Raw genomic sequence first — 465,136 nt, 5'->3', positions numbered from 1 at the left:
ACTCACCTCTTTTGTTTCTATGTTAAGTCCTGATTTACTTAAAATACACTTGTAAGGTAAAAATGCATAGTGATTACTAACATTTAAATGACAATTTAAATTGCAATCTTTTAAATCATTGACTACTCTCTTTGAGAGATGTTTAAAAAAACGCTTATTGCTATGTTCTTGGAATGACTGAAAAAATATATATTATAATGCAAGCTTTATAAGAGGAAAACATTTAAATAAATTATTATAAAGTATATATAGTTATATGTAGTTATTTTGGCAACAAGGTTTCTTTTAATTCATGCATGTACACACAATGATGTTCTAAAATTGTATAAGTAAAGTAGTAATATACAGAACATGTATAAAAATAGTTATTATAAAGATATTCAAATTGAATTTACATACCTCATCGTACCATAATGTTCCAATAATGTCCTCAGCATAAACGGATATAGTGTCCATTGCATTTTTAAAAAAGTCGTGAGTATTTTGAAATTGTAAACATCTCTCATGATATCTGTGAATGAATATTAAAATTCAGAAAACATTGTAAAAACGAAAAGTTAATTTACAAGACAAATAATACCTTAATAATAATTTACATATCCTAGATAAAATGGCGTAACTTTTTGTAATAAAACTTCCATAAATTAATGCGGGAGGTGCTAATGTGAACGATAACACAGTATTACTCCGACTTTCTAATAAACAGATCTAAACAATTGATATAAAAGCATAACAATAAATTAACTTTTCATTATGTTGAGTAAGATGAAATAATTTTTGTTCAAATTTAACCAAGAAAATTATCGTGAAACTTATACTGATACTAATATACTTCTTACCTCTTCATAAAATGATAATGCTTCTGAAAGTAATAAAATATTGTATGAGTGTGTATTTAAGCCAGATATAATAATATCTTCAGAGGTTTTTGTGAGAATAGGAATAATTTCTTTTAAATTATCCATTGCAGCTTGTCCTAAAAATAATGCAGGTGTATTTTGGCAGCATTCTTCGAATCCCTGAGTAACAAACTAAAAGAAACATAAAAAAATATAACATATTTTAAATAAATCATAAGTCTCATTTTGAATATGCAATAATTGTTTTGATTTATATGCAATAATTGAATATATAACTTACATACCAAATTTATGATTAATAATTTCAATGTCCTGATAATTTCACATTTTGTGATTACTGTAGACTGATAGAACATATTTTTCATATGTACTAATATTCTTTCTTGTAAGTCTAAAAATATTTTATATTATGAGTATGTATACAAAAAAATTAATAAATAAAATATAATCCTTCAATTAATTAATTTATTCAACATATACCACTAATAGATACTGAAGTCATCCACTGTATTAAGGCTAGTAATTTTAACTCATATTCTCCACTATTGAGATATAAGTATTCATCAAGGAAACGATTGACAACAGGGATACCTTGTTGCATATATCGTGAAAATTCTATAGTCATATCAAGCAACATATTAATTTCTTCCATAGAAAATACTTCATTTTCCAATATCAATGCTAAAATATAAGAAAAACATTAAATTTACTATTTTTTCGAGTAGAAACGCTATATATGGATTGAAATATACCACCTCTCATTAAAGTATTATAGAGATTATAAGAAAATCTACTTTGATATTGAAAATCGGCAAATGTCAAAAGATGATATCCAGCACTATTAGATAAAAGAGATACTGCATTACAAGGCAATTCTACACTTAAATTCCATTTTCCCAAATCTTCTGTACTAAAATATTTTACTCATTAGAGAATATCAACCAACAAATAATTTTGTATATCAAAAAATTAATTATTTACCTGAAAATATCAAAAATAGATTTTACATCTTTCTCTTTAAAAATATTAGAACCAATTGAAAAATAACCCACAGATGGTAATAGAGGTGGTGCTTTTTTCTTGCCCTTCTTAAATTATTAAAATTAAACAAACATTAAATCAACATTTAAACGAAATTTACGATTAATGAATGGGGAAAAAAAAATGATGAAAATTCATTTTTATATGCTCCATAAATCATATTTTGGTATATAAAGGGCACTGAAGACATTAATCTCTGAAAATTGATTTTAAAACGTGTAAAAAAATAATACCTTCTGGAAAATTTGCTTCATATTTTCTGACAGGTAATAAAGATTCAATTCTCATCATTTTTCTTCTTAATCTGTTAAACATTAATTAGTTCTACCTCAAATTTATTCCAATTAATGTATTTTACATTTTGTTCCTCTCTCTGCTGAATTTCTGAACGAATTTTAGCATCTTCAAGCATCAATTGCAAACTTTCAGGGATTGATTTCCACACACTTTCTACATTTACAGATTGAATTTTTTCAGGAACTAATTCAGGTTTATAAGATTTAAATAATCTACAAATAAATTTTATTATGAATTAAAAATAATAATTATTATTTTTTAGATAAAACCTTCAGAAGCATGTAATTACTTACGATAGTAAAATACTGATATGTTTTTGAGGTTTTGAATACTTCTGTTGAAGGTTTAATAATCTAATTACATCTCTACGTGTTACATCTTCTGGTTTTGCTAATACATAAATAAGACGTGCTATGTGTTTTTCCTATTAGAAGAATGAAATATAAAGCAGTTAAGGATTAATTAAGTTATAATAATTACTATAAAATGTCTAATTGCTATCACTAGTTTTATATCTATACTGTACGATATTAGTGAACAAAAGGTATACTTACCACTTTCTCCTTTCTTAACATTATATGAAAAAAAACGCTATAAAAAATGTTCACAACACGTTTATCTATTAAATGATTATCCAATATACCTGAAAACATACATGCAATTCTGAAAGTTATATATATACTTCTTTACTATGTATTGCTTGTATATTATTTGAATAAGTATAATATTACCAATTATCCATTGTAAAATAATCGTAGACACAGTAATAGGTATTTTGTCTATAGACGACAGGCACCAAGCAACAATTGAATTAACTATATCTTTCGATAATTTGTATTTTGGAACTAAACACTTTATTAAAGATACCAATTTGGTAGCACCTATTAATCATGATGATGTTAACAACATGTAAATATACCTTACTTTTCAATATTTAAAACCTATTTACCTAAATCAGTTTTCATAATAACAGTTACTAATAAGTCGATATCTTCATCCTCTAATCCTTTGGTAGCAGCATAATTTTGCAATGCACTGAACGATTCCTCGAACATTGGATATTGTTTTCCTTTTACTGGGAAAAATATGACAAAAAATTAATAAAACATAGCAATTAAAAAATATGAAAGTATAGAAATTTGTATCGTTTCTATTGGAAAAAATACATTATAATACATGTAATAGATATTTATTTTAGTCACTTACCTTTTAAATTTTGTAAAAATTTTACACAAATTCGCTTTTCTTCGTTGTCCGTCATTTTAACGTGACATATGTGTTACATGAAAATATTTCACTTAAATTTCTTCAAATCATTAATCTAAATGAATGTAAACAAACTTTTAAACTATTTATCCCGCGCTACAGTATTCGCTACATGCGCGGAACAACCAAAACATATATGCACCACTGTGCAGTGATCCTGTTTTTAAATAAATTTATGAACCGATATAATCTTAAAGTAAATTTTGAATTTTCGGAATTTACTCATCATTTACTATCAAAACAAAAAAACGAGGTTAATTAAAACGTGTCTCCTTAAAAACTAACCAGAAATTACATTGTATGCAATTTTTGTCTTGTGCAATGTCTTTCAATTTAGGTTATACACATAATACACGTTGTAGGGAATTTTTATTTTAATCACATTCACATAAGTATAGTGTGTGTACATTTTACTATAGGAAAATTTATAAATAATGGTGCATGATAAAGAAGGTTAGGAACGTTAACACATTTGATGTTTTTAAATCATGCATTTAGATAAAGGACACCTAGGTAAGTTAAATTGAATGTTAGCTATTATAATATATAATAACTATAGTAAATATCAGTGTGAATAAATTAATTAAAGTGTATCTTAATTATTGTTATCATACATGATTTTCAGGTAATTTTACTTTGGACAATGAGGAAAGTAGCGATAACAACAGTAATGACAGTGATGATAGTATACAGATGTTCTCAGATGATTCTAGTTTAAGCAGTACTGATAATTCTGAATGTGAGAATGATGAAGATCTTTCTAATTCAAATATTAATCAGGTTTCCGCTCATATAAGTAAGTTTTATGAAATTTTGTGTTCAAATAATTTAAATCTCATGAGGTCAGTTAATTAATATAACTCTAAATGAAGTTATTGTTGTTGAAGCTTTTTGACGTAAGTTTTGCATCTTTGAAAGAATTATCCTAATAGCTCCACTGATGCACTTATAATTACATTAATCTTACTAACAAGGATAGATAGATGCATAGTAAAGACAAAAATTATGTGTACCATTAAAGGTGATCCAACAGAATCAAATTTATTAAATGAAGATGATGAAGAAGATGAAGTTATCAAGGCAATAATTAGATCAAAAAATTCAAATACAAATCATCCTCCACCCATTAAAACAGAAGATCATATAGTAGATATATGTTTTCATCCTACAAGAGATATCATTGCTGTAGCTAATATTGTGGGAGATGTATCTCTGTAAGTTACTTATACTAATATTTTGAAATTATAATCATAGCAAATAATATTAAATTACTTAATAAAAATATAGATTTTTTTTATATATTAGGTATTCGTACAACAACACAACAACAGAAATGATATCAAATTTAGAATTGCACCTTAAAGCATGTCGTGATATAGAATTTAATGAAAGTGGTAAAATTTTATTTTCTGCTGGTAAGGATTTATGTATAGCACTTACCGATGTAGAAACTAACATTTTAGTAAGAACTTATGAAAGCGCCCATGAGTATGTATATATAGTTATTATGAATAAAATAGAGCAACAATTATGAGTATATTATATGATTAATCATATTACATTTTAGGGAGCCAATATATACAATGACTGTAATTGGGGAACATTTGTTTGCAACTGGAGATGACAATGGTGTAGTGAAATGTATGTTATGTTTACTTTGTTTAATTTTTTACTTTATATGTTTTATTGCATTTACATTACAATGTTTTCAGTGTGGGATCTTCGACAGAAGGAGAATGTACCTATATTTTCAATTAAAAAAATGGAGGATTATGTAAGTGCTATAGTAACAAACAAGGATGAAAAATACTTGGTCTGTGCAAGTGGGGATGGATCTTTGACTACATTCAATATACCAGGAAAGAAAATGCATGTTCAAGTGAGTATAAAAAATAGTGTTTGTTAATTTAATATATGTTCTTAAATGTAGCAGGTAAAATAATTGTACCTGCAAAAATTCACTATAATAAGGAAGTAAAATTTAGTGTTTGCCTTTATAAGATAGAAATTTATATATAATTATTTTGTTAGACCGAAGAATATGAAGAGGAACTCACATGCCTCGGTTTATTTAAATATGAAACGAAAATTTTAGTGGGTACAAGTAAAGGAAAGATGTATGTATACAATTGGGGAGAATTTGGTCTTCATTCCGACGAGTTTCCGAACTTAACTAAAAAATCCATAAACTGTATGATTCCGATTACTGAAAACATCGTGATAACAGGAGGAGAAGATGGTACACTTAGGTAGGCAAAATAATATAATAATCAGATCTGTAACACTTTAAGAAACATGTTGAAATTGTACTTTTTCAATGTGTTAATTACTTTAATGTAACTTTCATTTAAAATATAGTAAATATATTAGTAAGTAATTAAATACATTAAGCATATCAATAACAATATATATTAATAAATAGGGCTACCAGTTTGTTTCCTCATCATCATGTTGGAATAGTAGGACAACATGATCTTTCTATTGAAGCTCTTGATGTTAACAGTGATGGTAGTATAATTGCATCTTCTTCACACAATAATGATGTGAAGTTCTGGAATGTAAAGTATTTTGAAACATTGGACACCAATGAGCGCGTGAAAGGCGGAAAACAGAAACAATTGAAGCATAATCTTCCAAGTAGTAAAGTTGATAATGCATCCAAATTTTTCTCAGATCTTTGTTAAAAAAGTTGATTATAATAAATTATTATAAATATATTGTAAGTCTATAGATGATTAAATGTTGCTTTACAGATTATCTTGAGACAATATATTTTCATATACAAATATGTTCTTAACAAATAGGCAGCATATACACACATATTGAATACACATATGTATAATAAAAAATTGAACACATAGTATTATATTTTTCTAAAGATAAGAATAAAATACTTATTATCATTTTAATAAATTACATATGAAATCATTAATAATAAATGTATATTTATATTATTAATATATTTATAAACAATTGATATAACTCTTAATAAAAATTAACTAAATTAAATAAATTATCTAAAATAATAGTATTTGCAAAAAACTGTTAAGCAATATCCTCTTTCCTTCTTAAATTAAATGCATATGGTATATATAAAAATTCAAAGTGCTATTTATTCAATTTATTTTGATATCTAATTTTATTTTAAACGGTTAAATATTGTTATATCATATATTTGCCATATAATTATCATAAAATAATATACATATAACACAAAACGTATTACAAAGTACATACAAGTTTTTAGAACATTATAAATTAATATAGCGTTATATAACTAATGACTTACATTAAAATTTTCTTATACAACGCTTTTATTTTTAAACCATAGTATATTAAACATTTTTTGCAAATACAGTGTACATTTAAGAAAAAATTTTTGAAATAAAAATAAAAATTCCCTTAATATTCACCACTGTTTACGAATATTTTGGATTCTTTGTAATTTACGTGTAATACTTAACACAATTAATTTACTATAAATATAAAATGTATAATGTAGTATAAGAACTCATAATTCATTAAAAAGCTTAAATGATATTTTACTGTCACATTGTAATAAATAATACTGTTACTACATACATTACTCTTGATTTAAAGAATGAACAATAGATACAAATTGCATAAATGCTTTTGCACAAGAGTATTGGCTATATCAAGGGGTACATATCTTAAAAATTACTGATAAAAATACTATGGTACATAAAAACTAATATGTAATACAAATACTATAAATTGGATATCTTTATATATATTATAACATAAACAAGAATATTCATTAAAGTAAATTAAATAACAAGATCTATATTCTTCCTGAAGAGAAACCAAAAATAGTTTGATTGATTTTCATGAAATTCATTTGAAGAAATGGATAAACTGAATTTATTAAGAATGATTTAAAAAAAATTACTTTGATATTAATGGCTTAAATTAGAATGTAACACGTGGTATATTTTAATAATTATTTGAAATTTATTTTGAAAAGAAAAAAGATTCAAATAAATGTTTAAGATTTATATAACATGTTGCGTGAAAAGTAAGTTCAACCTTTGTTATCTTGAATTACAAATATTCTTGTTTATAATATTACTTCACTGATGATTCAGTTGACGTAAATATTCCGGTGTATGATAATGCTGCTGTTGTGCATGAGCAAGGGAGGGATGAATTGGAGGTGGAAAGCATCGAACGTGCTCGACGCTTGTCGCATCACTATCGCCACTCTTCAAATATTTGTTTAGTACGGCAAAAATTTGCGAATTTAATACTTGGAATCTCCTAATTCTATCCACCATCCTCTTTAAGTGCTACGCAATATTAACAAAAATGATTAAATATTTTCGCTTAATTAAAAACTGTTAGGGCGTATCATATGGATTAGTCATGCATTCGAACTAGATCGATTGGTAATTTATATCCGAAAAGAGTTAATATCCATTATATATTACAACCTGATATATATGTAATAAGATACCAATTATCTATAAATACTTACAATTCCCTTAACATTTTCGTCTTTTCCATCTACACGTTGTACTCTTAAAATGTGATAACAAAAATCAAGTGCCTCGAATCTTCTTTGTTGGCCAAGTAATACTATCATAGCACATCCAGCCCAGTGTAAACCTTCACCAAATAATTCTCTACAATAAAAATAATATTAAGCTTAACTCTCTTTTGCCATACAATTAATACCGACAATAGAATTTTATACTACTGACTCAACAGTAAACTCTGTTTCTCCAACGGGAATGCAATATACAAATTGTAACGCACTCCATAATCTATGAAATTCTGTGCATTCATCGACATTCATTACTCCGTTTACAGGTGGAGGACCAATCCAAATGGGATCATCTAAGAAACTACGTAGTCTACTAAGCACTACTTCGAATATTGACAAACCACAACAAAGTCGTTCACGTGTTAGTAAATCCCCTTCTCTGGCAATCATTGCTTGCTGAATGATTAAAACAGTTAAAATAATTTAGAAAATATTAAAAAATATTACAATACAATCCTAATTACTTCAACTAATCTGTACATGGTTTAAGAGAACTCTTCAGATAATTCTGTTTTTTGCTGTTTTTTAAACAAAACTTTTTTCTTTAAGTGATCGGTATGCTGTTATATATATCTGCCACATGTTAACACAAATTTCAAATTTATTTTTATTCGGCTTTAATTATTATACTTACTTTAGCTGTACCTAAATTGTCTACATTAGGAACAATTTGTAAAGCTGCATATTTAGCTTCAAGTCGTTTCTGCTTAGTCTCTGGTTTTTCACCTTCTGAAAATTTGCAATTGTTATAGTATTTTTGCAAAAAATATTGCTTTTTGTAATTTAAAAAATATTACCTTTACAATATGGTCTGGGTAATATATTTTGAAACGGCGCTGCATGTAACAAATCACAAACCTCTTCTTGTGATAAAGCTTGCTCCATTAAAAGGCAAAACAAAATTGTATTACCAAATTCGCGGAAATTATGAAAAAGTTCAGTTTTCGCATCTGGATACTGCACAATGTCATTTAATTGGGCATGATAATATCCTAAAACTCCCGGTGATCCATAATCATATCTTGGAAGTTTGCAGACTTTAGGCATAGCCTCCATTAATGTCTTGGTAAACTGATGTAAACTTCCTTGGATTAAAGACTTCACAATTTTTAAAAGTTCCTCCATTACTACTGCTATACCTTGATACCCAAGAAGTTTACACATTGTACGGAAGTGTTGCGGACCAACAAATCCTGAATATTGCCCATATTGTGTGCTGTATGCTAAATTTAATTGTTTACTTCCCCAAAGATAATGATGGGACATTTGCGGAGGTTTATCTCTATGTACTGGTTGTACGAATTGAAGTCCACGACATTTTACAAACCTATCATAAACGTGTTTATTTATATGTACTGAAGGATATAAGAAAGAAGAAAACAATAGAAGATCAACTCTGATAGATTTTTCTAATTATATCTTTTTAAAAGTCTTAGGATTTTTTAAACGTTAAATGGCATATATTTTGGTTAATAAAGATATATTAATTAGAAATGGTAATATATTTATTGTAATGACAAAAAACATTCCATATGTCCTGATCTAGTACTTTATAATAGGTAATTGTAGTGGCCATACCTATTTGTTGCTGCATTATAGCAATAATTTGGCAGAAAATCATAATTCAATTCCCAAAACACGTGAAGGGTGATTCTTCCATATGGAGCTAAAACATTGTGATTTGCTTCACGGAACATAGCATCGTATTCATCTAATGCAAGCCATTTGCTTAAAAGTTTATGAGTAAGACGATTCACTTGTAAAAGTCCTTCCAGTTCCTGTAATACGTAAAGTAATATTAAAATACATATTAGAAAAACAAATTAAACATAAACTTTGGACTATTAAACCTAATCAACTGACTTACCACGACTCCTGTAATGTCACCTGATTCAAATTTACTAATTGCTAAATCTAATGATTTTTGCATGTCTGCATTAATGCGTTGTGTAATTAATTTGTTCAAATCTATACTTCTTCCAAGTAACTGAACGTGCCTTTGTTTTAATAAAGTTTCATATCTGTTAGCACGAGGATATGGAAGTAAATATGCACCTAATGCAACACATTCTACTCGAAATCTTTTATCTAACAATATACTCGCAGCCAGTTGTTTATAATGTGCGAAAATTTGTTCACTAAGTTTATAAACAAATTGATCGAAACATAAATTTACTTCAGCTTCTACTTCATCGTAAAGAAATTGTTTACGAAATATTGTTAGAGCATATAGTGCACTATCATTGTATAAATCAAGTGGGTATAAAACGTACCTGAAAGTAAAATACTACATTACAGAACATTTTTTAAAGTTTGAATAGAAGAATATACATAAAATAAAACATATGGATGATGGATTTTCAAACAATAAGAATTTTATTGTATGTATTTGCTACTTACTCCATCATCGATGGTTCCTTACTTCGTAATATGTGATCAGTTAATATCCATGGCATGGACATTTCAATTGGAAACTGAAATTTGTATTATAAATTTTAGAAAGTTAAATAATTAAGATAACTAATTTAAACTATAACATTCAATATTCTACATAGTTTGATTAATAAAATTACCCTTGAATAGGTAATACATTGATGCTATTTGCGAACAATAAATTAATAATTACCAAACGTAAATAACAATGTTATAATCACTCATGTCAAATAAAAATACCTGGATACGCTTCTCCATGGTAATCAAGTCACTGCACTCTTCATTATGTTGGTGACGTACTTGGCACTTCTAGTCATGAAATCAAGCACACAAAATGCTATTTTGATAGTAATTTTTTATATATTAATAAAAAATATTTGCCGTTATGCTTATTGAAAAATGCAGAAATAACATCAACTAACACTTTTAAATAAATTATCTATTTGAAGTTCAGAGTAAAATAATATTGCAGAAATTCCTAGTTACCTGAATTTTACGACCCATGGTCATTTCCAAATAAAATTCTCGATACCATAATTGAGATAAATCACAACAATCTTGTAATGATTCTAGAATAAAACAGAAGAAATTATTAACATTTTGGTTTAATAATCACAAAAATGTAAGCATATCTCTAATTATACTAACCGCTAAAATTTAAAAGATAACTCCAATAAAAACTAGTTTTATGAAACTGATCGATTTGTACAAGATATTGGCCATCGATATCTTTCCTTAACGTACGTTTTCCACCACTTTTATCCGCGATTAATGATTCTAACATAGTACGAACCATGTAAAGTTGTGTTGAAGAAGGTCCTAAAAAAAATACATCCTTTTAATAATTAAAAATGACTACATAAATTTTATTGTATATGGTTTTTAATCTTACCGACATTTCGTCGTGGTACCTTAATACCAAATCCATTATCAGGATCTTTCTTTCCTTTTAATGCAGGATCGCCTAATGGTTCTACTCCGAAATGCCAATCTGCGCAGGTTTCCCTCACAGATACAATTATACTGGAAAATACAAGAACCGCTAAAATTACAGAACAATTGCATAAAATTGTACACAGTATGATAAGACTATCAAACAAACCTTCTAATAAGATCTTTCTTGTTTTTAATTGCTTTACGCAATGGTTCTCGTAATGTAAGTTGCACGAAATCTTGTAATTCTGCATATATATTCCTACGTATTGCATCAATAAAAACTGTTTCCATGCGTGCCATTAACACTTGTAATCCCTTAATCATGGCAATAACTTCTATCAAAGCAAATTTCTCTTCATCTGTGTAATTATAACGTGTTGCCTAATAATATAGAAGGTGTTAGTATATAACAAATATAGTAATTATTATACTCTACATAAATTAAAAAGATGGTGAACAATCTGTCTCACTCTTTCATATTCTTCTGCTTCTTGGGGACATTCTTTATTCATGTGGTGATCAGTAGGATGTAGAAGTTTCCAGCTATAAAGTTCTGTAACAACACTTGTCCATTGAGAAAGTAATTGCAATCCACGTAATGCTAATTCTGCAGTTTCTCGATTCTCTGCATCACTACCACATTCTTTATATGTTGTTGTTACTTCATTACTATACCTGTGTTATGATAAAAATTGTTTTGCTTTTTCTAACTTAGGAATTAATATTTTTCTGTAACTGAATAAACTGCAAATATTTATAATTACCTTGCTAATTCACTGATATATTTAACATGATCTTCTCTGATTTGCGGAAGGTGCACCATAAGATCTGCTTGTGGACTTATACTATTTGATGAAGAAGATAATGGCCATTTTGATGCATCAAAATGTTTAGAGCGCTTAATATAATTGAAAGGTGCAATTTGCATGTCACCAAACAATGGCACCACTTCCAAATTTTTAAAAATTCTATCGATTCTGTCTAATTTTAATTTCTTCTTCTGATCCAACTTATTGATGTTACAAAGTTCACTATCCATCAAGAATAAACCAAATCCCATCACTTTCACTAACATGTGTTTCTCATTTGGGGTTAAATACATTTTAGTTTCAAACATATGAACACATATGTTAACAACATCTGCAAGTAATTCCTCATACCCTGCGATTTTTTCCAAATTTTCTTTTACCGTATCACGGATTTTATTTTGTGTAGCTAAGAACATAGACAAATTTTGAGATTCCTGTAATGTTTGAGAATCTGACATCACTTTAAGAAACTGTGCAGCTCTGAAAGAACACAATCATTTTCCTTAGAAATTTTGATGGCACAATAGCTACAAAAAATTATAGTTACCTTCTGTATGTAGAGTAATCATTTTTTACACTAGATTTCATATTTTTAAGTTCATCTAATACTGCAAACATGTTAATAAATTTTCCTAAAGTAAGTAAATATGCCTCAGAGACAAAATCTTTTCTTTTTTCATGATGACATAAACGTTTTACTTCTCCAGAAAACCTTTCAATTGCTTTCCTCTATAAATCAATATTGTATCATCAATTCATTATTCAACTTCACTAATTTATGCAAAAAAATTGTTTTACATATTTAAATACGTACTTGAAAATACATAAAATTTAATAGCTTATTTACTTCTGGTGCTAGTACTTCTACTGTCTTCTCATAAATTTCTACTCTGTTAGGCTGTTCATTAGATTTTGGCTGAGGTATTGCACGGGAACAACACCTCCATGTGTATAACATTACAGCATGCTTTAAACCTTCTTCTAATAACTCATTCTTTGAAATAAATAAAATAAATTAGATTTGTAATAATAATGTTAACAAAAAGAAAGTTGCTATCAAATAAAGGATAATTCATACAATGGTAACAAGTTACATCTTTTTTCTGACTTTATAATACAAAAATTAGAATTTTATATTTAATTTCTATTAGATATCTCTAATAATTACCAAACTTGCATGAACTGTCGCTTCTTCAATGTACTTGGCGATTCCAGTAACAAAGCCATTTCTATCTTCAAAATTAGTATCAAAATTGGCTTGGTATACTACGGAACACGGTTGTGCCTCAATGCAAGGTTGTTCATCTGGTAATGTAAATTCATCAAGCACATCAACATTGGATAAAGCATCACCTAAAGTTACTTTATCAGTAGCCATTACAACTTAATAGTGAACCTAAATAAATATACACTGTTAGTTCAATCTTTTAAACACAAAATACAATATTCGTTAATTTATTTCAATATAATAAACATTTAATCATGATTTATATGCAAATAGATTAATAATGACAAAAGCTTCAAATTTAATGGAAACACTGATTAAAATAATCGTTACTTTTGTAATTGTTACCTCTCTGAAGGTTACGTTTTTTAAAACAAATGTATTAAAAGCCTGAGTTCTTTATGACCGAACACAATAGTTGTTAAATATTTTATGTTGTGTTCAACATATTTTACTGCAATAATCTCTAATTGTATCGTGAACTCGTACAATTGTATCTCCTCTGTAGTCTCTCTTTCTCTCTCTTTCCTTTCTCCACCCTATTACTAGAAAACAAGATAATTATCTGTCGACAATACTTAAGCTCTATACCTATAATTAAAGTCCCTAAAATATGAATCAGTATAAAAAACTTATGTTAATTATATTATTTGGTATAATTTAATAGTTTACTATAAAGCTACTATTTTTGTAAAACAAATACCTCTAAAAAAATATATGTACATAGCGATATGTATACAGATGTACAGACCATTAAAAAATGATATTACTAAAAATGACATTAACGTGTCATTTATTTTCAAGTCAAAAGTAATTTGAGGATTTCCTTAAGTCTTAAGTAAAATAGTATATGTGTTTTTTATTATATAGTCTATTATCAGCCAAAGCGATAATATAGCCAGCGATGATCACAATTTCATAATGAATAAGTTCATTATTTGAATAAGCTAAGGTGGTATAACCTATTAAAAAGTACATTTAATTTTCTTACAGATATATAAATTAAAACAATCAAGCTCAGTAATCGAATCAATAATACAGTAAGATCCTTGTATCCACAGTTTCATTTATAGTAGATCATAGAACGTATTCCCTTCATAAATACAGAAGTCCTACTATCATGTGTGAAAAGTGATAGTTAAGTTGTAGATAAAGGAGTGAATAGAGGTAGATAAGGGAGCCTCGAAGGTGGGGATTACGTGTTAACTTTCTAGCACTACGCAATTCTATGATATTAATCAACTTTTGATAAGGGTTATTGATAAATATGCCTCTGTTTTTCAGAATAATATATGGTTAATTTAGTGAAGAATTTATAAAAAAATGGCAGACGGAATAACAATAAATATTCTAACTCTAAATTGTTGGTAAGTTACAGTTTATAGTTGTTTAATTTTTATTATTTATAATTTTCATGTTAAAATTTGTGTTCTTGTAATCCATGTTTAGGGGCATACCATATGTGTCAAAAAATAAAAATGCTCGTATAAAAGCAATTGCTGAAAAATTAGCTACAGAAAATTATGACATTATTTGCCTACAAGAAGTGTGGTCTGTTAATGATTTTAAAATCATTAAAGCTAGGACACAAGAACAATTACCTTATTCACATTATTTTTACAGGTGAATAGTTGGTAAACATTATATACTATTTTAAATGATACAAGAATGATTTAAAATAAAATACACAGATGTAATGACATTAAACATATTTTCATTATTTTAGTGGAGTTATTGGATCAGGAGTTTGTATCTTATCTAAATATCCCATTAAAGATGTAATGTTTCATAAATGGCCTTTAAATGGATACGTACATAAAATACACCATGGAGATTGGTTTGGCGGAAAAGGTATTGGACTTTGTAGACTACAAATTCATAACTTGGACATAAATGTTTATACCGCACATGTAAGTTTATATATATAGTGCCCTATGGAAGTTGCCCTAGTATTATCTAGTATTTAATATATATGTACTAAATAACTTTTGTTTGGAAATACTTTTTATTAAACTATCACAGAACCAGCTTATATATATAAGTATTGAGGTGAATGCACAGAATACTGTGTATACTCTTGTATATATTAACAAGTATTAATTATATTTAATATTTCAGTTACATGCAGAATACAATAGGCATAATGATGAGTATATAGCACATAGAGTTTTACAAGCTTTTGATACTGCTCAGTTTATTAGAATGACTTCCGGTGGTGCCAATTCTGCAATATTAGGAGGTGACCTCAATACAGAACCTCAAGATTTAGCTTATAGGCTCATGTGTGGCATTGCTGGTTTAGCAGATGCTTGCTCAAATAGTACAAGTAATTTAGGGACCAATGAGTGTGCCAATAATAGTTATACTAGTTCACAACTTGCAAGAAATCTTCCTGAAGGGAAACGTATAGACCATATTTTGTACAAGGGTTCAAAGAATATTAAGGCATGTTACTTTAGTTGTACAAATTTTAATATCATCTCTTATTAATAGATTGCAGATATCTATGTATTTATGCAAAATTTTATATACATTATTTGTTATTTATAGATAGAACTAACAAATTTTCAACATCCTTTCCCAAAACGGATACCTTATAAAAACTTTAGTTATTCTGATCATGAAGCCATTATGGCAACTTTCAAATTCAGTAATGGTAAGTCAATAATCATATTTTCATTTATATAGACTACAAACAGCTTCATATTCATACTTTTTAAATTGTTTTAGGTGAATCTCAATCTATAAATATAGATGTTAAAGATTCATTAAAAGAAGCGATAAATATATGTGAAACTTCGTTAAAAAATGTTCGTCGACAGCGTTATTGGTATTTACTGTTTGGCAGTATATTAATTGTTCCACTTGTTTGGTCTATGGGGCTAGATTGTTCTGCAACATCCTTAGGTGTAACAATTGGACTTAATATAGGACGTGTCTTTTTAACAGCAATTTTGTGTTATGCTTTGTTCATGAGTACTATATGGAATAGCGTGGAAAAGAATGCACTGAAAGCCGGATGTGTAGCAATGGAAATTTATTTAACAAATTTAAATAATTCATGCAAAAATTAAATTTTACATACAGAGTCGAGCATATAAAACGTAATTAGTTGTTTTTTTTGAAACTATTGTAGATATGAAAGTAAATTTTTATAATTAAATGGTGCAAGAGGGTTTACCATTTGGTATGTCAGAATTTTTGAATCCCCGGACAGTATCTTCCTACGTTTAATTAAAAAAAATTCAATTTGGTATTTGCAATAGTTTCAGGTAAAGCAGCTTGTCTAATTTTGTATGTCCCACTCTACATATCTTACAAGTATGTACTTTAAACTTCCTTTTTAATTCCTCAACTATTAATCTAAAACATATCAAATATTATTTCTAATAAAAACATATTTTCTTATTCAATAAATATTAGCATTTATACACGTTATAATATTACTATAGGACAATAATTAAAGTAAAATATTGAAAAGAAATACATACAAAGTATTCCTTTTATACAAAAGAATTACGTAAAATGACAATTTTTGTATGATAATGTACAATTTTACAGTTATTATTGCACAAGTAATAAATCGTAATATCTCTTTTTAATCCAGTTTCATGTAGTACAAGAGTAAAAATTTGTTAAAGATTGAAAAATTTAGTTATAGTTTATAATTTTATTGATGAATATCATTTAAGCAATTGTTCCACTAAATGCATTTATTGTAATTTAGTCATTTGAATTTAAAAAAAAAATATTATAGACGTATTTCCCTTATATTGTTATGTTAACTTTTTCTAGATTTAAACTATTCTATTTATAAAATTGCAAAGCAAGTTTGTTCTGGTAAAGTTAGGATTGTATTTCTTAGTAGGTTTTGAGGCTTTCGAACGTAAACCACATTCAAAAGAACAGTTATCTTAACATTTCACTTGAATTGCAGTTAATTTCATCAAGATTCAGAACACGCTTTAATATTGATTGGTATGGCATTAGTGTACCTTTTGACTGCTGGTGAAACTAATTTAATTGTTAACTATTGGTGAATCATCAAAATAACTATGTTTCTAAATACAACTTGTATCTAGAAGTATCAAAGCCTGCTAAAAACTGCAATGCTAACTCCAACAGTACAAATTTCGATATTCTGAGGCTTGAAAACTTTAAAACCATCTACAATATTACAATATAAATTATTAAGATTATAAATATGTGTTCATTTGTTTTGTAATATTTATCTGTATTAATTTAGCCTTTACATTATATTATAAAATTCTTTATTAAAAATTCTGATTATATTTGGTATTTATTTATTTTATCACATTCTGGTATATGTGTTGCACACGTGTGTGTACGTACGCATACAGATATATACGAAGGTATAAACAAATATTGCCTATGAGATCTCCTAGAAGCTACATATTGGAGCAATATTTTCTAGTACAAATATATTTAAATATCGTGTAATATATTAGCACTATATATATATTTACGTAGGTATGTATATATATAAATTTTTCTACAACTGATTATATACACTATAGACGTTTTTGTTGAGCAAAAAGGCTCCTAATAAATAAAAAACTGTATATGTGATATTTATATGTATATATAATTGACTATGTAAATTGTACCCAAAACGAATTTATAAATAGAAAACATTGTGTTCCATATACATCTTTTCGTGAACATATGCATCAAGTAGGCAATATATAGTACTAAAAAAAGAATCTACAATTATGGAATGTAAAAGCAGTTATAGGCACTCTTTGGCTTTTCCAAATTCAAGGCAACTGTTCAACATAATTCTTTGGGACCAATCCTGTTTTACCATTTAATGTACCTTCCAACCATCCTGGTTCCAAAGAGGCCTTTACTGTAATAAAAAATTAATATTAGTATTTTTGTTATAAATACTAAAATAGTTATTATTACGTCAACAAAGAAATCTATTATTCAATACTTTAAATTGACTTTAAATCGGTAATAGTAGATTTTATGAGTAATAGAAACACCATTAACAAAGCCTACAAAAATAAGTTCTCATTGTTTCCCTCGTAACTCTAATTATCTTATTCGTTATTATATATATATATATACTATATGTTATGTACCATTTGTAATGATTTGATTTGGTTCAAACGACAATTCTCCATCGCTTTCAGCCACACAAGCGTACAAAGTGCGAACTCTCCTAGAAGAAGTGTAACTGTCATACTACAATAGTAATATCACAGTGGAAGTATATAGACATACAGGGTGATCCACGCAAGTGCTGAATGAAGAGATTTTCAAGAAAATACTTCTTGGCAAAATGGTGCAATTATAAAACACATATATGTGTTAAAATATTATTTAGAAAATGTAATCCTCTTTGAATTGTTCTCCTCTTTCTTCTGACATAGACTTGTTGTAGTTGCGTGAATCACCCTATACAACAAATTATATAGAGATGTTTAAGAACAAATTTATATTTACCAAATACCAGGTACTTGGCCAGGACTTGAACGTCCACTGTTAGGTGATGTATTAACTCTATGATAACAAATTGTACATCAATTAAAAATATATAACCAAATAAAAAAATTAAATGTTTAATTAGTAAATTAGTACAAAGGAAAACTTACACAGATGATGGTGGATTATTTCGCTGAGCGTAACCAGATGGATAATGTACAGACATCATACAGCCACGTTTTTGTTTCACTGGCAGATCAGATGAAAACGAGTGCGGATCAGACGCGATAGATTCGCTTGAACTATTCGTATTGCCACTGATTAATACTGAATTTATAAAGCGTATAAATTCGTTAGATTATAAAACATAAACAGATATTCCTTTAACTTGACTGCCCAAGGATTAAAAAAAATAAAATAACCTTTATCTGGAGTATGATACATAAGATTTGCATTAGTTAATTTAGCACGTCCACTTCGATTTTCTAAATATAATGGCATTCTATGTCCTGCATGTTCTGTTTCTTCATAATCACCATTTTTACGGTCATCAATAGAAGATGATTTAGTAACAACTGCTAATAAACCATCATAGTAGGGTCTTGTAACAAGCTGTACAAATAAGTTAATTTTTATCAATGTATTACATTATATATTAATCAAAGAGCAGCTTATATATCTAACTTCTTACATGTCCGTGTACCGAAGACATATTAGTATGCCCTGGGTATCTCAAAAAGGGAGTACCATTGCCAGAAGACGTTGATCCGTCTTCTGCATTAACACGTTGTGATCTAGAAGAAACGGTATTTTGTACTGATCGTGCAGTATCTTGCGGTGGCCCAGCAACTATCCTCTCACAATTCTCAATTAAAATTTCAACTACGATATTGTAAAATTTAATATCCATTATAGAAGCTACTGTTTCCTCTTCTGGTCGCAATAATGATGGACCAAAACATACAGCTAGGTTACCAACAGTCATTAAATTTTTATCACTTTTCTTTGCCACACTGTAAAACAATATAATTAGATAAGTTAACTAAAACACGTAAAGTTGTTAGCTTTTAGTATCTAATAAAATAATTTTAGTTATGAATATAACATAGATATCCTTACCTACATAGATGTTTAATTAGAAGAATTAGCATATTGAAATTCGCTTTCGGCAATCGATAAACAAGAATATGAATATCACTTATACGTGCTTCTTTCATTTCTTGTTCTATTTAACAACAACAATGAAAATAACAATATTACCATGACGTAAATTGATTCCAATAAAATATAATAAAAAACTTATATATTTCAGTCAATATAAAAAAAAACCACTTAATTTAAAGATTTGAAATAAAACAATATTATAGAGAATACCTATACGCACTCGCAGCTGAAATGAAACTATTATAATATCCGAAGGTCATTAGCGGTTCGGATAGTGTTCTTAAATATGTTTTAAGTGCGCTAGTAATAGTTTTACTTTCCCATTCAAAACGATCATCCAAATTAAGTTTTTCCAGTTTCCTCCTGTCTAACCCCATTGCCAATAGCTTATTTACTTTAGAAGCGACACCAACAACTCTGTATAGGCCTTGTTCTTCAAGACCTAAATGAACAATGTAGTATGTTTAAGTTATTTTTAGTTTCAATAGAATCAAAATATAAACTAATTAATAATTTTCTTATTAAAACTTTAAATTTATGTAGCACACACGTTTTGTCACATTAATTTTACCTCTTTCTTCGAGCGTTGCAATACATTTTGATACAAACATAAACCCTGTTTCATCTAAAACAGTTTCCTCAGATTTTGTTGATACACCCACTACAGGAAAATTCTGAAATTATGTATAAAATGCATAATTCATCAATTTCTTATGATTTATTGAATTTCAAATATATTACAGTAGAAATTGAATAATTACTACTCACTGGTTCTTTACCGTCCATAGCATCTAACCATAACTTTCTATCTTCTTCAGAAAGAGCTTGAAATGTATATGTTACATTGGGTCTGGAAAAAATAAAACGATTATAAAATACAATTAATAGAAATAAATTATATATAACACATCAATCAGCAAACTGTTAATAGTGAAAATAAATCTTTTGGAAAAAGTTTCACAGCACAAACTTTTAACAAACAAAATTGACAAAATAATGTTGATAAAATATTAGGTTAATAATGTACAAAATAAATAATAATAAAAATTGTTCATAATTCATAATCATGATTACACATACCTCTCATTAAAATTATAATCATGTATATATTCTTTTTACTCATATTATGGAGATGATAACTATTTTTCAAGTTTATTAAAAACTGTATGTGAGAAATATAACCCAATGATAATTATAAATGCAATTTTCTACTATCACTACTATTCAGTTTTTATATATTTTAAACACATAAATCACGTACATATATATATTCATTTCATATTTATAAATTTAATTCTTAAAAAAAAAAATTACTAATGTAGGTTTCCTATCACCTACCTTAACTTCCCAAGAATGCAAAACGTATCAAACTTTGAAGAATAGACATTCGAACATAAAACATAGTATCTGGTTAGATAAATTGTTTAAAGTAAACTATGATTTTCCAGATTTTACTGACAGAAAAGCATAAAACATATATTCCTGAAGATTTTTGAGCTGAACTTACTTGTCGACAGTAGTGATGTCAAAGCAAAATCGTTTTTCAATTGTATCTGACATACGACGCACACAAGATGCCAATGTTAGAACTTCTTTACTACTCTGTTAAAATATAATATTAAATAAATCGCAATGCAAATGATAAAGACGGCAATATCGACAATAGTCGAAAAAGATCGCTTTAATTACGAATATAACAGATAATACAAATTTTACTTACAAATTTTCCCGTAAGTTGATTATAAGGTATCATCGTAAATTCTTTTTTGTTCTTTTGATATGTGCAGTACTGTTTTGTCCATGTTGTGCCAAATGCTTCTGCAAAATTTAAACGATTATGTTAATATGTTTAAATATTAAATAAAACTTGTTAAATTCATTAATTATACAAAAATTCATATACTTACTTTTTTCCATTAGAAACAAATAACCTTCTCGTGTGTATAGTTTATTGACCCCACTTTCTACAGCAGACTATAAAATGAAAACATTACTAGTTCTTACATAATATACTACTAAAATTAATACAAGGCATTAACATTCTTTTATTACAATAAATTAAGCTAAATACATAATATTTTTATTGTTATGTAAGGCCAGATGAAAAGTGAGAGTATTTTATATCAGTCCACATTAATTAGTGTTAAGATGCACTATGGAATTCATGTTTCATAATTAAAAGAGTTATTTAAGCAATCTTGAATGTTATGTTGTTACTATAAACTTTCTTGCATATCATAAATAAAAAATTACTTACACTAAAAATAAATAATAAAAATAATTTGAGAAATATGTATCTTTTTATCTACATACCTTTTTCATATCCTTCATTTTATTCATAAGTGATTCTGTTTTATCCCGGGTAGCAAGGAAATTTTCTCTAGTCTTGTAAAACACACACACACACATAAAATTGAAAATTAGTAAGCTATCTGTCATGCTGTTACCCTAATAATATTTGCACCACACAATAATTTAGTAAAAAAAGTTACATTTAAGTATATTCTACCAAGTAGTTGAACATTAACAAACTAACTCAATTATAAGAGAATGACTAATATTAAAAAAATACTTTACAGAGCACAAAACATTTAAAAATACCCAAATTATGTATCCCAAATGATCTTTTTCAAAACAATTTGGGGTATGTTGCATCACATTCTTATAAATATTGTGTAATGATTTTTTAAAAACATAATGATAAAGCACCTTAGATCTGTTATTATTAATACTCAGATTACAATGCTTAAACTAATTTTTATTAGGCAAGTTATGAAAGTAATTGCTTGTATAATTGGCAAATGTTTCGAACGAGTTACTACTTGTTACTATTTTTTATGTTAATCCTGTTTTCTTTAAATCCATTGTAATAGAGTTACGATTCTTTAGTTTTAACATACAATTTTGTAATGCAAAATTCTACAAGGAACAGAATGTGAAACAACAATGCATAATATTTGATCATTTCATTAGTAATACGCGTTTTCGGATGCAAGCAAAAGTGAAGAAAATCACAGCTTTATTTTATATCTAGGTATAAGACATAAAAAGACACGTATGTATACATATGAAATGGTCCAATACTTAACAAAATTTATAAATCAATGTTATAATGTACAAAGCAATCCTTTCATCTGAATAGTGCTAATGTAAGTAATCAGTTTAGAATCGTGCTTCTGTAATACTATATAAAATGCTTTCTTCATATATCTTTGAAGCAATGAAATATACTATAAAATGGGAAACTCACCTTCTGTATTTTTAATTGCAATTCAGTCATGTAAGGTTTAAAATCCTTTGCAACTTCATGTCCTTGATGGTAAAAAGTTAGCCAACCAAACATAAAACCTAGTAACTGAAGGAGGTGGTATTATTATTTATAATTTATTTAATATTTGTTTACTCATTTGTTGTTTTTAATGCCTGTGCTTAAAATAAAATGCAGAAAGAAGAAACTTACAGTCTCAACAAATTCAAATTTTTTACGTTCTTGTACTTCTTGAAGCAAGAATACATATTCTAAACTAGCTTGGCAAAAATCTCTTTCAGCCATTTCCAGTGTTGCATCAGCCTAAACATAATAATGTTTGTTATTAGATCAAATAATAAAATGCATTGCTTTTAAGATATGCGTTTTTATTTCAACTCATCTCTAATGTAAATACTATTCATACTTCTTGAAGAACATTGTCTTGTTTTTTTGTAGACAAATTCAAGTAGCGTTCTTGACTTTGGCAAAACTTAATAGTTTTCTTTTCAAATTTCTTTTTTCCGTCCTACAAGTATATAGTACAATTATATATTACTCTATTAATAGGAAGATTATATTATTAAAAAGATTATAGGATTCAAATTAAGATATACAATAGATAAATTTTATATTACCTTAACTCCTCCGATGTGTTCTTTTCTAAAATTTTCCAAGGGAAGTATAATGTGATCATAAGCACGTTCAAGCTAAAAATGAGTTTATAAATTAAACAAAATTTTTATATACATGTAAATCTAAATTCATAGAATTAATATAAGCAACAATTATGCCTAATATCGAAAGAAATATATACAAAATGGAAGTTGTAATATTATAACATTTAAAAATAATATGTGCATGTATGCACAATTACACAAATAATGCTGTTTTACATAAATAATGCCAGAAATAATGAGAAAAGATAAGAAATTTGCTTAAATTATAAAATAAAAACATAGAATAAATGAAAGAACTATATAAAAACATGAAATAAAAAATAGTAAACACACTTACTCTTAAGTGAAATAATAACCATTTTCTATGCATAACATAATAATATGCTTTTATAAATTAAAATTATATATTATCTAAAATCTATAGTGTTCAAATTATTAAATAATTTTTCAAAAATATCAAACACTGGTATATCAAACACTATTTGGTAAAAGACTTATTTTGCATAACAAATATGTAATTATGCAACTTACCTAATATATTAACTATAATTAAGAATACAACTTGTTAAAAGTTATAGTAAAAACATATCAATAGTGCTAGGGAATATTTAATTAATTTGAATTTAATGTTATATTTCTATATGAACAAAATGCTTGGAATAAATTGTAATTATATGTGATGTAACAACTACATGCAGTAATATATGAAATTTTTGTATATTCCTTGAATATGATGTTAAAACTTAAATGATGATAGCTTTCATGTATAGAATTCAAAAGTGAAAACTATTTGTGTGCATTCAAAAACATAGCAATGTATATATAATATAGTAAATTATTTGCTCTTAGAAACAATATTTAAAATAAATAAATAAATATAATTTAAAATATGCAAACAAATACTAGAAAGAATTTTGTTTAAAAATATGACTCAAAAGATATACCATTAAATAGTCAGCTTGAGCTCCTTCTATAAAACAGAGTTTTTTCATAACACTTGTAATATTTGGATAAATAAATAAATAGTACAACACTATTTATCATATGAAATAGTGAGAAAATACTTTCAATCTAGCTTGATAGATAATTTGGTACACAAAACTATATGCATTATAATTTTTATGACAAGCATACATATTGTATAACTTTTCACTTCTTATATCAGAGGCAAAATTTATCTCTTGTTTTTAAATGTAATAAAACTTCAGCACAATAAGTTATGGAAGTATAAGTGTTCTAATAAAAATTGTTTTCATCCAAAAGTAGTCTTTTCCAATGAATATCAAAAAAGGGGTTTATATACTAAAAACATTGCATACCATGCGATCCCTTTCATCCTCTATCGATGCAATAAGTTTACCAAATTCTTTAAGGCTTTGTGATATGTGAGTTTCGTCTTCGGTTTGAGTTTCTCCAATACATTCAAAACTAAAATTCTGTAATGTTTTAGAAAATGCTCTCTGGGCTCTTGACAAATCTAAAAAAGTTTATAACTGTTATTCTAATGCTAATAATCATAAGCTTTACAATCAGTAAACAATACAATTTATTAACTTATAATGTACAAATTAATAATTTACAAAATTATAATAAACATTATCTATAATCGTCATGATGCCTAATTATACAGGGTATGCCAATTTCTCTCAGCAAAATAATGATAAGTATCTACTGATGTAAATAAATGAAAAATAGCAAAAACTGATTGAACTTTGACAAAAAGAAAAAGAAAAAAAAGAAGAAAAAGAAGGTATTACATTAGAAGAAATATATAAAACATTGTTATACTCTTAAAATGTATTTTAAAAAATAAATTAACGTCCATAAAATATTGAAATATGACCTTGTGCGTGCCATTTTTAGTATTTTAAAAGTATATGCAAATTTTTGTGACTAACTGTGTGTTTATATAACACTTTTCTCTTATTTATATTCATGGAACGTTCTGATAAAGTTTAACCGCAATATCCTGCATAAATGATACAAATCCTTTTATGATGGAATAAAATACTTTTGTCACATAATATTATACCTATAACGTAACTATAATATGGCATAACGATAATAATCAGTGCTACAATTAAATGAGAACTATACTTTTGCGGCAATTGAATGAAATTATGTAAAAATCATTGTTATGCAAAGAATATGTTAACAATTTAAACATAAAAAGAGTAACTGACAACATTTAGTTGATTAAAGCGTTATTAAATATTGTAATTTTATAATTAAAACGTGTCACAAAAAAGCATGAAAGTAAAACAGAACAAGATAACAGCAGCTGTTACATACAGATAGGGAATCTTATCATAAACGACAATTAAACTTACTTTTGGTAGCTAGTAAAAGATCTTTGACCTCTTTAATGAGCCGTTTAATTTGTTGGCTGGTCTTCTCCAATTCACGTTCATGGTAATGTAGATTTTCCCGAAAATAAGGACTGTCGGTTAAGCAATCCGTAAACTCTAATGGTTTTAGGCCAACACCCATTATTCTTGATTGTATATTAAAGTTCGAATGTCATTAATAAGTCAGAACAGAACAGACAAATCAACACTTAAAATAAGTATTACGAATTACGATCATTTAACAAAAACACGGTTTTTATCACGGTATGTGCATTGATACACTTTGTAACACGAACGTTCCCTGATGCGAAGCAAAAATCGGTTTGTAATATTTCTCTTATTTATTGATAGTCATGAACAATACATTTCTGAATCTTCGTTAAAACTAATGCAAATCACTAGCACTAAGTTTATGTAGATTGAACGTTTACAATGTCGATTAAAGATCATATACCCTCTTCAGTCAAATGTACTAACTACATTTTAAATGGCGGGCTATTCAAATTACTCGTAATATATGATATATGTGTACAGGATATTTGGCAACAATTCTTCGACGAAGAAGAAAAAGATCTAAAAAAAGTTGTAAGAAGAACCAGAAGCTAAAGAAAGATAATAAATAAGAATAATAAAAAAGGTTTTGAAGTATCATTTTCGAATAAAATAATGTCGAAAATTTAGAAAATACGTATAGATTAATCATTAGCTTATTATTAATGCAAAGTTGTGTGTCGACATGCATATGATTAACCACGTCATACTTCCAATGTATACTTTTATGATTGAAGATTGATGCATCTGTACTTGACAGATTTCCGAAGTTGTCCTTTTTCGAAAATTTTGTACAAAATACATAACAAATTGTTTTTAAAAGGTATAATCATTTCTATTGATATTTATGTCATATTAAAAAAATTCAACAACACTATAATTTCTAAAACAAATATATGGACAAAATTTCATTCTAAAATATCTTTTGCATCTAAATAATTGTAAATTATATTTTCTTTCAATAAAGATTACTAGCAAATTTTATGAAATAATTAAAAATAAGATAACATGCAAAATATTTGTAATTTTATTCATTTCAAAAGAAAATTAAAGCTAGTGTACTATTGAAAAAATCGTAGATACACGACATGTTCAAAAAATATTAAACAAAATATAAAATTTGTAATGTTAATGAAAATTAAGTTTTTTAAAATGCAGTTTATAATTTTATAAATATTAAAGGATGCATTAAGCTCAAGGGTGTATGTACTGCTTTCTAATTTTCTTCGTTATATGTATAAGCATCTATGAAAATATTCTACTTACCTAAAAGTAGAAATAACTGTCAAAACTTTGAAGCAAAATTTGCTTTTTTAATATAGCTTGAATTCCATACATTTCTCACTTAATGTCGTAGCGAGTTCCAGATATCATTATACACACATATGTATGTATGTACCTATATTATAAAAATTATATTGAGAGAGAGTAGTCCTTACAAATATCGATCTTCGATACAAAATGTCTATGCCTTGAATTTAGGTTTGTATTACCATAATCTTGAACATGAACAACTTATTCAAAGGTTGGATGCTTATTGGCACATTGATAACTAAATGTAACAGCTATACCAGAAACGAAACTACTGTAGATAAACGAATGTAAGACTTCTACTTTACGAATATAATACAATTTAGAAATATACACACATATATATATATATATGTATATGTAATATGATTTTTCAATAAAAAATATTTATTTTTATTAATTTCAAATTATTTGCATATCACTTTTTCATGAATAATTTTTTTAAGCTGAACTTCTTTATATTGCTTCGTTTTTGCATTAATAACATTTCTAATATATTCGTCTACTTTTTAACCGAGATCAAAGTATTGAACACGTGAAATACGAAATTCGCCTTTAGTTGTTCCAATCTTAGTCGAGCTTGTGAACTCTAAATTGAATACATCTTGCTAGAGGAAAATGTGGTCAATTTTCCAGTCTATGATTGTGTGGTGTTTGTATAATAGGTTACATTGTGTCCTAAAATGACGTTTCTGACTTGTAAATATTATTTATTTAACACTAAATAATTTTTGTTGTTTATTAGGACTGGTTGACAAGTAATTCCGCTATCTGTAAATTCTTGTATTATTTATCAATTTAGTGTGAGGTTATGATAAGAAAATTAACTTAAGTTACATCCTGTGCCCAATGTTTACCATTAGATCACTTTTTGGATCCTTCGGAGGTAAATAATCTGTTATTTATGTGTTCATGTGGAATATTTAAGTGTAATTAGTGTTAGTTCATAAACATTTACATAACCTCTTATATAGCGTGCTTGTTTTGACATTCGATGGATTCACGTTGTGATTAAAATATACTTTCGTATATTTATTTGTAACATAACCCTTTATTTTGGGAATTTTTATTTATTGTGTATGTGTGATTTTATCTTTTAAATCTTTTTGCAGTTGTTGATTATATTAATTTATTTTTTCCTTTGAAATATTTCTTATACAATACTCGAAAGATCAAATGAAAAACATATCAATCTCATCAATAAACAAATGTATAAAAAGCTTTTGTTCGTAAAATATTTTGCATTAGTGGTTTTTATGTCTCGTAAAATGTTATGTTATTGCCTTTATTGAATTGTTATATCAAGTTAACTTTTTTTTTTTTGCTATGTTCATATAATTTTTTTATTTATCACATTTACATGTATATTGTACAACATTATTTAAATATTGGTTTATGCAATGCCATATTTTAGTGCAACTTCTTATTTACTTTATTAAATAAGGATATAAAAGCATTTTGTTGCTAACATAAAAATACATTTGTAGTGATATGTTATAAAGAATACCTGCAAATTATGTTTTAGATGAAACTTGTATTCTAGAGTATAATTAAAAATAAAATATAGTTTCATTTGATTCAATGATAATTTAAATTATATGATAGTAGTACATATTTAGTTGGAATTTTTATATTTTATTTGCATTATATGAATTGTCCAGAATATATATTAATATTTTTTGAATTTATTTCAGATCGTGAAAATTCATTACTATATCAGATATGACATTAAATGGTATTAGCAATCAAGAACTAAAATGATTGGTACAGCCTGTAGTTTGGAAGATGCGTGTCGGCAGGCTCAGGTATTATTCATTGCTTATTAACAATTGATTTATACGACACTACTTAACATATAACTTCTCGTACAGTTCATATATATAATTAAATTGATGATGTAGTTACTTATATTTATGTTGTTAACATGTATTTTGATGCTCACAAAATATTTTTAATCATAAATTTCAATAACTTATTCTTAAATATGTTTATTATTACATATTTTCACACAGAATATGATCAATCAAGTGTCCAAATGTTGGAAAAATGTTCAAGGACAAAATTCTGTAAATTTAACATGTGATAAATCATCTATACAGAAAAAAGAGCAGAGTCATTCTAAACACAGCATTCAGTCTAAATTGACTAGATTATATTTTGAAGAACTTACTAAAGTTCCTCATGCTACACCTGATTCTGTATTGGTACGTGTATCTTTTATATTTTTTATATTTTTAGCATTGAAAATATTTTATATCCAAAAATCAATTTATTTAATAACACTTTTATTCATTTTAATATATAGAATAACTTAGAAAATGAATGTGATCTTTTGGGAAGATTGGTGCAGAGAGAAGGTTTACATACATTAATTGTTAATCTCTATGCTGGTAATAAAGGATACTCATTAGCTGTAAGAAATAGGTAAGCATTAACATTTTTGTTTAGTAATAATTGAATATGTAACAAGAAAACAATGCATTAATATTTTCTTCATGATATATTGGAAAAGTAGATTAATAAATTTACTACAAATTTTTTATTCAACAGTGATAAGGGAAATCAATATGATAAAGCCTCAATATTAGCTGAAACACAACTGATGGGTTATGAACAGGGTGAATTGCTCTCGTGTATAGATAATGGTCAGTTGCCTGCAATGTTGGCAGAGCAACTGGAAACCAATCATTCTCATTTATTTTATGATGGCTGTATAATAGCTGAAGTTCGAGATTACCGAAAAGCATTTCCTCATAGCAAAGCTGAAGTTCATCATGTGCTTCTTAAGCCTACAACCCAAGTGAGAAATAAGAAGAAATATTATATTAATACTTTATGGCAAAAGTTAATATTTTTTATTTACAATTTTATTTCTATATGCCATTTTCACATGCTTTTAACATTTCAAAGTGATAGTAGTGATTTGACAATAAAAAATATATTTCTCATATTTTTTTGTTATTATAACTGTCTGTCATTTGTAATAATAGTAGTAAAGCATATTTTCAAGTAAAATGTATAAGAGTAAGGAAAGAGTGAAATTAATCAGTACAGTTAATATTTTTTAGAGTGTGCTCTCAGATGTATCTACCTTGACTAGCGATGGCGACTGGAGTCATGAAGAACGATTAATGTTAGAATCACATTTAGTTGCGGCTACTCAAGGACCTCTTTGTCTTGACCCAAATCCTATTCCTAGTTTAGCTACAACTAGATTAAAACAGTCTAAGTCTTTGCTTACTGACCATCAACTTATGCGACAAGCCAAAAAATTTTCTCAGGTAAATTTTTATTCTTTTAATTTTGATTGGATTAAACTACACTTTTAGCTTTTAGTTTTAGCTTTATTTATGCTTCTTTTTAAACAAGGTAAATGTATTTTATTTTATATTGTAGGTTACAGTTAATCGAAAGAGAAAATTGGAACAGTTAGCACAACCAGAGGGATTAACTATACAAGATTTAATGCAGAAATTAAGAGCCAAAAGGGGAGTAGTTACAACCACTGCCTGCCCAACGCCTTCTCTTACTAACCCTCCTTTACTCCCACCAAATACACCTATCGATGTTTTAAGGTATATCAGTAAAGCTTCTCATTATATATACATATACATCTTTTTATAATTCGTATTTATGTTAATATAAAATTATGTTTCATTCATGGTAGATTCGCAAAAGCATACGAACGCCCGCGAGAAACAAAAGACTGTTTGCCACACGTTATAGAAGAATATATATTAGAAACTGGAGGAAATCAAGGTGAAATAGATCACATAAAGCTCTCAATTCTGCAAAGACCTTCTAATTCTGAGTACCTGGGAGAGCTTTATATGGATAAGAACCATCGTGAAGGAGAAAAGAACGGATCTGCATGCCGGTGTGTTCTTCATCTTCAAACTTTATCACTTTGTTTAAATGATACAAATTTATTAGCAAACTAAGTATTTGAAATTTCATTATAGATTTACACTAGGTACAAGAGTTCTAGCAAATCATTACATCCAACAGTTTACAGAAATATTTACAGAAGAGGGGAGAAAAAACGTTAGAATAAAGCATGTTGTACCAGGGCAGGTCCCTCGTGTAACATGTACACCTGGTATGCAACGAGCACATCAGCAGGTATAATATTCATTACAAAATATTGAATAATTTATAAATACGTGTTAATAATTTTATTTTGTTATACGTTTTGCAATGGACGCATCATTTCAGGCGCAGCAGGCAAAAGCGGCACAATTAGTTGCTCAGCACTTACAACAAGCTCAATCTCAACATGTAGCGCAGCAGGTAAATTAAACATACTTTTTATAGAAAAAATTTAATTAAGATTACTATACACACGTATATATTTTAGTAAGTTCCATAGTAAATATTACATTGTCATAAAACAATAATTGTTTTAGATCTTATCAAGAGCTCAAGGTCAATTAAATACTTTAGCTGGACAGGTAGCTTCAATGAAAACTATGACAGAAGCTACTACGTCTGCACAAAATAACTTGACATGTGTAGATGCAACAAATATTCCACAAGTTATTACCCAGAACGAAACCACGTCGGTTAGTCCAGGACAATCCTTGACTAATGGTGGTTCGAATGCTTCCACTTCTGTACAAATTGACAATTCTACAATGTCGGTCACCGACGGTAGCTCCTGTAATGGATCAGGAATCTTAGTTTTTCAACAAAAGTTAACCAATAGTATTAATAATGCCACATCTACAAATGTTCCAGTTTTGGTAAGAATCACTCTGAATTTATAACACACATATTTTATCTTGTCTAAATATGGTTTTCTTTACTTGTAGCAGGCTCAGTTACAAGCTGGAACGCAAAATTGTGTTACAGAAACCGTTAATCAGAACCAAAATGAAATGCCATTTAAAAAACATTCTACTAATCCGGCGATAACTGCTCTTGTGACATCTCTAATGAATTCTGCTCAACAATTTCAGCAGCAAGCTGCAGGTTTGGTATCACAATAGTTAAGCTGTAACAAAAAATGAAAGTGCAAACAAAAAGAAGTAATAAATAATAAATATTCTTGCAGCAAACGCAGCAGCTGCTGCTATGAATAGTAATACACAGACCACAAATAAATCGAATAACGCTGCGATCCTTAGTTTGTTAAATAGTACTCCTGCCAATTTGACGCAACAAAAAGTTCAACCGCGAAGGATCTCCTTAAATGCTTCCATCCCATCTAGAGTTCTTACTCATGGAAATGTTATTAATGTCCCTAACACAACTGGTCAAGTAAGGCAATTGTTTGCATTTATACATTCTTAAGTATATTATGTAAAGATTTAACAAATATGTGTTTCAGGTAAGAGTGAGTTTAAGTTCGACACTAACAGGACAATTAGGGTCTAAGCAGCAACCGGTAAAAGCAACAGCTGTGCGATTAGCTCGCGTACAAGATCACACTTCGACACTTGGATTATCAATGCCAGGGCTTTCAGCTTTGTTAGCAGGTATACTTTCGAAGAATACAATAGATACGTATAGGATACATCTATATAGTCATGTTTGCTTACATTTAACTAAGATCTGCTTGGTTATATGGAGACGTTATTTCGTATTATTAGGGACGCCGTCTGCAGATAATCCAATACCAGGTATCAATTCTGGTTCTTCCCTACTAGAACGACTAACTGCATCTTCCAGTCAAAACAATCAGTCCGCGACATCAATGACTACCCAACCGTCTACCAATGTAAATCTGCAGGGTGTAAATCTTACTAGTCTATCGAATTCCATCAACGGTCTCCAAAATGTTCAGGTTGTGGAGAGCTGCTTATTTCTACATATGGCGTAGAAGATGAAATACTACTGTACTATTCGTTGCACGACAGGTATCATTTCCCGGATTATCACAACCCATTACGATGTCGCTAAACGTGTCAGCGACGACGGGTTCCGTTACACCTACAGGAGTCATTGTTTCTCTGCCTATATCATCTGCAACTAATACTTGCACCACGGTTTCTAGTGTTAGTTTTTTTTATATTTCACACATTTGCACGTTTCGGATGTATAAGCGTAATATACAAAGTACAGAAAAATTATTCTAAATTATTAATTTTCCTTTTTTTTTTAGATGGTAGCTACTACAGTTGTCACGACAGCTATTGCTGGAAGTACTCCAACAGTAGTAATAGCTAATCCTGCCAATACTCATTTATCATTACCAATTGGTAAGAATTATCCTATCTTGTTTATATATCATGGTACATATTCAATTTTTGATAGTTTTATTTTCCGAGTTAAAATATTTAATTTAATATATTACCGTTTGATCCCTAAAAAGATAAGTAAAAATTTTATGTTTACATGTATTAGAAGATTACGATGTACAAACTAATTCCTATGTTATTGTAATACAAATGTTGTAGCCCAAATAATACCTTCTGCAGTTAAAGGATTGTCGCAACAAAATATACGCAGTAGTAATTCTGTCACTCTTGCACAGGTATTTCGATATATGAAACTGATAGTGTATATAAATTAAATTTTATGATTATTAAAAATTTTAAATGAAATTATTTTCCATAGAGTGGACAAGCAATTCAACTTGTTGGATCTCAAAGGCCACGACTTAATCACATGACTCGTCAAGTGCAACCAAATCAAGTTAAATCAACTGTTCTGTCAAATCAGCTAGTAACAGTAGCTAAAACAGTAACAGCGAGTCAGTTAATACTATCTGGTAATAAACAGGTGTTAACTCCTATAATGGGTAAGTTATCATAAAAATCATGATACAGTACATATTGTTAATTAAAAATAGATTATAAGTAACAATAGATTTGGATTTTTTATAATATTTTATAGTTAATACAATTATGTAAAAAAAAGATTTTTCTTATAAATTCAGTATGAAAATTGTTTATTTCTTAAATGATAAAGTTATATTAATTTCCAGTAGATTAAGAAATAAGAAAATCTTTTGTTTTATAGCAGCAACGAAATCAGTGCTTATGGCGTCCCAGACGACACCTTCTTCCCAAGTAGTACCTGCAAATAAACAAACTTTATTGACAAAATCTTTGCATGCTAGAGCTTCTACAGGGCAGTGTAGTCAGCAAACTCAAAGTCTTGGAGTAGCAACATTGTCACAACAACAGGTGTGTATTTTTATTTGTATACAGAGTGTCTCAAAACGGATAATAGAACTATATATATGGTTGATCCTCTTACACCCATGAAACCAATTCTATGTTGATTTATGTGAAAACATCAATTTCCACTTGGTGATGCAAACACTATTCAGGTAGGAATTAACCAAATATATATATATACTAACCGTCTTGGAGCACTCTGTATATTTATATTTTGAATTTATTCCAATAAATATCATAAGTAACGACTTAGGACTATCCTCTCGTTCTGTAGTTACAGAGAACTCTTGTTAAACCTGTGCAGCTTCAACAATTACAGTGTCTGGCTGCACAACATAAAGTGGCCGTTGCAACTGGCAACACGCAAAACAGAACTCAAATTGAGCCTCAGAGAAATTCTACTTCTGCTCCTGGAGAAGATCCAGCCTGAACATGTTCAAATAATTACTGTTTCATCACATTTAAATAATTGGAGCCTGCCTAGAAGGAATGTAATGAGGTGTTTGTATATTGCGTTAAATGTGGCACTTAGAAATGTTTTAATTATGCATGCAAACTATAATTGTAAATTATGAAATTTTTATTCATGAACGATCGATGTTTATCAGCAAAGACATATTTTATAAAAATCAGCGTAGTATATACTTGTGCGTATGTGCAATAAATTATTTCTACAAAAAAGTTTTTGCCTCAAAATATTACTTTGAGGGCGGTTTCAATTATTGTACATATAACTTATACATACATGATTTGTTTTATATTAAAAAATATAATAAATATTCCATTTTTTATTGACCTCGGCCCTTTTTTATATTGTTTGTAAATCAAGTAAAGATATTTTTCAATACACAATTCTCTTTACAAGAATGTATTTATCAAAGTATAAATTGATATGTAGTATTATTCAATTTTTTCATTACACAATTTTAATTTCAGTTAATTCGATCAGTAATTTTAGTATATTCAATTTGATAACTTATCATGTATTTAATGATCGAAAGTGTATAAAGCAGTCATACAAAGCAATCTGTTACAATATTTTTATTTGATCAATTATATACATTACTAAAACATGATCTTAAGTAGGTTTCTTCAATGATTTTTATAATTATGAATACTGAAACAGCTTTTAAGATAACTTTTCATAATTTAAAAAAATGCAACGAATATTATCTAAGTAACATCTTAGCAGGTATAAAATATTTATGAACTATTGGGTTTACAACGGTTATTTATATAATGTTTACATAAATATAGTGAAAGATTTAAAAAAAATGAAGTTATGATACTAAAAATCTTTTATCTAAATTAATTTTAAGATAAAATGATAAGAAATATATTTTTAATATATAATTTGGAAACTCAAATAACAATTCATCACGATTATTTTTTTTAAACATATCAAAACTAATAGTAAATAACAAGTACGTGAAGTTGCAATGTGAAATAACTTAATTATATATTAAGTCAATATATTAATCATATAATACATATATGTATATATAAATACAACCTTTACAAATAACACATTAATATTTTATGACTCTTTTTATATATTATTTATAACATAATTTAGTATAAAATTAAATACACATAAATTGTGCTTTCAATAATTATTGCTACATTTAATCTCTAATCAATAAAAAAATTATCTATTCTCTAATCATAGCTAGTTATTCTTAACAGTGAATGTATCAATAACAAACAATATATAAACTTTATAAATTAATTTGGCTTTCGCATACAGTTCCAGCTGCATGCAATTAAAAAAATATTATTGTCTCTACTCTAATTTAAACAATTGAATTAATTGTTGTAAATATTTATCATAAAAAGAGATCAGAAAAATAATTTGATAATGCTTTATTTACCCGTAAAGAGAAAAATCTTTAAAATAAATATTTTTTTAGAATTTAATTATACTTCTTATTATATTTATAATGAAAAATACAATTAAAAAATAAAAGACGAAAACATGAAAGGATGAAGCATGTTTAACGTATATAAAACTTTGAATTCAATATAAAATTAGAGTAGAGATAAATAATATATAAATGTTTTTTATATATGTGCATTTCAATTATAATTAGTCTCTTTCTCGGAGGTCTATGTATACTTGGCTTGCAAGTATTTAATAACAATGTTAAACTTCTCTCTCTATCTCTCTCTCTCTCCCCCTCCCTCTCTTCTGCTGCAATATATTAATAATAAAATACTGTGTACGCTGTGTTGAAGATACTTTTACCTGTATATCACTTTTTATGTTGTTTGTACTGTATCTTTTATTTATCAGCGCATAACACAGACTATAAATTGTAGGTCTCCTTGTATAATAAAATGTTCCCCTTGCATTTACTTTTAGCATTTTTTCAACTTACATATTCTTTAAACACTATAAAACTTTAACAATATTAAGCATTCCTAATAATTCTCACTATAATATCACCGATATCATTGACTACAAAAATATACATATACCCGATGACATTACTGAATATAAATATTAGTTAACAATATATACATTCGATACTTATACTCTGTTTTAATTATCATTAAGAAGTGCTATTTCCCTTTAAATTGTTAATAATGATTAACAATTTATTAATCCACTTCTGATCGAGTATTTTTTGGATTCCCAACTTTCAATGTTTGTAAATCTTTCCTTATTTCCCACTCGCTCTCTGGATCAGAAGATATATTTAAAGTTTCCAAAACGTTATCTTCTAACGATATATCTGACAAATTTTCCATACTTTGCTGATTCGTATCAGTGTACAAAGATTCTGTAACAACTAAAGTATTAAATTTTTTTACATTTTCAACAGACATATTTTATATAAATGATGTTCATAACTAGGGTCAGTTTAAAAACGAGATACATTATTATATATATATATAAATATGTACAACTCGTATATAGTAATTAATAATTCAATTGAATTACCGTCGTTAAGTGTATGCTGAGATAGCCACGCACGTTCATCCCATTCATCAAATTGTAATTTTGAATTGTTTTCAACTTCTTCTACGGATAACACTGCATGTGAATCAGTGTCTGTAACATCAAATATCTCTGTCACTTGCACTTTGTTGTTGTCGTCCATATAATAATACGCCATCACAGCTTCTTGGTCGGAAGTGACCTGCAAATTTAATAAACACAGTTCAATTAGAATAAAATTTCAACTCAAAAAAGAGTAAAAGAAGCTCAGATATATGTGAGTATTACACACCTGGAGTATATCTTCGAAAGTGTCATCGACATTTGAAAGATCAGACATATTTATAACACAATTCGATGTATTATTATGATCATTCCATGATTGTCTAAAAATTATAAAAAATAATGATTGTATAATTAATTATTTGATTAGTTGATTAACGTGTTTTACAAGCTATTAAAATTTGTAATCTTACAATTCATTGTATTGTAAAGTTAAATTTAAATTTTTCTTATTTTTATATAATTTCTCAGTCTTTTCTGCTGCTTCCATATCATATATACCTAAAAAATATTAAAAATTAACATACAACACACTTCTATTTCTTCTAAGTAATGTAAATTGTATGAAAGATTTTATTTACTTGATCCGTATTCTGTAATGGCTAACTGACACTTAATAGTCTGTGGCACTTGTTGATAGTATATATTGATTTTAGGAAATAGTATACTTAATTGATCCAAGAAAAATGTTCTTAATTCTAAAAGATTTCTTCGTAGCTTAGGTATATTAAAAATGTACCTGAAAATAAATATTAATAATTTATTATATTCAACTTAGACAAGGAACAGATGTATATATGTAGTAAGAAGAAGAAACAAAAGTAGAGTGTTGAAGCTTTTTACATTAAGTTACATAAATAAGTATGCACATATATAATTTCAAAACAAGTATATAAATACATAGCATATAAAATGAACATGCTTAGAATCAATTAATGAAAGTATGAGAAACTTAATAGTACGTTATTATTACTTAGCTATAAACTATAATATTTAATTACGTATATGTATTTGTTTTAGAGTGAAGTTTTCCATTTTATCTTTCATGTTTAAATGTTTATATTTAAGGCATGCAAAGCTTACCTAGATGGAGTTACATGTTTAGTACAAGAAATCATCTGTGAAGGTCTATCAAGAATATTGCAAAGTACTTTGTATTCCAATGTGCGACTTTCTATCTTGTTACCAATCAGACTATGATGACATGCAAAATGTTAAATGTAATATTTTACATAATAATAAAATGAGAATAAAATTATGCAAAAGCAGAAAAGCGAGATATATGATTACAATCAATATTTTATAGCTGTATTAATCTGAAAAATTTAATTCACTAAAATATTTGTATTATTCTCGTCATTAACTAATTTATCATTAAAATTATATTTTTGACTGTTTAAATAGTGTTTTTTATTTATTTACACAAAATAAAAATTAATATTTCTTATAATTAGGATTTTAATGAAATTATGTTTTTAAAACTATACTATATACGCACAAAAATTTAACATGTAAGCTGTATTTCTACTAATTAATATGTACAAGTAACATGTAAAAGTACAATCATAATATGTAAAAGTTAATTGCCAGCATTGAAGTTATTAAATATTAAAAATTATAGTGCACTGATTATTTTATAAATCTGAATGATTAGATTTCTGTTTTAGTAACATGCAATTTCAGATAAGCATTAGTTCATGCAAATTATTTTCTAGCACCACGAAACTATATAACTATATAGAATTACACAGATATTCAAACTATTAAATAAATCACTAAATACATTATTTGAAAAATGAATCTAAAATGAAACAAGATATTGTATAATAAAATGCTTACTTTGTAAAAGTTGCATATACTACATCTGCTGGCAATGTACATGGTAAACTAAGTAATGACAGAAGTTTTACACTTTTGTGTTTAAACAACCAATTGATCAGACCTTTATTTGCAGAATCGATTGCATCTTGAAAAATGGTCATAACAGTTTCAGGTAAATTAGATACTAATGCTTCCTATAAAAAAAATAGAGTATATTTATAGAATACATGATTGAGTATAATCCATTAATATTCGTGTAATCAAAATACTTAATGTTAATATAGTTCATATTAATTTGTATAGCTATTAACAACTACAATTTTTATTATGATAAAATCACATACATACCTGTCTGTGCATCTTACATTCCAAACATTCCGGATCATAATCTATATTATCATCAAGTGTTTCTGACACAACAAATGTGGACTGCACTGCCAAACATCGAGTACAATTGAGCAAATTATTACGATGAAGAAATCTTAATGCATCATCAAATCCTTGTTTGCACATATTTGAAAGTATCTGCAAATAAAATGCACAATATAATGAAATTACTTAAAAAATTGCACATGCAAATTGTTTGACTACCTATAGGGGAATTTTTAAAAGATAATTTTAGAAATCAAGGTAAGATGAAAATTAACAATAATAAAATTGCGTTTGATGCTTTCAGAAAAAATAAGACTTAATATTTATTAAGTACAGTAATATCAAGAAGCTATTAAAGCATGATGCACAAAGAAAATGTTATGTGTTTGTATGTAAAGGCATAGGTTGTAATAAGTTTTACTAATAATAAATAATAGGTGCTTACTAATGTTCAAAATTTTTGTTTTCAAAAATAGAATTTTGAACACAATTTTATTATTTTCGGTTTTTGATTTTGTTGCTTTCTACAATCACCTGTTACAATTTCTCGTAGAGATAGTTAAAAACTCTATAATTGTACAAATTATGACAATTTGATTCCTGAAACTGCTGTTGTCAACTGTATAGTGATTTGATTGTAATCGGATGACATAAAAAAATTGACTACCCAATTCAAGCATCCTGTCTATTCACCTCTTTGTTCCTTATGGTTTTTTATTTTTTCCAAAATTAAATAATGTGCTAGAAAAATTTAATAGTATTCCTGGGAATGAATTCCAGAACTATTTTCAGATACAGAAACACTACCTAACTCATTGTATAGACATACAAGGGAACTACTTTAAAATGGTAAGAATAGTCATTGATATAGAGTTCAGAAAATATATTTTTCATGGATGAATTCCGCAAGTGAAAGTGTCACACCAAATTTATTATAATGCAATTACCTCTGGATTTGGTGGAAAAAGTATCCTTGCAAACCTGTATATGTTTTGTCCTGAAAGTTCTATGCTTGTATTTGCTACATTGACCTATGAATAATAAATCCACATTTATAATGTTTTATACGCAAAAATCAATAATTTAGCGCTAATTAATATACTAGCTAAAATTTTGTTATAAATAACTTACATGAAAAAGTTGTGAGGATACATCTCTAGGGCAAATATCACTTTCTCCACAAAAAGGACTAACAGTAATGGTATTTTCATCAAGCGTAGGAAGATTGTCACTGAAACCACCATCCATGTATCTGACTCCATGAAATCTTGGTGGTAGAAGGCCAGAGAAAATTGGAACAAATGCACTGGCCAACAGTGCCTGTAAAGATACAACTTCTGTATATTTAATACTTCAACCATTATTTGAATCAATTACAATTTAATAATAACAACATTATACTTCTGTATATTGTTATTTAATTATGTATATACCTATACCTGTAATAAGTCTTCTCTGGAAGAAAATTGTGAAACAATTACGTTTTTTCCATCGTATACTCTCGTTAAGGAAACATGTAGTTTGCCGCTCACACGAATATGGGCATCATTAGGAAGAAACTACACACAAATACGTAATTATGTACAAAAAAATTGACAAACAATGTTGCTCTTAAAAAATTACATTATCTACTATTTTATGTAATAAATTTTTCTTTCTACTATTATGTAAAATAAATTCGAAAAATATAAGATTTACGTATAAATTTTACAAATATGTTTTTTTAATATCTTCGCATGATTCAAATGCCTTATATAAATATCTACCTTAAATGTTACCGTCATCAGTGCATACCTTTTGTAAACTTTCTAATAGCATTTCTTGTACATTAAATAATGGGCTAAAAGGGCCGAGAGTGCGCTGTCGCGCTTCACGTGCAACACGTAATACATTACTTGTAATTTCCCCTATAAAGAAACATTATTAAAATTTTTATCCGAAGAAACAATCAGAATGTTAAACATAAACTTCAATTAAATTTGAATATACCCCTTTATAGAAGCCTTTGGGCATGTAATATTAATAAATTCTAATATTTTAAAGGACAACAATTTCATTCGAACTTATTTTAAAGTATCTCTTTCAGTATCAGCCAAAGAAGAAAAAAATAAACCTCTCATGTGCTTATCTTATTGTAAGCACTTAATAAAATTTAATGATATCTAAATTACGGCGATTAATAAATATATATTTATACAATAACATCTATTAAGACAATTACACAATTTTTGTGTATATATCGTATGTATGTCGTTATCTTTTATCGCATGCGTCGACATTGCTTTCCTACAAAAACAAACATTGCTTTGTTTAATTTAAATACACCATTCTCTATGAACACTACCACACACGAAGAGAGTGTAAATGTGACTTTCAACGACGGAAACCTAATTAATATGCGATTTAGTTCGCTTGGAAGCAATCCGAAGGGAAAAAGAGAAGAAAAAATGATTAATTCACATACATATCAGATATGCAGAACATTCAAAAAATTATTACATTTTATCATAATTGTATATTATCATTTGCATTTAATCCTCATATCAAATTGTTCATCGAAATTTACAGATATTATTTAGACTTTAACCACCTCTCCGATAATTTCAGATAATACAAAATTCCAATAATGAAAATAAATTTGCAATTATTTTATCAAACAATTTAGTTGAATTATATGAGGATATATATCAGAATATCTCTATATATGTAATATTATAAGCATAATATTTAACTCAATTCACGTTAATATCGGGAGAGAATGTACAGATATAGAACTATGATATAAGTATGTATATCTCTCATTTTGTAATTGATCAATTTATGTAATAATCACAATGACCTTTTGATTATAGTTTAGAAGAGTATTGTATTGTTAGATTTACTAATTTGTTAGTTCGTGGATTATTACAGAAGAAACAAATGAATGCTCAATTTTTGCTATCCACTATTTGTTTTCTAGAATATACTGTTTTAAATATTTCATATAATGACATCGCTTATTATATATATAATATAACAATGTAGATATCTATTAACCACAAATATGTTGATACACATTCACAATCCGTAGTAACACTACGCAGTTTATTGCACTAGCCAAGGCATGACCTTAAATATGTTTTTACCACTAAAGAAATATTGTGAAAACGTTTGCGTCATAGATTACGTAAATAATTATAGGATATAATGTCAACAATTTATTATTTCAAACTGTTCCGCTTTTAATTAAACTACGTATTTGCGGATGAATAATAACCGAGTGTGCAATCGAATAATTAATACGCAAAATGCGTGACTTAATTGGCTGATATTCTTAAAGCGATTAAGTTGTTTAGTATTTACTCTGTAGGTGTACATGATTAAACACGTTACATTCGAAATATAAAATTCCTGTACAATGAAACTGATTGCATCTGAAGAAGTTCAATGTATAAACTCACTTCATTTTTACGAAGAAGTCGGATTCATTTATTAAAATGCTATATCTAAATCAAACAAAGGAATTCGATAAGGATAAACTAATTGCTTCATGCAATGTGCTTGAATCATCGCCTTGAATTATCGATTAAAGCAATAAATTTGTACCATCTTTGTACTTTCTTTTATTCTATTCTTTTTATTAATCGAATACTGATTTGCCGATATAAAAAATTATTTTTATGTATCTTCGATTTAACATCGGCAAATGTATTTTATAATGACCTTATATAAAGAGCGATACGGAAGTACATACGCGGAAAAAAATGTCCAGAATGTTATGTAAATAATTTCAGAAACAAAAGAATAATGCAAGAATATTTATCGAAAAATCGAGGAAACTACAAAAAATACTAATGTGTTCTAATAACCGTGTAATATTAGTTTCAAATGTTTAATTGAAAGTCAGTTACAAGTTTCGTATTATGAGCAAGCATCGAATATCTGGTTGACCATGGTAGTGTAAAATTTAGCATTCGCTTATACCATTTTTTTCGTAGGTACCTATGTAAAAAATACTTAAAAATATCCGCGCTCTATTTAGATGTCCCGTAATTACATATGAATTTATTTACGATTTTAATTAAAATTTACATAATTTATGTCATCCATTTATATAATTTACATTAAAAATTTTAAAAAATATGCTTTTATAGAATTTATATAAAATTTTAAATGGATATAAAAATTACAAATCTTCAAAATATGTATTACATTAATAGATTTCTTTTTAAATTTTACAAGTATGTAAATATGTATTTATGATATTATCTGGTAATTATATATCATACATTATTTTAAGAATATTTGTTTATGATTGAATATTTATCAAGATCATCTTAAAAATGGTTTTTTGATTGTTTAATTTTACATCATTAAACAAATATGTAAGAATTATTCTGATGAATTATTACTAACAAGAATAATGCTTCTCCTTCACACAATACGATAACTTCTTATCACATTAAAAAATGGTTTGCGTAGTAAGTCATGTCAATATGTCTAATGCATTTACTTGTATCATGTTATACATACATTTATTACCAGTCTCTTGCAAAGAAAAACATTTGATAAATGTTCTTGCTACTACTCCCAATTTATTTATTCTAAGCTTGACCTAGTTAAAAGATTTATCCATAAGATGACGAACTTTATAGAATTTCTATGAATAATTTTGAAATTTAATTAACAACATAACTACGACAATTACACTTTATAAATTTGAATTAAGTACTTATTCTTATAATTTCTATTTATATAGCTGAAAAATATATTAATTTATGTATTAACTGTGAATCATGTAATGCTTTAGTAACAATAATATATGAATAACTTCAGAATTTGTCATGTTTATTAATATGAATGAGGCTGGAAGGTTTAGAAGAGATTTATAAAGTTAAACTGACAGTTATAAGTTTAGCCTGACAGCATCCAAACATGAATTTAATTATACATTACATTGCGACATCGCAATTAATAGACATGATAAAAGGAAAAACAAATGAAGATAACTGCAATGAGTGTGCACGCGTCTGTAATGGATACAAAACGTGAAATGTATAATATCGGGATATATGTATAAACCGAAGCATAACGCTGGAAAACTAATTATTTAAGATACTATATATCTGGTAGATATATAAACAAAGGAGTTCACTCACCGAGGGGTAAGTCACAAAGAAGACAACAAGCAGCGATAGCACCAATCGATGCACCGCTAATCTTATCCAAGAGCAAATGAGGAGCGTATTTCTTGAAGCACACTGCCACACCAACGTGGTAAATACCAAGAAAGCCACAACCAGCAAACGATAAATTCATTTCGGAATTCTCTTATGCGTGGTAGTCTTTGTCTATTATTTTGTTTAAATTGACGATAAAGAGTAATTCTACAATAGATAATAAAATAAATACTAATTCCCTTTCTATGACACTATGAACATCACTTATTAAGAAAGTGCTTTGAACGACGTACTACTTCGCATGACGTCCAAGTTCGAACTATCAATAGTCCTTTGCAGCAACAACAGTCTCCTGAAACTCTCAAGCCTAATCTTGAGTATGATTTAAAAAAAAATACATGTTACAAACAGCTAAAGAGATAATACACATTTGATGACGTATAATTTGTAAATACTTACTAGATTTCTCATTGGTCAGTCGCGATGGTGTGGTGATGACTCCGCCTACTCAGCGTTCTTAAACTCATTCATTACGTAATGGTCTACAGGTGTACTACATATATTTTATCGGCGAAACAAGTGTCTTCAAAAATATTTGCATACGTCAATGACGTTTTCGTAGTATGATATAATGTAATATAATGTAATGAATTCAAATGAAAGATATCTTTTATTTGCAATATTGAGCATATATAAAATTTTACACTAAAGAAACGATAAAATTATAATCAAACTACTGTTGTTTATAATAATATATTATAATAATTATTGTGTAAAAAGTGGTGTTTTATTTTTATATTAAATTATTTCATTCAAATTAATGTTTTTTCCTTTCATTATTATATGATTAATAGCGATATGAAAGTTAAAATACTTAGAATTAAACAAATTACTTTACATTATAATACTACGAATAGAAATATGCATAATTACTTTCCATTTAAAATCATTGGTCGACGATCTTGAATCTGGCTGGGATTGGTTGGTTTTGTAAATGACAATTTGTTACGAATTGATTTTGAGTTTTAAGTATTTTCCGTTATGCATAAGAAAATTATGTGTTTAGTATTTTATGAAATATTGATTTTATAAATATAGTATTCGCAGCGTATACACTTTTGAAATTACTTATTCGATTGTTTTAGTATCTTAAAAATTAAATTCAACTTTTAATATATAGTATGCTTATATCATATAGGTTTTTGTCTTATGCTTTTGAAAGTTTATATTTCGTATAGAAGCTATAAAATTTTCACTTTCTTCGTGGCTCAGAATAATCGCGTAGCAAGTTAGAAGAAACATTTAGTATTTAGTACCAACTTTTAGATATTTAAGAAGTTTATTTCTTAAAGCGATGTAAATTTCAACTATAACGCCTCTTAAAAATTATAAAGTATAAGCTTTTAAGTAAATTGTGTATTACAAGAAAGGAAAATATTAATGACACATTAGAAAAATAACAGCAGATATTAGTCATAAATTTCTAAAAATTACACTGAGATCGGGCAATTTTAATATGCATTTTTCGACATCTTCCTATGCGATACATAACCAATAAAAGACTAAATGCGTTAATATAATTTGAAAAAAAAAAGAAGAAAGCGAAGTTTCAATGGATGAGAACGAGCAAACACTGCAAACATTACACATGACTCCTGGAAATTCTAGTGTATCAAGTGAAACAGTTTTTCATGCTGTATATATACCTGAAGAAAATGTTAATTCCTCAACAGAGAACTATTCTAAAGGTAAATATATAAGAATAAAAAGTGATTACATTTTTATGTTTGTTAATGTTTGTATTTGAATAATGTCAGTGATACATATTTAAATGTTATAGAGAATATTCGAGTCTATCAGGATAAAGCAGAAGCTTTGAAAATAATTAAAGAATTTAAAACTGGACGTTTAAAATCATTTAAAAAACGATCAGAAGCTGAAGAATATGCTAGGACTGGTTTTGAGAAAGGAAACTATATGAATAATAAACCAGTACCTATTACAGTACCTGTAGTTGAAGAGAAATCAAATAATTTTAAGACCCCGCAACCTCAAGAGCTTGTATGTTTTAAGAAATTAATTCATTATGGCGATTTGTATGATGTTAAAACTACAGTATGGGGAAATCCAAGATATTTAATTGGTAGTGGAGATACACCTGCAATTTTGCAAGTAAGATGTTTTTTTATTGTTTATGTTAGCCATCAATGATCTAATATGTCTCAAAATAAATTTCATTAAAGTACACTGTGCTTATTAGTCTAAAGAATATAATATATGAACATTTTTTTCACTTGATATAGGAAGGATGCCGTTATAATGCATTACATATTGCAGTTAAAGCAGGCAGACCAGATATGTGTGAGTTAATATTAAACACTGTCGGAAATGCAGACTTTATAAAGTTACTTTATGGTGATGAATGCGAAAGTTATGTGGATCGTGCGCAGATCATGTTAGATTTATATTTAAATACACCTGATAAAGGATTGAATGAAACTCCATTACATTTTGCAGTTAAATTTGGTTTAAAAGATGTAGTTCGAGTTCTTATTTCATATCCATGTTGTATAAAAACATTACCAAACAAATATAAACAGCTTCCGATAGATGTACGTAACAAACTACTCAAAACATTTTTACGAAGAATATTTATTACTTAATTTATTATTTTTTGTCTATATCCTTATTATCACTTTCTGTATGTCTTTACAAGTAATATTAAATTATTTTGCAAATAATATTATTTTAATTATACTCTTTCTAACATTGCAGATAATTTGTAGCAGAACTTTTCAGGATGATGAAGAGTTGAAAAAAGAAATTCGTTTTCTATTAGAAGAACAGTATTATGTACCTGTGTTAAGATCTGATGATAATTCATTGCAACCTGTGATTGGGGAACCTTTCTCTCCTACTAGACCTTTAGTATGTTAAAATATCTTAATTTAGATTATATAATATTTTACAAATAATATTTTTGTAGAGTTTGAACACGGATCCAATTAGTCCACGTTTGGAGGTACGTGCATTTGCTGGACCAATGACAAAATCTCGAGCATTAGAGTTTAGGAAAAAGTGGAAAACGCCTCCGCGTCTTCATATGTCTCCGATTAAAAGGAAAATGACTGATGAACCAAACATTGCAAATAGTCTCATTAATAATATAACTTTAAGATTACAAGATGCAGAAAAAGGACTTGAACGCGTGGGAAGGTATATTATACAACATTCGTAACAAAAATCTATAAATATATTTATCCTTCAATATTTCAATGAGTGTTTACATAATTGCATGCAGTTTAATAGATGGAGATTGAATGTTTCTGTAACCTAAAGAGAGAGCTTATGAACTAAATCGATTTAAATAAAAATTGAAATTGAGTATATGATTTTCAGAGATTTGGCAGAGGAGTATCAAGTATCTTGGAAGGAATATTGGCCATTTCTGAATGATTTTGCAGATTTTCGTACTACAGAGGGTTTAATGAAACTAGAAAAGTATTTGGAACATAAATTTCAGGATCAATTATTTCATTATCATCAGGTATAAAATAATACTGATCTAATTTCATACTTGTTTATAACTATCATATGTCTAACTTTTTTTCACAGACATTAAATGATAACAAAACTAAGTCAAATGAAAGTTCAAAAATACAAGCAGTTAATGATATAGATTATTTATGTAATAAATTAAAGTCATGTTCATTGCTTACATTAGATATGCAAGATCAGAATAATGTAGGTAAGGGTTGCAATATATTTTAATAATAATTTATATAAGGAAATGTGTAATGTGGAAAGTATTCGTAAATAAAATATTTTTATCTTTTAGATGAACTAGAATTTTTTACGCCGCCATCATCACCAAAATTGACGGTGGATAGTTCTGATGATGAAATGCAAAATGCAGAGGAACGCCCCGGAGTATTTCTTGAGGGGTAAAATATATAACACTAAAATAAATTATTTTATTTATCAGAATAAATATTTTCATGGAAATATATTACAAGTACAGTACACACAATTTTTTACTTATCTTTTTATGTTTTATAGGCCAGCGCCAACAAAGTTGGATTATGCTGTTTATAATGCAGTATCTACATCACTTAATTCCACTACATATCCAAATATTTACCTCTGGCAACATGACATGCAACTTGCTATGACATGTGATTTACATAGGTATTAATTTTTTAAATACTATCATTCCTTTTTTCCATGACGTAATAAGTTGCTTTCATTAATGTTCTAAGTGTATAGTTATTAATTGTTTGTTGCTTTCAGAATAAATAATATGCAGACGATTAGAAGAAAATTGATCATGAACTAGACATACCAAATGTCAAGGTGTTAAACAGTGTATAAAACTAAAGCTGTATGAATTTTTTATATTACGCACAATGAGAATTATTTGTTAAATAGCATTTGTATACTTTGAAAAATACTAAGTATACTAAAAATGATATATTTTCATAAAGTTTTATATATAATTAAAATAATTTATGAAACTTTTATATATTGTTTTATAAATTACCATTTATATTTAAATTCATTTGTGCAAGGATAGACTATAGATTATGTTTATTTTTATTTTCAACAACATTAGTAATTATATTGTACATTTTACTTTTCAGTTTAATATTTTATGCATACATTTGCTATTAATAACCTTTATTTGCAATAACATTACATTTTTCATTTAACAGATCGTTTAACGGTCTCTTTTTTCCAATGATATTGTAACCTGTGTATAAAATTTTCTTTAATGTACTATGTCTGGTAATAGATATACACGTGTATTGATATTCCATACCAATTAATTAATTTGATCAAAGACTGACTGGAGCCGGCGGTGTTTGTTTCAATTGCAAAATGATTGAACGCATGCGAGAAACGTCTTTGGAAGTGCGAGAAGATTTAGGGTTAAAATCGCAGAGTTTGGCAATGCGTTCCCATTCAGTCCCTGGCTCTACTTCATCAGCTTCTGCTACAAATTGTTTTTCTGCATTCCTGCAGATAAATATATTATATTACACATATTGAAACTTGTGCAAAACTTTAATGCAACAGTTCTTTTACAATGTAAATGCACTAATGCCATTGCAGTGTATACGTTCAACGATTCTGTTTCCGTTTCACGTATGTAGCACATATAGCAACATAACACTTAGAACTTCTTCAAACAATTTCCATTTGCATGAAAGAATCTTATACTTTGTTACTTATCTTTGACAAACAAGATAAGGTTCATAAACAAACAAATAAAAAAATGGAGGCTGTAATTTATGTAAAAAAATTAATATATAAATATATCAATATTTATTTTTTATCAAAATAAAACATTTTAACCAAATATTGCTAAACAAAAAGTTTACTTTTGTACATTCACATATGAATAAGTTAAAAAATAAGCGTTACAACATTAAAAAAATTAAACATAATTAAATAACAATTTCTTAACCTTTATAAAGTATATAATGATAATGTTTAACGTTAAATATATAATTATTAACATATCTTTAAAATATTTTAATATCTTGATAATAAATGACCAAAAATTCATTGTAACATTTATATGGCACATATACAATTCATAAGACTATAAAAGTAATAAAATCTTACAATGTTTATTCTAACAATTGTTCTTAACATAAAGCGCGAGACTTGTAAACGATATGATTAGAAACAAATGAAATCTCAAGTATAATTGCATCAAGCACAAAATACTATATGTATATGAAAATTGTTACTAAAAAGCAGCTAACATATACTAAAATACTTGATATTTCTATTATTCTGCAAGTGAGTTTATGAATTGAGTAAGCAAGCTATATTGTGCAGCAATGCAATGCAATTATACATGCAAAAAAAATAGTGTAACTTACTTGGCTGACTCCCTAAGAAGCAGAATGAAAATAATATATAATAATATGTAGAGTACATATTTTAAATAAAATATTTATAACTTTATAGAGAACAAGAGGTTTAATTGCAAGTGTACACTTAAAAGTTATATTTATAAAAAATATATCGAAAATATATTATACAAAATTACACTGACCAAAATAGCAATTTTAAATATTACCTGTTTGTAGTTTTTGTTTTACTAATAGCTTCTGCATGATGTTTATACCATTCTTCCAATTCTTTTTTTGCAGCTTCTTTCCACTCTTCTTTCTTCTTTTCTTCTTCTGCATCTGAACAAATTATATGTACACAAAAATAAATAATAATTAAGAAATAGTAACTTAATATTACAAAATAAGTTTGTTATTATGTTTTTATATGTGTATGTGAATTTGTATGTTATATAGTAAAATTTTATTAAAATTAAGTCCGTTTTAGACGAATACCTTTTTCCTCTAATCTTGCTTTTTGTTCTTCCCTCCATTTTCGTATTTTTTCAGGTTCCTCTTTTACAGGTGGAGGTTTAAATGTAGGTTCTAGAAAATAAATATGTTGTAGTAACTTATAGATGATATTTTTAATAATGCGATACAATATGTTTACCTATTACTGAATGTGCTTGTGCATCAGGAGGTTGTCCAATTGCATCTATTATTTCAAAACTACCTTCGGCATCTCCACCTGGACCAACTAAAATATTCAAACTTTTATTATGTAGATTTAGATAAAATCATATTCTGTTCGTTAACATATCATTTGTTACTATACTACATTGCTAATTAAATTTTACAGTTCAACATGTAAAATCCTAACAATAGTTAATATTAACAAGCATTAACTACCATCTGTATTAATTGCTGTGGCAGGAGCAGATATGGAAACTGGTGGAATTTCATTTTCAAGCCCAGCCAATTGATCCTGTTCTCTTGCTACAAATTCTGCCACTGGATCTACTTCTTGTTCATTAACAAAATTGTCGCCGAATGCATCCATGATGTCTAATAAGAATATTAAACAAATTGGTAAAGTTTAAGATACATTAATATTGTTATATATAAAACAAAGTTTAAATAGAAGAAAAAACTCAGAAGGCTTTTGTATTTAATACAGAAAGTATCAACATGGTCAAATAAATTGATTACTGTTTTTATTAGAACATATTACAGTATGTAAAAACGAATTATAGTAATATATAATTTAAATATTCTTATAAATTGATTTTTTTGCCAAGCGTAATTAAAATTCTTTTCATCTCACCATTATGCATTCTTTCACATCTCACCTTAATATGGGCAATGATTTCTTAAGTAAAATATTTTATCCCGTCTTTCATAGGTTAAGTGAAAATATACCGAATGAACCTCAACTTGTTATTACGAATTGTGTAATTAAAAGTAACCTAAAGGTATGTATTATATTTATTTTGCACATTACAAGATTGTATATTATATTGATAATGCTTCAGGGGTTACATGCAAAATAAAAAGAGGATGTTTATTTAACACTAACCAAACTGTAAAATATATTAAATCAACTATAGTACCTTAATAATATTATTGGAATGTGTAACTTTTATCTTGGGAAACACCCCTAATTGTTGTTCCGTTAGTTTCCTATTAAATATCAGCTGCAAATTGTCAACGTCAATAATCCTTTAGAATACATACAATGCACACATGCGCACAATTAACCTAGTGTTCGACAGAAGAAATCAGTATTACCAACATTTTCTATGAACATTTGAAGAATACATTTGAAATATTTAATTACGCTCTTTAACATATATATATAACCGTAAATCATAACAAAATAATATTAATAATGTAATTTAATGTTATACTCCATGAATTGACAAATAGTGATCATTTATTTAAAATTCGTAAATGGATGTTATACCATTAGATCACGTACTTTTAATGAATTTTCAGACATTTTATTCCAAAAACAAATGCAATTTTTTTTATTCTTCATTTTCGACAAATTTCCATTTATAATATTAAAATTTTCTACAAAAGGATGTCCTATATTCCCTACATTCATCAAGCTATTAAATAGCCTTACATATAACATTTATAAGAAACATACTTTTATAATTTTGCAAACACTATAAATTCTAAAATTTAACACATTACAATTGTAATTAAATAAAATTAAAAACAAAATTATGTACGTATATTTTTCTACTAATATGATCATTACAGACGTGCATAGTGTATCAAACACTTTTCATAATTTTGTTTTACCATATCTTGCTCAGAGATCATGTATAAAATATTATTTTCTAATGAAAACGTTCGAAAATATTGTATATGTACGAAGAATGACGTACGAATTTTATAATAAAAGCAATTTCATTTAAATAGCACAATTCATGAAATGTGTGCATAATATATATCATATGTAAGAAGATAGAGAGAAAGAGATAGAGAGAGTAGAAAGTAGTTCTAAAACATAATTTATAATAAAATATAAAAAAAAAATTATATACGTAAATTATTGTAAATGTATAGCTATTCAAAATCAATCGTAAAATTAAACAAGTGTTGTAATTATTCAACACGTAAAAGTGCTTCCGTCACAATAATGTGTATTTTTAGAGTACAATGTCAATAATAAATACAGTTATTATTCTTACACTTACTATTATTTTATGACAGATCACTGGCAATAAAATTTAGGCATCATATATGTAAGAGCAAGTGTTCTGTTAACAATTGTCTAAAAAATGCATATAAAAATACAATTCCTAAATAACGTAATTTAGAGTCTCATTCGTTAATATAATGACGGAGCTCTAAAAAAACAGTTATTAAAATTTATACAAATTACAGCCTATAATAAGTATAGGCAGTAGTGAAATATGAAAAGTAGATTCAATTATGTTTGCCTGTGCAGAACATAAATGACCAAACATGCTAATAGAAGTGATTCGCACATTTCATTTGTGAAACAGGTCAGTCTTGCCCTAATCCCCTCCTTTGTCTTTCAAAACATGGGATTTGTAATGGGAGGTTCGTTATTTCCAAATATGTATTAATATTTATAGATTCTTCTACTTTTGCTCGATGCCTGTTAAATAATAGACATTATCTTCTTCATCTTCAGAAGTCAGCGTAACGTTATCAATACGTCGTGGTAATAATAATGCTACATGTCCATACCTAAATAAGAATATATGTGCGATGCTCAATTTAAATCAGAAGCGATGTTAGTAGGTTGTATGTACCAAATGGTTATCAAACTTACTTGCTGCTTTTGTATTTCTCTTGTATAGCTTGTTGTTGAATATTTAATGCATTGCAGAAGGTTTTATTTAAACAAATAATGCATTCCTTAAGATCCTTCAAGCTATACCCCGTCGACAATTCTAATTCGTGCGGCCACATCTCTTCTAATAATGTATATCGCGCAAGTGCTACTGCAGATGCAGCTAAATGACTAGGTAAAAACTGTAGATATGGATCTCCCTCGAGCATTGATAATTCACAGAGATACTATAAAATTTTGAATAAAATTTAAAGCCGCTATAAACATACTATAGCGAAGAAATTTAACACACTCACCATTGCTAAAAATTTAATTTTTTCCGAAAGATTATTACTAATACAGTATTCCTTAAGAAAGGTGAGTGGTGTTGGAACAGTTAGATCGAAAGATAAAACCCTCAATATTAAATGCTCCATACGTAATACTTGCTTTTTTGTATATGTCTCATCTGTGATATATACAAATTCGCCTACATCAGGTGGATAAATTTCTTCATATTTTCTGTAATAATCATATGATGTTACTTTATATAAATTTTAATTGACGATTTTATTATGCTATTAAATAATCAATATATCATATAATAAATAATTATCATAAATGTTCAGAACTGGCTGAAATAACCCATATATGAGACGTAAAAACTTACGCAGCAATGAACATAGCTGCTGTACCAACAAGTTGTAATTTTGCTCTTACAACGCTCATGTATGACAAAAAGCGATCTATGTATGAAACTGCTAAATAGAGTGTCTCAGTTTGTAACCGATATTCTTCCGCAACTTCTACGAGCCAATCCACTAGTATTGATCTCATGGAGTATGTTATATCCGGCTGCTTCTTCATGTACCCTGGTTTTGGTCTATGCTGTGTCTAATGTAAATAAATAAGCTATTACTTAACTATTTAGCGTTTAAAATAATATTAGATAAACATTATCATACCTCTGCAACACGTAAATAATTATATATGTCAGCTCTATATTCTTCTACATCATAAAAATTTGTTCTCATTTCTTTAATAGACTCTCTACGTTTCTGTAAATCATCCTTTGACGAAGATGAGTAAGGTATGGATTTTTCTAAAGACATTGGGCTGTCTCGTGAGAAAATGACTTCATTTTCTTTCTTCTGATTTATATCTTGAATACCATTACGGAATGTCTGTAAATTTGAGATATTCATAGGATTTACTTCTAACCTTGGTTTTTCTCTTTCAAACTTGACATCTTGCTTCTCTTTAATTTCTTTTTTGTCTCTTGTGTCTCTAAGCACTACAGAAGTTTCTTCTTCTAACTTATCTTCATAGATTTTAAATATAACATCTTCCTTCTTTTCTTCATAAATTTTAAAAGGTTCAAATTGTGTGGGTATAACTGGTTTCGTTTTTGGATACTTTTCATCCTTGTAAATCTCCTATGAGAAGCAAAACCAATAATTAGTAACTATTATCATTGAATCTTAGTTATCGAATATTAATAAACTGATAAGAACTGTTAAACTTTTGTTAAAATATTTTTATTCAATATTAATAGTGTCACGATGTACGATGCACGAGTGTGAACATATTGATGTTAATAGATCATATCTATCTGTGACATAAATTTATTTAATATTTTAGCTTTAAACCAGTGTCACACACATGTATAATATATTGTATAATACTGTACATTTTATAGACTTTATGAATGCCAACATGAAAAGATGCAACATACACAATATTTAATTAGAAGAAATAGAAAGTAGACTGCAGTCTAGTAGCCTTTGAAACACATACCATACTAGTGAATACATTAATATTTATACATAATTTAAAGAAAGACGAGCTTTCTTCGTACGAAAATAAAGTAATCCGATTACTTGAAATGTCCGGTGATTCGAGTAGCGTGTTATAGGATTGAACAATCGACATTCTATCATATTATTCTAATGATAAATGGTAATGATTTTGGTTTCGATAAAAATCGTAAGAAAATTTGGCAATTTCGTAAATTATTTTTTACGATCATTTATTATGCATAATGCAACAAATTAGAATCGAATTCCTAAGTTGAAAAAAAACGCGGGAGGAAAAGATGTAAAGTTTTATATACATACTGGTTTTGTATTGCGTTTACAATTATTATGAAGGACGCCAAGAACTGCACGTTTTGTTGGTTGCAACGTTTGAAGGGGCATGGTAATATTTTCTTTCCCTCGGCGAACATCGCCGATACGATTCTCTTGATCCTCGTGTATTCGAATCGTGGCCATTATTCCGGTTTTTAATTTTTGGCCGATTATTTATATATCGTTCAATTTTTCTTCTTTTTCGAATTGTTATTAGTTTTTAGACACTATGCATGCCCTCTTCTCCTTATAACGAAGTGTATTTACCGTCCATACATGGCAGACAAAATTTCGAAGCTCCAAGCAACCCAACAAACTTCAGTTGCCGTTTGATTTCAAACAAACGTAACTTCAACAGCTGGCGATACGTTAAAAGCGTTGCTCAAATAGACCAATGAGAAAAGCATATCTCTTATAAATCGGGGGTACACCAATCAGATAAGTGACGTCACGATATGTGTTCTCAAAATTATGCTTCTATATGGGCGAATATACAATAAAAATATTATTTATTTAGACATTATGTAGTGAAAAAAATAATATGTATGGCAATTTAATGTTGTAACAATTTCTTATTTTTACTTTTATGGAAAGTATATGCATTATTTTCAAGAATTATGCATATATATATGTATATTCAGATAGAACCATTTTCCATAGCAGTCGCCAGAATGCGCTTGTGTTGATTTTACATGGTACGACAGAATTGTTGAGGTAGCTAGTTTGTGTAAGAAATATTAGTGCAAAAATAACAATTAATTTACCTATTAATTAAAAACTGTTAAATAATATTTTGATTCTCTAAGATTTATCTAATTACGTTTTGTAGTACGATTTTCTATGATACCATAATTTTTAGCCGGTTTGTATACCTTAAAGTTTTTTGTTTATGCCGGTTAGGAACAAGGAGATCAAGTTCGTCGGTGTTGGTTGTTACTTGCTACTAACAAAAAGATTATTTCCTTAGCTTAGAAATTCGTAATTACCGCGACAATAATTACTGTCACAGTTGGTTTCGCAATAAAAGTTCAGTGCAATAAAGGCGGAAAGTGTATAATTTCTACGTGTATAATCGGGTAAACTTCGCGTGTATATTTTGCGTGTAAACAGTGCGTGAATTCAAAAGTTTTAACCTTGCAAAAAAAGGCTTCACATTCGGGATTACATTAAGCTTCTATTAATCAAGAAGGCAAAAAGTGATTTGAATTCTGCATAAAAAATAATAATGAGTCCATTAAATCGGGGACCTTTGCTGGGACCAAGAGTTCCTCCAGCAGGCATACGACCTCTTCCACCTCCGAGATTCGGTGCTAGACTTCCACCACCTGGTTTACCTCCAAGAATGCCACCACCTCCAATGAGTCCAGTTTTTGGACCGATGCGACAAAGATTACCACCACCACCACGACCAACCGGAGTTAGTAGACCTAATGGACCGATCCCTTTATTTGGTCCAAGAGTCAGAGGTATGGCTCCTATGGTTCCACCTATAGGGTTACGAGGTGCAGGACCTAGAGGACCATTGATGAGGCCTTGGCACAGAAGGGCATTACCACCTCAAATTTTGTCTCGTATGAGACCAAGATTTTCTATAGGAAATGGTAATGTTAAGGGCAAAGCATTGAGTAATGTGAAAAAAGTCAGTAAACTTGAGGTGTGTATAAAAATTAAATTCTATGATTCCACAAAGTTTTATAAATTTATATTTCTATGATTCTATAATTTTATTTCTTTGTTCCAGCATTTAAATAATAGTAATCGCATCAAAATGAAAATTCATTTAACAAATTTATTTTAAATGTTATTCTTTGTTTACTTAAATGCAATTTATTCTTGTTTAGTCAATAGCACTTGCGAAAAGATTTCAAATCTAATCGTTTTAGGAATTATCTAGTTTTTATGGTAAACTGCTTAAATTTTTCTTTTGTATTTGAAATACACAATGTTTGTCTTAAGAATATCATATTTAAATAAGACGATTCTATAAACAAATACATGTATATAAGAACAAATAGAGAAAATTATTATGTATTTGCTATGCATTTCATTCTTATTTTAAAATTAATAAGTTTTGTAAACAAAATAATATACTCTTGTAAGAAATAACATATTCAATTGTGTCTTAATATATTTATTAAAAGAGAAAATTAAGATTTCTAGATTGTTATACAAATTCTGATAAAAAAAATATAATTATTTAGGAATTAGAACTAAAGAAGCCGTGGATGACTGACGAAATTCGAAGTGAAATACAAAAGAAAAATAAGTTGTATGCTAAAGCAAAAAAGAATAAAGATGCTAAAGAGTGGGAAGAATTTAAGGATTTAAGGAACAAAGTAACAAGGATGATCAGAGATGCAAAAAATGATTATCTTGCAAAACATCCTGAACAGGTATTTTTATTATTTCAGTTTGTTTAAACAGCAAGAAACTAGTATAGAATATGCAGAATATAATTTTTTTAAACTAATAATTTGTTGACTAAATTTTATCTTCTTCTAATCAATAGTAGCTATGTATCCTTCCTGTCTAAAATGTGCTATTTTTAAATTACATGAAAACACATAGTATATAAATGTAATAATATTTATGAACAGTAAAAGGGAAAGTATAATATTAATTTTAATTTTATGGATATGGAGTACAATATTTACAAAATTTATAATTCTAACTATTTAATTTTTGTTCATAATAAATTTGGAGTTATTTTTAAATGATGTATTTAACTTAATACTTAGTTCTGTTTACAATCTTTTATTAATTTTATGATTTATACTTATTGTACTACGATTAAAAATATAACACCATTTACAGTTTCAGATCTATGTAAAAAAGTAGTTCCTATACATAGTTTGAATGTTTCATTGAAAGCATTAATTTTCAGACTTTTAATCAGTAATTTTTATAGAAAATGAGTACTCTTATCCCTCAATTTATACAAGGTACTAGTTCCATACATTTTTGTTATATAGTTGACAGTTGTTTCATTCACTATTATTGCTAGTACTCTCAAATAGTCAATCTTTGTTATTTGATTATTTTGAAATTGCTGTCCTTGTCTAGGAAATATTTAATATTTAAATAATAGTACATGATAGTTCTACTTTATTTTTGATACAGATAAAATTAAAAAATTAAAATACTAATGTTATTATCGATGACTGTATTTAAGAATACCACATAAGTAGAGGGATTATTTGTTACGCATATTTGTTTATTATAAAGCAGAAAATATATTTAGACCACCCTGTAGGGACAAGTAAGAACTAGTTTTATATGCTTTTAACATTACTTATTCTACTACCTGTTAATGTTAATATGTTATTTAAGGACTGTATTTGGTGTAATCTTTATCGTAGATAAAATAAGTGCCCACTTCATTTTCTTTAGCTTCCTGCAGTAAGTATATTAAAACACTTTTGAAGTTTAAAGTTATTGACATATATACACTATTGGTATAATAATGTACTTTTGGAGAGAAGGAGAGAGAGGGGGGAGAGAGAGAGAGAGAGAGCGAGAGAGAGAGAGAGAGAGAGAGAGAGAGAGAGAGAGAGAGAGAGAGAGAGAGAGAGAGAGAGAGAGGAGACATGCATAAAAATATTATATATATAAACATAAATATATCTAATCTTCCTGTAATATCTGAATAATCTGTAACTTTAGTTAATATTATTTGCACAGATACATTTAATTGGCACCATCTATATTTTTCTATTGTGTTCTAGACCCTCGTTGACAAATTGCTTTCATTACAGGGTGGTCAAAAAACAGATGATAAGAATACGATTGAATCCGAGGGTGTTCAGAAAACAGAGAATGCAACTGAGCAATCAGAGCAAACGGAGCCAATGGAGGAGACTCAGCCTTCCAGCGAACAGGCACAGTCTTAAGCTTCAGGCTTACTCCTCCTGTAAAGAATTTAACAATCGAAATTACACAAGTATTCTGTTTTCAAACTTCAGAACGATTTGATTCCTTTTGTTTGTTTTAATACAAGCAGTACATTTTGATAATACTGCACTCGAATTATTTGTATTTATAATTACAAAATTCGTGTTATCCGTTCTTTTTTTGCCATTTGTAAAATACTATCATTACCTTGCAATATAGGTTCACTCTTAGCATTTATACAATTATAAGCAAATGCTATTAAATTATAATCACAGTTTATAAACACACTTTGAGAAAAGTAGAGTTTAATACTAAATAATATTTGCATAAGGGGTACTTTCTTGTTTTTAAATAATACTTATACAAAGATTAAACTGGTTTTCTTTTACAATTAATATATGCTTATAAATGTAAAATTTTGTATATTTCTTATATATTTTCATGTTAGAGATGTTAAATGTCTATAATTTCTTTATGCAAGATACACAAAATGTTGGCCTTTAATAATTTTATTGTCATAAAGCTCTTCAATTGCTCTTTGGCTGCTATACAGTGCTGCGAGCTATAACATTTGTAATGAAAAATTTTGTAAAATTATTAGAACATTCTTAGACATGTTTAATATAAAATATATTCCATTAAGTACAAAATAATATTTGAGTAATTAATCAAAATTAAATGTTTCTTATATAGCTTGTGGCTCTGTACTAAGATGATGACAATTTTACAATTGTTCATTATTATATGTTGTAGTATTCAACATGTTTCTCAATTCATTTCAATGATATATAAACTTTCACGAAGTATAATAAATTCAAGGCAAAAACAACTTTGTAATTAAGATACTTATTGTAAAAATAAATTGTATTTCTATAAGTTCTAAGTCTGGTGTCCCGTTAATTATTCTACAAACCATTAAAAGAAGTAGTAACTCTTTACACGTTGAATAATCGTTCTGAAATATGAAAATGATTCTAGACTATCTGTGTATCAGATAACATTTACAAAAGTATTGTCTTCTTGAAACTTTTATCAGTTACATATGTTTTACATTGTCGCATAAAACAAACGTGCACCATCTTTAGCTTAATTAGCATTATAAAGTAAATAAATTTATTTTGATTCCTAGCACTAGATGTATTATTGCAAAATAGTTTACATTAAGAATTTTCTATTATATTAACTAAATTTAAATTAAGGTATTTGTATAAAAATATAGATCTTAGGATAACATACAATATATTGTGGTTTCCAGATAATATTTCTTAAGTAATTATGAGAAAAAATAATTTAACATTAATAACTGATTTAAAAAAAGATGGACGAAATATGTGCGTTTATACTTTCCATAAATTTAATACATGAATTTCTGAATACCCTGGAAAAGATTCCCAAATGTAATGTGTAATAATACAATTAATTATTCTATTTATGAATGGAATCTTCTTTAAACAGAAGAAGCAGTTTAAAAAGTATATTATTATTTCAATTTTCATTCTGTTGAAAATTAGTGATGGCATGTTATGCACCAATGAAACTAATTATGAAACAAGTTAAACAAATTAAACTCTAAACAACAATAAAGTATATGAAGTATGCTAGCTTTACTTAAAAAGATGAGATGCATGTAGAGTTCACATATTTCAAATAATCCTTAAAAAAGGACAATGATAGTTAAAGCATCTAGCTAAGAATAGTTTAAATAAAACAGTCAAGTATGTGTTGAAATTTATTGCGTTGTATGTCTCACATTTTACGTATTGCAATACAAATTTCAGTTGTGTATAAGGTTGTGTTGATCATTGTATGCATTGTAATAATGATGTTATCTATTGTCTAAGAAAGACGATAAGAGAGAACCAGTGAAATCCCAAGCACTTTGATCTTTAGTAATAAATTGTACACTAAGAAGTAGTTTTGCATTGAGTTCGAGCATGAATAATGTATAAAAAATATTTGAAGTAACCATTTTTAGGCTCATCTATATTCAAATGATGACGAGCCATATGATCAAAGAGATGAAAATTACATCAGTTCAGAGGACGAAGAATCATTTTATTGTGATATATGTGACAGAGATTTTCCATCTGAGGATGTTCTGACTGAACATAAAAAGGAACATAAACAATGTGGCATTGATGGATGTACCTTCACTGCACACCCATTACTGATTGATAAACACATCACTATGCAACATAGTAGTGGTTTATACCATAAGATAAAGAATCTATCAACTCCAGAAGATATTGAAAAATGGATAATGGAACGGAAAAAGTATGCTATAGTGATTTTTGCAATTTTTAGTGATTGATATTGATTCACGTATAACCCTTAATCTTGTTTCAGGAGATATCCTACAAAAGCTAATGTTGAGCAGCGAAAAGCAGAAGAAATGGAGAAGATACAAAGAGGTGAAATAATTAAACAAAAACAAGAAGGTACTAAACGGAGAAGGAAAAAAGTTTCACATACTATTGATTATAAAAAAAAAATACAAAATCAATCTGCTAAAATAGTTAGCAATTGCACAGAACAAAAAGGAACATATAGGGGTCTACATGAATTTTCTGGAACGTGTAAGCAATTGATAATTGTACTTCTTGAATTTATATGGAATATATGGGATGCCCCATTTTTTGCATAACTTTTTACGTGAATAATATTTTTAGTAATCTTACAAGAAGAAACTCTGCAAACAGATAATCAATCTAACAAGGAAATTGTAAATGACGATGAAGAAAACATTAATCATATCTCTGATGAAGAAGAAATACCAATTATATTGCCAAAATTTATTTGCAATACACCAAGCTTAGTAGCAAATTATGGGAGCGCTTCTGAGGATAGTAAGTAGAAATGTTCCTTAATTTGTTCACAATGAAAAAAATATTCTTTAAGCTTTTACGTTTATATTTTATTTACAATTATTATATACAAAATAATATTATTTGTAGGCGATGTTCCCGAAGAAATACCAATTAAAAAAGTAAAATTATGCGATGATGTAATGATAAAAGAGAACGATGAAAGCAAAGAAAAAATAGTAGATGAAGATAGAATTGCACGTAACAATACGCACTTAAATACTCGTATAGAGAAATCGTGCGGTACACAACCAAAGGATTCAACTTCTAAAATTTCTAAAAGTAAACGAGATAATCTTGTGTTGAATCGAAATTTAGGAAATAAAGAATTTAAAAGTACTATAAAAAAGAAGCAACCATATACATCACAATTACTACAAAGATTACTTTCGCGAGCTATGCAACATGAAAGGAATTTAATTTGCCAATGTATTAAATATATAGTAGACAATAATTTCTTTGATTAAAATATAGGACTATATTTTTTCTTCACAAAACAATTGAAGTTTTTTAATTTTTCAGTTTTTAATACCAAATATTTCATTGAATGGATGTAATAATCCTTAGTATTTTCAGAATTAATATATTGTAACAGTAAATAGAGCAGCATGTGATTAGTAATTTCGTTATTTATTATATATATTGTGTTTAAAAATATTTACATTAATCAAGTTTTCATAGAATGTCTTTTTTTCTTTTTAAATTGCTTTTTTGGAGTTTCTAAAGCATTGTCATCTTCTGGTGCTCTCTTCTCTCCACTTTTTACAGATATAAGAGTTTTACTTTTCTTTCCAGAAAGTGCATCATTCCAATCAGCATCTGTTCCTTTAATGGCATATTGTTCTAGATTTTCTTTTTTTAGTTTTGCCAACTCAGCTTTTTGTTTTGCTTTCAATTCCTGAAAAAATATTTATATCAAATAGATTAAGTAATCCCATTAAGTAAAATTATTATACTTTCAATAAGTTGTGCATGTGTGTTATAATGAAAAGGTTGTCAAACCTTAGCTGCAGTTTCTAATTCGTCATGCAAACTTTCTCCCTTAATAGGATTAAGTTCTATACTTTCAGTATTGATGTCTGGTTTCAGGATTGTAGTCTCAATAAAATTTTCTGCTATTTTGTTAAGATACTGCACAAATTTACGTATAGTACGATTAAACAAACCAAGTAACTGTGTTGATGGCAAATCCAATTCTTCTGCTAATTTATCAACAGTTTTATGTTGCAAGCCTAATCCTAATAAAATTGCCTATAAATAAAAATATTGTTCTTTTAGTATTGATACAAAATTTAGTATTAACAAAAATATTTATACTCTGTTGAATATAAAAGATATATATTATCAAATTAAAAAAATTACTGATTGCACTGCTGATAAATGAGTATCCTGCATCATGTTTAAAAAATATAAACGTGCCAATGATGGTAATAAATCCATTATTAAATGATAATCTACCATATTATTGCTATACATAGCTAAACGTTTTAAGTCATAAGATGTAAAAAATATATCCAGCATATCTTTCGTCAATGCTGAAACATAATATTATTAAGAAAAAGAATATATTTTTTAAAACGAAAAGCATATCATGAAAATTGCACTAACTTGTAACTTCTGAAGTAACCATTTTATTAATCAATATGCTTAGAGCCAATGAAGCTGAATAGGTATTAAATGAATAAGACAGCAGACTTATAAATCGTTTTCGAAAATCATTCCAGTATGCTTGCAACCATCTAACATCTTCCTGTTCAGGATTTGTTTTATACAGCATGATACATGAATGTTCACCTGTTATATCATTTGTAGTTTGTCTAAAAAATGGAAGACAAAATAGGTAAAATGTTTACTTATTTTGATATGTTATAAAATATTAATAAATACGAATGCCTACCTTAAATATACTGGCACAAAACCAGCTCGCTTCCAAAATTTTAATAATTGTTCAGTAACACCAAAAGATACACCTATATAATCTAAATGTTCTGGACGTCTTTCGGTGAGTTTTAAAAGAAGCGGTGGTAGAGACGCTCGAGGTTCTAGAGAATAGTTACTACTAAGTATATTACAATTATTGTTTACAGCATTTTGTAATAAATATCATTACCTATTCTTTCTTCTAGCAAATTTACTTCTTCCTCTTGAACTCTTGATATTTCTGTTGCGGGTGTTTCCAATGGTGTTTCGTTAATATTAAGTATTTTCATTTCGTAATATTGTTTCAATAATTCCAAAGCTCGACAACCATATCCCATCTGTAATTAAATATTTACTAAATACAAGTTAATACAGTATTCTATTAACCATACAGTATTCTATTTGTTTAACCATATACAAGGTAATTTAGAATGGTACTAAATTGTTTATATACAATATTTTGAAAGTTCTCTTCATTTTTTAAGAACATCCTTTTTTACAAAACAACAAAGTAATAAAAGTTAATAGAGAATGATCCCTTTATATAAATATAATATTATACCTACTCCGTGATATTCAGGATGCGTTGCAATACGAACAATACGTGCTCCAGCTAACGCTGGAAAGTCTTGATCTTGGTATTGTTGTGCAATAGTCCACGGTATAAGATCACCAGCTGCTCTACGCCCTCGAACCAATCCATCATTTATAGTACTTTTGCTTACTTCACCTTCTAAGCAAATCTATATATTTTACAAAATATTAGGATCGTAACAGGTACTTAAGTTATTCCAACTTATGTATGTACATATGTATGTATAAAATTGTTTTAGCTTATGTACTCACTTGTATAACCACTAATACCTCAGGTAATGTTTTTCTATTTGGATCTATTGGGCCTAGAAGGCAAAACAGGTGGTGCGCTGGTGCGTCAGACATCATTTGTAAATCATTTGGACTATTCTGAAATATTAATCAAAATTCAATATTTTTTATTACCTTCTTTAAAACATTAGGATATTTACCTTATAATGTGAGGCGACATAAAGGGCAACTAATCTTTGTAAAAATAATTCAGATGCTTTGTGATAAGAAAATAAGGTATCTCTAAAAAAAAGAAGTATGATAAAATTAAATATGTTACAGTAATATATAAGGATTATAATATGAATTATGTATGTATGAATTGTACATTTATATAAGAATGTAACTATATTATATATTAAATAATTAATTGCCTATTTATGTAATATAATTGACATAGATCAGGAGGTGGGCATCCAGATAGTATAGGTGTATTTGTTGTAGCATTTAAGCATAGCAAATCACACAGCCATTGCTCAACAGCATCTCCTGGCTTGTAACGTATAGACTCTTCCAATGTTAATTCATGTAATTGCCTTCCAATAATAGTCTTTTCTGTTTGATGTTTTCCACTTTTTTCATGACTATTTGAGCCAACAGTTTGACTTCTTAATTGCTGCAGTAGTTTCAAGGATAAAGATCTACCTGTTCCTTCATATCTGTTAAAAGTAAATATAACTTACATATTTAAATAATGACCAAATAGAATAGTTTGGATATAGATTTAATTACCCATTAATAGTGGATGCGAGAAATATTAAGTACGGACCAAGCATGGCTTTCACGTGAGGAAGAGGTATTGCTGCAGCTTCATCAATTACAAGTAATTCAGCTTGATTTAATTTGTGTGCATCAGTAGGATGAATGTACTAAGAATTATTTTGTTTCATTAACATTTTTAGTAATTTCTTATAAAAATATAAGTAAATAATTGCTTCACACACATCTTTCACATTAGTAAAAATTGTTGTAAAAGAATACTTCCGTCAAGGGTACAATACCTGAATTGTTTGCCTATGGTCTCGAAAGACGTTTACGCGTACAGTAGCTTTATTGAATTCGGGATTTGTAGATTGTACAAGTCCATAATCAAGATGTTCTTGATATCCTAATGCATCAAATCCTACAAATGATGCAATGACATAAAAAATATAAGAAGTGATATAACAGTTTAATATATATTGAAGTAGAACAGCTTCTAGAATTTACCTTTAAAAACGAATTCAAACAATGTATTCAAATTTTCTGGACTTGGACTTGAAATATAAATATTTGAATAACCAAAGGTTATAGCACCAGCAACAGCTAAACCCAATGCTGCAGATTTTCCACGTCCCCTAGCTGCTGTTAAAGAAACGGTAGATCTTAATGTTTTCTCTGATATGCACTCAATAAACTTAAGAAGAGCTTTTGCCTAAAAATATAAGTATTTATGTTTTAGTTATTAATACCTACAAATTAAAATTAAATGATAATCTTAACTAATTATGTTATGTTATATTTTATAATGTTTATAAGTAGTCTAACATGGACTGCATCAAAGGCTTATTGCAAACATGGTAAAGTTTTTACCAAAATTAAATCATAGCTTCACATATATTCATTTATTTTTGCATAACAAACCTGATCAATTGTCTTGCAACGATCGACAAGAGAAGATATAGGTTGTGTATCTTTCAAACTCTGTTTCAATACGTCTAATTCTGATAGCTCCTCAGAAGAAGGCAGTCTTGGTACTGGTTCAATTTTTAAATTGTGTGATGATAAAGGTAAAACATTTAATTGATCATCAACAACCAAACATCTCTTGCATGAAGCAAGGGATAACAGAAACCTTTCATTGAATCGACCAATAACATCCTAAAATAAAGTTAAAAATATTAAAATATCATTCAAAAAACTATTCTTGGACTGGTAAAATAAAATTTATAATGATAGTAAATGGTATACCTGATGTGCCTCTGTACGAAATCTTTGATGAACATCCATGTTAATAGTATACAGTTGTTTCAAGGAGTTTACTGATTGCAAAAGAAATACTATAAGTCCTCCTCCTTCTATGGTTTCAATAGTACGTGCCAATAAATTTGGAGTAATTGCTTCAAAGTCCTAAAGAAAATAATTTTCTATTAAAATATTTATTTCCAATTGGTTTAAGTAAACAAAAGACCTTACCTGCAAAATACACATGCCATATGTGTTTCCAAGTATTTTATGTGTTTCATTGTAATAACAATATCGTATATTAGTAGAAACGACAAATAATTCGAAAGCGTCATCCTCGTTAACATCCAACTTTCCTGATTTAACTTTTTTCTGTATTAACTTCATTTTTTTCTTTCTGTGGCTACTAAATCCTAATTCTTTCTTATAACACCAAAGTACAGAAGGTCTAGCTTTCACAACAGTTTTCGATAACATGTGATGTAGCAGAACGACCTAATAACAAAATTATTTCTAATTTATCAAGAAATAAAGAAATGGAAAGGCACGTTCTAATTGAGCCAAGCTTCATCTTTTTATGAAATAAAAAATGATTTCTTAAAGAAATAATTATCAGATTTATTTCCTTGTTTAAAATACCGGTAGGATATTTAAACATATATTTAAGAATGCATACTAACCTGATCTCGTGCCTTTTCACCAATAACAATAAACATTGTTCTATGTCCCGCAACAACACCATTTTCAATTAAAACACGAATACGGTTGTCTATTTTTTTACGAACCATTTTTAAAGTAAAATATTGCTATTTGTCATTTAATTGTATAGGGTAAGGCAATGTGTACACCACATGTGTTGCACGTAAGTTTAAATAGCAATGCGTGTATCCATTTTGAAATCTTAGTACCAACTTACATATGCGACAAATTATTTAATGTTGTATCTACATTTTTATACAAAAATTTCAACAACGATGAAACATTACGCAGTATAATACCTAGTTATTGATTTATCCAATTATACATTTGAAATATGTACATGCATACAATATATACTAATATATAATATTAAAGTAAAACAAAAAGTAAATGTTTTACAGATTTAAATCATACTAAAATAGATTGATATGTATGATCACTTCATTTATATATATTTTTATTCATGTATAAGGAAAATAACTTCTATGGTTTTATAACTGTTCGTTTAGGTACAGTGATTATGTATTGTAATTACAAAAATTAAAATAATTTATTGCAGTTTATTTACAATTTGTCATTTGAATACAAAGTTACACACCGTAAATAAAGATGACGAATAACATACCATTAAGGAAAGCTATTATAAAGTTAGAAGTACCAGCAGTGATGGCTTTTGGTAATCCGTTATTGGATATTTATGTGACAATAAGAAACGATGATTTATTGAAGAAACATAATCTGAAAATGGATGGGGAAGTGGAGCTTCCTGATGAAAAAATGCAGGAGTTACTGGCAGATATACCATTAGAGTTAATAAGTATATATTTAATAATAGTTGATATATTTTCCATTTTAATATTATTCATATTATGTACCAAATAGATCTGAACAGAAAATCAGTGCTGGGGGATCTGCACAGAATTCAATGCGAATTTTACAATGGCTTTGTGATGAAACTTTTCAAAATCAATATTGTGCTTATTATGGAGGCCTCGGAAATGATTCAAAGGGATCGATGTTGGAAAAATTGGTACGATCAGCAGGTGTGGATGCCCGGTTTGTGGATGCTTAAAATTCTTAATCTTATTTTTGTTCCAGTTATATTTGTTTTCTATTTTCTTCTTTTGTAGATATGCCATTCATTCGACTTTACCTACAGGGCATTGTATAGCATTGACAAATACATCATTTCGTAGTCTTGTTGCAAATATAGGAGCTGCTGGTGTATATACTCTAGATGATCTTAGGAAAAGTAGTTTGTCGTTAGATACAATAAAAATAATTTATATAGAAGGGTTCTTCATAACACACAGTTTTCTTGTTGCAAAGGAACTAGTTAAAGAAGCAAAAGAAAAGGATATAATTGTAGCTTTCAACTTAAATGGAACATATATATTTAGTGTATAATAACACTTTAATTCTTAATTACTAATGTGTTAATTTATTGATACATTTATAATATTAATAATATTGTACTACTTTTTCACAGGATCATCATGCTGCAATTTGTGAAATGGTTGAATATGCAAATATCGTATTTGGTAATGCAAGAGAAATGGAAGCTTTGGCTCAAGCATTATGTCTTACATATAATAATATATCAGATATACCATTCTTACTGAATAGTTTAAAAAGAGTTTCTGTGAGTGTTTCTAATACAGTAAATGAAGATTGGTTGCATCATGGTAGAACATTTGTTATGAGTCAAGGTGAATCAGGTCCAGCAATTGCTGTTTGGGGAAGAAGTGAATCTGTTCAAGTATGTCCATTTATTTAACACGAAACAAATATGTATAAACTACAGCAAATGTGTTACATTAAGTTAACAAATAAAATACGAATTTACTTTTTATTTTTACACCAGGTACAACCGATTAAACCGAAAGTTGTTGTAGATACAACAGGTGCTGGTGATGCTTTGGCAGCTGGCTTTTTAGCAGGAGTTTTAGCCCGATGGAAACCGAAGCATTGCTTAGAATATGGCTGCAGAGTAGCATCTTTTATGGTAACCAGGCTTGGTGTTATATTACCAGATAATGTACCAAAAGATTTATTAATATAACATGTGTACCTGTGTACCGTGCTCTTACTGTGACAAAGTTGTGTTATCTGGATGTATATTACAATAGTTTTATTGTAATTTATTTTATATTTTCCGCTTTAGAGATAAGAGAGAGAAAAATATATAAGAAAGCTATAAGAAAGAGTGAGATAGATGACACCTACTCTACGCTAGAACCCCTGGCGCCATCTCTGTGAAAAGTGCTCAAACTGGTCGCACAGCGGTACCGACAGCGAAGTGAACTACTGAAGAACTACTGGCGCCATCTCTCGGAGGGGAACTGAAACTAGGTCGGTAATTAGTTTCTGTATCCTCCGCAGAGGTGGCGCTAGTAGTTCTTGAGTAGTTCACTTCGCTGTCGGTACCGCTGTGCGACCAGTTTGAGCACTTTTCACAGAGATAGCGCCAGGGGTTCCCGAGTAGGGTCGGCGAAATCTGTCTCACTCTTTCTTATAGCTTTCATATATATCTTTTTCTCTCTTACTTCTAAAGCGGGAAATATATAAAAAATTATAATAAAACTACTGAAATATACAAAAAATTACAATATAACTATTGAAATATACAAGAACTTACAACAAAACTATTGATATATACAATAAATTACAATAAAACTAAAGTAATATAGAATAAATTACAATATTATAATATTATGATTGTACTATTAGTGTTGAGAAATAGAATTCAATAATAAATTGAAACTTTTGTAGCTACTATGTTTGTTTATATGTAGTCAAGTAAGAATAAAATATTTCTTTTGCAAAATAATATTGTTTAATTTCGCGACATCTAAAGCACATGTATGCCTATGTAATGATAGGAGCATGTTCTTACTGCGAATAGAAAGAAGAAGGGGGAACAGTTTATTTTTTTATGCGCAGTAGGTTTGGTTGAAGTTAAAGATTTTGAAAATGTCCATGGTAAGAGTTTCAATAATTTTTATTTACTTTAGTATATTTCATATTTAATTTTATTCACTTTTATTGTGGTTGTTAAAATAATTTACACGATATTCATCAAACTTAGTGTTTGACATATATTCTAACCTATAATTTGTATTCAGATAGAAGTCTAAGTATAAACACATTTTATATGTATCAATTTTTTATTCGAAACAATAACAAATGTAACTTGTAAAGTCGAGGAGTCAAGTTATAAATATGACTTATAATATATATAAAGAATTCTAAAATTTGTTGGTTACATTGAAATCATCTACATAGCTCTTAACCAAGTTTTGATTTGTAGAATTAATGTTGATGAAACTTATATTAGCGATTTAGCATTTGTTGTCAAAATAAATAGTTTTTGTTTTTTATTGTAATCAAGCAATTTAAGTAATACAGTATGTATTTATTTCTAGAGACCAGATGATCATAGGCGAAAATGGAACAGGGAAGAATACGAAAGGATTGCGCTTCAACGTCTCCAGGATGAAATTGCAGAAGAAGAGTTGGGAATTCCAAAACAACCAGCAGTAAAAAGAGAATTGCTCAAACAACGAGATTATAAAGTTGATCTTGAATCTAAATTAGGAAAAAGTGTTGTTATTAATAAAAATACACCATCTTCACAAACTGGAGGGTAAAAATAAACTTTTCTCAATTTGTTGTAAAATAACAGTAATATGAGTTGTAGTTATATTTAACAATTGTATGCATATCTAAATTTACTTGCAGATACTACTGTAATGTCTGTGATTGTGTTGTCAAGGATTCAATTAATTTCTTGGATCACATCAATGGCACAAAACGTAATAAAATATTAACAGAAAATACATTTGAACGAATACTGAATAATTTCTGTTTTTAATTCATTTTTGTAGATCAACGAAATTTGGGTATGTCAATGAAAATAGAACGATCTACATTGGAACAGGTTAAAGCTCGTTTTGCAATGAACAAAAAGAAGTTAGAAGAAAAAAAGAAAGATTATGATTTAGAGCAAAGAGTAAAAGAGTTAAAAGAAGAGGTTTGTTTTGTCCTCTGCATACATTCTTCTAGGCAAATTTTATTTATTATCCGATTTTTGAACAGGGTTATTTTTATTATCCACAGGAGGAAAAAATTAAGGAATATAGGAAAGAGAAGAGAAAAGATAAGAAAAGAAAAATTGAAGAAGCCAATGAGGATAATGGTGGACCTTCTGACGAAATGGCAGCAATAATGGGTTTTTCAGGTTTTGGATCTAAAAAAAAGTGACAATGAAGTATTATCGGATCATTTGTAAAAAAAAAAAGAATGTCTTGCAGAAATGCATCTTTAGAAAAGACAATGATGTTATTACTTTCATGGGGAGTGTTTTATTTAAGAATTGACATTGAACTCTACAAGATCAGGGATAAATAAGACTGATCTTAATACAAAAGCTTATCTTTGATATCTATATCTTAGATTTTAACATAATTTAATTTATTCCCTATTTGTACGAAATATATAGATAATCTTTGTCTGTATCTGGTACAACACATATAGTGAAGTATAGTAAATGATTTCATAAACACTGAAAGTACGTTGATTTAATATTTTAAATAAAAGTAGCATAACTGATATGAAGATTATACGAGGTAGCTTTTTGGGCTTCTATATCACTTAACTATTAACGTACTTTAGATTTAATGCGATATTGAAATCAAGCTTTATAAAATGTATTTACAATTTTCTGGGCCAGAAATGTAATAAACATTGTTTAAATAACATCTTGCGGGAGACGTGTTAATAAAAGTACAAGATTTTATACACCTAATTATATGTACATTGTGATTTTGTAAAACTGTATTACCTTAAAATGAATGTTGAACTCTTTATTTTGCAAAAAAGATACTAGTTTTTTATTTGAATAATAATTTCTCTTTTCTAAATTTGCTTTAGTCAAATATATTTAAATAAAAACGAAAGATCCAGTTCATTTTCGAAATATATTTTCCATATTATTAGTTGTTTCCAAAAACCTGGTATAACAAGAAAAAAATGATATTAGAAACAACTTTTATTTCAATTGTTAAACAATATGCAGTACTTAAGAGAAAAGTAAAATTCTCAATTTTAATCAAAGGGAAAGTGGTGTCTATCTTTGATGTCCTTCGTTGTATTGTGATTATTTCTACAACTTTCTCTCTTGCACTTTAATCTTACGTTCTCCATCTTACATTTAGGAAAAAGGAGGACAAAATCTGAAGAGAGTTCCGCGGGACGTACGCATATATGGTACTAACGTATACTCTCTCTTTCTTTCTTTCTGAAGCTATAGGAGAGAAGACATCGAGAAAGATTGAAACCAAGTATGCACGCCCCTTCTACCAAGATATTCTGAAACCGTTTACTAAGTTTCATCCCAGCATCGTTACTTCAGTGTAGTCGACACTCGTGGTCACGGAGCGTCCACGAGTGCCGCCATTTTTTTTTGGAAGATTAAGCATTCGTAATTCAAGAATTGGAAGTCACAGTTACAGAGGTCATTTCTCCACGAATTATTTAGTTTGCACGTGATTTTTGATAGACAGTGCATACAAGTCAGTGCACGTGCGTCAGTGACACGTGTCAGTTTGCAATTTTACTTCGTTTCCTTATTACAATCGTGCGAATGAATAACAATTGAAAGTTTTATATATTGAAAAGTTAAGAAATTCAGTGTCACATTATAAATCGTTTATGCAATCAAACTTCGATATTTGTTATACTTGAACAATGTCCAGAATTATAAAAACTTCAAGAGAAATGTGACAATTCGTGACGGTTGCCGTAATGTTCAAAATCAGGCAATCCTGACAAGAGTTTTGTTGAGAGACTACGCGGATGGACATCGATTTGTTTAAATGCCTTCATGATAGACCTTAAGAACGCAAGTGTTAGTGAATTGTTACGTCGTTTCATAGAAAATTGAGAAATTTCATTTAACAATGCCACGAACTCTTCATCCTATTCAAGAATGTAACTCTGGAAAATCAAGTAAGTTTAGACATAAAATATTTTCCTAATTCTTCAAGTATGTAGACGTGAATACTATGCATACTCGTGTCATCAAAGAGTTAAATATTAGTATATATCAAAATTTTATTGGAAGATATATATTAATTATGTACTACTGTTTAAGAATTCATTTAATGAAAATTTTATGCAAACATGTAATACAGATGCTTAATATTTGTTCACTGTTTCTGCCGAGTGAAATTGTTCTATTTGAAGGGCATTTTAACGAAGCTCACGTAAAGGATCTTTCTTATGCGTTATACATGTATATATATATACATATGGTGCTACATTCGGTAAGGTACAGTTTCTTGTTCCAAAATAACACGCACTTTCCCTTTTCTTTTCCACGGAAGTGAAAATGATCAGTCTACAGTGAACTCTGTCCATTATACGCCGTTTGCTCGCCGTTCTTCTCACCGACTCTTATTTTCAGAATTTCTGTTCACTCGTGCGCGGCCGATCACCACTATCGAATCAATGTACCAAAACAGTCTATATGTAGAGACGAATTTCTCGTTTCTGTTGAGCCAACAATGGTAACTAGATTCATGGTTGAAATTTCTTCTTCTTTTTGTTCAATGTAAACGTGGCGATTAAATTTGACGATGTTTATATAGCGGTAACAGTTATTTTAATAAAGCATAGCAATTTTTATCCATTTGCAATAAAAATTATGTTTTACACCATAATATTTTCAGTAGTAATATATTATACCGTAATAATACTACAATCGTAACAATGTAGCAGTAACTTTAACGCCGCAGTTACATTATGCAGGCTATTGGTGATTTCAATGCCTGGCGATAAGCACTATATCGTCGCGCTTGAAGTACCAAAGTGAAACTGAGAACGATTTGTGGAATTACATTGTTCCGTTTCCAATATAATGTATTGTTAGAGAAAATGTGTTGCCTTATATCAATAGTCCTCACTTTTAACTAACTATTTTCATTATTAACATCGAAAATAATTCATTACCCTTTGATATGAATCATTAGTTCGTGTTTTAATCATACTCGAGGATGTTGCTGATAAAAATTGTTATACCAAAGCTGCGTTTAACGTACGACATTACTTTAAAAGTAACGGTTAATTAACGTCTCACAGGATTTTCTGAAAGTCTTTCGATGTTTCTAACAGTTTCTTGCAGCGCAAGCGGAGCAACTTTTTTCGAATTTCGTTGGATATCGTTCTTGATTGTTATGAACTAAAATGAAAAACATGTTCGTCCTGTGACGCGCAATAATATTTGCGCCGTAGCGGATTTAATTCATCTTCAAGCACTTACATATCCTTCGTGCGTACAGATTGCAGCACTCATTCTGCGTGACGCGTTTATCCTTACTCATCTTCTATACGAACTTCACTCTCGTTGAAGCACACTCATAAAAAGTGTATCGTATTAATGCTTATAATTGTTACATGCTCACGTTCAAGTGCTCTTGTAACTTAGCCAGTATATTGTTAATTGGATTTGCTAATAGACTTGATGGAAATTACTAATATTTCCGTTACTAGCTATATATTTTGAGATATAAAGTTGCGTTAAATAAATTATTGTATAGTACTTATGTCAACCGTAACAATTTCGTATAGAATTGTAATTAAAGTTGCGTCAACGATACCTTATTATCCAGAATTTGATCGAACAAAAATAAGGGAGGGAGAGAGACCTTGTGCCGAATATGAAGTTTAAAAAAGCTTCTGTTACTAAATAGAAAACGAGAATAGCAATTATCGGCTTTAACAGAGAGCAGATCTAGGCTCATCGTCACGCTGTGATTTCAGCGTGGTCATACAACGCGATTAAATGGCCATTTTAATTTGATTGCACATATCTCGCGTTGAGTAACTTTATGTATTATTTTTACCTTCGGAGCAGCCGATAAGTAGCGGTATCATTGACGCGTGGGAATGAGATAGGTATTGCGATAAAATAGATGAAAAATTACTTAAAACGTGAAACCACTATTAACGTACTGGAATATAAGCTTACCTATGTCGTGTCAGGTGATGCCGATGTCTCTTCAGTTTTCAAAATAACAGTACCATGACGTTGTAACGTACAACCGGTAACTGTATTGCAAGTCTCAAGAATCGCTCAGGACGACGTCCATTAGAATGCAGTTCTTTGAACTATTCTGCGTTTGAACACGTTCCTTGGCGATGTTTCTTTCGTTCCTCGACGTGCACCTTGTTAGTATTTTAATGTGTAAAATGTGGTTGACAAGACGTGGGAGCCAAGAAAGTACTACAATTTTATGTTCTTTTTTCAATTCATAATATTATCTATAAAATTGATATTTCATTAAGAATTTTGGACTATATCAAACTTTTTATTATTTTCTTTTTAGGTACAACTACTACATAGTTATACTATATTGTAGCGAATTCGAGAATACCTCGATTAATTACTAAAGATGTCTGCAAATAAGCGTTTTCGTAGATGCATGCACAAAGGAGCGAGTAAAAAATAGAAAATCAATTTCATTTCTTTAGTGGCAAAAATTGCAAAGAGATTGTCGCCTTCTGTATCATTATTTATCATAAGCGTGATGTTTATGTCCCGATACAAATGATTGGATATACGTGCCTGTACATCTTCAAACTCTCATCAAGAATCAACAATCATAAAAAACTTTCTAAATGTCATTGTCGGTATTTGAAACGCGTTTCGAATTTTTCTAGAATATAATTGCCAATAACCTTAATTGCACATAAAACAATCCGGTTTGACATTCGCTTCGTTCTGGCCAGGGCCATCTTTATGTTAGATGGGCCACGATTTATCGGACACCTTGTGCAGCTACTCCGCGCGATGATACGTGACTTTCTACAAAGGCCAACGTTTATCAATTTTTCTAGCGGCATACCACTGTCTAGCTATTTACGGGCAAACATGCTCGCCTAAAGCTAAATGCGGAAGAATCTGCCGTTGGAACATCGGTATAGCCGACCAGTGATTATCGAACAGAATGCTTCGACCTCTAACACCTGTTGGAGACCAGTCTTTCTCATAGGCAGTTTCGCTTGTGAATGGAGGGTCTTGTAAATTTCAGCCGACGTCGTGTAGCGCATGTATGGTTCTCACGCAGAAAAAGAAAGACAACGTATCCACTTCGCGATTATGGGTCTCAAGGGTTAACGGTCCTTGTGTCATCCGCAATATTTCGATGACAACAGCTGGCCTTTCATAGAGAAACGATACCTGTGCCGTATGCGTGCCGGCAAAATGTTGGGATTGCATAGTTTTTTTGAGATGCGAGACATAAACGTTGCGGTTAATCGCTGGGCTTGATTGCTCATTGATTGCAATCAGGGCGGTGGAACGTTATGATATGCTCGTGGGAGACGCGTTGAATGAATTGAAGATTCATAGTCGCTGGGCTATGAAAGTGGAACGCGCGGAGAGGAAGAATTATGAGATGTTTGATTTACGGTAACATATGCTCTAAGACGAAGTTAAATTATTAAGCGAGTAACGTCGCTGTAACGTTATGAAATAAACGGAATAACAATTTATCTGAAAAATAATTTTCACGTTGAGCAGTGGAATATTTGGAAACTAGTATAAGTTTGAGTTCTATCTTGAACGAATACACAACGAACAGCAATAATAGAATAGACTGGAGAAAAGTCATTAATTGATTTCCTACAATTATTTAAATATGTGAGGAAATAGGGATTGTATGTAACTCTAGCGCCATTATCATACATTTCCTGTAACTCTTTTTATTAAAGTAATGAATGTTTCTCACGAACACAAGGAACGATTCTATCCGCACAATGGCGCGTAACCACGAACAGCTCGATTAACGGGAGGTTACATCATGGTCTGAGCATTTTGTGGAAAATCAGCTAATCCAGACGGTGGAAAAGGTAAAAGCTATCGGTTCCGCGAAGGCTGTGAAACCTTTTTCGTCATCCTGGTCACGAACGAGAGCCAGATCCATGCGATCGACCTCCAGCCACCTCCACGTCGACGGTACATTGTTTCTGGTAAAACTAAAGCCAAGAAACGACATTTACCTTTTGTGACCGATCGGGTGCACTTGTCGGTGACGAAAAATCGGAAACATCCAGAGATGGGAAAGAAATGTAAAAGTGTCTCTATGCCGCCGTGTCTCGATCAATCCCATTGAATTCGACGTGGAGTTATCGCAAGAAACCGCAAGAAATAATCAAAGAATCGTAATTACTATTCGTTCTTCAAACTCTCCAACATATGGTACATAATTAGGAAGCTCCTCAATCGGTGATTCAAGTTTTAGTGTAACAGTGTTACATGCCACGCTTGTTTGCATTCAATTTACAAAAATTCCCAAAGATCGTATGTATGTACAGCTAAAATAACAATTATTTGTAGATTACACCCGCGTGCAACGGTCAAAGAGTAATCATTTCGTAGATTAATAAATCTATGTCAATAATCGTGAGTGTTCTTCGATTACTGGCACGTTCAGGGCAAACCCGAAGGTATTTCGAACCCCAAGATCGGGCAAGCTGTTCTGGAATATGTCCGTCACGATTTACGCGTGACATCCGGTAGGCCTGATCACCTAGATCGTAACCGAAACATCTGACCATGGTGGCCGAACTGACTGACATTCCCGTTGCAAACGTAGAACGCAAAACACCTACGGTTGATCCGCAGAGGCTTAGATCCTCCGTTAAGCCAAAGAACCGACCGAAGTGGATTCAGGCCGCGACTCGCGAGCCGATTTACAGCGTTCTCGACAGCAACGAGGTACCGATCAACAAGAATCTGGTAGTTGGCACGAAGAGTAACGTGGTGGTGATAAGCGCAGTGAAAAGTGAGAAGAAACTATCCCGAGTCGAGCAAAGGGAGCTGCCCTACGTTTGGCTACCGACGGACAATAAAGTAACGTCTCCAGTTACGTCCGCGGCGATACTCGAGGCGGAAGATGAGGATCCTCTCTATAGCGTGGTGAAGAAGCCTAAAAAAGTGCAGTTACCAGAAGCAACGGGTTTGCTTCAAAAGAAACTTCAACCGATCAAAGAGCAATCGCCGGCGGAGAAGCATCTGGAGATCTGTTCGCGGCAAGAGGAGCTACGACGGTGGTTACAAGTTGCGTCGAGGCAGCTACCGGAACCGCGACGTCTCTTCAGCGTCAGAGAGATGTACTCGAACCACTTGGGTCAGTTTGATCAGCTGCAGCCCGATTGGAAGAGGAGTATGGCTGTGCCACGAGGTATCGTCGGTCTCGTCGGACCCTATCGGGTTTATCAGAATCCGAACGAAAGACGAGAGTACATGCTACAGGAGGAAGAGCTGGTCGAAGAGGTTGTCGATTCTGTAAGTGAAATTGCCGCACCCGAAAGTAACGGGGCCAGTGAACACCACCAAAGAGCGAAATGGCGAATCAGGGAGGAGGATGAGGAGACTTTGGTGCCGGACATTCGAAATATCCCCGGTCTCGAGGGATTCACTGCTGACGTGGATAACAGGGAACCGTCCGAGTGGAAGAAAGTCGACGATCAAACCAGTACCATCGAATACGGTAAAAACGAAGAGTCGTTGAAATCGAAGGAGAACGAGTTTAAGGGAGATATCGGTGCTATCGTATCCGGAAAGGAGGAACGAGCGGTAGATGTTCCGGAAGAGGCTTCGACTACTTCCACGACTTCGTTAAAAGAGAAACAGGGTGAGAGACGAGTCTTCTTTTGCGTTATCTCCTTGTTTCACGATTTTCTTCAGTGTCTACATATGTTGGCTTTAACTATTCATTGCTCAAACACTTTGTCAGATTTGGACAAATCTATCACTCTTTTTTAATTGATATTTCAGCCTAATGCACCTTCAATCTTGACACTATTCCATTAATTACATGTATCACATTAAAGGTAATCTCCAAACAGATAATAAACTTACGCCGAAACAGATAATGGGCTATAACATTGATAGCTTCAATAAAACTTTATTACGGGTGACATAATTGTATACTCGATATGCTTTTATTTTATGTAGACTACGATCAACGTGAACGTGTATGAAGTAAGGGATTAGCAGAATCGTTTTATCGGAGTATGCATTTTCGGCAAAGAGAAATCGATGGACCTGTCGAGTGAAAGATGCAGCTATGGTGAGATCGTTTAATATGAAGGTTCTGTTCGAGCACAACGGTATAACACTTTTGCACGTGGCATGGTTTCGTTTATTAAGGCGCCACGAATTTGTACGCGATCCGTTTATTGCTCGTCGATGCGATACCGTTCGACGACCAAAAGAAACTTCTAGCGGTAGATACGACGTGGCTTACGCGTGTATGCACCTCGTTCTCTTCATACGTGCTGGATGTCTTTAATTAGCTACGCGACATCCCCACTGATCAATATTTTCATTTCTTTCGAGTTTCGTTTCTGGCATCTAATACGTATCATTGGTGAATGACACGATGAACGGTACCCATTGCTAGTTGGCAAAGTGTTCGATGGGATTCAGGCTGCAGATGTGAACAGCATCTAAATCAAATCCATTCGCTTAATATTTTATTCGAATTAAATGAAACGCATTTCTAAATAGTAGAATGAAATCAATAAAGTAAATTAATAAATAAACATGTTTTCCAACAAGTATTGCAAATGATTAGATCGATTCACGGACAACTTGTCCCATGTCCACCAAATATCTTCATTATTTAATACCGATGACATTATAAATCGCTTCGATCAACTTCCTCCGCCAATCATTCTTAAACAAACCAGCCTTTTGCATCGACTAGCAACTATTTACGTAGTACTCGTAAGAAAGACTGATTAGCATCTTCGTCAAACATATGTCCTCATACATCATTTCAACCTATCTCTATCTTCAACAGTACTAATTGTCTTTCATCGCGTGGGCAGACGATAATCGAGGAAGGGAACCTCTCTTTTATCCAATCATGCATTTTCGCTATTAAACGGTACGGTACCGTGTAATATTTTATAATATTGTTAACCGACGTGTAATTGTGACGTGCAACACATCCATGGGTACATCGGAGGAGGCTCGCGTGGCATACCTAGCAATTACATTTTCAGACACTGCAGAAACTCTACAAATTAGCCTGCCACAGAACCTACTGAACCCAACCTATCAGTTATGCACGGAGGCATGTACCTTCATGTTGTCTGTCGAAGATTAAAAGCGGCACGATGCGATTGTCGCGTTTCAATCTCTTCTCTCGGGAATAGAAGTCGTCGAGTTTTCACCGTGACGAGGATTTTATGCGCGAATTCATACGTCGAACATCTCTCACGGATCCCACAATTCTGTTACTTTTTACCGCTGTCCGCGATAATGAATAGATGTTTGCCTTAACTTTCGCTGTTTTTGCGCCTCTTGCCTTGTTTCTCCTCTCCTTTCCGGCGCGAATGCGTATGCATGTATGTTGGTCACAATCGACGCCGTAAAGATTCGATTACGGAGGTTTCTTTTTCACGCGGAAACACGAAGATAATCACTTCCTGTCGGATTCCTGAATCATTTGTCGGATTTCATTAATTACACTACTGTCTCTTGTTCCACTCGGAAGTCCCAAGTTGTTTAACATAAACCAGATTGTTGAATCTGAAATCCAACTGTGCAAAGTTGTTCTATCCTGTCTACCGGTCGTAAAAGGAAACGTAACCCTTTTATGCACATCCTATCGTTTTCGACGCATACCAATTGCGATACCAACCGCGCGCTCGCTTTCATTTTACAGATAATTGTACTCTCGTGACGGTAAACACATTAACTTTAGCCAATTTATCAGCGGATCGCGTCGGCTGTCCCTGGTGTCTCTGCCGTAAGGAATTCAAATTCAAGAATCTGGGTCGCGAATGTCAGATGATCTCGCATGACAAGCAAATGCCTGTGTCGTTCGCCGCTAATGGCGTAAAACTAGCTGATCGGCGCGCGTTTCGTTTCACGTGAAAGAAAGTGGAGAAAAGCCCGTCGTCCTTTGATCGAAACCCTGGCTGCACGCACAATCGACCAACGCATATGGCCTTCGACGACCCTTTACTTTCTCGTTTCACTTCGTATCTACGTAGCTATTGCGCTGGTCATTAATCACGGAAGTTATATCTATCTGTCCAACATATGGCGCCGTCGTCATTGGCCTTCTGACAATATCGGCAATTGTTACACATTACCAAGCTGGGGGCTGTTAGACGGTGCAGCTCGCAGAACTTGTCTTTACATCGGTAACTTCTATAACCGGATCCCTTGGGTACAGTTATACACTTTTGCCGGTCTGAGATGCTCACCCATTGCTTTCTGGCACCAGACCACGTATAATTGCATCGGCACGTGAGAGCTTGTACAAAAGAGCTGTTTCTCTGGAATAAGCCGCCATTTCTTCAGGGTGTCCTTTGTAAGAACGGAAATAAATCTTTCACTGGGCTTTTCTTGCGAAGACAATAATGTATGCGAACATGGTTGTACTGTTACTAGTATTCTGTTTATTTGAAAATGCTACGCGGAAGTTGTTATGCACACTTTGTTCAGTGTATTCTGTATTATTGCTTTTTACTGTTTGAAGTTGCAGTGTGGAGATTTGAATGCACGTGTCGCCAAGTAAGATGTTTACCCAGAACGCGGCGCTATTTTATAAATTGGATAAAGATCAATTTGAGGTAGAAAGCACCAGGCAAATGAATTTAAAGTACAGTCGTATCGTTTTCCTCGCGAAGTTCGAGATACGAAATGCTCGCATTTACTCGACTTTATCGGAAAATGTGAATATTAATCAATTATTCGATGCATAATGTGTATGTTGCGTGAAGAGTATATTTTTATGATCTTTAAACTGATTACATACAAGATTTTCCTCAACTGAAATCGTGATACCAATTTTTTATGCATGGCTGCAATTCGCTTGTATTTAATGACTTAAATTAACGAAACGAAAACCGTTTTCTTTCATTTTTCTTACAGCAGTGTTCATCGGTATGTCTTTTAATGCAAGCGCCATCATATACCGTTTGCAAGGTGTAGTAAACGCCATTTGATTTTTCGCGATGCGCAGAGATAAAGTTTCGAGAACGAGTTTACTCAGTAGCAAGGGTACAGAAAAAATGAAATGCCGTGAATAGCACGCATGTTCTAACTGTTAATTACCGTTTAAAACGCAATTAAGCTTATGACGTTTGACACTACATTTTGCAAACATCGTGCCAAGTTATTTCGGAATGCTCTTTAACATCCTCTTAGAAATTTTAATTAATGTTTCGTCGAATTCTGTTCAGCATATCTTGCATCGTTACCGTGCGCCTATCTGTGCCGAACTTTTTCCCCGTTGCGAATTTTATTCGCTGGGAAATGCGACACGGAAGTTTGATCCTTCGGGGCATCGTTTAAAAGGCAGCGAACTAAATCTTCTCGATCGACGGAATGCGAAGCAGTAACATGCATAAGGAACGCGAACAGCGTGAAAGCTGGAAGAAAAATGAGGTGAAAGGTACCAACGGAAAATGTCCTTTCTCATGGAGATGAGCAATTTTTCGCTTCGAAGTCGCATTGAAATACGATGAACGCGAATCGTGTGAAAGCAGATTAGCATTGTAAAATACTGGCTAGCGGTTGGCGATGGAAACAAGTACATATTGTAGTCACTGCGAGCCATTATAGTTATCTAAGTAGGTTTAAGTTGTTCATAGATGTTTCGCTGATACCAAGTGAAGAACCGATACTTTTAAACACGAATCTAATCGAAATGGATCCGAACTCTTTAGAAGTATTGTGAAAAACGAAAGAATAGTAGTTGTACTTTACTGTACCTCGAATTTACTTGAATTTGTGAGCGGATATCGATCTTGTTCATATCTCGAAAAACGGTTTAAGTGAGTGTATCGTTTTGCTTGCTGAAAGTTTCGTAAATGTATGCCCCGTTGGTAGGGTTCGAAAAAACCGGTTAAGCGATCGTCATAAATTTCGGGCTCGATTTCACTGGGTATATATACTTTTTCACGTGCCATTTAATCGAAACGCGTCTTTTCGTCGCCATTGAGGCTAACGTATTTCCAATCGTGCGTCAGTTTTTTCTTCTCCTATTTCAAATGCAACATATCTTAATTAGAGGAATATCAAATCGAATGATGATCATTACTTTTTCGCGTGGCTACGGAAGTGTAAAATGAGTCGATTAGTTATGCATGGTTGAGATACGAAAAGAGAAAATGTAGCAGCGTTATCGTCGTCACTCTACCAAGGAACACGTAATCCACGGAGATAAAAATCAGATCAGGAAGCTGGAATATTTTTTTATGAAACCGATAAACGCGATGGATAATGGTCTTCCACGCTTTCTGTCAGTACTGAAAGTTTTTATCTATTATAGATTACTCCTATTTCATTTCGTTTCTCTGTATCTAATCGATGCGTCAAGGATAATGTGAGAAATTACCATTTAACACTGTTTTATTCTGAAGATTTATGAAGTGATACCTACGAATATAATAAAACTATATGGTAGTAACGTTTTTTTTTTTTTTAATGCGAATAGATTGTTTGGGTGATTGTTACTCGTTTGTCACTCCTGTGTGTCAATTTAATGTTGTTTTTTAATGTAGTTTCCGATCGAGGAAAGAGAAATTTCAAGCGCTCCGCTCTGTTCCGTTTGAACCTCCAAGTGTCCAAGTGAAAGGTTCAGAAAACAGTTTTCCATTTTCTGGGAAGGTAGAAATGTAGACGACGATTGTTTCATTTTCACGAAGTCAACGTCCCGTTATGACTTCACAGGATGTCAATTGTGCCGTTTCGCTAAATTTAATCAATCTTCGATATTCTGAATACACGGCTTTATCTTCAAAGAGAAAAAGAGTGAGCCAAATTGGTGACCCACATGTTGCAGTATCTCTCATAAGACTCGTCGAACAACCTAAATAACAGCAGGTTCCAGGGTTACTTTTTCACTGGGACTTAAAGTCATGCCAAGACGCCTACTTCTTTCTTATTGTTAGTATGGGTCATATTGGCGATTAACCGAAGCAACTGTACCAAACTCTCTCTCTCTCCAAGCGAAATGATTGATTTACAACGAGCATGCAACGATTATCACCGTAACAAAGGCTGGTCCATTTTATTACAAATATCATCGATTAATCTTTGCAGATTTATTCAAAGCACGATCTTGTACAACTTTCTAAGCATCTATGAAAAATCCATTACATATACTTTTGCGTATTTTAATCTTAATATGTTAATACCTTAATGTTAATCTTGTACCTATAATCAACATTATTCTATTCTCGTAAGTCTCACAATTATTAAACCTAGGAATAACAAAAATGTTGTCCCATTAATTTCGTGAAAAAAAATGGGAATGCATAGAGGCGCGTAAATAACTGGCAATCATGGATGGCGTCAATAATTCATACGACAGGTGGTTGGAAGGAATTCTTTTCTTCTGCAGCGTCTCCGCGTTCTCGTGCCGCGAGCCGTGCATTATGACACAATAAGTCATAATCGCGTGAGACACGCTCTAGGAGACCGACGATTAATCGGATTACGACAGGGTTACCCACTGACAAAGGTATTAACCCTAGTAATGTTCTTGTTGCTCTGCTTTGTAATCGGAGTGCGCGTTTGCGTGCAACGTCGCTGGATGTTCTGTAATGCTGTCTTCTAATTGCATGCATAATAATCGTGGTGGAATCAAAAGTGTTCCGATCCGCCTAGTTTGCTAGCCAGCATGCGTGCTACACGGCATTCTTGCGAAATTACAAAACGCTCTGGGGTATGATCGTTTAATCGCGTGTTTAAACACAGGATGTTAAAAATAAATGTTTGTGAATTTAAAAGGCGTAGAGGACTTTAGGGGATATGTAATTGTTCAGCTGATCGGATAAATTTCTCTGATCGATTCGCTAAAAGATCCACTGATATATAATCGAAAGTTCCAACACTCTGTAGCTCCTCCATAAGTCCGCGAAATTTCCCGAGAAATAAGATGATCGTTCGATCAGGATTTCGCCAAGGAGCATTTAGGTCGTTTTCCAATTCCACAGAAATTTTCAAACCTCTCACCAGGTCTACGCCATTAGCTGGGCGAAAATAAAAAAAGTAACGCATGCTAAGTAATCCACTGAGCGTTGATCGTGCACTTTTGTCGGCATGTTGAAAACGAGGCTACGAGAAACGACACCATCATCCTCGTAGCCATCTCCATTATCATCATCGACATAATCATGCCCGTTTTCGTCATCATCCTAACCACCACCACCGGTTTCGTATCCCAGACCAGTCGATATGCACCTCGATGCACGGTTCTGGGTTACTAGACATTCCGTTTCGTGATAGTGTCTGAAGCACTTCTCGCTTACAGTTCTGTTGCGAGATCGCGCTCCTCAACGAAACGTTCCTCGACATCGTTCGTCATGGACGATGTGACTCGAGTGTGCCCGTGACAACGATCATCTTTCTTCGACGAAATTCCCAAGGTAACATTCTTTTTCTATATATCCGCGTTGACAAAAATATTTCTGTAATTCACTTAATTCAGAGTACAACCTGGACAGATAAGTGCTTCCGAGGTACGCACATGTTCGGACAAATGAACGGAAATGAGGCCAACGTAACATGTATGTACGCCGATTTCCAATATTCGAAATTCTGCAAAGTACCTATATTTGGTTGGGTTGCTTTCCTTTACTTCGCCCCATTAACCCGATTGACTTCGAAGGTAAAAATATAACATTATTATTGGCTGATCGACAGTCGATGGTATCTAAAAGAAAAGTCCATCCTTCTCGCGATAATTGCTTCGTGGTATCAACTACTTGTAAATAAAATTTTAGCGAGAAAGCACAGTAATAAGAAATTGATTACTACATTATTCTTTCTCGCGTCTCGTATCGCTTCGCGTACCTTCCATCATCTCTGTAAAGTATATTGCTCCTCCCCTTCATTAATATCGGCGATTCCTATGAAATAATCGTCGGATGTCGACCCCTGACCTCAACCATCGCGCATACCGGACATGGTTTAATCGTGAATCTATCTTTCTGGAAGCTTATCAGTAACATTATTGATTTCGCGCCAAGACCTTTGACAGATACAAGGAGTAATAATACGTACTTGGAGTCTCGAACTAACGGAATATCGGCAACCTGCGAAGGTTCACATCGAATAGGCCAAAGGTGCTCCGCACACATACAATGTCGTTCATAAGTATAATATTTGCTTATCGATCCATTCAAACACTTCAGATTACCAGAGAATTTCTTTTCTTTTAATCTTAATTTCTGTTTTCTTCATCAATTGCTTCGAAATGAGGATTTACGATACGACTTTCGAAAAAATTAAGTTCAGTATCTAACCGATAATTTCATAGCTACTGGGATGCTTTAATTACAATATAAACGTCTCTGATTTCCAATTCCAACTAGCTATTATGGATTTCATTATACTTCTGACCCGTCATAATCGTGTTTCTTTATAATTTTTCATACGTATAAACAGTAGCAGAGATCCTGGTGCTACTCGAAGAGTGCTTATTTCATTAATAGAAACGTGTGGATGAGGGAATAACGCATTCTTACTAATCGTTTTCTTCTATGTTAAAAAAAATTTAAATAACAAATATTCTAATGGTGTGCAATCATTTTGTTACTTGATACTACTGTCCATTTGTGTCTTCATTTATCTTCCTTCATCGATTACATCAAACCATTCGACACTCGAAAACGATAGACCTTTCTAGCTTTCGGATTCGTTTTGCCTAAGAGGATGCTTAAAACGCCTTTAAATCATTCGGGCCGAAATTATTTGGAGGAAAAGACAGACGTACGAATTCTTGAAGCGAAAGTCATTCGTAGTACTCCACTGACCTAAAAGGCCAAGGAAGAGTGGATACAATTAGCCGGTTCTTTTTTTTTGGAGACTTCGAGTAACGGAGTTGCGGATCGATTTAATCGCATCAATGAGTGTACTTGAATGATCCTTTTCTTGCACACTGTCTAGTAACGGTTCCAGTATTAAAATAACTTTAATGGCTTTAACTTTCTTTTAAATTAATTTTGAGGATCGAATTTTTACATAGATTTAAGTCAAAAATTACACTCGAAAGCTACTTACTTTCATATTAGTCAGTTAGTACAATTAAAAGAAAAGTAAAAAGAACGGTGTTCCAGCTCGCTGAAATGTTTGTGAAAGAAGATTTATGTCTCACAGCTTTTCGGTTGTACGTCTGTATGTAGTAATCTAATTGTTCGTGGCTTAATTTCATGCTCCTCGAGTTTCGTGGTCCAACTCGTACTAGTTTCTCTTATACGGGTTCACTTTCCCACACGGATACTCTATTTGATAAAACTCTAAACGAATCGACGCAAGTTTTTTATTATTTCTCTTTGTTATACATGTCGCCTCTTGCGTACTCTTGTATAAGTATTTTTCTAGTGCAATGGTTGATTATATTATAACATAACAAATTATTTATAATGCAACTAATTACCTGTTCTACATCGTTAATTACACGTCGTTCAATCTTAATCATTCCAGCCAGTAATGAACACGACAAGGACAGCCTGAACGAAACAGGAAGCACAACGGGTGGCACCGTGGAGGGTACACCTGGGGGAGCCCCTAAGAGGGGTGAAAGGAACGCCGAGAACGAGGCAACCGTCGCTGAACCGACAAGATCCGCTCCCTCCAAGTCTCTGGTCTCCAGGATCTTTTCTAGGACACGCTCCCCGAGCGACCTTTTAGATCACTCTGAACCCTTGTAAGATACCACGATCTTTCCCACTCTGTTTATTCACTCGATAACCGTACACACGTGCATCATGCGCGAAATTTATAGCCAAGGCGCAGTAAAGTAATTAATGACAGCCGCCGGGTAACGCTATAATTTCGCTTCTATTACTGTATTTTTCGCGCGTTATGTGGGACAGGTGGAAACGGTAATTTATTAACATAGGCATCATTAGCGTTACTTAGGTACAACCGATTTACGACGGATCAAGTTCACGTTCGCGGCGCGAACGGGACGATGAAGGTTTCCTTTGCGCAACAGTTGATCATTTGCGGTGATTGTTACAGTTCTCAGCTATGGGTTGTCCTGTCGAACGTGTACGGCCAACTTGTCGTGGTGCTGATGATCGCCTTGTGCTTGGCCGAGGTCATGGACACACCTGTCCCTCTGCTCAGCTTGCAAGTAAGCGGACATGATACTTCTAATCTTGGATAAACGTTTTGATAACATATGTTGGATGTGAAAACATTCTATGTGTAAATCAATTATAAATAAATCAATAAATCAAAAGCTTTGCATTAGATCAGCACCGAAATCAACTATCTAAATCATGTAGAGTGTTACTAAAATTTATTGCTATATCTTTAAGGGGGGTAATTAATTTTGTTATCATACAAGACATATGCGTTATAACGATCAATTACACACGTAATTCATTCGTTCGAGGAAGCTATTGATTTATGTAAATGAATCTCTTAATAAATTTTTGTCGATTCGCTACTTCTAAGTCGAAAGTTCGAGGGTGACCAGAAGCCGTTCGTGACATAAAGTGAGAATGTTGTAGCACCAGGGGAGTATTGTAAAGTAACGATTCCAAAGGAAACCGCTTCGGCGATATTTCATCTAGCCGAAAAACAAGTACCCCAGTCGATTAATCATTGCGATGCCGCCGCTAGACCATACAGCATCTGCAGCTTTTACCAGCGCTCTTTAACTTTCTCGCGAACGTTCCGTCCTCTGACAGATATAAAACTCGGCGAACTTTTCTTCTCCCGTTGTAGATTTTATGATCGCTCTGTCTAACATTTTTCACAATCTGCAGGCTAGATAACGGTACAATGATGCTGGTTTATACGACGAATCCGTTCGTCTGCTAATCCTGTAACATATACAGTTTTCCTTTTTTTCTTCTTTCTTTTATACTGTTTGAAAACAGACATTTAATGGTTTTACGACATTTCCACGCTTTTATGATTCCTGTTTATAGGATACCTAGCTTTTCATTTGCAGTATAGTGACTGTTCGTGAAAGACCACCGCTAAATCATGAGCGAATAGCTGGTTTCCCAACAGTATTCTGGTTATTTCATTTCGAACGGCATCTGTAATTGCGCTCGATTCGAGCTTGCATTATTTTACGAGCAAATTACTGATCAGAGGCATCGACAATCGAGAAACACCGTGATGTTAAGGTAACTGTAATGCAGAGGATTCGAGGCACGTTTTCCAAACCGCGCGTAAAGCAACCCATACTTCGAGTGAATTCATCAGTTCGTAGATTTCTTTGACCTCGTGGTTACCTGTGAATTATAGTGATACTTCGTTAAATCAATTTGTTACACGTACTTATTTACGAATATTTTCCTCAAAATACTTTGTACTATTTCACAGGGGCAATTTCGCTTGCTATTAATTACAATAAAACGAGCAACTTATGATACGGTATTTAGACTAACAACTCGTACCGTTGCTCTTGTATAAGTAGTTGTTCAAGACTTTTACCTTTCAACGCATAAGATCGACTTTCGAAATTGCTTTACTATGCCTTTATTGTCTCTGTGTACTCTGTAATAACTCACGTTTGAATGATTATTTTTCATTTCAATCGAGAGAAACGAAATCTCGTCGTATGTACAACGACCCTCTGAATTATGCATAGGTATACGTCTCTATCATGGCGCGGTAGCAATGCGGTACTTCGGCTCGATGGATACAAGTGTCCTTTCGGCTCTCGAGCGTATGTCACTTGCATCTTTCCAATTAAGAAAAAAAGGAAGGCATACACGATCATGCCTTAAAGGGATGCTCAACTGTACTGAGCTAAAGCATCAAACGACTATCGTACCGCAATACTATCGCTTAGAAATCGTCGGTGGACCATATTCTAAAAAGTTCTATTCAAGCTATCATCTCTTTTCCCAAATAAAAAGTTTCCGATTACTGAAAGTAGCAATATTCGTTAACATGTTTATGAAATGAAATATCTGTACTTGTTTAACGTGATAAAGGCTGTCTTTACATATAGTTTACGTTTCTTACAGCAGGAATTACATTAGGTACACATCTTCAATTTTACTCCATTTTCAGGGCGTGTTTCTGATGTATCTTTACGTGGGTAGCATAGCGGTGATAATCAGCATCTACATTTGGGTGTTAGTGGATAGCTGCGGAAGCCTCGGTACCAGTGCAACCGGTGTCGACGACGCGGAACTCGGTGGCACGTCGTTGACCAGGTTTGGTTCCCTGAAACGCGCGCACATCTCGCGATCCAGAACGGCGCCAACCAGTTTTTATATCCGGGTCGGAGCGTTACGTGAGTACCTACACGATCAACTTTGACTTTCATTAACCTCGCAAAAGAAAACTAGAAATAAGAAATAGGATAGAGGAGTGTTGAGGATTTAATTTATTGGAACAGTCTTTGGCCTGGCGACCTTGGTCTTCAACGGCTTAGAAATGGCCATGCATTTCATGATGCAAGGCGCTGAATGCTTGAGCGATGTTGTCCTGGTGCATCCGGTGCTTCATGGGCTATTCACCTTCCTGCAGATGCACTTTCTCTTCGTGAACTCACAGGTGAGCAGATAGATACATTAATTGGCCTTTCCTTAAAATTAATTGGCGCGAGGCCGTCGAAAGGGAACTCTTTAGTCTAACGACACTGTCACTTTAACTTTACAAAAGTACGGTTCAATGGAATAATAGCACTTGTTTGCAGGTCCTTGTAGAAAGATTTGGTTTGGTAGCAAGGTTCGGGTTCATTCATTTAACTGCCACAAATATTGCTGTCTGGGTTCGATTGGTGATTTGGGACTCTGCTCAAGAATGGACGTCGTTTGTTCATCAGGCGCTACGAGGTCTGCAAAATTCCGCTTCTCCTTTGAATCTTCGAGGATTTCCGGAAAATTTGATAAGACATTCACGAGACGCAATAAGTATGTTCCGTCTTGTGTACACGATTGAAGCTCCAATACCAAGTATTTAATACGTAAATGTATTCGTTCTCTCAGATCATTCTCCAGTAGAAAAGGATGCTTTTCAAACGTATCAACCCATTTCGAACGAACAAATTTCGCAAGTAATTACTTTGCAAGAATGCTTGAATACGAATACTCTCGGGCAGTTGTGGACATCGAGCATGCCATTTCTATATCCCTTTATTGTGCAATTTAGGTATGTGTTTAATTTCTTCATATAACACTACTAGTGTTATGTAAATCAACAAGTTACTAACGATGTGGGTATGGTGTAGCATTACGAGTTTATTGAAATCCATATCCATTCAGATCTAAGATAATTTAGATTAAATCAAATAGATTTCATATATTTCTAAATTTTCTTCCAGTTTGATCGCTGCTGCAGTGACTTTCGTAATGGGCCAGAACGTTGGTCGCAATCGCTTTTCACACAAGCAAAAGTTCCACGGCAGCAAAGACCTGACTACTCACACGAAAATCGGATGCGATGGCTCCAGCAAAGGACTCTTTCTCGGCATACTATGCATGGTTGCTGGCATAGTGGTCATACTGATATTCTTGGTCGTAAGAGAGGATGAACATTTTCCTCCGACAACCTTGTCTTGGTTAACCTGCGGCACTCTAACCAGCATACTAACTTTAAGTATCTTAATGACGGGTAGTGGTCTCGTTCAAGTTCGTCAGATGTCTGTCGTGACGAGGGGGCCAGCCACTTTAGACACTTTATTATCGAACGTGTCACTTTTTGGCGTGCAACTGTACTCCATCTTTACAATTGTGGTTTCCATTTGCTCCTTGGTCCTCCTGGAAGATGAAACCGACGAGACACGTGGGCAATACATAATGCTACTCACAGCGTCGATTCTACAGTTGATTCAATGCTTCGCTCAAAGCACATTGATCGCTGAAGCGTCCAAGAGGTGTTGCATAACTCGTTTCCAAATAATCGCGAAACCAGCTAGGCAGGTGATCACTTTTCTGCTGTTCAGTAATTCTGTACTTTGGGCATTCGATACCGTGATCACGCAGAACTGGATCTCGCAAGAGCTGCAGCTAAGATTTTTCGGGGTGCTCGCATGGGGCGTCATATCTAGGATCGGACTGCCCTTGTTAATTTTTTATCGGTTTCATAGTTGTGTACTGTTATTGGAGGCATGGAATAAGTGTTATAGGATGCCGAGGGGAGAGCATCCGCTCAACTGACGACACAGACCGCTACACCCATGTTCCTTTAGGTTTGTTGGTTTCAAGGGCAATTTTTTGCGGTGATCTACCTAGCCATGAACTAGACGCGTCAAAAAGCAATTGCGTGTATCACAATTAGGTGGTCTTGACGAATTCTTAATACGGCGTCCTTCTTTTATACGTTGCTAATGTTATCATTAGTACATAAAATAAATGACATGTACATAAACTGAAGTAATTAATATCTTGTACTTATAGGAAGCCCTCGTACGGGGAATTGGGGGGTTCACTGTATGTGAAATTGTAATTTAAAAATATATTTTACATCACATTCATTATGTATATAAATAAGAATTTTATATAATTTATGTATATGAATAACGAAACAAAGTTCCTTTTCATATAATAATAAAAAATCACATATAAATATTTAATAAATACGTGAACATATGGGAGCACTCCCACTTAGGTATTGTAAGTGATTCTCCTCGTGCGATATAATGTTCGAATAACACAGGTATATGATAAAGTGTGAAGAAAAACACGATCGGAATGTGGTCAATAAGTAGTGAAATTAGTTTAGGCTGATGGAGGGGGCAAATGCACGAACTACCTTTTGCAGGTTTAAGAATGGTCAGGCATGGCGTACATGCATGTAACTCATACTAGTACAGGGCTTTCATCACTATTTTTGAATATAGAAGATAGTTATGCGTAACTTAACTCAGCAAAAGTAGCATTACTCGCTTTCGACCATTAATCAACCAGTTGCAACACGAGGGTTCTGCGATTATAGATAATTGAGCCGCAGAGAAGAATCAGAGGAAACTTCTTTAACCCTTAGCATGCTGGAGTCATAAGTGGGCCACTTGGGAAGAAGATAAAGCGTTCCAGTATTCTACACGCTTTGTTTCATAGCTGGGTAGATCACGAACAAATTTTGCGGCCGCATTGTATCATCAAATCTTCGTTCCCCAATATTTCGATAAAGGAAAAAGGGCAACTTTCTTTCACAGACTGCAGCCGAGACCGCATCGCCCATATTGTCGCAGGAATGTGACCATCGATCTGCGACATGAAAAAGAACGGACCTCTGCGATCCAGACAAACCCAAAGAATTTATTCTACCCGAATCCGGTGAGTTCCGTTTCTTTCGTCGACAATCAGCTCTACTTCGATCCGAACTCTCTGTTCCGCATCGCGACACCTGGCATGGACCTGCAAGGCCTAGAGAACGCGTCACGATTGTTCAGAATAATGCACCGTCATCACCATCATCACCATTACCATCATCATCATCATCATACTCATCGTCATCGTCATCATCATCATCGTCGCACGAAACATCGGCGAGTGGTCAGTGATCCGGGTATGAGAAACTGGAGCGACATTAATCAACGCGTGAAACGACATCGTAGAATGTTCAGTTACGATACGGGTATTACTGGGCTTAGACTGATCGAAGACACGTCGATAGCCGAGACCGACAAGGAGGTTTCGTCCCCAGGCGAAACGAAAACCTCTACTTTCAGGAAAGTGCCATGGCATCCGAATTTGCACATGCTCAAAATCAGAACGACCTAGCACGGTAAGGATTACCACGCGCGCCTGGATCGTCAGAACTGTACGAAATGAAGCACAAGTTGTATGAAAAGTATACGAATAAGTTCATCGACCGTCCTGTTGTTTCATTTTCTCTCGTCATCGTTTTGCGAGGGATTGCTACAACAGGGCATTATTTATCTTGTTATGGGCAAGCCGCACTTTTGGCGCCTCCAAGGTCAAAAATCGCTCTTCTTGTTAGCTTACGAAATATCAAACAGAAACGCGGAGAGATCAAGAGATATCGAGAAAGTTAAGTCGGGAATAATTGGGGAAAGTACAGTCGAGACAAATGATTTGATCTTGGAGCTGCTAAGAATCGCTTCCTATGTAGTATAATTGTACGAGTATGAAAGTACGAGTAGCAATTATTCCTAAGAGTGCAGTACCTTTTCATTTTACGTGCAATATTACTGTTTAGAGGATTTAACGTGTACGAATTTTATTTATTGTTCAAGTCGTGCGAATAGTTCGTTACTATTAAAGGTCTGCGCAGACCAACACGATTATGCGGAAGCGGATGTGTATTGTTATGTTTGAAGATTCTTGGCATTTATAGTGAGAAATAGTAAAAGCGTGACGCGTTTCATGCAGCGACCACTGCTGCGTGACCGTGTTGATCTTTTCAGACCTTTAGCCATTGAGGTTGCGTTACCCTTTCTTCAATTCGTTGGATACGTTGATGCAGCTCTCTTTTTGTACTGTTTATTTTCTTCTTCACTTTAATTTCTAATTATCACTGTTGATTGAGCAATAGTTTCGTCGATTTCTCTGCGGCGAATAAGACCTACTGTACGGAACAGTATGATGTATTTATTGAACTCACGGTACATCTTGTGACAGTTTTATGTTTCAACAGATTCAAAGCGGTATATCATCAATGTCGGCTGCTCAACTCACGTTATTTTTTCGATGCTCGTGAAATAATAAAATACTCTTATTTGTTATTTAATAGCTAAACGAATTAGTGTTTGTTTTTAAGTTAACAGACTTCTCTATAATGACACGTGTTACTCGTGATGTATAATAAAACGTTAATCCTTAACACTTTCAATGCGGATGGATGTGAACAAAAATAATTGTATCGATTCTATCGATATTTTTGTAAGATTCTCATTCACGTTATTTCCAATATTTTAGGCCTGTTTACAATAGTTTCTGTGTTTCGTAGAAAATATTGTATGTTATTTCGATTTAGATCCTGATATTGGGTCCCCCACTGACAGCGTTAACGGATTACATCCAAGTTCATCCGAAAAAATCTAATTTGTAGAAAATCTTTTATAAATTATATAGAGATTGCGTGAGCTGTTCAGCAATTACGTTATATCATGCCGCTTCATGATATATGTTTCGTCAAAACAAGCCTATTATTCTTTCCCTCTTTGTAGGTATATGTACAATGTGGATCAGCTGTACTTTTCAAGTACCAGCGGAGATCTATCGATTATGGTTGTGTTTCGCATCGATAGTCAATCCCGTGCACAATGTGTTGTTTGTTTAACAAGAGAGAAAACTAACGAAAGATTCTTCAACGTACCGCGTGACATCATGTTCATTCTCGATCGACTCAAGAAGTCATTTCTTCATCCAGCAAAGTGAATAAATTGCTTATTGTGTACGTAAAACATTTATAACATATAGATATTAATAGCGTGAAGCAAAATCTAGAATTAAGTAATATAAAAACAATTGAACATTTCGATGACAAACATCTTATCGTGTGGTACTTATTTAGTGACGATGGCTGAAGATACATGTTTAAACATGTACAAAATAAAATTTCGAAATGAGAGGAAATCTAATGGACATGTATATACGATTAATAGAAATGAATTCTAATATTACTTATTTGTTCAGACTGCGCTACGCTGCTAAAATTGAAAACCGCAAATCAAAGATCGGAAAAAAATTGGAACACTCTGCACATTACGGTGTTGCTATTCAGAAAATCAGCCGAACTTTAGTAGAATAATAAGTATCGATATATTCCATTATTTAAAATATCGTAATTTTAAGACATACCACGTAACTCTTATCATTACATCTTCCTTTTCTTCCTTTCCTCAAGACAGTCTCAAAACGAATAAATTCTCCTCAAAATATCATTTATATACCAAGGTAATGAAGATAGCTTTTACTACAGTGGTTCTCTTCAGCTTACGAATAATTCACGATCAGTTTCCCCGTTTGATTAAACACCGCAAGTAGATAAATCGAGAAGGAATTTCGGGAATGAGTAGGATCGCTTTTTAATCGAGACTAACGTCGTCCTGTGGGTTCGGTTTCGGAGGGGTCGTTTCTGTTCTAGAAGCAGAGCCCGTGAAATCAGGCATGCCACCCATCATACCAGGGAAACCACCCATGCCACCAGTCCCACCGAATTTCAATGCCATCTTCTTGATGAACGCCATAATTTTGGGATTGCTTTGGTACTTCAGAATGTTCGTCGGATTTGTGGAGATTTCTTTGAAGGCTTCGGCTATTTCAGGATCCTGTGGAATGAGAACGAAGGTTTTTAATCTACGGTACTTTGATATTTTTATAGTATCAATGTCGAGAGTGTTGTGTGTATTTACCTGGAAACCTTCTGAGACGTCCTGATCGTTAAGGAACTTATAGAAGTCACCGATCCCAGGGTAATCTGCGCTAATATCGGTTTGGGACGGACGGCTGTTCTCCTCATAGGCTTTCGCGCTCTCTCGAGCTTTCTTTAGTCTCTCCTGTCTCTCGCGTTCTAACTTTTCTTGTACCTTACGTTCCTTCTTTCTCTTATGCTCTTCGATCTTTCGAGCCTGGAAAAAAATGTGTCCGAGTTTGATTTTTTAGCTGAAATGATCGACCTGGTATGGTCACATTTTTCAACGATAAGTAACAGTGCCTGGAAGTTTTTTATTTCAATGCAAGTTGAATTTTTGGTCACGTTTTCGGGTGATTCGAGATAAATCTTGTTACCACGAAACTGTTCCGTTCTAGTTGCTACGGTGTCGTTTAAAGTGAAGCAAATTCAATTCTAAAGCTGTATTAGAAGTAATTTATTGATCGTAATAGTCGCGCGCACGCGAGCGCGTTTACATAAAACTTTGTACATTTTCGTTTTAGTTGGCGAAATTGGTGGAACTTCAGTGTGACGAAGAAACTTGTACTTTTAAAAACTAATTTAAGAAGTAACGTTGGTTACATACATATTATTATCAGAACATGAACAGGCGAATTATTACCGTACAAATAGAACGTGTCCAGGAAAGAATGACAATAAATGATTTTCGCAATGCAAACACGATCTCGTCAAAATGTTCCGCGAAGGTACTAATCAACGGTATACATTTAGTATTTTGCCCAAATATTAAATCATAACGACGTTAAACGCATTTGTCCGCGAACTTAATACGAATCCATGTACTAGCCGCCAAATTTGACTAGTGAACTTCATTTCGAAAATTGTTATTATTTTACATTTCATTCATCTTGACATTCTCTCGTTCGCGATTGTTTTCCCCTTTGATCCCTTGCACATTACGTCAACGTGTCAAGACTTAATGCAAGTACAATTAATAGATGATTTCCCCGTTTAAAAGAAGAGTATTATTGTGTCCTTTACACATCCCACATATAACTATACGTATCTTTATTATAGTTTTTAAATATATTCATTTATTCATTCTAGTTTTTGATTCTCTCAATAATTTTCAGCTTCAGAACAGTTCTGTTCGAACGCCTGCGGATCGAGAGTACAATTACACCACCGTTGAAGCGTCGAATCGTCCGGCAATTTACACAGAGGAAAGGTGATTCCATCCCTTAATTAACTCTTGCAACGCAGCCCCCAAACTAACGCAAACGTTTACTCTTGCACGGACGACAGATTCTTTGGAATTTACATGCAAGACGACAGTCAATGTTTTCCATCGCAAGTACACGTATCGTAAGATCTAGTCCGCTGTGTACTCCCCTGTCTCTAGAATTTCAGGAGGCTCGACTTTAATCGTGATCGCGGTCACTCCGTCTTCCGAAGTTCGTCTCCTTTGCAGCTCGTTGTTGCGCAACGAAAATCTCGCTTTCAGTCTCTCTAGCCAGCCTTTGCTCGCGCAAAACGAGTGTATCTGTCGATTCGTCGAGGACTGGCCGTTCTCCTTCAAATGCTTGTAGATCTGCAACGCTTTCTGCCGTATCGTGTTCCCGTTCAACGGGATTCTCTTTTCCAGACAGTCTTCCATCCAGATGATAAGCGCGTGCTCCATTCTGACCACGTCGATGTCTCGCGTCCTTGCCACACGTTTCGCGCGCAACGGACACCCCTCGGCGACGTTCTTCCGTATCTTTTGCTCGCTATTCTTAATCGTCCGCACGGTGGCTTCGTTTAAATTGTACGATTTAGCGACAGACGACACCCTTTCTCCGTCTTGCAACCGATCCAATATTTGGATCTTTTCCTCGAGGGAAATGAACTTTCGTTTTAACTGAATTTTCTTAGTTTCGCTAGACACTGTCGAAACCTATGGATTAAAAATTAGTTTCAAGGTAAACGTTGCTAAATTACGTACCACGTACTAATATACTTAAAGTATTAGCTTCGCATCGGTTTGCTTAAAGCTTATTCAGTACGTTCTTAGTTGTATTATAACGTGTACCAACTCCTGTCACAGACTCGATCTGAGTTCGCAAAGAATAATTTAAATGTCATTGAAATTTTTGTGATATGTGCCATATGAGAGTCTATCTATGTTTATCAAGTCGTGTCATAGAACCATTCATTTCTTGTGTGCCAAAACATTATCACTCTGCATAAAAAAGAAAAGTAAAGGGTAACTCTATATACCTCTCAAACTGTAACAATGAGACAAAAATCGTATATCAAACAGAGTACCAAAAGGATTACCAACAGAATCTAATAAACAAACGTAACGAAAGTAAATAAGTTTTGCATTGAAAGATCCGATAATAAACGCGCGATCAATAGCCACGATCATCGTCTAGTTCCCACCCTCGATAAACGTAACAACCTTTCAAACGCAAACATACAATCTTCGCAGAACCATCAAACAGACATTGCAGGCATCGTCCATTCATGAGGCCATCATATGGACTCGTAAAACTGCGAAAAAAAAAGGAAGCTCGTTCGAATCGAGAGTTCGCCCGCGCGCGGATAGTAATCCTGACAGTGAACGGTTGGAAAAAGGTATGCGAAACGTTCGAACGAGAGACGCGAAGATAAGAAGAAAGGGCGAGATGGAGCAGACGGGAGATAGCGGCAGGAGAGAGCGAGCAAGCGCGAGAACTTTTGCACGAGGGAACCACCACCTTATACGGCGGCGACCCGGGCGTCTAAATATAAAGGCGCCCGTCGTCCCGATGCTCCTCTCTGTCCGAGCACGCACGCATTTCGCCGCGAATCTCTTCTCTTTGCTGCACGAGCCGTAGTCACGGCTCTCTCAGAGACCCTCGATAAGAGGCGACTGGAATTTTGCTAATATTACGTTACAGAACCACCCCAGTCTTTCGTTTTGTCCCCTTATACGCTTACAGAGCTGCACGGCGAGGAGATCTCGCCCTCTTTTGTAAATCGTGACGGTTTATGGAAATTTTAGGTAATTCAAATTGAAACGGAACAGAGATTTGAGATAATTGAGGGATAAGCAACGTGACATTTGAGTGTCCGTTAAGTAATTAACGTAGAAGTAATCCCTGACTGAATAGCAAGGATGTCGATTTTGTCAACTAACAAATTTTAATATACGAGGAATTGACAAACATCTTCTTTTACAGAGATATGTATGTATAATTTTCAATTGAAAAAGGTTTAAAAAAAAAAAACGAGGGTCTAACGTTTTTGGCGATTACAGTCTAAGGACGCGCAGGTAGTAGTGTAATTAAATATTACGTAAGAGCTCTAGAATTATAATCTTTCGTCACAATTGTGCACACTGCTTAAAATAATTAGAGGAGGCTTATTATACTCGAATCTCTGCTAACTGTATACAAAACTTTCAGATGCAGCGTTCAGTTTACGATGTAGCGTATACACCACAGAAAAATTACTGGCGCTACGTGCCCGGGTATCTCACGAAAACCGTTTATTTGATGTAATACTATTTTCGCTTTACTGCCTTAGCTTACGTAGCACGATCAGTCTATCGAATCTTTTTTTTTTTTCAATGAAACTCGAAGGTTACTTTCGATCCTTTGATAGTTCAGAGAAACCGAAGAACCGAGTTACTCCAGACTTTAAATGTTACTATTAACTTAGAGAAATATTATCTTCCTTCCGTATGCTATGGGCATTTAAAACTTTTTATACGCGTTTATATACTCAGTTAAAATACTCAGAAATACGTAAACACTCGTAATTCAATTATTGGCGTACATTCGTTAAAAACTTTCATCCGCCATGCTACTGCATTCCCGCCGATTTCCATGACGACCTTGTCCCCATATCACGTATGTATTTTGAGAATTCTACGACTGCGACGCTTATAATTAGCTCGTATTAACTAACAAACCAACGATCATCGATAAACCTTAATTTTCATTAAGAACGCGTCAAAAGTAATTGCAGTTACTCGTAAAAACTTCTTTTATATATATATACATACAAGAACTTCTTCTTTTATATATATTAGCAATAAATTTCCGGGTTTCATTTCTTTTTTTCCCGTCCTCGTGTTCGTACCAAACTTGAACGTTCGCAGTGCGCGTGAGTACGTGTGTCCCGATGAGAAAATATAGCAGCCGAAGAAATGGTCGATGACAGACTTTCGTACGCGAAGAAAATGTGACGAAGCGGGGAACGCGAACGAGGAGACCGACGGCGAAGAAAACGAGGTTGAAGATGACGTGGGAGAGCTAGGTCGAAACGTGTGCAGGATCTTCGTGCACGTTCGCTAGTCAATGTCTTAGCGGTCTGTCGGCCAGGTAGACCCTGCAAACCCGAGAAAACCGGGCCGCCAAGAGATATTTTTAAAGCTGCCACTCTACGGCCAGTATCTTCGGATTGTACCACGATAAAGACTCGGTGATTCAGTAGTGGCCGCGCTCAGACTACTCTTGCCTACCTCAGAAAAGCCAAATAGCTGTTCAGCGAGCTATTGTCCGTGGACAGGCCGAATAAAAAGAACATTTCATACTGGTCACGCACTGCACGCTTGATACTACGACACTTAACATTCCTCGAGTTTGTTTGATCAATTTTGTCGACAGAAACATAAAATGTCTTGGTAAATTGTTTAATTCTAAGTCAAGCTCGATGAAAATCGCTAGAAATGATTGTCGAGTCGCAAATCTGCTGAATTCATCTTAGAATATTTCATTTTATTCGTTCGTGAAAGGTTTAAGTTCGATGTAGGTATAAAGTTGATATATAAAGGTTCTGGTGTGAAAGGAAAGTCGAGTCTCTATTTCAACGATCTGGCAAAGAACAGTGTCCGAAGTCTGCTAAATTATCCCTTGCCAAATTATTAAAGCAGAACGTGAACTTTCCCTCAACATCGCAATCACTATAAATCACTTAACCCAACAGCCGACACCAAACTCGAGGCTCGCGAAAAAGAATCATTCACGAACCAACGAGAATACCAAGACAATTTTCGACCTTCTGAAAGTCAGTCAGTCTCGTCTCTCTCTCTCTCTCCATGGACAGACCCCCACAGCATCACGGTCCCGCCTCACTAAAGTCTTATTTTAATTCCAGCCATCCGTCGAACGAAATGAGCTACGTTCGCATCCGGTTCTAACTCATTCGCGGCGGCAGCAGGAGAATTCGGAAAATCGAAAGCCGATGGAATCCCGCGATCGGGCGGGAAAAAAGGAGAAAATGGTGGGTCGCGTGGTCCGGGCTGTGGGGTGAGAAGTAGAGGGGCGTCATCGGGGTTTGGCGGTAGTGACAATGCCAGTTCCTCGCGGGCGAGTTGGAGTCGAAGGCGACTATCGAGTGAGACGAGCTGCCAGCCCTGGCTCATCGTGTAGTGCCTAGTGAAACGAGATGACGGGCTCGCGGCTGAGACCCGCGTACTTCGTGGGCCTCTTCCTGGCCCTTCTAGCCGTCGCCTTACAGGGTGAGTAGCACCCAACTGGGACCTTCCCTCACTCAACGATACCCCGGGTCCCGTTCGCCAAGCGTCGCCATTCTCTCTCCTCTCGTTCTCTACGTGCGTTCTATTCGAGGAAATTTCACCGTTCCTTACGTGCTTTTACTAGTCACTTCGTCGGGTCTCCACTTTCGAGAGTTCTTTACATCCCTTTTATCTAATTCATTTCACCTACTGGACTTCTACAGTTACAGTGAGAATTGACTGGTTGCAACAGATCGCAAAGTTCGTACGTTCGGCTATTACGATTTCGAGGTGTTAGAAGAGAAGATTAGTTTTTCTTCTTATCCTTGTACCGTTTCGGAGAACTCCGAATTCTCGGGAGTTCGTGCCAAGATTTTCTTTAGAAAATCCACCACATTCTTCATCCAACACGTATACACGCTTTACATTTTATAGGACCTCCATCGCTTGAATTCTTCCTTTGATTTCGATTGCGCTCCAAGTGTGCACCGACATCATCATCATTTGTTTTCGCGTTATTTATAACGAGCCGTCACGCGACGCTTTTTTAGAATACACCTGCTCTACGTGACGTCGTATATTCTGGCGTTAATTATATAAACGAAGAGCAACGTCTTGCGCGTGCACGTTATGATTCACCACCGTTATGGTTCACCCTTGCTCGCGCGCATCGACTCGATTTTATCGATCGACGTAGATTTTTCTAGATCACCGGAGAGGAGAATGCGTGGGCGTTAGTGTAAATAGAGGTTTCTAGAAGTTTTACCGGTCGATGATGTGGATGACGTGCTGACGAATGCGTGACGATTGATGAAGGTCAATGTTACGTAAAGTCACCGGTCTGCGTCATCGGTTCCTGGCTCGTCGAGCCTCTTCGACATAGGGCAGACGGGCGATCGAACTGATGAACCTAGGATCCGTTGCATCATCACCGTTTGTCACGTCGATACACGTTAAATGGGATGAATATCTCTCTTCCGTTCGACACCACGTGTCGTTTCCTTCAACTCTTGGGTCTGCCTCTTCGATGCACTCTCCGACGTGTCTTCGCCTTGTTCGACTCCGAGGTTCTTCGTAAAATGATTTCGAAAATATTTGTTAGTAGAGCATGAAATATCCATTCGGTTCATTTTAAATATCCTAAATCGGTGGACGAAGACGCATTACTTTAAAAAATTTTGCCGATAAAATATAAAATCGCTTCGTTTCGTACAAATTGTTTAATTACAATTTGATAAGAGAGTGGATCATGATTTATTAAATTATTTTTATCATTCATTTTGTTGGAGATTAGGAAGATGATCAGAAGTGCGGTTGTACAGCAACGGTATCATTATTTTAGCCGAATTAACTAAGCGAGAAATGGGACGACGATCGAGTAAAAGGTTTTGATCGTGGATTCAAGGATTTGTTATTTTGGGAATCGATGGAAACCGACTGTCAACAACTTGCAAATAATTACATAAGGGCAGACATAAATCCGTGCCAGATTCGCTCCGAATTCTGTAAACCTGATCGTGAATTCTGTTTAAAGTGATACTCGATTCTTAATACGTCGCTGATAGTAGTGTACAACGAAGCATAATAAAGAGCATTCATACTTGATATCTACGAATGTTCGTGGATTACAATTGTTAATCAAACACGATCGAAACTTGACACTACACATTGTATAAATTATTTAAAAAATTAAACACTATCGCACCACTTTACCCTTGCTTCTTGCGGAATGCAATAGACTAATAAATATTCTGAAAGAAACGATATAAATTGACACGATGAAGTAATAATTTTTTCAAACAGCGGGGCAAAATTGGGGAAAGCTAATAATGTGTTTTTGAGCGGATCTGACTTTTATAGCGAAAAGATTAAAGACTATACATGCCACAGAGCGCGGAACAAGACTTCGGATTCTATCTTTATCCTTGGTGGCTATGCTTGCCAAACGACAGCTGCTTACCTCTACTTCCATTACCCGTATCTTGACATTTTCGTGGATTATTTTGCAACATACATAATTTCAACATATTATCTTACAAATCGCTAGAAATCTAAAATTAATATCTCGCCTGTAAATCAAAACCAACTATTCTTCGATCATAATTCGTTGCTTCGTTTGTTCTCAAAATACTCACAATGTTAGAATACTAAATCTGTATCAAAAACAAAAAAAGCAATAACATCTTTAATTCGAAAAATTGAAAACGGAAGCGATCTTTGGAAAAAGATTTGTTCATAAATTTTACATGATATAATAAAAAAGAATCCAGGCACCGTGAACGGATAGAACATTTATAAGGTGATCTCGTAGAAGACAAAAGGATGAGGCATGCAGAATGATAAAATCTCGTGCCAAAAGTACCAGCACGTGTGATGTAACGATGAAAATTTACGGGTAATACACGTTACGTATTTTCTTCGCGCCAATACCTATAGGTCAATTGAATTTCACTTAGAGAATTGCATCATCGACCAAAGAGTAAGAAACTCGATCGCCGTAGATCCTTTACGATACAAGATCGTATTAGATCTAAGTGTAATTGTGCTAATTAATTATTACTGTTCCCTATCTTCTGCTTCTTGTACGTTCCGGTTCATTGTCGTTGCAACCGATATTTTATGTACACATCGTTGCATTAACCAGGATAGCTAATACTTGATGTATAATTGAAGATGTTTGGCTAAACTGTTTCGACTTTTTCGCATCGAATAACTGATAAAAATACGTTTCGCTCATCCAATATATAAATATTTTCAAGTGTTGCTCGGCTCAAAGCCGCCTACTCGCCGCTAAACTTAGAAACCGGCCTCCTGGTCCCAGGTACTGCCTAGAAAGATGATATCGACATTTTCATCGGTCGAGGTATTACATACGGTGCCACATATAATGACACCAAATTCTAGATTCTAGCATACCATCCTCTCAAAGGAAAACGTATGAGAGTACTGGGAGATTGCGTTTGAAATCAGCGAGACAAGTTCTCGTTCTTCTCAGTAGGTATTCATAGTGGTCAACCTTGGGTGTGTGCGGTTGCTTTCATTTGACGAACGTGTCCCGTTTTCCTCTGATGAACCTTATTTTAGTAGATTTAAGGACGATATTAAAGGTTACAGTGGAAGTAGACGTAGTTTAGTTTTCATAGTTAATGGACAGCGAGGTCCCATTGTAGTCTTCGACGGTTAGTGACTGGTAACAGATGCTGTATTTATCAGTAGCCGTTCAGACATCAAAACATCGTATTTTGGAATATATTCAAAGTGTTGATGCTTTGAACCTTCAAGATACAGCCGCTAATTAACTGCCCAGTTCTCTTTTATAGTGTTTGCAAAATATTAGTTGGTAGTATCGTTCATCGTCCATAAATCTGTGCGACGTTAATTGTGCACTATCTTTCGGTACGTTCATCACTGTTGATGTTCCGTTTGTTTCAAAAATTTCAGCGACGAAACACTGTAGACACTATCCATTGGCAGTAAATTAGATCACTTTACACAGAATGCAGTATCGTAAATAAAATAATAAAACATAGTAAAACATGTATACGTATGTTTTTCAAACATCTATAAAAGATTATAAAGATTGTCAATCGCAGTGAAATGTAAGGAGTAATTAAACAGATTTTCTTGTAAATGTGTAATTTGCTTCCTCTCTGCTGGAAAATGCTAGGTTTTTCTCAGTAAAGGTGGCAACTTTAGCCTCATCGCCTACGAAGTCGTCGATAATCATTCGTCTTCGGCTTCGTTCGGTAGTCTTCAAGAATAGCGTTTATTTTTTGCTAGCCGTCTCGATCGAGCATGGTTGTTGTTTCTGAACACCTGTCATTGTCCGACCACGCGTTCGACCCAAGCAGTGTGTAACGACTTTGACAAGATATTGCGTCACCTGGGTCAGATATTTTCGGTGGTCGCGTGGCGTTAAACCCTCTTGCTAAGCTCCTGCGCTGGCGTTATCTAATACTCCGCGGCTTCTTTTGGCACCGCGTGTTTAACATAGTGAGAACTCTCGATGAAAATTCCTGGCAGCCGAAAGAATCGGCATAGAAGCAAGCCAGCCGTGAAATATTTCGCGAAAATCGTACGGCGAGCGAATGCCTTGTTAACATTCATGAATGGTTATTCGAATGATCTGATAAAGTCATGACCGGTGTCATGACCTTCTCGTGGAAGGTATCTTTCCCCAAAGTGAAATGGTTGAAACATTTAACAGATATTAAAGAAACTACAAGGAAGGATATTTAGTCATCCCTAGGTAAAAATTTTCGCGTACGCATGCACCGATAACGAGAATCATTAAACTAGTGCAACGTGGGTGCTCGCGAGTAGCCACATAGGATTTCGTCACACGTCGCACTGATTTAAGGACTCTTGTTATTAAGGCACTCGTACTCAAAAATTTCTCCCACAACCTGGTCGAACGACCAATATAGTATCGACATTACAAAATGTCAAGCATTCACCAGAATCATGTTTCAGGAGTGCAAAGCGAGGAAGAGCTAGAAGTGCCGCCAGAAGATCTGTGTCGGCCATACATTGAGAAGGCGTTGAAAGGCCTCGGTACAGGTAATGTTACGATGTTGAGGAATAATCATCTGGAGCACAGCGAATTCTAGAATGTTTCGTTTGAAGGATCTTTGGAGCAGACCAGTGCCGAGGCGGGGACCGACGCCGATAAAGAGAGCCAAGAGGAAGGGGAACAAAAACCTGCGAGCGAAGAAGTGAGACATTAGCATTTGAATTGCAACTCGATAGGGACATAAACCTTTGCTTACTCACTACTTACTTTCGTACTGACACTGATTACATTCAATTTCCATTTCGTTCGGTCAATTTTTCTCGATCTCGTCGGGATGGTCACAGAAGTAAATCTTGACGTTCACTTTAGGATGGAGAGCCAGCAGCCGATGTTTCGAAGGAAGATTTGGCAACAGAAGAGGACAAACAGGAGTCGGTAGAAGGCGAGGCTGCGGAAAGCGCCGAACAAGCTGAAGGGGAGTCTGGTAAAGAGTCTGCAGAGGGCGAGCAAAGTCCTGAAGCTGGCGGAGAACAGAGTGCCGAAGCGGATGAAACAGAAGGAGGTAAAAATTAGAAGATAGAAGAAAACGTACATACAAAATATATTTTACAATTGAACGGCTGTGCGAATGAAGCAGTCGGTAATCAGAATAATGTTGAATCTTTCAGGAGAAAGTGAACAACCAGACGAAAAATCCGAGGAAGCGGACAAGGGGACAGAGGAGGACAAAGAGGAGTCCGTTGAACAAGCCGAAGAGGGGCCTGCAGACTCCGAACAGGATGGAACGGAAGAAGAGAAGGATGAAAAATCTGGAGAGGAGGCGCAGATAGACGAAGGAAAATCCGACGAAGACGCGCAAGCGGACGCAACGAAATCCGAAGAGGAGGAGGGTCAGGTTGACGCTGAAAAGTCTGACGAGGCGACTCAAGCGAGCGCTGATGACGGAAAATCCGAAGAGGAAGCGCCAGGTGAAGACGAGAGATCTGCCGAAGGGGCACAGAATGGCGATGAAAAATCCGACGAAGCACAAGCCGAGGGTGAATCGGCTGAAGAACCGAAAATCGACGAGGAGAAATCCGACGAAGACGCCAAGACCGACGAGGTGAAATCTGACGAAGAGGGGCAGGAGAAAGCGGAAGAAGACGAGGCGGTCGACTCGAAGGCGGAAGAAGAGACGGAGGAGGCTGTTTCTAAGGAGGAAGGGGCTGAAAGAGAGGAGGATAGCAAAGCTGAGGAGGAGGGTCAATCGCAGGAGCAGCAGGCGAGCGAAGAAGAGGCGAAGGAGAGCAAAGAAGGTCCAGGTGAGAGCGACGAAGGCCAAGTAGAGGATAAAGACAAAGAAAGCGAAGAGGCGGAGGAAGGTAAGTCCAAGGAGGAGGCTGCGAAATCGGCGGAAGAGGAAGAAGCAGACAAATCAGGGGAAAAGGAAACTGAGGAAGAGAAGGAAGGTGAAGGAGAGGGCAAGTCTGAAGAAAAGGAAGAAGGGAAGTCCGTGGAAGAAGAGGCTGAGAAACCGAAATCCCGTGCCAGACGAGAAGTTGGGGAGGAGGGAGAGGGTGAGGAAGACGCCGAAGGCTCGGACGAACCAGGTGAAGGCGAAGAAGAAGAACCTACTCCCGAGGAAGATCTAATTCAAGAAATAGAGGTGCCGGATAATTTGCGGCCGCGTGATCATATTAATCAGCTGTTGAAGCTGGACGAGGAAAATGAAGAGAAGGAACGGGCTATTCAGAAGATTGGGGATGTTGTGCTGAAGGAGTTGAAGAGGGTCTACGATAATGCTATTCAGCCGTTGGAATCTCTGTATAAGTACAGAGACCTTAGCAACAGACATTTTGGTGGTAAGCATAAATAATGTAGCAGAGTCGGTCGAAATATGTCACTGAATTGTTTGCATTCAATATTTAACCACGTATTCAGATCCAGAAATATTCTCCAAGCCGTTGGTTCTTTTCATGGGTCCATGGAGCGGCGGGAAGTCTTCCATCATAAACTACTTGCTCGACATAGAGTACAAGCAGACGTCGTTAAGGACAGGTGCGTAAGTAGCCAGAAACAATGCCAGTAGTGAGAATTTGTTGTGCGTTGATGCTTCGACTTCGTATTTTTTTATGCTTAACTAAGTCGGCCGTGATCACGCCCTCGAATTTTGTACAAAGAGAAATTGCTCTAAAAAAGAAAAGGTTTAGTAGTAGAAGCATGCTAGGAGCATGAATATACAGATAGTGTTTAGGTGGTTTGAGAGAGTGCTTAGAGGAGCAATGCAAAACGCCAAATGGAAATGACACAGGAGCCGAGCCATCTCCGGCCTACTTCAATATTATAATGCACGGTGAGGAAGAGGAGATACTCGATGGCACGCAGCTAGCCGCCGATTGGACTTTCTCCGGGTTGCAAAAATTTGGCCAGGGAATGCTCGATCGTCTCAAGGGTTTACGACTCGACAATAAGCTGTTAGAAAAAGTGAGTCTTTTTATTCCCTAAGTGAGAGAATGAGAGAAAGAAAGGGAGAGATCGAGAGAGAGAAAAAACGTTCACTTCTAAGATCTACAAATACAGAATCGTAAAAACAGTGTCCGAGATTTTAAGGAAATGTAAAATTTACTTGTTCAAAATGGATCCTAAAATCATTCCCTTCAATGTTTGTGATTCATATAAAACTGATTCAGAACCTATACTGTACTGTAAACCCTAAAAGTCTCAGACATTTCCTCCCAACATCCTACCTAACGCAATGCAGTAAACCATTTACACGTTACCAGGTAAATATCGTCGAGATACCAGGAATTTTAGAGATTCGAAAACAAGTCCAACGTTTATTCCCGTTTAACGATGCGTGTCAATGGTTCATCGACCGGGCAGATATCATATTCTTAGTATACGATCCATCGAAGTTGGACGTTGGACCAGAAACAGAGGCGATCCTTGATCAATTGAAGGGAAGGGAGCACCAGGTAATTTCGAATAACTGAATCGATAGCCGTGTTAGTTAGAAAGGAATGAATGTAACGCAAACTTCCGGAACAGACACGCATCATTCTTAACAAAGCTGATCAAGTGAAACCGGAGGAACTGATGAGAGTGCAGGGCGCTCTAATCTGGAACATATCCCCGTTGATGTCCAGCGCCGAGCCACCCATAATGTACTCCACATCGTTGTGGTCGTTACCATACGAAGCTGGTGCACCAACCAGACTGTTGTATGCTCAGGAACGTGCATTCCTACGCGACTTGCGTACTGCCATTGACAAACGGGTCGAGCATAAAATAGCGAGCGCCAGGAGATTCGCTGTGAGTGTTATTAACGGGATGTTCCTTCTCGATCATCCTAATTGGCTCTTAAACGTTTACAGGTACGAGTGCGCAATCACGCTAAAATGGTAGACTGTTATCTGACAACGTACTACAATCACAAGACGTTCTTTGGAAACAAAAAGGAGATCAGTGACAAGATCGTCGAAAATCCTCAAGATTACCACATCTACGAGGGCCTAAGTACTCTGAAGAACATATCACGTTACGATTTGCCAGATCCGGACGTCTATCGAGATTTCTTCCGGTTGAATCCGCTTTACGACTTCCCACTACTGAGCTCCACGTGCACGTATTTCCGTGGATGCCCTATCAATAGACTTGACGTTGCTATTGCGTACGACCTCCCGGAACTCGTGGGCAAATACAAGAAATCCGTGGAACAAGTCTTACACGAGTACGAGACAAGCCCCTCTAGTTGAGTACAATCCAACATTCTGACACAGAGAGCTCTCGATGCCATGTCGAGTGTGGGGTGAGAGAGCACATTGTACAAAAAAAAAAAATTAAAAAAAAATAAATAAAAAAAATAAACAAGAGAACGAGCGGAAGGAGACCGAATATTTAGTGTAAGTTCATTACTTTGAAACAGTACGGAGAACTTTCTTTCCTTGAAACAGCAAAAACAGTAGGGTTGGATCACCATTACCAGGTAGAAAATCCAGCCAAGGATCTTAGATCGAAGACAAAAATACGGAAAAATCTTAGCAGGATCTCCCTCGGGATCGCTACTTTGAACGGTTCATTTTAAAGATGAGAGAATAGACACAGTTTCAGGGTATTGATTACGATATAAGGTAAACGATACGTTCGTCATCATGGTACACTTAACGCACGTTTAAGTGTATTAGTGGTCTGGAACGAGTCGATGCATTCAAGATAACTTGTGTTTGAAGAATAGGACGAGTGTTGCCATTCCGACCTAAAAGGAAAAGGATAGTGATGTTTCTCTTGAATGTGTTCAAATAGAGCTCCTATTGCACAGCTTCGGAAAACGTATCACAATTAATGGTGGGTCCTATTGTCGAGCACATCGACACGAGAATACAGTGAACTCGCGCGATAGACATTTTTGAAACTCAGTGTAATGGTTGTGCTAATCCGTAGTACAACACTGTGACACTCTCAGCCGTCAGAACAGCACACGACGAAAACAGTTACTTACGTATTATAAGTATGTAAAATAAAATGCATAAAAATATTTCCATTACGAAAGAGATAAGAATGATCTCTTTTTGAGGCTTTTTGTGAAATACCTTGTATAAATAAATTGTGTTCTTATTAAAAGTTATAAATATTTATTTAAAAAAATATATATTATTAGCTACTTGATAATAACTTCCCACGTTGATATATAAACTATATTTTCAATGTAAATGAATATATTGTTTGTTTTAGTTAAAAAAAAAGAAAAAAAGGAAAAAACACACTTGATTTCTAATGTACATTGTGTAAATTAAATGCCTCGTACAAATCATTATTGTTTTGCATTGTGTTATTAATGATGTTGACGCGTGTGATTAATTTCTTGAAAATAAGCAATCAATATTGTTATTATTGCAGTTACTATTACTTTACTTATGTTAAGTAACAAAGTTTAATAGACTTAATTTATGTATTTTTCAAATAGGAATATGTACTACGTTTATCATTTGTGTAAATGTGACAACTCAATCCCACATAGAAATTATTCGCATGGAATAACAAATAAAATGTAATATAACAGCGGAAGATCTGGGAATACCGTATATTAATAAATATATAAACAAAATTATGCGTGTGGGTGCATATGTATGTCTGAGTGTGCGCACGCTTGTACGAGTGATATTAAAACAGTCCGTAACGGCCATAAACAAGAACAAATTGGTCGACCAGCGATACTCGTATACATTTCTGTTTAAAAGTATTACGTTATTATGTTGTAGCTTTTTTTTTTTAGCAATGATTTTGAATGAAGCATTCAATCAATTAAGTATTCATTAATAACCGAAACAGATCTATAAGACAGTGCGGCGCGTGACGAAGTCCTATGTGGCTGTGCGTGAGCACCCGTGTCGCACTTGCTTATGGACTTTCGTTATTAAAGAACGTTATTGTAACACTTTCGAACAGGATCGTGTATCTAGATATGACCGTTAAGGGGTTCATATTAAATTATGTAATTTGCAGGCATAGGTAGTAAAGACAATTTGATTAAAAAAGTACTTACATTTGGCGTTACTTCTCGCAGCCATTCGTCAGCTTGCTCGTCAAAGTCAAACTTACAAGCAAGTCTCAAATCACTAGCCGCCTCTTCGAACTTTCCAAGCAAGTAATAAGCCCTTCCTCTAAATTTGTGAGCTGCCGCGCTATCCGGGTTCAGTTCCAAGGCACGATCGCAATCGCGAATGCAAGCATTAGGCTTATTCATTAACAAGAAAATTTGTCCACGTTTGGCATAAAGTAACGACGCCTGTGGATTTAATACAATAGCTTCTGTATAAAGTTCTACAGCTCTTTCATAATCCTTATCGACAAACGCGGACACAGCTTCCGAACGTTTGGACTGTGATTCTGCGATTTCTTCTTCTGTCGGTTGTAAAGTCAGATTTCCCATTTTTTGAGGAGCATCTGTATCTGGTTCTAAAACATTTAGAGCAAGAAGTTTATTATCACAATATTGAATCTTCCAATTAATGCTCGTGTCTCATGCATGGAACTTCAAGGTTCAAACTTTTATCAGCCATAGTTACCAAAAATGAAAGTACCCACCGATTACAGCTGACATGTCTAGTTCAAGATCGCTTTCTTCGCTCTCCGGTTCTGGTTCTGGTTCCGGTTCTTTGGCCATCTCTGGTTTTAGTTCTTCTTTGCATGGGCATTTGTCCGCTTTAGCTTTTGGTACCTTCCCACCAAAATGTTCAATCAACTCCCTCATAAAAGCAAGCTCTGGTTTATGTAACATTTCAGGATCTTCTCTGCACATTGCGACAAACTGCTCCAACTTTTTACATTCCTCTGGACTTACGGGAAGCGGCATTTTGTTATCTGAAATTCAGTAATATTTGACTTATGAAGAAGTTGGCTTTTATGACATCTCTCGTCCAGACGGGCTTGCATGCAAAAAATGCTTACATTCGTAAACGGTTAATCGTAAACATACACAGTTGACGAAAATTAGAAAGAAGATTTGGAACGATTTGTTCAGCCGAAATTACCTCTGACAAAAACTTAATCTAGAAGAAAATTCTACCGAATACGTTGGACATTTTATTGTACGTTAATACATTTATGCAAGACACATCAATGCTAAATATAAAAAGTTATAAAGTATATTTTTGTATTATAATAATCGGCCTTTTGAATGGAGAGCGAACCGCAATGTTTGATACACCGGTAACGAGTAATATATTTCTTAAATTTCAATACCTACCAATATTAATCCGCGACTTAATAACGGCTTAAATTCCACTGAAAGATACGTAGCGTACGTAAAACTTAAAAATGCTATTGCTGTTCAAATAATCTAGTGTTATTTGCCTCCTGTGATTTGCGAACTTAGTTTCTCGGAGAGCACGATAATTTGCACATGATATACGAAGTTAACAGATTTGCCTCATCATGAGATCCAACATAATACCGCATATACAGATATATGTCATTGATGAATAAATAATATATAATAGATAGAAGTATTCCTCCTGGTTTTGATTCGATTTTCTACAACGCCATCGTTGACACGATCTTAAATTAAAATAGCAGCGGGAATTGTACGATACATTTAAATTTATTAATTATCTAGCACAATTCACAACCAAATGGCGCCAGGGGTTCTAGTGTAAGGTAGGTAAAATCTGTCTCACTCTTTCTTATAGTTCTCTTATATATCTTTCTCTCTCTTACCTCTAAAGCGGGAAATATACAATAAATAAATATACAATAAATTACGTTGATGTAGTCGTAGCTAATATGTTCGCTGTTTTATGGACTACATACGACTTTTCCCGGCAAAAATATAATATATATTATCGATCACAAACAACACGTGCCGTTTTGTTTTGCATATTTACTTCACTTACTTTAACCAACAGAAGAGAGTGAATTTAGAGAGGGGTTAGTTTAGTACTTTCAATGAACGATTCGGTATTAAAAGATTTTGAAGATGATAAGGAAACAGAATCATACATTCTTAACGTTGATGTACACGAAAGAACTTTACATAGTTTTGCACACGAATGGAATTCCTGCGATAGTTTCGAAACGAATGAAGACTATGGGGATGAAAACGTAGCTGACAGTAAGAGCGAAAATTTATTAACAAATATCAATGAAGCAAATACTCAGTGGCAGGATAATACATTGTTGAATGACGTATTTACACAATTGGAGCATCCTAATCCAAATGATGATAATTTACAGGAGCCTACGGAGGTCCTTAGTTTTTTTAAATATATTACATATTATTTACGTAACATTTATTTTACTATAATATTAATTGATATAGGTTTTTAAAAATGTGCAAAATTACTCAGGAGAAGCACCTCTTACAGAAATTTTGGATCCAATATATTTATCAAAGGACAACCAAAAGGATGTTAACATATTAAAAAGGAATTTGGGTGATAACAGTAATGATGTGCCAAATAAAATCTTTTGTTTAGATAAAGAAATAGAGAAACAAAATATTGATATTCGTCGTGCAAGTTTAGTTCATAATGATAGATTTTATGGTTTACCGAATACAGTGAGAGAACTTTTTTTAGAAATAAGGGGTATTAACGTATTGTACAGTAAGTATTTATTTATTATTTTGCAAGTGAAGAACTTCTCTGCATTTGCCAATGTTTAATTTATATTTTACATTTACACATTACTAACTTATTGCCTTCAGAATGGCAAGATGAATGTTTGAATTTGGATGCAGTCAAAAACAGAAGAAATTTAATTTATGCTCTTCCTACTAGTGGTGGTAAAACATTGGTTGCAGAAATATTAATGTTAAAAGAACTTCTATGTAATAAAAGAAATGCAATATTCGTATTGCCATTTGTTGCTATAGTACAAGAAAAAGTAAGCATTAATGCCATAGGACTTGATAAAATCGATAAGTTTTTTTCAGAAATATGCATTTTTACATATAATTTTTAGGTTCAAGCAATGACACCATTTGCACTTCAATTAAATTTTTTGATCGAAGAATATGCAGCAGCGAAAGGTACTTACCCTCCGAAAAAACGTCGTAAAAAAAATAGTATGTACATGTGTACAATCGAAAAAGCACTGGGTCTAGTAAATAGTTTAATAGAAGAAAATCGTTTCAATGAAGTAAGTAAGATTGTTGGGAGATTAGGCAACCAAATTTTAATTTCAATACGGACCATATGATGTAATAAACTTTAATAGTGATAATTATTTCAAACATTTTAGATTGGTATAATAGTTGTGGATGAATTACATTTACTTGGCGACAGTGGAGGAAGGGGTGCCTCATTGGAAGTTCTTTTAACAAAAGCATTATATGTAAATGGTAAAGGGAATATAAGATTAACTAATTTCGTATACCATTGTACAATTTTTATACAAATTTCTACTTTATATTCATTTTAGAAAACATTCATATTGTTGGAATGAGCGCAACCATAGGTAATTTAGACGAAATAGCCGAATTTTTAAACGCAGATTTGTACACTGGAAATTTTCGTCCTGTTGAAATTAAAGAATACGTAAAATGTGATAGTAATATCTGGTTACTTGATTTGAAAACAGAAGAATTGTTAACAGATGTAAAAAAAAGCAATTACCGTGTAAGTTAATGCTTTCATTTCTTGTACGATTTCCAAATTTTTGATGATTGTTATTTATTTGATCCAAAAGTATTCAAAAAGTGCAGCAGCAATAGATCCCGATCAAATTGGAGGCTTGGTAATGGATGTAATTCCAGAGGATTCGTGTCTTGTGTTTTGTTCAAGTCGTAAAAATTGTGAAAACGTTGCTTTATTATTAGTCAAAGTTTTATTTAAGTAAGAAACTTTTTTTGATATTTTAGATATATATTTTCATATTATATTATATTGGTCAAGTTCATAATACTGGACATCTGAAATAATTTGTTATTTACTAATTGATTTCACATTGGATATCTCATTAATTATGTATCGCAATTATTTAAAGATCATTGAAAGAATACAAGAAAGATGAAAAGCAAAAGTTATTAGACGCGCTTAAAAATGAAGAAGGTCTTTGTCCTATCTTAGACAAAACTATAAAATTTGGTGTAGCCTACCATCATTCTGGTCTAACATCTGAGGAAAGACGTTTATTGGAAGATGCTTTTAGAGTAGGAACTCTTTGTGTAATATGTTGTACATCAACTCTAGCTGCGGGAGTAAATTTACCAGCAAGAAGGGTACTACATTTCTTCCTCTATTTTCTTCTTATTTATGATTATATTATTTTATTCTTATGACAAAATACGTGATAGGTAATACTAAGAAGTCCGTATGTTGGGAACCAGTTCTTAAATTTAAGTAGATATAAACAAATGGTAGGAAGAGCTGGTCGTACTGGTATGGGAAATATAGGAGAGAGTATACTTATATGCAAAACTACTCAGTTACAGCAGGTAACCAAATCTATACAATTATTCTAAAGCATAAAGAATATCCCAGTAAATTGAAAACATATTCCATTCTTATACAAACACAATCTCTCTTTATTATACATTTACCTTTATCACATAGGTAATAGAACTCTTAAAGTCTAAAATGGATGATTCTTTAAGTACGTTACATTTAGACAAAGACAGAGGTATAAATAACTTAATTTTAAGTGCTATATTATTATCCATAGCAACGACAAGATTTCAGTTACATAAAATAGCAAATAGAACATTACTTAATGTGCAACAAAAACGTTTGAATGTGAATATTAAGCAAATTGTAGATAAAACAATAATTGAGTTTTTAAAAGCTGGTGTGATGAGAATAAAGAGGACAGATGCAAATTCAACAATACTGGATATAACTGCTGTGTTTCCATCACAAGATATATCGCCTAGTCTTATAAGTACAAAAACAAGCAAGAAAACAGTAGAACTTACGAGAGAAACTAAATTAGAACTCTGTAGTCTTGGACGCGCGGCTATGAAAGGTACGAAGTCAAAAAAATATATTAATATAAACTTAACGCCATGCATATGCTTACTATTGATTAGTTTTTACTTATAATTATTTTATATATTATGTTTTTCTATACTGAAGGTTGTATGGATATGCAATGTGCATATGTATTGTATCAAGATTTAAAAAAAGCTCAAGAACATTTAATTCTTGTTGATTATTTGCATCTTTTATATCTCGTTACGCCATATGATGTAACATCTCAGATAAACCCAATGGGTTCTGTTTATTATGATGTGGTAACTTTTTACTTAGAATTTTTTTAATACAAATGCTTTTATTATTGTTGGTAATATCTTCATCAAATCTTATAGGTCATTCATTTGTCTGAAAAACAAATGAAAACAGCGAGACTTTTAGGAATTGACGAAGCAACTGTGAGAAAAATACGTGATGGAATAGTACCCAAAGTATGTATGCAAAGTTTAACTTGTATGAATGCGTTTTTCTGATTAATTCATTTTATGTTTATGACAGAATGTAGAGCCAAGAGTGGTTCGTAGATTTTATACAACATTAATACTACACGATCTGTGGACTCAACATGCCGTATACGCTATAGCAGAAAAGTATCAAGTGAATAGAGGCATTGTACAAAATCTTTTGTCCGCAGTGTCATCGTTCGCATTTTCTGTAATTCGATTTTGTCAGGTTCGTAAATGCATTAAAAGTAATTGTATTTATAGTAAAATTGTTTGAATATGTCATATTATTCTAGGAACTGGAAGAGTTCTGGTCATTCAGAGATTTATTCAACGCGTTTAGTAAAAGGTTGTCGTATTGTTGTCCTTTGGAGTTAGAAGCATTAATGGATTTGCCATTAGTGAAGATTGTAAAAATATTTTTCTTTACACAATAATGTATGAAAATTGCTTTAAATTAATTTAAAATATAATATAGTATTCTGCTTCGTAGGGCAGAGCACGTCAGTTATATAACGCGGGATATAAAACAGTGCAATGTGTAGCTAAAGCTGAACCAATAGATTTGCAAGAAAAAATTCCATATTTAAACAAAAAAACTGCAACACAAATTATTGAAAGTGCCAAAGTAATCATTTTTCTGTTTATAATTTTATATTTACGCAATTACATTATTATTCTATATTTTATTTTACAGCTGCTAATAATAGGAAAAGTAGAAGATTTAAGAGATGAAACAGAAGACATTCTAGATGGCATTAATATGAGTACTTTAAGATTTTAATTGGTTTCAAGTTATGGGTGCATATCGATGTATTTAACGCAATTAATTATGTGTACAAATATTTGTATGAATGAAATGCCAAAATAATAAAATTATAGATTTTGTACATAGGCAGTACATAAACAAAACATTCTCTTTATAATATGTTGTATATAATATAATTATAAATTTAAAGAAAATGATGAATAAAGTAAGTAGCTATGTTTTTGCAGCTATGTTTATTGTGCCAAACAGAACAATGTGCTTCAAGAATAACACATTGTTTAAGCGGGCACATACATTAATGTCCACAATATTATTAATTTCATTCGAAAAGAGTATGATATCAAAATATTGTGGAACAACTGCTCCATCAATATATAAATGTAATTATATAACAGAATAAAACGAACATAAAAAAATAACAAATTTTATTAAAACTTTTTCTTATAAAATATTTATGTGCTGCTTAATTATAGCTTAATGTTTATCGCTTTTTGTACAAACATGGTTTTAAAGTAATAGGAGGTAATTTATTTTTTTTACCGCTAATATCCTTTTCTTTTTTGAAATCCAAAAAATAAAACAAGTTGTGAGATAAATCTTTCCCTGTATGTTTAAAACCATAATTGCTTATCGTTTTTATAAAATCTTCTACTTGATCAAATCGACTTTCGACTTCGGCTATTTTTAAAATACCACTGAAAATAAATATTTTTATGTAATTGTTTCTTTATAAAAATGTACTCTTCCATGAATTTATATGGATCTTGATACTTACTCTTTTTTTAGAACTCTATTCGCTTCAATAATGTAATCCTTAAGATTAGTTCCCATAAGGGACAAGCAAAATACAACTACATGTACACCATTTGTCAGTAAAGGAGTATGTGCTATATCACATACAGTTACATTTTCGTTTAAAGAAACAAAATCAAAAGAGTGTACTTTATGGGGAACTGAAGCAGCAAGCCTTCCTTCTCCACATCCAAAATCAGCAATTATGTACTGTTTCGGCCTATAGTATGATTAATAAATATTAAGTTTTAATACATTTTTTAATATTAATCATTTTAGTATTATGCAAATGTCATTATCTTTTGATTAAATCCTTAAAATGACTCACGATACTAAAATGGTTAATATGACAAATGAAAATCATTGTAATTGTAACAAAAATAATATACTAACATCTTTTTAATTGAAGATATTATGACATCAAGAGGGTTCAAAGGCCACTGTTCAACTTGCTGATTATATCCATCGTGATATGCTTTGAACGCATCGGGATCATTTTTAAAATACTTTTTAGATTCTGAACTTGCATTATTATAAAGTGTTTCATTTAAATATCTAAATCTAGAAGATTTCAATTTGCTCATCATTTTTTGCCTTAAAGATTGTGGTTTCACAATTATTTTCTTCTTTATCTTTTCTTTCTCTTTATTAGCAAGCAATTTTTTCAATCGTGCAACATCTAAGTTATGCTCTTTTGTAATCGTCACTTGACTTTTTTGGGTAGAAGCATTCAAAGTTTTATTAATTTTTCGTTTCATCTTTTTAGTTAAAACAGAGTTTAATTTTGCTGTTTTATCATTCATCTCTTGTTTTTGTTTCATTTTTGGTTCTATGCTTCTAGATCTTGTTCTTTTTACAGGCTTCTGTTCGTTATTGTTGATTTTATTCTTAGACTGGCCAGAAATCTTATTTTTCTTATTTTGCTTTTTCTGTTTCTGTTTGTTACTATTAAACTGTTGCTTCTTGCTTTGGACTTGAATTTGATTTTTCTTATTTTGAATTTGATTTTGACCTTTGTTGTTTTTACCTTGATTTTGGCCTTTCTTATTTTTACTTTGATTCTGGCCTTTCTTATTTTTTAAGTCTACCACTTTAGCAATGTCAGGGTTTAAAAAATTAACAGAGGTACCATTTTCCTTATTCCCACGTATTTTCTTAACAGCCTTAATTACTTTATTCTTTTTATTTTTGCTTTTAAATTTTAAATTTCGAGCCTTCACAATGGCAGGTTTACGTTCATTTTTCGCATCTTCCGTTACCTTTTTTTTCTAAAATAAATTAATCGCTTACAGTAAACATAAAGCTTGTACTTCTGCCACAGTTTTATATAATTACAAACATTCGATGATTAATTCTCATACATAAAACCGTAGGTAGTACGAAAATGGTACAACACGCCGCATAACCTATTAATACTTACCGAAAGTTTCTTCTGGTCAACGTTTTTATTCGTTTCCTTCGCATTGGAGACGTTTTTCTTCACTTTTTTTGCCATTCTTATCCTTTCTTATACGCAAGTTAAGAATATCAGTTAAATAAAATAATATAGCTCTATTTCTCACCTCACGTGGTGTACGTCGTAACAGTTACTCTACAAGTAGTCCGTTGTAAATAAATGAATGTTTCAAATCGGTGATCGTTAAATCTTCCCTCTGCGTTCTTGCTACAGGGGAAACGATAATCAGTAGGAAATCGACGCATCTAACACGATTCCCTCTCTTTTTAACTCGTTGTTAAAACAAAACACTATACGCGAAACTGGGAGATACTTCAACTATCTTACTAGGGAATTCTCCTTTGATAATACGTATTCTGTTATATAATAAAATTATTTAACACTTCCGCAGTAGATGGCATTTGTGTGGTAATTGTTAAGTGCTGCCATGTAGTATAAATAAATGGTATTAAATATCTTTTTCATCGATAATCTCTTCTCTCCTATGGTATGGCATTTTTGTAATATCTTTACCTTTTGCTGTGTTAAGTACCACGTTATACAGGGATTATCTGTATATTTAACAATTAATTATGTGTATTATATACCTTAAAATATTAATTAAATTTGGAACTGTTATTAAAAGTAGTTTCTATTACAGAGGGATGATAGCTGTACGTAGGCGCCATAGACATGCCAACCCTCTATACAAGTTCAGAAGATGGCTCATCGGTTATCGCTGCTTAACAGTAATCTGCAATGAATTTATATCAATGTTGATGTCTTTCACTTGAATTGAGCTGTACAACGAAAGATGCTCGAAAGATGCATTTACGTTTGCTTGTTTGATGCATGTCGCGACGTAATATAGTTAATTATAGTAGCATCCCACATAACATTTCGCGTACCTCTCAAACAAATTGAAATTATCCCAGAAATGTCAGTGTATTCCACGGATTCGCTAGAGGATGTTAACGAAACCTCTCCAAGGGACCAGAATTCTCTACACGGAAACATTGGTTTTAACCTAAACTCAATTAAGATCTTGACCAGTTTACTAGTCTCTTCTATTATTTATTATGTATTTTCCAAGATCCTGTATATGATCCTATCTATATATCTCGCTAAATAAAACATCATTATATCAACACCTACGTGATAATACCGATAAGTGATTACTTGAGAATTACACAACTATGACCATAGGGGTTGAAAAGGGGATTACGATAGATTATTTGATCTTTTTCGCTAGTGTTAGAAGATGAATATCCATTCCATCGATCCATCCGGAGGAAACTGACTTTCGTCTGAATTCTTTCTTTTTTTCTGGGATCGTTTCAGATGGCGGATCTAATGAAACCACGCCGAGCACTGGTACCGACAAAGACACGGGGACAGCCGGTAGTAGGAATGCGATAATTGCGAACAGAGGACTCGCAGACGCGTCCAACCAGCGACGCCTGGCGTCTTCAAGGGACGGGAAACGGGACGTCATGGATCGCCTTAAGAGAAACGTAAGATCACCGGCGTGATGAGAAACCATTTCGAAACGGGGCTGCAGGATGCCTCAAAGGCGTCCAGGCTTAATCGCAAATGTTAACCGTTAAATTTTACATAATACAGCAACTCGATTTACAAGCCATCGAACCGATTAAAGCCGTTTAATCGTTATTTCTTTTCAGAGCGCAGACAGCTCGAAGCGGCAAGGAGAGGAATCCGGTAGCAATAAAAGGATCGCTGCAAGGTGTTCCAAGCGTTTCTCGAAGACGTTCCTAACGAGACGAAGCTGCTGCCCCAAGGACAATCCGATGCCTATGAAGCCGGACAAAAAGCTTGGAAACGTGCTTCCCCCGGAGATCCAGCAGGCGAGAAAGCCACGGTCCTATTTGGAGCTTTATCGTCGGAGATTCAGTTAGTCTGAAACGAGATGATGTTTCTCTTCCTTCTTCGTTCGTGACCGGCGCCCAGGGGTTGGAGGGGCGCGTTTACGCGGAGACGCTCGAAACGCCATCGGAACGATGCAATTTTCTCGGTGAACGTTTACTTTGGCCGTGATTAGATGTCTTTTCCACGCCAGTGATATATATCTGCGCTGGGGATTAGAAGGAACGTATACAGGGTGGTCTGGGCAACCGTCATATCCGTTCTCCAATTGCAACTGAAACGAGGTGCTTAAGGATAGAGGTGGGTGGTATTAATTGCAAAGGCGGAATGGCAGCTGTGTAATGCGCGGACTTGTCATTCTTTTTATCTCGTCATTCACCTCTTTTCTGCAACAATTTTTCTTAATTATAATCCACAGTAGAGTATGATTTGTTCCGATTGCGTGGATCACCCTATATACACCGACTGTTTCAGGACGTCCGTTCTTTTTCGGATCCTTTCCTTCCCGCTTGTTTGTTCACGCCGTACTGTTCCGCTTTATTGTTATTTGGACGCCTCGAAATCTTTTTGTAATTCGAAGTGCTACGTGTCTACGCGATCAGATTCTTCCTTGGGAAGGATTGTTTTTGGAGGAACGACAAAAATTAAAGGACCACGCATGGCGTATTACAATATTTGTTACAAATCAAAGTAGTTACGTAATTAATTAACTGATTATTCATATTTCAATATATCATTAAAATATTTTCTATATTTCTTCTCTTAGCGTAGAATTGCACGCGAATAGTTTCGAATAAAATAAAAGTTCTTTTATTTAATTTAAACGCGATAAGCCGAAGAACGTCGCGTGGAAGATGCATCTTCAGTTTCTCGTTGTTCGCAGGTGGACCGCAATACAATGCCCGATCCCCGGAGGGTTCCACCTTGTCGGTTTGCGGGGACAGCGAACGAGAGCAGCTCAGTGACGACGATGCACGTTCGTTGGGCACCCCGAGGGACGATCAAAGCGAGTTGAGTTTTTATCGGCGTATAATCGAGGGATCCACCGATCCTCTGGTCTCTGATGCCCGATCCACGGGTACAGTGCGTCGACAAGCGCCCAAAGGATCGAACACCGTCTCCACTGGCCCGAACGCCGCTAAGCAGGACACGACCGACGATAAATCGAAGAAGAGTCTCGGTTACAGGCCGTACACCATCGAGGAGTACAAGACTTTATCGATACCGAAGCTCGATCGATCTCTTGGGCCCGATAAAGTTGAGATGCAGGCAAAGGTAGGTGTGTTTCGTTCCTTCCCATCTGGTATATCCTTTGACCGTACTTAATTGAGCTGGGATTTATTCGTCGCGCGATAGGGATCTGAGAATAGAGGTGAGAGGTGTTGGTAGTAGATTTGTTGAAGGCTGGAAACGGTGTTACGATTGTTCGAACTGCAATTTTAACTATTTGTTAAGTGTTCCGATTTTTATTATTTTTCAAATCCATGTACTAGGTACTAGTTTCTAGAGAATATTGAATGAGAAGAAAATGATAATATTTTACTAGGTACAGGTAAAAGTATTAGTTTTAGTTTAGAGAATTCAGACGTCGTTATATTTTCGTAGGGCATTTTCGTATTCATAAAACGCGAATCACATTTTTGACAATTCCGCGGATGAGCGCGGCTATTCGGACCAAGTCGAGTTAGCAGAAGTTCGAACAGAGACGTCTCGCAATCTCGTTTCCTTGTCCCACCGGAAGTTAACCTGCGCCGGTGCGGAGAAGTAGAAGAAAGTTCGCTTCCGTCGACCTATCACAGTTTACAATTTCACGGAAGACCTAAAGCGAGTTAGCCTGTCGCCCGTCTTCCTAACTTCAATCTAATAAACATGCGGCCGTTTCTTGCCAGCTACCTTGTCATTCACTACCCTCTACTTTCTTCATGCGAATTCTATCTAACTCGTGCATCGTACGATTTTATTTCGGACGAAGCCGCTCGTGTGTTCTGTTGCGAGAACTATCCGTTAGAATGGATCGACTTTGAAACGAATTTATTTAAAATCTATCAAAAATCGGATTTCTATCAATTCCACCCATCTTCGATCGAATATCGACGATCAAATATGCTCGCAGACTTTCCAGTAAACATTAATTTCAAACGTTCAAAGGCGTCTCTTCAGAGACGAAGTACTATATATTCAGCAACTAGAACGGCGTCGCGCCAGCGGCGAATGCTTTGGAAAAGTCGGTAGCAATGCTGTTCTTCCGAGACAGCATTCTGGCTGGCGTGCCGGCGCAGCTCAGGCAGCCGCGCGACGTCGGATGCACGACGAGGAAAATAGTTGTCGCTGTCATACTCATAGACACAGTAAATTCCACAAGCCTTTGAGCTAAATACTGCCGGGCTGTGGGTAAAGGGAGCGAATGGGGGTGCGAGTCTGTAAATTTTTCAGAGTTCTATGCACCGGAACTCGTGGCAAGGAGACGGTGGAAGCGAAGGAGGAGCAGCTTTCGTGGACTCGCGAGCATCCCTCCATAGACATGGAATTTCATTGCCTCGATCGCGGGCAGTTATCACGGCAACGATTTTAGCGGATTGGAAATTAAAATTTTATACGACGGTTCCATGACGCCACTTCATCGACTTTCTTTCGTCTGGTTACACTTTCTCTTTAATCGAATCCAGCCGGCTGCAGTTGAATTTCTCGCGATCCCTTCTGTTTTTCAAGGTAACAGGTGGTAGATGTGATTATTTACAGCCGGACTCGGGGAAAACGTTCGGGAAGGTGTAGAACATTTTGAGAGCAGAATTTCTGTAAGAGGCATTCGGAGATCGGATAACATAGGAACGTGCAACGTTGGCATACGAATAAGAGGTTTTACGTACCGTAGAGTAAAACGAAACGCGATTAGATGCTATACCAAGTGCACAGGATAATGATATTGAGCGCAACAGCGGCGAAGTTCTATTTAAACTAAAGAACAGTCCTGAAAGGCGTGTCTCGTGATATTTAGGGGATCGAGGATGGCCTCAGACCTTAGTTACAAATTGAATCAAACTTCGTACAATTTCGAGTGAGCGCGATGAATAATACTTGGAAACATATCCGGCCGAACGAAACTATCTGCGCTAACTTCGAAGCCTGCTCTTCCACCAACTGGGTCAAATTTAATTTCTGGCATCGATGTTAAATTCACGTCGATTCCCTTCCGTTCTTTGTCCCGTAGTTTTTCAAACCAAACAAGGTGATCGATACGATCCGCACGGTACCCTATAATTGCATTAAACATTTCAAGCTTACCCAGAGGGTCACGTTAAATCGTGGTACACGAACGATAGCGCGAGGCTACACGAGGGGGTTGGTGCACGTACGCGACGTTGATACGAAAAGAAGTTCCAGGCCGCAACTTGCTCCCGGAGAAAAATGTGGACTTTACCCGGATCTCTTTCTTAGAGCCGCACATTTGTCGTACATTCTCTCGCTATTATCCGGGATTACCGGGTAACTTGGTGCCCGCACGGATAAGTGCACCCCGATATACCGGGAATAAATTTGTTCCTGCTGGATGCGCCGTCGAGGACAGTTTAAATGAAACGACGGGGGAGGTCAGCGGGCTGGAACAAGGGGACAGCACAGAGGTACACCATAATGCCCATAATTACACTGACTCCCCAGAGATTGTATTAATATTGCCGCCGGTTTAACTTGCCATGATATTAACTGCACCGACGTGCATTAACGTTGCGGTTTCACTGGAGAATGACGGGACGCGCAAACAGAGAGGGGGGGGGGGGGACGAAAAAAGAATAGAGACCAGAGGGATAGAGACAGGTAGAGAGAGATAGAGAGAGAGAGAAAGAGGAAAAGGGAAACGGAGAGTGTGAAGCGACAGAATAGGAAGATCGAAATGGCAGCAGTGGAAGGAAGGGGTAAAATAGACAGGTCGGTCATCCAGCGTCGTTTGTTGGCTCATTTAACTTTTAAGGATAGCCTCGCGCGATGTATCGGGCCTGACCTTTCTGCCAGACACAATTTCCCTCTTCTCCCTTTTCCCATTCTTTTGTTCTTCCTTTCTATCTGGCCCGGTTACCCCCCTATCCTCCCTACCCATTTTCCCTTTGCGTTCTCCGCCTCTTTCGACGAGCATTTGCATAATCTACTTTACTCGGTGGATTCGGCCGGGGGGAGAGCCGGCACTCGACGATTTTCGGCGTGGCTCGATCGATCGATCTTACTGCACTTTTAACGGGCAAACTCGTGCCGGATGCTCGTTGCTTGTGGCTGTGCGTACGTGTGAAAGAGAGTGAAAGAGGGAGAAAGAAAGTGAGAGAAGTAAAAGATGGAGGGAGAGAAATTAGGGGGTACACTGTACAGGGTATTTCTTTTAATCCTTTATGGTCTAGCGGTATCACTGTGAAATTATTTTTCTCAGATCCACTCAAAGTGGAATTCTACTAAAATATTTATCGCATATTCAGGTCAACACCTTAAGAGATTAACCCCTCTGAAATTGATCATTGTTGTTGGACGGTGGTTTTGCGAGTGAGTATACAACGAGAGTTGCGCATGTACGTGTACCGTACTCTCACATACGAATCGTGAGAAATTGCACGCGAAAGATTGAGTTTTGCCTTTAATCGTTTATGGAATATTTCGAAATTTTCACTTAAAAGGAGCACTCTGTATACGTATATCTACACGGTAGAAGCGTGCCAGCATCAGATGCTTGGATGTAGAGAATCCGCGTGTGCGTGTGTGTTGGGAACTTGCAAAGGGGTGGTGAGGCTGTCGCGGGGCTTTCGTAAAAAGTAAATAAAGCCCCCGGCATCGGCTCAACCCCCCTGTCTGTTTAGTTTGAAAGTTTCATCGAAGCGATGGCAAAGCTTCAGGGATTGTTTGTTGTTGCAGAGAGAGTGGCTGATGCGGCGAAGGTCATACGGGAACTCAGTTAGCGCCCGTAATCGCCAGCGGATACTGCTCCAGACACACAGGTCCAAGGTATGTGTCGGACGCACGATTTTCACGCAGAACGTCGGCTGACGTCTGTTCGTCTGCTTCAAGTAGAAGCAGACGCTTCGTAAAGTGTAAAAATTGTGAAGGTTTTTTGCTGTAGTCGTGAAAATGTTCGATAGCAGAACGCAGAAGATGCAAATATCGTAGAAGAGTTTTACCTTCCGTATTTAAAAATATTTCTGGATGCAGTATACAAAAAACAGTATTTTTACTCTTTCTCTCTGTTGGGTGAAATGAAACGTTTTAATTTACATTCATTTTAATCTTACACGATGATAAAAATTGTGTCACTAATGATAATTGCATTCGAAGTTGCAGTACCTTTCCATCCCATTTGCAGAAAACATAATTTTCTTTTAATCTTTCCATTTGAACCCCTTTGTAATATTGTCTAAAATTAATAACAGTAGAGGTAGCTTCGTTACGGTGGAAATAAAAATTGTACAGAAAAACGAAGGAACTACAAAGCGAACCGATAAATATATTTTTTTTAACGGTATTCTGTACGTTACTCGAAATTAATTTGTGATGAGCAACGCGTCTATTGAAACGCGTGTAGCACTTTAACATTCGAGCGTTTCATAACTAATCGAAACTGTTTAATCAATTTCATTTTGAGATATTTTTTGCATTCACCCGTTGTATGAATGAAATATTTTTAAAATACGAAAGTTTGTAACGTAAAAATGTTGGAATTTTCGATGGGTGCGTACAATGGGTACGCGCGAAAAATTTCCACTTGCAACACTTGTGTGAAAACCAGACGAACTTTTTTCCTGTTAAACATCGGCCCGCGAAACTATAATAACGCGGAAAAAGGATACTCGAGGCGTGGCAGGATGACGAATTAACATCGCCAGCCATTTGGTCGCGTTACGCTCGATACTTAATTGCCAATTAGAGGATGCAAAGAGGCGTTTCGTAACGAAAACTGATTCGTTTTACTCGTTCGGCGTGCGAAAGTCAAGCCTCGTAATGGTCCACCGGAAGATTTATAAGCGAAATTAATTACGCACGCGTATCACTTTCGCGTTAACAATGGCGAACGCCTCCTCGTTCCATTTTTTCCGCTCTCCTTTCATTCGTCGTTCGTTTCATCTTCCCTTGGTTACGCGTTTCGTTCCCGCGTTCGTTACAGGATCGTTATCGTCGCGTAATTCTGGTCGTTGGGCTTTTAGATTTATTTTCACGGGGGTGAAGAACGCGCTATTGGAATACTACGTTGATGTAATTGCGATATGATGAGTTGCAACCGTTTAATTTATTACTTTTCATTGGCCTTTGAACAATGCGAGATTAACTCGAGATAATCGTCCATGTGTGATCGTAATAATTGCAATGAAAATCGGACGATAATCAAGAATGTACATGGTAGCGATAATCCGCCAGGTTTAGATGATCGATAGAAGCCTAGGTAGCTGCAAACGTATCTCGCAGTTTATTAATTCCATCCACGTTATCAGACGATCGTTCATCGGTGATACGATATGCAAAATTAGTGATTAGCCATTAGGTGGAGTTAGATCTAATCGTAAGACGCGGATACTGGGAGTGACAGGGGTTGGAAAGGGTGGGAAAAGGACGAAGGGTTAGCGCGTGGATGCTGGCGGGCAAAGTAGAGACCGGTATCCGAAGCTAAATCCAATTATATGCACAAAGCGAGGACTGCCGGCCGCAGCTACCACAAGGACAGGGCAGGAATTGAGGATACGTGGGCGGGAGAAGGTACAGAAATTCTCTACACGTGGATAAACCTACGTTACATCTCTCTGGAAAAGGGACCGGGTCTCGTGACTCGCCTACCGCCGCTGGAATTAGATTTTGCTTACTTTCGTCCTTGCGAGAGTGGCCTGCTCCCTGCTTGTACATCCTCATCCGTTCCGTTCGTCCCTCCCTATCGATAATCGCGGGCTGAATTTCAACGAGTTGCGCGGCCCCCTTTATGCATATTTGCCCGAAACTTTCTTTACCCCCGAACGTTGTTGCGTCGGTGTACCGGTCATTGCAAAACAATTTCCAAAGGAATTCGGTAATGGCCAACGACGTTTCGCGACACCGACACGAGGGAACTTCGATGGAAACTATTTCAAAATAATTTCGTGTTCACCTCCGACGCGCGATGCGGAATTTTTAAGGAAACAATCGAGTTCGTTGATACCGAGATAGTTTTCGGGAACCTTGTGTCGTTAACGGCGAAAGCTGCAACGTGTAATGGAATAAAGTAAAATTTCGTTTTATTCCCACGTCAAGAGACTGACTTCCATTACCAATTTGCATTTAATGGAATTCATTCGCAAAAGCGGCGGCGTTGAAAAAATTTTCATTTCCCTCTCGTCCCTTTTAGCGCAGAGATTGTTTGAGTTTTTTGCTTTGTATTTATTCAGCGCGCGGAAGCTTCTCAACGCATTTTAACTATTGACTTTTCTTTTATGTCCACAGTCGGCAGTTGCCATTGCTGAAAAATGCTTCTTGCCTCCCTTGAAGGGTCAGGAGGTCGATGCAAAGGTAAATCAAGAGTCCTTTCTCTCTCGCGAATGCTCAACGGTGATCCTTTGCTTGATATCTGCCTTTACAATTGTCCAAAAAGAAGATTCTTCCAGTACTTTTGCAGATTTGAACAATCTTGGCACATTTATTGGCTTGATCCAACTAGATCTTCTCTGACCTGGATAATTTCTTATTTTCTATTGGATGATTTTTATTGTTACAGACACAAACTGATTCGATGTCTTTGACCGCTTTCGACGGACAAAAGAGTGTCCAGAAAAGGAATAACGCAAACAGAAGCAGATATCAAAAGAAAAACCGCAACGCTTGCAAAATATCGTCGTCGAGAAAGTCTAAGAAATTTGAACGAACGTCGAGTTTCTGTCCGTCGCTAAAGTCGTTTGATGCCATTGACGATTCATACTTAGAATCCCTAAGGCAACGTCATCTTTACGAGAAGCAGATGGTGGATCGTATTATACACCAAGCATTGTATCCTTGACTGTACGGGCAAACTGCATCATGCATAATTCATTTCTTTAATAAGCGAACTATCAGCACAACGTGCATTTCCAATTGTTCGTTAAACGGGTTTGAAATTGGCCAAACACTGTGCTGTGATGTTCAATAATTTAGAAGTACTCTCAGTTGAAATTGAAAAACATACCTTTTTCGTAATTTGACGCGTGTTTACAAATATTAATAATTGATGTAAGCATGCATAACGCAACTTTAAGTTCCTGTTCAAACGTATCCGCCACTCGATAATTAAAAGCACGGTATCTCTATTTTAGTTTATCGTAGCTATATTATTGCAGTTTCTTCGTCCTGAAGAACCTTGCGCTATCGATTATTCCAATCAGGAGACATTTACATTTCCATCGGGAAACGTTTCGCGAAAAATGCGGCATTTAAAACGGTTGTCAAAGCATTTACATAAATCGACTTCCACCGATGCATATAACCGCTGGTCGCCATCTTTTTTCCCAGTTGCTTCCGAACTTCTCCAACTTCTTGCGTGGTAATCTCGAGTCTCGATCGCTTTTCTCCTTTTTATAATCAAGCGATTCTCCACGGTCAAGGTACTTCTAAATAACTTACAACGTGCACCTCGGAGATTAGTCGATCGATGAAATATTTAAGCTTAATTCCGTTCAAGTGACTTATTTATTGAATGCTATCTCGAGATCCTGGTTAAGTAGGGACGTTGACTGGATCTCGTAGTCATGCTGTTTAGTCGCCATGGTCGCGTTTGCATAGCCTCGTGTAACTATTTATACCTTGACCCAAAAATACTGGAGGGATTTGCGAAATATCTTCAATGGTTGATCGATCAATTGTAATGCGACACTTCTGCGGTTGCAGTAGATGGATGAGGGCAAGCAGAAAAAAATATCTTAATTGAAAATGTTACGCGAAGAGGTGGAGGAGGCGGAATATGTAGAAGGGATGAAATTTCGTGCTCTCATTTTACAGAAGACAGGAAGGGCTGGACTATAATCGTAGTTTTTCATTACGACTTTTCGCGCAGTATCTTTATAGGGTAGTAGAATGCTTATCTGCTTGGACATGCACGTTGGCAGTGTCACTTTTGCTCTGCCAGACAATATGCTTTTCTATTCATACGAGCAACTGGATGTAACGAGGTATGCGCGGACAGGTAGGTTGTCTCGGTGAATTCAGAAATTATTCAATGCTTTTTGAGGTCTCGAGTATCTGGCAGACCGGCTTACCAGGAATTCTAAGCTGTATTAAGGTCCTCCACGCAGCAAACCAACGGACAGGATTTTTATCCGCGATAATCCATTGGATTATCCGTGGGCGAAGATAAACTTATATATCCCAAAGATCAAGGACTGCGGACTATTCATTCCATTCCTGCAAACTCGTATTCCTTGTACATTGTAAATGGTCTCGTGAATAACTGTGCCCACATCGAGTCGTTATTAAAACAATTTTGTTTTAGTCCTTGCCAAGCGCAGAGAGAGGGGAGGTAATCATGCAAATATAATCGCACTGGATACGACTAGATATATCCACTAAGCATACTATAATAAAGGACAAAATGATGTTCATGTCTGAATGTATTGGTCCACGAAAAAATGAGATGACAAGTTCTGAAATTTTTCTCACCCCCTGCCCACGTCATCTTCCTAACTTCATAATAATTCATCATTCCCGTATAGAGTGAAACATCATCTTTCAAAAAACCAATTTCTCCTGGCAATTTAAATGAACTGAATTTTATAAAAATATATTTAAAATATTAAAGAGACATTGTACACACAAAAATATCTTAGAAAAGACAAGTATTCGACTTTGATAAAAGTGGATCGCTCTCTCTCTCTCTCTCTCTCCCCATAGGCTTCTCTAATTGTAATCTAAAAAAACAACTGGTGCACGCGAAGAGCCCCCGATGGACCACGAATCGATAGCGGATATCTCGACAAGCGATGCCGCGCGAGGAAGGTCCGATTAGTAGTCGCGGCGCCGCGAGCTGCCGCACAGAAGCTGGTGGGCGTGAATTCGCGATGCATCCCGAATAGATTTATCGCGGCCAGATTAAGATTGATCCTAGGAGAGAACGTTGGAATAATCGATTTCCGTCGGTTGCGCCCGCGCGGCCAGTGGCTTGCGAGCAGCACCCTCTAGTGGTGGTTAACAGCACTGGGGTAGCTTTCTACGTAGACAAGGGGAAAGTCGTTGCCGTTGTGGGCGTGGTCGTGGTAGTGACCTGAACAGTGCTCACGTGCGTGCGTGCGTGCAGGTGTGTTGTGCGCGACCTGATGCTGGATGCACGGGGCGCGTGGCCAGCGGCAGGGGTTGGCACGGACTGACTTCGCCATCAGGCTGCCGCCAAGCGGGGAGGTCTGTCTCGCGTGCCAGCACACATCAATGGTTCAGGTGAGTGGTGTTTCGTCGTTTATTGTCCTTCGAACGGTTCGCGGCTGGTTAGATCGCCGGTGCCTCCTGCTCCGGCGGGGTTGCGTCTCGTCGGCGAAGACGTCTTTCGCGCATTCCGATCTTGCGGGGGTAAGGCTGTCGTTTGTGCGTCGCTCCCTCGAATAAACGAACCTCGCGTCCGAGATGTCGCTACTGCGCCGATGGTCGAGGTGGGCGATGCCACTGCGCTCACGTGGCTTCGTACCATTGCACTTCCGTGTGCGTGACCTTGTTGTCGTGACGGTCGTTGGGTTTCGCCTTTGAAGTTTGTTTTCGGTGTGATGTAGGTCGGTTCATCCCTGTATTCGGGGCAGAATTCACAGTTGGTATCCGCATACACAATTTTCCTTTGACGGTGCCGTTCAAACGTGTTTCAAGTTGCTCCTCTGTATTTCTCCAGGCCTTGCACAATATTTTTCTCTTTTATTGGCTTCGAAGGAATCGGTAATTTATGTATATTCGAGTGAGAGAGAGAGAGAGAGAGAGAGAGAGAGAGAGAGAGAGAGAGAGAGAGAGAGAGAGAGGAACTCGTAAAGACGCGAACAGAAGATTATCGTAATTCTCGTTCGTGATATTGGCCAATTTCAGATCAAATCAGCTTCGATAACATCGAGAAATCGATTAAACTGATTTGTTTGGGTACTTTGGTGAAACTTTATGCTGTTGCAAATGTAACACTTTTAGTTATGTTGTGTATGGATGTATTGCAATATTTAGTGCACTTTTTCAACAATTTTTTACTCATTTTTACACATAGAAATATATCATACGAATTACCTTCCTAGAATCTGATACCTAAACCGGCCATCATTTACACTCGTTTCTCGTTCTCGTTCATAAATAGATTTCTAATCTGCATTGAACCGTTATCCTCGAAACGAATAATTTCAGTTGGAACTATTGTCCTACTACAAAACTGTTTATCTCCCATTGTGATAGTGATAGTCATAGTGTATCGCTGGCGACAAAACAAGCCAGTAACAATTCTGATTTTATGGTATACCTGTTTGCACGCACGCTTCTGGCACAGACGATATCGTTATTTAAAACGAAGAGCCAACGGGAACTGCTTTCGCTATATAGTCACCGATTTCATGAATATCGGTATTGTCGGTGTTGATCGTACGTTGGTTGTAAATATCGTAGGTAGAGGAGGGATAAAGTAAATAACAAGCAGTATCGATGTAACATGGAAAATATTTGAATCTTTTACGTGTACTTCAGAAAGCAAAGAGTATAATAATTTATTCATTCCATGGTTCGATACTATCCTGCATAATTCAAGTACGATATAAGTAGAAACGCGAGAGCAAATAATTTGGTCTTCTAATATGAACGCACGGCGCGACCGTCTGACTGGAAGCGACCGAATCTACTGCCATCATTTTCCAAGCGGATGGGTCGTTACTATGCGTTTGGGCTAGTGGGTTTAATAAAACCAACATCATCACCTACATTTGTTCATAAAGTAAAACATTACTTTTTATGAACAACATAGAAAGCCTACAAAATGAAACTTTTAGTCCCGATATTTATAAACTCGTATTCACAAGTGTACACTCGTCAGCGACATAATTTTATTCCATTTCTAGCAGTAGATTGTCGGATAAAAAAATCGTACATCGTATATTTCGATCTCGTGTAACTGTTAATCCACTGAGAGTTCCCGGAAATTCTTGGGTGTTAAGGGAGCAGTGTTAACCCTTAGTCGGGTCGTTGTGGTCCTTTATGTAAATGGATAATGGGTCTCCCCAGCACTTGGCCAGGTTCCTAGACGACTGTACAGCACCACTCACACCTACGTATACTATACAACATAACGCCGAAGGGCAGTTCATTAACTGCCGGACTCTGGTTCGATGAGAGCCGCGGAGAGCAGACTGGCTTTGAAGTGGTGAACGCCTCGAGGGCGTCCACTGTTGAACAATGAGAATTATCTTGTCCTCTTTTCCTCTCTTCGTTTCTTCTCATACTTTTCCTTCATCTTCGCTGCCTCTGCGTATCCATATTCATCCCTTTTTATGTACCATGAGTTATGCACAGACTAGAATATTTCATAAGGGACGTTCAAACCTCTTTTACTGAATATTCCATCTGCAAGAGAATTACTTATGGGAAATAATGTCCTCTTTTATATTAAACGATATCTGTAAAAGCACATTTCTGATGTACCAAGTAACAGAATGGTCTGCATGCGTGTACGTGAATAGAGTACGTTTGTTAGTACGTGTCAACAGATTCTGACGCCTATAATTGAGCCGTTTCAGGCGAGGAAACAATCATCGTAGGGATCGGCATGTGTGAAAGCCATCTTAATGAATTGACGGACGAGAAGTATCGAAGTGTGTCGTCCTCTTGTCGCCGCTGCCAATTATTGTGGTCAGTGAGCCAAACGAAACGCTCGGCCCATAGTCGATACATCTACGTATATAATTACGGGCAGAAACGAAGCGCAAATGCCATCCTGAGTCGATACAATGAGTCTAGATTGAAAATTGCTTATTCGATCCTGGAAAATGGAAATTCGTGGAGCTGCGCAACACAGAGACGCCATCGTAATTGTTTTCTTGTTATTGTTTCCCTCTTCTTCTCGTTTATCAATGACCACCCTTATACAGATTGGATTAATAAGGGTTTAGTATTTCTGAAACTATAGAAAGAATTCGATCCATGTAAATGTTGGCAGTTCCTGTTGAATTACAATATTTCATTCATACGCATAAGTACTTTAAGGTATAATAAGAATAATGTTAAAACAACCGTAATTTATGCCAGGCATCATAGCATAGAGAAAAAATTTAATTGATACTGATAACAGCAGTTCGTTAACCACTGCTTGTTGAAATTGCTTCTCTTGTTTTCATGTATATATATTTCCGTTATTCGTTTCCAATATTTTACGATATGGAATAAAATTCGTGTCCATTTCTAGTTTAAATTTTTTAATATTTTATCTTCACACTATTATATTGCGTTTCGATGTATTTACATGTCTTGTTTGCATTAGAGTTGTTGTTTGTGTAGCAATATAATGAATACCTTTTATTTTTTTCTTTTTGTGCATACATGTTATTGTTAGTCCGAGAGCTGTTAATTGTTATATGTGAAACATTTTACGCCAAGTGAATTATTTCTGTACTCTCTGTTTGAGATTTGCAATTTTATTGGAAGTGTAATATGTTGTAGTCTGCGTAAAAGTAGAGAGCGTTTCAACTATCGTTTTTCTGGTTTCGAAATTTCAGCGTCTATAAAAGATATATTATCGTATTCTACGACTCTTCTTCCTTAAATTTCGTTCTTAAAATTATTTGACGTTTCAAAATTGTGATTAAGATAGTCCGACAAAAAGCGCGGTGCATGACAATTTAGCTAATTCTAAGTAGAATCACCTATGCATGGTCAGCCGCTTGCCGTATAGTGTGTCTGGCTTGAACTACTTATAATGGTATTGAGTACGTTTTAGGGGGAAAAACTATTAAAAATTTTCCTTTTATTATTCGTAACAATTTGATAAATAGTAAAATAAAATTAGAACTATGTGGCGTTGTTTTATATGCATTACACATAGCAAACGCTTCGTTATCAATGGCTTATGGATCTGTTCGTTGGGCGTATCGACTCGGTTTGATAGCAGTATCCGCTTTTATAAATCACGGATATCCAATATATTGGACGTGTCACACGTGACCATGGAAAAGAGAATATCGTATCTCAGTATATGTTGTACATCTTTTGTGGTACGTGTCCGTATTATCTGTTACATTTAGATAACTCTGTTCTCTCCCAATATGGATTTTCTGAATTTTAGAGTGTCGTTTTGAAAATTTTAATATTTTTAATTGTATAAGTAATTCTATAGTGGATCGATGGTGTATTAAATATTTTAAAGGTAAATTAACAAACTGGAAGCTTTCAAAAATAGCTGGCGTGATGCGATGTAAGCCATGGTGTAAGCTTAGAATAATCCTCCGCCCTAGACATGGACGTTCTGAAAAAAGAAAAATGAAACACTCGTGAAATCTCCGGATACACGCGTGATCGACAATTTATCGTCGCCTACCGATGAACCATCGATCAATTCGCAGTTGGAAACACTTGCGAATTCGTATGTCGGGTCTCGAACAGTCATGCCACGTGGAATTTATTCATCTCGCAGATAGTATTCCTCGTCAGGCAGGGGTATCCGACATGATTCGAACCAGGGCGCGAGGACACGGTGAACGCGATAGATTTCTCTTGTTTGCCCGGTAACTTGTTTGATTTCAATCATTTTCGAGTGTTTTCAATACATTTTCGAAGTGTTTTCGACGGGCGGCCGGCAGCACGGCCGGAGTACATTGTTTTATCGTTTCCGAGCGATTTCAATGGGGTCGACGTGCCGGATATACAAATCGAAAACGTCGAATTACATCCGAGAGCACCCGTTGGTCCCTGGCCTACTAGTCTCATCTGACGTCTCACACATTCCTGTCGAATTATTTTCCCGATGTTTCGTCTCTCCTCCATCACGGTAGATCCACTTAGTTTTTTGTCACGAAACGTCTGTCGCCTGTTCAGTCAGAAATCGTTGATGAATCTTTTACAGAACGCGAAATTGTTTGTTCTTTTTTTCGTCAACGAATTATTTAATGCCATGACTGTACCATTTGGTTTTATTTAGAATTGTTGAATTATTGCGATAAAGCATGTTCTTCAATAGGGTGAAGGAGGAAAAGGATTTAAGATAGAGTACATAAAAGTTGCTGGAATTGATAATTGATATCGCAACCTATCGCAAGTTTCATACATGTGTGTCAATTTGTTCGAATTAATAGGGAATTTCTTGGCATGTTGACATAAGGATTTCCCGTCTGCGCAGTCTCGAAGAAAGGTGAAGTCGCTGCAGCTGTTCTTAAACTGGCGGCATTTTCACGTGCATCAGGAAAGGTTTAATTATGTTTGCTTTTCATTAGGCAAGTCGTTATGGTTATTTGTTTTCTTGTCACCGACTGGGCACGTATTTTTTTTAACTACACATGTACCGGTTAAATTATGACATCCGTTTGTAAATACGTTCCATATGTCTCTCGCAGTAGGTCAGCGTCTATTTTTACATCGGTTGATCCGTGTTTCCAAGGGACTTATTTGCGTTTCAATATTTTACAGACTTCCCGAAACAAAATTGATAATTTTTCACGGGCTTTAACAACTGGTATACGCGTAGCATTAAAATAGCGCGGTAGCAAAGGTAAGGCAAAAACGAGTATTTCAACCGAGAGTCTTTTATAACCGTGGCCACGGATTTTAGCCACTCGAGCTTGAGATTACTTGAACTGCGAATCACGTCAAACATAAATTTTACTTTCACTGTGTTCGTTACTATGACACGATTTTCGTTTCTCTCTTATTGCTGCTCTTTAGCTTGCCCATTTTTTCCTTACGACTTTTATATTTAGTCTCATTTTTATCCTGCCAAGTGGCTGGACCTGTATAAAAAACCGTAACTCTATTTTAAACATGCTCCGCGTTGCACGCGTGGCAAGTTGCACAGTGGTTATCGAAGCAAAGAGTAGCTGAACAAATGTTTCTTCCGCGTCCTTCCACTAGGAACGACATCCAGCACCCTTCTTCTCTCTACTTAGTTTTCGTGCACGACAAAGCTCGCTAATTACTCGGCGAGGAAGCACGCGTCTTGTCTCTTGACACGATTTACACTTCCAGATAGCGGAAAGGTTAGCCGAGAGAGGAGACACGGGTTTCATACGGGCATGACTGTTTTCACGACTGCAGACGACCATGCCCGTTTCGTTTCTCTGCTTCTTCTTGTCCTAGCGGCGATGGTCTGTTCGTGGCAGATCCGCGAATCACAGCTTGTTTAATTATCTCGGTAGTTATGCAAAGCAAATACGTGCACCAAGGGGGAAAATTGAAGATCTGCTAATTATCGCGTAAAGACGTAAAGAGGAGGAGCAGGAAGCGGTGGTAGATGGGAAGGAAGGAGATGTAGAGAAAAAAGGGGGTGGTAGGAAGGAACTGGGCTAAAAGGAACACGAACGGATGAGAGGAAAGAAGGGCAGTCGTTTAATTGCAGCGGTTCACCACTCGACAAAAGTGGCTTTCGTGCTTTCCGGACTACGACAGTTATGCCTGACCTCCAGCTATGAAAAGAAATTCCTTTTTGAGATTCTATCGAGGCCGCCTAATTATTTTTTCCGTTTTACCCTCTCCTAATGCCTTTTTTTGTACATCCGGGATCGAGCGTTTGCAATTAACCCGGCAACCAGAGGCAGCTTCCGGGTCGTACATAGAAATTTCTACGTTCGTATCGCTCGTCTACGATCGGCTATCGCTGGTCGCAGTAATCTTTTGCGATTAACATTCGTCGAACTAATAATAAACTCATCGAAGGGCGAAAGTTTTGATATTCGATCGCGCGTCACTTGCCAGACATAATTAACGAAATTCACTGGATAACGTGAGAACACGCTCTCCAATGTTTCAACCAGTTCTCTCGCCGAAGCAATCGATGAACAGCGCACGATAGATCGCGTGAAGGGGTTTCGCGCAAACTTTTTAAACGGACGTCTAGACACCATCCACCGCGAAATCTCCGACGGACTACCGTTCGTGCCCGAGGTATTTTTCGCGACTTCGATAATACGCACGTTCGCTTATCTCCTCGGCGGGAAGTGGCGTCGGGGGTTGCCGGGGGATGGGTGCAATTCGTTTATTATCACAAACCGCATCTCTCTCCAATACCCCTTTCACCACGCGTATTCGAACAGCGAGAGAGGAAGAAGAGAGGGCGCAAGGGACGAACAGGCTGAAGCCATAGAAGTGGCTGCGTCGTTTCAGCCATTGCGAGAGAAAGTCCGAGAAAGGAAGGAGGAAGAGAAAGGGAAAAGGGAGTTTCAAAGAATTTCCAATTCTCAGCTTTTCAACACCGCCGCCGCTTTCGACGCTTCGTTTGCGCGCCACGGCTAGAAGGATGAAGATAGGATAGGGTGGTGAAACAGGAAAAGGCGGGGGAAGGTTAGGGAATAGACGGGTTGTTGGGATGAGGTTGATGGTGGTCGAGGGGGGACGGGGGCTGGCGGCGTAATGAATGGTATTCAGTTTATTCTCGGCTAAGTTACGTTGCCGTCGACGTTGCACCGTAGGGTAGCGGCATCCAGGCGCTGAACTAGAAGTAAAATGGGACTGTAGCAAAATTGAAAGGCGGAATTTACCCTTTATCCCTGCCTCTGATCTTCGCGGTAGTATCCTCCTTTTCCAGCCTACCCCCGGTTTCTTTGCTCCTTCCTTCTCTTAGTCCGCACCTTCTTCCCTCCTTCTTTCTTCTCCTTTCTACTTTTTTCTCCTCTCTTTATCTCGCTTCTGTGTACCTCCGCCGACCCTTGTTACGGGCATATTTCCCTCATTCCCTCACTGTCTTAACGAGTAAATCGAGAAACGAGGGGCAAAAACTGGACGTGTACATCAACCATTCAACACCTTTGAGAACGGGGCTTCCAAGGGTGAACTGCCCGTGAATGTGCTGCCCATTAATAGAATCCTCCTCCTCTCTACCTTCGTACACCATCGCGAGTCTGCCGGTTTGCTGAAAATTTAACATTAACTTACTGCAAAACGTACGCGTAATGGAACACGTGGAGCGGCGCAATGAAGCGTCCTCCCTCGCGAATCACAATGGACATAGCGTTGTTGTATTAATAATGATAGGAATATTGATTAACCGGTGAAACTATGCACGCATTTTGTTCGTTGTGCATCAAAAATCCATTCAGCCCGATACTGCCTCGTGCGGCGCTTTAGTCTCGTTAAACGCATTTCCTGTTTCATTCGTTACAGGCTGGAATTACGATTACAGGAAGGATAGATAGTTCCACGCGAAAACATACGGGAGGAACCGGAGTGAATCGTGCTTTCAAGCTTTCGTCCTGCATCGTACATTCAGCACCTGTAAAGCCTGCACTGTGGTTCGTGTGTGACCTAACGAAAGCCCAAGTACACAATTTGATAATGGGTTAGCTGTGTAACGTGCACACATTTGCTGGCGGTGGTACACGCGTGGTGCTCGGGACACACTGAATCAGTAATAACAACATGTTTGCATAATCAATCATGCTCTTTCTCCCGTTTCTTCCTCCCTTTGCCTTATTACGGTGTCGTGTTTTCGGAATGGAGGAGATTGAAGGCGGATGGCGTTATCCTCTCACCCGAAAAACATGCCCCATACAGTTGTTTGTCTTATTAATGGTTGCTGATATTCCACGTTGTGGAATTTGTGTTTCCGCAACAAGAAAAATATTATCGAAAAGATTTCCAGCAAGGGTGATATAGTATTCGCGAAACTTCGGTTTTCGGGGGTAAAATAATGTTGAGGGATGTCTGAGTTAGGTGAAATATTTTTGTCTTTGGCCTACAGGAAACATAAGACATTTGAAGGTTAAAAATCTGAATAATTTACATTTTTTTTATCAACAAATCGAGATCGAATGCAAATGAAACAAACTTCCGTGAAATTGAGTGACGATAAAAGTGTAATTAAAAAATGTCAATCACCGGCAACTCCTTCACGTCCAATTTATCGACAAGCCGGAAACTCTCCACGCATAATATTCCCGTGTAAATTCCGTTGACAAATTTGACAATAGACGCTGCACGTCAGTTACAATTTATATTACACAACAGAGATTCATTACGAATGACACTTTTCAAGGGATGCATATGAAACTTGTATGCGTGGTTGCATACGTGTAGCACGCACCTCCTCGAGGACCCATCCGTCACGGATAACAGTATGCAAACGATACCCCGTTACGAATACCCCGCAAACAGTATGCAAATAAATACCGTAGGCTAAAAATGGAGACGTCTGCCTTCCCTTCTTGCTCCCGTCTTCCGCTGCCCCTCTTTTTTCCGCGTCGCGTCAGAATAAGTTAATACGTCTGCGTAAACGCGACGGAAACGCCACCCCTCTCGAGTTTCAGGTGGTACGAGGGGGCGGCAGGCATTTCCTCGCGTTTTACAGTACAGTGCACAGTTGTACGGGAGGTTAGTTTCGGCTTGTAAAAATCCCGGCTGCAGCGGACGCAACCGAGTTCTCCAATTTTTCTTTTTTTTTCTCTCCTCTCTTTTTCCCACCCTTAGGAATCGCGTACAAGTAGAGGGAACTACGATTACTTGCAGAGCTGGGGCATTGCCGCCGGTCCCGTAGATACTTTACGCAAACGTACACATCCGCGTTGTCCTCGAACTTGTTTTCCTTTTAGCTTTCAGTTCACGTTGCTGGGCTGCTTATCTGCTTATCTTTAATAATTGCAATTTACGTTATTCCACTTATAGTTGGGTATTGTTGGTAGTTACGCGGAACTCGAAAAAGTTGGTGTCTTTAAATTTTGATGAAAAATTTCCCGATAAGAACGCTATTCCAATTAGTGGGAACAACAATATAACAGAATAAAAATATCTATCTGTAATTTAATAGTTTAATTTTTAACCAATTCTGAAACTGCCCAGGAAACCCGTTAACTAATTAAACAGTCTACTTAATTAAAACGCCTGTTCGTTCGATGTATGGGGATTTTATTAAAACATTATTTTATTATAAAAAGAGGTGAAGCGTGTGCGTATCAACATGCGCATTGAATTACACGCGAAATTAATTATGGAAGCGAAAAAAAATTACTTAGTTATTCTACAATGCAATTACATACGATGCCCTCCCATTTTGGACACCAAATGGCTCGTAAAAGGAGAACAATTCCCACGTCCACCAGTGAGCAACTTCTCTAACGGAGATGGTACGATTCCCTAGTGGCTCGCATGGGAGGCAACTTGTTAATACAGACAACACGTTTAAATGTTGTTTCTAAATAGAATTGTATAGTACACGTACGATTGGTGTCACATAGAGACCACTTACAGCACGATACGATCGAGAACACGTTTTCGATAGAAAAAGACAGAAAATTGCAGTCGTATCTTTGTATAATATCCTTCGCGACATATAATTGCGAGTAGATACAATTTTTGTCCCATGCATCTACTTGGTTCTCAAAGAACAGCGATACTAAACATGGTAATCATCTTGCCAAAGGTGCGAACTATTTTGTTCATGGAACATCTAGCCTATTCTAGCACCATGACTTATATACGAGCACGATTTTAAGGGGTCCTGGGAAATCGTACGATCCATTATCGTTTCCAAGCAAAATTTCACCGGATTCCACCGGGAGTTTCGCCGTGCACTTTGGTAGCTGTTCCACAATACCTACAATCTGTTTCTTCCGTTTAGCACTGTAATTACGCTATTGTTACGAGTGCTGCAGTCCATCGCTACTACTCCTACTTCTGAGGCACTTATGCGGTTGGGAACTTTTCCTAGAAAATCATCGGAAGCGTACGAGCGCACCGCTGGTAGAAACATTAGAGAACCGCCACTCTAGCAAGATAGACTTTTTCATACACGTGCGATTGTTTTATGCACGTTTTAAGATTGGAAGAGGTTTACCATTGGTGGATTGACTTGATGCAAGGACATTGCAAGAAGAGTGCTCGATGACGCTGGAAACGTGCAGGATAATTAAAATAAACAGAAAGTTTCGAAAGTGGAAAATATTGCGCGACCATACTCTGAAAATAATGGGAAAACTTCAGTTTCTTGAGCAAAAACCTGTGAAATGGAATGAAAATACGACGTCGAAAAAAGGTAATATTGTATTTATCAAGAAAGTTACAAGAGAATGAAGAAAAAATGTAAATATTTCTTTCACGCGGAGTTTTACGACGCTCCAATATAAGTCCTTTATCATTTATACGTATTTGTTTTTACGAAATTCCTACGTTAAATACGATAACACGGTAATGAAGTAAAACTTTTTAATTTAAATTAACTTGACCTCTTGATTTATACAAGTTTCACGCGCAATTGAATGTTAATTAAAATTATTTAACAGGTACAGCTTTAAACTGACCATACGAGTGAAATTCATTTAAAACGTAATTTTCTTTTTAACAGACCTTTTTCACTCCAGTTTAAAAACGCCGGTGCAAATACTGATAATTTAAAATTCATTCCTTAATTGGCTTTTTATTCTGATGCTGGCGCGCATAAATTCACACAAAATAATTGCTTAAATTGCCTTCTGTCTCTCGCGCGGTGGTAAAAATAGGATACTTGGAGGCAGGATATTTAATGAAGTCCTATCCTGGAAGGAAAAGGTACTATTTACATAGTAGAACTTCATTAAACCTTGCAGTCCCCTGGGTTATATGCGTTTCGTTTTGTTGTTGCTCTTCTTTGAAACACGATTTTATGAAAGTCCTCCCAGGGTCTCATAGTGCGTCATCTTCCGAGACGTTATACTTTTATTACTAACAAGCGTTTAAATTAACAGACGGAGTTATATTTTATCTATTCATGGGTTGCAGCCTTTTGAAAGGGAGAGGGAAGTTTGTCAAGCGTAAAGGAGATGAAATGTCAGGGTTCGTCGAATTAGACTGTAACATCCCCTAATAGTTTGGCGAAGTTTCGTGCTTTATTTTTGCATTGTTGCTGGCAGCAGCAAGAAACTGACGACGTAGTAATTAGGACGATAAAACAGGCAACTCGGCTCTGTTTTAGACAGACCCAATACACCCTTCCCAAGGACTTCGTTTCTTATCGTAAAACTTGTTTACACGGTGTTTTGCAGCGGAATAGCTCAGGCATGATTTTTGCCCGGGAACTCTGGTGAACAAAGTTCCAAAGTTGTAATCGTGGCCATATTTCACTCGACGTTTTAATTTCGTATGATATAAATGATACACTTTTTCTTTCCCCTCGTACACTTTTCCGCCCAGTTTCTTTATTCTACGTCGATTTTTCCACGACTCTGCGATAGCTCGGATCGTGGTAAGAAAATTTCTTTCGAATACGCAATTAAGAAAGAGGATAGCGCTGCCGTAGAATTTTTGATGTCCTGGTTTTCTTTTGCCGTCCACTTTACATGACACAGAACACGTTAATTGCTCCATTTCTGCTTCTTCTTCCCTTATTACACCGTTGGTATAGCCGAGGAAGATTACTTTGTATGCAAATAGAAGTTGAAAATGTAGAATAACATCTTTTCGTATAATGCCTAATTTTCGCGGAAGTTAAGCTTGAAAATTTATTAGACAAACTTGCATTTAAACACCTTTGCTTGACAAGTTTCTTCGTACATTACTTGCTTTATTTCGAGGCAAGGATACACGTACGTAAATTTCGCTAACCGTCTGGCTAATATCGAAGCTTCTTCTGCAGTGTCGTCTTCTCTTGTTCCCTGAGCTTTTTAAACTAATTTCCTCTTGATAAGTTTTAAAACTGTTAAAAGAAGCGAGATACTTTCTCAATTAGGAACAATTAGCTGCATAGCGGCGCATCTCTTCGATTTTCTCTAACACAAATGATTATGCGAGTATCATTATGCGAAACAATTTGCTGCTCGCTTGTACCGTCTACCTTGGGACGGTCTCTCTATTTACCATAACCGACGGTTTATTAAATTAATAAACCCTCTGATTTTCGTGTACAGTTCGGATGTCGACCATGGAACCTCAGTCTGACCAGCGTGGTTGTTCTGGCCCTTTCCAATATGCTGTTGACTTTCCTGTTGCTGCAGTCGGAGACTTGCATCCCGGACGAGATGCCCAGAGATTTGGAATCAAACGGCATAACCGAATGGAACCTTGGCACTTTAATCAAGGAGCAGCAACAGTTGCAGCTGCAGCAACAGCAGCAGTCGGACTGCGTCACGCAGGATTACCAGCCCCTGTCAGTTGACGCGAACGGGTTAAAGTTGAACATAAAGCTCGGTCGTTGGGATGGCCGTAGGATGTTTCGAACGTTCGACCACGTCCTCGTCGGGTCCAGTTTCGTCGAGCTGTCGCAGGCGTACCGCGTCTGCTTGGCCACGCAGAGCTCCGTGGAGAAATTGCACTCGATCGTCCAGGCCGCCCATCATTGGACCGGGCCAATGTCCGTGGCCCTCTACGCGGCTGGTGACGAAGAGTTCGAGGTCCTCCAGAAGTACCTGGTCTACCTGAGGAGATGCTACGAGCCGATACGAGAGAGAGTTACGTTTTCTTTGGCCGTGCCAAAGGTCAGATCGCCGAAGAAGCAGCCGCGCGAGTTCGAGCTACCCGAGCTGGTCGATTGTGCCAAACCGGAAGGGACGTTGAACGAGTTGATGAGCGGGATCTCGAACGAGCAGACCAACTGGCGGATACGTAACGTCTATCCCCAAAACCACATGAGGAATCTGGCCAGGAAGAATTGCCAGTCCGACTACGTGTTCCTGGCGGACGTCGATATTGTCCCGAGTTTCAACCTGACCGGCGCCCTGGACGAATTCCTGAGGGCAGATACCTGTGATAAGTGCGCCTACGTGATACCGACGTACGAGCTGGACTCACGCGTCAGGTTCCCGCCGAATAAAACCGATCTGGTTAGACTGGCGAGGAAGGGGTTGGCCAGGCCGTTCCATCAGAAGGTCTTCATCCACAATCAGTTCGCCACTAATTTTACCAGGTGAGTTCTGGTGCAGCTATGATTCGCGTTGCGAGGAGAGGATCTATTTCAATCTCTGTGAACGTTCTATTCGTTTCTGCGCAGATGGCTGCTGGATACTTCTCCGAATCACAAGAACTATGGGTACGTGAAGACCGGTAAAGTGTACGTCAGTCACGACGTGACGAATTTCGAATTTCTCTACGAGCCCTTCTACGTGGCGAAGGATACAGTTCCTGCTCACGATGAGAGGTTCATGGGCTATGGATATACCAGAAACACTCAGGTATGTTTACATTTCATTCTATTCCTAAAAAAAAAACTGTTGTTCCGTAAAGAATAAGGGGTTAAAAGAAACTCGAGGAATATCGAAAGGGAACTGAATGGGAACACGATAGAAGCAGGCGATAGTTTGGGAGTACGAAACTTGAACGAGTAATCCCACGCGCCAGGGACATTAATTGAATTACATATTATCGTTGCCAGCGTTATCGCGCGATGGCGGCTCATTTTGCAGAACAAGCATTATTCAATTTAAACTTGATACGTCTCGCGTCGCCTAATCGATCGTTTGCATATCGAGGATGCACGCTGGTTACGTTCCAGTATCCGTGCGAGAGGTAATTCGTGTTTCAAACTGTACTTTCCACGCCCGTTAACAATTTAGAGCGAACGCCACGTTATTTGTTAACCGGCTGGGTTACCCTAACGCCACGGAGTCGCTCAGAGATACGGTGAATCCGAATTAGATTTTAATTAATGCATTATACAAACTTAATTTGAGTATACAAATGATCTATTTCCTTTGGTAGAATCCACATCTGAAGCCTAAATAAAACATTCGTATCCATTTATTTCTTATGCCATCGCGGAATGAGGTCGCTTAGGTCAGACGTTCTAGTAGCACACGGTATCTCGTACGTCGTCTTCCATTTTCCACTAGGTATTCTCCATTATACAACGTCGACTTCCACACGTTTTTCATAAAAGCTTTTACAATAATTTCACGCCAATGGTTCATAAAAAAGTCCTCTTAAATTCCTAACTTTATCCACCGCTTCTATTCCACTTTAGTTGCGCGGCGCCAGAAAGATTACCATTGCCGTGTAAATATCGTAAGTAAAAACGTTTCCACGAACGATTTTTTATATTTCCCCGATAGATTGATTTGGAAACGCGTTGCCACGGCATCGACTTCGCACCTTCGACACCAGATGTCGATTCCGTACACTGATTACAAAGAAATCGATAAGGTACGATAGAAGCGACCCTCCTCTACGTACCGCGATACATCTGAACCTGAAGCAGTGACAGGAAAATAATGTAAAGACACGTGTAGAGCCGCGTAACGCGTTGTACGGATAACGCATCGGGCTTTAGCCAACGACAACGACGTTCCGCGGAACGGTGCCATTCGGGCTCTCCCCGGTTGGAAATAACGAAATTCCATCGCGCGGCGAAAATCCGTGCGCGACGTACCTCCGGCCGTATTCGTAAAACGAAGTATGCCGCAGCGACGGCAATAAAACCGGTGTAAATCTACATGGCCACGTAGCGCGGTAACACCGGCGCGAAACAGGCGTGCACAGGCGCGAATGTGGCGCGGGTATACGGTCGCGGGCGTAACACGCTCCCCCGCGAAGGGTGGCTACGTGCAATCGTACATTGGTATTCGCGTCTTCTCTGCGGTTCGTTCGTACAACATCCACTCCCCACGGAGGAATGAGAATGGATATCGTTCGCTTTTCCTACCCTCTTGTATTTCGTTGCACTCGAGAGTACCTAGTAACCCTCCCACCCTCTCGTCCCACGCCTTTTCGATCCAATACAATCCTGTCGCGCCATTCTTTTGCCGAGCAACCGGTTTCCCTCGACCTTCGTGCTCCTCGGTTTGCCCCGTTTTTGTCCTACCCTCGCCCCGTGTGTTCGCCATCCGCCACCCGATTCTGCTACCCTCCATAGCGCGGCGTCGCGAATGCATCACGCGCTCCCGTCACCCCCTTTCCCGTGTCGCCGCGCGCGCGTTGTTTCGCCGCCTCCAGCCAGAGCAACACGTTTCCGGTGCTTCGCGAACGAGCGCGAAGACAAATTCGATACGGCTTCCGTAGGCTTTTCGCGTTCGGTGATCCGTTACGAGCTTTATTGTGCCCCTGTTCGTTTCGACAATTAGGTAGCGAGCGAGCACGATCGATGGACGAGCCTTTTAATCCTTTCAATACGCTCCTCTCGGAGTTATAGCCTCCATTGCTAGAGGTACGCGTTCGCATCGCGCAGCACCGTGTTAGCGTTTTTTTTTTTTAAAGAAGTTTCGTAAAAGTTATCAATCGAAATTTATACTCGCGTCGAGCTATAACTACTCGCAATTTACAGGCGTCTATTCGACTTTGAAGATAACTGCTTTTGACGTGTAGCACTATACTCTCTTTTACCCGTTCCTCGACGTCGTATCGCGTTAAAGCCGATTGATTCGCTATCGTGATTCAGTTTTACGGACAAACGTACCGGGAGATTCATTATTGTCGTGTTTATCGACCACGGCAATCGACGTCACGAACAAGTCGGATTGATATCTGGTCGTAACGGCACGTCGGATTGATTGTAGCTCCTCGTGGTCTGGGAATGTACTTTTCTAACGAGACCACCGGGATTCTCTGTTAAGCTCTCTCATTTTCGTTCGGTCGTTCCTCGTTATCGTACCCTTCTAATCCTTAGCCGGGAAAATCTTTGATGCGAGGTTATCGATTAAGTCATGGGTAGATTTCGTAGAATTTCGTACGATGATAAATGGACGCTTTTAATCGAAACTTTCAGTCCAGACATTCGGAGATAAAGATACGTTAATATTATTCAGTGGATATTTTGATCGAAAATAGTGGGTGGATTTATTGAACGTGTTTGAAAGTCCTCCGAACTTCGTATTTAATAATAAGCATTCTCTGATCTCATGAATTTACGGTAATAAACAGGAAATTGCATCGCGGGAATGCGCTTCCGAAGCGCGCTTTCGCGCTATCAATTTATCTCTCGACGAGAAACGGAAATACCGTGAAGAAAATATCTCGCTCGCGGGCGTCTCACCCCCTCAGAATGGGATCCGACGTGGAGCGTCGAGAGAAACAGCTCGTGCGATGCTTTTCGAAAATATTGCTCACCGGCAACAATCGTCCCGGCGTCTCAATGAATTTCGGAGCGGGTCGTTTCAATATTGACCTTTCGACGTTCATTTCGAAGATTGACTTTCGATCGGGCGCGAAATTGATTCGACGGGGCGGAAACGGCGTAGCCGTGAGTGGCGAGACACGCGAGCTTGTCCGTGGGACGGCCTGGCGAGGGGCGCAGATGGCCCGAATCAAAGAGGAAGAAGATACATAGATGGCGGCTGGCCTCACCTGGCACGCTCGTGCCTTCTCGATTGAGCGATTACCTCGGCGCGAGTCGTCAATCAGGGATCGCGATGGTTTCAATGGCGCGTGTTCGGATTCATTGAAACCGAGCGAGGCACGAACTTGTTTCCACGGACTGGGCGAGGCTCTTCCGACGGACAGGAATTTCATCGAAACCGGTGAAACGTCGAACGCGATTATTCGATAGAATTACTCGTTAAAATTTCACCCGGTGATAGATGAACATTTCGTACAAGAATAACAACGTATCTATCATTTAATGTAAGTATTTAATCAGCTGAGCATTCTTTCCCGATAAACCCAATAAAAGGTCCATCATTCTTCCTTATCTGGTATAAGTCTGTTACCTCCGTTCGAATCTAACGATAAATCCACGTCTAACGGTAACGCGCGGGACACCCGGTATGCTCCATCTTTCAATTACTCCACTCCATCACGGCAGTTTTACCATTACCAGACGGGCAGCAGTTTAAGTGGTCTGGCCGCGTACCGGCCGGAGGTTTATATCTCCTTAAAAGAGTTTACCTACAGAAATCCGCGCATTAAAATCACGCGCGCGTGGATTTCCCCATCCATCGCGTCGAACCCGTCGAAATGGAAGGGTTTCGCAATCCTCTCTTTCGCCAGCGGCGGTGGTTTTATCCGCCGGCACACCTTCCGGGTGCCCGCGCCTCGCCGACGTCTGCCGTGGAATGTAAGATAAGTGAAGACACGTCACGGATTTATACTGACGTGCGATCGCATAAAGACCAATTACCAGATCCACTCGCTCGATTTCACTTGCCAGCGTTTATACGGCGAAAAATTATGCGCCGCTGTTTACCGATCTCACCGGATCTCGCGAATGCGCCGTCACGTATGGCCCTAATGCGCGATCCCCGTGCTGTATTCATCAGCGAATTTCGAGGGTCGTGCCGTTTCGAAAAAGGAACCCGCCGTCGCGAGAACGCACCCCCTCCGGATCAGCGGAATGTGATCGCGCGTCGATTGAACGTTGGTTTTTAGGCACGCGTTGCTCCTTCACGGATTATTCAATTGGATTTCCATCGCTTTACATGGCTGATGCGTGTTTGCGTTTTCGTGAAAGCAGATTAGGGGATGTCTCCCTGCATTTCTGATGGAGGATATCGTCTACCACCTTCTTTTAACGATTAGTGCGGCTTGCACGTTACAAGTTATCGTTCAATAGAAATTAACGTCTAAAAATCATTCACATTTCGAGGAATAACTAGATCGAGTAAAGTGAGTTAGGCGATAAAGTGACACGATTGTAATGGTCGAGAGTGTCTATGGGATCCACATGATGCCAGAGCGTGAAATTAATCCGAACACATTTCCCCAAGGTACCAGGGGATGTAAAACAGCCGACGTCCATTTCCCTTTTTTCCTTTCTTTTTTTTTAATATCGACAAATCAAACTTGTAAATCTTGCAATCTCTCTCCGCTGCACAGTTATACCTTGCTCGAAGCTCGAGTCTCTTTTTACTGGAAGCATCAACATTTTTGCTAATTCCCAACGAGCTTTCTTGAAAATTCAAGTCGTCCGTTGCATTTCGCGCTGCGAGTGCCTCACTTTCGGGAGGAAAACGGGAACAACGTACGTTTCACTTCATTTCTTATCTACGTATATCCTTTCCTTTTATACCAGAAACAATTCCACGATGTTTCGCTTGATAACGTTGCGCGCGTTTAGGCGGACAGCCGTGTGCTCGCAGAAATATCTATAAATGCGCAGCATGATTAGTATTTAACGTGTACGTATACATGTATACATTGTGTTTACGATGGTTAATAATTAGCGCAAACAGAAACCGCCCTCAACGTTTTGCATCCCTCTTTCGCAGAGAAACAAGCGGACGCGAATAGGGTAGTGGTTCTTAACATATACGTTGCGCAACTTTTCAACTTGGTTTCTGTATCTTCCACGAAGTAAGAACTGACCCGTCGTATGTTCGCGTTATTTTATTAGAACTCTGAATCTCTGTATGAATTACAAAACGCAGGTTCGATACGTGGGTTGCTTGTGTGTAAGAAATGTAATTAACATTTTGCCCTCGCCACGATGTTTCGCGTGGCAACTCGAGCGGCGAGCGAGAGGCGACAGTCTCTGTTTATATTGAATTTCGTTATCTCCGGTTGAGAGAAGCGAAATATTGATTCGGGAATAGGCCCCTTAGGCTGTTTCTGTTTTCGATTGGAAAGTGACATTGTGAAGTCAAATCGGGATTAAGATAAAAGTCCTGTACGACTATAGTCCTGAATACGACGTATCTAGCGTTAATACAGTTTCGATGATCGTAGCGAGCACACGTATCGCGATATTTTGGCTACTCGTCTAATAGTTTTGCGTGTCTATCGATGATAGTGATGTAGTATCGGGTGTGAGGAATAGAAAAATTCGAGTAATAGACAGTGAATCTGGAAGTAGCAGCGACGACCCACAACATTCCAGCAATTCAGAATGTCTTGGTAAATGTTTACATAAAACATCACATCAAACGCAGCTTGCTCAAAATGTGAACACAGATAATATATTAAAATATAACACTTTCGCGTGTTAATTTGCAAAATCGTCTCGAGTTGCAGCGTCGCCCGTCCGAAAAAGTTGTCGAGCGCAAAGGGTTGATAGACTTCGCGTCGGGAATGAAAAATTAATCAGTTCAGCGTGCGATTTTCACTTGTCAAAAAAATGTGACGAAACTGATGCTTGGTGCGAAAAGGCTAAGAACCACTGGAATAGAATATGCTTGTGGCAGTTATGCGAAAGGACGGTTACAAGCCACGCTTACAGAAATTGCGTAAATTTACGTTAATACGTACAACAGATGGATACCATTTGAGCAAACCATCACGGAGCGGCAGATCTACGTAGGTTAAATTCTAGGGTTAATCCGTGTTTGCTTCTGAAAAGTTCCAGCGGTTACGCCAACCGCAATTTCAGCGTTCTGTTTGCAATGTTAGACAAGTAGATGGAAACGAATTATTTGCCAGTTTATGGCGTGGAAGAAAGGTTACTTTGTAAATCGTGCACATTCTGGACAACGAATGTTAACATCTAATTATTACATTCCGAGTTACCATAAATCGACTTTACGTTACGTCCCTCGAACGGAAGGTAGCTTCGTTTCCTTAACTGTATATATGCGCTTTGCGATTCCTGTTCTTTATGACGTAATTAAATGCGACAGTAATTGGTCAGCTTATTAGCTACTTCTCCATTTCGCAACGAGTACAACATTGAAAGAACCGTTATTACTCGCGCCCTCTTCTCCAGGCCTTGATTAAAAATTTAATCGAAACTTTGCTCGTTTGTTGTGCCCGCGTGTTACCATTTCCGGGTCTCGTCCCAGAAATAGAATTTTCTCCGGCCGAAGCAAAGTGTCCGTGCCTCGGTAATGAGGAAGATATGTCAACTCGTTATGTTGTTTAATGTAATCTGTGCTCCCTCGAAACTCCGGACAAACAGGTGCTCCGTGAGTGCCTCGCGTTGCAAGAGCTAGAAATGGTTTACACCGCCGCCGCAAGAATGTGACCCGCGGGAAACGCAGTAAAGGGAATTAATTCCCGCCCACTGACTAATTGAGACGAATAATCGTGTGTAACGCGCGTTACGCGAGCAATTCAGTTTTACTAATCAACGAGGCAAGTGCCTACATCAACAGCGACGTTCGGCCATAACTCACCCCGAACATTGTCCAAGATTAATATTTCTAGCCCTCCTCCTCCTCCTCCGCGACGTCCAAGCTTCTTCCATTCGTCCGGTTCTCTTAGTTAACGCCAGAATTAATTATAGAATCGATCTAATTGAACGTTACTCCGCATCTGTCATACGAGAGCAAAATTATAGTTGCGTTTACACGGTCTGGATACTATTGGAGCGCTTAAGACGTACAATTACGGTCGCATCCGACGCAGCTGAAATCTTATTAATCGGTGAAAGTGAAATTTAATTAAGCGTACGAACACATCGACGAAACTGCACGTTTGATCGAACGATGTGACAATTCAACGATGCATGTAATACGTTCCTACGATCGAACTTGGTACAATCAACATAATACTCATCCCGGAAACTGGAGTACTCTATCATCATCCCGCTGGGTACATATAATTATTCACTGGTCGTCTGAGACAGTGAACTGAAGATTACACGCCGTCTATCAATTCCTTTGGTTGTCGCCGGGAGCACCATTGGCGCGTTTCCGCTTTGCAGATGCTGCGTTCCGCTACATTAATTAAGACCATACTCGTGTCATCCGCCGCCTAATGAATCTCGTTATCTCCCCTCTTTGTGGATTCTTTTTCTTTCAGACGTCACCCCCTCCGCTCGATCCATTCAGCTCTATTTCATAGGATTACTCGGCTTGACGTTTCATTACGCGAATCTCGAATTTTAATCGACACTGCGAGAATCAAGAAAATCCATTTCAGAATACTTCAATTAATCAGTTATTAAATGTTAATTCCTCGCGAAGCTCGCCGTTATTCGTTTATTGGTAAGAAAAGATAATCTCCAAGTTTCACATGAATCGGAGCTTACCTATCAAAAAATTGATTTACATCGCCTCCTTAAGCAGATCCAATTTAATCGATACAGTCAAGTGCACTGTAATCCAGTACGAATAATATATCCTAATTTGAAAAAATATATTTCCTGCCGATTACGACATTTATCTGTACGTCGACGTTCGACGAGAATTTTTCCGCGCGCTTTATCGTAAGATCCGTCGATAACGGATTCGAGACGCTCGAGCTAACGTGTAACGCGTTCTAAAACTGAAACCGGCAGTAATTAAACTCGCGGTATCTTCGAACATAGAAACGGCAAGTGCGGCAATATCTTTGAACGGAGGTAAAGCATCGTAATTGCGCGCGAAACAACCGTTCCCAGATCCCCGGGTTGGGTAATCACAACGTGTCTGCCAGCTTTGCCCGCCGCTGTCACGTATGACTTGCCATTGTTACGTATGATTATTCACGAAGATGCATCCAGACCGGAGAACAGTAAGACCGGATCCCGTCTGTTAGGTTTGTCCGACCTGTCTGAGCCGGGCGAACCCAGGGCGAGATTGCCAGCCGTGTTCTCCTTCCGCCCTTGCCGTCCCCGCCGTTCTAACGTCGGGAAACACGGTGTTTCCCGTGGAAATGTCACCGTTCGAGCTACGACTGAATTTCGGGAAGTTCCCCTCTGCGGCTTCGACGTTACAACGGCGAGGGAAAAACTTGGGGGACGCGTAAGCGGCGGAAACTGCGGGGCAATATAATTTTACGGAGCTCCATCGGCGGAGCTGGATTTCCCGCGGAGTTCCCTGCCGCGCGGAACGTGCGCCAGACGTGGAAACACTTTTTCAATATCGCGAAGGTGCCGCGAAACGCCGGCCAGAACGAGAAATCTTTTAGGGAAATTTATGTATTCTACATTGTGGCTTGAAAGTAGTAAAACGTGTAACGCTCGGGTATTTCTCGTATCACTGATTCCGCCGGTTTCAACTCACGAATCGTAGCATTTTGGAGGGGGTGGTGTATCAATTTTTCATTTAAGCACGCTTGCAGTTTATCTTGAAGTGCGATCGAATTGTAATTAAAGTGTCGAACGTTGGTACGGTAGAAAAGCTTCGGTAGATTAACTCTAATACAAGTAATTTCTAATGGTTGAATAGAAAGATCGTCGACTGATCTTGAAACATTGATCATCAATGAGATACGAGATATAGTATCGTTTAGTTAAAGTACGTTGATAAGATAATTAGCTGTCGTTTACGTTCATTTTTTTATTAATCTTTTATCCGATGATGTTTCTTTCGAGTGACACTCAACGAGACTTATTGTAGAAATGGCTACGTTCTCTGCGCAGGTATACGAAATGTACGTGGCAGGGTGGCAATTCAAGGTCCTGTCCCCGGTGTTCACCGTTCACTGGGGCCTGCAGACCAGGAAGACCAGACCAGCTTGGCGCGAGCGACAAAACAGCGCCAACAGGAAACACTTCGAGACGTTCAAGAAGGAGGTCTTCGCTCGTTACATGCGCGATCCTCTGAAGATGATGAAGAACGCCAACTGACGAAAAGTTCGCCGCGGATTTCGCTGATCGATCGCGAGACGCTGATCGCCGTCCTTTTAATTCGTCGCGCAAGGACACTCGCGAGACCGCGTCCTTGCCCCAACAACGGTTCTAGGCTCTAAATCATTCTACCTGACACGTCGCGCTCTCGTCGACGGTCTAACAGGAACGTGTCGATCGATTGCTCTATTTTTCGCTGTACACCCGAGATCATATCGTTTTCTATATATATTTTTTATTCGATATCGCACACAAATCTCGAACAGTCACTGAACACACCCATGTACTATCGTAGTGTTAAATAGTTGATGTCGATCGGTTGCAAGGGCATTTATCCGTATCCCTTGGGCTAAGTATCGACTGGCAATTATCAGCTGGACAGTAGTTTATTTGACAGGGTGATTGCTAGGGGGGGGGGGGGGGGGGGTGAGAAAATTATCGGGTGGAAACTGATGCCAAACTTTTGATCGACGGCGTATAGACGCAGCTCGTAATTACATATTACTAGTACATGTGCATATTGTTGTTATAAAGCCACGGTGATTACTCGGACAACTAAACATTCGCGGAGCTGAAAATTGCAGCTTGTTACTTGGCTCGATGCAATCATCCAGCGGCGCGCGATTGTTCCAGCCACCAGAAATTGATCCATCCATTGTTCGACGGGTTTGATGGCCTCCTCAGCCATTTCGTGGGACTTGAAAAATGAAGGGTTTTCTCCCGCTCAAGGTTGATCGTCTTGGGAATAATGGTTTTACTTAACGTGCCGACTAATGGTCGTTATTCAACGCGGCTTTATCAACCGTCTCGATCCCCTTTACTATCCTTGGGAATATCGCGTGTCACTTGCGCGATGGCAAATCGCCTTAATAGCCCTGCGAATGTAACATCCAGTCGTTTCATTATCGATCAAATAATCAATTACAGAGTGACCTGCCTATTCGTTGGTCCATGTTCGCAGGAGTTTGACGTCCACATATGATTCCAGGCCATTAAGGCTCGCGTTGATGGGTTATTTAATGGCGGTTTGTATTATTTCGGGAATGAAGGCTAGCTTATTCTCACGTGAACGCATTATTCACAACAGCTGCGTGTTTAATTTCTAGATTTGTAAATTAGAGGCAATCCTTGTTCACGTAGAATCCCAAGACACCATGGATGGTCGATTCGTCCACGTAAACCTCTACACGCGCATCATTCGCGTGATACTTCACAGGTTGCCAAGAAACATCCCTCACGTATCACGTACAGATGGACGGTCGAGTTACAGTTCGCAAGCTCTCGTTTTCAGTTGGTATTTTCCTCATTCATGCTCGATATCTTCCGCTGGCCGTCTTGGTGGTATCCCTGGCAATATCGCGCGTGTATAGACCGTCTCAAGCTCGAGAGGAATCGAGCTTCGCGTTGTCTTTTGCGGACTCTGATGAAACTTCGATGTGGCGTGGTGTACATATCAAATATTAGGTTCAACGCTGGGTCGACTCCACTGTTAATCTCTAATCCCGCAGCGTACCATCGAGCGGACATGGTTTTGGACAAGGACGGATATAGTTTCAAATCGCTTTCAGATTTTCGATACGTTTTGCTTCAGATTGAACTGGTCCAAGAAGACGTCGTTTATTTTCCGTCTTCGATAGAAAGACTTTAGCTGAGAACTGACTCGGAATCTCGAGGAAACACCAGTCGAGGGGCAATCAAACGAAACTCTGACCGATCATTCCAAACCTCGAACTAAAATGGAACGGACTCGAGGCATCGACTCGAGTGGTAAAAAAAATAATAATTAACCGGTGTAACGATGGGATCGCGTTAACCGTGTCGGTGAAAAATCGCAGCTCATCGAGGTCGAGGATGTTGAAAGGAAGGTAGAAGAAACTCGTGAGAAAAGAAAAGACGCGAGAGGAATGAAGGAAGAGAAAAGTAGGGGAGAGGTTGCGCGCGGAGATGCAGGACCGAGCAATCAAGTGGTCGCGATCAGCGTCGATGGTGGTGTACTTCCCGTTGCTTCCGGTTCATCGACTCGCTCTGAACGGAACTAAGTCCGCGCTTGCCGTTTCCGCTCACGAATCCCCAAAGTCATCAGAGGCTGGCATACGGGATCGCGGAATAAATATCTGACGGTGAGGTTCGCGGCACGTACATGGCGCACGAATAGGGAAACGGGGCCGTGGGAGCCTTAAATGAACGTATCTCGTTAGCTGTCTGTGATTTAAACGGGATCGCGTTTAAGGCGTGGTACACGCTTGGAGACGTTGTCCGCAAACATCCGTCTGCGTGTAGGGTCTGCGAATAACTAAGGGTTGTCAGCGAGGGTCCGTGAACTGTTTGCAAGCAATCCCTGTAAGCGTGTAAGCGCTTTAACCCTTTGTTACATTGTACTTCATGTGCCAATCGGTTTCTCGAAAACATATCAATTCTGAAAAAATCGTTTCTTCTTTTATAGTTAGCGTGTAGAACCATTATACTGCAATAAATCGATTTACATTTTACGTTGTTATGATTATGTAACATAGAAAATCGGGCTCATGAAGTAGTATAAATTGATTTACATTTTACGTTGTTATGATTATGTAATATGGAAAATTGTGCAATAAAGAGTTAAATTTCGGATGGAGTGCTGCGGAAAACGGAGCGACGTCATGTTTTTGGGCTAGAAAACGACTCGAAAACCGAACGCTTGGAATATCGTAAATGGTGAACAATGTCTGGTCCAGCTATAGGACAATGCTGTTGGAGAATGAAACGGAATTGGCTTCGTAACAAATGCAATTATGTAACGAGAAACTGACAGAATCGATATTTTGCATTTCGGGCTGCTCGAGAGTGTCGGAAGCCCTCCAAAATTTAAGGTATCTGATAAGATCGTGAATCAAGTTTATTCGTTATAATCCTATATTACTATTCTCGCAATTCTGTACTCTAGCTTCTTCGTTTTCATTTAACTTCGAATTGGACGATATCCATGGACACATGTTAATTATCGGTGGTTCGTATGGTATGAACATTGTTAGGAATTGTAGCTGTGACTTGTATATAAGTGTTTTGTATGTTAACTATAGTGGTACATCAAACTATTCTAATTATTTTTTTATAAATAATTCTTGACCAAAATTCACACGTAGAAGCTGCATTTTCTTTCTTTACCGATAAAATCGACGCTCTTGTTTCGAAGGAATTTCTTGGCGAACAGAAGCATTGTACGATATTTAAAAATAAAACTGTCCGGTGCGCGATAACAGAGTGCTGGTAATTGAAATTAGCTTACCTTCGATCTCGATTTGAATTGAGCGGCACTTGCACAGCAATGGCTATTGCTTCTCAAGTATCGCCGGATATGCCACTCTGATCAAAAGGAATACATGTAAATTCCAGTGAAATGGAAACGCGTTTGACACCCGTATCCGAATCGACGAGCGAGAAAACAGTGGTGAAAATATTTCTACCTGTCTCCCTAGCGCGATACTGCCATCACCTATTATTGTACGTTCTGGTGTTTTATCGGATTATCATTTATCCCAAGTCTCCTGAAACGAGAGAACAGAGAGACAGAGATAGATAGACGAGGAGGTGTCGATGGAACTTTTCGCGTTGATACGTATTTAAAGACCGATCCCCTATTCCCTTGCTGTCTCGTTTCAACAGCAATAATAATTGCTCAACGATACGTCACTGGTAACCGTTCTGTGTAGTCTACGGAACATTTTACGGCACAGAGTTATTCTATATTATAATGTTTTTACGGATACGTGTAAGCCAAAAACAATTATAACACGAGACGATTATTGTTAAACGGCGAGGCACAATAAAACAGTACGAAGTACGTGCGAAATATTTTCATTTCTCAATCGATCTTCTGAACGAGACCGATTTCCGACTGTGATGCGATATCGTAAAATATTCTTTCGCTCTGTGTGACTTTCCCTGTTTGAAACCCGTTTTTCTTCGAATTAAACACGAGCTGGAGAAATTACGAGGCGTGGAGGGCCACGCAGCTAATTTCACTTAAGTAGATTCAGCCAGGCGTATCGCCAAGTCAGCCATTCTTCAGCTGTTTTAGGTGGCGCGGTTGGCTGAATCTACTTACAATTAACCGATACGATGCGTTTGTCGCTAGTCTCGAGAAACAGGGTAAGTGCATAAATAAGGGAACGAGTACATAAATACACGGAACGGTAAATATAAGTAGTTAGACGAGAAATGAAGTATATAACGTTGAGCGACGTTCACAGTACGCGGATTATTTTCTGCTGGTAACTAGCAAACTTTCAACGCCGACGTGTCGTAAGTTCGGAGCGCAAACTTTGTAATCGCACGGTATATTGGTTCGAGGGTAAATGTTTTCAGCGGGGCTGGTATGTAAACTTTCCGAAGAATGCGTTTCATTGCATTTTTCTTTCGCTCTTTGCTTGTCGCGGTACGTCGTGAGGCTGATCTCATCGAAACGCGAGGAATGCCTACGAACCGGGTATCACTTTCCACCGTGTTCCACAGTGACGAACAGTCGAAGTTCACACGATTCTATTTCACTGTGCTTAAACAGCAAACTATTTATTAATCTCGTTTTTTCTTTTACTCTCGAAATATCTTTTCGTTTGATAATTATTTCTCGCCGAGTTGTATCTGTACTAACTTTGTTAATTGCATTTTCCAGATAATCCCATTGGGAGTAATGCACTGGAGAGGGATTGCAACGCAATGGATCAGACGGATATCCAGATATTTCGGTTTCAATTCTTGCTGCGAGACAAATAGGAATACGTTGTGGTATCAGGCTATTCTCGAGGAAATTGTCATAATGCCGCGTAATCCGATTTCGTTGCACGCCAATATTGAACGGCACGGACTGGGGATGGCAGTAGTTTGCTGTAACTAAACACCATATTAAATGCATCTCGCAGATGTACTGTCGTCATGCAGATACAATTGATCCTGCCGCAACCGTGAAATATTGTTACACGTATCTGAAATTTGGGCACGCAAGGACGCGTTCGTTTGAACAAATTTTTTGCTCGACATAGAAAAATATGCCTCTACGATTTTCGTTCCTTTTTTTCTTCCTCGAAATCTATGAAAATCATCGTTCGCGTTCGCACGGGTTAACTCTTTTACGTGCGCGCGTGTATCCATGAACGCGAGCCGTTATTTTCCCGTATTCTTCCCCTGCCAATTCGAGATTCTTAACCGCACAATCCGACAGACCGTCCATTTAACGCACGCGAATCAACCCAGCCGGTTTACCAACGAGCCATCGGGCGCGTGTACGTTTCCAGAACAATTCGCGACATTCATCGTCGTTGAATCGGCTCGACGCTCCGCGGGCTTCAATAACGCAAAATCGACTGAAATTAAACCGCGACTACACGGATCATCCAGACTACGCGCGGACCACGATCCTGTCGTCCCGTTGTTCCCACGGTTTTCGTCGCTTTGTGCAATTCCGGCTCGCCCTGCCGCTTCCACTGGAGCCCGTCAGCCGAAACGGCCGCGCTTCCGTTTTGCCGCGTGCTACATCGCATGTCGAGTCGCTCGTCTCGTTGGGACCATTTCTATTTAGGCCTGTGGATGTGTACAGAAGCATTTGGCAAGCGTCGCTGGAGCATTTTAATAGTGATTACGCGGAACGAAATAAAAGGAGCGTCGAGTGTAACGAAATCTTCTTGCAGGGAGGTGATTTGGAACACGACACGAAGGAACGAAATTTTCTTATCGTCGATTTTGGTCTTACATCGATCCGCATAGTCAACGGTTTGAATTTCCTCGAGCGACGTCGAGCAGCCTGTACAGAAACCGGCGACGAAGGTGTCGCAAGTATCCGTCGTTCTACGGCACGTTTTGGGGTACCGGATTAATTCTGTCTAATCTTGAATAATCTCGACTAATCTCGTGCAATCTAAGGACAGTTTCTTCGTACGACGCCGCTAGAATAGGTTCGTTTTCAATTAGAGGGAACATTTCGCTGATGGCGTCTGAGTTGGTTCGCCGGAAACTCGGGGAACGCGGAGAAGGAGACTCAAAACTTGGCGGGAATTCCTCCCGGATCTGACGACGGTACAAAATTCCACGGATAATCCGCGGGGCCTAGTTTAATGGTACGATAAATCTCACGCCATTAGGTGTGCCGCGGAAGCGTGTTCACGTGGGAGGTTCTTGTGAGGTGCCGAGCTAACGATAACATATTGTAATACCTGGTGGAAAGGATTCGTTCAATTATAGAAACAGATAAACGTGGGACGTCTTTTCCATATATCTTCTATTATTATAATATATATATATTGCATTGTTTTTCATATTCCAATTGATACAAAGATACATCTGTTGAGATAAAAGATTCTCTCTAGTATCAAAGTGTCAGCATCCGTTGCAAGAAATCGTTTAGATCGCAGAAGATCCTCCTCGAATTTGAGATTACAAGGAACCCGAATCTGTTCCCTCGTACACTGGGTTCCATCGAGGTGAACGTTGCCAAGGATGCGGCAATTGATCGTGTAATCGTGGCCCTTTATCTTATCGCGGTACACCTCTAATATTAATCTGGAAAGTGCTCTTTTGAACCGCACAATAATAGGCTTTGTTCGTGGGACGGAATCAACGGCGATGGGGACAGCATTCAGCCGGTCTGAAGAATATGCCCATCCCGATTTCCAGACTTTTTCCTGTCCGACTCAAAGGAAAAGTTGCTCCGCCGCCAGAATCGTCGGTCGATCGATTCGTCGCCGGGTACTGCGACCCGCTTTCAAACGGGACGGAAGATCGACGTTTAGACGAAAATTGCGCGCGCGACAGAAAGAGCCACCCCCTCGGCCGCCTCTTCTTTCCGCGCCAGGTATTTTTTGCTGACAAATGGAACTGATCTATTTAATCGTTCCAGACGCTCTCTTTGAAGCGTCTCGTTGATTCGCCACGGGCATTCAAAGGACGCAAAATTTCCGTTCCGAGCCGCGATAGAGAGAAATGTTCCATTTGCATAGCGTTTATCGTATTGTACGCGGACAGCACGATCGAAGAGAGTGGATCGATCGTTATATGTATTAAACAACCTAGGGCAGATGGAGTAAAATTTTAACGAATACGAAATCGTTTTCCCGAAACTTTCTTTTTTTTTTTTTAGAACTTCAATTTCGGCGAACCATTGGAAAATTGGGATATTCAGTTTTGTTGACAGTCGTGCAACAAGTCTTTTTTCAGATACGTTCACTCTCGTTATTTTTAACGAAGCTTGTCAGGGTAATTTCTTTTCCCGTGCAGATCCAGATTGGTTCAATTTCTGAACGCTTCTCTTTGAAGTGGATTATAGAGTTTTATTTAATCGCATTATAATATTTCAAAACTTCGTAGTCATAAATGTTCCATTGAGGGACGAGGAGTGAGTACGTGGCGAACGAGGTAAGTACCGAAATTGAAGAAAAACATTCGCGTACGCGCACTTTCGCGGGGAATGTGCAAAAACGTTTTTCCACGAAATTAGCCCTCGCCAACGGGGGTTCGAGGGGGTTGGACGTAAGCTGGAAACGGGCGCAGTTGACGAAACAAAAGCGATCGATCCTCTACGACGAGCGACCGTTTGAAACCAACCGGACACAAATTTCTGCGAGACTTGACGGAATTCGATTTTTTCACCGGGGAGGCGCGCGAAATTCGCCGGGAAGTTGCCGCGATGAAAGGAAAACATGATCTGCGCGTGCAAACAATTCTGTCAACGAATTTAATTTCACCGCGATGTAAATTTGTATCAGTTCGGCCGAACGGAGAGGAAAGGATCCAATTAAAACGGAATACTGCTGCCAGCGATGCCAGGAATGTTTTTTTTTTTGTTCGAAAAGGCTGAAAAATACGAGCGTGACGACCATTCGCTTCCAGTTTCACCAGGTTGGTGAGCGGAAAAAAAAACTTTTCGGTTCGTAGGATGTATTGGCTAGCTAAAATGGAATAGCTTAGTGGAACGGATGAATATGGAATGGAGAAATTAGGAACTGGCTCATTCGGTTTAATCGCGAGCGAATAATGTTGATATCCTTTACGATGGTCGAAAATTTGATTAAACTTCCAATAAATTACAGAGAGAAGTGTGTAGCCCAAAATTCCATTGCTACTCTTCTCAGAACAGAAGTAAAACACAAATGCTAAAGCTTTCTAAAACACATCGAAGGATCTTTGATCATCAAGACACACGTGACACAATGTCAGCGCTTTAATGAAGACCTCTATCCACGACATAGACGGAGAGAGAGGCAGAGGGGAAGATTCCGTCAAAATGCAGTAAGATCCCCAGGACGATCGTTACGAATAATGCCGCCGTAACGTCTCGTCAGACGTTCCAGGATTTCAATTGTTCGGTATCCGGTGGCTCGTCGACGATGAAGAATAGCAAAGATGGCGTGGCGGACATAATCCCCCTGATTCGTCGCCAGTATCCGGCCAGAGGCTCGTCCAGCTTGTATAGCTAGTCGCGACGACAACGACGAGGACGACGCTTCGAATTCCGAAGAATCGCGCGGAATCCCGGGAATGATTGGACGTCGTCGTGACGTACGTTTTAGGCGAGATTGCCCGGACGAATTTCGGTAGGATGAACTTCCCACTTTACCCGAAGCCCGAACTCCGAATTAAGGCTCTAATCCGAGTTTCACGAACCGCCGCGAGACTATCAGTCCCGCGATCGGGATGCCCTCGTGTTTGGAGCCGGGTCCATTAGCCGCGAACTTCCCGGGCGACGAGCCTGGAAAGCGGTGTTTAATGATCCACGGAAGAACGGGTGTCGTTGGTTCTATGGATAAGAGAGAAAAATGGTGGCGAGGGTTGCCGGGTCGAGGTGCGACTTGTTGCCTGCTTAATAGAACTCTTTTCAGTTCAGCTTTGATAGCGTCACGTAGAATATCGGTTTGTTTTGTTGTTTCTCGGATCGTTCTATCAACAGTTTTCTTTTCTGCGAATTAGTTGATATTCTTATTTACTTGCTTCATTTGATCTACTTTCAAATGAACCCCTATTCCAAATTTCGAGCGAGCTTACGATCTTAAATCATGATCGGTCGATGGGCGATACGGTTAAATCGGTCACGGCCTCCAGACTGATCCATTGGCCTTACCTAATCATTTAAGGGATCATCGCTCCCCCAGTCGCTCCACATCGCTCTGTATTTGTCTTTCAACCGATTTCGTAGAAATTAGCCTCGACGATCCATCCGTCGGCCACGACTTCCCTCTAGTCTGCGCTCATCCACCCCGTTCAACCCCTTGTAATCTTCCGTCTCCTCCGATTCACGGCTGCGGCGTCTTTTTGTCCTCCGATTTCCGTCCTCCATCCGTCTCGCGGCCGCTCGTCATCCGTTCGGTCTGCCACGATCTCGAGAGGCCGCGTCCTTTTCTTCCACGGGCTTCCGAGTGTCAAATATTTGCGAAGCCCCGGGCTCGGCGCGATCGTTCTCGAGATTACACGGGAATGCGGGTGATCAAAAGTTGCTCGTCTACGCAGTGGAAACGGCGTGGTGTGCGAGTGGAGATTCGGCGTGGAGGAACGGGTCGGTGGAGTGGATAGGCGAGCCAAAGGGAGAACTGCCGCGCTAGAGTACAAGGGGGTGGATGGCTCGGTAGCCGGTTCGGCCTTCGGGGCTCTGCAAAACGGCCTCGATGCTTACAGTCGGAGAATCGTTTTGTAATTGATAGGAGTGTTTGTTCGCGTTTGTAAATACTATTCCATTAGCGGTGCCGCGAGCATGAACTACGTGAACTTCGTTGCAGCCGGAAGTTTCGTTCTCCTTCGGCTGTCGAGCCCGGGCCATCGCCTCTGTGCGCGGAACTGGAAAGTGAGAGAAATTGGGGGCCTCGATTCGGGGTTTCCTCGCCACCCTTTCTTGTCTTACGAACGCCTCTCGTGCGGATAGGTAGGAGCAAATGCGAGATGCTGCGACGATGCGAGACACCTTAACATTCTCGTTTTGTTTGGTTAAGTCAGCTGGATCTGAAATACGCTTGCAGCACCCCGCTTAGTATAGTTGTAGTATACTTTATGAAATAATTAAATTTCGATAGGCGCATCGTTAGTTCTGATTTTACGAACCGCTTGTCTTTCTTTTAATACTTTACGTTCGTGCCTTTGTTTCACTGTTTGCAGAGTCTATATCGTTCGTTCCTATCTCCGTCGTTTATTTTGAGTTTGATGCCTCCTTTGTTAATTCTACATTGCCCTTTAATCTTCCCTTTATTAGATTTTTCTCTTTACATTTCTCTTTGTAAATTTCCCTCGTCGTCGCGTTTCCTCTTGCTCCCCGTATTAAAGTTAAATAAAATGTAAGCTCCAGTTCCGGTTACCAACTCATTCTTTACGACGTGCTTTACATCGCTCCTCCTTTTAAGTTTCCCATTTTCCCGCTTTTCCCCAGTTTTGCCTTCATTTTCTTACGAGAGCTCATTTCATTCCTTTTAGTGCCTCTTTTTTAGTTGAGGTCACGGGAGAGCGAGAACCACCGTCTAGCGAACGAAATTGTCGAAAGTGGACCCACTCCGAGCGCACATTCTATCGTTCTTTCCAATATAATTACGATCGATTACTAACAATTCTCTTTCAATCTTTCTCACAACCTCCTCCTCATCAAATTTTACTTATCCCTTTTACCTCCACCGGAACATCCTCTAACATTCTTCCTACCTCCCTCCTGCTCTAGCTCGCTCGCATTATCCGTCCATCGTCCTCTCACTCGATCCGTTAACCATACGGTTTTGCGAACACGATTGCGGGGATAGCTGATCCAAGTGCACCACACGCGGAATTACACGTGCCACGATATCCGTATCGGATGTGCGCGCTCGCATACGCACGCGTACACGCGAGCGAGGCGGACGATCGCGTTCAAGGCACACAGAAGCATATGGCATCGTCGATGTTGGGTAACACGATGGATTATGCGGCTAATTTCTAAAGTGGTCCGCAGCCTCTCTGAATTATGCGCAGCTAGCCTTAGCGTTTCGACGATCGATTAATATCGGTCGTAAGGTTTGCTACCACCCCTGTGCGGCGCAGGTAACCTCCAGCCTCGGATCTTATCAGGCATGCTCTACGATTTGTCAGAATGACGTATGCGTTCCGCGCATTATACCGGAAATTCTGTAGAAACGAGCCCCTGTTACGATTAATTCCGGTTTAAGAAGCCTGTCTTCCCAATTTGCATAACGGCTTCGATTTGACGGGAAGTTGGAGTGATTTGTGGACCCTCTCTGTGTGTGTCTGTATATGTGAATTTGTATTTTTGTATTTGCTTTACGTTTTTAACAATTCATTGTATTAATTTCACAGGAAGAGACGCAGACGGAAGAGACACAACCACGAAAGGGTATAATAAGCCGTGAACAGAAAGCAGGGATCCACGGGTGTAAAAGGTGGATAGTTTTATTTCAGCAAGCATCTTCGACTATTCGTAAGGGGTTTGGCAGCCGAGAAACGAACGTACGATTTTATTCGCGCAATTTCAGAGCAGCTCAAGCGAGAACGTCATTCTGTCTTGAATTTTACGACTGATCACTCAGCCAGACGTCGTCTCGGTCCTCGAAATTCCTCTTGGGCGTATCCTTTCGTCTGACGATCGACAGACGGCCAGAGAAGGGATTCTACACTGACACCGGGGTTCCCACTGTTAAATCTTTGTTTCGTACAAAATCCTGTGTATGCAAAAGGGGTAAAAAAAACCCAGCCTCGACAGATAATCGAGTCAGCGAAATCGTACTGGAACGGATGACCTCTTTTCGACTCGGTGAACATTCGACGAACCTTCGAAACGAAACAGCGACATTCCTCCGGATTTTGTTTTTCAAAATGTCCCTTTTGCTTCATGATTGTTCCTCTTCCCTTCTACGATAATACATTTTGTAGATTGAAATGTTCCAGAAGAGACACTATCAATTTCGATGTCGTTAAGCGTGTCAAAATGGCGCAACGTCGAAGAAAACTGCGCTCGATAGTCCGTAGAAAAAGCAGACCTCGATATCGCGGGGTTGAAATTACGTGTCACTTAACGACGTTAAAAAACGATCGATCCGCGCGATCCAATTTAAGCAAATAATCGCGAACACTCGAAGCACGAGGGATCCCTCCCGAAAGACCGTGGGATCGGGTGGGTTCCACGGGGGATCAGGGGCGAAATTGTTGTTTCCGTGGGTTGGCCGCGAGCGGAGGTGACGCGGTCCGAGTGAAACCTACACCCCGCCACATAACGAAGCCCGTAATATTTGTCCTGGCAATGAGTAATTAAAATGCAAATTACGAGTCGCGAGTAAATATGTTTGCACGAGTCGTGCCAAATGCAGCCACGATCGCCAGGATTACCCTTTCAACGGATCCCGATAACGCTCCGGCCGTTTCTCGCGTTTTACCCACCCGGCTCGCCCGAGAAACAATTAAAACGAAAGATACACATTCGCGCGTGTCCCTTTGCAACTGTTATTTTTCAACCATTATCGCGGCAGCGCTCGCGTTATTGTTTTCCAATCTATCATTGTTTGTCCAGCGCTCATTCGAAAATTCTTATATTCAACCGGGATTCGAGGTGGTAAATGGATATTTATTTCGTTCTATTTGCGCGCATTGCGCGTTTTATCGATGTTATTTAACACGTTGATATCTGGCACACGTTCTTTGTTTAGAGATTACAGAGCTTCGAACTTCGCCGATGTAATTCAAACGGTACAACTTTCTTTGCTTTCTTTTGTAGCTTGCTCGAAATCAACAACGTTGCAACGACTACTTTGAGATAATGTTTAGCAAGATCGATGCACGGATTTTTATGCAACAGGCTATTTCACGCGCTTATAGAATTCGTGCGCAGCTATCGGGCGTTGCAACTATCGGGGATCCCCACGGAGGAAGGTGCTTAGAAGGCAATGCATTGGAAAATAAAGTGTGGTGAAAACTCTCGGCGAGAAGTGAGCATCCCAGCCACGCATAAATCCTCGTTCCGCAGTTTATATTCAATCCGACCTTTCCCTTTCCACGTGGCCGCGCCCATTGCCATGTTTTACCCCCGTGTCTTCACCCTTTCGCTGCCTCCTTGCTTGTCCTCGCGCGAGCCAACCCATTTTACGGTCCCCGACCTCCGAGCCGCGAGACTCGCGATATTACAGAGCTTGGTAATTACCGCGGTTCTGATTACCCAGCAACCGAACAGAGATAATTGCGCGCGATGTATCCGCCGTCACGACACACCGCGCGAAAATAGCATTACGCGATTCTGCACTTTCTTGCCGAATCGTTCCCGATATCGACTCGTTTTTCGGGACCTGGAAATTGGATTCCGTCCAAATCGGACGACATATTTTCGCTGCGAATAAATTGTTTTGCGAGTTGTTATCATTTTACCAATAAAACGACCATTTTATTTACAGTACTGTGCAAACGACACCAAGTGAACCGCTAAGGGGTTGAAAGGGGTTGAAAGGAGTTCCAAGTATTACTAGTTTGCGTTTAATTTTTTAGGATAGCGCCTGTTCGAAATGGTGTTCGTACAAACATTGGAATATGAGTGTGGGTAATTTAAGCTTGCTTGCTCTGCAATCATAGGAAATTTAATTAACAGTAGCGGACTCTGCAAATGTGTGTGATGAAACGATACAACACCAATTGATGTAATTATTGACATAAAACATGATTAGAGGTTTCTGTATATAATGTGTTCTCTTCTAAATATTAACAGTAACGACTTCAAATGAATATTTTCAACGGAAATGTAACAATTCAATACGATCAAACATTTCCAGTATATAAAATTAACCCTTCGCGCTCGAACGGCGACTCTCATTCGCCACGATGTTTCGAGCGGCTGTATTTATGCTGAATTTCGTTATCTCCAGTTGATAGATGCGAAGTATTGGTCCTTTAGGCTGTTTATGTCTTCGGTTGGAAAGTCACATTGTGACGTCAAATTCCTGTACGACTGTAGTCCTGAATACGATGTGTCTAGCGTTAGTACAGTTTCGACGGTCGTAGCGAGCACATTTATCGTGAAATTTTCCACTACTCGTTTTGAAAGTTTTAACGTGAGTTTGATTTTGAATTGATCATGATTAAATTGATGGTAGAGCAAGTGTAAAGAGTAGTGACGTATCAGGTGTGAGAAATAGAAAAATTAGTGTAACAGACAGTGAATCCGGAAGTAGCAGCGATGACCCACAAGATCCTGGCAACTCAGAATGCCCTGTTAAGTGTTTTGTATAATATCACACCAAACACCACTACTAGAACTCGAATTTCGATAATTATCTTTTTCAAAATGTAAAAAAAAGTTGTCGAGCGCAAAGGGTTGAAAATATAAAAATTCCCAGTAGAGTTCGAACGCGTGAGGAAAGAAACGGTGTGGTAATCGAACTTTTCGCGATTAATTCGATGGCGAACGGTGAATCGGGGAGTGAAAAATAAATAAAACTAAAAACGAACGCCATTCATCGAGATCGCGCGATACAAGCAGCTCGTTGCATTTACCATCGATTCGCGCGTTCGCGTGTGTGCTGTCCAGTGTAATTGCGGGTGTACCGATCTGGTCACGGCCGGTTGATATTCATTTGGCAGCTGGTAATAGAAAAGCTGGCGGTGTTAGTTTAGAAACTCGAGCCTTATCGAGAGGGGACCGGTTGACCGGATGCAAGAGCTGGCTCGCGGCTAGCCATCCGGTCTCGTGAGTTTCGGGTCGAACTGTTGGTCACCTCCCAAGGGCCTTGTAATCGGAAATAGAGCGACGGCGGCCTATGTATGCCGCCTGCAGTAATTCTAATGGGAAACACCCGGCTGCTATTGATAACACCTTGCACTCTGTTCGCAATTTTAACAATACGCCTGTCATTAACTTCGATTTTTTCGATTTTCGTTTCTTCTCACTCTCGAGTCATTCGTGAAGCATGTTTTGCAAGCATATCAGAAGTTGGCGACTCGCGACGCGTGTTACTCATATTTGGGAATTTTAATCTAAGTAAACAAGCTCTTAATCAAAGTGGATATCTTGATCACTTGCGAGATTCGCTCGATACCGCGAATTACGTCTAGAGCTGCGCGTCGTTCGATTGTTTGCGAAAACAAGCGTCGATGCTGCGACGTGAGAGAAAGATACGAGACTTTCGGAGAAATTTGAGGTTGACGCGCAATTTATGTGTATTTATGCATAAGTGGCTGAAACAGAAATACGATAACGCCCGCGATAGAACGTCTAGACAAACTCAATTTGCTTCGGTCCGGCATTAAAAAGTAAAATGGAACCCGGAATAGGATGATCCTGGCACGGCTCGATCCGCCAAAACAACATTCCCATTTTAAATTCGGATAATGCGCTGGCAATAAATGACCACGTTATACACGTCTGGTTCGTAATAAAGCAATAAATATGATATTTGCGTTTATACGAATCAGTTTCTAAATAGCGTCCCTCAAGGAGGACGGGCCAAGAAATACTGGCTAGCTCATATACCAAAGTGGCCATAAAAGTCTACGTTCTGTAGTACGCAAAGTTTAAACGCGGAAATTATTCAAGCCCCCGCGAATATATTTAGTTAACGACCAGTTCTGTTGACTACCCCGGGGCACTAACTACTTAACTTAAGACATTAACTCTTTATACACCGTGAAGAGAATTACTCGATACTGTCTTGGAAAAACTACGTTCCCGGGTTCCGATGTTTAAACTTTCGATTGCGAGAGGAACCACCGCCAATTCGTACAGTAGCCCGTTATCAACGGCATCGAGCCTCAACCATTGAATTTCTTGTTAGCTTAAAGTGCGCAGCGTTTACATTTCACCGAGTTATACAGCCAGTTGCTCTACACATACAGTACACCAGTAGTTCCTACTGTTCTACGGTCCCACAGAGGATTTTCGGTTAGGGTTCTGCTCGCTGTTTCCCCTCATCGACCAAATTGGCTGGAACCGCACAAGTGTCACGCTACGATTGACCGATCGACAGTTGAAGTTTACCTTACTAATCCCTTAATCTTCCACTCTTCGACCCTAAACGTTCCTAGGAACTTTACTTCTATTCTGTCAGAGTGGTAAAAGTTGACAGATCTATTCGCGCACAGTTTACGCTTGTAATTCGTTCTTCGTAACTCCATACGCTCACGGGTTACCTTTCTTGTAAACGAATCCTAGCAAAACAGCCAAGGGTCCATTCGAAAGAAAACCCGCGGCTGGCAGACCAATGAGCCTCGTACGCGTTATTAAACCATAAGCGTTCATTCTCTTTTATCCGCCGTTCAGATTGCCCGATTCGCGTTTAAAACACGCTAAATCCGTCTTAAGACGAGGCTGATCCCCCCATAGCCGTTTTAATTCCGACGTCGGTCCGCGTCGGGCTAAGTTAATCCCGTGTCCATTTGCGTCGGGCAAGAATTCCGCGCGTATCGGCGGCGCGCGGTGGCGTCGTCGCGTGAGGAATTCTGTATTAAAAGTTTACCTGGTCCGCTTGCGGGAAAGACCGAGAATTCCGTTATGCGACTGAGCTACCAGGAATTCCGCAGTTATGCGCGCGGCCCGCTCGTTCCGATGTCCCCTCGTTGGCCGCAATATAAACTGGGCCCGGGGATCCTCGCTTGGCGGGCGCCCCTTTGTCATCGCGACAGTCGCGATCGTTCATTTTCGTTCCCGATCAATTTTATCGAACCGTTAACCGGCGCGCGAGTCTCGAACATTTTTGAAATTTTTCCCCAGCTGAAAGGGCGCCTTGGAGATCCCCGCGGAAACTTTATCGATACGCGTCTGACAGCTGAGAACACGAAACCAAACTGTCCCCGAGGAAAGAATGGTAATTGGTTGCCGACACATCTCCAGTGAAAAGATTGGTATCGTCGGCGGAAGCGAATTTTTCCGGAGAAAAGTATTAAACTATTAAAGCGCAGGTGAATCGACGTCCTCGCGAGGACTCTGTCCTCGTGATTTATGCACGATTTCATTGGTTTTTCTGCGTTCTTCCTTCGTTTCGACGGTATGGCGCGAGAGAAACTCGCAGGAGACGCGCAGTACGAAATTGTCGGATGATGTTCTTCTCGGATGGGAAAGAGGGTGGGTGTTTGAAGGATTAATAAAGTATAAGCTGGCGTATTCGCGACAACTGCATTAGGCAAATGCTTGAGTTGTGTCTTTTGTGCGATGCGCATCAATTCGTTCGAATTCTCATGTACCATTAATCGTGGAAAATTGCGTTACTAAAAAACGGACGAGAAATCGTCTAGAGGGTAATATGAAGAAAAAATTGCGCTTGTTACGCGGCACGAATGGTAAATTTCGCAAGGAATTCGCTGCCTGGGAGATGTACGGTATGTACCGCGGTAAATGCGTGTGATAGAAATACAAAAGATGATTGCCCGGGGGCTCGATCTAACGAAGGGCGTTCTACTTACAATAACGTATTGTTTTAGCTTACCAAGCTAGCAGCTGCATTGTGCGCTAGTCGCTTTAATCATCCGCGGTGTAAACTAGCTAACAGCCCTATTGAGACAACGCGAGATCGATAAGCTTACTATTGTTAGCGTCGCTCTTCGATTTTTCTAACTTTCTGATCTCGTTCGGACAGAAATACACCGCAGTTACTGGTACGCGAGATCACTCGTTCTGGCTATAATCGAATTACGAGAACCGAAATGGACGGTTCTAAAAAAGAAAAGGGAAGAACGCGAGGCACTCGATCTTTGACTGTTCGACACGAAAGGGGAAGAAGCCGAGTTTAAAGGGGATATTTTCAGTCACGAATTACCCGAAAAGTTGACTTCGAATCTGTTCAGCAATTCCAACGTCGTGCGAGGTCTCGCTGAATTTTACTTACAATTTCTATACCCCACTGGCACTGTTAACATTCCGGGGTCGTAGAGCGCATGAAAGCGACTCGTTGGAAAACGCTCACGTAGGCGCCCAAGGCTGCCGCGGCACCCTGGCTACATACATTACGGCGTTTTATTTCGTCATTGTTTTCCCAGAACTTTTCGTCCGCTTCTGCGAACACAGCGGCCGTAAACTTACCATTTCCTACTCTACGCGGCTCCTTTCACCTACAGCCGACACGTTCCACCCTTCTTTTTCTCACCCACCCCCCCGAAACCACGCATTTTTCTTTCTCCAATTGTCCGGCTGTTTCTGTCCTATTTGATTTATCGCTCGGCCGTGCAATTTTTGTATCGCGCCTTCAACCAGAAAGTTCGCCGGCAGTTTCCCCGTTTCTGCCCGGGAAACGATGTATTCATGAGCGAATTCTTTTCCTCCTGTCTCTAACGACTAATGACGATACCAGTAGTTGGTCCCCCTCGGTTTTTGTTACCTCCTCGCCACGTTTTTACGACGTCCACGTGTTACGGGCTTACGTGTATGGGAATATAATGTGCGCGCCGCTCCAGTCGGGGGACACGGGCCCGCGATATAATAAATTGCCGCCGCCGGTGCGGAACAGATGCACCGCAAAAGAAGAGTTTCCACCTTAAACCGTGTTTTAAACTTCGGCAACAAACTGGCGGCCCCGCCTGCGGCAGCGGCAACAACCCGCGCCGTCCTACGCAGCTGTTTATTTACTCCGCAACACGTGTACGACATAATATGTTGTAAAAACGATTCCAGAAGGACTCGAGCGAAATATACAGTGCCCGCGGAGTGCGATCGTGAAACTAACGAAGCTTAAAACTTGCCGTACGTCTGATCGTGTATCTCGAGGGAAGTGGCTTATGGAAGCAACACACCCTCTACCCTTCCTGCTTGAACGTGGTATCGAACGTGGCTCGCAACGAACCAGCAAATGTATACATAAGCGGTTTCTAATCGTGAGGGAATGTTCCGTAGAGATCTCGGTCCATTTAGCGCCACTGGACTCTCAACCGTGGAGTTGAGAGTCGGGGTTGGAACATCCCCAATCGCGATGGCCACTTGCTACTAGAATTTACCTGACCTCCTGGGATTAGCAGGTGTCAGGGTTGCCTCGGACCTATTCTCCATTCGTAGGTGTCACCTCAACCCCGAGGTTCATGGTGCCGGAGTACCATCAGCAGCGAGAGGTTCACCTGGTCCTGGAGTTCCCTCAAATCTAGAGTTTACATTTTCAGGAGTCGCGAAACTCGTTGGCGCCAAGTGGTCCTAACGCGTACGTATCGCCGTGGCACGAGTGGAATCTCGAATCTGTACCGTTCCACCTCCGATTCTATCGAACAGGTCTCGTTCATATTAAACATTTCGAATCAAAGAAAGTTAGAGCGCGATGTTCGCAGACGAGAGGCAGCAGCGTTTATTGAATTTTATTTGATCTGTGTTTCGTCTAGTCGCATAGGTAAACGAGGCAAATTCCGCGAAACAATGCTAAAATATACATTTCCGTGGAGGCGCGGCGCGCGAATTGCAATTATTATTGCACAATGCTTGAAATCCTCGCTGGATCCATTAAAATCTTATCCGATCGCGTCACGAATTTATCACTGTTCCCTTTCGAGATAAAATTCGCAGCCGCCCGTTCTATGTTTTATCCGTCAATTTAAGAGGATAGATGCCGCGTATTCCGCGGTATTACGAGATCCCCGGGTTTTCTTGTTCAGCTGTGCGTCGTTTCATTATTCAATTTATTGGACAGTTTAATAAGGAAGAAGGTTCAGTTCGCGCGATGCCGCAGAAGTATGGCGCGGCCTCGACAGGGCAGGGTTTCCACCCCCTCGGGAGTAACGAGAGGCGGTGCGGGAGGTGATAGTGGAGGATCTAGATTGCGCCACAAAGCTCCGACGCAATCAGATTCACGGTAATCCCCGTGTCTTCCAGCACTTCCGTACAATAGCGATGCCCAATTATGTATTCGATATGTTTCGCGTTTCAGCTGGCTCTAGCGTTGCTTTAATACGTTTACCGAGGAGAAAGAACCCGGAGATTCTATCCGATACGTTTGCAGGATCACGTAATCTACGTCTCTCTCGAACGAGCCGGTGCTTCCAATCGCTCACCTCCTCGCGACACGGTTCCTGCGAATTCGCGATTCAATTTACGCCGCGTTGGTTACAATTTGCGATATTGTTCGAACAAACGCCTGGTTGGTATTGAATTATTCATTGCTGGAGGAATTGCGTATTTTGCGATATTTGGACACGAGATATTTGGAATTAAAATATTAAGTAGATGATTATAAGCATGCGCATCGAGCGGAATGAATATTCGTTGGTTGTAAGAAAAGTATGCATTATTAATAAGGTGGAAGGGGGGGACAGAGATTCCTATCATGAATCATGAATGAAAGTAATGAGCGCGAAAGGTAAATCTTGGTTCCTTCCAGATTTTCGAACATTTCGCCGGGAAATCACTGGTTCGACCTCTCCTGCCAGTAAATCGCAGCCAGCGCTATTGCAGAAATTGCATACGACACGCTGTCCGCGGCGCGCGGTAATCACGCTTGAACCCCGAACAACTTCTGCCACCAATAGAAGGGTTTACTGGATGATCGAGAACGGTCAGAACTACGGGAAGGATAAGTCGACAGCGAGTGAAGTAAAGATCGGCTGATCTTAGCCGCGTGCGAGGAGGAGAAACAGGAAGTGGAAGACCAGGGTGTGGATACTATACAAGGTGTTCGTCAATCGTTCATAGAAAGCTCAAGCATTGATTTTACAGGCCAAAATAGGACTGAAACGAAGAGTGATAAAATTACGTTCGACGTGCTATTTCCATGAGAAACAAGTTCGAAAATGTCAGTAGTAATACTCAATGGTAAGAGCGCCTTGGATGCTCGAGCGTGGCTCACGCACTTCACAGGCTTTAAAAGTCATTTTTATGGAACGCAAAGGTTCTTAGGCTTCCTATTTTTCATTATAATCTTTTTTGCGGTTATTAGAATTATTTCTGACATTTTTAATCAAAGCACGCCGAGCACCCGATATAGAGGAGCGCGAGGGTGGATGGAGGAAAGGGCGAGGACGAAAGTAGCGGTGACTGGTCGAAGAATTCTCTCAGGATGGGACTCGTTAGTCCTTTCACGGCAGACTTACGGCGACCAACCTTCTTCTGTCGTTTTAGTCACACATCTTGCCTCGAAAGCGAAACGAACCGCTGGCGAGAAGCGACCCCTTCCTTCCGCGCAAATTGCGCTGGCAATCTCTTTGTCGACGAGCTCCCGCTTTGGGCTATCGGGAAATTCTGACGGCGCTGTATCAACACCGCTCCCTGGATCCACGATCCCGTTGATACTAATATTGGCTACGATATTTACCGTTATTTTCGTTCGCGTTTCAAGATTTCGCTGCCTCGTGCGATCTTGCGAATTTTGTAAATTCTTTAGCTCTCGAATGGTTTCCAAGAAACAACCCTGCTCGTCGAACCATCCCGTGCTTTCGAGAACGAGCAGCGAATCACGGTTCTCGAATCTTTCAGGGCCTTCGTCGATCACGTAGAAGACGAGTTGCACGGGAAGTTCACGGGTAAGTCGTCTCCCTCCGCGACATATTCAATCGGCGCATTGAGTGAGGCGAGTTATCCAGTTTCGTAGGCGTGTATCAGTGCGGGTTTTCGGTTACCAGCGGGTGCGAGAGTCCCGAGATAGAGCGAGGACAGGCTGTTGGAGACGCGTATCTAACGTGGGATCAACGGTGGCAATCAGAATGGTAGGCGCGACGGAGGGCAGAGTTGCGGACAGGGGTTGCTGAGATTTGATTTATATGTTAATCGACGGTGGCGGCCGGTGTCGACAAGGGCGCAGGTCTCTTTTACCCCGTCGTAACAATCCTCGAAACGCGTCATATATCGCTGGATATTGTGGCCCAATTTTATCTGGTACAATTCTGCGGAACTTTGAAGATATTTCTACTGGGATGTTCAATCTACCGTTGTTTTCTGATGAAAATATTTATCGTAGGGTACGCGTTACGATTGTAGGATGCGCAACGCTGTGTCTCTAACAAATGGTAGAGGCTGGCATTTATTTGATTCCATTTTTGCCCTTAATACTCGTGTACCAAAGAAACGGAAGAAGTAAATAAATAGCTTATTAAAGCGGTTTTAAAGCTACAGAGCTCTTGAATCTAGCACTCGACTATCCGAGAGATATTGAAACGTTCTCTAAAAACAGACATAACAAAAGCATTCGAGAGAGCCTACTATCAGCTACTTCCACTTTCAGCGCAAACGTTCGAAAGTATTTCCTTAAAGGTCGGACAACCCTCGTCTCCTCGTTCCATAACCGGCAGACGAAGCTCGTTCCCCTCGATCGTAAGTCCGACTTTTAACCCGTTCCTACCGTCAAATAATTGCAGCAAGAATTTCTATTAGAGAAGTTTCCAGCGGAATAAACGGGGTCATCGTTGGAAGAGAGAAAAAGAAATATATAAAATAAAGGAGGAGGGAGAGCGAGGCTATTGAAGGTCCCGGTCCGGTCGAAAACTAATTAATTAGTAATGAACCAGCCGATGTCGATGGAATCTCTGCTACTAAAACTATGAGAGTCGACCGGCTCCTCGAGTAGTCGTCTTCACAGCGATCCTTTCTACGGATTAAAAGTTTCCGTGGCGCGGAAACGTCAGCGTCGAAATTAATCGTGTTACCTTGGTGGAATTCGTACGGTGCGCGCACGGAAATGATCGATCGTCGGCCCATGAAAACTAATTCTCGCGCCTTTCGTTGCGCTGCGATGTTGATTGCTCGATACCCATTCCTCCGAGCATCGCCTCGATCAACGAGAAAATACTTGCGAGTCTTTTCGAGGAATTTACGAACCGCTCGAAACTACCCAGTCGAATCTAAATCTGCTCGCGATATACGCGATCCCGCGTCGTTAATTAGAAGTCGGCAGACTATCGGACTGCGAAGTTTCAAGCTCGTCTTAATTGGTTAACGTGCCAATTAGTCGTCATTTAAACATAGAACCGGTTAATATTCAAGATGGTGACTGTTTTAGAATTATTACAGCATCGAAGACTGTAGAGGAGGTGTGAAAAACGTATTTCAAAAGTATTAGTTTTCTGAAATGGATTCTTTTCTAGTAGAATAAAATTTGATCGACCGTGCAATGATATTTCTTTTCAAGAACTCTCGTATACAAATTCCATTTAAATCGACGCGTTTCGTTTGAGCGATGTCTTCTGTACGCAGAATGCACGCGACAGATACAATCTAATTCAATGCCACTGCACTTTTTTCAAACGGCTCTGTGTATCTTTGCTTGTGCTGGGCTTAAATCGATCAATCGATTCTAATCCCCGATGAAAAAGGGAAAAAAGTAAATCTTATCTGCACGAACTTGTTCTAAATAACGCGATGGACTTTTCGCTTATCAATTTCACCGATTTTTTCCAGATAACCGGTCTATCGGAGATCGATGCAATTTATGGAACGGGAGTAATAAATTACACCGATAACATTGACGAATCTCGACAGTAGACGACTACTTTGCCAGATAAAATCGCTGAAAAATACTATGGACATTAACAGGAGCGGCTAGTAATTGACTTCCGGATTAACGATGCCGCGATACGTTAATTACTTCGCGATGAGTGTTTACGTCCATGAAGCGTGATGTTCTTTATGCCATACGTGATCACAGCCTAGGCGATTTCATACTTTCCTTCGCACGTCTAAAAATGGTGCAGCGATTTAGATACCGACGATTCTCTAATCACCGTCAAGTTTAATTCAACAGGGCGACAAGCGATCGTTGCTTTTTACATTTTACACAAGCGGATTGTACATTTATTTAATGATAGCGAACATTTAATTTTAACGAACTGGAATAATTTTAATGACCATAACGATAGTGGTAATAGTAGTAAACAATTTTTCGATGAGCTCTGGTTTTTCTTAGAAAGCGAGGAACTACGCGAATCTGATAGACCCACGTCCCTTATCGCGTATTTTGTCCCTGATGTTGGATACGATTATGGTAATTAAATCTGGTAGACGTGATGGACACAGGATGCCAGTGGAAACGCAATGGACGATAATCACGTCTAGCGTATTTCAGTAGCCAGCGAAAGATGAGATGAAAGGGATGATGTAAAGACGTTAGTCAGAGATGGAAGGATAGATTCGGATTAAATTAAACAGAGCCTCTTTCACGGGTAGACGAGACAAAGAATTTCGAGGAAGAGTATCTTTAAAGGTAAACAAGGTGTTCGCACTTTGATTCCATTTTTCTTAACGAACGTGTCAAATATGATGTTATTGATGTAGCATTGCGAAAAACTGCGCGATTGCATCGTGGACGAGCGAGTAATTAATAAAAAGCGTGACTAACACCGCTTGGACGCAACCGCGACGGGGACACGTTCACAATGGGAACAAAGCCCGGCCAGAGGAATTACGCGATTGACTTTTAGAATTGTTACAAGCTAATGCCGATTGCCGGTGCTTCGCTTTATTCCATCGCGTCATAGCGTCCCGTAATGCCCGTTGCAGGATGTTTAATTGCAGGACAATAGTCCACGATCTATATATTTGCCGACAGAATGTGTAAATCAACATGCGCAATTAGCCCTCAAATTCTAACGACCCGATCGCGAAACGGCCAATCGCTCCCTGGCCGCTAATAATACTCTGCGACAACAGCGGCTATGTAAATTGCGAATTTAGAATTTAGATAAATCACCCTCACGTTTATACAGTTCACTGGTAATTGGATAAATATCTTCAAAATCCTTAAAAATTCTGTACAGAAATAGAACCTCGAGTATCGAACGGAACACTAACCAAACTGTTAGCCAGTCGGGTTTTACGTTTAATATTAACACTTGTAAAATATTTAAAGCAGAAAGACGATAATCAACAATGAAAATCTCTCTGATAATCTTAACGATTATCATCCTACGATTTTTGGAATATAAACTGGATGATTCAGAGACGCGTTACTTTCGAAATCCTTTACCTGAGATATTCACCGCGATGGGCGTATTTCTCTCAACTAAACCAAGCGGCCCCAGCCGTAACCCAGGAAAAATTATAAATTCGCCGACTCCACATACGCTCGCGGGGGTAGAATACGAAATTAGTACACGTAAAGAACAGACTTGCCTCGGTCCCTTTAAGGAAACTTTATCGAGTCCCGGGGTAAGAACGTTCGAGCAATCTGTCGGGGTTGCTTGTCACACGATCGAGCCCCATTGTGATCAGAGGGGACGTGCCGCGTCGTGGGACGAGTAGAGCGGCAAGGTCATTGAAAATTCTTTATCGGTCGAGGGACGGGGGCCTCATTCAGAATCCTATCGCGCCCCTCGCGTACCACGACGTGATTTTTATCGGGCGATATCGTTGCGATCGCGTCTGCGAAAAGGCGCGGGCTATTCTTCTTCCCCTGTGCGCGATTCGCCACCCCCGTCTCCCCCTTGCTCTGCGATATTACAAACGGTTGCACCACACGCCTCTTGCGCGTGGCGCGCTGCATTGTCGGGCGGATAAGGATTTTTCGCTGAATCAGAGTAGCGAGTTTCCCGTATAAAAGCAGGCACCTACGCGCAATCTTGATATTGGTCTAAGATGTTCCGAAGCGTGCTACTTGTTGTCCTCATTGCCGGCTGCCTCGGTAAGTGCGAGCTGAGGGCGGTGGTGCATCCCCTCAGTTCTCTTAGACGATTGCTTCGCCCTCCGTGCTGCGAATAAATAATTTCTTCCCTCGCTTCTACGATATTACCGGGCATAACACGCCCTTGCTCCTATTAATACTTGGATAGTTCACTGTGATTTCTATTCGGAAGCTTTAATTTTTTTTTGAAACGATGCGATTTTTTATTAGCTCTCTCGATGTTGCAGGTGCCGAGGTGGACGTCCAGCGTCTACTTCCCGACTCTCAAATCGTCGGAGGAATCCCAGTGGACATCCTCAACCATCCGTATCAACTGAGCTTGCAAACCTCTGGTCACATTTGCGGTGCCTCGATCATCAGCACCAAATGGGCTATCACTGCAGCCCATTGCGTGGGGTAATAACATGCACGCGTCAACTTAAAAGCGAACGCGTGATCTGAGTCAATTTGAACGATCCGCTTTGCATACGATAGATAAATTTGTTCGGTTCTTATCGAGGAATCTTTTATACTCTCAAGCTCTCGTTACAGCTGTATCGCGTGATACTTTTTCCACGCGTCGACGGTGCTTCTCGCTTTTCTTGCTTTTAAAACGTTAATAACGAATTACACGAGCCAGGTGATAAGATATCACGGTCATACGGATGATCCGGGTGTTTTCACGCACGGGAACGTTCATCGGCCGATCGAGATAATAGTTTCGGGAAGCCATCGCGATATTAAATCGGCTTTGCGGCTCGCATTCCACCCCCGATCGCCGACTATTATGCAATAACAATAAGGCCGTCAAATACCGTGCGCATATTTTGGAAAACAAACAGCCCCGCCGTTCCGCTTATGCGTGCACAGGGGATGCCTGGGATCGCGCGAATTTTCATGTTCGATCAATTACAGATCGCCCGCCAGCCGATACACTCTGCGAGCCGGGAACACCAATAAAAACCTGGGCACCAGTTACACCCTGAAGAGCATCACTAAACATCCTAAATATGACTCGCGCACCATCGACTACGATATCGCGCTTTTGGAGGTACGTGGAATTTCGGATTTTCGTCCGCGCCCGATGGAATTTCAATCAGGACGCAGAGCGAATTTTGAATTTATGCCTGAAACGAAACTATGCCAGCGAATTTGAATGTTAACGCGCTTATATCGTGTGCAGATTAACGGTAAGATCCAGCTTAACGACAGAGCGCAGCCTGTGAGACTGCCGTCCAGGGAACCATCGGCTGGTACCATGGTGAACGTGACTGGTTGGGGCACGGTTCAGGTAAATCGTTGAATCGTTTTACGCAACGATCTAAGATCGATCGATCATCGATGCAAAGGTTTGACGTTTCCATTACAGCAAGGTGGATCGACTACGACAAACCTGATGAAAGTATCCGTCCCCATAGTGAGCAGGAAGCAGTGTAACGATGTGTACTCGTCGATGAACACTATTACCAACCAAATGATATGTGCTGGTTACACCTCGGGCGGAAAGGACGCTTGCCAAGGTGACTCTGGTGGTCCTTTGACAGCCAATGGTGTCCTTTACGGTATCGTGTCCTGGGGCTATGGCTGCGCTCAACCCAAATACCCTGGCGTCTACACGAACGTGGCTAGCCTGCGAAGCTGGATCAAGAGCATCAGTGGAGTTTAACTCGAGGAAAGTGTCACCATACAGTACAATTACAGTATATGTACTTGAAATAATCATGAAGAAACGCGTACTATATTTTCTATGAGCTAATGTAAAAAAAGGCGTTGTTAAAATAAATATGTCTGTTGCAAAAATGAGATGCGCTCGTAGGGAACTAGGCAGTGAATGTTAAGACAAAGTTGTCCCTTGTAAAAGGGCCTTTCGTCGTTCAATTCGAAATTCGAAAACGATTCTATTCCTTGGCGCATTCTTTCCTAATTACAGAGCGAAAAGAAAGCGATTCGTTATTGACGTTCGACGACAGATTGACGGATGAAATAGTTTGTTTAACCGCGAAATGCTTTTTACGTCGGGCTATCTTTGATCCCGGGAGTACCGCAAACTTTCTCCGATAGTTTATCCAGTTGGACAGTTCGGATCAAAATCGCTGTTTCACCGTGAAGCTCTCGCCGTTCAATCTCTTTGAAGCGTCTCCCGTTCCTCTTTTCTATGTTACCTGATAAAATATTAACTTCCATTAACGGCCGTTTCATCGCTTCTGCCGGCTAGATCGAGCCAAGAATAATTTTCCACGATTGTGTTTCAAGCGACGAGTACATTGTTGATCGTAGAAATCGAGTCAGAAAGAAAAGAACACGAGACTACGCGTGTGTACACTTCACATTCGATGCACGATTTCTAGTATCTGACGATCCTCGACGTTATCCGATCGGATCGATAAGAAATCATCTCGAAAATCGTTGTAGAAAGTAAATACACGTAAAACGCGTGTGACTGGGCACTCGAACGGGCGACAAAGTGTGCAATGTTTACAAGAAATACGTTTTATCAAGTACGCCCGATCGATTACTTTGCAAATTACTCGAAATTGGATATAAGGCTAATCTCGACACGACTGTTCCATTATCTCTGTCTCGATACGGTATCGCTAATCACGATCTCGCTTATACACCCGGACATGTCGGCGGTGTTATTTTTTCACGCGAAAGCAAAACGTTCCTTTCTTCCTGTCTACCGGGATGGACTATTGGTAGACGCGAAATGGATTCCAGGTACGGCTTTGATGTTCAGGCGAAAACTAGATAGTGGCTAACGATCGATAACGGCGTTTACCACCGAAATATTTCCGACCCGGTCACCGATGACTCCTCACTAGGTTATATATTCAATAATCCAGCCGATTACTGGTTACTTCGCATCGATCGACGCCAGAAATGTTCCAAAAAGTATCGCTCTTGTTCTGCATCCTCTTCGCGGATAGTGAGTCAATTAATTCTCTGTACTCGATATCTCAGCCAATTAATTCGACTGGCACCAACATTTGTAAACTCTGTCAACTAATATTAGAGTAATTACTAAAATGCTTTAATCCTTTCTGTGCAGCTCTTGCATACAATGCGAGGTTCGCGAACATCACGGAGTATCCTTACCATGTAAGTTCATTACGTCCCCCTACATACACGCGTATACTACTGTCATCATTTACTCATGGTTGTTCATATAATACAGGTGTCCATTGAGAAATACGATAGACACGCGTGCAGCGGAGCTCTGATACACGAATCCTGGGTAATAACCGCGGCGTCTTGCGTTTTTCGGTAAGTACCATCCAGGAATCTCGCACGATATTTCAGAAATTGCGTGATCGTACAGGGTATAAATTGTTTACAGAACGGATCTGTCCGTGGTGAACGTGAGGGTACGCACATCCACGACTTCTTCCGGCGGGGATCAGCTGCAAGTGAGCAACATCGTGGTCCACGAGGATTTTGATAAACACCTGCTGGGCAACGACATCGCGCTAATCAAGGTACTAGGGGGACGTTTTTTTTTTCTGCTGCTGACAGTTTCCGTGACTGGAGGCAATCGTGACGATCGTCCGGAACTTAATGCGGCTCGGATGTTCCACATCGATGTGTCTATATTTAAAGAATTTCATTTCATTTGCACGTGTCAGTGATATATCGGTTTTTACTGATGCATCGCGTTGACAACGACCAGGCTAGTCGTGATAGACATCAGCCGCGAATTTCAGAACAGAAAACAAAATTTACGTCACACTCGTTCGTGTTGGCGGAAATAATATCGAAGTGTTAATAATTTGTTGTGGGATCGAACGTGTTCGTACGTCGAAACACGCGACGGATTTAATGAACGTCTCCTTATGATGTATCGCTGGAAAATTCATCGCGATACATGTCAGGGACGCGTCGACGGTAATTCTCGAGTTGATCATTGACACGTGAAGGATCACGTAGGATGTTTATAGCGTTCAATACATTTTGTATTGGTGTAACGTACGCTTTTTGTTTTTTGGAGCGCAGTTGAAAATTCCTGTACAATTTGGAGCGAAACTGTTACCGATCGGGCTGCCGCAAAAGGAGAGCCATCAGCTACGCGATGGAACTAATTGCTTTGTGACAGGCTGGAGACAAATCCTGGTGAGCTATTTTCATGGCATGATTAATATGATATTATTAAGTCTATCTCAGGAAGCTTTGGCACCGTTCGGAAGTCGTTCATTTATTTATTATATCGAATTCTATCGATTTTGTATCATCATATACGTACTTCTTCTTATCCATTTTACCAACGGAAACGAATTGATGAAATTTTATCCGCAGATAATGCGGGAAAATACGATCGAAATGTGCTGCGTTTACAGCATTGTATCGTGATGCGAAATCGTTGCGAAGGGTCGTTCGTTTTATGCCCACCGCTGATTATCTTTTCGTGTCATCGTGCGATCATTAAAACGCAAGCTCGTTTAACTAAATATTCACTTTCATCCCGTTATCCGATTCAATTTCAGTACCGATACAAAATCTTGATAAAAAAAAAGCAGGTACACTAAAAACCAAACGCGTACACTTTTATGACGATCAATTTCCAATTGCTCGGTGGAAGAGTACAACGACAACGTGGATCTCAATTTCGTTAACGCTATTTAAACTATAATAGCTCAGTTAGCTCACAAGTTACAAAAATTGTTCAAACTGACCAGTTTCGAATAGATCAACCCAGATTTCTAATAATTTTCAGCCTGGCGTAGAGGAAACCAAGCTCTCCGTGATTACTGTGCCGCTCGTGAACCAGAAAACCTGCAATTCGAAGATGCCCTGCCACAAGCCACTGTTCCAAAAGATGCTCTGCGCTGGTAACATGACCTACGGGGTGGAGACGTGTCAGGTAAAACGGGGATGGGTAGAACGTGGCCTGAAACCAGGTCCAATGGGTAGCAAATGTTGGTAAGGAATGCGTCGCGTTCGAGACAACCCCGCGACACTTGAGCGTCCTGAAGCGTCTGCTCGAGAAATCCTTCGAGCTCGTCGCGCGCGACACAACTCGCGTTCGTTGTCTACGCTTGCTGTTGTGTCTGTTTGCATACTTTGGCAACGTCAGACACAATCGTTTCCGAGGACAATGTAAGGCTCGAGTCATCAAAAACGCGCCTCCTCGAGGCGCCTCGTGCGCGTGGCACGTAAATGAAGAGTCTCGCGAGCTAAGGGTTGGTTTCGCGAATCGACGACTCGGAAGACGGATGACTCCGTTTTGTGCAAAGTCGTCCGACTGTCGTCGACGAACGATCGACTGTTTGTTGCGGATGATCGATGCTTCGAGGAAATGGACTAATTGCTCGACGAATCGGGGGGCTTTCGTTCGACTTTTGTCAGGGGTGAGTTCGTTCGAGGCGATTCGAGTTATTTTAATGTCTGTTTCCTATCAATGGGAAATAAACGTCGACTTATGTATCGCAACGCGGAGAATTTCGTATTTCGAAGGTTTTCAAGTTCCAACAGTGAGTTACGAAGTTTGAATAGTTTCATAGCTGCGGAGCGCAAGAGTTCCAACGGGTAGTTGAAATGCAGATTCGAGTTAGACTGTGATGCGTGTTTCTGGTAATTTTTTGATCGTTCTCCGCATTTCTCATCGCGCAATTAAATAATATCGAGAGTGTATTCCAACAATTTCTGATGCCACATAATATTACTCCACAATCCTTCTCTGTTTGATCGTAACCTGGTTCATTTCGAACGTTACACCAATAGCAATGGCCTACGATTTATTTGAGCAAATATTGATTCGCTTCGGTGGAAAAATACGGAGCTGAAAAGAGCTGGATCATATGTTCGCATAGGAACGAACATTCGTTGACCTACTCCAGAAACGCAAATGAAATTTCGCAAACGATACCCGTTGATAATAGCGAACTATAACATTGGCCGTAACAAAGCCTGAATTCTCATTCACCGATCCAGTGTTATCCACCGAACGTTCACTGGCCATTGAAATTTATCAAATTCCATTCGCAGTGTTTACCATTTATTAATGCACTTGTTTACCGTGCTCGAGTCTTCGATTACGTTTCGTTTGTAACAATGACGTCGGAAACGCGTTCGTATCAACAACGGGGCACGTCGAAATTTCAACAACCGTGCAAAATGTTCATTGTTAGAAAAGTATGAAACGAATAAATCGCGGGGGTTCGTTAACGCGGCTCTGATTGCTCTTCGAGCGCGCTGCGGACGCGTACACTTGCTCGGATAATTAAGCGGTAATTCGACGTCCGTCGAAACGCGCGGCCGATTAATTTAGGTATCGACCGATCGAACTCACGATTGAGATCGTTACGCGGACTGTTCGCACGCGCGATACCAATCTCCTCGCGAAATACAGAGATAACGATTGATCGTGAACCGAGAGATCGCGTTTGGACGATGCTGGACACTGCTACGGATATTTAACACACCAAATCGAACCACCAATACAGGATTCCCTAATCAAAATCTCGAAAGAAGTAGATTTTAACTAAATTAGCTACTTTAATACGATTGCTCTCTGAAAGTTAGGAATATCTGCTTTCACCGCAGCAGAATACTTTCCCCGCGGAGCAACTCCAACGAATCATCGAACGCGGCCAATTAATCATAGACACGATCAATGAACTCATTAACGCCCAATATTCGCCGTCGCGTTTCACCACCGATTGGGTCGTCGTGCTAACGGTTCGCCGAGACGAGGCACAAAAGGTGGGACGCGTTATAAGCAACGATTGAATACAGTCGGCTGAATAGGAACTGAACATTATTCACCGGGTATAATAGAAAATTGTCACAAAGCACGGAGATTCCTACACGCTCCATCGTTATAATGACGACAATAAAATTCGCCTGCCCGGTACAAAGAGCGATATCATTCGGTCGGTTCCTCACCGCCGATGAATTTCAATTTCTTTCTGCTTTCTCTCTCTCCCTCTCTCTCTCTCTCTCTTTTTTTTTTTTACCGCTTCAACCCGTCCGTCATCGTCGATAGTTCTCCATTGAAAACACAATCTCGCGAAGATTATAAACGCTCTGCCGCCTTTCGGAACCGGATAAACGCCGATCGAATCGAGCGTGCGAATTTTGAATGCGAGCGCGTTTAAACGAAGCAGAACTAATTGGTATATCCGCGCTGTTCTTTAGCGACGATTCCAGCCGTTCGTTGTTCGGGCCAATTGTCGGGTACGATATAATGCGCGTTTTGGCGGTAGATTGTTCGACTCGAAACAATTCGTCGGCTTTAACGATACTGGCAATCACCTGCAGCGTTTGCGCTAACTCGAGAACGTCCGAAAAGGGGGTTGCATTGCCGCGTTCTTTATTTAGAGACACGTACTTTCGACCCGTGGTATTTTATACAGATTTTATAACGTTTCACATATGATTTTATAATAAATGGGTTTGAAGACCTGAAATATATTATTTCGTGCAAACTACATTTCTGGATACAAAGGTTTTCCATGTGTCTAGAACAGGAGCGGAGAAAAATCCATTAGTAAAAGTAGGTAATTTGAACGGTAATTATTCTCATTAAATCTTGTAATGGGTCATGTGATTTTAGTCGCGGAACAATGGACGTCGGTACCGAAATTGTCATTCGTTTTCGACATCGTACCGTATAATTCATTCATGCGGATATAAAATTTGTCATAGTTTTATCTTGTAATTGCATTCCTAAAGTCCATTCGTTTCGATCGAGATAATCCTTTGAGAACGGACTAGAAACGACCACTAACCAAATAACCGAATGCGAGCAATTCTGTTAAAGGATAACGCGTTGTTAAGAACTGAACGTCCGACACGTTGGAACTGGACAACTAGTTTTTGTTGCCACGTAGATGAACGTAACGTTGTGAACCTTGGGGAGAGGGATGAACAGAAGAGAGAAGGGTAGAGGGAAAATGATAAAACGTAGGAGGAAGGCGGAACATAGGTACAAGTAATCACTGAAACTGTCAACCTTCGTCTGCTTGCAGGATGATCCAGGTGCTCCGCTGATGGAAGGCCAGACGCTGATTGGCGTTCTATCCTATGGATTAGGGTGTAAAACTATGATACATCCGGGCGTGTACACCCGCGTCAGCAGTTACCTACGCTGGATCTCGACATATTCCGGTATCCGGTTTACATGAGACGATATTCGGGGTATGCAACAATGTCAACGTTGCTAACGTTCACCGGAATCGCGACGTCGAACCAGAGAGCTACCTAATTTTAAAGGGGAACGGGACGCCTTGTGGAACGCTGTTACTTTATCAATTTTTCTGACTTGTTTCTTTGTTCACCAACAATATACATCTCTCGCATATTGAAGCCAAAGTTTCATATTGCACGATGAAATTCCAGCCTTGATTGTCGGGTCTCTGCCAAGTAAAAGAGAAAATCGAGAACCCAGGACTTTGATTGATCGATGTTTAGCTTGGAGCAAAAAACAGGTAGCTCCGTTTAAAAGAAGAGATTATTTATCGCGATTGTCGTCCGGAACAGAGTCGGAATTGGAGTTCCATTAAAAATTGTACTTGGCGACAAAAGAAAAAAAGAAAAAAATATCTTCTTTAAACAGGCCATAAATTCGCGACAACCGTTGCCAAACGACACTGTAAATCGTAAATTACAGCTTCGAAGCACCATCGATCGTCGGACGAGCCAATTAGCGGTTTCGTCGGACGCGCGTACTTTATAACGAACACCAAATTCGTTCGATAAAACACAGAAACGGTCGAGCTATCCATTGCTTCCGCGCCCTGTCCCAGAGCTGTTCGTTCATTAACGGACTAATATATGTTATTTTTATGCTAGTCTTCGACAATTCAAGCAAATAATTACGTTCTGTGCAAGAAATAACTGTAACAGACACCCTCGTCGACCACGCCAGCATGAAGACGCCACTCCATGTCGACCACCCCATGAGAAATGATGCTAAAAGATCGACTTTCTTCCAATCGACTGACTATTTCACACGTTTGTCCACGCTCGTACGTGTAAGCTTCATTATCGACGCGTCTATTTTCGTCACGTTCGAATAATTGAGTAATATCGAGAAACAATTCTACTGCTAATTGACGTTTATATCCCCGGAAAAATGAACGATAATATCGGCCAGTTACCAACGATCCCAAAAATTGTAAAATATTCAAGAAGAACCGTGTGACGGGCGTGGATGAACGTTCGATCGTGCGCGATAATTGGGGCGGTAATTGCAGATCTTGTGGCGGAGGGAACGAGCCAGGACGATATACGGTGCATCATTTATTACTGAACAAAATAACGCTCGTAACGCGATTAAGATACTCGCAACAATCGAGGGTAACGTTTTGACGTATCGAGAGCGTGTTACGATCGGGAGAAATGCAACCCCCGATGGCGGTTTGTCCGCTCGTGAAACCGTTGGCTGGAAAAATCTCAGAACCACCAGCTGCTCTAACAACGGTGTTTGTTGTTCGTGATCATGAAATAAGCACAGAGCGATCAGAGTCCGGTTTTGTGTCTGATCCAGTGCCGTAGAACGGTGACGCGTGTGTAAACGCCTGGAAAAGATGGGTCGGCGCATCTGCTGCCCCATGACACGATTCCTATCAGTCTGTCGTGCTGCACTAACGGCCCACCGCTGTCACCCTACGAGAGCAATGCGATTTCATTTGATTTCAGTTTATCACTATCGAGAAACTTATAGCTGTCCCTGACACGTTTCATCGTCGATTCTTAATTACAGATATCGGAACGATTTTATTTTGAAGTCACGATCGATCAAGGTAGACCGATTGCGCTGGATTTCTACGAACTATTCGAGAGAAATCTAAGGAAATGAATCGTTCCTACCTTGCACGCGTCCTTGCCGCCAAAATTGATGTAACCCGCGCAGATCATTCGACGCGTGATCGGCCGATTCGAGTACAATCGCGAGCATCGAGCGTTAGAAACGAGGGGCACCTCGACCTTGTGCAACTGAGTGGGTGACGGTCCGTCGGTCCTCAATTGTCCCCAACCGGTGACCACCGCCTTGCTACCAGCCGCGTAATGATCGGCGATCGGTGCCAGCAGGATCGGTCTCACCCGCGAGCTGTACACCAGCGGCTTTTCCAACTGAAATAGTAATTGGTTTGAACGTTGCCAACCCGTCGAGAGGCTGTGCATTGCGGAATTGATTGTGAAACGGTAATTGAATTCTTCGTCCGTACCCTGCGGAGATCCGTTAATAAATAAACTTCGTCGATCGGCGCTCGGTTCGAGCTGGACCCAGCCTTACTCGACTGTTCGGATTTCCGTTATTACGTGACGGTAATTTCTCGAATACACTGCGAATACACTCGAGCACGAAACTGCGGTATTGATATACCAGTTGCGCTATCGGAGTTATCGTGGTTTTAAAAATAAGCGTCTACCAGTTGTTCGAGATCGTAGAAAGTGATTCGTGCTTTCGAAAAGTATTTGGTGACAGTCGATTTTTTCGGATGATTAAAATCGCGGATGATTATTTCGAGATTACTACGAATTTTGCGTGCAGTTGCAGTCTGTTGTTTCGAACGATGCAATTATTGTGCAACTGTTGAAGCTTCACGGTTTCATTTATTTTTTTTCGTACTGGCGGAAACTCTGCGCGCCACTTGTATTACCGTCGAAATTTCGCGCGCATGCAATTTACAGGGTGTTTCATAATTGACGGTGCAGTAAAAAGTTTTCACTATTTCGTAGGCACGGTGGGCTTGCGAAAAGTTTACAGTGTATATCCAATTACCAAATCCAATAAACGCGCCGGAAAAAAAAAAGAAGAGAAATACAAGTAGCGCACAGTGGAACCCGATAACTCGTTTCGAGTGCACTCGAAAACGAAGCCTCTCGCCGAACTTATTTTTGTAATATAGAACCGTGATCACCAGTTAAAAAACATTCTATCCAATTCCGCCGGCAACAACTCTCTCGCGAATTCACGATCGAAGATCGCAAGGAGATTAATCCATCGGGATAATAATAAAATGCGATAGGTGGCTGCTCACCCGAATCAAAGCAATATCGTAGTCAGCTGTGGATTTTCGATAATCATCGTGGACAATGATTTCCCTGGCGTTGACTACGGTCCCGTCGTCATCGTTCAGATCGGATATCCCTGCCTTGATGGAGAAAGATTCATGGTAGAAACTGAATCGGAGCGAGAGGAAAGAGCGTTCGTTAAAAGACGAATCAATCGCGCACACACAAAAATGTATGCATAGCGTACAGTGACTACGAGAAGTATCGACAATTTTCGATCAAATTTTTATCTTCTCTCCTGAGTATCGAAGTCGTGTCGTCGCGTAAAGGTACCATTAACCCCTTTGGTAGCTGGTCCTCGACTCTCACGATCTGCAATGCCGCATTCGCGTTAAAAAATATTACACGAGCAAGCATAGGAATTTTATATTTCATGTTTTTCAATGTCTTTTTATCACTGCCTCTTGATAAATGTTTCAAAATTTACTAGACTGCATACGCGATTCGAGCGTACGTGAAATCAAATTATAAAGAATAAGTGGCACGAGATCGTAGGATTTTTTGCAGTCACTGTACGCACACGCGCATCGTATAACAAGATCGATATCGCTTGTTAAAAGTAACGAAAAAGGTACGCGTAAATAGATACCTGTAAACGCAGTGCGCTGCCGTGACGATCCATTCCTCGCTAATGATAGCGCCACCGCATACGTGACTATTGTCCAATTGGAGGGACACCTGCAAATTTTCAATCGGCGTCGATCAATTTCGCGGATGATCGACTCTGGAACTTGCGAGCTGTGAAACTGGCGATCGAGAAAATTTCCCTTTTCGCCTAGTTAATAGGAAATGTTTAAATTGCACGCGAAAACGGTCGCGACATTCTTACTTTTGCTCTGGAAGACAGAAACTCTTATGATAGAAAAACTTTAGCGTCACTTTTATCTTATAATTTTTGTAAGACAAAACCGCAAAACATTCTTAAGCCTCGATCGCGAAAGAATTGAGGGACATCGAGGAAGAAAATAGAAGAGATCTTGTTCTGTAATTAAAGGAAGCAATTGAACGGAAATCGTTGCCAATCGCTGTGTCTGAGAATGTATATGTATCGTATCGGTTTTTAATACCACGTTTCGAACGAAGACGCGAGCGATACGTTTCCGCTTGATGAATTTCGACCAATTAATCTTCGGCCAATTCCGGGTACGATCGTTTAGAATACTTACTTGATACGGATGTTCATTGATAGTCGTTGGCTGGCCTCCAACAATGCGGCTCTCGTCAACTGGAAGAATCAATTGTTGAATTTGCATTTCCGTCTGCACGCTCGTTGAAAAACTACTAATTAAACAGCGATGTTCGCCGATGAATATCGTCGGGATTTAATGGGTTTCCTTAAACCGGGAACAGTCGAGCGATCGCAGAAGAGGCGATTGTGTTGTGGAAATATCGAGTGGGTAATACTTTCCATCCAATAAATCAAAAATTGGACGAAACAATTCGGGAGTAAAAAGATAGGAAAAATACACGAGAACAGGCAGCAATATTACGAGTTGTGCGCGAACCGAAAGATACATCTCGATGGGTGTAATTGTATTTAAATAATTATTGCGATAAGATAAAGCGGTACCAGTTGTACAAATTTTCCTATCGCAATCGCAGATGTTATTTTGTATCAATTCGATCGGATGAAAGTTCTATTACTATAGTGAAGATAAGTACTATGAATATGTGTAGTGGAGGATCCATGGAAACGTTTCAGAAACCACTGTGAATATTTCGAACGATTTGTTATTCGAAGAGAAGCGATGCAAAAGTACGAACGCGAGAGGGGTAGGAAATTTAATGATATTTTCCGTTTTGAAACGTTTCTATCGAATCGTGGCATTGCACAATGGCCAGTCGTACATACGATCCGTCAGAATGGTCGTCTGCGAGAACGCGAATGGCGCGAGCTGCAACAACAGTAGTAGCGGCGTATACATGGCGGGAACTTGGCGAAAGAACTACTACCGGCCCGCCGTCAGGCTCGCCCTTCTTTTATTTCGATATTCGGGTTAATTGTCGTTCGTATCAATTTACCCGGATACGAGGAAAATTTCCGATCCACGAAAGTCCACGGACTGTCGACCTAGATTCCGCGCGACGATTACGCGAAAGGAGCAAGGCTAAAATAAAACTTGAACGCCGTGAACGCGCGATACCATCGTACCTTTGCTACCAACCAATTAAGGGAATATTTTTGTCACCGTCCTCGACGAAACTGTACCAGCGGGGCGAACGCGTGCGTGTTCGTCGCTCGAGGGTACCAGGAATTTAGGCTATCAGATCGATTATTAATTTTGGGCACACTTATTTCCGTATGCTTATTCCTGGCATTAATGGACACGGACATTATCAACGAGACACTCGAGGAGTTATTGGAATTAGGTCAATGTCCCGATACTGCTCAACGTGGACGTGCGCCGTCGAACAGCAGCAATTATACTCTCGTTTAAAAGCGTAACCTCGAGGCGGGGGCTCGCGTGCGAGGCGTCACGTGGAAAATTCGAAGCACAGAAGAGAACGAATCGAAGGATCATTAGAGAGGAAAAGTTGTAAGCGCGCGCGCTCTACGCAGAAGCCAGCGAGCCGGAAGGCGAACGACAGACTGTGTTGTTCGTAAGGTATCGATTGGCCAGGGCGAGCGTAATGCACGTTGCATTAGTATGCCGCGTCTGGCATGATTCTTACGAACGGCACGACGCAACCGGGCAGAGTAAACTCTCTCCGTGGCCCGATCGGAATCGGGGCTCTTGGCCTCCCTTCACGGGGGGGAGCAAGGAAGGCGCCGATCAACGCCGGCACGTACAATGGGGACGCTCGTTTCTGCCGCCCTTTACGAGTCAGCCACCTGTGCAAAGCTGCAAAACCGTTTATTCAATGGCGCGCAGACGACGGAATGCCCTGGGCACGTCCGAGTCGCTCGTAAAATTAATAATTCCCGATCCCTCCCGAACGAACCCGCTCTGTCCTTGTGCAGGAGGACGCGAGAACGAGGAGAACCAACGCGCCGCGTTGGTGCGTGCGCGCGCTGTGCGGGGTGTTCGCGAAAGAGCCCCGACCTTTTCATCAGCAGCCCTTTCACGATGGACAGGTAATTCTTTCTTTCATTTCCGGGCCGACGCAATGCGCTCCTGTGTCTCTTGTTGATCAGCCAGGCGCTTCGATCGACCGACTTGTCTTTTTTGTTCTTCCTCTCTTGCGACGTGTGCATTCGAACACTTTTGCATTTACAGACTCGAACGAGTGGAGTATGTGCTCGTATCGTAAAGTTGGGATACGATTCTCGTTATCTGAAATTAATTACTCGTGGTTACATCGATCGTAGAGTGTTTGCTGCGCACGACGAAAGTATTTTCTATTAACCGAGCGGAAGTGTCGTTTCGCAAAAGCGTCCGAGGCGAATCGATGATCGCGGTCGAGCGGCGTTTATTGCCATTTCCGGTTCTGAGGCTGTTCAGGTGATGTCGCAAACGCTCGTCGATACGGTTCGACGGTATTTAAAATTGCGCAGTCCTTCCAGGAAAATGAACAGTTTCAGTGGCCGGCGCGCGATGGACTGCTCGCTAGTCGGCCATTTTGTGGCGCAAGGAGCGCTAGTTGCGCCGTTTAATTGTGTCTGCTAAACAGAGCGCAGACGTTCGCGGCCAGCTCGTTTTATATTCGCAACATTCGCGATAGCCCCGTCGAATTATCCAACGGTTTCCCACGAAAACGAACCGCGCTCGTGGCAGTTCGTTTTCGAGTCGGAAACTGCTGGCAAGCACCGACCGAGCGACGTTCGAATTTCGGTTAACGCGTTTTAAAATTCAGCTCGGTGCCCGCGCGTTCGCGGAGTTAACGCGCGAATTAAGTTTAATGGCGGAGAATGGACGAGCGAACGGTTTTCGAATCGGTACGCACGCTTCTCGCTGCGAAGTATCCGTCGAACGGAAACACCTGATTCGGTCGAACGTTGAGTGTTCGAATGTTAAACAAAATTAGGCCAGCGGTGAATTTATGGAGACACTGAGTGTGTTTCATTTTCAAAGAGTACTGGGGATGTAGAGGTTTTAAATTTGGTATATAAACTGCAGGAGGATTTGGTATATAAAATCGTAGCGCTATTTGATCCTCGTTATTCCTATTATTAACTCTATCACGTTTGGCTCATAACTCAAGGATAATACAAAAGACGTATACTTTTCTAAGCCAGATTTCCCATTCCGTTCAGTCCTGCCACGATTGAAATGTTTCGAGCGACTCGTGCTCTCCCAATCTCAAAGGACTATAACTTTATTAATAACGAAGTTTGCCTCGATCCGTTCTAATCCTTCTCTTCTTACAAAATGGCAAAGTACCAAGAAAACAGTGGGAAAGATACGAGAGATACGGTGCCATTAAAATATCATCGTTCAGTTTTCGAGGGGCCAAGAGGAGAGAGAGAGAGAGGACGGGGACCGAAATGAAAAATTCCCGGACTTGGAAATTATGCGAATCGTACGATTCAGAAACTGCTTGCGATTCTGTAAATTTTAGAACTCCGCGGATTTGCTTTCAATTTGGCCGAAATTTCGAGTGTTTGCAGACCAGCATCAAAATCATGCGAACGCTCGCAGCGGAAGTCCTTTCAATATTGAATGTTCCCGCATCCATGGCTGCAGTCTGCTGGATAAGCCTCGCTGATGAATCTACCTAGTGGAATTCGAAGGAAATGCGAGCAACTTTTTTCATTTCCTTTCCCTTCTCTGCTCGAGGCACGTTTAACGTCGCTGAATCGTTTAAACTGCTAACCGCAGCTTTGTGTTTAGACAATTAGCAGAAGGACGAATACCTTACATTTCGTTACAACGGATCGTATTATTTTCCAGTCTGTAGCATAGCACTGGAAGCGAAAGAGAGCAATTTTACAATTTACCTTCGTATGTCGTATAAAAATTCGAACTTTTAATATTTATTAAAAAAAAAGAGACGTAAAATAAATATAAAGTACAGAGGTATAAATTTTCGAGGTTATCATAGGAAGAGGAATATTATCTGTATATCTTTGTTCGATGGAAAGATTTATGGGCGCGAAAAAAGAGCGCAAGCCGTTTTTCCGTTTCAGCCAGCACAGTGCGCAGACCTCCCGTACGCGGGGAGAGATACATAAATCTTCGCGTAATATAGTGTACGCTGAGAGACATTAATTCTACACTTTCGCCTTGTCCTTTATCCAGCTTCGCACGGCGGACACTCGCGTGTATACCCCGGGATATTTAGCCTCCCCGCATCCCTTGCCCCAGGACACGATGCCAATTTGAACGCCGTTCTGCACCAGCGGCCCTCCGGAGTCACCCTGCGAAACGTGCAAACAAGATTTTCATAGCTCGCAGTGCAAGTGCGTCGCGAGAAGGTCGATCGCGAAACGTTGAAAATACGATTAAACGAGAGAAGAGCCAGGAAACGATCTCGCATCTTAATTCTGAATTAAAATATAAATGCAACAAGAGTTACTTAAATTTCGCGCCCTTTGAAGTGACGACAAGTGACGAAATAACGTATCAGGATTGTGCATGACATTAATCGCACGAGATCTCGATAAAAGTCTTCTCGTTAAAAAATTTGCTGAACCGTTATCGCGCGATTTCTTCGAAAATACTCGTATCTAAAATCTCACGCGACGATGACATAAATTTAATAATATATTACGTAAGCGTCGAATTTGATACTTGATAAGTACAATCAATCTTTGGAATTAAAACGTGGGCCACGAATCAATTTACTGTGAACGATTTTACGCTGAAGAGGTCGAGGAGAAAAAAAGAGAAGAAGCTTACTTTGCACGTGTCCTGACCACCGGTCAAAATGCCAGCGCAGATCATGTTGCTCGTCACTTTGCGCTGGTTTAAGAAGATCTTCGTGCACTCGTCCTGGTCCACGATGGGCACCGTCAACGTTTGCAGCTTGCTCGCCACAGGCCCGGTCGACTGCGAGCAACCAAATACATAATCCAGTTTATCATATTAAACCAGTGAATCGCTGCGTTTTCGAAAAGCACGTCGTCCGCGAATCGCGACCAAGGTAACGCAAACGCGCGCACCGAGGAATGTTTGCTATGACGAACGAACATTGTCGATCGATTGACAAGCAAACCTTAATGTTTGCACGAGCTCGCGCTGGTAGGTAACCGGTCCCAGGGACCGCCGCCGTTGACCGAAACATCGAGTCACCGCATCAAACACGGGTTTACCCTGTGCAACAGCTGTCAGACCGACGTACATGTAACCCCTCCTGTAACACGATTAATCTCTACCGTGTTATACGGAAAAGTGTTTGAATCATCGCTACGACGGCCCCGGATCAATGATGGCAAATATAGCTGCGCGAGTGTAAGTGTTTGCGTAGGCACGCGGCAAGAAACGAGGCAAACAGACGTAAACTGGTGACCAGGAATAGTAACTCGTGTCTGAATAGGAGTCTATTAATGATTTTCCTCTGCTACGTAGAGATTACTAGAGTTTATTATTACGCGAGACCATTGTGTCTATGTTGTTTCCACGATAGGATTTTGGTTCGTACGATCAACCCCTAAAGCCTCATTGGGATCGACTCGATCGAAACGGAGTGACGCGTAAGAATTGTTGTACCGCGTGGTCGCGTGAAAATGATATTTTTGAAGTACCATTTTCTGAGAGGATCGCCTGTTCGCGCGTGCCGGAAAATGGATAGCGAAATCTTACCGTCAAACGACCCCATCCTGTCACCACCGCGCGTCCATTGGGCTGCACCACGGTTTCAGACTCTGCTAACTTGATCGATTTCACGGTATCGCTGAACTGTATGGGCGACGGGAACTGGAAATACACGCGGGTGTTGCTCGTGAATAATATTAAAATTAGAAAGGAAGTGTTCGAGGGAATTGAAATCTCGTACGAATATTTCGAGACGTACCTTTACCAAGGCGACATCGAAATCGTACGTTCTGTCGTTGTACTTGTTCGGCCAGGCAAGCGTCTTGATCCCGTCGATTAACAGACCGTCCTTGTCGTAGTAAGAGCTGCCCATCCGAATACGGAATTGCGCTGGATTCAACCTGCGAGGAAGTCGCAATTAACCGCGGGTACTTTCGTGACACGGACAATTACGTACCGCGAGTATCGCAGCCTCGGGTAATCAATAAATTATCTAGAGTAGCAGCAGCTCGTTTCATATCTCAACCAACGATTATACATACCCGTAGACACAGTGAGCCGCAGTTAGCACCCAGTTTTCGCTGATTATAGAGCCTCCGCATAGCAAGTTGTTGTTATAGAGAAGGGACACCTATTGCACGGAAACGTTCGCCACGGTCATTATTTCGATATCACATCGTCGGATTATACAACGTGGGTGCGTGTTTAACGAGAGAATCGCGTAAATCGCGATCAATTTACCTGATATGGATATTCGCCGATGGACGCCTCCCGTCCCCCCATAATTCTTGATTGGAGGCAGCACGCGTGTCGCGCCAAGCAGAGCAACAAGATCACCAGCAACATGTTTCACGATCGGACGTCTAACGACTTACTGTCTGCCGCGAAATCAGAGCAGCCTAGTTGATCGCGGCACTGATAAGACGGCGGATTTGATATCGTCATTAAAATACTTTGATTGCGTCGTCCAGATCGATATCTCACGTGTGTAACGTCGCGATCACGGGGATGGGCTTCCCCGTATTTCCTTCCTCACATTTTCCCATCTATTTCTCCGTTTCGTCGAAACTTCCCGGTAGTTCCCGGTGTACGACGCGTCTACGTTGATTGGCCGTAACAAAATTCCTCCTTGACTCTGCACCCCCGACCCTTCGCCACCCCCGTGGCTGAATGGACGGGTTGCCGTGTCTTAAACAGCGAACACTCGCGCTCCCTACTTCGAGTTACGTGGAAACTCGCGTGAAACGAGAGTCGTCAATCGACGGTAGGGCGAGATCGAGAGTTGGCGAAGAATAAAATGGAGAAGCGAGGATATGCAGTCGAGAGAAGAAAAGTGGGTGGAAAGGATGCGTCGATGTCTGAACTTTGACTGACGCGGATGGCGGTTCTCGGAGGAACGTTTTAGACGCGCGATACACTTGCGAGTAGATTATGCACGTAGATCATTTCTTGGTATATTCTAAAAATGATTGCGTAGTCATTTTCGATCCTGTTCACAGTCATTTCGTTTGCTTATCGACCTCGAAGATTCGAATGAGTCACAATCAGTCGATACAAACCGAGATCAGATTAACATTATTAGGAAGTACCATTCTTTTTCGATGCAATCTCTGTGTTTGTGGAGTAGATATCTATAATGAGTACGTGATATTATTGCGTGATATGGCACAACTTTAGGCAATGTTACTAGTAATATCATATTACAAATGTTAGCTGATACGTTCGCTGTTAATTTATGCTTATCGAGAAACAGTTCAATTATATTTGTCAATGAGGTTAGTCTGCAGTGTTAACGTTTCTTCGGTTGGAAGAGCTGTTAACAAGTTGTAGAAGGAACCAAGCAATTACACCCGCAGTGAAAGGGGTTAACGTATAAAGCACACACGGACATTATAACAGCTCCGAGAATTCCCATCAAGAGATACCTCTCGTCACTTTGTTTTCATTTCAATAACTCGCGCCCACCAGCATAGATTTCGAGCGCGAATCGCCGTTGGACGAACGGTGCAAAAATAATATTTAAACGACCCCATATGGACAGCGATTTATCGAGCCAGCGCTTCAGCTCGTTGCGCAGACACAATCCATCCACGCGCGTACTCTGCCTCTATATTATTTTTACCACAATCCACCACAATTTCGATTACACTTGACGGTAACTAAAACCACGCCTCAAAAATAAAACAATCGAAACAACGACAAACAGTGCTCAATTTGTGGCCGCCAAAGCGCGCCCTCCCGTTCTCCGTTTCATCCCCTGCACGCGTGCACGCGGACGCTTGCAAATCTTGTCGTTCGTGATAAAGTTAGCTAAAAAAAAAAAGAAAAGAAAAAAAGAAAGAAAGATGGAACGAAAACGGAATAGAGAAACGAGAGAAAGTTGAATGGTAACCGGGAGAAAGATATCCAGAGCGGATTTATTCAATGAACGCACTTTACGAACCGGTTGTTCGCCGGCGTGTCTACGTTCTATCGATTCCGTAGCGAGGGTAGAACGCGAGGCTGCCGCGAAACACGGGCACGCGTTTCGAGGCAGGCTGAGGGCGGCTGCGGGAATTAATGCAATGCCAAACGACTCTCGTAAACGTAAAAGGCCAGGCAGTGGCGTTAAAATTATATGATGGCTGTACCGGCGAATGCACGGGGGTGCGCGTACCTACCTCAAGTGTATTATAAATGTGATGCACGCGGCTCGCAAAGGAAGCAACGTGTATTATTTATAGCGGAGCCCAGCCGAACGCGATGAAAATAAGGCGGCATTAGGAAGGCCCGTGGATGAAAGTGAGCCCACTGTTAACCCCGTAACGTGTAATCCGCTGGAAATTACCATTTAAATTCCGGCGTACCGGCCGCGACGAGTTCCCCGCCGCGACTGATGGGACGAGAGCCCTTGATTAACACCCCTAAAACCCACTCGCGTTCCGAGAACGATACTTTGTATTGTTTCAGTTTCGTTTCGCTCGGAATTTAGTTAACGTCACGCCAGTGACACGTAGCTTTTGAACGCTCGTGATAATTACAACCGTGTCGAATGAGCGCGTTATCGATGTATAAAGTCTGGTAGATGAGATTACGTGGCTGATGGAAACCGTCGAAAAGTTCGATACGCATGGGTCAACGATCGATTCTTAGGATTCTGCTTATCGAATTGTTTCTTGTTTATACACCTCTTAATGCTGGATTTCGGGAGTTTAATATCGTTGAAAAATATTTCCCCTTCAAATGGCAAAGGATTGTACTTTTGAACCGACGTTTTAAAAAATAATGAAAATTGTTTGCTCTCCGAAAACTAACGCCGGTTTGCAGTGCACGATGATACAGGTAAAAGTACCCCACGTTGGTCGGACCAGAGAAATTCACAAGAGAGCAGCTGACCGCGCCCAGCTGAATCTACTTACAGCTACCGCGAGTAAAGAAAATATTCGGACGCTTGGTGCAATTTGAACTTTAGAACCCCGCCTTCTCTCAGACGGGCGTGTGTAAATACAGATTTACGAACGAACGTTTGAAACGGCACGTTGATCCTTCTCGTGTTAATGGTTCGCGTATTAGGACCGAATTATCGGGAGAGATTTCGCGGGAAATCTTTTCTGGCGCGTTCACCGACGCCGCGCGCAGGGAGATAGTCGCGGAGGACGCCGCCCTCCTGTAAACGCGGCATCCCTTTCGCACGGGAACTTTCTTGCAGCTTAATTCGTTGTAATCTCTTCGAAATTTCCAACTCCTAATACACGCTTAGTTTCTACCGCGAGCGCGACGGGCTTAACGCACGTAGACGCGCGTGCACGCGAAAATGCCTGGCGTTCCTCGAGCGCGCGAGAGTCTCCGAATTCACCTCATTATATAATTCGCGGAATTCGCCGGTTGCTGTACGTACCAGCGTTTTCGCGCGTGTTAGTCGAGAAGAGTGGACAACGACGGTGGGAATTTGCGCAAGACGCGGCTCGCGCCTTCCTCCCTAACACCGTTGATTAGCGAAAATTTAGCCATTCGCGAACGCCGACGGTGGCTAATTAAAACGCGGAATTCCTTCATTTTCTTGGACAATTTACATTTCTCAAGGAACACCGTACTAATTTCTCCTCTGATATTCGACGGAGCTAGTCGCGCTCTTTTCTTGTCTCGCTAATTCAATTGCATCCTCCCTTCTGTTTGTTCTTCGACTAACAAGTACGTTAAGAGAGAAGGAACGTTCCATCGGGAACGAGGGTCGATTAAAAGTACAAGAAACTAAAAGCAATTTTCCCATTTGTTCGAGAAACTTATCTCGCAAGTTATCGCGAGCTATCGAAACGAAAACGCGTGTACACAATTTTGAGGAAGCTGAACGAGTCGGTCGACGAGTCACTCGCCTATATACGCGTACCTCGCGCGACGCGGATGAACGAACGTGCACACACGTGCGATGTAAAATATTGCGCAAGCCGAGTAACGCAACTCTCTTTATCTGTTCGAGGGTTTTAATCGACTCTGTGACTTAGCCGCGACAACTCGATCGTTGATAAAAACAAGAATAGGTGGAGGCGAAAGCTGGTGCTACGCGTACCGGCGTATCGACGCGACGCGATTATTGAAATTACGGCGAGCGACGATGGCGGCGATGGAGGGGCGCGCGGGGGGTGTTGGACGACGTTTATCCAAATTTATTGCGGATTCCCGTCTACGCTGGATTACGAATGCACATTTCGCAGGAATTCGAGCGTTCCGCGTGTACGCGTGTCCCGTTGAAATATTTTCGCGTAGCCGCTCGGCAAAGCGTAGATGAATAGGGGGATGGTCGGCAGATGGGTAGGGGTGGGTGTGTATGCGTGTGGACCGTTGGAAACAACCGAATGAAATACGCCAGCGTGTTACGAAAATCGTTGCGATAATTTTTGCTCATCGAGAGGCGGCGATAAAGCGACGTTGAATTACTGTCCGCGTGTACGTGCGAGCGCGCGCAATTATGGTCCCTGTTCGTTTCGCGGGTCAACGGTATCGCAGGGGTCCGTGGGAATGGCGATCGCGTTGTTCCGTCCGCCATCTTGTCGCTGTTTGCGTTCCTGTTAATGATCGCGGTGAAACATTAAATTTATCGCGAAAACAATTTTCTTTCGAGTCTCTTATCTCTGAACGATTGGTCGAGAGTCTTAAAGTGTAATAAAACTGTTTGGCATACGAGTCCACTATCTTCGCATCCGATAATGCTGATCGACAGAATTTTTTCGCATTTCAAATTAATTCGAGGACTGCGGAGTTTGCCAAAGTTCGTATAATATGCATATGCGATGCAGTTGTACAGAAAACGGTTTTAGTTAATTGTGGGTCTGATGAGAATATTCCTACGTGTATAGTCGCGCTGATTTTTAGTTTGCGCTTATGATTCTACAATTTTTTAGCTTAATTGTAAATGCAGAGTGTATCGATTTATCGCTGAAGGTCGCGGTCGATCGATGAAATCAGAAGTGAAATAGAAAGCATAAGGGAGGAGCGGTGGAAAATGGTTCTGGCGTTGGGTTAGAGGACAGGGTAAATCCATGCACCATTCTTCAGTGCCCCAGGAATAGGTAGCTTTACTGATGAGTCTACTAGCGGGTCTCAGACGAAAGACCCTTCTTCTTCTTTTCCCTCTTCTCCTTCGCCGTGCCTATATATCTTTCCAAAGCCAGAGGATGTTTCCTGTAAAGTTGCTTTCATTTTTCCTGAAAATTCTCTCGCGTTCAGACTCCACCATTCGCCGATAAATACACGAAAAGTTGTACACCGTGAAATAACATGATACGGCAAAATCATTAATACTCGCGAGGTATCATTACAGCCACCTGATCAATGAAACGAGTTAATCATTTAACCGACTTGCAGCAATTCCACCAAAATGAACAACATATTTCAAGCACTCGAAGCCGCGCAATTAAAGAGATAAAATTGTAATTTGTTCATTGTAACGTGTAACCGATTAAAGTGGTGCTCGACGATCGTTCGAATATTTCTGGAAACGAACGAATAGTCGACGCGTAGTACTGAAGAAGATTATCAGCGTTCCAGAAACGAATGAAACAAAACGGCACGGGGGGGATCCTTGCGGTAGCGTCGATTTATTAATTGCAATAAAGTACAGGGAACGGTGTAACAAGAACACGGAGAAATGCGATATTTAATTTATGCGTTCGCGCGAGAGTCCGCGGTAAATTTCCAGTTGGTCCTTCAGATGTATGCTAATTTAATAATAAATATCGCGTTACTTGATATTTCCATTGATGGGACGACAAGTGCGCATAGAAATGTTCGAGGACGCGTGTGTGCCCGTTCGTCGTTACCAGATGGGGTATTTATCTCGCGTTAGCGATTCGTTTTGCAACAATACCCGCGGCACGGCGACGCGTAATTGAAATTATTTTTGAGGATAATAGCGTTTACGCGCCAACGGCTAATTAATTCGATGTATCCCCGGGAAAAAACGGGGTTACGAGCGAGAACGATGAAATTACAACCCCGTTACGTATTTGCGAGCTCGACGGGTGGCGGTGCATTACCTCGACATTCGCGCAGGTCAATTAACAGAACGATGAATGAAGGCACCTCGTTGGTGCAACGATTCCCAACGCGATATTGATATTACCTTGTCTTCGTTAAAATGAGTCTCATTGAATTTTTGCGAGCAAACCAGAAGAGAGAGAGAGAGACAATGACTCGAGAGAAAGAGGGAAAACATCAACTTATCGTTATGAATTATGACCATACAGAAACGTCTGTAGTTCGAGGAAGTTATAAAAAATGTGATTACAGTACTGCGTGTTGGTACACGATAATCCCATGTATTGCGAAACGACCTCCATATTGACGCTTCGTCGATACCCGTTTAATTCGGCTAAACGGTTTCGGGATTCTAACGAAGCGTCTAATTTATGACACTGTTGTGCCACAGATTAGCTCTAACTGCTCTTGGGCGTTATCTTAATAACCTGAGTCATTTCCGAGCGAGCATACGAGGTAAATACGTACGTCGTGGACGACGATATTTAGCCCTTAATGTCGCAGCCTTACAAGCATTAACGACTTCCTGATAAATGCTCGGTAATTCCGGAATTCGGCGTCTTGCTTATGCAGAAATTGCGCATTCGCGGCTTTATAAGGGGCGACCGCGTTCCCTCGATGACCTCAAACGTGGTGAAGATGCAACTGCCGGTGTTCCTGATTTTCGGCTCGTGGCTGCTCCGCGCGGTCTCCGGACACGGTTCAAGTAACATTCATTTTCTGATTAATTGTTCGATCGTTACATTATTCACGCCGTGGCAAACGTCACTGATTACATTTCTAATTAAGATTCCCGCGACACGGACAGCTTAATAAATTGTTCGGTTGTATCAGACTCGTTGGATCGTACGACGATAAATCAGATGACTTTCCATTTGAAACGACCAACTTTTGCACCTCGTTTCTCGACTTCGAACTGTTGTTACATCAGTCGACGTGTCATTGTCTCAAGCTCCGCGGTAATCGTTAGTGACGCATCGTTCGTTGATACTGTAAAACGTATCGATGCAATTGTGGATGATAGTGGTGTAAGCGATATTGAATACTCGACTAATGGAATGTCCAAGGACGCATAATTATTTCGTATCGTCTTCGTCAGCCCTAGCTTAAACGCGAGAAGGACATAATTGATAGATCGTCTTAGCGAGGCTCGCAAGAAAAGAAATCGCATTGAACCTCGAACTATCCGTTTGATTTGTATGTTGTACAGCCGATTATCGAGGAAGAAGCGTCTCAGAGTCAGCGAGTCTCGGAGGGCCGGCAGAATCCAGGATTATTGGAGGAGAGAGGGTCGCCATAGAGGAATACCCATTTGCGGTTAGTATAACGTGCGATCGATCTTCACGGTCGATTTGGCATTTAGAAAATCGTTGCCTCTTGTCGCAGGTCTCGTTGCAGAACAATGGCACGTTTTTCGGCCACGAAGTCGAGCATTTCTGTGGCGGCGGTATCGTCGGGGAAAAGTGGATAATAACGTCGGCGCAGTGCGCTCTCAGGCAAGTTTAATACGGGGTGTCGTGTAGCTGCCGCTGCGACTAGAAAGAGGGATGTTTCTACGTGGAAATAACGCGTTCGAAGTGTGGAATAAAATATTGTCGGGAGCCTTTCGATACCGTACGAGAGCTTTCTTGACGTAGTCGCAATCAATTTGACAGCCGTCTAAAATATACTCGTACAACACATATTAGTTTTTTCACGATCGATTGTCACGTATCCACGATTCCATTTTACATTTATTCTATGCTTCACGTTGCTTCGCAGGATGCAAACGAAAGCGTTCCACGTGAGGGCTGGCACGTCGCGTTATTACGAGGGCGGTGACGTTTACGGTGTCCAAAGTGTCGCGATACATCCTGCCTTTAACGCAATTAATTATGACTACGACGTTGGTCTCGTTGAGGTAATACGTTCTCGCTTGTCGCGTTACCGTGCGTGTCGCCTTCTAGAGGATATTTAATGGCCGTTGCGACTGTCGGGGTATTATCGAAACGAGTGCTGAAAGCACGGGCACGTATGAAAAGGGTGCAATTAATAATTAGCTCGGTGTTGGTGCGATTCCTCTGTACATTTCGAAGGTCTCTTTTGCGCGATTGCTTTATTACACGCCCGCGAGATTAATATAATTAAAATTAACCTTAGTGCTCGTGCGAATGTTACTTCGACGATAATTACCTCGGTATTATTTATAAAACCGAATTAGCATAAACATTTCCAACGTAGCTCTACGACAGCATAAAGTACGACAGCACAAAGCAGCCCATTAAATTGCCTGAAACGCGTTCATTGATCGAGGATGGCTCTCTGATTCGAGTTCTCGGTTGGGGTGCGTACGAGGTAAAAATGACAGCAAAATTCCACTAAGTTGTTACGTTTTCAAGCAAACGTAGTAGCATGACTGTTTGTGTAGTTCTTAGGTCCCGTCTCGAACGAACTTTTGCGCAGCACGATGTGGAAAATTAACAATCAAAACTGTCAGACAGCAACTGGGGGCTATTTCTTGACGAACAGGATGTTCTGCGCCCTGTCAGACGCAGCTAGGCCCTGCGTCGGAGATTCAGGATCGCCTGTCATTTATCAGAATGAGTTATTCGGTGAGATAGTTACTACCGTGAACATGTTAACGCTTCACTTTTCGTGTTATCGACAAAAGAATTATTGTCACTCATAGGTGTGGCGTCTTGGAGTCGATCTTGCCAGTCGGACTATCCAACCGCATTCACAGCTCTGGCTGAAATGAAAGATTGGATAACCGAAGTAACAGGAATAGTTTGATTCTTCAGTGCTTACACCGTAATACAACTTCAGTCTTCGTAATATTATAAAATAACTAAGGATTACACGTATCAATTATCCTTCTTCAATGTATAGTACGAGTATGACAATACTATAGTACAAGTATAATAATATATGTATAACTTTTTTCTCTCGTACAATATATCGAAAATTTCTCTCGCGCAATTCCGTGAAATATTCCCAAGAAGAGGAGGCAGCAACTTCCCCCGAAATAGAATGTTCTAAACATTCTACATGCAAAGAGATTTATCACGAGGCGAGCGTCAGAACGTACGAGACAAAATATCGACGCTCTCGCAACTTTGCGAGCGGGGGTGCCGATAGAAATCCGTATAAGCCTGGGTGGAGAACGCTTTCAAGCGCGACGGGACGGAAAGGCACGGGGCGAGAGAAAGATAGAAATGTTTAATTTCGAGCCTCCTCGAGACGTCGCGCGGCGAGGCTGATAGCTTTCGACTGGCCATTGCAATAATCCTATTAAACCGCAGATACGATCCAATAACTTTTCTGTCACCGACTGCTCGCACCGTCCTTCGGTGCTGTTATTTTTATTCCATGATATTGTGGTTACATACGCCAGGGATACGTGAAATGAAATAAACCTGGCTCCGCGATTATCATTCCTCTCGACTGGTCGAGTCGCGTTTCGATCGCCAACCAGGTAACGACAACCATGAGCAATCGTGCTGGATGCACAATTAAAATGCAATATCGCGATATTGCGATGAAATATCGCGATAACGAAGAAAAGCAGGTCATTCTCGTGCGATTTTCAATACCTAAATGCCAGCGAATAAATCAAATCGCTCCTATACAAAAGAGATTTAAAATGGCAATAAGGAAGTCTTGCGGGTACCGTGGAGATCGTTCGAGCGATCCTCATCAAGCGTTTTATATTACTTCACACGTTGACGCCATTGTGCCGCGACACCATGGGTCTCAGCGAACCGCGGGATTAGTACGAAAACCATGGCTCCGATTCAATAAACTTTCTGACACTCCGTGATACCCATTTACGAGCGCCATTCGCGAAAGCTCGTTTCGCTCGTTCGACCATTCCCGCGAGGACAAAGGAGCCGGTTCAACGTACCATCGAGGAGAACGCGCGAAGATGCCAAAGATGAGAAACACCGGCTGATATTGTATTAACCTTAATGCACCGGTAATGGTCGCGGGGACTATTAGGACCAAGTTATTATGGCGTAACGACGCAGCGAGGATTACGCGTTACAAACGGCCACTATGCATGGAGCGGCGTTATCTCCAGTATCGGTAGCTCGTTTCGGATAAGAACAACGCGACCACTTTGTCAGCCAAGAGGCATGTTAACGAGAAAAATATTCCATTCTGCGCGAGAAAGGTGATCGAGCTGCAAATTTGGCCAGTTCAGGAAATTTGGATTTCGTTGGGCATGGTTGCGCGACGAAAATTGTAAACAAATGAAGAATAGTTTGAGTATCAAAGAATTAGTAGTGTCTTTCGTTAAAATGTATTACTGGGATTTGTTTAATTCAGTCACCAGTTAAATCACACGTTTCTCTATCATTTTTACCTTCTTATCTGTCTATGAAAGCATTTTTAGAGCCACTTAGTTTAATCTCTATCTAATTTCCTAGGATAAGAATTTAGGTCGTTAAATTAACATATCCTGAACGTTATTAATCGTTATTACCCTACCAATTTTACTCTAAAGTAGTTTTATCAGTATATGTATATAAGAGCGGGCTTGCTCATCATATTTCCATCGCGTCTTCCCTTATAAATTCACAGCTATTGTAACGCCGTATATAATGCGAAATATTTATATACTTTTAACTTTTTACTTACACTTCTCTCCTTACGAAGAACGTTAGCACCACCGAGTCTAATATCAATAATACTTGTACTTATCCGAGCTTGTAAAAACTTGGCGCCCACCGCCGTACGATACGGAACCCTTTGATTATACCATGACTCAGCAATACCAGGCACCTGTTTCATTGTTTCATCCGGGCAACACCCTCGACTGCACATTCCCAACCACAGCTTCTGGTTAGACGAATCTCTCAGGAAGTAGTTCGCAGACAGCAAGACTTTTGCGCAAGTATAGAGCAGAGAAAAGAAGAAGAAGAAGAAGAAGAAGAATAAAGCCGTGTCACGAACGCCAAGGAAGAGAACAGTCGGCTTTATCGCGGCCATACGATAGAGGAAAAGGAGTTTCCCGACGGGCAATGAAGCCAAAATTTCTTCTCGCGGTGGCTCGATTAACCTCTAGGGTGAGGGTGGCTTGATAATCACCCCCGTGGAGGAAGCAGGTTGCGCGTCCGGCCCCCCCTTCCGCAGCAGTCGGCTAGGACATATCAGAATGTGTCGCAAGAAGCCACCGCCGACACAGGGACGCTTATTGCGACAATTTGGCAAGAACCTCGGCAATATTAGCGTCGCTTCGTGTTATCCACCGAGTGAAACACATTCACCCGGCTCTTTTCGGTACGTTAGAAACTTAATAATATAAAACGAACGAACGAGGGGCAGACGCGCACGTACGGACGGAAAGAGAATGGCCACCTTGCGGTGTGGTGGCCCGCGTTTGTTCCACGGTGAAGAAATAAAAGAGAGCATGGTCGATGGGGACCTGTGTGCACGGCCTCGAGATTGTGTATCGGTATTTTCTCCGGCTCGTCCGAAGAGCACTGCGAGCACTGTAATTATTGTTTGCCCGCGGTGGGGGTGCGCGAAACGGATACACTCCGGGTGGGCTCTGTGCTTTATCGTTTTCGGTTCCAACGGGTGATCGCGATATGTATCTGTTAATATTGGCTGGATATACGTGGACCGAATTTTAGCGAGTCCACGGTAGAGTTCGTTCGGAGATTTGCATATTTACTGGCTTGTAAACGGGCTATCGGCGAATGATATATGACGAGGCGAAGAACGGAGGATAAGGACGAATTTAGCTTTTCATTTGTTGCACCGTGTGCCGTCGATAGAGAAGACTCGTTCGAACTGTTTTACATATAAATGTAGAGAAAATACGCGTGAAAAAAATGGTGAAATTTCAACGAATCAGCCTTCCAGCTTCCATTTCCTTCATCCCCATCCGTTACTGTTACCGGCTGACGGAACGAATAACGCGTCTAACCTCTGTCTCGGGCTTGAACATCATCAAGCGTGCATGCGACATCGCTGGGGCGTGTTGGAAAATTCAAAGGACATTCGTACTGTTCGCGGAAATCCACTCGTACAATAGTTCGTAAAGGCTGGCGGATCCGGATCCAGTCGAGTTTCGAGGGGACTCCGCGTTGGTACGGGGCGATATAAATGTACGGAGCCGCTGAATAGAACGGAGGGCGTCTAGCGTGTTTCTCAGCCGTGTGACCGTTTTTCTTACTTTACGTCGTTTAGGCGGCGGGGCGGCCGGGCGAGCGGCGCGCTAACGAAAATTTAAAAGCGTTATCAGGCGAAATGCTCGCGACTTCTGAAAGCGGCGACACCCGTTTAAGAGCGGTTCCCCGTGACAAATTCCTGATTTGCAACTACGCCCCGTCGCCCGTTTGTCGCCGGCTGCGCTCTAAAATTTAACAACTGACGAATAGCGGGCATTACTTAAGATTACGTCCTTCTCTACCCGCTTCGGGACTACGCCGCCGCTTCTCACGCTTTCCCCCTGTCATTCTATTCGCCGATGCCTCCACGCGTACACCTGACACATTTTTTTTTTTATATAACGCGAAGCTCCTATCATAGTTGAATACCGACGAAATATATGACTGCGTCGCGTCGCGTGGCTTTAAATAATTCTTTCGATAAATTACACTCGAGCTCGTTAAAGTTCACTCTAGTACTTAATCTCGCGTCATTCGCCGAGCAATTTAGTTTACCGCGAATTTTTCCCCAGACTGTTTAATCAGAAAAAATCTCGAATAGTGCTCGTTTAAAAAATCCAATTTTTACCGTCCCTAGACTCATTCTGTTCAGAGGAATCTCAAGCCTCGTTATACATACATTCGTCCTCTTCTTGTTCAAAATCTTACTACGAGGTTCCATCGTCAAGTAGCAGCTATTTGGTCGATCCGTTTATCGTTAGTTCCTGGTCGATCCCACTGCCGCGAGCCAACTCTATCCCTCGGAGAAGGGATCTAATTCCCCGGCGTTCGAAAACGAGAAATTCGTCCCATGGGCGAAACCAACGTCGACATTAATGCGACGGACGGGCCCGATGCAATATGTATTTTAATCCATAAATCATAAGCACGGGTATTAAAACTGGGCGAAGCGCGCGAGGGGTAGCGTGGATCGGGCAGGCGAACCGAATTTCGTCCGTATCGGCCTCACGTTTCAAATCCATCGAGGAAAGATTGAATCCTAATGTAGTATGAAAAGCAGCTAGGCAACGGGCAGACGTTATTTTCAATCCAGTGACCTTGCGCATAATGTTTCGCCTATCGATTCTTAATATCCGTATCGCCGCCGGCTTTATCTGGAATACTGGGAACACGATATCGGGGTCGCGGATGGTAAAAGCCCGTGGAGGCGCGTCGTTTCTGGAAGGGTGCGCGTCGGAGGGCGCAGAGAGTGGCCGCGTCTGCGAGCCATCTACGGCTCGAATAATTAGTCGAAATAGCGCATCACGCTTTTTCCGTCGATCTGGTACGAGCAAGAAAGCGAGACCACACGGAGGAGAGTGATACGCGTAATTTAAAATGCGGGTCGCTATATTTTATGGACGACGATTTCACATGTCTCACGTGTCTCCATCAGACATGGAATCTGTACTTGTAAGTGAAAGTTAGAATTGCAAAGGACATGGAAATATCATTTAGTTTTGTTAGTAAAATTTCTTTAAACGTCCAAATTACACATTGTAATATTTACGCAACTGGTACAGCGACATTTGCACTTGCACATTGACTCGGCCATGAAACGGGACGTCCATTCGCGGAACGCAATCGAGTAAACGTCGTTTGGACTACTTTCTTCTTCCATGACTGTCTTCAGATCGTCCTTTTCTAGTCTGTCGAAATGGTTCGCCAAAAGGCAACCAGCACGCCAACACATCACTCAATATTCGCGGAATAGTTGCGTCGAAACGGCACGCTGCGACGCGGCGCGCGCGGTTAAGTAGCAAACCCGGACCACCTCAAGATTTACGATCCCACGATTGATGTACACGATCGTCGAGATTCTGGCAAAGCCTCACCGACAGCACGATGTGCAAATAATCCCTACAGGCCCTCGACGGTTTCGTCTTCGACTGTCTGCTTCCGCCTGTTCCACTCGGTCGATTCCCCGTTAAACCGAGCAGTTTGGTGGCTCCTGTCGCGCGTGACGTGCTCGCAGACGAGATTCCATTTCGTTCCCTTCTGCTATACCTTCTGCTTAGCTGTCGGGAATATGACGCGGGCTTGGCCGCGGGAATATAAAGTATCAACTACCGCGTCTCGCCCGCAGAGATGGAGGAGATATTTCGGGGCATAAAAAATAAGCGTCCTCGAGCGAGGATCCATTGTCGGTACCGGTCGGTGGTGCGAGCGTTGAGTTATTCTACTGCGGTGAACCGTGGAGAATCCCAAAGGTGGTTAACGCAACATAAATAGATAAAGGTTGATACGAAGAATCTTAGTAATTCGATTAACCGAAGATGAGATCGCGGTGCTCTATTTGGACCAAGTGGGCTCTCAGGCATACGTAATGAATGCTGTTTCAATTGTTCATCGTGTTAACACATACGAGCTTGGAAGTGAAAATGTTACGATCCATTTTATCGCGTGTGGAATTCGTTTAAGGGCACGTAAAATGTCACGGTTAAGGGATGAATTAATTCAACAGGGAACCGCGAAAAGATTTCTCACGGTTCATTTTACGTTTCGTCCGTCGGTGGAGAACCGACGTACCCCTGGCAGCGCGTCGCCCCTGAAATATGCCTCCTATATCTCTGTGTAATATTGCGTAATATTATTTGTAATAAAATTTAATTAACCTCACCGCTGCGACGACCATTAACGTCACGGGACTCTACATAATGTACGACGTTAAATTACATTTGACGTAGCGCCGTGCGACGCTCGTTTCTGCCTACCGTAATATCCGGGAATTGAACGGCGGCGGGCGTCGTCGCGACGATTAGCCGCCGCGCCTAGTTAAAACCTCGCGAGTCGTGTCTCGCGTGTTTTTGCAAACTTTCCCCGGGGCCCCAGCTCTAATTCCAAACGAGAGAGAGCCGGCGTTTTTTGCATCCGCGGTCGAAATCGATTCGCGAGCCCAGGATCCGATGAGTTTCAGAATCGAAAACGCGCGCGTATCGCCTCGCATCGCGAACGTTTATTTCCCATGGCTGCCATTGTCGCGTTAAATTAATTCATTAAAACTGTCAGCTCTTGTAAACGCCGACGAACGGAATTAAAAAGGGAAACACGACCTGTGTGTCGATACGTCTCTTCGATATTTCGATGCATCGACACGCGAGCCGGTTGCACCCTATGGCGGGCAAGAGTCGCGGGGGGGTGGAAAACGCAACGTGACGAATGCCTAGCGGACTGTCAAAAATCACGAACGCTTTCATTTTCGTCGCGAATCGCGTGACACGGTCCGCGAGCTAGTCGATCGATTCGATCCTGGCCTGGCTTCGTGTTTTACGACGAATATGCGGCCGGTTTGTTCAGCCGTGAAGCGGGAACGAGTAATCCGGCTTCGTAAGTGATTGGGAAACTCCGCGAAGTAACCGCCGGAATAATCAAGGTTCGCGCTTCGTACGTCGGTTTCCGATCGTTCGACCGCTGCCACAGACATTCGCCTCCGTCAGCGTATAACTTGTAAAGTGTAGATTGAAAACAAGAGCCTGATTGTGGGGAGGGCCGCGGTTGCCTGCTTGCCTGTCTGCTAACCAGCCAATTTCATTTCCACTCGCGTACAGACGCGGCCACGACGGCAGCTTGTTAGGCGTTGGTACGTTGCGCTTATTTTTAATTAACTTCGCGTTGTTACCCGTGAAATCGTTCGATATTCGCTCCGCTTCTAGCGCATTCTATCGGAAAGTATATCGGGAAATTATATGAATTTATATTCCGTCGAATGATAGACTATCGAAATGAAACATCCCATGTAAAACTCTTCACCCTTGTAGCTAAGTTTTAATCTTCGAGACGTGCTGGTCGTAAGTAAAATTAGATCGAAAGTAGATCCCGAGCGAAGTAAAAAGTAGAACAGAGGCGATAAAAATTTAATCATCCTAAAACTATACACGTTAAATACTGTAGACCTTAGTTGTGGGTTGTAAAAAAAAAAAAATTGAATCCGGCGATCTGCAATCCACGAACGAGAGCGCGCTTTTTAGCAAGATCGCAGGAGGGCCTCTTCCTCCAATCGTTGACAAAGAGCTGAGCGGGAAAGGAGGAGTTGAATTGGGCTGCTCATTCGCGACGTTTCGTTTGGTTAGGCTGACGGTAGGTCAGGGTTAATTGGAATTGGCGAGGATCTCGTCTCGCGGAACGAGTCGGTGGAAGCGTGCCGTTCGAGTGGTAATTTATTTCGGTTCCTCGACCGTACGGAACGAACGCCGCTCTTTACCCCAATGAAATCGCCCCGATAATGTTACAGCGCTGCGTTCCGTCCGAAACTTGTCTCTCGAGCATCGAGAACGCTATTTAATTAACCGAGTCTCGACGGAACAATACGCGCGGATCCCTCTCGAGGACGTGTATCGCGACTGATTGGCGGCAATCGATACGGGTCAGCGATTTTATTAAAAATGTTTAAAAGAGCCGAACTCGTGCGGGACGCTTCGACGGTCGCTTAATTTATTTGCGGCTGAACCTGATTCACGAATACGTTTCATCGATCCCGTGTAATCCGCGCATTAATACCCACGCCCACGGGGAAATGGTAAACGAATTTAATTTCGCGATCTTCTTTTTACAGCTGAATCCGGACGCCTGCGCGCGATCGTCGATTCGAAGAAAGATTTCATTTCGATTCGTACCATCGATATCTCCCGGTACTTTTTCAGTGTTTGAAGTACATACGCGATAGTTGACTGCGAATACTGACTCGATTTTTGTTTTTTTTTTTTTTAAATCGAACGCAACAGAGGTATCAATCATTTAAATTGAACACAATCTGAGCGAGAGATTCCAAGAGTGGGAGAGCGAAATTTCTTCGTCGATTCGATTCCTAAACTCAGCGACTGGTGTCTTTGGATATTCATGAAGCATCCGTTTATCTTAATTATTCTTAGCTATTCCTTTTTTTCGACGAACACTTGTTCTACTTTATAAGAGTCTATCGAGCATTGACACACGTGTCTCCCATTAAAGTCCCATCGCATCGATAAATATTGGTCCCGGCTAACTCACGTTCCCACAATCAAGTGTAAATACTAGACTTGAGCGCGAGCACATGTTGTTCGAGTCGTTACAACCGGTTACAAGCGAGGGAAAGGGAAAAATCGACTATTTTCCTTGGGACGTATACATCACGGCAGCTACGTGGTTTCGTTTAAGTGCGACCGCTAGTGAATAATGAACGTAGCAAAACGTCCGAAATTCCGGAAACGAGCCGCACGCCATTTCCGCCTGGGGAGCAACAATTTCGGTGCGGTTTTATATCTTCGTGTCGCGCGATTCGTGCGCGTTTTTGCAACGCGTTCTATACACTGTGAAACCTGTATCCAGACGTCCTTTCATTCGTTGCAACATTCACGATTCGCATACGTGACAGACATCGCGGAATCGATTACCATTTTCGACGAATCCTCTCGTGACTTTTTGTTACGGTCAGTTATCGAGATGTCTCGAAAATCGTCGCGTACCTTCGACTGGCGATTAAAAAACGAGCCATTCGTCACGGAAGTCTTTAATTTTTCTATTTTCTGCGTGCAGTCTCGATCGTGTGGAATTTGTAGCGAGAAATTAACGTTTCTCACTGTTAATAACTGCGCGTTCTAATTAAATAAATTGTCGGTGTATACGTACGAGATTCTACGTGTAGAACGCATAATTTGTTGCCAGTTTTACGACACTTGCTTATCATTCTTTTTCTTTTTTTTTTTCGTTTTTAAAATCTCTCATTAGTATGCATGCGGCACGCGAAAGCGAATTTCAACGACACCGCGACCGTGTAAATTAAAAGCGTATACCGCGGCTATTTCGAGGAGTAAACGATTTAGCGCGACCGCGGCAAAACATTTGCTTCCTCATAAACAAACGCAGCGATCCAATTTGTTGGGAATACGTTTAACGGATAGCGAGGGGTTCAGCATCGAGGGTCAGTAGAATAGCTACGGCGTTAATGCCGGGCAGTGTTAATTATTCATTGAGAAGTGTTCATTTCGCGTTTCGAAATATATTCATACCTAATTGTGCAATAACTAACGTCTCCTTTATTTATTCTAGCATTTCGTACAGATATCGATTAATTATCTCCAACTATAAACATTACACACATTAAATTTCCAAAGATCGAACAATACTTTCTCGTGTAACTATAAAAATATGACGTCGTTCAAATATGAAATGTATCGAAAGGCATCGCATCACTGAAAAGTGCAAGCATATATAAATACTTTCAGCGCGACCCCCTACATGCCTTTCCATCGCCTCTGAAAGGACTTAGAGAAAGCTTAGAGCGCAAGGGGTGGGACTGGCATGTCCTTTCTAAAATGCAAAGGGTTAGCTTGTCCCAGAATCCGCAGCGCTGGACGTATGGACGCGAGTCAAATCGCGAGGGCAGGCACGCTGAATCGTCCGATCAAAAATGCATACCGGCACGTTGCTTGTCGCGCCGATCGCGCTGCGCACAATGCCATCGGGGCTGCATCGAATGCCTTCGAGCCGTGCCAGTACGCGCGACACGCGTGACATGCGACACGTGTCACGATCGCCCAATCGGCCACGCAACCCCGATTTATGTCCAAACATATATCTATGACGCCGCGACGTAGTTATTCCACGAGAGGGTTGGGTGCGTACCAAGGCGACGATGACCTCGATTCCAACGATTCGCTTCGCGATCATAGACATATCTCGCGTCGAATTGTGCAACATACATTTTCAGAATAATTGGAAAGATGTCCTCGCATAACGTTCGTCTAAAAGGATGAATAAATGTCGCAGCGAGTATTCGAATAGGAGAAAAGAGAGTTCAGTTTGAACGTAGACGGTGCTTCGAAGATTGGGTAACTCGAGAATTAAGGACCCCTGTTTGATCTCGCGACGACACTTTGAATCGTTCTGCTGCGTACTTCCGTCGATTCCGAGCACGGAGGGGCGAAACAACTTTCTTCCGTGACGGAGACGCGTCGACGAATCGGCCAGCCGATCACCGGAACGAGGACAGACCGGTGGAAAACGGACGAAGCGACGACGGAAGCTCCGTCTTTCTCGTTTTCTCGGGGTCCCGCCACCCTGCATAATGCATCGCGGAGCCCCGTTAAGGCAAAGACGAAACTTCCCTGACGTGGAACGCCAGAAGCACACACGTCGCTTCTCCACTTGTCTCCTCCCGCTCATCCCGTTTCTTCCACCTATTTTCAACCCCTTTGCTCGCTTCCGCGCGCAACCTTTTCCCCAAATTATTCGTCTCTTGCGTTTCACTTGCGCGTGCTCTACGACATCATTTCACACGTTATAGTTAGGTATTTTGGTTGCTGCTATGGAGTCGTTTGATTTGGAAACAACATCATTGGCATCGTAACTTGTAATCTAATGAGATAGCTTATAGAAATCAACTTAAATTTCAAAGTGACGCTGATTATATCTGCTAAAAGGGGTAGAATAAAATATATATTTGTGCAATATAAATGTTTCCTGTCGAATATAATTTCAAGCATCAGTTGATAAAGTAAAAATCCATCTATGAAATCCGCATATTTTTGTTTAAATCTACACTGATTTCGGTAAGGATAGATATCCCCGCCGTATCAATATTGTCATTGCTTTAATTTCTCGACGGCGATCCGCGTTTCCATCGTATCAGATGCGAAAACATTTACGGAACAACATTGTTTTCCGCCGACAATTCCCTGCCTTACAATATCGACAGACACTGAAAATTCAAGTCCCGATATCTGTCGCGGTTAAAAACGAGAAACGAAACGTCAACCGTTTCCCGAAATCCGCGAAAGTAAATAGAAAACTTGTACTTTCTGTGTCTCTCAGCGCGAACCAGGAAATTTCTAGCGGCTGTCTTGCGGCGAACTTGTTCGCGAGGGTCGAGGCTAGCGAGCGGCAGGATTGTTGGTCGAATCGAATCAAAACTGTCGCCCAGGTTCCCGCCAGTGGTAGAATGCAAAACTTGGCAGACGAACCGCGCCATGTTAATTCCGGATTCCCGTTCCACGCTTTGAAGATCGTCCTGTCTACGACGCGGTACGTGAGCTTCGCCGACTACCAGCCAAGGTAATCTACTTCGTGAAAGTTCCATCGAGCTCAGGTTAAGTCGGCAGCGTCGGGTAAGCCTGGGTGTTACCGCCGCTGATGAATCCGAAACACGTACCTCAGGTGCACGGCCTCTTGAAAAGGGGTAGCTGCGTTTTTGGAAAAATGCTTCCGAAAAACGTATCCAAATTCACGGCTCTCGTTCTTACGTTGTTACATCAGTTTCTGAACAGCCAGCGCGATGGAAAGTAACACGCGCAATCGAGTTTACAGTAATGATATGACAATTGAAAGTGTAGCGTGATTTGAAATATTCTTGTATTTCGTTTCGTTGCATTAAATTGTATAAAAAAAGTCAAAGGAGGCTTAACGTAGTTGGATTGCTTTAATCACGTTTGAGTGCGCTTCGCGCGGGCGAAACTTTCTTGATGACGCGCGATAACAGACATTGATGTCTGTAAAGCCATCGTATACCCATCGCGAGAGCTATTACCCAAATCACTGTTAGAACGAAGAGAACAATCGACAAAAACGCGATAACGTCCATATCGGAACGAGAATACCAAGGCTCGTCTGATCCAGTGAATCGAAGATGCGACGCCCCTTTGTTGCGCATCACGTACTCTATCCACCATACCATGTGCTTTTTGTTATCGTACGGCTTGTCTTTTAGCAATCTGGTTAATTCCGCCATATTCGTTTTGTAACTGAGGACAGAGAAAAATTGGAGCTAATTAAAGACGCGGCAGTTCCTCGAATTATTTATCGCCAAATAAATTATCCAAAAGGGTAGCAGGAATTTAATGAAATTATTTCACCTGCAAATGTTACGTTCATTTCTCACGTCGTTACGAGCGACTAACAATTTCCGCAATAATTTCACATGAGTTATTTTATGTTTAGCATCACGGTTCGCGAGTGAACTTGTGAATTATCGAGCCGATGTGTACAAAGTGCGTTGTTATTCGTAAACGTTGTGCACGCACAGCTGACGACGCGAGCTGTTTTCTTAAGTTGGAGCGGGAACTTTGAGAGACGCGAGATAATCTGCTGGATAATTAAGCAGCGATGCGTGTAATCTCGCGCCAAGTTCGTACCTTTCGTTACTGAGCACGTCGTGGATAGCCTCATAGAAAATTTCTTCGTCGATATCCTTGTGATTAAGCAACCCCCTGCCGGCTCCTAACGACTGAAGCCTCCTGATGTGGTACGGTTGCTCAAACGCGAAGGGTATACCCACGATTGGCACGCTGTAATAAATAGCTTCCTCCGTGCTTTGCTGTCCCCCTTGGAAAATGAACAGCTTGATATTCGGATGAGCTGTAATCGACATCGAATGAAATGTCTTCGCTCGCGAGAGAGACTCGTCGTCGGTACCAACGACAGATTAAACGAATCTGGACCGTAGTACAGATCCTGATTTGTACGATTCACACGAACGATCTTACCGAGAATACTTTGCTGCGGCAGCCAGTCGCTGATAAGGATGTTACCGTTTCTTTTTGGTAGGTCATCCATTTCGTACTTCCACAGAACTTTATAGGGCAATCTAGAAAATACGTTGTAGATTGCTCTCAGCGTGTCAAACGGTAGAAACGAGGACTTTATGGTACAGCCAAGATTCATGTAGACGAAACCATTGGTCGCGTTCCCTAAAAATTCACTCACTTCCTACAACAGTAGGCAAGATGAATTTTTCTTCAGAAATTCATGGTACAATAAGTGCCAGATTTGAATACAACTACTGTGACTAAGTATTTCTTGATAATTAGTCGAAACGAAACGTTATGTACCGTTGGCAAAGGGGGTGGTTTCTCTTGAATGTGCAACCCAGTGAAGAAAATCACATTGGGCGATAATGGTTTCGGATGTCCGATCAACGGATCGTACTCGATCATGAACAGGCTCGTGTTCTTCGCTATGTCGTAAAGCGACGGTACGTTGCTTCCCACCCAGCGTTCCACTAGTTGTTGTTGCACGCGTATGTAGTATAACAATTGCAGTATCATGATCTGCTGGACGATAAAGTTCCACACTTTATCCCAGAATGAAAGGTTTGGTCCTGCGTGGTCGACCAATTCCCAGTTCGAGGGATGCGAGGTCATTATTGGTAAACCAAGAAGGTAATTGTGGTACATGTGCAAGTCCGTGGTCTGTATACCTGTTGAATTCAACTTGATATGCTTTCAAACGTTTTTACACAAAATTTCAATAGTATTTTACGAAGGGGAAACTTTAAATCGCAATGGGAGGATATAGCGAAGTTTAGCAACTTTGCAAGTTTTACTTGTGCAGCAATATTGCTAGTTGACGGATTGTTTTGATCAGTTTTCGAAATGTGAAAAATTGGACATTTTTTTTTACGTACCAATAAGCGGAGCCTTTAGCCTGTAGGGCAATGCATAAGTGGTGAAACCCACGATCGACTCCATAATGATCAAATCGAACTTCGCATCGCTACCAGTCGCGTAAAGTTTCTTAATTTCCGGATGATTATAAAATATCTCGCCCACGACATTGGTAAATTGATACACGTTCCCACATTTTTCGTAGGTCGTGAAAGTCTGATAGTTCATTAGAATACTTGTTATGTCTATTCGGTTGAACAGTTCGTGCGTGACGCTTATGTCGATCTCCGTGAGATTGGCGATCGATGTATCGTTTAGTGGTATCGCCGTTACACCAACTATTTCGTGGCCACGTTTTAATAGCTCCTTCAGCAGGCCGTAGTAAGGAACTTGATGGCTATATAATGGTGATAGCATTATGATTAATATCCTTCCACAGTTCACTGGGTTCCAACAAGTCAGCAGTAATGAACATATTACTGTAAAAAGTGTAAACACGAAGATTCTCATTTCCTGAATATCTCACAGAATTTTGTTGGAGAACAAATGTGCACACCCTTTCCTCGTATTTTGTTTCACAGTACACACGAGTCTATTTGTGACTCGTTTTGCGATCACCTTCTTTAGTTTAGAAATAAATTAAGTTAAGTGTTGACAGCGGTTTTGCAATTTGCAATTGTAAATTAAAGAATATCGGTGAACGGTGGAGACGTACGATGCTCAATCACGTCTCTCAGAGGCTTCTCAATAACGTCAAATTTTCCTTGCGAATGGTTGTATCGATGTACGGCAACTATTTGATATTTGTTGCTGTTAAACCATTGTAAACCTTCGGCATGCAACCGTGTTTATATATGGAATGTATATGTTAATTAAGATAATTTGTAAAGTATTATTCCAAGATATGAAACAAAGTAACATTTCAATAATTATTAGTAATGCAAATGACGGTTTACTTAATTACTCTATTGAAAATTTTCCTTGTTCTTTACAGTCTTGAATAGTTTGGTTCACCGCGACAACAATGGTTATAGGAAAGTATCTAAACTATAACACACTGATTCTTCTAGAAACTCCTAAATCGTCTTATACAACGCGATAGCGTACATGAAACAATTCGTTATTGACCAACGTCTGAAAAAGTTCTTTGATTCCAGTTAATTTTTACCATACATCAATACACTATTCTTTCCACCCTTGCGTTCATCTAAATTCCCTTAATACCGCAATACTTTTCAATTCACCGAGCTGATAGGTCGATAAAGCCCTGGCAAAGGGTACCCGAACCAGAAAAGAAGTCTCACGATGGATGTCGATAACACCTACACGATGTAATAGCTTTGCCGTTTTCGCCACCGTAAGACGCTTACAGTCGAATTGCCAAAACGTCAATTACTTTTCGCGTTAAAGGCGAGACGAAACGGCACACCGGGGCCAACGGGAAAAGTTTACCCTCCTACGAGGGATTTTCACTCGAGGAACAACATTCAGAGCGTCGTCACGTCGGTTTACAACTATTTTACATCGCATTACGTTCGCCTCGTTGCGTCAACGGAACATGCAAAGTTATAACTACGCTGATTGCATAACTACGAAGAGACCACCGCATTCGATGAATAGATATTTCCACTCGAACGCCTTTGATACGCTTCAACATTGGTAGAACACGGTGTAAATTGTGCACGTAGCAATTAAGAGCATCGATCGTTTTACAGAACACGGAAATTAGTCTGCGCCGAATTCCGCCTCTTTAAAGGGAAAACACTTTCTACCAGAACGACAAAACTAAAATGCTCGAACACGATTGGTAAAAGTATTTCTACGACATCCAAAAGTAATAAAGATAACAATATAGTATAAACGATAAGAAAACAGTACTGTTACATTCGCGTCGCGAATACTTCTACCCGTGTCCACGGTACCAATTACATAATCCAACCCCTCCGACCGAACTCACCCATTATCGTTAGCGAACGCAGCGGACGTCGCCTCAAAACGCACCCCCTTACAGCCCATAAAAGCTGGTACACCGCGGAGTTACCTATAAAAAGCGGGACGAAAATTACGTTCCGTCGCGCGACATAATTCACGGATTAAGCGACGATCAGACGGACCGCGGGGCCGTAGTTGGCGAGAAAAACCGCGGGGCCACTGGTGCCTGGTCGGAGGAAGAAGGCTGGGTTAAATCGGTCGCGCGAAAATCCCGGGTCACCGGTGACGCATGTCCTGAAAATATTCACCCGCGCGGAGTTTGCCGGTGGCGCGCGGTCAAACACGCCGTTTCTGCGTTTTCGTTCCTTTTTTTTTTCTTTTTTTTCGCCTGCTGATGCGAACCGCGGCACGGCCAGGACGCATTCGTCACGGACGGGCGCGAGCATCGCCGGCGGTGGGTGCGGCTGAAAAGTTTCAAGTAATATTAAACACCTGTCAAACTGGTACGGCGAAACGTGGCCCCGACGGCGGAGCCAAGCGGGCCGAACGAGGGGTCGTAGCCGAGCTGGTGCGGCCGATGTACGAGTTCTCCACGGTTGCCCCCGTGAAATGGAGTTACGAGTGGTTCCCGGGATATTATGTTTGAGTTTGGCCCGTAATATACGCTGGCGCCCGCAAGTCGGACGTACACCACGGGATACGTAACCCCCCGTGGCTGAAATCCCCGCGAGGACGGTTAATTGTTTCGCGCTGCGAAAGTAAAAGGACGTCTGGTCCCCGTGGATTGTCTGGGAGGAGTTCGTGTCTGCGTGCTGAGCGGATTCTGGGGTGGTCGAACGGTGGATGGTGAACGAAGGGGTTGATCGAAGTGGTCGTGGGTGTACTCGATGGAATATTTGTTTATTCGATTTCACTCCGTAATTTGTATCGTAGCACTTAAGCGTTTAAGCATCGAGATGAAGCGAAATAAGGGGTGCGAGGTGATATTGATTAAGGGGCAAATAATGCCTCGTTGATATCTGATATAACAGAAATGATTCCATCGAGAGTGTAATCTGTTTTTATTGTAGTGGAATTATTCAGAGTAAATTCATCGTATTATTCGTTTAATGAAGAGTCAATTCAGAATTCACCTTGCTAATGGTCTCCATCAATTATTCGCTAAGTGCTTATCCGCTTGTTATACTTTTTATCCTCGCTATTCTCGCGCTATTCGTTCAATTATACAGATTTCCATCGTTTTATATTTTCATTTCTGCGCCACTCGATAGAAGATTCGGAACTGGGTTGTTAAAAATTAAAACATCACTCCCGACGAGTATATTAACGGTTGTACGGTGTGTTGTACATTTCGTTATTGATCCTTAAACATTTATGCGTGAGAGTAATGTCCATTATAAATTGTTCTTTATCCGCTACAGTAAGCTAACATATTACAAACACTTTTTCTATTTAAATTGTACGGAGATAAAAAGTGACAAAAAAGTAAATTGTTTTCGTACAGTCGAAGAACGTTCGATCGAACGTGCTAGACTGTTTGACTTTTCAGCTCCAGCGAATTTGCAAGAGCGCAAGAATGCAAATTATAGCGGAGGGCCGAGCGACCGTCTGTAATTAACGGAGTTCAGTGAAATTTTACAAGACCAGCATCTGCATCGTAAATTCATTTCCCGTAGCGTGCTCGCGGCCGTGACGGGAATCAACAGCAGAAGCGTTCGCGCGACAATTCGTCGCAATTTACCGCGGAAGAAAGTGTTTACCCTTGGCAAAAGAAAGCTCGGCTGTGTTTTACGGGACTTATTGCGTTCCGACTGGCGACAGAGAGCCCGGATCCCCGTTTGTTTATATTTGCGCAACCGTCGAACGCAGTCGATCTCGTCCATGTAAACGGATTATACGGCCCATCCTCCTTGAAACGGGGGATGACGCGGAAAAGAGGGACGAAGGGATCGATTCCAGGGATAGTTTTTTCTGGGCCCGTTCGAACGCGTTCCTCCTCCGACGCGAAGGAAACGAACTTCGACCAGCGAAAGTAGGCAGCCGACTAATTGAAGTATTTTAATTATTTCGTAGCCGGAGAGTGGGCCGAGCGAGGGTGGCGAGGGTGGAACCGGAAGTTTCTGAACAAGTCGCCGCTTTAGTGAACTGGGAGCGTTGATGTCTCAAAGCGGACCGGTGTAAGACAATTAAGCCGGTAATTTAAGCAATATGAACTTTCCCAGTTAATGAGGATCGCACGGCTAGCAATTAATTACAACCGGCTGGGACAGGCTCGCGTGTGTGCATCGCGAAAGAAATCTATTTAAATGAGGATCTTTTGTGCCGCTGTTGTGTCCCTCTGTTTACTTGCTGTTGCGCGACGATGCAATTTAAATCCACGCGTATCCACGCGGAGGGGGCTGCGATCCTGTCGAGGCTGGAATTCCGATCCAGGAATTTCCCATCCCCGATGTATTTTGCATGTTTTTGATCGACCGCTCGCGGTTCTTCGATTGAAATACCGGCCGCGTCGATACTTTTCATGCGTGTAACGTCGCGTCAGTTTACGTTTCTCTATACCCACTGGAAGTAACGAAGATCGATCGTTCTCTTCCTTGCGTAAAGCGTAAAAAGTAACTCGTACAAAACTCGATACAGGACTGGCTATACTCGCGGTAAAAATTACGCCATTATTTCCCTGCCGGTCATAAAATGGCGCCGGTCGAAGCGTTCACCTGGCTCGCGTAATCACGATCCTTCGAAGGCAATTCCTAACGATCCTTAATGATCGGTTCTTTAACACGCACCCGATACGCAACGAAAATCGCGGCTGGCCACGGAACCAGGCACGTACGATAATTTTCACGGTGTCACGCGAGTCGCGGCAGTCACGCTTAAACGTAGCATCGTGTCAGAGGCCGACGTAAGCTCGGCTAACACGTCGTAGGAGCGTACCCGCAATTTATCTTTGTCACCTACGTCGTCGTCGTCGTCGTCGTCGCACGGCCGATTCAAGCACGCCACGGCCGTTTGTAGCTTCGATTCCGTCATTAAGGCGGCACTCATGGTTTATTCAGATGACCACACTGGAGAGGACCGAGCCTCCGTAGCTGGCGATGGGCTTACGCGGTTCTCCAGAGTCACTTGCTCATTCAGTTGATTACGTCGACCGGTGAGTACGGCTCCCCTCACGGTTCGAACACCCTAATCCCGCCCGTTGCCAATGGTGAAATGCCCTTAAGGTGTTTATTCCAACATCCGACTCTCTATACTCTCTGTAGCCGCCAGCGACTTCGAGCATAAGTCTCGAGGATCGATCGACCTCGGCTGACAGAAAAAAATACCGCTCCTTTTGCTCTGTTGTACTCGTTCTATGCCCTTGCGAGATTTACGGGACGGTTCGATCGAGGGTTGTTACGAAGAGAACCCTTCGTGTGTCCTTTTTTTTTTATTAAGAATAAGTATCTCTTACTTAATTGCTGACTGTAATCTTGCACGGCTCTGTCCCAAGAGCACGGCCCATAAAATGATTCCCCGCTATCCTAAAACAATATTACCGGAAGTTCCCTCGTCTAAAAACATAATGCACCTGTTCTCGTACACGCTGCAGTCCCTCGAAATCCGGCGGCGTTCAATTAACCGTTTAATCGAGACGTTATTCCCCGTGTAAGAGGATTAAATACTTACTCTCTATTAGAACAACTTTTCAACCGTTGTAACGGTGAATTCTAGTCGAACGTTAAATAGAGCCAGAGGGTTGCTAATGCCTTCAGAGTTATCGCGTCATATTCGATTCTGCGAGCAATCCTTCAACATCCTCAACGAGTTCTCAACTCTGCACACGTTTGCGCGTTCTCCACAATGGCCGCCAAGATTCCGTCAATTCATTACCTTTGCACGAGAGGTGGAACATAGCTCGTGTCAGCTCTGTTCACGAGAATAGGTAAGCAGCGTATAATGCGGACGCGGTTACGAACAGGGCGCAAAGGGTTAAACGAAGCATTTTTCACCCTCATTCCGTTTGATGGCCGCATGAATCATTCCTGTTCCCGTGGAATCTCGCGCCCTCGAGTTCTGTCTCGTATCGTCGTATTCATCGCGCAATCGATGCGCGGTCTGGCCGCTATCTTGATGACGATGACTCCGGGAGGCACGACGTCTCCTGCGGGCGGAATAACTTTTATCGCCGCTGCGGTCGTTTTGAATATTCACCGTCGGTTCCCGTTCGGTTCATCTGTCCATGTGAATATTCAATGATTCCGCTGGCTCGTTTACTCGCTCGCGCAGTCTTGCCTACCGCGTTCCCACGGTGTCCCAATCAAATCTTTCTAACCGTTCGCGTTCGCCACAAAGGTTTCCCCATCATTCGCGGCAATATCGGCCCGCGAAACGAATTCCTCCCGGTTTTTTCTTCTCCTCGATCGTTCCTCCGTTGCCAGCCGTGTAAATACGTTTTAACGGAATTTTTCATTCGTGGAAGAATCGAGCGACTTCCGCGTACAACGCGTAGATGAACTTCGTTCAAGCTCCCCGATCTTTTTCACCAGAATTTCGGCTGTTGGTATAAACGCGTGACACGGATGAAGTGGCCAGCGATCTATCGCGTGGCTGTCCGATTGAGAATGTTCGTATCCGCTGTCACCGCGTCTCGTTTGTTCACCGTTGGTGTCAGTGGGAACCGCAATCGTCGCTTCTGTATGTTTGTACATCGCCGGACATAATTATCCATGCGAGGCAAACTACGACGAACAGATCCAGCTTTGGTAAAGTGTTGTACTGTTCGGATCCACGGCGGCGCACGTTTATGCTCGTTCGTCGGTAATCGACTCGTTTGAATGCGGTCAGTGCCGCAGAACTTCGTTGCATAAGTGGGAATGTTGTTTTCCGTAACATCCCTCGAGGAGCAAGAGTTGACGAGTTATCATGTTCAGCGGTTTACAGGTTACCTCGATGGTTTCGACGTCTCGCGTGACGCAAGCGCAAAGTCGTCCGTCCATTAGGGGAGTGGAATGCGTTTGTGGCCGTGTAATCGCAGGAGACGTCGAATAAAATAGCGGGTCGGGTGTTAACGAGCTGAACGCGCAAAGAGACGGACAACGACTGTTTACGTCGGCGACGAAACGTGCAGGGGGTAAAGATAACGTTTCCGATTGAAAACGCGAAGGGAACGAGGGTGGTTGGGGGTGCGTTCGCGCGAGAACCAGACGGTCAAATGAAATTCCTCGATTGCCTTAGACGATCAGAAGACCATTGGATCTTTCGCGCGCAACTAAATTCCAACGGTGGCACGCGGACTGGAAGTGGCAAATTAAAATTTCGCCCGTTGCGGCCCGTTGTCCGATAGCCCGCGGCGCGGCGGCCGCAATTTCACGCATGGCGGGGCAAGTTCGACGCACGGTCGCGGAATCGTTGCCGGCAAATTGATACTGCTCGTCTGTGTGCGAGTGTCCGCGAGCACCTGGCTAGATACGTACGTGTGCGTTACCGAAACGGCCATAGTTTTTGCGCGCACACCCTCTGTGAACGAGGTTCCCCGCTAGGGGCGTTTAAAGATGGACGTTACGCGTGACTGACACCCACGGGGTTGATCGTTGGTAAGACGAATTAACGAGAAACGAGACAATTTTTCAACAATGGGACACTTATTTGTCTGCTTTGAATGTAGCTTGCTTGTTGCTTAGTGAGAGATCGTGCGAGGGTGGTTTTGGTAGGAAACACATCAAGTTCAATAGTGATATCATTGGGGTGTAAAATGAAAAATGTTTAACGTAAAAGAATCCTCATTTGCGTGTTCAACTTGTGGTCCAAACTTATGGTATTGTCAGAGTAGTTCTCAGTGTTCTTTTCCCTCGAATCGAGCGATCGTTTCCATCGCCGATTCAGCCGGTTCGAACGTCAACCAACAGCGGCCAATCGCCTCTATCGGATTGCTAATAACGGAAGTAACGTTGACAGTCGATATGGCATCGGTCGGGCCGCGATATTAAGAGCACGACCGTTACTCATGCACTTTGAATTAGGACTCGTCGGCGATACCCATTATTAATCTCCGGTCGAGCGCGTTGATCGCTGCGTACTTGCCACGGTCCGCGCGAGAAATCGCGGCTTCATAACGCGGCGATTTATTGGCAGACGTTCGCGCGTCGAAACCGCGGAGGATATAAATGGGGTGTTGATACGGCGACGCGCGGACCAAACGTTCGCTCTAGTCGATCACATTTACGATCGGGAAACCGCGAGCCTCGAAAAGAAAGCGCATCTGTTCGCGATTTCGTGGTCCGCTCGAAATTACGAAATTGTAACTCGAAGGCAATCGCGAGGCTTTCAGTAAGATCGAAACGATTTGCTCGCGAAATTCCATCGCGAGAATAATCTTTTCTTAATCTTATAATATGCGCACTTTGAAAACAGTGCCGGCTGAGTGTAGCCTGGTTTCTATCTAGTAGCTTAGTTTAACTAAGCTTCATCGATGTCTCGTTCGCCAGGTAGTCGGTAATCTGGGCTTATGCAGATAGAAGGATTAGGCGAGATTAATTACTCATTCGGTCCACGGTTGGGCCCATTGACTTGAGGTTCGCCTCCGCGCCTTTGATCCGATCGGACGTTACTCGAGCATCGATGTAAAATGTTGTTATTTTATTTAGCAATCATCGGATAGTTTCCATCCGAGGTTATCGGCTCTACTTTAAGGTAGAAGCATCTAAATCTTGTCGGTTAATGGTGTACTGCATTTGCAGAACGTGTAAATGGCTCCATTCCCAAATGGGCACTCTCTTTCTCTCTCTTGAAAGTATACACATCTAACCTGAGCGTATGGTTCCTTTTTGGTTTCAATGATGCATCCGTGAAATGAATTTACGCAACGTTCAAGACCATATTTTGATCGCTAAATAAGAGAGACTTGCACTTTCAGTGCTTTCACATTATTCTAACTTACTCTATTCTTTCTGATTATCCGAACATTATCTCAACGTCCACATCTACTTTTACCTTCCTGGTACACCTGCTTTCAAAGTTTTTCTCGTGTTCACTCTATTATGTACTTCAACGCCGGATTAATTACGTGATTAATGAATCGCGTACACGCGCAGAAATATCTTAATCGCATTAACGGCTGAATTATGAGCTACGTTGTGAAATAAAGCGAAATTTCAAACGAGTTCATAATAAAATGACACGTTATCGATACGAGCGATTTCTATTAATTAATGAAATCGCAATTGCGAGAGAAATCGGGTTCGATCGACGAGTTCAATCGTCGTTTGCATCGAACAGGTAGTTAGTGCTGTTCTCGGTGCGATCGTTCTCGCGATACGTTTGAGGAAAGGGATGGTTTCGCGCGAGCGGAGTGGAACGGTGGCGCGTCGGACCGCGGGGCGCAAGAAAACCGCAGCTCGTTGAAAAATCGAGCACCAGGTTATCGGATGTGGGGTAAGCAAGAGAAACGAGGAAACTCGCGCAGCGGACCTGCGATTAGAGGGGACTTTAAAAGCTTTTGGGCGGCGCAATAAGTCACAGTGTTTGCAAGAAAAGAAAAGACTCTCTTCTTGATCATCCAAGCGTAGCCTGGGTTACGGATGTTCAAGGAACTTTCGTTAGTTATATACCATACTGTCCGCGAGTATCGAGTCGTCTGATGGAATCGGTTTTAAGCGATTTCCGTATTCGTCGGTAGAATCTGTTTCCTGCCGCAACGCACAATATTTTGCATCCGCAGATGCGATGCATTCGAGTCGTGAGTTCAGACTGGTCAAATATCTAATGGCGACAATGTATTTTCGCTTTTATCTCGGTGGTTGGGGACCATGAAATATTGTACAATTTTTTCGATGGCAAAAAACAGGTTATCCGTTGTCAAGCGCGCGATTATGGTAATCCTACGGAGGACAAAAAACGACAGTGGCAAAAAGTGAATGAAATATTGACGTTAAATCTGACGCGAAAGCCACAAGGCGATCCGAGGGTTCGTTAGATGTTTCACGGCGGAGTAACCCGCGGTATCCCACGTTCGTTTCATTGGCAAAGAAACAGAAGGGCAATTAGAGTATTGGGAAACTGTCTGCTGTTAAGTGACTTTATTCGATCGCTTTTGGTTGTCGATTGTGAATTCTCGACTAATTCGAGGACTAATCGCTTTTAACGTTGATTTAGATTGATAAAGACCTTCTTTCGTGAGTGCATTTAATCGTCGAACCGTCGGACTTCGATTTGAATATAACGAAACAGAGTATATTAAAGTACGAGGGTAACGGAACGCCGTAGTCGAGAGCAATCGTTTGACGCGGGGGCGCGAAAGTAGCAAAGGTGCTTCCGGAGAACGTCGAACTCCCGTGCACTTTAAAACAGCATTTCTCGAAGGCGCGCGCCGCCAGGGAAGGCCGATACCGGAACGTAAAATGGTCCTGCTATTTTCGATGAGAGAACTTTCAGCGCGCGTTCGTTTCCACGGAAATGAGCAGGCCTTCTATTTAGACTGCGTGTAAGTCTGTTTGCCTGCCGGCGGAACAGAGCGAGTTGCAAAGAAAACACCTACGCAGCCGTGAGGAGTGCGCAGATGAAAGGAAAATCTTGTCGAATCGACGACGCTGGCGAAAGAATCGTCGTCGATAGGAGGACGACGAGAAAAACTTGGTATTACGTCTGACGTTCTCCTCTTAGAAAAATACGCGCTTTATTTGAATGGAGGCAACGCTAAGAGACTCTTTGACACGCTTTATGCTTCCCCTTTACCATTCCTCCCTTTCGCGAGCGGAAAATGGCGCCGTCCAGATTTGCGGAAGCGATGGATCATTTAAATTGTCGTTTCTTTGACCCGCAAGAAGGAACGGAATGGTTCGTATTGAGATAACAGATCTGAATAGGTTGTTCTCGGTTTTGGGTTACGTCGATGCCAAACAACGAGAAATCTAATATCAACGAGAAGGGTATCGATGAAATAATTATCACTCGCATCGATATCATTCTTGAAAATTTTATAATTACTCGAAGTGGAAGATAAAAATATAATATAATTGGTCTATTCGTAGTGTGCTTATAAAAATGATTCATACCATCGAGTTACAGTTCGAGTTACGATTGTACGCACATGTACAAAATGTGCAACGATGCTTTCGGTAAGTACCATCGTGCGAAAACACGTGCAAGTAGAATATTCGGTTTTAGGTAGACATTCGAATGCGAGGTTCTTTGGCAAATCGTGTTGAAGCGTTTTCACATCAAAGGCACGATTTTACAAAGGGAGGCATACCTCGTTTCTCAAATAGAATTATCGAATTTCCCTGTGCACACTCCACCTTTAGACATCTCAATCGTTTTCACGGGACACTGCATGGTTCCACAATTGAACGACAACCGTTTTCCATTCGAAAAATGCTAACCCATTTCAACGTACAATGCATGAAAGTAATTAAATCCAGATCGAATGTAACAAACCACCATCAGCTCGAGAATTGCATAAGTAGAAAGATTATTAGTTGATGGGGTCTTAAAGATTTCTGAGAAATACTAGTCTATCCGATAACCTCCTCAATTTATCCGCAGAAGCAGCGTCTTAGGATTGCACAATCGCCACGAAACTTGACCTAAAACAGGGGAGCCCGTTTTCCGAATCCCGTGGGTGTATCAAAGATAAAGCTTACTCGCCGTTAAAGCAGTGACCTGCAGAGGGAGCAAGATTTATGCATCTTACATTTTCCACGATTCTTCTTAGAGGCCCCGTATCTTTTCCACGGACCGTTGGGCGAGTGAGTAAATTATTCCACAGTTATCAACCGCCATTCTAACCAATACGGGCTCGCCATTTCTGGGTGAACGTCGTGCGACAAGAGTCGTGTGTGGCCACTCTTGACTTATAATCGATCCTGATTAATCCTACTACACAGTTCGGTTATCAGCTCCACGTCTGCTAAATATCGTCGTCCACGCACAAAATTAACACTCACGATCGTATTAGCCAAGTTTCGACCCCGAAAGCTGTACAGTACGGACGCTTTGCATTTCGATGGCGCTTGTTCACAAAAGCACCGCGCCTTTATTGCGGAGTTTTAAGCGAGCTTCGAGTTGGAACGACAGAAACGGCGAACGGCGTGTTACCCCCAAAGTTTCGCGTCCCCGCTTCATGGACGTCGACTTGCTGGACCCATTGCCAAATGTTTTTACGCTTTGGTTGCTCGTCTAGCCCGAAACCTGTCCTTTGGAGAAAAAGCGCAGCCAGTTTTGGCCGCGCTGGACGCGACACACTCGCCGTTGATTTTTCTGTCCCACCGCGTGCCGTTGTGTCATTTCACGTCGCTGGAAAAAGGGTCACTACGTTGGTTAATGCGATTCCACCTCATCGTGACCTCCACAATAGCCTATTGTACGTCAAGCATTTGCGCGAGTGGTTCGTGGACCTGTGTCGAAATCGTTGAGCCTCGTAGCCGATCGACGTCACTTTCAAATATCGCCTCCGCACGGTTAAGAGGGATGATCGTAAATTTTGCAGGGTCGATAGGGCAACAACGCGAGATAATTACTAATCCAATCAGCCTCTTTCGATAGTCCGCGTGAGCCGTGCTTCCACGCTCAACGGCGCAAACTTCGAATTACAATTTCAAACGCCTGGGAGAATTTCGGACCGCCTGATTGCATAAAACTGGGCGACTCGACCTCGGGAGGAGAATTCGCAACTCCTGGAGAAGCGTCGACGCACGCAATCAAAGTTCGGAAGGCGTTACGCGCATCCTGTTTTTGCCGTCCCGGCCACGAGTAAATAGGCGCGAAACTCTTAAACTATAATTAACATCGCCATGAGAGCGAGTACAACGTGTTCGCGAACGCCTGATCTTTCTCCCTTCCGCCCTTCCTTCTTCGATACTCGCAGTTATTTCCAAGCAACTTTCGGCCAGCGCAGCTTAGTGTTTTCGCGTAACGGTGGAAATTTACGGAAATGGACTTCCTTCCTTTTTCGCAGAACTGCACTACGTGTTTCTGTTGCAACAACTGAAGGTTCTTGCGCGAGGAATACAAATTATGAAAACTATTTCGTGGCCCAAAGTTTTTTCTTTGTATCTCAGCTAGCATTAGAGTATATAAGAATAATTTTCGTTTTAATTAACATACGAAAGATAAACATTCGAAATCATGGGGTTCCTTTTAACGCATTCGTGTTTTCACTGCCTTGACACGTCGGTATTATGTTGTCCGAGATAATAAGTGCGAGCTTGAGCGGTTCACAACCAGTTGCACCCTTGTTCGAACGAAGAAGCTTTATCCGCAGCTTAATCGTACCCCCTTGTAAATTACTTGGCCACGAAGAATGTATCAAGTTGACAGTTTTGATTGCTCTAGATAAGTAGAGAAGCGAACATTGCCACTCGTGTGTTAGATGACTATTTAATGTTGAAATATCCTCCTTTTTTATATCATTCGTAAAATTGACGTATGAGAAGAGAAATTTTCCGTGGATTTCGCGAGATGCGATTCGATGGATCGGAAGATTTCCGAGAGAATTCGAGACGGAGGAACACCGACGCTGGTAGAATGGATTTACAAGGTTGTCATCAGAGTCGTTCTGTATTCTGGCGAACGATACGGGGCCACGATAATGCGTGTGTCGTTAGATCGATCCATCTTTATTGGGACGAAGCCAATGATTTTCATCCCCCGTCTCCCCATAATCCGTGGATATTTCGATAGCCTCCTTTCTCGCGGGTCCTGGTAATTCCATTCATCGTTCTCATCGCTCCTGAAACTGATTGCTCGTCTTTCGTTTCGGGTCAACGATATTTGCATTCAATTTTCATTGTATCGCGTTCGGTTCTTTATTCAGTTATACGGCGCTCGGGTAAGAGGAGGAACTAAAATTATTAATAGGTTACCCGGTGTCCAAACAGACACGTCCCGCGGCAAATTGTTCTTCTTTATGGTAAACTGTGGGGAAAGTTTATAATTTATAAAGCGCGGTGATGGAAACTCCAACCGATTCTTCCATCCCCTTCTGATCTCTAATGTTCAGACTTTACTCGTTCTAAATATATTCGCGATGCAGCAGTCGATTCAAATTTTGTATAATTTTCAACGTGAATGTCGACGAAATGTGAGCAAAAAAATTCAAAGGTATCACATATGATAGCTACAAAATGGTACCCACAGAGAAACGACTACACGTAAAACTGAAAAGCAATTTTCGAGCAGCGCACGACTGGGCTCTCGAAAATCTTGATAGCGACAAGCAGAACGAACGTGGCAGTATTTAGGTCAGGAGAAACGAACAGTCGGGACGCAACGACGTTTCGTATCGGCCACTGAACGATACACGAGCATCTTTCCACTTTTCCACGTTTCGCCCGCGCCCTGTTCACAATTTAAATCGCGACCCAAATACATTCCACCGCGTTGACCGTCAGGGCGGCGAACGGATGTCGACAATGCCATTAGGATACGGTTTCAAATATGAATCAAGCCGCTGTTCACTTCAACCCCAAGCCACGGCTGCTCGATGTACCTTTCTACCGTCGGATGCCTCGCATTAATTAAGCCACGTTGCTCATCAATCTTATTTTCTTTCGCGGCGTGTCCCGATAGGGGAGAAGATTAATGTAGATAAGAGAGAAAAGCGAAAGGGTGGCGGAGGCTCGCATCCCCTTGGCGACTCGCAACTGTACAGCGTCGCGCGAGGTGAAGCTGCTCTTGATTGCTCGAATTAACTTACGTCATGTAAAATTCAATTCCCTTTTGGGTAATGAAACGTGGCCACACTCGTATACTTTGCGTCGCGAAAAATCGTGTTACTTCTCGACAGGGTGGAATTTTCTAATTCGAAACTACCCCCACGATAAGTAACCATCGACGTGTAGGGTTACCATTAGTTATTCTTCGTTGACTAGTTCCAGAGTAAGCAAAACGTACGCTTTAAAACCTCGCCCCGTCATAATATTAGTTCTCGAAGTTCTCGCCGCTGCGAACACGAACAAACGGTCCGCACCCCCACTGTTCCCGAAGGCAATCCGGATTACGCGAAAGTAACGAACTCAAGTTTAACGTTAATAACAACACTCTCGCCGGTACGCGTCGTCCTGTTTCCTTTTCACCGTCGCCGTCCTGTTTCTGGCCGACGGCGCGTTAAATTTTGGATGCATTAAAAAATGCAGTTAGCCTTTTCCGAGCACTTGCCTGGGAGCGCGCGCCAGAAACGGAGACGCAATTTATACGGGCGCATCAAAAGAGCGCGGAATTAATTGCTCCTGGTGGGGGAAAAAAAAATTCAGCGCCGTTACTCTATAAAGCTATTTACCCGGTGCTAATGCACGTTCGAAAAAATGCATGGGCCCGGCTCGATCCCCGTAAACCGACCCATCCCCTCGCTTTCCGCCCGGTGGATTACGGTGTCTTGAAAAAATACGATTTCACAGGAATCCACGTTACGGGATTCTTTCTGGTCCGCGTAATCGAATGATTTACGACAGGCACCGCGGTGGCTTCATAAAAATTCCTATTTTTAACGAAGATAATTTTATGAACCTCTTTTACGATCTCGATGCGCACATGCTAGCACGGATAAAAGCCTCCTCCGCGTTTACGTTCTCGTAGTTATCGAACAGATTATGCACTAGAAGATGGACATTAGAAAACGATCCTACGACAATCATATTTGCTCGTAAATTTTAACGTGGATAACATTGTACGCTTGTTCTCAGCATCAATCGCGTGGAATTTGTTAGATAAGACACTTGAAGAGCAGGGTAGCGTAGTTACTCGAAGATTTTCCCCTAGTTGCGGTTCAAGGTTCGCGATAAACCCTTGCCTACCTCGTCCATTCGAGATCCATATCGAGTCGCTGTTGAGCTTGAACCCCAGGAATTATTGACACGCAATTAAGTAACCAAGGTCTGTCGTCGCGCAGCCACGTGACAGACGCTGATTTCGCGGAGGCGTGAATTTCACTCGGCGTTTCTACACGCAAATTATCTGCGGGCGACGGCGCCTTAACGTCTCGGGCGTAACATCTGATAGCCCGGTAAGTGCAACGTTAAGGCTGAATATAAGGCTGTGCTTGCGGTAGGTATGAGGGTTGACAGCTGGCGAGATAACATTCACGGTAGGGGCGCGTCGTGTTTATCGTTAAAAGCATCGGGGGAAATTTCGCAGTTTCTCCGGGCGAACGAAACCGATGGCGATACGTGGCGTGCCTCTTTCTCCTCCCTTTCGCGTCTTAATACACCCGCCAGCGACGACCGCGATCCTCCTTTCACCGTCGAGTCGCCTTCCCTATTTCCTGCACCTTTTGCGCTTTTTGCTGCTCGACTCTGATTTTCTTTTTCTCTCCTTTTTTATTTCGCTTCGCGAAAATCCTGCTTCCGCTCGCGAGATCGCTGTCGACGTCGAGTCGTCGTCCCGTTTCTGGGATAACGTCTGATCGCGAAGCTAGTTCGCACCCCTCGCGAATTATTCTCGCGTCCTTCCGGAATCATTCGATCGATCATCGGCTAGTTTATCGAAAAATTCGATCGGCTTAGAATACTATGCCGTTACGTTCCAGTTTATCCGCTTTAAACTTGAAGCTTATACCAAATTTACGGGTATTGTTTGCACACGAGGTTACTGAATTATTTGCCGACTATCCGGTACACCGGCACTCTATTCGGCTGTGTGTAACTTACGATCGATATCGGTTTACTTTGGCTTGTTATTATCTTCGGTCACTTTGGTATGCAGTGCGGCTTCGCGAACCTACGTTGGTATGTCAGTCGAACGTGGTCGGGCCAGATTTTCCCTCTATCTATGTAATTAACATATGTATCGTTTATCAGCTTTCAATCGGTAAACTATGGGAATCTTGTCGAATATGCGGCTTACACCTTTCGATATTGAATACCATCGTATCTTCCACGAGATTTCAGACATTATTCTCTCGTAAATATTTTATTTATAGGCGTATTTGCCTCTGGCGTAAATCTCTACCCGGAATCAAAGCCACTGAACTCTGATACATCGCTTGCTTCGCACATACGCAACGATTATTGATAATAATAATAGAGAGCGTGGAAATATAAATCTTCTTATGTAATCAAATAAATCATAGATACGTGGTATCGTGAAATTTCTGGGACGGTTACAGTGTCATCGTCATCGTTTCGTGCCTGATTAAACAACTTTCCGGCTGTCGCGTTTCCGACGAACAATTGAATAAATGCGAATAAAAATGTCATTTTGACGTGCGAGAACACGTAACGCGGATATAATGTATTGCCGAGGCACATTGGCGCTGGCGTGGGTAAAATATATATTTGTAGTAGACCGGACCTCCATGTCAGTTACAGACGCACTCCAGAGCGATAGCAGGCACTTTTATGGACCGTTTTTACGAGACACCACTCCATGAACTTCCTTCCAACCTTCAAAGCTGTCTGGCATGAAAGCTTTGTAAGCGGTTGCTGGTTAAATAGTACCAACTTTCAACTCCCGTTTATAGCTTTTTGCGAAAAAAAAAAGAAAAGAGAACAGAGTCAGGAATACGAAATAAATATGAGAAACGTCGTGATAATTATGCGCACATCCGTTGATGAAGTGTAATGCAACTGGAGCTGACACGTACAATCGCATTAACTTGTCAGACTGATGCAAGCATAGTAATCAACGTACACCCCTATCCAAATGTATCGAAACGCGTATTAAACTGCGCCAGGATGCCCACAGACGTAACTTCCACAACTTTCTAAATGTACTCGTTACTGCCAACAATAATCGCGGATAGATTTGGTACGATCGTTAACCCGACAAACATCCCTCGCCCCGCGACTCTTTTCTCGCGCGACGCGAGTTTATCGTCCGTAAGAGGCAATATTAAATCGAAGCCAGGAGGAAAACGATAATTACCAGGTGAACACGGGGCAATCGTTCGGAAAGTTCATCGTGACGAAAAGTGGCGTTACTGCCGGACGAGTAACCCGTATCGTGATTTACCATCGCGCTCTGACTGCAAAAAAAGGAAGAAAAATACAAAACGCCTACGTCTTAATTACCCGAGCGTTCGAACCGATGTAATAACCGTAAGTGGCGCCTCCGTTAACAACCCCCAGAGTCCTCCTCCTCCTCTCTCTCTCTCTCTCTCTCTCTCTCTCTCTCTCTCTCGTTCGAATGGCTGCAGCTTCATATTCCGATCCGGTTGAAGTCGACCTTAAGAAAGGTCCTATTAGTCTCGCCACCTGCCGCTAGCACCCGTCATCCAACACTCCCGCCTGCTCGAGCTCGCGAGCTTGCTCGTTTCCGTCGCGCGCCGCCCCGGTCCGTTGCGTGCGAGCATCTTGAGTGAATTATGTCCCGCCGTCTCTGGTCGCAAATTAAACGCGTCTACCCGGACGAGTATTAATCGACACTTCGCGAAACGCTGTCGCGACTCGGCGCAGTCAGTTGGCGCTTACGAGGCGTCGCGACGCGACGCTTCTTCGTAGACAAACGAACTTCGTACGTATGTGTATCGAGTACGCTCAACGGATCCAGGGTTCCCCGTTGAGTCTCGAGATTATTAATGTCTAACGTTTGATACGGTTTCGTGAATTTGCGTTACACGCGTACGCGGCACATTCGTGCGGGTATGATATACATATTCGACGCTTGACTGAATTTCGAGCGACCTCGAGGAGCGATCGGATCGTCCTGCGAAATGGATAAATTGTTATTTAAATATTCGTTCTTGCGTTAAATGGTTCCCTTTGTCAAGCGACACAGATGTCTCGAAATCGGTCGTATATAATCGGTTCTATTTGATCGTAAAATATTATCAATTTTAAATCAGTCGTGAAAGCGTCCCCGATGAACAGCAGTCACAGACGGTCTTTGCAAAATCATTCCATTGAACGATGTTTTTGCATTATTTCTCGCGCAGCTTTCGCGATTGCTCATCCGCGCGACGATCGATTCCGCGGCGTGGAGATTGCGTTTAATTAAAATGCATCGCGACAGTTCCTGTTTGCGGGGTCGCAAAGGGATTAATAAGTCATACGCGTACACGGGGCGGAATTCGTGCCACGGGACGCGAGTCGTTCATTCGTGAAACGTGTCGCCCGTTTTACCCTCCGTCTTGTGTCCCGCTCGTATCGTCATGAATATTTTTTCATTCGAATATCACTTACGTGGACCAGGCACCCGTTCGTCGACCGAGTCTCACGAATAGAACAAAGCTCGGCTGGGTTATGTATGTACCATCAACGTACCAACTAATAACGCATCTGCTCGTCAAGTTGGCTGAGAACCAAGCTTATGATACGATCGCTCATAACCTGATTTAAAATTCCTCTTGAAATCTTGCTGACTTACGCGTTAACGCGCGAGATCAATCTCGACAGGGAATATTCGCACCCCAACCCTAAAAAATTACACGATTAACGACGATATATAGGTTTACAACCAGATTGGGGGCAAAATCGGGCGTGGATTAATGAATTACGACGCACGTGTAACTAGAGTTTGCGTATACATGGAATTAATCCGAAATAATGCCACTCGGAACGATTGGACGCGCGAACGATCGAGAATAAAATGGTGCCGCGAGCCTGGACCTGTCGACGGCGACGCATCTATTTGCACGGTGGCTCCGGATATTTTTATGAGGTGCACACCACGAGTTTTATGGCCCGTGCACGACGAATCGCTTATTTCCAGCCGAATGTCCGAAGGCAGGGTTTCCGCGCAGCGGACCGAGCCACCCGTTAACCCGATAACACCTTCAAAAAGCGACGCAGCCACGGCCGCCTGTGCTCGAAATCGCTAATTCACGCGCGAGCTTCCCTGGCTCGTGACGCAAATGAAAAAAAATCTGAATCAGACGATCGCTGCCGGGCAAATAAGTTTGAATTATTGAGTCAGAACCCGCTGTAGCAAATAGTTTAACGCGGTATCAGCGGAGAGTCTCGTGGAGTGTTCGCGAACGATTTTTAAGGGTGCGAGCCAACGACGAGGCTTGCTGACACTTGCTGCGAGCGTCGCATTTAGTGAAGGTGCACGGTTTCTCTTTTTGCACGAGAATCCTTTCGCAAGGTTAATTGCCATTTAATCGCGTACGTCTAAATGGATCGATACCGACGGATATCGATAGGTAAATTTAATATACATACACTGGAATTAACCCGTGTCCATAGGGGTTGATGGGTAGTAGGATTTATGAATGGCGAACACAAAGGCTGCTTCAAGATGCACGACTCAAAAGAAAATTGGTGCTACGCGTTGGTTGTAGAGTGCGTCATTATGTTACAAAGGGTTTCTAGTAAAATTTATTAGTCATTTAACTCTGTGTGATCTTCTTGCCTGTAAAGGGAGGGTTTCCTAGACTCTGCGCGAGAAAGGGTCACCGTGGAATTTTAAACGAAATTACCATTAAACTTCAAGTTTTATCAGGAGATTGCTAGTGTTTACGCATTCATCAGGAATTTATGTGCAAAATAATATTCAAAATGCAAATGAAATTCAGATTCCGTTTCTGCAACGTAAATATTTGAGTTCTTCGAAGCTTTCGGAAAATAATTGAAAATTTCATTCGAAATTTTCAATTCAGTTAGGCAGAACGATACACGCGTCAGAAGAAACTATCGAACAGTGTACAAAAAAAAAACCAGTTTCCAATTTAAATTTTTAATACCCGCGATATTTTTTCCTTCATACCGTCACGCGTGTATTTTTTCGTCTCTCTCGACATCATACGCTTGTTTCTCAGATTAAAAAGCTTCGACATCTAGTCATTCGCGTTATCGAGCTCGTGCCGAACTTTTATACCAGAATCGACGCAGAGGACGACGCGTCGTCGCGCAAGAAAACGCGAGACTCGTGTGCGCTTCTTTCTCGCCATTCGATTAAATTCGCGCGAGCTGCGATTCGCTTAAACCGCGTTTCCAATCGAACGAATAAAGGGGCGTAATAGAACGGAATTATCCGTGGCGGTAGAATGCGAGCCGTGCACCCGTGCTCGACCGCTTCGCCGTCGAAATCGAACACGCGTGTAAAGGACAGGTCGAAATTAATAGACATCCGAAACAGTTTAATACTTTCTCGCGCGTTTTGCGCGCGCCCCAGCTCGACATTCCATCGGCTGTATCTACTGCCGGGATAAACGCGAGCGTTTTCCGCAAAACACGGAGGATCAACCGTTGAACGATACGCGAGAGAAAGTACGAGTATCGAACGCCAATTTTGTTTGTTGACGTAGGATGTGTCTCAGAATGGATGTACATAAAGGTTTATATGGAAATTCTTCGGGAATTTCACGCGAAATGTGCTGCATAAGCAGGAATCTTGTGGCGGGTCCTCGATAACCTTTGAATTTTTTATTTTCTCCGAAAAATAGCAAAATATTTTTAGAAACTTTGTTCGTCCATTTAGTAGAACTCTTTGAGAGAGATAATTGGAAACGAAAGATTGTTAGATATGTTAATTCAGTTGATCCGATATAAAGCACCAATTGCTGTCGATGGAAATAACAGAATTAAAACTCTTTCCATAGAAAAGTTTCAATCAGCAACCGGCATATCGCCTCTCAATTTCCCCTCGAATGGATTATTCGAATGGGGGATTTGGAGTTCCAAAAGGGTGCAGTAATCCAGAGCCGGTGGGCCAACAGAATTGAACAGTGCTCCTGAAATTTTGAAAATCCTACGGATCGAGGATCTAAAATTAGATGAACTCAGGATTCTAGGACTTCGACCTTACTTACCGTGACATTTTCAGATTATTGAATTAGCCGGCTGCTATTGATAGAGCTTTCTTTAACATCCACTGACGGATTATTACACATACATATTTTAAATGGTCGGAATTCCATCTAAAATGTATGTATATATTCTTTTAATATAAATTCAGAGTATTATCACGGAGTGACATGTGTTGAGTAACGTAATTATATTTATTTAATTTTCTCATCAAATATTGCTGTGTAAGGTTCAGAAGAGCGTTAATTTAATTTTGTACGAGATGGTCTTTACTAAATTCCACACGTGTACGAATGTGTCGTATCTGTTTCGTTTAATGTTATCTCCTTCGAACATAACGAATTCAGCATTATCTAAATTGAATTCCAGAAATGTAGAGTCATACACGTCTGGTCTCGGGTATTATTTAAACTCGCTCCCATTGTATTCAATAAATGAAAAAATTCAATAGTCTATTATCTGAGATTTTAGCCGAATAATAATGTAAGTCTTTGCTACGCTGATACCGTCAATTTCGCAAAAATATCTGCGAGAATATTATCGACGAATGATTAAATGGAACCAGTCGCGTTTATTACTTCCACTCCATTGAAGCTAGTTCGAGTATATTAAATACACGAGTCGAGTACTCGCGGAATAACAAATGTCCTCATTATTTTGAAAAGGTCTGATATTCTTCGAAACTATAAATCGCTGATCGCGTATGATATCGACAGTCGAAATAGAAAATGGCGGAATCCTTATCGCAGATGAGTTCGCTACTATCTTCACTGGCTCAGTCCGGGTAAATCTATTACGGAGATACGTCTAGTGGTGGCAGGAAGAAAGTTAGTAAACTGGGTCATCTGATAAGAGAAGGAGACGCGGTGGAGGCTTAAGTGCGATGTACGGCCACGTTGATATCGGTTATCACTGCTCGCCGTTGTTAGCTTTTTGCTCAATTGACATTGGTTCCCAAGGTTTGCTCCTTTAATCCGATTGTCGTACCTGCACCCTCTTGCGCGCGATGTATTTATAATTTGTCAAGCGCAAACTTCAATGAGCATTAAAATTTTCTTGCAATCCCAATCGTTTTGGAGGCACGTATTATGAAAGTAATTAACTGCGCGATAACGTCGAACGAGTGTTCGCGACACAAAGTGCGGAAAATGACAGCACACTTGCGAAATTACTTTGACGAATGTTCGCGCTCCTCGAGAACCCAAGGAAGCGTAAGTAACAGCGCGTTGCAATTGAAATTCGAAAACAAGCTTTAAATCCCATTGTACACGCATGAAACTCGAGGCCCTTTAGTTCCCGCGTGCCGAATTCAATTTCCAGTAACCGCAGTTGGTACCGTTTTTATTTCTGTCGCGTTTCCGCAGATTTTTCAGGCGAGATATCAAGCAAGTCCGAAACGAGCCCGTGATTTCCTTGGCGCGCTCTCCTTTCCGCTTGTATCGTCGAAGAAGCATGGATTTTCATGAGGTCGTAGCATCTTCGAGACGATCGAGCACGGTTCTCTCTTTTTTCCATCATCAGTTCCTTCGACGTTCGGACGACGCGATCCAAGTAAAAGCTGACGTGAAATACGTGTAATGATTGCGACACTTTTGCTCGCGTTCGCCAAGTTTCGCTAGGTAAGAGGCGCGAGATATACGGTCAGATACTTGGAGCTTCGATGTCGCGAACTTTGCGAAGAAAATAATATAGTTCTGACGAATCATTTAACTCATCACGCAACTGAAATCAGGTTCCGCAAACGCGTCCGCATTGTAGGGGACCAAGACGAAACAAGAGGAGTGGAGACCGTAACTCTGTGGAATTCCGTTGCGTTCCAACCGCGGGGCTATTCCGTTTTAACCCCCCGTTCGGGGCTGTTGTCGCCGGTGTTTCGACGTTGCGCGAAACGGATCCGGCAATTTAATTATTTCTGGAATCCGACGCGGCTTCTAAAGTAATTGCGTTTATCGAAGACGATTCGAAAACTATGTGCCGGCCCGGCCTGTCTTAATCTTCGCCCGCGACGCTCGAGCGCTTCACGTTTCCCCGGATTGATTATCTTTTAATTAAGTTACGGAATTCACGTCGTGCCGCGCTGATGCTGCCCACGATATTTTCCAACGGCCGTGACGTTTTTCTTCCCGTCGCTGCTTCGGAACTTTCCCCAGATCTGATAACCCGTTCAGGGCGTAATGTTTTCTTAATTGAAATGAAATTTCGAGAAACGCCTCTTTCTATTTAGTTAATACTGTGTGCATCGTGTTTAATACGACCGTGTACACATTTTTGGGGCACGCTTCAATTTTACGTAGCTCGTTCGAGACTCGAAGCGTTTCTTCCTACGCGAAGGAATCAATTTCTTCGAATATCCGCAGAAAGGATAAATAATAAAATTATTGCGAGCCAGAAATTGTTAGTATTGTTTCAAATCGTTATCTCTCGCTTCGATTTGAAATTAAATGTTCGCTCGGTTTATCTGTATCATATTTTCAGCGGAAAAATTTCCAAACAACTTTTCGAGCATTATTATGTACATTTTATTATTTCTATTTCTGTTGCCGCCTGTTATATCGTTTATCATCGTTTTCATTCCGTTCGTTATCAAATTTATTAAATAAAATACAATATTAGATCGACAGTGTTGCGTGCACGCTGCAACGTTTACTGGTCGGTGAAAAGATAACGCGTGTCACACTCTTGGATATTTTATAAAATCGACAGAGAGGGGTGAATATTTCGAAACGTATTATATCCGTTACGTACTTTCATTCGGATGGTACGCGTGAAACATCGAATGCACTTTAATACCACATTCCCCGTCACTTTTTAAATACGATTTAATCGCGCGATTTCGAAAACATCCTGTGTACCCACTTGTTCGCACTCCCAGGGGACATCCACACCGCGCACCGTGCAAATCGCCTCGCGCAAAGCTGGTTCAAATACGCGTGATGAAAAAAATATCCCGTAAGTCCGCCGCGATAACAGCAGAGGCGACCAGATAGTTGCATCCGATTAGAGGCGAAACGATCGCGAAAACAATTACGGGAGGATGGCCAGGCGTAATAAGCCGGCGGGATATTCGGGTGGCCGCGAAATTAGCTGCGATTTCGTAATTGTGGCCCGCGTCGAACGATTTCGCGCTCAGACTAATTGTCGGCGCGCGGGAGACGCGCGGCCGCCACCCTCTCGACTCGTTGCACCCTCGCCCGAGCGAACCACCGCCGTTCCAGGCATCGAAACGAATCAATGAGACAAACGTCGATAACAAACATACGCACAATGCGTCGCATTAAATCAAAATACATTGCCGCGAGCGCATTATCCGCGTATTACCAGGGAACGTGATAAAACGGGAATCCGCCTTGCTGGCAGAACAATACCGGAATATGATAGCGTTCCCTGATACGCTGTATTGTTTCCGGTATTGTACGAATCCCCGTCGTTCCGTTGCGCACGCGCCCCTCGCAGTTTGCACCCTCGAACGACACCGCGCTTCGTCGATTTCTCGCAGCTTCTTCTCGATGACCGATGCGAGGGTGAAAGCGGTGCGAACGAAAGTTTCTTTCTGGTTGGTTGAATTTTTGTTGCGATTTGAGGTATTCGATTGGAGTCGTCTGTGGATCGTGGATTCTAGTGGCGTTGTCTTCAATTTTAACAGCGAATACATTTTATTCGTACTTGTACATGGTTTAGCGGCCACTGAAATCGAAAAGATCAACACGACATGTCGAAAGAGAGCCGTTGTTTGATAAATGTCATAAGTTAGGGGATTTCGGATGAATATCTTTGGCATTTAAAATCGCACATTAATTTTTGATAAGAGATTCTTGAACAAATTATTTAAGCCGGGATAAGAAGCATCCATCCAGCACAGGAAAATATCCTTTCATCCTTTCACAGGTTTCATCCTCTGTTCTGCTATTCCTTCAGCGTCGCTGGTTGGCTTTTAACATAATTAAAAAACATTTACAATTCCGTAGCTGTTCACAATTAAATGAATTAATTTCGCGGAAATCGGTTTGCTCGGCAGCTGCAGCGAGGCGTCCACGCAAACAGATCCAGGCCGCGTTATTTTTATCGCACACGGCTGCGCAAATAAGAGGGAATTCCAATTTTTTAATTTCGTTAATGCGTAACCCCGAAGCGCCGATATCTCCCCTGAAGTCCCTTTGTCCATTGTTCCTCCTTTTCGACGTATTTTCTAGGCTTTTGTTTAAATTCGCTATTCAAAGTCACGTTCGAGCGTCATTATTCCAAGAAGGCCTCCGTGGTAACAAATGTTGGCAAAAAAATTGTTCGTTCACCGCGCGTGCCGTTCTAACAGCACTCAAAGTTATTGAATCGCAAGTACAGTCGGATCAAACTCTCAAATTTCAAACATAATACACGATACACTGACAAGTGTCATCGTGCGTTAAACGTGCCGTATATATCTGCCTCAAATTGCTTTCGAAATAAATTCCATGGAACGTGGTGGCGTGGAAGGCGCGACGCAACGTAGGATCGCTTTGAAACGGGCGCGCGTCACGACGCCAGGCGGAAGAACACTTTTACCCCGGCGAACGGACGTGCCGTCGGTGTCGTTGTCGGCGTCAATCGTTCGCCCCGCGATAAAGGAACAAACGTAAAAATCAGAAGGGCCTTCTGGACAAGATAATCGAATCCGTGGACGGTCGCGCGTCACGCCACTGCGAGAATTTATAGAAAAACCTTTGTGTCCCAGTTGCCATTGTACGCGTCGGGCAATTTCGTGCGGCTTTATTGCGCATTCCGACACCCACCGCGCGCCTCGATTCGCTGGCTCGTGAATCGAAACGGTCAGGGCAAGAAACAAAGGAGCGAAGAAACGATGAAAAGACGAAAGAGGCGGCGAGAAAGAGGAGCCAGCCGGAGAGAAGGACGAGAGACGAAGCGGAGGGTGAAAGGGGGCGAAGCGGGGTGCGCTGAGCGTTCACCGTGGCCAGGCACTTGCCTAACTTTTCAAGGATACCGAACATTCGGTAATTGCGAAAGTTTCGTGCCTTAAATTCCGACCAGGTTCGACCGTTCTTGTTGCCCCTGCGCGAGGAGAGGACAAATTCATTGCCACCCTCGGAATTTCGCGGATCCTCGCGGCGAACAATCGTATCACTATGCTGGCCGACAGCCGATGATCCCAGGGTTCGTTCGATCGTGCTAGATCGATTCCAGCGATGTCGATCAGCTGGTTAGTTGAACTTTTAACCCCCTCGATTGTCATCGCTTGCCCTCGTTGAAACGAAGGCGTTGAGACGAGTCGAAGTTGAGGGAGGTTTTTGTCTTTGACGAGTGATTTAGGTTCTTTTGTAAACGATTTATAAACAACTGTTATAAACGCTAATTGGTCTGCAACGTGGCCGAGACAAATAGAGGACAATAGTTTCCATATTTTTTTTGGTATTACCAACTAAAGATTTCCAATTATATTACAACAAAACGTAGAAAATTGTTATTCCACGTTTTCCATGTATCGTCGTTTCGCGTACGTGCTATCTAATCGTACGAAAAAATGAATCCTACAATTACCATCGCTGTTATGTCCTCAACCTTGACGGCAGATCCTCCTACTCGCTCGTTCAGAAAGTTGGCTCGAATCGAAGGTGTTGCTATTACCTTTCGTCACTGGGATCCGCGCGGTTCGTCGCGCATTCATACGCGAGGAATATGCAAATCAGAAGAAACTCTCGGCTCTCTCGCCGGGAAAGTCGGAGATTTGATTTCGTTTGAAATTCGCGCAGCGACGCGGATGAAGCGGGGACGCGGTACAGGCGGGGCGGTCTTCGCGTAAGTGCTTGGAAAAATAAGCCACTGCGCGGAACGAGTAATTTTCCGCCGCTAGAACAATAATCGGCATTAAATCGAGGAGTATTATTATTCTTGTCTCCCCGTCCGCCTCTCGGATGGAAGATTAAGTCGGGAAACTAATGAGAAAATTATATTTCTTCATACTCACTTAATCCTCCTACTGCAATTTTTTCAAATCTTCTTAAGATAATGACTCGTAGAACTAATTTCTCACAGCAACCTGTAATGGGATAAGACGTTACCGTCGCGCAGCTCTCCGCGAGTACATCGGAACGTTTACGTCGCGACGTATTGAAACTTAAGCGAGCGTCGCTCGCAGAGAAACTTCGGTCAAGCTGGCCCCGCCGTTCGCCACCCCGAAAGAGCCGCAAAGCCCGGAAGTCTCGGCCAGGGGGAACTCGCGTTAAGTTCCGGATACGGCTGGACGTGGCCAGTGGATATGTACGACATAAGTTTAATCCCGAATCGGACGGTGCGGCAAGAAGCTTTCAAGAAGTTTCTGCATGCCCGCGGAATGTCTCCCGACACGTAAACACACTTACGTGTTCACCTTTAGCCGCGGCTGCCATTCGATATGCTGAAAAGATTCGAGCGCGGCCCTCGATTGCCTGAAATGCCCGCGCATCGGTCGGCCGCGTCGAGCTCCGTGAACTTTTCAGCGGTTCTGGAAATTCGCGTAAAAGAAATTTCGTCGGTTTCGGAATCGTCGTCGCGCGGAACGGTGGGAAATTTTCTACGAACCCAGCGTCGAGGCGGGACGTGAGAACTCTCTATGGAAGACGAATGTTTCTTAACCCTTTCGGGTCCATTGAGATACACACAGGTCCCATCGAATAGACGAAAATCGAAGTGGATCTTGTTCCCTTTATTCTATTTTTTCCCTCTCCATTGGCGAACGTGGACGATAATAGACCTCGATTTTCAAATGGTGGCTGTACACTCTTTCCTCGCAGCAAACGTGAGGATCGAGTAATAAGCGTTCCGTCGAAGGACGACTAATCGCATCGATTCTCCAAATGAGCAACGTTAACGGTGTACTCCACGTATCGCAAGAAGATTCGATTAGTTCGAGAGAAGCGGGAGAACTGGATCGCCTAAGAAATCGCGTGCACCAATTCGTCATGCGACGAAAGAGAGACGCGGCGGATCGAGATTAAACGAAAACGTTCGCGACGAGCTCTTAAATATACGCGAGAGAGGAAAATTGGAAGGGTTTCGGCTCGCATCAATCGTGCAGATGATAGTTTCAGAATCGACGCAGTCTGCTCGTTAGAGGAACGATATCGGGTGAAATATACAGGAATCCTCTGGATCCGTGTGCGCCGAGGCAAGTTTAGTTGAAGTATTAACTACCGATCGGATGTGACGGTGAACCGTGTGCGGGGAGACAGAGAGAGAGAGAGAGAGAGAGAGAGAGAGACGACGATAGAGAGAGAGAGGCATCCTTCTGGCTTTACGAACGCATCATAGTTAACTTTTTATTCGGCAGATATAAAGTCGACGCAAAACTGGCTGGCAGTATCCGGCCCGGGAAATGGGACAGTGAATATTTCGAAGAAACACTCCGACGCGATAAATATACGTTAGCGTTGCACCCGCCGCGAGACTTTCATTCGCGCTCGAATAGCGGCGGCAATAAAAACGCTTCGCCGTGGCAATCGCCAGTGAAAGAGTGAAACGCGGCGCGTAAGAGAGAATGGGAAAGAGCCGGCGCGGATCGAAGAGCATTTGTTTATTCGAAATCGATGGAATTTGTCGCGTTGAAAATTTTATAGAGTAGCGAAGCGAACGGTAATAGACTGGAAATTCTGTTCGATGGGAATCAAGTTTCTATTGACCTGGAACACTTTTCACCGTTCGAGTCGCGCGCGTACGCGTCCAACGATACCGTTTCGCAGCAACGCCAGAAATGGGATTGGGTAGGGTATACGCGGTGTCCTGCCGTTTTATCGTCCGTGTCCTTTGTTCCTTGCCTATCGAACGATTAGGTAGTCGAGTTGAACAGGCATTCGAGGACAAGTGGCTGCTGCCGATTCGCGAGACGAGTCGTGCGATTTGAGAAATTCGGTTCGAATGGAAGTTCACAAATTGCGTGTTGCTCTCATAGAGAATTTCGATGTAGCTACGCGTCAGCACCTTTCCAAGCGGTTCTAATTATTTCGATGATTACTTGTTGGGACCGGAAACGCCCTGATGAAGACCCCTCGCCGCAGACCGTGAGACAAGGAACGCAACGCGATTCCGTCGTTAGTTTACCTGCGTTTTGTACGATTAGCGATGATTAACTACGCGTTCCTGGCGGAATTTATATACGCGCAGCTGCGACGAATTCCATCGCTGATGTGCGTCGGTATGCGTGCGCGGGCCTTTGTTGCTCCTCCTTGGTAGCGGAGCTCATTTCGAGAGAAAATTTAGGGGCGGTGATTAGCTCGGCTCATTTATGAATTCGCCCCATTCTTCGGTAAATAATGTTTCGTGATTCGTGGGGTAATTCTGGCAGTAATTTCGTCCCTGACGCTTGTACGGAATATATTTGTAATGCCTTAAAGGGGTAAGAAGATTGGTGGCGGTCGTTGCCCGTAATTTTCTTCATCTTTCGGAAGCTTGCTTCCGATGGGATTGAATTACGCGATAATGGAACAACGAAAATCAAATTAGCGCGCGGTTAAATATACGCTTTTAATTAATATGCATGACCTACGACGCTCGCGAACGGTGTATTACCCGAAACATTGCGAATTTTCGTATCATTGGTGATTTATCGTCCTAGCATTGCAATTGGCCTCATTTCGCGATGGAAATATTTTATTAATACACAGACGAACCCTGAAATGTTTAGCGAACGACTAAAATAACGATTAATGCAACGACAATAGCGTCGTGGTGGGCGCAGCGGGCGCTTCGCGTCATTTTTAATCCAGCACCAGAGTCCATTCTGCTCGCCGCATTTTCACAATCGTAATCGCATCGATCCGAAGCGACGCGACAGTCGGGGGTGAGCTCCCGGTGTGATCGCACCCATCCTATTAAATTAGGAATAATTTCCTCGCATGATAAACGATCGCGAATTCCGTCGAGCGGTCGGTATTCGACCCAAATTGCGAGTCGTAAATAATCGGCGGAAAACGGGTCGGCAAGGAGACAGCAGAAGTGGACTGACAGGATTCACGACGAATTCGCGTTGTCGCGTGTCCCAGAGCCACCCTCGTGTCCCGTACCAGGCTGATTTATCGACGCGTTGCTAAAAGCGTCGCTTAAAAATATTATACGTTTAATGCGACGGGTAGAACGCAAATAATGGGCGGTTATAGCCAAACGAGAGTTATCGTTTGTACTGTCCCTCCTAAAAAGTCAGCCGCGATTGGGGTTGGCACCTTTGAGAATACACAACTAGCGCCGTCAAAGAACCTTAAGTACCTCTAAATTCTGCACGAAGTCGAGTCACATTTTGCGTCCACCGTGGCCGCAGCCTAAAACGTTGGGAAGCCAGGATTTAACCGTAAACGACTCTTGTGGTCTGTCCATTCCACTTCGTTCGATAGATTGTAAAACCACTTACTGGCTGGGCCATAAAATTTTCACATCGAACACGAACGATCCATTATAAATGGTCGCTGGGGTATTTACGATTTTTTTCGGACGCTACGTTTTCGCGGACTTCATTCCAAGGGAGTTTTTCTCGCGAACAAATAGATACGCGAATGTTTTCCGCGACGAGGCTAACCAGATCATTCGGATATAAATTTCCCGATGCGCTCTATAAAAGATTCATCGTCAGTGACGATCCAGCGTAACCAAATTATACCACCTCTTTCTTAGTCATCCGCCTAAACTGGATTCGACGAATTATTAAATCGGCGAACCCCCTCGATTTAATAATTCGTCAGATGATGAAACCCGGCCTGTAAAGCGATTCCATTACCCCGGTGCCAGGAGCCTGTTCGAGGCGGGGAACATTTCCGAGTGCAATTATTCCCAAGGAGGGAGATAATTCGACAAATTCGCGTAAGGCTATTCTTAATCCGGCTTATCCGGCGTACCTTTGTCCCAGGTCCAGAAACTTCCCCGAGGGACGATCCCCTTTCTAACCCCTCCACCCCTCGTCCTCGTTCGTTCGGTTCTCTTCCGGCGTGTCCCACCCGTTGGCAAACCTTCCCAAGTGCTAAGCCACTGATCAGAGATTGCGCCGGTAGCGGCCGTAACGGGAAGTCAATCACAAGAAACGCGCGAATTTATTAGGTCGAATTCCGGGTATCAATGTTTGGCCAGCTCTCAAGAACTTGGAATCACCCGGCGTCAACTCGCCGTCTCAGCCCTCGTGTTTAAGCCAGCTCGCAAGCTCCGGCGAGGCCGTGCAAAGCCTCGAAACGGCCCTGCCGGATACCCTCGGTTGATTGTATCGAACGATTACATCGGCGTTACCGGTGAGCACACGCGTAAATTCATTGTTCCACCGTTGTTCGGCCCGTGTCACTTCGAGCTGCGGTTTCACGCCCCCCCCCCCCCCCCCTGGCAAAGCTGACGTGACGTTGCGCGGTTTTTCGGATTTCCTTCGGGGCTTATCTCGGAATAATGCGTCCGTCATTTCGTTAGGCTCGTTGCTTCCATGGCTCGCTCGGGGATTACCGGATCAACTTATCGGGAAGTTTTAATTCTTCCTCTCGAGAGGGGGCGATGAAAAATAATAAAAATCTGTTATTCGATTTAACGCGATCCTTTTCAATTAACATCCACTTTGCTGTTCAAGTTCGAAGTTTGCTGACGAACGATCACTGCTGACGCTGAAACAATTCTTTCCCCGGTGTTAGCGGATGGGGCCTCCCCCGTGAAAGTTTCCGCCATCAAACTTACGTCTACGCCTTTCGCGTGTAATCCAATCCATCGAGAGCGCGTTGTTGATCGGTGTGGCCGAAGATTGAGTATCCGTATGCCGCAGGTACCAGGGTTAGATTGTCCTGTCTAACCAATTTTCTCTTCGTTACTTTTTAATCCTATCTCCCGTTGAACATACTTTCGTAAGTTCTTCATCTTTTTATTCGACCTCGAGTTTCATTTCAATTACCTGGCTAAAATGGATAACCTACTTATTCGTTGAGCGAACTTTACGGCGTGGCTACGATACGAGATTGACTAATTCGATCGACGGATCGTCGCGTCGAAGGTATCGACTTTCCGGCAACGGCTAGCTTTTTCTTCATCTTGAGTGTCCGACACCTCGAGGACGGGAATGCGAGTGTTCGAATAGTTTTGAACGACGCCGCGGGTACAGGGCCAAACACGAAATGGGAACAAACCGAAAATGTCCAGAGAATGTTCCCGGGTTGACCCTTCCGCAGTGACCCGAAGAATTAACGGAATCACGGACAATTTCAATAATCCCACCGACAAAAGGACCATACGAGCGCCCTAACAATGGATACTATTTGACGTGGCGGGTCCCCGTGTAAAAGGACGCTGCATGTTCAGCAGGGTTCCGATTGCGTCAGTCCGTGAACCGGCTCCCGCAGAAATTCCATCCGGAATTGCAGGTTCGCGGACGTCTACGGCCACGTCACGCCCTTCTCTCGTAATTCATCGATGCTCCCCGTGTCTCTTTCCCTCTGCCATTCGATCCGTGACTGGTAAGAAGATAAGGGATCTGGACGGTGAAGAGGGACCGGCCTCGACGACGGGGAACAGCAAAGGTAGCGGTGAATTTTCGATGGACCACGCGGGCACGAGTTTCGGTGTCGCTCGGACCTTGTCAAAGCGTTCTCGTGCGACGTTACCGGAAATTGCGGACACTGCCTTTCCCGAGTCGTCCAGTCCGGTTCGGCTGCAGTACGAAATCGACAGCTTGTATGCATACACGCGCGGATGTCCGTGGCTGTAGCCCCCGTCTGTGCATCCACACGCGACGCCATCAGCGGGCGCAAGAATAGTCTTGCCAAGTGTGCGCACCGTCTGTCTCGCGAGTACATTAATTAGATACACGTTGCCTCTCGCGTTTCCCTTCAGGACACTCGAATGTCTCCCACCACGTTTGATTGTCCATAAAGTTCCCATTGTGGCGGACCAAGCTGTCTCCGGCACCGGAAACCTTGCGTCTACACCGACCGCTACCATGTTTTGATGAAACCAGGCTGTTGGTCCGTTGAGCGCTGGCTGTTCGTGGGATCATACTTTGATCTGGACAGACGGTCCGGTATCTGTTGTTTCGTGGCTTAATTAGGGGATTGTTTGGCGTATTTGTTTAGTGAAAGTAAACTGCAGTTATTCTCGGGACTATTTCAGGGGACCGCTGAAAATATTTAATGGCAGCAAGAGATACCAGTGAATGGATCGCGATGATAATTGAATCGGGACCGCAAGATCTACGAAAGAAGGATAAAAATGGGCATTTAAATTATGATAATCTGATGGTCGATATGGAATGATTAAAAAGACAGGGAGGCAATGTGGAATCTGGATTTCCATTAATAATCCCTTTACGAAGACCGGGTAATCGTGTTTCCGAAATGACGATGGCTACTTACGATGCTAATTCCTTGTCCATCTGCTTCCTAATCGGATTCCCCCGTTTCGCGCGAGCGAAAAGTTTGAACCGCAGTGCGGTTTCGTAGCCGGACGAGCGTCTGCGACCGCGACTAGCCAGTCTGCATTCCAGCTGAAATCACCATCGTGTCTTTTCCTTAGCTCGCGTCTACCTTCCGGAAGACACGCACGGAATGACCTTTGTGATATCAGACACCGACACCTTCTCAGAGTCGTAGAAGGATCTACCGTTTCCTTTGGGGCGTGTACGCTAACATCGCTCGGATGCATTATTAAATAACTTGTGGCGGGAAAGTGAGCGCGTGATCGCACGGTCGATGTTCTTCCTCTGTTGATGAATAACAAATATACTACTTATATGAGAGGTATTCCTCCGCTTTAATAATAATATTGTTGCATTGTTAATTGCTATGTATTCTGTTCTACAGAAATACATCATTTAAATTCCGCGTTGCTAAGTATTTGTACTTAAAAATTACAAATTATTGATAGCGTATAAATGTTATGTTTTATTTAAAAGAAAAAAAAGAGAGAGAGAGAGAGGGGAAGGGTGAACAGATAAAATGAATGAAATTAAAAAGAAGGTTCCCGTCACAATTCGTCAAAGGGATGATCGGTATCTCCATCGCAGCGGAATGAAATCCGCGGAGCTGTATTAATTTTGCCGATTTTTCACGACCTGAATCACACGGTTATTTAGTTACACGCGCGTTGCGTGTACGCAAGATTAAAAGATTGGCCGTCGACGCGAGCAATATCGTCGCGAATCGACGTTGATGTTTGGTTCGGTAAATCGTTCCGATGATAAAGCGTTGTCGATTCGACAGGCCGAAATTCCATGATAGATCGAAGCTTATTTTCCCACGGTGTCAAACGGTGTGCGGCGTCGAAAAACCGGCGGGTACACTGTCATTCAAAAGTTTCCGGAAGTATCTACTTATTCCTGAAAAGATTTACTGTTACAATATTAAAAAAAAAATGTCAAATAGAAAGGCCCGCGGTGATTTATTTTTACGTTTCATCGCGTCCTCAGCGTTTGCGTGAAGTTGATTTTTCAAACGTCAGCATGTAATCGTAAAATCGTGGAGTTGATGGTTGTACATGGAAAATCCTACGGAGTTATTATATCCTTTGGGAATTGTTCTTTATCGCTACAATTTAGAGCGTTCAGATATGAACAGTGGCGTGTATATCGATTCGCTTCCTGCACCCTTTCCGCTTCGACGTTTTCTGCGTTCCCTTTTTACGCTCGTACAAATAAGTATCGTTTTTACGGTAACGACCGCGGTCGTCCAACGTTTATCGTAATCGTAATTCGAGTTTTGCCGTTTCGACGTAGCAGAGGCCGTTCGAGTGGTTTCCACGAACGAATCCGGTCGATGGACAAGGAATATCACGGAAACGAACGTTCCATGGCCACGCGATGAAACGCGCCACTATTGTAACACTCTACCGAGCCACCCCGTGACGAGCTTGTTATCGCGTCATCGTTCTGGTAACGAGCTCGTATCGTCATTACAGTTGCTGTTTCAAGTGTCACCGATTCGCTCCGTCGTTCAATTCCACGTAATCGTGGCCGCGCATTCAGAAAGGCAATAGCGAAGAACGATTACGTACTTTGACCCGTCTTCGTACTCGGACGACTAACTATCTCCTCGTCTCGTTTCAATAATCGTAAGAACTTCCCCCGTTACCTATAGATAGCTACGAACATCGAGGACGAATCTCAAAGTGCATTCGACTCGTTTAGAAAAAATTCAGTAACACGCCAAAGGGGCAACTGTTTTCGTCTCCACTATATTTCAGAACTTCAATAATTTAACCATCAATCACTTTTTCCGCCTCACGCCTAATAAAGCAAAGTTTCTCCCTCAATTGCACAGAGATATAATTCCTTTGGACGAGCAAAAAAAAAAAAAATTCCAGCAACTCGAACAACCAGGTGCACCCCTTCGCACTGCTCGAAACGGGAACAACTCAGACACACCGTACAAAGGGGGACGAAATCGTCCGCGACTGATCCGGCGACGAGGTATCATAGGGGCTCAGGGCCACGCGAGTGTAGCGGCTCGATTTGAAAGTGAGGTTTCGGGGGAAAAGATGCAGGTAAACAAACACGGGGCTCGCGGTGAGCGAGCGCGTCGGAGGGCGCAACGAAAGAGCGGTCGAGAAGAGGGTAAGGACGGAGAGAGAGAGAGAGTCGAACGCAGGAGGGAAAAGCCCTGGGGTGGCTGGTGCGCGGGCGCGGCTTTGCGGGTCAGAGTGCGCCGGGTATATAACCGGGCGGATGCCGTCGTCCTTTAGTCTTGCGTTTATCGTCGTCGCGGCGACTTACACGAACCTGCAAACGACATGCGATCGCGCGATCGCGGCGATCGGTACGTGCGGTGATGGCGCGCAGTGAAATCCCCGATCGATCGTTCCGACCGCGAGCTACCGTCCTGTGAAGTTTCATTCATCGATCTCGATCCAAACCCCGTACCCTGTGAACGATCGCCATTCCCTAGGAACCACGATCACGATCGACGAACGGAGGATCGTGCGATTTTTACTGGCATTTCACATTTCATTCACCCGACGGAGGGGTGCACAGGGTTGTTCGAATGTCGGCTCGGTTGTAAACGGTGCGTCAACCTGTTGTAACTGTGTAACGCGGTCGTCTGAGTGGTCCGTAAACAGTCTGCCGAGGCACGAGACAAAAGTGGCGTGAAGAGTTGGAAAGAGGCTTAAAAGCAGGACGGACGGCTGGTAACGGTTGTCAACTGCCATCGAGACGTCAAAGAGGTCCCGCGAAGAGAATAAGCGTGAATGCTCGAGTGGTGTTACGGAAGGATTCCAACTAGGGGGGTGGTTGGTTCGTGGAAATCGGATCGGAGTGCGTCGAGGGTAGGTAGAGATTCGACGGTCGTAGACGAAAGGGAGCGTGCTGGTAGCAGGGGGTGGTGGGTGGGCGGTGGTGGAATCGAGAGGCGTTAAAGGTGAAAACGAAGGGCAGAGAAGGGTGGTAAAGTCAGGAAGGAAGGAAGGAAGGAAGGAAAGGAGAAGAAACAGGTGCGCCCCGGGCCAGATACGACCGCTTGTATAGATCTATGTATATGCATAGGAAAGTCGCGGCAATAGAAGAGACCCTGGCCGCCACTACAACGCGTATCTGGGTCAGAGAGGCTGGTTCTCTCGCTGGCTCCCCGGTGGTCGTGTGCGCGTCTCTGGTTGTTACCGCTGTCGCCGCTCGTTCTCCATAATTTCGCGCGAGATTCGCTTGTCCCAGCAGGAAGTGTACAGGGATCGTCGACTGGCCGTGGGAACGGATGCGCGTTGAATTAAAAAGGGTGGAACGGGAGAAGCGCGCGTTGTTCGCCGACCCGTCGACACGTAGCGCCGATATCTCCTCGCAGCGTAACGGCGCAGTCGGAAACGAAAAAAACTGGAGGATCTTCCGGCACCGCTTTAAGCGGGACGTGCAATTACGCGTCCCGACCAAAGAACGCGTCTGCTGGCGGCGTTCCTTTTCTTCCTTTCGCCTCGCCACCGCGGTGAACAGTGGCTCGACGTGCCGCGGTCGCGCACGTACGTGGCTCGAAAGTACGCGCGACGAGTGTTCGTGCGAAACGGAAAGAGAAACGGTCGGTGTGCACGGAAGCGCGCCGTGAACGAGAGGATCTTGGATGTCGATATTCGAGCGGGCGAGAATTGCCGCAAAAACGGGCAAGCTGGGGAGAACGCTTAGACGGAATACTTCGTTTCCAGCATTTGTGGCAGGTTTTTCGACGGAGCTGAGATCCACGGAACCGATGCACGCGAGCTAGTTCCGACCACCTTTGTCCGCGCTGACGGTGGTGTATCACGGCGATTCGAGCGAAGCCTGTGTCGGCCGGCCTGCTCGGTCACTGGAACCGGATCGTTGAATTGTTCGCGTAGGTCGCGCGACGCGTCGTTGACCAACTCGATACCCGTGACCGTAACGAGCTGTTACATCGTTAGAGGGCGAGAAAGAGAAAGGGTTGCGTGGCGCATAGAGGAAGGAAGCGCACGGGCCGGCCACCCTCCCGCGGGGACAATCTCGACCGAACCACGCGAGAACTATTATCCGTGGAAGAGCAATCAGCTAGAGCGAAACCCGTTTCTCTTTAGAGCCGGACACATTGGACGCTCCGCCGCGGTAAATAATGAACCTCCGCAGTCGTTTATCAAGCTCACCGCGAGGGCAACGAATGCTCAAAGTAGCACGGTTCAGGTAAATGGAAGAGTGCAACGCGAGCCAGGGACAGGTAGAGTCGCTGATCCCAGCTGGATTTCGGTTGCGAGAAAAATAAGACCTCGGAGACCCTCTGTTGCCCTGTGATCGAACGTTCCTCCGATCGTTCAACGGCAACTCAAAAGGCAGACGTTCGCCTGTCTAATCACTCGGTGAAGAAGCGTTCCTGTCCACTTTCTGGTCCGCGATTGATTTCGCACGGGTAAAAAGGTTAAAGCGTGGTCGATGTCGTCCTTGTTGAAGTGTTTGAGATGCGATCGACGATCGAGTCGTGGCATGGCGAACGGTGGCACGGTACCGCGAGAATCCATCGGCGAAGTAGGTAGCATATGAGTGATAGGCTGACTCCATGAGAGTTATTACTTGGAACGATCGCGGCAGAACGTTCACCCTCACCCGTACGAGCGTGCAGTTCGCGTTCGAGTGAATCATGAGACGACGACAGAACGGTACGGCCAGCAGCAACGGCGGTTGCTGCTGCCAGAATAGCAAGAGATCCGGTCGTAACGGTTGCAACGACGCGGAAGGAAACGAACCGCCAGGCTGGTGCATTTACGCGACCGTCGCTCTGGTCGCCGTTGGTTGTTACCTGAACGCGTTAGGTGGTGATTTCGTGCACGACGATATACCCGCCGTTGTGAGGAACAAGGACGTGCTCGCGCAAACCCCGTGGACCAGTGTTTTAAAGGACGACTTCTGGGGAACGCCTATGCACGACATCAACAGCCACAAGAGCTACAGGCCATTGACGACGCTGACGTTTCGGTATGTGTCCATTGTCGTTTCCTACCTTCTTTCTCTTCATTTACACAAGACGCTTTAAAACCTCTAGGAGTTAGTATCCATAGAAGTATTTCTGTCTGTTCAAAAAGGATCGAAGCACACGATTTTTATGTTTCATCGTAGAATTCGCGATTAATTAAGTATTCGTTAAAAAATATTCTTCGTTCGCTAACCTTGATAAATGTAAAGACGTAGAATTGTACTTTAGAGTCTGCAATCGTAATTAAAGCAGACGCGGGTACGCGAGCCTTCTTTGGTCCGTAAATCGGATTCGAGTATTCTCGCTTTTAATATTCTACCAAGAACGACGATAGATTATATGCCACAGTATATTTCATTCTCGTGACACAATTCCGGACGATTATTCCTCAATGACACGATTTTTTCTTAAAGTTAAAGTACAGCAGAACTTCCAGTGCTCGAAAACTTCGCTCAAAGTCGAAACGTTCTACCTCGCGAAATATTTTATAAAAATATCAAGCGAAATCTGAAAGGCGATCCTAAACTTTTGCCTCGTGCTACACGTTCTGCTTTTAATATTAATCCAGATACAGTGACCGCGACGGTAACTATTTCTTCGCGTTGTTTCCGGAAAAAATCAGTCACACGCTTCACCTCGACGCGATTCTTTTCTTCGTCGAGACCAACGCGACAGAATAAATAAGTGAAAAAAAGAGAAACAGAAGAAGAAACGGAGTAAGAAACGGTCACGAGATCGGAAACACGATGTCGATTAAAATCTGCCCAAGTGGCTAGCGAGCAGCATGGCAATCAGCGGGGGTATTATTAAAACGAATCCGCTGCGAGCTGGTGCTACAATTAGTAGACACTGCGCGGGCCGCAATTAAAGCTGCGAATTCAAAATAAACCGGTATAAGCGTGGCCGTTCCGTTGGCTTATCGCGAATGGTATAATTACACGCCGCGTTTTTGTTGCTCGCGCCCAGACGGGCTGAAGCTCGATCGTACGAAGTCGATCTCCCCGTTACGACGGTCTCGCGAAAGAACTTTCGCGATCGCGATCGCCGGCGAGCTGTGTTATCTTCGTGAATTTCAAATGAACCGCGGAGTAACGTTTCGTTAGAGGCACACCTTCACGTGCGCCTTGGTTCCATGGTTAATTACGAGCAACAATGGTCTCGGCCGTTTCACCTCGGCTATCTAATTCCGTGGATCTGTCAGGGTTCTGTTTTGTCTTAATCAAATAAAACTCGTGGTGATTGATTAACCCTTTGACTGCGGGGCGCACGAAAACAAGACGCGCGTATCGTGCCGTACATAGCTAAGTCTCTTAGGATACACGTTATAACATTGGTGCACGTTATGCGCAGTCCCTTATTAATAAGATTAAATCGGCCAAATTAATTCCTCGCTGATCAATTCGTGCTTGTATCGCGTTACAGAGGTACGAAAGAATGCGATTAAAATACCTCTGCTCCCCATTTCAAGGCGCACGCACGCGAGCAGAGAAAGAAGGGACGATCGCAAACGATCGCGTCAATCAGTCCTCCGTTGTCAGCCAGCATCCGCAGCCGTCCGTAGCTTCAAAATTGCTCGATTATCCAATAGACACCGTGGATTCCTCCATCCGCACGGATCCACGCGCCATCTGCGTCGGACAATTTCTCGAACGGTTCGATCTACGAGGGCCGCGTATATCCATTGGCCGATGTCGAACGTTGAACGGAAAATTGCGGATGCGTGGCCAGTAGATATAGCCAGCGCGGCCATCGCCGTCGCCTCTGTAGCCAGGCGTTGGTGCACACGCGGTTTGCTCGGTACGGTTCGTACGGGGGTGGGTGGACAAGAACCTGACCACGAGAAGCCCCGTTGGAGACACATCGCCGCGCGCGTTACACCGTATCCTGCGAACGGGGTACCAGGGCAGCTCGCTAGATTCCCCGTCGTACCGCCCTTAGCCGATTTGATGCATGGATAACAGTTTGCCACACTCCGCGCGCAATACTGCATATTGGCTGGTATCGGGCGATCCATCATACCGCAAGACACCGGCGCATCGCTCATTCGCCTTAACGCTCCAGATGCTGTTCCCCAAGTTCGACGCGGGGTATACGCTCCTGCTCGTACGTTCCGTTCGAGCTGGGCGACGTTTAAGCGTAGCCAGCGCGACGCCAGAGGGGGGGCGAATTGGTAACGGCGGCTGGGGAGGCGTTCGCCGCTTCCGCGTTTCCCGCGTTCCCCGGAAGTGGAGCGCATCCATAATTCCCGAGGCACTAAGACGAGCAGGCTACGACCGCCGGCAGTGACGTTCGTTCGTCTCGAGATTACAGGATATTAACGATCGGGCGGGAAGGGGCGTTGTTCCATCGGCGCACGAGGTAAGAGCAATTCCTAATCGGCTCTGTATAATCATTTTGTTTTACGGCGTCGATCCCGGTTCCCGGTTTAAACGCGTCCTCGCGTTCCGAGCTGCGTTCACGGGGTTGGCGTGTTAGATGCGAGGGGGATGATAGCGGGAAAGTTTCTTCGTTCAGCGTCGAGGGATGCTAGTTTCTCTGGGGTGGGCTCCTTTTTATGGCTGTTGATTGTTTGTTTTCGTACGTGTCGATATTAGTTCTCGGTTAACCGCGAGTGAAATTGCGGCGAACGTACAGAGTGGTACCTGTGCTAACCGAATCGCGATTATCGTTAGGGTGTTGGTTGTCTGGGTGTTAATTTCGTATTTTTTCCCTAATTTCTAAGGCATTCGATGGAATTGGATGTTTCTCGGTGCATCGACACGTATGAATCGGACTGCTGATGAATCTGTCGCTCCTCAAAGAGCAAGCTTACTAGCACAGCGACTGAAACGCGTGTCGATGGTATACTAATGAGTGAAAAAGGAGTAAAGGAAACATATGTTTATAATTACTGGTTTTTTTCCGTTTGTCGCAAGTAATGGTGCCGATTGCGCTCTCTTCTGCTACAGCTGTGCACAGGTCAAAGATTCCGAACAATCCCGCGTTCTCGCGTGCAGCAACGCCACCCGCACGTACTCGCGTCGCACACACGTCCCGCTCGCTGTCTTCACACCGCTAACTCCGCCTTTGATCTCTTTATTGTCCAGGGAACTTTGATGGTCGCTTAGAATACACGCGTAGACGTATATCCCGCCTTTCAGAATTGCCAACCTCGAGAAATGAAATCGCACGCCGATCCGGAAAGTTCGGGGACGCAACCCGGTTGACCTATACCTTTTACGGTCTCGCAAACCTACTCCAACTAAAGTTCCTCCAGGGTTTACGAACGTTTCGCCCCAGCTGAGGGCGGCTGGCCAACTTTGTCACGTGTAACGGCGCGGTCGCGTTCACGATTGCATTCGCAGTCCGTAACGCGGAAACCGTCGTCCACGAAATTCTGACCAACGGAACGGGAGTATCGCGGAAGCTGTGGCTCGATAACGCGTCGTTTAAATAGAAATCGATCCGCTCTTTCACGCGCGTCGAACGCGTCTCTCGCGTATCTCTCGCTTCGAATGGCGATCGAATAGCGATCGTGCGGACGAAGATCGTGCGGATTGCGCGGGACGAAGAAAACACAGGGGGCAGAGGCGGTGATGTACAATGGCCCCGTGGAATCGCGGCGTGGAACGTCAGTAACAAATTGTCAGATCGGAAATGAACGATGAACGCTATCTAGCGCGAGGTCCCTCGACGCGACAATAGGGTTAAATAACGAAGGAAGCCCCGGCTGGGTCTCTGCTGGTTCGCGTTTCCAACGGGGGGAAGTTTCCTGGTTTCGAGGGCACGTTGGATTATCGCGTTCGTAAATAGAAACGAACGGGAAGTTGGGCCTGATTCCCCGATAGGAAACAATGCGAAGATACAATCGGACGGTGGTTACGCTAACAGCTTCGAGTCGAAGCTATCGGTTCTCGATATGATCGCAATCGGTGGTGGAACGTTGAAAGATCGTTGCTACTTGAACAATGGTTAATTCTGTTCTGCCATTAACTGCCTCGCTTGCGAGTTACTTAATCATTGAGTAAATTGGACGACTGCTGCAACTGTAGGTACATTTTTAGCGAGGTTTCTCGAAATTCTTAGATTTATCGTTATTATTTCGAAACATCGTGTAAATACATAAATCCTCGGCAATTAAGCGAGCGAGAAGAAACGAATAAGAAAATCTAAACATTTCGTGGTTGAAGCGGAAAAAGAAACTGGGATAAACATGATTTACTCAGACCCGCCGTATTTCACGCGGAGAACCACGTACGAATCCAGCACGGGGACGCGGAATACCATCAAGGAATGCAAATGTTCCTGCGTAGCGCGAAGATCCATTAAGTCTCAGTGGAATCTCGTTTTCTCTCTCGCTCTCGGCTTAAATCGAGCGTTCTTGCATTTTAATATTTACATCCGTCCGATGGAGAACAGGACGAGAAGACAAAAGAAGAAAGGGAAGAAAGACGGAAACCTTAAAGTCGAAGACAGGGACAAAGAGGGAAAAGATCCAAGGAAAAGAGTGATTCAGACAGAGGAGAAGAAAGGTACACGTATCGCAAAGGGAGAATGCAAGAAAAGGAACTATTAAAAAATAGATATGAATGTGTAGGTAAATGAGTAACCGTCAGAGAGAAAGCGAGGAAGATACTGAAAAATGAATGGGAGGAAAGAAGAAGCGATTGAAGGAGACGAGAACAGAAGGCAGAAACAGAAGGAAGAACCAAAAGGGAGACAGAAAGATAGAGAGAGGAGAAGTAAATGAAAAAAAAAACGCGGTAGAAAGGAAAATGGGCCTCCAGGTTCCTTTTACTTAGCCCAGCGCCGCGCGCTACCTCGCATTCTTCTTCTGCACGAATTCGCGGAGCGCGTTTTTCGCGTCGCGCTCGCTCTCGTCCATTTACTCGCGCGCCGCCCTTTGTGTCTGCACAATGACGATCGATATAATCACATTTGCCGCAAGTAGGAACTTATACCGTATCCCAAGGGAGATACCCCTTTGTTTCATCATACGTCGAGAGAGAGAGAGAGAGAGAGAGAGAGAGAGAGAGAGAGAGAGAGAGCCAGTTACTCGCCAGTCGGCCAGTATTATCCGCGTCGCGGCTTGGTCCCGTCGCGAGGCGACGCGACGCGCTTTTCTCGACGGGAGAGGCGGCTTCGAACGGGTGGCTGCGCTCTTAAATTATCGTCGCTGGGATACGCTTTTTCCTCCGCGCGATGGACACTCGATTACTTTCCGCGGATACTCGCGTTGCTTGTTTGCACGCGAAGCGAGTAGTGAATCGCTTGTTACGCGTCTCGCAGAGGTACTTGGATGATTGCTGCGGAGTAAATGCAAAGTTGTCAACAGGTTACTTTTCTTTGATCCGTAATCTGAACTTCAATGTGAGTAAATCGTGGAGGAATGGGTGTCTTTTCACGCTGCATGTACAGATGAGATGGAATATCAGAGTTATATTAGATGTTATTTCAATTATTGGAGGGATTGTAGGATATAAAGTAGTCGATAGCGTTTTATTTGCGGCGTGTACGAGACTTGAAGCTGGTATAGACTGGGAAAATCACTGGAACTGTTGTACCTCGACAATCGACGATCTGTATCTGGTCGAGGTAGTAGTATCGTTCGAGCGATCGGTTGAATCCGATAATCTGCCAGCTATGGAGATGCAATAGAGTGCCACCAGCGACTGTTTTTCGGTCCATACAGGCATTTAACGTTAGCGTAGGAACAGCCTGAAAACTAGTACAAGTAGTATTTGTTGAACAATAATTTAAAACATCTACGAGTTCCAGTTATAAAGAGAAGTAACCATTGGAAATGATAGTTTTGTACAGTTGCAAGGGAACACAACATTTCCCGTTAAAATAGTAATTCTGCTTAGAGGTGCTCAAACTTTAGGGAATTCAGTGTAACTTCGCTCAGTCTACAGCGTTGGAACTCGACGATTGAAAAGCCGCAATGCAGGAGTCTGTAGATAGCTGTACGCATTGCTGACTATTCGTGCTCTTACGCTTCTGTAGTCCCTCGTGACCTCTAGTCGCAGCACATAGCAGTAGCTACGAGCTTACACGGTATCCAGTTCTTCCGTTCCACATATCTCTCAGACAGCGTAAAGTGCGAAGTTTGTACGCGTAACAGGAAATTGCGGAGGCTTAAAGAAACTCGTGAAATCGTCAGCTTACTATTGGCTCGAGTTTATCAGTTTCGCGCGCGACAACGAGAATCGATCGGATATCGACGCGACGAACCTCGAGTTTTAATGGCCGCCACGTTCGTCCACGTTCCCTTTTCTGTGCGTTTCGTTTCATTCGATGCCCCGAAATCGGGGTACGTCGGGCAATCTTCGGTGGAGAGAGAAAAAGGGGAGACGAAGAGAGACGGGGACGGCGGGAAATAGAGCTGGATTTTCGAAATGGCCACGCAAAAACACCTTTCTGGTCGGCGATGCGCGCTGCAACGGCTTCATCTCGTTATCACCGGCAGAGACCGAGGCAAACACAGGGGTAACGAGGCGAGCTTCGCCGTTGCGGTTCGCTTTCCCACGTATACACACGAATCAACATGGTCGATCTCTCCCGTCCGTGTTTGCGCGCGTGTGCGTGATCGCGTGCGAGTGTGCGAGAACGGGAAGGCGAGCCTCTCGTATGCGAAACAGCACCGCCAGTCGGGACCAAAACTCGGAGGCTCTCGAGTTGCTCGCGTAACGTCACGAGCCAAAAACCTCCACCTTCGAACCAGAGCCCCCGGTAAACGATTACCTTTATCGAACTCTTTTCACGTAAAGAGCACGTAAAGGGCGCGCAGGAAGATAAGCGCGAGCACCCGTTCGCCAGCCAGTCGCGGCGCAGTCAATCGCTGAAAGAAGATAAGACGCGGGCCACGGAACTGTCAAAGAGCGGGGGATGATCCTGTTCGAAGGTATTTGCAAGTAACACGGGTTACGCGCCCCCTTCAACTTTCCTCGAGCAACGGGCGAGTTTGCTCGCGGGGAAAGTGCTCTTGTCGAGAAGAACCGTCTAGAGTCCAAGAGATTCCACCGGACGAATTTCGAAGTTCCGGTGATTTGTCTTCCAGGAGCAGTAACGTTTCGTCGGTCGCGAATGTGACGCGAAACTTTCAACTTTTATCGCTGCAGGGTCGGGCATCGTGAAAATGGACAATCACAATGTCTTATGACAATAAACGTTTCTCTGTGACGAAGCTTGTTCTGGCAGGAGGGAGCCATTACTTATTTGGCATGGGGGACCTCTCGTGGGCCCAAGGTTCATTTGGCGTTAGGGTGCACTTGGTAGCTGGAGAGGGACTTCTCGATCCCAAGCTCCATTAGGCGTTGCGGTCCACTTGACATCCTCGATCCCAAGACTGATTTAGCGTAAGGGACTCATCCAACCCAAAGCCTGTTTGACGACAGAGATCTGTCAATCCCAAGATTCGTACTGCATCCACGATTGTCCATTTGAAAAATGAAACTCAATCGAATTCCCTTGCGAAAGGTCAAGGTATCCCTATAGGTATCGAGTCTTATGGGAAACTTTCGACGTTTTCATGTACTGTATACACAAGTGGAAAAGCGTCAACAGTGACAACTATGCGAAATCCTCGAATCTGGTATAACGCGGCACACCTTCTGACCGAACAAACGTCGAATCTGTTGATATATTGCATGCGGTCGCCAGGGGCAGTTAGGGGTGAGATATAGCTGTTCGAAGCGATTCGAAAAAGCCACTGAACTTTCCGCAGGACCTGATACATGCTACTGGCTGGCGAAGTTCGCGGTATCGAAGGTGTTTCGCCGTTTAGACCGTTTAAATCACGATCCACGGTGCCAGGGAGGGTTGAGCGGGACGGTGGTTCTCCTCGGGGTGGTTCTATGTTGATTTATGATCCGCGCGGGGGTTGCGCCGCGTGCATGCCAGGGAATAATTATTATTAAATTACTTGACCCGACGCACCGGCCGGAATCTCGTTTCGCGGCGTTACTGACACGCGTGAATGATTACGTTTCAGACCCTAATTTAGACGCGCGATATCGCGTTATACCGCTTGCCACGTACTCGCCCTCGCATTCGATTACGTCACGGCTCGCTCGAGCTGATATCTCGTTTCGTACGGCATGATTAATCCGGCCGATCATCGTCCGTGGAATCCTCGTTCTCGTTGACGCCTCGTCCGTCGAGGATCGCCAGGCACTCCAAGTATCTTAACGCTTTGTCGGCCGCGTCCAACTTGCGGTCGACTACGTGCTGGTCACCGCACGTTCCGCGCGAACCCATTTACCATCGCATATCTTCGTGTTCAACTTTTGTGGCGTGCTGTGCGAGACCGTACATACGAAGTGGGTCCTCAGAGTCGCATCGTTCTACGTTGCTCGAAGCACTAATGAAAGGGGGTGCTACCAAGGGTTAATACTACTCTTTGCCTGTTGCGTCGGTACACTGATCCTACTTGTTCGAGGCTTGTTTTAATCATCTATATACTATGGACGTAGTCCTTTCTACGTTTCTTGTTCTTCGAACCCTCGACAATTTTTTTTGCAATGACTAAGAGGATATATGCTGATCAGCTGGTATGCACGATGTCGCTGGGTGCCATTCGTCACTGGAAGAAAATCGTCAGAATTCGATTAGCAGGAAATTTGGATAGAAAAACAGAATTGAACTCGAAATTCGTATGTTCGGCTCGAGTTGTTCACTCTTCGGCACGCGCGCAACGGAACGATCAGTCTCCCTTTAACGCGTTTACACAGCACGCCGGGCATTGATTAAACGCTCGCGGAATATGTAACGTGGAAAACTCGCGTCGGTGGAATCGGGCTGCGGTGGGAATTCTGTACGTCACCGACAATCGAATTGCGGTACAGATTCGGCCGCAACAACGAGGGGCAGAATTTTCAAAGGTTCCGCGGCCGGAACGTGGGAGGAACACGACGCGGCGATAAAAGAGGAGCGTAGATCGATGGGCCGACGGAAAATCTGACGGACGTGTTATCAATCCCCGTAGCCCCCGTTATGAAGTCCCGTTACGATGTTATCGCAACCTCGTATCCGTCGATTTTTCAAAATCGAGAAAATCCCCTGTTGGCCACGCGAAATCTTCAATAGGATTGCGAAATGTTCCGCGTATCCCTTTGTGCGATTTCTCTTTATGCGAATAGTTACGCGTGATACGATAGAGAGGAAAATAACGGTGTGGTAAGAATATTTATTTCGAGGAACTTACATTCCACTCGCTCTGCCGTTCGACGATTTCTCGTTCCATTGTTATCTACGAATTTACAATTTTCCACGGTACATACTGAGACAGTAGAAATTGAAACGTGCAGGCTGCTCATACGACAGTTCGAAATGAAAATATAAGAACCTTAAAAAAGGTTTGTCATTTTTTTATAAGTCTCTTATCATTTTGCTCTTCCATCCTAACAAACAACAGCCTCGTTCCGTTGTTCCATCAACACTTTTTACTCTTCCTGGAAAGAGAAAAAGGTGGAATCAGTTTTCCATGAAGTAATTGTATATAGCGTGCGACTTCGTTCCGCTGTTCTTATTTGTCCAAGGGAAGTTGGACACATATTTCCTACGTTTCATCCCGTTTCACACAGCAGACAATCCCGTAGTTTCCGTATCGACCTCCGCGCGCTTCCATTGGCTCGCCATCTTCGAGTACCGTCGTTGCTTCGAGCACACGGTGACGCTGTGCAAGAATCTCGGTCAAAGATGCCTCTCGTCCGGAGGACGACCAAGGGTTGGAACGCTATGGCGGCAGGCAGGGCCATTCTTTCGGTGTTGATCGTGGCGAGGATTTCGAACCGAGCATTTGTCCTCTTCGCACTGTATCCCAGTCGTTTATTGGATCCGTGAACTTTGCCACCGGGTATGTAATAACCGAAACTCGGCGGCACCCCCGTAAATCCACGTGGAACGAAGCAAGGTGGCGGAGGGTGACGATGGAAAAAAAGAGTGGAAGATGAAATGGCCGGAGAATGGAAGATGCCGGCGCTCTTAAGAACTCTGGACAGACGGGATGATATTATTGTGCCATTGAAACGAGGCTGGTATTGAAAAAGTTCGTCCTCTACGTATTCCGATAAATGATTAATGCATGGCGGCGTGGAAAGTTCCTTGGCCAATTTCTATTCTCCGTTCGCTCGCGCTCGTAGATAGCAATCATTTCCCTTTTTTCCAAATACCGATCCGATTCTTTTAATTATATTTTTCCGGATTAATTGCCTTCGACGTTCGCCAGGGGTAGCCTTGCGATATCGTTGCGAGCTCCACTGCGAGCTAATATTTAATTACGTTTTTGCTATTACTCTTGCAGTGGGATATCGGTTAATTGCAGGAACGGGACGATTGGAAACGAGAATAAATAAAATGGTCTTTGGGAAAAATTCATTGGAACAGACTGAACAATGTAAACCTTGTGCAAGGCGTGCGAGAGGCGACAGACTCTGTTTATGCTGAATTTCGTTATCTCCAGTTGATAGATGCGAAGTATTGGTTCGCGAACATGTCCTTTAGGCTGTTTATGTCTTCGGTTGGGAAGTGACATTGTGACGTAAAATTCTTCTACGATCGTAGTCCTGAATACGACGTATCTAGCGTTAGTACAGCTTCGACGGTCGAAGCGAGCACGCGTGTCGTGAAATTTTGCGCCACTCGTTTTAAAGTTTTAACGCGATTTTGACTTTGAATTGATCAGAAACTTATCTATCTGTGATGAAATTAGTGGTACAGCGAGTGTAAACAGTGGTGACGTATCAGGTGTGAGAAATAGAAAAATTAGACTAATAGACAGTGAATCCGGAAGTAGCAGCGATGACCCACAAGATTCTAGCAATTCAGAATGCCTTGTTAAGTGTTTTGTAAAATATATCGCACATATGACATATCGAAAAAGTCGTCGAGCGCAAAGGGTTAATGAAAGATGCATGGTCCGTCTGCGTTCGATAGAACGATGAATTAAAGTGACGTGATATTTTTGTACTTACTGAAATAGTCTAGATGACCCCAGTTTTATATGATATTTGATTACACGTAGAATCTCCATTACCTTCCATTAACATGTTAATGAACCAATTTTGTACAAATTTAATTTATCTACTAATGGATGGATGACACGTAGCACGAAAATACATTACCGTTTATAATTGCTCTACTAGTAAACCGAGTTTTACATACGTACATACATGTGTCACGACAAGTTCAACGAACGAGTCTTTCCTCGCGAGAAAAACGCGGGGTAACATCGAGTTTTTCACGACAATCACCCACGCGACGGCGTGTCACGGCGAAATCTTATTAGGAAGCAATTCCGCGCGAAGGAGCCGGAAAACAGATCGATCCGAAATGGCTGGCGCGACAATGACTCGCGGACCGCCGCGTTTCCGGCGCGGCTGCACTTTCGACGCGAGCCTCTGGTCCCGCGATTGTAAACGCCGGTGGATGCAAATGCGGAGTCGTCGCGTCTGCGAGAGGGTAGGGCTGGCTGCGTTTACCGCAACAGAATATCAATGCCGTGGAAAGTTTCGGTCGTACGAAATTCGCGGAGGGGGTGAACTTTTTGAATATTCATCGTCGAGCGGCTAAAAACGCAAAAATTCCGTAGTCGCCGCGCTGCGATGACTAATACCGATCTCGAGCAATCTGCGAGCGTACAGGGATCGAAAGTTACCCCATGGATGGATAGTCACTCTAGGAAGTTTGTTTTTTAATTTTCGAATCGCTGCCAACGTGTGCTTGCAAAAGTTTCAGAAATGTACAACAGTCGATCGAGCGCGCGGTATCGAGTACGATATTCAAATACGCTGTGAAACGAAAGATTTGAAGCGAGTTCGTTCTTTCACGTATTAACGATTCGATAGAATCGAAGCACCTTCAGAAACGGACGATAATTAATTTCCAATAAATGGGCACGTTTACCCGCGCGCACGCGGCCATATTGGAAGTTCGTGGGGATTCATTTCGGCGTTAAAACCGATCCACGGCAATATCGAAACGCATCACAACGCGTCCGTTGAATCGAATCGTTGTCATTCCTCTTTCCCTGTCCGTGTCTCGACTGTGATGTATTTTTAAATACCCCCGAAAGTCGCGCGGCTGCAGAATGAATTATCGGTACGCGTCGTGAATAATACGAAAATTCATTTCGCCCTCGTCGAAAAGCTTGCTGAAACAACAAAGCCTCGGCTTCGTTGAAACGCGTTCGTTGTATATTCGCGTGCTCCCTGCAACCGAGCGCCGCCGCTCCGGCGTTTATTTTCGATTTCGACTAATTCACCATTCAGCCGGCATAACCGTAGAGGAGTATCGATTTTAATCCACGCTGAAATGCGTTTTTAACGTTCTTTTCAGTCGTATAAACACTTGACCGAGTCTCTCTCGTGCCCCTCTGACGCACCCTCGCGACGCGTTCCGTCTGCCTGCGGCGATCCGAGGAACGCTCGACGCTGTATCGAAACCGCGAGCTGTCTCGCGATTTCAATTTCTACTCGAGAAATGGATGGATCGAAGGCAGGGAAAGTTGGCGGTAGAAAAGTGTTGTTCAATGTAATGTGCAGTTCAATGACGTGAACAGTGCAGTGTTGTACGTTTTAAGGGTTGGAGGGAATCGAACGGTCACTCGATGGCAGAGGAACAATTAAGATTCACTTCTCTAGTTATATCTGCAAAAACGTAAGCGCAATCTTCTTTACGAACGACGTCTAATACTTTTTCCTTTCAAATCAAATCTGTTTATTATCGATTGATTTTATTGAAGACATTCTATACATTATATTTAAAGTGGTTTTTAAGAGGAGATTACGGAGAAGCTCTCTAAGTGGGAGAGCAGAATCGAAAGGGCAAAGGAATGGGCCGTATATTCCGACGATCCCGACACGATTACCGCGAATATTCTCGAATGTATGATCGTCCTATCGTATTACGACACACTCGAAAGTCTCTTTTTACGAGGGCCCTCGGCGCTGCGGATCTGAAAACTCGGCTGCACTTGAAGCCGGGGTTACGCTCGCGTTTGAAAATGCGTAAAGGGGCTAGTGAAAATAGGACAAAGATCCGGTAAAAGTCGAAGAGCATTAAGGGCGCGTCACCTTTCTGGAGCACCGTCGACGTCATTCGCCGATAAATCCTCTTGGTCTTCGTAACGGGAGTTACTACGCAACCGTGACGGCACACCTCTCGCCAGTTATCGGAAATTTTTTTCGATAATCGCGAAACATATATAAAATCGAGCGAAGACACGGGCAAAGCGTTCGGTTTACGTAACTCTCGCGCGAGTTTTCCAATTAGTCCCTCCGACTTGCTACGCGCCGAGCAAGACGTTTAAGATTTCCCTCCGACGCGTTTAATCTCGTTCGAGCTGATCCATAAGAATTCCACTTCAGCGTAATGGTACTTCTTTTACTGTCCTTCTTCCCGCTTAACAATTACTCTTCCTCGAAAGCGATTTTTTTAAGGGGCGTCGCATAAATTCCGGCTAGAAGAAGATTCACGAATGGAATCGCTCAAAATGTACGCCGTCGCGGAAGTTCTTTCGCGCGCGGTCGTGACTTCGCCCGAGTCTATCTCGTCCCGTTCTCATTGAATAATTACAGGAATCGTGGGAAGGTGGCAGCGATTAGTTACCCGGTCGGACGTGTCGTTCGATCCCTCGCATCGAGAGCCGCCGGTAGATCACGGCGTCTCACGTGCCGCGACTCTCGCCGCGCCTTCATCCCCTTAGGGCGGTTTCGTGACTCTGCTCGGTCGAAGCGTGCCGTGAGCGGCCACTGTAAACTTGCGATCGTGCGCATGCATTAAAGAACACTTTTCCCGCGCGACCTACACCGATATATCCACGATAGGGTGCTCCAGCCGGTTTGAGCACTTTATTGCCCCGTCGCCGCACGGCCACGCATAATTTTCATCCGGCCTCGAAGCGTCGCGCCAACGTCGCACCGGCGTCGAGCGAATTAATTAACGATTAAGTGTCCCCCCCTCGCCCGACGCTTCCGTCCTCGCCCCAATCTACCTCGGCAGAAACGCTGATTATCAGCGTTTAATTATTGCGGGCTAATCGTCGGACGTGTCGCCGGCAAAGCTTGTACCGGGATAATTGGGCGTGACGCGTCCATTGTGCGCCTCGTTCCTCCTTTATTTTGACGCGCGGTCGGGGGGTGCTTGAAATTACCATCACCGCCGCCTCCTTCACCATTGAATTCCCGTTTATATCGCGGAGGACGTTTCGCCCGTGTTTTTATTGGCACGCGGCACGGATTTGGGTCGACGCATGACAGGGTGGATCTTGAATGGCGGATTTTTATGGACGCGTGAGAACGCGCGGCTCACTGCCCGGGCAATGTTCGCGTATTTGCGATTTTTATTATTTTTAGCACGAGGAACATTGTTTCGTTCACGGGGGGGCGCACGGTATTCGCGGAATTTTGTATAATTTTCAACCGCGATCGAGGGTTAAACGATCGAAGTGGATGTGAAAACGAACTCGAGTATCTTTTGTTTACCAGGCGCACTGCCAATCGAAAACGGAACAGTCCAGATTGGGGGCAGTTCGATTGTAGATGAAAAGCAAGGGATTGGTGCAGTTTCTACACTGTCTACTTTTGCGGAATTTGTAGAACAGAAGTATTCAACTATCTACACTTACTTTTCGCAACTACGAAACTGTCGATGAATATTGCTCGAATATTCCTCTTCTAAGTAACGCTCGCTTCTGTTTTAATAATTCACCCGCCTCGCAAAGCATCCTGGTCGCAATTTTTAATGCAAACGAAGTACCCGCACGTAACCTAACGAAGGCGGCCAAGCATCCGTGCGAGCACGCAACTGCGAGCTACTTTGCCGTCCAACGGGGCCAATTTTTTCCTCCCGCAATTTAAATCCGCTTACCGTCCCGGCCGCTGTGCGAGTACTAATTTAAGTTTCAACAACGAACGTCCAAAATTCGTCGTCAGCACGGCGGGGCCTCGAAATTAAGCGTCGCTGGCACAGTTTTGTCGTAGAACGCGGAGGGCGACGAGCCGCGACGTCGCGTGTTCGTCTCGCCATCAACCGGGCTCGTAATTGCACCCTTAATCGCGAATATTTATCCGCAATTATTATCGCCGTCCCTCGAACCGGCAAAATTACGCGCATTTACGTACGCAGATGGCCCCGAATAATGGGACGGTTTAATTGCATGACTGCAGGACGAATCCTGGGAATTGTACGAGCCGTTCACGTGTGCAGACACCTTGTACGTGCATGTAGAGGCGCGTGTGTACGTGTGTACAGGTCGAGTGAGTTAAGGCACCAGGCCCGCTTTCCAGCCTCCGACGACGGATAGTTAATTACTTAATTACGTTGCTGTAATTAGCTCATAGTTTTGAAGTCGACCGGGGACGAAGGCGTGTGATTAACGAATCGCCGTGATAATAAAACGCCAGCGCTCTCCAAAATTCCTGTTCACGCCCCTTTGTCTTGCGGGGATGAATACGCGTTGGCTGGAAGCGAACGCGGTTCTTTTTTTTTTATGGTAACTTCGCTTTGAGCTCGACTCGTATCATTTTTATTATCTCCCCTCGGTTGTATGCTCTCGAGTTTGAAGGTACGTGGAAAGTATAGCGCTATTTATTAGAGATCTGCCGCTCGTTTCCGTCGACAGCAGAACCACACGACAGTTTCGAATCGTTACGAGAGTTGGTAATCCTCATCACGATTTTTCTTCGAGATAAATCTCCGAGGTAAGAGCTCGAGCTCTGTTGCGCTAAGAATTAAAGTCACGTTTACGTACAAAGGGGTTGCTGTTCACCGAGGTAGATCGTTATCCAGCATAATCGATAACAGGGGGAGGTTCCGCTTATTTCAGTAAATTCAATTTCAAATGGAGCCCTCGGGCGGCTCTTTCTCTTTCTGGATTGCCGTTCTAAGCAATTAAATTATGGTATCCCTCTACGTGCTACGATATTCCTATCAATCGGTACACAAACACGCGAACGTGATCGCGGGATATTAGTGGCATCGTTTCGTGCCTTGGACTTTATTGGGTAAGAAATTTTGCTGTTTCGAGTGAGTTATACGTCGCAATGTGGATTATGTGGCTGTTGCTTGGTCAGAAATAAGAAAGTATCGTAAAGAAGAAAGTTGAGTGGTTTTAAAAGGTTTCCTTACCGTACTACTTCATTTTTTTTTTATAAGCAGCGATGCCGGAACAAAGTACGCAGGCACTTTTCTTTTTTAAATGGCTCCGTGCTTTTCACGATTATTTTAACGTTTCGCGTATAAAGACATCATTTAATATTATTTGTACGATATTAGAAGGAACTTTCCACCAAATTAGCGTATACAATTTTCAAGTATCACGAATCGATGTAATCATTAAATGTCGTACAGTTTGTAAAGCTATTTTGATATTTAAAGTATACATATTCAACCAGATTACTTTCATCCACGATGTCTCGCGAAACACGAGCAGGGTGAGGCTTCAAAGCTAGATCGGGCTGTCTCCGCGGACGTGCTCTTCCGTTTGTGTGCTTAATAGTAATGACAGCCGGCTCTTTGAAACTTGTATTCGTCTCATCCTGCTTCGCCATACTCTTTGTCTCGAACACTTTTTGCCATACTCTCAAGGTGTCAGCTGCATTCTTCGAAGTCTTCGTTCTTTGCCTTTCGCATCGCCATTGTGAAGACGAGCATCCCGCTTTTCAGGGGGTTCTTTGCGCGCGAAAATGCGACCAGTCGTATCCATACCCCTCGAGCTCGTTGCCCGCTCGTCCCCTTTCTGGTGCTACCGTTTCGTCGTAACGAATCCGTTAAATCGATATGCAAATCTATACCCGATTGGACGCTGGAAATAAATGTAAATCTTCGCTGGTTTCGTGTCACGCGTTAAAATGACGACGAATACCTGGCAATATCCTCGCGGTCAACGATAGCCGCGAAAATGGACACGCGTGGCCGAGTGCGTCCGGTTTTTCGGTCGACGATCTCTCGTTTGGCAGCGCGTTTGCGAATTACCGTAAAAAGGGGATGTTTACAGGTATTCAGTAGCGGTAATTCAAATTTCAGCCGGGCCGTGTGACACGTTACGCCGGATCTCGAATTTAAAGGATTAAACGGGGCTACATTTTTCCCCTGTTGCAGTTTGTCGCCCGGTGCGCAGGAGTTACGTAATGAAATAATACGCGTTTGTGCATCCATTTTACGTAACGCTTGAACTCCGGCTCCCCTATTTTAACCGGGGAAATTATCGAGTTCGCTGGCGTGCGCTCGATCCTAGCTGCGGACTTCCGTGCCGATCGCGCGATTACGACGACCCGCGTCAACATGATTTACCACTTCCCCTATTTTTATCGTTATTGCATTCTCATTGTTTTCGAACGGTCTGCCCGTGTTTCTTCTCGTCTACATATAACTTCTACGTTACAGTTCCAGAGAATAGCGGTTACCAAGAAAAATTTTATTAAATTTATTAAAATTATCCGACATCGTCCTTTTTGATCGAACGAAACTGAGAGAAATGCGAAGAAATAATCGATGAGGTATTTATTCAGGTTAAAATTTATTACACCATTGCCAATGATTACGATCATTTAATCAGCCGCATGATGGAACGGCCATCCGCAAACAACAGCGGTGACTACAGCCATTTTCCGTCCGCGGAAGTCTGCGTCGAACAGCTACGACATCGTGGACATTACTCATACGCGATCGTAAAGCCACGCGTAAGCTGCGTCCCGTAACGTTAATCCACCGCGATCATAAAACGAGTAGTATAAAACATTACAGCCTCTTGTCGCGGCAATCCTGCTCGCGAGTCCTCCTCACGGTGTTCCACCCCAGGGCACCCTATTGGCGCGTGGATATTGAGTCGTTTCACGGTGACTTCATTATGTACCGCGAGGTATAGCGAACGGTTCCTTTCACTCTGTGTTATTGCGACTCTTATTCCCAGCACTTGCTACGGGGACTCCTCCTTGGTCGCGTCCGTCTCGCTCTAATGAAATAAGCGGTGTTATTAAAAAGAGCGCTCCGGGGTCGTTCTTTATTCGAGGACGTACCGCGGTATCCGGTGCAATCGTATTATCGAGGGAAATTGATTTTGCCGTGGAGAAGGCTCGTTTCTCTTAGCCCCCAGTCTTTGACTGTTCAAAGGAGCTTAATTTTATAATAGTAATGCTAACGGCGTTCTTTGCGCGATATCAAAGACTGTCGTCCTCTTATTTCTATTCTTTATACCGATGATTAAAAACCGCATTATTATGGATACCGCTCTTTTCAGCCGGAATAAGCAAGACGGTTTTATTCCGATACGTATCACGATATCGCTAACATAGCCGATCGAACCGTTCGTTTTTTATATTGAAGAAAAAAGAGGACTAAGAGCTAACCAAAACTCCAGAGAAAAGTAATCAAGCATAACGAAATAACATCGCGCTCGAAAATGTATTGCTTTCCGCGATTGTGATTTACGATGTCCGCGGTGGTCACGGAAAAGTATAAATTCCATCGCGTGTCACACGCAAACGTATTACTTTATTATTTGTTATAAAAATCAATTTTGTATGCTTCCATTCAAAAAAAAGAAAAAAAAAATCGCAGAGTCATAACTGTATGCCTACAGACACTGCGTGGGATTGATATTACATCGAGGAATTCGAGCGCGACTCGAGCGTAACTAAACCAACTCGACGCGTAATAAAAAAGCGATAACAATTAATTGAATTGACGTTTTTACAACGTCCACGTGGCATATTTCATCTCTGGTCGGATCACACATCCGTGACCCACCCCCCCCCCCCCGTGTTGTTCGCCGTTTTTCTCGATGGAACGCGTTTGCGATACGCTCGCGATACGCGAAACGGGGGTGGAAGGCTGGCTATAATTTATTCCGGGGCAATCGAAGGGTAGTCAGATTGCGGCGAACTTGGCCAGTCTAATAGCTCGGGTCCTTGCGGGATTGCTTATTGCCTGTCAATGCTCTCCGTTGACCGTTTCGCGGTCTTAGGGGTCGAATAGATTGCCACTCGGCTGGCGCTGAAGGGCCACCAAAAACGCGTCTTTTCTGGCAACGTTTCCGATTCCCAGACCCCTGTCGGTTCTATCTCTGGGGATGGATATTTTGCGACGGCTGGATGGTATCTTATCTCAACGAGAATTTTCGTCTCGTGTCAGTGACGCAAGATATCTCGAGCATTTTCCTTGGTTCGAGGCGCGGAGACGTCTATCGTACATTCGGATGTTTGACATACAAACGCGAGCGATGATTCCAGCCCTGTTGGATCGGCTAACATAAACGCGTGATGCGTTCATCCAATGAGATATGATCGCAGTGGATAGAGCAAGCTGAGATCTAGAATTTCACTACTCGAGTTTGTATCTTACCTGAGGCAATTAATGGGAAATCTGATGCGAGTAATTTAATGGAGAATAAAAGAAAAATGGTACGTTGAAACCTTTAGATGATTATAAAAGATTTTCTTAACTGTATTTCGATGTTACGAGTGAGGATATTTCAGCTTCTGGAAATAGCTTCTCAACCTCTCAAGCGGAACTGTTAGCGCAGAGTTATCGTGTGAGGGTTACATACAATAACAGCGTGATAAGTGTGTCTTCTGCTTGAACGTGATATGGTTGATTAGATGTTGATGTTCCAGAAGTTACGGAATCTTGTTGCGCTCGTGTACATAAAGCTTTACACAACGCTGAGTATTCGAAGCCGAAGTTTCCAACCCTCTCACACACCGTCGCATAATTTCCTCTTCTATAAAAGACATTTCCATGGTTGCAGAATTCTAATTAAAGAAACATCTTATTAAACGATTCACGCTGTACACTCTTCTTGATGCCAGTTTAAATGAACCGTCTCCTCCTCGTAAGAAACACATCGTAAACCATAACAAACGTACCGTCGCTCAGCGAGTTCCAGCACCGCGTCTTTCGCCGCCATTTTGCAGATTGGGCGAACGCGAGGCTGGCCGGAAGTTGCGGCGCGGCGCGGTCCTTGGACGGTTCCACGCAGTTGGGCCAGCAATTTACGTTTAAACAGCGCCGAGCGTAATCTGTTTAAACTCGTGGAACAATGTAGACGGAGGCGGCGGCGGCGTTATCTGCGCAGCTTAGCGGAGCTGAACGCCAGCAAACAGTGAAACACGGGAGAACGGGCTGGGAGGTTTGCGCCGCTGTCCAGGCTTACGTTCCAGGCTGTTCCGATTGTTTCGATCGCGAACGGCAAGTTAGACTCGCGAATTGTCCGCGAAGAACAGCCAGCGCATTCAGAGGCGTCGTCTCGATGAGGATTTATAACCTGTTCATTAAATGATATCTCGTGTTGCTTCGATTCAGATTGATTATAATTCTCCTCAACTCGATTTACAAACTCGCGAGTAGTAAAATACATGGAAATAATTAATATATGAAGTTAATAGATAATTATTGCGATAAATACAGCCGCAGAACTCTACTGGAAAACCTTGCGCGTTCCATTGAGCTTAATCTAGAGCGATTTCAATAAATCACCCTTTCACCGCGAGAACGTTACCAACGAGAGTTAAGAGAATCGGCGATAAAAAGGTACGCTGGCGGAAATTAACGGAACACCGGTAGCAGAGCGAAAACAATAACGAAACAATCGGTACGAGAGCGATTAGATCAGCGGGCTCGAGATTTTCGCGCGGGGATTTTATCCCGCGGCCGTCGCTCGCGCCATCGCGCCCGACGATTTATTACAATTGCTTTAACGGTGTATCAGAGCAGCTCGCGCGATAAATTACCGTTGTATTGACCGAGAACCGAAGTTCGGTGTAAATCGCACGGGCGAGGCGTGAAACTGAACACCGTAGATTTCGGGGTTAGCACGATTCACAGTGCCGCGGCCGAGGAGAGGAGGTTCGAAATCGTTGCGGTCAGCTGGATTAGGTCTGATTCGATTCCGGCGCAGCCTCTTGCCAAGATCCATTTCCTTCCTCGGAGGGTTGGCCGTTTTCGAATTGGCCCAATATCGCTGGGGCGAACGATTCCGCTGGCGAAGGGGCGAAACGCCCGCCAGGAGAAGCGTCGTCGAGAAACCCCTCTTTGGGTCCTCCTCGATGTCCCTGCTTGATAGTGAAATGATATAGGCCGCGGCTGCTCGAGAGCTTCGACGCGTTTCGAATCTCCTACGACGGGGTAGTTTTTCGCGCTCAGAGAATCCCTGGCCAGAGTTGGTACCGAATCGGATGAAGGTGTCGCCTCCTCTTCCACGCCGCTCCCATATATTTGCAATTTAAAACCCTCGTTATTTTCGGCCGCGGCTTGGCTCGCGGGAAATTGGGAAATGAATATAAGCGGGGGTAACGCTGCTGCGCTGTAGATAAGTGAAAATACCCCGGGTCGCAATTTTACGGCTCTGCTTGTAATTATAAGAATCCGCTGTTGGATCTTTCGCGTCTTATAATTACGGCCTGGCTAGGGAATTTAATATCGGTTCCAGCGTCCCTCCACTGTTTGCGTTACCTTCATTTTATTGGAGATTAAGTCGGAGAGTGTCGGGCATCGAAATGCTCCAGGTTCCTCCGCGAAGGATCATCCTAGAAATTAGAATGGTTTCACTGGCATCTGATCGCGGATTGGATTTTCCATTTATAGCCTCACGTAAATTTGCCACGACGCGTGATACGTTAGTCTAATCGCTTAAAAACTACATTTTTTAGATTTCTATCTTTGCTATTTTATGGACCGAAATGTGTTAGCGAAGCTAGAAGGGACTATTTACCGATAGCATACAGTTCCTTCGAGTAGATTTCAGTTCTCAACCGTTACAAATTGGCGCGCTACCCCTCGAAACTCCTGATTTACGACACTTTTCAAGCTGTTTGGAAAATTCTGAAAGTTCATGCTACACGAGTTACTGGCTTAGCTGGAACATATACGAAACAACTCTAATATGTAAATTAAAATCTTCCCCAACGATACCAAAATGGTATCAAAAGTTAAATAACCACTGTGTCACAAATTATATAGCTCTCAGTCGAATCGAACCGCCTATCAATATCTCAAGAACTATCCGTCCACGATTCGTTACACGCTATTACTCGAAATTATACCCGTGGAGCGCGTCGCTAAACGAGCCAGGGTAGACAATCGCATTTCGATCGCGGTGAATCGAATCGCGCGTCGAAGATTGGTCGCCTCGCATCAGCTCAGGGCGTTTTCAGGAATCCGGGAATGCCAGCGCGGAACGGGACGCGGCAATAAGGTTTTAGCCCGTAGTCCCGGCAGGAGTCTGGAACCGGTGCTTCCGATCATCCGATCGAGGCTACGCGGTGCATAGTCGGTCGGTGCTTACTATCTCTCGGCACGCCACCGCCACCGCGGCCATCAACCACCATCCTTCGACAACCCCGCGCACCAGATTCCATGATCTTTACTTGGTAATTGTTTTTGCGCCACCTCACGAGCCAGCCAATTATCGATCGAATCAGAGAAGCTGGGACAATCGATTATCTGAGAACTCAATCACTGACACGTGTGCACGCTTTGGTATCGTTGTTATTAGTTTCATTAAAATCGCAATACGCTCTGAATATTCATGGCAAAACATAGACAGAGTGTTGGGGTAGTTTAGTTTACAGATAGACCGAATTTCATTTCTTCGACAATGAAATTTCTCCTTGGCGGCATTTCACGGTCCGCGAGCATTCGCGTCGCATGTTTACGCGCTCCCCGGCGTATTCGGTGCGCGTTGAAATCGGCAAATTTCGTGGAGGGGATTAACTCACCCCGGCAGGAAAGTTCGCCGAGCACGAGACGCGGAAATTACCATTAAATATGAATATTTTATGCCACCCCGGCGGTGAACTCTCTCGGACGTTAGTTAGAGTATTTCGCGCGCCCGGCGAATGTGACGATGAAGCAATACTTCCCCGTACAATAACACCATATTTATGTAAGCAAATTCCCGGGCTCTCATCGGGAGAGGCTTTCGAAGAAGAATTTGCATTCATTTGGGAGTAGCTTATATACCAGTTGCTCGAGTGGCCCGTGCCCTTTTTCATGCAAATTCGAACGACTTCGTCGTGCCGCCGCGGAGAACTTCGAACTCCCCGCCGTCACAAAGCGGATAGTTAACTTTTCTTTTCCGCGCCCCCGCGAGTTACCCTCGTAACTTTTCAAATATCCACTATACGTACGCCCCGCGGAAGCCCTGTCGATTTTCATTTCTCTTCCGTCGAGAATACCACGTATCGATCGATCCACATATTTGCACGTTAATTTGCCGACAGCCGTTGAACCTTCCAAAAACCCCGTCACTCTGAAGTCACCCCCTTTTTATCTCGCTTCGTCAATTATGAATTAGTTCAGTGTACGTTTTTTGTATCTCAATTCGTGGCTTCGAACTTATTTTTATCTCTGAAAGGCGAGCATTGGGGTTTCCTTCGTGACGATAGGTTGACTTTAAACTAACCCTGCTATATTTCGCAATAATTTAGGAGACACTGGAACATGAAGTTGCATGAACGTTAAAAGTCTTGGATCACCTTATATCGCTTTGTCACGGTATATTCTGCCACTCGAACGGCGTTGTGTGCGTTAGGGATCCACGAGCAAACAAAAGCCGTGTTTGCCCCAGCCAACGGCGGAGCAAGCATTCCTCCCCCATAACCTTAACGCGAATTAATGGTCGCATTCCGTGAGGGGTTGAAGCCTGTTTGCGTATCGCTGCAGCAGCCAGCTGATCCGTTTCCGCCGGGACGATTTGCGGCGGATACGATTCAGCGGGGTCGATCGCGAATGAAAAGTGCGACGAGATCGGAATGCCTGGCGTTGGGAGCCGATCAAAGGGGAAGCTCGACGGCGGGCGTACCGCGGGTCAACCGCGGGTGCTGCTATTCGCGGCGGCTCGCAATGGAACCGGCTATGACATATGACGTCGTTTCCGGGGTTGCCGTGGGGCGAAGAATGAGAAGCACGCGACGCGATATCTGAAGCGTGTTTCGCGTGTAGAGCGTAACTATGGGCCCCGTCTGATCCCGTGCCCGCCGCTTCGATAATTGGATGCTCGTAATTGCTGGAAATAGCGAGCGGCGGAGCGAGCCCCGGCTATACCTTGTTCCACTTACCGGTGCCCTGTTGTTGCGTTCGTCCCTGTGAGAAGCTCCATCTGTCGACCCTTTTGTGTTCCGCTGCAACGATCGTGTTGCGTTAGTTATCGTGCCGTTCAAGGTGATTGGTCGTTTAGTTCGATGATGAATTGGTGCAGGTGCAATGGAAGACGTTGGTATGCGCGAGATCTCGTGGCAACCGTTTCGACGAATGAGATGCACTGCCGCGAGTAAGTCAAACGAATGTTTCACGATAGATTTGATTAGGGGTGAGTATGGGGAAGTATGAATTGAATGGATGAAAAATGTAACTGAACACGTATAGCAACGAACCGAGGAGATTTCGCATCGTTTTACTTTGACTAAATTACATGTTTACCATCAGTTAAGCAACCTATACGCTTAATGCATCCTTAACTATGCCACGATGAAGTAATTATTGCCTGCTGAAGGAGTGATAAGCAGTCCGACGCACGAACCTGTATTCAGTGGTGTAAGTCAACGATTAAAGCGACCGATGACTTTAAAGAACGAAAATCCAATGCAGAGTACGTTGAGCGTACTCTGAACTGATTTATTATGCAGTATATACAGTTATTATTTGGTGTAATATGTAGAGATGATCGAAGTGGTATAGATGAACGTTTGACGCGACTGAACTGACTGACAGCAACTTCGAGGGGATAAAAGGAGTAGCGAAGACCATAGGCGCGTGTAATTTTTCATGTTCTTACATTAATGTGGAGCAACTCTCTGGACTTAGTTCGCAGATTATGGTAACGAGCTTCGGTACCGATGTCCATGGCATCTTAACGAGTTCCAGCGCATTATAAGTCTCGCGAAAAGTTTCAACTCCAGCTCAGGGGAGGCTGGCTAGTCTGCTCGAAACGTCGCTTTACCGATGCTCTCAACGTCGCGACATTAAGGGACATTATTCCGGAACCGTCAGACAGCGAACTGTTTGAAATACTATCGTATTCTCCGCGCGCGCGGACAGTCTTTGTTAAATGAGTTAATTCGATCCTCCTGGGTTGCGCGACTCCGTCTCGGACCCGTGAAAACACTGAAGTTCCACGGAACTTTCGATCTTGCGCCGTTTCGGTTAAATTTCAACGATGTCTGAAAAGGGCACGAGAAATTGGAAAGAGTGGAGGAAGAATTCCTGGCGAGAGTTAAATTTTGCGACCGGGGTTAATTAGCGATGTATCTTGTAAATTCTGAAAACCATTAAATTGATGAGTTTGCTCGATTCGATGTCACGAGATAGCAGCAATTAACGGTAATTGAATGCGCTCGAAGCTCTCGTTGTTGCAAATGAAATTTGGAACGCACCAGTGGAATGGACCGCTAATCGAGCGTGTCTTCTTACCGAAGATCAACCAGAGTGCGACTTCATTCAAGGGGACATAATTGCTCGCAATTAGCCAACTTTTAAGGAGCACGGTCAAGGATTTGCATAAGATTCTACGATTCTACGGACAAATTCGTGTCCTCCGGCGGGTTGGCTGGCTCAAAGCAAACTTTTTGCGTCAATAATGGCGGCCGTCCCTCCTGGGAGGCTACGGCGCGCGATAATGAATTTCGCGAGGACAGCTTGACCTCGCTTCTTACAGCGTCCGCCAGTAAATCCAGAAATATCTCCCGGATGCGCCCGTCCAATGGATTTCGACGAGGGACACGGAACGCTGCCTTTCTGACTGCTGGTAATTCGAGAAGCGACCGTACGAAAACTCACCCGTGTTCGTCTTTGCGCACCGCCCTGGAAAAACTCGAATCACGTCGGCTACGATGCAATCCGTCAACTTATCTCTTAAAGTCTCCTCGCTGCGCGAAGGAAAACTGGACCCAGTTTCCGCGAAACCGAACGCCGTGCTGCTGATTTTTCGTTGCTTTAACGCGGATGTGTTCGGATCCGTGAAAGTCGCGGAAATCAACTCCGCTCAAACGAATACATTTTCGTTTCCAGCGAGTGTGCAAAGCGATAGAAGACACGTTTCACAGTTTATACAGTGCCTGGTGGAATACATTATACCTCGCGTGTCGCTTAACCAGATGAAACAGTTTCACGCACTTGGCGATATTCGTGTTCCATCGATTATAGAAATTCGCAAACGTTGCTGGCGAATCGAGGGAAAAAAGCACGGGTCGGGAACATTTTCGTTGCTTTCATGGAACGTCGACTGGCTTCAATTCCAGGCGGACAGTTTTTCATTTCACCATTTTTACTCCCATCGCTCCGCGAAACAAAAAACGCTTTCAGAGCAACCGACCTAATTTTTCAGCGCGCATCACCGTTTTGACAAATTGCCCGATCCTTATTGCGCGGCTGAACGTAGCTGCGTACTGCGGCACAATGAGCGGCAAAAGAAACGCTCATTACTTTCGACGCGTTTATTGGATACGACGATTAATTTAACCGACAGATAGGATATTTCATCTCCCAATGACGTCAGATTTTCCTCGATCCCTCAGAATTGAAAAGGAAGATGGTAATATCCACAACGATTGTTTCCAACTTCGAATCACTCGAACTTTCCACGTAGGCTGAGGTCTCTTCTCTTTCGTCGCGTCACGGTCTTGGATCGAAGTTTCTAAACGAGCGATCTATCCTTCAATCTCGACTAAGTGGCCCAATCGATCGATCGACGCCACGGTCGATTCGTTCGACGAACGATTCAATTATTGGCGGCAATTTCCAATTTAATTAACAGGCACGCGAAAACAGCCGCGTTGTCAAATGCCTGGGAAAACCGGTTTTGGGAGTTTGTTTCGCGCGCGAGGACCCGAACGCTATTAACCGGCCTCGATCCGATCGCGAGCAATAACCGCGCAATAATCTTCGACGTTTTAATAGTCCGTCACTTAATGCAATCTCGAATAATTCATCGCGGATTATTAAATCGTCCCGACCATTGAAAATCGCTCACGCGAGCCTGGACGCCGTTCGAGCGATCCAGCAATTTCGAGGCGCGCTTATAATTTCTTGCCCGCGATCGCTGCTCCATGTCGCTCTGTTTCCTTCGCTGTACGGTACGTGGATATTAAAAATTTGCAAAAACCCAGGAGGGGGAATTGGAAAAATGTGGGACGTTCAGCAGCGGAATGCAGCGCTCTGCTGCATGCATGTGTACGCACGTAATGTATCGGAAATATCTATCGTTTTTCGGTTTTATTAAATGATAAAACTGGACGAACTTCGATACTTTTTACGGTTGTCCATTGTCGTACGTTGTTACATTCGTAGTTCGCTCGTTCGCGGAGAATCGTCTGTCGTCTGTCGCGATAAAACGATTCAAATCGAATTCGATCCTTCGCGATGAAATCAGAAGTCGCGCGACAACGTTTTCCAGATATCAATAATAACGGAGATCAAACCGGGGACGGGTTTAATAATCGAGGGACGTGCAATAAATATGTTCGCTGTTGTATATGTAAATGCGCGTCCCTTCGGTGGACGCATTGAAATACGTCGATGCCAGCGAGAGAACAATTTTCTGCACGCGCAATTATGCTGTTTGGCACCCGCCGCTGATAACGTTTCATCGATAGGACGGATGTCTCTCGGGATGGAATTCAGGACTAATGGATCGCTTGCTCGTTTGCGAACAGTGAGATACGCTAATTCTAGCGAGAAGATGAGAAACGATCGCGATGCGACCCGATATACGCGCATACCGCACTTAAACAAACGTATTTGGATGTTTAAGGGGGAAAGGTTGAATCGAATGAATTGGCAGTGGCCAGCTGATTCATTCGATCTCTGTTTCATCCCCGCGAATAAATTTTAATAAGATCGCAACGTGAAGAGAAATCTGTAAGTGGTTAATGTAAACAATTTCACGTGATAACACGTTTGAGAAATAACTATTTCGTTATTTAACCAGCATAACGTCGTTGCTCGAACCCTTATCGGCTGTATATGCTTTACATTCATTACTCATACGGGATTACGTTTGCGTGCGACGCGGGGTTTAACTTACGCAAGGGCAACACTTGGGAAAGCTTAAGTGGAGCAGCTTATCGTTGATGAACAATGATATTAATTAGAAGTTGGATAACTTGAATACGCTGGAGCGAAGACGGTACGAAGATTTCGCTGTTCTAAAGTAACTTCCCCGTTCGAAGGCTATCCTGCGATACCTCTAGATATTCGCTGATAAAGTTTATCGTTACCTGGGATAATCTGAATAGATTCGCGCGGGTCAATTTCAATTTTCCATACACGTCAGAGTTGCGGAATTCTCCGTGTTCTGCATTTCAATTAATTCTCACGACCAGTCCAATTATACAGACCAATCGAGCCCTTTTTCCGATGTAACGGAACCTTACAAGAATACTCAGAATTTGTATCTAATTAATCAAACGTGAAATTTAATCGATCAACGCAACGTTATCCCGTTGTATCTTTGCGCAGTGATTAAATGAAAGTTGCTCGACCAGAGGACCTTCCATTGACAGTAGCCGTTACACGCGTAACATTCGCGCTGCATTAATTAATGAAACTATTAACGAGATTGCACGAGTCCTGCTCGCCCTTGAGTCGTCGGTTCATCCCTTGGACGCTCGATGGATCTCGCGCCTCTCCTCGAACACCAGGTTCTAGATTAAGGCGCGATTTATCGATGTATGGATCCCCACCGGTGTTCCAGAGCGCGCAAGTGCACCTGAGAGTGGCCATTTACCTAATTGGGTTAGATAATGCGATAGAGGAGATAAATGTTCGCGTTACGTCACGAACTATCACACTCGACACTCGAGCAGGTTACAAGGCAGTTTTATCTTCGCTTCGTTACACGGCTCGCGAGCCCGTTCGTAACGTAGTTCCGTTGGATGGGCCATTATCATAATGGACGTGCCGTATATCATGGGAAATATAGTCCCGCGTGGGAAGGAACGTATTGCTCCTGCTACGACGAGACGTATGGACAACGGAATATATTCTATAAATGCACCGATCGAAACGGTTCCGGTGAGCCGCCTCCGAGGAATTATTAGTTCCCACGGAGGATGGGAAATGGAAAATTGCTGCCAGGATTGTCGTTAGAATTCTTTCTTCTCACTCGTCGTCGCGCGCGAACACTCGTTCCTATTCGTAAATTCTGGCTATTTCAAAGTTTTAAGAATCTAAAATTATAAAAGAGTTAGCTTCCTAAAATTTTATGGAACCTTTAACTCAATGGTACACGGATTATTTCATTCATCGTGATAATTGCTCGATATCAATTTTTGAGAGCTCTGAAATTATCGCCACTTATCACTGTACCAGTAAAACTCGAGAATCGCGAGCGTTAAATACTCAGCATCCAGACGCGCTCGTCATCCATTTCTACGATCACAGAAAAAGCTTTCCGCCAGCGAGTTTCACCGCGCCAAATTTATCGAGGTGCCGTTTCGCCCGCTACTATTTCCTCAGCTGGTGCATATTTAAAACGACCGCTTCTGAATCCCTTACGCGTCCTCTGAAATATTCAAAGATCTCTGGCGGGGTTGTGCGTATCCGGTGGCGCGCCGCCAAAAATAGGCGTGATTAAATCCTCGCGCGATCCACACTGCGGAGGGTGCATCCGCGCTCGTTTATTTCTCAGTGTTGTTTAAAGCGAGAAATCAGCTTAAGTGTCGTGACGTACCACAACAGAAGATAAAGGGGTACCTCGTGTGTACGTGTTCCTGCGTGGTACGACCGCGTCGAGTAATCGTGTCGCCTTGCCACCCCTTTCCACCCTTGCGCTCACCGCGGTTCTGCCCATCTCGCCCCTTTGTCTCCCTTTCTTTTGTGCCCTCTGCCTTTGGAACAGCTGTAATGTCACGCACGATAATCGTCCGTCGAATCGGCTACAGCTGGCAGAGCAGTGCAAATATTTGTACATATGCTTCGACATATGCGAAATGCTCGTTTATTCCACGTATACATTTAGCGAGCCTGTTTACACGGGTAGTTCGTTTAATCGTAATCCACCGTCCGCGTTCCTATTATATTTCATGATGTGCGTAAAAAGCGATACACGAGCGGGAACGTATCTCTTTTAGCGAAATGAAAAGGAAAAGGAATATAACGGCGCGGTGGGGCGAGCAAAAAGCGCGGAACAATATTTCTCCCTCGCAGAGAAAGGAAAAGGAAATGAAACATAAGAATCAGCGCAATTATCCGACAGCCTTCCATTACTTACGACCACGCGAACGAGCAACCAGACTGCGGGGAAGCGTAATCGGTGGGGTATCATCCGTGTAATAATAAAAAGGCAGAGGGGTGCCGGCGAGACTGGCGGGGAACCAGCACTCTTGGTTGACCGTGACGGCGTACAGCGGGGCAAAAACAAGCTCTAACGAACGTCCGTGGGCCGGTCCTAACTCTCGCCGCAACAGCTCCGTTCCGGATGAACTTTGTCCGTTACGTGAGCGGAGAGCTTACTGGTTTTCTTGCCTGTCGCGTGTACAGCCCGACCACGGTTCCCTGTTATCAAGATTCTCCCATTTACCCGAGACGCCGCCGGTTTTACTCGAAGACCAGTCGAGGATGAGAGCTGCGAGGACAAATAACGCGAGAGTATTGCATAAAGTTTCGCAGGATGGACGTTGAAACGCTCGAAAACGCTGGAACGAGTTCCGCGAAATTAGTTCGTTGATTTTAATCGTTGAATTGATTGAACGATCATTTTTTTTTTTTTTTGGAATTCCCTGACAATATGAAAATTTGAACACTCGCGTTAGGTCAAAAAAGGGGAACGATTAATTTGGTGTTTATTTAAGGTATTTGTTTAGCTGGATCGCGCAGGGTTTAATTACTAACTATGTTTGAGAAAGGGAACGTGATTGCGATCAATAGATATACGCGCGAACGCGCTCTCGTATCATACGTAATTTCTCATTCATTCGGTTTTCGCACGGTATTATTTGCATGGCTGCGCGAGGCGTGCGGAGTCCGGCGGAAAATTCGGCCGATTCGAAATTAAGCTGATTCGTTTCGCATTTTGCTACGATTAAATTCCTCTTCCTGTGTTTCGTTACTTAAATCTATACGCTTAAATATTTATTACGAAATTTCGCTTTAGATGCTACAAATTTTACGTTCATTCGAATGCTATGGAAATTGACAGAGGATACTCAGAGCGCGATGAGAAATATGGAAACATGAATACTATAGCGACAACTAAGAAGAGCCTGTTTCGAACGAGCATTTCTACATTTTACCTTCGATCTAATTAGCGGATCGTTTACATTCAGCGACTGGCTCGTGAGAACGCCCAACTCCTTCCTCGGGTTTTCGCAAGAACGAAAGCGTCCCAGTTCCCGCGCGGCCATCCACGGTCTCCAGCAGCCGTCGAAGACAGTGGTACCTCCTGGCCATTAAAAGGGGGCGTGCTGACTAAAAGGATTCGAGGCAAGTTGCTCGCAGAGGAGGTTCGCCCCGGCTGAAAAATGCATCCGCCGTTCCGTTTGCGCACGTAGAAAGGACACATTGTGTTTACGACTTTCCGCCTTGAATTCTATTGGATTTCCGCGCCTCGTTCGGCTGCGAAAAGGCGCCGCGCCCGTCGTTCACCTTGCATTCCGACGTGAAATTTTCAGATAGCCTGCCCTCCGCCCGCGTTCGACCGCGTCGCGATTCGCATTTACAATCAGACACCGTTGCTTACGTCCCACCCTCTTTGCTCGCTGCGAGGAACGTCTTGGCCGGATAAAACACGTCCGCTGCGGACGTTCCACGCGTCCCGAAGACATCCGTTACGTGGAACGTACGTTCCAAACACGTTTTGTCCCTTGCGAGTTCCTACTGAGCAATTGATTAATCTTTAGAATTGCTAAGGAACGACCCTTGCTTGGAAACGGCACTTTCCAGTGCTCCACGTGCTTTATTGACGATTCATGCGCAGTAGTTTTGCAGACTGAGAGGATGTTCGCGAGAAAAAAATAAATGTAAAATAGACACGGACATAAAATCAACACTCTGTCTAAGCTGGAAAGTATCCGTGCACGGTGAACGAGGATAGCGAGAGTGGAAAACAGGAACGAGTCTCGTTGTCTCTTGGCCACTTTGCGGATTCTCATCTCTGTGGAACAAGTAAATACGCCGCTTCCGCTGCTACCAGTCCGCAGGCTTTGCTTCGAGATGTTTATCTCTTATTAAAGATTCCGCAACACTCCGTGCCAGCCTCGTTTCCCCTATCTAGGGCGAACGTAAGTTTCCTTTTTTTTTCGGCTGCGCGTGGCCCGAGTAAATAGGGAGCTCCTTTAATACCTGGGCAAACGAAGCCTTAATGACGTTCGACGAGTGCTAAAGGGGATCTTAAATATTTGAATATCTTAGAAACACTCGCCCTCCCCGGTTGGCGTGCTAATTTTTCAAGCTTTCGGTAGCTACGCCAGCTGCCAATTGGTTGAGTAAATTTATAGAATTTATTTCGAGTGCTTTGGTTAACTGTTTTAAAGCTTGTGCGAGGGGTCGCTCGTAATTGGGTCGATTTGCCCAGTAACGTCAGTCTAAATGTCAATCCCATAAATCATGCTGTCGTATTGTATAATATAGAAGAAAATTCGTCCCTGTTACAGCTATCTCTGTGTATCTCGAGTAGTACAAAATCGCGTGAAAAGGGCGGCGGCGCTGGCTAGTAAATCAGTGGCTGAAATATTTCACTCTTCCTGCATTACCACCTCTATTGCTCTCGACTATCGCGGCACAAAGGAAATGTAGGTTTGCTGTGCGAAACGTTGCCAAAAACTGGACTCTGTGGCTGCAACAACTGAACTCGGTTAAATGGGTTTATGACACGTCAGCCCCTATTGGGGACGAAGGGGTTGAAACGGCGGAACTGTGTATTGCTCAACATAGAAATCTTTTCACCGCTCACTCAGAGATTATAATCATGTATCTTTTGAAAAGTTACGCGTTCCTTTGTTTCAACGAGCAGTTCTTTCGTTCTCGTATGGATCGTTCATATTTTCGATTGGAAACATCGCGAACAGATACTGGCACAGTATAAGGGAGGACACCAGAGGCGTCGCGGTGAAATAGGACGTTTCGTTGCTCGCGTAAAAAGTACAAACGGGGAGAATTATCCGCGGCAGGAATCGCCTCTAATTTCGCGTACACCTTCCTCTAGCCGCCGCTATCGACGTTAGTACCATAAATAGGGTTAAACCACGCCTTCCTGCCGACGTTTCTATAAGGGCTCGCCTCGCGTTTCCACCGGCACGTTCAAGCGCTTTTACTCTTTAACTCGCGTTTTTACGAGGACCCCGACGTAATAGCCACCCCAGCTCGTCTTTTTCTCGGCTGCACGGATCCACGATACGACGTCGCGACAGAAAATCGTCGATCTTTTTCCTTTTTCTCTCTCTCCTCACCACCCGCGAAGTTGAACGGAACTTAACCGCCTTCATCGTTTTTTTTCTTCCTCTCTCCCATTTTTTTTTTTTTTTTATCCTCCTCGCGTCACTTTTTTTTACTTTCTCCTGCCTAGTCTCGTAACAGTATCCCGAACTCTTTGATCGAGGATACGATCTAAACATAATTTGATCTGTAACTAGGACGAGGCTTCGTTAAGGGCGTAGTCGAGAGAACGAAAGTTTGGTTCGCGTTTCAAAGTTCAACGGGGGTCTCGCCTTTTTTCACCAAGTTGTTTCCTCTTTAATCGTTAAAGCATTTTTGCTACGCGCCTCACTCTTTCGCTTCTTTAAACAGGAACCTGTATTTATCTCATTTCAATGTATATTAAAAATTGTGTAAACGAGACAGTATACGCTTTCATAATTTCTCTATGTTTCATTCGAGAGCTGCCTGTTTGTATTACAGTAGATACGATTAACGAACCCGTGTAATTAAGTGAATGGAGCAGAGGCTTCTTGAACGCAAACTGAGACGCGCGCACCACGAAATCGGGTCTTTGACGGCCTGTCCCACGTTCGGGGGTTAATATTTGACGCGTCAGCTGACAGCGCGCGGCGGACACTTATGGGTTACGACTCGCCTCGCCAATATTGACCCGACAAATAGCAAAATATTCTGCGACATTTATCCGGGAGCGTCCGTCCGTTCTGGTAATATTTAAACCGATGACCGACTCGAAATTCGCGGCCAGACGAGTCGCGTGTTTGATCGAACCGGTAATAATGCACGGTAAGCTAATATTGCGTTGTCAAATAATAAAATATCACGAGATGATTTGCATAATGCGGTTTTACCGACGATCCCGACCCCGTTCGATCGAAAATCCGGTGCGTGAACGCGTTCACTCGTTCGAGCCGGCGATAAATGCAGTGACCCACGAGAATTTTAGTCCAACGATACCACTGTGCCTCTACGTTTGCAATAAGTGTCTTCGTTTGTTAATCGTATACAGATATATAAATATCAGAAAATGGAACGTTAAGAAGTATAAGTATTCTTAATTTATAAAATAGCAAAACATTATCTGCCGGAAGACTTCTGAATTCTACTGTACACAGACACGGACAGTCCCATTTTCCATCGTGTTCCCTGCCGTTGATACGATTTTCATACATCGTTCAGAAAGCAAGTGGCTTTTTATCAAGCCCGCCGTCGTCCTGACACATGCAATCAGACACATACACACACCATTCGTCTTTCTCCACCTTTCCCTCTGTCTGCGCTTCAAACTCATCCTTTTGTCTAGCTGATTTATGGAGCGATGCGGCTGTTCCACGGCGAGGGATCGAGCCAGCTGCGAATGTATTGGATGTCGGAGTTGCGAAATGATTCGGTGAAATCTCAATTCGTGGCGAAATCTCTCTCCCTCTCTTTCTCTCTTCGAGTGTGGTGTACATATGCGAAACGAGACGATGAAGGAACTCTGGCGAAGCATACGAGAAGTGTCCATTTATTTCGACGCTTCGAGAATGAGGATACCAACATGGCGAATGGAGGTGTAATTCCTCAATTACATTCCAACGTATCGTAGTCGAGTTTAAACGAACTAGCAACAAGAAAGTAACCAACGAAATAAATACGTGATACTTTACGCGAAGCTTAAGTAGCGTCCTGCATGCAGGTGTCTGACTATACGCAGTTTATTTCACTGCGAGGAGCTCCGCGCAACTCCTGCAGAGAAACTGCTGTTCGGACACTCTCGAAAACTATCAATTACCCGGATAACCAGCGCAGCGTGGCGAATTTGAAACGCGTAGAGCACTTTCAGTCGCAATTCTCGGAGCCACTAAAATTTACCCCCGCAACGTCGCAGCGATACTTTTCCTGGTTGAACGTCGGCTCGAACATGAAACTGGACCTCGAAATTAATTGCGCGCGGAAGTTCGCGCGAATCGGAGAACGCCGGGGTCAAAAACGGAACGAAATCGACTCGTTCCACCGCTGATCGAGATTGATCAAAATCAACGTGGATACCACTGAGAGAAGGAAGGGGCGGGGTACCAGCGGGAGGTACTCGAGAGCGTTGCATTTCATCGAAACTTGATAAATTGCCAGTCGTTAGCCACGGCAAGATCGTTATACGGACAGATATTATATGGAACGGGATTTCGGGAAAATCGAGTACACAAACCGCTCGCCGACCGTAGTGGTATTTATAACCTTTCGACGATGTACGTCTCTGTGCACGTTTGCATCGGGCACAGCTATTGGAAATCCGGTTTCCGGCCGCGTCCTCGAATTGATTTCCGTTCGTCTAAGCGTCGTGCTCGATTAGATAGCCATTAGCGGAAGGATCCCCCTAAAATAGGTCGATCCAGTACTACGTAAACATTGCTTTTGCGCGAGTCGTGCACGATTTATACGGAGGAATTTTGCGGTCGAGAGAAATTACGTCCGCGATGCTGTTTTGGGCACCAACAGTTCAGAAAAGAAACCGATTTTGATCGGGGAAGAGGTGCTTTCCTCGCGAACATCGCCCATTTTTCAAATATAACGGATTTAATCAAGTATCCCCTCGTGGCGTGGGTTTATAAATTATGAAACTCTTTATCGCACGGCTTTACGAGTTTATTCCTGCGACATAACGGCCGCTATGAACTTCCGTTCGCTTGGACGAATGATAAATAAAGAGATAAACGGGGCTCGAGTCATCCTTAATGAAACAGCCCCTTTATCGTCCAATTTTGCGCGGTTACGGCTTTCTTTTTGTCCAATTAACGCTTTTCTTTCGCCTGAGAATATGAGCGACATAATTCCTCTTCGCCGTGGATCACTTTGTACCTCCTCTTAAAGCGAGTCTGAGACTAGAATACCAGAGAACCTGCAGGGATAAACGTGTAGAGAATTGAACGTCAAGATATCTTGTCAGATGAATGAGCAGCAGGTACTAAGGATAATCGAAAGGAGGATTCAACGATTATCTGCTTCATTATTATTATCTTAATTTTATCTCCAATTCTAACAGTCTTACAATTTGCTTATTAGATTTTCAGTGATTTATCGCGTGTGGTAAAATCGAGGCGTTTGTTTGTTCAATCTGTTTCGACTTCTAATTTGCTACATTGTTCAAGTTCTACTTTGAATTCATTTCTGTAGACAAAGATTAATTAATTGCGTAAGAAGGATTCTGAATCAGGTCGAACAATTTGGAAGCGTTGTTTGTCGTGCATTCACTATTGCTGCCCTAATATTTGCTTAAATAACAATACCGGCAAATTACCCGGCCCTTCTCATTGTCCTGTATCATTATCGCGAAATAACCAGGTTTGCCGCCATAAATTGTCGGGCGCGCAGTACCAAACAGCGTTGAAGGAGAGATTAAAAGAGACGGCACGGTGTACACCACTCATAAATCTAGCCAGCCAGTCATTGTACGCTGCCACCCTGTAATTTATCGTCCAACCCGCCAAACTTTTCCTGATACTTGCACTTTTCCAGAAATTTTAGCTGATCATCGCTTCCGCGGGGCGTCTTAGCCCCCGCGTTTCCTTACCGTTCATTTAACTCGAACTTGGCACGTAATATTTCGCGGCTAATATATTACCGTCCGCGTGGAAATATTCCTCGGCCATTTTTTAAAATTCTAAATTGGTACACTGTGCGACGAAGTGTAATCGTTATTACTCGGGTGTCTCGCGAGCTCAACACGAATTTATCGATCAACCAGTAACTCTCTGTTCTTTATCGTTGGCCGCTGTATCGCTAATTAATTTTCTCGTTGTTGTGCGTTCGATTGTAGGTCTATTAGTTGAAGCTTTTGTAAAGCGATCACGGTACCGTTTCAGTGGTTGAGAAAATAATTGGCGCTGTCACTTTTTTGTTATTTCCGCTGTCTCTTCTGCTCTGTTCAAATATTGCGATGTTTCCATCTAAAGCTACACTCGAATTAAAATAATCGCCTTCTACAATCCATTATCCACTTCGTAGAATTCGAAATGGACAAAAATCGCTTCGATCCGGCAATCATTCGAGTCGATGAAATTCCACGAGCCGTTTAATCACCCGGGCGCATCGCCATTCCATTCGACGAGATAAAAACCTCGAAGGATATCGGTGCGACAGCGGACGCGGAGCTCTGTCGGGCCCCAATATCCGCGTGTCCCGTCAAACGCGGTGCCCACTCGTCGGTCTAATTAGCGGATCGAATCCAGCGGTCGAGCGGATCGCGCTAGCAGTCGAAAATTCGTCCGCGTCCGGCGTGATTTTTGATTACGCGGTCGGTATCCGCGCGATAACGCTCCGGCCGCGCGTTCAACGCGGCTCGCGGGTGAAATCGTTCGAAAGAATTTATTTCGCGCCGCTGGTCGCGCGTTCCGCGTTCATTCCCGGCTGTCGCGGCCGCGCGATTATCGCGCCGCCCTGTAATAACAATCGCGACGCCATCCCAGCTCGCGCAACCCCCTCGCGCGACCCACCCTTCCTTTCGCGTAACGACATTTTCGGTTATTCGTAGAATTTCCAACACCGCCAGCTGCACCGTTCGCTATCTCATCTTGCCGCGGTCCGTACGGGGCTGCGGCAATGTCCGCGTAAATAGCCCCACGGACAGCCTGCGAACCAGTTAACCCAAAAATTCCAATTCTCACGTTTCGCTTGGTGGCCAGAGGGAGAGATATTACTAATATCCTCGGCGCATTTACGCGGGAACGTTGCTGCGCTCGATACTTTCCCGTAGTTTCTTGTCCCGTTTGAGTCTGAGTGTTTGCGGCGAGTTTGCTGGTCTATTTCGTCGTTCCTGGTTCCATCGCTCGCGATACCTATGTTGATTCGTTCCCTTCTTTTATTGGGAACGTGAGAATAATCGTAGGTATGGATAATCGAGATGGTAAGATATGAAACTTCCGAATCAAAGAACGAGAAAGTCGCGAGAAATGACCGACGGTTCACCCTCTTTCTTCCGCCTCCCTTAACTTCGAAACAATGCACAGAAACGTACTCGAAAAGGGACCAGGAATGAGTAAGGGAAAAAACTGTTGAACGAGAACTCTGTCTAGCGGCGCGTCTAATTTCCGCGCGATGGCTCGGCTCCAGTTTCGCGCATTGTCATCAGGAGTCTCGCGAACGAACGATGGGGGGCGGGGGATACCAATGGCGAACCGAGCAACACGCGAATTGGTTTCGCCGCTTCATTTTTCACGCCGGCCTGGCCAGGAAAATAAACCGTCGCTGCAGAGACCGAGCCTAGTGTCACTCACAATGCGTCCCGGCGCTCACAATGCCCGCCATTTTGGCAAGTCACCCGTTTCAATCAACAGAACGAACGGGCAGCGCACGCTAGCCTTGTCTCGCGTCGATCGCGACAACGCTCGCCCGTTTCTGCCCGCCTTTCCGTCTAGTCTACGTGCGCCTTGGTTTGGTAAAAGAAAAAAAAAAAACGTGGCTGTGGGGGAGGAAAGAACAACAACGACCGCGGCGACTAGCAAAAGAGTAACCAAGAAACGGAGGGCAGAGGAGGAAACGGAAGAACCGGCGGGATTCCCGGGGTAGTCTTGGCGCGGCGGCTATTCGTCATTCGCCGTGTCTGAGGGGAAAAAACTCGGCTGAATTTCGGTCTGCCGCTCCTTTTTTCCTAAGGAAACAACAATCTGCGCTGGACAAATGGCCAGAGAAATTTATGCTCCTTTTGTCCCCGCGTAAACGTTTAGAACGTGCACTCGTTTGCTTGGAAATTTTGCTGTTTCACCGGTAGACGCGGTAGAATTCTGATGATACATACGTCCGACCGAGCGTAGTTTATTCTACTGTCGGCGAAACTCAAAGCGCGCCGCTCCATTTGGATTACTTGGAATAATCTCAGTATTACTTCTACTTGTAATTACTGCCTCCGACGACACACAGGTTGGTCTCTGTGGCTCCCGACAAGTTACTCGCAAACCGTGAAAGCGTCGAAGTTTCATCGAGCGCGGAAAAAAGCAGAAGAACGGATCAAGAGCGAAAAGGGGGCGAGCTGCGGAAAGCGGCGGATGGGTAAAAAAGAGCCGGCGGTGGAGGGAAACAGCGTTTGAAAGGAAAAGGGGGGGAGGAGGGGCAGAGGAAAGAGAAAAACAACAACGTTTATCGAGCGTGAGCCACGTCGTATCCGGGCCGTACTTTTCACCGTATTACCAGGTGCGCCGGAATCGGAGGTTGCTCGATTCGTTTCCGTGCCTTTGCCACGGCCGTTCCATCGGAAATAATTACCCCGTCTGTAATCGACGGCCGCCGCTGATCATCCTCGGCTCGGTCGTCGAGAAGGAACCATCTCCTTTTTTTTTTTCCTCCACCTTTTATCCTTTCTTCCCTCCTCCGCGCGGTCGGATAAGATCGAGCTTTCAGAGATGGAAATAATGCGACTCCGTTGGAATCGTATACCGACGACGGAATTGTTTCCGCGACCAGGGCCGAGAGCTCCACCCGGGCTGATTCTTGGCAAGCATTGTTGATGAGGATGAACGATGAAATGGCTCGCCGCGGTCTGCTGGCCTGGCCGTAGTATGGAGCCGTGTGGTTGATGAATTGGCGCTGCGCAAACCACCCTCCGCCCTCCCCCATTCTTCTCTCCTTTCATCCGCCGGACTCTTCTTCGTCCTGCGTTCGCCCAACCCCCTACTATCCCCTCCCTCTCCCTCGTTTTCTCTTTCTTTAACTAACCTTGCCCCCGTCCTCCAACAGACCTCACCACCTTCACCCCCTACCCCGCCGCCTCGTCTTTTCTCTTTGCACTACCCTTTCAACCCGTCGCTATTATATCTATTCTTTCTTCCATTATAATTCTTCCGGGGAATGTTCGTGGCTACTACCCATCCCCCCTCCGCGGTTCCCCTTTTATAATTGTTTCCACGGGTATCCCTCGTTTCTTTTTGCCGATCACCTTTTGCATGCAAAACCGCCCCCGGAAAGCTTCACACTTCCCAGTGGACGGTCATCGCTCAGGCTCTGGAACCTGTAATAACGTAACGTCGTTGTCTCCTGGAGGGGGTTATTTTTTGTGACACCATGGAACGGACGCGGTTCGTGGTGAACGTATGGAAATTACAGGGACGTTGAACCCGATTATGGAATCAGTATTTACACGTCATCAGAGTTCGATATGTCTCTATACATTTTTTAACGTACCGTTCTCTAACTGTTTTATAATGTATGGGTCTTCAAGCAACTTTTCACTTTCCGCGTTTAACCTCCACGAAGCTTCACTGAACAGGCTAACGATATTCCTAAATAAAGAATCATCTGCTTCTCTCCCACTCTATGTATGTATATATTTATCTAGCGCCCGTACGCTGATTCGAATGGAATGTGTATTAGGAAATTTGCATCGGAGAGAGTTAAATTGATCCTTTTACTTCATGGAAATTGAATACCACGCTCTGCTGGCTGATAAAGAGCGCCATGAATGCGTCCGCGCTATAGCCAGCCGATTGTGCAGCGTGCTTTCCATACGTCTCGTTTCCCGCGACGTTTATGATCATAGCCTCTTTTGCGGGACACTTTCGAGGACACCGCGATATGGTTATCCTTTTGGTCGGGAACGAACCGAGGAGGGCTTAATGGTGTCTAATAATAGGGGCCACCAACGGCAGTATGCGGCCGACTACGGCTAAATTAAGTGTTGCCACGCTGTGTCGAGATGACAATGGATGGTTGTAAATTTTTACGGCACGCAAACGTTACTCTGAATTAGTTGACGCAATATGTATTCGCTTTTGTGAGGACGCTTTTGTTGTTTTTACGATAGCCACGCTCGAAATCGACGTTATTCTCTTTCGTCCCATTGTTCGCCGGGTGTTCCATCAATTTTCGCCCTTCTTTTTCACCGCCACTCTCTTAACATTATATCATCGTAATTGAAGCTGTAAATCCTTTGCCCTCCTTTTTGTATCGATACAGAGATTCGGGCATTTGTACGAATTTTCTCTCGTTCTTTCGAAACGTTTTTTTTTAAACGCGACGTTGTCAAGATTTTTAGAGAATAGGATAAAAGGAATTACTTCTTTCCATTGAAGCCCGCTTTGTCAAAGATTAAACAATTTTCGCGTTACAGTCTCTCGTAAAGTACCAACGATCATTTTTTCCCCGCCTTCATAAATGTGCCACGCTGCGAGCACTTTTTCACCCCACGTTTCCCCCCTATCGTGGCGCATAATCCGCGGTGCAAGTAGTCGGAAAATTTGCTGGCGGGTGTCGAATATATTTTAAAATATCCCGGACACCTCGGAAACGGCGGACGGAAATATTGTACCTTTCTGTTTCGGGGTGGCCAGCGAGTTCGCGTCGTGTATCTGACGCCCCGGTCGAATGAAAACGCCGACGCATTTGGAAAACGAACAGAAAACGAAAAAAATTCCCGCCAGTAGTTGACGTGGGTTACATTTTGTTCGCGCCCAACGCACGCTGCTTTCTCTCTCTCTCTCTCTCTCTCTCTCTCTCTCTCTCTCTATTTCTATTCCTCACCACTTCTGGACTGGCTGGAAGGCTGTAAATCCGACCTCGTACGTTCCTAGGGGTGATTCGTTGGCGCGAGGTCAGCGTGTTCGCAGCGATTAATCTATCCGTGATCTATAATTTCCTTAATGTCCTGGCGGAACTCCGGTATCTCGTGGAAATATATCTTCCGTAGGGGCGGAGGAACGAGGAAAGTAAAATGGGAAGATGTCTCATTAATATTAAATCGTGAACAGACATGGAGGGTTGAAGTCGACAGAAAGGATTCCACGGAGTTCCTATTTCGTGTGGTTATTTCAAAATATCGCATTTGCTTTTGAGACGATTACCTGTCTATCTCTCATTGGATTCACCGAGGACGCATTTCGTAATTTGTAGCCTAACCCACCCCTGCGCAGCTTTCGAAGGTACAGAGGCAAAGATTAAATATGCTTCGATATCACGGGAAACTGTCAAACGCCTCGAATCATTTTTTTTTCCATGGCACGATCAGACATCGTTGAGTTTGTTTAACGGAAAAATAACAGCGCAATTCATTTTCGTAAATGAAAACCGCTTTACAAATCAAGCGATTCCATTCATACCGCGTCTGGTTATTATTCGATGACTCTGTACACGACTGGCGGAAGCCTCGCGTAATTGTTGACTCAGCTGGAAAAATTTGTTCAGCTCGCGACGGAAATAATTATTTAACTGACAGCCACGATTTTTGTTACCCGCGTCCAATTTTCGTTCATTGTTCGAATTACTTTCACGATTAACTGCAAATAGATCAGCGGTTTATTTACGCTTGATTACAATCAATTCATCTGCTGTTGGTAATACGTTGCCTGTCGTGTGGATATGAATTAGAGATCCCCAAATTGTATTAAATTCGTGCGAAAAATAAAACGATCCCCATTTATTTTATTCTTCGAAGTACGTACACCTGTCACGGTAGCAATAAAATTTGTCCAATAACAGGGGATTTCAAGGGACAATCTACAATCGTATCGCTTATCTTACGAAACGTACGCACGACTTATTTTTTCAAATCTATTGTTTTCCTATGCTGATATCCATTTCAAGACGAAATATGCTTTCAACCCTCGATTCTCAAAATTTCCTTCGCCCTCTCTACCCGAATATCTGCTCGTAAAACAAGAAATACGTACGAAATGTATTTTTAGAAAACTATATCGTACACAAGTTTCACGAAAATCGACAATTTACACTTGTACGGTACCATACTCCCCGATTTGTTAATCCGTTCATTTCACGAACGCCTCGGAAGACGTTCTCTCGAACAAAGACGTATCGCGACACGATTAAAAGACGTGGTACAGAACCGATGGTACCCTCGTCGAGGGCAGGACCATTAGCAAAGCGGTGTCAATAAAATAAGAGGCATTGGGCACCGCGTTGTACGCTTCGATCTAACAGGCTACACCCCCTCCGATAAAGACGAACGCGGTCCGATACAATTTATTGTGGGTACGTGTTTCGCCAGGGCCTGACACCCAACGAAATTCCCAGCACCGTATAATGTCTTTCGAAGACTTTAAGCACGTAAGCCGAATAAATCTTCGGCACTTGATAGTTTGGAAGAAGCGTTTGATATCCGATAGGGAGTCTCGTTGTTCTTCTCGTTCGAAGTTCCGGTGTTCACGGCCCGTACAGGGGTAGCAGCTACTGTAGTCAAGTCGGAATAATTACTAGGATCTCCGAGGCTAGTTGTTTTTCGTTTTATTAGTCTCGTTGCGAGTGGATCCTCCGAAGTTCCGGTTATTAAATCAGATTTTGTTTGTAATAGAACACTCGGAGAGCGGGAGCGAGGCAGAGAGAGGGATTAAAGGATCTTTGGAAGAAATGAAATTTAATTAGAAAGTCGAGAGCCGAGGAGAGCGAGAAGAGCAAGTGGTCTCCGATGAGCTATCCTTTGTAATAGGATACGACGAGTTTACTTGTATTTAATCACATTTCGTCGGCCACTCATCACCCGGATAGTCCTGTCAGGTTCGTATTTGCTAGGAACATTTTCCTTCTCGCGCATTTCCGCAGCGAAGAATTCCATTGTCACTCGAAACTTCGATATCTCGTGATGGTTCCAGGAGCGCAAGTATTCTCGATATTCTACATAAATTAAGAGGGTCATGGTTCAACTTAGGAATCATATTCCTGCAAATAATTCAGTGACTCTCATATTAGCTACGTTCCTATTCAAAAGTCGAGTCCTCTACGAAGTGTCAGAGAATAGCGATTCGTCATCTGAATACCAATAAATATTGATTTTCCTAAGTCAATTATGTAGTATGTAATGATGTATAAAAAAATCATGAAATTGTATAAGGCATTTAAATGTGACAGAGACCAGCAGCAACGTGTTCAGCGCGTTAGGCGACGACCGCGGATTATTGACTTAGTCAACGTCCAGTCCGGCGTACCGCGAATAAAACGTCCCCGTAATTGTTCCGGACACGCGGACCAAGGCCTGTTCGCCGATAAATTAGGGCCAGTCCAACGGGACAACAATTTGCGCGATCGCTTATTGTCCCGCGTCCCGGTTCTCGTGACGTTCCCGTACACACAAACACACACCAGCGACGTTCATTACCGCCCTGTCTGACTTGTCGCGATGACACATTGTGAGAAGTTCTGACAAATATTCATCTTGCCCGCGAGTAGCGCCGCGATTCGGTACTTCCGGCAGCCGCCAAAGGCAATCCTCGCGAGTCCTGGCTGGAACGTTTCCAGCGTTGATTAAAGACTTCTCTCTATTTAACGTTATTTAGCATAGTTTCGCGTTCTCCGCGTGCCGCTGCTGACGGCGACGACGACTTTGACGCGTCTCCTCGGAGATGTTCCATTGGTGTTTCGTTGGCTTTGCGTCGTGACGCGAATCGAATCGATGTACGAGCGGACGAGAGTTCGCTGACAGGAGATGCGTGGAATCTTACAGGTTTCTCTGCTTTTTTTTTTAGTGAATTGCTTGCAAATAGAGGAACGGATGGAACTTGTGTATTTTCAGCGAATCTGTCGAGCAAACTTCAGATTAAAACCCGACCAAAGCGAGCTGAACGCACCGAGGAATCGCGTACGAGTCTTTGCCCGGCGGACTGGAACGGTTTACCGCAGACATATTATCCTTTGTATCTCTCCATGCAAAACCGCTCGACCATAATTTGTAAAATAACCATTCGATTCATTAATCAAAAGCACCGCAACTCATTAACGCCACCTCGGTATAACAACTGCGCTACGAATTCGATAATTCCGCGTATTGCGCCGGAGTAGCGGTGCGAAAGCACGGCGTTCATCGTACGCGATTAAAGCCTCAGGTTCACATTAGTCGAATTACACGAATTAAAGTCACTGGGATGTAAGTAACTCGCAGCTAATTCGCGAACGTTGCTTCACTTCGCCTCCTGCGATATCTCTTTAAATTCCATTTCAATTCGAGGCTCTCTTCGTCCCTTCTCGAAACCAAAATCAAGACTGTAGAAATTCGTTCGAAGACTTAAAACATTTCAAGACTTAAAAAATCAATCGATCAGGGCTCGTTTGATCCGACTGATATAGCCAGTGTTTTATTCGTGTACCGGAAGTGGGACCACGCAAAGTTGCCGTGCACGAGCGTTCGTTCATGTTAAATGCAGTACACGTATCCGCGGAACAATGTAATTTAAAAATGCCGGGCAGAGCCAACGCGCACGGGGGTTGCGGCGGTCCGAGGACGCGACACGATGTCCGTGGGCACCGCTTCAAAGGTTGCCACTTGAAACTAGGAGGGCAGCTGCATCTAAATGCTGCAGCTCGCATTATCAACGGCTGATAGGTCCGCAGGTGTAAAAGAAAATTGAGGCTGCGCGTGTTGGCGACACGGAGGCGAGCCTTTGATTTTCACGTGGACACATGGATGCACACAGGCAGCCGTGGTATCCGTGGTTGCCCTTTGCCAGCCGTCTTCCATCCCTCTCTCTCTCTCTCTCTCTCTCTCTGCTTTAGCATGTCTGCTCTCTTCTTCGTGCACGGTCTGTCCTCGTCCGTTGTACGGGTTTTTCCTCGCGGGTTAACCGGTCTGTGTAATTACGTTAACGTATCGAATTTAGCGCGGAAACGCACCATGTATGTTCGCGTTTTCACGCGAGAATGGCTCGCGCGACGCCGCTCGTTAACCGGAGCTCGCCGCTGGTTTCAATTAATCGTCCGCGAATACCGTCCACGTAGCGACGCGTTGAAAGGTACGAGTAAAGAGACGAAGATCGAATATGCGAGTCGTCGTCACGCTTCGCTTCGAGACGACGGTGTTTCAGTGGAAATTTCTTCGAAACGTTCCGCACTTTGGTCCGTAACAGTGAATCAGTCGATCGGATATAGGAAGAAAGCAATTAAGATTATTTTGCTACGATGTAAAGATAAGGTTAGACGCGGTAATTGTCCTGCAGATGGTACCAGGAAGATAAGCATATGAAATGAAATAACAAAATCCGGGCGGGCAAATGAAAGTAAAACAGAGCTGGAATTAAAATTAAATTTATGGGACAAAAGTAACCAAGCTAAGATACCAAAGGGGAGATGGAAAATTCTTTTAATGGAAGTTCACGTGGCTAAAATGAACCTTGCGAGGAACGCTCCGCAAACAACAGGATTTCCGTGCAGCTTCCAACTTTGATTAGGAATCGCTGTCAACGTCGCGAAAAATCGAAACAGAAGCTGGAGGGTCGAAAGTAAACGTAACGCGAAATTGGAACACTTTTGCCAACTTCCATCGGGGGCCTGCTCGAAATAAACCAAATGTAAGCGGAAGTTTCTCACGCCACCTTTACTGCTTTTCCTTTTTTGTATGTCTGACAGAGGGCCACATAACTCCACGAGGTTCACACGTTGGTAAACGATTTTTTACCGGGTGCGCTCGGTCCCTTTGCCCAGGCATAGGCGGATAACTCGAGACGCCGCGTTTCCGGTGCACGCGTATTATGGCCAAGCTGGCGCGCAATTTTTAATGAAAAGTACAACAAGAGGAAAAAATGAAGTGCCCCTCGAAAGCTCCGCCGTAAAGACGAAACGGAGCTAAAAATGGGAAGAAAAACAGGGAAAAGGGAGGAGGGATGGAAAAAGTATACTCGTCGTTCGCCGTGCGAGCTATTCAAAACCGTACAATTCCCGAATGAAAAAGTTTCTCTTGGAGCGAAACGTAAAAAAGATATTCGAGATAGTAACATTAGTTGGTATATCTTTATGTACTTCGCATTTGCTACTTTTTCTGCCTCTTTAGAGATCCTCGTTGCGCATTGTCACGGTGCACTTTACAACTTGCTGGCTGCACCCGGTTTGGATGTAGACCCACCCGCGCGCTCCGAGAGGACACGTAAAAAGGGCGTTTCGAGCACAAAGGGGTGTATAGGAGTTTCGCGAGTCGTGCATGGATTCGAGTACTTTAATTGCTCTCGTCGCGTTCAAATGCATCCTTCGGTAACCTAGGAGGTTACACGTTTGCCTTATGCAGCGACTGTTCCCAGCAGAAGTTGCGCATTCCCACTCGCGACAAAGGATGCGACGGAAAGCGATGATAATTGGAAGCGTTTACACGGGCACGTGACGCGAATCGCGCGGAAAAAGACAACAGTTACATGCAGTCGCTTCGAAAGCAAATATATGCGTATAACGTGCAGAAATATTAAACGAAATATGATCGCAATAGTACTCGTCTTCCTCTTCCCGATATCCTCTGCAACGCTCTTGCCAGAGACACTTGCACATCTCTACGAATACCACTCGCGTCACAAAGGAACACATCCTATTTACCCAGCATCGATCGCGGCCATCAAATTCAAACGTCTCCTCGGGTAACCGATCGAACGGGACAGAGACGGAATCCCCTCGGTGCACCGTGTCGGAGTTCGAGAACGAAAGGCACGAAGAGAAAGAAGCGATCGTTCGAATCACTTTCGCGAGCCAGCCAGGCGCTCGACGCCAAGGAAATAGCTGGGCCGCGTATCGAGGGTACGTGCCGGTTCTCGCATAAAATACTTTTCCCCGTTTAATCGAGCCGTCGTCGAAGTCACGTACCCCCCCGTGCCAACGCTGCAAGAACAGATCGTTTATTGCGATTCCCGGCTTACTGGCCGGTTTATACGGCCGCGTTAAGTCATCGTCTTCAATTAAGGGTAATCAGTAAATTGCCCACCCCTGTATCCCTGCACGAGCGTCTACAGTTCGCCGCCCATCGAGCGGCCAACAGACTGCCACCACCGTCACGCAGCACCCTCGCAAGGCCGTCGTCGCCGGAAGATACGGCACGAATTCTACTTTTGCCGTCGTCGACGTTTGCATGCATTACCGCTATCGCGACATCTCTACGCCATCCAGTTGTTCCGCGAGCGAATCTGACGGTTCAACGCGAGGCAATGGGGAAAGGGTGAATCGTTGCGGAGGAACGCATCGCTGGAAGACGCTGGAAGGGTGCGACGAGATTTCTGTCCGACTCGTCGCGGAAGGGGTTGTTCAGACTAGTTTTTGGCTGATTTATTAACGCATGTTGGATGCTGTTTGATGTTTGAGGGTATTTGAGAATTAGAGAATTTGGTTGATGACTTGATCGCTTGTTAGCGAGAGCTTTCTGTGATTCATTGAAAACACGAATGCGAGCTGGTGCTCAAGATAGTTACTTGGAGTAGTTATCACTAGATTTGAATCGAGATATGGAGTTTACTTGTGTATGCGGTTTAATATCATAATGGGGATAGTGAGACGAGAGATTTTGGATTAGCGAATTATTTGCGAGGGAAATAGGGATAATGATTAGGAATATCTTGTAGGTGTACACGTTGGATCCAAACGAGAGTGTAGTCTTGTATTCGAAATTTGTATTGCCATGAGTTTCTAATGATTTTATAACGACCTTATAATGGCGATAAAAACTATGATCTTCTTTTTCGTTGCAATAGGTATAGTAAACTATCAGGTCATTTTGGGAGCGTTCGCGAACTTTCAGCGATCACGATACACCATGGAACAATGTTCATTCGATTTAATGTATAATTTAGGTAAAAAATATTTGCAATGTACGATTGCATTTATTAGCATGTTCTACAGTTTTCTGCATCGTTAGAGTCTCGAAGCCACGTCTAACCAATCTTCAAATGACGATCGATAGCGTTTGTCTTGATTGACGTGATATAAACGGTCAGACTCCTTTAGCCCTTGACCACTATCTACTGCCTCAGACCCCATCCCTTTACAAGCTCTCTCCTATGCGAGTGTTTCATATTGATTAATCAAAGATCCCGCATCTGTCTTCAGTGATTAGCACTCCAAAATTACGCTGGATCGTTTTTCACCTTTTATATAGATTACATAATATAAATTATACCCCCACCATTAGGATAACCGAGACAAGTTTGATGACTTGTTGGATTATTTTAAGGAAATCCACGTTATTAAACAGAACTGTATGGCAACTATAGAAGTTGAAACCACATCAGCTTGATGCGATGCGAAGTGAAATAACAATAACATCTGATCGAAAAACGTTTATCGTCGACTTTATTTATCGTACCTTGATCTCGGTTAGGTTCGTCGAAATTGTCGTAACGTCCTCGCGAGGTCGTTGCATCAGCCTCGAGTGGAGAGGTGTCTTCATCTCTTTGATGTCGGAGGAATCGAGGAATTGATCGGAAGGCACTTTTACATCCACGTTTATTCCAGTCGGCGATAACTTACCCTCGCTGCCACCCCGAGGGCTTTCGATCTTATTCATCCACTTCCGCATCTTTCGTCTACTCTCCCTAGGAGAGAGTTACGATCGTGCGACAGTCGGAGATCCAGTTTACCAGAAGACACGTCGATGTACACGTTGTTCCACGAGTCGCGAGCGATCCACCGGAAATGGACGCGCTGCAGCGGCGCGTCCCCGCGAAAAAAATGTAACCCACGTAACGTTTTTCAATGTTGTAAACTCGCGGCGCGATTAAAGCATTGAATCGCGGAACGATAAATAAAATTGAACTTGCGGCTACGTTCACGCTTTGTTTCCAAGCGGGGAATAATTTTTCATTTTTCCGTCCGTGGAATTTAATACGCGAAAAAGTGAAAACGAAGGGATGAAAGCCGCGGGATAGCGTTATTCAGCGAAACAAACAGTTTGCGCCGGCAAAATTGTACACTCGTTACAGTTCCTTTGCAGAGAATACGAACTAACGGTAAGTAGCTCGTGTTTCAAATGAAAAAAATTAAGCTCGCCCTTGTGCGTCCAACAATGGGAGTAGCCATGGCTACGCGCAGTGCCGGTGGAAATTTTTACTTTCAAAATCGTGCTACATAAACGTCTCCGTGTTCGTTACGAGTTACACGACACGTACACGTTCCGTAGCGTGTCTCGCGGTATTTCAAACGGCGGTATATAAAATGTACACAAATTTTAATGCATTATTAATGCGAACGGAAATATCAAATAAAAAACAATATACATGGACGTGCATATAAAATAAATTCAATACGATTCGTCCAATGAACTGTCCGGTGTCAAACAATTCGAATTGATTGTAGCTCGAGGGAACTGTGCTTGTACGACCTCCTCTAGCGAAGGGTAGTTGCTCGCAGAGGGTGTCACGCGGAATTTTTGCCACCCTGAACGAATCTCGCGAAGCTCAATATGCCATTTGGCAGCTGGCATTGCAGTAGTTACGTCCACACTGATGACTGGATTTTTTTTTAATGGATATCGCTGCGTAATGAGATGATCGTTGTTATCATTTCCTTAAAGCGTTGAGAGGATTTTTAAGAGATTTTCCGTTAGCTATCGTAAAGAATCATGGTTGAGAAGTGAAGTTGCTCGTTCTAGAACGTACAAAGTGGAGCAACGCTCGAAAAGTGTGGTTTAAGAGATCGATCCTGTTTCATCGGAGTGCTGAGGGTTCAATTAATCGACGCCAGGTAAGATTGATAGTCCGAATGACTTTGGTAAACGTCGCTCAATGGCCGCAGTTTAATTTAATTCCAGCATCTGGACAGCTTTAATAGCGTCGAAAAATCGAAACCGGAGGAAAGTTGGAAATATATCGAATTAAACTGCGAGCCTGGCCGAAGTGCGCGATATTGTCAGATTTCAACTACGATAAAACAAAAGGGACGTATTTGGCGAATATCAAAGTGTGATCGATGGATTTCGATGAATTCGGGAGTCCTCTGCGTTTCGAGTTCCGTATTGATTGCGAGTTGATTAAAAATTGCCTGGAAATATTGCAAAATGTACAACACGTCTGGAAATTAAAATACAACATGGACGCGGCTCACGATGGGACCGTCCCTAAGTTTTTTATTTCATTCAATTTCAGTCGAAGCCAAAATTGTACTTCGCAATCTCGCGTGTACAACGCGTAGACTAGGAAGCGAATAGATTACTCGAATAAAAGTTGATTGATGAGAAAGGTATGCACGTTGGCGAGCGATCGACGTTCCGCTAGAAATTACATTCTTCGTAAATAGTACACTGCGATTAAATTGGCTGGATTCTATTAAAAGATTCCTCGAATCAGCTTCCATCGCGTTTCACGTCTTTTCTAACAAATTAAATGTACGTTTCTGTTCGCGTGTAACCGGTGCTGGTAAAATTGAATAAAAATTCGCGAATGTACGTGTGTATGTATATTTTAACGTGACGTATGCTATATGATCGGAATATTCTGCTGGAAATATCTATATTGTAAATAAAATTCAATATGTCCGTTGAAATGGAATAACGAGTACACTGCGGTTCTATATATTTTATCGAAAGCTTGTGGTATCGTAAATACACAGTGCGGTAGTAAAAAAAGTTGCGAAGGGATTACTAACGAAAGCACTAATGAAAATTAAATGAAACTCTATTAACTCAAACTCTAAAATCTATTCAGTAGACTTCGATAGAAAATAAACAGCATTACTCTACGAGGGTAGTGTCAGTTTCAGAATCCACTTGGTATCCACGTCAGCACTCGAGACACTGGATTCATATTGTTTTCGTAAGCATTAGCCGATCAAACAGCTGAAGTACAATCGAGGTTTAGGTTCGTCGTTGAGTATTCGACTCTCAGCCTCGATTACAGTAGCCCAACTACTTTTCAATTCATCCCCCTTGATGTTCAGCGTCCGTGAAAGAGCCGCGTAGCCATTATGACTCGCGACGCACCTGAGAGACGGACAAAATTTTCAAAGGTGGACGATCGAATGCACTCGAAGAAGCTAATTTTCTACGTATGGTTTATTTTACGAACTCGGACGAGCCAGACGGGCACCGTTGCTACCGTTTCGAAACGTTTTACAGCTGCCTTGATATAAAATCCTTTGGTGCGCGAAACGACGTATTCAGTCTGTCGTGGATCCTGCATTATAAAAGAAACATCCAGGTACCGACCTCTTCGACGAATTCGTGCAGCGAGCATCCGAGTCGACACTAAAGCGAAGATATTGAAACACTAAACGCGCGCCATTAAAATATGTTCGCTCAATACACCACGAGCATAAAGGACCTGCCATCTCTGTTGCATTTCTTATTGAAATTAACTGAACATCTATTTCTCGATACGAATGATATTACCGCTTCTAGGCACTAATTACGTTGCGTCTGACCAATCAATTAATAACGGAATCTCAGAGAACATTGACCTAGAAAATATGAAGCATAACTCCGCTATTTTCTAAGGTTTTTTTCTCTCTTTTCGGTTGGAGGATAAAACTGAACGTGGCATTCAGTTTACGTTAGAAAATTCGTGAACATCATCGAGAAAGATCGATGGAGTTCGTAAGAACGAACGAAGAGGCGACCAACCGGTTTCCGAGCGCCGTGAAAACTGTCGTCAGCCAGAGTAATTTGTTTGCCAGTCTCTCGACGCGGAGACGGCCGGGTCACGTTTGTCCACTTCCCGAAAAACAACGTTCCCCGGTGGATTTGTTTGCCAGCGTTCCAACTTCCCCTTCCCGTCGTCGATCCCGTCGTGCAAACAGCGCGACGCGAAATCGCGCGATAATGAGATTATTAGATTGTTTTCACCCCCCAAGAATCGCTTAGCCCGCCTCGCGCGCGTACATGCCTCTCGTCTCGCTCCACTAAAATAATTCCGTACGTACGTTACGTCGAGGAGACTGAGAGATTACGGTGGCAGTCTTAATGAGACTTGCATTCCTAATGAAACTTCAACAATTTACGCGGACAACAAAGGGTTTTACTTTTTGAACGCGGGACGTTTACTACGGCTGCACGAGACGTGGAATACTCTCGCGGTTGGAATTCTTGAGAATTAGATTACACGCTTTAATGCTGGCGGAGTTGCGCGAAGACCGTTTGAAAAATCAAGGCAGACGAGGATTAAGTGTGCACCGAGTTTCAAGTGCAAACGAATATAATCTGTTCGTTTAATGTGGCCAAAGTCAAGTATAAAGCTTTCATCTTTCGAGTAATTGCGAACAACGTAACAGATTACGAATGTTTCCATCCCCTGTCGATTCGATATTTGTAGGTTATGAAGTTTCAGCGGCGATAAAACAAACAAGCTCATAACCGATAATTTGCTGGGTAAGATAGCGATCGCGTTTGCGGGCACGAATTTGATGGCAGTAATTGCCAATGCGAATGGGGTATAATGGGCCAGGTATAGACGCCGAGTCGAAGTAGCAACGCGATCGGTAAGCCATCAAGCCTGAACGATCTCCGTTTAGGTTTCAGATGTAGCCTAGATGGTAATAGGAAGTGATAATAATCGATGGTTCGAGCTTATGAATCGAGCGAACTCGAGACCTGCATCCCCAGGCTGACGCTTTCGAATGAACTCCCCGATGTTCATCCATTTTCAACCACTATTTACCGTATGGTTTTCAAAATATAGAACACTTCTCTCTTAATAAATTACTAAGATCACGCAAATTATAAATCGTACAAATCTAAATATCGTTCCTCCGCTATTTTCGTGCACATCCGTTTTAATTTCGAACTCTGCTTCTCCCGATGAGTCGAGTGACTAAGAAAAGCTGCGTTCCATTAACATTCATCGATTTCATTTCTGAAACTTGCCGGATAAACACGATCGCCGGCGAGTTTAATGCCGGATAAATCCTGCTGGCTCCTCGCGCGGATAGATCGCGTTGAAAGAGAAAAGTTCCGCTAAAATTACCAATCTTCTCGCCCTCTTACGTTCTCCACTGGCGTGTCGCTTAACCGGGAAATCCCTGATTTTTCAGCGGCCGTATAATTCGGCTGTGGCTCGTGGCGGAGCGGTGTCTTCATCCGCGATTCGTCTTCATTCGCGAAAATAGACGCCGAGGATTGAATAAATGAGATTCCGCGGCTGCCTGGGGGGTGCCTGGAAAATATTTCAAGGGACAACCCTCGACTGAACCTGTAGCCGGGTCGAGCGCGATTTTCGAACAAATTAAAAACTTTCAGGCCTTATTCTCGCCCCGAGTGGGGCCACGCGGAGTTATCCTCAGTCCAGGGTGGAATCCCCTTTCGAAGATTAACGATCGATTCGATACGCGACCGTCCAGGAAACTTTCACGATATTATTTCCCGGCGATCGATATTCATTAACGGCCGTGCACGGTAACGGAGGCGCGGTGTAACGCTCCACGATCGCCGAGTATTAACGGTGTACAGTAAATTAGATAACTTCCTGAGAGACTCCAAGTTTTTTCAATTTCGCGCTCACAGTTTTCTTTTTTTTTTCGCCAGACTCACCCTCCACCGCCCTCGATCGCTTCGATCGTCGGATAGGAGAATTTCTGTTGCACGTTCGAACTACGACGGGCTATTCTTTTCAGAGCCGGGGTAGATGGAATTCTTGATCAGACAGTGCAATCATTATTATTTTTTCACGAGTCTTTTAGTCTCTGTTTGCGCGAGCGTACACGTATCGCGCGTAAATGTTATTCTTTCTGGATATAGTTAATATTAGTGGAAAATTATAGGAATCGTGAGGGGTGGTATACTAAGGGTGACTCTAAATCTTTGACGATCGAAAGGCGAACGACAGAATTCGATGATCGTTAGAGTCACGCTAGAAAAAAAAAAAATGTCGAACGTCTAAGACAGCTTTTATATCAGAGCGAAACCCACCGTTTTGTCGGGGTTTCTTCCTCCCGTCATATAATACGACGGTACAGCAATAAATTATTCCACCCAAGAGCGGAACTATTACTCATAGTCGACGGCGAGATGTACAAGTCGATAAAGTGGTCCCATGATTCGGATTTTCTGCCATGTCAGGTCGTATAAATAGAAGAATTAGAAAGCATTAAGCGGTTCCGTGGTCAGCGATCTAATCTGGCCGGCGGGCATGGCATTACGTGGTCGTGATAATCGCGACGGGCGTTACGCGTACGCTTAATCGCGTGCACATTCGTCCGCGTTCCAACGGGGCTTTGTGTGTACCCGCGGGTCGAGCAATAAAAAAGACCGCCAACGAAACGTTCAAACCGCCTGACAATATAATAATAGCCCGCGGTTTCTGCTGATTTTATTTAGTTTTACGCCGTGCGCATGTAGCGATCATCGTTTTTAACGCTGCGGTGATATTTTATGAAACACCCCGGCGAAGAACATCGGGCATCAATCGAGGAAATGCTGTTTTAACTGGTCGCAACATTTTTATATTTACTTTTACGAGTTATCCTGGTAACTTTTAATGGCTATACTCCTCATTCATTTTGAGATATTCAGTCTTGAAACAAAAATAACAAAATATTTTCATATCGTCAACTGTCGATATAAAATTGATAATTGTTAACGACTGGAATATACATCTCTAAGTTGTTAGTGGTAAATTTGAAATTTGCCTGCTGGCAGGGTAACAATAAATAATTAGAGGTGTAATGCCGTTCGATAAGACGACAGAATTCATTATGCCAGTGATAGTGCGCGGGACCCGGTGCACAATATTATCGAGCACACTGGCGAACGTAGATAATATAATTAGTGGAGTTTCAGCAGCTAATTATGTTGCTCGACTATTTACATAATTAATTAGCAACTCGGTGCGCGATGGAATCGCGTCCACGAGCCTGTCGGTGTTGCCTGCTTGCGTAGCGCGTAGTAAATGTTCAAATTGTCTTTTACTTTTAGCTACGGCGATAGAATCAGCGATACGCCGTGCTTGTCGGAGAATAACCGGAAAATTGAATGGAAATATCTATATTTTAAAAATGCATGAAACGAGTAACTTTATTTCCCTGTTTCTGCTTATATCGAGCGCATACTGTTACCGGTTTTTTATTTCTCCTTCTCGTACGTCTAATGAACGTGATAATGCTTCAGTACGTATGGTACTAGACAGTATACGAGGAATTCCTGGTGAATATATAATGGTAATGAAAAAGTGATAAACTAATTGTCACCTATTAAACTCGACCACATTTCCGCGTGCACGGTCGACAGTGGCTATGCAAAATTCAGATTCTAAATTTGAAAACAACGAACTCCCTCTACTATCCTCTCGTCCACGGTCCACTTCAAACAACGTCCACTCCGCGGCTCCATCCAGTATGCGGAAACTACACAAAATCGATTTTTACCATGCAACTCCTACATCCCAGTAGAGGAACTCGAGCGTACACAGCCCGCCTCTCTGGCACGCAACCGATCTCAGGAATCGATCAGCCAGTTCGAATCGATGAATAATTACCGCACTCACAGTCCGCTGCTGCGCGCTTAAGCAATTTGCGAACAATATGCGCATCTTTAATAACTCTCTTGTACACATCCACGCGAAATAGAAAGATGAAAAAAAAAAGAAAAAATTGTCCATTTTTGGAGTATTTTTATAGACGAGAAGTTGGAAAATTGAAACTTTTATGGATATCCTTCGATATTCAGTCACTTTTCAGTGTAAGTCACCAGAAACATGGAAGAAATCGCGTCGCGTAGCGCGACTTTCTGTTCTCCCTCTCGCTGGCGAGCGTGAGGAGGACGAGCGGAGAACGAAGAACAAAATGGCCGGCGTGTTCACGCGAACGGCGCGAGAAACACCCGTTCCTTCATCGCGGCACGATTTCGACGGCCTTCGCGATCGTTCAACCGAGGACTGATTATTATTTCTGCACGCGCGAACATTTTAGTACGCGTTCTCGATGCCCGCGCGATGGAGACGACGATTAAGAGGTAATAACGCGTGTCGCGCTACTTTGGACGCAGCCCGCTTCCTCAGGCGGTTTATGGTCGCTAGTCTGATCGCCATGGCCAGATTGCTGAAACGCAACGCGGTTTGATTGAATCTGTCGTGTATACCGCAGGGTGACTTATAAAGCTGTCGATAAGATTTTTAACGCGAAGGACAAGCTTGAATTGGCTTGCACGAAATTATTTGGCTCGACTCGTTGCTGGGTGGGGGTTGAAAAATCGATGCTCGAAGCTTTTTTCCACTACAGCCGTCAGTTTTAGAATTCGAGACGATGCTAGCACCGATTACAAGGCTAAGAGTGACGACTATTACTTTTTACTGGTTTTAGCGTTTTTATCATTTACGTAGAGAATCAATAATAAGGTCAATGAAGGTAACCTTTCGTATATATCAGATAACAATGTAAGAAGTAACTTTCGCTGCTTCGAATATGTCTGTCAAAAATACATTACATGCTCTGTAACCAAACATGTTATTTCGTATCGTTCGCCGTGACACCCGAGTGATTAATCGGTCAGATATTAAACAGATAGGATCTTGTACCCGTTAGTGCTGTATTCGTGTATGCCAGGCAAGATTGACGATAAGTTAAGAGAACTGTTACACCAAAAAGGAAAAGTTGAAAATCGAACGGTATCAAATTTGTTTGGAGCGACGAAGTTTCGACACTCCACGGATCCATGATAACAATGTATCCTTAGCAACTTTCGCTTAAACTTCACTGTCGCCTTATTTAATATACGTGCACGCACAGCGAGTAACGATGCCCTTAATGATCGCCGCTAATCACGTGGCCCACATCTCGTTAATTAGACCGGTGTTCGAGGCACATTCGATGGAAGTCTACGCTGTTTTCCCTTATTAACGTAACTAAATTACTTTCCAGACACAAGAGCAAAAATGTTCAAGTGTTCAAATCGCGCTACCTCGCCGTTGTTGTTTTAACCCCGGCTACACTTGTTACGCGTTTCGTGTACCATTTACATTTACAAATGAAAAGTATGCCCCCGCGAGTCGGGGAAAATTTTAAACGTACACCCGCACGCAGCGAAGGTGCGGAGAAGTGGAGAACAAAAAGTACTTGATAAGTTGAACGCGAGGTCGATTCGTGGTCTAGAGAATGGCCGACTACGTAGTCAGGTACTCGAGGCGAACAAAGCTCGCAATTTCGTTCGTCTTGAACCTTCCTGCCCGCCATTATCCTCCGTCGTACTACATTTCCGCCTCTATTACCTGAAGATAAGGTGCTCGACCTCGGGCCAGGAGAGCCCAGTTTCCAACAACGATGAACGAGCCAGGGAACAACGCGTTGATTTTTAACGCTGCCGCCTAGGCGGTTAGATCTGGGAAGATTACACGACTCGTATTATACGAGGCGGACGTTGAACAGCGCCGAGACTCAACGACGCCCGTGTCGCGAGATGTTTCACCTCGAACAGTCGCGTGTCCTGGCTTCGAAGAATCGATAGGCTCGAGGGGAGACGAGACCCTATGGGAACGGCGATCGTGATTCGATGAACGTCGCTCTTTAATCTTTCCATTGTTAATTCCTCGACGATACTCCACGTATCGCTGGGTAGCGCTGGTACCTGTTTGCTGCCGGGAATCCCAGCCCCTCTCCTTTGAAGCGAGAAGACAATCGCAACTTTATGGAGATTCATAATGGGGCGCAATATCTTCCCATCTACCCGTAATGACTTCTTCTGTTCCCTTTAAGAACGGCTTCATTGTTATTTTTAATGCCGATGCACCGCCCGGAATTGTTCGCCGCTATACTTTGGGGCTCGTTTTATTGTCAGCCGGCTGTGAGCGGCGTTTAAAGTGCTCTCGAGGAAAAATATTGGCCCCGGGAACCATCGCGTCTATTTAAATTAGTCGACGTAAATTGCTTTACGCGTGCGTATCGTTCGTCCAACGTAGCCTTTGGGTATTTCATCCGTTTATACACCGCTGCACCACCTCGTATCGTGGATACCTGTATCGAAACGTGCACTTCGGCGCACGACGGCACTCGTGGAGGCGAGCAAATAAAATTGTTTCCAAAACTTGTCGTACTCCCTCGAAAATCGTTTTAATACGTCGTACATTATGAATCAAACTTCACTGCCGCGGTGACGGGGGTTGAAGTTGCGCGCGGGTTGTTCCGCGAACTCTCGTAAAACTTGGCCAGTTTTATTAAAATGCGTACGGTTATCACTTGAGCGGTGGCAGCGTCGCGGTTGAAACACCCACCCCGGAATAACGACGAGCCGCGTGTTCGCGAAATAAATTATACGCTGTGCTGCAGCGTGTGCATGCAGCTGGCAAGATAACGCGATCAGCTCGAAGCACGTGCCACCGGGTTCGTAAAAATGGTACGCATCAGCACCGACGACGACGATGTTATAATGCACAGTCTTCGTGCTGGTCTCCCTTCCTTTCTTTCACGTTCTTTTTTCCCTCGATCACCGGTAGCAGCGCAAAGTGCTGGCTAATGAGGTTATACACCCCCGTCGTGATGTGTAGCTACTTTCACGGCAATTTAATGCTCAAATTGAGATGGTATCGCTGATAGAAAGGGTGAAACGATGTGCACGCGCGCGAGTATCGAAAATCGGTTACTGTACGCGGGGATATGTGCGCCCATAAGACGACGTACGTGTTAGACGTACGTGTACAGGTGATAGTTAATTTGAAAGGGTACGAATTAATTGGAATCCGATATTTTTTATCGAGAGTGCCATGAAATACTTTTGTCAGAGCGACACGATGTCGTATGTATCGATAATTATTACGATTCACCTCGAGGTTCGAGTTTCTATCAATTTACAGCGCTTCCAAATTTCCCTGAGGAGCGCGCGACGCGAGAGCAAATACTCGCTCGCGAAAAGTGTTTACCTCTTTTTGCGAGCGAACTTAAATCCGTTTGAAGCTACCGTCCGTAGCAATCAGAATTCCGAACAGTTAGTATAACTTCGTAATCCTGTAGCTGGTGCTAACAAACCGAAGCGTAATGCTAATTACATCGGCTCGGAGAGCCGGGCCGGGGCGAAACTTCGTCTGTTCGAAGTTCACTTCGGAGGCATCGCGTACAAACAGCAATTTGTTCGATCTTTCTCGCGAGCGAGATCCCAATTCCGATAACCAACTCTTGTAATTACTTCGTACAGATGGCATCGCCATTACAAGACACCCGACGTGAACTTCGAGCTCGTCGAAGTTATTGGCCGAACGGCGGCCCCATAAATTAATGGCGCGGAGGGGTCGTTGATAAATTCGTGAAACGTTGCCTCGACTCGATATCAACCTACCATCCGGGCGAATGGATTTCTCCGCGTACCGTTTTAATGGTTAAACTTCGACTTCCGAGTTGCTCGAACCTAACCTACGTAATATTACAATAATAGGAGGTGCTCTTTAAATTTGTGTCATCCAGTGGTTTGCTACTATTCTAAATGACACAACAAAATAGACGTAAAGATCGCAAACGCGAAGAAACGATACGGAAACAGCAGGAAATCCTTGAAGCGCTCGATAATCCTGAGCCTTAAGGGATCGATCCCCGATCAAGGGGATTGTAATTGAAAACAAACCTGGCTGGGCCCTGATAATTATCCGGGTAAGTATTTAGCTTGTTCAAGTAACATAGAGCGGCAATTAACGCGATCCTTGGCCGGCACGGTCGAATCCTCCTATTATCATCGATTCTCAGCTGTGTCCGTGAAGGCTCAGCGAAATCACGCCGCCGCTACGTATGCGTAATAATCGATAATTAGAGCTCTTCCAACCCCCGCCCAGCTAGTGCGTGGCTGAAGGATGTCCATTTGGGAAACGCGATAGCCCAGCCATGCCTATTATTATCAGTGCTAATCCCCAGATAACACCCGACATCGGTAATCGTGTACTCGCGTTATTGGACTCTCCGAGTATTATGGACGTTGCGCGCGATTCCACGTTCATGGACCCAGCCTCCACGGTTTCTTCGAGCGATCGAGTGTCCGCGTGGGCTTTCATTCTGGCAAATCGAATGCCTTCGCTCGTGACTACGTACAATAATGGCGTGTACCGATGTGGACCACTTATTGTCACGTTTCTCGAGTGCTTCACCTTCTCTTATCTCTTGTTCTGATATGTATATAAAATTATTTCTCGGTGCAACCTAGTTGTCAACGCGTGACTACAATGGACTGTGGCGAGTAACCGCGATCGGTCAGTTGAGGGATTTTTACGCGCACGCCCGTTCTTTTCTATTTCAAGGGATCGTTCGTTACGTTCGTTTTACATTTCCACGTTCGCTCGGTTCTGGTTGGTCTCGGGCATTAAAAAACATGGAGGGCGCTTTAAAGTTGCTCCCGGAACAGATCGACGAGCATCGTGTTTAATGGGTGGATGGTGAAAGAATTTATTCTCGTACGATTTGGTAGCGTCGCTGGGAGCAGTAGCGAGTGGAAAACGGGGCCTCAGAGGCGCACACCCCGCCCTGGGTGAATTAAAATTACAGGGCCCGGTGGAAGCCGTAGTTTACCGGGCACCGGTGAAACGTGTTCACCGCTCTGTGAATTATTAACGCGAGCATTTCTCATTTCCGGCGCGCTCATGCGCGATAGAAATTATTGGTGATCTCTGCAGATATATTATGCGTCCGCCACGATTTATACGTCATCACACCGGGGATTGCGCGGTTCACATCGATCCGTCCGCGGAACCTGTACAACTATTTTTCTTTCTCCGTCCGACGGCTCGTTTCTTTTTTCCACCTCTCTTCGCGCCCCTCGTGCTCCGTTTCCTTTTTTTTCCCCTCCCTTTTCCACCGTTGCATTCTCCCTCTGCGCCTCGGCTGAAAGCTGATACAGGAACGCGAACCGGAACAATAACGGTGCGCATCTTAAATAAGCGCATGTATTATTAACGACGTAGAAAGATGGTCCGCGCGGAGATTATGCGGTGGTAGTTGCCGCAGCTGCATCGCGGAGGCGGGGGCGGGCAGGAAATTTGAAAGTCGTTCCGGTTTTTTCACCCCCTCGTGGTGGTCCGTCGTTGGCGCTCTGGTTAGGGTGAAATGGAAAGTTATTTGATATTGCTTTCACGGAGACCGTGGAACGACTGAAAGCTCGCGAATATTTATTTCGTCCGTTACAAAGGATGCCACGAGAAAAGAGTTAACAGTAACAAATGTACGATAAAACGTCTCAATTTCATTTTTCGTAGTAGCACAAGTGCACTGAAATAAATTAAAATACGTGTATCGTGTTATACTGAGAGAATACTTCAGAATACTTCCCTTGACAACGTCAATTAAACAAGAGTATGTCCATCGTTGCACAAAGTTGTTCGAATTCAAAGATGCGTCTCCTCTATTTCAAGCTTTTCTGCGCACAACGAGTGAATGTGGATAACAAACGAGCGAGATAGTTGACATTGATAGCAAAAATCGAGTCAGAGGGGGATGATTTCAGAGACGCGAAAAAGAGGGAGGAGCGGCGCGAATCGAGCCAGTTAAACCAGGCGACGTTCGAGATAAAGATCCGCGCTAATTCGGCCGTGAGACTCGCGTAAAAATTTGCCAGCGAAAGTTCTAATCGCTAATTAAGCTGTCACGAGCGGCGAGTAAACGCGGGTAGACGTGGAAGTGGAAAGAAAAGGTAAATGGGTGTATTTCTCTTGGAGAAAAAGCGACGAGAAAATGCTCTTATTCCGGTGCGACTGCGCCAGCCAGCCTTGTAGAACGTGCAGGATGAACGGACACGTCGTCGACGATGCGAAAACTTTCTGACCACGTAGAAACGATGTGTCCACGGTTTTAGTCCCGCCTCGCGCCATAATGACGCCGCTGCGGAGCCTTTATCGCGCATACCCCTTCCGACAACGGTGGCTGTTCGGGAAGAAGTTTGAAAAAAACGGGTACGTCTGCGTCCCCCTTTTCTAGGGGTGGCTCGTGTGCCTAAGAAAAGTACAGTTAATGAAAGAGGTATTTGCACCTCGAGCTACCCTCATTTCCATGCCGTTTTTAATGCCTTATCTCGCGTAACGCCTCAAGAATGATACAGTTGAAATTACTCATGCGAATTCGAGTGTCTTTATTTCAGAACTTATTTACGAGAGCAACAAATTTTCCTGCGACCAAGCAGGAAGGAGTCTTGGTTTTACTTTCGCCTGGGAGTGTACACGGCATGACTTCGTATTAAATAGTCTATGGCGCACTTTTCCCTTAAGACACGCGCTGACCCGCGTTGCACGTTGAAATATTCAACGGGTCGTCGGTCTCGAACAAAATTCGTACGTACAAATTCGTTGGATGCCAGCCTGAGTTCTCGTTCCGCGTGCCATATGCGGTGGCAGCGAGCGTTGCAACCTAGACGCGGTTCCCGCGAGTGACAGACGAAATACCCGAGGAGAAGCGGAGAACGTCGGTGTATCGAGACGGTGTAGCAATTTGTCGTCGACGATATCCTCGTGGATCCTTCGATATGAGATCGCCTACCCGATCTGTCTCCGTAACGTGTTCGTAAAACTATCGTCTACCCTTCCGTCGGTTCCCCTTCGATCCTTGTTTCAACGCGTCTCGTTGGTAACACGTGTAAAATCGAACGGGAGGTTACCTCGTTTCTTTTCGCAATTCGCTCGAGGGAACAGCTGCGCGCGTAAACGTGACACACTCGCGAGGTTTTTTACTTGGCAATCATCTCCCACGCCCCCGGATGACTGATACGAAGGGAAAGTGGATTCTGAGACGAGACGGGTGATAAGCGAAAGGTTATGCGATCGAGGCGTATCACTTTGACGCGGGTTATTTCTGCGAGGAACGATGGTATTCATTATAGCAGCTCGCATCGAAGCGGAATATAATTTCATTTCGCACAGGCGTTTTAAGGAGCTCGAAATTATTTTGTCGCGTACGTTGAAAGTGAATAACTTCCGCATTTTTACCAACGCACGGCGCTTTTCTACGCGTCTTTCTTCTCGAGGAGTAGGAAAGTCGTTAGCCGGGTGAACACGCAGGTCTACGACACGCAGTCGTGCCTCGCATACTTAGCCAGGGTACACAGGTTGGATATTTTCGTAGAACGGGCGTTCTGAGACAATGCGAGGCTCTCGAGACGAGAGGGCTCCGTCAGTCTTCGTATAATGAGACTGGCCTTGTTTCACTTTTTCACGCTGGAACATGCTGATAAGAACGTCTGCGAGTAGTCGACTGGACGAAGATTTGCGCGAAGACTTGAGAAAGACAGCGGAGGTGGCCACGCGATAGCAATTTTTCACTGGATCCTAAATCCATCGAGTCGACGACGTTAATTATGCAGAAATGTTTAACGATACTATGCATCGATTGGATGAAAGTGTTGTGATTCGAAAATTTTAGGACAGTTCGGTATAGAATCCACTAGCGAGAGCATTACATCAGTTTCCACGGAGATCATCTTCGCAAAGGCGGACGGTTCGTTTATTTTCATTTTTATTTCATTTCCCGCGCACTTCCCGCGGTCTTTCGATCCATCGAACGAAGAGGCGGCTGGCCATTGGAGCACGAAGGGCTTAAAAGTTCATCCCTCGAGGGCGACTAACCGTGGAGGTAAGAAGAGACTTCGAGGAGGGTCGAAAGGATTGTATCGAAGGCAGCTGTAAGAGGGTCGAAGGATTGTAGCGAAGTTTTTACCGCTGCAAAGCGGAAGTCGAGCGTGCGCCACCCCCGCATTGTCATTTTCTGGGTCAGACGGGGAGGATGGGACGAAGCCTGGCTGCGCTCCCTCGACTTTTGTCACTGTTTATATTGCTTCGATCCGCGGAGTTGTTCCACGAAAATACTAATCCCCGTGCTTGCGGTAGAATTAGCATTCTTGTCACTTGTTTCGATTATCGTGCGCCGCTGCAGCGAATTCGCTTCGCGAGTTCCCTCTCGACTTGTTCTTTCGTTTAAATTCAATGGCGCCGCTCCCGCGTCGTTGTTTGTGTAATCCGTGGGAGTAGAAAAGCGACGATCTTCCCTTTTATAGTTGCAATTGTTTTCGAAATTTTTGTGGCATCCCCTTTCGAAGGATCGTGACGTGAATTCTTCTGATTGGAACATCGCGTCGTAGCATCTGTTAACGATTGTTGCGCGATATCCTACACGATCGAAGGCTCGCAGTGCAGACTTTAAATTCTTTTACTCAACGCACGACCGAAAACGAAAATTTCAACATTCGAAATACGTACGAGCAGCCACGTTGGTCGGTGGCAACGCGTGGCATTACGGTGAAATTGAATGTACGCGCAGCATGTTAATCTCTGAAAACACTTCGTCATTGCGTTAAGCGTTTGCTCCGCGTAGCCACGGAACAATTTCTTGCTGGCCGTTCCGCCGCCTGTTTCTTCGTCGAAAGTAACAATATAACTTTCCCCGGGACAAGTGACAGGTGCGCCTTAAAAGTGAAATAAGGAAAATAGGGAAATTCTTTCCTCCAGCGCTCTCCCTCTCTTTTTCTCCACTCCTCTTTTCTTTTTGCCCCTTTTCTTGGCCTGCTTCTGCCACGGAATAAGATGGGCGGAGGCGACACGTCCCTGTCCCGGGCTGACACAGCGCGCCTCCAAGAGAAGTTTCGCTCGGAATTTTAAAACTACCCCGTCAACCGGACGAACAGTTAGGTCTGCGGGAACGCCTGAGAACTTTGGAAAAAATTGAAAATCTTTCGACGCTCGCTCGTTCCCTCCTCGCCTTCCACCAGAATTCGCTATTTACCAAACAATCGAACGGTGGCCATTCTCATCGCGAGTCTCTCCTGAAACATTATCCAACGATTTCCATGGTGAAAAAAATCTGGCAGCGATGCGATAGAATCGGAGAACTCGCATCGGGTGAACCGCTCGCGCCAATAGGTCCAGATAAATAGAATACCGGTGGAGCATCCCCGGAAATGCTCAGGAACCAGCAACAAGCGACCCGGACGCGGTAGCAACGGGCAATACGGGCGATACAGGCGTGTTCACGCTGGTTGACCTTTTCTCGAAATTACACGAAATCTATCCCCGAACAGGGCTTAGTATTGTTTCCACGTTTCTCCATTGTCCCGCAATACCCGACGGATCCCACCGCCACTGGTGGAAGCAAAGAATGGAGGAGGCAGGTCCGTCGAGCTTATCGCCCCGGCCAGCTTTAGATGAAGGATCTCCCTGGTTCACGAAGGAGGACCCGTCCACCCCTCGCTGGTTCGTTATACCCACCCTCTGGAAATGTATTTCAATTCGCCGTAAGATACCGTCTCCTCTATTTCATATGGATGTCTCTTCATCCCAGGTGGCGGACGGTAACAGGCGCGGGTGGGCGGTTGGTATACGCAGGAGCGTTTAGTTCCGCGCGCCACTTTATCCCTTAAATACCCAGAGGTATTCTTCCCACGGAATTGTACGTCTCGTTCTTTTCCCCGACGCTGGATAGCCTCGGATATCCTACGAGGATAGAGAAGTTACCTTCGCGCGCCCACCACCACCACCACCCCCATCGGCCATCCCATCTTTTTTCCGTCTTTCGTTTTTCCCCTCCTTATTCCACCGGTTCTCTTGCTCGCGAAGCAATTTATACGCGCCTCCACCTTGCAAACAGCCGCCCATTACTCGAGGACGATAAAGCTTCCCGAGCTTTGCGAACACGTCCCTGGTTGCATGCACGAGACCAGGAATCTCTCTTTCTCTCTCTCTCTCCCTTTCTCCGTATCCCACTTCCTAGTCTCTATCTTCTTTGTCCTGGCGATTTATGTCGTTCGTAAGTTAAGAATCGTAGGAGAGGACGAGGGAGAAATTGGTTCGCGTTAATTGCCGTGTACCCGGCACCTTCGACGAGCATTCCTGACGTTCGACGATTGTTACGGCGGGAACGTAATTTTTATCGTCGAGCTGATTGGTAGTCGCGGAAATATCCTGGAGATAATAGGCGTGCCAGGAAATATCGCGTGATTTTAATCATTGCTTCCAATCGAGCATTTTATTTTTACTACTCGAAGGGTTTCATTATGGAGACCATTTTTTACATCGTTAACTCTCATCTCGATTATGTCTCAATTCATTTTCCAAAGGATTGTAAAGTGTTACGTGTGAATTCGTTTTACGTTATGACGAAGGATAGAATTATGGATATTTCCTACCGAGTGAAATGTTACTGTCAACGATTTTACCTCGTGAATTATTCCTTTACTGCGAGCTCGCTGCTCCATTTTTTTCACGTGCTCGCATTTTAGACTTGCAATAGTACAGGGATGGTTATTACTGGCACGCGAGGTAACTTTCAAGATGTCAAGGAAAATTTGTTACAAGCTAGTAATGGTGTGCAATGATGTTTATCGCTTGTTAGAAAGTATTCAATTAGGAATTTGCCATTGATAGATGAAGAACTCTCCATCTCTTGTATTAATTAATACGAACGCTATTACGACCGAGTTAATTCGCGAATACATGGGATTCTAAGCCGCTACATTCTAGAAATCGAGCACAACAATCGCTAGCGTGCCGTCTAGGCCTGGTAGTTTGCAGTCTTCTCCATCGAAATCCAGTGCACAGCGGAAAGTATTTGTGTCGCAGTTATCCGAACAAATTTCGCACGAATACATTTCTTTGCCCGTATAATTTCTATTCTCTACGTAGAAAATTTTACGATACATCTACGTGCTTACAAAATTATTCGCATTTCCACAAACGGCGGACCTGGCCAGACTTTCAACCGTGCGTTCTTTAATAGCTGACTCGGCTGTCTTCAGCCTCTCAGCGGGTATCGTCAAAACACAGTCGCAGACATAAATCGACTCCTCCATTTAACGAAACAACGAGCACTTTCAGCCTTTTCAAAAACACCGTAAGAGTTACGACCGCGTCATCTAGGTCAATAGTAGCAGGCGGGGAGGGGGTGGCGAAAGCAGGAAGCTTTCCATCCTGAATAGAAGTCGTCGTCGAATTATTGCCGGTCCTCTCAAAAAACGGTTCGTATATATTTCACCGTTGTCTCTTCAAGAACCGTCTCGTCGACTTCGTCGGAAGACACACCGGAAACGACGGGGTACAACACCCCGTGGAATATTCGGCGCTTCGACTGATTGCGAGTTTACAGCCTCAGACTCGATAAAACTGGGTATCATAAAGTTAAAGCAACGGCAACAAAGAGAGCGAGAGGAGAAGAGAGAGAGAGAGAGAGGCGGAGAGTGAAAAAAGGGTGGAACAGGAAGGAACGGACAGGTGGAAATACGGTGAGGGGAAATCTAAAGCGCATCGCGTATGCATGCGCTCGTAAATCCGCGGTAGGTGCGGGGCCAAGCGTGCACTTCGGCTTTATGAGCGCAGGCTTGATTGTAAAACCGGCGTTAAATCAAAAGTGCACGGTACGTTCTAGTCGTCGCGAATAGAAACCGAGTAATCACGAGCTACTCGGTCGCGTAGATGCACCCTGAAGTACCTTGGTCTTTTGCCTTCTGCATGCATACTTCCAAAAGCGTTGCGCGGCGATGGGTTGGACCCGAATTCAGCTACGAGTATGTCGGTCTTCTGGTAACAAATGTAGGTACTCGTGCGTACTACAGTCCTTTGCTTCGCAGTTTTGAAGACAGCAGAATGTCAGACCTCTCAACAGCATCGCTCTGTTGCGAGGGAGCGTCGAGCAGAACAAATTGCGTAATTACAATGCACAATACTATTTCTTCAATTACATTTATTCAGCTTTCAAGTTGTTTCTGGTATTTCCCATTTAGGTTGTCGAAAAGTAGGACGATAAACCTGGACAGAGAGAAACGGGGCATTAGGCGAACGTAGAAGGCAGAGTTCTAATTCCGTTCGCGGCTCATTGTTCGTTATCATCGCGGTCTTCTTTTTCCTGGAGCGGAGAACGCGAGGATCGTTCGAACGTCGTGTTTAGTGCCTAGAGGGTGCTGCACGCGGAGAGGCAAGACAAAACGCAATTAATCTCGGGCCACGAGGAGTTACTGGTTTCGTGCAGTTTCGTACAGCTCCCCGCCGTTACAATTGTAACGATCGTGGCAGAAACGAGCGTATCCTGCGCTTGCCACGACCACGAAGATCGCCAACAGCTCGCCTGGCTCTCTTGCGCGCCCTTCTCGGTACGGGGAACAGGATCAATCGGATCTCGTCGACGAAAAGAGCTGCGATTAATTCTTTCGTTACGTGAACTAAGTAGTTGCTGTTTAGTGACTCGGGTACTCGAATGTTTTTACCTTTTCTTGTCGTTGCAGTTGCTTTACGTGAGCGAATTGTTGGCTGAGTTACTTTAAAAGCTTTTTTTTCCACTGATTTGCTTGAGTTGAGCAGATGGTTGTAAAACATTGCATCAAACGAATGATTCATCGTTGCAATATCTGTAATATTCACCAGTAGAGATTATGTAGAAGTACGCGCAGCGCAAACAAGTTGCATAAGATTGATACGGTCTCCTTGCCATCTACCAAGCATTCCACGATTTTGAACTTTTAGGTCCCCTCGAAAAGTTGGGACAGTTGGCGCCGCGAATAAAGATTTATCGAGTTGATATGGCTATCTGGCCATTCCGCAAGAAGGAGGTGCAAGAACGAATGTCGGGATAGAATATGTAGGTATAAAAAGAACCAATGGAACCGTCTTGCTGGACCGGAAACTTGAACCTCGGAAGACTGCAACCTTCCAACTTATTGAGTTATCCAATCCGTCAGCACATTTCTCTCTCACTTTATCCTCCCATATATCAGGCATTATGGTCCCAATAAATCTGCGCGACGATTTACAAATTTTTAGGCAAACTTCCAGAGGAATTCCCCTTAAACATATCGCGATAAGAAGTAAAGAACATCCTCGTTAACAGAAACCAACCTCTCTACGTACAGATCGCTACACTTTTACCGTGTTGTTGTATTTAAAAGCAGATATTAATCGTCGCGTTACGTGGATTTAATAATATCAAATAATGGCCCAGCAGCTATCCGTTCGAACCCCGTTGAAATAATGGAAAACAGCCAGGACAGGACAATTAAACCACTCACCCTGTCACGGCACGGTCTACGCATTTTCTCGGCCCTCCACGTAATTGTTTACACGCCGCGGGAACACCGAATTAAATCGGCGACAGAGCGTGGTTTCCGGCCGCGGCCACGGTGATGGCGCGATTGTTCGCCGGCACCGGAATACGTAGAAAATTTGCAGGCTCGTTAGCGTTTAATATTAAGAGTCATTGGCCTGGCCGCAAATCGATGAATGGGCCCCGGTTCCGTTCGCGTCGGCCAACCAGCGAGCACATTGTCGTGTAATTAGTTTTAGTTTTACTTGCTTTAAAGAGTTGTACACGACCCACCCCAGCGGATCGATGACGCTTTGTTCGCCGCGGAACGTTGTCCTCGCGCGAGGGGGGTAATTATTGGTAATTAAGGCGGGTGAATAATGCCCGGCCGTGAACGGATTCTTTTGTTTCGTCTCGAATCGGTTTTTAAGCCACTCCGTGCCGATGATTAATCGATTTGTAGTAAACGCGCGTGTAAAAAGAGGAGCTCGCTAAAATGTCTAAATTAATAGGGGAAGTTTGAAAATGAAATTACCGCTTCGTACGAATAAATAAACGGTCGAATCCTTTTTAGCGATGAACGGGAACGCGTGGTAAAATGTTCTGTAACGAAATTTTGTTTGATGAGAAATGTAAAATAAACAAAACCGAAACTATGAGCGCGCGGTTAAACGATAAATGTTCAACCGTCAGCTTTTCATTTAACGAAATTTTTTGCGCGTAAAGGTCGAGGTTCTTTTTTTTTTTACATTTTAAACACTCCACTTTACGAATTGAATGTCGTAGCACGACGCGTTCGATCGAACCGCAGGAACAATGAGCGTGCGTTACAATGAACGATGTTTCGTCCAATTTGTGTCGCTCTTTCAATTCGTACACCGCCTCGTCGTACGCACCTGTTTTCTCCTGGCGGAAAATACCGCTCGAATAATCAGTGATCGTAACGAGGCACGACGGAGGCCTTCGAGTCGATCGAACTCGATCTAACCTATCGATAAAACACGTCGATTCGAAAGGAGGCGGGTTGAAAAAAGAAAGTGGCGCGAGCAACGTTTCTTTAGCGTCTATTCTTCATTACTCACGGTGGATTTAACGTGGATACGCAACAGAGCATCCAGACATAAAAAAAGATATAAAAGGTATAAAGAGCGTTTTACACACTTTTTTTCGAGTCGTAATTTCTTCGATAAAAATGTATCTGGGTTAAGCACGGAGGATTGTTTTATATCTTCATTCTTCAACGTCCCGCAACCATAGAAATTTTATCGCCGATTGTTCATCTCTAGCTTAAGCTGCGTAATTAATACAGTTTCATCTTCTCGCCTCTTTAAAGAAGAGTAAGAAGCAGCTTTGCTCAGCCGAGCGCAAAGCGTGATGTATAAATCGATGCGGGTGTTTAATTAATTTTCGATTGATAAATGAATGTTTCTTGCCATTGTACGTAACGTACGTCAAGATTCGATTGGATCGTTGGAAAGAAAAATCCCTCAGCTCTCGCGTACCGGTTACATTCAGCAAGAAAAACTGTTCGCGCGAGAAAAGAGAGCAGACGGAAACGCGAAACCTTGGCAATTATATAAAAACACCGTTCAAACATACGCAGAGACCGACTGATCTAAAAATGTCCACATATTGCGAAAACATTGACACGAGGACAGAGCGGGGGGGAGAAAAAAGTTTGCGCAAACTTCCCGGCCTGTAACCGCGTTTCCGTTAAATCCAGTTTCCCGCGACACATCATGCCCCACTTGAAACTAAAACCAACTACGCGCCCGGGGTATGGCCGCGTTTAATTAACAATTTGCGACGGAACAAGCGGTAGAAAATCGCATAATATTACGGGTGGGTCGATTCGCACCGAGGGTCGAGTAATTATCGTTGTTTGCCGCGTTGTTGCCTTTTTCCCCCGCAGCGCGCGCGCTTGTAATCTGCTCCTTAACGAGCCACGGCACGAGGACACGCTCGATCAGAGAGTTAATTTGGACGCAATGAAACCCAAACCTCGACCATTCTCCGCTCGTATTCAGGAGCAGAGTTAGGGGACCGCTGGCTCTAATAAGGGACGCTCCCTAAGCGTTAAGGTGCCTTTTCGAATGCTAACGTCGTGCCGTTCGATAATCAAAATCTGTGCTTGCATCGACTACGCGGTTTCAGTTTACGATACGATATCGGTTACGGGATTAAAATTAAATTCAGACGCTCGTTTCGAGCAAGCATAATTCTTAGACGTATCCTCTACTCGGATACGTTCTTTTCTACGTTTGATTTTCGCTGAACGATACCGCGGCTACGTCCGGCATCATTGATTGGTGGCATCGTTCCAAATTACCCTTTAAACCAGCCCATCGTCGACGCGGGATTGTTCACTCTCCTCGGCCGAGCGATCAGTTTTTACGTGCCGGCATCGTGGACGCGACTGACGTGTAATTTCTCTCGACGTTTCGCCCCCGGGTTTCGTTCCGTGCCGCGAAAAAAGTGACAGCGGGGTTCGTCGAAGTTCCACTGCATGAAACACAATAGTGTACTCATCCTGCCCCTCCCGTTTCCCATCTAGCTTTCGCTTCCCTCTCGCGTGTCCCTACTCGCATCCCCGACAGCACTTTCAATCCGTTTAATTGAACGAAATTCGAATCGACGCGGAGATACCGTTGAAAAACAGATTCCCGATGCGTTGTTCGAGGAACCGTGGGCGAAGGGCGTTTCGAAAAATCGCGTGGGAACTCGCCCAATTTTGTCAGCTGTGTATATGAGACGTGAAAGGCGAGAACCGTGTCGAGCGAAATTTTTCGGAAATATCGCCGTCATTGGGAGGATAGTATTGGACAGCGTTGACAACGTTTAAAGAGATATGGTTCATTCGAACGGGAAAAGCCAGGGGTTTCAAGGAATATTCGCGAACGCCGGGATCAAGTGTCGCGAGGACTTTATAAACGAAAATTTATGCAGCCCAGGTATCGCGTAGCGTGCCATTAGAACTATTCGAAATCCTGTTCGAGCAGTATCTCTGGCCTCCGGGTGCCGTTATTCAGCTGTCTCTTTAACGGACTCGTTTCTGTTTAACTCGCGGATAGATCCGTAATGCCGTCGCGAACGGGGACGCTTCGAAGCGTACCTGTAATTTCGACCGCGTTGGGCCAGATAGCCAGGGTAATGCATAATGATTATGAGGTATTACGTACGAACATCGCGCGGCGTAGCCCGTTCGTAGGTCCTTCATCATGTTCGACGTGGACACGCCATATTTTCCAATACACAATCTGGGAAAGGAATGAAGCACGCCCGTTGATATATGGCGCCACTCAAGGCGTATAAGCGGCAGTAATTCACGGTATTATCTGATCTCGATGCGTGGGCTATGTGAAACCTGGTAGCAGGCGCGAGAGCAACAACGGGAGGAGGGTGAAAACGCCGTTGAACGTGAAAGGGTGACGATCGACAAATAAACGAAAAAAGAAAAATAAAAAAAAAAGGGATAAAGGGTAAAATAAACGAAGAGAAATGGTTATCCCCGGCGATGGTCCACCAAAAGATCTGCACTGTATTGATTCGGTCGAATCGAGCTTTCGCTTGTCTTGCGAGATTATCCTGAGATCGATGTCGATGCCATAAACACTGACAAAAAGCAAAACGCGACAGTACTGCTGATAATTTTGTGACAAGAAAAATTAATTATTTTACGCTGTAAGTTTCTTTATTATCGATATTTAATATGAACACCGGTTCGATAAAAACATTTTATTCACCCCCTTACGCGCGAGTAATTCACTACCGGCATTCAATTAACATCGACGTAATCGCGAGGCACTTCCACCGCTTGACAAATTTCGTCAGATTCCTTCAGCCAGAAGTACCATTGTTCCCGTAATGAAATTCACGACTACTTTCTCTCTGCCATTTATTTCGTGGCCGCCCCTTCGTTCCATTATTACCGTCGTTGAGAGTTTTTATTCCATGGTACTTGGGCGCGTTACCCAACGCTCCTTTGCCTCTCGTCCCCGTTCCTTCGGCAGCCAGGGTATATATTTTTCATAATTAATTGGCCCGGCCGGAGACTTTCTAAACAATAGTTAAAGTCCCTTCGCGATTTTTCGCGATTCAAGAAATAATGAGCCGTATTCATCGTACTCGCGAAAAGAGTCGCGAGTAAAATGCGTGCTTTATCACGGCTGGTAATTGCTCGCCAGCTTCGAACTCGCGAATTTATTCCCCGAAAATTTTTTATCAACCTAGACCGCGTTCCTTTTTGTTCGTTCAATCGTTGCGCGTCGTTGGTCTGCAAAATAATTTCAGACCAAGCTATTTCGGAGGAAAAAGAGTAATCATGATGTGCAACTAAGGGATTCAGAAAATGCAAAGAAACATAATTATTATATGTAAGTTATTAATATATCAAATTATTATATTCAACTTTCATCATTCGCAATGAAACTCCAGCTGTGCAATACTTTCATTTGCTCCGGGAACAATCTCCACATTTCGTGGCACGTGCGGGCATATCGAAATGCTATTAAACATCGTTCACGCGGAGGGGAGAAGGATCCAAGTCGTTGAATGTCAGTGATATATATCATCGTACACTTTCTTGGTGATACGTGACTGGGGGCAAGAGAAGCTGGCTGGTTCCTTAAATCACTGGAAGCAGCGTCGGAGAATAGTAACCTGTTCGGTATCCTTCCTCGTAGCACCATATTCCGCGCACGATTTAGCCGGAATCGGAACGCTTGGCGATCGTGTCCTGCGGTCGAGGACGATTTCTCGAGTGAATATAAGAGAATAGGTTAGGGTTCGCGAGGTGACTCGATTTCCATCGCTTGCAATTATTGATTCCGACGAAATCAGCCGGCTACGTGGAGGGAAATCAGAACCAGTTAAAAAGTGAAACGGGAAATCGTGCCGGAAGCGAACACATTGATTGACGTTCCAACCATTTCTTTTTAAGCACCAGGTTATCTCATCGACTTAATTCGTTGAATTAATCATGACACTAATTTAAAGAATCCGCGACCGACTTGGAAGATTTGAATGAACTATTAGACAGCAGAAGTGAAGCGTTGGATTTGTAACCGTTGCAGCTCGCAATTTTAATGAAGAATGTTTTCGGAGTCATATTCGTCAATGATGATAACCCGAGCGCGGCTATAAATCTCGACTTTTTCACCGAACACTTTTTCCGTTGTATTGTGCTCTGTCTGATCAGGCGTCGTCATATATCACTTCGTTGTCCGCCATCGCGCTATATTTTACTTATCTGACTCGACAGACAAAAAGAAGAAGAACAGTCGCCTTCGATATAAGATTTTTCGATCGGAAAACGACCCAATGTTTCTTTTCTTAATTTTCAAATAAACCTCAAGTGTACCATTTCACGACCCATCCAATTATTATTCCTTTCTGTGAAAAACACCGTGACGACCACCGAGTCGAAACGTCCAATGTTTCGCGTTGCCAAAAAAAAAAAAGCTGGCGACCATCGACGCCTTCCACCTGCAAGGGAGAACCACGCAATTTTAATGAAAATTCCCTTCATCCTCTGTCCAGTTATTATTTCACCCTGTCGAAAGCAATTTGCGCCAAAGCCAGTGCGGCAAACAATCCTTTGAGGTAGAACGCGAAACGTCGCCACTTAATTAAACACTTCTCCCATCAGCCACGGTGACATCATTAAAAACACGCTCCCGTGTGAAAGCGCCCCTCTCGTCATTCATTCTTCCCGAAAGCTTTTACCGCGGTCTCGGCTCTCACTTTTTGTTCACCGTCCCGTGTAAAACGTCGCTCGAGCAACAGCCTGGCTTCATTACCGAAACGCGGATAGACGCGGTGGTGGGTGTCAAGGATGCGTCGGGTGTAATCACGGGTGGTCGCGCGGGGCTCGAAACTTTTCTCGTCCTTGGGGGGGCAGGGGTTTGCGCAGGGGACGAAGAGAGCGTGTTAACGCGTGACGGAAGAGCAGGGATAAGTATCGATCGGCCGCAGGCGGTGGTCGGGCTGGCAGTTACCGGCGAGCATGGTCAAACAGCAGTAATAGAACCGGTCGTGGTCAGCCAGTAGTAAGAGGGCAGGTTGCGGTCGGACAGTTAGTATCAGCTCCCGCTGCGGTCGCCGGCGAATAACAGTTTTAGTTCATCATATTGTATTCTTGCTTTTGGAAATGTCAGCGGTCACGGACGGCGGTTCCCCGTTGCAACGCTCCGGGGGGGAAAATTGGCGCGCGACAACGCCGGAAAAAGGGACGTCCGAGGCCAATTCGGTGTTAACGCAATTTATGGCCCGCGTTCGTGGAGAAAGAGAGCTGGCTGTTGCGGAGGATATGAAAGAGGGTCTGCGATAGTCTCGGGTTACCTGTGCTGCGGGTTTTTAAGGGGAAGCTTAACGTAACGCGAAAACTACATATTATATACATACATATCGTAGTTGTGTTCGCGGACAAAAATTAAATTTCTATACTCGCGGTTAATTGAGTTTGTATATCAACTGCAAACTTCTATGTTACGTTAACAATACTTTATTAAATTTCGCTTAAGACTTTTGGAGAGTTGTGTAATTGCTGAAGGAAAAATTACTGGTAGTTTTCTTTTTCAGGGGTGTAACAGGATACTTTACGTACTCTATGTATCTCTAAACGAACCTGAATGCATTCAGTTTAAAGCGTTGTATAATTTTACATTTTTCAAGCGCTCCGTCCGTTCCGAGAAGTCGCGTCACGACTGAAATTGAAGAATTTTACCGAGAAACGATTTAAAAGCGCATAACAGTCTCCTGTATCTACCTTTCCGTCTTTCCTGTTGGCAAATAATTAACAATCCCTCGAAATCGCGTGACTCGACTTGTTTATCGAACGTACAAGTGCTTGGAACGGTTCCCGAGCCCTCCGAACGATACCCCGGCCCGCCATACATACCTTTCTATCGTTCCGCGTCGAGATGTAAACACGTTCGAGCTTCCGGGTAGGCGCCGTAATTTAATCAACTTCTTAACGGTATTCCAGACGTTTTAATATTTCACGGAAAACTATCCGCGCGGAGTTGCCACGCTCGCTCTCGTTGAAAGTATGTAAGGCGTCGTTTGTCAACAAGTAACGGCTTCGTGGCACGAACCACGGAAGCCAGACCCATGCCTGGTTCCCGTGCGTTTAACGGGATGTCAGGTTGAAACAAAGCCGATTAAGCGCTTAAGGCCGAATCGGTTGAATGCCTAATTACGTCGTGAACGGTGTTCAAGTAGATTCCTCTCGCCAGTAACGCCACGATCCCCCTTTGTCCCTATCCGTCCCTCTCTGCCCCTAACCCTTTACCATCTCCCTCTCTCGCACTCGTCCCTGCCCTCTAACTATCCGCGCCTGTCTTTTCGTTCAATGAAAATTAAATCCACGGTTTAATCTGCCGGAAGCTCGATTCAACGTGGATCGAGCTCCCGGCGTACCGGCGCCGTTGATCTCTCATCGGTCACTTTAGCCGAGTAAAATCGGTAATTAGCGTTAGATCGTTCGCGTGAACAGGTCGCGCCGCGTAATAGCCCGTTTTGTTTTACGGGGCCCGCGCACGTGGTACTCGATTACGTATGCCATTTCGAGTACCATTTCCCCGTCGTTGCCAGGAGAATTGGCCGTCATAATATCGGATGAACGGCGTACCGGAACGTATACGCTCGTAATACCGCGGTACCTCGCGATGACGTAATACGGTTTCCCTCGCGTCGAACTGATATCGAATCCTTCTTTTCACGGTGAAATCATCGTTTTTAACATTTCGATTACAACGTACAGCGACTCGTGTACTCACACGTATCAGTTGCCCCTGTGGCTAAATGACATTAGAAGATTCGATCCTTAATTATTCGCATAGAGCGATCTCCATTACACCGTCGTTTGCTTTAATAAGGGCGAAGTAAGGATTTGCTCCTTAATGGATTAATCGGAGCCCCAACGACAATTCGATTCACTCCATCGTGATTGAGGTCCGCTCGTGCGAGCCCAGGCAACGGTGGGACCGGGTGAACAATCAGATGGAGCCGAAGGAAGCGCAGAGCCCGTAGTAACGCAGCGTTTCGCACAACAGAACGGAGACCGTAGGAGAGCACCAGCCGCGCGCCACCAGTCTGCGAAGCTCTTGAAGCGCAAACAGGAAGATCCTAAATATGCAGGTTCTCATACCCTTTACGAGCGCGAACGGCAGTGTATCCCCGGCGCCTTGCGAAACGAGATTGCGTCCCGGAAATGTTTCGGAACGGCGCCCGGTCTCCGTTCGCTAAATACATACCGCCGGGCCAGGAAATGAGGGCATCCGTTTGTGAATACATAGCCGGCCGTCGTTGTGCCCTCAAGAATGAGCCGGCCCCAGAAAGGGATTTATTCATGGAATGATATTTTATGTTCAAAGCGACCCGCCTGATCTTTGGCCGTCGTCCTCCTCGTCGCGCGATAAAAGTAACGCAGTTACCTGAAATGCGCCCCCAATTTATATGCTAAACACGGTATTCATGGATCGCCACGGCGCTTCAGGCGCTACTGAACATACTTGATATTGGACCGTTTAATTCCCGTTGTCTTTGACGAGCTGCCTCGAAACGAATGCTTTCGAACAACCGCCAAGCGTCGAGAGCTTCCAGGGGGGGTGGATTGTTTTCTTAGGGGTTGGAAAGTTATCGACTCGGTTTATTTTTAAACCAGCCTACGCGTCGGGGCGAAGATCAATGTAAACGTCAAAGTGCGAGCAACAATTTGTGCGGAACGATTTTTTGCTAGAGTTTAAAGAACTTTTCAAGTGGTTAAATAAGGGTAGCATGACTGTGTCTCGCGAGAAATGTGAATTCTCAAAGCAAAAACTTCTAAACTCAACGTTTCAACCCCTGCGTACCGTATTCACCTCGCCAAACCATCTTGCATCGTAACTACGATATAATTGTCCAGCCAATGCGCGGCTTAATGTTCGCAGTAAAATCTGCGTAGAAATTTGCAAGTGACACAACGAAGTTCTTTGGCCGATCCAGGGCCAAGGAGGCGACAGGATACGCCTCCGGGGCAGCGGGATCCTTGACACCTGGAACCGGGCCAAACTCAGGGGCGTCGAACTTATGCCGTCGGCAGACTTTCAAAATTATTACCCAGCCGCGTCAGCAGCTACGTTGTTTGTTTTCGTCCTGACGGTGGTTCGCTTGTCTCGCCTATTTTTCTTCCCCCGAGGTAACCCCCGGCGCCGCCCTCCAGCGCCCTTCGTTCGCCGTCTTCGCGCCTCCTCGTCCTCCCCCCTCGCCTGGCGTTTCTCCTTAACTGGAATTGATGTCCCAGCAATATCGACGAGCGTGTCTACCGGAGGAAATAAAGCATTCGATGATCGATGGCCGCGAGGTACGCCTGGCGGGACACTTTCCTCGAGCTCGCGCGAGCCACTTTCATTAAAAACGGAACACGTGGCGCTCGCCGGAAAATACGGACGGAGGAGGGCTGAAAAGAAAATTGTACGCCGGTTGCGGTGAATGGACGGAGCCGAGCGGTTGGATGTACCAAGTGGTTTCCTGCAATCCGATTATCGTGGCCGAGTTAAGCGGATTCCAGTGAAAACTTCACGTGCGCCCCTCGAATCCGTTGCCCCTTATAAACGGGAAGACGACCGCCGTTCATTGTTTTCCGATTTCTCGAGTGGTCAGCTGACGAAGGGTATCGACGTGGATACGATCTCTGTGCTCGCGTTCAGAGGAGTTTTCTTCCTGCAATAGAGCGATATTTCTATTCTCCTCGCGTAGTTCAGTTTTTACTTGGTTTTCAGTAAACAGATACACCGTTTCGATTTGTTGGTTACGAATACTTTTGTGTTGTAATACTTTTATGGTACTTGACATTTAAGAAAAGGAACATGTTAATGACTTGTGCGCGCGAATCTTTAGACGCCTTCGAAGATAGAACAAACTTTAATGGGTAACGCGGAGCCGTAATTATCTAATTACGATCACGGTTCACTGATTTCACTTAGACGTCCATCAGGAGGACTGCGCGGCTTCAATTACCGGGCAATTAGATCGAACGAAATTAACCGTTTACGACGATACTTCGTCACGAACACTGACCAGAATTAGAAGAGACTTTGTCCTGGTACTCTGTCGAATAATTCGATTGCACGTTGCTTAATGTCGTTCCGAAACGACGCTCAAAGCCAGAAATGTAGATTCCAAATTTATTTCTTTAGCATTCGAGCAGATAAACGTTTATTACGATACACGAAGTAACGAAAGGAGCTCTTTAAGACACAGCTGATTTCAATTACTAGAGAGCATCGTTAAGTGCTTTCATCGAACGAACCTCGGAGCAGACTTTAATTCAGTCCGTTTCCGTATTTTCAGGTTGAACTACTTGATGTCAGGATTAACGCCAAGCTGGTATCACGCGACGAATATTGCCCTGCACGCCATTGCATGCGTTTTGGTCACAAGAGTAAGCCTAGCAGTGGCATCGCTGCGTCCAGGATTTGCTGCCTTGACGGGCTTGCTGTTCGCTGCCCATCCTGTACATACTGAAGCGGTAAGTAGCAGCTATTTTAAAAAAATAGCAGGGACGCAAATCTGAGCTGCGCTAATAAAATCCATCGAGCTTCAGATCGCGAATGCGTCGTCTATCGAATCGAGACATAACCATAGAATTAATTAGCTATTTCAAGTTGATCAATTTAACGGTGCACGATAATTTTGGAAGATTAATTCAGTAATCGATCGGAGATGCTCGCGTTCGCATGGATACGAGTTAATCTTAAGCCGATCAGGGGATACAAGAGTGGTGAATGGGAAGTCTCTTGTGCTTCTCATCGCATCGCGCCCTATGTTGTGCTATAATAATGGACTGCGACGTTATGAACAATGTTTGCTCGCGTTGGTTGCTTCGGCTAAGCGCATAATAGCGATACCGTACTCGTCATTGCCGTCGGTTATCTGTTATGCCAGAGGGTATAGATTTAAGGAGCAGAGGGTGAGAATAATATTCGCGCGAAGTTGTTAAATATTCCATATCGATTCCACGTGAAATATAAATTCAGTTTCCATTTCTTTTGGCATCCACGGAGAACTTATTGACGCGTTGCTCGATTTTCTACCTCGAAGTCCACGCGTAACCCCGTCCCCGCGTAATTATCTCGACTATCGAGCAGAATTGATTATTCGAAACGAAAATGATCCCGAGTCACGATTCCATTTCTCATTCGTCGCGAGCGAGATCTGCGTGTGGCAATAACTTCGATCGTGGCCGGGAAATTTGCATTCTAGAAACATGGAGATTTTCCCGATTGCCCGGGGAAACTCGGGCGAAAGCGAATGTCGACGTAATAGCGGCTCGTCGAATGAAACTCGCACGGTGACCACGGTGAAAAACGGTTTCGCGTTCGTGGGGCGAGCGTTTCTTACGGATGGTCATTAGCGTAAGACGCAGCCTTTCGAGCGAGGGTGGCTACACGCGCGACCACGCCGCGTCGCGTCGATTCCCAAGGGTGGATTGTCCATTACATGCCCGGGTCCGTTCGCTGGTCACGAACTGCATCTGCTTACATCACGTGTGCGTGCGTGTTGCGTGAGAACCAACCCCTTGTTGCTCCTGCCGTTACTGTAATGTCATGCTCGCCTCGCGTTCGTGGATAAAGAAGTCGGATATACGCTGGTAACTCGAGCTGACGTTCAAGTTTGCCTAATCTGGTTTTGTTCTGCTGATTTCGAGGGTCACTTTTACGGTTTTCGATTCGTAACCATCTTGAGAATATCTTAGAGGAAGAGTGAGAAAGAAAAGAAGGAAGAAATTGTGTGCCATAAACTGATAGGACAGCCTGTTGGACAGTTGTAACGATTGTCGCATTTATTCGCCCCCCTTTGCTCGTACCATAACGGTTTACCATCGAACCAGAGACAGTTGACGAGCGGCAAATCCTGAAAGCAAACATCCCATTTGCTCGTACAATGCGAGGAGGGTAGATCATCGATGATGCCACGATACCCGGCGATATTTTGCTTTCGACGCTGTCCAATCGGAATTACAGCTCTCGTCGATCCTCGGTAATCCTCATCATATTGCTATTCAGTCGTTGCTCCGACAACAAACACTGGAATCCCTGTGTTTGTCGTAACAGCCGTTGTTTACCGAAATCATTAGGCCTCCCTCGTCTGGGAGTGAATCTTTGATCGAGCTAACGCCGTAGGTGGAGCGTTAGTCAAATTCAACAATACGAGTGCAATTGTGCGAAACGACCATCGCAGGTGGAGTCTTTTAATCCTACCCCAACGGCCATTTATCGCCACGTCGAATGGCGTTGGGATTCTTTGCGCCAATTCAGGTCGGCTCGAGTGGAGTCGCGATGCGTCGCGACGCAGGGTTTGTGCACGCGCGCGCGTGTTCGTCCACAGAACCATTCAGAGCGTCTGACAAATGGTACATCTCTTCTACTTAAAATTAGAAACGGGACGACATTTTATTCCTACCACCCAATTGTTGGAAATATTTGGGTCCTGATAATGTGTTAGCGCTACAGAATTAATCAATGAATCATTTTTATTCGACAATAGTAACTCGCGGTAGGGTGCAACAGGAGGTGTTCAATTTTAAAACTGTTTCACTGTCGAAAACGCGCGAGTCATCCTGTACGCGCGTGTGTACGGAAGCGTTAACGCGCGTTTCAGTGTCAGAGGGAACGTGGCCGAGTCCTCCTTGTCGAATCAGTTTGCGCGGGCCAGCCGGTGTTTGCCGAAACGATCAAGCGGCGAAAGCGCCGGCCGGTTTCTGGCTGTCGGATCAAGCCCTCGAACAGGCGCTGAAAGGAACCGCGTTAATTAAGTACAACAGCACTGATTCCAGTGTAAACCTCCGGCGGACGAACAAAGGATGAGCCGGGACGGAAGAGAGACGACAGAGAGGCAGACGGTGAAGAGGGTCACCGACCGTCCCTGGACTTCGTCGCGCGCGTTCAGGTTACGCGCGAATTTCCGCGATCGATCGACTTTGCCACGGGTGTCGGGCCCGTTATGTAGGTCAGGCCTTTCCAGCCTGCGTCACCGCGCCGCGAATTGATTGCTAAAGTACCCGGAAGGAAACTGGCTGGGCCGTATCGACGCGGAAACGAGCCTGGCTTTTCCTTGCAAAAGTTCCTCGCGGTTGTTCCGCGCTCAGCTACCAGCTACTATGGCTTCGAGTGCACCGCGAGTGGGTCCCCTTTTGGCTCGATAGTTTGGAATCGTTCGAGTGTGTTTTCGCGAAAAATAGGAGCGATACTGTCAAGACTGCTCGAGCTAGACGAGCTAGATTTCAACTCTTTGTATCTTTAAATACGATAGCGTTGCGCAATCGAATCTTGGCTAGTTTGTAGAGAAATGGTAGCGTGAGTTGTGGTATTAATATTGGTAGAGAGTTTGGTGCGAGTGGTGTCAGTAATACTATGCAAACACGTGCCACGACATGCGTTCATCAGAAATGCTGATATTAAGTAGATAAAACCTGTTTCATGCGTTTAGTCGGACTACTAGTGCCTAGTAGTTCATCATCGCTGCACGCGTTCCAGATCTTGATTAACAAACTATTCGATGCTGAACTCTTTGATTAATTTCGTCGATGGTAGTATTGGCGAGCAAGATTGGTTAAAATGATTTATGTTTGGAGGGAAGTATTGATATTTAGAATTGGAGAGAAAAGTTACGGTGCTTCCGAGTAAGATCAGTTCCGCGTTATTAGAGTAATTATACGCGAGATCGGAGAGAGAGCCAGAAGCTAAATGAAATTAACCTCGAACAAAACCCCGTGTTCCGAGTGAGGCGTATCAAGAAGTTATTGACCATAGGGGATTGGAGGTTTCATAGGTAGATATAATTCATACTCGAACATCCGCAGCGTTGCTAAGACTGCAAAACTTTTCGACACCAGCTAATGTGCTGCTCGCATATAAACTGCAATAGTAAATGCTACCCTGTATCTGTGTCGCGAGCAACAGAAAGTAAAACTAGAGCTTCGATCAACCCTCTTATGTCGATGAAAGAAAAAAAACGTGCATTGAAATCAGCCAATTCGTCGTTGAAAGGTATTACGGGAAGGTGTACCAGAAAGCTAGGAGAGGCACGTGTGTCGTGGTAGGGTAAGATCATTAGGAATTTATCGATGAGCCCTGTCGCGAGTAATGGATGGAACGCCGCGCGTTCGTGTACGTTAGCCCAGCCACGTTTGCGTAACGGAGGGAAATTAGATTAGAAGGAAACTCGAAATATTTCCCTAATTACCAGACGTACACGGCTCTTCCAGCGATGTTTGTAATCAAAGGAGCATCCCTGATTCGCGTTTGACGGAGCACGAGGGGCCGCCGTCCTGTTCATATAAGGGGCCACCGCCTCAGAAGTTTCGTATTGACGATAAACACTGGCTATTAAAGCCTGCGCATCGATCGGCCCTCCTCCTTCAACCGCCCCCGGTTTTCGTTCGCAGGAACGTCGACTCGCCGCCTTTGAATTAGCTTGTTTTCTGCTCTACTAACTCGAGCCGCGTATCGAAAGTAGCGTCAAATAACGCTCGTTTATCGTCGCGAAATTTCAACGACTTCTCCGTTCCCGCTTCGCTTTGAATTACCCGCATATTCCACGCGCAATCGAAAATGTTTTGCATCCCTTATGTTCTCGCTCCGCTCGTTGGTCCATTTTTCGCGTTACGCGTCGTTTTAACTCGCTGAAACGCGAGTTGAACGCGTCCTCTGCATTTTCGAATGGCACATTGAAAAACGAAGGACTAACAAATTTCTGTTCGCGCAACGCGAATCGCTGGCCGCGCGTAAATCGCGACAAAGAGAAGTCGAAAGAGCGACGTTATCGCGTGATTAAAGTTCCGAGCACAGATTTGCCGTGACGTTTTGAAAAGGCGGATCAGCGAAGATAATTGTATTTGATAGAAACTAAAATTGAGTTGTACTCGGATGCTAATCCCGTGCCGGTTAAGCGCCGGAACATTTCCTTCAACAACCCTAACTTTACTTATCGTAACTTCGTACACGGTACGTGTAAACACGTTGCTAACCCTTCGAGATGAGAGTACGAAGCTTGGGCTTAGCCGCTCCGTGCTCGTCTCGTGTGTTTTCAAGATCGATTTTCTGAAAAATCGCGCAGCGCGAACACAGTTCACATTTCTTAAATCGATATTTCAAATTGCGACGTCGAACGTGGTTCTCCATTAATTCGCGTAGAGCAATCTTTAGGATACTAAAGCCAGCCTGAAACCAAGTTCCTCGGTTAGATTCAAGCATCGAAAACATTCGAAACTCCCAAAGATCGTTCAATCTTTCGGGCAAGTTCGGGTGCAGGTGCAAAGTCGAGGACGAGCCGCGGCGCTGGTTAAAACGATACACGCTTTTCGTTTCGCGACGGCGAAACCGTCCGCCCGGAATGTTTGCAAGGAACGTGGCCCCGGAAGGGGTGGCTCGATGGTTCCCCCCCTTCCGCATCGGAGAAAATCCGAAGCGTGGAACGCGGGAACGTATTCCCGGGTTTCCACGGAGTTATATGCATTCCCGTGAAATCATTCGTGAAATCACGGCCGCCCCTTGCCCCGGTAGAACACAAGCCTCGTCTATTTTCGCGAGCGCAATCCGTTTTACGTTTAGAATGGCGCGGCAGCGGTAGTGGAAATGGAAATTCGGGGAGCCAACTAGAGCTCGAATCAAATGGTATCAGTGCGACGTGGAAAATGGTTAAATCCTTTAGAGACGCGCTGTCCTCTTTGGTTCAATCGTTCTAGTTAGCTGTGAGCTGCTGTACGTACGCGAGCTTCATTTGATCGCAACTTTGTGCCCTCGTTTTACAAGATTCTATGCATTCGAAAGAGTTCTCTCATATTCTAAATTTAAGGGTACAATTTTTTAGATCCCTGATTCTAGCCTACGCGCTTAATTTGTCAGCGACTGCGTTACAGTCGTTGTTAAAGGACGAAGATCTCGATTTAAATCCGAGCGAGACGTCGTGGATGTTCGCTCGATGGATCGTCCGAGGACATCTTCCCGCGGAACCGAGGATCCGCGGTCTGGGGTTAACGTCGATCACGCGGAAGTCATCTTTCTCCTTCTTCGTCGGTGGAAGTCGCTCGAGGCGGTGCGGACAAGAAACTTTAGAACTGCCATGCATCATCGAGCGAGAGTATCCGGTAAAAGCCGGGCTACACGGGTTAAAAGGAACTTTTAACGGCAGAAGGAACGGACGAGGGTTCCCAGGGAGGGAAGTCGAATTTAAAGTAGGCCGCCAGCCTCGACGTATAACGCGGTGTAATGTAGTGCGTCCGTCTGATTTGGAAACGCGCCCGATAGGCTGGAGATATCCGCTATAGACCATAGTTGGTAGTTTACTTTCTCGACGGATGTGCAACGAGTCTGCTAGCTGCGAAATACCATTTCAAAAGCTTATTTCATCAAAGAAAACTCAATACTCATCCTCCGCCGTATTCTCGTCGAACTACGGATATTCAATTCGATTCAAAATTCCATTCGAAACGATACAGAATTAAAGGGAAGAGAGGCACGCGCAGAGAAAAAGGACATTTCGCGTTTCTTTTTCCATTTATCTCCTCGCAGATACCTAAAGATTCATCCGCCCATCCCGCGTTCTGACCTTTTTAATCCCCGCCTCGCGTTAATGGTTGCTCGCGAAATTGTTCGGCAAACGGAGAACACCGTCCCGTTCCCGTTCCTCCCCATTAGGAACGGGTCTGGCCGGGTAATCGCGGATTGTTACGGACCGGTACCATCGCTTCCTGTGTATACGCGGTTACGTTCTTATTCGTGTTTAGCGAATAGTCGCGTCTACCCCTCTCGACTACACGGCTTCCGCACGATATTTCAATGCTCGATAAGGATAATGGGAAGTCCTTGCGCTGAATTAACGGAGGACTTGCCGGGTCGACGCGCATTAACCAAGTAATTTACGAATACTTCTGGGTAACCGTGGGTTATCCCGCTCATATGTCTTCGGGAACCTTCCGCAGGCCATTCTTTCCAACCCCCGGATGTTATTATGGTACCTTCTGCAGCTTCGCTACAGATAAGGATATTTCTATGTGCGTTTATTACCAGAGATTAGTTCCATGCTATTTATAAACTGTTATATTTTGGCGTCTTATCTGCCGTGTTCGTGCATGGCCACGGTTCATTATACGATACGAATTGGAAAGTGTTTGTGAGTACGATTATGTAATTCGATGTTAAAACAGAGCCATTCGGGTCCCGACCGCGCTGGATCCGCGATGTTCTCTTATTAAATAAATATCGGACAGCCAATTACCATTTCGAACTCGGTTAAAAGTATTCACCGGCTAAACGAGCGCATCGAAGTCGATATCGCCTGGCGGCAGGCATCGTTCGAAAGCGGTACACGTGTAACTGGCTCCACTATCGGAAGCGCGGAGCTTCAATGCGAACAAATAGCGGGGAAATTGAAGATAAAACGAACGTTACACCCTCGAGAACGACCCCTTTATCTCGCCGCGGTTTGAAAAAACCTGCGTCGCGGGGTGGCCATGATGGCGGCTCGCCGTGTCACGGAAGGCACGCGCGTTACTTGCGACAACGCTGGACGGTGGTCGTAAAAACTGTATCGTCGTGGAAGATTGTTCGCAGTCTCTCTTCCTTCTAACGAGACGCTTCATCGCTATCATCGAACAACCAAGAACGTAACTCAGTAAAGTTCAAATGCTTAAACGCGTCCTACGATACTAATCTACTCGATAAAAATTAATTGAAAACAAAATCTTGATATTAACAGCAACGAGAAGAAACATCAATATCTCTAGCAAAAAACAAAATTATAATACAACAATACGGTACTTGGACTGCTCTCATTCACTTGAGAAACCAACGCCATCATCCCCAGCCAATCAATCACCCGCGTCCCATCTCCGCGCGGCAAACAACAGAAGGAGCCAGGTCATTCTTCCAGAATCAAAGACCACATCTCTCCACCAGCCACCCTCCAGTTCGTTATCGAAAGCACAATGTCACGTTTCCACAGAAGTAGCCCGTTTTAGACGCGCCTCGTCGATGTAGACGGCGTATCGGTGCCGATGGGACGGTAACAAGGTCGATTGAATCTTCCTTTGCCGTGCATTATTAACGAGCGTTGCTGCGTCAATACGATAACCCAGATACCCGGGGCGTAGCAGCCGCGAATCGGGTCATTATCGAATTATGTTAATTAAGAACGAACTGGACCGTTAGTGGAGCGTTAAGGGGCTCCAGGAGACGCATTCGTTAGCTCGCGTAGGCCATCGATTCCGGCGGTTACAACCAGGGTGGGATTCGCGACTCCCGTCGACGTTGGCGAGCCGCCGCGGCGACCTGGAGTTAACAGCGCGAGTTTAAAAGTGATTTATCTCTGATTTATGGAGGGACCAGTCGCGGGGCCGAAAGTTTCTCGGCTCTTCGGCGACCAGGCGGGGAGAATTATCGACCGGGCACAATGGACAGGCAGTGATATCGTTTACACGTCGAATCCCACGCCACCGTTTGTTCCACCAGCGAGGGTACGTTGAGCGAAAGGACAATGGCGGTCGCTCCGTAGCCCAGGGAAGAAAATCTAAAAGCGCTCGCCGCGATCTGGGCACTTTGGTTTGGATCAGGGATAGGGGTTGTGGAAAGGGGATGACGTTCGTCGAATCTTGCTTGGATAGTGACTGAGAAATATGGTTCCATTGGATCGTGCATGTACTTATCTCGTGGCGTTTCTTAACTGGCACTGTGCAGTTTTGGATCCCTTTTTTTCTGGAATTTAAATCGCATGCTGGAATCTCATGAGATGGTAGTGTTATTCGTGAAGTCGATGACAGAAATTGTGCACAGTCGAAAGTTTTATTGGGAATTTCTTATGGTCGATGTTTTCTGTAAGTCGTTACAACGTGATTATCAAGATAGAAATGTATATATTCAAGGAATTTATATGTTTATTTGTTTTTCCATCGCTTTCACGCGAAGAAATCTCCCGACGAAATTATTTCAACACTCGATGTAGGTCGGAATTTATGAAATAAAATTGTTTGCGTAAAAATCGACGTCACTAGACGGCATTCGGGCAAAAACCTTGAATTTTTCATTCAATCGCGAAATAGAACCGCGCTCACAGGCACTCGCGACCATCGCGTCTTCTCTGGTTTAACTCGGTCGACGATAATTTGCCTTGGCGTGCGTATTTACGTGACGCGCGTCTCTGTGGATACATGCATAATTGATCGAGAAGCATTTCCTTGTCGCCGGGAAAAAAATTCGCCTTCGCCTCTTTCAGCGAGCGCCGCGAGCCCGCGGAATCTCGCGGTGAAATATTCATGTCGCCGGAATTCGAGACCGTAATCCGTGCACGATTCGTGCGCGCCACGACGATTCAAAGCGGAAGAAGTAACCTCGTTTCGCCTGGACAAAACTTTCTTCTTTTCGCCGTCGCGACGCCGTTCCTACCTTTCAATTGACATCGGGACACCGGACGAAATATGTAGCCCGGTTCCCAAAAGGAATTTCCACGGGTAAAGCAGCCGCTGGAGAGACGAGCGGCTGTTTAAACAGACTTGCCTTCTTCAGATTCGAGATTCACAATCGGCAACCTTCTGCCCTTTACGCGCTCCTTTTTATCGTTCAATCTCCGTTCTGTATCGTCCGCTATAAAATTCTAGTCGAGAACCAAAACCGTTGTACAAACAACGAATTACTTGAATTATTGAAGTTCCGCGAAGCATCCTGGGAACGATGTTCGAAACGTTACGGTGGAAAGAAGGAAAAGTAGAGAGCAACGAAACGTTACAAAGTAATCGTGGTTCCGTAACAGAACGGTCGAATTACCAAGCAGCGAGTCAAAGAGAAGTATTTATTCTGGTAACCATTTTCGTTAGCATTCAGAGGCGTTTTAGGAAGGTAATTGTCGAAATTACTTGGCTCGCTCGCGCGGAAACGTAGCCGAGCAACCCCTGCCCGCTCATCGACCCACCCTCCGCGACAAAAGTTCCGAACCCCGGCGAGCGCTTTTAACAACAACCGGAAGAGCACCAGTAGCTGGCATCAGCTGTCTGAAATCCTCCGTTGCAGCCTTGATTGCGCGATTCATAACTGCAAGGATCAGAGAGACGAGGTTCCATCTCAGCCTCTCGATTTTCCGCCTCCGCGTGTATCCATCGTTTCTTCGTCGTTCCACGAGCGTTCTGTAATACCTCATCGACGGAGAGAGTGGAATTCACGCGGTTGGAAGATGACCATGAACCTACGCTCGCATTTTGCGGCGGGAAACGACGGAAAAATGTACTTTCTCTACGATCACTGACTCATTCGAGACGACACTTTGGGCAAATGCGCGGTTTGCCCAAACGACCGGGTTTTAAGGTCGGTTTCCACGGATCCCAGTCGTTTTCGGGCGAACATTCGAGTTAACGCGTGATTTCGCGATCTCCCGTTAGACGGGACGCTTCTTCTTGGCAAGATTGCCTGGTTTGCAAATGAGACAAATTGAAACGTGTTCGTGGAAAGAGTTTCGTTTGGTAGTTGTTAATACGACGTTTTATTGGCAACGGTTCTTGAGGCGCTCAAGCGGATGTTGAGGTTTTATGGATCCTAATGGTTACTGTGGAACTTGCGAACGAAACGCTTTCGTGCTTAAAGTGTTTCGTATACGACTAAAGTGTGCTGAAGTGAGAGAAGCGATACCGGGTATTAGAATTTTATTTGCTTAGCCAGACGGATGGAATTTTTAGGACTTTCGAGGGGACAGACCAAGTCGTACAGAGAGAGAGAGAGTCAAGAAGAATAAGATAATTGTAGCTGAACGAAATAAGATATCATATTGTCGTATCTTATGTAAAGTACTATTTCCTGCGAGAAAATGGTGGGCTCGAGTTCTCTCGATGGAAAACGCAGCCTCCCGCAGGGCTCCTTCCGGAACCGCGGTTGCGTCAAAGAAACACTCGATGTTTGCTTCCGACCCGGGTTCCGCGTTTTGCGCGAGTAAACTTTCAATTCCACGAGCGTGGTCATTTCCTATGCACTTAATCACGAAATAAAAGAGCGATCCGTTCCGCGGAACGGAAGCGGGGAAGGTCTCCCAAATGCGCGATTCGAGCGATCTAAATCTCGCGCACCGCAAGGGTAATACCATTCGAGGAACCGGCGGTCTCAATCGCGCGAACCGATCTCCGTGTTCGATGGACGAAATGGAAGGGTTCAATTTCGGCGGAAACTATCAAAAGCGATCCCATAAGGTTACAATGCGGGCCCGTTATCGTTCTTTTACCCCCGTTTCGTTCGACGTCATCTTCAACCCCTTCCAAACCGCGTTTCAAACCCATTCGAAACTGAAAAACGAACGATCATTAGAAGAGACACTTAGCGTTCGTCTCTTATTTTTCAGAATAGAAGAATGTAATTGTCGTGCGAAAAATGTTAATAAAATCGCGCTAAGGTATTTAAGCGAAATAGGCAACGAAGCGTAACGATTCACCTCTGCCGCTCGCAGGTTCGATCGAAGCTCGGAGTAGGGTTGAAATTCGCCGTATCCCGGAAGGAACCGATAGGAGTCGAGGTCAAGGAGCCCCGCTCAGGACTATCTAGAGCAAGTTGAGGGCATTAGTCGACAAGTGCATTAGTCGGCATAACTCAACCGCTATCACGTCGGTATGTAAATGGGTGAGTTGTTGCCGAGGTATTCTGGGACGTAGATAACAATTTCTGCTCGATAACATACGCCACGGCACTCTGTACACGACACGGCCGGCGAACTTGCCGGCAAGTTTTGCGTAAGCGCGCAATTTACACTCGCGGGTCATAGGAAATTGATTCAGCCCGGTGACGATTAAGATTAGCCATCTCCGGGTACACGTTTGAGCGGTCTATGCTCAACAGGCTACTAATTGGGGTCATTAATTAACCGCGCCGTGAACTGATAGCTACTATCCGGCGTGTGACTATTTTAATTAATCGCCCCGTAATTTATTTCTCGACTTGTTGGATATGAGAACGGTTGATTTATGCGAGCGTTGATGTCGGCGATATTTTGTCGTTTCGGCTGGGTGAACGGTGGTAGAGCGTACGAAATTCTGCGGCACTGTGCATCGATCGATAATCTAACGATATTAAGGGAATTTTGCGTAACGATGTCAAACAAGAATTTAGTTGGATTCAAATATTTTTATATGAATGCTTGGAAAAGTATTTTCTTTCTAATTTTAACACCTTCACGTGTTAACACTTGTGCTACCAACCTCTGAGTTGTACGCTTCACAAAAATTGCACGCTGCTGAAACAGCGTGTGCATGGCAATCTTTTCACAGTCAGTGCAGTTCCACGACTGTGAAAAATAGAAATATTCATGCAAGCAAAAGTGTTCGAGCGAAGATCATTTCAGGATTCACGTTCGCGAAAGGATTCCATTAACCTTGAACACTGGACCATGTTCGCGAGTCCGATATCTCCGTCTGACAATCCTCATTCCCAAACTCCAGCCTTCTATCTTCGATTCAAACGTAGAAAACTTTCCGCGAGGTATTCTCGATACCGCTACGAACTGGCCGGGCAGCCCGCCTTAAAACGGCGAGAGTTTAGCAGCGAGTGTCTGCAACGGCGCATTAGCTGCCCGCGGAAGGAAACTTCATAGAACCCCGCCTTGACTGGGGTTGGAAAATGGTTTTATGCAAGTTGCAAGAAAAGAGGCTTGCCAACTTCACTCGGGGATAGAGCTTTGCCACTGCCGCTCGCTCTCCCCGTTCCGTCGCCGCAGCGTTCTTCTTTTCAGCATCGACTGCTGCGTTTCCCTTCTCCCTTCCTTTCTCGAACCGCGTCGCGACGTCCCTGTGGACCATTCTTTTCTACAGTCTTCTTTATAATTGTTCGCGTTGATATTTTACATACTTTATATTTTCATAAATAATCCTTGAAGATGCGTTCGTGAGAGTTCGAAAAATGAGTAGTCCACGATGTAGAATTCGTATTCTCTGTCCAACACCCCTTATATCCCACCCCTGGTAGAATTTCCCGATACCATCACCGCTACCACGATTTTCTACCCCCGCGAGAGCCGAGCCTATAAACCCTCTGTCATCAACCCTGTCGCCAAGATCCACCGCCGCAATGTCTCAGCAATTACCATCACCGTAACCGTTCAAGCGTCAGAACCTATAAACCCCCCGCGGAACTTATAAATCCGAGCTTATAAATCGTCGAACGTGCGCCGGAGAAATTGCTTCGAAACAACGTCTCGCCGGTTACTATCTCGTCGCCCGGCATTATTACAGCCGGAAGAGGTATCGACAGAATTACGTATCGAGCGGAAATCCCTTTGTCGGGGGTGTACGGGTACGTTCGCTCAGCGAATGGCCAGCCAGACCGATACCCTGGTGTACATTCCGGCGCATTGACGTTTTGTTCTATAAAATCCACGTCGCGACCGCGAGTCTTCTATCCGCTGGCTCGTTTTAACGGGGTCCACGAGAAATCTCGACGGTAATTGGAGACAGAATAAAGAACACGGGGTAGTAGACGGGACAGTAGATCGCGAAAAATGTTGCTGATTTAAATGGCAATGATCAGCGACTTGGTAAAATAGCGTTCGAACCGCGGCAGTGGCGGCCATATTTCGTTGTCCGGCAAAAATAAATGGTCGATTCCCGCAACGAAATAGATGTCCCTATCTAACGCGTCAGCCTTAGATATAGGGTGGTACATAAAGTAATGGTGACATGTTTATGTCCCCCACAAATAGCCTTTCAAATCTGCTCGCGGGCTCTAAAAATTTGGCGTCCGATTCATCGTTTTTACGGCGTCGAGCTAGAAAACGATAAGACCCGGGGGTTCGCCGATCGAGCGGGCACGGTCGAGCGACTTTATGAATCCGCGGTCGCGCCGCGACAGTGGCCATTCAATTAGACCGAGGAGACAGCGTCGCGGCGCTCGATGCATCGTTTCCCGGTTACTATTTCGAGGGGGGGAGGCGAGCGATTTTCAGGCGACGTCAGCAGACATCACCGCGTGGAATCGCTGGGATAGCGTAATGCCTCTTAAAGCCTGGCATTTTTGTCGATAATAATATTCCCCGGGAAGATTTATGCTCGTCACGAAAATGGGATCGCTTTGCTCCTCCCTTTGCCAGCGAACGGTTCGAGGTGGCGAGGATCGCGGCCATCTAACGAAACGTCTGCGGTGGTTAAAGTTGGATGAGAATTTGATACCGCCGGAGAGATTTGATCCGATGTCACGACATCTCTGGACCTGACAGCCGAGGAATTTCCCGCCGTGACGAATGCATTCTGTACGAAATTACACTGTGCAATAACGCGTGTTAGCTCTCGCATTACCAGGGATAATCTTGGTGAAATTGGGGTGAGGTGAACGTCTTGTTGCTGTTAAGTATTTGTCAGTCTGTTCGAGATGTTCTATTCTAGTCCCTTCGAGATTGGCAAGCAGATTAATTCTAGAATTTCGATAGACATTTCAGTGTCTGAAAATAAAGTGTAACAAGATGCTTGAAACGAAAACTTCAATTCTTCTGGTCAAGAAGATCGTGGAGGACAGAAATTTTCTCCTCGAAAATGTTCATCCCATTGGTCTTCACCGTTGGCAAGGGTTGCTGTCGCGGAATTCGAAAGGGGTTAACAGCCTCGTTGTCACGGTGTAGGGTAGAATGGGCACGGGAACGGGGTACGAAAGTGGGCGATATTGTCACGTTCCAAACCGCCGCGTTATGAACGCTTTAACGTCCTTAATAAGCCTGTTGTAGCAGTAAGGATTATTGGCCACGGCCCGCTCAGGCGTCCCTTCGTCTTTTCGGGTGCCGTTCTCGCCAGCGAAATTCGAGGGAAGGTAACGACGTCGTTGCCGCGGATGCAGTCAGGGAATGGAGTTGGCAGCTTGTAAAAAGATGGAGCTCTATAAAGACCGCTGTAATATTAAAGGGGTGGATCGGCCGCAATGCGTAACCGCGAGTCGAGCGGCTTCGAGGGCGCGCAATTTTCAGCGATGTCGCCTGAAAAATCTGTGGCTCGAGAATAGACGTTTAAAATTTCGGTCAACGTTGCTTGAACTGCGAATTTTTAAGGTTGGCACTCGAACGACCCGTACCACGAGCGTTCTTTTCCCTATCTGAATCATATTTTGCAGAAATTTAATATTCTTACAATTCCGCGAAGCCGCAAGTAGAACCAAAATCGCTGATGCGATAATCGTATATCCGGATACTTGATTTGCGGCACGTATTAGAGTTTCAACCCGAAAACACCGCATACGTTCTCAATTGCGGGTGGGCGATCGTTAATCCTTCGGTTCAAGTCCATTTAACGTCTACCGCGTATATCACGGGTTTGCATTCTCGGCGGCCATTGAAAATCAGGAACCTTGAATTCCACAAATTCTATTCTGGTCTATCCACTTTCCCGCGTCGTAAATCTCTCCATTGTACGCATCAAATATGTACACGCGATAATAGACGAAGACCACTGAAAACGCAACCACGTCCAAACTATCCAGGGATAATCTGTTGCTCGACTAAACGCTCTGCATCGATAAGAGAATACTCGAGTATCACATTCCAACCTTCTCCCCCGGTTACAACCCCGAAAAGAAGCTCCATCAGCTGTATCAGAATAATAGCCTGCTATCGGTATAAAAAATAATCTATTCGCTCGATAAAGATACGAAACCTACCCGCTTGGGTCGTATAATTCCTTGAAACTGCAGATGATACGCCCCCGCGCGTGTAAGCCTGAGGAGGCTCTTCCTCGATGCCGTTAAAACCGGTTCCCTTTTCCTTTCGTCGCCGGAATAACGGTTCGTTATTAATGCTCGTGTCCCGTGATAAGGTAATCGCGTCTGTACGCGTCTGTTCGGCTAAGATATCTCTCTTGATACCCGTACACCTTACGTTAATACCTCCCAGCGCGGGACGTGTCTCATTTATGGGTAGGCAGAGAGGCAGACCTGGTGCCAGGTCTGCCGTTCCGCGGTTACGACGTCGTTACCGTATCGGTGTATACCGACGACGAAAGAGAGTCCAGGGTCCCGGAACAGGCGTTCAATTCCGGGAGGACGCTACGAGACGACTGGTTTATCCGTCCCGCTGGAGATCGGAGAGGATCGCGCAAGGATCACGCGTTCACCAGCCAACACTGGGTTAACTGCAATTAACGCTGAACGCGTTTTCCGCTGACTAACGCGTTATAATGAATTCCTATCGAAATTGTACGGGGACACGAGAAACTATCGGAATTAAATCAAACATCGCGCTCTACACTAAACAACCGTATTTATCGTTACGTTTTGTTATGTTGCGTTATGTCGTCCCGTGCGTTATGGTATCCCTTAATATCGTAAATTATTAACGCGGACTGGCGCATAGTATGGCCGATTTAATTAATTTGCGGACGTATTGATATTACATGGGTAACCACAGTTGAGCATCCGCTACCACCTATAACCAATGTATACACTGCGCGTTATAGATTAACACGTGTCTACGCGAACGCGATATTAATAGGTATTTAAAGCGTTCTTTAATGCGCACCGATTTTGTAACTGGTCGAACGATTAATTTTGCAAACAGAGATTTGAGATCTGAAAGTAGGATGTTGAAATTTTTACACACGGTTCATGCACATACTACGTCGTCGACATTGTTCTTTGGGAGAGATTTCGACTGGAACTTAGCGCGAGACGCATCTTTGCGTAATCGAGGAGATCGACGACAACCACGGGAAGTTAACGACGAAACGGATTCTTCGTAGCTCGCGACGCGTTCGAACGTTCAAAGGGGTAAACGCGTTTACATGCCAGAGCGGAAGTGAATCAAAGGAGGCGGTCGTTTCGACGAGTCCAGGCCCGCGAAGTCCACTCGCTAATTACGCGCGTCTGCCAGGGTGGAAGAAGACGCGGAAAAGTGAAAGGAACGGGGCGCGTTATAAAAGAGCGGCCAGGAGGCGCGAGGGTGAGGGTAAGGGTGGCGCAAGAAGGGGAGGACGAGCCGCCTCCGTGTAACGAGCGAACTCCTGCGGAACTACCGCCTCATATAATCAATTAGAACTCTTGAACGAGTGAGATGGTAATGGAGTTGGGCTAAGTACAAACTGGAGCAAACTGGCGTCCGAGTCGAACGAACGTATACCAACCGCCGTATCCTCTCGGCGTCGCCTACTTCAGCGTGTCCACTCCTCGAGGAATCACCGATCTTCCACTACTCGAGGATTCATTAAGTGTCGCGAGGCGCCACGTCGCGCGATTTTCATGTTTACCCCGTATAAGGTACGAACTTGAACAGATTTCACGAGAGACGTCTTCAGGGGTTAGGGAAGATTATCGATCGAATGCTGAGAGAGTTTTGTAACTCGTGTGATCCATATTTCAGCTTTTGTATTCAAGCTACACTGAAGAATTACAGAAGGTCTAAAGCTTGCTTGGTCTCCCTTTCGCACCAAGGTGAAACGTAGTCGCCATTAAGGATAATCGTCGTTTGCTATTTCTTTCGAAATTGTCCATTGTCCGTGGTGATAAATCCGAGGGGCATTGAAGGCGCGCGAAAGAATCTATCGCAAAGTGGCTAAAAGTAATCTTCGTTATCTTAAGTAGACCCTTCGTTGATAGCACCCTGGTCCTGGACGAGGCCACTTTCGTCTCCTTTCTCTGAACCCCCTCGACGTTGACGGAGTATTGTTCCAGGGGTGAGATCTCTCTTGGACCCCCACCACCCGTTAAGCGGATGGAGTAGATAAGAGGACGAAGGACAGGGATCCACGGAAAATGTCAACTTGTTGTTTATCTTGCACTGATTCCGCTTCGGTCCATTTACCTGCGACGAATCCCGTGCCTCGAGTTACTGTTGTAACTCATAACATCGTATCGCTGCGAGGGGTTCGAGATAAGGATGATCGGTGCTAACAATAGCTGGATTTAGGGTCAATTGGTCGCTTGGTACAATATGTACAAGGCACGATCCCCTGGAATATCACTCTTGTATCGTTTCAATCGGATTCAGAGATCCATTGAATATTCATCGATCCCATCAAATTTACAACTTCATCGAGTCATTCTTTCTCGAACGGGGAAAAAAGGTCAACACCTTCGATTGCCTTTATCCTCTTACCTCCGATCGCGGTAGCGGAGATGATTCATCGCATTCCACGCTGAAAGTCATATTCATCAACGTCCATCACGTCTCTAATTACAGTCGAAATTTAATAATAACATCAGCAACTGTACAGAGGTAGGGGGTTTTGCTCCCGTGCATCCTTGAACCATCTATAAAACGCGCGAAATTAGCGGATCGGCGTGTGCAGCGATGCTTCATTAACGTTGATGTAATTTATTGCCGTGCGCGGGGCCCAGTTAATAATGATGAGAATTTAATGGCATCGGGGAAACTTCGAAATTTCCCAGACAAACGTTAATCATTTTTCGAACGCGCCGGGTATGCATAGCCGTGCACGATCGTTGTTAATCACGGTGTCACGCGTCGATGAGGAATTAATGTAGCCAAATGGAAAGATGCGACGCGTCGCGTCGCGACGCTTTACGCTCCCACGTTTTTCCCGTCCGCCGCTCGGAATTAAATGCAATTAAATGCCTCGCCCGTCAACGCGGTGCGATACGTACGAAGAAACAGAAATTCCACACTAATTCCTACGATCTCGTACACTTTTTTTACAATTACAGCTATCAAAGGATAAAAACTTAAAAGTAAATCTATTTCGTAGAAACGAAATCTAAGTTGGACACTCGCGATATAGTGAGTGAGCCTTGTACCGCTAATTAATTCTGTGTAAACTGCACAGTTTCCAGTCCTTCGCTGTGATCGAGGCCTCTCTGTTCCCACCCCCACCTTTCTCTTACCTCGTAATATTACAAACTCGTTCAATTTAGCTCGTGTCACTCACCTACCGTATTCCCTAACAGTTCGCAACACTCGTGACAAGCAACTTAACATTCAGCGCCGACAACAAGCGTACCAACACCGCTACCGCGAACGTAAGCAGGCCACTGCGATTGTAACGAAGTTGCCTCGCGACTATTGATTAATCGTATTGAAATTGTAAATCACCGCCTCGAAACAACGCCGGAAATGCGATATTAGTTGCCGCGGGGCTGCGAATTAACGCGGAACAATAATAAGACTGCGAGTGCGCGCGGACTGCATCCGAACGTAACGCAAATGTTAATTCGAAGATCCCAGGAACTTCAGCCGACATTCCAAGGGGGTTGCAGACCTTCCGCCGCGAAATGAACATATCTCGATGGAAGTTTAAGTAGCTCGAAAGAAACCTTCAATTCCTCGTTTCGATCGTTATCGGTATTCCCGTCACGGATCCCAGAGAGTGAATTCGTTTCGGTCGACAGAACCATCCACCCTAACGAACGGCGTTCGTAAATTTCCGACGATGCGGCTGATCCGCGAGAACGAACGGAAATGAAAATGGGGGAGGGACGCGGAAGGATCCTGGGAAAGAATGGACGGTGTCGGTGGCTGGGTAACGCGCACGAGTCCACGGTCGATCTTCCAGAATTTTTGCGCAACGAAATCGCCGGTGATCCTCGAACGAGCTCGGTTATTCACTGGCGGCGGGTTGTCAATAATTCGAGCGGACCCTCTTCTCCTTCGATCCGGCTCCTCCTTTGACTCGTGTGGCCCGTGTTCGTCGTTGCCTGTCCCCCAGAAAGGTATCTTCCTCGTTGGCTTTCATCGTCGCTTTCTGCCGCGGCTTTCTCGTTTTACACCGCTAAATCCAATTCCAGTTTACCGCCACGGTGAAAGGATCTTCGCGGTGGCTCGGCCGGCCATTGTGCAGTTCACCGTCGACCGTGTCAGGGACGAGCCGTTTCGTCCTTTCGCTGCAATCCCTCTCTCGTTAAGCTGATCGAGCTTTCGCGGCTTGGTTTGTATCTTCGTTGATGTCATCCGCGAGAGGCGGCGGAACGACTCGAAGACCTGTTAATGGGGATGTTTCCTTCAATGGAACCGCAACGCGGGATTTGCGGAAGCTTTTTTACTTAAGCGATGGGAAAGCTCCCTTTTTTTATTCGATTGAAACGACTTGAGATATCGCCTCCTTTGATCTAGATTTAGATGAAACGATAGTATTTACTAGTCTTATATGAGTGTACGTGTATAAGCATATGTATCGTATTCGCCTATGGATGTTCAGATATTTATCTCGTGTTTCAGGTGACTGGCATCGTGGGACGAGCAGACGTGCTTGCCTGCATCTTCTTTTTGTTATCGTTCCTCGCTTACCACGGGTGAGTGAAGTTTCACGTGGAAACGATCATTTATTTAACACGAGACACTAGCTCTGGCCTGGCGTTCATTGTTTGTTGCACAATTTAAAAAAAACAAGCATCTTTCCGTTGTATATTACCCAGCGATGCAAAGAGGGTGCAAAAATGTCAGAAACGGAACATAAATAACCAGCGATTACTTGAGTCTCTCCAGTTCAATACCGTTTTCTTCTTATATATCCAAAAAGACTGTAACAATTACACTTCACATACTGTGTACTCATAGCAATCTTCGACCCTCACGCGACGCAACGTTAAAAGCTGCAATCCGCTCGATGTGCTAGAAGGATCCAGCAAAGTCTGCGAGCGAAAAACCGTAACGATTCTCTCCCTCCCCTTATTCACCTTGTTAAAACCCTCCATACCGGTTGGCCCTGTGCCTGCGTTCAGGTTTGCCAGTAACCTAATAAGGTAGCGTGTCAGAGGCATAATACACCCATAACTCCGCGGAACTTACCAGCTGCGCACACATACGTTAGCCAGGGCGTTCGTTGGTTAGCGTCGGGACGACGCCGGTCTGACGCCGAAACGGCCGCTCATTCATTCTCATGAGCGCCCGGCCTGTGTGTGGAAATTATAAACTAAACTAATTTACTCGTGACCCCGAAACGACGCCCTGGCACCGGCTACCATAATACAGGCTGACTGGCTGGCTGCGCTCGGCCTCGCGGACGCGCGCTCTCTCCCTCGCCGTTTACGTATCGATCCTTAACCGTGAAAATGGCAACCGCTCGCGATGCACCAGGCCGCGAACTTACCGCGGGAATCTTTTTATAGCCGCTGCGAGAGCGTCCCGGACTTACGCGCGACGGGGGATGACGCGCTTCGCGGCGGAGGCTTCGAGGGTGAGTCGCTTGGCTCCACCGTCCTGGGATATTAAAGAGCTCCTCTCTAAACTCCAAGTTTCACTTTCAACCGACTTTTTTTTGCTGGTCTTTGTTCTTCTTTTGGAGCACGCGATACGTGACGAGTAACAGCTCGTTCGAAGGGAAATGATTTCTAAGGGATATCGAGGGATCCGATAGGTAAAGGGTAGAACGTGCGCGAGGTGGTAACGCGACATTTAAAGGTGAGATATTTTTTTAAAGCCTGATAGATCTTCTTGTTCGATTTTTATCGTAGATTACTCGACTTAAACGATTCTCGTCCCTCCGAATAAAATGTTTCACGAGTGGTTGAAAAGGAAAATTCATCCAATTAGAAGATTAAAAATCGTAGCAGGTTTATCTTCACGCGAATCCACGTTCGTGATCGCTTTTTCGAATTCACACCGCAGCCGTGAGAACGTAATCCAACGAAAGCAACACATCACGGTCGGTGAAATTAATTTCCGCGCTAGACGGCCGCGTAATTAAACTTGAACCTTTCGCGGGCCAACACGGCTCTGTTCGAAACGAGCGGCACCACCCCTGTTTCGCGCTGTATCAATCGATGGTAGTGTGCTAGACGTCGAGCGAACGCGCGTTTCCACTCCCTTTTTTTTTTTTTTGATGAAAAAAGAGTAACAAGTATCCTGATAGAGTAAGAGTCGGAGAGACAGAGAGGGAGAATTGGCGAGGGAGGATGAGAGTGGCGCGAGGCGTGTAAAATACGCGTTACATCGTGAGAAACGGAGGCGCACAGCTCGTAAATGACGCGGAAAACGGTCGCTTCGTTTAAATGGTTGTCGAATCGGGTCAGTGTGTCAACCTTTGGGCTTTTAGGTAATGAATCTCGAATGAATATTCGTATTGAAAATAAAAGAGGAAGGGCGGGGGAAGGAAGGAACAGGGGGAGTTGAAAGGTAGGGAATAAGAAACGTTTGGGAACAAACGCTTATTGTTCGAAATCAGTGACATCGTTCGTCGAATTACTGGGAACGCATTCGGCTGTTCCGCGAACGTTACGCTGCTGTTGAATCCTTAGACCTTTCAGTTACGCTTGGATCGTTACAGTCGCTCTTTCTTCTACCTTTACTCTTTCTGTCTCTCTCTTTCTCTCTCATTCTCTGGCAGATTTAAAGGGAGTAATTAGCTGCTCATGGAATGTTAAAGGAAATAGCGTTTGATGTTGAAGGTGAACCGTCTGATATTGATGGAAACGAATCTCCGTCTTTTTAATGAACCGAGGGTAGCTTTTTAGGTTTCGTGTTTCCCATTGAAAGGCACGCGTGTTTTACCTCAAAAAGCCGCTGCAACAGTAACTTTAGCCATCTTTTTGTGACGGACGTATCAGTTCTAAATTCACTATTTCCAAACCGTGGCATAATTTGATCACAACGAAGTGGTAAAATGAGATTCGAGTTGGAGAACGGGATTCGAGAGTTTCTTTCACGGACGCAGAACTGTGCAGAATGTTGTACGCATTCACCGTGGAAGTATTTCATCTCCTTTCTCAGTATACATTTGAATATCCTTTGATTTCTTATCGGACCATCTTATCGGTGCGCTTCAAGCAAACGGACATCAACTTCCCTTCATCAGAAAGTTCCTCTTTCGCCGTGCTCCGTACCTGATTTCCCAGCGAATCATAGAATTCGAAGCTGTTCAAACTGTCTCGAAAGTATCGCGGGTCTATTCGCGGAACGCTTCACGCTGCGAACGGTTTGAGCTGAAAGCAACGTTTCGTGGAAGTTTCGAAAGGAAAGTAAAGCCGTCGTGGCGTCGATCGATTGACAGCTGGCTGTAGGATAAAGCGGTTGTCTCGAGACCGAAGGAATCCGTTCCCATCCTTTCCCGTTGCTCCTCGTTCGACCCTCTCCCTCTTCCATCGATGATACTCCTCTCTCGCGCGTAATTGCCACCCTTCAAATCCGTTGACCTGTATCGATCCCCCCCGTTTCGCGGCTGCTTATGCTTTGGAAATCGGGTAGCTCGCGATTCACGTACCACCATCTTTTGATCAAATGTTCCGTTTCACGTTTTTCCGATTCGCTACTTTTTTACTTCGTCTCGTCGGCGGAGACTTTCAAAGGGACCGGCGAAGTTGCCACGCTTTTCATAAATTAATATCGCCATGGATTATGATCGAGTTTATCAATTTTTTAGATTGAAAATTTTATGCCGCCTCTGTCTCGATGCTTTCGCGTGTTAATTAACGGTCGATTGAAAAGATTTACTTCGACGAGACGAGCGTTTATTGAAGTAGCAAAGTTATCATCGTCCAACTTTCGCCGTGTAATCAGTGCATAGAAAGTATCAAGATGGTCCGCTTGAAAAATACAGTACAGGTTCACGGATATAATTAATTGGTTGTAATAGACGCATACCCGTATCTGAAATCGTCGATTACACAGCACAGGATCCAAACTAAACAGCAAGCTGGCCAATTTCTCAAACACCATCCGACCCAACTGCGAAATTCTTAAATCACTCGTAATTAGGTGCCCTTTCAGCCGGCCCCTTAAACAACGAACCTTTCATTCCGACTACGAATAACTGCATTCATTAGCTTGATGAGAATCTATTGTTGAACACAGAGTGCGGCCTGATAAATCACGGGATGAACGACCTTGCCGCTTAAAACCGTTATCCCGTTTAGCATTCACGGCTTTTGTTCCCAGCGCGAACTTACGATTCACGAAACATTGCTCTCTTTCGGTTTCGGGCACCTCCACCCGAAGTAATTACCGCCGGGATATCCAATAAGTAATAATTTCTGCGCGTAATCCCGCGTCGTGAAACGGCTGGGCCGTTTTTGCCGTCCTCCTTGGAACTCGACACCCACGCCTAGTTACGACAACCGTCCATTAATCTTACTTACGTAGCTTTGATGTAAATTGTAAGAAATGCCGCGTCTCTCTGGCCCGGACGTCCTCCTCGTTTTTATCGGCCCCACGGTTCGCGCTCTTACCTACTACCCCTGCTCGCGCTGTTCCATGTTAACCCCCTTCGAAGTGCAACGCCGCGTCGTTTGTAACCGACTGAACTTGTACGGTTAAACTTGCGCGCTTGTAGAAGCGGATATGGCGCGAAGCAGTTTCTATGATAATGCGTTCGTTGCTATCGATTTCATTTTTACTGGAATATTTTTCCATCGGGTTGGTTAAAGAAATTATACGTCGCTTACTTTGGTCCGTTTCGAAATAATTTAGTGCTGACACGCCGTTTGATACGTTCCTTTTTAAACTGCGGTTTAATTACCGCGAAAGTACGAACGACAAGTTGAATTCGAATAACCGTTTAACTCGTTATTGGACCCACGGGGGTGGCACATTTTCTGCTCGTCTGTATTTCGCGAATTTCATTTCCGGTTCCGCGAAAGAGACGTGGCATTCCTAAAATTTCCAGAGGCGCACGACTGTTAACCATGAACGCATCGTGATGCTCTGTTCGCCCGTATTTCACTCTTCATCCCCTCGGCTCGTTAGAAGCGGAATTATCTTTCGCGTTCGTTCGAAGCGTTTCCGTGCCTGGCCGTTCGACCTTCTCGAAGTTTCTACACCGACGCGCCCGCGCTTCAAAGATATCCTAATTTAATTTCAAGAAGTTGAAACAGTTCCCGGGAAACTCTAGCCTCAACTACGACGAGGGGGAAAAAAAAGAGAGTGGAGAACAAAATAGAAAGGGAGGAGGAAGAGGGCGACGAGGTTCTCAACGCCCATTGTTATCGACGATACATCTTTAACTTTCCTCCTTTCCGCCTCGCCGGGGAACCTTCCAACGCTGTCACGTTGAAATGACAAGTTAAGAACTTTCTTAATAACAATTTACTCTTAGTAAAAGTTGAAATATCCCTCTAGTTAGCCGTCGAGGCTGCGAGGGATCGACCGCTCGAACGATACGTTCGAGCTGTTCCCTCGTTTTCAACGATATCCAGCTACTACAAGTCCGTACAATATTTACTTTTCTACTCGATGCTGGATTAATATTATCTTGTATAAAATGTACACTCGAGAGGGTTTTTAAGTGCCACTGTACCTGAAAATATAATGTATCGCGAGAAGAATTTTTAGGCTGTCCACCAGAGAAACGTTTCGTTACATTACGAATTTATTTAATTTCAAAATTTTATGGGGTATCGAAAATATTAATTTATTAATAATCGTATGTTTGTTTGAACCACATCGAAAGCGGCTATTTCATTTAGCACCGGCTAACATTTCCCATCGACGGTTTCTTTGACGAACTGTCGCGTTTTCGAAACGCAATTTAAATGCAGATTCAAGTCGTCTACGCGACAGTAATTAAACTTCATTCTCTTTTTCTCAATATTTGAGGCCCTCCGAACGGTTCGAAATTTTAATAACGCGGGGAAGAGCCGGGACTCGGCGGAACTAGATTTCTATCGTCATTAATTCCACCAGGAGTGTATCAATAAACGCCGGGGATTTGAATATCGTATCAACGATTATACGAGATCCAATCTTAATTTAACGCTGCTATTTAAAGCGTCACGGTTCCAACCGGGATTTCAATATTCATTATTCACCGCCACGTTTGGAATCGCGAGCCGACTCGCCACTTTTCTTTATCCGTATACCACCTACTTTCCACGCCCGTCCGGCCCAGCACAATGCGATTTAAATATATCGCAGTGGTGAATGAGTATAATTGTCCCTCACGGTGCGACGATAGAAAGATAGGTCAATTTTATTATGCCTCATAATGATCCTCGTTAACCTTTACTCTTAATGCGTTATTAACTCCGTGAGCGATCTTTTCATTCCTACGCCCTCTCCGCTCTTTTTTTCGAAGGTGATCGCATTATAAACGCCGACTCCAGGCCGGTGATAAGTAAATTTTTAATAAATAGAGACCCAACGAATTCGCATTTAGAATCCTTTGAATCTGCCCGACTGTTTAGCTTTTATTCCTCCTCTTTCATTTACTCCCTTTTGTTTCTGGTCAGAATCACACAATTTTGTCTATATACACATAAAGTTTAAACGACGATATTGCTCGTATAATATATATGACAGCGTGTACGAACGAAAAATGTCGTTCATACGTCTCGCAGACTCTATCTACCGAGGCAGTAGAGAAACCAATCCAAAAGCATTTCCATCATCTTCAGTGGCTCATATTTTTTAATATCCGCGGAGGAAACTTGTCAACGAAAAGCTGTCGCGCGGACTTACCACGACGAAATCCGGTTAAAGCTCGGATTCTGTTGCCCGCGGCCGTGTTACAGACGTTACCCCGCATCCGCGTAAAGTAAGTCCACAAAAAGATAAAGTACGCAAGCAGACGGCTGGTCGGAGTCCGCTCAAACAAAGCAGAAATTCGCGTGTACATAAGTTTCAAGTACTTACCCTTGGCTACAGCTGCACCCCGTTACATTAAACGCGGGAAACAATGGAACGGTTTTGGTAATTAAACTCCGGTTCTTCTTGTCTGGTAATATGGTAATTATGCAGATTACGCAGGAATGTTGCATTAGTGTATCTTAGGATTACTGTTGAAATATAGTTCGTTTCAAAGTTGCACAGTTTATCGAACCAAGCATATATATTAACATTTTTGTTTGCGTCTCGTTTCTCAGCTCTTGTCTGTACAAAAATATAGATCCACGAAATTCACGGGTTCTAACGATTGGCGTATCGATAGCACCCTTTAAAAACTAAATCTTGTCGTCCCTCGTGAACCAGGCCAGAGCACCAACTTCGCGTTCGACGTCCGCACCAAAGATTCTAATCACTCCCTTCGTTAAAGCACGTTGACGGTCACTGCGCAATGAGCTATCGTGCAATTTTATCAGGGTAATGACATTCCATCCGGGAAACGCATTAAGCGAAGTTTTTCTCGTTCCATGTTCCAGACAGCAGACAGCTTACGTGTGGAGCAGCGTGTGCCTCGGCGCGCTGTCGATGCTCGCCAAGGAAACAGGCATTACTGTTTTGCCTCTAAACCTTCTTTACGACCTCTGTCGTTCCTGGCATTCAATCAAGAGGTAAGCGTTTAAGGCGCGACCGCCGTGGAACAGTTTCGAAACGGGACGCCTCGCCTTGGGTGCTCGCCAATAAATCCTCGAATAAGAAGTAACGCCCTCGTCCTCGGCTGGCACCTTCGCGCGACTACGCGCGACCTTGCTTGATTCAACCCTCGATTACTTTCCTTTGTAACGAGAACTCCGGGGAGTCGTGGGTGAATTCCGCGTTGGTTGGATAATACGAGATAACTTCGATTTACGTTATCGCCCCCTTTTCTCCGGAGGCTCGAGAGCGTCGAGGATCATCCCTGCAATAATGTAGAACAAAAGGGGATGAACAATTTTTGAGTCCCTTCCCAGCGTATCCTTCGGCCCGTGATCGTAAAGTGTTAGCGTCCCGACGGAATTTTATTAACATCGACAAGAAATGGATGACTCCGAAGCGAAACGCACTTCCGTCGACGCGTTAAAATTAGTGATCTCTAAACAAGTTTTGACGTCCTCCTCATCGACACTGTTTCACGGACGTTTCCAGTAAAAACGTCGAAGAGAACTATCGAAGCGAAATATCGATACAAATATAGCGAGTGACGTGTTCTTTAGCAATTTAAAAATAATCTTCTGAACTCGAGACAAAATTAAAGCTAAAAGGATCGCATCGTCGCATTGCATAGCGTTGTTTCATCCATTCGTGGATATTTCATTTCGTTTCGTTAACGCGAGAGTCAACCATCCCCTAAGGAGGGTGGACGCGGTCGCATTTAACACGGGTCTCCGTAAGTACATCTTGTCTGTTCAAAATTTGCAGTACGTATAAATAAAAGTTTTCTCGCCGGATGTCTTGCGAATAAAATTGCATTTAAATGTGAAATATAAAACTGTGCCGTGTCATGAGTATTTTGAAACCTTAACCTTCTGCGCTCGAACTCGAGAGGCGACAGTCTCTGTTTATGCTGAATTTCGTTATCTCCAGTTGATAGATGCGAAGTATTGGTTCGCGAATATGTCCCTCGGGTTGTTTATGTCTTCGGTTGAAAAGTGACATTGTGATGTAAAATTCTTCTACGACTGTAGTCCTGAATACGACGTATCTAGCGTTAATACAGCTTCGACGGTCGAAGCGAGCACGCGTATCGCGAAATTTTGCTCCACTCGTTTGAAAGTTTTAAGGCGATTTTCACTTTGAATTGATCAGAAACTTATCTATCGATGATGAAATTAGTGGTAGAGCGAGCGTAAATAGTGACGACGTATTGGGTGTGAGAAATAGAAAAATTAGAGTAACAGACAGTGAATCTGGAAGTAGCAGCGATGACTCAAAAGATTCTGGCAAATCAGAATACCTTGGTAAGCGTTTTTTAAAATGTCACGCACACATGACACATCGAAAAAGTCGTTGAGCGCAAAGGGTTAAATACACGAGTATCGCCAATCGGTTCTTTTGCATACGTGCAGAAAATGGGATTTATGTTAATAGAGGGGCTCCTGTTGTTAACGTTAGGCAAAGACGATCGAATACTCGGTCATAAAATAGCGAACTCGGATTAACTGTTTACACCGGATTATGCGAGGTTGGTGTATTTGAATAACTATGCCTCGAGGAATGTAAATCGCGGCTGAATCAGATTTGTACGCGATTCTTTGGATAAACCGCAAGACGATCCTTCCGATTTGTGGACGAATTATCGGTACCTCGGAGAACATTCGACTCGTGACAATTTGATTTGAGAATGAATAATTTTCGAGTACCCGGGAGTTCCTCTTTTATGCAAGACAACGACGAATTGCACTTAACGTTTCACTTCTTTATGCTTCAGGTCTATTTCCGAAGCCAGATGGAACGACGACTCGAGGCACTTTTCTCGTCGTGCTGCGGCTCTTCTTGTTTCGGTGAGTTCTGTAATAAGTATCGAACAAGTTGAAATTGGATTCGAAACATAGAGAGTTCGTGAAAATCTCGAGAAATTTAATACACTTTGAAAAATCTAGTCACATGTTTGTTAAATATTAGACGTCCAGGTTTTTCAATTTAACCTACCCTTTAGAATTCGCACTCGATAGACCAAACGTACAAACCCGTTGCACGATCAGTATAATTCTGTCGCATTCGAGCACAACAAGCCCACGAAAGTCTTCGCCAGCCTGGATGGCCGCTCATCTCAGCCTAACTCAATTACACAGCTGTCCCAATCGAATTTCATAACTGTAAATCGAGCGAGCAAGTCCGGCTGTCCAGCTAGAATAAGAGAAAACAACGTTCGAATGGTTAGCCGCGAGGAGGACTGGAACAGAATCGAATCCTGTTAACGTGTCACACGCGCGGTCGTTCGTGCGTAGAAGCCCCGCATGATTTCCCGTCGAGCGAGGGACGCGCGTGTTTTACCCAATGCCTCCGGTCCTTATCGTATTACCGGTAATGTCTGCACTAGCCGTCGGACAGGAACGAATAAAGCGGTCGAGGAACGTCGACGTACACGTTTATCCGTTTATCCTGGCTCGGACTCGGCTACGACTCCTCGAGAGACGTCGCTCGGATATTCCGGCCAACATCGGACACGGACGATAATGAAATTGACACGCGCCACCGAGGGTGACCGGCGATACGCGTCCGTCCAGCGTTCTCCAGCGAATTTATTCGACCGCCTCCGCGCGGAATTACCGCGAGGGTTGTTCGCGTGCTCGTCTACACGCCAATGCAACGACCGCGGTCGACGTAATACGAGCCCGTGGCTTTGTTCGAATTGGCGTTTGAAAATTTCGGAAAGTTTCGTTTTGCTTGTGAGTTTCGTGCATTCTTTTCGGATCGTCCGAACTGCCATTCGTGTTCTATTGACGATTGATGTTAAATTGGGTAACGCGGCGGAAGTTTTGGGTTGAGAGGTGATTAATCTTTTTTTTTTCATTTTATAATCCTTGGGAGTAATAATCTTTTAAGTATCACGTACATTTTTGTGTATAGAGAGAGAGAATGTAAATCGAACCGAGCTGGTGGTAGTAAATCGAACCACCACAGCAAAAATGAAACGTTTACATTGTATTGGGAAATTTTAATTTTCTATCTCATTTACGCACGATTTTTAATGTATGAAGCTACATTATTGAGTAAACATTGCTGTTCATTTCGTTGTTCTACAGTACGTCCGTTCAGCGGAATTTACATGCTCGCAGATACAATGTCTGGCTATAGACGGACTTAAACTACTTTATTTTACGAGCAGACATTACGACGGTTCATATCGAGTCTGTGCGCATGCATTTCTGATGCATTTGAACAGCGACCTTTAATTATTAATATCTCGTCTATTTTATACACTGCGATATTTCAGTAATTATACAATTGAATGAACAGTAATTGGGACCGTTAAGGGAAGTCGAAATAGTGTTTCACAGCAGTCGCAAACGACTTTGGATTCGTGTCGTTAATTCTTAACGACTGATATACTCGCAGTTTTTATCGTTCGCGGAGATGCTCGCAGCCGTCTCACGGTTTAAGTAAGTTTAACGATCGTTAACGTAGATACATTCACCGCCGAGAGTTCACTTTTACGATCGCGCAAGTTAAACTCGCTTCTCTTGAATTGTGTTGACCAACCTGCGAATACGGCTTAGGCTATGCCGCTACTATGTAAATCGATCAAGCCTCTGCGGGGCTAAGATAAAATGCGAGCTGGTATTTATCCACATTAAGGCTCATCTTCAATGCTGTAGGATATTTTTTAAGGGACAAATTCTTCGTTTCGTTCTTTGTTTTCTTTTTAATCGCAAGTGTACACGTACTCTTTAATTTTCTTCGATCTTATCATTAATCTTCCTCTCACAATTTTCCAATGCAACGAAGAAGAAGAGAACCACTGGAAACATTATTCCGCGCGTTATACCAGCAAACGATTCGCGAAGTACGAGTCGTATCAGCGTCGTGGCAGCGCGGCGTTTCATTGTTCTTATCGTGGCGAATTAATTTAAACGATATTTCCGGGAGCATTACCGTTAAAGGTATGCAAAGTGCACTCGTAGACGTCTCGACTGTTCATTCGACGTCGTTCAAGCTTCTCCGGATCCTCCGCGACTCAAGGACGAGGCCGCGAAGCCCGCTGGCGAACGTTGCTCATCGCCGCTGTAAGTCCGTCAATCGATATAGGCAAATTGTATCGCGGGTATGATTAATTAATTTTAATTAAGGCAATGAGTAACGAGTGAATAATGAAACGGGATTATAAATCACACGTAACAGTCGGTGGCCGCGAGAGCGAACTTCATTAGAGAGTCATTAACGCAATTAGCCTGCAACTCTGCGTGTGCGTGCACGTAGAAACATAATTGATTGCAAATTAACAGAAAGTCTCATTTTCGTTTCATTTACGTCGATCCAGCTCGCTGTTTTACCGTTCCATCGCCGTTCACCGTGGCAGCCGCCATTTGTATCGTACCCACGAGGCTGCAGGAGTGTGTACCAGCTATTACAGGGTTGATAGAAAGTCGAGGGTGTACAAGGAGCGCGGTTTCACCGAACACGATTCCGTGTTATGCTAATTTATGTGAAGAAACGAGGGAGGCGTGGGGGCACAACCCTCGCGTATACACTTAACCGGCTTTCCACCCTCCTTGTACCTGCCACCTATTGCCACTTACACGTCTAAAGGCATGTCCTTTCCGGGAGGGTTCCTCGACGTTCTTTTTCCCCCACTGAATTTCAAGATCATGGAATTCGTTGATCTATGCGACATCGTCCAGGGTGGATCTCGTGTTACGAAGTTGTTTCACGTCTCGAAACAAATAGATTCCTTGGAGCCATTTTATAGTTTCTTAGAAAAATTATTTTCTATCGAACTTGACGATAATTTCCGAACAATTATACAAGAAAGTCAATTTTAATCGATTTTTCAAAAGGAAATATTAAAAATCGAATTTTTCTCTCGATTCGTTCGCTGCGAAAACACACGTACCAGCCTCCCAATCGGGTGGTATTTACTTCCGTTTGCAGCGGAGGGTGCGCCTCCGTTCCGTAGAACCGAGCAGCCGTAATCGATAAGCCACTGCATTAGGGACACGCATTGTTGACTGATTCGACATCAGTATGCCATTGTTAGTCGATTGGTTTGCCGCTTAAATCTTAGCCCCGTGCCTCGAATTACCTTAAGGCTGCCGCGCGTAATTATAATTCCATCCGTCGGGTTAACACGCGGCTGCGAACTGCTTCATCCGGCTAATAATTGGAACGTTTAATTGACAGATTGTGCAACGGAATGCCTAATGGAGGATCCGCGTGCGTCGCGTCGCGCTCGAGGAACGCTCGATTCGAACGTGAATTCGATAGCTCTCACAAGAAAAGGCTAATCTTACGTCGAACCGTTTCGAAACCAAGATTCATACACCCATCCATTCGTACGAAATGAAACGAACGAACGTACGATACCATCCGAGGCTGATCCGTAAGACTAACGCGAGAGAACTCCAGCAGACACGCGCGGTCCAGCGACGTCCCACGCGCATCGGACATTTACCGAAATTGAATTTCTGCCTCGTTCACCGTATTCGTGGACGTGGGTCAGAGCGAGTCCTGTGGCGGTGCGACACGATATTCCCCTCTGTCGACGAACGAAGACGCCCGTCGGAACGAGAACCTGTTCGACATGGAGACGTCATCGTCGAGGACGGGGTGGGACGTGTATCGATTGCACGTATGTACGTACCGTCGAAGGAGAATATGAATACCTATCTTGGATTGGCAGATATTGTCTGACTGGTGTAGAACCCTCCTGGAGCCCACTCGTCCTCCATCTGTCCGAGGAACGCGGGTGGGTACATGGAGAGGGGTCCTGGCGAAGACAGAAATAGAAAGGGTTCGCATGGAGAAGTTGGAAGGGTAAGGCGGAAAGAATGGTCTCCATCGAGAGGAGGATCACCGGCTATCGGGTTAGCGAACCGGCATCGGACGTGACGGAAATGCGACCGAGTACTCCTGCGCCGTTCTGTTCCGCGAGCGGATAGTACGTCTCGTTCCTGCGGAGCCTGGCATGCGACCGGAATGTTAGGGGTCTCTTGCTTTGACGTGTCTCGCGAGGGGATGATTGTTTGGAACACGTACCGACTACGTTCGAGAAGGGGGAAACGATCGAGCGTTCGCGATTCATTTTATTTCTTACTTCGCACGGCGATGGTATTTAATGAAATTAAAGGGACTGGCGAAGAATTTCTGTCAGACCTGAAATAGGGGTGGATGGGGGAGCCGTAATTAAGAGGGCATTATTTCGAAGCGAAGACGTTGGCGGAGCGCGGCTAAACAGAGCAATGTATATCCGCGTGAGATTTTTAGCTCACGGCCCCTTTCTTGTTTTCCGTTACCAGAGCCGGCTAATGAAAGCTTCGAATGCTTGTAGCAGTAGTAGCGAGTCATTGAGCCGCAAGTCGAGGGCCTCTTCCAGAAAAGGCTAGTAAGAGGCTCTTCCGCAATCTGGATTCCCTTTTGTTTCGCTCTCATTCATCTTTCGAGCCGTGTAAACGGCGGGCTGAAAATTCGCGTTTTATGACTCGGCAAATATTAGGGGTGGGATGAGATCGACGGTACAATAAAGAATGCCGGGCAACCGGGAGGAGCGTCTTATTCGATTTTTAATAGGAATTTACGAGCGTCTTGAGCGGTTAAACGTGGCTCAAAGAGACTGGAGATGAACCCCTCGCGGTATAAATTGCAGCTGCTCCGCGGCAGCTTTAAACGCCAGGCGAGAAACAAAACTGGAAACGTTCTCGCGATTAATTATAACGAAATTCGTACCGTCGAAACGCGTGTACAAATATATATATATATATATATATATATATATATATATATATATATATATATATATACGCGGATAAGTGTGAAATGGTAAAATAATATTTCCGGCGAAAGCGTTCGCGCGGCGTTCGCAATTAGCCAGCGCGAAACTGCGTTTGGCTTGGCTCCAGGGGAAAAAATTACGAGCGAATATATGCTCTTTGCCCGGAACAATTAAAACGTCCGGAGTTATTAAGGGATTCCTTTTATTTGCAGTTCGGCGTGCTGCTTGTGGTGCGGCTCGCCCTCCTTCACGGCGCCCTACCAAAGTTCTCGCCGCAAGATAATCCGGCAGCTTTTCATCCCTGTTTCCACGTCAGGTGAGTATCCCCCATAAGTCCTTTATGCTACACGAGTCGTAACGAGGAATCCTATTACAATGTTTCAAAACTCATAGCCAGTTGCGGACAGAGGGAAATCGTATACGGTTGTCGTCTAGTGCCAAAAGCAGGGGGAACGGTATCGTGTAAACGCGAAATCAAAGTGGCAAATCACCGGCAATGCCAAACGGCATCCACGCTTTGATCTTACCATCGCGCGCGACATCGCGCGCCTCGTTGCTTTTTATCGACGTTTTCTCGTTCCGCGGACACGGGCCGTTCTCGTGTTTGGAAAAATACTTGTTCCCCTCGATATTCCTATTCGCAGGATTACTCGACGTCCGATGTTAGAAATTCTAATTCCCGTCACTTTGATCGTTCCCTGCGGTTTTCGTCGGCCAAATAAAAACGTCGCTGCTCTACGAATTATTGGACAGCGACTGAATTCCCTTCGATTTATTTCGAAAGAACCAGAATAAATTCGGTAGACGCGTTCCACCGTTTAAACGGTGGTACAGTCGTATCGATACACGCAAGATTTTATTCCTCGTGTCTACCTTTGCGCCGTTGCGTTTTCAGTTTTCGATTCGAGGCCATCAATTATTGCTCCCGTCAGCGAAGAAATAAAGTTCCAGTGAACCGCAAAGTTGTTGACACTCGAGATACGTCAGCTCGGGACTTCGAAGTGAAACTTCGAACACGTTCCGCGTCTCTTCCGCCAACAATGCTTATTCTTTAAAACCATACGCCTAGGCAGAGCCAATCCCAGGAGTGGCTCCGGTGTCTCGACCGACGAAACAATCGCCCGGAGGGTAGCCAAACAGAACACACCGTGACAAGCTCCGTTTCCGTCGCAGGATATCCTTCGACCACGGTGCACATCTCACCGTTTCCCGTCTCTCGGGTAAAGGGCATCGTTTATATCGCGGCGAGCTGCTTTCAGCGTTGACCCGAATCCGCGATAGCGCTCGAGTTAAAACGCTCGACTCTCGCCTCTTTAGGCCGTGCTCCCAGCGATACCTCGAACTTCCGAATCCATCGTCTGCGAGCCCGTCTCTCGATTCGTGTCCCGGTTAAACCGACCGACTCGTTCTCAACTTCCTCAGACCGTCCAGTGGCTCGACGGCGGGCGCAGGGTTCGAAACGAGGACGAAGAGGTGAGAACGCGTGGACTGGTCGATGGCTGGCTGCGTCTTGGAGTCGTCAAAGAGCGGAAGAAGGCGCAACTTTTCCAAATTTCTTGATAGAGTCGCGGAAAGCGGACACGCTCCCTTCGACAACAACCCAAAGAAGGGTCGAACCCAAAGAGGATTCGATTTCCCATCGTTTTATTATCGTTCCGGTCCTTCGAGACCTGTTCGCGTCTCGGACTGCTCTATCGCGAGGGATAGTTCGTTCGCAAGTCGTTGCGACGTGGCAGAAGTACGGATGAGTTCCAGCGAAGAGTTTAGCGACCAAAAGTTTTTGGACGTCGCGAATGTTGAACGAATTTCAGTAGTACAGTTGGTAGCAAAAAAAGACTGTCTAGAACTTCTCGTTTTCGAAGACGCCTGGCGGGTGGAACGGATATTGCAAAGTGCGAGTAGCTTCTCAGACGTTTCTAACGCGGCGCGAAATTATTTCGTTCGAGCTGGGAATAAAGAGGCGGACGCGACTTCTCCTCGATCCCTGATCGAATCTCCGCCGAAAAATTCCGAAATATACGACTCGATTTTACGCTCCGACGGACATGTCCGGCGAATTCCGATTCCGCCGTATGCCCGAAGACTGACGATATCGACGGGACCGGGTAGCTATCGCGTGGCTAGAAAGGAGTATATCCCAGTGGTTTACGCGGCCGGGGAAATAGAGCCAGCCCCGACGTAACGCTCCATTTCGATATCTCGATATGACGCGGTACACTTCCTTTCTGGCTGGCCCCCCGCGTTCCACCGCGTTACGCTCGTACGTCCGTCGCTGCTTCCGTGGACGGGGCGCCACGGAAGAATTATTGTATTGGGTTCGCGGAAAAGTAACGTCGATTTCCGTCGATGGAAAAATAAATCAATTCGCTGTCGCGATATTGTTTCGGTTAATCGACTCTATAGCGTCTGTCTGGTTCTCTATGATTTCGCGCTCTATGTACGGAGAAGCACACGCGTGTAGCTGTACTGGATTTCGTGTTCGAACGAACAGCGAACAATTTCATGTTGCAATGTTTCGAAAAGTGAATTTTGTATGGCAGAAATTGACACGCGCGAAGACTATTGAGAATTGTTTATAGAAACGTGATCGAACGCATTACCCGCTCCCCCATTAGCTCGATGCTGTTCGGGGAATAGAACGACGTCCATTTCCGATTCCGCGTTCCCGTTTTTGAGCGATCGTGTCGCGCTCGATAACGAACGAACATTCGTGATCCCAAAGTTGATACGCAGATTGTCGTTTTTGTTCGCCTTTCTGACAGAGAGACGTTATAAATAGGCGTTGACGCCGGCTGGTAATAAATATCGCGTGCTTTCCGGGGTTCTGTTCAAGAGATAGGTTTCGCGAGCCGCGCGCGAGATTTCGAGGCGATTGTCGCCTGGCTATTCAGTTTCATTCACGATTTCAACGTGCTACGAATTAAAGAAAGATGGAAATCGCTTCGAAAGCGGTCTCTACAATTTTCCGCTGAAACGCTCGGGCGTATTTCGCGTATATTACCGATTAAAACCAGCCTGGCTAACGTGCGCACGCGTTCGAAACAAAGTTGAAACTTTCCACGCGCTCGAAATTAATTATACCACCGGCAGAGCAGTGTCAACATGAAATTCATCAGTTTCGGAATAACATCATTTTCCACTTCACCATTTACCCGGACTATAATATGCACGCTCGCACGATCGATTCTGCAACCTTGCACCGCGTTAACAGGGATCCTCGTTACCCGTCGATGGGGGAGGCAAGAAGCAGAGATTGGAAGCTTTACTTAGCAGAAGTACAGCCGGAGGAAACGTTCGATAATTTTAGCATATTGAAATATTGTTTCGTTCTTTTCGTGCCGTTCCGCCGTATCAGCGTATCGAAACGTACCTGGTCCCTCCTCTCCTTCGAACTCCGCTTCCGTATTTATTCTTTTTCCACCCGCTGCTGGTACCGTGCCCGAGCTTCCCCTTCGTTCTCTCTCTCTCTCTCTCTCTCTCTCTCACTCTCTCTCTTCGCTATTCCCCCGCAGCAGCCAACAGAGCGAACCGCCAGGGGTTGCTGTTTCCTTCCTCCTCTTTTTCTTCTTCTCACTCTCTACCCCTTCGCGCACCCGGAGAAGATATTATGCGAAATACTTTCTGCCCGGGTTCGAGGAACCGGCCGGGAATATTTTATGAGATGTATAATTTGGCCGGATGTACCATCCTCTCGCGGAATTTACGATCGTTTCTAGCCTACGCCGTGCTAACATTCGAATGGACTATATAGCGCGATGCGCGAGTAAGAGGGTGTTCGAGGCCACCTTAGATTCGAGGAGTCAGAGCTCTAACCGCGTCCTACGGTTGGCTATCATTTATCTTTGCTCGCTGGATGTAATGGTATGGTTCTTGTAGGGGTAGAAAGCACCTGTGCCGTCTTTGAGAATAACGCGCAGCCTCGAGCGTCGTGTTCGTCGCTCTAAATCAATGCTACTCTCTCGTGTAATTTGGATTTTTTACGTCAGATTTTCTTAACGCCGCAATGAGCCTGTTCTTAGTAGGATCGCTGGCTCTGAATGGACGCACAGACGCGTTAGCGTCGCCATCTGAAAGCTTGGCTGACCTCGAGTAATCTCTGCTCGCGCCATTTACTATAGGCTTGGCGTGTAGGTGTTCCCGTTTAGGCGACACGACACTGGATTTTCCACGCCTTCCTGGTACCGCTCCCGAGGATTCCCGGCTTCTGGCTGGCCTCATATGTATGTACGGGCACACGCGGCAGACGGTAGCCGACACGTGTCTCCTGGATGACGGTGCAAGTCGTGGAAATTCGAGCGCGATATTTCGTTTCCCGGCCGTCCGTTAATATCGCGCGACCTAGAAAGATTTGCGAAATTACTTCTCCGCCGTGGCACGGATGGATGGAATCTGCCGCTACACCGAACAGTGGCCGCACATTTTTCCGGACGAAGAAGCTTCTGCAGTGCCTGGCAATGCGTTGTTCGCGATTTTTCGCGAGAATTGGGGAAATTGCTTCCTCTGTACCTGTTTTTTTCTTTTTTTCTTTACGAACCTGTAATTGAATCTGTAACCTGACGACGGAAGGAGTAAGTTGGAAAATTTGTTCGTTGGAAAATTACAAAAAAAAAGCTGGCTCCTAAGAATTGATTTTCTATTTGAGATTTTTCTCTGTGCCAGTCTTTTGATGCAAGTTGATCGATCTTTCGCTGGTTGAAACCGTTTCGAATGTAAGTGTGAAACTACGGTGACGAAAACATTAGAACGTACTAAGTGCCGCGCTCCAGGGAATTAGGGTGCCGCGAGGATGATCGCAGGGGTTGAACAAAGTGGCCGAGGTAATGCGAATTTTGCTACCGCCGCTTATTTTCGCAAAATGCCACAATTATGCCTCTATTTGCGGCATGCACGGAGCTACAATGTTAGACGAGGCAATTTCAACCGTGTTCCGCGTTACCCTCGCTCGTGTGGCGATCGAGCATTTCACTGGTAATTGCTGCGCCAAAGTATTGCCTTCGGCGAACTGGAACTCGATATGTAATTAACGCACTGTTCAATAATCGTGTAACGTCTCTTTCCGTTAGATCGATTAAATACGTGAAATCTTCCTGTTTCCCGATAAACTCAAACTCTCGCGCTTTGCAATTTACCCTTAGCCAACATCGCGAGCGTATACTTCAGCCAAGAAACGCAAGCACGAATTGCACAAGAAATAGGATACTTCCTCTTCTTGCCGTTTTACTTCCCTCTCGACCAACCATGTACAGTGTGTTTCATAAGTATCCTTGCGTTACTATCGATTAAACCAAAATGCTGTGGAAATTAGGTATTTCCTGCTAATTTACTACTTTACTTAAGCAACGCTGTTCTAATTATCGCGTGTACGTCCTCGTCGATATTAAGCGACACAATTGCACAGTTTCGTTGAACTTTCGCACGAAGAAATACCTTCCGCACCTGTACAGTCGCAATGAGAGACGTATCGGAAATTCAGTCAGACGTAACGGCTTCTACGGAAGAAATTTCTTCGCAGTAAACGCGGATACGAATGCTTCCGTGAGCGACTGTACATCCATCACAGTAACGACCAGGTATTTCTCCCAATATCGCGGCACTCGGTACGAATATCCAACATCAGAGTACACATCGCGTGTAACAGGCTTTGACGACAATCGCAACCGAGCTTGTAAACTTCGCGCGGCGCCAAGCGCGAGGGGTGAAAGACGGCCGAGACGGGGTGCAAGTGTAGGAACTCGACGATCGAAACGGATAAAGGGCCGCGTTACAACGGTATCGCGTATCCAGGGTGCGCTGATTAATTTCTCGTGAAATCCATCCCTGTGGCACACGTTTCATTGTAAAAGTTGCTCGCCAGTATTACAATGCTTTTTCCGAGCTCGCACTTTCTTGCGCCGTTTTCATTAATTTACCACTTCCAAATATAATGGGGCTCAAATTAATTAGAGAAACGTAGCGTTCCGCGTAAAAGTGTTTAGACTGGACACGCTACATGAATCGACGAGAAAATATCCTAGGAAATGAAAAATAAAATAGAAAGCGTACGGTGATTAATCCCTCGTAAAATCCATCCAACGCGTCTCGTTGCGAGGGACGTCCAACAGTGTTACAGCTCTGTTCCACGTTCGTGTGATTCTATCCACGCATACTGTGCTCGGTTTTGTGGGAAATATTAATAGCGAGGAGCGAGGTGGCCGGAAGCCCAGCCAATGTGTGTTTCGAACTGTTTCGCGTATCGAACAAAGCCCTCGTGAATTTTCGCGAGGCACTCCTCCCGTTTTTACCGGCTAAGCGTCCACCGTTGAATGGTATTATATTACCCGAAGAAAAATAAATGGGCCGGCAATTGAATTTTGTTTTCGACGGGATCGCCGATGCGGAGGTACGGGCGCGCGAATCCGCTTCGATTCGAGAAATTTATGAACCGGCCGCCGTTGAAAGTCCGTGCCCGTTCGATAATCGTTTTCGATATCGTGCTTGGACATTGGAAATGTTATTAACTCTTTCTGGTACGATTGCTTTCCTACCGGACGAATTAATCAGTTTTCTCTCGTTAAATTCTTTTGCTATTTCGACCTGTTTTTTTGCTTTTTTCGGCCGGTTCCAAGTACGTAACGGCGCTCGTGCGCGTTGCGCGGCTGGACATCGATTTTCAGAACGGAACCAGATTCACTCGCGAGCTCGATTTGTTTCCATCCTTTTCATTTAAGAACTATTCCAGGTGGACGGGAGGTCCTCCCGTTCTTTTCACTTAATACCGTGGCTAAGAAGGGTTTGGTTTATAACCGGGTATACAGCGTGATGAATAACTGTTTCCCGTATAATCTCGTGAGATATGGTTGGATTAATTTTACGGCCGTCATTACCGGAGTTTATAACATTTTTAAATCGCCACGAAAAGTAGCTCCATGGAAGAACCTCGCTAACGTTCCCACGCTCAAAGATCTCTTTGCGATCGTGCAAGTTTATGAAACTGGTTATCCCGCAGGTGTTGCGAATGGTCCTCCAGTTGAGAATGATTATGCCGTAATCTTTTGACGTCAGAGGGAAGATATGATGTCCGAGGCGGCGTCGATGAAATGATACACGGCATTAGCGTGTAGACCAGTGGCCAGGAGATATTTTAGGGCAGCTTCGAAAAATAGGGGCGAAGAGCGGAACTGGTTTTCATCCCTGTGATACGCCCACGATCGATCAGAGGCCCGAGGTCGTTGTTCGCGGCGGAATAATTCGACGAGGCGTTAAATTCGTGAATCCACTGTCGCGACCGGCAGCGAACGATTAATTTTCCCCACCGTCGGAAGTTTCTGCGGAGGAACCGTCGCGGACCTCGTCTTTCCGCCAGCCCTCGAACTTCTTCGCGGTCCATCCATCTATTTAACGTGTCAGCTTCTGTCTGCCGCTAACAAGTGGACTTTCCTTTTTCTCCCATCAGAAATCTTTCGTCCAGCTTGTATTTCGTTAGCAGACACTGGCAGATATCAGGACGAGATCTTCGAGGACGAATGTAACTGAAAAATAATACCAGTGGTTGCGAAATATCCGATAGTGGATGTTTGCGATACAGTGGCTTTCGGTTGTTGATTTAAAACGATCGAAGTGTATGGTTGACGAAGTACTTGTTAATACGTTGTACGCGTGTACGCGCTGGTGGGTACACAAAACATGGGGATAGTCGTAAATTCATAAAGCACATAAACCGTGCAGATAAAATTCTATCTGATAACGTGCACCCGCGCCGAATGATTATAGAGAAACGATTCGTAAAACGTGGATCAGTGTACACTTTTGGCTTTACGAGTTTCCAGTTACAACGGGACACCCGTTCGCACGTACACGCATTATGAAGCCAGTAAATCATACGGGGAAATGCGTTCGGGTACCAAACAAGATACAATAAAGCTCTATGGAAGATATGTTTTATATATCAACATATATGTATATATATAAACATCAATTCCTACGTTTCATTCTCATTGTATCGGAGGACAGGATATTCAGTTTACAATAATACTTGCATTCAAATAGTTAGCACAAATGCAAAATCAGTATCACATCCGAGGTCTGATGAGAAGATCGCGAAGGTGGAACTAATTTTTGTGGTATTGATTTATCGAAGGGTGGCACCCATCCGCGAGCACCCAACTACGAACGAGCAGCGAGATCGTTACGTTTGCCCGCGACCGTTCCGCGTAAATTTCCGGCGGATGGATAAATTTCGTTCGATACAACGAAAAAAATTTATTCGTCGTAAAAGCTTTTATGGCGGGAATAAAAGTTGCCCGTGAACAAATTCTTGCCAGTGAGAAACGCCTGGTTTTATTTCTCTCGCATTTTTTATCCGCTACCCCTCCGCCCCCGAATGCTCGCTCTTTTCTTCCCGCCTTTGTCTATCCTCCGCGTTTAGCCTTCTATGATGTATTTCGTACGGATGTAGGTCGTGCAACAAACAATTTCAACTCGTGCACGGCTTTCTGTCTGTCCTTCCAATCTAGAATTTCGAATGGCCACTGTTTAAACGTACGAAGCAGCTGGATCACCAGACTCAGCGTTTTAACTCGTCTGCAGAAATTCTACAATTAATCCTGTCTTCTGCTTCGTTTATATGTTGCGTGCATAATTTCTAAAGTTGATCAAGAGTTCTTGTAAACTCGAAAGAAGATATTAGAAAACAATTTCATCGAACGAAGTAAAGGGGATGTCACGTTGGATATAAACAGAGGTTCAATTCAAAGGATACAGAGTTGGAGCTTGAAAGTTGACGAAGTGGCTTCGATGTAACATTGGGCAACGCGAAACAAAACGACGACAGGGGGAAATCGAAACTCTGGATGAGCGCTCTCGCGGAAAACATCTTCTGGCGTTGATTTAAGCACCGACACCGAATTTACGATTTAAACGGCGCCTTTATACGCGCGTATTCAGAGCGCGCGATTTCGAGTACGAATTCATAGACGCTTCTTTCATCCCCGAGTGTTCTCCCAATGCGGGTTCGCGCGATTTATGCCCCCGGGTTCGAGCACCTGACCGTTTTGACGCGCGAAAATTCATCCGCGAACGGCTAGACTCGAGAGACCACCTCGACGATTCCGAAACGGAACAATTCAGGTAATCATCGATGATTGTGAAATTCACCTTTCGAAATAAGTATTTCTTTCACTACTTCGTCGTTGTGAATAACAATTTTTCTTTGCGCCATATACTTCTCTCGTTGTTGTTATCGTAGCAGGTGAAAAGACTTGGAGGAAAATATATGTCAGATACTTGAAAAGTGAGAATCTACTGCAACTATACGCGTCTACAACAAACCAAGTGACCTGCTTGTGGATACGTGTGTACAGCAGCCATGCGCATGTAACGAGCATGCGATCCCTTTTAAGAACGGGTGAAGCGTACGTAGCGGGAGTCTTTAGCGGGAGTTTGAAAAGAAAGTAGAAAGTAGAACCAAGGAACAGACTCGAGGGTGGTTTACGGACAAGGTTTTCAACGCGCAGGCACTGAACTTACGAATTTTATTGTTCATTGCCGAGCATGTACCGGATAGAAAATTATCTGACGTAAATTATTAAGCGTGTATACGTACTTTCGATACAAGGAAGCAAAATAGGCACATTACGATCCAATAATAATAACACGGTCGAAACCTCCCTACATCAGACGCGAATGCTTGAGTGCGCCGGAGTAGCGTTCGAAAGGGGCATAAAGCAAGATTTTACGATACCATGAAATATTTCGTTGCGAGTGGCTCTTCATCTCGGAAGGAGGCGTAATATTTATGAGGCGTCGACGAGGCTACTCTCGGATAATGCACCCCGTTCCACACGATCGTTACGGAACAAAACGCAGAAAACTGCTCAGACGCTGTGCAGTCGAAGAGTACTCTTCATCGACGCTTCCGACGAACAATTACGCGATCGAGCAGAGGGAGACAAAGTTTGCTAGACGTTCGATAGAGGGTAGAGGGTAGCAGCTATCTCTGCGAGGGGTGGATTCTGCGATTTCACCGCGGAAGAAGAACAGCGGAAACTGTAATGCCATTAGACTATACCAGCAGTTGTCCCCGAGGGTAGCCGCGAATGCGAAACGTCCGGACCGCTGGATATTCCGCCGTTGCGGAGATAAAGCGTTGCTGACAAAAGTAGCACGACGACACCGCTGAGTGCGCGTAATTAGTTATATCCGCCGGGCCTAGGCGATGTTCCTGTATCCCCGTTTCATCTCTCTCGTTTCGCTGCCGCTTCTGTGTCCACCTTCTCCGCCCGCGTTCCGCCTCCCTTTCTCTGACGAGTCCCCCGCGGTAGTAAATTTTATACTTGGCGGCGGGACAAAGGAACGAAGGTGATATCAAACAGTTTTTGCGACTTCACCCAGGTCCGACGTCGACATCAAAGAATTAGCGGGAGTATCTCGTTAGATCGGACGCTTTTTGCCCGACGGGAATCTTATTTTTGACATGGCCACCGTGAATACCGCGCGTATGAAACCGCCGCGCAAAGCTGTCCGTGGGATCGTCCCCTTTGAACGCGACTCCCGCTTTTTGGGCTCGTTTCGCGCAGTGTTACTACTGGATTCAGGGACGAAATCTTCGCGGAGAGTGGATTACGAGAGAACGTTTAGAAAGGCGGTGGTAAAAGAGGATGTACACACGTGAACCTCGCGGAATCGCCATTCACGAGATATCTTATCTTCCATTCCTTTCAGCTGGGTGAAGTGGAAACGGCGAGCAACGAGAGATGAAAAATTGCGTTTCAAATTGTGGCGACATGTAGCTTTAAATATTTACGCTGTCCCGCGCGCGAAATCCACCATTTCGAGTCGCAATCTTGTCTCTGCGGTTGCTGCGATAGAAACTTCTTCCGGCTACTACCGGAGTTTGGCGATAGTTGTTCGCCTGTGACGTCTTTCTCTACTGTCTCCGTGGTGAACGCATACTTGAACCACTCGCAGCTCCACGACTGATCTCGGAGTTCGTGTTTAACTATCGCGCTCGCTGTTTGCGACTAGTAAAAACGAACAAGTAAAGTGGATCACGGTGTTCGCTTTAGCTGAAACATTCTATTCATTGCAACCAAAGTAATGGCAAAATGAATTCATCGTTGAGGAACGACATCATCCACTCGAACGTAGCGCGTACCTCGCTTGCTCTTCTCGCAACAAAGAACTACGCGATGAAACGGAAGGGAGGAAAACAGAAAAGAAGAAAAAAAAGAATAAAGGGCGGAGGAGAAAACAACAACAGAAGGACAGAACGGAAGAGGTTGACTCGCAGAAAGGAACGAGTGTCGGCTGCAGAGTATCCAATTAGCCGGTCCTCGACCAAAGACAGTAGACGGTTCGAGCTTGAGGATCGCCCGCGGCTATCCTAGCCTGCAACTTTGTCTTCGTTGTCGACGACCCGCGTACGTGCGCGTTTCCACGAGGCATTACGGTTTCCAGCGCGCGGGAGGACTACTTAAGTCCGCTTGGTTGCCCCTCAACGGGTATCGTTGGGGCTCCACCCTTCGAGCGTCACGCTTTTCCTCCCCCCTCGTTCTGTTCGAAGTTTTCCATTCAAGGCCACGAACGACCAAAGAAACGTCTACGCGACCTCCGTGGACCGCTGCGAAAGGGAACGCGTCGTCCCTTGAGAAGTGTCTGAATTGGGGTTGCCAGTCTCTGCGGATACTCCTCCATCGCGCGATATTAAACCTCGCCAGACTTTAATATCGTGTGATACGATTCGCAACGGTGACCACGAATCGTATAACCGTCTAATTTGGCAAAAGTGTCGTGAAAAACCACTCTTCGTTCAAAGTTATTGCAAACTCGCATTTGTAGAGGCTTCAGCGTAAGACAACGCGAGCGGAACCGCGGAATGCGTGACGTAGTCGGCAATTGAAACGCTGGCGCAGCGTAAATTCCTGACGACCCTCTCGTAGCTCCGTGGAGGGTCTCGGTTTACATCGACGCGCGTATCCGCGAGCGTGCACGCGTATCGCCGAGCGGCGTACTCAATTACGCGGTGCTGGTGGCAGTGACGGAGACGGTTTCAAGTGCAGCGAGGCCGGGGACGGTCACGAAGGGTCGCGCGACTCCCCGACGGAGACGTCACGGAACGTCATAATGGGTTAGCATCGCAGCGTTAACGACGCTCGAGGGTAATGTATCATCGCCGGACTGGGAACAGGATAAATCTAACGCCTTGCGGGATTTCTTGCCTGCCGCTGGTAATGCCGGCTCCTGGGTGCCATTACCATTTTCGATTTACGGCCGACGTCGCCGATATTTCACCAGAAACACCGTGTAATACAAAATTCGTATAGAGACCAAGGGGGGAGGACGCGAGGTATTAGTATTCCGGAGGCGTGGAACGGCTGACGGTGTACGGTGTGTCAAGGATATTAGCGGACGCGTCGCGATCACGGACACACCGACGTATAAATGCAACCACCCTCGACTAAATCGTGAGCTTCGTCGTAATAAGTATGCCGAGCGTTCCGCGTTTAACGACGATGGCCACGGTCTTCGTTCCGTGTCGGACATTTCCGACGGAATCGCGCTTTTTCGCGTACGTGAATACTTAGAATCGGTGGGACCCCTTAGAAGGGGTGGTTTTCGATCTCGCAGGTGTGAACCTTCCGGTGCAACGAATGACTGAGTAGTTTCAGTTCTTGCTGAAGAGTAAGTAAGAAGAGTAGTTTGCACGTCGAATGAATAGACGTTTCTATTCGACTTTTGTATCACGGCTATAATTTCACGTTCCTCGAATGGAAATTGGTCCTCGTCCTTTAATCCTGAAATTGCACGGTGTCACGTTCAGACGCTACTATCGCCACCGTGATGTACCCAATGATTAATGCAATGCTACACCGGTCTGTGTATTTTTCTGTGGCAACTTCAAGTACACGCCACGAGTCAGTCCCTTTGGAGATCTCACCTGTGCACACTGTTGTACGGTAACGGGAACAGGGGCGAGTGGATGACGCGGAGACCGCAGGGGATGCCGTTGACATCCCTCAACAACGGATCTCGTACACCGTGGTGGCCGCGAACCCGAATATTTGGTACCATTCTGAAACCTCTGTTCATCATCATCCACGTCGACGTCTTGCATTCATTATAACGTGACACCAGACACAGTGGAGTACGGGCTGCAAACAAAGGTGGGGGCTGCAGCGATCTCCAAGGGGGTGCCTCCAGCGGGTTGTTTCGTTCCAGAGCGGGATAAATCAATTACGCATCTGTGGGAAAAGTTTGTTATGCAGAGTGGCCTGTCTGCCTGGCTTGTCACAGTCGAATATTCGATGCAAATTCGCGAGGTAAATTCTTAGCTACCGTGCATCGCGGTCATCGCGGATGAATTTTCAAAGACAATGATCGAACGGTTATATTTAACCAGTATGACAAATGTGGGCTGTCGTTTTCGATCGCTTCGAACTGACACGAATTAACGTTCCTCGAAATTGATATTACAACGCGACGTCGACCTAAAAAGAGACACGTAGAAATATGTCATCCGTTAAACGAATCACACAGTCGCGTGCAGAAATAGATTCGTCCACGTATAACACAGTCGAAATCGTAATTTGACGGACAGTCAAAACAATTAAATTTCTCCTATCACTCGAATGGTCGTGTGTGATTTTAAACGTAATTGACCTGATTCCAAAGGCAGCTCTGCGAGTCGCGATACAGTTTCTCCTCGATCAATCCGCCTCCGAGTGTCGTGCTCGTTCGTCCCAGGGTCGTGGGGATGCCGAGTAAATTACTACGAAACGGGTACAGCTACGCCTTAGCTATCCAGCTAGATGGTTGGGCTGGGATTGCACGCCACAAATTATCTGCGTAGGGAACCACCCACTAATTCTCTCGCCTCTCGCCGCTCCACCGCAACCCAGCGCCGTCTTCCACCTTGTACTTCTCCGCCCACCTTTCTGTTCCTGGCAGCACCTCCACCCCATCCTCGAGGAATGGTTTCCTCCGGAAGACGCGTCCACTTTTTGTCGATACTTCGTTGCAAGCTTGCCCGTTACGCCTGTGATTGGCTCGTTCGAGGTTTTTGGCTGACCTCCTGTTCTTCACGATGCCACTGTGTGGACATTTAAATTTTTATCATCGTTGTACTATATCATCTTGTACGAATAGTTGTACGTACTTTTCATGGATGATGCGTTTTAAGCAATGCAGATTAAGATCCCTTTTCTTTCCTCGCACGAAAAAGGTGCATCGAGGTACAGAAGAGCAAGCAGAAAGTGTACGTTCAGAATCGAAGCTTTTACAATCCACGATATCGCGCGCGAAAGTTAATTCCACGGTTATTGATTTTTTTTTTAGAAGGGAATATCTTGTAATGTTCCGGTGCCGCAGAAATTGGTCCACGGTTTTCCAGTCCTGCAGGAACTTTTATTCCCGTATAATCTGTTCCGGATATAAGGGGGCGGGGGCGAGGAAAAAGTTGAACAAGTTTCGCTTCGTTTGAGAAAGTTCCGGTTTCGAGGGGGCCACGCGTGTATCGCTGACTCGTTTCACTGCCACCACGGTGGATACAAACTGCGACAATACCGCGTCTAACAAGTGTTATCTGGTGTAATCTGGCGAATGACACGAAGTATTGCGTTTATCTGGCTCGCGCATCCCTGAGTTTATGTGGGCATAGGGTGATGCAGAGCGATAGTCATGCAAATAAATCTTCCGCTATCACGTCGCCGGGCTGGCTTCAAACTTTAGTTTAGAAACACGCGCGGGCATCATTGTGTGAAACCTTGAACTCCTATGCAGGTCTACGTGCACACGTTGCACAGCGAGTCGCTAAAACAATAAACCTGGAAACGATACAGGAACGCGCGCACCGAGCAACTTTAATTAATGAAGGAACAGCTAATTCATTTTCCGACGAATTCATTTTGGATAGAAAATTTGTTTCCGGTCGTCTAATAAATGCGATTTCGCGTGTCTGTTCGACAAATTCGCGTTTCATAATTGGAATCGAACGAGGTAATGACGTTTCGAAAGAGTCATAGATGCCACGTGAAATTATGTCTGCAGTGATCGATTACGCAATGATTCAGGAACAATCTGATATCCGTAATGAATAGTTTCATCGCGAATATTTACTACTTCAAAACGATCGTGATTGCGCGTGAGTGACGACATGGCGTTCTTCTGTTCGACAAGCCAGCGGATCGATTCGATAGTACGTTACGTCGCGAATAAACCGTTCCTATCGCGAGTGCGCGATTGATGGCACAACCCTATCGTGGTGTGTTCGCAAATACAATTCTGGAAATATTAATGAAGTCGGATAAACGCTGCTCGAGCCGCATTGGTTCGCAGACAGTGTACAGAGAACAGCCATCGGTAAATATAACGCGGCTAATCCCCTCGCATCGATCCCACGGTGTAAATCGCTTACTGACGCTCTGAGCGTTTTAATCGGTGGGATGCAGCAGCGTACTGGCGAGTCAAGGGTTGCTCGCTCAGCATCCTGTAGATCAGAGTCGCCATTCACAACCGAAGACCACGCGTCAACTCGCCACGCGATATCATTGATTTAGTAGGCAAACCACATTTACTCGCAAACCCTCCAACTCGTACGCAACGTGGAACGGATCAAGAATCGTCTGCGATCCTCCAAACGACGCGTTTGTCACGCGTTGAGCACGATCGAAAGGGATGCGTACGAAACGATCCCTCGCCACGCTGGTAATTACACCCCCGTGCGCGCCGCGGGCGCGTCACGATGCTCGCGTGCACGTTCAATTAAAACGAGCCAGGGGTGGGACGAATTAACACGGGCGCGGTCATTAACGACCAGCGAAGAAAACTCTCCTCCCGAAGAAGAGAGCAGCCCTGGGGCGGGAGGGGTGCACCCGCGACACAGAGAGCGAGAGGCAGTAGGGGTTGAAAGCCGGAGGACCCCGGAGTCGAGTTGCAGGCAACACCTCCGCGCGCCCACTCTTGGCTTCGATCCATTTCTCTTTTCACCGCTACGAGGGGATCGCCGGTTAAAGGGGAACCGTCGGCCAGCGGTGGTGAACGCGGATATTGCCGGTGATTTCTGGTGCTTCGATTGAGATTTATGTCGCCGTCGCGAGAACAAACGTAACTTTTTCAGGCCTTCGGGTAGGAACGTGCTTTACAGCGCGAGATTTGCGACTTCTATTGATTGCGATACGAAGACAAAGCGCGTTTGGATGGAATAATCTTGGCTTGGTGTTACGCGAGTTACCAAGTCGTTAGTCCTTGTAGGATGTGTAGTTCGGTAACGTGCGACAAATGCTTAAGACTACCCACCAGGAATCGATGCCAAGGTTAGTCACTCAGAAACGAAGCTTAAGATGTAAGTCTTGGTCGTACTTCTATACTTTCGAATTGAACATTTAGTACAAAGGTTAGATGTATTGCATATAATCCTGAGCAATGCACGCGCAGTAATGCAGACGTGAAGTGAAAATGAAATCAACCCCATGTATTCCACTCTCGACAATCGCAACACAGATCGCAATTAATTTAACCGAACAACTCGTTGATACTTCACCACCACATCCGCAATCTAAATTAAAACTCTCGCTCTAATATTTTAAGCGTCTCTCAACCCTTAACACGCACTCGGTCGTTACACATTTCTTCCGTCACGGTACGGCGTCTAACCACGCGAAACCACTCGTAAGAATAACACTCCGCGACGGAACTCTGCAGATCTGTCGTCGATAACATTTACGGGATACAATCCTCTTTCCTGTCGTATTTCCCTAATGCATCGAGCGACGACGATCGCGAGAGATTGCCTTGCAAACGCTCGATTGTACCCATGGATATTGTCCAACCCTCGAAACCTCAACTTACGTCTGTTTAGACATACTTTACACGAGGGCTATTTTTAAGTAAAATACCCTACACACTGACCTAAATTTCCATCCAAGTCACCCTCAGAAATTTCCCAAAAAATTTCCTAAACCACCCCATGGCTATCCAGACATAACTACCAAAGACGTCGCGACAGTAATGGCGTCGTAGCGAGGTAAGCGCGCGTGCAGCTGGAACGATACACCCGTGGATCTCGAACGAAGGATCCGCGGAACGAGATTCTGGATCCGGGGTACGTTTGATTCCGTGCGACGATGCAATACATCTCTCGTCGGTTTACCGTCGACCAGGCGAGACGGAAGTGTATCGTGGCCTGCGAAGCGGGCGGATCCGGTCCGCAAGATTAATTGCCAATAAACCTCCATTACAGGAACCTCTTCCCGGTACCGTCACTCTTCTCGTGGCCCGGCGTCGTTTCCCGGCCCCAGCTACTTCCTATTCCAAGCTATTCCTGCAGACCTGCGGCTTGCCGTGCCACGGCTCTTGCTCCGTTGGAATTACGTTACGCGTTTCATGCGGTGGATCGTCATTATAGCGGGGGGACGGTTGAAAGCGAGCCTGATCTGAGGTTAACGGGCTGTTTACCTGGTCCGACGTTACACAGCTATTTAGCGTAACAGCGCGTTTTGCCCCCGATAATGGCCAACTGCTGCGGCCTTTTTCGTCGAACGACACAGCGGCGTTGTGTTTTGTTACGCTGGTGAATTTAACGACCTCGCGGATGAATCGATGCCAGGTAAGGTTATTGCGAAGACGGACGGTAAGAAGATGACGTTGACAAATTATTTTGTGGCAGTTGTTTTGCGCTAATACGTAAAGTTGATGAAAGGTGTTCGTACCCGGAGAATGGAATGTGGATAGAAACACAAGTGTGTACACGTTCGAGAAAGCAGGATACGCGTAGATTTACGTGGACTAGTTTAGACTGATGTTCGACCTATTTCAACTCGCAGAACGCTACCTCTAAACTAACCATTTGCGCGTCGAATGATGTCGTATCTTTTCACGAAGCCTTGTGTCAAATCCCCCGACGCAGGGGGAAGCGTGATTATAAAATTCCCTGTGAAAAGAAACGGGGAGCGGGTTCATTTTCTCTGCAAGAAGAGTTCTTCCACGACTCCGGGTAAATCTGATGAAAGGGTGGCTGTTATAAGAGACACTTTGTAGTTCTACTTAGCCCCGTTCATCCACTATATTTTTATTCATTCGCGGACCTAAATCACCCAGTGAAAGCTTCGCAGCGCGTGCAGCGGTAAAGTCCCTCTTATCTTTCGCAAATTTTCCACGGCATTTCTCTCTTCCCCACGGCACCGTTCGACGCCCATTGTACCGGCAACCGCGAATCAAGGGGTGGCGCGTCTCGCGCGCTCTCTTCGTTTCTAGCGAGAAATATCGCCTCGACGCGCTTTGTACCACGCGCGAATACGTCGAGCGAAAGGAACGCGGCGAAATTTATGCGGTCTCCTTTCCGCGAGACCTGTCCCGTCATCGTTCACCGGCGAAATCGGCGAACGAAAGTATTGCGCCGCGGTACGTGACTAATTTGTCATTGAAAAACGACTGCGGACGTTCGCGTGCACGGTACCACCATGATATTATGCGAGCGATTAATCTTGGCGACCGATCGTCGAGTGGGCGCTTAGAAATACACCGCGCTGGATTGATCGTCGCGATATCTGACGGCCAGGGTCCCGCGATCTAACGGGAAATTGCTTTCGTACAGATTCAAAGGCGACCAGTAATCGAAGATCAAAGTTCTTACGTGCAGCCAAATGCAAATGCAAATTCGCGGAAAGGTCGACTCGAATTTTCACTTCGCGACTGGTTTCTCGCGAATCTCGCGCGGCGTCGATCGATCCACGCGGACGTCGAGAACGATCAACGTCTGTCACCTACTGGTTCGACTTCCTGGCCGTGCCACCATCTTGGAAACTACGCGCTCGCTTCGTCGAACCGCGAGGGCATCGCGAACGCTCCTAACATCGATCAAGTCTCGAATCGTCTCGTCTTCCACTGATAAACCGCGTATGATTATGTTACCTCAATCGTGCCCCACGTGTCGTCCATGTCGAGTATCTACTTTCACGAACCAGGAATATAGAGTGTCAAGTTCCGCGTGCTTGGGATGTTCGATATCGATTTTCACAAGGCTCGATATAAGGTATCACGAGTTGTCGATGTTCAGTGTCAGGTTCCCCCGTTTACAATAGAGCCTGGAGCGGATTTCATGATTTCAATATGCCCAATACCACGCTTCGGGTACCAGGTACATTTAGAATTTAGTTACATCGAATTTCGTTTCGATACATCGTTCCACAATGCCACGATATCGCACCGTGAACAAACGATTGCGGTTCTTACGGGAACTTGGAAATCTAGAGGGATACTCCTCCTTGTTAGATAACTTTCCGCGATGGCTGGATGCCTCGCAGCGAAGATCTCTCGTACGTCGAATACGTATCAAAGAGTTAAATGTTAATACGTGGTAATAGCGTTTGCAATGTACCAGTTATTACGCAACGAGTGGCTGGTGGTCGTTGTTCAAATTTCGTTGGTATAAAACTGGAGACTGGCGCGCGCGGGCCTGCGCTTATAATACGTGTACGTGTCGAGAATACCCCGGCGCGCTTTGCTTGCCGATTTGTATTCCAATTTCAAACGAATCCAGAGGAAAGCTACCTGTTAGAGCGTTCTAGTATCCCGCGGTACCGTACTCTTATTCCCCCAATGGCAATCGAGTTTAACGACGGAAAGATAGGAAGGAAGCATACGCGAACGTAGCCAGAGGAGTTCTTTAAAACGGAATGCCGTGCGACGGAACCATAAGACGCGTCCGATAAGTAAACGTTGGCTCTTCTTTCCTCTGCTTCTTCGGACGCACCCCTTCCCTACTCGCTGCCTTTCTTTTTTTCGGTTCAGCACTCCTCGCACCGTTTTTTGTTTCTCTGTTTTTAGACGAAACGTTAAGCTCGCATGCTGCATCACGCTCTCCGCGCGCCATAATGGCGAAAGTTTCTGAAGCTTTTAGTAGTCTCGTCTTTACGTATAATGTTCCGAGCGTAAAGTGGATTAACAATTTCGCCCTGCGAAGCGGTAGTTACCGTACCAATTTCATCGCGTCAGGAGAACTGCGGGAGTTCCGTTTTATTGCTTTATTTCACTGTTTAATAAAATGACCCGCGTTTAAATGGACGACTCTGTTGCTCCCGCTGTTCGAGGGGGATGTTCCAGCGAGCGATAGAGTCGATGTCCTCGAATCTTGGTTCAGCCAGTCACTATGCTTTCGCTTTCAGCGGTTATTTATTCCACTCAAGGCTTTCAGATCTGCGCTAAACGAAGATAATAAAATTCCATTTCTTTTTCTATCTCGTTAAAATAACGTTTCGCCGTGTAAACAGAAAATTTATCGTGTTTTTTCCGTTTTGTTTCGTTTTAAATCAAGAAACGGCACGGCTCGATCAATGTGCACGCGGGAAATGAAATAAACCTGTATTTTAAGTCCTGTCTAATGTTTGAATAACGACGAACGTTTTAAAAGGAATTTTCGTTCAATCGATGCGCGAATCGAGAGTACGTACAACTGGAGTCCGGTTATTCAAATCACTACGAAAGAATTTAATTTTTTCCGCCGCGACGGGTGGGCACTTTATCAAATTAAACGTTCACCGTTGGCGCAATTCAAGTCCCGGGTAAATTAAATCCTGCGAACGCGTGTCGCGTACCCTTCTATTTATTTATTCTTTTTCTCTCTTTCTTATTTTCACCAGCAGATGTTGAGGTATTCGCTCTAGAATGCGGAACGGACGCGGGTGGGTATCGCGGGAATTTAAATAACGGAATCATTTCATTCGAGAACCGGTAGTTACCCCGAAACCCGACAAATTTTTCCGTCTGTCACCAGTTTCGCCATTTACAACGGCTCGCTCTAATAACTCGGATATTTATTCCGCGAATGAACCTGTGACGAAATTAGTTACGACGTTGCAGTTTAGTTCGCGCTACCCTCGAAGTTTTTTATCCGATAGCTCTGCGTCCAGCTCGAAATTAAGGCCCTCGGATATAACGAATCAACCCGCCGTTCCCATCGATCGTAACCGTTACGTTCTCCCCTATCAGCTTTTCCATTTTTCCTACGCTTTTGAGTCATACGTTGCGCGGAACGAACGCAACAGTGTGCATCCGTTCCAAATAACAAGTAAAAGCCTATAAATCCACGAATGTACGCGGAACGTTCGCCGTAATAACTGGCTAACGTGTATCTACGTTTCCGTGAAACTCGTGCGTTGGTGCACGCTCGCGCGTAGACGTGCTGCGATCAACGAATATCTCTTTCCCACTGTTCCAATTAGGGATGTCATCGATGTTACTGAATAATCCGGGAAGTTAGTCGGCTGCAAGCACCTTTAACAAAGCAGATTATTCATTCGCTATTGTCAGGACTTTTCGACCAGTTCCAATTAGCGAATCGAAGGGGTTGCACCCTAAAAATATTTAGGAAATGAACTAATTTGGACGTAGCTTCGCTGGTAGAATCGAGGCGATCCAGTTGCGATGACCACCCGGTATGCGCCAGGTACGAATTGTAAAATCGTCTCCACCCCTTCAACTGGCCTGCTCAAAGAAAAGAAAATCCAGCCCTTTCACGTGACGGTACGTGCCTGCCTCGTTTGATATATATCCCTGAATTATTATTTTGACGTTTCGGGTCAGCCTTTCTTCCTGCATCTCGAGTATACGCTTCTTAAGCTGGCCGGGACCATTAATCATGTCCGCGAAATAAAAGTGTGACCCGGGCGCCGAGAAAAATGATACCGCCCGGAGAGGAGATCGCTGGGCCAGCGAGCGGAATACATTATTGTCATTGTTTTTTCCCACTCGCTCGTTCAGGCCCGCTTTTTTATTGCCACTCGAGGGTGGGGAACATTAATTAGCATCCGAGTGACGCGTGAATGCCGCGAGTGCGCGCGGGATATCGAGAATCAGGGGGTGGGATCGTTTGGATGAGAGCGATGGGGTGTCTTTCATTCGAATCGATCGCTGTAAATATGAGCATTGAAAATGGATCTGTTTTTTGTTCCTTGCTTCTGGTTTTGATTCAGATTCGTTGATCTTCAATTACTACACGCGTCTCTGTTAGGTGATCGAAGTAGGGAATAAGAAGAACGAAGTTTAGGTAGGAATAGCTGTAGATTTTCTGTAGTTATTGTCAAGAGCTATTATAACAATCGTTGTAGCTAACAGAGATTAATTTAGAATACAGAGAGCAATTTTTGAACGATAAATAAAGTTGGAGGCGAGTTGTGAAAATAAGAGGGTAAAAATGAACACGAGATTTCCATATGGAAAGTATTTAAATATTGATCTTCGGTGGGGAAAATAATTCGGCCGTATTTTTCTCGCGCGTACGCAGTGTTTGCGTAAAATTCTTTGCCCTCTGGTACGCGCAGGGAAGTTAACCATGGCAAACAACCGCTGTGTTCCTTGCTTAAATCCTCGGCGCGACCCTCTGCTCCGCGTGTATCGTGCTTCCGCACCGCTGTACGTAATATATGGCGTTGCGGTTTGGCATGAGGTCGAGAACAGAATATTTGAAGAACAGACGTATTGTTAAAGCGTTACAACGGAACTCGTGTTTAATATTGAATGCCGCTGCGGAACGGCGTCCGTCGTGCTAAGATCCGTTGCGATTTAATGAGAAGGAAATATTATTCGTTAAGAGCATTTGCATAGATATTGTGTGGGTATAAGCGTGAGATTATCTCCGAAAGTGCGTATTTTAGTATCCACTCTTCCACATTGATACACTCTGTTCAATTTATCGAGTTTCGTAAACACTCGAGTGGTACTTTAATGGGTACTAAATCCAAGCGAGAGGTATACGAATGCTAACAAAACTTTTAATTAAGAAAGACAACGTTTCTTAGTGTACGTAGTAGCTGCGTCGGTAATATATTTAGTCGCATTAATCGAAACTTTCACGGTGGTTCTAGAATTTCATTATAAATGATCTGCCTTTAATACAGGAAGCGTGGGGAGAAGAAATATTACAGTGCACGATTCAAATACACCGGGTATCCGAATGTCACGTGGAAAAAAGCTCCTTGATTACGAAACTTTCCCCGAAGAGAACAACAGAATTACATCTGTCCGGTTCATTTCCTCCCTGACAAGAGCAGTTCCTCAACGGCGTCGAAGTAAATCTTATAAAATGGCTGTCCGCTCCACCGTATCCTTGGTAGTTAATTTCAGCTGCGTCCATCCATCTTCATCTGTAAAACAAGAACACGCGATTGAGCCGGTCTCGCGTTCCACATCGTTCACTTGCCACGAGATAAAGAATAGCTAGACAAGAATTTTCTTCCTTAACCCGACACGCTGGACAGACAGCCGTCTTCCCTAAATCATCCCCTCGATTTATTAGTACGGTGACTTTAAACGATACCAAAGTCGACAGTGCGTCACGGCAATATATAATTGAGAAAATGTTCCAATTTATTGGTAGCAGTTAAAAGAAGATTGAAAACCAAGTAAATATGTACTAAGAAATTTTTGTCGCAGGACGTCTGAATCATTGACTGTTACTCCTGATCGCGCGTTTCAGTAGTATTAGTCAATAATTCGACCCTTTCATACTAAAATTTCAATAATATCTACCTCCGTAAGTATTCACTTTAAACCTATCATAACTTAATACCTATTTACTCAGAATTCCACGGTCTGTTCAATTCTATAAACAAAAAAATATAGGTTGTCCCATTAAAATACTTAAGATAGACTCGATAGTCCGATATGCATTATTTGTTCCCGTTCTATAATGACCGAAAATGTATGCGAACTGGAATAGCGAATTCGTGTAGCATTTAGTCCTGAAACAGGAGGAGTCTCAAAGGATTAGCTGGGAATATGGAACGGTGGAAACGAAGGGGTCTCGCGTCTGGAAATCCTGGCTCGAAAGAGCAAACACAAGACACATTGTACCGGGGCCAACCTCGGATCAGTTTACCGTGACGGAAGCGGAGTCGGAAGGTCATCTTTGCTCGGCGGGAAGTCGAGTATACCGCAATGCAGTTCGGGAAGTCGCGTATCCCATGTACCGTGTCCCATATCCTTCGCTGTTTCTCTGCGCATAATACGACCGCCGCGCGATGTCGTTCCGCCCGCAGAACTACTGCCACGACCGCGCGTGGGGCGGTTGACCGACGCTGAGGGTAACTTTTGGCCCTGCGGTTACGGATAAATTAATGCCCGTTGAAAATCGACGGGCCTCCTTTCAGATATTCCCGTTTCCAGACGGGGAATTACAGCTTGCGTCGACTTCGTTCACCGAAGGACGCACAATTGTTCCCTCTTCTTTTTATTTTAGACTGAAGGAGACTTACGACGCGCTATACATAGCGCCATCAATTTTAAGTACACGTACGGACGTGTACGGTTGAGTCAAAAGTTCTGTACCGAGAGTTGAAAACTAACCGAGAACTTATGAATGTACGGACCCACGGAAGTTTTCTTGTGATGGAAACTTAGTACACTTTAGAAGTAGGTTCGATGCCCTCGCTTCAACGGATTTCTACGAGTGAAGGGAAAGAGTTTGGTCGTTTTCAATTTTGTTATATAGAAATATTCAATGTTGATTGGTTTTTATTAGCGGATGCACGACTGTCGCGTTGATGATGGTAACGGGATGTTACTGCAGCGTAAAGTACTGGCGAAGACGTAACGAGTTCAATTGCAAGCCCGCGCATTGTATTTGCAATGCAAAAATGACGAGCTACACGTTTCGTGGCGTGTTTCCTGCGCCACGAATATTTCTCTTTCAATGAGAGGAGGCAACGCGAAACACTCGCCCGTACGGTGTTAATAATCCAGAGTAAGGCTCTTTTAAAACAAATACCGGCGACGTACTATTGTTGAGCCAACGTGCACGCGTGCGTATACATGTACGTGAGGCGAATGCGGCAAATGTTACACATTGCTCTTTGCGTACGCGAGAAAGTAACTAGAAAAGGAACAATATCACTTTGCGCTCGTTATGTTTATATTTTCCAGCTGTCACACACTATCGCTCTCTTCCTTTCACATTTTCGTAGTTCTTCGTTAATGCGACTAATTACGTACCTTCGCGTTTCAGTGCAACGTGCTTTGTCGTACACATTATGCGGTTTACTGCGAGGTATTATTAAATCCCGAAGGCGAGTGGAGCATGGGTGAAAATCATTAACTGTGAATGCTTCGCGTGGTATACAAATGGGGACACGTTAAGTTCAATATTCATAACAAGTTACTTAAAATTAGTCTGATTACAACGAAGTGAAAGTAACGCTAGTTCATCGACGTCGACCAATGACACCAACCGATTTTCAATTCCACTAATGCCGCAGTCGAGCGGGGATGACAATTAGAGAGTAGCATAGAGTGGCCGGATTAACGGACTCCAGAAACAGGGTGAATATTTAACGGCGCGTCGGCCGCACGTCCGCTTCTGCACGTCAAACAATAGACTTGCCGAGTAAGCTGCTCGTAGGCGCGGCGATACACCGGGGCCATACTCCTCGAAGATGGCTGAGATGCTTTGCCACGGGACGCCCCGGCCATTATATCGGTGATTATATCGGCGGTTGCTGATAGCGGGTAAATGGAAGCACCGCGTCAGCATTCGAGACCGGCTCTTCAGCGGCGTCGTTCGACCTCTTCAACGTCGCCGCCAGTCGAACAATACCGGCTGCGAGTATTCCCTATTCCCGTCGAGCATCGTCGACCAATTTACTCGGTGCGAAGGGACAAAGAAATTAAAGGGCGCGAAGAATTTACGGGGACGCCGCTGCTCGACGCGAGCAGAGGTGGAATTACGCCAAGCTTGCCTTTAAGCTTCGACTCTCTTTCTCGTTAATATTTCGAGTAGGGGTCAGCGACCTTCCTTGCAACAAGGAGGGTGGCGCCAACGACAGGTTTATGACGAAGGTTTGGCCCTTGGAGTACGATCCCTCTGCGGTCCGGTGAATGGGCCGTGCGATTGACCTCAGCCATGTCGATAGAGGGTTGCTCGAGCATTTGGTCTGTTCGTTTGAACTCTCTGTTTCTATGGAATAATAAAGTTATAATGGGACACGTGTTTGAGATATTGAAATTGAAGAAATATTGGAACCTAGAGTCTGTTATGAACCTAAAGAAACCGAAACAGTGGTGGCCTACAACTACTAGGCGGATGATATAATGATGCGTTCAGTTTGAACTTCGATCGATGAACGAAAAAACTCGAAGCTATCTCAGAAAATACCTATAGTAATTTATAAGACCGTGAAAGAGCCCGGGAAACTTTCTCGCGAGCCAAAAGAGTTAAGCGTGTCTTTCCCCTGCACGGCTCCACGTTCTTATCGTTGAACTGATTAAAAGTTCCCGATTCAATCTACCAGATTGTTACCAGCTGGGCGCGAGCAGTCGATTTTGTTAACAGCCCCGCCCTGGGCGTGGAAAAATCGACGAAGGTAGAATTGAGTTTAGGCCACCGGTTATATCGTCACGGGGAATTTCGATTTGTGCGTGGACAGAGGAACGATTAAATTGTGCGGTCGCGCAAGTATCGACGGCAATTGCTTGAGTGGAACGTCGGGAACACGAGCCACGAGTATTTAATGCATCCGCGAGTCGAGGACACTTTGAATATTGGTCGAAATCGATCCTGCTTTGTGCCTGTGCAATTCGAACGATGAGAGCTCGGCGAAAGAATGCGCGTAACTTGGTCGTTATAATGAGACGGCAATCGATCCGTTCTGTGTTTGCGCGAACTATTAACTCAGGACGAAGGGCACCTTTTTCCGAAATGATCGAAGACCAACGCGACATTTACTTGTAAAACGCATTTCTGAGCGTTTAAATATCACGCGACGATGTATATCAGCGTTAAAAAAAAAAAAAAAAGAAAGTGGAGGAAGCAAAATGTGCTATTTAACGCACTCTTAGGGGACCTGAATTTGACACGTTCGACGGAGCACTCCATTGACACGTGATTGACGGATTCGGATAGTAATAAGCCGTGTACGTGCCAGAAGCGTGGGGCGTCGCGGGGGGGAAATGCGATTATTCCACGGAAAAACGTGCAAAAGCGGCACTCTTTCCCTCGAAATATCAATGTTACGCTTTTGCTCGTTTTGCCTGGATCGATTTCGATCCACGCACGTATCGACGTCGTTAACCGGAACGTTTCGCGCTTTTTCATTTCAGATTATTGACGTTCTGCTACCTGGCGGCGTTGAACTGCTGGTTGCTCCTCTGTCCAGCGACGCTGTCGCACGACTGGCAGATGGGATCCGTTCCTTTGGTCGCCTCGTTGGCGGACACCAGAAATCTGGCCACCTGTCTGTTCTTCGGCGGCTGCCTGATCCTCACTTACAAGGCCTTCACGGATTTCGAGGTAAAACCGTACTCTCTGTGCGATCGATTACGATCATCGTCCATTACGTGGTAAACGATGGTTCAAGATTTTACAAGAGAAACGTTTACACGCGTCGATCGTTCGATTCTAGCCTATTTCACAGTTCAAACAATTTTTATAAGAATTGATGAATCGTTTCTTGTTTTCAAACGATTTCCACTTGCATCTGAAATACACGATCAGAGTACAGCAACGAAAATGTAACATCAAAAACTCTCCCGCCGTAGACAGAACTATAATATTCTCGTATAAAAATACAATTTCGCAGCCGACAACTCCATCCCCGGAAGAGCTCGTTAAAATTTCCGGCGCGCGTAAATTTCAAGCTTCCATCGCGCGCGTCCAATTTTTCCCGGGACCGTTCGCCGCGAGGCGACCGCAGCACCGCGAGCGTTCCGCCATCAGCTGTTCCTCTAATACCCTTAAACTGCGACGTAACGAGATTAGGTCGTTCTCGTTTGTGCCAGCGATTAATCGCGCGAAATTAATAACATCCACCGGTCGCTGGCACCGTGTTCACCCCCGGCTAGGCTGGCCTACGCGCGAGCGAAAAGAAAGTTAGGGGCTAATTGGGCCCCCGTTGTCGATGTTGAACGCGGTCACCCAACTGCGCGCACGTAACAACAAGCAAAGTTAAACGACCGGTTATCGTCCGCATGGAGTCATTCCGTCGCTAAACGTTTCGACCACGAATCTACCCCTAGCAACGAACCGCAAAGTTCCGCGCAGCCCCCGCGGATGGGCCGGTCTATCATAAAGTTCCACTTGCCTCGAAAGTCGTAAAGAAACTTTCACGATGTCGACGACCGAACTGTGGTCCGGGTCGTTCAAACCATTTCTGTCTATCCTCCTTGGGCGAGGAAAGGGCGCACCGCCGAGCAAAGATCGCAGATTCGAGTTAAAGACTCAACGTCGTCCTTTACCTTGTACACACGTTTGCTCTATCGCGATATCAGGTATTGAATATCGATCACAGTGCAATTTCCAACGTTCGACGTAGCAGAGACGGAATTCCACGGATACCAATGTCAAATTTTCAGCAACGGAATCTGGCCACAGCTCAGAGTCTCGAGATCGTTAACAGGGATGAACGTTCAGCGTAATGACCCATCTAGACGTCGACATTCGCGTGGCCACTTTTCTCGAACTAAGCCATATCCGTGGTTTTAACTCTCGCCCTACCCACGGACGGGTTTCCATCGCGCACCCTTCTTGGTCGCCACGAGAGTGGCAGTTAGGGCGATCAGGGCGCTGTAGGGTCGTAGAATAGGAGCTGATGGAACCGCAGGCGGATGTCTCCTCGCAGGAACAACGCCCCGTCCTCTTTCGTCATCGTCGCGATAATCTTTGCGGCCAACATCCGATTCTTGGAGCGTTTCTGTAATAACGCCTTCAGGCGTTACCCTCGACGCTGTATTGTCCGCGTTCACCGCACATCTTTGACACACTTTCGCGGCAAGTCAGAGGGAGACGTTTCGTGACGCGAATGTCGAGTCTCAGGGAAACGTTGCCAGGGGAACCCTTGCTTGATCGACAAATGGATTTCCGTCGGTCGACTGTCGGGTTTAGGCGCTTCGTTTTATTGTTATTACTATTTTCTCCTACGTTTCAGAACGTGAACCGGTAAACGATGTAAATGCCAGAAGTAAAGATTCTTGTCGCCAGTTTTTAGCGAGCGATGCTATCGTAAAAGTATTTATATGAAATCGTTTTATTGGTACGCTCGATAAAAATACGATATAAATTGTGAAACATAAGGGAAAGCAATCAGTCCCGTATTATTATTTTTATTCGCGTGCAGTGAATTCGCTCGCGGTTTATAGAATACGCTGTACGGTGTCGAACTTGACGCAATATTTCAAATGCGAGTAAAATATGCCCGAGCAATAATTTTATCGCGGATGATTGTTAAATGTTCCGCTGTTTATTTTCCCCATGGGAACGAAGCCAGCGATTCGGTTCCCTGTTTGCAGACGGTGCTCGAGTTTTCAGAATGTTTTATCAAACATAAATCTAGTTCGCTCTTAATGAATATACGCGTGCAATGAAAAACATATTTTCCTCTCCTTGCGGTATAAAAATTTCAAGGAACACCGTGAAAAAGTTGATGGAGCTCGCGTCGAAACATCGATACTTTCGCGAGAGTAAAGAGGAACACCAGATGAGGGGAATAAAAATTAGAGAGGAATTCTGACGAAATTAAAGTTTGAAAACAGAATGAATGGCGATTAATTGCGATTCGTCGAACGCAATCCTTCGATAAATCGAGGATACTTTTGAAAATGAACTGCCGCGCGTTTCGTTGGTTGGACGTGGTTAGAAGCTCGCGATGGTTTTACGGAGATATGCAAATACGCCGGACAGTAATTTCCCCGTTTGTCTCGTCGAGCCCGCTGGAACCAGGAAACGCATATAGCCGCTGATCACGAAGCTGCTGGCCCGAAATTGATTCGCGCCTAACACATCTTTGGAACACGGGACGACAACTGGCCGCTGCTGTCTCGCGTTTGCTCATTTCCTATCTGGTAATCGTTTCCTCGTCTGTTCGTCCTCTTTTTTTCCTCGCGCTTATTTACCCGCGCTGTTCGCGACAAACGTGACGAGTAATTTTGGCACGAGAGGTGAAAGAAGGGTGAAAGGGGTCGCGATAGATTGCGAGCCCGATTGATAGAAAAGTGCCTCGATGGAGGTTCGACGGGCATAGGCTGTAATGAATCGAACGTTTCACGTTGGAATTAAGGTGATTTTAATCGTATTGACAAAATAACTGTCCGCGATTTGTATCAAAACGTTGGAATTTCCGCGAGCGATAATTATGCTTGATGAGACGGAAATTGTCATCGAAAGCGTTGCGGTTAAGTGACTGTGGTAAGTATTGGATTAATTACGCGTTCCAATGCTATAATTTTATAGAATCAAGGGTAATATTTATTCGCGAATTTTCATACCATGCCATATATTATTCTATTTTTGTCGGGCGTATCAACCCGATTCAATTAATCCGTTTGTTTATGCGGTTCAACCGCTAAATACTTGCATCAACTAATTAATGGAAGTATTACACGACGTATGAAATGTATGGGCTTTAATATATCAGTATGCATCGTTCATTATACGACATCGTTAATTAACATTAACGAAGACTAATAGCATCGGGGGTTAAATGATCGATATTTATTTTTTCTCCACAACGCGCGCCCTCGAAATAAATTACAACGATAAATCATTAACAAATACAACGCACATTAAATAATAAACGAACAGTATCGAAAAGTGTAGAATATATAATCTCGTTACTCTCGCGAGACAAGTTTACCGGATATTCGAATCGATCGAAGTCGAACGCAGAATCGTACAGCTTCGATTCATCCACGATCGATATATCGCGCACGTTCGCAACTTCGTTACCTTTTGCACTGCAAGAAGGTGTAAATAGAAAAATAGATCTACGAATCTTGCATAAATCGTCAATCACGGCTTCCATCGAAACGAATTTCGAAGAAAATGGACCTCCACCCTGTTTGATCATTTTCATCGAGGACGCCAGTGCTTCGAGGACGCAGAGACAAGCGACTTGTTTCCATTCGCGACTTCTGCCGGCGGTTTTCCAAACTCGTCGAAACTAGGTTGCACTTTCTTTACGAATTCACCGTTCAGAATTTCTCCGCCCATTTCGCTGGATGATCTCGTTCAAGGAACACGGAACAAAGGCCCGTTCGACTGACTCTGTGATTTCTTTCTCGTTGCTCAGAGGCCCGTGTACACTCTCAGGACTCTGGAGTCATTGGAACGGTCGAAGGAATACTCGTTCCGCCCATATTTACATCTGAATGCTGTTTAAGGGATGCGGATGGCCAGCGTAGGTTAGCAAGCTCAAACTGATGCGAATCGATTCGTGTCCCTATTCCTCTGTCCATACCCTTTCCCGTAAACTACTCTGTATCCCGTGCTCTGCACATTTTTCTGCGCCACTTTCTCCAAGTATTCTCTATCTTCTGTTTTGTACTCGTTCTCCATCCTTGATCGAGTTCCCTACGTTTCTCTGTATTCGTCTCTGCACCCTTTGCAACATTTTCCCAATTGCCCTCCTTATTTCACCCCGTGACTATATATATATCCCCTTTTGTTCCTTCCTCGATGTCCTCCTCTGCATTTTTCTGGTAACTCGTGAATTTCGAGGTCAATTTTGAATTCGCGCGTGTACACGTCAAGGTAATTGTTCTCGATTGGTAACTATTGGCTTGGTTAATTGTACCTTAGACTATATCAACCGCCCGGAAGGTGTTCCACTGGGAAATGTTCCACTGGAATTAACCATCCGTCCAGTTCGCAAACTTTCCCCCGCAGATGTTTGCCCTTGTCTTGGGACAAAACACGTGGGACAAAGTTCGAGTTCGGTTTGTTCGTCGAGCCACGTCCGCGAAGGGTGAATCGGTGTGCGAGAGGTACACGTAACCTCTCGATAAAGGTTTTACACGTACGCAACAATTAGCGTTCCTTCGCAAAGCTGGAAACTTGAACGTTACTTCTCTCGCGTGTTCGACCGTCGTGTGTCGATGGTTGTCTATATCGTTCGTTAGCTGACCAATTAATAAGGCACGCCGCGTAAACGGGGATGTAACTGGATTTTCATCCACGTCCGCACGGCGAGCTTCGCCCGTTGTCCCGCTATTCAAAGCGGTTCGAATCTTCGTCGCGGAGGTGGCCTCCGGTTCCTTGTCTTCGATTAATTGCCCTGCTCTGGATGGCGGCTCGCGCCATCCGCCTCCATCCCGTATTGTTCCCCTAAATCTCGCCTCGTTTCGATCCTGTTTCACTCGCGCTCGTATGCGCCAACTTCTGCAATTCATCATTCTCGCGGAAACTTTCGACGCTTAAATCGGACAGCGAAATTTGGCCGTGCATCGCTTGTAACGCGTGTTCCATGGACGATGACGCTTTGCTTTCTCTTCAGCGACGTCATTACTCCTCGTCAGTCATCTCGACGTTTCCTCGAGGATCCACTTCGAGACGGTTCCGTTGTACTTCAGTGACGACGCGCTCGATCGATTCCCTGATACGAACTGCCGTAATTTTTCATCAATTTGTCAAAATAATCGAATGCTCGACGTCTGAATTGTCATCTCCAAACGTCGGCTATTCAAATCTATACGTGAGTACATTCATCGCCAGACCTATTTACCGTGGTACTCGTGTTGGAATTGCTATCTGTAGCTGCGGCGGATTCTACTTTAGGCTACCTCCTTCTGTTCAACGGAACGCTTTGTTTTCATCCTGTAGCCTCGTATCGTGTGCTTCAACAGCTGCGGCAGATTCGTCGCTACCTTCGGAATCAGTGGAACTTCCCGTTCGAGCGGGTCGTCTGACAAAACTCGCTGCCTGATTTACGTCTGAATCGTGCGACGAAGTTTCCCTCTTGATTGTAATACGTTCCACTGTGTCTCGTTGGATTTATTTAAGTGATTAATCTGTTTTAGACTGATGGCACTACTTAAAGTTTGCCCTTCGATTTTACTGTACCAATTCCTCTTTCAAATGAAACTGTTGTTCATTTGTGTCTTATTAAATATTTGATGATATCGCGTCTCTACGAAATTCATCGTTCATATATTTCGCGACGAACTTTTGCGCCTCTGTCTTGCAGACTGCAATGTATTTCTTCGACATTTGATTTGTGCAGCGTCGATACATTACAGTTTTTATAGGTGTCTTGTACCGCCTTTCGATGCCGCTGAACAAAAAAAAAAAAAGCAAAAACAAGCAAATCCGAAATGAAAAACGATTTATCGCCCGAGGGTCGTTCATTTCGATGCGCTTCATTGTGCGCTTCAGGTATTTTCGCAGGTAGTTCTGCAGTGGACAGTTTATCACTCCCCACCACGCACGCCATTGTGTTATCGATTGAAATATCGCCAAATAATGTCTCTCCATTTTTTATGTCAACGTTGACTTTCATTCCGCGATAATCTTCGTTTCCATTTCTGCATTCATCGTTTTTGATTAAGTGCTCCCTTGTTCCAGTCAGTCGACGATTGCGCGCGGACCACTCGCTCCTGTTTATTTATTTTTCTTCTCTTTTTTTTTTTTAATAACGCAGGAACTGCTTCGCATTTTTCACACAAAGTTTCATTCCGCTTTGTCGATATCCTTTAACTGTACGTTCGTTCAGGACGCTTCTGCATATTCGTAATTAGGACAGTTTCAGTATCGAGGCACTGTTTATGCGAAGCTTGCAAAAATCGAATGGCAGTTTCGCGCGTTTACGAAGCGAAAGGAACGAGTAAACTTCTGGCACGAATTTAAATTTTTTTGCTCACCCATCAGTCTGCACGATCTACCAAGATTTTCCCGTGTATTTTTCTCTTCTCACGCCCGGAATTCAAAATGCGAACCGCCTACGGTTTCACCCTCCAGATTGGTATAGCGGTCTCAGGTCACGCATAAAATTCAAAATTTAAAATAACAGGAAAACGAGAGGAACCAGCGGAGATCCTGCTTCTGGAAACGCGTGAGGATGGAAAAGAAGCGGTTGACCGACGATAGATTATTGAGACTTAGCTGATCGATCCTTGTTTCTGATCCTCCATAGATAATTGCTCAAAAATCCAAAACTACCCTCGAACATTTATGAAAAGTGGAGGTTCCCCAGGGCTCGGTGGAGAACACGAAACAGAAGCGGTATGCGAGCGCGTTGCGCGCGTTCTTTGCTCGCTGAAAGTTTATTTAATACGCGGTTAGTGGCTGACACGACATTCCGCGGGAACGCAGAGCAATTTCGTAGCAAGGCGGAACGGTTTTCATCACGTCTAACACAGCAACCTGCGTTTCATTTTCAGCAACAGAGGCATCCGCCTCTTCTTCTTGGTTGGATGTTCCTGGTACTGCCGTTCCTGCCCGCATCCAATCTTTTTATTACCGTTGGATTCGTTGTTGCGGAACGAGTACTGTACATGCCCAGGTAATTAAACAGTCCACCGTCACACGTTACTGTTCCATGCACAGAAGAAAGTGACTCCTCCTAGAGGAATTTCAAATTTCAAAATATCTACTACAAAAAGAAAGGATTAAGTATGGAAAGAAGAGTCGTAGAACACAAATATACAATTTTTCCAGTGTCGGATGGATCCTTCTGATCGTGTATGGGATGCAGATCAGCTGGACGGCCATTCCGCGCAGAAGAAGTCTGATCACGACGGGAATCGTTCTACTTCTACTCCTGGGCTGCTACAAGACGGTGCTCCGAAACAGAGACTGGACGTCCAGGGAAACTTTGCTCAGGTTTGTCATTTATACCAAATATTTAAATAATTCGAAAACGTTCTCCTTTTGCGATAACTCCAATAAATACTGTAATACCTTGATCGTATGAAGAGTACATGAATTGCACAATTATTTGTCTGGTAACTCGAGAAATGGACAACGAAGGAGTAGGTGAGAATGTTCGCAATATTCAGCGCCACGTTTCTTTCGTTGCAATCGAAAACGAGGTACGAATTTCATCTTGGTATTCACGGGCCAACAATTTCAACCGAAATTGAACGTTTTCGAAGTGCATCGCGTTTCATGGGACACGCTGGGAATTTATGAATATTTGTCGCCAAGAAATTTACTGGGTACCCCACAACATTTCTCGCGAAACGAATTTCCAAAGAAATTTGTGAAGTTGTTCGCTGAACACTACAGCTATAACGAGCAAACATCACTTGGAGGGTTGCAAAAGTGCGGGTATATAAAGTGTGGCCATAGTGCGTTCGTAGTTTTATTACATCGAGAGAATTGGAGAAAGTAAATGTTGAACCAATAATTTCAGAATTATTACTTTCTTACGTAATGGCGTGTTCTGACCTCGAATCGGATTGTTCTCAGGGCGGGCCTGCGATCGCTACCCCACAACGCCAAGATGCATTACAACTTCGCCAACTTCCTGCGCGACACCTCCCAGCCGAATCGTGCGATCCTGCATTATCAGCTGGCCCTTTGGTGAGTACCTTCAACGAATCAGAGTGTTCCTTTACGATTAATTAATGGTATTTGTAACTGCCTAACGAACCAATTAAGCGAGATTGCAGGTGTATGAATACTACGGCGTTAAATGGAATTCATAGCCTGTTAATGGAAAAAACGAGAGGATTAAAGTTTTGCATGTACACGGCGGCGCGTGAGAAAGTTTCATCGTAATTGCTGTTTCTTCGTAATTTAATCCCAGTTGGTAATTAGTTTGGAAGTATGTCTTTCGAGTAAAACTTAAAATTAAGACTGCGTCCTCGCGACACCTACTTTAGAACATGTGTACAAATTAATTTGTAAATTCGGTGTCTCTGGTAACTGGGTCGTTTACCTCGCGCTCAGTGCTCTTTGGAAGAATTCGGAACTTGGACAAATTGTATCATCTCTTTAAATAGTTAGATCGATCGAATCAGCTTTTACTTTGCAACTGCACCTTTTCCAGCGTTTCGTTTCGAATGCTATAAATTTCGAATGAACTTTACATTAAATTAACCAAACGGAGCACACAATGTACTATTGAAAAAAAAGTCGATACGCGGGTATTTTATATTCGGTTCGCGAAATAGCGACTTACATATTACACGGTGGACTGGGTCAAAGAGAGAGGGGATAATTCGGTCGTATTTAACGCGGGTCCCGTACGTTACACTTATCCAGGACTTACGGCAGGAATATTTTTCCAGCCAGCGTAGCTTACAATTAACACGATTCTCCGTGCCGTATTTACAACCTACGAAACGAATGCGCGCGAAAAAAAGAGGGAGAAATAACGACAATTACTTCTTCCACGACTTTAAACAACCCCGAAAACCGTTATCTCTCTCGATATACCGTCAAAGTCGTTCCTCCTCGCACACGAGCGCATCGATGAATGCCCGCTCTAATTTACTTGCTCTACATTTACTTAAGCAACAGCGCACACCACGATTCCAATTTTACTGACAGAGACGCAGTAGCCCGCGCCTAGACTGACATCAACCCTCCTCCTCCTCATCTGCAGGGCTCTCTTTTTCTCAGAGGAACCACAGGCAACTTCGTGGCTTGCGGCTGACCACATTTATTTGCATTAAACTGAATCGCTCAAAAGCAACCGCGGATCTACGCGAAAACCGTTTCTACAACGGTGTGGACACGAACTCGCGCGATTCTAAAGCCGCGTACAAAGCTTCTAAACGTTTCAGCGGGATTTCTCGACAACCACGCGATAAAAGCGTTTTATTTTCAATTTTTATTAATTCAGCCACGTTTAGTTTGGTCCTCAAGGGGAGATAGACGGAATCGTGTCCGAATGTGGTCGCGACGAACGAAGGAGCGCGCGAGTCGAGGTCCACGGGGTCGTTTCTTCTTTTCTTTTCTCCTCTTATTCCCCGTGCTCGCTTTCATCGAGGAGCGACCGCGCTTATCAAAGCAGCAAGGGTTTTACTGACAGCGACTGGTATTCCGATAATGAAAATTCCACTCCCCCGTTCGCGCGGATCCTTTTGAAGTCGCCGCCTCGATGAACCGATCCCAAGTTCTGCCGCGAACCAGCCCAACACCCCATTTTCTTTCCGCGCCCGCCATGTTTCTGCGTTACTGCCAGGTGAACTTCCGTAGATACTTCCGCCCCACGTTTCGGAGTACACATTCCTTGCGTTTACTTTCATTAGCGTGCTTCATTCCCCGTTCTCGAACCGCTTCTATGCTGGAAACTTTTGATTTTAAAATTCTTTTCGAAGTTCGCACGCTCCCGATACATATTATTTGTATTAATTTTCGAAACGAAAGCAATTCGAGGGATTGTCAACCGGCGTTCGCGAAGAATCGATACGATTGATTAATTGAAGCATTATCAGATTAATTAGCGGTACCAAATTAATTGCCCCTCCCTCCCGTTTCCATTTTTGCGGCTTCTGTTATTACGAAAGAACGTTACATAATTATGAATAAATACGATGGGATATCGTCAAACGTTTAATGGCTAATTATACATTATTGCCTGATAATTACAAGGTATGATGTGAATGATAATATCGTGATTCACTGACGACTCATTAAGGAGTACGGGAACCATGGTAAATTAATTTCTTTCCCGACTAAGCCGAGTGTCTGTGTTTCTGTGGGACCGATCAGTCACTGATAACAATGACGCGTTTCAGGCTATTCGTTCATTAAATTTGATCAGCTATTAATGGAAGTCGTTATCCAACCGACACTTTATCTCACTGATAATTGCATTCTATAATATATCAATCGAACAAACTGGCATAAAAGAATTATCAAGCAAACCCAGTTGCACTTGCAAGAAATGTTATCAGTCCCATTACGTCTAGAATACGCCACCCAGTACTTTAGAATTCGATCCATCGAGCGTCGAATCACGAGTCGAACGAGTTCTTGCACGGATACGAACAGATCCACGCGTAAAAATCGGAAGCGCAACGAATTGTGAATTTCAGGGGTGCCGCTTCCTCGGCTCGCGTTCGACCGCTTTCAGAACTGGTAAGCAAAATTAATCCGTACACGCCAGTGTGCAACCGTTTACAGGCGCACGAAAATGCAGAATCCAATTAAATAATTCAAGCATGACGGCGCGATGAAGGGTTGGTTTGCAGCGTGCGCCCACGCGTGCAGCCGCGTGCACCCCCTGCGCTAAGTGCACGCGGAAACGGGCGGAGGAACCACTTGATATTTCGACGACACCCCTCGCTGAGGGTTCCTGGGTGACTTATGATTTCTATCGAAACTTACGGGTTCTTAGACCTTCGTCTAAAAAAAAAAAATGTTTTAATTAAACTAAACAGTTACACGTAGAACGTGCGAAAGAATGATATTTCGTAACATCAACGACTGTATTCTAATTTCGTGCGTATTAATTCATCGTGTTCTCCGTTATCGCTAAAAGCACAGCGAATTTAATCCTCTGTGCGAATGTAACGCGTCAGTCGATAGCCTTGATCGGTGGTGTACGCATCCGGAAACTGGAGCAGCGTGCACGTGAAAGGGAGAATGAGAAGAAAGAGAGGGCTGCCGGAGGAAGAGCAAACATCATATTTTTGCAATAGAACGCGAACGTGAAGGGGATGAAAGGAACGCGAGCTGGGACGGAACGGTGTTTCAAAGAGCGGAGCGTGATATATCCTACGGAGGAATAATATTTAGCTAACGAATAACTTTAATTGAAGAACAAAGCGTGCGCGATGCTGGGGCGGGAAATGACGGGAAAAACGAAACGAAAATAATTTACAAAGCGAACGTGTTTGCTGCGACCTGGAAAATGAGAGCGACGAATTGATGTTCGGAATAGAATCGTTAGTTGTTGCTATTTCAGTTGCTCAGACCTGAGATAAATGTAGCAGAGGGACGATTTCGTTCGCGAAAAATTATTCGTGATGCTGAACGACGTTACTTGCAATTCGTTTCGAGGACCGGTGTCGATAATTCCAGTAAATGTTTGATTAACTAAACATCTGTCTATCTGCGTTTATTGGCATTGATGTTATCGATGCGATAACAGATCGAGGCTGCCAATTTCGATTCTAACGTAGATTAATAGCAAATAAAACTTGTGACTAGTTTATAGTTGTGCGTCAAACTCATTAGTGAAAATTTAAATACTTTGACAACATAATATAATGGAAGGCTTAGACGTTGACAGGCACTTACATTTTTCATTGATAAATTCCAGAAGTAATAATAAATAATGCCTTAGAATCGCATTATTATCCCTTTTCGATCCCACTGAAAATGAACCGTAGATTATAATTGATTCCCCTGTGAAATTCTTCGCGTGGTCATAAAATCCCTTCGTTTGTCGACTATAATCTCCGAAATTGCCGACCTTTAAGAGATCACCGATAACGGTTCTCCTCTGGGCGCATTTTATCAAGAAGAAGTCGTCTATCATTAGATCGGTACCGTCCGGAACCGTCCAGTTGCGCTAATGGCGATTCGATCGGTCGTGCCCTCATTTCGAATCGTCCCCAAGTTACGTGCAAGTTCATCGTAAAGGTGCTGTTGAACGTCGACGATTGTCGAAATTGATATAACAAAATTGGTACCATTTCTTATGCCATGCAATGCAGATTTAAATTCGAAATCAGCTGCGAACTCCATAACTAATGACAGGTATACGAATCTGAGCGTATCGAGCGTACTCGATGCATTTTCTGGGTATTGCGCTCTCTTAAAGTTTGTTATCAAAGTCCTGGAGCAGGTTGTAGGTAGGTGCGCCCCAGAGAAGACGAAACGGAGCAAGATCGATCACGGATTCATGAATAGACACCTCCTTTGTGAGAGGTCCGCGCCGGTCGAGATGTAGCTGGCCCCTATTCCGGGATAACGCCGCGCGGTCCTCATCACTATGCATGTCGCAGCCAGACGGGGGACACGCCGACTTGGAGGAGAGGTTTGGCCATCTTCACAAAAGCTACGAAGGTCCCGCGATGAATTTCCGCGACGCTGAAGAATTTTAATCGACCCACGCCTTCATAACCTTCGCGCTAGACTCTGTCGTCCCGCGTGTCTCCCCTTTGTGTCGCGAGGCTCGAGAACGGCTATGTTTATTGATGAAACTGCGCGTGTATCGGTTTAATTGGAGAACAGCGATCAAGATGGAGGGTCGACTAGTTTCGAAAAGAGAGCTGACCTTTCACTGAATAGCTTCATCGATTTTGAAAGGATTAACACGCGTCGAACGAGGCCTTTCTAAACGATGCTGAACATCAAAGGAATGAAATATTGTGCTTTTAAGATAGACGAAGAAGAAACCTTTCACAGCCCTTCAGAAACACTTCTAATCGTTGTTTTACAAGTAAAGGACAGCTAGATATATTGGTATCGCTAAATGATATGCTGAGATGCTAATAACCTTCGCACATGGGAATCTCAATCGATCAGCGATGGAACTCACGCGATCGTCGCGCGATCTTTCCACATCGTGGTCGCATCTTTCTCCTGAAACCACTCCGCCAGTTACCCGGTGCTAGACTACGTGCACCAAGTCAGACCAAGGCCGCGGGAAGCCAACAAAAGTGCATTAATTAGCCACAGACCGGGTAGAGATGAAGTGGCAAACCGCCTACTCTCTTCTCTCTCTTCTTTCCTCCGCTTCCATCCGGTTGCGCTACGTTCGACCCGCCTGCTCTTTTACAACCCCCCTCTGCTCTGCGTACAACTCCCGTTTTTTTCCACTCCTTTTTACCCTTCCTCAGCGAACCGCAAGCCACTTCTTGCGCCCTTTCTTTGGTCTAGGCTAATGCACCGCGTTTTAAATCACCAACTGGTATCTCTGAACGGACGTTCCTCGCGTTTACGATATCTTTGGGGAAAGAATGGGCGTCAAGATCAAGTTTCGACACCGTGTGATCAAACATAATTACATACGTACACGTGTGACATAATTTTGCGTATCATTGCATTAGATAAATACATTAAATTTCTGTCTGGAGAATTACAAACTAAAGAAACTAGAATCGTCGGTCTCGCCTTAGCATGGCAATATTTGTCCGCGGAGATGCAATCAATCCGGTAAACACGGGGGAAACGCGGTTGAGGTTGAAAAAAGAGCAGACGAAAATGAACGCGAAGCGAAACGAAAGGGGTGGAACGTGGCAGGTGGAGAAGAAGGGGTGAGAGACGTAGAGAGAGGGTGGAACGAGGAGGGCGAAAACGATGCAGGCGCGAGAACAGCGGGTGCACCGTTGGCGAACGGCTGCAGCCGAATGAAAATTGCACTTGGACGGTACACCCTCGTCGGTCCAGCTTTCGCTCGCTTGTAGATCTCATTTCCTAGGCTCAGCCCGCGCCCCGACTGTCCCATTCATTCCATTCGACCTTTCTTTGTCCCGGCGGCCCGCGCCCTTTATCCATGCAGCCGTCCCAGCTTTCTCCGCACGAGCGGTATTAGCTCTGAAAAATTGAACCTTCGACTAACTGCCAATTTCCTACGCTTGTTTCGTCCGGCAAATCGACGCGGCGAGCGTTCCACGGGCCCGTGCCCGTTCAACGGAGACCTCGTCGCGCTAACGGAGAATTATTTTCCCTTTTTCCTTTTTTTTCCGCCGCGGTATCGCGCTGGTCCCGGAGTTCCTCTTGCGTCGGACAATGGACCGTAGAATGGAGCCTCTTCGATGAGCCTCGCGTATTTTTTCGGTCCACTCTCCTTTCTATAGTTTGCTATTAATTTCCATCCCGAATGCCTTTTTCGCCTCTCAGTATTTACTCGCACAGCGTTGGCAGGCATTTAGCTCGCCCTTTCGCGTTCCCTACAGAGACTCCGTCTCAATATTTGATCCTCCCGTAGCCGTGACGAGGAAAATTAAAATAAGCCAAGCATTCCTCGAAACACTTCCGCAGACTTCAATGTTCCACGATCGTTCAACAAGAGCGTAATTCCGGATTTACATTGAAAGCAACAGGAGAATCGTTCTACTGGGGCGAACGCGATGGCCACTTAGGCGGCGCCACTGTTTCTTAATCCATAATCGAGATGAAATCTCAACCGGCTCGTACAATCCTACGGACCGAGCCACGTCCCTCCCGTTGACGTTCCAACACGCCACGACGATGAATTAGTTTTCGATCAGCCGCGCGGAATTTCCCCGGGGAGACATTCCGTGAAGTTTCCCGTCCACCCGGGAACGGCGCATCGGCTAAGTAATTTAAAGTAGCCCGAGATTGACCCAGGCCGTGGTCCGCTAATAATTGAGGAGCCAAAGAACGCGCGGAGATCCGAGTTTCGCGGGACTTTCGGGGCTCGTCCGCTCCAAGGACGCCCTGTTATTGCGTCCGCGGAAAGAATGGGCTCTCGAGGTGTCTGGGGAATTGTCAGGCCGGAATGAAAAACTACCCCCCGCTAGGGTGGAATACGTAGTCGATCGGCGGAATGTTGGTAGGATCTGGGAACAACAGGGCGACTCGTGTTTGCTTTTCATTCGTCTGGGTCCCGCTGCCCGTCTTCTGAACACGGCCCTTCTCTTGTCGTTCTTTATCTTACCTCTCTTCGCCCCGCTTTCGAAAGAGCGCTTCTTCTTGCGCGATACGTGCCCGTTCACGTAGACGCATTCTTCACCGTTCTCCCCCTGGTTCCGCGCCCGGGAATGCTCGACGATATTTCTCGAGCGTTCCTCAGCATCGAGCGTCTACTCGCGCTGGGTTCAATTCGATGTCTCCTCACTGTTTGACTGGTGACGCGTGGAATTCTAATTGCCCTCTGCGCGAGCGAGCGAAGTATTGATTCCAGCGATCGGTGCTTGATCACTGGTAACGATGGCGCGAGAAACATTGCGATACGAGTAAGAAACGAATGGGGTTGAGGGGCAACGAAGGTGTGCGTGTAGCGTCTTTAAAGGGACTTACGGGGTTCGCGTTTTTTTGCGAACGGAATCAAATCGCACCAGATGCGAACCAATGATAATCTTGTAAAGGTCGTATCAGCTGACTCCTGATATTAAACTCGAACATGAATCGCAGCGGTTTTACGAGTCCCCAGAATGGATAACTCGGCGGAAAAAAGGGGAAGGAAAGGGAAATAAAAAAAACTAGGGAACAGCACGATGGCATTTGCATCGCGTTACTGCTTGCGCATCAACGGGAACCGAAATAGATACACATCGGTGGAAATGTTTACACGGCCGTTGCGCTGTCTTCCATTCGCGATAACGCATTATGTGATTGCGATTTTACGACGCCGCTTTTATTATTCGAGACACCGCGTAAAACGTGTGTACGCGAGGCGATGCGTGGATATACGCGGCTGGGCTGATGGAAAATCAAGCGTAAAGAGAACCCATCGGATACGTTGAGCCGCAATAAAAATTCTCGTCGGGGTGTCGCGGACGGCGGAAGGCGCGGGGGGTGAAAGACGAGGGAGCTACTTCGCCCGCGAGATACTAATGCATCCGGTTTTATTGTTTATCGATTGTCTGACGCGCGCTCGACTTAAGTCCCCGACCACCTACGGGGAAATAGCGTCGAGAATCGGGTCGGCTCGTCTGGGAGTAGAAATTCAATTTTCCTCGGCACGGGAAAGGGGTGTTTCGAATGTGTGTCAGACGTCCAACTTCTTATCCGCTCTCGTGCGGTATTCATTGGTTCGATGCTTGAATTTGATGATTGAAACTGGCTTTATTGTTGTGATATATTAAAGCGAGAGTTATGCGCGAAGGCGACAGCGACGTACTCGACGAATATACCCTTCCACATTTTTAATCGTACATCCATTATCAATTCCTTGTCAAGCTTGAACGAGAGGCAAAGAACAGTTTGCCGAGGGTATCGATTCCGTCGCTCGACGCGGATAGAATCGCACGAAACGAGCAATAAACATGAACGCGTTGCACAATAAATATATAGAGACAATACAGAATAATAGTATGGCATCGCGGAAACAGTGCGGCCAATTTATTCACCAGCGTTTCCGGCGCGTGAACAATACGAGCCTATAGCGCGTTCATCGGTTTCCTAGCACGAGCGAGCACTCTCTTATCATTGTTCGAAAGCGACAATGATTTATTTACTCGTAGCTACGTCCCTCAAAGGGAGGATTGATTCTCGTTTACCGAGCGATAATAATCGTCGATTTTCCTCCTCCTCGTTCTTCGCTACACGCCTTTCGAACTGGCGAGAAATCTCATTTCGACGGATAATACGTGTACCCTGTTCGAAAGTGTTCATTTCTATTTCATAGTCGCTTCTCGCGAGCTAAACATTTTTATGCCGCGATTTAAAAAGAGACCATTCGCCTGAATCGAGTATAATTCCTTTGACGCTGGTACACACTTTTATTTCAATGTACACGGCGGGTGGCTCGATTCGCTAAAGTGCACAGCCACGCGAGGCGAACGTTAAAAATTGTTACCACCGTTCTCCTATTTCAATATGATTCCCGATGCGCAATAACCCGGCATGGAACACCATTATAGCGGGATAATGGGTAGTCGGATTTGCTATACGGGCAAACGACACCCCCCTGCTCTTCCCAGCCTGCTTTATCTCCGCTGCTTTCCTATCCAGCTTTGTCGTTGCCTTAACTTTACGATCCTCCGCAACCGTAAACTCGGTCTATCGAAAATTACGCCGGGATATCCTGCAAGAACCGAACTACGCGGAACTGCCATCAAGGAAGTTCTCGTCCACCGTGAATATCGGCGTCGAGGTGACGCATACCGTTCGTGTCCGTCTGCAAACCATGAAATTAACGAACGCTCGTTGCACTTTTCGTTCACGATTTCGCGACGATTTGGGTGCGACGTCGAAAACGTCCAACAGCAACGAGTAAATATTTAAGGAAACTTAATTGTGTCCTGCGTGAAAGATGGCACGCGAAAGGGGTGCGTGTGTGGAGATGGCGTCCAACACGAGGAACACACTCCCTAGATACACTTAATCTTTTTCTTATAGATGAAGCAAGTTATTTATTATCCAATAAAGAGACAGTTCTAGTACGCGACACCCTTGCGGATACTTTGCCGGGGTTGTGTCCTCTGACGTGTAAATATCGAGGTATCCCCGTGACCCTCTCTGGAGACCTGGGAACATTTTATATTTCACGTCCCTTTTCGACAGCTCATACTCGTTGCGTTATTCAGAAACATTCACGGAACGAATCTTTCTGCTAGCCGTGAATTATTAATTTCGAATTTCCTCTAATCCGCGAATACGTGACTTGTGTTAACGAATTTCAAATCCTCCTCGTCCTTCACAATTAGCCTTGTTTCGTAAAATTCTTTTCTCTGTGCCAGTTGACAGCATCCCGACGAAAGTATTACTCTAGCATTACTCGAACTTGCCAAGTGCACTACACGTCCCTAGCTCGGTACTTTTGTCGGCCAAGGCCATTTTCCTAATTACGATTCTGCTTTCCACCCCACAATGGCCGTCGTTCTCCGGGTTCTCCCTGCTTTTGTTGCGGATTTCACGTGCCTTTCATTCACATAATTAAGACTCCGCTCTTTCTCGTCTTAAGTTCCAACAAAATGGAACAAGTAGGTGGTTCAGAGAAGAGCGGAGTAAGTAAGAATACTTAAAAAAGTGACTTACTTCTTTGCAGAGACCAGAGCGTTTGAATTCAATTTTCCGTAGAGCGCGACGATGGTCAAAAATCGTAAATGAAATTCACAGTGAAACCATGGTCATGTGTTCCTCTTTTCGTAATCGAAGTTGTACACTGCTCAAAGTTGACCCGTCGATAATTCACGGGCAAACTGAGGAACATCGCGATTTCTTGTTCTCCAGTGGTCACGTATTAAGTTGGATTTCACTACCTCCGCTTTTCGAACGAGCTACCCTCGATTCTCCTCTTAAACTTCCATCGTATCGCGACAGCAGACCGCAGAGGCTACGTAGGGGCAGCTCGCGCGTGCGGAACAGGAAGTTCGATTGCACGATCGGGAAGAAGCACGGATTTGTGGAAGAAGCACGGTTACCTCCGACAGGAACAATTCCTTAAGGTCCCCACGGACGATCGAATGGTCGCGAGAAGATTTCCTGTCCATCTAGTTAGCGCGGGTCTCCGTCGTCGTGCGCCGTTCAGAGAAAAATGGCGCCGGACTAGGGACAGAGTGACCGTGCATTTCGCTGCGCTCGACAAAGCGGCTTTAATTAAAACTTCTCAGCGAATCGGATAGCCCGAAGATATTTTCAGACGGGCGCAAGCAGTTCTGAACTTCGTTGGGCAAGCAAGATCGCGCTTCAAACACGGTCCGTAAAGCACTCGCGTTCGAGGTGACAACAAAATGGCGCCCACCGTGCGCTTTGATTATGGAATAATTTAATTGAGGCGAAAGCGCGCACATCTAGGCTTGGCGAATATTTAAAGATTGTTTACAAAGAGGAGTCTCTAGTCGAACCTGATTAAATTTTCTTTGCTGGGATGAAAACGGCGATGGACTGACTTGACAATTACCTTTGGTACCAAACAAAATGGATCTGATCTCCGCGGATGAAATATTGATTCGAAAGATTGCGTAAATAGAGATTATACTAGCTATTACTCGTGTGCAAAGGCAAGTTTATTACTCGACAATGCTTGCGAAAGGAAATCTCGAACGGGAAAGGTATAGCTTGGTGTTTGACCGTTTTACTCTAAAAAGAATGAGAAACGAGAACGTTAAAAGGGATGAGAAGAGAAGTATTCTCGTAAGAGTTTTCACTTTAAACGTAGTTAGTCGTCTCTAATTGAACTTATTAAGAAAGTCTCAAGCGGTCCACGATTTTCCGCCGTTCCTTTCGCCCGTATTTTAAGCTCATTGCGATGGTGCTTGCATTTATTTAAAATCGAGGATCCAGTTCCCATTGACTGTTTCGTTGACTGATTTTCGAATTAATTCTCTTCTTAGAAGCCGCATCGATCAATCGGGAACGAGCCAACTTTAGTCGTTCGAGACGATAAGAACACGCGGATCTTTCAGTTTTCATTAAGTAACCGGCAGTAGTAGTACTTTTAATTCTTAAGGAAGCTACAAGGTAATGAAATAATGTCTACTCCTTGGAAGAAAGTGGTAACAGCGTTCACTTGGCTCAGCAGATCTTCGAACATTCTATCTGACGATTAATCAGCATCGCGAATCAGTCGCGTTCATGATAAATATTCGGCTGTCACATTTCGCGAGAAGTCGACAGGTTCGTCGAAAATGTCCAACGGCTATCCGTCGATCGGACATTTCTTTGTACCGTGAGCTAGGGAAAACGGTGTCGGGTGTATAATCAGTGTCACGCTTATCTATCCATTTATCCCGGTGTTGTTGGAGCGCGGCGAGTTTGCTCGTAGCTCGATCCCACGATAGCATCAACGAGGTTTACGACAGCACGGTTTGATGTTTTCCTTACTAATCGCACTAATTTTCCTCCCCTCTTTTTTTTTCATTTACGCTCGCGTTTTATGATTTTTACGTGACAATCAGTTTTGCTCCCCGCTTTTATTACTCGCAGTATTGTAACACTTTTTCTTTCCTATACAAATTTCCCCCATATTTTTACGAGTCTTTTAGTGTCCGTAAAAGTTTCAATGCGGGCAGTGAAATTTTCCGTGGAATTACAGTTTGACTTGTCTCGAACGAATAAATTTGCGCTTGAATTTTATCGAGTACATTCATCGACACTCGGTTCAACACGTGATCCCCATTATTAGGCTGTAAGTTAAGGTGGTAAATTATAGGGTACTCCGTATGGGTATTCTATTAATACCTGAAAAGCAACGAATATTTCATACGGACAGCTCCAACGCGGAGTACACATGCGAAGTGTCAAGATCTACAGGATCGCGCTAGCGATAGAGCAGAATCCGGTTGCAATCCTAATAAATTCCAATCCTCCTCCGCGCTGCTTTTATTTCTCGGCGCAGCAATAAATCTTTAACGCGCGAAAAGCGAGGCGAGTCTAAAAAATAAACCGAGACGGGGCGAGGGCGAACGAAAAAAACGAGGAAAAAGGGGAAAACTGGCGAAGGAAAGAAAAAAATGTTTGCTGCCAAAATATTTCGTTTCGGGAATCAATATCGTTGCACGGCGACTTAAATAATTGATGAAACGCTCTTCCTTCAAAGATTAAACAAAAACAAAGCCAGAAAGAGCAGCGTGAAAAAAGGTTCAAAAATACGGACGAAAAGAAGCGAACTAAAAAAAAGGTATCGAAAACGAAAAAAAAAGAAAAAAAAAAGAAAGGAGTACACGCGCGATCCGTCCCAGGCGCGTCGAATAAAACGGATCCGCCGCGGGAGCGTGAACATGCATCACAGCCTGGATAAAATACCGGTCGGATTATAATACTTTTCTTTTTCGACTCTGGCCGATCCACTCACGTCGGATTTCTTCCCCTGTCCCTTTATCCGCTTTCTTCATTTCACTGTGTGCGACTCGCGCTCGACGATCCTATCGCCGTATTTTTCCTCGAGCTCCCTTATTGAGCCCTCGCGAAGACGCAACCCCTCGCCGTAGCGCCGTTACGGGGCAACTATCCCCCAGATATAACCGAGGCCCAGCTTGGTTCGTGTCTCCGACTTTCTTCTTCCTAATATTCCGCGCGGTTACGACCGTCCGTGTGTTGCCACCGCGACGGCATCCTTAATATCGAATGTTACGCCGATAAGAGCGCGCCATTTGTACGGCACATCCACGGTGGACGAAGTCAATTTGCCGCTGCAGATGTCACGGGACGAGGGTGCGCGTGTGTCGTTCGAGAATAGGCGGAATCTCTCCAACCGTCGCGCATTCTAAACATTTATGAAATGATTTCGCTGATTTTTTTGGTTATTTCATCTCACTGTAGTCTGTACTCGTTTAACAAAATTTTGTTCGATAATTCTCTGCGATCGAACAAATCTTTGGTACACGATCGACGACGTCAGGCGAGGTAGACGCAGTCAGAGCAATTTGCACCGCTAATTGCGATCGTGTTAACGCAGCCTGAACTTTATAGTACCCCGCACAGAGGCAGGGTGCAACGGATACACGGATTCTACCATTTCCGTATGAAAGCTCGCTGCGCTGCAGTTGACTGCGCGCCACGGGGAAGGCTTGCAGCCGAAAGGGTGCGAGTGACATTTTATTAAGTACAGAGCTTCATGCTTAGAAGCAATTTAGATGTACACCGTGGGGCAGAAGTTTCATGCCGGCTTCCAAACTGCGAGGAAATTATTCGAAGCTTGAGAGCAGCACGGCGATTTAAAGAGGTCTCGTTTCGGATCGATCACTCGCGTTTCACGCGAGTTATTTCGCTTTATAATTACGTATAGTTCGGTGGGCTCGTTCTAAGTGACTGCTGTACCTGTTTTACCAAACCGCTTGGAAACGAATTATGTAACAGCCACCTAATTGAGTTTGTAGGTTTAACGATTGATACGTCGCCGTGATTAAACTGCGCGTTGTGTGCTTCTTTCCTCCGTTTCAATTACACCATATAGGAATTGCATTATTATTGTACGATAGCGTTTCAACTAGAACTTTGCGTTCGACAATACTCCGAGTATATATTCGATTCTTTTTTAAGATTATAATTATTCCGCACATTACAACGGATTAAGGAAAATACTAAATAAACAGATTTCACGGTTCGCCTTTCTCGAAGCGAAACAATTAAAACGGCTTACCGGTTCCTGGTATTTCTCGAACGAATTACACGTCCCCCAGGTCGAGTTAAAAACGTTAAATAACGAGGCGAACTTCTGTTTCTGTACAATTACAAACCAGTTGTCGTCGAAATCAGGAACAACCGTGTTTCCCGACTGCTCTTCGCGGCAATTCTTTATTTTCCTCAGAGAAACAATAAAGAGATAAAAAAAGGAAGCAATAATCGAGTCGCCTGAAGTCGTACCCGCTGAGAAATCGAGGCACCACGACACGGGGTATCGTGTCGTTCCGTCCACTACGAGAATATAATATCGTCCTCTAATCCTGGCGCGATATTACCTCCGATTGCGTTGTTCCAAAGAATCATTGTCAGGGCGCGGGCTCCTCGTCAGAAGTTGGGAGACGGTTTCGTCTGGGCGCATTTCCGCCGCAATACATTTCCTCTAACTACGTTACTTCTAAATTGGGTTCTCGCGGACCAGTGGCGGATGCCGCGGAATTAACCAACGCCGGAATTCCACTTTCGAACGCTCGAGTTTGGTAAATATTTCCTGGAAATGCAACGAGTTTTTAGGTACGGGCAGCGCCTCGCGAAGAAGTAAACGTTCTCGGTTGCTGGCAGAAATGTGGAATTATAAAACGCTTCGTTAGCCGGTGGGGGTCTTGGCGATGGATCAACATCCGTAGAACAATCGGGCTACGGATGGATCGAAAATCCGTCGACAATCGTAACCACTCGAAAAACTAATTAGAAAAAGAATTCTTCTGAAAACCCGTTTAACTTCCCCGTCTCGAGCGCTCGTTCTACTTTTCTAACTACCATTATTACCAGACATCTACAAATGGGTCTAACGGATCAGAGTTCCGGCTATAGACGTCCTCTAATAAAATAAAAAGGGAGAAGGGTGAAAAAAGATCGCCGGAACCTTCTACGAAACGTAATTTCCTCTCGCGGAGAAAAGAAAAAAAAAGAACGCGAATCGTTTCGCTCGAAAGAAAATACTTAATTAACTCGCCTCTCGTGACCGTTCGCCTTTTATTCGTCCGCAGTGACGCGGTTTGCGCGGCCGCGGTTTTCACTTTTTCTCGTCGAGCAAAGTGGGACGATCTCGTTTGAAAGCTTGAAAGCTCGCGTTGGCCGGCCCTCTTATCGAGCGTGGTCAATGCTCGCGGCTCGTTAGCCATCCGCACCTTCGGCCAAGCACGAGCCGCTGGACAGACGCGTTAATTAACCCGCTGCTACGGCTTGTCAGCTCGAAAACATTGCTCTGACGATGTTCGCGAATTATCTGGTCAAACGTTGCGCAGAATACGCGGAGCCCGCCATTGGGGCACGCGGACCGCACAGGGCTGTTCCATATTTCAGCTGCACTTGTGTACAGCCGCGTGTACGATAGGGCGTTTCAATCCATTTATTCGCAGACCAAGTTCTAGAAGAATAATTGTAACAGTGGAACTCGATAGTAGCTGCGAGGAAAGCTTCGTCCTTTAAAACACCATAAAATAATTACCCAACTGGATTGCTTAACTTTTATCGTGTAATACCAATAACGAAACCAAAACAGCAACGTAACAACTGGAATAAATAAAAACGAGAATGTACCGCATATAGGCATTTGCAAGTAGCTAATGGGGATTGCAATGGCGAAGAGTACCATTTTTCCGTGTAGAACCCTGACAATCCTCGGTATTACAAAACGGAAACTGATTCCCGTTGTTATTTTCTGCGCGTGTGTTTGTCGTCGCGCTCGAGTGTGCGTCGACGTTCCCGTCGACGATACTGCGCAAAGCAGTTAAAAAGTGTGGCGGCCTTTCGACTATCGCCGCCTATATAAAAATGCACGAAGCATGCCGCTTCAACTGGCGCTATTTGTCCTATTACCCGGCTATGCGACCATATTCTAGCACGAGGCAGCACGCTTACCATAAGACTTACTGCACTTAAAAATCCTATCGTACCTATGGTAGAGCAACTGCTCATTTGGTTAGCCGTGGGAACACCACCCCGGACAAATTCCGCCAGTTGAAGCGGCATGCTTCGTGTATTTTTATAGAATAAAGGAGGAAGAAAGAAAGAAAAGAAAAGAGAGGGGAAGAACGTTTCGTCCTGGGCCTGCTAGTGGACTCATCAGTAAGGCTTCCTAGCAGACCCTGCCTTATATGCTGGGATATTAGGGACAGTTCAGAACTTCTATATATAGGAAAGGAGAGGCTAGCGAGTACTTTCAGGAAATTGTAGGCTGTGCTGTCCCTCTAGTGGCGATAGTCGAAAGGCCGCCACAAAAGATTCGAGCAGGGGCAGCGAGCCGGCTACGGTGGAATTATTCCAGCGATCGGGCTCCATCGGCAATTATTACGCGGGCACGTATGCGCCACAGGGAAACGGAATTACCGTCGCGATTAAATGCGCGCGGCGGCGCGCCCGTGTTCCTACGGATCATTAATCACTTTGTAAATAAGCGGCGTTTATTTGATTATAGGCTGTGGCCGACGTACGCCAGCGCGCATAACAACCTCGGCACGCTCACTGTGGGCGACCAAGCGGAGCAACACTTTTTGGCAGCGATACACGCGCAGCCGGGCCACGTCAACGCTCACTACAATCTTGGCCAACTCTACAGGTTAGTAGATGCACGATGCATACCCAAACGTGCGTTCTCTTTCGTATCTTCTTCTGGATTGTCGTATTCAAAATTTCTCACCCCTCATGAGAATGGCACTCGATGCAGAGAAATGGCGCTTCAGACGATAAATGCAGGTTACACGTTATTCCGTATATTTAACGGTGATGAAACAATAGTCGTTGAAGGGAATTGTAAAGGCACACGTGAACCCAATCGCAAACAAACTTTTTCCGTGTATAAATACATTAACGAAAAGTCAACAAACAGTAATCTCTCGTAGCATCCGCGATCGCGTTACGCGAAAAGCTCGCAACGAAAGCGTAACTCATCCGGCCGCGTGAAAAATAAACGAGGCGAGGGAAGCCGGTATAGCAACGGGTAGCAACGGGTCGAAATCAAAGATAATTCTCGTTCCGCCGAATGCCCCGGGGTCTAATGGAGTCTCCCATCGCGTGGAATAAACAGTGTTACACGAAGAATCCCGTAGCCACCGCGGTTCTACGTTATTAATGGTATATCGGGGTAGACCGAAGTGCATAACCCGCGATAAATTCACCGTGGCAAGGTAATTCTGCCGGCACGGTCAAAATTAAAGTTTAATTAACGCCTCCTGCTTGATAAATTAAAGTTTAATTGACGGGAAGAGAGTGTAACGCGGCGTGTGCGTGCATCGTAACCGGTTCAACCCCCGCGCGTTACCGCCGCCGCACCCTATTTTCGTTTCGTTTCGTTCCAAGTCCGCGTCGGATAGCAGCGTCTATAAATTTTTCCATTTTTCACCAGCGAAAGTATTTTCACGGTTCCCTCGTTTTGTTTTGTAATCGTTGGAGAGTTGGATTGCATAGTGCATGGCTCGTAGAAGTGTTTTGCATCGTGGAGTTCAAAGCTTCGATGGAACAACGTTACGGAATTAGTGATGATTGTTTAGAGAGCGAGAAAATAGTATCGGAAAAATTGCTCATCGATTTCAGCTCGTTACAATTCGGGGTATCATTCGAAGCGACCTAGAATAATGTGATGTCGGTACGATAATAACAAAAGAAGTAATGGACCGTGTTCATTCGGTGAATGAACAAAACTCAGAAAGATAAATCGTAATTAAACACGGCGTTCGCGCAGCGAAAAAGATACATCGTACCTCGAAGCATATATCAAATTGCAAATTTCCTTCTCTCTCTCCCTTTACCCCTCGTATCTGGTGTATATACCAGCGTAGCGATATCGTTGTATCACCAGCAACCGTGGCCTGTTTTAAAATATTATCCCGAGGAAACCCCCAACGAAATCCATATCTCCCCCTCCCCCCAACGCCATATGAAATTTCTCTCGACCCGTATGCTCCGTACACGTCGCTCCAGCGCATCGCCTATTCATTACGCGTTGTATATTCCATGAGGCCGACTCACGCAGCGTGTTACGCGATTCCGTTTGTCAGGAAGACGAACAGGACGGAGGAATGCATACGGATGCTGCAAAAATGCGTGTCCCTGGACCCGGCGTACACCCCAGCCTACTTGGTACTCGCCAGACTGGCCACAGGGCCAACTGCGGGGGTGCTACTGCGGCACGTGGTCAGACTGCAGCCACGGAGCCCTGACCATCTCGCGGAGTACGCCTCGTGGCTCTACCAGAATGGTAAGCGAAACGGGCGAATGGATTAAGGGTGGGATAAAAGCCAGGCGGTTCCCGTCGCGACGGTCCAAAGTACGAATTAAAGTCGTTCGAAGTAGCAAGAAACAAGATTGGAACTCGACCGTGGGGTAACGGCCCTGCTCGCACCGCTTTGTACTCACGTTGTATCCGTTGTTCGTTTCTCCAGGCAAATGGCTGCCCTCGCTCAAGTATTATCTGAAAGCCATGGAGGTCTCGCCGTCGCACAGATCGTCGCTTCTGGGAACGGTCAGGATACTGAGGTCACGGGGTCAGTGGTCAAGGGTCCATCAACTTATCACCAGGTAAGTTGAATCGCTCGCGACACGAACATTGATAGTGTCTGCCTTTAAGAGAAACGAATATAACCTACCTTCGTATGAAAGGGGAACTCTTCTTCTAATTCATGTGCAGTAACTTTAAATCAATCGTACGTTTAATCTCCCGCTATGAAATTGTGATAACTACTTGTGATTAAAGATTCCATTAAACTTTCCATTAAACGCCGAGCGTAAACAGAAACTATCTCCCGTGAAACTGAACCGCGCGCTGACTTTCGTGGAGGACGGATGGAAACGGAGAGGAATTTCCGTGGCTACGGAAAAATCTAGATCACCGTGGCGAACGCGTTGCAACTTCACCGTCTGACAGAAATATTAAACGCAAATTTACCACCGCCGTATGCTGATCGCTGCTCAGCCCAGGTACTCGGAAGTAAATTAGCAGAAGAAAAACGAAAACTCCTTCGTCCCGGTGAAAAATGCCGCGTCGCGGCCACTCTACTGGCGCGCAAACGAATCGCTGGAACAGCTTAGTAACTTCGGCCCCGGGAGTTGACGCGAAACTTTCATCCCCCGGATGGCAATCGCGCGGGTCACCCTTCATGTACGCGTTCACTCGCACGAGAAACTGTGCACGCAATTGTGCGAGGATCTTCATTTACAATCGACATTGCAGATATTAACTACTATTCGTCATATTCGATACGCTTCATTAATTCATTTAAACTCGAGTAGTCACCAGTGTATTCTGAAATCTCATCGTGAATCTGGACACACACAAAATCTCATCATTAAACAAGTAACAAAATCGAAGGAATTAAATAGAATACAAAACATTCTTCAACAATAACTTTTTCACTGACCGTATAAGTGTCTTATGCGTAGCTTAATCGTTTCAAGCATTGCAAGTACAGTCGTGCATCGCGCAAGCTTGGGTGTCCCTATACGTAGACGCATACATACATACACGGATTACAGGGTAGTCTGCTAGCTGGCCTTCGCGTCGACCTCCCTCTGCGTATCCCTCTCGCCTTTTTTCCCCCTTTTGTGGCTCGCGTACTGTAATTCTCTCGCGCCCCCGCTGCGCAAATAGCGTCTATAAAACAGCCACGGTAAATTTGCCGGCGACAATTCGCGCTGTTTTTGCAGACGGCGCCCGCGGCTGGGGCTGGCGGATGCGCGGGGAATCAATTCTTTCTTGCTGGTAGAAATTATCGTCCCGGATCTGGTGATCGATTAAAGCCCGGCCCGGTGTGGCCAGTTTTCGGCTGAACGAGTCTGCTGTATCGCGGAATTTTTTTCCCTCTTTTTCTGCTCTCCCTTTTTTTTTTGGAGTCGAGGATAGGAGGCGGTACGATGGGTTGTTCCGTTGGCGAGCTTCCTATGGATTGTCCATTCAGGTTGAAAACGTAGACGTTTGATTTAGGTGGACGCAAAAAGTATTGCGCTCGACCGGTTTAATCACTTCGCGGGACGATTCCATTCTGGTGTTCGCCGCGAATTATTGGCGCGCTCGGATTGACCGACATTCGACAGTAGAGGTAGCTTGGTTAATTGTCGCTAATATTTTTTGCGTATTTTCTCGTTTCGATTTTCGTTGGAGGCGGTAAATATCTCTCTCGCCCCAGGTACGCGCAGGCTATTAGATAGCGGAATCTGCAAAGCGCAGCGCACCCTTCCACTTCTATTTCCTCTCGTCACGAACGCTCGAAAACCTGCCACGCAATCGCAGTTTAATCTCGAACCGTCTAAAAATCGCTGTCATAACGGTTCATCCCCTGTCGGGGATGGCTCAGCAGGAGTCGTCGGAGGTTGGCGCAGTTTCGCGGACGAGGCTGCTAGTCGACGCAGGCGTGGCCAGCCAGCTGGTCCACGGACGGGTCCACTGACCGTGGACGAGGGGTTAAATTTTGGAGAAACAAATTCGTGGACAGAGAGAGAGAGAGAGAGGGTGGGAAGAAAAAACGCGAGAGCTGGCAGAGTGACACGGGGTGTCAGTCTGTAACTACCACGCGCAAAGATTTCAATATGCGCCGTTTGACAGATGTGCCGCAGCGTGCAGATTTTAAATGCAAATATAAATCTGCCGTGCTGACCGCAGGGTGCGGGGGTTGCGAACGGTCCCGTGCGGACCAACGAGGGTACAGCGCTGGAAGAATCGGTTCGCACGCTTCTCGCGTCCCCTCGCGTACGCTGCTGTGTGCACGCGTGCATAGTTTCGCGTATACGCGTGGAACAGAGTAATTACGATACTCTGCCTCTTTGTTTTCTGTCTGTGCGTGGGCCCATATTAGAGGGTGCGGCGTGTACCGCGGTTTGCGTTCCAGTCGATAGTCGAGGGAGTTCGTTACGAAATCTTTTTCATTCGCATGGGCTTAATGACTGCCACGGCTAGACGGAGCCAGCTCGGGGATGTTCTACGAATTTGCACGGCCGGTGTTCCGCTAACTTCGCGGCTTTGTCGACGAATCGAAACGTGTATCGGTAATAGGATGATGCCTGGGAATACCGCGGTACGGGGCGCAAAGTGATTAAAGGTCGTCTCTTGATTAGAGGATCGGTGAAATGAGTTTATTGTTCTACGCGCTGTTCGATGCTTTGAAAGCCCCGACGCGTTGCGAGAGTTGGATATTCAGCGAAGCCGTATCCTATAAACAGCGTTCCCGTCGTTGCCGAAGTTCGACTCATTTGCTCGATTCGTTGATAAGTGGTGTTAGCTAAAAGTTCGCGAAAGACTCTAGGGGGTGTGTATGGCGGTAGTATTTCGCCCGCGAATGCAAAACGTACGTAATTTCATCAGGAATAACGAAACGGTTTCGAACCGTCAATTTACGTATCAGAATGCGATATGATAATGATTCAAAGCATTTAATTCATCGATGTACCGAAACCCAACGCAATTTCATAGTCCGTGAAAATACGCGATGCGAAACCTCCGCGTGACCGATTTCCCCGTGTAATAATAAAAAGTAGAGGGGTGTTTTATTTATTACCGCGTGCGCGTGGATGCACCGGAGACCACGGTTCGGGAAATATTGATTCGCCGTTTAAGTGGATTGCGCTTCTGCCGGTCGCAACGGCGACGTGCTTGTAAATAAACCATAAAGCGATAAATTTGTCGAATCTTACACCGCATTTTCGACCGTTTCATTGTTCATCCCCCTCGCTACGTTCGACTTATGAATTATTCACGAGGATGAATTATTCAGCAGAAGAACTGCGGAACTGGCCAACGTTTAACCATGAGCTCTCTGTTGTATATAATACAAATCATCGCGCGCATTAATCATCAGCCGAACTGTGCCACCCGTAATACCGCCGCGCGTTGGTAATCAGCGGATAAGCCTCGTCGAAAGCAAAAAATCGTGTACGCGCGTAAGCGGCGTCGAATCGATTTTAAATAATACGAATTAAACCCGATTAACCGGTTAAGTAATTCTTGTAGACCTAACGCCATTTCCACTCCGTCGTCGTTATCGTTTTCAGAGATATACGCGAGCAAGGCAAGTTATCGCAGCATTCGACTAGTTTTATTTTTCAAATGTTACTTTATATGGGTCTCTTTTCGACGATATTAAATCTGGGCTTTTATGATTTAATGGCACGGACACAAAAATTTCTACATCCTTTTTTTTTTGTACAAATAACAACATACACCGTGCTAACAGCACTATTACTTCAGCGAGGCGAGCTCGATTAAAAGTTAAAACGTTCAACACGATGCGATCATTAAAGCGATAGATTTTCTAGCGCAGTTGAAACAGAAAGATCAAACGATTATAAACCTCGTGCGATGACGATATTTTTCACGCCAATTCGGTCAACGGCAGGTCACCATCCATTTTACAGAGATCGTACGAATGTCAGACTGATTTTTCATAAATCATCGGTGGTTTTTCCGATTCGTTCCAGATTGTATTTGCAGATCGAACAAGTTACTGTTTCAAATTTAGAGGATGATATCGATCGCTTTATTTACTCGTTGGTTATAATTAGATATTTTCTAGTACATTGCGAGCGTACATTGCTGTTCAATCACCTCGTACCTATACAGCAGCTTCATAGATTTCAGATACGGTGCAACGATACGAAATCACGAAATTTTTTCTGTCTATAACGTATCATCGACATTCGTAATTACTGCGTTCATAAAGATCGCAACAAACTCGATAGACTCATCAGGATTCGAGAGCATTATCCTCTGTTACGGCGGGGCTGACGGGGTTATTTAAATACACAGCCAGAATCGTTCATTTTCAATCAGCGATGCGTTTCAGCGGCGTATTAATGCGTTATGGAAAACAAAATTACGCGATACGCGGATCCGGGAAAAATACGACTGGCGCATTATCCGCATTGGCGTGCACACGAGTGGTTTTACCAGCTGCCGGAAAATTATCGAGCATTAGTTCGATTCGAATCGCTTTCAGTCAGTTTCAAAAATTCACTCGCCGCGTACTGGCCACGGAAACGGGAGCTTGTAACGATGCGAAACGTGAACCGCGCGAGGCTGTACTGATTTTTTCGAATAAACGTACCAGCAGAATAAGCAATGTTATCCGAGCAACTTCCGACCGAAATCATTATCAATATTTGCAATATACAATCTCTCGCTTTCGAACACGACAAATAAAGCTAGAAGTTGAAAGCAAAGTTTGAAAACGATGGTAACCACAATTTTTACGATAAATGTATTTAGCGTACACAGGGTTACCCTTTTCGATCCTTTTGAAGTAGCTTTGGATTCTGTGCGCTGTAACGTCTGCTAACACAGTTTACGCCACATTGTCAATAATGACGTTGGATATGTTCCGCAGATAAAACTTTGCGAAGACAAACGTATGTGTTTTTATGATGTTCAAACACAACTTCCATCTGACTGATAGGGGAAAATTGAAAAAAAATTGCCATATCTTGTGTACTCGTTCTGTAGCATTTTCTATGTATGCTTCGAATAAATGTATTCAACTTATTACATCGAATTAACAGTACGAATCGCGAAATCGTCTGAAAGAGATGCAAAGAGTTTCAGTAGACGGCGCGACGTCATAATCGCCCGTGTGTCGCAGCTTTTTCAAACGTATAAATTCCGAGGACAGCGACTGCGTCAGGGGATGATTCCATAGGCAACGATAACGTCGCCACCCTTGCGTTAAGCGCTCGTCGGGCTGATAAATCGGAAATTTACGGACGCTACCTCCGTTTCTGTATTTTCAGCCCGTCGACCCTCGAATCACGTGTACGCGAGCAGATTTTTCTGGATAATTTATTTGCCAAACGTTGGATTTTCAGAAAGTGCTGGGAAAACAGCCGGTTGCCGAAATATCCAGCGTATTTTTAAGTGATACACACGCGTTCCTCTCTTTCTCTCGCTCACTTTTCACTCTTCCATTCTTCTTCTTCCCGTTTCAACCGTATCCGTCTCCCTTCATCCACTCGATGGCTCTTCCCACCCTCTTTCTCGCGAGCAACCCTTCGCTTTTCTACCTCCACCTTCCGCTTCCTGTCCCGCGCCACGCCCGGATCAGCCTTTATCCAGCCCTCGGTAAATGGCGATTTTATAATTCATAGAGCATCGTGTTTCATCCGGTCGATCAGTGCCCCGGCAAATGGCCGATATCGCCGTGGCTAGCTGCGCGTTGCCACTTCGTTACTACCGTCGTTCGAGTGAACTTTATATCGCGTCGGTTAGCGAACACGATCGAGAATGTTTAACCTTTAACCCATTCATGAACGAGGGAGCTCACGTTCCTCGCGTTATAAATATGAAAATCCGTATGCCGCGTTTAATGGTAATAATAATGATAACTATTTCTGGGCTCGTACCGTGGCTCGTGCGTTAGAAATAGGGTGCGCGACTATGCTCTATGTAGTACTTTCGAGGTAATTACCGTTTCGCCTCGAAGACAGAAGAACGGGACGCAACGCTTAAGGCAGCCAGTAAATTGCACGCATTGTGGGGGAAATAACGCGTCGCCTGGCGAAACAATTCGGTTCCTCGTTAGCCTGGAAATTGTTCGGCTGGTAGATTAGCGGGAATTACGGTGGCAAGCTTTCGGAGGCTTACAAGATTCTTTCTGGGGAAATTGTTTTTAGCCCGGGCGTTTTATCTTCTGAATTTATACTAATTAAATAAGCGAGAACAATGTTTGTTGCTGGGAAAAGGGTAGAAGTGGCTTTAATCGCAGCGGAGAAGGGTAATTTTCCGTTGAATCCAGCGAATTTATTTTTCGTTCACCGGAAAGCAAGTTCTGTCGAGAGTACCTTCTTATCGAATTTCGATTAAACGCGAAGAACTATAAAACTCTCATATTTTTCTAGCTAATTATTCCCAACAAGTTTATCATTTGAAACTTTCGCGCTCGAACAGCGGATTCTCACTCGCCACGATGTTTCGTGGCAACTCGAGCGGTTGAATTTATGCTGAATTTCATTATCTTCCGTTGATAGAAGCGAAGTATTGGGTCGTGAACAGATTCCTTAGGCTGTTTATGTCTACGGTTGGGAAGTGGCATTGTGACGTAAAGTGGGGATTAAGATAAAAAAGGAGTCATCTAGCGCAAAGGGTTAAGTCTCATCGTATTATGTACATCGACATTAAAATTTATCGTCTCAGGGCTTTCATCAACTGCGAACTACCAACGCGCTTCAAACTCAACGTCAGCTGCATCGCGAACTTCCGCTCTAGTCGATCCCTCTTTCACCCCCGTGAATGAAACCCAATCACGCATATCCCTGCAGCATCGAAAACCGTATCGAGCATTAAAGGCTACGCGATTTCGAATCACCAGCGAATAAGAAGCAAAAACGAACGAAACAAATGGCAGGGAACACGAAACGGTCGGGTCGAGGCCAACGCCACGAAGAATTTTAAAGCCGGGAGGAAATGCACAGGTGTACGATGGCACGTACGAGCGATGGGTTCGATTACGCGACACGAAAACGTTGTTTAGCTTCGTCGCTTGGAATTTAGCTTAACTGCTCCCGGATAAATTCAACGACGTTGATAATGATCGGGATTATTCAGCTAGCTAGACGCGCGCTACAATTGCAGCCTCCCTCGCAGCACAACGGGTGAGAAATTGAACAGCAACTTTACTCGCGAGTACTCTACCCTTCGTTCTTGAACGTTAACCATGGGTGACACGACGCTAGGGAGGAGAGGAAAAAAAATTGGATTTAAAAATGGGCTGGAAGAAGGAACAGGGAAAGAGGAGCGCGAAATGTAAGTGTTTCGCGTTCGAGGAGATAAGTGTTGGCGAATTAACCGGGGAATAGTTAGCAGTGAACGGTTAACTGGTAAAACGACGCGCAGAAGGCGGTCGAGAGGACGGGTGAGAACGAACGAGGGAAGATCGGAAAAGAATGGGACGGGGAAAGCTGGGACGCGTGGTCTTTTACCTCCGCGCGGAACGACGCGAACGTGCGCGAGCACGGGGTTGAAACACGGAACGCTGCATCCTGCAGGAAATTCCACGATCGACGAAAATTATCGTGGCCCGCCACCGTCCCGGAAGCCGTGCACAAATATTCCGCGAGAACCGTTTAGCAAGACGTCCCAGGGAATTCTCCTCGCAGTCTACGGAATTTTATAATGGTTCCCCTTGGCTCCGAACTTTCTTTGAACTCTGCTGCTCCTCGCCGCCTCTGGTATTGCGCGCACGTTCCGGTGAATTATTAAAAAAAATATTTGGATGAACGTGCAATTTGTCGGTTCTAATACGACGTCAATATTCCGTTTCCTCGCGCGTGCACGATTTTAAAAAGAGTTACCAACAATCCTGCATTCATAAAACAGCTAATTTAATGAACAATTAGTAGAAAATAGTATATATTTGGCGAAATAGATAAAAATTAAGGAGCGTAATCTGCTCGAGTGCAGCATACTTGGTGGATATCAACGGGGGTTGGTATCCACTTTAAATAATCTTCACTCCTGGCCAACGACTTAAGTATATACGCGTTCGTTCCTGGCGAGAAAGTATCAAGCGTCTCGGGGTTAATGTTGCGAGCGAAGTGTGCGACACGATAAAGGATCGTGCGCGCGTCCTCCATCGAATCCGACTATTGACTCTTGATATTCACCCTCTTTTCCGCCTCGTAAACACGCCGCCTCGTTCACGAAAAGAGAGAAAAAATGCAGAGAGCCCTGGAGAATGAACCGCGCGCGCGGAACTGACGCGTGAAAAGGGTGTGTCATTTACGAATTTATTTTATCGAGAGGGTGTGAACGGTTTCCCGTGGCGGCGCGACGCCGTCAGACGCTCCATCATCGTGAATACGAGCATGACGCGCGACCATCTGGTAATTTATTTCGCGCCCACCTTAAACGCGCGTTCCCTTTCTTATTACCCGCGGCTGGTCTACCCGTGATATTTCTTGTCATTCGAGGGTGCAAAACGAGGAGTGCTCGTTTTTTTTGGCCCTTCGATCGATTTTATTCTTGAGAAACGACGCGTTCTACGGAAAAATTTGCCTGCCTGATATCTGTCGCGATTAGCAGGCGAAATAAATAGCATTTCGACGGCGAGCGATAAAATTATACATGGTTACTACTCCTGGATGAGAGTGCATGGAGAATTCTGTTCTCTGGCAAACAGCGCGTTGGAGCGAGTGTTTATCGTTGCGTGCGAAGGGATCATTTTAAATTTGATCGCATTCAGAGCAGGCTGAAATATGTTTTCCGTATTTACGTTTCAGATGGCACCTGATGTTACGAGCGAAACGGGGCGGCCTCATATATCGTGGCGATCTTTATATACGCGCGTGGCAGCTGCAAAGTGAATCTCGTCGCCGGGCGCATCAGCATCAAGGAAATATCTGCTTCTCGGTCAGTAATGTTCAATTCTGCTCGACCAACACCAATTACCATTATCACGTAGAATCAGTTATTGTAAATATTCTATCCGCAATCAAACGCATTACGCGGTACCACGTAAAATACACCCCCGTACATAATATAACACGGACCATTACCGGCGATGTATCATAATAACAGCACATTACCAAAATGATTGATCGCGACTACGCGACTTGTGGCGCTGTACCAGGCACTAAATCGAAATTACGAAACTTTCGATAATAAAATTTATTACCAGCCCCTCGCGAGGAGTGGTCCTGCCGAAAGGGCGACGCGATCGCGAACCGCTACACGATATTAATACTTTTATGAAGTTTCCAGACAGCTCGATGTTGACCCTGCTTTACGATCCAATCGCTTTGATCCACCAGGGTTTTTCAATATTTCCGCAGTTCCCTTCGACCGTGCTCGCTTCATTTCACCTTGGAGCGCACGTCCGTTCCCGGTCACGGGACCGCCGCGATAAAAGTAATTGAACAAATTAGCCGGGTGAGAGGTGGATACCGCGAGCCAGCCCTCGCTTCCGTTACGGCGGCCTCTTTAAACTCTCACGAAGATTAATTGAGATTCCTCGGTCACGTCGTATCGCTATAATTCTAATTAAATAGATTCGGCTACGCTCGGTCTCCTTTCCACCCCGTTCTCGTTCGCTCGCGCCGCGCAGCACCCTTTCGCGGCACCCTTCGCTCGATTCATTCCAGTCGTTAACGATTCAACTCGTAGAAACTTGGCCACTTTGGTCCACTGCCTCTCCTTCTATTTTACTATTTCTTTTTCCGCTCATTTCTCAATCCGTAGAAAATTGTACGGTATCGATTGCTTCGAGTGCTTGTACTTTATACAACTGGCGTCTAAATCTAAGCAGAGAGCTCAAACTAACAATCAATTTAAAAACGCAATTCTTTCATGCGCTTTCTCATAGGAAAATAGAATTCCACTCTCAACGTCTCACTCGTGCCGTCAACCACAAACTCCTCAAACTCACCCTATCCTCAACACCGACAACAAATTCACCTACTCGACCGCACCATGAAAAGACAGAGGCGTAGATAGTCATAGGGCGGTGATTAGCCATGGATGGCCTTCCGGGTGGTCCCCTCGACCCCTGCACGGTCGACGATCCGGTAAACGTCAGGGGCTGGCCCTTGAAACACGTCGAATTGTCTGTTACAGGAGGGCGGGTGTTCAACGCCGCGTGTCGCCAGCGTGTCGGTGCAGCTCGAACAGGACAGCAACAAGTCGGAGCAGCTGGAGCGGGCGCCCCGTTGCAGCGTACGTACCTGTAGACAGTCGAGAAAGGCAAAGGCACGCGTGACGGCACCCGCATTATTGGTCCAGAACCTCTTGGAGACGCTCTAGCTCGGCCGACTTTCCGACTAACCCCCTTTCTGCGCCACTCACCCTCTCACCTTGAACGGGAGCTCGACGGGGCGGTCGTCCGCGGCTCCATTAGCCCCCAGTCGAAGACTCGTCGGGTCGCACGGCTGCGTTCTTGCCGCCCCAAACTCTGACGACGCGAACGAACGGAGAAGAAACGGAAGGGAAGAACACGGGCCAAGAGGATCGTTGCTTCCGCGTCTATTCGTGTGATATATCGCTCGAGTTTTTGCTCGATTCGACGAGGAATATCGAGAAGAGAAGTCGATACGCGGAGTGGAGCCAGCGTGCTCTTCGAACGGGTTCTGGGCGTTAAGCATTCGACGACTACGAGGTACCGTGGAAGCTGCGAGTGTGGTTGGGATCGATCGAACGGTTTCGCGAGAGCGTCTTCTCGAGGGAGGACCAAATGTGCGGTGTGCTGGTCGATTCGTTGATCGTGTGGACAACGTACGTATCGTATCTTGGTGGAGAACGCGAACGATGGAAGGGAGCGGAAGTAACGGTGATCCAAGGTTTGCAGCAATCGGACTGGTGGTTGGACTGGTGTCCGTTTGGACAGGTGACGAACCAGCGTTTGGTAATATAGTTACTACTATCGACGGCGTTCGAGGTGTTTCTTATAAATATTCGCTGTACTTTTGAGTGTGCTTTCGACGTTCTCAGAGAAACGGTACTCCTCGCGATGCTGCTGATCGCTGCTGTCTCTCCGCGCGTTCATTCGCGGATGCCTCGCGATCGACGGGATTTTCCTGCTAATTAAACTTCGAGGCTCGCGTCTCGAACTCGAACGTGTTAGATTGTACCTCACCTTCATTTCCGACTAACTTCTTACTGTTAATTATCGAGACACGCGGAGGAACGTTCGAACAGACGTTTCACGTGCCACAGCCTAACGAAAGGAGTCGAACGTCGGACGATTCGGGAACTCGATCGAAAACAGGTGTAGAGTAATAATTTTTTCTGGAAAAATTACGAACAGTCGCGATACGCAGACACGCAATGACATTAGACGCGAGTCGACTCTGAACGGCGAGGGTTGCACGATCACGAGGGGGGCAAACCGCATCGTTTCGAAGAGTACTTTTCATTCTCTACTTCGTTCCTACGAGACAAAGGCTTGCCTTCGTTACGGACAACGTGGACTCGCGTATTATCGCGAGTAGCCCGCGGAGGTGTGTAAATATTAAATATCGTTAACTCGGTAACGTAACTCGGTCCGTGTTTCGTGACGACACGGAGAGCGTTGAACAATCGAGGGCCCCATGTGTTGTGCGCTCTCGAATTTATTTTTCACAGGAGTTTGACGAGGATGCACGCGGAGCGTTACGGAAACCGTGTACAAATTGGGCGCTTCACTCGACTCGCTGTCATCGTAAGTCGTAAGGGTTTTCCTCGAATATTTCTGTGCGTGTTTTGTCTCTAAACGCCGAACACGCGATGTTCTCCGCACGTATGTAATTACACGGTGCCAATATTTAGCGTTTAACGAACGTACAGGCGTTCTCTCGCCGTTTTGGTATGGCTTTTGTATGAGTATCGAGTAAGGAAGTGCGCGCTGATGGAAGTGAAACGACGGGGGATGATAGTGATGCACGTCATTCCTCGATGAGCTTTGTTCGGCAACGTTTCGAACGTTCAGGTGAGACGCTGTTCGCTGCGGATTTCCGCAACTACGGTTGTCGCGCGAATGAAAATGGTCAACGGCTGGAATTGAAATTTTTACGCTCTTTACGTACGCGAAAGAGAACCTCGCGTTACGGTTTAAACGTTCATCAGATCTTTTTATTAGACCATCTTTGCTTTAACGATCGGATGTTTCAAGTTATCGTGCAATTGTTTTTAATTTCGGTCACCTGCGGAGTGCTATGGAATTTAATTTTAGGGGGCGAAACGATAGGGGTTGCCGGGGCTTTTCCTTTTTCACCAATTCGAAACTAAATTGCCTCTAACTTCTATTCCCGCGGAATCGTCCTCTACCTCGAATATCTGAATTACAGTATGTCGCAAAAGAAAAAAAAAAATTGAAAACTACAATTTCCACCGTTATTGCTTAAACACGAATCCATTGATTTGCTATTATTAAATTTCGAACCTGTGGACATTATTAAATAAATTTCATTAAATTTCATCGCGTCTTTAAAGGGACGGTGCTCGTAAATTAATTGATAATTACCTATCGGTTTTCATTTCTCAAGATGCAGTTAATTCTTAAGTACACTGATAAATTTAACAAACCGATATCTGAACGCGTCGATTCTTGATTCGATAGTATTAACACGGATTGCTTGGGCTTAAAAAAAACTCCCCGACCTAGATGGAACCAGGTCGCCAAAAGTACAACCGAACGGTCGAAGTTCCATTTAAAATCAACTACAGACGCCCGAGAAATCGAAACTTATTTCACGCCCTGCAAGTAAAGGGAAACGAATCAATCGAAGCGTCTTGCCATCGAAAAATAGAGTGTCTGTGTGTTGCTGTTTCACTCTTAGAAACATCGGAGTGTCTCGCGGATTTCAATCGCAACGTTTCAATCTACACCACCAGTAAAAAATTAAAGATAGCACAGTAACGAGTATGCATAGTTGACAATTCTATTTATTTTCATCGCACACGTGAGCATTTTGAATTACATTTACGAAAATCATTCTATATATCCGCACAAATTACACCAGATTCAAAGATTTCGCGCTTTACCCGACCGTATACGGTCGTACAAACACCTTGAACGAGGCGCAAGATGCTCATCGTCGTGGTAGAGGGTGTTCGGTCCAAGTTTCTCGTACGAACGAGGTCGCAGGCAACGTAGGATGCCCCTTCCATTTCCCCTTTCGCTTCTTCGTTGATTGCACACTCCCGATGGCCCGTTCTGGTAAATTGTCCCTTTAAACGAACACCTTGGTCGAAACGTTGCCAAAACTTAATGGGAGACCAATGTATATACGCTGTACACTAAATAAAAAAAAAAAGAAAAAAAAACCGAGAAAAGAAGGAAAGAACCGTGAAGACATCGAAATATTCCGGCGATGGTTATCGAAAACAATTCTCTATTACGATATTATATACGTTCGAGTAATAATAATTCGAGTGGACTACCACTCGGGCGGTCATCGAATCGGTCGCTCTGGAGAGTTTCCGAAGGGTGAAAGAGGAGGGTGGAGCGTGGGTGGATCGTACGCGATGGCGGCATCAAATAAGATTCGCGTACGTCAAGGTGCACGGACGTGACGCGAATTTGTCGATAAAATTTGCGTTTTGGTTCGCGTACACGTCCCGCCTGCTCCTCCTCTTTCCTAGAACCGAACCACCCCCGACCCCGCGGCCCTTTTTCCTCGTCGAAAGTTTTTCGAATCGAAGCACGTTGGTGACGAAGCAGAGGAGACGACTGTCATTGGCCAAGCAGCAATTTACCTCACGAAACCGCTCCCGAGGATCGGACCCCGTTGCCGGTTACGAGCGGGGCGCGAGACAACCGGGTCGGTGGTGTAGCCGGTAGTCGCTGAAGGTCGATTCGATCGAGATGAAATATTTTTTTAAGCGCGCCCCGTTGCACGTGCCGCGACGTACCTTCGGTATGGACCGTGTGCTGGGTGTTGCGTGAACGATATATATTTTTGAGGATTGTCCTACCGTCGAATCGAGGGGTAGCTGGAGGATCGATCGAGTGTATGTATCCGGGGATTGTATACAGGGTGCGTTGTAAGAATAGGCGTGCAAACTGTACGGAATTGGTCGAATTTATTGAAAGGAACAGGGATGCCGGTGAACGTGCGTTTAGAAATTAACTGGTCGAGTTTTTTTTAGAATCGAAACAACTGTACAGATAGTAACGATAGAAATATCGGCAAAGCGGACGATGTATGCGACTGTTCAATTGAAATGCTCGAGTGAATTGTCGTTTACGTTGTTCCCTTTACTCGCGATCTTATTGAAGTAATCTTGAAATGGTCTACGATTTAATTTGATCTGGTAGGCACATGTTCGTTGGTAGATCTTGATCCTTGTTAAATGAATTCTACTACGGTTTGGTGCCTATTCCTATGATAGTTTCGAGGAATTCCTTTTAACCTACTAATAAGTATTTTGTATCTTGTAAATTGTTCGCTGTTCCAGACACGCAACACCTCTTGCACACGCGGCAAGATTAATGCGAATATCGTTCGCTTGGATCTTAAAAAGAAACATGGGAAGGCAGGTATAGCGTTTAAAGTTGCGCGCGCGCAAGAATCGGAGCGACTGAGAGAGCTCGTAGATGAAGCTGGCAGGATGTGGCACCTTTCGGTTTCGAAACGGTGGTCGCAATGGAATCGATGTAATTTAAGGATCCAGCTGTAATTCCTTGAGACGACGATGTAAACGTTATTTTATTATCGTAACGAATAGTAACGGAGAAGTATTTATATAGCTATGCTTTACTACCTGAACGGTACCGAAATTGTTACAATAATTGCTCAGCGAAGTAAGACGAATAGACGGACGGGCTGTTCATCGCTTATACTGTGTACAGTACAACACGAATAAAAGAAACCTACGGCTTCATTTTTTCAACCGTAACAATTTCACGACGGATGCTATTCTTTCAAACTTTCGTTCCTATTTGTTTGTCGCAGTCCTCGAGAAATGCCTACGAGGTGGGAAAAAGAACGAACTTTACCGTGCGACGAGGAAGGTACGTAAAAGAGACGAACGAAAACTAAAACGGCTCACGCTTCTGACTACGTGGAATCAGAAAATCGGACGATGAATTTCATTAGTTCGTTAACGGATCGCCAACCAGTTCAGTTCCTACCAGTTCCCGGAGAACACAAACTCGAAGGTTAACAATCGTTCGCGGAAACAATTTGTCGCGCTGCTTTCGCGTTTTCCTTTTCCAAAAGTCAAAGTTTCTAATTGGCAGGGTCGATCGTCGAGACACGATTATGTGAACGAACGGGCCGAGATTCAATGTCGATCTAACGTTCCACGACTTCGACTTGAGGGAACGCAACGTTTCGTTTGGATCGATCAAAAGTATTTTAACTCGAGTAATTTAAATTCGCCTCGCGACTTTGAACCTGTTACTTGATTCGAAATATCCTTTCAGCTTTTAAACGGAATCGCATAGATTTTCCAATTTTCCTTGTCAAAACATTACGAACAGAATGAATCGCGCTGTCCAGTGTCAACATTAAGCAAGCAAATATAGAATCGCGTGAAGAATAAAGTCGAAACTGTAAGGAATGAATCAAAATCGTAGCTATTTCGGGTATCCGCGCAATTGTAATAATTCGACCAATCTGAACGACGGTTAACGAAAGGAAAAGTCGCGGATGGAGTTGATGGATCGACACGGGATCGGTCTGCACGTGGGCCGTATATAATCAACCGCAAAACTTTATTAGTCTAGGTTATTACTCCATAGACCAGTTTGTACATCTAATTACAATACGTTATTGCGCATATTCATTGTGAATACGAATGCAATTATAAATTATCATAATAAAGTGTATGTTTATATACATGTATGGGTATTCGTTCGATTTATGTTCCGATACCCAGAGCCGCGTCGCCAGTATTGCCGATCCGCTCGAGCCACCCCCGTATCGGCTGTCCTGCGCGGCGCCACCATCAATTATCCAGTTTCAACCCGCTTAATTACGGCTGTTCGGTTAAAATTGCGGCTTCGACGATCGGTACGGGACGAATTAGTGGATCGTTTTCGTCGTGACCAGCCAGCTACCCTATCTATCCGCGCGTCGTCAGCGTTACCTCGGGGAGTACACGAATCGCTCGGTCCATTCGATTGATTTCGCAGGGGACTTAAAACCATTGCGTTCCTTTCGCATTCAGTTCTCGCTGTTGCTCTCGATTTTCTTTCGTAAGCCGGTAACTCGATCGTGCGATTTATTTTTATAAGGGAGGAGAGGAAAATTTACCGTTTGTATTATCGTTGGCTTTAGCGGGGAGATTTCGCCCCGCTCGCTCCCACGAGGAAAGTTTCTACCCCCGACTCGGGATAAAGTATGTTGTATTGGACTTGGCCACGCCGAATAGTTCCCGGACTCTTAAAAATTCTTGTCGTCGACGTTTCGCAAACATTGCAGTGCGCTTCATCAGGGAGCGGCTGACATACCGAAAGTATAAGAAGTATAAGCGGGAAGAGAATTCCTCGGACCAGACAATCATCCCCCTAGCCAAGATCAATATCATCAAGGTAACCCGTGGAGAACGGAAACTTTGCGAAATTCTGTTATCAAACCGAACGCTAACTGGTTTTGTGTATTCGCTATACAATCGATGCTGCCTGCATCGAGCACAGCTATGTTTCCTACACTTTATACGCGCAACAAAACGAAGAAAAAGTAGTATCATGTTATCCTAAAGTTCCTTTCGTAAAAAGCACACTTTTCTGAATCGAAATCGAGAAGGATGTACGTTTGCTTCCTCTTGCGAGGAGCATCCTGCAGAGCAAGTGATGAATCAGGGTGCACAGTCGACAACGATCATTCGTATTTGAATGGATCCACCGTTGCGTCCAGTTGACTCGCCCTTAAGCACGGCTGGGTGAAAAAGGTGACCGCAGGTGGTTGCGAGGAGTCACTGGCATTATGCGAGGCTGACAATGGAACGCGTTGCAGACGCCAGCCGGGGGCAGCGCGGCCGGAAATAATAGGGGGCGCGGCGCAATGCAGAATTTCGGTGGCACGGTAAGTATCGTGTAATTTTAACGGTAATTGCCGGTGGTTTAACGCGTCAGAATTGAAATAGCCTCGGCTACGTCGCCAGTGCAGAACCCTCGCGGCGGGCGGAAGAGGCGGCCACTGAAAAGGCAAGGGGAGGACTGAATTCCGCGCGCGATTACGCGAGGGAGCGCGCCCCTTGCCGTCGTTTCTCAACCGTCCCCTCTATTTTCCGTCGCTCTTCCTCGTCGCGTGGAAAACGAACAGACTTAATATTCTGATTAATGCAAGACGCACGCGTCGGCTCCCGTTCGCTCGGGACCGAGGGTTTGCTCTCCGAGAGAAACAATACTGTCTCCGGGGTTCGTTTGTATTGTCGACGTTCACTTTGAAGTGGAACGTTCTGATCGTCCTTTTTCCCTTCCCCTTTGTCCCGTGCTTAACGTCCACGGAATATGATGTATCGCTGTTTGCTGAAGTAATGAACGCTTGTGTGCCAAGTGTCTGGTGAATTATAGCAAGTCAACGGGAAGAGTAATTCTGTGTGGAGAAATAAATTTGCTAGGTGAGACGAGTGACTGCCGAATGGTACTGGTGCATAATGCAAGAGAAAATGTATATTGAATGAGAAGTGATCAGGAAAAGTATCATCTTTCGTCAAAATTGGTTGGATGTCGAGGATTTCGATCATCGCTATCGAAAGATACCCTATCGATCTCTGAACCTGAGGCATCGAACAGTTGCAATCTATACGTCCGTTTTCTATATTTGCAAATAGAACGTACACGCACCATATCGATAAAATTACTTTCATTCAACTTCCGAGCCGTGTTGACAATTTCTGTCATCGCGAAACAGAATATTATTCCATTAGTGAGACCCGTAAAAGCTTTCATCCTTTTAAACGATAACAAATCAACATTCGCTCCCCTTTCCGACACCTGTTAAGTTGTCCATTTGCCGATCGAGAAATATGAACGGGTGATATTCAAGGGTGATCAAAAAGCTACAAGTAAGCCCGCTGTTTGCGAACCGGGCTCGAGCGAAAAATCGAATAACAACCACGAAATATCACAGCGAATATCAATGAAAACGGCGTGGCATTCGTCGAGCCTCGAATACAAACCGGTGGTGGCATAAATCTCTTGCGGAAGCCTGTAGTCCCCGCTATTTTCATGGAGATCTTCCGTCGGCGTATATACAATTTTCACGACCATTAATATTTATAAATCACCATCTGAACGAGCAGGGAAAGCATCGAAATAAGACGAGCTCCTTCTTCGATTCGAACCGCTCGCATAAGGCCTGTCGACGAGGTTACATAGTGATTTTAACGCGAGGAACACCTTCGACGAGTCGACTATCGATTCGTACGCACGCGACAAACGTTCTGATGTTCTCCAAATGATATTTTCATTCCAATTCCCAACAAAAATCCCGATATATTCCAAGGATTGGCGATCAGCTCTCCAGTTAGATTCGCGATCTTTATTCGCGATCGATATAATTCGCGCAAAGAGCCAATGGAACGCGTTAATCGTCTGGCTCGCATGCATCAATTCCGCCGCTTGCCAATTCTGGCGAAATTCATCGAACGCGAAGCTATAATTAAATAACGCAGGGTGCGGTGGTGGGCTGGCGAACTTTTTCAATGGTTCGTTAAGTTCTTGATAATCCAGCCAGACGCAACCAAAGTTACGGTTAAATCAATCGAGCCGTCCAACACGTTCGCCACCCACTCCCCAGTTCTCGTTTCTTTTTCCCCTTCGCTCCCTCTTTTTTCTTTCTTTTTTTTTTTGCTTTGGGCGTGCTTTATAGATTCGTTCGATCAGCCTTTTGATTTATTTAAACGAGAAACACCGGGACTGGCAGCCTACACCGTCGACGGACACCGCGCCAATTATCGACTTGATTGGTTTTGGCAGCAACTGCCGCGTTTACCAACGCAAAGGATGCCCTCGCAGGGGTATGAGCTTGGCGAGCTCGCTTACGCTTCCGCGATCTTTGGAATAGAAGATTCAACGTAATTAAAATTTTTAATTTTTAATCCTCGCAACCTCAAAATTAGTAATCGAAATTTTGATAAGATTCCGCTTTATTTGAAGATTTACACAGCGTCGCTCCCTTCGCGAGTCCACTGATTCCACCTTAATCATTATTTCCGAGATGATACTTGTTACGAGCTTCAACAGTATCCCTGGTGATTTGCTCTGTGGTACGTTCCAATCATCCTTCTAATCTACTAGTAAGTCGCATGTTATTAGGTCTCCACGGTCCTTCGATTATAACATGGGCTTTAATGGCGGAATTGCTTGTGAATGCTTCAAATAATGTTAAGTAAAGGGTTAATTATTTCATTACGTATTCTTAACGAATTAACGATCTTTTCAGCGATCAGAATCGTCCGATGTAACTTCAAATCAAGTACGAATAATTCAATAATATTAATACGTACGAAACGCAGTTTACGAATAAATTAATCGAAGAAACGCCAACGATGTCACGCGTACGGTTTTCCCAGCGACGCTGATACATATCCATCACGAAACGTCAAAGCAAACTCACCTTAACCTTTGTAAACGAAAAAAAAAGTAAAAAACAACAAGCCAACTCGACATTTTCACCGCAGCAATTCGTCGACGGTGGAAAATCCCATATATGCACTGCCCGTCAGAAAGTATTTTCGATATGCCAACGGACGAGCAATCTGTGTAAACGCATGACTGATAGAGGATCATCGATCGAAATCTCGGTCGCTCTCGGTGGAACGGAATTTGGACGCAACAGTTCCACCGACATTCACCGACCGATCCAACACCCAGCCGCGCCATCGACCACTGAACGACGCAAACTGACAACCGTCGTCCCACCGCGTCTTCCTCTTCGCTATACCACGCCATCTTTTCCCCTACGCGTCATTACGCTCTTCTTTGTTAAACATCAAACCAACCATTTCCCTCTTTCGGTTAACCCATTCGCTGAAAATACGCTCCTCTAGAGTTTCACTTTCAGAAGTGATTTTCGTCCGCATAATCCGACCGCGAGTGAAACTTGCGCCTCGTCGAGGGGTTTCACCCTTCGATCGGCCATCTCAGAGCCCCGTCGATGACAATTGGTTCAGACGGAATCCGTGAAATCCGTCCAGCAGCCTCCCCGGATCGAGCCTGGTGTAAAAGCGTCCTAGAATATCCCCCCTGGCGGCAGTGCGCGCGGTTTGATTTACGCGCCGCAAAAGACGGGTATCACGTTTTCGATAGGCGGATTTCCCGATAATGGCAGGCGGATCTACATGATCCTGGCACCACGTGGGAATACGAATCCGGACATTATCCTGGCGGGCCGTGGCTCCTCGGTAACCCCTCGAATGGATGCGCGTTCCGCTGCATGGGTCGCGCCTACGTGATCGGGATCCGTCGAGCCTGGCCCGTTTCTGTACACCTGCCTAGAGCGGCACCCCTTCTTCAGCTTAACAACGGAGCCGTCGATCGTCGACGTATCTTAGGTTACCCTTGTTAAGAAGAATTGTCGAGTAAAATGTTTACTGGTAAGTCAAAGGTGGATAACATCGAGGCGACGCTCGACGAGAACTCGTACGAGACCTCTTGGTATGGCGAACCGGAAGATGGCTCGCTTTTATTGGATAAAATATGGCGAACCGAACGCGACGCAGTTTACGTTCGAACGATAAGCGGGAATAAAATTATACGCGGTGGCTGTAAGCCCCGCGACGTTAATCCTGTCACGGTGGAGCGCCGTAAAAGATTACGACTACGTGCTGAGAAACGATCGCCACTTTCTCGCTCGCGTAAGGCGACTCGTATGCAAACAACGCGCGCACCGGATATTCGCCTTCTGTCGACGGGCAACGAAGAAAGGAAACGTTATCCACTTTCCTCGGACGGTACGGTAAACGCGATCGAGTGGAAGGATCGTTCAAGGCCACCTCTCTTCCATCAAGCTTCTTAGAATCCAGCTCTGAAATTCATTGGATCATTAATTCGAACATGGTTCGATACGCGAAACTCTCGAAAGTCTTGGATGCATTTCCGTTCGATCGAACCAATATGTATCCTGCTAGAGATACACGGTGGAAGGAATACCAAGACCCAAAACGAAATGGAGTCAACTTGAAACTTCTGTCTCTACGAGTATTCTACGCCAATACCATGCGATTGAAGCAGAGCATCGAGATCGTCAAATTGTTTCGCGCGTCGCCAAAAAACAACTGACCTTGAACGTTCTCCACTTATACCCACTTCTTACCAGTACAGAATCACGGCACGCAACGAAATGGAAGCTTCATCAGAGAATCGATCGTAAAAGGAACAAAAGGGGAACGTGAGTCGCGATATCGTAAAATCGTGGCGAGGCGGGCTTCCGATTTTTATCCTGATCGTAAAGGACCATACGTCAAGAGCCTGTAGAGGCGTATATACGTTAGACGGGACGAGCAACGAAAGCGAGAGAAGCTGGTAGAAAGGAAAGGTTAATAGATAGCGAGATGGAACAGGCTGGCGAAGGTATTTCGCAGTACGTTCCTAGGGCAGAACCGAGTTATTACCTTCCTTTATTACCGCTACGTTCGTACGTGTATCGAATACGCACTTCGTTCCTCGGTTCGTATGCTTCGAAGGATTTTATTTGCCAGCCGGTTGCTTGATCCTCCTGGAGGATGGGGCAGATTCGCGGTTATCTTCGGTAACGACGATTTCCAGCCAGGACGCGGAACATTTTTCAAGAGCAACCGCACCAGCCGTACGTTCGCCCGGATTTTTATCGCCAGACGCGAAATGAAACTTTCGTCCGCCCGTTTGTCCGAATAAACAGGCGAGCTTAACAGAGGCATCGATCGAAACGCGTAATTGGACGGTTACTACAGGCCGGGCGAAATCAAAGACGCCTCGAGTCAAAGTGGTCAGCGACTACAAGCGATGGCGCGTCCAAGTTTCCGGCGAGAGACTGTCTCGCCTCCGTGTAATTAAACTTCCCAGTTCTTGGAAGGTAACGTGGGTCGGGTAAACACCGACCAGCATCATCTTGCTAACGCCTTTCAACGGCGAGGACGAAGTTCTTCGTCGCGTCACGTACCCAACGAAGGGATACGTTTCCGCGTCGCTGGTCGCCATGATTAGTAGGGATGAGAGTGTACGTCAAATAGAATCGATACGACGCGATAAATGTGCGAACGTTTGTACAGCATGCAAACGCATACATTGGTATCATCGTACAATCGAAAGCCATTAGTACAATCGGTTCCAGTTTTCAGCGTCCACTCGGTTGTTATAAAACACAAAAGGGAGCGAACGCTCGTATCTGTCAGATTATATATACACGCACACCTTTTGGACTTGCACGTCGAAAGCAGTGCGCCACAAAGTCTGTTCGCTAGCAGAAGAGGACAAGAATAATGAAATCACCTTTCACCGGTTCGCCAGCTACCTCCACCCTCACTGGCGCTACTTGCAGGATTGGACACGAGCTTGTATAATTCAAGCACCTCGCAGACACGTAGAATAAAACATCATCTCAGCGAGTAATTTTATGAGTGGCATTCATATCCCACGAAAGTTTCACATTGGAACCGACTCATGGGTACATATTGAACCTGATCCCGGTTCTGCGGGAGAACACGGCCCGTCCCGTAATTCGAGCATGAATTTTTAAATACGCGTGAAACATTTGCGAGCGGCTCGTTTGCCGGTAGTCTCCTGCAAACGAGATAATTTTCATTTTTTCGCCGGGTCGACCTTGTTAATGTTTGAACCGCTCGTCTCCGGTCGTGTAACGCGCGAAGCATGTACGGGAAAACGTTCGCGGATGGATATTTTCAAAGAGTGATTACTGCGCTTTCAGGCGGGAAAAGTTGACTGCCGCGATGAACGAGCCGGCGGCGAGTTTCACGCTTCAATTTTGTAATTCGTCGGGAAATTTACAGCGTTCGAAAACGCGCGGCGTCTCGTAAATATTTATTTAGGTTGTGGTCGCGGACGTTGAAAAAATAAATTCGCGGAATAGGATTGAAAAACCCCGGGTGCATTCGATGCGGCGATAGTTCACCGTTCGTTGTTAATTGAAGCGTAATTGATGACGCGTTCCGAGCTGAAGGATATTGTTTGCAGTCCGTACAATAATACACGCTGCTATTATGTTCGAAACTGTAATATACGCGTGATCCATTTATAGCAATAATTTATTGATGCAGATTGTTAGAACCCACCGAAGGTGTAATTGCAATTTAACTGCTGTTTCGATATATACGACCATTGCGTAGCTAGCAGTTTACAGAGGGGTTGATTTGATTTTGATCGTGGCTCGAATAAATCTATCAAAAGTAATTGCATTTTACGTGCAAAAATATTCGAAGAATATCAGAAATTATTTGAAAAATTTCCATTACAACTCGACGCTTGTAAGCTGCTGGAGAAAACGTACAGCGACGCTCCAAACAAGAGAACCATCTATGCGTTAACACTAACGTTCATTCTGCCAGAGGAACTACGAATCATGCGCTGCGCATAGTACTCGAATACAGTGTCCTTTCAATTCCTCCGAACCAGTCGGATGACTCGATAACAGGAGCCAATGGAAACGCGGTGGAATTGGCGTCAGCGAAAGCTATCCCGGCAATTCTAGCCGGAATAGGCCCGTTTCTCTGGTCTTTGAAAAGAGCGAGGCCAGTTGCATGCAGCCACCAGACAGATGAATGCTGCCGCACTAATGAGCCGTTAATGGTAAATAAATGGACCGGTAAGCGCGCCTGCATTGCGCCAACCCGTGGGACGCGACGTCAACCCCTACGTCACCATTGATTAATGAGCGCGCTTTGTCCCACCCGGGTCAATTACATGCAATTCAGCTTCCAGTTTCGCCCCGTTCCGTGTCACCCTGAATCTTCGATTCTACGTCCGTCTCGTCGACGTTACCGTCACTTTGATACCGCACCTCATGTTTGCTGGGACGATAGTTAGAGGAACTTCCTAGTTTGCCAGTTTGCTCTTGGTCGAGGTCGAAAAAGGGACCATTTCGTACTATCACGCGGAAGACACCTTTCTGCGAAGGGTGAAAGATTGGATCTCGAGTTTAACGGTGATAACTTTTGTAAGGCAGAGTTGACACTTCTTTGAAAGAGTGTTGTATGAAATAAGTGGTTTTGTGTATTGGAAATGTTAATATTTTACAGAGAAAAACATTTTTTATCCACGAATTCTCGCAGCGACGCACGATTGTCAATACTACTTCGTACGCTCGCCACGTCGGAATAATGCGCGTGTATTCCACTTGCCGGTGGCTTATTCTATTGTTCGTTCTACTGAAGTTTCTCTCCTTCGCGTGGGCAGACTGTAACGATGCCCGTGAAATGCAGCACGCTACTGATGAAACTCTGACTAATTATAATTACGAACTCTACCTGCTCGTTCTGCAAAATAATAATATAAATTTATGAAACTCCATTTCTGCCAATCAAGACACCGTGAACGACAAGTCTCCTTTCGAACTTCTACCCAATGAAATGCGTCCGCGGAACTCAACAACGCCGTCGCTAGAATTACCCAACGAATGAATCAGATCTCTCGCGTTACAAAGGGGACGCCTCGAAGAAGTTTTCTCAAGAAACCGCCCGCATGGCGCAACGGACGATAAATAATACGAAACTTCTGAAACCGCGGAGGCAACAAAAGAATCGACCAGGTTCGTCGCGAATTTATCGACCGACTTCGAGGATGCTTCTGCGAAAGTTTCTGCGACTGCGGCGACGTTCACAAAGGATCCTGGCTCCCAAGACCGGTCAACGAAGCTCTTCGACAAAACCGCCCGTGGAACCGTGTATCGATTGCGGACATCCGAATAAGCTTGTGGCTAGATCCAGAGAAATGAGTTTCTCGATGCACGCGCCCAGCGTTGTGTACGATAAGAAGGAGGAAGAGGACCGGAAGTGACGAGGGAGAAGAACCAGGACCAACGCGCGTTGCGCTCGACGGGTTCGCCAAGCGATGTTCTGCTTCGTTGTAAATCTACCCCCCATAGATTCGATTACAGTCGATTTTTCTCGGTCAGCTGAGTCGAGGTGATTCGATTGACATAGATGATGAATGAGCTGCGTTGTTCGTTGAGTTTATATTAAAATTTGAGACTTTCGTGCGTCTATCTATCGGTTATATAGTAATAGTAATGATAAGAAGAAAAAAGGAAAAAGATGAAGAGGAATTAAGAAGAGCCGTCTAAACTGAGGTGGCTGACAAATGATATGTATACGATACTATTTAATGCTCCATTTATAACACAACGAGATTTGGAAGTTTGGAATACTGCCCGCCAATTCGGTTCACACGTCCACTGGAACGATATATATAAATAACTTGTCCGAAGGGGAAAGCATAAATCAGAGGAGAAAAGCAGGAGTTTCTATTCACCCGCTACCTTATCCTCGAAAAAACAGAAACCTTCGGCTATAATTTTTCTTACATCACCTCTACATATTTTACGCGGCCCCATAATTCTTCCCGTTGTTAGTTCCGCGGTTAGCTTCGCACGCTCCGCCTTTACCAAGATCCCATATACCCACGCCCATGTATCCACGATGCGTTCCACCCGATAGAGGCTTTATACGGTTTTCGGACGATTTTATAGTCCGGTATAAAAACGTTGCGTAAATATAAAACGCGCGGATCGTAACGAATGTTGCGCATTTCGCGTCGAGGTTAAGACGCCCGCGTCAGGAGTCGCAACTGTTAACTGCTGTTTTATAATTTAAACGCAAATAAGTCGTCGTTTCAGTTTCTTACCAAATATCGTTTCGTGAAATTTCTCATCGAACGCAGTCTTGCAGACCTCTTTCGAAATCCACTCGGTTAACTAGGCCCCCATGCACGAAAGATAAGTACGAGACGGAATCGATATGACGGAGATACATTCGGCGCGTTGGAATTCTTACGAGCGGGCATAAATCAGGCCGCGAGCAAGCGGCACACGTTTCTTGTCGATTCTTATACAGAAAGCTCGAAAGCTCCGCCATTTGTTCCAGAAGCTCTCCTCTTAATACACCGTTTTTTCATTTCTATCTCGGGTAAATAGACCGTGCGGCCTCCATCTTCCCGAACAAAGTGTATTTGTCACGGTTTTGAATTCCCCTGGAGGGTATACGAGGTTGGTGAGGTTTTATAAATATGGATGAGTCGAGTGGATCCTTTGGCATTTGACTCTTCGAGGGCATACAAGAAATGCATGAAAACGGAAATCTTAATCTTGAATTAAAACAAGAGTTTCATTCTGGATGGTATCTATTTTCCACGTGCGCTGCTTCGAGAATAGAACCTCCTCTCGCCTCTCGCGACACCAATACCAGCTCCCAAAAATTTCACCCACGATGGCGAACCACCCGTGCAGACGGAGCGCGGAGATCTCGTCGACCTCGAAATCCAGCGGGCGATCGACGAGCCATTTTCCTCGTCTAGTCTCGGGAGAAAATCTGTCGCGCGAATTTCACGGCTGCCGGTTCGATCGGCTCGACGTTCCCACGGCGATTTCACGTCGCGAAACTTTGATGGCTGCCACGCCTAGCGCGCGGGACACCGAACGATAACTTGTCCAGGATCCATCCTTCAGCGATGGCGCCACGGCGCGCCGCAGCTGAGCCAGTTCTATACCGGTGCAGTTTGTTTTATCGAATTTCCACCGGCACCGTACACCGTATGGCTTCGAGGCAGGCTTTCCATTGAGCGATATTACTTTTTCCTTGGCGAGAGCCGGGGTCCGCGCCCGCAGAGACGGCACGGCGAAATGAAAAGAAAATAAAAGTAACGGGCGCGGGTGACCTGGCCGCTGAAACCACCGCCTACGATACTTCCTTTTCACCCGTTTAACTTTACCGCTAACTCTGTTACCTGGCGAAATGCGTCGCGCGTACCTCGACCCAGGGAAATTTCAGTGCTGTACCGTTCGATTCTGTACGAGTGGATTTCTTGTACCAAGGATCATGGCGATCGAGAATGGAACAAGGTTGGTACGATTGACAGATTGGCTGTGGACCATAATTTTGTTACGTTCGCGTGCAAGCTTGATGCAATCTGTTGATAGTATAGGAAGGGTGTAATTCGCACGAAGATTTAATTATTGGATAGTTGTAGGTAATTGTAATATAAACAATTACGAGCGTAATGAAATTCTGCTTCCAGTGGGGAAAGGAAAAACCGTTCGCTGGGGTGGCTGTGAAAAGCGCAACGTTCGTTACGATAGGAATAAACGAGCGTGACGTTGAATACCTACCTGTGTCAGAGAGATATGACAGAGGAGTTTTTGCCATAGCGCGAGACGGTTTAAAAATTACAGTATCAAGTACCTCCGGTCTCATTTCGCAGTCGGGAATCTGCATCCTCCGTGGGATGAAAATCCCATTAACGGGCAAAATTACGGGTTTAATTCGAGAATAAAACTGGTCCAGCCCGCGTGCAAGAGGGGCACGTTGCGACGCGGAATGTATTTTAATTCAAACTTTCACGCATAAATATATCGATTACGCGTTTACCGCCAGACGCCATTAACGGAAAGAGGCGGCGTAAAATTCATCTGTTTATTAAGAAAGTTATCGTTACCCACTACCGCTCTCGATGAGAACGGTAAAAACCGTGTCGCGTAAAAATATTTTATAATATCACAGAATAAATTTAAAAGAAACAAACCTAAAACTCGGAAGGAGATATACGCAGAATAAACGTGCGAGGGTTGGATGAAAATTGCGGGGAAAAGGGAAGAGTCGATCACGATGCTCGTAGAGGAGGGGCTACAACAGAAACGAGGAAATGTATCGTGCAAATGCATTTCGTTGTCGCTGAACAGCGCGACGCGAGCAGGCCTTTGATCGAGCATCGGTGCTTCATTAAATCGGATCCGGTGTTTGCCATTACACGGACACTTCGCGAGCGATTTCCATTGTAAAACGCGATAATCGGCGGTGCCTACGTGCGACAACGTCGCCGTTCATTATTAATCCCCGCGCCGACGCCGTGTAATATTCCACGCAATAAACGGATCAGCGTCCGACCGTTGAGGGTTGGTCCAGCGCGCGTTGGATTATCCTGACCGTACACGAGCGTACACGAGCGAGGGGTGGGCTGGCTGACGTTTTCGAAAATCGCTACATTTTCCAGGAGGCCACGATTTTCATTTGCCCGCCGGCGGTCCGACGACGACCACGGCGACGTACGCCGATATAATCTGTCCGCGGACGGCGAGGAACACGCGGATTATGCGTTATTAATTTTAATGGAATCCCCCTGCAGCGGTAACGAAATGCTGCTAACTCCGCGGTGCCACGTGCTCCGAATCGCCGCCATCGATGCTTCTTCTTTGTCGCTCGTCCGCTGTTTATTGTCCTCGCGAGGTTTAGGGAGAGTGGTAACGATAGGGGTTGTCGCTTTCTCTTCGAGAACCTTGTAAAAGTTGTATTAACTCGTTGGTGAAATATGTAAATAGTGACAATTGAAACATTTATGGTCGAGTGTTTTTTTTTCAGATTCTCAATCCAGTATTGACAACTTTTACGTTTTAATCGAATGGTTACCAATCTGGTTCAGTTTCCCACAGATGAATAACAATGAACGCAGCAGAGCTGTTTGCAAGACGTAAAGTAAATCGTAGACACATTGTCATAAGTATTACTCTGAAGCTTCATTCGCGAGACACCAGCAACGAAATCTACGTATATATACTTGCGAATTCTCTCATGACAGATGCTTTCCAAAGGGAGATGTAGAAATACACGAAAACAGTATAATCCAGTATTGCTACGTGTTAAAGTTACAGGATCCTGATGCTGTGCCGTTGCAAATCATGTCTCGGAAATTTACCCGACACCGACGCGGTTTGATCGATTAATTCTGATCGCTGCCTCGAAATACGAAACCCAGCCGTTTGTACGCGGATGGGAATGCACGCACCATCCATGCTCCAAACATTTTCTTTCGAATACGAACACCCCAACTCCACAATTTTCTATTCTCCTCCTCTCGATGTTATCCCCTTATTTTCGACCAGCCCACGCTTAAACAGAGCGGGTTGTGAAATAGAGGGCCCCTTGGTGCACATCCCTCGCAGTTTTAAAATCCGTACATCAGCCAGAGGCGTTTGCCTCGAAGAGAGACGAATATTGGAGGCATTATCGGTCGAGGGGGCGAGCACTATCGCCGGACCATCGTACAGCGACGCTTAGAATAGGCTGTCCGAAGGCAATGGATGCGATGGAAAGAGACTTGGCGGAGGACATGTATAATGCATACGGATGCTTGATCCGTGACCCCTACCGGTTTCTTCCAGCGACCCTTCCGTTCGACCTTACTACCTCGCTACTCGACCGGGTTTATCGTCTAACCGACTATTTTTTTTTTTTTCTTTGGTTTCGACTAAATATTTAAAGGCTTTTATCTCCCTTCGACCGGCGCACAGATGCGTCGTACCGTTCAGCGAGCTCGTAAAAGGCTCGTACAGTCTGGAGAACGGCGCTCGTTGTCCTCCTTCGAGCAACGAAGTGTTCCACCGATAAATGCCGTACCCTACTGGTTGACAGAGCGAAGGTGAGACTTGTAACGCGTACGCTCGAGCAAATAAACGCAAAGGGGATCGAGAGGAATAACGATATACGCTGGCGTGAAATGGAATTTCGCTGCTACCACGTGATTGCGACTCCTGTCGCAAGATCCACGAGTGGATAATGTCCAAGAACGGTACCAGGTTGGAGTTTGATTCCTTTTTTCGACGCATCGCACCGTGGATGGAGAGAGAGTGGGTTTGCCAGGAAGTAAGGAGGCACACGCTTCATTCCATCCATAGAAATTCAATATTGACGGAGCAGCGAAGTCTGACTCGATGCGATTCCGATAATGCCGCGGGCGTCCTCTTGTTTTTGGACTCTGGCAGGATATTTTGTAGGAAACGGATCTGCGCCTAGTTAACAGTAAACGAAACGTCTTAATGACGAGCAGAGATCGAGGGCTATTCGTCACGTTTTACATCGAAATTTCAGTTCGCAGAATCCGCGGGAACGTATTTACGATTCGTTAAAAACTTTCTTACGGCCCTAATAACTTCGATAATTCACTCCCTGGAAATGTCCGACAGAAAGTAATACATTAAAAGTCCGAGCCTGTTAAAATTTCCACGGGAAGTAGCGACTGCGCGAGGAATCTTTACATTATTCGAACGTAAAAATGCTCGTCAACGCGGTAGCGAAGCAAGGTAATAGCCACGGCACTTCTTAAAGCCGAGGAAGCAGTCGCGAGTGGTAGGGTCATTAAAAGTTTGCATTATTTAAACTTAAGAATGAATTACAAGGCCCTCGCGTCCCGACGGCGTCATTCAAAAGAACAAGAGAAGGCCGTAATGTCATTTCGCGCGTTCGCGCCTTACAGCTCGCGAGAATATCTTCAGAATATACCTAATTTGCAGTTTACGTCGGCGGAATATTAAAAATTCCCGGAATTTCCATAAAGATGAGATTTATCGGTCTTGGACTTCATCGATCGCGTGAATCTGTTTCCGTATTCCGCGTGGACGATCGTTTTGTCTGATCATGGACACGACGTTACACGCTACAGCGAGCGCTTTCTTCTTCTCGTTTCTTGCAACTTCATCAGGAGACGTTCTTTTCTTCCCAGCGATGTAATTACATTAATTCCTTGTTGCAACCGTGTTAATTCCAGTCGTGCGGCCACAAAGGAGAATACGGTAATTTTATGAAATATTTCCCGAACAACCGTAGAACAAAGTGGTAAATTAAATTTCTGGCTCGGTTCAGCTCGCCCTGCGTGCGCACAGCCTCGAGAAACCGTTGTTGCCGCCTTTTCTTATTCCCCAGACTGGCAATCTTTTCGCAACTGCCTTTTGTTCCTTACATCGCGTTACTAGCGCTCCTATTCTCTTTTCTCGATTTCCTCTCTTATACCCCTGCCACGTTTCTTCTTCTTACGTTCCCCTCCTTTTCTTCCTTTATTCCGTTACTTTGCAATACTGATCCCAGTATATACGTTCCACAACTTCGTTTCAAGGCGTAGGCAATGCCAGAGTGGAATTTTTAGAAAATCGTAGTCGTCTCTGGAAAAATCTTTCCCAGGCACAGCTTCTTCTCGACGCGAAAACGATCGATCGATGCGAGCCACGTTATCGTCTCGCAGCGAGCGACTGCGGCCAATCTAATTAACCAGCGTCCACGGGGAGCTTTGTGCATTGCAGCCTGCGTCAAAGTCGCGGACGACTGGTCACGATGAACCCAGGTTCACCCAGACGCCTGGCGTCGAGCAGGAAGATCCTTTTCGAGCCGATCGACGGGCACGAGCAATGAATACGAAATAGTTGCCACGCTCGAAGGATATAAGGGCAGGGGCAGCGGGCCGAGAGGCGAAACCTTTGGTCGCCTAAGCCGGTGGATGAAGAATGGCGGCATAATACATATTTCATCCATATTCATTCGACGATACCGTGGTTCAGAGCCACGTTCCAGCGGGAACAGCGGGTTGGCCCGCGAGGGGGTGGCGACGGTGGCGCGTGAACCTCGTTAAACTCTTCATAGGTGAAGGGTGGCCGATACACGTGGCGCTGGCTCGTATGCGCGGAATGTCGAACAGCGTGGAATCCAAGCCACGCTATTGAACATTGCGATGTCTCCGGTGTCACGGGCGTATATCGATTTCCGGGGCGATCGCCGGTTCGCCCACGCGGGAACAGGGATTTCCTGTCGGTGATTTATTTCGCTATTATAACCGCGCCGCGTGCTAGCCATCGATGGTTATTACACGCCTCCCAGCCACCCTTCCATGACTTTCTGGTCACCTTGCTTTTTCTTCCCGCAATTTCGAACTTGAAAGTATTTCGTTCGGAGAACTGCGAGATACTTGGGGTTCTTTTGCGCGTAGGAAAGTTTTTGGACTAGACGTATGTTAGATCGATGCATGTTAGACATCATTTACGAATTGTGAAGCGTCGTCAACACTTGTTCATTGAGAAACACTCAGCGTTGACTCATCAGTCCATTCAATTTCCCGAGTAGAATGGAAAACCAGCGAAGACTGAATGCGCAGGAGGCACTCCTCTTCCAGCACCCACCAGCGTTAAACAGAATTTCACAACCGACTTGGTCGTAATGTTCCTTATTATTCAGATTCCCGGATGTGAAATTACAGTCGGGGCCGTCTCGATAAAAACGCGTTAGTTTCGAATTAATTTGAAAACAACGGTAAGTTTCCGGTGGAGAGGAGAGCCGAGCGACGAAGAGGGCTGGGCTCGAAGGTACCCAATGGAAGTTATTATTCTTTGGAGCGGAGCGGTCCTAGCGGATCGCCCGACCATAAAAACTAATTTATCTCGAGGAAATGGAGACGCAGGACCGGCAGATGAGGTAGAGAATTGGCACGGTCGGATGGCCTTCGTCCTCTCGCCTTGAATGGCTCGTTCCTCGTAGGCAGTGTCCTTCGTAGCCGACGCTACCTGCCTAGGTATATCATTTTAAAGACACGCCACGAAATAAGTTTATAAGTAGTCTGCCGAGAGTTTCGTCAGACCCGTCGCGCTTCTCCCTAAGTAGTTGCCAACTACTTTGTGCCGCCCTGAGTCGAGTCACCCACCCGATACATTATGTAAGTGCGGGTACGTAATACTTCGCCTCTTCTTTCACCACCGCCACAGTTTTATTCCAGTTTTCCGCCCTTTCTCTTTCCACCTGTTTCACCGTGCTGATTGTTTACGTATCGCATTTTGTCTCGAACTTTTCTCACCTCACACTGTGTCTTCTAATTTTGTTCGTCGAGCTACTAAACGGATAGAGTTTACGTGTTATCGTATAATTGTAACCTGTTCTTCGACATGGTAATTGCTAGGAGAGAACTCTCGAGGGGATCTAAGCGGATTCGCCTGGTGTTGGCGCGTGCAACAGCGTCGAGAGATTCGTCGAACGCGACTAGATCTACAAACATTCGCCCCGTGGTAGAAGAATCCCTTAACTGTCATATAATTTCTCGTTCCTGCGAAGAAGGATGTAACACCAGGCGCGAGCGAACCTGTCACAGTCGAGGACGAAATTTGCACCCGTTCCCCCAAAGAATTCACCTCGAGGGAATTCAAATATACGCTAAGCGCACCCCCGTTCCATCCATCGCGCGTCCACCCACCCGCTCCACCGTTCATCGCTGTCTGATCCTGTGACCTTCTTGCCGCGACGCGAACTACCAACTATTTACCCCCGTTGCTACGAGCGGCACGGTCTCAAGTATTTCCAGCACGAATCCTCGACGACGTTTTAAGAATAAGATCAAATGGAATTATAGCGTGACGGTTTCTCTTGGTATCCAGGCCCGTTTCGTTCCAAGGGCGGGACGCAATCGCTGGGGACCCTTTAAACAACCGAAACTACAATACCTGTCGAGCTTTTATGGTCGCGATGCTTTATACAACCGAGCAGCATTTTTCTACAATGAAGGGCAATAGGAAACAATCGGTCAGGAGTTCCCCTGGTCGTTTTGCATTGCTCGAGCGTAGCAAATACACCTCGAGGACCGTGTACGAACAGCTTAATAAATCCTGCGTTATTAAACCTTCTTCTACCCCCAGCGATCTAATTGGTTCCATCGTTCCATTTAACCGCCAGCTGAACCATGATGCCAGGAAATACGGCGCGGCGTCAACGGCAGAGTCTGAGGCAATAAATACTTCCATTAGAGCTAAGAATTGTAAATTGGAGGGCTCGTAACTGGAAAGGTCAAACTGCTCTTCCAGGTATCATTAAAATGAACGATTGAGCGGTCTATCGTACCGTGGCATCGAAAACGGGAGAGGCAGACGCGATGGTGGAAGTATAAGCAGTTAGGGGAAATATAAGCACTTTTACCTCGCGCAGAGCTCGCCTTCGTACGTACAGGGTGTACAGGTAATCGTGATACGGTTTCAAAAAGTCTATGTATTATCCGAAGAAATCATTCTTCAAGAAAGAATTAATCCAAATGGTATAACAAAACGAGCTACGTGTACGTCAATGATAAATCCTACCTTTCCACTGTCTCGTAATTCGTTGTGCACTCGAAATTTTTCAAGCATCACAAGAAGCAAGAACTTGCGCTTAAATTGGTATTTTCGTAGAGGTCTCGCATGTAAAAGATTACTTTTGCCACGCGATTGTTCTTCATATTTTTCGCGGTACGATCGCCAAGGACACCCGGTATAGAAGCGTATACCTCTCCTCGATATTGGTTGAATTATTGTGCCTGCCCGTACGAACTACTCGCGTGCTTCGTATCGAGGAATCAAGTTACAAGCTGCGCTTCCATTTTGTGCAATTCCGTTTGCATATAGACACGTTCCTTGATAACTGCCGCCATGTTCCGCAGGATTTACGATCCGCCCCGGTAAATGTTGCCGGGGGCAAGGTTCATCAGGGGAATATGCACTTACGTATAAACACGAATCTTAGAACAATCCCCGCTTCCGGAAGTACTTCGCTCGTTACTCCCAGGGCTCACCGCTCGCCCTGTCCGATACAACTTTCGAACGCGACACGCTATTACAATGAGCGTAGCTACGCTCGCCCTCTGATTAAGTCGGCTACGACTCCAGCTTGCTATTGGCCTGCGGGGAAATTGATTGTCACGTGTAATTCGATGATTAGAATTGCTTCAGAATCGTTCCTCCCGCGTCGTCGACTGGAGAACATCGAATTTCCAGTTGTTACCAACAGCGCGCTCTATCGGATGGTTTTTTGGCGTCCGCTGGGACGTTCGCGATGGCTCGAAGAAGTTGAGGAAAATACGAGCCCGGAAAAGGGCACGGCGAAGGTAAAGAGAAGTGCATTTCGAGGGACGACTCGTCAATAGAGTTATCCAGTCGCCTCGTGTCTTAAAAGTAGGGACGATCGATGCTAGGACCTGGAATCTATTTGTGGAAATCGATGGCTAACGGGGAAACTGCGGAAATAGGGACTGATGGTGGAAGCCCGCTGGTGGTGAGCGCGGTGAATGTCGCCCACATTTTTATTAGCACCCTATTTGCCCTCTACCTCTACTTCTGCTGTTGCCATTTGTTCCATTTCGATTTACTCTGTATTCGCGGCTACTTTTCGATTTCTATTGCGAGCAGAGGGTACGGTTTCTCTTGCTACTCGTCCCCTTATTCGATAAAGTAAGCAGCCGAGCACGTTCTAAAAAGTAAATCGAGCGCTCGTCGGAGCAGAAATGGGAATCGAGGTGGTAAAGAATTCGACGGCACGGAAATCACTTTGAAACAGTCACGTGGCACAGGAGCTGCGTCAACATCAAATCAACACCCGCCACGTCGGCACCCTGGGCTAAGTTAATCTGTTC

The 465,136-nt window shown here is 42.8% G+C and overlaps 27 protein-coding genes across 41 annotated transcripts in view; 16 read left to right on the top strand and 11 right to left on the bottom strand.

Annotated features, from left to right (window-relative positions):
• LOC143433607 (centromere protein I) overlaps positions 1–3,528 on the bottom strand; it is a 3,851-nt gene extending 323 nt beyond the window's left edge. Inside the window, exons 1-14 of the mRNA XM_076911035.1 lie at positions 3,405–3,528; positions 3,148–3,273; positions 2,930–3,079; positions 2,753–2,841; positions 2,492–2,622; positions 2,230–2,410; positions 1,842–1,945; positions 1,616–1,770; positions 1,341–1,541; positions 1,145–1,251; positions 840–1,031; positions 581–708; positions 400–511; positions 7–177 (exon numbers count right to left, since the gene is read on the bottom strand). Of these exons, the coding sequence (XP_076767150.1) occupies positions 7–177; positions 400–511; positions 581–708; positions 840–1,031; positions 1,145–1,251; positions 1,341–1,541; positions 1,616–1,770; positions 1,842–1,945; positions 2,230–2,410; positions 2,492–2,622; positions 2,753–2,841; positions 2,930–3,079; positions 3,148–3,273; positions 3,405–3,459 (1,902 nt within the window). The 5' untranslated portion in view covers positions 3,460–3,528. The remainder of the gene's footprint in view (positions 1–6; positions 178–399; positions 512–580; positions 709–839; positions 1,032–1,144; positions 1,252–1,340; positions 1,542–1,615; positions 1,771–1,841; positions 1,946–2,229; positions 2,411–2,491; positions 2,623–2,752; positions 2,842–2,929; positions 3,080–3,147; positions 3,274–3,404) is intronic.
• Positions 1–6,362, top strand: part of LOC143433614 (WD repeat-containing protein 55 homolog) — a 128,482-nt gene extending 122,120 nt beyond the window's left edge. Inside the window, exons 1-8 of one of the 2 annotated variants that reach the window (XM_076911046.1) lie at positions 3,757–3,977; positions 4,090–4,260; positions 4,486–4,678; positions 4,770–4,952; positions 5,032–5,105; positions 5,177–5,343; positions 5,496–5,713; positions 5,887–6,362. In XM_076911046.1, the coding sequence (XP_076767161.1) occupies positions 3,953–3,977; positions 4,090–4,260; positions 4,486–4,678; positions 4,770–4,952; positions 5,032–5,105; positions 5,177–5,343; positions 5,496–5,713; positions 5,887–6,148 (1,293 nt within the window). In that variant the 5' untranslated portion in view covers positions 3,757–3,952 and the 3' untranslated portion in view covers positions 6,149–6,362. Of the gene's footprint in view, positions 1–3,756; positions 3,978–4,089; positions 4,261–4,485; positions 4,679–4,769; positions 4,953–5,031; positions 5,106–5,176; positions 5,344–5,495; positions 5,714–5,886 lie in introns of those variants that run through there. The other variant, XM_076911047.1, reaches the window with a different exon arrangement.
• Positions 6,363–7,385: 1,023 nt separating this feature from the next.
• On the bottom strand, positions 7,386–13,976 carry Sra-1 (Cytoplasmic FMR1-interacting protein Sra-1). Of its 2 annotated transcripts, none has more exons than XM_076910996.1 (19): positions 13,780–13,976; positions 13,375–13,602; positions 13,021–13,200; positions 12,754–12,935; positions 12,162–12,686; positions 11,868–12,072; positions 11,564–11,778; positions 11,354–11,484; positions 11,110–11,280; positions 10,948–11,030; positions 10,702–10,770; positions 10,429–10,502; positions 9,896–10,301; positions 9,607–9,806; positions 8,826–9,355; positions 8,663–8,757; positions 8,186–8,424; positions 7,960–8,107; positions 7,386–7,771 (listed from the first exon to the last, which is right to left on the bottom strand). In XM_076910996.1, exons 2-19 carry the CDS (start codon positions 13,582–13,584, stop codon positions 7,556–7,558), a joined length of 3,879 nt encoding a protein of 1,292 aa, XP_076767111.1. In that variant the 5' UTR covers positions 13,585–13,602; positions 13,780–13,976; the 3' UTR covers positions 7,386–7,555. The 2 variants fall into 2 exon arrangements, with proteins under 2 accessions (XP_076767111.1, XP_076767113.1); XM_076910998.1 differs by having other exon boundaries at positions 13,921–13,940.
• A 474-nt stretch (positions 13,977–14,450) lies between these two features.
• On the top strand, positions 14,451–16,713 carry Nsmase (neutral sphingomyelinase). The gene is made up of 6 exons (XM_076911048.1): positions 14,451–14,798; positions 14,881–15,054; positions 15,158–15,341; positions 15,550–15,876; positions 15,982–16,087; positions 16,162–16,713. Exons 1-6 carry the CDS (start codon positions 14,755–14,757, stop codon positions 16,503–16,505), a joined length of 1,179 nt encoding a protein of 392 aa, XP_076767163.1. The 5' UTR covers positions 14,451–14,754; the 3' UTR covers positions 16,506–16,713.
• Positions 16,714–18,016: 1,303 nt separating this feature from the next.
• On the bottom strand, positions 18,017–27,844 carry Graf (GTPase regulator associated with FAK). 3 transcript variants are annotated; one of them, XM_076911022.1, is made up of 21 exons: positions 27,639–27,844; positions 26,304–26,467; positions 25,293–25,450; positions 23,932–24,003; positions 23,721–23,822; positions 23,507–23,617; positions 23,297–23,401; positions 22,360–22,431; positions 21,954–22,020; positions 21,767–21,864; positions 21,554–21,648; positions 20,815–20,896; positions 20,618–20,720; positions 20,267–20,488; positions 20,002–20,107; positions 19,574–19,895; positions 19,305–19,494; positions 19,053–19,209; positions 18,904–18,960; positions 18,540–18,634; positions 18,017–18,301 (listed from the first exon to the last, which is right to left on the bottom strand). In XM_076911022.1, exons 2-21 carry the CDS (start codon positions 26,461–26,463, stop codon positions 18,210–18,212), a joined length of 2,466 nt encoding a protein of 821 aa, XP_076767137.1. In that variant the 5' UTR covers positions 26,464–26,467; positions 27,639–27,844; the 3' UTR covers positions 18,017–18,209. The 3 variants fall into 3 exon arrangements, with proteins under 3 accessions (XP_076767137.1, XP_076767138.1, XP_076767139.1); XM_076911023.1 differs by lacking the exon at positions 27,639–27,844 and having other exon boundaries at positions 18,540–18,619; positions 26,304–26,732; XM_076911024.1 differs by lacking the exons at positions 22,360–22,431; positions 27,639–27,844 and having other exon boundaries at positions 26,304–26,732.
• Positions 27,845–28,247: 403 nt separating this feature from the next.
• On the top strand, positions 28,248–35,602 carry LOC143433591 (uncharacterized). 3 transcript variants are annotated; one of them, XM_076911001.1, is made up of 22 exons: positions 28,248–28,382; positions 28,486–28,569; positions 29,378–29,488; positions 29,696–29,887; positions 29,989–30,107; positions 30,234–30,483; positions 30,752–30,964; positions 31,080–31,258; positions 31,351–31,560; positions 31,646–31,805; positions 31,899–31,973; positions 32,090–32,425; positions 32,495–32,654; positions 32,737–32,942; positions 33,013–33,160; positions 33,275–33,468; positions 33,542–33,679; positions 33,787–33,883; positions 34,082–34,158; positions 34,242–34,425; positions 34,647–34,813; positions 35,082–35,602. In XM_076911001.1, the coding sequence occupies exons 3-22, from the start codon at positions 29,441–29,443 to the stop codon at positions 35,235–35,237; spliced, it is 3,309 nt and encodes a 1,102-aa protein (XP_076767116.1). In that variant the 5' UTR covers positions 28,248–28,382; positions 28,486–28,569; positions 29,378–29,440; the 3' UTR covers positions 35,238–35,602. The 3 variants fall into 3 exon arrangements, with proteins under 3 accessions (XP_076767116.1, XP_076767117.1, XP_076767118.1); XM_076911002.1 differs by having other exon boundaries at positions 28,289–28,569; positions 32,498–32,654; XM_076911003.1 differs by having other exon boundaries at positions 28,289–28,569; positions 34,650–34,813.
• A 1,225-nt stretch (positions 35,603–36,827) lies between these two features.
• Bmm (brummer) lies at positions 36,828–45,602 on the bottom strand. 3 transcript variants are annotated; one of them, XM_076911037.1, is made up of 13 exons: positions 45,143–45,602; positions 41,799–41,911; positions 41,444–41,563; positions 41,136–41,324; positions 40,952–41,035; positions 39,981–40,157; positions 39,651–39,826; positions 38,895–39,005; positions 38,393–38,550; positions 38,225–38,312; positions 38,041–38,134; positions 37,752–37,950; positions 36,828–37,590 (listed from the first exon to the last, which is right to left on the bottom strand). In XM_076911037.1, the coding sequence occupies exons 1-13, from the start codon at positions 45,300–45,302 to the stop codon at positions 37,409–37,411; spliced, it is 1,851 nt and encodes a 616-aa protein (XP_076767152.1). In that variant the 5' UTR covers positions 45,303–45,602; the 3' UTR covers positions 36,828–37,408. The 3 variants fall into 3 exon arrangements, with proteins under 3 accessions (XP_076767152.1, XP_076767151.1, XP_076767153.1); XM_076911036.1 differs by having other exon boundaries at positions 36,828–37,599; positions 45,143–45,600; XM_076911038.1 differs by lacking the exon at positions 38,895–39,005 and having other exon boundaries at positions 36,828–37,599; positions 45,143–45,599.
• A 777-nt stretch (positions 45,603–46,379) lies between these two features.
• Ankle2 (ankyrin repeat and LEM domain-containing protein 2) lies at positions 46,380–81,317 on the top strand. 4 transcript variants are annotated; one of them, XM_076911040.1, is made up of 11 exons: positions 46,385–46,911; positions 47,004–47,335; positions 47,467–47,775; positions 47,939–48,091; positions 48,150–48,379; positions 48,563–48,710; positions 48,779–48,911; positions 49,002–49,107; positions 49,223–49,351; positions 49,454–49,503; positions 81,304–81,317. In XM_076911040.1, exons 1-10 carry the CDS (start codon positions 46,776–46,778, stop codon positions 49,497–49,499), a joined length of 1,722 nt encoding a protein of 573 aa, XP_076767155.1. In that variant the 5' UTR covers positions 46,385–46,775; the 3' UTR covers positions 49,500–49,503; positions 81,304–81,317. The 4 variants fall into 4 exon arrangements, 3 of the variants coding, with proteins under 3 accessions (XP_076767155.1, XP_076767156.1, XP_076767154.1); XM_076911041.1 differs by lacking the exon at positions 81,304–81,317 and having other exon boundaries at positions 46,386–46,911; positions 47,467–47,524; positions 47,681–47,775; positions 49,454–49,685; XM_076911039.1 differs by lacking the exon at positions 81,304–81,317 and having other exon boundaries at positions 46,387–46,911; positions 49,454–49,685.
• On the bottom strand, positions 49,734–52,772 carry Clc (clathrin light chain). 2 transcript variants are annotated; one of them, XM_076911060.1, is made up of 8 exons: positions 52,620–52,772; positions 51,919–52,074; positions 51,680–51,766; positions 51,523–51,612; positions 51,255–51,366; positions 51,055–51,066; positions 49,983–50,179; positions 49,734–49,913 (listed from the first exon to the last, which is right to left on the bottom strand). In XM_076911060.1, the coding sequence occupies exons 2-7, from the start codon at positions 52,067–52,069 to the stop codon at positions 49,999–50,001; spliced, it is 633 nt and encodes a 210-aa protein (XP_076767175.1). In that variant the 5' UTR covers positions 52,070–52,074; positions 52,620–52,772; the 3' UTR covers positions 49,734–49,913; positions 49,983–49,998. The 2 variants fall into 2 exon arrangements, with proteins under 2 accessions (XP_076767175.1, XP_076767176.1); XM_076911061.1 differs by lacking the exon at positions 51,055–51,066.
• Positions 53,647–68,864, bottom strand: LOC143433627 (RNA cytidine acetyltransferase-like). Its single transcript, XM_076911063.1, has 22 exons — positions 68,615–68,864; positions 68,166–68,429; positions 67,941–68,099; positions 67,614–67,850; positions 67,200–67,404; positions 66,992–67,113; positions 66,723–66,859; positions 66,365–66,649; positions 66,152–66,233; positions 65,973–66,089; positions 65,693–65,869; positions 65,317–65,464; positions 65,104–65,248; positions 64,815–65,023; positions 64,569–64,741; positions 64,209–64,457; positions 63,939–64,104; positions 55,288–55,613; positions 54,993–55,216; positions 54,640–54,844; positions 54,323–54,570; positions 53,647–54,237 (listed from the first exon to the last, which is right to left on the bottom strand). The coding sequence occupies exons 1-22, from the start codon at positions 68,720–68,722 to the stop codon at positions 54,129–54,131; spliced, it is 4,095 nt and encodes a 1,364-aa protein (XP_076767178.1). The 5' UTR covers positions 68,723–68,864; the 3' UTR covers positions 53,647–54,128.
• On the top strand, positions 57,233–63,688 carry LOC143433611 (FMR1-interacting protein NUFIP1). The gene is made up of 6 exons (XM_076911042.1): positions 57,233–58,105; positions 58,653–58,844; positions 62,318–62,616; positions 62,689–62,918; positions 63,012–63,188; positions 63,297–63,688. The coding sequence occupies exons 1-6, from the start codon at positions 57,677–57,679 to the stop codon at positions 63,671–63,673; spliced, it is 1,704 nt and encodes a 567-aa protein (XP_076767157.1). The 5' UTR covers positions 57,233–57,676; the 3' UTR covers positions 63,674–63,688.
• LOC143433619 (adenosine kinase) lies at positions 69,220–70,706 on the top strand. The gene is made up of 5 exons (XM_076911052.1): positions 69,220–69,442; positions 69,516–69,689; positions 69,764–70,034; positions 70,123–70,392; positions 70,498–70,706. Exons 1-5 carry the CDS (start codon positions 69,243–69,245, stop codon positions 70,693–70,695), a joined length of 1,113 nt encoding a protein of 370 aa, XP_076767167.1. The 5' UTR covers positions 69,220–69,242; the 3' UTR covers positions 70,696–70,706.
• On the top strand, positions 71,456–73,440 carry LOC143433626 (zinc finger matrin-type protein 2). The gene is made up of 5 exons (XM_076911062.1): positions 71,456–71,615; positions 72,059–72,279; positions 72,375–72,448; positions 72,521–72,666; positions 72,753–73,440. The coding sequence occupies exons 1-5, from the start codon at positions 71,607–71,609 to the stop codon at positions 72,894–72,896; spliced, it is 594 nt and encodes a 197-aa protein (XP_076767177.1). The 5' UTR covers positions 71,456–71,606; the 3' UTR covers positions 72,897–73,440.
• On the top strand, positions 79,092–94,950 carry LOC143433595 (proton channel OtopLc). Its single transcript, XM_076911011.1, has 9 exons — positions 79,092–80,332; positions 89,155–89,377; positions 89,695–89,809; positions 91,714–91,939; positions 92,045–92,202; positions 92,345–92,561; positions 92,637–92,799; positions 92,972–93,838; positions 94,805–94,950. Exons 1-8 carry the CDS (start codon positions 79,252–79,254, stop codon positions 93,804–93,806), a joined length of 3,018 nt encoding a protein of 1,005 aa, XP_076767126.1. The 5' UTR covers positions 79,092–79,251; the 3' UTR covers positions 93,807–93,838; positions 94,805–94,950.
• A 1,918-nt stretch (positions 94,951–96,868) lies between these two features.
• LOC143433618 (putative protein FAM10A4) lies at positions 96,869–114,889 on the bottom strand. The gene is made up of 5 exons (XM_076911051.1): positions 114,676–114,889; positions 114,015–114,290; positions 113,473–113,885; positions 97,970–98,185; positions 96,869–97,885 (listed from the first exon to the last, which is right to left on the bottom strand). Exons 2-5 carry the CDS (start codon positions 114,280–114,282, stop codon positions 97,643–97,645), a joined length of 1,140 nt encoding a protein of 379 aa, XP_076767166.1. The 5' UTR covers positions 114,283–114,290; positions 114,676–114,889; the 3' UTR covers positions 96,869–97,642.
• LOC143422364 (putative CENPB DNA-binding domain-containing protein 1) lies at positions 99,072–100,460 on the bottom strand. Its single transcript, XM_076892939.1, has 2 exons — positions 100,413–100,460; positions 99,072–99,886 (listed from the first exon to the last, which is right to left on the bottom strand). Exons 1-2 carry the CDS (start codon positions 100,458–100,460, stop codon positions 99,323–99,325), a joined length of 612 nt encoding a protein of 203 aa, XP_076749054.1. The 3' UTR covers positions 99,072–99,322.
• On the top strand, positions 103,063–111,955 carry LOC143433597 (uncharacterized). Of its 2 annotated transcripts, none has more exons than XM_076911012.1 (10): positions 103,063–103,441; positions 107,912–107,998; positions 108,065–108,153; positions 108,321–108,513; positions 108,620–109,792; positions 109,872–109,988; positions 110,185–110,414; positions 110,714–110,905; positions 110,979–111,242; positions 111,305–111,955. In XM_076911012.1, the coding sequence occupies exons 1-10, from the start codon at positions 103,369–103,371 to the stop codon at positions 111,683–111,685; spliced, it is 2,799 nt and encodes a 932-aa protein (XP_076767127.1). In that variant the 5' UTR covers positions 103,063–103,368; the 3' UTR covers positions 111,686–111,955. The 2 variants fall into 2 exon arrangements, with proteins under 2 accessions (XP_076767127.1, XP_076767128.1); XM_076911013.1 differs by having other exon boundaries at positions 103,065–103,441; positions 110,242–110,414.
• A 473-nt stretch (positions 114,890–115,362) lies between the features above and the next one.
• Positions 115,363–119,717, top strand: Mus301 (mutagen-sensitive 301). Its single transcript, XM_076910927.1, has 16 exons — positions 115,363–115,673; positions 115,747–116,032; positions 116,134–116,312; positions 116,391–116,567; positions 116,670–116,769; positions 116,850–117,046; positions 117,117–117,262; positions 117,414–117,648; positions 117,724–117,864; positions 117,983–118,391; positions 118,502–118,659; positions 118,735–118,830; positions 118,898–119,071; positions 119,139–119,252; positions 119,336–119,470; positions 119,540–119,717. Exons 1-16 carry the CDS (start codon positions 115,374–115,376, stop codon positions 119,624–119,626), a joined length of 2,934 nt encoding a protein of 977 aa, XP_076767042.1. The 5' UTR covers positions 115,363–115,373; the 3' UTR covers positions 119,627–119,717.
• Positions 119,718–120,021: 304 nt separating this feature from the next.
• On the bottom strand, positions 120,022–122,145 carry LOC143433553 (uncharacterized). Its single transcript, XM_076910910.1, has 4 exons — positions 121,824–122,145; positions 120,797–121,671; positions 120,387–120,623; positions 120,022–120,306 (listed from the first exon to the last, which is right to left on the bottom strand). Exons 1-4 carry the CDS (start codon positions 121,896–121,898, stop codon positions 120,093–120,095), a joined length of 1,401 nt encoding a protein of 466 aa, XP_076767025.1. The 5' UTR covers positions 121,899–122,145; the 3' UTR covers positions 120,022–120,092.
• A 622-nt stretch (positions 122,146–122,767) lies between these two features.
• On the top strand, positions 122,768–131,791 carry LOC143433492 (uncharacterized). The gene is made up of 8 exons (XM_076910830.1): positions 122,768–122,857; positions 123,180–123,352; positions 123,521–123,749; positions 124,606–124,997; positions 128,613–128,702; positions 131,157–131,222; positions 131,428–131,696; positions 131,752–131,791. Exons 1-8 carry the CDS (start codon positions 122,776–122,778, stop codon positions 131,789–131,791), a joined length of 1,341 nt encoding a protein of 446 aa, XP_076766945.1. The 5' UTR covers positions 122,768–122,775.
• Positions 131,792–133,691: 1,900 nt separating this feature from the next.
• On the top strand, positions 133,692–157,255 carry LOC143422319 (beta-1,4-glucuronyltransferase 1). Its single transcript, XM_076892885.1, has 4 exons — positions 133,692–134,108; positions 146,687–147,681; positions 147,766–147,946; positions 156,919–157,255. Exons 1-4 carry the CDS (start codon positions 133,998–134,000, stop codon positions 157,123–157,125), a joined length of 1,494 nt encoding a protein of 497 aa, XP_076749000.1. The 5' UTR covers positions 133,692–133,997; the 3' UTR covers positions 157,126–157,255.
• Positions 157,256–182,452: 25,197 nt separating this feature from the next.
• On the top strand, positions 182,453–461,714 carry LOC143422296 (trypsin-1-like). Its single transcript, XM_076892854.1, has 6 exons — positions 182,453–182,603; positions 182,831–182,999; positions 183,498–183,633; positions 183,766–183,873; positions 183,952–184,258; positions 461,705–461,714. The coding sequence occupies exons 1-5, from the start codon at positions 182,558–182,560 to the stop codon at positions 184,246–184,248; spliced, it is 756 nt and encodes a 251-aa protein (XP_076748969.1). The 5' UTR covers positions 182,453–182,557; the 3' UTR covers positions 184,249–184,258; positions 461,705–461,714.
• Positions 184,979–190,802, top strand: LOC143422286 (trypsin-4-like). The gene is made up of 7 exons (XM_076892840.1): positions 184,979–185,508; positions 185,632–185,681; positions 185,758–185,846; positions 185,920–186,058; positions 186,573–186,689; positions 187,291–187,437; positions 190,547–190,802. Exons 1-7 carry the CDS (start codon positions 185,463–185,465, stop codon positions 190,700–190,702), a joined length of 744 nt encoding a protein of 247 aa, XP_076748955.1. The 5' UTR covers positions 184,979–185,462; the 3' UTR covers positions 190,703–190,802.
• Positions 191,948–201,132, bottom strand: LOC143433491 (transmembrane protease serine 9). Its single transcript, XM_076910829.1, has 11 exons — positions 200,975–201,132; positions 200,776–200,864; positions 200,493–200,634; positions 200,282–200,395; positions 199,379–199,528; positions 198,755–198,897; positions 194,765–194,921; positions 194,188–194,276; positions 193,565–193,706; positions 192,390–192,653; positions 191,948–192,185 (listed from the first exon to the last, which is right to left on the bottom strand). The coding sequence occupies exons 1-11, from the start codon at positions 201,077–201,079 to the stop codon at positions 192,039–192,041; spliced, it is 1,542 nt and encodes a 513-aa protein (XP_076766944.1). The 5' UTR covers positions 201,080–201,132; the 3' UTR covers positions 191,948–192,038.
• Positions 207,309–209,524, top strand: LOC143422311 (trypsin 5G1). Its single transcript, XM_076892877.1, has 7 exons — positions 207,309–207,446; positions 207,957–208,063; positions 208,133–208,242; positions 208,508–208,646; positions 208,967–209,080; positions 209,154–209,337; positions 209,415–209,524. The coding sequence occupies exons 1-7, from the start codon at positions 207,314–207,316 to the stop codon at positions 209,516–209,518; spliced, it is 891 nt and encodes a 296-aa protein (XP_076748992.1). The 5' UTR covers positions 207,309–207,313; the 3' UTR covers positions 209,519–209,524.
• Positions 221,276–226,122, bottom strand: LOC143433490 (UDP-glycosyltransferase UGT5-like). The gene is made up of 7 exons (XM_076910828.1): positions 226,107–226,122; positions 223,255–223,717; positions 223,178–223,193; positions 222,684–223,073; positions 222,339–222,561; positions 221,988–222,210; positions 221,276–221,597 (listed from the first exon to the last, which is right to left on the bottom strand). The coding sequence occupies exons 1-7, from the start codon at positions 226,120–226,122 to the stop codon at positions 221,276–221,278; spliced, it is 1,653 nt and encodes a 550-aa protein (XP_076766943.1).
• Positions 261,633–440,390, top strand: LOC143422263 (protein O-mannosyl-transferase TMTC1). Of its 2 annotated transcripts, XM_076892770.1 has the most exons (15): positions 261,633–262,187; positions 342,442–342,619; positions 362,251–362,324; positions 369,102–369,233; positions 371,030–371,102; positions 376,243–376,346; positions 403,091–403,280; positions 410,138–410,259; positions 410,415–410,579; positions 411,168–411,281; positions 427,834–427,974; positions 429,413–429,612; positions 429,797–429,932; positions 438,609–438,738; positions 439,942–440,390. In XM_076892770.1, exons 1-15 carry the CDS (start codon positions 261,853–261,855, stop codon positions 440,125–440,127), a joined length of 2,280 nt encoding a protein of 759 aa, XP_076748885.1. In that variant the 5' UTR covers positions 261,633–261,852; the 3' UTR covers positions 440,128–440,390. The 2 variants fall into 2 exon arrangements, with proteins under 2 accessions (XP_076748885.1, XP_076748886.1); XM_076892771.1 differs by lacking the exon at positions 369,102–369,233.
• Positions 461,715–465,136: the final 3,422 nt, after the last annotated feature.

This window comes from Xylocopa sonorina, chromosome 3, assembly GCF_050948175.1.
Source record: "Xylocopa sonorina isolate GNS202 chromosome 3, iyXylSono1_principal, whole genome shotgun sequence".
NCBI classification, from domain to species: Eukaryota; Metazoa; Arthropoda; class Insecta; order Hymenoptera; family Apidae; genus Xylocopa; species Xylocopa sonorina.
Note: the sequence above shows the minus strand (reverse complement) of the source record. Positions and strands in the feature narration are given on the sequence as shown.

Excerpts from the sequence above, each read along its gene's own strand:
- LOC143422263 (XM_076892770.1), top strand. The coding sequence starts at position 261,853 with ATGAGACGACGACAGAACGGTACGGCCAGCAGCAACGGCGGTTGCTGC. Across the intron at positions 262,188-342,441 it reads TTGACGACGCTGACGTTTCG|GTTGAACTACTTGATGTCAG; the intron begins GTATGTGTCCAT and ends CCGTATTTTCAG. Across the intron at positions 371,103-376,242 it reads CTGCGGCTCTTCTTGTTTCG|TTCGGCGTGCTGCTTGTGGT; the intron begins GTGAGTTCTGTA and ends TTTTATTTGCAG.
- LOC143433619 (XM_076911052.1), top strand. The coding sequence starts at position 69,243 with ATGACGAATAACATACCATTAAGGAAAGCTATTATAAAGTTAGAAGTA. Across the intron at positions 69,443-69,515 it reads CTGGCAGATATACCATTAGA|ATCTGAACAGAAAATCAGTG; the intron begins GTTAATAAGTAT and ends TGTACCAAATAG. Across the intron at positions 70,393-70,497 it reads GAAGAAGTGAATCTGTTCAA|GTACAACCGATTAAACCGAA; the intron begins GTATGTCCATTT and ends TTTTTACACCAG.
- LOC143433626 (XM_076911062.1), top strand. Across the intron at positions 72,449-72,520 it reads TCACATCAATGGCACAAAAC|ATCAACGAAATTTGGGTATG; the intron begins GTAATAAAATAT and ends TCATTTTTGTAG. Across the intron at positions 72,667-72,752 it reads TAAAAGAGTTAAAAGAAGAG|GAGGAAAAAATTAAGGAATA; the intron begins GTTTGTTTTGTC and ends TATTATCCACAG.
- LOC143422286 (XM_076892840.1), top strand. The coding sequence starts at position 185,463 with ATGTTCCAAAAAGTATCGCTCTTGTTCTGCATCCTCTTCGCGGATA. Across the intron at positions 185,509-185,631 it reads CTGCATCCTCTTCGCGGATA|CTCTTGCATACAATGCGAGG; the intron begins GTGAGTCAATTA and ends CTTTCTGTGCAG. Across the intron at positions 185,682-185,757 it reads TCACGGAGTATCCTTACCAT|GTGTCCATTGAGAAATACGA; the intron begins GTAAGTTCATTA and ends CATATAATACAG.
- LOC143433591 (XM_076911001.1), top strand. The coding sequence starts at position 29,441 with ATGATTGGTACAGCCTGTAGTTTGGAAGATGCGTGTCGGCAGGCTCAG. Across the intron at positions 33,680-33,786 it reads CTTGCACCACGGTTTCTAGT|ATGGTAGCTACTACAGTTGT; the intron begins GTTAGTTTTTTT and ends TTTTTTTTTTAG. Across the intron at positions 33,884-34,081 it reads TCATTTATCATTACCAATTG|CCCAAATAATACCTTCTGCA; the intron begins GTAAGAATTATC and ends CAAATGTTGTAG.
- Ankle2 (XM_076911040.1), top strand. The coding sequence starts at position 46,776 with ATGGATGAGAACGAGCAAACACTGCAAACATTACACATGACTCCTGGA. Across the intron at positions 46,912-47,003 it reads AACAGAGAACTATTCTAAAG|AGAATATTCGAGTCTATCAG; the intron begins GTAAATATATAA and ends TAAATGTTATAG. Across the intron at positions 48,711-48,778 it reads AATTATTTCATTATCATCAG|ACATTAAATGATAACAAAAC; the intron begins GTATAAAATAAT and ends TTTTTTTCACAG.
- LOC143433595 (XM_076911011.1), top strand. The coding sequence starts at position 79,252 with ATGGTGGCCGAACTGACTGACATTCCCGTTGCAAACGTAGAACGCAAA. Across the intron at positions 80,333-89,154 it reads TTCGTTAAAAGAGAAACAGG|CCAGTAATGAACACGACAAG; the intron begins GTGAGAGACGAG and ends TAATCATTCCAG. Across the intron at positions 89,810-91,713 it reads TCCCTCTGCTCAGCTTGCAA|GGCGTGTTTCTGATGTATCT; the intron begins GTAAGCGGACAT and ends CTCCATTTTCAG.
- LOC143433492 (XM_076910830.1), top strand. The coding sequence starts at position 122,776 with ATGTCAGTGTATTCCACGGATTCGCTAGAGGATGTTAACGAAACCTCT. Across the intron at positions 131,223-131,427 it reads GTCAGGAGGTCGATGCAAAG|ACACAAACTGATTCGATGTC; the intron begins GTAAATCAAGAG and ends TTATTGTTACAG. Across the intron at positions 131,697-131,751 it reads CGTATTATACACCAAGCATT|CGAACTATCAGCACAACGTG; the intron begins GTATCCTTGACT and ends TTCTTTAATAAG.
- LOC143422364 (XM_076892939.1), bottom strand. The coding sequence starts at position 100,460 with ATGAATGGACGATGCCTGCAATGTCTGTTTGATGGTTCTGCGAAGATT. Across the intron at positions 99,887-100,412 it reads TTGATGGTTCTGCGAAGATT|GTTTCGACAGTGTCTAGCGA; the intron begins GTATGTTTGCGT and ends TTTAATCCATAG.
- LOC143422311 (XM_076892877.1), top strand. The coding sequence starts at position 207,314 with ATGCAGAAATTGCGCATTCGCGGCTTTATAAGGGGCGACCGCGTTCCC. Across the intron at positions 208,647-208,966 it reads ACGACGTTGGTCTCGTTGAG|CTCTACGACAGCATAAAGTA; the intron begins GTAATACGTTCT and ends TTTCCAACGTAG. Across the intron at positions 209,338-209,414 it reads TTATCAGAATGAGTTATTCG|GTGTGGCGTCTTGGAGTCGA; the intron begins GTGAGATAGTTA and ends TGTCACTCATAG.
- Mus301 (XM_076910927.1), top strand. The coding sequence starts at position 115,374 with ATGAACGATTCGGTATTAAAAGATTTTGAAGATGATAAGGAAACAGAA. Across the intron at positions 115,674-115,746 it reads ATTTACAGGAGCCTACGGAG|GTTTTTAAAAATGTGCAAAA; the intron begins GTCCTTAGTTTT and ends TAATTGATATAG. Across the intron at positions 117,047-117,116 it reads TAAAAAAAAGCAATTACCGT|TATTCAAAAAGTGCAGCAGC; the intron begins GTAAGTTAATGC and ends TTGATCCAAAAG.
- LOC143433490 (XM_076910828.1), bottom strand. Across the intron at positions 222,562-222,683 it reads AACCACCCCCTTTGCCAACG|GAAGTGAGTGAATTTTTAGG; the intron begins GTACATAACGTT and ends CTACTGTTGTAG. Across the intron at positions 221,598-221,987 it reads GACGTGCTCAGTAACGAAAG|TTACAAAACGAATATGGCGG; the intron begins GTACGAACTTGG and ends CTCTGTCCTCAG.
- LOC143433618 (XM_076911051.1), bottom strand. The coding sequence starts at position 114,282 with ATGCCGCTTCCCGTAAGTCCAGAGGAATGTAAAAAGTTGGAGCAGTTT. Across the intron at positions 113,886-114,014 it reads AGACATGTCAGCTGTAATCG|AACCAGATACAGATGCTCCT; the intron begins GTGGGTACTTTC and ends TAAATGTTTTAG. Across the intron at positions 97,886-97,969 it reads ACGTCTCAGAAGGTTTCCAG|GATCCTGAAATAGCCGAAGC; the intron begins GTAAATACACAC and ends CTCATTCCACAG.
- LOC143433627 (XM_076911063.1), bottom strand. The coding sequence starts at position 68,722 with ATGGTTCGTAAAAAAATAGACAACCGTATTCGTGTTTTAATTGAAAAT. Across the intron at positions 65,870-65,972 it reads AGGTATTAGTGGTTATACAA|ATTTGCTTAGAAGGTGAAGT; the intron begins GTGAGTACATAA and ends TAAAATATATAG. Across the intron at positions 65,024-65,103 it reads TTTGTGCCAGTATATTTAAG|ACAAACTACAAATGATATAA; the intron begins GTAGGCATTCGT and ends TCCATTTTTTAG.
- LOC143433597 (XM_076911012.1), top strand. The coding sequence starts at position 103,369 with ATGACGGGCTCGCGGCTGAGACCCGCGTACTTCGTGGGCCTCTTCCTG. Across the intron at positions 108,154-108,320 it reads AAAAACCTGCGAGCGAAGAA|GATGGAGAGCCAGCAGCCGA; the intron begins GTGAGACATTAG and ends CGTTCACTTTAG. Across the intron at positions 109,793-109,871 it reads TAGCAACAGACATTTTGGTG|ATCCAGAAATATTCTCCAAG; the intron begins GTAAGCATAAAT and ends CCACGTATTCAG.
- Nsmase (XM_076911048.1), top strand. The coding sequence starts at position 14,755 with ATGGCAGACGGAATAACAATAAATATTCTAACTCTAAATTGTTG. Across the intron at positions 14,799-14,880 it reads ATTCTAACTCTAAATTGTTG|GGGCATACCATATGTGTCAA; the intron begins GTAAGTTACAGT and ends ATCCATGTTTAG. Across the intron at positions 15,342-15,549 it reads TAAATGTTTATACCGCACAT|TTACATGCAGAATACAATAG; the intron begins GTAAGTTTATAT and ends TTAATATTTCAG.
- LOC143422296 (XM_076892854.1), top strand. The coding sequence starts at position 182,558 with ATGTTCCGAAGCGTGCTACTTGTTGTCCTCATTGCCGGCTGCCTCG. Across the intron at positions 183,634-183,765 it reads ACGATATCGCGCTTTTGGAG|ATTAACGGTAAGATCCAGCT; the intron begins GTACGTGGAATT and ends TATCGTGTGCAG. Across the intron at positions 183,874-183,951 it reads CTGGTTGGGGCACGGTTCAG|CAAGGTGGATCGACTACGAC; the intron begins GTAAATCGTTGA and ends TTTCCATTACAG.
- LOC143433611 (XM_076911042.1), top strand. The coding sequence starts at position 57,677 with ATGAGTCCATTAAATCGGGGACCTTTGCTGGGACCAAGAGTTCCTCCA. Across the intron at positions 58,845-62,317 it reads TTGCAAAACATCCTGAACAG|GCTCATCTATATTCAAATGA; the intron begins GTATTTTTATTA and ends AACCATTTTTAG. Across the intron at positions 63,189-63,296 it reads TGGGAGCGCTTCTGAGGATA|GCGATGTTCCCGAAGAAATA; the intron begins GTAAGTAGAAAT and ends TATTATTTGTAG.
- Clc (XM_076911060.1), bottom strand. The coding sequence starts at position 52,069 with ATGGATGCATTCGGCGACAATTTTGTTAATGAACAAGAAGTAGATCCA. Across the intron at positions 51,767-51,918 it reads CACAGCAATTAATACAGATG|TTGGTCCAGGTGGAGATGCC; the intron begins GTAGTTAATGCT and ends TGAATATTTTAG. Across the intron at positions 51,613-51,679 it reads ACAAGCACATTCAGTAATAG|AACCTACATTTAAACCTCCA; the intron begins GTAAACATATTG and ends TTTATTTTCTAG.
- LOC143422319 (XM_076892885.1), top strand. The coding sequence starts at position 133,998 with ATGCACGGGGCGCGTGGCCAGCGGCAGGGGTTGGCACGGACTGACTTC. Across the intron at positions 134,109-146,686 it reads AGCACACATCAATGGTTCAG|TTCGGATGTCGACCATGGAA; the intron begins GTGAGTGGTGTT and ends TTTCGTGTACAG. Across the intron at positions 147,947-156,918 it reads GATATACCAGAAACACTCAG|GTATACGAAATGTACGTGGC; the intron begins GTATGTTTACAT and ends TTCTCTGCGCAG.
- Sra-1 (XM_076910996.1), bottom strand. The coding sequence starts at position 13,584 with ATGGCTACTGATAAAGTAACTTTAGGTGATGCTTTATCCAATGTTGAT. Across the intron at positions 12,687-12,753 it reads GATTACTCTACATACAGAAG|AGCTGCACAGTTTCTTAAAG; the intron begins GTAACTATAATT and ends GTGTTCTTTCAG. Across the intron at positions 7,772-7,959 it reads ACGAAAATGTTAAGGGAATT|CACTTAAAGAGGATGGTGGA; the intron begins GTAAGTATTTAT and ends AATATTGCGTAG.
- LOC143433553 (XM_076910910.1), bottom strand. The coding sequence starts at position 121,898 with ATGGCAAAAAAAGTGAAGAAAAACGTCTCCAATGCGAAGGAAACGAAT. Across the intron at positions 120,624-120,796 it reads ATATCTTCAATTAAAAAGAT|GCCGAAACAGTACATAATTG; the intron begins GTTAGTATATTA and ends ATCATACTATAG. Across the intron at positions 120,307-120,386 it reads AATAGAGTTCTAAAAAAAGA|TGGTATTTTAAAAATAGCCG; the intron begins GTAAGTATCAAG and ends ATTTATTTTCAG.
- Bmm (XM_076911036.1), bottom strand. The coding sequence starts at position 45,302 with ATGAATTTATCGTTTGCTGGTTGTGGCTTTCTTGGTATTTACCACGTT. Across the intron at positions 41,325-41,443 it reads CCAGAGAAGACTTATTACAG|GCACTGTTGGCCAGTGCATT; the intron begins GTATAGGTATAT and ends GTATCTTTACAG. Across the intron at positions 39,006-39,650 it reads GTATATGCAACTTTTACAAA|TCTGATTGGTAACAAGATAG; the intron begins GTAAGCATTTTA and ends ATGTCATCATAG.
- LOC143433491 (XM_076910829.1), bottom strand. The coding sequence starts at position 201,079 with ATGTTGCTGGTGATCTTGTTGCTCTGCTTGGCGCGACACGCGTGCTGC. Across the intron at positions 200,865-200,974 it reads TCGGCGAATATCCATATCAG|GTGTCCCTTCTCTATAACAA; the intron begins GTAAATTGATCG and ends TCCGTGCAATAG. Across the intron at positions 192,186-192,389 it reads GCGGCAAGGACGCGTGCAAG|GGTGACAGCGGTGGGCCGTT; the intron begins GTAGGAACGATT and ends TTGCTCTCGTAG.
- Graf (XM_076911022.1), bottom strand. The coding sequence starts at position 26,463 with ATGGGTGTTGGCCTAAAACCATTAGAGTTTACGGATTGCTTAACCGAC. Across the intron at positions 24,004-25,292 it reads AGGATGAAAGGGATCGCATG|CTTGAACGTGCTTATGATCA; the intron begins GTATGCAATGTT and ends ACTCATTTTTAG. Across the intron at positions 19,896-20,001 it reads CTAATTAAACATCTATGTAG|TGTGGCAAAGAAAAGTGATA; the intron begins GTAAGGATATCT and ends ATTGTTTTACAG.